The sequence below is a fragment of the Pongo abelii genome, chromosome 7 (genome assembly GCF_028885655.2).
Source record: "Pongo abelii isolate AG06213 chromosome 7, NHGRI_mPonAbe1-v2.0_pri, whole genome shotgun sequence".
In the NCBI taxonomy this organism is placed as follows: Eukaryota; Metazoa; Chordata; class Mammalia; order Primates; family Hominidae; genus Pongo; species Pongo abelii.
In genome coordinates this window covers 114,289,026-114,865,741 of record NC_071992.2, presented here as the reverse complement: position 1 = coordinate 114,865,741, position 576,716 = coordinate 114,289,026, and the positions used below count along the sequence as shown (strand labels likewise).

The following is a 576,716-nucleotide window of genomic DNA, read 5'->3' as shown; positions in this document are numbered from 1 at the left end:
TTGACGAAGGCGTCATCTTTCTATTTCTAACCTTTTCTAGATTTAAACAGATAGAAATATGGCAGAATTCTTTTAGAAGTCAAGAAGACTAACATAAAATAAGGAGCTTTCAGATGGATCTTGATCAGAACCACATAAAAATATGGCCATGTCCTGTCATCGCATTATGAAATTTACAACACAGCACTGTCAATATGTGAAGTTGCAAAAACACAGTGCCACATGGTAAACATTGCCGAGGTCTGTGAATAAATCCCTCTGAGAGCTTATGACTCTTTATGACCCAGTTCACAAATGAAATAACTTTTAGAGTAGAGAAACACTGACTTTTTAGATCAAGATAATGGGAAATGTTAAATTCTGACCCATAACACCAACTGAACGGCTGTTTTAATGCTGTCCTTAAATAGGCAACATGTCTATTAGTTTAATTTGGTGTTTCAAATGCTGGATCTTACACAATTCCTTTAGCCTTGTATTTAAGATGATCTCTTTGGAAAGATAGGTTATGGGAAAACTTTCTTAGTCTCAGTCCCTGCAATTAAACAGTTTATGTTTCCTCATTCAATAAATATTAAAATATAATAAAGAATATGAAAGTATTTATATTATCTACTTAACATAGTTTTTTCCCTATATTCATTTTCTTATTTAGATAAAAGATGTAGGGCATGAACAATGCAGTTTCACTGGGAGGTTTACCTTGGTAAAAAGACAGGAGCTATTACATTCTATCTTGTCAATGATCCATGGATAATGGGTCAGCAGGGGATTTAAGAACTGTATCTTTCAGTTCTTGCCAGAGAGATACATCAATGTGCACTGATGTGAGCTATAATATGACACACCTTGCAGAACCCTCAAAACCCTTCAGGCACTCTAAGCTGCCTTTATGAAGATAGGGGACTAAAGGTTGTCAGCTAAGGATGGTATTTTGTAAATAATTTCGGTAACAGAATGATTTCCCTATTTCTCCATATTAAATTCTAATGCATAAGAATTAATCCTCAGGTTTAAAATTCCTTAGTTTTGTTTTGATTATTTCCATTACATTAGCAGCAGATCTGTTTTTACCAATAGGATAAAACAGACCCAATATATGCATTGGTTTATACATACATTATTTTATATATACATTGTTTATTGTTAAGTGGGGTTGGAGGGAAGCAAGTTGAAAAATAGTATTATAGTAGATCCTATTTGTGTGTGATTGTCCAGATTAGTGGGGTGGGAGCAGATAATAGGGAACTTACCTTATACACTTATATACTGTTTGAATATTTTAAAATAAGTATGATTGTTTTTATCATCTAAAAAATAAGTAAATTTACTTTTCAATGTAAAAATATTACTTTCAATTTACAGTCTTCTGTGTGGTCTTTAAAATTTTAAGAAAGTTTTAAGAAATGAAATTAACAGTCTTCTGTAGGGTCTTTAAAATTTTGAGAAGTTTTAAGAAAACAAATGATATGTGTTTCAAGTAGAAATCACATTTATTTTTATTGAGTTAATAAAAATTTTTATGGGACAGAAATGATCTGATTTCTTGATATTTTTCTAACTTTTGTGAAATCATCAATACTTTTCTAGAAATGCTCTTTTCTCAAAACTGTATATCTTACAAGCTAGAGAGGATCTTATAAATTGTATAGTGCAAATTCTCATTGTACAGATGAGAAACTGGGTCTCAGAGAAGTTAACTGTCTTGTCCATAAACAGTTTCAGAGCTTAAAAAAAATAAATCCATCTCTGACCTTCACGTTTATGACTCTTTCTGTCAAAAAATGGCCTCCTCCAGCTCTAATTTTAGTGTGATGATAACATAAATAATCTAAAAGCAATGTAGTTTAGCTCTGATCCTAAAACCAGCACACATCCACACCTCAATACATAAAGCATTACTGCAGCAAATGAATGCTTTTTGTACAAAAGCTGAAGTAAGAAGTCATTTGGTGACAATATTTTCATTAGTAAATTGAAAGACAATTATTTTTACTCTGTGATTTTCCCATTTCAACCAATTATTATAGTCTCTTTCATCTGCTGCTTCTTTAAATTAGGGAGCAGATCAAGAGAACAAAGAAGAATGAATAAGTAAAATATCAAAGCCAAACAAACATGTCTATTAACGAAAAAATTGAAATTTGAGACAGCAACAATAGAAAATAAAAGTACATGGGAAAGACCACGGAAGGGCAGTAAGCATCAAAGCAGAGGAAAATTTGACAACTTCAAGGACAGTGAGTAAATAAGTAAAGAAAAGGGGGTTGAGATTTGTTTTATGTTTATTATGGTAGGCACATAGTAAATGGCTGATGGATAAGATAAAGGGAATGATGGTGTCAAAGGCTAACGCAGAAGTTCTCTCTCTAATACACATAAGAACTACCTGAAGTGTTTGTTTAAAACAGAGTACTTATTCTTTATCACCAGAAATTCCAATTCACCCACTGGATTAGGGAAGACACAGAAATAAGTACCTTGGGTAATTCTAATGTTCACACATGAGGAACACTGGGCTAGAATTGTCGAAGCTCTAAAAAGAGTGAAAATATGGAACCAGGATAAAGAAACCTAGAGAAGAGAAAAGACAGGAAAAGGAGCTCTGAATGCAAATCAATAAAGAAAGATAAACTAGAACATAAAGATGTAACTAAATTAGAAGAATGGTTTAGAAGTGGCATGGAGGGTTATATGAGTGTGTGTGAAAGGAGACAAGCAAAGATTGGTCAGAGGTAGTAAATCAAGATGAAAAATTACAAAGATGAGCAAATTAAGGCTTTATTTTAGATTTTAAAAATAAAGATTATTACCCTTTTCCTTCATAAAAGTAACATGTGCTCATTGTGGAAGAGTTTAAAAATTTAAAAAGGAGAAGATAAATGTACCCTTAGTTTGTCACTCATGAAGCTGCTGTTAACATTTTGGTATATTTTCTGCTAGTCTTTGTTTCTGCTTAGTTTTTGAAAGGTTTTGTTTGTTTTATATAGTTGAGGTAATAGTGTCTCTGTCTTTTTATATAGTTGAGATAATACTGTCTAATACCAACATCTCCTAACACAAGATATTTAATGGAAACTTCATTTTAAGCATCTGCCTAATATTAACAATAGCCAGTTCTCCTTTCTTTCCTGCTAACAGAACTCAGGTTTGTTCAGGTGATCAAGGGCTTCAGGCTTAAAGGCTAACTCCATTTCCACTCATAAAGGGTGATTTTTTATTTAGTTTAAGCCAATCATGGTACAATTCTATTCCCCTTATCAGTGATTGGCTGAGGAAGGGACAAGTGACATACTTCTGACCAATAAGATATAAAGGCAGATCTACAGGTTAGATTTGTGAAAGAGATTCTTAGTTCCTTAAAAGTGATACAAGGAAGAGATAATCCCTTTTTCTGCCTATGGAATGTGTGTAAGGAGGGAGCAGTGGAGCTAGTGCTTGGTGCTGTTGCAGCCATTTTGTGGCCATAAAGGAAGTCCAGTATACACACTAAAGATGGAAGAACAGAAAAGTAGGAAGAATTGATCCTAGTTGATTGTGACACTCCAATTAATTACACATCCCTGGACCCTACTTTGAGACTTCTTGTTATGTGAGAAAATATCTCCTATTATTTAAGCCCCTTTGAGGTGGGTTTTCTGTTCTGTGCAGTAGAAAACATCCTAATGGATATAGCATGATAATTTACTTACCAATTTTCCTCTTGTGGGCTATAAGGTTACTTACAATTTTTCACTATCAGTTTTTGCCTGGGATAGTTTCAAGAAAAAAAAGTTACATAGCATCGATAATAAGGCAGCTTGTGTTGGGTGAAAAAAACCAACAAGCAATAAAAAAAAAAAAAAAAAGAAAAGAAACAGGAATGAACTTGAAATATCTCAGGTCATCAAAGCTGAATCATTCTGAATCTCCACACCCTTTATTGCTCATTGCTGTCAGCAGAGGTGGTTATCAGTGACAAGTTACATTATAGAAGAAAAAATTGAGAAATACAGTCTCCATATAACACACTAATAAAGGCAAACACAAATAAACCCCTAAAATACAGAAGTCATTCCTGTTTGCAATGTGTTATATGGTTTCATCAATTGTTTAAATCTTTCCTTATTATAATAATATTAAAATTACTTTGGTAATAAGAAAGACAACCCATTATGCTAATACTTTTCTTGTATTAAAATTTGCTGTTGATTCTACACAGTGTTTAGTGCAAATGCATCTATTTTGTCATGTTGATGATCTTCAAGAACTAATGTTTCCCAAGTGCCTTCCAAGGGTAGGCTGCCCCTCCAGAATCAAAGTTTGGTTAAAAGTATCTGACTGAACATTATTTAAGTGAAGAGGACCAAATGCCTGGGCTAACTAATATCAGCAGATGAACAAATGAAATTCCCAGTAACCACCTCTGGTTTTATCACTAGTGGTAGCTGGGCCTATTTATAATTTGAGATTTTAGATTTGTTGACTTTTTAAATATTTTGTTGTTCTACAGACAGATTTTAAAAATGCTTCCTCATGGAAAAAAGGGTGTGCCTGTGCAAAATAGCGATTGTAATTGCTACAATTATAAAGCACTAGTACCACAATGACCTACATTTCAAGGTTAGCATCAGTAAGAGCACCTAACACACATTCATAATTTTATATTAACAATTGATTACAATGTAATTCGTTTTTAGAAATTATGTTTAAAACCTTACTGCATAGACTACAAAATGAGATTACAGTCACAGCTTGAGAGTAAATACCTAACTTGTGCATGAAGTTCTTCAGCACTGTGGTTATGACTGGTGATATTTCCAACTCCTGGCCGGTCTCTTACCAGGAGCATTGATTCATGAGTTGACTGTGGTAGAGGGTGTAAGGAAAACACAGGCTAATCTAAAACTCAAATAATGACTCTTCTCTGAACCAAAAAAACCAGCAGATCAATTTCCTAAGATACAAGATATTTTCCCTATGATGTCTCATAAATTTGTTCATTTCCTGTACACTTGGACAATCTAAAGAAGAAGAAAACAAAACCCAGAATTTGGAGAGGAACTCACTGTTTAAAAGTTCACCTGGCTGGGCGTGGTGGCTTACCCCTGTAATCTCAGCACTTCGAGATGCCAAGGCAGGCAGATCACTTGAGGTCAGGCATTTGAGACCAGCCTGGCCAACATGGTGAAACCACGTCTCTACGAAAAATACAAAAATTAGCCAGGCATGGTGGCAGGTGCCTGTAATCCCAGCTACTTGGGAGGCTGAGGCAAGAGAATCATTTAGAACCCGGGGGTGGAGGTCACAGTGAGCAAGATTATGCCACTGCACTCCAGCCTGGGCAATGAGTGAGACTTTATCTTAAAAATAAAAATAAAAGTTCACCTAGGATCATGAAGAGTATGTAGAAAAAGTCTACCCTGACAGAAGCTAGATCCTTTCTGAGCCTAGTTGAATGCTGGATTTAAGTGTCTAGATTGAGGGGAGCTGTTAAATTAGCCCTATCATAGGTTTTTAAATTATCTAAGTAGCCAAGATTCCAAAAATGTGTCACTAGATATAGAAAGGCAGAAACTGATCATGAAAATCAGTGGAACTTAGCAGATGGCTTGGCACATGAGAAGCATAAAATAAGCATTTATTAAATTAATGAGTAAATAAATTAATTATAAATAACCTTAACTTTTAAAATAGTATGTGTATCAGATGGGGAACTGCTTTCTCCACTTTCTCTTCTCTTCTTCCTCTTTCCCTTCTGATTCCCATTTCTTCAACTAAAATAAATGGAGAGGAACAGTTTTGTGGTTATACCTATCTATGTATTCCTGTAATAGGGACTTCAAGGATATGCCTGTAGCTTGATAGTGAACAAGGGTCATTCTTTGATAATTGGACTGAACCCTGTGAGATGGAACTGTAACACTTGTAGTCAGTAGGGGTGGGTGGGGCTGTGAGATTGACTATATAGAAAAAGCCTGCAGGATTAGGGGTCTCTAGGGACAGTCAATGTTAACTCTGCCCTAAAGTATTCAAATCTTCTGTACCAACGCGGGCAGGATCTTGAGAGAGGAAGGGCAGGGAGGTCACTGAGTTAATTCTGTACAAACAAAAGAAAGCAAACAGCTGTTTCATTCCTCTAAATAACACAAGCACATGCACTCCATACTCCATCCCTACCCCTACTCTTCAGGAAGACTTTGGGCTCAACCCATGCTGGGGAATGCATTTGTGGGAGCATTAGGCACACGGGCTGGTGAGTGGACACTTTGTTGGAGAGAATTAATCTCTGATAAGAGATAAACATGACTTCTAGCCAGCTCCCCTGAAAAGAGAGGAAGCAATTAATCAGGAACACTTTTTGAAACCTCTTAGTAAGTTGAATTGAACAAGGTACTGTTGAGAAATTTGAATCTAGTCCTCAAGTCTCTATCTACTTTTCTGGAAGATTCTAAGGTACAAACATAGGACATGTTGCTTGGAATCACCCTGAAAGTGAAACATGCCATCCCCACACAAATATACAAATTTTTAAAAAATCTGATAACGCCTTGTTTAACCTGTTCTTCCATATTAAACAGTTTGTGAGAGGCTACTGGGCCACAGGTTCCTCTGTCATTCCCCCTTTAAGTTAAATCACTTTCCTTCCGGTCTCTGCATAGTACTACTCTTTATCTCCTTCCAAAGCCCTCCACTCAAATCCTACACTATACTTCAGGGTTGTCACTATACTAGAGTCACGTTCCCCGGAAACCATTTAGGAAAGGTTGAAATGTCTCAGAAGGTGATTACATGTTTGCCATGAGCTCTATACATGGAGTAACCTGCACTTCTGGCATTTTCCCAGGGACAAAGACCAACCAGTGGTGGAAACCTCACTGGTAACCCAACTCAGTTTGCTTTGCAGAGAAATCCTAACCTTCTAGAAGAAAGGATCCCCTCCCTTGGAAAAAAAATATTTTGTGAACATAGCTAAGTGGTTTCTCCTTTCTCCTCTTCTCTCCCATCTTCTTGAAGGTTGTATCTTCCTGTACTCTTCTGTAGGATTTTAGACTTCTCTCCTGAAGGCAGGATAAAGTCTCTGTCTACAGTGATAAATCATAGTGTTCAAAGTCTAATGGTAAGAGAAGTTGCCCATCATAAATTGTGACAATAGGCCAAGGACTTTTCAAAAATGAAGTGGCAAGAAGCTCCCACCTCTTCTATGCTTCCTGCTTCTTCCCATCCTGTGCTTTCAAGTGGGACAGCCATGGAAGTTGCATGTTATATTAAGATATTGCATTTATCTGAAGGAATAATACACAAGTCGTTGAAATAAACAAAAGGGAATAAAACCTTAGGGACATCAATGTTTTAATATCTTTGAAAAACAAAGAAGCAGCCCAATTGTCTAATTCCAAAATGCCACCGTATAAAAAGGGAAGGGCTGAAGTTGCAGAATGAGAATTCTGAGAAATCCTATTTTTTAAACCTAGGGATAAATAATGCCCTTCAGTATTGAATTTTATAGAGGCAGCCCACTCTTCCAGAATCTAGAGGAAAAACAGCATTTAAATAGCAAGACACCTTTGCAGCAGTGTTGAAACAAACAAGAAAAAGTTTTATTTTGAAAATACAGTCTTTAAAGATAAAATTTGGCTTCCATTTTCCATATCTAGGTGCATCCAACAAGATCCAAAAACAAACAAAACAAAAAAACAAAGACCCACAACATTATGTACAGAGCTCTAAAATGAGCTGTGAATATCTACAAGAAACTAGCATATACTCTTTGTGAAGGGATGTAGTGTGTGGCTTTCTACAGTTCTCAGTCCCCCAGAAGAAGAGTTAACTCCCTGGAGCTGCAGGTGCGGCTGCAGCAAGGGAAGAGCTGGGGTCAGTGAAGGGCTAGGGATGCGACCCCCCGGGTAGGAGACGTGGAGAGGTGTCTGGGGAGGGGAGCAGTGGCGGCACGGGACAGATCCTGGGCTTCTCTAGAAGTCCTGCCGCGGGGTATGAGTCAGGCTGTGCCGCCGCAGATCACAGTTTCGCCTGAACACTTTGCCGCACTGCTCGCAGCTGTAGGGCTTGATGTCTGTATGGGTGAGAAGGTGAGTTTTCAGATTACTTCTCTGATTAAAGGTTCTTCCACATGTGGGACATTTGTGTGGAGATTCCTGTTCAGATGTGAAGCAAGCAAAGGATTAATCCTTCACACCACCACTGCACCCTTTTCAATAGTTTCTGTCTTATCGTTATCACAAGCGTTAACATAACACTCGCATGACAACAAAAGAGGAGACTTGCAGGAACAAATCTGTGCTCCTAATCCTCCAATCATGAAAATACACGTGCAGGCATACACAGAGGCCCGATTACACTGATAACTTCGGAGGCAGACCCGCGGCCACCTCGGTGGGCTTTGTGATTTCCAGCTCTTCACATTTCATCACCATGTCATAGGCAGGAAAAGGGGGAAGGAAAAACTCTAATCCTCTCTTAAGGAACAACATTCTCCTGAGTAATAAGGCTCCTCTTTGCTGGAAAACTAAACTATTCCTCAATGTCCTGAAAGCTACAAATTATGAGGCCCTTGGGAAAGAGAACGTATGGGATTTCACTATGCCTCCATTATCAAAATTACCTTTATTTCCTCCTAAACACGAAAGCTTTAAATGCAGGACAGATTGGAAGAAAAAAATTCTAAAATTAGGATTTATGATAATCAAAGTGGCCTGTTTTTTGAGAAAAATATAAAAATGCTTTATGTTAAACAAGATTAATTTTATGTATTAAAGAAATCAAGTGTTGCTTTTCCCCACCTAGAGGACTAATCTAAATAGAGCCTTTTAAGAGAAAGAGTCTGCCATTGAACACCTTTTGCAAAGCAGTAATGATAACACGAACCAGCCACTGTTTTTAAACAAGAAAACAAACTTACCTGCATGTGTAAAGTTTTGTGAACTGCTAGAGTTCTAGACTGACAAAATCCTTTCCCACACTCCTGACATTTGAAGGGTTTTTCTTTGGAATGGATGTATCTGAAAATCAATATAAGGTTTCATTGAAATAACTTTGCCCCATGGTGAAGAGTTACTTTTAGCAATTACTTAAAAGGAAGTCGTGGAAGAACAAAAGAAACAAGATTTCCATTTCCATTTTTAGATTTTTTTTTCCTGTGTAATTCTGTTTATGGTTAATCTCAACTGATTCTCTTCAAAATATTCACGAGCCCGCAGGCTTTATCTACACTTGATCGCCCTCTCTGGCATATTCTGGAGCTCGAAACCCCGCTGAACGGGACTTTCTTGGCCTCCATGGTTTTCTCTGGGATTTAAGTTGGCCAAATCAGGATGTAAGGCAAGGCCGAGTTTAGAGGTGCTAATTTTAGTGAATCCCTTAACAGCCTCGGAGGATGGGTACAGAAGTCTCATCTCTGGGGAACAGCAGGTAGAGTCCAGAAAAAGTCTAAAAGGACCCCTAAAAAGGTCTCCCCAACTCCTGAGAAGTTTTTACCCAATGATAACACTTACATTATTGCATGTCTTCAATTGCCTTGTATTAATGCAGAGTTTAAGTTCGCGGAAGGGAGGTGGGAGCTGTTTGTAAATTCGGTGACCTCAAGACCTCCTCCCCCTCTCAACCCACAAATACAGCTTAAAAGACAGGTCCCCATGGCAGGCTCTGGGGCGCACCTGGGTGGAGGGTGGGGGGTGGGGGGAGGGACGAAACCCAACAGAAGTAGCCCGACTGCAGCCAGGACCGGCACCCCAGGGTCCCTGGGTTCTTCCTGCACCACTCCACACAGCACCGGGAGGAGACAGGATAACCATTCCAGGACTAAGGCCAACGGATTGTTCCTGTCCAAGACTGAGGAAAGGCCCTCCCTCATTCCAAACAAGAACATAGCAAGAGCAGCTGGTGGAAAGAAAGGGTAGATGTTGGGATTTAGCTGAACCGGGCTGGGGAGCGTGACTGAGGGTGTATTTTAGATCACAGGGGATTATAATGATACTTCGAATGTCTATCAGGACTCGGTGTGTCCAGGACAAATTCGCTTTCCCTCTCCCAGCCATCCTCCTTGCCCGCCTCACCTGTGATCCCGCAGGTGATCTTGCCTCCGGAAGGCCTTGTGGCAGATGTCACACGTGTACGGCCTCTCGTCCGTGTGGGTCCTCTCATGGATGAGCAAATTGTAGGATTTGGTAAAGTGTCTGCCGCAAAACTTGCAGATAAACTCTTTTTTCGTTTTGGAGGGCAACCTTCCTCGAGAGGGCTTTCTGTCCGGAGTCAATTTACTGAGGCCCGAGATGGGGCTACCCAGCCCCGGGCTCAGCTTGCTCAGGTCTCCCATCTTAGGCGGATCCTCTTGCGTGGCAGCCACTGCCAAATTGGCAAAGTCAAAACGGGGCCGGTCCTTGTGCAGGGCTGGGAGGACTTGGGCAATGGCCCCCTGCTTGGGGTGGAATAGGTGGGTGGTAAAAGGCAGGGCCGGGAAGGGGAAGCGCGCGTCCACGAGGCCCTGCGCCGCCGCCATCTCCGTGATGGTGGAGCGGGTGATCTCGTGCACACTGGGATACCCCAGCGTCCAGTGGTTCATGTGCATGGTCTGTACCGCGCTGAGACCGTACAGGCCCTGCAGGTGGTCCACCGTGGCGGGGAAGGTGTTCACGGCCTGCAGGAAGGAGTAATTGGTGAGCTGCAGCGACGGGTGGAGCGGGATGGGCGCTGGCAGAGCCTTGCTCCCCATTTTCCGGGATGCTGGGGGGGCTGAGGGGACCACCCCTTTCTTCCAGGAATCAGAGGCCGGAGGGCGTGGGGCTCCGACAAAAACCCAGTGAGACAACAGCACGTAGAGAAAGCCCTAAAAACGGCAGGGAAGAGAGAGAGAGACCGTGACTATAATCCAAGGCTGCTCCTTCTGCCTTTTGGCACCTGCGCAGGTTACCACACCTAAGTCTACCTCCCCACCCGACTCCAAGAACCCCCGAAAGAAGCCGTGAGGGGACCGCGTGGCACCTGCTCAAGTCCGCGTGCAGATCAGCCCTGGGCCAGAACAAGAAGTGCTCCGCTGGCGAGCGGGCGCCCAAAGGAAGGAAGGTCGAATTCAGACTCTAGGCAGATACAGAGCGGAAGACTCCTCGGTCCCGGGAAAACGAAAGGCGGACAGCGGGGAAGCACCCAGCCCAGCCCAGCGCAGCCCATCCTCCCCAAGCCTGTCAGGCGAAGCTCAGTCAACCGCAACACCAATGCAGGCAGGCTGGGGCGAACCTCTGTCGCCGCTGCGCCTCGGAGCTCCCGGGAACGGTGGGTTAACGGATGGGTCGTGAGATCCCACGCGCTGCGCTGCCGCCGCGCCCTGAGGCCGCCTTTCCCGCGCTTACCCGGACAGCAAACCGGCCTGCAAGAGCGAAGCCGGCGCCCATCCTCCTGGGCCAGAGGGTCCTGGGAGGGGCTCACCTCGCCCCGCACTGACCTCGGAGGTTTTCTTTTTCCTTCCTCTGCCCTCAGCCCAATTTATCAGCGGTGACGGGCCGCAGGAAAGAAAAGTGACACCTCAGGGGCTGGATTTGGCCTAGAATCGCCCCCTCCTCCTAGCCAGGGGCTCTCCTCCCAACCCCCGACTAAGATCCCTTCCAGATGGTTCAGGCTCCCAGGGGGTGGGGTGGGGGCGGAGAACGTCCCTGAGGCCGGAGGAACCCCTTTTCCCAGAATGAGCGCCAAGCTCTTGGGAGGCCTGAGCTGCTTCCTGGCCTGGCACCGAGGAGCGACCCCTACATCCCTCCACCCGGGATGCCCCAGAAGACGAGAGAGGAGAGAGAAGAGAGGGAAGAGGAGAGAGGAGAGCTCTCCAGGGAGGGAGAGGAAAGGAGCTGCAGGGGAGCTGCAGTAGGCCAAGCACAGGGTAGCCTTGCTGGCTTGCAGGAACCTTGTCTGTTGGCCTGGAGGTGAGTGCGGCTGCGGTCCCGCCACCAGGAAGCCCGGCCTGGGCCTAAGCAGGGCGCCTACCCTCTCTCCGTGCTCCCAATGGCAACACAGGTCTGATTTCAGACCCAGGTTCCCGGGATCACCTCACCTACATTCACGGCGGGCCCACCTTCTCCCACTACCAGCCCGTTTTTAGAAAGGAGTTCTGCCAGTTCGGGGGACCAGGGCCTTCCCTCTGAGGGCAGACCCCCAGGTGTAGGAGTCAGAGCTAAGCACGTTTCCCAGTCTGTGCCACCAACCGCCAAGCCTGGCATTTGAACCCAGCAGGAAGGCAGGAGAGATTCCAGCCTTCCCTTCCCACCCAACTCCTTCCTGCGCCTGAGTTGTCCTCTCCAGCGCTGTTATGAAGTATTGCCTGTGGTTCCATCTATGAGCAGACTTAGGGGTCTACGCTAATGACAGCGCTCTGGCAAGGCAGGATCTGGCTGCCTCTGCGGGGCCCACACCTTCCTCTGTTTGGAAGGGCTCGGGACAGAGATTTATTAACGAATCGCTTCTGCTTGGTGGTATGCGGTCTAGGAGTTCAGGCTAGGAGTTAATGAGAGGTGGGTAACAGTCAGAGAGTCTCAGTCAGACCATTCAACCGCAACTGCAAACTCCCATTAGTAATCAACTTTCCCACCACAAATCACGATTCATTTTTGCTTGGTGGCAAGTCTCTTAGGGAGGCAGGAAAAAAGGATTCTACTAACATCCCTGGTAATCTATCTGATTATTTCCCTTTCAATTAAAAAATAATAAATTATACCTTTATTTCCTTCTCTTTGCTTAATGAGGATTTTCCAGAGATTCAAAATATTATTTTTCCCTTCGTGTTGAAAAGCAACCTCTTTCCCATAGAGAGGAAATCGAAATTATTATTTGGGTGTATTCCCAGACTAGATTTCTCAGAAATAAATACAGGAGGCAAAGCACAACTCCCACCACAGGGTGTATGCGTTGGGGAAGGGGGAGCGGGTGTGGGGGGGAGTGGTGTCAGCTAAAGTACTGTTGTGACCTGTGATTTCTATGCCAAAGGCACAGCGAACTCTGCCATAAAGGTTACACTGCCACAAAGTTGAGTGCAATCTTCTTTCCCTTTTCTCTGAATGGTTTATAACACAGAAATTAACGACTAGTATAATTCAGGTTCATGTTAGCAAAAAAAAAAAAAAAAAAAAAAAGTGCTATTTCATAGTACCTGTTTGTTTTAATTTGTAGGGCAGATAGTTTCTTCACAGGGGAAGAGCAAACCATTGGTCCTTTTGAAACCCTTTTACAAACAGAACAACCTTAAATATCCACCAATGGCTCTTGCCACAAATAATTAGGAAGGTTAAATTTCCACACTCCCATTGAGTTGCTGGAAATGTATGTCAAAAGAAGTATTTTAAGTGAATGCAGAGATTCTAAAGTACTTTCGTTTTGTCTAGAACTGAGCCTTGTAGTTCCCACACTCCCTTTCAGGAAATAACAGCGATCATCATCTGCTGTCATTTCTCCACTGTCCAGTTTCAGACCACTGGTTACTTTTAATTTTGCAAGGAAGGAAACTTAAACCAATGAAAAGTCATAAATATGTTGGTGGAGCTGAGGCTACTTTTCTTTCATCAGTCTTCTTCACAGGAATTTCCAGGCATGTGGAGAAATTTTGTAAAATTTAGTTGACTGGCTGTCACCAAGGGAGATGTGTACACACTTATTTCAGTTCAGTGAAGCTTTCAAAACATTGGAGAAAAAAGTTAAGAAGTGACTTGATAAGGAGTTTCGCTCTTTGGTAATGGTAATATTACATTGAATTATCTAAAAATAATATACACTCAGGGTCCATCAGCTAAAACCTGTGCACTGGTATATGAGATAAATGACTGATGGTTGGATAGATAGGCTCACTGAATTTCAGCCCAAACCACAGCAGAATTTTATATAAATTAGAGAGCTATAGACTAAGTAGATCAAAGAAGATCATTAAAAAGAAAAAAAAATTGTTAAAGGACAGATTGTTAGGGCCAGACTGTATCAGGTGAATAGAGAAACGGCTGCGAAGTTTCTGCCCCTTCAGAGCGCCTCCGCCTTCCCAAGGAGTTAATTAAATTAAGACGCCTTCCGCATAATCTAGGTTCTGTTTCTCTGTGCTCCCCTTGTTCCCCCTGCGTGAGTAATTTTTTTGTTCTGCCCAGGACTGCAGTTTGTTTAGCAGAGAAAGTGGCTGTCTGCGCCCTTTCGCTTCGGGAAACGCCAGCCCCCTTTTGTTCTCGGCTAACAGGTAGGAAGACAGATCCGGGGCTCCCTCCACAAACACCTTTTCCTCGCTCCTTCTTCGTACAACTGCAACTCCTTTCTCACTTGCCATTTCTCAGAAATCCGAGCGTTTAAGCCCCCGGGGAGTTTGCTTTTGCCCCCCCCCCCCCCACCCCCCCAGTCAGGACTAGAAAGTGGGAGGAAAATTTTAAAACCAGCACAAGGTTGACAAATTACCGAGGACTGAACTATTTCTCTCTTGAAATGTGCCTTCAGCGTCGCTGGCTGGGCAGGCACCGGGTGTCCGGGCCCGTCCACGCTGCGCTGCCGCGGCTGCCCCGGGACGAGTCGACCCAGGCTTGCTAGGGCAGGGGCAAAAACACCATGGGATTGTGGGGTTTGATCTCAGTGTACGTAGACCAGCTTTTATAAGAAGTCTTGCTGACCGCTTAGATTAAATATCCCAAAACAAAACTAAGAAACAGTACGTAGAAATGTGTGTGGCTGGGTGTTAGCTGGGAGTCGCGTGCCAGGGACCCAAGGAAGTGAGAAATACAGTGCCCTAGGATTGCATCCCCATGATCTATTTTCACATCTGAACTTGGGGCACACCAGACCGAGAATCTGAACGCCTCTTGCACCCCCAAACCCTTCCTTCCAAAGGGCAGCTACAGCCCCTTCCCAGAGCGAACACTCACCTCCCGCAGAAAGGTCAGCCTGGGCAGCCGCGCTCAGACCCGGTCCAGGCAGCGAGGCGCACAGCTTGGAAAGGTCATTGAGTCCACGCCTGGCAAACTTTTTTTTCCGCGCGGAGTCGCAGGAGTCGCGGACATGATCTGGAGGACCGCGAGCAGCTAAAGCGAGAGCAGATCCACGTCTTCGTCAGAGTCTGTGGACGCGGACTGTGTAAAGACCCGGGGTGCTTGGGGCCGGCGTTCAGCGCTCGCCCAGAACCTCGCTCTTCGGCGAACCTCTCGCTGCCGACTCCGGGTGAGGTCGGAGCCCACAGCCTTGCAGGGCCATCACCCTCCAGCAGCAAGCACGCCGAGCTCCCTCCCCGCCCGCGTCCCTCCCCAGGCTGCCCCAGGCCGGGAGTCGTGGGCTTTAGTAGCGGCCCCGCCTCCCCTTCGGGCGGGCGTCCCGCCGCCGCGCGGGGCCCTCAGCGCCCTGGCTCCGCCTCCGCGCCCGGCGTCTGCTAATGGTCCACTCTGTTTACTTGTGTTTGGATAGCAACTGAATCTTAAAGGCACAGGTTTGCTCGAGGTTTCCCTCGAGCCGTAGGTGACTCAGTTTAAAACTCACACACAAACACAATGCCCACCCCCTTTCTTCTCGTTGCCACTTTTCCTTATACCATTAGAAACTCAACAACTGCTTCTCTGCCTCTCAAAGACGCCACAGAGAATCCCAAAGGGCATTTAGTAGTTTTATTTGGTGCGCTCGCCGGCTTAATTTGCACATCTTAACACGTTCAGTACAACTACCTTCACCGTAGAGTAAAATAATTCAGTTCTAGACTGCATTCTCCAGCATAAATCACTCTTTCCCCAATTTTAAACAGCTTTGTACATACTTTCGGTCAATTATGACTACATGTGTAGTCTGCTTTCGCCTGCTGTTTTCTAAACGAAGTTTGTTTACAGAGGTGGCAATTGACTAATTTAGTAATTATTGCAAAGACGCGTGGAATGCCCCAGGAGAAATTTCTTCCAATATTTAAGCTTTAATCGGCAAATGTTCATTTCATACGCAGTAAACCAACTTGGTTAAAAGAGTGGGCATCTGCAACCCATTGGCAAACAATAAAGAATCCATCTGGAATTGGTGAACAACAATCATTTTTAAAATTTAGGAAAATGCGATTCTAGTTTTTCAAAACATTTACATCTTCATTCCCAGCAAAAACTGAGTTCATTGTTCAGTCTCCAGGAAAGTTAATAGAATTCAAAGTGCAGTGATACATTTTTCAGGTTCTTCTAAAGGTTTGGTCTTGTGTTAGTGTAACTGCAAAAAGCACTTCAACCTCTCTGGAATAGGGGTGACCGAGTGACAGGAAGGGAATGATACACACCCATTTTAAGCAGCTTCTTTTCAGATGTGATTTGCGTGATCAACACTAAGCAAAAACGCCCTTCGTCCCAGACGAGTTGCCAGAGGGGATCTGCGTTACTCCACGGCAAGCCCGCACTTTGAGGACGTAGATCTTCAACCAAGAGGCTGTACAATTCAAAAGTGTTCCGTCGAAAGATGGTTTTGGATGAGACTCCCCAAAGGACAATTCAAAAAAATCTCAATCGTGCGGGGAAGTAGACAAATATAAGCAGAGGCTGAAAACTGTTAAAAGGTTAAGCAGTAATTGGGGAGTCAGGCAGAAGCTCCCAGATATTATTTTATTAAGATAAAATTCTTTCTATTTTATTTATGCCGAGGTGGAGAGAATTTTTCGTTCCTTTGGTAAAACATAACAGGGGTCGCAGATCTTTTTTTCTGTCTTTCCAATTTTAAGTTCGCAAAGATTAAAAAGTAAGCTTGAAACGGAGATTCGAGTGTTTAATATCCTGCAGTACTTAACTGCTTCAAAGTAGATTTGGCACACAGAATGGAAGCAGCAGAATGCCTAAGCATTCAGATATATATATTTTTTTAACGTTTTCCCTGGTGGGTCCCATAGGGGTGCTTTCATTTTAGAGCTCAGTCCTGAGCCTCAGCTGCGGGATGCCCGCGGTCCTCTCTCTCCAACTGCCTCATTCCTCCCGCAGCTTTTCTCAATTTGGGAGATTTGGAGGGAGCTTTCTCTTCTTTCAGACTCCCCAAGTCTCCCACTCACGGGGCGGTGACCTGAAGAGCGTTCCTACGCTTCACACTTCCTTTTCATCAAAAGGGAGGCAACTCCCCAGCAGCGGGCTTCACACCTTTCCCGCCCTTAAGTATGTGTACGTTGGGTGCAGAACCGTTTGGTTTTCCCGAGGGGTAGGCAGAATTTCCAACCACCCACGAGCTGCTCCCTCTTTCCGCAAACCTCCTAACCCCGGAGTTTTTCCATAAATGTGTTTACTTCGTCCACTCCAGCCTGCGAAGTTCCAAAATGGAGTCTGGGCCACGCTGGCGTTCTGGGCACGACTACGGTCTCTTGAAAAGGTAGGGAAGAGTCGGCGAGCTCCAGCTTTCGGGGATGCCGCGTGGCCCGGCAGCGCCTAGGCCGCCTGCTGGCCCTGCCGCCTCGATGGGCAGGTGCGCGCCGAACGCGGGGAGCGGCCCGGAGGCTGAGCGCAGCGCAGCACCGTCCGCGGGCCCTCCTGGCCACCTCTGCGCCCACCGGGGGCTGACTCTTGTGTTTCTCCAGGCTCAGACCCAGCCAGCCCCTCGTCCCGGCCGGCGTCTAGGGCGCAGGCATTGCGGGGCCCACCCAAGAGCAGGTCACCGGCCAGGCTCCCCGCCCGCCCCCAGCAGCCCTCGGCTCAGAAAGGCCACGCGGCCCACGGGCGATTTGTGGGTTTCGGGTGTGCGGAGAGGGAAGTCCTGGAGTCTGCAGTGGCCCGGCTGTGCCCCGGCGGCTGTCTCCGCGGAGCCTTTCCATTCCTGTCGCGGCCCCGGGGACCTGAGCTGCTGGCTCGCTCTGAAATTTCCGCTGACCCGGTCATCTGCTGTCCTCGCGGCTCTGGGCTTTCGACACCAAGGACGCTCTCAGGGAAATCGCTAACTGACGAGGGGCGCGCGAGCAGCGGCTGCCTGAACCCCAACCGCTGCAAGTTTACGCCCCGGGAGGCCGGGATGAAGGCCAGGGAGAGGAAACGCGGAGGAGGAGGTGGAGGAGGAGGTGGAGGAGGAGGGGGCGCGCAGCGCAGGCCCCTGCCCCCCGGCCCACCCAGGAGGCTCTGCCAGCTAAGCAGCGAGCAGGTGTCAGACACAGACTTCCCTGGAGTTGACTCTCAGCCTCTCCCACTCGGACCGCGAGCCTCTCCCACTCGGACTCGGATCCTAAAAACTTTTAATCTTTAAAGAATACAATATGGAAGCCTTATCTTTTTCCAGGGATCTCAGCCACTACCTCCGGGGACTCGCCTCCCTTCTCCTCAGTCTTCCATTGCCTCTGCGGGGCGGGGACCTTTTGCATTTGAACTTCCCGCACTGTTGGCCGTTTTTCGCCAAAGCCTGGAGGAGTAGGGAGCTTGGCTCTGCTCAGAGTGCGTGCACCCTGGCCCTGGAGTAGCAAGGACGCCTGGGGAACCCAGAGGAGGATTGTGTGTACTAGGCCGAGTCGAGGGTGCGGAGACAAGGGCAAAAGGCTAAGAATTTTATCTTTTAAAACAGCGCGTCAGCGCCCGTGCTCTCAGCAGGACTGAGGTGGGAAAGCGCAGCCGCGGGCTGTAGTCCGCAGCCGGCGGGAAGGGCCGCAGCGCCCCCTGGAGGCACCGGCCGAGCTCTGCGTGGCGCGGGCTGAGGGGGCGGCCACACCGGTGGCGGGCTCCGCGGCTTGAGGGCTTGGCCAGCAGCTGTCCCTCCGGCCCAGCGGCTCCCTGTACCTGGGCCTGAGCCCCTTTGCTGCAGAGCAAGAGTCGCGTGTGCGGTAGGGGTCCTGTGGAGAGGGCCTGGGCCTATTATCAGGGCCAATAAGCTTCTCCACACCCACCGTCGGGTCCTTTGTGGGAGCCCCACATGGTGCCCCCCACCCCAGAGCCTTTTCTCCTGGTGGGTTTCTGAGACGGATTTTTCGGACCCACGACGCCACTCCGGGCTGCCCTGACTTCCCCAGAGGAAGAGAAAGACACCGATTCTGACCCCAGCGCAGGGAGTTCGCAGGCGGTCCCGTGCGGGGCGGCGCAGATTCCAAGGCCGGGGACCTTGTCCGGGCGGGAGATGCAGAGGGGTTTCCTAGGGGACCGCGTGCAGACAGGCTTCCCCACTCCCACGGATGGCGCGGGGGCCTTCTCGCGTCCGCGGGAGCTGAGGGTCGCTCCTCACTCCAGGAACCCCGCCACCCGGAATCGGGCCGGGCCAGCCAGCCGCAGGCACCCTTCCGGACACCAGCCTGCGAGGCACTGAGTCACAGGGAAGGGGAGCTCAGTGGGAAGGCCGAGCACGGGGTCGCAGGGCAAGTTGCGTGGCTGTGGCCGTGGCCGGGGTGGTCTAGCCTGGGGACAGAAACCTTGAGCCCAGGTCCAGCCCGGGTTTGGATTTCCCAGGTGAGGCCCTCGGCTGCCGCTGCTGCGGAGCCCAGAGCCCGCGCAAGGCCACCCAGGCCACCGTCAGCCCCTAGCTAGTCGCAGGATGCCTCCGCGACCCTGGAGCGTGAGGATGGTCCCGGGGCAGGAGCGGGCGGAGGGGCGGACCAGCTCCTGCACAAGCTGGATACGGCTCCGGCTCCGCGGTCTCCAGGCCCGCGCCGCACGCCGAGGGGGTAGGAGCGGGCTCCCGGGGCGGCGCGCGGGCACAGAGCGTGCTTTCGCCTTCCGGTGACTCCAGGGAAGGGGATCTCCTGCAGTTTGCCTCGTCGGAGAGAGCCAGGCTAACGCCCATGATCCCGCGTCCAAGGCTGCTTCGAATTCATGGTGCTTTTCGAACCAAGCGCTTCAGTGTCCGTGACAAGGAAGACCAGATTTACCGACGACATCGCAGTGAAGGACAGGCCCCAGACACATCCGGGGAGAGGGGGGCTCTCTGCACCGAGCCCCCCTGGGAAGGCCCCAACCGCCCAGGGCGGGACTGGCCCGGCTGTCGTGCTCAACGTGGGTAGACGATGGATGACAGAAAAGAACATCCTCGGAAAAGACTAGGGCACGGTCTGCAAACCTATATTTTTGTTAGGCTTTCATGTTGTGTGTGTTTTTCAACGCACTTGCCAACGCTTAAACATTGGGAAAATTCAAACGGAAATCTTGATTTCCGATGACCTCCGTTCCTACGCGGCAGTGAGTTGGCTGCAGCTGAGCAGCGCTACCCTCCCGTCTCCGGACTTGTTTTTAAAAGACCGGCTAAAGATTGCCTCGGACGTTCCATTTCCCACTGCAGATTTCGTTTCCCTGGGACGCTGGGATAGGTCCGTGTTACCCTCTAGAGCAGCGGTTCTTAAAGTGTGGTCCAACAGCATTCGCATCATCTGGAACTTGTTAGAAATGCAAACTCTCTGGCCTCACCTACTAAGTCAGAAACTGGGAGTGGGGCCTGGCAATCTGTGTTTGAGCAAGCCCTCCAGGTGATTCTGATGCATGGTAAAGTTTGAGAACCACTAACCTAGATCAGATTGACATTGGGGTCCATCGCGGGCAGGCGCGATTTATCTTTTCCTCGCGTGCTCTCTCTCCTGCTCCGTCCCTACCTCTTCCTTCCTTCACTCGAGAGAATGCACGCATAAACGCATCTGCTTTAGGCAGCTTATTCATTCATTCACTCGCTCACTTATTTCTCATTCATCAGACTTTCCAAAGGCACCTTCAAGTACTTGGAAACGTGCTTAGGATACCTAAGGGAACAAGGCTGTACTCCTCCCCACAAGGAGTTGGCATAAGATGGTGGGGAGAGCAATGGAGACAAAGTGCGGGTGCCTTCTTTCACGGCCAGTTGTTGTTAATTAGTATTATCTAATACTAGATCTGACTGATTTCAGGAAATGTCGCACCTCATTTTACAGTTTCTAACTATTTGTAACACTTGCCTGCCTTCCTTGTCCGTGCCAATGTCATTCTTTTATTTTCATCACATTTTAGGGATTCTGTGTGTCTATTGCACACACTTCCACACACATCTTGACACACATTGCCCACACCTTGCCAACCCTCCCTGCAATAGGCCAGAGTGCGTGACACTAGGGGTGAGGGAGTGTCACAATCCGAGGGACCACAGGGGGGCCAGGGCTCAGAGTCTCTGTGCCCCTGAATTACCCTGAGGCTGGGCAGGAGGGTCTGAGGACAGCTGGAACTGACTTACATGTTCCCCTCACCCACTTGGTGTACACTGGCTCCCACCCTGCTTCCTGCTGCCTCAATCTGCCTAGCTCTCCACCTTCAAGTGCATCCAGCATTGGCTTCTTGCTTTGTCACCTTAAGATGGAATCAAGTCCCTTTGCTTTTCTTGATGGAGTATAAAATAGTCTCCCTTCTCCCCCAACTAAAAATCTGAATGGCACTGGCACTTTCTAGTCTTCTTATGCCAAGTCAACTTCCCTTATGATTGTTCACTTTGCACTTTCTCTCTAGGACCTTCACTTGAACTTCTCTCCTTGGCCAAAGAGCTGCCTCCACTGGACCATTTGCTTCCCTCCAGGATTTTCTAGTTTTGGGCAGTGAACAATAGAAGGCACGTTGCCTCCCAAAAATCCCGACTAACTAGAAGCCTCTTGTCATCATCTATTTTCAAGTTTTTTTAGTTTTTTTTTAAGCTTTAATTTTAGTGTCAGTGCAGGGAAGCCACTGAAAACGCATATAAACAAAAATGAATTTTCATACTGACCATAGTCATAAATTGTACAAAAGTATTCATCATCTCCACTTTGACAAAGGTTTGCTATTTTCAAATGACCTTTTCTTATGGGGATTCTCAAAATATAAGATGTTACAGTGGTCAGGAATGTGGTAATCTCTTTACTACCAGTGATTCTATTTCTTAACAGAATTTTGCTTCCCAGTGCAGATGGTTTGATACAGTAACATTCAAAGCAGCCAACCCTTAGGAAATGCCAAGGCCAATATTTGAATGCAGATACAAGTTTTAACAAAGGAAAATGTAGTATATCCTTGTAGCTGTTTGCCTGTGAATATTCCCCTGGAGATTAGCTAATACACTATTCTTGAATCTAATCCAAGTCAAGTCAACTCTAAAAATCCTGTGAAGTACCAACTCATGAGGCACATACAATTCCTTTTCAACAGTTTTCTTGAGTGTCTACTATGTACCAGGTAAGAGGCAATTGTGCTATCCTTTGAAACCTTGAACTTTCATCCTGACTTGGGGGTATAAGTGAGGACAAGGAAGGTGGAATTTTAAGGTTGGATCCCTTTGGTTTTGTTAAATTGTTAAAGTATTTGTATTTAATGGCAACCTTTAAAACATTTATTGAATTCTCTCTTACATTTTTAGTCATTTTTATAAGTCAAGGAGAGAAAATCAATGTTTAAGCCAGCCCATTTATTAGAAAGTGAATGCCAGCACAGGCTTAACTTCTGGCTTTCCAACTGGAAGACAATATTTTATAATGATGTTATTTCACTTCATGCCAGGTGATAATTCCACTGTAGATTCATCGTGATTGGTGACCATAGCTCACTCAAGCTGATTCTCACTTCCTGACTGTAAGGAGCCACAGATAAAAAACAAATCATTCTTCTTCTGGCACACTTGCTGGAGGAGGAGTAAGGGAAGTGGCAGACGGCTAGATTGGCCCCATCCTCATAGTTTTTTGGGAGAATTTGGAGCAGGACCAGCTCAGATCAAAGTTTCAAAGAATACTGGTATTACAAGAAGTGATGAGCTCTGTTATCTTTGCCTCTGAGCCCAAAACACAGAAAACTTCAATGGATCTGGAGACATACCAGTATGAGAAGCCCCCCGCCACTCTTCACAGTGTCTGCTCACACTGCATGTCTTAGCCACATACTTCACTTTTCAGTCACCAAACCCCTCTTCCCTTGTCCTTTCCTCCATACCATCCCTGGCCCATGCTTTGCAAGTGGGCTTGCCTCCAGGAATCAAACTGGGTGGATGCTATGATGTCAGAACACCAGGCAGCAGCGTTTCTAACGTGTTAGACCATGGTTGCCTTTTTCTTTTCCTGGAAAAGTACACTAAGTGCAAGTTGTCTCCCAGGCCATGAGGCACACATCCAAATGCCCTACGTGGTGGGCCCGCCCAGGCCCAGGAGAGTGTGGAGAACAAGTGTGTCATATGGGTGTGTTCACTAGTCCTGCTCCCCCTCTGTCTCATCCTTGACCACATTCTCTTGACAAGCCATATGGCCTGGGAGTGACCTGGAATATATTAAGGGCATTGGTTTGTAGAACCTTTGCAGAGCAAGGGAGCAACAGCAGAGTGGTATTTTAGAGTTGGTAATTCATTTAATATACATTTATTGAGGATGTTTGGTATGGTAGGCCTTGTGGTAGGTACTGGGAATGCAATAATGAATTTGGAGCTATGGTCTACTGGGAAGATATACAAGTAAATAGGCACTTACGATATCGTATGCATCAGAAAACCTGGATCCAAGATCCCTAGTTAATAGCTGTATTATGCTGGGCAAGTCATGTTGCTTGTTGAACCCTCTGTGTCTGAATCTGCAAATTAAGGATATTCTGAGGGTTAAATAACATGGATGCAGGCCAGGCATGGTGGCTCACGCCTGTAATCCCAGCACTTTGGGAGGCTGAGGTAGGTGGATCACGAGGTCAGGAGATCGAGACCATCCTGGCTAACACAGTGAAACCCTGTCTCTACCGAAAATACAAAAACAAAATTAGTTGGGCGTGGTGGCGGGCACCTGTAGTCCCAGCTACTCGGGAGGCTGAGGTGGGAGAATGGCATGAACCCAGGAGGTGGAGCTTGCAGTTAGCCGATATCGGGCCACTGCACTCCAGCCTGGGCAACAGAGTGAGACTCCAGCTCAAAAATAAATAAATAAATAAAAACAAAAATAAATAAATAAATAACATGGATCCATATTAATGCTCTTAGTAGTTATGACTTTTTCTTACCCATTAACATGAACTGACCTTACAAAATTATTCCTCCTATCCATGTAAGAAGTTGAAGAGGAGACCAAGGGGGAAGATATTTGACTCAATACCTATTGTCTGGTTATCAAGAGTATACAATTTAAGCTGTTGCAACAAATGTTAGAGAAAAAGTTACTCATCTGCTTTGACAGTAAGACTTTTACCAAGAGAAAATGTCTACATTTTCATTTTTTACTGAAAAATAGGAATACAGTACCGTGCATTATATTTTATTATAATCTTGTTTTAATTGTAATTAGAGAATACATGGAGTGAATCTATAATGAATAGGTTGTTTTAAGCTTCTAAGTTATTATTTTGGATGCTATTCTCTAATGAAATAATGATGCAATTAATTTGGGGATGCTATTGATGTATGAGGCCTTGAGGAAGGAGATTGTATTAAAATACAATTGAGCTGTGTGTATCAGAAAATCCAAACTAACATGGGTTTAAACAACAGAGAAGTTGACTTCTCCCACATAAATATAGACAAGTCAGCATCAATATGGTGGATAGCTTCTTCATTATCAGGTACTTGGGCTCATTCTATCATGTGTTTTCACCAACTTCAAGCCATGACTCTTACTTTATGGTCCAAGATAGCTGCATTCTGACCCACAGCAAGAAGGAAGGCATGAAGGAGGGCAAGCCCCCCACCTCCACCTCTAAGGAGACTCCACAGAAAGCAGAACCTAGTCACCAGGCATATCTAGCTGCAAGGGAGGCTAGGAAATGTAGTCTTTACTCTGGGTAGCCATGTGCCCAGCTTAAATTCAGACTTCTATTACTAAAGAAAAGGAGAATGGATATAGGGAGACAACCAACAATTTCAGCCATAGAATGTCTAGGCCTTGTGCTTTGTTCTTTATATATGTCATATCATTTTTTTTTTTTTTTTGAGATGGCATCTCGCTCTGTTGCCCAGGCTGGAGTGCAATGGCACAATCTCAGCTTATTGCAGCCTCCACCTCCTGGGTTCAAGCTTATTCTCCTGCCTCAGACTCCCGAGTAGCTGGGATTACAGGAGCATGCCACCATACCTGGCTGATTTTTGTATTTTTAGTAGAGACGGGGTTTCACCATGTTGGCCAGGCTCTCGAACTCCTGACCTCAGGTGGTCCATCCACCTTGGCCTCCCAAAGTGCTGGGATTACAGGTATGAGTCACCGTGCCTGGCCTATATATGTCATCTTATATGTGTTGGCACCATAATCTCTGTCATTAGTTCTAGATCGTTTTCACTGACACCTTTGCTGCTTTTATGGTTTTAAGCACTATATCCATTGGCAGAATTCTACTTTGGAACCCCTGAGCATATTGTCGCTACTTGCCCCTTTTTGTTCACTCTTAGTTGTGGCTGCTGATATGCAGCTTTCTTCTTAGAGTGGGGAGGTGTGAACAAAGAAGGTGGGTCAGACTTGGAAAAAAGAGGTTTCAGAAACCTGGCTGGGGATTGTTGGGGAAGGCCACTTATACCACATGGCAGCATTCCCTTTGTCAGATATGTACTAGGTGTCAGGTGGGCCTAGTGACTGGGTCTTCTGCAGCAGCACTTCATTTTTTCCTTGGAAGATGTAATAGGAAATGAGACAAAACAGTACATACTAGTGGAAAAGTCCCTGTATTGAAGCCCTGGATTCTTCCTGGCTCTGTTGCCATATAAAGCAGACTTGGTCGGCAACTGCTAAAGGCAGGAATGGCCTTTTTATTAATATAACCTCATAGTCAGAGGCTGCAGAAAAAAATGTGCAGCTTGGGTTCCCCAGAGGGGCAGAGTCAAAACTGCAAGCAGACCCCACACACAGCAGGGAAGGCCCTGCTCAGCCAGAGCCCAAGGACAATCTCTAAAGATAAGTGTGGAGAGACTTAATTACCATTTAAAATTGTCCTGGCCTGACCTCTCTGCCTGGTGGGTTAACTTTGCTTCTGAGCCTTGTCCTGTGTTAATACTTACAGGCTCTATTCTCTCTTCCAAGCCTAGAAGTATATTTAATAACATGATCTTCCAGGTATGGAGGGAGGGTGGCAGGAAGGGCCTAGAGCTCCCCAGTCTCACCTGGAGTCACTCTTCAGGATGCTGCTTGGCTTGGGGCAAGTTTGAGTATGGAGGTTACATGTAGGGTGTTGATGCCAATATATGGGGAGAGGGATTATTTCCCTGCAAAAACATCTGGAGTGACACTGAAGACATACTTATATACAATTTACATGAGCCCCAAGGGCTTCCCATGCCTGAGAGAATTGGGTAGATAGTTCCTATTACACATTTATTTCCTTAAAGGAGATATTTTATATTCTTCCCTGTAATTCAATTCTTTTGACTCCCCACTCTGCTAAAAAGAAAAAGAACATATAGTCCAAACAATTTTTAAAATACATTTCCCCCTCCAAATAGTAAATGTGCACAATTTGTGCAAATTTACACACATCTGTAAGCTATGCCTTGTTTATGCCAGTGCTTACAATATTTTAAAAATAAAGGATAATGTTTTTCAGTCTGTATACAATAGTATTTTCTTTTATCAACTCCCTACATACAAATGTATTTCCCTTTTTTAGGGTGTTATTATATGTCTAAATAGTAATGTACACAACTGATATATAGGAAGGACACGTATGTTTTACAACAAACATACCAAAAGATGTAAAATACTCATGCTGACTCTTTAGAATACAATACCTAATAACCTGCAGAGTTAGAAAAGGCCATGTAACTTGGTCTGACCCCATTCTATGTGTTGGAGTTAGAGGATTTAGGATCATGGAATGTAGTTTAGAGACGATATAACCCAGGTCTCTCATTTTACTTATGTGGTCACAGAGGCTCAGGAGGAAAGTAATTTCCTCAAACTAGCTGGCTTTTCCACAGCACAGACCTGGGGCTCCTGATTTCAGGCAAAAGGCTCTTTCTCTTATGACCAGGTAACAGTCTAGATTGAAGCTGGAATTTGGCTCTGGGAAAAAGTGGCGACTTGATTCCAGCAGAGTAATTGGCTATATCAATAGCCTCTGAGTATCAGAATTCCATTCAACCCCAGCTGTCCTCCCAGGACCTAACTTTTCGAAGTATGGCTGGAGGACCAGGAGCATTGGCCTCACCTGGGGGCTGGTTAGTAATGCAGCAGACCTCCTGAATGAGAATCTGAATTTTAACAGGATAGTTCCCTTGGTGATTTGCCTATAGACTAAATTTGGAAAGAGCTACTCCAGGCCACTGTGCCTCTATTGCCAGATAATTTCCTTAAAGCCCTTTTAAATCACTTTCCTCTGATTCATTAAACACCTACAATGGCTTCCTATTGCTTATCTCTTCCTATCCAAATGTTCTTGAAAGTCAAGTGTTTATCTACTAAACCTGGGGAGTACTGTTTCCCTGGTTATATACTTGACTTGCTCTAGAGCTAGATCTGGGAATCCAGCTATTGATATTTAAAGACCTCCTCCAATGACTAGCCTTCGTGGGTCCTTAAATTGGCTGTTTGAGAACTATTGATCCAAAATGTTGCTTAGGAATAACTAAGAATAGATAAGTCTTAGAAAACAGTAAGCACTACTCCCAACTACCTTGTTTTTCTTAGATGCCAAATCATAAAAACTGTTTTCCTACTCATAGTATTTTCTCTTATTTTTTTCCCCCTTTCATTGGCTTCTCACTTGCTCCCAATCTGAGATGATAAACTCTGCATGATTCCCAAATTATCTCTTCCATTTTCCACTGTTAATTATTGTTACCATCAGGAGTGAACTATCCTGGAAGCCTGTTTAGATCAATTGGGGATCCAGGCATTTGGTTGATCTGGCTTCGATATCTGACTACCAGAATTTATTTGGATTATCTGGTTTGCTAACTGCAAGTCTCCACTTACCTCATCATTTCATTAAAGTACCTCCCAAAATTGTGCTTTGGTTAAAAGGAACAACATTCCTGGAGCAAGAGGGACCATTCATTAGTCAAGGCGAAATCAATTAAGGAGCTCTATCTTTTAGAGTAAAAGAAAGTATACTTAACCACAGTTGGGGCTCTTAAGTTGCACTGACATATCCAGGAAAGGAGATTGTTGTGTATTCCAGAGTCATCTAGTACAGCATGATTGTTTTTGTTCTGACAGGGCTCCTTTCTTACAAGGCAATGATTTAGGGTGGGGCCAGTCAGCAAAGTTTTTTGTACTTAACAAAAATGGCTGTCACCAAAAGCCAGTGCCTCTCCTGGCTGTTCACTGTTACCTCATTACAACCATGATGTTATCTGCTGGGTATCTGGGTTTACCACTGACCACAGCAGAGGCTTGGACATTATTTGCTCAAATGATTTTCTTCTTCTCTTCCTTTTGTTTTAAGTATGTGCATGAGGGATCAGGCTGGAGCAGGCCGGGTCGGGGTAGGAGTGGTTATTCTACGGAGCACAGTGTGTACTTTTTCAGCATTCTACTTACTTCCATAAAGTAGACTTTATGAGCTGTATGCTTGCATTTTTGTTTTCTGACTTATTGTTCTCTATCCTACAGTTGTTCTATTAATTTGATAGTATATGGTTTCAGCCAAACATTTGTTCCAAATTCTGCCAGATTAAGGGGAAGTTTCCAGACAAAACACTGCCCAGGGGCCTTCCTATACAAGCAGAACTACTTCGGCTCATCCCTTGGCCACTGCAATAGCTCCTTGGAAGTCTTCAGGAGTGGAGTGGGGTCAGTGGTTGCACTTGAGCTCAGCCGATTTCAAGGCTACCTCGTCTCTCTGTGGCAGGGCACATACACAGGCAATTCTGGAACCAGCTCAGTGGCAGAAACATGGGTCATACAGAAGCCATGGGTTAGGAACTTGATCTGAGTGTTTAGAAATGAAGTACAGAAGCTTGTAGGGTCAGCTCCATCCTTCTTGGGCTAAGCATTTTCCTTCAGGCGCTGTGCAGGCCTGTTCTCAGAATGACATTCACATTCCCCTCAAGTAGTCGGCTTTTGTAATTCCCTGGGGATTTTCATGAGTATAGAGGTCACTGTCTCTGACAATTAAGCTTTGAAGTTAATTCCCAAGATAAATAGAGCAAATTGACACCAGTTTGGTTGTAATTTTTCTTGCTTCAAATTCTAGAAGACAACAGTGAACCGGCTGCCAGACTCAGTTCCTGGAAATCCAAGAAACATGGGCATTTTATTTTTTACCCTTCCTAAATGCGGCAATTTAAGGCTGTTAGAAACAACAAAATCCATGTAAACGTCTTAATTCTACAGTTTTGCTTGCATTTCTGAGAGGACAGAGAATCATTGTTTCCATTTTTTTTTTAAGCTACATAAGTAGTGGTTTCTTTTAAAACTGGAATGATAGAGGGGTTATAATCTTTTTAATTCAGACCTTGCAGCAGAAAAGCTGGATTTACTTGTGAACTGTATTATTCAGTAACACACTCTGCATGGAACAGGGAAAGTAAATAACTAAACACATACTTTATAATTACACACAGGAGGAATTCAAAGCTACAGTGAAGGGAATGGAGTCTGGGGGCCTGGGGCAGCAGCTGCAGTTTCTGGCTTCTCCCTCCCTGCATGCTGAGGGCCTGAGAGAACAGGAACCTGGAGTTCCCAGTAGGCCTCCCATTCCCCCCACAACCGCTTTCCCCTCCTCCCCGGGGTAGTGAGGGAGTTGAGATGAAGGATTTGTCACTCTAGGCCTAAGCTTACAGGGACATAATTAGGATTTACAGAACAAAATGTGAGCCCAGGATGGGACTCTAGAGATTTATTACACCACTTCCTACATGGTGTTCAGGACACCTCAAGATCTTAATAATTTTGAGGAAAAAAGATTCCGTTGTCAAATAAGTTTGAGAAAGGTTATATATTGGAGAATCAAAGTGCATGCTAGCACAACAAAGACTCTGAGAAGGCCTACGGTAAAGACATCTGTTTAATCCAGTCTTCCTCACACCTATTTGATTTCTAAAGTTCCTTTCAGCCACAAAGTTCTGAAGGTTCTTGCTGACCAAGCACTTTCTGCTTTTCAAGTGAGTTTATGGGAAGACAGAGAAAATCATGATAATTAATTCAGATTTTAAAACTCAGATTATAACACACTAAAAAATAGGGATATAATTAATTTCATTGTCAAGGGAGACCAAGAGGCTGGCACAATTTAATTGTACTAACCTGATCTTTATTCCTTTATTTATTTATTTATTTATGACAGGGTCTAGCTCTGTCACCCAAGATGGAGTACAGTAGTGTGATCTTGGCTGACTGCAACCTCCACCTCCTGGTCTCAAGTGGTCCTCCCACCTTAGCCTCCCAAGTAGCTGGGACTACAGTGGTGCGCCACCACACTCAGCTAATTTTTTTGCAGAGATGGGGTTTCTCCATGTTCCCCAGGCTAGTCTCAAACTCCTGAGCTCAAGCAATCCTCTGCCTTGGCCTCCCAAAGTGCTGGGATTACAGGCATGGGCCAGCACATCTGGTCTCCCAACCTGATCTTTGAATCACAACACTGTTACTCATCCGCTGTGTGACTCTTGGCATTCATTTGCCTTAGTTTCTCTAGTTAGTTTTTTTGTTGTTGTTCATTTTTTGAGATGGAGTTTTGCTCTTGTGGCCCTGGGCTGGAGTGCAATGGTGTGCTCGGTTCACTGCAACCTCTGCCTCCTGGGTTCAAGCAATTCTCCTGCCTCAACCTCCCAAGTAGCTGGGATTACAGGCATCTGCCACCATGCCTGGCTAATTTTTGTATTCTTAGTAGAGACGGGGTTTCACCATGTTGGCCAGGCTGGTCTCAAACTCCTGACCTCAGGTGATCCACCCACCTTGGCCTCCCAAAGTACTGGGATTACAGGCATGAACCACCATACCCGGCCTGTTTGTCAAGCTTTGACCTTTGAATTAAAAATCTTTTTCAGCTCAACTCTTGTCCATGTGTGGGAATATTGATTGGAGCTTCTCCCAGTAGTCCATACAGTTGTTAAAGCCCTCCTCATTCTAAACCTGTTATCAGGTTTAGAAATGGCTTCTGGTCCATAAAGCCAGTTTTGCAGGGAATTATTTCCAAGTAAAGAATTTGTGCTTCCTTTGGGGAGAATCAGCAACTTATTATAATTTTTTTTAATTGGAAAGGTAATACCAGTATTGTAGAATCTTTGGAAAACCAAGAAGAGAAGAGAAGAAAAGAATGGTGCTTGGTTAATGAGCACTTACTATGTGCCAGGTACAGCTCTAAGAGTTTTGCTTGTATTAACCTCAAGGCCAAGCCACACAAAGGCCCAATGCTCTGCAGTGCAGGAACCTAGAAAGGACACTTCAAACTAGTCAAAGGTGGAATAACTATTGAATCTGTCTAGCTATTCCTGAGGGACTAACTAACCATCCAATTGCCAAATCCCCCAACCTTTTAAAGGAGATGCATAGGTATATTTTATAGCACAAGCTTTGCAATTGTCTTGTTTTTTCACAGTTTCTTGGGTGTGGCCTTTTTGTGTTCAACCAGCATTCTACAGGTTATTTGCAGTATGCTATAAATCCAGGTATTGATAAGGCAGAGTAAACATTTTCTCCTGGTGAGGTGATAGCCCTGCATTGCTTTAGCTTTAGATTTCTCTCCAGTGGACTGTGTTTGTGCAGAGACAGTTGGTTTATAGACCGTCAACTGAAGCAGGGCACAATAATAAGGTAAGGACAACTGGAGCTGTGGAATGCCACAACAATGGCATGCGTGTTGTAGGATGCCAACCTGCTTTTAACACATTCTGACTCATTTCTCCTGTTCTCATCTTCTCTAGGCTCCCCACTGCATACTGAAGTACCCTACAGACAAGCCTATATTAGTCAGGACTCTTGTTTGCAAGTGACAAAAACCCAACTCTAGCTGGTTTAAGCAATAAAGGGAGTTTAGGGGTCCATGTAAATGAAAAGTCCATGAGTTGAATAGCTTCAGGCATGCCTAGATCCAGGCACTCAAACCATATTATGAGGATCTCTTTCCCTTCTTTTCATAATATATGGCCTCATTCTCCTCTACTGCAGACAGCTCCCACTCTGTGGCCTGGGAAGGTGGACACTTATAGTTCCAGCTTATGTTATGTTATCATTATAGTTTACAATCCTAGAGCAGGGAAATGTGTCTTTCCTTTCATGTTAATAGCACAAGCTCTGGGACAAGACTGCCTAGTTACACAGTCTATCTCTACCACCTAGTTGTATGATCTTAAACAAGTTACTCTATCTTTGCTTCAGTTTATTTATCTGTAAAGGGGTGATAATAATAGCATTACCTTATCAAATTATGTGATAATTAAATGAGATAATGCATCTGAAGCATTTAAACTGTTCCCAGCACAGGGTAAGCACTCAATTAACGCTAGTAGTAGAAGACCTTCCATAGAAGAGTTGGCTCAGCTTGTGCCATATGCCTATCTCTGGATTAATCACTGTAGGTTGGGGAATAAAGGAATCTGACTGGCCAAATCTGAGACATAGTCCCACCCTTTTGCACTAGGAGGGCAAATGCCCAAACCACACTGAATCACAGAAAAGTTATTCCCAAAGGAAGGACTGTTGAGCAGACAAATAACACTATAGGGCCAACACATGGTCCAACCCTGACCAAGACAGGTAGCCTCAGCTCTGCCCTCCAGTATGATTTGAAATAAAGTTGGATTGCCAGCATGATCACATTCAGAGATTGAGCCACAGGCCTAATGTAGCCCTAAAGTGGAAGTATCATCTCATCACCTTCATTCTGTCAGAACTGCGCCCATCTAGATGTCTTGATTCTAGCTTGACCTGCTTGGTTATCCTGCCTAGAACTCCTGGCTCTGCATAGAGCTAGGACACACTATAAACTTCATTTTGCCTGGCTGTGGCCCTTACACAGCCTAGTCTGCATTTGGGCCCCATGCCCCTGCAGTTCTCACTGTCACCCACACAACCACCCACCACTGCTGCCTGGAACTTCTCAGTACCTTGCCTTGCCTACTGGTTTTGGGCCAGCTGGTACCATAGCACACCTAAGCTTGCTGTGTCCTAACATACCACGCCATAGCTATCCTGGAGTCAGTTTCCTCTACCCTGCCCTAACTTCCTCTTTTGTTGCCCCAAATCCCAATATGCTTTGGCCCCATTTTAAGAAGATCTGGCTATGCCTTATTTCTTAATGGCCTTAATTTTACAACTGCATTTGTATGTTGTCTTTTCTTTGCTGGTTATTCTTTTATGGTTTTGGCTCTTATTCAAAAACCTCTTCCCATTTCCCTGTCCATATTACTGCATTATAGATGTGTGTGTGTGTGTGTGTGTGTGTGTGTGTGTGTGTGCATGTGTGTGTATTGTTTTACCTTCTCTTGAAGAGAGTATTATTTTCAATGTCTTAGCCCAGGGCACTAATATGGGGGCATCACAGGGTGTGATAAACTTGAGTGTCCATAAGTGGCATCTTGGGTAGAATGGAAAGTTCCATATTCCATATGTTTGCATTAATAGACAACTAGTTCTGTAGCTGACTAATAAATTACATTTCCAGGTCAATGAATAGGTTTTTATTTCACAATGAATGATTCCCCAAATACAAGAACTTCTAAAGAGCAGATAAAAGCAGCTGCAAATGTGATCTAGGAATAAATATTACGAAAGGAAACCCAAGCAGCCTGCAGAGTTCCAGCTGCTCTCCCCCAACCCTTATCAGTGTTCTAATGGTCAGGCGCAATTTGAAGTTAGAAGGCACATTTCCAACAGCTTTTGTCCTTATATGTGGTTCTTGAAATAGTGCAGACATTCTGGTTCCTATCAAAACAGTGGTCACTGTCTCCAAAATTATTCACTTCCTTCTCATCCTCTCTTCTCCCCCTGGCCCCTCTTTGGCATCTGCATCTTCCATCCTGATACTCAAGATGACAAATCCTGATTATGAGGAGGCTCTGATGCTACATATTTTAATATGAGCTGAGCAGCGCCAAGTTAGCCTGTGATTTATGTGATCATTCAACTCACTAGGGCAAACAAGGGTTTCTTAATCCCATACCTTTAATCCTTGCCTCCTCCAAACCACATTTCCATCTTATTGTTGCAGCTGCAGTGGGTTCCTTGAAACTAAACTGCAGTTTTCCAGGGATGGTAATTCCATCTTCCTGAGCCGATTCAAAGATTAAACAGAGTGCTTTAGAGATTGCATTCACAGCAAGCAGCAAGGGCAATCAAAAAGTGGTGTTTGGGCCAACAACAATACAACTTTCAGATGAAAAAAGGGGGCTGAAAAAATCTTTAAAATTAGAAGGGTTTGAATTAGTTTTTATTCTTGACATTGAAGGCTATGGAGCTGCCTTCTATACCATAAAGTGCTAAGGATTTGGCATCTCTATTACCTCAAAACCTGAGTCCCTCAGGTAAATGAGTGAGTGAGGCATGCAGTACAGAAAACAGTTTCTCTCCAGTTCTGTTGCCAATCTGCTCCATGATGTTGGGAGAGCTAAGGAACTTGTTGCAGAATAGTCACGTATCTCTCTTTAGATTTTCAGTAATTGTCTTTTCCTGCCTTGTGATGCAACAAGTCTGGATGCCTTATTTTGCAGTTTTTACTTGAAATGTGAGCAATCACTATCAATAAGCCAGGCAGAAAAATCAGAATTGTTGAGCCAACAGAAGGATCAAAAATTTCTTATGGGTTTTCAGGAGAACAATGGCAGCCCTGTGCATAGAGAGAAGTAGCATTGAGTCTGATGAGTGACTTTGGGAGCAGATGGGCCCCAAAGCACCCACTCTGTCTGGTCAATCTGACCTTCTTGTGGCTACTTTTGAGGAAGTTTTGGACTTTAACATCATTCTCATCACAGGATGACATTTCAGAGGAAACCTAGCTTTGAATCATTGGTGTAAGTAGTTTTCTCCTTTGTCCCTCATCATTTCAAAATCAGAGGATTTTGTCCTCTTCCTTCTTGTTGGTACCATACCGTGCCTTACACCAGCAACAATTCTGAGGCATTTTATGGGCACAGTGTCCAGGCTGCAGTCTCCTATGGGAAGAGAAAGAGAGGTTCATCCTCATTCCTCTGAACCCTCACAGCCTCTCATTGCACCTTCTGCTTTCCGCAGACCTAGCTTCTAATAGTGAGTTTACCTCCTTTTAATTGTTTGGTGGTGAGCCAGTAAATTAAACTGTGCCTCAGGTTTGTTCCTCAGTTCTGGCTTTTTACAAGGACTTTTACCTATGTGGGATGACTTAAGATTGTCATTCTCAAATATAAACCCACTTCCATGCCCAAAATTCAGTCTGTAGTGATCATTCCTTGGGCTAGTCCCTCTTTTGTTTGGATTTAAAGAATCCTGGGAAGAAATCCATTGGTTCCTTACGAGGTTGATGCAAGATGAGAATAGTGGTTTCAGGAGCCATCTGGGCCTTTGAAAGAGGGAAAGTATGCATAAAGAAGAGGAAGGGGCCCATAGAAATAAACTGTACTGACTCCACAACTCTACCCAGGGCTGCCTGCTTACACAACCTTGTCATTTCTTTTTCCTGTGTACATAAAGCCTTTATATAACCAGTTAGGGTAAGCAAAAACTCAATTTAGCAGAGAAACAGAAGCAGATAATGTTTATTTATTGACAAGGGAAACAATCAGCCTTTGTTCACAAACTTATTAAACAGACAAGGTTCTCCTTGCTGTCTAAACTGCAGTGTGAAGAAACAAGAAGGCAGAGGCCTGCCAAGGATGGAGAACAGCCTCCACAAAATTTTCAGGGGCAAAAACGGAATCTTTGTCTTCATGCTTCTCTGCTTTCTTCAAATGGAGTCTCTGAACCTGCAAACCTCCATGAGCTCAAGAAGGCCTGACAACCCTTTCAGGGTACAATGGCTGGTTTTAGTGCTATGGTTTTTCTTTTCTTTTCTTTTTAATATCATGAATCTAAACAAATTCCACAGGGGGAAAAAAATAAAAAGAACTAGCTGGCTCAACATAAAACCATTGATATGGTTCCAAATTCTCTCCCATCATTGTCAACACACACACACACACACACAAACACACACACACACGTTTTTGCAAAACTGTAACCTGCATACACACAGAGTTTTATGTTCTGGTTTTTCACTTCACTTTATTCCATATACACATTTCCATGACTTGGGGGGTACCCCAGACTTCAACACTTTTAATAGCTAAAGAGTATTCCATCTTATTTATGTCTCTGGTTGAGTGACTATTCACCCTTTTACTGTGGGCTTCTGGGTTGTTCTAGCCCAGGGAGACTCCATCGTTCTGTGCTTAAGGAAATGCCCGTGGGGTTTCTCAGGCCATATTCACAAGTAGTGCTAGGGTTTAGGTTTGTTTGTTTGTTTTCATGATTTCTTCTGTCACAGTTTTCATTTTATGTTTGTATGAGGATGTTATTTCTGGATTTGGTTGCTTTAAAAAAATATCATATTCATCTTTGCCAACTATCAATGCATTTGTTCTGAAATGCAATCAATGCAATCAAGGCCTACTCTAAAAAGCAAACAATACAAGTGTTGCCACCTGTTGATGGAAATTTTATTACTCGTTTCACTGGAGCTCTGATGAAGAACAGCATGAAAGGAAAAAAAGAAACTTTATTATAATTCCCACAAACTCAATTCCCAGACTTATTAACATAATATTTGCATTATTACTGTTCTTTTTGTTATTTCAGACCTTCTTCTAACATGGGTCATTGACTGTAAGCGAGTATACATTTTGCTTCATTACAATTTGCATTACAGATATTTAAAACCTTTCCATTTGATCAAGGCTCCACATTTCTTTTTAATTTAAAAGTTTCAAACATCAAACATTTTGAAACCCTGTGGATGGTATATACCCTAGTGCTCTACATGAAATGATGTCAGCAAACAGCCAGAGTTTGACAATCCTCAGCGGAACCAATTTTAACTAATTTCAAAGAAGAAAAAATAGTTTCCATATTTCATAAAAAGGGTTTGCTAATAAACATAATAGAGGAAATAGAGGAAGTTACTTTTCTTAAAGCTTCAAGAATGAATGAGTATGTGTGCATTAAGGAAATAAGCAAACAGCATGCACTTTGATAAACCATAATTTATATAAATCAAAGGACAAGAGCTAAGAATTACAATAGTTTGTAACCAATGCCTTAAAAATACTATAGTTTAAACATGCAAGCAAATAATAAATTCTAAGAACAGCCCTCACTCAGTGATCAGCAGTGCCTTGTATATAATAGAAGAGCAATAAATAAACTTCTGAATCCCATTTTGTTTCCTGTTTTGTTTGTTCATTCATTTAATAATATTTGAGCTCTTACTATGTACTAGGTTCTGAGCTAGGTGTGCAGGAATAACAAGCTGAATAAAACACCATCGCTATCCATGTATCTAATGTGGAAGTAAGAAAAGTCCCAGTTATGCAATATTCAAATGCAGGTAATAGAAAATAAAATAAGACTAATTGTGACTCAAACATTACAGATGTTCCTGTTATCTCACTTAACAAGAAGGCTGGAGGTAGATGGTTCCAGAGATGATTCAGTGACTCTGTGAAGCCCAATAACCCAGAATACTTTTGTTTCTCCTCTACAATCCTTAGGTGTTGCATTTTCCTCTTCGTGCTTGTCACTACTGGTTGCAAGACGACTGTCACAGTATCTGGCTTTACAGTCCACATTCACAGCAAGAAGAAGGAAGAAAGGGCAATGCCAGAAAGTGATTTTATTTGAGTTTTTTTCTTTTTTTAATCAGAAAACAAAATATCTCTCCCAGAAATATGCCAGCAGTTTCCCTCTTAAGCCTTATTGGCCAGAACTGGCTACCCCTAGCTGCAAGGGTGCTTTCCAATCTCTGTAGTGAGAAGGAGAAAGGAGATAGAAATGACTGTTGATAGGCCGGGCGTGGTGGCTTATGCCTGTAATCCCAGCATTTTGGGAGGCTGAGGTGGGTGGATCACTTGAGGCTAGGAGTTCGAGACCAGCCTGGCCAACATGGCAAAACCCCGTCTCTACTAAAAAATACAAAAAATTAACCAGGCTTGGTGGTTCACACCTGTAGTCCCAGCTGCTTGGGAGGCTGAGGCAGGAGAATCCCTTGAACCCGGGAGGTGGGGCTTGCAGTGAGCCGAAATCATGCCACTGCACTCCAACCTGGGTGATAGAGTGAGACTGTCTCAAAAAACAAAAAAAAAAAATAAGAAAAAGGAAAAAGAAAAGAAAGAAATGGCTGTGGATATCCAGCTAAGAAAGTTTGCCACAAGGGACCCAGTGTAGTATGAAATGCCTCCAGGCCATCATAGGCTGTAACAACTTGAACATTAAAGATTCAACATATTTGCATGCAAGGGTGATCTGGCTGTGACATCTGTCACCTTATTGACCACCAGGATTAATTCAGCTGATCTGGCTGGCTAGGCAGGTGTCCTCTTCCTCCCTCTGCACTCCATGTGCATCTCTCCCGAAGCTGTGCGCTCAGTCGAAGTGGATGACCATCTCCGACAGAGGAGGACTGGCCTTCGGTCAACGGCACAGAGTAGCTGAGCTCCCCTCCTAGAACCTCCAGACAAGCTCTCAAGATTCAACATATTCGTTCATGCAGTAGAGTTTTTTTTTTTTTTCCTCTGGGCCAGACCCTGAAGATAGAGCAGTGAATAAGATAGAATAAGATAGACACAACTCCTTCCTTTGAAGAAATTAAAGTCTAAAAGGGGAAATAGATAGTAGACAAATAATTACACTAAAATATTGTGAGCATATCATCACCAGATACTAATGACCTCCACCAGGATTTCACCTCAAATCCATTTGCACCAGGCTGATCTGCAGCTTAGAAACCCAGAAAAGATCTTATCAACTAAATTGATCTAGGGATTCTTTTAACTAGATACACCCACCCAACCACTCAACCAACCAACCAACTTATTTCAAGGGTGTATTTCAAACAGAAGTATTACAATTAGGTTTTTTTGTAGTTTCACAGGTATGCCTGTAAGAAGCAGTTTTTGTGTTAATTTGCCTCCTCCCAGCTCTTTGCACTGTGTTAAGAATCTGGACCCTGACAAGGCAGGTCAAACAGTTTCTTAGGGTGAGGTTGTAACCTTCTGCTGTTCTAACTTCAGCCTCTTGCCCTGCTTCTCCAGGGGCTGGAGGATGCTGCCAGGCAGTGAGCATGGCTGTAGGCCAGCACAGGAGCGTGGGGGGCTTGCAAACTGCACATGGGTAACATTTGGACAAACTAGAGCTTCTGGAAAAATCAAAGAACAAAGCCCCAGCCCTGAGAAAAACCTACAATGGACTCCGCCAGGTCCAAACAACGGCTGCGCCACTTGTGGCAACATAAAAGGCCAACATCCCGGCCATGAGTAATGTGCTCTTGGCAGCTGTTAAAAGGGACCTAAAACCCCACTGGCTCCCAGACCCAGCCGGACGGGCCAGGTGCAGGCTGACAGGAGAGCTGTGTTGATTCTAAAGGCCAGAGATGTTATTTTGAGGTTTGACTGTTTATGTCTCATTACTGCTAATTTCCATGAGTTTGCAGGCCTCGTTCTGTCAGCTCTGTCCCCTGGTGGAGAAATCTATCTACACATGAAGACTATTCACTAACCTACCCCAACCCCCAATTTTTTTGTGTGATGAGATTCATTTCTGGGAATACAACAATCTACATGTGGAAGTTTCTTAAGCAATTTCAGTCTGGGTTTGTGGGTCCCTCTCCTCTGAAGTTCTCTCACTTGGTATGAGCAGGGCTGGCCTGGGACACATTTAAACCGCATTGTAACCTTCTAGTTCCCCTCCTCTTAGGAAGCTTGTAACTATTAATACAGTGGCCTGTGCAAGCACATGAAAATATTAGCTTTCTTTTATGCAGTTAGAAAATGAGATGGAAAAAGATTGGATTCATAAGGCAAAAGAATATATAACATGTGGGATTAAATTTGACGAGAAATGTGCAGGGGACAAAAGGCTCCTTCCTCCCTCCCCCCAACATTTTTGTGTATTCCCCATGCAGTCCTTTGACTGTGTGGGTCCTCATCCCACAGAGCCCCTTCCTGGTCCCCAGTCCTACCTTCTGCTGCTCCTAAGACTTTTCTTAGCTTTTTTATTATGGAAAATTCTAAACATATACAAAGTAAATCCAATAGTATAATGAATACTCATGTACCCATCTCATTCTGCCATCTCTATATTATCTATACCTCCACACTTCCGTAGCATTATTATTTTTCTTAAGAGTTGTTTAAGGTAAAATTTACGTACATTGAAATATTCAGCTCTTGGGCTCTTAGTGGTCCAAGTTTGACAAATGGATACATCACCCATGTAACTTACTCCCTATCACAACATAGAATTTCCCCCTCCCCTGATTCCTTCATGTACCTTCCCAGTCAATCCCCCCCAGCCCACCATTGTTCTGATTTTTTTTTTAAACCTCAGATTTATTGTTATTTTTTTGGCCTGTTTTAGAACTGACAGTGGTTTTTCTGATTTGTGTCCTATCTCTGAACTCTACTCTTAGTTTCCTAACACGAGAGCTGGCTTATCTACTAAGACAACACACTCATTTGTGGGTAGGTGCTAATGGATAGATGTATTACCTCTCTCAAGTCAGACCTTGGCATTTCACAGAGGTCTTTGCAGATAGAGACATTAGCCTCAAAGGGTCCCTCTTCTAAGGTGAGATCTTGTGGCAGGCTGTGGTAAGGGAGGCATACGAGGGGCCCCTCAACTCTTATCCCCTGGGGCCTGTTGGATATGGTACAGTATGTATGGGAGAATATAGGGTTCATAAACTGTTACACAGGCAGATCTTGCTTGCGAAATCTTGGCTTATGAACACTCTCTACTTCCTTGCCTTATTACAAGGTGTCATTCTCACTGTTTTGAGCCCATCTCCCTTAGCCAGCTCCCCTAACCGTTTCTTCTGCTTGGCCATGACACTGCGCAATTGCCTCTGACTCTCAGGCCAGTCCTGATGTGGCTGACAGAGGTGCCAGGACCCCTCCTCATGTTTGATTGTCAAATTCTCTGCTGAGGCATGAATTTGAACATTGGAGAGTAACACCTTAAACAAAGGTTTAGATTTTCTTTTTTATAGTTTTGTTTTTGTTTTTGTCCTTTTGAGACAGGGTCTCACTCTGTCGCCCAGGCTAGAGTGTAGTGGTGCAATCACGACTCACTGCAGCCTTGACCTCCTAGGCTCAAGCGATCCTCTTGCCTCAGCCTTCTGAGTAGCTGAGACCACAGGTTCATGCCACCACCACAGCTAATTTTTTATTTTTTGTAGAGTCGGAGTCTTGCTATGTCACTCAGGCTGGTCTCAAACTCCTAGGCTCAAGCGGTCCTCCTGCCTAGGCCTCCCAAAGTGCTGGGATTGCAGGGATAAGCCACCACACCCGACCTTCTTTTCTACAGTTAATAAATACTAAGTTGTATTCTCTGAGCTACCTTTTCAGGTAGTTCTGGATCTCAGCAGAGAGGAAAGAATATTTGTTAAGCATCTATTATGCTCCAGGCTCTTAATCAGTCTCTAGGATAAGTTAGCAGCAAGATATACCCCAAATACCTGACTTTTGCAAGTCATTCAGCAGGGCTTTGACCCTCCAGCTAAACTAGGGCTTCACAGAGGGAGACTTGATAACATCATTATTATTATGGCTACAATATGTTGGGCACCGACTATCGAGCAAGCACTTCATACACATTATCTCTTTTAGTGCTTTTGAAGGCAGACATTTTAGTCTTCACAGAAAAAGGGGGAGGGAACAAACATTGATTGATTTGCAATTCACATCTCAGCCTATGAAGTGGGCACTATTATTATCCCCTCTTAAAGACTGAATGAGACAATACATGTAAGGTCTTTAGAACAATGTCTGCCCTATAGAAAGCACTACATAAACACTTACCTTTATTGTTATTAGGTAATTCACTTGCTCAAAGTTGTGTTGTTAGAAAGGAGTAGAGAATGGGTCTTGAGCTGTTGGTTTTTTCCCTCCCACACTCCCCAGAGATGGCTTCAAAGTCTTGGGACCCAGAAGACATGACAATAAACTTGAGCTCAGTTCTTGGTGTTTGGCAGGGTGTTGGTGGAATCTGCAATTTACAGTGAAATAGGAGAGGTTTCTTCCAAGATGGATGATGTCTTAGCTTGTTTGGGTTGCTATAACAGCATACCATAGACTGGATAGCTTATGAACGACAGAAATTTATTTTCTCACGGTTCTAGAGGCTGGGCTATTCGAGATGAAGGAGCTGCCAGATCCAGTGTCTGATGAGGGCCTCTTCCTGGTCCTTGCCATGTCCTCAAATGACAAATAGTGCAAATGAGCTCTCTGAGATTTCTTTTAAAAGTGTACTAATCCCATTCCTAAGGGATCCATCCTTGTGACCAAAGGCTAACCTCCAAATACCATCATCAAATTGGGGGTTAGGATTTAAAGATATGAATTTTTGGGGTTCACAAACGTTCAATCCATTACAGATGAGAAGCCCACCTCTGGATTCTGCTCCCTGTAATGCAACCTGCATTACTGTCCTCTTTAAAAAGGCTATGCTGATACATCTGCCATTTGCTCAGAGCCCTGGTCAATTAGATGACTGTTAGATCACATATTTATCTAAGACATTATGTCTGTAGGAAATCAATGAATATAAATATTTATTAAGTGCCTATTGTGTGTCAAGGCAATTAAACAGGAACATGTGCATTTCAGCAGATTTCTGAAATAATCCTTACCATGACCTAGATGCACTGGTTTCCATCTGTTTTCTGACTTCATCCTCTGTCCCTCTCCCTTGCTCATTGTGCTCCAAGAACACGGGCTGTCTTTCTAGTCCATTGACACATCAATCTCATGCCCAACTCAGAACCTGCATGAAGAAGTGCAGATGCTCTTCTCAGAACAGATGCTCCTCCTCCACATCTGTTCATGACTGGCTCTTTCCCATTGCTCAGTACTCAGCTCCCAAATCCCCATCAAAAAGGACTGACTAACCTAGAACCACTCCCATCTCCACCCTATTTTTTGTTTTGTTTTTTAATTACTTTGCTCTGTTGATTTTCTACTTAGAACTATTCCCAAACTAAAAATATCTTACAATTACTTAGGAAGCTGCACGAGGGGCAGCATCTTAGTCTGATGATTTAATGCTATATCCCCAGAGCCTAGAACAGTGATCTCAGTATTTGTTGAATGCATGATGAATAACAATAATAATAATAACTTAGGTAATGTATTACTGCCACTCATGGTCATGTGGTCCTCTCAATAACCAGTGGAGACAGGGAGGGCAATTATATTTACACTGCAGGAAGGGAAACTAAGTCTCAGTTGTGAAGACTGTAGACACAGTGCTTGTTCCATTTTCCTTCTTAAGATTTTGGCATCCTTCACTGCATGTCCAGCACTATGCTAGAAGCTGAAGTGATTTTTTGTTTGTTTGTTTGTTTGTTTGCTTGCTTGCTTGTTTTGAGGTGGAGTCTTGCTCTGTCACCCAGGCTAGAGTGCAGTGGCGTGATCTCAGCTCACTGCAACCTCCGTGTCCTGGGTTCAAGCAATTCTCCTGTCTCAACCTCCCAAGCAGCTGGGATTACAGGCGCCTGCCACCACGCCTGGCTAATTTTTGTATTTTTAGTAGAGACGGGGTTTCACCATGTTGGGCAGGCTGGTCTTGAACTCCTGACCTCAAGTGATCCACTCGCCTCGGTCTCCCAAATTTCTGGGATTACAGGCGTGAGCCACCACGACCGGCCAGTTTTTGTATTTTTTTAAACAGGGTGTTTTAACACTCCCTTTCTTTTGAGGACATTTGCTCTCCTTAGCTTTTGCAGGGTTATGCCACAGCAGGAAAAAAAATGCATTTGAGACAGTGAATAAAGGCTTCTTGTAGCATCTCTAGCAGAAGTTGGTGAATCTGCTACTGCTTTATAGGTCTTTGAAACAGGAGGAATTTTCTTCTGCCTTTCATAGTTTCTGGAAAAGCTACCCTAAAATAGATAGGTAAAATGATATCAGTCACTAGTGAAGGAAATATGAGCTAACCGTGTTGGCATAAAAAGGAAGGGAGAAACTTCTTTTGGATAAGAACTTGATGTGTGTGGAGGGGCAGAGGATGGATATTTTCTCTGAGTGGTGGGTGCCCTGTGTGACAGAATGATGAACACGTCTTACCTGGGGAAAATTTGTATAAGACTCCATTTTAAAAATCACACACACACACAAACACACACACATCAATCAATCAGCATTGATTATTATTTGCATTTCAAAAAGATTTCTCAAATGATAAAATAAGTATTTTAATATCCAAATAAAAACTTTTGAGTATATTAAGTACTATACGAGGCACTTTTACAGTTTCCTATTCAATCTTCAAAACCATTGTATTAGGGTTCTTTAGAGGACAGAACTATATATATATATGTATATATATATATATATAGGAAAGTTTATTAAGTATTAACTCACATGATCACAAGGTCCCACAATAGGCCGTCTGCAGGCTGAGGAGCAAGGAGAGCCAGTCCAAGTCCCAAAAATGAAGAACTTGGAGTCCGATGTTTGAGAGCAGGAAGCATCAAGCGTGGGAGAAAGATATAGTCTGGGAGGTTAGGCCAGTCTCTCTTTTTATATTCTAGCCGTGCTGGCAGCTGATTAGATTGTGTCCACACAGATTAAGGATGGGTCTGCCTTTCCCAGCCCATTGACTCAAATGTTTATCTCCTTTGGCAACACTCTCACAGACACACCCAGGATCAATACTTTGTATCTTTCAATCCAATCAAGTTAACACTTAGTATTAACCATCACAACCACCCTTTCCTTTGAGGTGGGTGTCTAATCTACACTTTTAGGGAAGAAACCAAAGCTCAGAGACAGTGCTTAAGGATCTTGCCCAAAGTTGCAGAGTAAGTAGCAGAAATGAATTTGGACCTAAATCCAGTGTTCTTTTTACATTTACATTTTTAAAATGTAGTTCTGGATACTTGTCCTACAACACATAAAATTTGATTCTGTTTAGTGAAAGATGTATTTGTCTTCAATTTTTCAGGAATTTTTCCTTCAATCAACCACTGTTTATTGTCCTAGTGTCATATCCATCTTTCAGGCACATATTCAGCACGTTTAGCTCTTACATGCCCCCAAGCATGTGGGGCTGGCTCCACTACCCTATTTTGAGGACCCATGTTTAGAAATCCATTCTGCTTAAAGAGAGATGAGGACAGTTGAGAGGACGGAAAATAATCCAGTACAATTAACATGTCAATAGCGGCAACATGAAACCCAGTGTTGAGCAATTTGGGCCTGTGTGAACAAACAACTGAAATAATTTCAAGCCCCTTATTTTAAGAGTGAAGTGTGTGTGTGTGTGTGTGTGTGTGTGTGTGTGTGTGTAGGCATGTGCTTGCACACAAGTGTAGCTTGCAGGTTTTTTCTTTTTTTTTTTAAGACAGGGACTTGCTTTGTTGCCCAAGCTGGAAGGCAATGGCACAATCACAACTCACAGCAGCCTCAACCTCCTAGGCTCAAGTGAGCGATCCTCCCACCTTAGCCTCTAATTTTTGTATTTTTTGTAGAGACGAGGTATTGCCATGTTGCCTAGGCTGGTCTCAAACTCCTCAAGGGATCTGCCTGCCTCACCTCCCAAAGTGTTGAGGTTACAGGTGTGAGCCACCGCACCTGGCTGGTTTTTGTTTTTTTAATATATTTTTTATCTTCATAGATTTAGGGAGTACAAGTGCAGATTTGTTACATGGACATATTGCATAGTGATAAAGTCGGTTTTTTTTTTTTTTTGAATTGGCTTTAACTGAATGATCAATCACTGCAATAAATTTTACCTTAATTTATTGGATTACCATAAGAATGTTTGGATAGAAACAAACTAAAGTATCATAGAATCTTAAGGCAGTTCCCACCTGATAAATCCAGCCTCTGTGTTTTTGAGATGAGAAAATAGAGGCCAAAAGAGACTTAAGGGTTTCAAGGTCTCTCAGTAAAGAGAGACCCCAGGTATCTCAGCCTGTGGCTGCCAGAGGCAATTGCCTTGGAGAACTCTGTTCTCACTCCTGGACTTCTGGTTGCTCTTAAGCAGAAATATTCATTTGTGCCTGGTGTGGAAGATTATTTTCCTCAGGTTCAGTCACATTGCACTGTGGAAAGGGATTTAGTTTAATACCTGAGTGGGCAAATGTGGTGCAACAGGTTTGTACACTGAAACACCTATGTGAAAATCTTCTTACCTGGCATCTCCTTGGCGGCATTCAGGCGCATGTGAACACCTTGTCCCAAGGAGTCTGGATGAAGGCCAGGAGTCTTGCACAGCAAGTGTGTGTGTTGAACCAACATTTCTGGTTATGACTCTCCAGGGACTCTTCTTTGAAGATTATGCAACTCCAACTAAGACGATGGGCTTTCCTTACCAGCTTTGCACACTGAATTAACTTTTAAAAAACAAACAGCTTCTCTACCCTCTTTTAGAGAAGTTTTTATTTCTCTGTTTCTGGCTAAGTAGTGTTCAGAGAAGGGAGAGAGAATTCTGTTAGACATGACAATGTTTTTCTAATTTTTGTTTTAATTTGCAAGTCATTTTTAATTTGTGGAATTTGAAAGAAGCATAAATCAAGTGAAAATATTATTGCACATTTTAAAAAAAGAAAGTTCTTATTTGTTTTTCAAAATACAACAGATTCCTCTGCTTAATGATTTTTTTTTGCCATTTATGTGAACCCCTAATTTTTAAAATCAATTTAGTTTCAAAAATAGCCAAAACGGGCTGTGTGTGGTGGCTCCCGCCTGTAATCCCAGCTATTCGGGAGGCTGAGGCACAAGAATTGCTTGAACCCAGGAGGTGGAGGCTGCATGAGGCAAGATCATGCCACTGCACTCCAGCCTAGGGAACAGAGTAAGACTCTGTCTCAAACAAACAAACAAACCACAACCAGTGAGACTTTGTCAAAAAAAAACCCAAAAAACAAAAAAAACCAACCACAACCAGTCAAAACTATTTCTTAGGATCACATGGCCCTGGTTAACTGGCTGAAGTTTTTACCATTTATTATTGCTTCAGGTGGGTTAGGATTATTCATTTCCCTTGGTCTTATAGTTCTGAATGGAAGACTTCTTTACTTAAAGTAACATCCCTGGTCTCTCTTTACCCCTGCTACCTCTGGTGTTTGGGCATAAGAACTGGGCATGCATGACTCAGCCTCTTGGACTCCACTTCCCTGTTAGCTTGGCTGCCTGCAGAGAGTATATTTTTTAGTCTGTTCTCTGCATAGTGTTGTTAGTGGGGCACGTTCCATCCCTGTGAAGAGAGCCTGTGGCTTTGCAACTCTTCCTGTGACCAAGCAGACAAGTTTAATTTGGGGCAAAATGTAAGTCACAGATTTAAAACCATGTTCTCCAATCCAGCTTTACCAGCGATCAAGATAAAGTTTTTTTGTTTTCGTTTGTTGTTGTTGTTGTTGTTGTTGTTGTTGAGACGCAGTCTCACTCTGTCACCCAGGCTGGAGTGCAGTGGCACAATCTCGGCTCACTGCCACCTCCTCCTCCCAGGATCAAGGGATTCTCCTGCCTCAGCCTCCGAGTAGCTGGGATTACAGGTGTGCGCCATCACATCGGTTTAATTTTTGTATTTTTAGTAGAGACGAGGTTTCGCCATGTTGATCAGGCTCATCTTGAACTCCTGACCTCATGTGATCCTCCTGCCTCTGCCTCCCAAAGTTCTGGAATTACAAGTATGAGCCATGGTGCCTGGCCCAAGATAAAGTTTTGATCTTCAGCTGTCTGACTCTTACGTCTATCTCTCAGTTGGTCTTAAACTCAGGTGAGGAAAAAGGGCTTAGTTCTGTAAAACCTCAACGCATATAATGTTGTATAGACAAATTCTTAATGTTTTTCTATAACCTAATTATTTGGACTGGAAGTAATCTATTTTGGTCAATATTTCAAGGGTGGAAAACACTACTATAGAAACTAACAAATTTGAATCATTTAGGAATAAGCTTTGTTTATTTTTTATTTTATTAGTTTTCATTTTTAAAAAAATTGCCATTATGTACAATTAGAAAAATAGAAAAAAAGTAGGATAAATACTCATTCTAAGGCCCCCATTCAAAATGTACTAAAACCATTGTTTTGGTGTATTTCCATTAAGAATATTTTCTGGGGTGGACATGGTGGCTCATGCCTGTAATCCCAGCACTTTGGGAGGCCGAGGCAGGCAGATCACTTGAGGCCAGGAGTTGGAGACCAGCCTGGCCAACACGGTGAAACCCCGTCTCTACTAAAAATACAAAAATTAGCTGGGCATGGTGGCGTGGGCCTGTAATACCAGCTACTTGGGAGGCTGAGGCACAGGAATCACTTCAATCTGGGAGCAGAGGTTGCAGTGAGCCAATATCATGCCACTGCACTATAGCCTGGGTAACAGAGCAAGACCCTCTCTCCAAAATAAATAAATAAATTAATTAATTAAAACAATATTTATATGAGTAACACATCCTTGTGGCTGCATTAGTAATTTTGTAAGGGAGGCTGCTGATATATTATTGATCACGGCAAAAACAGAATCTTGACTTAACAATTAGTTGTGGTCTACCTAATTTATCTATACATAAAGAGCTTTTTAAATTTAGAACTTGAGGAAGACAATAATTTGTTGAGAATGACCAATCCGCTCATTGTGAAAAGAACTAGAGTTTGCTTACAAGATTACATGCAACAAACTACAAAAAAATGAACAGTGACATCTGACTCCAGACCCTAGTTCTTCCTCATAAAGAACTAGTGGCAACCTTTTTCCAGCATGTGTTTCTTCCAGCAGTCCACAAAACTGCTTGTGGCCTGTTGCCTTGCTATGTATGGCCCTCACCAGAAGCCACGTGATGTGTCAGCTCTGTTTCCCTTGCTAAGTGCAATGGCTGACCACTAAGCTCGCTGGAGTGGGCTATTCACCTATGCTGTCCTTGGGGCTATAATCTCTCTGCCCAGTCAGTTTTCTCTTGAGCACTGTAACTGTGGGAGGGACATGTTTAACACCTTTCAGTGGAAAGACTCATTTCCTCTGGAGTCTAAGTTGAAGAAGGATATTCTCACAGGCAGGTCGTAGACTGTGTTAAACACTTCCTGTGTGATGTCATTTAACACTGCAATCTCCTACAACCCAGCAGTAATGCACAGGGACTAATGTCATCCAATAATGCAGGTTACATGGGCTTTCTTTTAAAACACAGTTGTAAATTATGTAATGTACCACATATATCCAATAAAAGACAGAAGTTTCATAAAAATATTCCTCAGAAAAGAGTCACCATATGTTCAAGTCCTTACAAAGTTGATCATACTATAGAAGGTTCCTTCTCAATATTTTGTTTTGAATAACAACTTATTGTTTAGGGAAGACATGTTAGTTTGAAAAAAACTTCAGCCAGTGTTAGTTCTTCACATTTATTGAGGTCATCTGCTGGAATATTTAAAAGTTACTAAAAAACTTAATCTGCAGTCAATAATTAATCCTGAGTTTATTACTACACAACTTTAAGTGCTGGTTACATTTATAAAGTAAGTTTTAAAAAAATTACTTTAAAAAGTATAAGTGGTTATATTAATACATACCTATGTGGCAAATGAGAAAAATTATGTATCCTACAACTCAACAAAAAAGACAAATAATCCAACGAAAAATGGGCAAAGGATCTGAATAGACATTTCTCCAAGAAAGCTATACAAGAGACCAATAAACACATGAAGAGATGCTTAGCATTATAAATCACAGAAGGACAAATCAAAACTACAATAAGATACTACTTCATACCCACTAGGTTGTCTGGAAACAAAAAGTCAGATAACCACGAATGTTGGTGAGGATGTGGAGAAATCAGAATTCTCATACACTGCTAGTGGGAATGTAAAATGGTGCAGCTGCTTTGAAAAAAAGTCTGACAGTTCCTCAAATGATTAAACATAGTATTACCATATTCTACTCCAGGTATATGCCCAAGCAAAATGAAAACATATGTCCACATAGAAATATGTACATGAATGTTTATAGCAACTTTATTCATAATAGCCAAAAGCTGGAAACAACCCAAATGTTTATCAACTGATGAATGGATAAACAAGACGTTGTATATTTATACAGTGGAATATTATTTGGCTGTAGAAAGAAATGAAGTACTGATATACGCTGCAACATGGATAACCCTTGAACATATCATGCCAAGTGAAAGAAGCCAGTCACAAAGGACCACATAATATATGATTCAATTTGTATGAAAGTCCAGAACAGGGAACTCTACAGATCAGAAATTAGATCATAGGTTACTTGGGCCTGGAGGAGGGGATGAGTAGATAAGGAGGTGGTAGTTAAAGGTTACGGAGATTTATTTTTGAAGTGATGAAAATGTTTTAAAGCTGATTGTGGTGATGGTTACATATATCTGTGAATATACTAAAAAACATTGGATTGTACACTTTATATTTGTGCGTTGCGTGGTATGTGAATTCTATCTCAAAAATTCAACATCTGTCAATAAAATATGATTATCCACTGAAAAAAGATCAACTATCCTAATAGTTTATAACTGGTTGGTTGTAGCTTATAATAAAAATTCCAGGGCCAGGAGCCTATATAAAATAAAAAGTAGTATATCACAAATAAGATAAAACAAAACTAAGTTTTTGTTTTTGTTTTTGTTTGAGACAGAGTCTCACTGTGTTGCCCAGGCTAGAGTGCAGTGGTGTGATCTCAGCTCACTGCAGCATCCATTTCCTGGGTTCAAGCAATTCTCCTTCCTCAGCCACCTGACCTGAATAGCTGGGATTACAGGCACACACCACCATGCCTGGCTAATTTTTGTATTTTTAGTAGAGACAGGGTTTCACCATGTTGGCCAGGCTGGTTTTGAACTCCTGACCTCAAGTGATCTGCCCACTTCGGCCTCCCAAGTGCTGGGATTACAGACATGAGCCACCTCTCCCAGCCTTGTTTTTTTTTTTTTTTTTTTTTTGAGATGAAGTCTCTCTGTTGTCCCCTAGGCTGGAGTGCAATGGCGTTATCTCGGCTCACTGCAACTTCCACCTCCTGGGTTCAAGGGGTTCTCCTGCCTCAACCTCCTGAGTAGCTGGGATTACAGGTGCCTGCCACCACGCCTGGCTAATTTTTGTGTTTTTAGTAGAGACAGGGTTTCACCATGTTGGCCAGTCTGGTCTTGAACTGACCTCAGGTGATCCGCCTGCCTCGGCCTCCCAAAGTGCTGGGATTACAGGCGTGAACCACCGTGCCCAGCCATTTTTGTTTTGAGACAAGGTCTTGGTCTGTTGCCCAGGATGGAGTGCAATGGTGTAATGATAGTTCACTGGAGCCTCAAACTCCCGGGCTCAAGTGATCCTCCCACTTTGGCCTCCCGAAATGTTGGGATTACAGACATGAGCCATCACGCCCACCCAAAAAGAAAACTAAGTAATACCTAGATATCAGGTCACTCTTGATGGATGTTAGGAAACCAAGTCATTATTCTGAAAACTAATAAAAAGAAGGAATCACACATTTATCTTGCCTTTCCTGAAGACTGCACCTTAGGGTAATCAAAAGTTGATAAGAGAACATTTTTCCTTAGAGAAGTATTCCAGCTAATAAATGAAGAAGAAATGATAGAATCGGAGTATCACCATTTTGCACCCTTTCTGAAACAGTGAATCTAGGTAGTGACGATTAATGGCTATAATAACACAAAAAGAAAAACAACTAACCAATTAGCCTCTTGATGAAAGTGCTAAGAAATATTCTTGCCAATAAATAGAATGTGAATGTGATAAAGTCTCTAGAGCCACCTACTATTTCCCAGGAGATAAAGGGGAGTAGAGGAACATGTTACGAGACACCACAGGAATGCAGTCAGCAAAATTCCAGATGTGGGAAACTCTAAAGGGCCAATCAACAAATGAATTGCATGCAAGGAAAAAAGAGCCAGAGGAAGGAGGACACTCATACATTAAAAGATGATTAAAAAACATATCAACTAAATGCAAGGTATGGACCTAGTCTGGATCCTGATTTAAACAACTTTATGACACAATTGGGGAAATCTGAACACTTGCTACATGTTTAATGATGTGAAGACATTATTAATTTTTAGGTACTATAATGCTATTGCAGTTATATTTCTCAAAAAGAGCTTTCTCTTAGGGATACATATTGAAATATTTTTGGGTGAAATGATAAGATGTCTGGGATTTGCTTAAAAACAATTCAGGAAGGAGAGCATGGAGGATTATGAACGAAACATTGGCCATGAGTTGATAGTTGTTGAGGTTATTTGTTTGTTTGTTTGTTTGTTTTGAGATGGAGTCTCACCCTGTCGCCCAGGCTGGAGGGCAGTGGCGCAATCTCGGCTCACTGTAACTTCTGCCTCCCAGGTTCAAGGGATTCTCCTGCCTCAGCCTCCTGAGTAGCTGGGACTACAGGTGGTGCCACCAAGCCTGGCTAATGTTTTTTGTATTTTTAGTAAAGATGGGGTTTCACTGTATTAGCTAGGATGGTCTCGATCTCCTGAACTTGTGACCCGCCAGCCTCAGCCTCCCAAAGTGCTGTGATTACAGCCATAAACCACCAAGCCCGACCTTTTTTGAGATTTCTACATACTTCTATTTGTATTTGAAATTTTCTGTAATACATTTTGGTTTTTGGTTGCTTTTGAGACAGGATCTTGCTCTGTTGCCCAGGCTGGAGTGCAGTGGCACAGTCATGGCTCACTGTAGCCTCCAAATCCTGGGCTCAAGCAATTATCTCACCTCAGCCTCTGGAGTAGCTAGGACTACAGGGGCATACCACCATGCATGGCTAATTTTTTTTTTGGTAGAGATGGGGTTATCCCTATATTGCTCTGGCTGGTCTCGAACTCCTGGTCTCAACGGATCCTCTCTCCTTAGTCTCCCAAAATGCTGGGATTACAGGCATGAGCCACCACACCCAGCCTGTAATAAATTTTTTGGTTTTAAGAAAAAAGTACTATGTGGCAAATAGTTTGGATAGAAGTGAAGATGAGGTGGTCAGGAAAATTGGTAGAGAACATCCCTTTAGAGGTGATGGAAGACACTGACATGAAACATGCCTTTAAAAAGTTTGAATAAAATGCTTTCATTAAATGTGTGAGTGGGAAAAGGCAATTTTTAAAAATGACATTTTTTAATACTTGTAATTTTGTATATGTATTTTAAACTAAATTACCAAGTTAAATATTGTAAGAAGATAGTTAAACATTTCATCTTTGCATCAGTGGCCAAAACGACTTGGCTGTCTGATGAGTGCAGCCCCAGGCTCAAGTTCCTGACTGCCCTCCTCTGTTGCGGTGGCATTCCTGGAAGGCAGTGGATCTGGAAGCACTGGCGGCCACGCCGCAGACTATGAGAACTACTACTGAACAAGCATGTCCTATCTGACCACGGGGCAGGAGCACAACCACGCTGTGGTGCGCAGGGCTGAGGCCTTCCATGCCGTGAAGGCAGACAACACTTCCAAGCTCTGCCCTCATCGATTTGTTGTAGACCAGCTCAACCATCACAATGTCACCAAGAAACGGCCCTAACTCTGAGCCGTAATTCTAGATTTTATAGATCATGGTGCTGCCCTGTTTTTACCTATACTTGGAACTGAAAAACTGTAGCTTCTATAAAAATGTGAGCCTTTGGACAGGGATCTTATTAAGACTGTTAAATCAAGTTTAGCCTAAAGCTGCCTCCTTACATATTTTAATTTTGGCCTAGGTCTCTCCGTGCATCATGGACTATAACAAGTGGAGGTGTAAACAGACCGTAGCTCACACGTGTGCCAATCTCTGAGTTTTGACCAATCACATGTAGCCAACTCTTCGAAAGGTGTTCAAATACGGCAAATGCTGAGCTGTAACCAATCTGGCTGTTTCTGTACCTCACTTCCGTTTTCTGCACATCACTTTCCTTTTTCTGTCCATAAATCTCCTTCCACCATGTGGCTGCGCTGAAGTCTCTGAGCCTACTCTGGCTCCGGATTTGTGAATCGTTCGTTGCTCAATTAAACTCTTTCAAATTTAATTCGGCTGAAGTTTTTCTTTTATCAAGACAAACGATTTTGTAGGGTTCTCTCTGATGCAGGAGCTACCTCCGCCGCTGCCACCCGGAGGTGCTTGTCCGGATGGTGAAGCTGTTCATCAGAAACCTGCCCCAGGAGGCCACAGAGCAGGAGATCCACTCTCTTTTCAAGCAGTAGGGAAGGTGCTGGAATGTGACATCATTAAGAACTACGGCTTTGTACACATAGAAGATAAGACGGCGGCTGAGGATACCATACACAACCTGCATCATTACAAGCTTCATGGGGTGAACATCAACGTGGAAGCCAGCAAGAATAAGAGCAAAGCGTCAACCAAGTTACACGTGGGTAACATCAGTCCCACTTTTACCAACCAAGAGCTTCGAGCCAAGTTTGAGAAGTATGGTCCAGTCATTGAATGTGACACCGTGGAAGATTATGTCTTCATACACTTCATATACATGGAGCGGTCGGAGGACGCAGTGAGACCGTCAGAGGCCTTGACAACACAGAGTTTCAAGGCAAGATAATGCATGTGCATTTGTCCACAAGCCCGGCTTCAGACTGCCCCTGGAATGGGAGACCAGTGTGGCTGCTATCAGTGTAAGAAAGAAGGTCACTGGTCCAAAGAGTGCCCAGTAGATCGTACGGGTCGTGTGGCAGACTTTACTGAGCAGTATAATGAACAGTATGGAGCAGTTCACACGCCTTACACCATGGGCTATGGGGAATCCAGGTATTACAACGATGCATATGCAGCACTCGACTACTATAAGCGATATTGGGTCTGCTCTTACGAGGCAGTAGCAGAAGCGGCAGCAGCTTCTGCATGTAACTAGGCAGAGCAGACCATGTCCCATCTGCCTCAAGTCCAAAGTACAACTGTGACCAGCCACCTCAACTCTACTGCTAATCCCTACGACAGATACCTATTGCCAAGTTCTCGTGCTGCTGCCACTTCAGCTGCTATGGCTGCTGCTCCGGCCACCACTTCCTCCTATTGTGGAATGGACAGGAGCCTACCGCGTCATGCTGCAGCCATGCTCCCCACAGTTGGAGAGGGCTATGGTTATGGGCCAGAGTGAGTTATCTCAGGCTTCAGCAGCTACACGGAATTCTCTATATGACATGGCCCAGTATGAATGGGAGCAGTATGTGGACCGAGCCTGGTACTCAGCCTTTTAAAAACTGGAGGTAGAATAATTGCGGACTGAACCCTCGAGTTGCGGGCATATATGAGAACTTGCTCCGTGCGGTCGCCTTTGCCAGGATGTTTCCATTGCTTCACGTTTCAGTAAACAAAAGGAATTTGTGACCAACTATGTTTTCTTTCTTAATTTAATTCTTCTAAGTTGACTTTTCTTTCCTCCTGTTACTAGTCTCTGTAGCCTTTTTTACTCTGTTCCTTATATTCTCAGCCTCTGAACAGCCCTAGGTAAGGATTATACTGGCATCCCCTTTTTCCTGTGCAGGGGAACACCTCTTATCTTGCTTTCCCTAGGAGTTGAATACTTCGGCCTGCCTACCTGCACCATCTCCTTTCTCTTTAAAATGACCATGTAGTGGCAAGCAGCCTTTTACTCTTCTCTGTTAGTTCTGGACTCTAACATTGAAGTTAATCTTCTGAAATTGCTAGGACCATTGGGGGTTTTGTTGTTGTTTGTTTTTTTATATCTGACCTGTGATCGTGGTACAGCATTAGCTGAAATTTAGCCTTGTTTTACTCCACTCCTCCCATTTTTAAATAATTTTTTGACAAACATTTCTAACACTTAAGAAAAAAAAGACATAAACATGAGCATAGTGGTCTGCATATAGAATATCTGGGGCTCTAAACTCCCTAATATTTAAAAGTATAATCACTGTCCTATTGTGTTTCTTATTTCTTTAGGCTGATAGGAAGATATCAGGGTTTTCCTGTGTGACAGATGATAAAAAATGTATTTTGAATGAAAGCTGCAGTAAATCTACAAACTATGATTTGGGGTCTTTCCTTAAGTATGAGATATTTGATGAGGACTTTATAATGCAACATTAGTTTTCATACCTTCTGTCAAAAATAATTGCCTAAGGCCAGGCACAGTGGTTCACATTTGTAATGCAGTGTTTGGAAGGCTGAGGCTAGAGGATCACTTGAACCCAGCAGTTGGGCTGTTATTGTGCCACTGCACTCCAGCCTGAGTGACAGAGCAAGGCCCCACTTTAAAAAAAAAGAAAAAAAAAAAAAAAGAAGAAGAAGAAGAAGAAGAACTGCCTAAATTGAAGTGGAAATATAAGCTTTTTCAGTTAAACATACTAAAAAATAGCATTTTCTTCTGGGATTTGACTACTAAAAATAGCATTCTTTTCTGGGATTCATTAGAAAAAAAATATCATCCCCATTGCTAAAAGTTTATTCAAGTTTTCTATCACCTGCCCATAAAAACCCAATTGTTTTAATATTTTCATCAGGATAACTTGGGACGGAATAATAGTCAAAGTTGCTCATATTCAGGCATATATAATATAAGCAATTATGTGTTTTCATTCAGTGCATTCAATGTCATATCCTAGCCATTTCCCTGTGCTATAATGAAATTGCAGTAAACATAATTTTCATGGCCCCTTAGGGTATTAGAGTCACTGAACGAAGACTCGCATGGCTAGAACACACTGAAAGATGGAGATGCAGAAGGAGATGGTGCTAAAGAGAGGGTAGAAGCCAGAGTCTTTTAGGTTATGTTAGGGAATTTGGATTTCATCTTAAGTGAAAGGCAGGATAGTGGTGATTGAGAGGCTTGGGTTTTGGAGTCAGACTGACTGAGTTCAAATCTTAACTCTACACTGTTCTAGTTGTCAGTTTGGGCAAATTAATTTCTCCAATCCTCAGTTTCCTTATCTGCAAAATAGGATGGTAATCACAGGGTTGTGAAGACTAAGATAATGCGCCTGTGTAATGTATGATAATCTCTGCAAAGTGCCTGACACATTGGCTATTATTAGGTGCAATGGGAAGCCATTGAAGTGTTTTTGTGTATGATAGTGACATGATCCCATTTACTATGTTTTAAAATGATCCCTGGTTTCCATATGGAGGGCTCAGGGTGATTAGCTAGCTGGCTATCAGAAGAGAAGGCATGGGCCAGGACAGTGACAGTGGGAAGATGCAAGAAATATTGTAGAGGAGGAATTGAGAGGGATTTGTGATCAACTGGATGGGGGTGGTGAGGGAAGAGGATGAATCAAAGATGACTTCCAGGTCTCAGGTATGCTTGAACTACTGAGCAGATGGGAATCGCTGAGATTTACTAGGAGAGTAGCACTGAATGAAGGGACAATTTGGGGGAATGTGTATTGGGGTGTTAAGATCAAGAGTTTCAGAAATGTTAAGTTACAAAAGATCTTAGAGACATTTAAGTGGAGATGTGTGTATCCATGGTATTGGACAAATAGGTCTAGAGCTCAGAAAAGTCTGAGCTGAAGATAAAAATTTAGGATTAGATATTTCAAATCATGGAAATGGATGAGGTCATCTAGGGAGATGGAAAGTTCATAAAGAGGACAGAACTTAGAGCCATCCCCTAAGGAGCTCTGACATTTAGAGGTCAAGTAGAGGAGAAACGGCGGACAAAGGAGGGAGAGATGGAACATCCACAAAAGCAGAAGAAAGCGCGGGAGAGGATGACATCATGGCAGCCAAGAGACTAGAGTGTTTCCAGAACCAGGGAGTGCTCAATTGTGTGGAATGTTTCTGGAGCCTTCCTGGGGCAGCAAAAAGCATCTTGTGTGTTGCAGGCAATGGAGTAAGGAAGTAAAGGGCACATGTGAAGTCCGTCCTTCTGAGGAGGGTTAGGATTGACCCTTTGTCTTCTTTACTGCCCATTCTTTCCCAGCTTGCCTATTAATGATTTATTTGACTCACAGCAGTTTCACATTTCTGTGTAGGGATCAGCTCTACTTTGAAGGCTGAGGATTTCAGACAACTGAGAAGCTCTCACAGAACACAGAAAGCTGCCCTGACCTCCCCAGCTGCCTCTATCCCAGGCCACAGAGGCCTCTGTCATCCCAAGGGAGCCAGTGTGGAATGAGGCTGCCTGAGGGAGCAGGTGGGCACAGCCCACACATCCCAGCAGTGACCAGATCTGCCCTGTGAGATACCTGAGAATGGAATTTCAGCCTGGGAATCCCTGCTGCTCCTGCAGTTGCAAGAGTTGCAAGAAAAGGGCTAAGGCAGGCGTGGTGTGCAGTCAGAGCGCCTAGCAGAGCCTTCCCACTCCCAGGCTTTCTTCGCTCTCTTTTTCTCTCCCCTTTCACCTCTCCCTCTCCTAAACCAATGTAATCTCTAAGCATATTTTTCTAAAGCCATTGATTAACAGAAAATGTGAAGTAATGCTGTTTGGATGGGGGAAGGAGAAGCCTCTAGTTAAGAATAGCTATAGTTAATAAAAGCTTATTGTGAACAGTAAAAGCATAGGGGCTTTACAAGTGTTACCTCACTTAATCTTCACAATAATCCTCTGATGTAGGAATCATTATCCCTATTTTACAAGTAAGTAAACAGAGGCTTAGAGAGTTAAGAACTTTCCTAAAGTCATGTGGTGATAAGTGGTGGAGCTGAGGATTCTATGCTAGATTTCTCTCACACAGGGCCCAAACTCATCCAAAGGAGAAAAAAATATTCCAGAATGGTTCACTGATTTTGTGATTAAAGATGCTAAGCATAAATAGAATGTAGCATAGTATTCATATTATTTATGATATTCATATTTATGATACTGCTAAGTGAAAAAATATAATATAAAACTATAGGCCGGGTGCGGTGGCTCATGCCTGTTATCCCAGCACTTTAGGAAGCCGAGGCAGGCGGATCACTTGAGGCCAGGAGTTCGCGACTAGTTTGGCCAACATGCTGAAATCCTGTCTCTACTAAAAATACAAAAATTAGCTTGGTGTCATGGCGTGCACCTGTAATCCCAGCTACTTGGGAGGCTGAGGCAGGAGAATCACTTGAACCCAGTGAGGGGAGGTTGCAGTAAGCCAAGATTGCACCACTGCACTCCAGCCTGGGTGACAGAGCAAGACCCTGTCTCAGAAAAAAAAAAAAAAAGAAAAAAAGAATATAAAACTATAACAATCTTTAAAAAAAAATACGTGGGAAAACAGCAGGAGAAAATATACAAAAAGCTATGTGTAATGTATACATATATCAAAATATCACATTGTATACTGTAAATATATACAATTTTTGTCACTTATACCTCACTAAAGCTATATATGTGAGGGGAAACTATATATGTGTGATTGAATGTGCGGTGATTTCATATTATTCTACATTTTGTGCTTGTGGTAATGTTCAATTAGACTTCTTAAAAAAATGTTTTTAAAAAGCAGACTGGAGGCTGAGCATGGTGGCTCATGCCTGTAATCTCAGCACTTTGGGAAGCCGAGGCAGGCAGATCACTTGAGGTCAGGAGTTGGAGACCATCCTGGCTGGCCAACATGGTGAAACCCTGTCTCTACTAAAAAAACAAAAATTAGCTGGTTGTGGTGGCGGGCACCTGTGATCTCAGCTATTCAGAAGGCTGAGTCAGGAGAATCACTTGAACCTGGGAGGTGGAGGGTGCAGTGAGCCAAGATCACACCACTGCACTCCAGCCTGGGCGACAGAGGGAGACCCTGTCTCAAAAATAAATAAATAAATAGCAGACTGGAAATCAAGGAAACCAGTTTGTGGCCAGCAGGCCCTTTCGTGACTTCAGTATTTCATGTATAAATTTGTATTACTAGCCAACAGTTATTAAGCAATCACTATGTTCCAGGCATGTTTACAATAAAACAAAATGGAAATCTCCCTACAGTTTTCTAAGGGAGGTGTTATTATAGCTATTCTATAAATGAGGAAATGAAGTCTCAGAGGAGATGAATAGGAAAGGCAGTAAGGAGCTTCAGACCTGGCTTTGAATCTTGGCTTCCCTCCTACACATTAACTGGCTATAGGAAGGTTACTATCTCAGAGACTCAATAATTTCTACCTCCCAGGGTTCTTGTAAAGAGTAAATGTGATTATGCATATCATGCCCTTGGCACAGAATAAAGTACAGTTATCCCCCAGCATCCATGGGAAATTGGTCCCAGGACTCCCCATGGATACTAAAATCCAAGGATGCTCAAGTCCCTGATATAAAATGGTGTCATATTTGCATTTAACCTATGCATATCTTCCCATACTTTAAATCATCTCTAGATTACTTGTAATACCTAATACACTATAAATGCTATATAAATCATTGTTATTAATATAATGTATTGTTTAGGGAATCACAACAAGAAAAAAAAGTCTGTACATATTCAGTATAGATAGAATTTTTTCCCAGTTATTTGTGATCTGAGGTTGGTTGAATCCAGATATGTGGAACCCATGGATAAGGAGGGCCTACTGTGCTTGATGAATGGTAACTACTATTAATATTAAGCACTTTGCAAAAAATTTTGCAAACTGGGGAAGGCAAAATAGGAATCCAATCCTAGGGCTGTATGAAAGCCAAGTCTAGGCTCCTTTCCGCATGAAGTGCTGCCTGGGTGATCCTATGGCATCTTCTGTGCTATCTTCCGGGTGTAACAGTAATGATCCTGACATTCTTAAATCTACTTTTGAAATAATAGTTGAAAACATAGTGCCATATTTTGTTTCTTTCTATTTATGAAAGTGTATCCATTGCCAAAGGCCTTGGACTCAAGGGTCAGCCCCTGATTTCTCTGCTTAAGTGAAATGTGTGGGCTAGCACACTCCTACCCATTCTGGAAAGCACACTTGTGTCTGGATCCTAGGAGAGAGGACTGGGGACTGGTCCACAGGCTGGAGATTTTGTTACTGGCTGTGGCTGAGCACGTACCAGGCAGGCTGTGTTTGAATTAGCTACATGTCAGAAGGTTATAAAACACTTTTACTCCCTGTGTCCTCTTAAAAATATTTCTTTCATTCTAAATACTGGAGGAACACTACATTATGTTTAAGATCTCTGGATCCCAGAAAGTCTTTAGGGGAGTTGGTTTTCTGCCATTTGTGTAGTTAGCCTCTTCTCTAGGTCTTCTTTCTGTATGCGCTTCTACTGTGCAGAAAGATTAAATTACTGCTAAGTGAATAATGTAATCTTTCATTCATGCTGCACATTTCTTAATGCTCTTTATGATGATTGTCAGTATTTGGTTAATTCTCATAAAACGTTTTAGAAAGAGAGAGAAAAGAGTTTATGGAGCTGTAGGTTATGCCACACCTGCAGCCCCCTTTTCTGAGAATGATGACCCAAATCAGTTACGCCCTACATAAAGTGGCTCGACTATTCCCTGAGTGAAACTGACCCTGTTGTTCTGGCCCTAGCTGATTAGACCAGGGTGTCCTAGCCAAAGACAATCATGGGAAGCCAGGTATGCAGGAGGTTAAAAGCCTCAACAGAGTTTGTTGTGAAACTCTGCCTGACCGACAGTCTGTTTGACAGGAATAAACTGACGATGCTTTCACACAGAGAAGGGTAGTCACACTCCATGGCAGGAAATGTTGTGCCAGTTCTCCATAAGGTCCGGCATCGGGCCATGGCTGGGAAGTCCGGGGACCCAGAGTACAGCTAGGGACATGGAGGATGAACTCCACTCCCACAGGCAACCTGGTAATCTGAGTGCTTCTTCTCCTAGCAAACCTGAAGAACATCCCTAATGTTGATCCTCAGAAATAATATAATCGAGTTCCTTCTTACAGGTGAGGAAAACCCGAGGCCCAGAAGATAAAAGGACCACACGACTAGTTAGCAGTGCTCCTGGGGGAGAAGAGCTCTGATTTCTTGATTCCTAAAGTAGTTATTCAAGCTGTAGGGCTGTCTTGTGTTTTGATATGGTGTGGTGATCATATCAGCATGCTTTAGAAGACACAAATTAATAGTTGTCTTAACATTTATTCATTATGTATGCATTTATTTAATACCTGCTAAGAGGCTACAGCTTAGCCAAAAATCCAGGGGAAAGAAGAGAAAATACAGGCCTTAGCCTCCAGTCATTTATAATTGAACTGAGGAATCACACACATCAAACTCTTTTATAATTAAGTGCAATGTGAATCCATAAAATGATGGATGCACAGGATAAAAAGACATTTTTGTTTTGTTTTTTTGAGACGGAGTCTCGCTCTGTCGCCCAGGCTGGAGTCCAGTGGCGCCATCTCGGCTCACTGCAAGCTCCGCCTCCCGGGTTCACGCCATTCTCCTGCCTCAGCCTCCCGAGTAGCTGGGACTATAGGTGTCCACCACCACGCCCGGCTAATTTTTTTTGTATTTTTAGTAGAGACAGGGTTTCACCGTGTCAGCCAGGATGGTCTCGATCTCCTGACCTCGTGATCTGCCCGCCTCGGCCTCCCAAAGTGCTGGGATTACAGGCGTGAGCCACTACGCCCGGCCAAAAAGACATTTCTTTTGCATATTAAATAATAGGATTGATAGTGGTTGACCGATGTGATGCATGGAAACAAACTGTGGAGCTACCAAACTCAGAGGAGAGTGAGACTGATGGATTGGGATCGATTGGTCATGCCTGCTATGTGGATGCTGGGAGTGTGTGTTCCATGCTGTTTTCAGGTTTCTAGTGGAGGTGGATCCGTTTTGCATAGACACAGACATGGACACACAACTTTTCTTATTTCTTTCTTTCTCTTTCTCTTTCTTTTCTTTTCTTTTTTTATTATTATTTTTATTTTTTTATTTTTGAGAAAGGTCTCTGTCGCCCACGCTGAAGAGCACTGACACTATCAGAGGTCACTGCAGCCTCCACCTATTGGGCTGAAGCTATCTTCCCACCTCAGCCTCCCAAGTAGCTAGGATTACAGGCATGAGCAACCACACCCAGCTAATTTTTGTATTTTTTGTAGAGACGGAGTTTCACCATTTTGCCCAGGCTGGTCTCAAACTCCTGACCTCAAGTGATCCATCAGCCTCTGCCTCCCAAAGTGCTGGGATTACAGGCATAAGCCATTGCACCTGGCCCACACATTTCTGATGCAAGTAATAGCCTAGGCAAAGACTTGAGTGTGTATGTTTGAAGGGTAGTGAGGAGGCTGGACTTGGTCAAATCAAGAATGTGGGCAGATAACAGAGGCAGGTAATAGAATGACAAGTGGAAATTTTTAATTTTACCCTATGACAAGGCTACTGTTTGTGAAACTATGTGAAATGAAGGCACCAGTTGAACTCTACCACTCCTCAGGAAGGGGGTGTGTTGGGACGTGAAGTAGGAATGGGGCTGGGGAGGGGATGAGATTCTGGGTGTCCTTCACTTCTACAGCACAGCACTAGTTTGTCTATTTAATACATTGTGACTTTGTATAATAACCTTTTTTGCTTTTGAAGAAACAGTTTTTTGCTTTCATAAAGCAAGCTTGAAAATCACTGCTTTAAGCAATGGAGGGTCTCTGGAGAATTTTCTCTCATGAATTTGATGCTTTAGGAAGATTAATAGGGTACTAGTTTGTAGATTGGATCTGAGAGGGGTGTTAGGGTACTGTTGCAATTTTGAAGTGTAAGGAGACAAAGCTCTGTTTTAGGATGAAGGCAGTTTTACCAGGGCAGAGATGACTAATAAAGAACTATTTCAGGGGCAGGGCTAGGGAGGGAGAAGTAGTCCCCATCCAAGGATATAAATAATTTAAAATGAAATCATGCTCATCTCAGAAATTTGAACTCTATCAAATTAATTTATCATCTAGGCTATAAATTTTATGAGGGTAGAGAATTATGCCTGTCTTATTTATCTGGTGCCTGGGACATAGTAGTATTCAATAAATATTTGTTTCCTAAACAAATAAACAAAAATCAGATGTAACCATTAGGTTAATTTCTGCTGCAAGTAGAAGCCTTGACCTCAAATTGGCTTGAACAATAAGGATATTTATCGTTTCACATACCTGAAAGATAGAGGTAGAGTAGGTTCCAGGATCAACACAATCAGCAGCTAAGTGATCATCAAGGACCCAAGTTCTCTCCCGCTCTCCACTCAGCATCCTTGGCATTTGCTTCATCTTGAGGCTGATGCTTCTCATGTTGGAGGATGGCTGCCTGTAGCCATCAAGCCATATGCTTCTTTGTTTAAGGACAGCAGCATAGAAAGGAAAACCTTTCCCCTAAACAGATCATGCATCCTTACTTCCCATTCCCATTCTCACCCAGTAATCAGTCAAAAGAATGCCTTGTCCTGATTGGCCGAGCTCAAATCCAGTCTAACCCTGCAGCTGGGACTAGAACCACTTCCTCTCCATACTGGAGGAGGGAGTGTTAGATACACGGACAAAATTTTAGTCTAGTAAAAAGAAATAAGGGGGATGGGTGCTGAGTTGTGTACATTTGTCAGTCAGTGTGTGGTTTGAGGACCAGCAGCCTCAACATCACCTTGGGCCTTGTTAGAGATGTGAAATCTTAGGGCTTACCTCAGGCCCATCAAACCAGAGTCTGTTTTAACAAGAGTCCCCAGGTAACTCATATGGAAATAACAGTTGAGAAACGTTGCGCCATACCACACACTTTAATCCCTTTGTGGCCCTTTACCTGGCACAGGGAGCAGATAAACATCTGTGTCTTCTTTCAGACTCAGGCGTGAAGAATGATCTTCAGTGCCATTGCTCCTGAGTTCCCATGCCATTTTGTTCCTATTTCTATTATTTATATTTGTCCCATTGCATCATAGTTAGTTATTTAAAATATCTAGAATCCCCAAGCACCTCGCTTAGTACTTGGTACTAAAAGGTACTCAATGAGTTCCTATCCATTCGTTCATTTATTCAACAGATTTGTATTGAACATCTTTGCTACCTGGCGCCATTCTAGATTCTGGGGACACAGCAGTGAACAAAGCAGTCAAAGACCTCTACTTCACAGAGTGTAAATTCCAATCAGAGGAGTAAGGTATTTTAAGTTACATTATTTGTTATAGGTAGAATGAATGAATTAATTGAACAAATATTTATTGAGCCCTTACTGTATGTCAGGCACTGTTATAAGCACAGGGATGATATCTGTGAACAGAAGTCTCTGTCTTCAGTGGTGCTTACATTCTAGTAGGATTTGGGGACAGAATGAGAAATAATAAGTAGATAGGTAAATTATGTAGCATACTAGAAAACAATAAATGCTGGGAACAAACAGAGCACTTTAAGGGAGAATCAAGAATGCTGGGGCAATAGAGATGAAATTTTAAATGGAGTAGTCAAGGTGGCCCTCATTGATGAGGTGACAGTTTATGTTCTAGTGGAAGGAGTGAGTTTTCTGACATGTGACTAGGAGAATAATGATGTACTGGAAAAAGTTAGGATGTTGCAGCTGTGGCTCGGATTTTTTTTGGAGGAAGGTAAGATAACAAGGTAGTTTGGGCTTGTTGAATTGAAGTGATTGATGAGCTATCCAAAGGAAAATGTTCTATAGACAATGAAATATCTGGGGGTGGAGTCTGTTTATGAGGTCAAGGTGGATGTATTAGATTTAGGCATCATCAGTATGTAGAATCGGTTCACCAAGGAAAGAAGAGAGAGGAAAAAATTGGGGGCTCATGTCTGAGGCTTAGAAAATACCCCTTATCATGGGATAGAAGGAAGAAGATATTTTTGTATTGCCCAGAAACATCACTGGGTGATTGATTGAGGTCAGTAGTATAACAAACAAACAAACCAGCGAACACATTTTACATCTTATCCTTCCACTATACTGATTATAGATAAAAGAGTATACTTGGGGAGGAAAATACATGAAGCATGGGCTGCTGAAACTTTAATACTTTTCTGAAAGGCTGTGATAAGCAAAAAATTATTCATAACCATCTGTGACTAGATAAGTTTGGTCAAATTGGCCAGGGTGACACAGACTATCCAGTCCACTCTGCCTTGTTCTTGCAGCTTCTCCACGGCATAGGCCACAGTCATTGAGCCAGCTGCGGGTGGAGCCACAGGCCAAGTGCCGGTACTTCACTGTTCAACCCATGCAGAGGAACCAACCTTTCTTGGTGGTAACCTTGGGGATGAAATCAGGGACAGAACTCAAGCATTGGTTGCTTTTTTTTTTAAGTTATTTTTCCTTCCTCTTCCTTTCCTTTCCTTTCTTTCCTCCCTCCCTCCCTCTCTCTTTCTCTCTTTCTCTTTCTTTTCTTTCCTTCTTTCTTTCTTTCTTTCTTTTTTTTTTTTCTTTCTTCACAAGTCTTGCGCTGCCACCCAGGCCAAAGTGCAGTGGTGCAATCTTGCCTCACTGCAACCTCCACCTCCTCGGTTCAGGCAATTCTCCTGCCTCAGCCTCCTGAGTAGCTGGGACTACAGGCATGCACCACCATGCCTGGTTAATTTTTGTATTTTTAGCAGGGATAGGGTTTCATCTTTTGGCCAGGCTGGTCTCGAACTCCTGACCTCAAGTGATCCACCCACCTTGGCCTCCCAAAGTGCTGAGATTACAGGCATGAGCCACCGTGCACAGCCGCTATTTTCTTTTTATCCAGAAAGGACCCCTATCTAAGCAATCCCAATAGTACCTGTTCTTACCTTCCTTCTCAGTGCCTTTCTTTCTTGGCTAACCATTGCCTTTATACTGTCCCCTGGTTTTCCAGAGCCAATTCTGCCTTTATTTCATTAACCCTCTCAAATATATTCTTAGAGAGCTGTAGTAAGAAAAATCACACTGAAGTGTGAATTGCCAACGTTGTTAATAAAAGATAAGACATTTACTGGAATTCACTTGTTCATTTAGTCAACAAATGTTTATTGAGTGACTACTATGAGACGAGTATTTGCTAGGTCCTGGAAATAAAGTAGTGAATAAGTAAGAGTTCTGGAATTTGTGAAATACATAGTCCTAATTTGGAAAGAATTACAGTCAGATGTATAAAGCTTACATAGTAAGAAAGTGCTAAAGTAGGGATAAATTTAGGGTCATGCAGTCTTTGGGAACAAAGGTAGGAAATGGGGAGAGTGTTCCAAACAAAGGGGACAATGTGCACAAAGGCCTGGAAGCAAAAATAAAGGACTAAGAAAAGGTGAGTGCACTGACAGAGAGGCAGTGGCGTAGGAGAGCCCGCAGTGGTCAGCAATGGCCAGAGCATAAGGGCTTGTAAACCCCATTAAGGAATCTGGACTTCATTCTGAGGGCCTTGAGGACCCAGCTAATGGTTTTAATCTGGGGACTGTCATAATCAGATCTGCATCTTAGAAAGATCACATTTGTTGCAGTTGCAGTGTGGAGAACAAATTGGAGGCACACAGACAGGTCAGGAGGTAACCACAGTCATCCTGGCAGGAGTCGATGGTGACCTGAACTATGTACTGTCAGAGGGAATGAAGATAAAGGGACAGAGTCAAGAGCTAGGAAGGAGGAATTCATGATTGATTGAATGGGGTCAGAGAAGGAGAGAGAGGAGTCAAGGATGATTCGTAAGTCTCTGACTGGGATGGAAATACTCCCTAATGGTAGAATTGCAGGCATCCGTGACCTGGGTCTATAGCATAGATATTTTTTTGGGTGGAGTGCGTGCTTGTCACACTTAAAATCACGTTATGCAAACAGCTGCCTACCCCAAATATTTACCTTTGAGGATGGCTCTGGCACTCATTTTTACTTACTGGCATAGGGAGGTCTTTTGTCATGCTAGGACTGGGAGTGTTTGTGGCCTGAGTACTTTCAGAGTCTAGTGAAGGACCAGAGTATTTCCTAGAATTATTCAGGGTATTGGCAGTTTTCACCTAAATAGATGATGACTTGAGTCCAACCCCCGGCCCTCACATCATGAAGTTTCACTTTTATGCAATCTCTATTCCCTCTAGATCCCATTCTTCCCGCCTCCTGTTTATAGTGGAAGCACTTGACAGCTGGAAGTCTTAACAGTGTGACATACTGAATTGAATCAGCTTTCTTTTACTACTGTTTATATCTGAGCACTGTGTATCTCTCTCTCTCTCTCTCTCACACACACACACACACACACACACATGCACATACACACAGTTTTATTTAAAGATAAAGTCTGCACAACTTACAAAACTTTTAACAAAACCCCAGGCAACCTAAATTGCAATCCCTGCTATGTACATATCGAGAGTGCTATACCATAGATATTTAAATGTTATACATCTAAAGGAATCTACCTAGAAATCATAAATTATCATTAAATATGTTTTATAAAAGTTCTCATTATAATTTATAATGTAACAAAGGATGGTTAATGTTGCACATAAAGAGTGTGGGAGCCATAAATGAGAATACTTGACAAAGCAATGAGATTTAAAAAGAAAATAAGTGCACCTGGTCTGCCTTAAATGCTTTTTAAAAGACTCTTTCAGGAAAGTTCCTGCAAGTGAATTAAGTCTCTGTTTCTCCCGGGGCTGCCAGCACTTTCTTTGGCCAATACAACAGCTGCACCATGCGGTGCTGAGCTGCAAAAGGCGCAGCACGTGGCTGTGGTCACTGCCCCAGCCCTGGTAGACTGACCTTCAGAGGCTCTTAGCTGGCACATTTAACAACTGTTAGGAGGCCAGATTTTTCACTTGTGCAACAATGCATAAGCCATTTGCTTTCAGCAGTCCCTGTTAACTGAGTAGAACGCATTTGTAAGTCGGACAGCATGACTATCTTTCAAATTAGGCCTCTTAGTTACTGGCATTGATAACCATGCTCAAGGCTAAGACGATAAAATGATATTGTTCTTCAATTCAAGGACAAACACAATGCCAAGCTGACTGGTGTTTTAGAAGATGTATCTTTACCAAAATAATGGTTTATCTGTACATCTGTGCTTTCAGATAATGGATTGTCATGAACCCTGGCCTAAACTCCTAAAGGGTTTCATGTCTCTGGAATTAGAAAAAGATATAGTTTTATAGGTGTTTTCTTTTCTTCTTCAAGGGATTCTTGTTGCTGAATTATGTGTTCTACCAAGGCCTGTGGTGGAAGAGGGTAGGTTTGTGAATTAGAAAGGTCCAGTGAAAACTTCTATTTATGTGACCCCTGGTGGCTGATGGGAGTGATTGGTAAGCCTAGACAATTTTTCTTAAAGGCTAATTTCCTTTTAATAACAGAGTAGCAGATTGATGCCTGGGTCTGGTTGGTGTTTCCTGAGATTCTAGTGTTGCTTGCTGTCACACAGACAAGGTACATAAAAAAGTAAATAAATGGGTCTACATTCATTAATGTATCCTCCAGATATTGTAATTAAAGGCTGTTGTGGCTGTTGGCTGCCCCATTTTGACTGCCTGTCTTAGGCTACAAAGACATGAACGAAAGCGAGAGTAAAATTCCTGGGTTGGGGATTATACTTTTACCAATGCAGAGAAAAGGTAGAAGGCTGTGGAGATATTGGGATGAATCAGAAACATGTTGGCTTCCTTGTTCCTTGCCAAGCCCAGGTGTCCCATTTTACTCCAACAAGGGCCAGAGCACTGGAGTGGAAGCCAGGACAACTGGGTACTTTGTCCCAGCACAACCACGGACTCACTGGGAGACTGCACAAATTGATTCCCTCTAAGCCTACATTTCCTCCGTGGGAAGATGAAAATGCTGGACCAGGCAGTGCCAGTTTCTGGATCTTCCGGAACTAGAAGCTTTACCTTTTACTCTTCCCCACACTGCTAGAGATGGCTGGAGTCTTCTCCTTAGAGATACTGCTAGTTCAAAGCTTGCAGAAATCAGTAACCGTGTGCCTTCTTTCTTGATAGATTTGGAATTGACCATGTAGATAATCTCTGTCAGCAGTTCTTAAAGTGTAATCCAGAACCAGTGGAACTTGTTAGAAATGCATATTCTTCGGACCCCTTCCAAATCTGCTGAATCTGAGATTGTGGAGGTGCGGTTCAGCAATCTGTATTTTAACAAGCCCTGAATTCAGGTGATTCTGATGCATGCTAATATTTGAGACCACTGATCTAAATGAAGTATAATGCATTCGTTGAGGGTAAAAAAACAATGACTCTTGTTCTATTATACCTTGACGATCTTGGTCACAGTTGGTATTTTTATCTTTTAAAACATGCCCAAGGACACTGGAGATAAGATGAAATTTGAAATGAGCCGAGTCAACTCTGTATGTCAAAAGGTTGTCACATTTAAACATTTCTGCTTTTCTGGTGGGGGACAATTACAGAGTGGTTTAAAATATAGCCCCAGGCCTGAGCAAAGAGAACTTTGGGAAATGTAGTTTATTTATTTATTATAGGAGTGCTTTGCAGGGGAGGGAGGTTTCTGGGAACTGTCTCCCTGGAGAAGTATGAAGTTTTCCAGGGCACCCTAGACTTGGCTGAAAGAGAGCCATTTCTGCTGTCGCTGGCAGCAGCTCTCTGTAAAAGCCCATGAATTTTATCTTTGCGTGTTTGTTTGTTCTGCCTGTTGAACGCTGGCTCTCATACCATCTTGTTCTGTAATTCAAAACTGACTTTTTAATTAGGTCTGAAAAGGAATGGTTCCCAGGCAATTCCTTTACAAAACTGGTAAGGACAGTTGCATTTGCTTTGACTTGTTTTGATGTAATTTGTCTGAGAGGGCTGCAGGGTCGCTCTGTTTTAAGTTATATTGGGCTGGCCTCTCTCCTGTGTTTGTAGTGGGAGGGGAGGAGGGCTGAATTCTGCTCTTGGGAACTTTGTGAGGATGAGGAGAAGATCCTGGCAGACTTTTCTCTTTCATTTTTAGACAGTAAACTGTATTGGTTCATGTGTTTAAGTCCATCTGGCTCAAGTTTGGCTGTTTGGCCAGAGGAAAAGGCTTAACCAGCTAAATTGCAGGGGCCATGGGGCCTGCCGAGAGAGCAGACTGGAAATGGTGACTGGTGTGCTAGTTCAAAATTTCCCTTTTCAGATTCTATCTAACACAGACTGGAGACATTCTAGTTAATTTGCACACTTGAAAATTGGGTTTCTAACCTAACTTCTCAATAAAGAAAATTATTGCATTTTTGAATTCCTTTTTGCTTCAACATCCGGATGTGGGACCCTCAGGAGGCCTGGAAATCAAGGATGCAGTTGCTACCAGAGCAACCCCACTTTGTTTTGGTGGTTTACACTTTTATTTAAGATTTACTTTGGAGAAAATGTTCCACTGCTTTACAAAGTTTGAAAACCATTGATTTAGACTGTGGGTGTCCAGCCCAACCTTGGCCCTATAAATCAGGTTCGTTTACTCCCTTCTAGTCCACAGAGCAAGACTCAGACACTGGAGGCACTGAGACCACTCTTCCTCGGCCCCTGTGCTATTTGATTTTTCCCAATAGCTCGGACTTTATTTATTTATTTTAAAATTTTTTATTTTTGAGACAGAGTCTCACTCTGTCGCCCAGGCTGGAGGGCAGTGGTGCGATCTCGGCTCACTGTATCCTCCGCCTCCCAGGTTCAAGCGATTCTGCCTCAGCCTCCTGAGTAGCTGGGACTACAGGCATGCACCACCATGCCCAGATAATTTTTGTATTTTTAGTAGAGATAGGGTTTCACCATGTTGGCCAGGCTGGTCTCGAACTCCTGACCTCAAGTGATTCACTCACCTTGGCCTTCCAAAATGCTGGGATTACAGGTGTGAGCCACTGTGCCTGGCCCCCAATAGTTCAGACTTTAGATCCACCTCTAGCCCCACATTCAGCCATCCCTCTGCTTCCCCCCAGCATGTGAATACTTACTTGGGTCTCCAACTGTCTGGCATCTTGTCACATTGCTAAGCACCTGCTTCAGAGACACAAAGGCCAGCGAATGCCTCGAGCCATATGTTCTCCATAGCTGCTTGGCTTTGTGGTACTTTGTCCAGGCCTACATAACAGGTCTTCTTAGTGGCCTTGTCCAGAATGGAGTCATCCCTGCTGACTGCTCCTTGCTCTGGGGTCATCTCTACTACTACGGTTTCACAGAAATCTACTATAAATAGTTATCTCATGTACATCTATTTTCCAGTTTCTATATTTTTACAGTCATCTCAATTTCTATGGTCTCATACTGGGGTGTGTGTGTGTGGTTGTATACTTTTATGTTTATAAACTTTTCTTTACTCTGTTTAGTGGGATTTCAGAAGTAAATGAAGGCAAACATATGCTGAATGTTGTTTTACTAGAAATAACTTATATTGCATAAAATAAGTTTTCATTTTGAAGCCATTATAGATTCACAGAAAGTTGCAAAAATACAGGTTGAGTATTAATTATCCAAAATGCTTAGGACAAGAAGTGTTTTGGATTTTGGATTTTTTTGGATTTTTTCAGATTTTTGAATATTTGCATTATACTTACCAGTTGAGCATCCCTAATCAAAAAATCTGAACTCCAAAATGATTCAATGAGTATTTTCTTTGAGCATCATTTCAGCACTCAGAAAATTTCAGATTTTGATTCAGGGGGGAAAATGGATGGTTGTTTCTGTACTGAATACGGACAGACATTTTTTGGTCATTATTCCCTAAACAGTACACCATAACAACTATTACATGACATTTGCGTTGTATTAGGTATTATAAGTAACCAAAAGATGATATTTTTTTTCTTTTTTTGAGGTGGAGTCTCGCTCTGTTGCCCAGGCTGGAGTGCAATGGTATGATCTTGGCTCACTGCAAACTCTGCCTCCTGGTTCAAGCGATTCTCCTGCTTCAGCCTCCCAAGTAGCTGGGATTACAGGCACGCACCACCATACCCGGCTAATTTTTGTATTTTTAGTAGAGATGGGGTTTCACCATGTTGGCCAGGCTGGTCTCAAACTGCTGACCTCAGGTAATCCACCCACCTCGGCCTCCCAAAGTGCTGGGATTATAGACATAAGCCACCGTGCCTGGCCCAAAAGATGATTTTAAGTATTCAGGAGGATGTGTGTAGGTTATATGCAAGTACTCCACCATTATGTATAAGGACTTAAGCATTTGTGGATTTTAGGGTGTCCTGGAACCAATCTCCTATGGATAATGAGAAATGACTGTTTCTCTCTTTTTCTGGGCACAATATTTTTAAAGTTTTGACATGATAAAAGTAGTATAATGATGTTGAAATATCTGAAGAAAAAGTTAATATGTATTTCTTTACTCCCAGGGCAACCACTTGTAACAGTTTAGCATGGGTATGTCCGCATTTCATTCCATGTTATCCTAATATTGCATGTAAATAATTGGCCTAACTCATTCCTTACTGATGAGCATTTATATTGCTTAAATTGTTTTGCTCTTGTAAATACATTGCATTGAACATTTGTTTCAATAAATTTCAGACTTTGAGCATTTCAGATTTCAGGTTTTCAGATTAGGGTTGCTCAACCTGTCATGTGGAGGTTTCATGTATACTTCACCCAGATTCCACCAATGCCAAAATCTTACCCAACTCTAGTACAGGATCAGAATTAGGAAGTTGACATTGGTACAATTGACAGATCTTATTCAGATTTCACCAATTTTAGATGTAGTTGTGTGTGTGTGTGTGTATGTGTACATAGTTCTGCACAATTTTATCTAGTGTAGACATGGGTAACCACCACCATAATCAAGATACAGGACTGTTCTACCATAAAGATTCTTTATACGGCTACCTTATAGTCATGCCTTTCCCCCTCTTCTCACTCCCAACCTCTGGAAATCACTAATCTGTTCTCTATGTCTATCATTTGGTCATTTTAAGAATGTTATATAAGTGGAATCATACAATATGTATTTGATATTGGCTTTTTTCCCACTTAGCATAATTCCCTTGAGATCCATTGGAGGTGTTGTGCATATCAATAACTTGTTCCTTTTTACTGCTGAGTTGTATTCCACGATATAAGTGTTCCACAGTCTAACCATTCACCCAACTGAAGAACATTTGAAATGTTTCCAATTTTTGGCTGTTACAAATAAATGCAATGCTTTTCTATTAAATAAAAACTGAAATCAGCCTGCTGCGGTGGCTCACGCCTGTAATCCCAGCACTTTGGGAGGCCGAGGCGGGCAGATCACCTGAGGTCGGGAGTTTGAGACCAGCCTGACCAACACGGAGAAACCCCGTCTCCACTAAAAATACAAAAAATTAGCCGGGCCTGGTGGCGCATGCCTGTAATCCCAGCTACTCGGGAGGCTGAGGGAGGAGAATCACTTGAACCTGGGAGGCGGAGGTTCCTGTGAACCGAGATTGCACCATTGCACTCCAGCCTGGGCAACAAGAACGAAACTCCGTCTCAAACGAAACAAAAAACAAAACAAAAACCTAAATCATAAAACTCTAAGAAATGCCACAAATGTTGAATTTGACACCATCTTTGCACTTTTAAAAGAGAGGGTAAATTTGGCTTCCATATCACTAGTCATTGGCAAGTCCTTGGTCTGAAGCCTCCTTTACTCACCATGAAACATAAACTGTGCCCTCTTGAAATCAGTGCACATCTGTGCTGGGGCAAGGAGGCAGGCCTGGTCTTGGTTCAGTTAATTACCCATTGATTTTATACTCCTGGTAAGACCAGACTCTGGTATGTTATGAGAAGTTTGTTCAAGTCCCTAAGGCCATTCTCCATAATAATGTGGCCAGTTACAATGAGTTATAGGTGATTTGGCTAACACATTCCTCATTGTTAACAGGGTAGTTCATTTGTTTGAGATTTATTTCATCTGTTTTACAACACCATGCCCAACCACACAGGGAACCTGGAAGATGGTATTGCAGTGTTCTTTGAGTTTTTAGGCAAAAACAATTCTCTTAACAATGGTTTCCAGCATCATAAAATGTTTTAAAGGAATTTGTTCATTTGTTTAATAAATATTCATTGAGAACATAATATGTGCTAAACACTATTTTAGGTACTGGGAATATAATGGTGACCAAAGCAACCCGACATGATTACTCCCATCATGAAGCTTATATTCTAATGGACGAGGCAAATTAATCAAATCACAAGGAGAAATCTGAAGTTACAACTGGGATACATTCTATACAGGAGAGGTGCTATTAAATTGTATAATGACCTGATTATTTCCCAAAAGCCCTACCTCCTAATGCTGTCATCTTGGGGGTTCGCATTTCAACATATAGATTTTAAGGGGACGTAAGCATTCAGTCCATTGCAATCCTGAACCAGGAAAAGAAAATTAATAGGACAGTTGACAAAATTTAAATAAGGTCTGTAGGATAAGCTATTGTATTGTTAATTCCTTAGTCTTGATAAATTATGTTTATGTACCAAGTTACATTTGGGGAATCTGGGAATTCTTTATACCATATTTACAACTTTGTAAAAAGTCTGAGATTACCTCCGAATGGGGATTTTTTATTTAAAAAAATTAAAATGAAGATTATAAAGGGGGCTCCCTAAGTGCCCAGAGCAATAAATAAAAATAGACTCACATCTTAGAATATCATCGTGAAGTTTTAGAGCACCACGGATAAAGAAATATCCTGAAGACTTTCAGAGAGGGGAAAAAATAGATCACATATATAGGAATGAGAATCCTATGGGCACAAAACTTATCAATGGCATTACTGAAAACTAGAAGTTACAGCAAAATAGTCTTGGTGGTAAGGGCTCAGTGACGACATTCCTTACAGTAGCTAATAAGTGCTACCTTGGAAGATTTTCTTGTCCACATTGGCTGTCCGGAGCTTACAGGATGTAGTAGTAGTACACCTTGGGGGAACTCCTGCTCTTCTCAGGATGACCCCCTTAATTGCTTCCTTTGCTCTCCCCTCCCTGTTCCCAACATGCTGAAGTCATCCCCGGATGCTGAAGTCACATATTTATATATCCCGGATGTTCAGTCATTCCCAACATGCTGAAGTCACATATTTATATGTGACTGCCCCTCTGGCTTCAGTTGACTGAACTAAGGAGTGAATCTTTTATTCCAAATAGGCCATTCAATGTCCCTTCTTCAGGAATTTGGAAAAAGGATGGAGAGATCTCTCTGAGCTAGACTCTTCAGTGGAGGAAATGTTACAACTCATGGACAGTGGCATTACCATCTGCCTTAGGAACAGAGCAGCCTCTGTCTTCAAGAAAAAAGAATGGAGCACACAAGGAGAAGAAAACAGAAGCAAGACAGGTAAAGAAATGCCTGGTTGCAGTCCCTCCTCAGACCAGGCAGAAGTTTTGATGTTGGGTTCCTTTAGATGTTTATTGTCCTTAAAATAAATTCTTCTTTTTATTTAACTTAAATTGATGTGTTACTTGGAAACAAAGGACTTCAGTAATACAGAAGAGTGTTTGGATTTCCTTGCAGATATTTTAGCCCAAGAGAGTGATTTAGATATTTTCGATGAAATTTTGTAATATGCTGTATTTTCCTTCTGGCAGGCCAGCCTAATCCATAAGTAATGTGATGAATGGTGGAGAATGACCTCATCAAGCCCCAATGAATGTACATTGTTGGGTGGTTTCCAAACTGGATGGTTAATCGTCAGACTTGCCTGGAGGCACTTTTTAAAAATGCAGATTCTGGACTCCCCTCTCACCCTTAGCTATGGAAGGAGAACAGTAGAGGGAAAACAGGAGAGAAATTAGTTTTGCATAAGGGTGCCTGGATAGTTTTGAGAGATTCCATGTCAGATATTCAACTTCGTTTTAATATTTTCACTTAAAAAAAAACAAAAAAACAAAACGAAACAAAACAAAACCCTTGCTGATAACATGCTTGTGCTTACCATAGGCCTTTTCTCACTTTACAAAGAAAGACCCATCACCATCCCAAATCAAGCTGGCCTTGGGTATGACAACTCCTAGGACACCAAAGAGAAGGTTCCTACGATGATGCAGTTCCCAGATAAGGCTTAGAAACTCTTATTTAGAAAACCTTATTTCTGAGAGTAAAACCAGCATTAGAAATGGCCATTTTGGTATTGAGATATTTGGTTGAGTGTGATGGTAGGAGTAATGATACTTGTTGTTTAACATCTTTCTTCTTTAATCTGAGTGGCCCTGTCCTAGTGGTTCCTCTAAATAAGACAGCTGTTAAAGAATGTATCACCTGATGAGTAAAAAAAGAGGATATTGGGCCAGGCATGGTGGCTCATGCCTCCGGCACTTTGGGAGGCCAAGGTGGGCAGATCACCTGAGGTCAGGAGTTCAAGACCAGCCTGGCCAACATGGTGAAACCCCATCTCTACTAAAAATACAAAAACTAGCTGGGCATTGTGGTGCATGCCTATAACCCCAGCTACCTGGGAGGCTGAGGGCAGGAGAATGGCTTGAACCTGGGAGGCAAAGGTTGTGGTAAGGCGAGACTGCACCATTGCACTCCAGGCTGTGCAACAGAGCAAGACTCTGCCTAAAAAAAAAAACAAAAAAAAAAGGATATTGGTATGAAGGAGTGAATGTCAATATATTTAAATATATGTAAATATTGATTTTTTTTACCTCTTCAATTACTTATTCCTAAAATGTATCATTGATTAGAAAGGAACCCATAAACATATACATCTACTACATACCCACAAAAATTAAAAATAAAAAAAATTTTAAAAAGGGAAGGGAAGCAACTATAAACACCCAAACAGAATAGGTGAATGATTCTGACTATTTTAAATGTTTTTCATGATTACCCAATTCTTCAGGAATAAGTCATGGATAAATTTTTTATTTATTTTGGACTTGCTATATATTATTACATAAAGAATATAGTTAGAATTGATTTTCAAATCATCATGAAATATTTATTTCAAATATGGTCAATTCTCATCTTTAAAAATATTTTTTGAATGAAGCAATTTTTTTTTAGAAACAGAGTCTTGCTCCATCACCCAGACTGGAGTGCAGTGGCATAATCCTAGCTCACTATGGCCTCAACCTCCTGGCCTTAAGCTTCTAGCCTTCTCCCTCTTTGGCCTAATTCTCATTTTTATTTATTAAATTTTGCATATTTTCTTCTTTTGATTAATAAGAAATAAAATGCTAGCTTCTGGATTTTTTTTAGCAATGCATACGCTTTTCTTTCATTAATTCATAGGGAAATTTTGATCATATATTTAAACAAAATTACAGAGTTTGATATTTTTTAAATTAACAGACTGTTTTTTAGAGCAGTTTTAGATTTACAGAACAAATGAGTGAAAAGTACAGAGTTCCCAAATCTCTTGTTTCTCTCCCTCCCAACATTTCCCTGATGATTAATATCTTGCATTAGTATGGTACATTTGTTATGACTGATGAGCCAATATTGATTCATTATTATTAACTAAAGTCCACAGTTTACATTAGGGTTAATTCTTTGTGTGGTACATTCTATGGGTTTGGACAAATGTATAATGACATATACCCACCATAACAGTATTGGATAGAAGAGTTTTACTGCTCTGAAATGCTCCTGTGCTCCACCTGTTCATCCATCTCTCCCCTACAACTCCAAGAACAACTGACCGTTTACTGTCTGCATGGTTTTGCCTTTTCCAGAATATCTTATAGTTGGAATCATATTGTATGTAGCCTTTTGGGGTTGGCTTCTTTCACTTAGTAATATGCATTTAAGGTTCCTCTGTGTCTTTTCTTGGCTTGATAACTCATTTCATGTTAGTGCTGAATAATATTCCATTGTATGGATGTACTACAGCCTGTCTATCCATTCACATATTGAAGGAAATCGTTGTCATGTTCAAGTTTTAGAAATTAGAATGAAGCTGCTATGTTTATTATTAACTAAATAATAATATGCTATATGTTATTGGCATAAATATGTTATTTATTAACTAAACATTCATATGCAGGTTTTGGGGTAGTCATAAGTTTGGGTGATACCAAGGAGCAAAACCATTGCTGCATAATTAAGAGTATGTTTAGTTTTGTAAAATACTGCCAAACCGACTTTCACACTGGCTGTATCATTTGCATTCCTACCAGCAATGAATTGAAGTTTCTGTTGCTCCACATCCTCATCAGCATTTTGTATTGTCAGTGTTTTCCATTTTAGCTATTCAAATAGGTATGTAGTAGTTTCTAATTTTTGTTTTAATTTGTAATTCCCTAATGACATATGATGTTGAACTTCTTTTCATAGGCTTATTTTCCGTCTGTATATCTTTTTTGGTGAACTGAGATCTTTTCATGTCTTTTGCCCATCCTTTATCAGATATGCAAATATTTTCTCCCAGTCTGTGGCTTGTCTTTTTATTTTCTTAATGGAGTTTGATTTGTATTCTTGGTTCTTACTCTTTCTCAACAAATGAACACCAGAGTTTGAACAAAACAAATTTTTCAGAAAAATACTATGCCTTTTATGATACCTCTAACTTCACAAATAACCTAAAAGTTTAGTCACACATTCTATTACATTTTTACGAAGTATCAGGTTGGTGCAAAAAAGTTTTTGCTATGTTGAAATTTGCCATTTGATATTGGAATACATTCTTAAAAAATGTGGTTATGTTATATATCATTTTAATGCACATTTCTTACTTTTTTGGTTAATGAATTATTACTTGCATTTATTTTATATTTATTTTATTTATTTTTGAGATGGAATCTCCCTCTGTCACCCAGGATAGAGGGCAGTGGTGCAATTTTGGCTCACTGCAACCACCACCTCCTAGGTTCAAGCGATTCTCCTGCCTCAGCCTCCCGAGTAGCTGGCATTACAGGCATGTACCACCACACCTGGCTAACTTTTGTATTTTTAGTAGAGATGGCATTTTGCCACGTTAGCCAGGCTGGTCTTGAACTCCTGACCTCAGGTGTTCCACCCACCTTGGCCTCCCAAAGTGCTGGGATTACAGGCTGACCCACTGTGCCCAGCCTATTTTATATTTGTTTTTGGCTATGGAAATGATGTTAGACAAAAAGCAAATTCAAGTGATTTTCTTATTCGAGTTCAAAATGGTTGAAACAGCAAATTGATTTATTATCTTGCTTAGCACATTTGAATAACATGTTATAAAATTGATATATTAATTATCATGTTATCAATTTAATCTTTTTTAGTAATATTATGTGGTACTTCCCTGAAGATATTTCTCAGTTGTTTTTAATAATGTTTTTGAGATATGAATTAATACATTAATTTGAATTGAAAAACAAAGTCATTGCACACTGATTAATTTTTGAGAAAAAAATAAAAAGTCAGGCTTTATATGAAAGTGAAATAAGGCTGATTGGATTGACATAGAGGATTAGCTCTTTAGGTTTTGTGGCAGGTATTTTCCAAGACTTGAATGTACTCTTTCCTCAGCTCCCAGTTTTGACAAAAGTATATGTAAAATGTGTTAAGAACAGTTTACTGAAAAAAATTGAATTGACAGAAGTGTAATGGAATTAAGATTGATATGGATATCCTAGTCCTGTCTAAATCCAAAGGATAAAACCTGATGCCTCAAAGTGAAAGAGTAACAACTGTGGTCAGCCATCTGTATCCGTGGGTTCAGCATCTGTGGATTCAACCAACCTCAGATCAAAAATATTCAGAAAAAGTTGTCTGTACTCAACATGTACAGACTTTTTGCTTTCTTGTCATTATTCCCCAAACAATATGGTATAACAACTATTTACGTAGCATTTACACTGTATTAGATGTTACAAGTAATCTACAGATGATTTAAAGTATACAGGAGGATGTGCATGGGTTATATGAAAATACTATGCCATTTTATATTAGGGACTTGAATATCCGTGGATTTTGGTATCCAAGTGTGCATACACAAATACACCAATTTATGGCCAGGCACGGTGGCTCACACCTGTAATCCCAGCTACTCGGGAGGCTGAGGCAGGAGAATTCCTTGAACCCAGGAGGCCAAGGTTGCAGTGAGCAGAAATCGTGCCACTGCACTCCAGCCTGGGCGAAAGAGCAAAGCTCCATCTCAAAAAAAAAAAAAGAAAAAAATTCTCTATCAATAGACTTTTTTGGCCGGGCGTGGTAGCTCACCCCTGTAATCCCAGCACTTTGGGAGTGTTATAAATAAAGTTTGGGTGCCACAAAAGAAATAGCACTCAAATATAAAATTTTCTTTTTAATTCTCAGCAAGGCAAGTTACTTCCAGAGAAGGGTGCACCCTTACAGATGGAGCAATGGTGAGCGCACACTTGGACAAGGAAGGGGAAGGTGTTCTTATCCCTGACACACCTTGGCCCCTGCTGCTGTGTTGTTCCCCTAATGGCTAAGGTTAGGCCGCACAGGCTAAACTACTTCCGATTGGCTAATTTAAAGAGAGTGACAGGGTGAGTGGTTTGGCAGGAGAAATGGTTATGACAGAGCAGGTAATCAGAATTTGTCAGGGTGGAGTAGGTAATCGGAATGAGTCAGGGTGGTGCAGGTGATTGAAATCAGGGTGGAGCAGTTAATCGAAAAAGGTTGCTTTATGGGGAAGTTAAGTTTAAAAGTAGAAGGCAAATAATTGAACATACTGACATATTGATTCTTTGAAAAGAAATTTACAACTCATATCTAACAGGAGGCAGAGGTGGGTGGATCACTTGAGCCCAGGAGTTCGAGACCAGCCTGGCCAACATGGGGAAACCCAGTCTCTACCAAAAATACAAAAATTAGCTGGGCATAGTGGCTCACACCTGTAATCCCAGTTACTCAGGAGGCTGAGGCACGAGAATTGCTTGAGCCTGGGAGGCAGAGGTTGCAGTAAGCTGAGATCACACCACTGCACTCCAGCCTGGGTGACAGAGCAAGACTCAAAAAAAAAAAAAAAAAGATTTTCTTTTGTTGTTGTTGTTGTTGTTGTTGTTGCAACAAATTTGGTTATGATTTGCTAACACCAGTTTGAGCAGGTCAGTTCACCCAAAACTCTGGGGCCAGTTTCTTTGTTTGTAAAATTAGACCAGTGACTATTTCTTTTAGGTTTCCTCAATCTCTATAATTATTTTATTTTATTATTGTCTTAAAAGTGTCTGGAAAACATTTTTAAGGTACTACATAATAATTATTTCAATATTTTTTCCAGTTTTTTTTCCCCCACAAAACATGGAATGACTGGGCTGGGCACGGTGGCTCACGCCTGTAATCCCAACATTTTGGGAGGCCGAGGTGGGCAGATCACCTGAGGTCGGGAGTTCGAGACCAGCCTGACCAACATGGAGAAACCCCATCTCTACTAAAAATACAAAATTAGCCAGGCGTAGTGGCATATGCCTGTAATCCCAGCTACTTGAGAGGCTGAGGCAGAAGAATCGCTTGAACCCGGGAGGCGGAGGTTGTGGTGAGCCAAGATCATGCCATTGCACTCCAGCCTGGGTGACAAGAGCGAAACTCCATCTCAAAAAAAAAAAAAAAAAACACACATGGAATGACTGAATTTATTAACATAGTATTACTGCTATTTTTTTTTTAAGTGAGCCTAAGAGTAAAAAATCTAAACAATCAGTTGAAGGCATTTGTTCCAACACCTTAAGCTTTGGAGTTTGAAAAGTAGACTGTATAGTCTCCTGAGCTAGAACAGAGACAATATGGAGGATATCAGACAGCCCATTATTTTAAATTCCAGACTCACATAGAATTGTAAGTGCTGACCTAATACTGCTTTGTTATCAAAATGCCCATTTGTATTGTCATTACATAGCCTAGACAAACCTTAAAAGACCTGTTTACTTTGAATCTTTAGTTACATAGTAATGCATGTTGTTTCTAAAACCTTTTGGAATAGATGTCATAGTTCAAAATCACAGTTATCTATCTAATCAGTCTAGCTAACAAAGCTTACAAAGTGTGTAACAAATTCTTAGATAACACTGCAAGGCTATGTTTTAATGGAATAGCCAGGATCTTTTTAATCTGGGCGAAACAAAATTTTCTTTATCTTTTCTGCATGGAGTTGGCAGTTTACTCAAGGGCATTTCCAGCTTTTCAAAATGCAAATTTACAAGCACATTGCCTACATTTAAAACTACATATATTTGTCTGTTTTGATCTGCACAGCAGTTCTCAGCAATAGACAGGGTTGCTGCTGTTAGTCACATTTGGAGAAGCTGAAACAGAGAGACTGAGGCTTTCTCACTTTTGCACAGCTTCTTAGAGATGATTAAGCAACAAGTTTACTGAGCCCTACTAGGAGCAAGTCATTGTTCCAGTCCTAGAAGTCATCTATAATATCCTGGCCTCAAGAGACTTTCCTCTAGACCTGGGCAGGAGAATAAAGCTTTGTGGAGCCGCAGTGTAGTGAGAGTGTTCCTGTGGTCCTTCCCAACACAAATGCCTCTCTGCCTCTCTTGCCTATGCCTTTGGTTTATTATGGACATTCCTGGGCACTACTTGGCTTGTTAGCTTCTCAAATGGCAGACAGAGATCAGTGATTTCTGACTCTAGGGCAGACTCAAAACTCTGAAATTTAGGGACATTTCTCCTGAATATGATAATGTGGTGGCTGGATCCGTTGAGAGATTAATTTCTCTTAGGTTTCTTACAGTAAGAAAACATGAAAACAATAAGTAGAATTTTTCTCTCTTGGTCTTTGACCCACTTCAACCAGTCAAGTGAGCCTGCTTTTGTTCTCTGGTGTCATTAAAAGGCTTTTCCTTCCCCAACCTCTCAAGCCCTAGGTTCCTAAAGGTGCTGGATTATCCAAGAAGTAGAGGGACCCCAAAGGCTGAATGGGGCTAAGTGGAACAGCTGCTCCCATGTTGTACCCCACAAGGGATTGGACATTTGATGGGAATGGGGAGCAGTGGTGCTGGGGGACCAGACTGAACACCAAGAACCACTGCCTTTGGTGCCACAATGGAAGTTTCCTATGACTCTGCTTGACACTAAGCATAATGGAGAGAATAGGATCCTTTGCCTTTGAACAGACCCTGCAGGCTTAGTCAATAAGCATCTGCTACTGTGATGGCCTGAGAAATAAAGGCTCTTCTACCATTTCCTGGGTACCACATTGTCCTACCCCATCTCTACTGTTGGACTTTCCAAAGGAGGAGGAGAAAACTCATACTAATCATTGTGATGATGATCTACCATGTATTGAGATATACCATATATTTGGCACAGTGTTTACTTAGCAGGACAATTTGTGAAAAATTTCACGTGGCAGAATAACTTGATTACAGAGTTAACTGTGTCTTGCATTCAAGGTTGTAGGCTCATCAGCAAAGAATGAGAGGAATTTTTCCAGATCTCTTCCAACAAAGAAGCCTAGGCATTGTGTTCTGAAACCTGGATTTCTTAACCTCTGGGAAGAATGAAATGCTCTTTATTTATAAAGGTCTAAATCCCAAGTGGAAACTTAAAGGACTGAGCTTCTGGATTTTATTTGGCCTGAAAAATGTTTTAAGAGAATGTGAATTAGATATTAGATGCTTGTATTTAAAAAACAGAAGTTTTCATATAAAAACTGAAATTTCCAGTACCTCTTTAAAAATCAGAAGATTTGCTAACATTCAGCCTAACTTCCCTGTGACAATAAGCAGTTGGGGATGAGCTGGAGCTCCAACTCAAGACAAGAATGTTCTTTCCAGTTTGCCACAGTACCCAAGATGCCTGAATGTCTTCTATGGTACCAATGTCCTTAAAGAATATTTCTGCCTGGCTTCTATAGATATTTGAGTTTTTGATCTCTGGTCTGGGTCTATTGATGGGAAAAGAACTGAATATTTCCACATAATTGAGGAAGACCGGCTCAATCTCAGAAGTGACTTCCTCAAATCTGGACAAGAGAATAGGATCTGGGACCTATCCATTGATGCTATATAGGTTTAAAGCCTTCTAATTATTTATTCAGAAAAATATGTAGTGCAAACACTCATTGGGTAATGGATACTTGTCATGTATTGTTTCAAAATCAAAATTGGATCATATTGTTTATGACTTGTATTTTTAATTTGCTGAATATATTTAAAAATCATAAACAAGGGCCAGTTGTGGTGGCTCATGCCTGTAATCCCAGCTGTTTGGGAGGCTAGGGGTGAGGGGATTGCTTAAGGCCAGGAGTTTGAGACCAGCCTGGGCAACATAGTGAGACGCCATCTTTAAAAAAAAAAAAATTAGCAGGATGTGATGGTGTGCACCTGTAGTCCCAGCTACTGGGGAGGCTGAGGTGAGAGGATTGCTTGAGACCAAGAGTTCAAGCCTGCAATGAACTATGATCTCACCACCACTACACTCCAGCCTGGGTGACAAAGGGAGACCTTGTCTCCAAAAAAAAAAATTAAACATTTTGATGGATAGCATATATATATATATATATATATATATATATATATATATATATATACACAATGGGTTATAAAGGAAACAATGAAGCAAGACTATCCATTTGAGTTGGCCAATCTTGGTGTATTAGTTTCCTGTGGCTGCCGTAACAAATTATCACAAACTTGGTGGCTTAATACAACAGGAGTTTATTCTTTCACAGTTTTGGAGGCCAGAAGTCTGACATAAAGGAGTTGGCAGAACATTCAAATTCAGGAAATACAGAGAACGCCACAAATATACTCCTCGAGAAGAGCAACTCCAAGACACATAATTGTCAGATTCACCAAAGTTGAAACAAAGGAAAAAATGTTAAGGGCAGCCAGAGAGAAAGGTCAGGTTACCCACAAAGGGAAGCCCATCAGACTAACAGCTGATCTCTTAGCAGAAACTCTACAAGCCAGAAGAGAGTGGGGGCCAATATTCAACATTCTTAAAGAAGATAATTTTCAACCCAGAATTTCATATCCAGCCGAGCTAAACTTCATAAGTGAAGGAGAAATAAAATCTTTTACAGACAAACAAATGCTGAGAGACTCTGTCACCACCAGGTCTGCCTTACAAGAGCTCCTGAAGGAAGCACTAAACATGGAAAGGAACAACCGGTACCAGCCACTTCAAAAACATGCCAGATTGTAAAGACCATTGATACTAGGAAGAAACTGCATCGACTAATGGGCAAAATAACCAGCTAACATCATAATGAAAGGATCAAATTCACACATAACAATATTAACCTTAAATGTAAATGGGCTAAATGCTCCACTTAAAAGACACACACTGGAAAATTGGATAAAGAGTCAAGACCCATCAGTGTGCTGTATTCAGGAGACCCATCTCACATGCAGAGACACACATAGGCTCAAAATAAAGGGATGGAGGAAGATCTACCAAGCAAATTGAAAACAAAAAAAAGGCAGGGGTTGCAATCCTAGTCTCTGATAAAACAGACTTTAAACCAACAAAGATCAAAAGAGACAAAGAAGGCCATTACATAGTGGTAAAGGGATCAATTCAACAAGAAGAGCTAACTATCCTAAATATATATGCACCCAATACAGGAGCACCCAGATTCATAAAGCAAGTCCTTAGAGACCTACAAAGAGACTTAGACTCCCACACAATAATAATGGGAGACTTTAACACCCCACTGTCAACATTAGACAGATCAATGAGACAGAAAGTTAACAAGGATATCCAGAAATTGGACACAACTCTGCACCAAGCGGACCTAATAGACATCTACAGTACTCTCCACCACAAATCAACAGAATATACATTCTTCTCAGCACCACATCATACTTATTCCAAAATTGACCACATAGTTGGAAGTAAAGCACTCCTTAGCAAATGTAAAAGAACAGAAATTATAACAAACTGTCTCTCAGACCACAGTGCAATCAAACTAGAACTTAGGATTAAGAAACTCACTTAAAACCGCTCAACTACATGGAAACTGAACAACCTGCTCCTGAATGACTACTGGGTACATAACGAAATGAAGGCAGAAATAAAGATGTTCTTTGAAACCAACGAGAACAAAGACACAACATACCAGAATCTCTGGGACACATTTAAAGCAGTGTGTAGAGGGAAATTTACAGCACTAAATACCCACAAGAGAAAGCAGGAAAGATCTAAAATTGACACCCTAACATCACAATTAAAAGAACTAGAGAAGCAAGAGCAAACACATTCAAAAGCTAGCAGAAGGCAAGAAATAACTAAGATCAGAGCAGAACTAAGGAGATAGAGACACAAAAAACCCTTCAAAAAATCAATGAATCCGGGAGCTGGTTTTTTGGAAAGATCAACAAAATAGATAGACCACTAGCAAGACTAATAAAGAAGAAAAGAGAGAAGAATCAGATAGATGCAATAAAAAATGATAAAGGGGATATCACCACCAATCCCACAGAAATACAAACTACCATCAGAGAATACTATAAACACCTCTACACAAATAAACTAGAAAATCTAGAAGAAATGGATAAATTCCTGGACACATACACCATCCCAAGACTAAACCAGGAAGAAGTTGAATCCTTGAATAGACCAAAAACAGGTTCTGAAATTGAGGCAGTAATTAATAGCCTACCAACCAAAAAAAGTCCAGGACCAGATGGATTCACAGCCGAATTCTACCAGAGGTACAAAGAGGAGCTGGTACCATTCCTTCTGAAACTACTCCAATCAATAGAAAAAGAGGGAATCCTCCCTAATTCATTTTATGAGGCCAACATAATCCTGATACCAAAGCCTGGCAGAGACACAACAAAAAAAGAGAATTTTATACGAATATCCCTGATGAACATCGATGCAAAAATCCTCAATAAAATACTGGCAAACTGAATCGAGCAGCACATCAAAAAGCTTATCCACCACGATCAACTTGGCTTCATCCCTGGGATGCAAGGCTGGTTAAACATATGCAAATCAATAAACGTAATCCAGCATATAAACAGAACCAAAGACAAAAACCACATGATTATCTCAATAGATGCAGAAAAGGCCTTTGACAAAATTCAACAACCTTCATGCTAAAAACTCTCAATAAACTAGGTATTGATGGGACGTATCTCAAAATAATAAGAGCTATCTATGACAAACCCACAGCCAATATCATACTGAATGGGCAAAAACTGGAGGCATTCCCTTTGAAAACTGGCACAAGACAGGGATGCCCTCTCTTACCACTCCTATTCAACATAGTGTTGGAAGTTCTGGCCAGGGCAATCAGGCAAGAGAAAGAAATAAAGGGTATTCAAGCAGGAAAAGAGGAAGTCAAATTGTCCCTGTTTGCAGATGATATGATTGGATATTTAGAAAACCCCATTGTCTCAGCCCAAAATCTCCTTAAGCTGATAAGCAACTTCAGCAAAGTCTCAGGATACAAAATCAATGTGCAAAAATCACAAGCATTCCTATACACCAATAACAGACAGAGAGCCAAATCATGAGTGAACTCCCATTCACAATTGCTTCAAAGAGAATAAAATACCTAGGAATCCAACTTACAAGGGATGTGAAGGACCTCTTCAAGGAGAACTACAAACCACTGCTCAATGAAATAAAAGAGGACACAAAGAAATGGAAGAACATTCCATGCTCATGGATAGGAAGAATCAATATTGTGAAAATGGCCATACTGCCCAAGGTAATTTATAGATTCAATGCCATCCCCATCAAACTACCAATGACTTTCTTTACAGAATTGGAAAAAACTACTTTAAAGTTCATATGGAACCAAAAAAGAGCCTGCATTGCCAAGACAATCCTAAGCAAAAAGAACAAAGCTGGAGGCATCACGCTACCTGACCTCAAACTATACTACAAGGCTACAGTAATCAAAACAGCATGGTACTGGTACCAAAACAGAGATACGGACCAATGGAACAGAGTAGAGCCCTCGGAAATAATACCACACATCTACAACCATCTGATCTTTGACAAACCTGACAAAAACAAGCAATGGGGAAAGGATTCCCTATTTAATAAATGGTGCTGGGAAAACTGGCTAGCCATATGTAGAAAGCTGAAACTGGATCCCTTCCTTACACCTTATACAAAAATTAATTCAAGATGGATTAAAGACTTAAATGTTAGACCTAAAACCATAAAAACCCTAGAGGAAAACCTAGGCAATACCACTCAGGCCATAGGCATGGGCAAGGACTTCATGACTAAAACATCAAAAGCAATGGCAACAAAAGCCAAAATTGACAAATGGGATCTAATTTAACTAAAGAGCTTCTGCACAACAAAAGAAACTACCATCGGAGTGAACAGGCAACCTACATAATGGGAGAAAATTTTTTAAATCTACCCATCTGACAAAGGGCTAATATCCAGAATCTACGAAGAACTTAAATGTATAAGAAAAAATCAAACAACCCCAACAAAAAGTGGGCAAAGGATATGAACAGACACTTCTCAAAAGAAGACATTTATGCAGCCAACAGACACATAAAAAATGCTCATCATCACTGGCCATTAGAGAAATGCAAATCAAAACCACAATCTGATACCATCTCACACCAGTTAGAATGGCAATCATTGAAAAGTCAGGAAACAACAGGTGCTGGAGAGGATGTGGAGAAATAGGAACGATTTTACACTGCTGGTGGGACTGTAAACTAGTTCAACCATTGTGGAAGACAGTGTGGCAATTTCTCAAGGATCTAGAACTAGAAATACCATTTGACCCAGCCATCCCATTACTGGGCATATACCCAAAGGACTATAAATCGTGCTGCTATAAAGACACATGCACACATATGTTTACAGCGGCACTATTCACAATAGCAAAGACTTGGAACCAACCCAAATGTCCATCAGTGATAGACTGGATTAAGAAAATGTGGCACATATACACCATGGAATACTATGAAGTCATAAAAAAGGATGAGTTCATGTCCTTTGTAGAGACATAGATGAAGCTAGAAACCATCATTCTGTGCAAACTTTCACAAGGACAGAAAACCAAACACCACATGTTCTCACTCATAGCTGGGAATCGAACAATGAGAACACTTGGACACAGGGTGGGGAACATCACACACCGGGCCTGTCATGGTGTTGGGGGAGAGGGGAGGGATAGCATTAGGAGATATACCTAATGTAAATGACGAGTTAATGGGTGCAGCACACCAACATGGCACATGTATACATATGTAACAAACCTGCACGTTGTGCACATGTACCCTAGAACTTAAAGTATAATAATAAGAAGAAGAAAAAGAAAAAATATATTATCCCAAAGCAAAGAAAAAAAAAAAGAAAATCTTCTTCAAAGACAATGATATTCATTTCTATTTTCTTATAGTATTTCTGAAATGTATAATAAATCTGTATAAATGGATTAAAATTTTAAAAAAATAAAATAAAAGATTTGGCAGGACGGTGCTCACCTTGAAGTCTCTAGGGGAAAATCCTCCCTTGCCTCTCCCAGCTTTTGGTGGCTCCAGGCATCCTTTAGCTGTGGCTGCATAACTCCAATCTCTACCTCTGTCTTCATATGGCCTTCCTTTCTGTGTTTCTCAAATCTCCTTCTGCCATTCTCTATAAGGACACCTATCATTGAATTTAAGGCCTGCCCATATTATTCAGGATGATTACATCTAGAGATTCTTTATTATTTTATTTTATTTATTTATTTTTTGAGACAGGGTCTCACTCTGTTGCCCAGGATGGAGTGCAGTGGCACAATTTCGGCTCACTGTAACCTCTGCCTCCCGGGCTCAAGTGATTCTCATGCCTCAGCCTCCTGAATAGCTGAGATTACAGGTGTGAGCCACCACACCCAGCTAACTTTTGCATTTTTGGTAGAGATTGTGTTTCACCATGTTGGCCAGGCTGGCCTCGAACTCCTGGGCTTCAGTGATCCACCAGCTTCAGCCTCCTAAAGTGCTGGGACTACAGGCAAGAGCCACCAGACCCAGCGTGAGATTCTTAATGATATCAGCAAAGACTCCTTTTCTTTTCTATTTTCTCTTTCTCTCCTTCCTTCCTTCCTTCTTTCTTTTCTTTCCTTCCCTTCCTCCCTCTCTCCCTCCCTTCCTCCCTTCCCTCCCTCCCTCCCTCCTTCCCTCCTTCCTTCCTTCCTTCCTTCCTTCCTCTCTCTCTGTCTCTCTCTTTCTTTCTGTTTTTTTTTGAGTCAAGGTCTCATGCTGTCATGCAAGCTGGAGTGCAATGGCATGATCACAGCTCACTAGAGCCTTGACCTCCCAGGCTCAAGCTATCCTCCCACCTCAGCCTCTTGAGTAGCTGGGACCACAGGCATGTGCCACCACAGCTGGCTATTTCTTTTTTTTTTTTTAATTTTTAGTAGAGACGAGGTCTCACTATGTTGCCCAGGCTGGTCTCGAACTCCTGAGCTCAAGCCATCCGCCAGCGTTGGCCTCCTAAAGTGCTGGGATTTACAGGCACGAGCCACTGCACTAGGTCCCTTTTTCTAAATAAGGTCACATTCACAGGTTCCAAGTGGACACATCTTTTTGGAGGCCACAATTTAACCCACTATGCTTGGTTAAATGATTTTCTTCTTAAAAATTATTTTTTAAAGGAGTGATTGATTTAAATTTCCAAGTCCTTTTATCACATGGCTATATGGTAGGCAGAACTGAGCTGTGGCAGAACCCACTGAGTGGCTCCAGCGGGGCTGGGGGATATACAGTAACAAATGGGCCACACACCTAAGAAACATGCACTGAGGGTTTAACTCCCTGAGCTTTGCTATCCAGGGGAAGTGGTGGTGAAATTGCAGCAATAAGGTTAATGACCTTTCTCCCCAGGCTGTGGGATTTGGATTACAAAACTCAGCTGAGACTTCTTTGAGAATTGAATAGCTTCCACTCATGCACTGTCCAAGATTTCTAAAAAGTTGACTTCAATAAAAGGTATTTTGTTTGGCAGACAATAAGGAGCTGTTTTTTTACAGTTTTTTTTTTTTAAATTTATTCTGCCTCCAGGATTATACATTGGAGGTGTAGGTGTGGTTGGCACTTGTTCCCTTTCGTATTTCAGGAGTTACCCTGACCACCTAAAAGCTGGGTTTTTTAAATTATTCAGATCCATGGAACATCCAGAGCCTTCACTGGTGATGAGGCTGTGTGTGGTGCTCAGGGACAGGCAGCATTCTTTGAAATGGTAGGCAAGTCTCAGCAGAGCCCCTAAAGAGAGTATTTCCTGTGCTGTCAAAAGAGTTACCATAAATGGGAATGTTATAATAGTAGCTAAAGTTTACCAGGGGCTTATTATAGGCCTGGCACTGTCCTAGGCCCTGGCATGTGCTGCATTTATTCTTTCATTTAAGCTTTGTAATAACCCTGTGAGGCATGTACTGTTATTATCTCCATTTCACAAATGAGAAAACTGGGGCATGGAGAGGTTAAATTCTTGCCGAAGGTTGGTAAGCAATGAAGCTGAGATACAAACCAGTTAGGGTAGCTCCAGAGACTGTGCTCATAACCACTCTGTAATCTGCATCTTCTGATCCATTTCTGACAAAATTGTGCAGTGGGTGAAGCTGTCTCCAGCGTTTTCCCATGCCCTCCCTGCTTTATTTTTTCCTTTCTGAGGCAGGGTAGTGTAGTAGAAAGCATATGGATGTTTTAGTCAATCTAACCCAGCTATGTGAGCCTAGACAAGTTAGATAAACATCCCAAGCCTCAGTTTCCCCTTTTAAAAAATTATTTTTTTGAGATAGGGTTTCACTCCTATCACCCAGGCTGGAGTGCAGTGGCGCAATCTTGGCTCACTGGAACCTCCGCCTCCCAGGCTCAGGTGATCCTCTTGCCCCAGCCTGCCATGGCTGGGACTACAGGTATGCGCCACCATGCCCAACTAATTTTTGTATTTTTTGTAGAGGCAGGGTTTCACCATGTTGCCCAGGCTGGTCTCCAACTCCTGGGCTCAAGCAATCTACCCGCCTAGGCTCCCAAAGTGCTAGGATTATAGACATGAGCCACTGCGCCAGGCCAGTTTCCCCATTTTAAAATGGTAATTATAATGACAACTTTATAGGATTGTCCTGTGGATGAAATAATATAATGTAGTGGATGTCGTGGTGTGCTGCCCGGATCACCCTTTCAGGATCAAGGCACTCTTCCCCTCCCTCCCCTCCTGCCAAGAGAGTTACCTGTTAACAGTTCACAACTGAACCTCTTCCAGAAATTGCCTTCAGCTGAAGGTATTAAGTCCAAAATTATGCCCCTCCCCAGGGGCATCTGGCATCTGATGACTTATCAATTGTGTGTGGGAAGGGCAAGAAGGCCCACTCCCTTACTTCCACTTAGGACACCTCTGAAGGACCACCCCAGTTCTAGCAGCTACTGGTAGGAGGATTGGTTGAAACCTCTATTGCAACTGTGTTATTCTTCCACTTTTTCCTCTGCCCGATCCTGTTTACTTCAGTCCTCTCAGGCATTGGTGCTGAGATCACTTCCCAATGAACCTCTACATTCAAACCTCCATTTCAGAATCTGTCTCCAGGGGAGCCTGACTTACACCAGCTAATGTATACAGAACTTCTGACACACGGTACATATTCAATAAACTCTTTCCAGCATTCCTACTCACCTTGTATTCTTCCTACTGCAATGCCTCACCACCCCAGAGTGCTTGTGCCTTGGACTACCTATGTCTCAACGAAATGTAGCAGCCCCACATCTTGCCACAGGGAAGTGTCTTATCAAAAGCGGGTTAGTCATGGGTCAATTAATATCTCTATTCACCTGGGTTGAGGGGTTCATAACCTCCTAGACTACATTAAGCAGTCACAGGGAGAGCCTGATTCTAGAGGAGATCCAATTACACTACATAGGTAGCTGCCCACAGCCCTAGACGTAAGAGGCTTTCAGCGAATGTTTATTGTTGATGATGTAAGGCTACTACTGACCCTGCAAAATGAACACTCAGTTTGCAGATTCCAAATAGGTGGAATTCAAAAACTAGACACACTCTCTCAACAGTAGGTGCTTTGAGAACTTAACAAAGTTTGGAATTTCTGCTCCATCAGCAACATGCCTGAGAGATCTGAGCATGATGGTCTAAAAACTATAGGGTATAGATAGAGAAGAAAGCAGCAGCCACAGTGTGCAGGCAGCAACATACAGCAACGGGGCACATGGTCCTGCATCCCGGGAATGTTGCTTGCAGAGCCTCTGCCCACTCCAGACTAGAGGACTGTGTGGCCAAGAGGAAGAAACAGTCTAGAGCAGCCCCATGTGTTGCCCTGTGGGCAGGCGACAGGCCTTGCAGAAAACCTAGTGGGCTATTTCACACAGTGATCACTGCAGAGCACTAACGGGACTTTGATACTCCACTGTGTTGCAAGGTAATATAGACTTAGATGGACTTCGATGTCCATAATGATACTCTACAGCCAATGGCATTGGCCTACTGCTATTTTAAAGGCACGTCGTATAACTTTATTAGACAGTACCCCTGAGAAATGACCTGTGCTTTAAAAATAGCAAACTAGGCTGGACATGGTGGCTCATGCCTATAATCCTAGTGCTTTGCGGGAATAAGGTGGGAGGACAAAGACCAGCCTGGGCAACACAGCGAGACACCATCTCTAAAATATTTTTAAAGATTAGCTGGGTGTGGTGGTGAACACCTGTAGTTCTAGCTACCTGGGAGGCTGAGGCAGGAGGATTGCTTAAGCCCAGGAGGTTGAGGCTGCAGTGAGATCATGCCATTGCACTCCAGCCTAGGCAACAGAGTGAGACCTTTCTTTAAAAAAAAAAAAGTAGTAAACTATATGGCATAAACTATATGGCCATTTTGGATTGCTTATGTTGGGAGGCTGAGAGGTATAGGGGAAGGAACACAAGCTCTGGCAAAATTAACCTGGTTTCAAAATGGCTCTGCTGCACTCACCTAATTGTTAAGAAACTTTTTGTAGAGACAGGTCTTACTATGTTGCCCTGTCTGGTCCTGAACTCCTGGTCTCAAGTGGTCCTCCCACTTTGGCTTTCTAAAGCACTGGGATTACAGGTGTGAGCCACCACGCCTGGCCTCTTCTTTTATAGTAATAAATGCTGTATGGCTTCTATTGGTTGCCCTGCAAAAGACTGTATTTCTGATCCTTCCTGTCATCTAGGTGTGACCATGTGACTGGGTTCTGTAAAGTGGGATGAGAGCTGAAGTGATATGTGCAACTTCTGGCCCATGTCCTAAAGAGAAAGGAGATTGCTTTTTCTACCTCTTCTTTCTTTCTGACTGAAATGTAGCTGTAATAGAAGGAGTGGAAGCAGCCAATATAGACCACAAAAAGCTGCTTGTTGAAGATGAAAGTAGTAATAGAATAGGCCAGAGTTTACCGTATTAGCCTTGGGCCCTTATGTTCAGAGTGTTATGTGACAGATACAAACTTCTATCTTATTTAAGCTACTGTTATTCTGACCTTTGATGTAGCAGATAAACAAGTATTTTACCTAAACTCTTAAATCTCAAAAAGTTTGCCTGTGATGTACATTTCTCATGAAGTTACCTGGGATATGCTCCACCAACACAGGGGAATCAACCAAGAAAAAGGAAACCATGAGGTTCAGGAAACAGAGGATTTAATACAAGGTAGAGACAATAGAAGTACTCAGGAATCTGGTTTAGTTATATGAAAACAGACATTTCCAATAGCTAGTGGCTTCAACAAGAAGAGATTTTCTCTCATCAAATGAAAGATCCAGAAGATAGCAGTTCCTGGTGCGTACAGCTGTTCTATAATGTCCTTAGAGACTTAGTCTTTCTAGTTTTGTATTCCACCATCCCCATGGTGTGCTTTTTATACTCAGGTTTACAAGTTGATTGCTGAAACTTCAGCCATCACTCCCATGCTTTAGACAGAAGGAAGGAGGAAGATTGATGACAAAATGGAATAAAATCCAGCTGATTGAGACTTTTTTTTTTTTTTTTTTTTTTGAGAAGGAGTCTCGCTCTGTCGCCCAGGCTGGAGTGCAGTGGCGCAATCTCGGCTCACTGCAAGCTCCGCCTCCCGATTCACGCCATTCTCCTGCCTCAGCCTCCGGAGTAGCTGGGACTACAGGTGCCCGCCACCACGCCTGGCTAATTTTTTTTGTATTTTTAGTAGAGACGGGGTTTCACCGTGTTAGCCAGGATGGTCTCGATCTCCTGACCCCGTGATCTGCCCGCCTCGGCCTCCCAAAGTGCTGGGATTACAGGCGTGAGCCACCGCGCCCGGCCTGATTCAGACGTTTTTTAAGGAGCTTTCCTAGAAGCCCCACCCAACAACTTCCATTTGCCATAAATTAGTCAAATGCCTGATCTTATTTGCAAGAAAGGCTGGGAAATATAGTTTGCTACCCACAACAAAATCAAGGTGTGGTTAATAAGGAAGAAGGAAAGAATAAATATTACATAGTTAAATGGTTGTTTCTACCTTGTACTTCTTTCCCAAAATGTTGCCATTGCCTGTGGATAGTGAGAATATGGATGGTAATGGGTTGTTTTCATTTAAAATTTTTTTGTATACTGGTTGTTTTATAGCAAATATGTATTATTTTTTAATCAACCACACAGAAATATAATAACCAACTTTATTAATTACCACATGCTAGGCGTGCTCTAAACAGTTTGTGTGGTGTGTGTGTGTGTGTGAGCGTGTGTGTGTTTATGAATTCCTCAAAGTAAATCTTTGAGGTAGATGCTACTGTTATCTCTATTATATATGGGGAAACTGAGGTACCTGAAGGTTAAGTGACTTGCCTAATATCACTCATTTAGCCAGTGGGAGAGCCAGTGTTGAAATCCAGAGAATCTAGCTGATAGTCTGCCTTCAGCTCAATGTTGTACTGCCCATCCTAAAAGGAAATTAAACAAAGAAAATAAAACAAGAAGGCAAATGCTGCTCCTATCAATGATAACATCAGTCTCACTATTTTCACAAAGACAAGAGCTGCATCTCTATCATGATTCATATTATCTTGATGTTGTCTGTGTCAGGTAAGATCCTTGGCTGGGGCCCTCCTGCTCACACCATAAAAAAGGAACCATATCCTCCTGAAATCAACCATGTCTCCACCCAGAGGGCAGCAGGCTTGGACTCCACTCACTTTTAAATACATTTGACATCCTTGGCAGCCCTGGCCATCATCAATACCACTTAACATATTTCCAAGGAGTCTGGTATGTTTGGGAGTGCCTCCTTGCCTCAGACTAAATTGGCCAATCCACCAAGTGAATGCCTGAATCTCTGCTAGGCTGGTTTGAACCTGTTGTGTGTACATTAAGAATGAAAAATACTAGACATCTGTCACTTCATCCAATTAAGTCCTACCTTGGTTTATTAATAGAACTAAGAGCCTCACATAGGTCACCTGACTCCTTCTTCAGTAGATGCCATTTCAATAGATTTTGCAATCCCTCTGATACCAGCATCCTCCTTTCTGCCTTCTCAGTTCTTCAAATGATTGCATGAACTAAAATCGCATGAGCTTGAAATTGCATTGACTGTGACTGGTGACATTTGAGAGTTCCAATGTCTCTAAATAGCCCTGTTCGGTCTGGCATTGAGCCATCTCCAAATGAAAAACCCATTTTCCTGGCAAGAAACAATTGATGTGAACCTGGACTAACACGGTATTAAAAGGGCCTATGAATTTACACAGATGAAGATTGTTTGCTGGAATCCCAGGTCAGGCAGTTTTCCTGTGTTGGATATACCGTGCATTGATTTGAGCCTAACTTGGTTTCAATTCTGGCAAATGGGGTTGCTAGTTCTTATGCTGGGATTTTGTTATCAAAATCCTGGCAATAAATTATTTTAGCCCTATTATATTTTAACACCCTTGAAACCAATGTCTGTGTTAGCTTCCTGCATTAAGAAGGGAGAAAATGCATTACTCCAGAAGTTCCAGAGTTTCTCTTCTCAGAATCCTTTCTGGAATGAAGATAAATTTCATTTTTCACACATCTTTCCTCAATTCATTGCTTCGTAAGTAGTACCAGCTTCTCCAAATGACCTCACCTTCTTTCTGCCCTTTCTCCTTAGGGTCTGTGGACTCCCTATTCCCCACCCAGAATGGGCCTCCAGGATTTGGGTGAATTGGGGCCACAGGTTTGAGCGGGAAAAAAGACCCCTGAACATTTACTGAATCTGGCAGGCACTTTCATTTAAATTATCCAATTAAATCTCTGTAACAAATCTCTCAGGCTGACATTCTTTCAGATGAGGAAACTGGGACTTCAAATAATACATTTTCTCTAGGTTCCACAATGAGGCAAGTCCATGAACAGTGTACCTGGTTCACAAGGCTGTGAATGCTGCCTCCTTAAAGCAATCTGTTTACTCTGTTCTGATTCAAAAGCTGCAAGTGCCTCATTACTATCTCTTGCCTTGTTATAAAGATGGATGGAAGGACTATAATCATATATAAAGTTCATACCAAGATGCTGCCATTCTCTCGTAACAGAGACTGCTTGAAGACTAAATATCCAAATAAATGGGGCCTGGCATGGTGGCTCACGCCTGTAATCCCAGCACTTTGGGAGACCGAGGTGGGCGGATTGCCCAAGCTCAGGAGTTCGAGACCAACCTGGGCAACACTGTGAGACCCCATCTCTACTAAAATACAAAAAATTAGCCAGGCATGGTGGCGTGCGCCTGTAGTCCCAGCTACTCAGGAGCCTGAGGCAGGAGAATTGCTTGAACGCGGGAGGCAGAGATTGCAGTGAGCTGAGATAGCACCACTGCACCCCAGCCTGGGTGACAGAGCGAGACTCTGTAAAAAAAAAAAAAAATACAAAGAAACAAAGCCCTAAGAATACATTGCAAGGCGTGACATGTTAGTAACATGTAAAGTGTTTCACCTCCCCAGAGTGAGTCCTGAGAAGTTTCTGGTGGAAAAGGAGATGGATTTGATTGACCTTTTAGGGAACATTCAAACCCTGCAGTGTAAGGAGCTTAGCCTTGCAGCCCCTGTCCCAGCCCTGGACAGTACCCTCTTTGCCCACTCCTGCAGCTGCTTCTGCTCCCACAGTACAGCTTATTCTTAGCCTAGTGTCCAGATTTTTTCTTTTTCTTTTGGGATAGAGTCTTGCTCTGTCCCCCAGGCTGGAGTACAGTGGTGTGATCTTGGCTCACTGCAACCTCCACCTCCTGGGTTCAAGCAATCCTCCCAACTCAGCCTCCCCAGTAGCCAGGACTACAGGCATGCACCACCACACCTGGTTAATTTTTAATTTTATTTTATTGTAGGGATGGGGTTTCACCATGTTGCTCAAGCTGTTCTCGAACTCCTGGACTCAAGGTATCTGCCCACCTCGGCCTCCTAAAGTGTTGGGATGACAGGCATGAGCCACCGCATCCACCCTGTGTCCAGATTTTTGTGTTTGTCGTATGCTGGTCCACAGTGTCCATAGTCCTTCTTCCTCAGCATTATGCTCCTAGTTCTTTCTGAAAATATAATTCATAACCTATGATCTTTCCCTCCTGTTTCACATTTAAAATAAAATTGACCTCCCTTGTAAATCTGTGCAATCTGCACGTTATCATGTACTTACTGACATGTTTTGTTTTTTTTCTGTTGGGCTATGAGGGTTGAGGGATCCACAAAAGGAAGAACAAAGTCTTCTTCCAGCCTTGTCTGTCTGGCTTCTCCAGGCTTGCTGAGCGATAACTGGTCTTTCTTCTGATTTTCAAGCACACCAAGCTCCTTCCCGCCTTACGGCCTTCACACTTGCTGTTCCCTCTGCCTAGAAAGCTCTTCTTGGGCGTCTTCCCACAGCAGGCTCCTTCTAATCAACAGGTATCAGACGTCACCTCTCTGGGAGACTTGTTCTGATTCCATATAAAGGAACCACCAACCTCCAGCCACTCCATCACATCCATTTGTTTTGTTTTCTTCATAGCACTATCTATTTCATGTTATCACATGTATTTTGATCGCTTAAAAAATCTGTCTTAACTTCATGAGAACAGGGACCTTGTCTTGTTCACCACTACATCCCAGCACCTAGAAAAGTGGCTTGCACATAGTAGTAAATAAATATTGATTAATACATGAATGAATAGTGGTACTCAATACATGTTAGTTGAACTAACATGAATAAATGACAGAATTTTGTTTCACTTTCCTCTGAACACCCACAACCATACCTCTCAGCATAATTACCAACTCCTCCATATTGCAATAGTTTTATTTCTGTGAGTAGGCTTGGAGCTCAAGTAGGCAAGCACACTGTCTAATTTACCTACATATCCTTCCTAAACCCAGCAGAGTGCCTTTCACATTGTAACTTCTCAATAAACGTCCTTCCATTTTCTGGTGCCTATCGGAGCCCAAGAAATGCTGTCCGGGTTCTTACCAGTGATGTGGCCAACATACATTCTGTCCTTATACATAAGCATGGTCATGCTGTGTGATATGACTGCACACGGTAGAAAAGCATGCCCTGCATGGCCAGCTCCTTCTATTCATGCTTCTGGGTCTTGGAGCCAAATGTGCTGAGAGGAGTCATAACAGCTATGTTGTTCATGGATAGGAAAATCAACAATGTCAGTTGCCTTGTTTCCAATAAACTTGTGCTGATTTTTTAAATGTCAACAGCTCATTGGGGTATCTTTAAAAAGCAGCCTCAGTGACGCCTAGATTCCTGTGCCCCATTGTGACTCAGCAATCAAATCCATGTATAACTAGAGCTTGGATGATTTTCCCACTAATGTGCTTGTTAACTTATATATAGGCAAAATTGTCTGCTGTTTTCACTTTGCCTAGTTTATCCTTGTCATTTTGACATCTCACTCCCCATAAAAATGTAGTATCATTTTCAAATGTAGAGATTTTACTGTCTTTTCCAAAACATAATAAACCATTAAATTGGACTGACCCGGAATTGCTTCCTCAGGAAATACCACAATTTACACTTCTTCATTTAATAATGTCTCTGCCCTACTACCTTGATGTTAATTCTTTTCTCATAGTGAAACCCTAGGCTAACTCAACTAAGGAATAGCTATTGGTGTGAAAATTTTTCAAAGATTTTTCCAAAAATCAAATAAATTCATTATTTCTCCCCTTTCTCTGTAAATTTGTTTTCCTTCTGAAAGAATAGTGAAGAATGATTTATTCTTACAGACACTGAGTTGGCTTTCCTTTAACCAACAAATATTCAGTAATCCTTAGGTTAGTCCTTTTATTTATTCACATTGCTGCCAATGTGCAGAGATCTCCTTTTTTTTTTTTTTTTTTTTTTTAGATGGAGTCTTGCTGTCTTGCTCTGTCGCCAGGCTGGAGTGCAGTGGCATTATCTCAGCTCACGGCAACCTCTGCTTCCTGGGTTCAAGCAATTCTCCTGCCTCAGCCTCCCAAGTAGCTGGGACTACAGGCATGCACCACCACGCCCAGCTAATTTTTGTATTTTTAGTAGAGACAGGATTTCACCATGTTGGCCAGGATGGTCTTGATCGCTTGACCTTTTGATCCACCCGCCTTGGCCTCCCAAAGTGCTGGGATTACAGGTGTGAGTCACCTCGTCTGGCCCAGATATCTCCCTTTTAGAGGCTTGACCCCTCCCACTACCCCTTCAGACAGGGAAAATAATGATTAAGTCTAGAAACTCAATTTTCAACCTTTTTTGGCTAAACATAAGACACAGGTACAAGAGAGAGTTTAAAAAAAAATTACCGGATGGATGCGGTGACTCACGCCTGTAATCCTAGCACTTTGGGAGGCCAAGGCAGGTGGATCATGAGGTCAGGAGTTATATATATATACTATATACTCTGTCTCTCTCTCTATATCTATCTATCTATCTATATATACAGTTATATATATATATATATATATACTGTAGCTGGGACTATAGTTGCATGCCACCACATCCGGCTAATTTTTGTATTTTTAGTAGAGACTGGGTTTCATCATGTTGGCCAGGCTGGTCTCAAACTCCTGATCTCAAGTGATCTGCTCACCTCGGTCTCCCAAGGACTGGGATTACAGGCATGAGCCACTGTTCCTGGCCCTACCTTATATTTTTAAAATTCATTTTATTACAGGATAAAAAATTGTTGTCCATTTGCACATCCAGCCATCGGTAAACATGTGAGAAAATTAGTTTTAAAAAATGAGCCTATCAAAATTATCATATATTTCAACACCCAGTTAAATATTTCGCACAGGCTTTTCTTTTCCTTTTCTCCTTTCTCCAGTTTTGCTTCTAACTGATTCTGTTATTATCCTCCTATCAAAATATTGTTACAGCTCTTTCATCACCTTTTTTAATCCTGTAATAAAATGATTTATATTTTTATTTTCTTCTTATCCCCATCTCAATAATTCTGTATTTAGTTTAATTGCTTATAGCCAGTAGTTGGTCTAGTAAATAATTTTAACTTGAAATACTCATTCAGCTTCTATTTTATGGTCATTGATGTCACTTTTAGAAGTTTTAAATGGACTTTAATGCATTATTCCTGTTTTAAGAACTTGAAATTCTAGTAACTCTTAAAGAAGTTTAAACCTATTATTCATTAGCATACTTCTCTAAACAATGAGCAAACAAGCCATTTAATCTTTTTTTTATTCTGCTCTTTTGATGGAAACTTAGTACTCTTGATTTGTTAATAAGGCAAATACATTTTCCTTTGAAAGACATGACAGGTGCTGTTCTTGTGCTTAGATTCATAACTAGACATTCTAAGCTCCCAAGTAACAGTTTTCGAGAGGTTGGAGAATGCTCCTTTAACCTTCATTAATTGCAAAATAAACAGATCCATGAAGCTAAACCTTCAGGAATCTGCACTAGATGTTCAAAGCTTTTTAATGTTCTGAAAAGTCATCAAATACAACCCTTGGGTGGATTTGGTTATTGTTTGTTTGTTTTTAACAGCTTTATTGAGATATAATTCACATACCGTACAATTCACCCTTTAAAGTGTGTGATTCAGTGGCCTTTAGTACATTCACAAATATGTGCATTACCATAGTCAATTTTAGAACATGTTCATCATCTCAAGAAGAAACCCCCTATTCTTTAGCTATCTGCTCTCTCACTGTCTTCCCCCTGTCCTCCCCTGCCCCAAGCAACTATTAATCCAGGTTTTTTCTTTATAGATTTGTCTATTCTGGACTTTTATATACATGGAATCCTATGGTATGTAGTCTTTTGTGACTGGTTCCTTTCCCTTACTATAATGTTTTCAAGGTTCATCTATGTTATGGCAGTACTTTGTTCTGTTTTATGGCCCAGTAATATTCAATTACATAGATGTGCCACATTTCATTTATCTGTTCATTAGCTGATGGACATTGGGTTGTTTCCACCTTTTGGCTCTTATAATAATGCTGCTACAAACATTTGAATACAAGTGTCTGTGTGGACAGATGTTTTTATTTCTCTTGGGCATATACCTAAGAGTGAAATCACTGGGTCTTATGGTAATCTTATATTTAATAGTTTGAGGAGCACCTGGACTGTCTTCCAAAGTGGTTGTGCCATTTTACATTCCCACTAGTAGTGTGTGAGACTTCTAATTTTTCCACATCTTCGCTAACACTTAATTGCTATTTGACTTTTTTATTCTAGCCATCCTACTGTGTGAAATGGTATCTCACTGCGGCTTCAATTTGCATCTCCTTGATGACTAATGATGTCAACCATTTTTTCATGTGCTTATTGGCCATTTATTTGTATCTCTTTCTTGGTAAACATCTATTCAGATATTTGCTCATTTTAAAATTGTGTTATTTGGCTTTTTATTATTAAGTTGAAAGAATTCTTTTTTTTTTTTTTTTTTTTTTTGAGATGGAGTCTCACTCACTCTGTCACCCAGGCTGGAGTGCAAGGACGTGATCTCAGCTCACAGCAACCTCCACCTCCCAGGTTCAGGCCTCAGCCTCCTGAGTAGCTGTGGGATTACAGGCACCTGCCATTCCTGCATGGCTAATTTTTTTTTTTTTTTTTTTTTTTTGAGATGGAGTCTCTCTCTTGTTGCGCAGGTTGGAGTGCAGTGGTGTGATCTCGGCTCACCGCAACCTCCGCCTCCTGGGTTCAAGCTTCTCCTCCCTCAGCCTCTTGAGTAGCTGGGATTAGAGGCACCCGCCACAATGCTCAGCTAATTTTTGTACTTCTAGTAAAGACGGAGTTTTGCCATGTTGGCCAGGCTGGTCTCGAACTCGTGACCTCAGGTGATCCACCTGCCTCGGCCTCCCAAAGTGCTGGGATTACAGGCGTGAACCACCATGCCTGGCCTAATTTTTGTATTTTCAATAGAGATGGGGTTTCATCATTTTGGCCAAGCTTGTCTTAGACTCCTGATCTCAAATAATCCTCCCACCTCAACCTCCCAAAGTGCTGGGATTACAGATGTGAGAGATGTGAGTCACTGCGCCCAGCCTGAAAGCCTCCTTTATATAGTCTAGATACAAGCCCCTCAGCACAAAAGTTCTTAATGTTGACAATGTCTAATATATCTATTTTTTTCTTGTGTTGCTCTTGCTTTTGTTATCATATCTAAGAAACTATGGCTGAATCCAAGGTCATGAAAATATACCCCTATATTTTCCTCTAATAGCTTATAGTTTTTGCTCTTCTATTATGTCACTAAGCAATTTTGAGTTAATTTTTAAAAACAGTGTGAGGTAAGGGTCCAGCTTCATTCTTTTGCATGTGGCTATCCAAGTGTCTCAGCATCATTTATTGAAAAGACTATTCTTTCCCCATTGAATGATCTTTGTTCTTTTGTCAAAAATCAGTTGATTGACCATAGATATATAAATTTATTTCTAGACTCTCTGATCCATATGTCTGTCCTTGTGCCTGCACCACACTGTCTTGATTACTGTTGCTTTGTAGTAAGTTTTGAAATTGGGAAGTATGAGTCTTCCTACTTTATTCTTCTTTTTCAAAATTGTTTTGGCTACTCTGGATCCCTTGCAATTCCATATGAATTTAAGAATCAGCTTGTAGATTTGTTCAAAGCTGTCAGTTGAGATGATATTGGAATTGCATTGAATCTATAGATCAGTTTGGAGAGTATTAACATTTTGTTGTTGTTGTTTTGAGACAGCGTCTCATTCTGTCGCCCAGGCTGGAATGCTGTGGCGTAATCTCAGCTCACTGCAATCTCCGTCTACCAGGTCCAAGTGATTCTTGTGCCTCAGCCTCCCAAGCAGCTGGGATTACACGCGCACGCCACCACACCTGGCTACTTTTTGTATTTTTAGTAGAGATGGGGTTTTGCCATATTTGCCAGGCTAGTCTCAAACTCTTGACCTCAAAGTGATCTGCCCACCTTGGCCTCCTAAAGTGCTAGGATTACAGGTGTGAGCCACCATGCCCAGTTTTGGAGAGTATTAACATGTTAACAGTGTTAAGTCTTTTGATCCATGAACATGGGACATTTTATTCATTTATTTAGATCTTCTTTAATTTCTTTACAGAACGTTTTTAGTTTTCAGAGTATAAGTTTTGTGCTTCTTTTATTAAATTTATTGTAAATGAGTTTTTTATAATTTTATTTTTAAATGATCATTGCCAGTATATAAAAATACAATTACTTTTTGTATATTAATCTTGTATCCTGCAGCATTGCTGAATTCATTTGTTAACTGTAATTTTTTAGTGGATTTCCAAGGATTTTCTATATACAAGATTATATCATCTTTAGGCCCAGCATGGTGGCTCATGCCTGTAAACTCAGCACTTTGGGAGGCAGAGTTGGGCAGATCACTTGAGGTCAGCAGTTCGAGATCAGCCTGGCCAACATGGTGAAACCCCATCTCTATTAAAAATATAAAAATTAGCTGGACATTGTGGTGGGCACCTGTAATCCCAGCTACTTAGGAGGCTGAGGCAGGAGGATCATTGAACCCAGGAGGCAGAGGTTGCAGTGAGCCAAGATCGTGCCATTGCACTCCAGCCTGGGTGACAGAACAAGACTCCATCTCAAAAATAAATAAATAAATAAATAAATAAATAAATATAGTTTTACTTCTTCCTTTCCAATCTCAATGCCTTTTATTTCTTTTTCTTGCCTAGTTACATTCATATTCGTAAGAGATATTGGTCTATAGTTTTCTTGTGGTATGTTGGTGTGATTTTGATATCTAGGTAATATTGACCTCACAGAATGATTTGGGAAGTGTTCCTCCCTCTTCTATTTTTGGAAGAGTTCATGAAAAATTGGTATTCCTCATGGAATGTTTGGTAGAATTCAGTGGGGGTGACATGTGGGCCTGGGTCTTTCTTTATGAGCATTACAAAAAATTACAAACTAATTATTCATTACTAATTCCTAATTCATCTTTCTGACATATAGTTCTATTCAGACCTTCTATTTCTTCTTGAGTCAGTTTCCGTAGTTTGTATCTTTCTTTTGGTTCCTGATTCTGTCTGAGCTTCCCCACTTCATTATCTCTAAGTGTTGGCAGATGTGATGAATCAGCACTAGGATTGTGGAGCACAAATGAGTGTGGCTAGATGCAAGACCTGGAAGGATTAAAAAGCAGTCAGGGGTCAGCAACCCATGGAGCAATAGAAGCCAGAATGTGCATTAGCAGAGAAGTCAGGACCAGCCATAAAATAGAGCCAGTGGGAGACTAGACCCAGAGGGAAAGTAAGAACGAGGAGGTGTGCAAAGCAGGGGAAGGAAAACAGCAATGGAAGAAAACACAGACCAAGGCTTAGGCAGACAGACCAGAGACCAGCAGTAAGAACAGAGCTCACTCCCTGGTACTGAACCAACTTCTGCCTCAACCCAAGACCTTTTCTGAACTGTGTTGAAGGCAGGAACCACTCCTGAGCTTGGTGTCATGGGACTTAAAGATACAGATACATGGGACCTATCTGACAATCTTAGGTAATGAAAGAGTGATAACTGAAATAATGTGAGAGCCCTAAAAAGATCTATACAACCTGCTCAAGTCATACCCTATACCAAATTCTTTTAAGCATGAGAGCGATATCCTAGGAAAAATTAATTTAATATTTATATATATAATTTCATATTCCTTAGAACTACACATGACTATACCAAACAATGCACAATTAGATTGACACTTTATATGTCCCAGAAAGAAGAAATCTTTTTTTCATATTTTGGAATATAAAAGCTGAGCCTTTATTCCAAATTAATTCTCTTCCAAAAAGAATGGGTAACATAAATCCATTAAATAAATAAAAGAAGTAAAATGGAAAATATTTTTGATCACACATTTGATTAAAATATTTAGAATGATGTGTATCTGGAAAAAATGGTCCCTTGAGGAATACAAATTCCAAGTAACATGGGGTTTATTTTAAAGGGAGAAAGCCACAGCTATGCTAATAATCCCTTTTAAGATTCTGTGGATAACATGAGACCCATAGTAGTATCTTACATAAACATGTAAGGAGATTTAAGAGAAACACAAAAATAAACTGTGAGAATTGCCCCTGCAAAGTTTTTTCCACCCTCTGGCTTTTTTTTAAATCTCAAGGAAAAGATGAGAGTAGAAAAGATAAAGGAAATTAAATCAGAAGAGTGAATTGTCAACTATGTCCTTGAAGAACATATTAATAGATAGGTGTAGGGATAGATTGATTATTTGATTTATTATTAACTGGGTCAGGGTGAAAGGTGACACCGTGCTGGCAGTCCTCACAGCCCTCGCTTGCTCTCTGCACCTCCTCTGCTTGGGCTACCATTTTGGTGGCACTTGAGGAGCCCTTCAGCCCACCGCTGCACTGTGGGAGCCCCTTTCTGGGCTGGCCAAGGCCAGAGCCCACTCCCTCAGCTTGCAGGAAGGTGTGGAGGGAGAGGCGCGAGCGGGAACCCGGGTTGTCTGCGGCACTTGCGGGCCAGCTGGAGTTCCGGGTGGGCGTGAGCTTGGCGGGCCCCGCACTTGGAGCAGCCGGCCGGCCCTGCCGGCCCCGGGCAATGAGGGACTTAGCACCCAGGCCAGCAGCTGTGGAGGGTATACTGGGTCCCCGAGCAGTGCCAGCCCACTGGCGCTGCGCTCGATTTCTTGCCGGGCCTTAGCTGCCTTCCCGCGGGGCAGGCCTCGGGACTGCAGCCTGCCATGCCTGAGCCTTCCCCCGCCTCCGTGGGTTCCTGTGCAGCCCAAGTCTCCCTGACGAGCGCCGCCCCCTGCTCCATGGCGCCCAGTCCCATCGACCACCCAAGGGCTGAGGAGTGCGAGCGCACGGTGGGGGACTGGCAGGCAGCTCCACCTGCAGCCCCTGTGTGGGATCCACTAGGTGAAGCCAGCTGGGCTCCTGAGTCTGGTGAGGACGTGGAGAGTCTTTATATCTAGCTCAGGGATTGTAAACACACCAATCGGCACTCTGTATCTAGCTCAAGGTTTGTAAACACACCAATCAACACCCTGTGTTTAGCTCAGGGTTTGTGAATGCACCAATCGACACTCTGTATCTAGCTGCTCTGGTGGGGCCTTGGAGAACCTTTATGTCTAGCTCAGGAATTGTAAATACACCAATCGGCACTCTGTATCTAGCTCAAGGTTTGTAAACACACCAATCAGCACCCTGTGTTTAGCTCAAGGTTTGTGAGTGCACCAATCGACACTCTGTATCTAGCTGCTCTGTTGGGGTCTTGGAGAACCTTTATGTCTAGCTCAGGGATTGTAAACACACCAATCAGCATCCTGTGTCTGGCTCAAGGTTTGTGAGTGCACCAATCGACACTCTGTATCTAGCTGCTCTGGTGGGGCCTTGGAGAACCTTTATGTCTAGCTCAGGGATTGTAAACACACCAATCGGCACTCTGTATCTTGCTCAAGGATTGTAAACACACCAATCAGCACCCTGTGTTTAGCTCAAGGTTTGTGAATTCACCAATCAACACTTTGTATCTAGCTGCTCTGGTGGGGCCTTGGAGAACCTGTGTCGAAACTCTGTATCTAACTAATCTGATGGGGAGGAAGAGAACCTTTGTATCTAGCTCAGGGATTGTAAACGCACCAATCAGCACCCTGTCAAAACAGGCCACTTGGCTCTACCAATCAGCAGGATGTGGGTGGGGCCAGATAAGAGAATAAAAGCAGGCTGCCTGAGCCAGCATTGGCAACCCGCTCCGGTCCCCTTCCACACTGTGGAAGCTTTGTTCTTTCCCTCTGTGCAATAAATCTTGCTACTGCTCACTCTTTGGGTCCACGCTGCTTTTATGAGCTGTAACACTCACTGCGAAGATCTGCAGCTTCACTCCTGAACCCAGCGAGACCACAAGCCCACCAGGAGGAACGAACAACTCCAGACGCGCTGCCTTAAGAGCTGTAACACTCACCGCAAAGGTCTGCAGCTTCACTCCTGAGCCAGCGAGACTACGAACCCACCAGAAGGAAGAAACTCCGAACACATCCGAACATCAGAAGGAACAAACTGCAGACGCGCCACCATAAGAGCTGTAACACTCACCGCGAGGGTCCGCGGCTTCATTCTTGAAGTCAGTGAGACCAAGAACCCACCAATTCCGGACACAAGGGCGTTTTTACCTGAAAGTCCCCAAAGCCAATATAAATTAGCTTAGCTCCAGGCTGGGCGCAGTGGCTCACGCCTGTAGTCCCAGCACTTTGGTAGGCCGGGGTGGGTGGATCACCTGAGGTTAGGAGTTTGAGACCAGCCTGGGCAAACATGGTGAAACCCCACCTCTACTAAAAATGCAAAAATTAGCCGGGCGTGGTGGCGGGCACCTGTAATCCCAGCTGCTCAGGAGGCTGAGACAGGAGAATTGCTTGAACCTGGGAGGCAGAGGTTGCAGTGAGCTGAGATCACACCATTGCACTCCAACCTGGGCAACAAGAGCAAAACTCTGTTACGAAAAAAAAAAATTAGCTCCAAAGGCAACTTGTTAGTTTATAGAATTGCAAAGTCTAAGAGATGTAGCTGAATGCTATACATCATTCTCTTGTCTTTCTATCTCTTGACTCTGCCTTCTTCTTTATTTTTCTTTTTCGTTTTCATTTATTTATTATTTAAGAGCAGATTTCACTCTGTTTCCAAGGCTGGAGTACAGTGATACAATCATAGCTCACTACAGCCTCGAACCTCTGGGCTCAAGAGATCCTCGCACCTTAGCCTGTAGCTAAGTAGCTAGAACTACAGGTTTGCATCACGTGTAGTTGCATGGTGATGCCTGACTGTTTAAAAAAAATGTTTTTGTAAAGACAAGGTGTCTTCAAAAAAAATTAAAAAGCCTGATATGTGGACTAGGCTGGTCTCAAACTCCTGGCCTCAAGCGATTCTCCTGCCTCTTCCTTCCACAGTGTTGGGATTATAGGCATGAGCCACCATGCCCTACCCCTCCTTTTTCTATTCCTCCTCACCCTCCTTTCCTCATCCTTCTCTGTCTTCTCCTTCTCTTCTTTTTTTTTAACCTCATGTTCCTTCATTCTAAAAATGGATTTTTCCGTGTAGTTGGGGAAGATAGTTTTTGACAAAATGCAGTTTCATACTCCTTAGAGCTAATTGTTGATTACATTAAGGAACACACTTCAGGCCAGTAGAGCTGTAGTAACACAGAAGACAAGATAAGAGGCTCAGAGAATGGTCATATCTGAAGGCCCCTCTGACTCTGCAACCTCTGTCTTTTCAACCATGACCTTGCCACAAGAGCCTTTCTCTATACTAGTGTGGGCTCGAGGAACTTCCCCACATTGCCTAAAGATGAGAATGGCTTCAGTTCATTCGACATTCATCCACTAAACACATGCTCTTAAGCTCCTACTCTGTTTGGGCTCTGGAGTACAGAGAACAGTAAGATAGATGAGTCCCTGTCCTCATGGAAATTATACTTAAGTCAGGGCTGATTGTTGGGGGTGTTGCTTCCCTAGAATGGTGAAGGCCTCTTTGAGATGTGACATCCCAATGTGAGCACTGAGCTCAGATGCTCAAAGGTGAGGAGGTTTTAGCTATATGAAAATCACTTTCTAGGAGAGCAGAGAAAATCTCCTAGATGCCAGGTGAGCTTCTGACTTAATCACAAGAAGGAGCTGGGCATGTGAAGGTTACACACCTGCCACACTTTCATAATTGAGGCCCTCACCGTCTCTCACCATTGTGGCTGCAGTAACCTCTTGAACAATCTTCTTGATTCTGAAGGGCCCTGGAGTTGCCTTTCTAAAATGCGGCTGTGATCATGACATTCTCCTGTTTAAACCCTTCCACTGCCCCAGGTTAAACTCTGAACCCCCAGGCACACAGGTGCAGTGTGGTTGATGACCTGGCCCCTGTGCTCCTCACCAGCCTCATTCTTGCTGCCCACCACGCACCTCATGTCGCAGTCACACTGAAATCACTGGTGTTCCTCTTTCATGCCAGGCCCTTTTACATCTTCATGCCTTCGTACATACTGCTCCATCACCTGAAATTCCCTTCCTTCTTTGGCCCTCGTTCCCTGTGTAATCAATACTCATTCGTGAAAGATGTCACCTCCTTTAGGAAACCTCTGACTACCCCCAAGCTGGGTTGGACGTCTGTGCTGTGCACTTGTAAGCCCCCTGAGCTTACCTTAATCATATCATCTTATTGTAATTTTCTGCTTCTTGGCTTCCTCCTCCATTAGACAGTAATCTCTCTGAAGACAGGGTCCTTGTCCTAGCCCAATACCCAGAGCAGAGGAGACTCATAGCAAACATTTAAATACAAATGTAGTGGCGTGTTGACTGTAGTCCCAGCTACTTAGGAAGCTGAGGAGGGAGGGTTGCTTGAGTCCAGGAGTTCAAAGCTGTAGTGTGCTATGATTGTCCCTGTAAATAGCCACTGCACTACAGCGTGAGCAACATAGTCAGACTCCATCTCTAAAAAAATTAAATAAATATTAAATACATAAATCATTTTTTTAAATCTACACAGAAACCAAAGTGCAGAAGGTGAATTATAGACTTTACCTTGCAGAAAACTGAATAAATGATGTATAGAGCAAATTTGAGAAACATTTCAAAAGAAACACATAAAAGTGATAAAGAGATAAAAATGGAAATTATGAGATTGAATAATAGATACAGAAAGTGTTGAACAGCTGTTTCTTTTCTGTTTTGCAGGCATATTTTCCTTTCAGTAACCTCTCATGCCATACCTAGTGTGTATAGCAATCATTTGACCCCCTGATTCCTGCCACAGGAATGGGCCTGTAACCTAGGCTGACCACCCTATTCCTTTGGACCTGGAAATTGAACAAGGAGTAAAAATAATCCCCACCCCCACCTTCAAGGAGGGCCAGTTAGCAATTTATGAAGAGATTGATATGGATCTCTTTTGGTATCTGAAATTATGAGCTTCTAAGAGCACTTTTGTTGTCAAGCAGAGCAAGCTCACCTGAGAATTAAGCCAAAGCAGAAAAAGCATTGCTGAAAAGTAGAAAGCTGGCATCTGTCTCTATTCAGTTTGAACCCTTGCATCCAGCTATATCTGAAGTCAGGTCTCCCAAACTTCCCAGTTATGTGAGACCTAACTGTTTGGTTTACTTGCAATCATAAGATAAATATTGGTAACTAGAAGTGGAGTACAGCAAGTCTTAGGCCCTAACATGAAAAACTGAGTGAGTTGAGGTATGTAGGTGGGAATAAGGATTCTTCTGTCCCCATCTAAGAACTGAACGCTTGGATTATAGGGTAACCACACATGTTATGTTTGAGAAATCTGATCATGTGCCTTCTACAGCTAGTGCTTTAGTGACTTGTAGAAAATATCCAGATACTGGAATAAGTTGATGATTTTTTATGCTTTTAATAATTTCTTTTTCTTTTTCTTTTCTTTTTTTTTTTTTTTTGAGATGGAATCTTGCTCTGTCACCCAGGCTGTAGTGCAGTGGTGTGATCTTGGCTCACTGCAAGCTCTGCCTCCTGGGTTCACGCCATTCTCCTGCCTCAGCATCCTGAGTACCTGGGACTACAGGTGCCCGCCACCACGCCTGGCTAATTTTTTGTATTTTTAGTAGAGACGGGGTTTCACTGTGTTAGCCAGGATGGTCTCGAACTCTTGACCTCGTGATCTGCCTGCCTCGGCCTCCCAAAGTGCTAGGATTACAGGCTTGAACCACTGCGCCTGGCCGCTTTTAATAATTTCAAGAAAATTACACCCTTCATCAAACAGTTAAACATGCTATTGGCATATGGCTCAGCAATTCCACTCCTAGGTACTCCACAAGAAATGCAAACACATGTCCACATCAAAGCTTGTACATGAATAAACATTATTCATGAATAAACAGCAATATTATCATAATAGCCAAGAGTAAGAAACAACCAAATGTCCACCAACTAATGAATGGATGAAGAAAATGTAGTACATCCACACAAAGCAATATTACCCAGCAATAAAAGGAGAAGTTCTGATATATGCTACCACAAGGATGAACCCTGACAATGTTATGCTAAATGAAAGAAGCCAGTCAGAAAGCACCACATTTTATATGATTCCATTTATATGAAATGTCCAGAATAGGTAAATCTGTAGAGACGGAAACTAGATGTGTGGCTCACACCTGTAATCCCAGCACTTTGAGAGGCCGAGGCGGGCGGATCACCTGAGGTCGGGAGTTCGAGACCAGCCTTACCAAAATGGAGAAGCCCCATCTCTACTAAAAATACAAAATTAGCCAGGCATGGTGGTGCATACCTGTAATCTCAGCAACTTGAGAGGCTCAGGTGGGAGAATCGCTTGAACCCAGAAAGCGGGGGTTGCAGGGAGCACTGAGAAGGCGCCATTGTACTCCAGCCTGGGCAACAAGAGCAAAACCCCGTCTCAAAAAAAAAAAAAGAAAAAGAAAAGTAGATTAGTAGTTGCCAGGGACTGGGAGGGATTAGGGAATTGAGAGGTGAGTGCTAGGTTTCTTTGGAGTGATAAAAATGTTCTAAAATGGATTATGGTGAGGGATGCACAACTATGTGAAGATTTTATTAAAAAGTCATTGATTAAGATATTAAAAAGTCATTGAACTTTACACTTTAAATGAGTGAATTGTGTGGCATGGAAATTATATCTCTATAAAACTGTTTTTTTAAACAAGAAGGCTTTAACCTAAACAGCATGCTGAATAAAACAGCATGGTGAATGGGAATGACATATAGCTCTGTGGAGAGGCCCTTTCTGTCTGTAACCAGCAAGATATCTGAGATACCTGTAGGATAACTAAGAAGCAGCTGATCATGTGCATTTGGAGAAGTCTAAGGACTCTATTCCCTACTTGAACCTGGAGCTAAAGTTAGTGAGAGGTAAGGCAGGCAGGTGGGAATTGCAGAAGATAAAACTGGCTGGGGTTAAGTAAGCACATAATTAGGAAGAAATATTTTTAAAAGTAAAAACAAACAAACAAAAAACAACTTTTTTTTTAAAAGAGGGAAAAAGATCCTGGCTGTGGTAGAAGCTTGACCCCCAGGCCTCCTCCAGACACCTCCTGCTGTTACTTCTCAGCACTACAAAGGTGAGAGTAATTCTGCTACTAAAGACAACCACTGGGATGTGGTCTGAGAAAGACTACTGGATCTTGGGGTGTTGGGACACAGCCAGGAACAATACAGTTAAACCAAGAGCGAGGCATATGGGCACAGCATCAAGGTCTGTGGCAAAGAGAAAAAGCCATTGGGCTGTGGGTTCAGGTTCAAAAATCAGGGCCTGGCAGATCTTTGGCTTTGGTTACTAGCTCATGGAGTTGACAGTGCAAGATTCACCCTACCGCTAGGGCAGACTCCTTACTTTTTCTTTTAGCAGCACAGGTATATGCTATAGAGTGGTGGCCACTGGCAATTGGCTCTCAGTTTTTAAATAAGAGGTTTTGTTGTGGTCTCCTGATTCACCTCATATATTGCAAAACTGCGTATTCAGGCCAGAGCACAGTGGCTATTCACAGACGCAATCATAGCGTGCTGCAACCTCAAACTCCTGGCTTCAAGCAGTTCTCCCACCTCAGCCTCCTGAGTAGCTGGGACTACAGGTACTCGCCACTGTGCCCAGCCTATATTTTTAATTTATCCATTGGTTATTAAATGAAGAGTCATATCTAGACCTAAAATTCTGGGACTTTAGAGGACAATATGGTGACTAGATAAGTTTTGAGGTTGCTTCTTTTGGGGAGAAAGAGAGTGTGTTTTCATTTGTGGAAGAAAAATTTGCATTGTCATGGGGGGGCACTTTTTAAAGTATATGAAAATGTGTGTGTGTGTGTGTGTAGGATCCTGAATAGTTTAGGAATGAAATGGACATCAACTCTATCTTTGTGGTTTCAGCACCTTTTGTGTTTGGGAACAGTCTCTCCACATCCAGTGGACATATGGTACATGCCCCTCAATACCCTGATTGGTCTTGGATACATCATATAATAAAACCAATTAGAATATTTTTATTGTGTGGAATTTATAGGGCTTTGGGGGAGGAAAAACCTTTCTCCTTGTGATATTTCAAGCACTAAGTAAACTATAAGCTTGGAGCTACTGGGAACTAGTTTTGCTGCCATTCTCAAATAATCTGCCAGAAAACAAAGCTCTGCCAGAAAACAAAGGACCAAGGGGGCAAAGACTTATGTATGTTTTGTTCACTGCGGCATCCCAGCACTTCGAACAGTGTCTGGAACATAGTCGTTGCTTAATAAATGTTAGTTAAATGAATAAAATCAGAACTGAAAAATAGGAAGAGAGAAAGAACGCCGGTGACATGGTTTGAACTTTTGCTTCCATTTGTTTCTAGAGTCAGCTCTATTCCTTGGCCTTCCCAGGGACATGGGTGAACAAATTTATTTTATTCTAGTGAGTGTGGCAGACACTATCAATTGGTTCGCTCAATACTGCTCCAACCCCATACTAATGAGACTTTGTGTACATCAGAGCCTGGAAGATGGAAGTCTACATTACCCATATACCTTTGAAGTGAGGATTTCTTTTTTTTTTTTTGAGACGGAGTCTCGCTCTGTTGCCCAGGCTGGAGTGCAGTGGCGCAGTCTCGGCTCACTGCAAGCTCCGCCTCCCAGGTTCACGCCATTCTCCTGCCTCAGCCTCGTGAGTAGCTGGGACTACAGGCGCCCGCCACTACGCCTGGATAATTTTTTGTATTTTTAGTAGAGAAGGGGTTTCACCGTGTTAGCCACGATGGTCTCGATCTCCTGACCTCGTGATCTTCCCACCTCGGCCTCCCAAAGTGCTGGGATTACAGGCATGAGCCAGCGCGCCTGGCCTGCAGTGAGGATTTCTGCATGGGATGTAGCATCCATCAAATAGATGCATCTGAATGAGATTTGGAAGAGGGTTATGGGTCCTATGAGGTGGCTATTCCGGCAGCACAGTGGCAGAGGCATTTTGGTGCTTTTGCAGCAGCTGTCAGAAGCTCTGATGTCTTGTCAGTTCCTAGCTCTGTGCAACCAGCAGTGACAGCAGCAACTTCCTACTCTGGCAACTTTCTTGACCATGGCTTAAAGGCAGCCTCGTCTTTAAGTCAGTAGTGGTACAGCGGCAGTGGTAGCAGCAACTTTGCTGAGGTAGATTTCAATGTAGCTCCAGGAGTTCCTGAAAGTCCAGCCTCCCGTTACAAGTCTTCCAATCATTCTGCAGCAAGTTAATACACTTTAGTAAGTATCTCTCTGCTTAAACTGGCTTCAATGAATTCTTTTGTCCACAATTGAATGCTGATCAATTTTAAGTTGATTTTCTGTCATTAGCAACTTGCAAGAGTCCAGACTAACTTTGTAGAACTTATAAAGGTAAAAATAACAAAGGAAGCAGAAATAATAAGAAAACATATGAGAAAACTTCCAAGTATATGAACGTGGAAAAATGGTTATTTTCAGTGGAAAAATATCAGATTGGCCTCAGGCTTCTGAGTAACACCAAATACCATAAAACAATACAGCAATACCCATAGAAACTGAGGGTGGGAGTGCTGTCATATGTGATGTCAAAAGAATGGCATTCTCAGTTATAAAAGGTCTCAGAATTAGACCATCTATGTGTTCTGTCTGAAAAGTTTCTTAAAGATGAGCTCTGTTACATTGAGAGACTTGTCAAAACTTAAGAATTTAAGAATGAGAAAGTTGTGGTAGAAAAGAACGGCTGACATGTAACAAAATCAAGTAAGCACATAAGACAAAATTGATAAATATATTATAAAACTGAATGCAAAACAAAAACTTAGTGAAATAAATATGTGGTCTAAAAAAATAAGTAGGTATAGCTAGTAGGGTTCTTGCAAGTGACAGAAATGAACTCTAAGTAAAAAAAGAAAGTTATTAGAGGGCTATGATGTAGCCATAGAATCAAGGCAAAAACTATAGAATAGGGTCTCAGAGAGGATAAGAACCAGAGCAAGTCCAGGGATGCAGAAGGAACTAAGTGACAATCTCACGTCATTGCCACTGGGATGCTCTGCTCCAACCATTGTCAGTTTTTGTCACGTGAAAGCAAAGTGCTTCTGGTGTACTTTGCTTATTGGAAAGTAGAAAAAACACTTCCTAGCTCCAAAGCTGTATACCAGTGACTGAAGCTGTAGTATTTTGCCCCAGTACATATTTAGAAGAATAGCTGCAGTTGGAATAACCATTTGATCATGCTAGCAATAATCATTGACATTCTTTAAGACTGTGTTGGGGCCGGGCACAGTGGCTCACACCTGTAATCCCAGCACTCTGGGAGGCTGAGGCAGAAGGATACCTTGAGCTCAGGAGTTGGAGACCAGCCTGGCCAACATGGTGAAACCCCATCTCTACAAAAAGTACAAAAATCAGCTGAGCATGGTGGTGCTGGCCTGTAATCCCAGCTACTGGGGAGGCTGAGGTGGGAGGATGGCTTGAGCCCAAGAGGTAGAGGTTACAGTGAACCGAGATTGCACCAAGGCACTTCTGCTTGGGCAACAGAGCCAAACCCTGTCTCCAAAAAAACAAAAACACACACACACACAAAACCAAGCTGTGTTGGGATACTGTCAGCCCCCTTGCAGGCTGTGTTCTCTTCTATTTCCTTTCTTCTCATCTTATTGGCTAGAATGACATCATATTCCCATATCTGAACCAATTATTGCAAAGATAATGAAATTATTTAGATTTGGACATAGTCTAATTAAGATTTATTCTCATGTAATGGGAAGGAGTTTGGTCTCCTTGAAGCCCATGGCTGTTTTATAGTTTTAAAATAAGGTAGGACTGGGCATAGTGGCTCACGCCTGTAATCCCAGCGCTTTGGGAGGCCAAGTGGGAGGATCACTTGAGCCCAGGAGTTCAAGTCTAGCATAGCCAACAAAATGGGACTGCGTCTCTTAAAAAAACGAATTAATTAAGCCAGGTGCAGTGGCACATTCGTCCTAGCTACTCAGGAGGCTGTGGTGGGAGAATCACTTAAACCCGGGAGTTCAAGGCTATCGTTGTGCCACTGCACTCCAGCCTGGGTGACAGAACAGACCCTGTCTCTAAAATAAAATAAAATTTAAAAAGACATTTTGTTTAGCAAGTAGAAATAGCTATTGGGTAGGTCACAAACAGTGGCATTAATATCTGAAATTCTCTCAGGGGTATATCCTTGCCGTTGATTTACCATTTTAATAGGGAGAGGAAACCCCAGGGTCTTCCATTTGGTTCTTCCTATTGCAGTAATTCTTACTTCATAGGAAAAAAGTCTGGGGATTTTGCCACTTGTGGAGAATGTTTATCCAACACAGTAACCGAAAAAATCCACAGAATGAGTGAATTTAAAATTTGATCCTGTCAAAGTAACCCAGGCACATCCTCACTCTGACAGGTAATTCCTGGTGATTTATGTGTGCCAGAACTAGCTAGTAGCCCAGAGCAGGTATTTAAGAGTTTCCAAAAAGCCTTATTTCCTCTCATCCTAAAACACAGTTACCCTATTAAATTCCCATTAGGAATGTCTAGGAGTAATCGTCAAAGAAAGAGAACCTTTGCTGTTATAACACTACCTAGACTTCCATTCAAGCAAGTGCTATGAATTTGTTAATTCAGCTCTGGAAATTGTACGAGGAGTCATGACTCTCTACTGTCTTGCCTGATTTGCTTTATCCAATCCAGTTAGACACCCAACTGCTTGAGCCAGCACTTTGGATGCAGCACTTCTGGTAAGTGCATCCTTATCGACAAATTCAGCCCAATCTAAAATTGTGTTTCACTTTTCTTGGTTGAGTGCTTTTAAAATATATTCCCACAAAAATTTCACCAATAGTTTGTTTATTTAATGTAGCAAATCCCTGCAACCATTGCAGTGTAAACATCTTCTCTTAGCAAAAGGACGGTTCTGGACAAATATCCCAGGCAGATGTTGTCGTCTACTCTTGTCCTTTATGTGCTTGCTGCAGGGTCTTGCTCTGTCACCCAGGTTGGAGTTTAGTGGTGCAATCACAGCTCACTGCAGCCTTGATCTTCCAGGCTGAAGCCATCCTCCCACTTCGGCCTCCTGAGTAGCTAGGACTACAGGTATATGCCACCGTGCCTGGCTAATTTTTTGAACTTTTTTGTAGACAGGAGATCTCACTATGTTGACCAGCCTGGGCAGCATAGTGACCTCCTCTCATATTCTCTGATAGTGAGAACTCCTGAGCTCAAGCAATCTTCCCACCTTGGCCTTCCAAAAGTGCTAGGATTATAGGCATGAGCCACCATGCCCAGCCCAAAATAAGTGTTTTAAATAGAGCAGGTAAATTCTTATAAAGCACGGTGAACAATTAAGATAATGATTACAAAAACTCATAATATGGAAATGGCTTATGATATAATGTTAATTGAAAATAGCAAGATTTAATTAAAAGTTTAATCAAAATATTCAAAACAATTGTGTTTGTATGCATACCTATTGATGTACATATACCTATTGATATTATATTATTTTACTTACCTTACTGCTTTCTATATTTCATAGGTTTTCTTGAATGAAGATGTCTCAGTCCATTCAGGCTGCTATAACAAAATGCCATAAACAAGAGAAATTTATTTCTCACAGTTCTGGAGGTTGGGAAATCCAAGATCAAGGCAGATTCAGTCTGGTGAGGGCTCACTTTCTGGTTCATCAGTTGTGCCTTCTAGCTGTGATCTCACATGGTGAAAGGGGTGAGGAGCCTCTGTTACAAAGGCACTCTCTGTCATGGGCAACATGGTGAAACCCTGTCTCTACCAAAAAACAAACAAACAAACAAAAACCCCCCAAAATTAGCCAGTTGTGGTGATGGCACACACCTGTGGTCCCACCTACTCTGGAGCTTCAGGTGGAAGGATCGCTTGAGCCCGGGAGGCAGAGGTTGCAGTGAGGCGAGATGAGGCCACTCCACTCCAGCCTCGGTGACAGAGCAAGATCATCTCAAAAAACAAACACAGATATTTTCCAAAACAAAAGTAGCAATAATTTTTTTCTACTTCACTAAGTTTTATATTAAGCTTTGCGGCATAGTACAACTTGTCTTTTTTTTTTTTTTTTTTTTTTTTTTGAGACAGGGTCTTGCTCTGTTGTCCAGGCTGGAGGGCAGTGGCGCAGCACTTGGCTCACCACAATCTCCACCTCCTGGGTTCAAACAATTCTCCTGCCTCAGCCTCCCAGGTAGCCAGGATTACAGGCATGCGCCACCACACCCAGCTAATTTTTGTATTATTAGTAGAGACAGAGTTTCACCATGTTGGCCAGGCTGGTCTCCAACTCCTGACTTCAAGTGATCTGCCCGCCTTGGCCTCCCAAAGTGCTGGGATTACAGGCGTGAGACACCATGCCCAGCCTACAGCTTGTCTTTTATAGGCTTCCTAAAGTCTTGAAGCAGCTACACACTTTCTTTCTTTTCTTTTTCTTTCTTTCTTTTTTTTTTTTTTTTTTTTTTTTGAGACAGGGTCTCACTGTCACTCAGGCTGGGAGTGCAGTGGCATGTTCATAGCTCACTGTAGCCTTGACTTTCCGGGCTCAAGTGATCCTCTGTCCTCAGCCTCCCAAGTAGCTGAGACTACAGGCATACACCACCACATCTAGCAAATTTTTACATTTTCTGTGGACATTGGATCTCCCTGTGTTACCCCACTGGTCTCCAACTCCTGGACTCGAGCAATCCTCCCACCTCAGCATCCCAAAGTTTTGGGATTACAGGTATGAGCCACTTTCTCTGGATACAATTGTTAATCTTACACTCTTCAAAGGGATAAACAGAAGTTGCTCCCAGTGTCAATTACACACTCCTTCTAATTTTATTTTTCTTCCCCTTCCCTCCTCTCCTCCCCATGATGACTTAAAAACATTGTTACTTTCATTTGCATTTTCCTAACTATTGGTGAGGCTGACCATCTTTTCATGTTTACTAACCGTTTGTGTTTTGTCTATAAATTTATCAGTTTAGATTTTTGCCCATTTGTCTATTTAGTCTATCTTTTCCTAATTAGTTCCTTTTATCTGTTTATGTGTTCTACATATGGATTCTTTTTCATCTATTATATATATATTGCAAATATTTTTATTTCATTCTGTTGGATATCTATTTTAGTTAACTTTTAAAAAAATGCTTAGAGATGGGTCTTGCTATGTTGTTGCTCAGGCTGGTTTCAATCTCCTGAGTTCAAGTGATTCTCCCATCTTAGCCTCCCCAGTAGCTGGGACTGTGGATGTGTGCCACTGGGCCTGGCTTTAGGTAGGTATCTATTAACTGTGGTTATTGTCTTTCCTGTAATGCAATTTTTCAATTCTTTTTTTGTTTGTTTGTTTGAGACAGAGTCTTGCTCTGTCACCCAAGCTGGAGTGCAGTGGTACAATCTTGGCTCACTGCAACCTCCGCCTTCCAGGTTCAAGTGATTCTCCTGCATCAGCCTCCCAAGTAGCTGGGATTATAGGCACAAGCCACCACGCCTGGCTTTGTACTTTTAGTAGAGATGGGGTTTCACCATGTCGTCCAGGCTGGTCTCCAACCCCTGACCTCAAGTGATCTGCCTGCCTCGCCTCCCAAAATGCTGGGATTATAGGCGTGAGCCACTGCACCTGGCCTAGTCTTCAATTCTTATGTAGTCAAATCTGTTAAACTTTTCTTTTCTGTTTTTTGAGTATTACATTTTGCTTATCAGGTCTTCTACCTCAAGTTTATAAAAATATTCCACTATACTCTACCAAAACTTTTATATTTGGGGATATTTATTTATTTATTTTTGAGAGAAGGTTTTGCTCTGTCACCCAGGCTGGAGTGCAGTGGAGCAATCACAGCTCGATGCAGTTTCTACCTCCTGAGCCAAAGTGATCCTCCCACCTCAGCCTCCCAAGTGGTTGAGACCACAGGCACGCACTATCATGCCTTGCTTTTTAAATTTTTTTGTAGAGACAGAGTCTCCTTATGTTGCCCAGGCTGGTCTCGCACTCCTGAGCTCAAGAAATCCTCCTGCGTTGGTCTCCCAAACTGCTAGGATTACAGTCGTGAATTGCCGTGCCTGGCCTAATTTGTTTAAAATTTTTTAAATAAGATTTTAATTTTAGAATATTTTTACGTTTACAAAAATGTCATGAAGACAGTACAGAGAGTTCTCATATACCTCAAACCCAATCTCCCTTATTTATTAACATCTTATATTAGCATGGTACGTTTGTCACAATTAATGAACCAGTATCGACATTATTAACTGAACTCCATACATTGTTCATATTTCCTTAGTTTTTACCTAATGTGCTTTTTCTGTTCCAGGAGTCCCTGATACATTTGGGATACCCCATTATATTTAGTTCTAGTATTTCCTCGCCCTCCTCTGGTCTGTAATAGTTTCTCAGACTTTTCTTGTTTTTGATAATCAACCTAGAAGAGTTTTAGTCAGATATTTTATTCAGATATTTTATAGAATACTCCTCAATTGAGATTCGTCCAATGTTTTTCTCATGACGAGACTGGAGTTTTGCGTTTGTGGGAGGAAGATCACAGAGGTAAAAAGCCCTTCCCATCGTGTCCTTTTTTTTCCTAAGACAGGGTCTAGCTCTGTTGCCCAGGCTGGAGTGCAGTAGTGCGATCTTGGCTCACTGCATCCTCTGCTTCCTGGGTTCAAGCAGTTCTCCCACCTCAGCCTCCTTAGTAGCTGGGACTACAAGCGCCTGCCACCACGCCCAGCTAATTTTTTTTTTTTTTTTTGGTATTTTTGGTAGAGATGGGGTTTCACCATGTTGCCCAGGCTGACCATCGTGTCATATTAAAGGTATACATGATCAAATGACTTAACGCCTTTGAGGTTAACCTTGATCACCTGACTGAGATAATGTTTCTCTATTAAAGTTATACTTTTTCCTCCTTTTCATACTGTGCTATGCAAAGGTATGAGGAAGTCACTACATATAGCCCACACTTAAGGAGTGAGAGTTATGCTCTACTTCCTTGAGAGTGGAATATCCCATTTCTCTGTTTTTAACAATTTGGATCTAAAACACATCTGGAATTTATTCTGATATATTGTCATAGTAGATATTAGGACTGTTTCTTCCTCCTCTGTTTTATGTAATAAGCATTTCTTTTGTTTGGGGTAGTTGGTTGAAGTTGACAACATCCTTACCGCTAAAAGAGAGCCCTGCTGTTTTAGATCAAATGGAATTTCCATTCCTCTTTTTTTTTCTTTTTTTTTTGAGACCGAGTCTTGCTGTGTCGCCCAGGCTGGAGTGCAGTGGCGCCATCTCAGCTCACTGCAACCTCCGCCTCCTAGGTTCAAGCGATTCTCCTGCCTCAGCCTCTGGAGTAGCTGGGATTACAGGCATGCACCATCACACCCAGCAAATTTTTGTCTTTTTAGTAGAGACGGGGTTTTGCCATGTTGGCCGGGCTGTTCTTGAACTTCTAACCTCAAGTGATCCACCCGCCTCAGCCTCCCAAAGTGCTGGGATTACAGGCGTGAGCCACCAGGCCCGGCCTCCATCCCTCTTTCCACACAGATTTATTCAGATAAGCCAATTATTGTTTCAGGCGTAAACCAAATCACTGCCTGCTAGGGAATGGTCAAGCCGACAGTTTGAGCCAGTGACAAGAAGAGAGGCTGTAGAAGAATTCTGGAAGAGGAGGTTTCTCCTTCTTATATAAAGGAGCTACCAAAAGATAGTATTTTTCTCCTTTGGGGCAGTTTGGTGTAAGATTTGGAGCTTCGCAAATTCGGCAGCCAATGAAGTATTAGGAAGCAGCTGACACTGCCTATGTCAGAATGAAGAGGCAGAAAAAGAAAACATAAAACAAGTGAATAAACAAAAACTCCAATATCTCTCATGTCAGTACTGAGCCACCAACTCAAAGCAATTCCTAAAGTCTGCTCTATTTCAGGGTCTTTCAGTTAAATGGGCCCTTTGTTGAGTAAGGCAGTTTGGGCTGGATCGTCGATTGCTTGCAATATAAAGAAGCCTAACTGATGCAGAGTTACAGAAACAGAGATCTAACTTTATTTTATTTATTCCAAAAAGTCACCTGTTTCATCTTAATTTATTGAGTGATCTGTTCTCTGTGATGTAAAATGTCATTTTATCATAAACAACATTTCCAGATAAAAATGATTATGTTCTGGGCTTATTATTTATTATTTATTATATATATTAATTTATCTATATCTAAGTTAATACCACTTTTTTTTTTTTTTTTTTTGAGGGAGTCTCACTCCCTTACCCAGGCTGGAGTGCATGGTAACATGATCTTGGCTACTGCAGCCTCCACCTCCCAGGCTCAAGCAATCTTCCCACCTTAGCCTCCTGAGTAGCTGGGACCACAGACATGCGCCACCATGCCTAGCTAATTTTTTTTGTATTTTTGACAGAGACAGGGAGATTTCACCATGTTGCCCAGGCTGGTCTCAAACTCCTGAGCTCAAGCAATCCACCTGCCTCGGCCTACCAAGTGCTGAGATTACAGGCATGAGCCACCATGCCCAGCCAATACCACACTGTTTTAATTTCCATTGTTTTGTTTTGTTTTTGAGACAGGATCTCACTCTGTTACCCAGACTGGAGTCCAATGGTGTGATCAAGGCTCACTGTAGCCTCAACCTCCCAGGCTCAAGTGATTCTCCCACCTCAGTTTCCTGAGTATCTGGGACTACAGGTGCATGCCACCATGCCCAGCTAATTTTTTGCATTTTTTTGTAGAGACTTGATTTCTCCATGTTGCCCAGGCTGTTTTCAGACTCCTGAGCCTTCAAACGGTCTGCCCGCCTCAGCCTCCCAAAGTGTTGGGATTATAGGTGTAAAGCTGGCCAATTTCCATGGTTTTACTCCATGTTTTGCCACCTGCTAGGACAAGTCTCTCTTCATTGCTCATTTTTTCAAAACCTCATTGGCTCTTTTTATGTATTTCCTTTTCCATTTGAACTTGAGAATTGTTAAATTCTGTAAAAGGTCCTTTTGAGACTTTAAAAAATTACAGTTAACTAAATTTATAGATTAATTCAAGGAGAATTTAAAAATTTTAAGTATTGAATCATCTCATTTAGGAACATGGTATATCTTTTATTCAGAGCTTCTTGCATGCCCTTCACTATTTTTTTAAAATTCATATAGGTTTTGTATATTTTTCTTTTGGATTATTTCTATGTATTTTATGGAGCTTGTTATATTTGTGAATGCTATCTTTTTCTTTCCCAATTTCTAGTTGATTATTGATGATGAACTAGAACAGTGATTCTGAAAGTATGGTCTCTGGACCAGCAGCATCAACATTTCCTGAAAACTTAGAAATGCAGATTCTCCAAGTGATTTTAATGCATGCTAAAGTTAGAGCCACTGGATTAGAAAGATACTTTGTCTTTCCTGATTGTTGAAGTCCTATTTTTCTTATAGTTTGCAGTAGACAACCTTGTATTTTTTATTACTATTATTATTTTTATCTTTTTCTATTTTCCATAGAACTGTCAAGTCCAAACTTTTTATTTTTATTTTTTACATTTTTAAATTTTTTATTTTTTGTTTGAGACCAGGTCTCTCTTTTTTGCCCAGACTGAGGTGCAGTGGAGGTCACTGTAATCCCTGGACTCAGGCAATCCTCTCACTTCAGCCTCCCAAAGCCATGGGGTTACAGGCATGAGCCACCGTGCTAGACCCTGTACTTTTTTAATTCTTTTTTTAGAGTTCTTAAGGTGAAATGGTAGAATTATTGAAATAGTTCCTGCTTTAAAGAACCTCAGTTTTGCACACAGATAAAATAATGCTTTATTTTTGAAACAGCTTTGTTGAGATATAATTGACATACAATAAACTGTACATAATTCAAGTGCAGTTTATTGTATGTCAATTGTTTGATAAGTTTTGGTTTATATACACATTTGTGAAGCCATCACCACAATCAAGACAATGAACATATCCATCCCTCCCAAAGTTATCTCTTGGTACTCAAGCTCTGTGTAATCCTCTCTCTTTGAGTGTGGGCTGGACGTAGTGATTTGTTTCTACCTGATAGAACACAGAAAAAAATAATAGGATGCCATTTCTCTGATTAGGTTGCAAAAGACTGTGACTTCCATTTTGCTTGCTCTCTTGTCTTCTCTCCACTTGTTCACTTGGATGAAGCCAGCCTCTATGCTGAATGCTGCCCTCTAGAGACGGCCACATGGCTGGGACCTGAGAGGCCTCTCAGAGGCCAACTGGTAGTAAGGAACAGAAGTCCTGAGTTCAGCACCCATGAGGAACTGAATCTTGCCAACAATACCTGAATGAGCTTGGAAGTGGATCCTGTCCCAGTTAAATCTTGAGGTGACTATGGCCCTGGCCATCACCTTGACTAAAGCCTCGTGAGAGACACAGGGCTGGTGCCTCAACTGCAGCCTTTTGAGAGGCCCTGAACTGAAGGGTCCTGCTAAGTTGCACCTGGATTCCTGACTTACAGAGACTAGGAGGTAATAAATGTTTGTCAAATGGTTAAATTTGGGGGTAATTTGATATTCAGCAATAGGCAATTAATACAGATAGGAATTAATAAGTTATGTGTGTGTATATACATATATATATAACGTATGTGCGTGTATATATATATACATTTTTTTCTTGAGACAGGTTATCACTCTGTTTGCCCCAGGCTGGAGTGCAGTGGTGTGATCACGCTCACTGCAGCCTCCACCTCCAGGGCTCAAGAGATCCTCCTGCCTTAGTCTCCTGAGTAGCTGAGACTACAGACAGGTGCCACCACACCCAGGTAATTTTTGTATTTTTTTGTAGAGAAAGGGTTTCACCATGTTGCCTAGGCTGGTCTTTTTTTTTTTTTTTTTTTTTTAAACAGAGTCTCACTCTGTTGCCCAGGCTGGAGTGCAGTGGAGTAGTGCGTTCTTGGCTCACTGCAACCTCCACCTCCTGGGTTCAAGTGATTCTCATGCCTCAGCCTCCTGAGTAGCTGGATTACTGATATGCACCACATGCCGATCTAATTTTTTGTATTTTTAGTAGAGACGGGGTTTCACCATGTTGGCCAGGCTGGTCTTGAACTCCTGGCCTCAAGTGATCCACTTGCCTCAGCCTCCCAAAGTGCTGGGGTTACAGGTGTTAGCCATGGCACCCAGCCTATATTTTTAATGCCCTTACTCTTTATTTTTTTCAAAATAATTTCCATTTACTAAGCATAAATCTGTGGTGTTCAGACCCTTCTCTATTACTCTTTCTCCCCTTATTTGTGGCTAAATGTAAAGAGATAATTCAACAGTTCTTTGTCAATGGTATTTTATAACAACTGATTATATGGCAGAAAAATCTATTTTTTTACTCTTGAGTTATTCAAAACCCTTGGATGATGATTTATTAGCCAGGTGCCCCTGAGATAACTTCCCTAATACCTTTGACTTTGTTTCAAAGGAAATTTTAGAAGCCACAGTCATCTTTCCCTCTTTCTTATAAAGACTGAGATTGAAATCATAGTTTAAATGCCTGAGGGAAATTAACCATGTAAAAGTATAATTTTTTGTAAATATAATAATTTTTTGTAAAATGATCACTTTATTAAGCAAAAAATTACCTTTTGTAAGGGAATCACTCCCTTTGGAAAGGAATTCTGAAGAAAGAGCAAAAAGAAGGTTGTAATGCAGATGGATATTCCATAGTGTCAGGTTAGGGACCACACTTCATTATCGGTGTCTGGCAACTTAATGAATAAATATTGGTAAAAAGAATGTTTGAAAGAAGAAAAATATTAAAGTTTGAATATTCAGTCTTTCTACCTTCTACTTCTCCCACCCACTGAAGGAAGGATCCTTCACTTCTTATCTCTCCATCTATGTTGGGTTAAGGAAGAGGTTAGTCTGGGCATAGTGGTTCATGCTGTAATCCTACCACTTGGGAGGCCAAGGCAGGAGGATCACTTGAGACCAGGAGTTCAAGACCAGCCTGGGCAACATAGTGGGAACCCCTGGTGCTACAAAAAATTTTAAAAATTAGCCAGGCCTAGTGGTGCACACCTGTAGTCCCAGCTACTCTGGAGGCTGAGGCAAGAGGATTACCTGAGCCTGGGAATTTGAGGCTGCAGTGAGCCGAAATCACACCACTGGACTCCAGCCTGGGTGACAGAGTGAGACCTTGTCTCAAAACCCCCCCCAAAAAACAAACAAACAAAAAAGTCACACACAGACACACATACACACACAAAACCAACAAACAAAACAAAAACAAAGAAGAAGAAGGTTAAATTATCATCTTGTGTGTTGGGGGAAAGGTCTTGAAGTAATAGCCAAGGAAGGTAAACGGCCTCGATGGTAGGGTGGGGGCGGGATTGCGGGGGAGGGAGAGAAGGGTGAGTATGAGAAAATGGAAGAACCTTGAGAGTTTGGTGAGCAAGGGAGAAGTTATTTGGGCAGCTTTTCAGGAAAACTTTAGGGAAAAAGACAGGTAAAGAGGATTTTTGGGAAGTTTTGCTGTGTTAATATGCATATAATTCCTCCCTCGGCCTTTCTGTGAGATTGCTAGTAAAAATTTTCATCTTTCCAAACTTTTTGCAACTGAATTTGAGCTTGCTTTGAATGTATCACATGCTCAGACTGGCCTTAGGGCGGCTGACTTTCCTCCAGCTTCTCTCTGCCTACTAAGCATCTACCTCTCCTCTTTTTTCCCTCCTGCTCTAGGCCTCATTGCTCTGTTTTCCAACAGCATTAACTGATGCCACCACTACACATTTATCTAGGGGTATTCTTACTTCCCTAACTTTCCTCGCCTAGAAGTAAACAAGTCTTCTTTCTGCTTAGTTCAGTCAAGACACATTAGAAATTATTCATAGAGGCCGCAGGCAGGAATAAAAAGAAATTGAAAGATCAACAATATATAAAGAAAAATGATTAAAGCAAGAAACATTAGTTTATAGAGTTTAGGTTTCTTATATATTTTTTAACTAATTAATTAATTTTGATGGAGTCTCATTCTGTCACCTAGGTTGGAGGGCAATGGCATGATTTTGGCCCACTGCAACCTCCGCCTCTAGGGTTCAAGCGATTCCTCTGCCTCAGCCTCTCGAGTAGCTGGTACTAAAGGTGTGCCCTACCACTCCTGACTTTTTTTTTTTTTTTTTTGTATTTTTAGTAGAGACATGGTTTCACCATGTTGACCAGGTTGGTCTCAAACTCCTAACCTCAAGTGATCCACCCACCTTGGCCTCCCAAAGTGCTAGGATTATAGGTGTGAGCCACCACACCAAGACTATTTATTTATTTTTAGACAGGGTCTTGCTCTGTCACCCAGGCTGGTGTGCAGTGGTGCAATCATAGCTCATTGCAGCCTCAAACTTCTGGGCTCAAGTGATCCTTCCATGTCAGCTTCTCAAGTAGCTAGGACTACACGTGTGTGCCACCATGCCCAGTTGACTTTTACATTTTTTTGGTAGAGATGGGGGTCTACACTATGTTGCCCAGGCTAGTCTTGAACTCCTGGCCTCAAGGGATCCTCCTGTCTGGGCCTCCCAAAGCTCTGGGATTACAGATGTGAGTCACCACACCTGGACAAGTTTCCTTATATCAATGTAACTAAAGACTCACTGTGAAAGGGCTTCATCTCATGGAGTCTATCAGATTCTTAGTGTTGGTTCTTTTCCTTAGCTCTGTGGCTGTGTTTAGTGTCTTAGCCAATCATTGCTGTGTTTTGAGAGCTCTTCAGCTTGTTCTGGAACTTAGGTTTGTACATAAAGGAAACGTTTTTTCTCCTTGTAACTACTGTTTAAGGAGGGTGAATTTTATAAAATGGAAGCCTTTTTTTTTTTTTTTTTTTTTTTTTGCTGAGCTCCAGCCTGTTATCAGCCTGAACTACAGCACTTTTCTGAATGATAGAACTTACTGATAGTTTATTACATACAGAATTGAATTGTTACTTTACTCTTTCATGAATATATACTCCATATCTTCAACCAAGCAATTCTGAGAGGGCAAGGGCCATATTTTCTGTATTTTCCCTTCTTAGGTCTTAGTTATTGTGTTTATATAAAGTTAGTGTAGATCAATAGTTCTTAAAGTGTGATCCAGGTACCTCTGGGGGTATCTGAGACCCTTTCAAGGGGTCCATAAGGTCAAAACTATTTAAAAACAAGGTTTAAATATTATTTGCCTTTTTCAGTCTCTCTTTCATGAGTGTATGATGGAGTTTTCCAGATGCTACATGTATATGTTATGATATCATTGATCTGATGTCTAATGAAATGTGTGCTTGTGTATCTTGTGTTTTAAAATTTTCTCAGTTTTAATTTCTTAATATTGATAAATATAATCCACATAAACAAAAGCTCTTTAAGGTTCTCCATAGTTTTTAAAAGTGTAAAATGGTACCGAGACAAAAAAGTTTGAGACCTGGTGGTGTAGAAAATTATGTGTTGAACTGAAAGTGAAATCAATCTGATCTTATCTAAATCATTTTTCTGAGTTTATAGTGGGGCCTGGGATTCGTTGCTATTACTCTCTGTATCAGTCAATGTCCAATCTGATACAGAAACCACAAGAGATAGAGACCACAGTTATTTGAACAGGAAAAGTTTAATATAAAGAATTATTAAACTGTAACTGAGGGCTGCAGTAACAAGGGATTGGCTAGTAAGAAGCAAAGACACCTCTAAAGAATATAGGTGCTATTGTTTGAATGTTTGTTTTCCTCTAAAATTCATATGTTGAAATCCTAACCCTGAAGGTGGTGACTTTGGAGGTGGGGACTTTGGAGGTGATTAAGTCATGAGGGCTACCCTCATTAATGGAATTTGTACCCTCACAAAAGAGGTCTGAGGAAGCTGTTTACCTCTTCTACCATGTGAAGACACGGGGAAAGATGGCTGTCTATGAATCAGGAAGTTGGCCCTCACCAGACACTGAATCTGCCAGGCCTTTGATCTTGGACCTCCCAGCCTCCAGAACTGTGAGAAATACATTTCTCTTGTGTTTTTTTTTTTTTTTTCCTGTTGAGACAGAGTCTTACTCTGTTGCCCAGGCTGGAGTGCAGTAGTGTGATCTCGGCTCACTGCAACCTCTGCCCCCTGGGTTCAAGTGATTCTCTTGCCTCAGCCTCCCAAGTAGCTGGAATTACAGGTGCCCACCACTGTGCCCGGCTAATTTTTGTATCTTTGGTAGAGACAGGGTTTCACCATGTTGGGCAGGCTGGTCTCGAACTCCTGACTTCAGGTGATCCACCTGCCTCGGCCTCCCAAAGTGCTGGGGTTACAGGCGTGAACCACCGTGCCCAGCAAATTTCTCTTGTTTATAAGCCAACAGTTTATGATATTTTGTTATAGCGGCCTGAATTGACTAAGACAACAGGAATAACAGCTACTCCTCCCTGGAGCTGAGCTAGAGCACCCAAGGAAGAGGACCCCCAGGATTGAGATCCAGACCTTGTTGAAGAGGATACAGCTGCGTCTCACTGAATGGCAGAGAAGTTACTGTAGTGCCATGCTGACAGAACTGGCTGGAAATCTTCCCTCTGGAGCTTTGCAGAAATCTTCCTCTTAGGTTTCTGGGAAAACTGTTCATGGTGAGGTGTCTCAATGGGGGCACTCGGTAGCAAAACTGCCTGAAGGAGGAGTGGGGTGTGGTGGGAAGGAAACTGTTGGCCACTGGGTGCTGTTGCTGCTCTGCACTGCAGGAACCAAATGCTGATGAAGGTACATGTGTTGCAGGACCTGGCTGGACAATGTTGAAGTTGCCCATTTAGTAGGACCCAGAAAAGCAGCCCTGGGTGCAGGAGCCTGCAGAGGGAACATATGCCCACCAGGAAGGAAACCTTTTTCTTTTGCAATATCTCTCCAGTGCTGTCCACTGACAAAGTTTAACATCATGCCATCTGGTAAAGAAAAATTACTTAAAGGGCCTAGCTCTATTTTAACAGAGCAGGCAATGAAGGATGAATCTAGAGATGAGAAGAAACAAAATCACAAATGGCATACTCATTTTCTCTTATGAGAAAAGAAAAAGAGCTCAGAGTAGTCTGAGCTATGTGAGGTATGCAAAATGTATCAGGCCCAGAGAGTCATGAGTATGGAACTTCAGTCATGCCTCTTCCAACGCATGCCCAGGGGCAACTGTGTAAAAGCATTTTGTTCCCGACTAGCTGCCTCACTCACTATCTTTATGTTCCTGAACTTTGTGATACAAAGAAAAATGAATAGTCAATCAATAGCTTGTTATTTCAATGTAAATTCCTGGTAACAATTTAGGAATTGCTTCTTCTTTTTTCCTTACACCCCACTTGTAACTGCTGTTCATCAGAAGGTCATTCTCAAGCTTTGGGCTGGAGTAAACTCTATACTTAATCATATTTTCTGAATCTCATCATTTAAGGTTGACATAATATATAGTTTAAGAATTACTGTGTCTCTTTAAATTCCTTATATCTTACCTCTGAAGGTGATGGCATTTGGAGGTGATTAAGTCATAAGGGCTACCCTCATGAATGGAATTAGTACCCTTACAAAAGAGGTCTGAGGAAGCTGTTTACCTCTTCTACCATGTGAAGACACAGGCGGGAAAATGGCTGTCTATGAATCAGGAAGTTGGCCTTCACCAGACACTGAATCTGCCAGGCCCTTGATCTTGGACCTCCTAGCCTCCTTATGTTTTCTTTGCGTGGAAATCCATTCATTTATCCAACAAACATTTATTCATTGATTATAATGTTCTGAGTACTTATGTGTAGCAGACATTGTAGTCTGTTGTCTAATTACAATTTCCCCATTTTTTCTAAATAATAGGATTCCAATTTTGTTCTGTTGACCTAAAGGAAGAAGTGGAGACAAAATTAATATAAGTAGAGAGTTTATTTGGGTCAAGTTGGAAGATTGCAACCTGGGAGCACAGATTCAAGTTGCCATGAATATGCACTCCAGTTAGCAGCAGTTTCAAGTGGAATTTTAAAGGGAAAGAAGAGACAGTTCCATTGCCAAGAATGTATATTAAAATAACATAAGCTATTGATTTGCTATACATTGTTCAACTATAAAGTGTGGGTTATGGTGTCTGGTGCTACATAATTAGGTACACTTATAGCTACTTGTGGCAATAGCAAGCAGTTCTAACAGATGAATACATAGCTAAACAGGTGGTTGCAAGGAAGTAGAATGTGATTGTTGTCTCATTGGGCCTGATAATTTTTAAAGACTCACATCCTTCAGATAAAGGTTTTTTCTTTTCTCAGCTCTTCTCTGCATGGTTCTCTTTGCCGTAAACTTCAGGGAAGTCTAGTCCCAGCCTCAAGCTCTAAGCCCACCTCCATGGGGTGAATCACAAATGGTCTTAACAGGTTTTGGTTATCCCCTTTTCTTTGTCAGAGATGGGGCTATAAACCAAAAATAAAATCTAAACCCCCCCAACTGACTAAATGGACCCGCTCTTGGCCAAGGGATTCCAAAGAAACCTGAAAAACTAGTTCAGGTTATGAAGGAAGTAGAGTTCAGGCACAACTGACCAGTGTTAACATTAAAATAGCAATCCTCAGATTGACAGAACAGACTCTTTATAGCAATAAGATACCAACTCCAAACTGCCTCTGGTCACATCACATGACAAATAACAGGCCCTAAAGGAAATCAAAGTATTTTTACCCCTAAATATATTTCTTTGAGATATTTTGGAATGGCCCTGCAAAGCTGTCTCTTGTGGGAAAAATTTACTTTCTCTAGAGAATCCTCTTCCCTTTCCATATATTTTCCTGATCCAGGAGAGATTTAACTGGTAAATGTCTGATAAGAGACATTTACCATCTATTCCCTTTGAAGTCAGCTACCTGGAGGCTCCATCTACATAACATGAACCTTGGCTCCCATAACCCCCCTTATTTTAACTACAAGACTTTCTTTCTGCTGATTTGAACTTTTTAGGCAAAACTTAACTCTTTCAACCAATTGTCAATCAGAAAATCTTTGGATCCTCCTATGACCTGGAACCCTCCCCCTGTACCCCCCAACTTTGGGAAGCCTTTCCAGGCCACACCAATATAAGCTTTACATATATTGATTTATGGTTTTGCCTGTAGTTTCTGTCTCTCTAAAGTGTGTAAAATCAAGTGTAACCCAACCACCTCGGGCACATATTCTCAGGACCTCCTGAGGTCATTGTCCTTACATTTGGCTCAGAATAAACCTCTTCAAATATTTTACACAGTTTGGCATTTTTCATCAACATGTCTGTGCCACATTTCTAGCCAATAGGACATGTAGGGAAGTCTGCAGAGGGGCTTCTGCAATAGACTTTTCCTACCATCTTATAAAAGTTGTATTCAGAAATAAATAACTCTCTTCTGGTGCTGGGCATTGTCATGTCTCCATGTAAGGCCTGGAACATTGGTGGCCATCTTTGTCCTTTGAGGGGAGGGAGATAGTTTGAGGAGACAACTAGGTCTGCTGTGCACAGCAGAGCAGCGAGAAATAGAAATTAAATCCTAGGCCCCGCAGCCAACTGAATGGACCCTTCTTGGCCAAGGGGACCCCAGAGAAACCTTAAAAACTAAGTTCCCAGCCATGACAGGATAGGCGGTCAGACATACCTCATTATACTTCTTCCCTTGCTAATTGCCTTTAGACTTTCTTTCCTGAGTTAAACAGGAACTATTCCTTTTGAAAGACTTGCTGGACTCCTTTTTTGTGGTTTTGACAATACAACTGACCAGCATTCCTTTCTGGTAAGTGACCACCATGGATTGGTTGTGGCTGATTTACAGAGGATGCACACAGGATGCCTCTGTGTTTTCGGTTTCACCTTTTGAAGTATACAGCTTAATTTTAATGCATGTAAATGTTAAGTCTCCACCCCAAAGTGAACATGGGACATATATAATATGCATGTTTGCTTATTGTGCATGTGAGTGTCTGCCTTTGTGAATATATATATATATATTTTTTTTTCACAAAAAGGAGGCACTATAACCTGTTGAATATGTACACTTAGCCAATCCATCTCATTCTTCCTTCTTTAAAATGCCTGCTTCCGGTTTCTGACAGAGGCTATGCTTCCCAGATTGTGGGATGGCCAGCCTGCAGGCTGCAAGCTTTTACGACAAATAAAGCTCTCCACTCCAAATTTATGAACCTTGTGATTCTTAAGTTGACAACAAGAGATGGAAGTAAATTGAAGAATTATTCAATTCAACACCTCCTTCTAGGCTTCTTGTTTTAAAAATCATTTTGAGTTGTTACTTGTAGCTAATAGTTACGCCAGACTCCTGACATGGCAAATAGGAAGAAGATATTGTCCTTATTCCCAAGAGGCTCACACTGTGGTCTGAGAAACAAGTTAAATAATAGTTTAAGATTGTTATGATAAAGGAGGACAGTGGTTAAATTCAAATGCAACATGATAGTTTCAAACTAACTATAAAACTGAGTTAGAAAAGAGAAACAGATCAAGAGAAAATGTTTTGTAACATTACCTCTTGAAGGAAAACATTTCCAAATTTTCCTGCAAATAAAAACCTACACAATGTATTTGATTAGTGATTTCTCTCTTCCCCAAACTGTTCCTTATTATAGCAGAAAAGATTAATTAACATTTGTTAATTGATATTATTTTTCCAACAAATATAAAAATGAGGCTGGGCATGGTAGCTCATACCTATAATCCCAGCACTATGGGAGGCTAAGGTGGGAGGATTGCTTGAGACCAGGAGTTCGAGACCAGTCTGGGTAACATAGTGAGACCCCTGTTTCTACAAAACTCAAAAGTAAACTTAGCTGGGCATGGTGGTGGATGCCTGTAGTCCCGGCTACTTGGGAGGCTGAGGCAGGAGGATTCCTTGAGCCTAGGAGTTCAAGGTTGTAGTGGGCTTTGATTGTGCCACTGCACTCCAGCCTAAGAGAAATACAAAGTTGTAGTTTCAATGAATAGCTGCAACTAGTATGACAAGCAAAAATTTTTACCTTAATATGTTTCTATCTTAATATTTTAAACATGGTGGTGTACGTATTCAGTTACAAAGAATGAGTGCTTTTTGTTATTCAAAGGCACTGGATCTCAAATTGCAGATTTCTCTCCCATTTCTTTTAGAGCACTCAACTGAGAATTGTAATCAGCTGTTTGCTAGTATAATTAAAGTGTATATTTAATCTCGATTCCAAATGAAGCTGTTGGAAGCAGAAACAGATTACCTTACTTTCTTTTTTTTTTTTTTTTTTTGAGACAGAGTCTTGCTCTGTCGCCCAGGCTGGAGTGCAGTGGCGCGATCTCGGCTCGCTGCAAGCTCCACCTCCCGGGTTCACGCCATTCTCCTGCCTCAGCATCCCGAGTAGCTGGGAGTACAGGTGCCCACCATCACGCCCGGCTAATTTTTTGTATTTTTAGTAGAAACGGGGTTTCACCGTGTTAGCCAGGATGGTCTCCATCTCCTGACCTCGTGATCTGCCTGCCTCGGCCTCCCAAAGTGCTGGGATTACAGGCGTGAGCCAATGCGCTTGGCCGATTACCTTATTTTCACAGTTAAGTGAAGCTGGGTGTCCCTTATCTGTATCTCAAATGTTCCTGCAGCTTTCCTTTGTTCATGAATGCTGCTGCCTCTTATTTGCAGTTTGAATGGTGACTTCTATGCTTTCTTCCTGGAATCTTCAGGTTGGTTTTCCACAGACAAAGTAAAACAGAAGCTTGAAGCATTTTTTTTTCTTCTTCTGAGTAATTCAGGAGAAAAACAATTCCTTTATTCAGTAACACACAACACACCAGGCACAGTCCTGCCTCTGGGCCTTAGCACTTATTGTTCCCTTGGCCTCACATTCATGCTGTCCGCATGGCTCTGGCTTCCACTTCCTTAGTCACTCTCTCATCGAGGCCTTCCTTTACCATCCTACCTGAATTTCATCCCTTCCCCTCCACTTTATTTTTATTTACTTTTTGTTTGTTTGAGGCAGAGTTTTGCTCTGTTGCCCAGGCTGGGGTGCAGTGGCATGATCTTGGCTCACTGCAACCTCTGCCTCCCAGGTTCATGCAATTCTCCTGCCACGACCTCCCGAGTAGCTGGGACTACAGGCGCCCACCACCACACCCAGCTAATTTTTGTATTTTTTTAGTAGAGACGGGGTTTCACCATGTTGGCCAAGCTGGTCTCAAACTGCTGACCTCAAGTGATCCGCCCACCTTGGCCTCCCAAAGTGCTGGGATTATAGGCATGAGCCACCGCGTCCAGCCTCTTCCCCTCCACTTTATATTCCCTTTTTCCATTTCAGTTTTCTTCCTTACCAGTTTTCAACCTCTAACATGGCCCATTAGGTACTTTTTTATCTTATCATGTTTCCCCAACCAGAATGTAAATCCCCTGAAGGCAGATATTTTTGTCTATTTGTCTCTTTTCTTTACTGATGAATATCCAGCACCTAGAACAGTGCCTGGCATACTTAAGTGCTCAATAAATATTTGTTGACTGATCTACAGTGAAATGAGGCCCAGCTTTGGGGTCATAAAGGCCTGGATTAGAACACAGACATTCTGTTTATCCTAGGGTAACTCTTTTCACACTTTTGAACCTCAGTTTTCTCACCTATAAAATGGAAATAACTACTTCACAAGGTTGTTTTAAGGGTTTAATGAGAAAATGGAGGCCTAGTGTCTGATCCTATTGGAGTCGTATGATAATTATTAGCCTTCTCCCTTTTCAAGTTGAGGAAAGACCTCAGAAATTTATTTTCTGATAGTATTCCTCCTCCTTCCACAATTCTTTATGGGTGTATCCGTCAAGATCATAAGCCCTTTAGAAGGTACAATCAAATTAGTGTCAATTGAAAAGAGTTTAATTTACAAAGCATCAGTTGAGGATTGAGGTTAGGGGAACATAGGACATAGAGAAGAAACCCAGGGAATAGCAGAGCAGCCATGATACTTAGGCCCAAAGGGTCAAGGGGAAGGAGGAATAATTAGGTAGAGTAGTTTGCCTTGCAAAGAGCCATGATTCTCTGGAACACAGCTAGCCCTAGGTCACCTCACAGGAAGAGAACCAGGGCATCCAATAGTCTGACCTCACCCTCCTTTCTCCCTCAGATGATCTCTTGCTGGGTCTCTCATCAGACCCAACCATAAGCCAAGGGGCTTCCGATGTCAGCCATACATATTAGCTCTCAGAGCAGAGAGCAGATGGAAAAGGATGGAGAATGAATCTGCAGGACCAAAAGGATGCTATCCAGCCCAGTGCCCTTACGATGTATCAGGCACTTGCTATGCAAGGTATAGAGAATAAAGAAATGGCTCAACTTTCAATCAACTCATAGTTGGGTTGGGATGACAGCCTAATAAACAGAACTTCAATATAGTGTGATAAGTTTCATACAAAAGCCAACACAGGGTGCTACAGACGTATATACAAGACAGGTATCTCTTTCACAACTTAAATGTGACAGATAGTGGGTGATGGTGCTGATGGTTTGACTGGGAAAGGCTCCCTGGAGATTACAGTTGGTAAAACTATTCAGAGATCATTTATTTTCTTTCTTTCTTTCCCTCCCTCCCTCCCTCCCTCTCTCTCTCTCTCTGTCTTTCTTTCTTTCCTTTCTTTTGAAACAGGGTCTCACTCTATTGCTCAGGCTGGAGTGCAGTGGCTTGATCATGGCTCACTGAAGCCTAGTAGTTGGGACTACAGGTGCATGCCACCATGCCCAGCTATTTCTTTTGTATATATATATATTTTTTGTAGAGATGGGGTTTCACCATGTTTCCCAGGCTGGTCTTGAACTCATGGGCTCAAGCTATCTGCCTGCCTTGGATTCCCAAAGTGTTGGGGTTGAAGGTGTGAGCCACCTCGCCCAGCCTTTCTCAAGAGGTTTCTCTGATGAAACACAAAAAGATGGGAGTGAGCCTGGCACAGTGGCTCATGCCTGTAACCTCAGCACTTTGGGTGGCTGAGGTGGGTGGATTGCCTGAGGTCACGAGTTCAAGACCAGCTTGGCCAACATAGTGAAACCCTGTCTCTACTAAAAATACGAAAAATTAGCTGGGCGTGGTGGCAGGTGCCTGTAATCCCAGCTATTAGGGAGGCTGAGGCAGGATAATCTCTTGAACCAGGGAGGCGGAGGTTGCAGTGAGCTGAGATCATGGCACTGCACTCAAGCCTGGGCAACAAGAGTGAAAAAAAAAAAAAAAAAGATGGGAGTATGGCATGGAAGTGAAGATGAGAGTTGGGGGGGTTAGAGCGGAGTAATTTCAAAGATTCTTCTATAGCTTTAACATTTTAAATATTTAGGTTTTAAAATTGTTGTTGTCCTGTTATTTCTGAACAGTCAGACTGTGGATCTTTAATAAATGCAAACAAGTATAAAATTTTGTAGCCGGGCATCATAGTCCTAGCTACTTGGGAGGCAGAGGTGGGAAGATTGCTTGAGCCCGGGAGGTTGAGGCTGCAGTGAGGCATGATCACACCACTGCACTCCAGCCTGGGGGACAGTGAGAACCTGTCTCAAAAAAACAAAACAAAAAAAACCCTTTTTCTTGTTCTCAAAATTATAGTTTCAAAAATGAATGGTCTTAAAATAACTAACTTTAGGAAACAATATAATGGTTTGAAAATAGTGTAAGTTTATTACATAGTGAAACTTAAAATAATGCAAAAAGAGGACTAAACTAAACTTGTATTAGCTGCTAATAGTCAAGTTTAATTTGGGCAAATATTCACATTATTCAACTTTCTCTTCAAATTCGTTTCCTTTATTTAACATTCTCTTCATATTTGTTGTTCTAACCTCCAAGAAAATTCTATGTAACTCTACATCTTGACAATTTCTTTCTTTCTTTTTCTTTTTTGAGACAAGGTCTGTTCTGTCACCCAGGCTGGAGTGCAGTGGCATGATCTCGGATCCCTGCAACCTCTGCCTCCTGGGTTCAAGTGATTCTCTTGCCTCAGCCTCCCAAGTAGCTGGGAGTACAGGCGCATCACCACACCCAGCTAACTTTTGTATTTTTAGTAGAGACGAAGTTTCACCATGTTGGCCAGGCTGGTCTTGAACTCCTGAGCTCAAGTGATCCGCCCGCCTTGGCCTCCCAAAGTGTTGGGATTACAGGCGTGAGCCACCGCGCCTGGCCCATCTTGACAATTTCTGACAAAAACAAGTAAACTCATGTAGCAGCTGTATATTGTCATGTGAAAGGTATCTATATATGGAATTTAAGGTTAAAAGTATACCCACAATATGGATGCATGCAGTGGTCAGATTACAATGGGATGAGGGCTGCTGGGATCAGGTTGGGGGAGAGGACCAAAGAGGGTAGGAAACAAACTTTTCTTGAGTATTCTTCTTGGCAACATAATTTGTGACAGGCTTGCCAGGTTACCCAATGGGACAGCTGCAAGGGCCCAGTGCAACTGAATTTGGTGCACCGAGACTCACTGCACGAATTATTTTCTCGGTAATTAGATGTAATTATTGTGAAATGTAGCGAGGAGCTTGTTCACAATAAAAATCAAACAAGAATTTCCAGAAGTATCCCTAGTACTGTGGCCTACAGATGTCAAATGGCTGGGGGAAAACATAACCGATAATTATAAACAGAACTAGAGAGGGAAGCGTGGGCAGTGAGAAAGTAATACTTCAAACGGATTCACACGATGTTTGGATGTGTCGTTGGGAAAGCCAAATAAATGAGTCAAATTGGATCAGGGCAAACCGTAGCAAGGGCAGGCGAGGGGCGGAGCTCTGGGCCAGCTCAGAGGGACTTGCCCTTCCCCAGCCTAGAGCGGCTCCGGCCTCGCCCCCTAGCTCTAGCGGAACCTTCTCCTTTTCCCGGTCACTGGGCTCTGGGGCCAGCCAGGCATTCGTCCCCGGCCCCGCCCACCCGCCGCGGCACCGGCCCCGCCCGCCATCCCAGGCCGCGGCAGGCTCCGCCCCCCGCCGCGGCGCCCGGCTCCGCCCACCTTCTCTGGGCCGCCGCCAGAGGCGGGCGGGCGGCCGGCGGCCGGCGGCCGGGGGGCGGGGCGGGGCGGGGCGGGGCGGGAGGAGCAGCGCTCCCAAGCGGGAGGGAGATCCGCCGCGGAGTTACGGGAAAGTTGGTCCGAGTTCCCAGAGTTTCCCTCTGTGGTTCCCTAGGTTCGGCCTGCCGGTGACCCGGCTCCTTTCCTCCTTTCGGCCTTCGCCGTCCACCAGGTCCCTCTCTCTGCCCCCGGCCGCCATGGAGCAGCCGCCGGCGCCTAAGAGGTAACGAATCGGGGAGCAGGAAGAAGGAGGGAAGCGGCGCCGGCGGCCGCGGGGCGGGGGTGGCTAGGCCAGGCCCTGCTGCGACCCTCTCCCCGCCCGCCGGCCCCGAGCCGGGCGCGCCGAGGTCGGGAGGCGGGTCCGAGTGTCCCGCCGCGTCTGTCCACGGGCGAGGGGGCCTAAGGGGAGCGGGAGCCGGAGCCTCCCCTGCGGCCGGCGGGTCTGGCGCGTGGAAAGTCGGGTGGGCAGCGCCGGGCTCCCTGCGGCCTGACCTCCCGGGGCGGGTGGGGTGATCCCTCGTGGCAAGTTCACGAAGCCTGGAAGACTTAAGGCCAGGGAATTATTGGTCTTCTTACAACCACTTAGACTTTCTTGGCAAATGTTCTTCATAATACTGCCTTTTGTTTTTTTTTGAGAAGGTGGTTTGCTTACGGCTTAAGGAATTAAATATTAATAGCTACACAGTCTGTAAAACATTGTGGATGTGCTGCTCTGACAGGTGTTCTTCCCCCTACCCCCTCAAGTTCAAAAGTATTTATGGATGCAAGACAGTGGGAAGTTTAAATTAGAACCCCCTCCCCCAATATAGTTTTGCGTGTAAAAATAGTGCTGCTTTGGTATGGTATTTACTGTTATTAATAGTTTATATTTAATCTTTGACACCTATGTTGGAAATGTATGCATACAAGGGTGGGATGTGTTTGAGCTAATATTTGCAATGATCTTAGGAAGCCAAATCTAGGTTGTCCATTGACAGAAGTTTATAGTATGCATTCCTCTCTCCCCAAGAATGAATTAACTAATTCTTTGATGTTGCTAAAACATTTAACTTCAGTCTTTCATTTTTAACTTATAAAATAAGGATAGTAATCTCTCAGACAGTGCTGTTGTGAAGATTAAAGAGTTCGTATGCTTTGACAGCTAGCGATCTTTAGATGAAAGGTGTGTTCAAGAACATGGGATAATTGAAAAGTTAGGAACTTCGGGAGCTATTGTGAATTGTGTGACTAGACGTGTGAGCCTTGAAGCCTGGAAGCCATCTGTTCAGGTGAAAAAAGGGGGGGTCGTGAAGGAGTTTCCAAAAGGGACCTGCTGTCAGAGCCCTTGAGCAAGTCAATTGATAGATTCTTTTCTAGCATTTTGTAAGTTATCTGCATTCTACTCATTGGGCACCGTTTTAATACAATATAAGAGAATTGGACACTTTTTTCTTTTCTGGAAGAACTGGAAGGAGCACCTCTGAGAAAACACAATAGGCCAGTTCGAGCAGCTCTGAACTGAAGTGCAGCTCTCTATTGATTAGCTGTACTGTAAGTTATCAGAGTTTCATTATAGGTGTAAGAGAATCCTTGCCCTTGTGGAGACATTAGAGAACCTGGAGGAGTCAGGGGCAGGTGTAGGCGGCAATTCTATGGTGATTTATACTTTTCAAAGTGGTGGTTGCACTTTTAACAGACTTATTTTTAGCTTATTCAGAGAGTCTTATTTTGAAGTAGTGAACAAAAATGCCACAAAAGCATTTTTGAAGGCAAAAGGTATGTGACAGCAATCCCTTATATTTGAATGTCTCTTAACATTTTTTAGAGAATTTTCATATTCATAATATTTAATCCTCACAGCAACCCTATGGAGTAGGTTGGATTATAGGCATTAATCGTAATTTATAGATGAGGATGTTGAGAGAGTTTGCCACGTGGAAGGCTATGACAGGAATTACTGGCAGTTTTGCCCCTATTGATTATTATCTCCTAATAATGAAATATAGCTACTCGTTTTGAGGTCATCCTGTTTGCCAGGAAATTTAAGTATACATTATTTAAATCCTAAGAAATAGTAATCCTGGCTCTGCTACTTATTATGCTAGTTCTAAGTTTAGTTTCTTCATCTGTGAAATGTATTGTGGGGATTAAATGAGGTGATATGTAAAGCACTTGGGACAGAGTGAGACCCTGTCTCAAAAAAACAAAACAAAAACAACAAAAGATAATGGGGACTAATTTAATAAATATTTATGTATCACAACTGAGCTTAAGAAATAAAATTTGACCGATATATTTGAAGCCGGTATGTGTTCAACAGTGTTAGTTGTTAACTTATGTTTTCCTTATTATATGAGGTTCAAAGATGTTAAATAACTTGGTCAAGTGGAGAAAGTGCCAGAATTCTGCATCTGATTGGCTACAAAGGCGGTGCACCCTGTCGTATACAGTGATGGCTCTTTTTGAAACTCTCTTTCTTATCATTCCATGATGTAGTGGTCCTCTTTTTCTGTAATCTCCTGGTCTCTGTTGCTTATTCTGCTCTTAATCCTTATAAAAGTGCCATTTTGCTTTTCTGCCTTGAATAACACTTGCTTAGTGCTGACTTTTACATGGCCTTATCAATGTCATTGATGTTCAAGTATGACTAGAAGCTGCTGCTCAGTTGGCATTTTTTATTTTTTCAGGTAGGTCTTACTCTTTCATTATCCCATCTAGTTTGTCACTAGAGCCTATGAAATTTTCTATTAAAAAGTTGGTGGATTAATTTTTTCTCTTTTCTTTCTCAAGAGTACTACCCCATAACACCCATTCCATGGTTTTATGACCCTCACTTTTGAATTGCAGCGGTACCTTCTAGCTGGACACTTTAGTCCAGTGGTTTTCAAAACTATTTTGTTTTATTTTGTTTTGTTTTGAGATGGAGTGGTACAATCTCGGCTCACTGCAACCTCCGGCATCCTGATTCAAGCGATTCTCGTCCCTCAGTCTCCTGAGAGGCTGGGATTACAGGCGGGTGCCACCACACCCAGCTCATTTTTGTGTTTTAGTAGAGACAGGGTTTCGCCATGTTGGCCGGGCTGGTCTCCAACTCCAGACCTCAGGTGATCCGCCTGCCTTGGTCACCCAGAGTGCTGGGATTACAGGCGTGAACCACCGTGCCTGGCCCCTTATTTATGTTATAGGCTGTGGGTACTCCCAGCTTTACCTTTATTCACACTTTTCCTTTAGAAAAGTTTGTGTTACTTTTTGCCTGAAGAATAATCTATGTTTTATTCTTCCATCAAAGCCTACCTCATAAAGTATGTTTTCTGAGTACTTTCTAGCCTGAGATATTTCACTGAATTCCTAATGTGATATCCATTTGATTATATACCATCTTTTTATTCTATTTTATTACAAAATTTTAGATATCCAAAAGATAATGAGGGCCTACTGCGGTGGTGCACGCCTTGTAATCTCAGCACTTTGTGGGGCTGAGGTGGGAGGATTGCTTGAGCCCAGCAGTGGGAGGTTTCAGTGAGCTATCATTGTGCCACTGCACTCTAGCCTGGACAACAAAGTGAGACCCTGTCTCAAAGAAACAAAAATAAAAATAAAAACAAAACAAAAAGAAAAAAGAGAACAGAGCCTAATTTAATAGATACTTAGGTATTACCACCCAGTTTAAGAAATATTAATAAAAATATTACCAATACATTTGAAGCCACTGTGTGTATTTCTTCTCAATTACACTCCCTTCCCATCCCCCGAAAGGTAATCACTGACATGAATTGGATATTTGTCCTTCCCATACATGCCTTTATATTTTTAGTATGTTACATATATATGTGTGTGTGTATGTATGTGTGTATATATATATGTATGTATGTACACATATCAACACATAATGTTAGGCATGGGTATTAGGCCTGGGCTTGTCACTGACTTTGAAATTTGCTTCTTTGGGCATCTTCTTCTCCTCTGGGAGTTGGAGATTCCAGTGTGTAGCCAAGTTCAAGAATCATGACTCAGAGACCTAGGTGATTTTTAAGGCACCTCTCACCCTCATATTCATTGATTTGGTCTCCTTAACAAGGTTTGTGTTAAACATAGGCAATAGATGTGGTCACCCATGTCACCGACTTGAGGTACCAGAGTAGTTTTTAGATTCCTTAGATTTCCTTAACATACCTGTCACTGAGGTCTTCAGAAGTCCTTTTTTTTCTTTTTAACTTTTTTTTTTTTTTTTTTAGATTGGGTCTCACTCTATCGCCCTGGCTGGAGTGCAGTGGCACAATCATGGCTCACTGCAGGCTTGACCTCCCTGGGCTCTGGTGATCTTCCCACCTCGGCCTCCCGATTAGCTGGGACCACAAGCATGCACCACCATACCTAATTTTTTTTTTTTTTTTATTTGTGGAGATGAGGTCTTGCCATGTTGCCCAAGCTGGCCAAAGTCGTTATTAAAAGGATTTCCCTCTGGGAAGGGAAATTCATTAAATCATAGATCCCCAACCATTTTGGCACCAGGGACCAGTCTCGTGGGAAACGATTTTGCACAGATGGTTTGGTTGGGGGCGAAATGGTTTCAGGATGAAACTTCCACCTCAGATCATCAGGCAATAGTTAGATTCTCATAAGGAGCGTGCAACCTAGATTCCTTGCATGCACAGCACAATAGGGTTCGCACTCCTATGAGAATCTAATGCTACCGCTCATCTGACAGGAGCCGGAGCCCAGAGCAAGGGCAGTAATGCTCGCTTACAGCTCACCTCCTGCTGTGTTGCCTGGTTCCTAACAGGCCATGGACCAGTACTGATCCACTGTACTGTGCTGTAAAGGAGTTGGGGACTCCTTTATTAAATGATTATTAATTAGCATTCTGGTTAGATGGAATTTGTTGGATTTTATTTTATTTTTTTATTTTTTTTTTTGAGATGGAATCTTGCTCTGTCGCCCAGGCCGGAGTGCAGTGGCGCAGTCTCGGCTCACTGCAAGCTCTGCCTCCCAGGTTCATGCCATTATCCTGCCTCACCTTCCCGAGTAGCTGGGACTACAGGCGCCCGCCACCACGCCAGGTTAACTTTTTAGTATTTTTAGTAGAGACGGGGTTTTACCGTGTTAGCCAGGATGGTCTCGATCTCCTGACCTCGTGATCCGCCCGCCTTGGCCTCCCAAAGTGCTGGGATTACAGGCTTGAGTCACCGTGCGGCCGAATTTATTGGATTTTTTATAGGGGAACTGCTAGCTGAGAGAAAAATGACCACATAATAGTCCAGCTTTGATAGGTAGAAAGGTAAATGACCAGAAAACATGGGCTCTTCACCAGGTGGAACCTTCATAGAAGGGAGGTGGGTCTCTATGATAGACAGGTGGGTAGCATAAAAATATATTTAATACTTGTCAAAGAGAGGACAGAATATCACTGCTGGAGTGAGACACTTCACCAGATAGGCTTGTTCCTCAAATAGGTTATAGCATTAGTAGTTATTTAAAATGTGTAATTCGTTGATTGAGGTATGGTTGGAGGGCAGGTTAGCATTGAACAATGAAAACACTAAAAGGATAGTAAAAGAATAAGCTATTGAAGCATACTTACTCTCAAGACAGGTGAGTTCTTTAATTTAAGCTATAGTTGGATTCTGTGGCAATTTATTATTATTATTTTTAATAGTGTGAAAGGGTAGTTTGGGGGAAATAAAATTGAAGGTTGAAGTCACATGTTAGGGTCCCTTCACACAAATGGAAAGCTAGAAAACACTAATTTCATAAGGGCAAATGAGTGTTTGGATGGATTACCCATCAGAAAACAGATTATTATGGAATGAAAAAGCAAAGGGGTCGGGTTGAGAATATAGAGGAGTTAAGTAGAAAGTACTCATGAATTCTTCAGCATGAAGAGCCCACATCAACTTGTAGCATCTGTATCCCGGATCTCAGGCCAGGAATTAGGAATGGAGAGAGACAGCAGATAACTCTCAGCGCTCATTAATGGAAGTGGGTGAGACAAAGCAACACACCAGTTAAGTAGATAGTAGGAATATCACGAAGATATTGCAGGGAGAAGAGGGGTGGATGTCATTTTATGTGTATATTTCTAATTTGTGTTTCCTTGGAATGTTGGAAAGTAAAATTGCGTGTATATCAGAGAGATTGACTAAATAGAGAGCTGGAGTTGTCTTTGAGAAGATGAACTCTAAGAACGCTTAAAAAAACCCCAGCAGACTCAGAGGAAGGCCCTAGGGAAAATTTCCAATTCTAGAGGTAGGCAAGTGGACAAAATGTTCAAAGTAGTTAGTCCAAGGGGAAAAGAACCAACCAAACAGGAGCGTCTCTGAATTAACTTGGTCCCTAAAGCATCTGCTGTCTTCCCTTTGGCTTTTCTTGGTTAATTTAGGATGGCATTAACTTGATTAGGATTGCTTTAGGCCCTGCTGATGGGAATAGTCAGTTGGCTCTTCCTTCTTGGAGAGAGGGAGTATGGCAATAAAATTTGCAATACTTCTGGTAAACAAACTTTTGTTGCACATCAACTAGAGAAACTCAGTCTTTAGTTGACTCTAGGAACACTTCAGGCCATCATATATTACTGGCTTTCAACATTTAAAAAAAAAATTCGTTGATACTGAGACTCAGTACAGACCCACACATTTACATAAATGGGAGGTAGAGGTGGGACAATTGCTTGAGCTCAGGAGATTGAGGCTGCAGTGAGCCATGATCGTGTGGATGCATTCCATCCTGGGCAACAGAGCAAGACTCTGTCTCAAAAACGTTCATTGGGCCGGGCGCGGTGGCTCACGCCTGTAATCCCAGCACTTTGGGAGGCTGAGGCGGGCAGATCATGAGGTCAGGAGATCGAGACCATCCTGGCTAACATGGTGAAACCCGTCTCTACTAAACAAAATACAAAAAATTAGCCAGGCATGGTGGCGGGTGCCTGTAGTCCCAGCTACTTGGGAGGCTGAGGCAGGAGAATCACATGAACTCGGGAGGTGGAGCTTGCAGCTAGCCGAGACTGCGCCACCGCACTCCAGCCTGGGCGTCAGAGACTCTGTCTCAAAAAAAAAAAAACAAAACAAAAAATTCATTGTTTGCATACATACTATGAATATCGACATGAAGATTACCTTGAATTTCTGAAAGTACATCATAGGAGTATATCTTGAAAGATGACTCATAGCAAAATGAGAATTACAAAGTGTTCACATTAATGATAATTAGTTTAGGTAGTATTATTTTGAGTTCTGAATTAGTTTATAGATTTATATAATACCAGACATCTTAGTGTAGAGGTGAACTGAGTAATTTTTTCAGATGTTTCTGCTATCTTGATACACACACACACACACACACACACACACACACACACACACACACATATTTATAATTTATAATTGGCAGCTACTTTTCTTGACTCTTTATGGAACCAAGCCACATAGTCTCCTGTTCTCTGTTGTGTTGCTGTGTTCTGTTTTTTCTGAAAACTGGCTTTCTTTACTTACTGATCACTACTCATGGCAAAATTGGCATTCGGCCTTTACTTCATTCATTTCCTCGTTTATTCATACATTCAGTAATTATTAATTGTTTTCCACATTCCAGATGCTCATTGGTGAATGAAACAGGTGGGCTCTTTGCCCTCATATAACATATACTCTTGTTGGAGCTTGAGCTATGAAAGGTATAAGTAGTGTGTAGAGAAAGATGGTGAAACCTGCTTAATAGGGCAGTTGGCAGAGGCTTCTCTGAGAAGGCGATATTTAAATTGCAACCTGACATTGAGAAGTTATCCATGTGAGTAGCAAGGGAAAAGTATTCCAGGCAGAGGGGAAAGCTATGAGAAGGCCTGGAGGTGGGAAAGAGCTTAATGTGTGGGAGGAATTGAAATGAGACCAATGTGCCTGGATTGGAGAAGAGGACAGTGGCTAGAGATGAGCTCAGAGAGATGGGCATGGATTCAATGATGCTGGCCATGGAAAGGAATTTGGATTTAAGTCAGAGCTGTGTGTGCTGTCATTAAAGGTTTTTAAGCAGGATTTTAAGCAGTTTATGTTTTTAAAAGATCCTTTTGGCTGCTTTGGGTAGAGTAGATTGTAGAGGGTTAAGAATACAAGAGAAACAAGTTAGGAAACTATTTGAATAGTTTGTGGTTTGAGATGGTAGAGTCAGTGGAGATAGAAGTTGAGAGATTTGTGATATTTTGGAGTTATAAATGAAGGACTTGCTGATAGACTAGATGTGGGGAATGAGGGAAAAAAAAATCAATCAATCCTGGCTCCTGTGTTTTGAGTTGAAACAACTTGGGGAATGAGGAAAGACTGGGAGAAGAACAGGTTTGGATATCTATAATCTCTTTCTTGGAATTTCATAATCCCAAGAAAGTGAATCTGATTGGCCTAAAATGTGATATTAAGTGGTTCCTTTAGAAGAGGAAGTGGGTAGGGAGGAAATGATGCACACTGATTTCTATATATATATATATATTTTTTTTTTTGAGATGGAGTCTTGCTCTGTCGACCAGGCTGGAATGCAATGGCGCAATCTTGGCTCACTGCAACCTCTGCCTTATAGGTTCAAGCAATTCTCCTGCCTCGGCCTCCCAAGCTGCTGGGACTACAGGCGTGTGCCACCACACCCAGCTAATTTTTGTATTTTTAGTAGAGATGGGGTTTCACCATATTGGCCTGTCTGGTCTCGAACTACTGACCTCAGGTGATCCGCCCACCTCGGCTTCCCAAAGTGCTGGGATTACAGGCATGAGCCGCCATGCCCGGCCTGATTTCTATTTTTATCCTATTGTTTTCACTCAGTTAGAGTAGAGAATGGAAAACATATCTAGCCTTTTTTAGGTGTTGAAATGTTCAGGTGTGCTGGTAACCTGCTATTTAAAAAAAAATCTTTTTATTGCCAAATAAAACATTAGTACAAAACACATGTATGGCTTGATGAATTATTATAAGGCAGATACCTTTGTAATCACCTCTTAGGTTGAGAAATAGATCACAGTGGCCTTTCCCTGTAAGTAATCATTTTCCTGACTTGTGTAGTAATAACCCAAATGTGCATTGCTAGATACTGTAGGTTAGTCTTGATGATTAAGAAATAGTAAGTTTTGGCTCACACCTGTAATCCCAGCACTTTGGGAGGCCGAGGTGGGCAGATCACCTGAGGTCAGGAGATCAAGACCAGCCTGACCAACATGGCAAAACCCCATCTCTACTAAAAATACAAAAATTAGCTAGGCGTGGTGGCAGGCACCTGTAATCCCAGCTACTCGGGAGGCTGAGGCAGGAGAATCCCTTGAACCCAGGAGGTGGAGGTTGCAGTGAGCTGAGATTGTGCCATTGCACTCCAGCCTGGGCAACAAGAGGGAAACACTGTCTCTAGGTTGTGTGTGTGTGTGTTTTTTTTTTTTTTGAGACAGGATCTTGCCCTGTCACTTAGGCTGGAGTACAGTAGTGCAATCTCAGCTCGCTACAGCCTGACCCTCCTGGGCTCAAAGGATCCTCCTGCCTCAGCCTCCTGAGGAGCTGGGACTATAGGCATTGGCCACCATGCCCAGGTAATTTGGGTATTTGTAGACATGGGGTCTTGCCATGTTGCTCAGGCTGGTCTTGAACTCCTGGGCTCAAGTGGTCTTGCCTTGGCCTCCCAAAGTGTTGGGATTATAGGCATGAGCCACAGCACCCAGCCCAAAAAGCAGTTTTGATATGAGTTGCCACTTTTAATCTTTAGTTTTAGTCCTCCATCCTTTTCCTTTTCCTGTTGGAGAACCCAGGTTGTTTGTACTAGTTTGCCAGAGTCTGGATTTTGCTGATTGCTTCATATAGGTCAGTTCAACATGTTCCTTTGTCTTCTGTATTTTCTGCAAACGTGCAGCTGGATCCAGAGATGGAGCAGACTCAAGTTCGATCCCTTAGGCATTGTGATATATATATATATGTGGGGTTTGGCAAGACCATGGGAATATCTTAATGTCTAATTGTCTTCCTTTTTTGTGATGTTAGCGGCTGTGGATGGTTAGTGGGTGTTGCAAAATAATGAAATTCTAAATACATCATTTTGCTTTCATTTATTAATTGGAATGTTTTTATAAAAAGTAACTTCCCCTCATCTTCTGTTTAGTTACCCAGTGGTATTGTTGATAAAGGAAAGACAGGATAAATGTTTGATTCTTTCCTTTTATTTACGAGTTTTCAAGATAATGAATTAGTTCCCTGTCTTCCTCCAAAGCTGGCCATTTTTTTTTCTTTTAAATGCCATTATGAGAAGATGGATTTAAACATACTTGATAGATTTAATCCATTGGAATCACTTTCATTGAAGCGCAAATTGTCTCATCTTTGGTTAGTGGGAGTCTCTTCAGGAGATAACATGATCCTAGTGGTTTTTGATAGTTTCCTTGTTGTCTGCTGTGATATTTGGGGCCCATCTTGTATATTTCTTGTCCTAGATCTGGAATCATCCATTTCTCCAAAAAGCCATGGTTTCTCTTAGTAAGAAATGATATTTCAAGATCCTAACCTGGAGACTAATATCCTAATAACTAATATCCTGTTATTTTTAATAGCATTTTATTCATAGATAGGATAACTGATTTTTTCTTTCAAACTATGGGATATTCTGCCAAAAAATGTGATGGCACTGGTGGTTTTGAGCTCCTTTCTCTGGATAGTTTCTCCACTACACATTTATTTTCTAAGTTTGAGACAGAAATTGGGCATATATAAATTCAAATTACGTGATACAGACTATTCAGAGTAGACTTTTATCTTTATGTTCTTCCTATTTTCTCTGGTTGCTCTTTGACCCACTATAATCCTAATACCCAGTCTCACTTTTTTCTCACCACTAAATATTTCAGATGACCTAGTGTCATTTTAAATGAAAAAGATAGAAAATAAAATAATCCAAGACAAATAACACCACTGTTGATAAGAGCAGATTTTAGGCTGGGTGCAGTAGCTTGCACTAATCCCAGCACTTGGGAGGCCGAGGCAGGCAAATTGCTCGAGCCTAGGAGTTCGAGACCAGCCTGGGCAACATGGCAAAACCTGGTCTCTACAAAAAAATACAAAAATTAGCTGGGCATGGTGGTGCACACCTGTGGTCACAGCCAGGAGACTGAGGTGGGAGCATCACCTGAGCCCGGGACGTTGATGTTCCAGTGAGCGATGATCATGCCACCGCACCCCAGCCTGGGCTACAGAGTGAGACGCTGTCTCAAACTGAAGTAAACTAAAAATAAAAAAATTAGCCAGGTGTGGTGTTTCACGCTTGTAGTCCCAGCTACATGGGAGGCTGATGTGGAAGGATTGCCTGAGCCTGGGGGGTTGTGGCTGCAGCAGGCTGTGATTGTACCACTGCACTCCAGGTTGGGTGACCTGGTGAGACCCTGTCTCTACAACAGACAAAAAATTAGCTGGGCGTGGTGGCGCATGCCTTTAGTCCCAGTGACTTGGGAGGGTGAGGTTGGAGGATTGCTTGAGCCTAGGAGGTTGTGCTGCAGTGACTTGTAATTATACCACTTCATTCCAGCTTGGACTGCGCTTGGGTGACAAAAAAAAAAAAAAAAAAAAAAAAATGCTGGGCGCGGTGGCTCATGGCTGAAATCCCAGAACTTTGGGAGGCTGAGGCAGGTGGATCACCTGAGGTCGGGAGTTCGAGACCAGCCTGACCAACATGGTGAAACCCTGTCTCTACTAAAAATACAAAAAAAAAATTAGCCAGGTATGGTGGCAGATACCTGTAGTCCCAGCTACTTGGGAGGCTGAGGCAGAATTGCTTCAACCCAGGAGGTGGAGGTTGCAGTGAGCTGAGATCGCGCCACTGCACTCCTGCCTGGGCGACAGAGTGAGACTCCATCTCAAAAAGAAAAGAAAAAAATCAATTAAAGATTCAGTTGCCTTTTTTAATTCTCAAATCTAGGTATGGTTATTTCAGAATACTTACAATGAACTGGATTAAAATGTATGAGCCTTCTAGGTGTTCATATTTCTAATAAAATTATTTCTAATTTTTATTTTACTAGAACATGAATATGTTAGGGAATTTTCAAATTTATTTTAATAGGACATGAATATGTTAGAGCATTTTCAAATTTGTCTATATTTTCTGAATTTGTGATTTTTGAATAATTAGTAATTAAGAAAGCGAATGTAATAACATGTCTTAGGGATGGGGAGTATGTTGCAGTGTTTGTTAACTTTGTATAGGTTTGTTACAAGAAATGTAAAGAAATCATATCACTTTCCAGTTTATGATAAGTGGAGAAAATTCTTAGATAATAAAAATTAGAGTCCAAGGGTGAAGGAAGAAGAGAAAATTTCAGCTTCTTTTAAAACTCCTTGCCAGAAAATTATAATTTTAGAGTACTTTTGGGCAAAGAGCCCAACTTAAGAGGAAATGGTATGATAGAGTTGAAAAACAAGACTTTCATATAATTAAAAAAGCTCTTCTATTGCAGAGCATTTATTTTCTTAGATGGTTTCAGGTCTTTATGGTGCCAATAATTAATTAAACCCCCATAAATTTAATACTGTTTTATAAAAGTAAATACACTATGAGATCATCAGATTACATCTATTTTGCTATCAAAACAATAATAGAAAGTGAAGCAATTAAGAGCTGGTGCTTTAGAGTCCGATCGATGTTGGCTCTAATCTCAGCTCTGCCATTTACTGAAATGCAGTGGTGGGCAAGTTATTTAGCTTTTCTGTCTGAATATACTCGTAAAATGGAAGTTATATACTACCTTCTCCTTGAGTTTTGTGAAGATTAAATGAAATATTGGTTGTAAAGCATTTGTCTCTGAAGACAGTTTCCAAACTGTTTAAAAAGTGTGTCTGACGTTGTTAGCATCTTTTGAAGAAACACATAACTTGCTTTTTTTTTTTTTTTTTTTATTATGCTTTAAGTTCTAGGGTACATGTGCACAATGTGCAGGTTTGTTACATATGTATACATGTGCCATGTTGGTATGCTGCACCCATTAACTTGTCATTTACATTAGGTATATCTCCTAATGCTATCCCTCCTCACTCCCCCACCCTACAACAGGCCCTGGTGTGTGATGTTCCCCACCCGGTGTCCAAGTGTTCTCATTGTTTGATTCCCACCTATGAGTGAGAACATGTGGTGTTTGCTTTTCTGTCCTTGTGATAGTTTACTCAGAATGATGGTTTCCAGCTTCATCCATGTCCCTACAAAGGACATAAACTCACCCTTTTTTATGGCTGCATAGTATTCCATGGTGTATATGTGCCACATTTTCTTAATCCGGTCTGTCATTGATGGACATCTGGGTGGGTTCCAAGTGTTTGCTATTGTGAATTGTGCCACAGTAAACATATGTGTGCATGTCTTTATAGCAGCATGATTTATAAACCTTTGGGTATATACCCAGTAATGGGATGGCTGGGTCAAATGGTATTTCTAGTTCTAGATCCTTGAGGAATCACCACACTGACTTCCACAATAGTTGAACTAGTTTACAGTCCCACCAACAGTGTAAAAGTGTTCTTATTTCTCCACATCCTCTCCAGCACCTGTTGTTTCCTGACTTTTTAATGATTGCCTTTCAAACTGGTGTGAGATGGTGTCGCATTGTGATTTTGATTTGCATTTCTCTGATGGCCAGTGATGATGAGCATTTTTTCATGAGAAACACATAACTTTCTAAGAGTATAAAAAGACAATGTTTACTTCTAGTTCTAGTTGAATTTTTTAAGAAAAATCAACTTTATTACTTCAGAGCTAAACATTTGCTAAATATTTATAAAATGTTGAGCTTTTAAAAGGCAAAAGGGAGTAGGATTAAAAAAAAAATGGCCAGGCACGGTGGCTCACCACTGTAATCCCACCACTTTGGTAGGTTGAGGTGGCCGGATCACTTGAGATCAGAAGTTCGAGAACAGCCTGGCCAACATGGTGAAACCCTGTCTCTACTACAAATACAAAAATTAGCTGGGTATGGTGTCCCACACCTATAATCCCAGCTACTCGGGAGGCTGAGGCAAGAGAATTGCCTGAACTTGGGAGGCGGAGGCTGCAGTGCCACCGCACTCCAGCCTGGGCGACAGACCAAGACTTCGTCTCAAAAACGGCAACAACAACAACAAAAACCTTTAATTTTACTAGTTTGACTTAAAAATGTACTTCCTGTAGTTAATGTAGAAAAGGTGTTTTATTTTGTGGATTCAAGATCAGACTCCTCAATATAATTTAGAAAATGCTTGTTATTTAATGCTAACTTTGAGACTTTTTGACATCGTTTAATAATGTTACATTGAAGGACTAAAGGATGAAAACCTTTCATGTGTTTTAAAGATGTACGTTTTTTTTTTAACGGTATTCAAGATGAAACTGCTAGGGTAGAAGAGGTTTTTTTTCTTTTTTTTTTTTTAATGGAACACTTAATGAATTTGCATATCATCCTTGTGTAAGAACCATGATAATCTTCTCGGCATCATTAGTAGGATTTAATTTTAAATGAGATTTCACATATGAGATGAAGGATCATGCCTAGCACATAGCAGTAACACTTATGACTCATTAAGTAGCTGCTATTAGTAGTGATACAGCTACCAGCAGTGTGATCATTAAAACCTATGCTTTAGTGGATAGGGAAATCTGCCAGAAGAGAAAAAGATTGACAGTTACAGAACTGAAATCAGGTAGAAGGCACTTTATGAAGAAGAAATCTCTGTTCTCAGGGGTGGAAGTTTTTTCTCTTCTGCTGGGTTAGCACTCTTGCCAGTGCCTCTTCTCCATGATTAGTTTCCTAAAAGATCTAGAGGGCAGATACCAATTGTATTAGTCTGTTTTGTGTTGCTAGTATAAAGGAATGCCTGAGACTGGGTAATTTATGAAGAAAGATTTACTTGGCTCATGGTTCTGCAGGTTGTACAAGCATGGCAGCAGCATCAGCTTAGTTTCTGGTGACACTTCAGGAAGCTTTTATTCATGGCAGAAGGCATGGGGGAGCAGATGTGTCACATGGGAAGAGAGAGGGACCAAGAGAGAAGAGGAGGTGCCAGGCTCTTTAAACAGCCAGCTTTCTTGTGAATTAATAGAGTGAGAACTCACTCATCGCCAGGGACAACACCAAGCCATTCATGAAGGATCCCCCGCCATGACCCAAACACCTACTAGGCCCCACCTCCAACACTGGGAATCACATTTCAACATGAGATTTGGAGGGGACAAACATCCAAATTATGTCACCAATTAGTTTTGATTAGAGAGCTAGATCTGATTGTACAGAAAGCCTTCCTTTGTGTCTCTCTTTAAAAGCTTTTCGCCAAAACAAATAACCCAAATAAAAAGTGGGCAAGGAACTTAAATAGAGATTTCTCCAAAGAAAATATATACATTGGCCAATAAGCACATGAAAAGATGCTTGACATCACTAGTAATCAGGGAAATGCAATCGAAACTACAACGAGATGCCACTTCATAGTCTTTAGGATGGCTATTATTAAAAAAAAAAAAAACAGCAGAAAATCACAAGTGTTGTTGAGGATGTGGAGCAATTGGAGCCCTTGTGCATTGCTGGTAGGAGAGTGAAATAGTGCATCCACTGTGGGAAACAGTGTAGCAATTCCTCAAGAAATTATAAACATAGAATTACCTTGTGACTCAGTAATTCCACTTCTGGGTATATACCTGATATGCTTTGGATCTGTATCCCCGCCCAAATCTCATGTCAAATTGTAATCACCAGTGTTGGAGGTGGGACCTGGTGGGAGGTGATTGGATCATGAGGGCAGTTTCTCATGAATGGTTTAGCACCATCCCACAGTGCTGGTCTTGTGATAGGGTTCTCATGAGATCTGGTTGTTTCTAAGTGTGTAGCACCTCCCCATTTCTCTCTCTTCCTCCTGCTCCGGCCACGTGGCCATGTGAAGTGCTACTCCCCCTTTGCCTTCCACCATGATTGGAAGCTTCCTGAGGCTTCCCCAAAAGCAGAGCAGAAGCTGCTATGCTTCCTGTATAGCCTGAAGAACCATGAGCCAATTAAACCTCTTTTCTTTATGCATTACCAAGTCTCAGGTATTTCTTTATAGCAGCGCCAGAATGGATTAATGCAATACCCAAAAGAATTGAAAGCAGGGTCTCAAGATATTTGTGTGCCTATATTCATAGCAGCATTATGTACAACAGCCCAAAGGTGGAAGCAACTCACGTGTCCACCAGTGGATGAATGGATAAACAAAATGTAGTATATATATACAATGGAATATTATTCAGCCTTAAAAAGGGATAAAATTCTGATACATGTTACAACATGGATGAACCTTGAAAACGTTATGCTAACTGAAGCAAAGTACACACAAAAGGACAAATTTGTATGATTCCACTAGAATAGTCAAAGTCATAGAAACAGATAGAAAGTAGAATAGTGGTTACAAGGGACTATGGGGAAGTGGAAAATGGAAAGTTATTTAATGGGTATAGAGTTTTGGTTGGAGATGATAAAAAACTTTTTCTACACTTATAAGACTTCTGACACCAAATACATGGGGTTTTCTCCCCACAGCTCTCAGTTCTCTGTCCTAGCATTTAATTCAGTTTTGGTACTACCTCCCTGGAGTTAGTGTCAGACACCACAGGTTAAGGACTGAGTTGTATAAGACTTCCACCACTTCAGATGCCAGTTGCAAGCCCCAGGCCTCTGGTACTTCTGACTTGGCTACAAATCAAGTTCAATCATTGGCTACAATGGTTCATTGAATGCAGGGAAACACTTTACTTACTATTACCAGTTTATTATAAAGGATATACAGATGAAAAGGCACATAGGGTGAGGTCTGGAAGGGTCCCCAGTGCAGGAGCTTATGTCTCCATGGAGTTGGGGTGCATCACCCTTTCAGCACGTGGATGTGTTCATCGATCCAGAAGAAATTCTCTGAGTCCCATCATTTAGGGTTTTTATGGAGGCTTCACCCTGTAGGCATGATTGATTAAATTATTGGTCGTTGGTGATTAGGTCAGTCTCTAGTCCTTCTCCCCTCCCTGGAGGTCGGGCTGAAAGTTCTGACTGTGTAATCACATGATTGATTTCTTGGGTGACCAGCTTCCCTACCCACTCCCCTGCAGCTTTGTAGGGGCCTACCAAGAGTCATCTCGTTAGCATAAGCTCAAATATGTTTGAAAGGGACTTATTATGAATAGCAAAAGATAATTCTTCCACCCTTATCATTCAGGAAATTCCAAAGGTTTTAGGGGCAGTGTGCCAGGAATTTCTTACTAGATCACCATATTATAGATGATGAAAAAGTTTGGGAAATGGATAACAGTAATTGTTGCACAAGAGCTGAATGTACGGATCACTGAATTGTACATGTTAAAATAGTAAACTTTATGTTGTGTATATTCTGCCACAATAATAAAAAAAAGCCTTTAGCCAATCATAAACAGCTCTCTCCTTTCTTCTGAACTTTTCCTGAGTCTCTTCAAAACTGAAGAGACATCCTTAGCAGAAGTTACAACCTGTCCACAAACTTGCAAACTGCTGTTCCAAGGTTGGAAACAGAGAAAATAAAGAAAGAGGACCAAATATAGTCCCTTCATTTTTTTCTGCCCTAAGGCCTTTTATGACTGACGGAGCTGTTTCTTGTGTTTTGTTGTTTGCAGACTTTTCAGAAACAGCTCCAGTCCTCTCACTTCACACTTTCTTTCCTGTCCTGCCCTCATGTTTTCATATAATTTAACACAGATGCTTTCTGCTACTTCGTAGAGAAGATTGAAATACAGTGGCTGTTAGGAAGAGGTGCTGCCTTATGTACTTTCATCTTAATTTCATTTGATTATTGTTCTACATAATTTTTGCTGCTGTCACACGACAATTTCTTCTCTTCTTCCTTTTATCTGACTTTTGAACATGTCCCTTTCCATAGCTCTTAGGACTTTATTCCTGTAATCACACTTTTGCCCCCCAGTTTAAAAATCTGTTTCTATGAGTGTATTCTGTTTCAGCCTTCCAACATGGTCAGGCCTTGTTTATTAATGAAACTACTCTAGGTTGCAAATTAGTTATTGTTTTGGCAAGACCAGAAACTTTTTCTCTGTTCTTAACATTCCTCATATCTGTTTCTTGAAGTTTTCTCTGGCATTTTGATTCTCCTGTTGCCTCTGTTTCTCTGCCTGCTTTATGTTCGGTTATGAACTGATCTTCACAGTGCATAATTGACAGTGACTTTGCATTTTCTATCTTTTCCTCCTTTATTTATTTATTTTGCATAGTTATTTCCTTGGTGAGTTTATCTACTGTAATGGCTTCAATTTGATTGAAATGACCCACAAATACTTTTGAGACTTGGAATTTTTGTACTCAGTCTTATTCACTATTTCCAGTCTCCTAAATAACATTTGATTACTGGTCGGGTACAGTGGCTCATGCCTGTAATCCCAGTACTTTGGGAGCCCGAGGTGGCTGAATCTCTTGAGGCCAGAAGTTTGAGACCAGCCTGGCCAACATGGTGAAACCCCATCCCTACTAAAAATACAAAAAATTAACCGAGCATGGTAGTGTGCTCCTGTAATCCCAGCTACTCGGGAGGCTGGGGCACAAGAATTGTTTGGACTCCGGAGGGAGATGTTGCAGTGAGCCAAGATCATGCCATTGCGCTTCAGCCTGGGCAACAGAGTGAGACTCTGTCTCCAAAACAAAACAAAAACCCCCAAAACCAAAAACCCAAATATTTGATTACTGTCTCCTTAAAGGCATTATGTTCAGAACTGAATCCTCACCTTCTACCTAATCTTTTTTTTTTTTTTTTTTGAGATGGAGTCTCGCTGTGTTGCCCAGGCTGGAGTGCAGTGGTGCGATCTCGGCTCACTGCAAGCTCCACCTCCCGGGTTCATGGCATTCCCCTGCCTCAGCCTCCCAAGTGGCTGGGACTACAGGCACCCGCCACCACGCCTGGCTAATTTTTTGTATTTTTAGTAGAGACGGGGTTTCACTGTGTTAGCCAGGATGGTTTTGATCTCCTGACCTTGTGATCCGCCTGCCTTGGCCTCCCAAAGTGTTGGGATTACAGGCGTGAGCCACTGTGTTCGGCCCACCTAATCTTTACTAATTGGCATTGTCACTTTTTCCAGTTCACATTTGGTGTGTGATTCTTTCCTCTGCTTGGTTTCCTATATTATTTACTGTTACTTAGGTCTTTTAAGACTCAAGGTAGAGAAGTACATAGATTATCTTCAGTAATAGAAGTTTATTGTGATGATACTTGGGAAATGTGCATGGGGTAGCATACTCCCTCTGAGCTCCAGTGCTTTCTAATACTGGGTTGTGTAACAGGCTCCATTAACACAGGGACTAACAGCTTAGAGTCACTTAGAATAATGACTTGAGCTCCAGTGACCTTTGTCTTTGTTCAGTTAGCATGTATACTTTGCTGAAATCTAAGATTAATTGGGTCATTTTGCAACCATAAAATTTAGAATATCCCCATTGGCCATTTCAGCCCTGGTAGGGATGCTTTTGGCCTTTGCATCGACTTCTAGCCATATATGTGTATTTTTTATTGCTGTGGTAGCAAAACTGATTTAAGTTGAAGCAGGTCGTGGTTAGCCATAAGGGTTTATATAGGAAGATAGATTTTTTTTTCCCATAAAGGCATGTTTTAAGTCACAGACATTTTGAGGTTCCTTTAGGTCTCCAGGAGTTAGCAAATTTGTTTTCATTTGTTTATTCATTTATTTATCAGATATGTTATTTAAACAGTAGTGTGTGAGGTTCTGTGGTAGGAGGTATTTAATGGAAATAGGCTAGATAAGACATGATCCATATCTTTGTGGAATTCGTATTCTAGCTCTAGTGATATTCTCATACAGTACATAATAATGAAAGGAATAATGAATCACTGTACTAAGTACTATAATAGAGGCAGGTACCAAGTGCTGTGGGACCATAGTAGACAGTGGGACTAGTTCTTTGTGTATGTGTGTGTGCTTGTGTGGATGGGTGGGGACAGTGGTAGAAGTGAGCAGGTGATTTCCTTAAACTTCCCAGAGAAGATTTTTGATTGTGTCTTTAAGGAAATGGTTAATTTTGACAGGCAGAGAGAAGGGGAAGATCATGTTGTAAGAGAAAATGGTGATATAGAGGCAGGGCCTGTATTATCTCATCATGAAGAGATAGCTGCTATTTCCTTCTCAAATCAGTTATGAAGGTCTCCCGCATTATCTTCATTTGTTCATTTTACAATACAAAATTTGAATGCCTTTCCCATTCCTGTGTTCTACTGTCTATTTCTTATGTAACATACAAGTGACTGCACACTATCTGCTTTTTATATTACAGTTATTATTATTATTATTTTTTGGAGACGGAGTTTTGCTCTTGTCGCCCAGGCTAGAGTGCAGTGGCATGATCTCGGCTCACTGCAACTCTGCCTCCTGGATTCAAGCAATTCTCCTGCCTTAGCCTCCTGAGTAGCTGGGATTACAGGCACCCGCCACCATGCCTGGCTAATTTTTGTATTTTTAGTGGAGACGGGGTTTCACCATGTTGGCCACGCTGGAACTCCTGACCTCAGGTGATCCGCCCACCTCGGCCTCCCAAAGTGCTGGGATTACAGGCGTGAGCCGCCGCGCCCAGCCTGTATTACAATTATTGTGGGAGTTTTAAAATGTTATGTGAGAATTCAGGACCCTTAAGGAGTAGTTCACTCTGGCTAGGCTGTAGGAAACAGAAATGAGATGACTGAGAAGGTCTTAGGTTCCGCAGTTAGTTATGATTTTTGTCTTGCATGTAGTGAGAAATGATTCTGCTTTTGAAATACCTCTTGAATTATTTCCCATCATTCTCACTATTTTTAGCTCAGATCTTTATCACCAGATTTTTTCAAGAAACAAAACTACCCCCTAGTTTTGCACATTTCCAGTTCTCTTATGAAATTTGGCTTATAGGACATTTAGAAGATTAGGAAGAAGTCCCTGGAGGAAGAGTATCTTGGTTCATCTTATACGGTCAGCAGCGTTCCACCATTAGCATAACCACCATAATTTAGCACTTCAGAATTTTATTCTCTGATTCTCTCATACCACATTTTCCTAATAACATAAATGAAATTGCTATTGACCTAGACCAACTATTATGTAATATGGCATAGTGATTTGGAATTTAGGAAGCATAAAACAAGCTAAAAGTTCATCTGTTTAATATTTCTTGAGTGCATACATTGTATAGCACTGGGAGAAGAGAAACTACTGAATCCTATGCTCTAGAGGCTCATAGGTTAATGGTTGTAATAGTGTATTTCAAAGTACAGATAACTAGTTGAGTTGAAGATAAGAAATTCCTGGGAACATTTCCAAAAGGATATCTACATTAAAAAAGGTGACTATTGTGTTATACTTGATAGTAACTGATGGAACTGATAGAGTCCACTTTGGTGTTTACTAGCATCCTAATAATGAGAGACACTATATTGTATCTGGGACAGGGTTTATTTGGTTTGATTCTGTTTTGCCATTTATTACTCAAGTGACTGAGGAAGTCATTTAAGTCTTAACGTTTTCTTATCTAAAAACTGAGAATATCGTAGTAACTACCAAAAAGATTGTTATAGGGATTAAATAAGAAAATGCTTGTTTGGCCAGGTGTGGTGGCTCACGCCTGTAATCCCAGCACTTTGGGAGGCCGAGGTGGGCGGATCACTTGAGGCCAGGAGTTCAAGACTAGCCTGACCAACATGTTGAAACCCCATCTCTACTAAAAATACAAAAATTAGCCAGGCGTGGTGGTGCACACCTGTAATCCCAGCTACTTGGGAGGCTGTGGTGGGAGGATTGCGTGAACCTGGGAGGTGGAGGTTGCAGAGAGCCAAGACTGCACCACTGCACTCCAGTCTAGGCAACAGAGTGAGACTCTGTCTCAAAAAAAAAAGAAAGAAAATGCTTATTAAGTGTCAACACAATGCCAAAAAAAAAGAACCTAATAAATGTCAGCTACCTTTATTATTATGTTTCATTTAGCTTTTATTCATCTATCTTTCCCACTAGATTGGGAGCCTCTTGGTTATCAAGGACTATAACTTAATTTTCTTTGGATTACCCTAGCAGGTAACTTATTGTCTACAAATTCAGTAAGTGTATATTGAATGAATATAATGGACTAATTTTTTAAAACTGATTTTATAATTTTTTGTACCCATTTTAAAGATTCATTTTAGAAGTATTAGCTTTCCTAAAGATAATAAGGCTATGTTATTGCTCAGCAGCAGAATTCACTCACAGGATAAGACTGATTAACAGGTTATTGTTTTTACTATTTCTTTTCTTTTTTCTTTTTTTTTTGAAACAGAGTCTTGCTCTGTTGCCCAGGCTGGAGTGCAGTGGCGCGATCTTGGCTCACTGCAAGCTCCGCCTCCCAAGTTCATGTCATTCTCCTACCTTACCCTCCCGAGTAGCTGGGACTACAGGCGCCCCCCACCATGCCCGGCTAATTTTTTGTATTTTTAGTAGAGACGGGGTTTCACCATGTTAGCCAGGATGGTGGTCTTGATCTCCTGACCTTGTGATCCGCCTGCTTCGGCCTCCCAAAGCACTGGGATTACAGGCATGAGCCACCACGCCCGACCTGTTTTTACTATTTCTGATTGCCGTGGCCAGTTTATTCATTCAAAGTATAGAAGAGGCCTTTCTTTTTTCAGTGTATAAGATGATTTTATTGAATGCATTTCATGAAGTAATTATTGAATCAGGCAAATAAATTTTAATTTTGTTATGTGAGATACAATTTTAAAGGTTTTCCCCCAATAACAGAAAAAACTGAATGTTTATTTGAGAAACTTTATGAAACAAAAGCATAGAGAGAATCATACCCCAAGGGAAACCCTGTTGTCTGGAATTCTAAAACCTTTACATGCAACAAGTATGTATTGTTCTTATTATGTTCCAGGTACAGTTTTTTGTGCTGGGGATAAAGCAGTGAATGAAACAAAGTCTGTCAGTATTTGGCAGAAATACACACATATGCAAACACGCACATACACACACAGATGCTCACATTTAAAAAATGAAAATGGTTCAATTGTGTACATATTATTTTGTAACCTGCCTTTTTTTCTCTTAGAAGTATATTGTGAATTCTTTTTATATCAATGAGTTTTCTGCAACATGATTTTTAGTGGCTACTTGGTATCTCGTAGAATGAGTGTTCTATAACTAATTTATATTTTATGTTTGGACATTTAATTTCCTTCTAAATTTTGTTGTAAATAATTTACAATGAATACTCTTTTTTGTGTCTGTTTCTAAGAACAGTTTAATTAGATTTAATTCCTATTGTTTACTCTTTAAAAATCTTTTTATTAGGGAGAACTTTAAACATAGTTTAGCAAAGTAGAGAAAGTGAACCTGTATGTATTCATCACCCAGTTTCAACAATTATTAATTCCTTGACCAATCTTACGTAATATATTCCCCTATATATTCTGCATCCTTTATTATTTTGAAGTAATCTCAGATATGTTCTTAACTTGTAGCATGCATCTCTAAATGATATAATTTATCACCATATTAGCATTATCTGTGGTATAATTTGAAATGTAACTTATTCTTGAAATTATAAAAAATTAGGAAGAATTTGGAGAAAATGGAGACTATTCTATACAGAATCTCCACCTCCCCTCAAGATTTAGAAAACTTTGTATTGAGAGCTAGGAAAAATTTTGACAGAATTATTTTTTCCTTTTTTATTTTTTTAAGAGACAGGGTCTTGCTGTGTAGTCCAGGCTGGACTGCAGTGGCACAGTCATAGCTCACTATAACCTCATACTCCTGGGCTCAAGGGATTCTCCTGCCTCAGCCTCCTCAGTAGCTAGGACTACAGGCACCCATTACTATGCCTGGCTAATTTTAAAATGTTTTGTAGAGACAGGATCTTGCTACATTGCCCAGGCTAGTTTTGAATTCCTGGCCTCAAGCAGTCATTTCACCTCAGCCTTCCAAAGTGCTGGAATTGCAGGTATGAGCCCCTGTTTCTGGCTGGAAATTCTTACATTAAACAGGAAACAACAAAAATGAGATACAACAAGCTTACTGTTTTGAAGTGCTAGAGAATTTGGATGTCACTGAAAAAAAAAAAGGCATTTCCTAATGTGTCCGGAATTGGTGGGTTCTTGGTCTCACTGACTTAAGAATGAAGCCGTGGACCCTTGTGGTGAGTGTTATAGTTCTTAAAGATGGTGTGTCCGGAGTTTGTTCCCTCTAATGTTTGGACACGTTCGAGTTTCTTCCTTCTGGTGGGTTCGTGGTCTCGCTGGCTTCAGGAGTGAAGCTGCAGACCTTCGCGGTGAGTGTTACAGCTCTTAAGGTGGTGTGTCTGGAGTTGTTCATTCCTCCTGGTGGGTTCATGGTCTCGCTGGCCTCAGGAGTGAAGCTGCAGACCTTAGAGGTGAGTGTTACAGCTCATAAAGGCAGTGCAGACCCAAAGAGTGAGCAGCAGCAACATTTATTGCAAAGAGCGAAAGAACAAAGCTTCCACAGTGTGGAAGGGGACTGAGCGGGTTGCCACTGCTGGCTTGGGCAGCCTGCTTTTATTCCCTTATCTGACCCCACCCACATCCTGCTGATTGGCCCATTTTACAGAGAGCTGATTGGTCCATTTTATAGAGCTGATTGGTCTGTTTTGACAGGGTGCTGATTGGTGCGTTTACAATCCCTGAGCTAGACACAGAGTGCTGATTGGTGTATTTACAATCCTCTAGCTAGACGTAAAAGTTCTCCAAGTCCCCACTAGATTAACTAGATACAGAGCACTGATTGGTGCATTTATAAACCTTGAGCTAGACACAGGGTGCTGATTGGTGCGTTTACAAACCTTGAGCTAGACACAGAGTGCTGATTGGTGTGTTTACAAACCTTGAGCTAGACACAGAGTATTGATTGGTGCATATACAGTTCTCTGGCTAGACATAAAAGTTCTCCAAGTCCCCACCCAACTCAGGAACCCAGCTGGCTTCACCTAGTGGATCCCACGCCAGGGCCACGGGTGGAGCTGCCTGCCAGTCCCGCGCTGTGCGCCTGCACTTCTCAGCCCTTGGGCGGTCGATGGGACCGGGCACCATGGAGCAGGGGCCAGCGCCTGTTGGGGAGGCTCCGGCTGCACGGGAGCCCACTGCGGGGGGTGCTCTGGCATGGGGGGCCTGCAGGTCCTGAGCCCTGCCCCGTGGGGAGGTGGCTGAGGCCTGGCGAGAATTTAAGCTTAGCACGGGAGGGCTGGCAGTGCTGGGGGACCCGGTGCCCCCTCCGCAGCTGCTGGCCCGGGTGCTAAGCCCCTCACTGCCCAGGGCTGGCGGCATCAGCTGGCCACTCCGAGTGCGGGGCCCGCGGAGCCCACGCCCACCCGGAACTCGCGCTGGCCCGTGAGTGCAGTGCGCAGCCCCGGTTCCCGCCCACGCCTCTCCCTCCATACCTTCCCGCAAGCAGAGGGAGCCGGCTCCGGCCTTGGCCAGCCCAGAGAGGGGCTCCCACAGTGCAGCGGTGGGCTGAAGGGCTCCTCAAGTGTGGCCAGAGCAGACACCGAGGCCGAGGAGGTGCTGAGAGCGAGTGAGGGCTGCTAGCACGTTGTCACCTCTCAATCCCCCCTCTAAACAGGACACCCCAGCTGCTGTTGGGAATTTGGCCGATGACTGCTCTAACTACTTCCTGCTGGATAGGGGCGATGAAGGGGCCCTGCAGTTATAGTGTCCTCCAGAGGGGAGCTCTCTAGGCCAGTGAAAGTGCCAGCGGGTCGGTCCAGGGGTCCTCCGTAGAAGTTGTTAGTTGAACTCATTTGGGGTTCCATCTGTAGCTTGGTGGCCTCAATTCTAGAGGAAACAAAACAAGGAGGTCAAAAATACAGGGTCCAAAGGCGAGTAGCAGCAAGATGGCTGCCACGGGACCTAGAAAGGGGAGAAGCCATGTTGCCCAACTCCAGAGGTTGGTATAAGAATTCGAAAGGCGTCTGATTTCGGAAGCCTTTTCCTGTAAATGCTGGGTGGCATCTTGTACTATCGCTGGCTGGTTAGTGTAAAAACAACATTCTTCCCCTAAGAAGGTGCAGAGTCCTCCTTTCTCAGCAGTGAAGAGGTCTAGGCCTCGGTGGTTTTGGAGAGTCACTGCTGCTAAAGAGTCTATTTAGGATTGTAGAGTAAGGATAGATTTCATTATTTCTTGAAAACTGTCTGAAAAATCCTTTGAGAGTGTGTGGTAGTAGGATAATGAAGTACATAAACTGGCTATTCTGGTTCCTGTAGCAGTAGCCATTCCTAACCCTATAAGTAGGGGTATTAGTTGTATGGCTCTGTGCTGACGGACTTGAGCTTTGAGGGGTACTGATAGGGTCTGATTTCCTGGGGCAATGTTAATGTTGGGACTTGGAAAGACTAAGCTGCAGGTGCCGGTCCAGTTAGTGGGGAGGCAGATATAGGTGGACATTCCACATAAGAAGAATATACCTTGGCTGGGTAGACAGAACTTTACCCTGGCTTTTAAAGGAATAGGGTACACTGTTTTTTTCTTTACTATTTCTATTTCACTTTCTTTTTGACTTCTTTTTCTCTCTCTCTCTGACTCCCTCTTTTTCTCTCTGTCTCTTCCCCTGTCTCTCTCTGACTTTGTCTCTTTCTGTCTTTCCTTTCTGCTTGTCTTTCCCTGCCTCTGCCGGCAGCTTATGCTGCTGTTCTTCTCTCTCCTTCCCCTTTTGATGGCTTTGGCAATGTTAAGACTGCCATCTCTTTGGGTTTTTGCACTACTTGTAATACTAATGTTTAAAAATGATTGCTTTTATCTTTGATTCAGTATATTTCCATTGCCAGTATAATAGGAGATTATGCTCTTGCCTACTTAATGAGATAGTCAAATGATAGATGTCTTAAGTCTGTTTGTGCTGCTATAACAAAATGCCATAGACTGGGTAATTTATAAAGAAGAGAAATTTATTTACTCACAGTTCTAGAGACTGGGAAGTCCAAGATCAAGCTGCCAGCAGGTTTGGTTGTCCAATAAGGGCTGCTCTCTACCTCCTAGATAGTGTCTTGTTGCTATATCCTCTGGTGGTGAGGAATGCTGTGTTTTCACGTTGTGAAAGGACAAGGGTGAAATCTCTTTCATTAGGGTCTTAATCCCATTCACAAGGTGAGGAGCCCTCATGACCTAATTACCTCTTAAAGGTCTTTTTTTAAAGGGTCTTGCTCTGTTGCCTAGGTTGGAGTGTGGTGGCATGATCATAGCTCACTATAACCTCAAACTTCTGAAAGTACCCCACCTTTTAATACATGACATTGACCGTTTAGATTCAGCACCTGAATTTTGGAGGGGACATATCCAAAACATAGCAATAGGAAAACCAGATTGCATTTGCTAGTTGCTTATTTTAAAAAGATAATTCTAGAGTATGTCTGCCTAAGCATATAAGAAATCCTTCCTTTTAACTTCCAGGAGAGGTACTTTGTGGGTGACTTGTTCTCCACAAAATTCCCAAGCAACTAGAAGAGTGCATGCTCTAAAGCCACTCAGTCAAGAATAACATTTTTGGGGGCCTTTGATTAAAAACATTACCTTTATGATGATATTCTGAGGTATTAAAATTCATAATAATGTCAAAGACAGATGAAACTATGTACATTATATTGTGTTTGCCAAGTCAGGAAAATAGAAAATTGTGTTGTATATGTATTTTATATTGACTTTTAAGTATGAGATTTTTTTAACTGTAAGGATTTTAAAAGTAGACAATATAAAAATTATTTAAAATTAATTCATAACTGAAAAGATTTTCATTTAAAACACTGGAAAGAGAAAGAGGAAATAAAGACAAAATGACATAAAACATGAATTGTTTTTTGTGAAAAAATAAATCATGTGTTTTCACTTGACCAATGCCTCACAGATCGTCTTTTTGCCTAAGTTAGTAACATTCCAATTGTTCCACATATTGAGAAAATGAGATGTGTGGACTAATAGAAAATTCTTGCGTTTACTGGATTCATTTGGGGGATCTTTGACTTATTTGTTTAAAGTGAGCCAGATTATGAGCTGCCTTGAAGCAAACTTTTAACTCCTGGAGAATCATGTAGCCATTAGATTACTTGTTTGGTTTAATATTAATGAGATTTGTTAATATAGTGCTGCCTCTATTGCTGTATCATGTGGATGGCTTCATCTTGAGCTTAGCCATGAAGGTGAAGTCTCTTTGATTTCTAAGGCACAATTGTCAATTTTTAAAAAAGATTGCTTCTCTTTCTGTAGGAATATGCTCTTTAATGGTTCACAAAATGTTTCTACTTTATTCCTTCTCCCTGCTCATTAGTTCCCCTCCCTCTTTTAAAATTTCTTTCTCTGCTCGGTCTATTTCATCAACCATTCTTTTGCTAACTAATATCTTTAACTCCCTTATATCATTGTTGTTCTGTGGCATCTGCCTGGAAAATGCTAACTCTGGACAAATTCTACTGTCAGAGTTCTGAGCAGCATTGAAGAAAATACACAAACTCTAAGATTGTCAGCTTGTCAATTTCTACTAGAAAAACCGGCTGAAGTTTTAAAAGATAGGATCATTAATATTTTTATATAATAAAGTTCATGTTCTCTAAGTGTGCAGTTTGACGAGTTTTGACAAAATATATATAATCCTGTAACTCACCCAAATCAAGATTTAGAACATTTCTACCACCTCAAAAAGTTGTGTTGTGTTCTTTTGCAGTCAGTTATCTTACTTTCTCTCAGTTTTGGCATGTACCTTTCAAAGTGATGTGTAATGACATACCAGAAAGGCTTCTGGGATTTTGATTCTGATTGCCTTGATCTAAGCTCAAATTGGGGAGGATTGAGTTTAAAAATATTGTCTTCCAATCCTTGCACGTGATATACTTGTCCTAAGGGAGAGAGAAGGAAGGAAAAGCCATCTGCTGTTGGGGGAAGGACAGGAATATTTTTCATTCTGACTCCAGGCAAAAAATCATGTTTCTGACGGGCAAGTAGAAGCAAAAGCTGTCTGCCCTTCAGGTGGGCCAGGAAACCACCCGCTAGCAGCAATTGCTGATATAGAAGCTGCAATAAGTTATCAGAAGATCTAGTTAAGATAATCAATGAGTGTAGCTGCTGTAAACAACAGATTTTCAATGTAGATGAAACAGCTTTCTGCTGGAAGATGATGTCATCTAGGACTGTCATAGCTAGGGAAAGGATGTCAATGGCTGGCTTCAAAGCTTCAAAGTACAGGCTGACTTTCTTCTTAGGGACTAGTGAGGTTGGTGACTTTAAGTTGAAGACAATGCTCACTATCAGTCCAGAAATCCGAGGCCTGACTTTTTAATAATTGTCATTCTGACTGGTACAAATGGTATATTATTGTGGTTTTGATTTGCATTTCTCTGATGATTAGTCATGTTGAGCATTTTTTCATATGTTTGGCTACTTGTATGTCTTCTTTTGATGTAAGTTTGTTCATGTCTTTTGCCGATTTTTAAAATGGGATTATTTGCTTTTTACTTTTTGAATTAAGTTTCTTACAGATTCTAGATATTAGACCTTTGTCGGCTGCATAGTTTGCAAATATTTTCTCCTATTCTGTTGGTTGTCTGTTTACTCTGTTGAGAGTTTCTTTTGCTGCACAAAAGCAGCTCTTTAGGTTAATTAGGTCCCACTTGTCAGTTTTTTGGTTGCAATTGCTTTTAGTCATAAATTCTTTCCCAAGGCTGATGTCCAGAATGGTGTTTCCTCTGTTTTCTTCTGGGATTCCTGCAGTTGAGGTCTTCTGTTTAAATCTTTAATCTATTTTGAGTTAGGGGTCCAGTTTCATTCTTTTGCATATGGCTAGTCAGCTATCCCAGCACCATTTATTGAATTAAGGAGTCCTTTCCCTATTGCTTTTGTCAATTTTGTTGAAGATCAGATGGCTGTAGGTGTGCAGCTTTATTTCTGAGTTCTCTTTTCAGTTCCATTGGTCTATGTGTCTGTTTTGGTACCAGTACCATGATTTTTTGGTTAAAGTAGCCTTATAATATAGTTTGAAGTTGGGTAATGTGATATCTCTGACTTTGTCCTTTTTACTTACAATTGCCTTGGCTATTCATGCCCTTTTTTGGTTCCATATGAATTTTAGAATAGTTTTTTAATAGTTTCGTCAAAAATGATGTTGGTAGCTTGATAGGAATAGTGTTGAATCTGTGTATTCCTTTGGGCCATGTGGCCATTTTAATGATGTTGATTTTTCCACTTCATGAACATGAAATGTTTTTTATTTTTAATGATGTTGATTTTTCCACTTCATGAACATGAAATGTTTTTCCATTTGTTTGTGTCATCTCTGATTTCTTTCAGCAGTGTTTTATAGGTCTCCTTGTAGAGATCCTTCATCTCCTTGGTTAGATGTATTCCCAGGTATTGTGTTGTATTGTATTGTATTGTATTGTATTTTGTGGCCATTGTAAATGGGATTGTGTTCTTGACTTGGCTCTCAGCTGGAACGTTACTGGCGTATAGAAATGCTACTGGTTTTTGTTCATTTTGTATCCTGAAACGTTACTCAAGTAGTTTATCAGTTCCAGGAGCCTTTGGTGGAGCCTTTCAGGTTTTCTAGGTATAGAACCATATTGTCCGTGAAGAGATATTGTTTGCCTTCTCCTTTTTCTATTTGGATGCCTTTTATTTCTTTCTTTTGCCTTATTGTTCTGGCAAGGACTTCCAATACTGTGTTCAATAGGGGTGCTAAGAGTGGGCGTCCTAGTCTTATTCCAGTTCTCAGGGGGAATGCTTCCATTTTTTGCTCATTCAGTAGATGTTGGCTGTGGAGTTGTCATAGATGGCTCTTACTGTTTTGAGGTATGTTCCTTTGATGTCTAGTTTGTTCAAGAGGTTTTTTTTTTTATCACGAAGGGATGTTGGATTATATTGAAAGGTTTTTCCATGTCTGTTGGGATGGTCATATGAGTTTTATTTTAAATTCTGTTTATGTGGTGGATCACATTTATTGATTTGCATATGTTGAACCAACCTTGCATCCCAGGAATGAAACTTGACCATAGTGAATTAAATTTTTGATGTGCTGCTGGATTTGGTGTACTAGTATGTATATATATATTTTGAGACGGAGTTTCGCTCTTGTCTCGCTCTTGTTGCCCAGGCTGGAGTGCAATGGCGTGATCTCGTCTCACAGCAGCCTCTACCTCCCGGGTTCAAGCCATTCTCCTGCCTCAGCCCCCAGAGTAGCTGGGATTACAGGCATGCACCACCACGCCTGGCTAACTTGTATTTTTTAGTAGAGATGGGGTTTCTCCATGTTGGTCAGGCTGGTCTCAAACTCCGGACCTCAGGTGATCCACCCGCCTCAGCCTCCCAAAGTGCTGGGATTACAGGCATGAGCCACTGTGCCCGGCCTTGGTTTGCCAGTTATTTTACTGAGGATTTTTGTGTCTATGTTCATCAGGGATATTGGTTTATAGTTTTCTTTTTTCTTTGTGTCTTTGCCAGGTTTTGGTATCAGGGTGATGCATCCTTCGAATGAGTTGCAGTGAGTTCCTCCTTGATTTTTGGAATAGTTTCAGAAGGATTGATACCAGCCCTTCTTTGTACGTCTGACAGAATTTGGCTGTAAATCCATGTGGTCCAGGGATTTTTTTGATTGATAAGTTTTTAATTATTGATTCAATTTCAGAATTCAATACTGATGTCTGCTCAGGGTTTCTATTTCTTCCTGATTCAATCTTGGGAGATTGTGGGTTTCCAAGAATTTATCCATTTTCTCTAGGTTTTCTAGTTTGTGTAAATAGGAGTGTTCATAATCGTCCCTAAGGAACTTTTGTATTTCTGTGGCATTGGATGCTTGTCACCTTTGTCATTTTGATTGTGCTTATTTGGATCTTCTCTCTCTTTTTTCTTTTGTTAATCTAGCTTGCAGTCTGTCGGTCTTGTTTTTCCTCTTAGAAAACCAACTTTTTGTTTCATTGATCCTTTGTATTTTTGGTCTTAATTTGATTTAGTTCTTCTTTGCTTTTATTTCTTCTGCTATCTTTATGGTTAGTTTGTTCTTTTGTTTCTAGTTCCTCTAGATGTAATAGATTGTTGATTTGAGATTTTTCTGATTTTTTGAGGTAGGTGTTTAGTGTTGTAAACTTTCCTGTTTATACTTTTTTGCTGCTTCCCAGAGATTTTGATACTCTGTTTTCATTTATTTCAAAGAGCTTTTTGATTTCTGCTTTAATTTAATTGTTTACCCAAAAGTCATTCAGGAATAAGTTGTTTAATTTCCATGTAATTGTGTGGTTCTGAGAGATCTTCATGGTATTGATTTTTATTTTTATTCCACTGTGGTCTGAGAGTATGGGTGGTATGATTTTGATTTTTTTTTTAATTAATTGAGACATGTTTTATGGCCGAGCATGTGGTTGATCTCATAGTATCTTCCATGTGCAGATGAGAACAGTGTATGTTCAGTGGTTGATGGATGAAGTAGTCTGCAGATGTCTGTTATAGGTCGAGTTCATCATGTGTTGAATTTAAGTCCAGAATTTGTTAGTTTTCTGCCTCAGTGGTCAGGCTAATGCATTAGTCAGTGGGCTGTTGAAGTCTTCCACTATTATGTATGGTTGTTTAAGTCTTTTCCTAGGTCTAGAAGTATTTGTTTGCTTGTTTGTTTTGAGACGGTCTCACTCCGATTGCCCAGACTGGAGTGCAGTGGTGCAATTTTGGCTCCAACCTCCCAGGTTCAGGTGATTCTCCCACCTCAGCTTCCTGAGTAGCTGGGGCTACAGGCTTGTGCCACCACATCTGGCGAATTTTTTGTATTTTTTGTAGAGATGGGGTTTCTCCATTTTTTATTAATTTTTTTTTATTTCCATAAGTTATCGGGGAACAGGTGGTGTTTGGTTACAGGAGTAAGTTCTTCAGTGGTGATTTGTGAGATTTTGTTGCACCCATCACCCGAGCAGTATACACTGTACCCAATTTGTCGTCTTTTATCCCTTATCCCCTTCCCACCCTTTCACCCTGAGTCTCCAAAGTCCATTGTGTCATTCTTATGCCTTTGCGTCCTCATAGCTTAGCTCCCACATATCAGTGAGAACATACGATGTTTGGTTTTCTATTCCAGAGTTACTTCACTTAGAATAATAGTCTCCAATCTCCTCTAGGTTGCTGTGAATGCCATTAATTCATTCCTTTTTATGGCTGAGTAGTATTCCATCATATATATACATACACACACACACATACACATATATATACACACACGTATACACATATATATACACACACACACATATATATGTATATATATACACACACACACATACACAGTTTCTTTATCCAGTCATTGATTGATGGGCATTTAGGTTGGTTCCACATTTTTGCAATTGTGAACTGTGCTGCTATAAACGTGTGTGCAAGTATCTTTTTCTTATAATGACTTCTTTTCCTCTGGGTAGATACCCAGAAGTGGGATTGCTGGAGCAAATGGTAGTTCTACTTTTAGTTCTTTTTTTTTTTTTTTTTTTTGAGACGGAGTTTTGCTGTTGTTGCCCAGGCTGGAGTGCAGTGGTGCAATCTCAGCTCACCGCAACATCCACTTCCTGGGTTAAAGTGATTTCTCCTGCCTCAGTCTTCCAAGTAGCTGGGATTACAGGCATGTGCCACCATGCCCAGCTAATTTTGTATTTTTTTTAGTAGGGTTGGGGTTTCTCCATGTTGGTCAGGCTGGTCTCGAACTCCCGACCTCAGGTGTTCTGCCCGCCTCGGCCTCCCAAAGTGTGGGATTACAGGCGTGAGCTACTGCGCCCAGCCCTACTTTTAGTTCTTTAAGGAATCTCCACACTGTTTTCCATAGTGGTTGTACTAGTTACATTCCCACCAGCAGTGCAGAAGTGTTCCCTGTTCACTGCATCCCTGCCAAAATCAATTATTTTTTGATTCTGGCTATTCTTGCAGAAGTAAGGTAGTATCACATTTTGGTTTTGATTTGCATTTCTTGACCTATTAGTGATGTTGAGCATTTTTTCCTATGTTTGTTGGCCATTTGTATATCTTATTTTGAGAATTGTCTATTCATGTCCTTAGCCCACTTTTTGATGGGATTGTTTGTTTTTTCCTAATTTGTTTGTGTTTGTTTTAGATTCTGGATATTAGTCCTTTGTCAGATGTATAGATTGTGAAGATTTTCTCCCACTCTATGGATTGTCTGTTTACTCTGCTGACCATTCCTTTTGTCGTGCAAAAGCTCTTTAGTTTAAGTCCCAGCTATTTATCTTTGTTTTTATTGCATTTGCTTTTGGGTTCTTGGTCATGAAATCATTGACTAAGCCAATGTCTAGAAGAGTTTTTCCAATGTTATCTTCCTGAATTTTTATAGTTTCAGGTCTTAGATTTAAGTCATTGATCCATCTTGAGCTGATTTTTTATAAGGTGAGAGATGAGGATCCAGTTTCATTCTCCTACATGTGGCTTGCCAATTGTCCTAGCACCATTTGTTGAATAGGGTGACCTTTCCCCACTTTGTTTTTGTTTGCTTTGTCGAATATCAGTTGGCTGTAAGTATTTGGGCTTATTTCTGGGTTCTTTCTGTTCCGTTGGTCCATGTGCCTATTTTTATACCAGTACCATGCTGTTTTGGTGACGGTGGCCTTAGAGTATAGTTTGAAATCAGGTAATGCGATGCCTCCAGATTTGTTCTTTTTGCTTAGTCTTGCTTTGGCTATGTGGGCTCTTTTTTGGTTCCATATGAGTTTTAGGATTGTTTTTTCTAATTCTGTGAAGAATGATGGTGGTATTTTGATGGGAATTGCGTTGAATTTGTAGATTGCTTTTGGCAGTATGGTCATTATCACAATATTGATTCTACCCATCAATGAGCATGGGATGTGTTTCCATTTGTTTGTGTCATCTATGATTTCTTTCAGCAGTGTTTTGTAGTTTTCGTTGTAGAGGTCTTTTACTTCCTTGGTTAGGTGTATTCGTAAGTATTTTATTTTTTATTTTTTTGCAGCTATTATAAGAGGAGTTAAGTTCTTGATTTGATTCTCAGCTTGGTCACTGTTGGTGTGTAGAAGAGATACTGATTTGTGTACATTAATTTTGTATCTGGAAACTTTGCTGAATTCTTTTATCAGTTCTAGGAGCTTTCTGTGGGAGTCTTTAGGGTTTTCTAGGTAAACAATCATATCATCAGCAAACAGCAACAGCTTGACTTCCTCTTAACTGATTTGAATGCCTTTTTTTTTTTTTTTGAGACGGAGTCTCACCCTGTCCCCCAGGCTGGAGTGCAATGGTGCAATCTCAGCTCACTGCAACCTCCACCTCCGGGGTTCAAGTGATTCTCCTGCCTCAGCCTCCCAAGTAGCTGGGATTACAGGCGCCTGCCCCCATGCCCAACTAAGTTTTTGTATTTTTAGTAGAGACAGGGTTTCACTATGTTGGCCAGGCTGGTCTCGAACTCGTGACCTCGTGATCCACCTGCCTCAGCCTCCCAAAGTGCTGGGATTACAGGCGTGAGCCACTGCGCCCGGCCTAGATGCCCTTTATTTCTTTCTCTTGTCTAAGTGGTCTGGCTAGGACTTCCAGTACTATGTTGAAGAGGAGTGGTGAGAGTGGGCATCCTTGTCTTGTTCCAGTTCTCAGAGGGAGTGCTTTCAGCTTTTCCCTGTTCAGTATTACGTTGGCTGTGGGTTTGTTACAGATGTCTTTTATTACATTGAGGTGTGTCCCTTGTATGCTGATTTTGCTGAGAGTTTTAATCATAGAGGGATGTTGGAGTTTGTTGAATGCTTTTCTACATCTGTTGAGATGATCATGTGATTTTCGTTTTTGATTCTGTTTACATGGTGTATCATCAAATTGTGTATGTTAAGCCATCCCTGCATCCCTGGTATGAAACCCATTTGATCATGGTGGATAATCTTTTTGATATGTTGTCAGATTTGGTTAGCTAGTATTTTGTTAAGGATTTTAACTTATATGTTAATCAGGGATATTGGTCTGTAGTTTTCTTTTTTGGTTACATCCTTTCCTGGTTTTGGTATTAGGGTGATTCCGGCTTCATAGAATGATTTCGGGAGGGTTCCTTCTTTCTCTGTCTTGTGGTATAGTTTCAATAGGATTGGTACCAATTCTTCTTTGAATGTCTGGTAGACTTCTGCTGTGAATCTCTCTAGTCCTGGACTTTTTTTTTGTTTTTTTTTTTTTTAGACGAAGTCTCTTTCTTGTCCCCCAGTCTGGAGTGCAATGGCGCAATTTCACCTCATTGCAACCTCTGCCTCCCAGGTTCAAGCGATTCTCCTGCCTCAGCCTCCCGAGTAGCTGGGATTATAGGTGCTTACCACCACGCCCAGCTAATTTTTTGTATTTTAAGTAGAGACAGGGTTTCACCATGTTGGGCAGGCTGGTCTCGAACTCCTGACCTCAGGTGATCCACCTGCCTCGGCCTCCCAGGTGCCTTGTTTGTAATTTTTAAATTATCATTTCAATCTTGCTGCTTGCTGTTGATCTGTTCAGGGTATCTAATTCTTCCTGATTTAAGCTAGGAAGGTTTTATCTTTCCAGGAATTTATCTATCTCCTCTAGGTTTTCTAGTTTATGCACATAAAGGGGTTCATAGTAGTCTTGAATGATCTTTTGTATTTCCTTGGTATCGGTTGTAATATCTCTCTTTTCGGTTCTAATTGAGCTTATTTGGGTTTTCTTTCTTCTTTTCTTGGGTAATCTTGTTAATGTTCTATTAATATTATCTTTTCAAAGAACCAGCTTTTTGTTTCATTTATCTTTTGTATTTTTTTTTTTGTTTCAATTTAATTTATTTCTGCTCTGATCTTGGTTATTTCCTTTCTTCTACTGGGTTTGGGTTTGGTTTGTTCTTGGTTCTCTAGGTCCTTGAGGTGTGGCCTTAGATTGTCTGTGCTCTTTCAGACTTTTTGATGTAGGCATTTAGGGTTATAAACTTTCCTCTAAGGACTGCCTTTGCTGTATCCCAGAGGTTTTGATAGGTTGTGTCACTATTGTTGTTCAGTTTGAAGAATTTTTAAATTTCCATCTTGATTTCATTTCATGATCATGATCATTCAAAAGCAGGTTATTTAATTTCCATGTATTTGCATGATTTTGAAGGTTCCTTTTAGAGTTGATTTCCCATTTTATTCCACTGTGGTCTGAGAGAGTACTTGATATAATTTCAGTTTTCTTAAATTTATTGAGGCTCGTTTTGTGGCCTCTCATATGGTCTATCTTGGAGAAAGTTCCATGTGCTGTTGAATAGAATGTATATTCTGCAGTTATTGAGTAGAATGTTCTGTATATATCTGTTAAGTCCATTTGTTCCAGGGTATAGTTTAAATCCATTGTTTCTTTGTTGACTTTCTGTGTTGATGACCTGTCTAGTGCTGTCAGTGGAGTGTTGAAGTCCCCCACTATTATAGTTGCTGTCTCATTTCTTAAGTCTGTTAGTAATTGTTTTATAAATTTGGGAGCTCCAGTGTTAGGTGCATGTATATTTAGGATTGTGATATTTTCCTGTTGGACAAGGCCTTTTATGACTCTCTTTGTCTTTTTTAATGGCTGTTGCTTTAAAGTTTGTTTTGTCTGGTATAAGAATAGCTATTCCTACTCACTTTTGGTGTTCATTTGCATGGAATGTCTTTTTCCACCCCTTTAGCTTAAGTTTATGTGAGTCCTTATGTGTTAGGTGTGTTTCTTGAAGGCAGCAGATGGTTGGTGAATTCTTATCCGTTCTGTAATTTTATATATATATATATATATATATATATATATATTTTTTTTTTTTTTTTTTTTTTTTTTTTTTTTTTTTTCTGAGGTGGAGTCTTACTCTGTCACCCAGGCTGGAGTGCAGTGGTATAATCAGGGCTCACTGCAACCTCCGCCTCCTGGGTTCAAGCAGTTCTCCTGTCTCAGCTTCCTGAGTAGCTGGGATTACAGGCATGTACCACCACGCCCAGCTAATTTTTGTATTTTTAGTAGAAACAGGGTTTCCCCATGTTGTCCAGGCTGGTCTCGAACTCCTGGCCTTGTGATCTGCCTGCCTCGGCCTCCCAGTATTGAGATTACAGGCGTGAGCCACCACGCCCTGCCAATTCTGTATCTTTTAAGTGGAATGTTTAGGCTATTTACATTCAACGTTGGTATTGAGATGCGAGGTATCATTCCACTCATTATGCGATTTGTTGCAGGTATACCTTGGTTTTCTTGTTTTGTTTTGTTTTTTAAATTGTATTTTTGTTTTGTAGGTCCTGTGAGATTTATGCTTTAAAGGGGTTCTGTTTTGATGTGTTTTCTGGCTTTGTTTCAAGATTTAGAGCTCCTTTTAGCAGTTTTTGTAATGCTGGCTTGGTAGTGGCAAATTCTCTCAGCATTTGTTTGTCTGAAAAAGACTGTATCTTTCCGTCGTTTATGTAGCTTAGTTTTGCTGGGTGCAAAATTCTTGGCTGATAATTGTTTTGTTTGAGGAGACTGAAGACAGGGCTGTAATCCCTTCTAGCTTGTAAAGTTTTTGCTGAGAAATCTGCTGCTAATCTGATAGGTTTTCCTTTGAAGGTTACCTGGTGCTTTTTCCTCATGGCTCTTAAGACTCTTTTCTTTGTCTTAACTTTAGATAATTTGATGACAGTGTGTCTAGGCAATGATCTTTTTGCAATGAATTCCCCAGGTGTTCTTTGAGCTTCTTGTATTTGGATGTCTAGGTCTCTATCAAGGCCGGGAAGTTTTCCTCAATTATTCCCCCAAATATATTTTCCAGACTTTTAGATTTATCTTCTTTCTCAGGAATGCTGATTATTCTTAGGTTTGGTCGTTTAACATAATCCCAGACTTCTTGGAGGCTTTGTCCATATTTTCTTATTCTTTTTCCTTTGTCTTCGTTGGATTGGGTTAATTCAAAAACCTTGTCTTTGAGCTCTCAAGTTCGTTCTTCTGCTTGTTTGATTCTATTGCTGAGACTGTCCAGAGCATTTTGCATTTCTGTAAATGTGTCCATTGTTTCCTGAAGTTTTTTTATTTATGCCATCTATTTTATTAAATATCTCTTCCTTCATTCCTTCAGTTCTTTTTTTTTTTTTTTTTTTTTTTTTTTTTTGAGATGGGGTCTCGCTCTGTTGCCAGATTGGAGTGGAGTGCAGTGGTGCGACCTCAGCTCACTGCAACCTCCAGCTCCTGGGTTCAAGTGATTCTCCTGCCTCAACCTCCCGAGTAGCTGGGACTACAGGCACGCACCACCACGCCAAGCTAATTTTTGTATTTTTAGTAGAGACGGGGTTTCACCATGTTGGCCAGGAAGGTCTCAATCTCCTGACCTCTTGTTCTGCCTGTCTTGGCCTCTCAAAGTGCTGGGATTACAGGCGTGAGCCACCGCACCAACACTGACCTTGGACGGCCTAGTGAGTATATGCCTTGGTGATGTTCATTTTGTATGTTATCTCACAAGTGTTACCTGGATTTGTATATTATCTCACAGATGTTGTCTGGATTTGTTGTATCTGGATGTCTACTACTCTAGCAAGATTAGGGAAATTTTTTTGAGTTAGTTCCTCAAATATATTTTCCAGGTTGTTTGCTTTTTCTCTTTCTGTATCATGAATGCTAATAATTTATAGGTTTGATCACTTTACATAATCCTGTATTTCTTAAAGACTTTGTTCAATTTTAAAAGTTCATTTGCCTCTATTTTTGTTGACTGGGTTAGTTCAGAAGATCAGCTTTCATTCCTTTCTTCTTTTTTCCTTTTGTTCGTCTGTTTTGCAGTGATGTGATCATGGCTCACTGCAGCCTTGAACTCCCAGGCTCAGGTGATCCTTTCACCCCAGCCTCCCAAGTAGCTAGAACTATAGGTGCGAACCACCATGCCCAGCTAATTTTTAAATTTCTTTGTAAAGGCACGGTCTCTTTATGTTTTCCAGGATGGTCTCAAGCTCCTTGGCTCAAATGATCTTCCTACCTCAGCCTCCTCAAGTGTTGGGATTATAGGCATGAGCCACGATGCCTGGCCTGAAATTGTTTCTTTTGCTTGGTCCAGTCTATTGATAAAGCTTTCAGTTATATTTTGAAATTTCTTAAGTAAACGTTTTTCAGTTCCAGAAACTCTGGTTGATTTATTTTAAAGATCTTTTCCTCTTATTTCCTTTGAAGTTTTTTAATATTGATTTTCAATCTTGTCTTGGATCTCTGAACTTCCTTGCAACCCATGCTTTGAGTTCTTTGTCATTTCTGAGTGTCCTTTTTGGTTGGGGACCATTGCTGGAGAGCTAGTGTGATCCTTTTGTGGTGGCACTACATTCAGATTTTTTCATGGTGCCAGTATTCTTGCACTGGTTTCTTCCCATCTGGAGACACTGGCACTGCTAATTTGTGTGATTATTTTTGTACTGGTAGGATTTTTTCTTTCTTTTCTTACAATGTTGTTTTTTTCTTCTTTCCCTTTCCCCTGCTCCTTAGGGGGTGTGAGTGGAAATTATGCTGTGTAGAGTCTTTTGGCTTTGTTTTTATAGTCCTATGCACTTCAGTTGGCAGGTTTTATATTGGGCTGCATAGTTTGGCTTATAAGCCAGTAGAAGGCACTTATGGGTAAGAGCCAGGTGTTGCCAGTGTGACTGGGTATATATTTGATCCTTGTTTACTGGGAGCAGCTCTCCGTTGCCTCAGGCGGTGGGCTGATTTGTGGGGTGTACAGTGGTCTGAGTTTCCTGCTCAGCCCTGAGGGGGCAGAGGGAAAGATATGCCGGGCTGGACTGGGCAGGTTCACCGCCAGGTCCTCCAATGGCAAGCACAAGTGTCAGCGCATAGGGGGAATCCAGTGGGTAGTCACCAAGCACCCAGAGGTGTACTTGGGTATGAAGCTGGGAGACCTCCTTGGCCCTAAGTTCTCTGCACAGGGATGGGTGGCAGCTTAAACTCCTAATCCTGAAGAGTAGGTGCTCCAGATGGCTGGACATCTGCCTGGGCATAAAGCGGAAAGGGTCCCCCTGCCACCCCACCACCACTAAGATTTCTGCGGAGGAGGGTTGGGGTGATGTAGGCTGCTGAACCAGGCAAGCAGGTGCTCTGAATGCCTGGAGTTATGCCTGGGCATGAAGCAGGGAGGGCCTCCCTGTACCCAGATCTCTTCATAGGAAGAGTGGCATGGCCCAAGATGCCAATTTGGGCAAATAGGTACTTTGAATATCTGGAGATCTTCTTGGGCAATGGAGTGGAAGGGCCCTGCTGCACCATAATATATGTACAGAAGGATGGAGCAGTTCAGGCTGCTGATCCAGGTGAGTGGGTGCTCTGAATACCTGGGAGATCTGTCTGAGTGTGAAGCAGAGAGGGCCTCCCTACACTAGGATCTCTGCACAGGAAGGGTAAGGCAGGTCAGGCTGCTGATTCAGGTGAGCAGATGCTCTGAATGCCTGGAGATTTGCCTGGGCATGGAGCAGAGAGGGCCCCCTTGCACAGAATCTCTGCACAGGAAAAGTGGGGCAACTCAATCTGCTAGTGCATGTGAGCAGGTGCATCAGATGCCTGGGTGTCTGTCTCCATGTGGAGTGGAGAGGGCCCCACTGTACCACAATCTATGCACAGGAAGGGTAAGGCAACTCAGACTGCGGATGCAGGTGAGGGGGTGCTCTGAATACCTCTAGATCTGCCTGCATGTGGAGCAGAGAGGCCTCCACTGTGCCATGATCTATATCTGTGAAGGGTGAGGTGGTTCAGCCTGCTTGTCCAGGCAAACAATTGCTCCAAATGCCTGGATTTTTGCCAGGGAGTAGAGCAGAGAGGGCCTGCTGCACCACATTCTCAGGGGAACAGGCTGTGGCAACCAGCCATGGCACATGCAGACCAGTTCCAGGTTGCTAAGCTGGATCTGGCTCCAAATCTGGTTGTCCAGGAGAAACAATAGCTGTAGCAGCTCTTCTCTCATCCTTGACCTGCAGTGGAGGAGAGCACAATCCCAGCACCTACTGCTGAGGCACTAACTACAGTGTGGCTGTGAAGACCTCTGTCCTGCTCCAGAGCCAGAAGCCTATGTGGCCATGCTACTGGGTTGCCAAAGAATGGTTGACTTGCATGCACCCACATTTAAAATGGCGTCCTGCTCTCCATCCTGGGTCTGGGAAATGCCAGTAGCTTTTCCGAGTGTCTGTCCCTCACAGCATCTCCAAACCAGCTTGTCCCCAAGTTAGATCCAGGGCTTGGAAGAAACAAAGTGCTCTTTCTTGACCTGGGTTGCTCAGATCCCCAGTGCAAAAGTGAGTCACAGAGGGGGGCTTTCTGACTGTCTTGCATACTTGGGCTTCCCTCACTTTTATCAATTGGATGCCATCATAGGGGCTGTTTGTGTTTGTGTGTCTTCCTTGGATCTGGGGTGTCCGTCACGATTCCATTGGATTCCTGTTTTCCTTTGTGAATTAAAGCTCTCAGAGTTGACCTTTGTACACTATCTTGTTATTTCCAAGTGAATGAGGCCCACTAAAAGCCTCTAATCTGCCATCTTGGAAATAAAAAAGGATTTAGAATAGTCCATAATCTTAATTGAGAAAGCAGTGGCAGGGTTTGAGAGGATTGATTCCAGTTTTGAAAGTTCTACTTGTGAGTAAGATGCATCAAACAGCATCACATGCTATAGAGAAATCTTCTGGGAAGGAAGAATTAATTGATGTGGCAAACTTCATTGTTGTCTTATTTTAAGAAATTTCCACAGCTAACCCAACCTTTTGCAACCACCACCCTGATCAGGCAGAAGCTATCAACATAGAGGCAAGACTCTCCACCAGCACAAAGATTTTGACTCGTTGTAGGCTCAGATGATCATTGGCATTTTTAGCAATAAAGTGTTTAAAATCTTTTTTATTTTTAATTTTTATGGGTACATAGTAGGTGTATATATTGGGTACATGAGATATTTTGATACAGGCATATAATGCATAACAATCATCAGGGTATAGTGGGTATCCTTCACCTCAAACATTATTTTTATATTAAGGTATGTACATTGTTTTTTCAGACATAATGCTATTGTACACGTAATAGACTACAGTATAGTGTAAACATTTATATGTCCTGGGAAAACAAACATTTTTGTGTTATTTGCTTTATTGTGGTATTTGCTTTATTGTTGTGGTCTGGAACCGAACCTGCAGTATCTCTGAGATATGCCTATATGTCTTTCCTATGATTACTTTTAGTATTCTTTCTCACTGATGTTCAGCAATTTGATCATAATATATCTTGGTTCTCTCTCTCTCTCTCCTCTCTCCCTCTCCCTCTCTCTCTCTCTCCCTCTCCCTCTCCCCCTCTCCTTCTTTCTCTCTTTGTGTGTTTTATCTTTTCGAATTTGTTGAATTTGATGCATCTGTGTGGGTTTATGGTTTACATAAAATTTGGAAAATGTTTCTCCTTATTTCCCTCCTTCCTTTCCTTACTTTTCTTTCCTTACTTCCCGTCCCATTTGTTTCTTTTTCATGTGGGACTCAGGCTTTTTGTTTCTTCCTTTATTTAAATAACATTTTTTCCTTTTCAAATGATTTCATCTTTTGTGCTGCACTGTCTAATCTCCTTTTAATCTTATTCAACAAAAATTTTATTTCAGATATTTTATTTTATTTTTTTTAGCCGATAAAGGCTTGTTTTATTTTAATGATTGATCTGTATAGTCACCAAGACCGCTATGTACAGACAAGAGAAGGGGAGCTTTATTTCCTCGTCTCTTCCTCCTTGGACAAAGTCTTGATGCTCTCTTCCTTCTTGGCCTGGAGGCGCTCTTCATGGTACTTGCATGCTTCCTTGAACTTAGACCAGCAGGCCTCTGCCTGGTCAGCCAGGAGCATCTTGTGGGTCTGTGTGCCTTCAGCAGGTGGATGTGTTCCATGAGAATCCACCTGTTTTTGAACACACTCCCCTTTACCTTCGGGTAAAGGCTGTGATACATGTGGCGATCAGTCTTTTTAGATTCACAGTATCTTTGAGCAGCTGATGCAGAATTCCTATTCTCCTCACCCAGGTTACCTTCTCTGGCATTTGAGTATTGGCTATACCCTTTTTGTTTACCTATGCCCAGGTACCTACCCTTCTGGCAGGCCAAGATGCTTTTCTGGCAGTGAGCCCAGGAACGGACAGTCACAGGCTTATGGATAATCAGCCCATCTTTGATCAGCTTCTGGATCTGCTGACAGGAGTTGGCATGGCCAATTTCATTGGTCTCATTGGTGTCCAGCCGGATCTTTTTGCCGCAGCAGAGGACACTAGAGGCAAGCCTCTTCTGAAGCATTGAAAATACTCACAGCTTCTGCTGCAGCAACGAAAGCAAATATTTTATTTTTTATCTCTTAAATTTCCATTTATCTTTCCCCCACCTTCCATTTCCTTTAACATCTGTGAGTATGTGAAAGTATATTCATAAGAGGTTTTTATAAGATATTTATCAATTTCACCACCTCTGTTGTTTCTGGGTCTGTTTTATTGACTAATTTTTCTCTTTATGAGTTATAGTTCCTGATTACTCATAGGTTTAATAATTTTTTATTTATTTTTTTGACATTGTTAATTTTACATTTGTGAATGTTGAATTTTGTTTTGCTTAAGAAGTTACAGATTCGTTCTGGTAGGCAGTTAAGTAAGTTGTCTTGTGGTTTGGCTTGATGCTTTTGAGGTTAGTTTTTAAGCTCCTCTAGGGAGAATCTGGAATATCCTTTATCTTTTGGTAATATAATCTCCTTTCTAAAATAATGCTGTTCTGAGTTCTTTTCTGAATGACCTTTATATTCGTGGAGTTCTTTCAACTCTGGATAGTGGGAAAGATTCCTTGCCTTGTGATATTTTGTGATAAATTGCCTTGTCCGGGAATTTTGCTTTTTGTTGCTCCCTGGTCATTTTTTTCCCCCTTAAGAAACTGGTTTTGCTGGGCTTTGAGGAGTGTTTTGTAAGCATGCACAGATTGGCATTTCATGGAAACCTCTAGATAGATTGCTGAACCTTTTCCCTGCATAGCTCCCTTCTCCCGATACTCTGTAATGGAATTTCTGTTTGCCTTGATTCCTCACCAAACTCTAAGCTCTATTTCTTCAACTCAGCAAAATTGCTTGGTTCTCTTTGAGTTCTTCTTTTCGTGTGCTACAGTCTGACATGGTCTCTAGATCTAAAGCCTGGGTGATGGCAGGGCTCATCTTATTTCTTCTCCTTCTCTTGGGGACCTCAGTATATCCAGTTCTGGAATGCCTGATAGCCAGCATCTGAAAATAGTTTCTTACATTTTGTTGAGTTTTGTAGCTATTTATAGCTGACAGATAATTCTGCTTCCTGTCATAAACCTGGTGGCTAGAAGTGGAAGTTCTACAGTGGATACTTAAACTTTCAAGCTGCTTGCACTTTTGGTAGCTTTTGATGTAGCCAAATATTAGCTTCTTGTGCTTCATGACCTCATTTCTTAAATATTGGTGTTTCCTTGATATGTGTTTTGTGTTTGACTCTTATTTTTTCTTAGACACTTTCTTGATGATTTTGTCTCTTCTGAAGGCTTTAAGCAATGTGCTGATGACACCAAAAATTATATTTCTAGTTCAAATCTCTCCTGAGATTTGTAAATCCAGTTGCTTACCGGAAATCTACTTTTAGATGACTAGAATTGAGCCCATCTTGTTCCTCTCCAGACTGTTTTTTTTTTTTCCTGTGTTTCTTACCTTAGTAAATGGCATTACCATCCACTCATTTGCAAAAACAAAATAATGACATTTTTTGTATGGCAAAAAATCAAATACACTGCAAAACTAAAAGCTTATAAGTGAAGTCAAAATCCAAATGAAAATGTTTATAATCTCAAAAAAAGGGCTAGTTTCCTTTGTATACACATAAGAAAAGGAACAAAAACCCAGTGGAAAAATGAACAAAGAACAAGTAGGTGATTTAGTTTCTTAATCATATGAAAAGATGGTCAACTTCACTCATAATAATACAAGTAAAGTCTACACTGAGCTAATAAGTTTTCATCACAGATTGGCTAAAATCCAAATAATTTCATTAAATACCCTATTGGTGGAACTGTGGGAAAGAAGGGCTCTCATATATTACTTGTTGGAGAATAAATTGGTACAAACTCTATGGAGGACAACTTGCTGAAATCAGTATATATGTATATATATTTATATAACATACAATTATAATAGGTAAAATATACCATAATGTAATCAATAATTTTAATAATTACCATATAGTTATGACAATAGTGATCTTATGTTATACTACATTATTAAAATTATATTATTACATGATTATATACTTATTTGTCAGCATATCTACTTTTATATTTATGTGTGTGTGAATGTGTCTGTCTTCTCAGTTTCATTTCTGGGAATTTATTCCACATATATACTAGCACATGACTTATTCATTCATTGACTTATATATAAGGTTATATATATTCATTCATTCATTCATTCATTCATTCATTCATTGACTTATATATAAGGTTACTCATTGCAGCATTGTTTATCGTATCAAAAGAGAACCTGGATGTCCATAAGCAAAAGACTGGGCAAGTAAGATATGCTCTATCTCTGTAATTGAATAGGATGCAGCTGTAAAAAAAGAACGTTGATGCTTTATTCAGATTGAGAATCTCTTATCTGAGATGCTTGGGACCATAAATGTTTCAGATTTCTGAATTTTGTTTTGTTTTGTTTTTTGGAGTATTTGCATATACATAATGAGATATTCTGGGGCTGGGACCCAAGGCCAAACATGAAATTTGTTTTGTATCTACCTTATACACATAGCCTGTAGGTAATGTTATACAATATTTTAAGTAATTTTCAGCATGAAACAAAGTTTGCATACATTGAACCATCAGAAAGCAAAGGTGTCACTATCTCAGCCACCCATGTGGACAGTCTGTGGAGTTGTTTGGCATCACCTTCATTTCTGACTCTGAATTTACATGCTACTGATAAGCAATCATTTTCTTATACTTGCTCATGCATAAGTACTTAACTGCAAAAAATATGGCATAACATTAATACAGTGGAAAAAAAAATATGTTCAGGGTAATGAAGCAGCACAGTAGCATTACCAGAATACCTGTATCAGCTTTTAAACAACAGAAACAACAAACAACGGCAGGCTTTTAGTTTTCACCTATGATACTGATTTTTGATAGAAAGGTTACTACTATACACTGTGTCGGTTTTTTTTTAGGTGAGAAGAAACATCAGAAGCAGCTGAGGGGCCAGGAAATAGGTCCGCTAGGGATAAGGAAACATTCTGCTGGATGGCTTTTTTATTTTATTTTATTATTGTTATACTTTAAGTTTTAGGGTACATGTGCACAATGTGCAGGTTTGTTACATATGTATACATGTGCCATGTTGGTGTGCTGCACCCATTAACTCGTCATTTAGCATTAGGTATATCTCCTAAAGCTATCCCTCCCCACTCCCCCGACCCCACAACCGTCCCCTGTGTGCGATGTTCCCCTTCCTGTGTCCATGTGTTCTCATTGTTCAATTCCCACCTATGATTGAGAACATGCGGTGTTTGGTTTTTTGTCCTTGTGATAGTTTGCTGAGAATGATGGTTTCCAGCTTCATCCGTGTCCCTACAAAGGACACGAACTCATCATTTTTTATGGCTGCATAGTATTCCATGGTGTATATGTGCCACATTTTCTTAATCCAGTCTATCATTGTTGGACATTTGGGTTGGTTCCAAGTCTTTGCTGTTGTGAATAGTGCCGCAGTAAACATACATGTGCATGTGTCTTTATAGCAGCATGATTTATAATCCTTTGGGTATATACCCAATAATGGGATGGCTGGGTCAAACGGTATTTCTAGTTCTAGATCCCTGAGGAATCGTCACACCGACTTCCACAATGGTTGAACTAGTTTATGGTCCCACCAACAGTGTAAAAGTGTTCCTATTTCTCCACATCCTCTCCAGCACCTGTTGTTTCCTGACTTTTTAATGATTGCCATTGTAACTGGTATGAGATGGTATCTCACTGTGGTTTTGATTTGCATTTCTCTGATGGCCACTGATGATGAGCATTTTTTCATGTGTTTTTTGGCTGCATAAATGCCTTCTTTTGAGAAGTGTCTGTTCATATCCTTCGCCCACTTTTTGATGGGGTTGTTTGTTTTTTTCTTGTAAATTTGTTGGAGTTCATTGTAGATTCTGGATATTAGCCCTTTGTCAGATGAGTAGATTGCAAAAATGTTCTCCCATTCTGTAGGTTGCCTGTTCACTCTGATGGTAGTTTCTTTTGCTGTGCAGAAGCTCCTTAGTTTAATTAGATCCCATTTGTCAATTTTGGCTTTTGTTGCCATTGCTTTTGGTGTTTTAGACATGAAGTCCTTGCCCATGCCTGTGTCCTGAATGGTATTGCCTAGGTTTTCTTCTAGGGTTTTTATGGTTTTAGGTCTAACATGTAAGTCTTTAATCCATCTTGAATTTAATTTTTGTGTAAGGTGTAAGGAAGGGATCCAGTTTCAGCTTTCTACATACGGCTAGCCAGTTTTCCCAGCACCATTTATTAAATAGGGAATCCTTTCCCCATTGCTTGGATGGCTTTTTAAAATGTTTCCTCTAGAATCGTCTGCCTCATTAACAATGGCTTTTGTCTTAGAAGTCTCTTTGATGTTATAAAGTGACATGATTTCTTATTCTGTTAAAAATGCACTCTACTTTAGTCCTAAAATAAGCCCATCACACCATGTCGTCTTCTGGCACTTTTTCTGCAATGTTAACATCATCTTCATTGTGATTACTACTACCATAACCTTGATTCAGAACCATTTCTGCTATTTCTTTTTTCTTTTTTTGAGATAGCGTCTAACTCTGCCACCCAGGCTGGAGTGCAGTGACGTGATCTCGGCTCACTGCAACCTCCACCTCCCAGGCTCGGTCTCCCAAGTAGCTGGGACCACAGGCATGTGCCATCATGCCCACCAAACGTTTTGTATTTTTTAATAGAGACAGGGTTTCGCTGTTTGCCCAGGCTGGTCTTGAACTCCTGAGCTTAAGTGATACGCCTACCTCGGCCTGGCAAAGTGCTAGAATACAGGCGTGAGCCACCGTGCCCAGCCCATTTCTGCTATTTTACCATTGGTCAATGAATGAGCAACTGGAGACTCATTATCAATGTTAAAAACTTATTTGATATCCATTTCTTCCAACTTACTGACAGACTCTGAAGGTATGTTTTTTTTGTATATGTAAGGAAGTCAAACATCTTTTTATTTTTATTTATTTATTTTTAAAATTTTTAATTAATTTATTTTTTTGAGACGGAGTCTTTCTCTGTCGCCTAGGCTGGAGTGCAGCGGCGCGATCTCGGCTCATGGCAAGCTCCGCCTCCTGGGTTCACGCCATTCGCCTGCCTCAGCCTCCCAAGTAGCTGGGACTACAGGTACCCGCCAGCATGCCTGGCTTATTTTTTGTATTTTTAGTAGAGACGGGGTTTCACCGTGTTAGCCAGGATGGTCTCGGTCTCCTGACCTCGTGATCTACCCGCCTCGGCCTTCCAAAGTGCTGGCATTACAGGAGTGAGCCACCGCGCCTGGCCTTTTTTTTTTTTTTTTTTTTTTTTTTTTTTAAATCTTGACATACAGAATCCTTCAAAGTCACTGCCTTGTTCATCATCATTACTGAACATAGTTGCAAGCTAGAGATTGTGCCAGGTATGCACAGCTGTGTCTTTAGATACTGTGTTCCAGTCATCGACGATAGCATATACAGCATTCTAAATACTAAACTGCTTTTGAAAACCTTCCACGCTCATATTTCTGTTCACTGCTGCAAGTAGGTTGTTCAAGAAAGTGTTTTTATATTTATTCTTTATTGATCTGAGGATACCCTGCTCACTTGCTGAATTAATGAAGTCACATTTGGGGGAAAGTACATGGAATAAACATTATTTTTAATGAGATTTTTCAGCTGGAGGATGAGCAGAACAGTTGTCAAGGAATAACAAAATCTTGTAGCCATCATCCATTCCAGCTTCCCTGCAGCAAACCTGAACCACTGCTACAAAATGTTTGTGAAACCAATCAGAAAAGATGTCCCTAGTGACCCATGCCTTTTTGTTAGTCTAATAATGAACCCAATCTTTCCCATACAGCAGGTTTACACTTAGTGTGTCTTCTGCATTAGCACCTCCCAGGACAGTTACTCTGTCCATGGCATTCTTATCGTGTAGGGGCTGTAGTCAGAGTCTTTCTGGGGAACTAACACTAAACTGTGATGTTTCATCAGCATTATAGACTTATTCTGGTGTCAGATTTTCATCAGTGATGGCCTTGGCAAACTTGTCAATGAATTTTTCTGCTTCTTCATGATCAGCAGTTGCTTTATCACCACAAATCTTTAAAAAATTAATGTGTCTTTTCTTAAATTTCTGCAATCAGCCTGTTGAATATTCATAGTTCCCTTCAATTTTCAGTTCATCATGATATATCTTTGCTTGTTTCATGAGCACCATACCATTAAGTAGTATGTTTTCTCTGCCGTGCTGACAGATTTACTCTTTCAGTACACACTTGAGATCTTCATTTTGGTTTTCTGCAATTAAAAAAAATTTTTCATTAACTTCTGTTCATTGACACTTCAGCATAGAACTTCAACAATTTATCCTTCTGTTTCTTCAGGTTGTATATGGTGGTCAATCCAACACCATGCTCTTTTGTAAGACATTTCCCACACTGCTTTCCAGTTTATCCAGCAACTTGACTTTTTGTGCTAGAGATAAGCATAAATGCTTCCTCTTTTTCTGTCACTTACTCAGCTTTTCAACATTGTCTTTATCCCACAAAGCAGAGAATAAGCAAAAAACCCCACAGTGAGTAATGCACAGTCTTGGCTCTGTGTGGGGCATCGTGGGGAACCTATCATTGGTGCGTCTGGCCTGTACCTGTGCCATTTTATTACCCTTCTTTGGATGTGCTTGGGTGGGAGAATCTGTGCATGCATGGAAAAGATATGTCAGAGCTGAAGGGGGCTGGGGAGGATCTTTTTTCCTTAAATTGTGTTATGTGCTTACAGTTTGACTGTGACTCATTACATGAGGTCAGGTGTGGAATTTTCCATTGTGGGTATCATGTTAGTGCTCAAAAAATTTCAGATCTTGGAGCATTTTGGATTTCAGATTTTTGGATTATGGATGATTAACCTGTATGGAAAGATCTCTAACATAGTTTTGTCAAGAGAAAACAGTAGACAACATGACAATATTTATACAGAAGGGTGTGTATATGCTTCTTATATATTCAAAGGGGAGGAATTAAGAATATGTATTCATATTTGTATAAAGGTTTCACAAAAAACTAATAAAAGTGATTATTTTTGGAGGTGTTGCTGGGCACATGAGGAACAGGGCTTGAAAGGAGAATGTTTACTATGTATGTTTTTATATTGTTTGAGTCTTCTGAATATATTAAAATAAGATTAAAAACTTTGTAAAATTTTAAAAATTAAAAATTTTGTAAAAGATCTTTAAAGAAAATATTTTCTTTCTTCTTTCTTTTTTAAATCAGTAAACTAAAAAAGCTGAGTGAAGACAGTTTGACTAAGCAGCCTGAAGAAGTTTTTGATGTATTAGAGAAGCTTGGAGAAGGGTAAGTACAAAAAATATGAAAGCATGTAAATAATTTCAGAACAATTTAAAAAATATTATATGATATTAATCTTTCAACTAGAGTATATTCGTATGAATTGAATAGTATTTAATAGTAATTAAACTTGGCAGGTGACACTGAATTTTAAAGATTAGTTTGTGCTAAATCTGGTAATAGTGTTTTTTCAGAGAAAGTAGGCCATATATATAAGGGAAAAGCAAGAAATGTGCTGTGAAATGATTTTCAAGAGATTTGTTAGTTCATCCCTTACGGTGTTCTTATTAATATGCTTGAAGGTTTTGACTTTGTTAGACAAGTGACCATAAGGCCATCCTTTTAGATCTTGAGGCTCATTTTATTTTGGAAAAGGTAAGTAGTTGATATGACAAGAATAGCTTAGTGAGGGAAACGGTTTGTATAGGCAGAAGAATAATTGACATGGTTTCAAAATAACAGTAGAGAAACATGTCCCGGTTTGAGCAGAGAGAAAGGTAGGGAGCATTTAATGGAATGGCAAAGTATAGGAGAATTTCCAAAATAATAAAGGTACAAAACAGAATTAAAAGAAGCTTATAGATCAGCAAGAACAAGGACAAGGAAATAGAGAAAATAAAAAGGTAAAATAATAAGCTAGGCCGGGCGCGGTGGCTCACGCCTGTAATCCCAGCACTTTGGGAGGCTGAGGTGGGTGGATCACTTGAGGTCAGAAGTTCAAGACCAGCCTGACCAACATGGAGAAACCCCATGTCTACTAAAAATACAAAATTAGCCGGGCGTGGTAGCGGGCGCCTGTAATCCCAGCTGTTTGGGAAGCTAAGGCAGGAGAATCGCTTGAACCCGGAAGGTGAAGGTTGCGGTGAGCTGAGATCACGCCATTGCACTCTAGCCTGGACGACACAAGCGAAGCTCCGTCTCAAAAAAAAATAATAATAAATAAATAAAAAATAAAAATAAGCTAAACATGATAGAAGGAATAAAATCAAGTGTATTTTTCAGTAAATGTTAATTCTCCCATTAAAGACAAACTGTTAGAGTAAATGAACATGCGAAACCTACCTATATTCTGTTTATAGGAGATGCAAGTAAAACAAATAATGGAAATATAAGGCTATTTATTTATTATTAATAGAGATGGGATCTTGCTATGTTACCCAGGCTGGTCTTCACTCCTGGCCTCAAGCGATCCTCCTTCCTTGGCCTCCCAAATTGTTAGGATTATAGGTGTGGGCCACTGTGCATAGCCTATAAGGATATTTCTTCTAAAAATATTATAGGTAAAGGTACAAATAAACAGAAAGTAATAGTAGCAATATTTATATTAGATACATTAAAGTTTAAAAGGTTTCAACTAAATAAAGAGATATATTAGGTAGCAATATCAAAGACAATTTATAACAAAACATGTCAGACAACATGGCAGCTAAATTTATGACAGAAAAGCTATTAGTGATGTCAGAGGCATCTAATAAAAATATAATTGCATGGGAGATTTCAATGTATCTCTTTTAGAATTGGACAGATATAATAGAAAAAAGAGAAAGGACATAGAGGGATTAAACATTATGATGAATAAACTTGATTTTATAGAAATGTAAATATATATAAAGTAAAAATATATAAAGTACCTGTATGTCTATATAACTATACATATATATTCTTGCAGACCTGCTTTTCTGGTGTATGTTCAAAGGACCATTGTTAAAAGAAAAGTTACAAATTCTAAAAAATAAGAGATTTTTACAGGTCACATTTTCTGATTGTATTAAGCTGTTCTTGTGTTGTTATAAGAAAAATACCTTAGGCTGGGTAATTTATAAAGAAAAATTTAATTGGCTCATGGTTCTGCAGACACTACAAAAAGCACGGTGCCAGCATCTGCTTCTGGTGAGGGCTTCAGGAAGGTTATAGTCATGGAAGAAGGCAAAGGAGGAGCAGATGTCTCACATGGTGAGAGCAGGAGTAAGATAGGGCAGGGGAGGTGCCACGCAGTTTTATTTTTTTTATTTTAAAATTTTTTTGAGACAGAGTTTCACTCTCGTCATCCAGCCTGGAGTGCAATGGCGCGATCGCGGCTCACTGCAACCTCTTCCCGGGTTCAAGGGATTCTCTTGCCTCAACTTCCCGAGTAGCTGGGATTACAGGTGCCTGCCACCATGCCCAGCTAATTTTCATATTTTTAGTAGAGATGAGATTTCACAATGTTGGCCAGGCTGGTCTCGAACTCCTGACCTCAGGTGATCTGCCTACCTCGGCCTCCCAAAGTGTTGGGATGACAGGCATGAGCCACTGCACCCGGCCTGCCACACCGTTTTAAACAAGTACATCCTGTGAGAACCCACCATCTCAAGGACAGCACCAAGCCATGAGGAAACTGCCCCTGTGACTCAAACATCTCCTAACAGGTTCCATCTCCAACATTAGGGATTACATTTCAAAATGAGATTTGGAGAGGACAAATATGCAAACCATATCACTGATTATACTCACTAAATTAGAAATAAGTAATTATAATACGACAAAATCCACACCAACTGGAAATTAGGAAACATAATCTGAAGTAACCTGTTGATTGAAGAGGATATTATAAATTTTAAAACAATGAAAAGGAGAACACATTGTGCCAGTATCTATGGAATACGGCAAAACTAATTAAGAGAAAAGTTGTAGTTCTAAATTCTTTCATTACTAACAAAGAAAGGCAAAAAATAAACTTAGTGCTTACTTAAAGAACTTAGAAAAATTATGAAAACATACCAAAAGAAACTAAGATTGAATTAAAGAAAAAGCTGAAATTAATGAGATAGAAAAAAATTAGAAATGATAAATATGGGCCAGGTGCAGTGGCTTACACGCTGTAATCCCAGCATTTTGGGAGGCCGAGGTGGATGGATCACTTGAGGTCAGGAGTTCAAGACCAGCTTGACCAATATGGTGAAACGCCATCTCTACTAAAAATACAAAAATTAGCCGGGCGTGAGGGCATGTGCCTGTAATCCCAGCTACTTGGAAGGCTGAGACAGGAGAATTGCTTGAACCCAGGAGGCGGAGGTTGCAGTGAGCCGAGATCGTGCCATTGCACTCCAGCCTGGGTGACACAGCATGACTCTGTCTCAAAAAAAAAAAAAAAGATATATATATATGTTTGTATATATAAAAGCTTTTGAAGAGATCAGTAAAATAGTTAAACCTCTTACAATGTTGACTAAAGAAAATAGAGCGAAAATACAGAAGATTTGGAATAAGAAGGAAGATGTAGCCAGTGAGAGAGAAGTGATTAAATAAATGTTAATTATAAAGGTGCCAACTCATAACATATTATTTACAATAGCCAAAATGTGGAAACAACTCAAATGTCCATCTGCTATCCCAGGTGAATAAACAAAATGTGATATGTCTGTACAGTGACCTTTTAGCCATAAAAAGTAGTGAAGTACTGGTACATTTTACAGTGTAGTTGGACCTACAAAATATTATGCTAAGTGAAGGAAGAAGTCAGATATAAAAGGTCACATATTATATGATTTCATTTATATGAAGTATCTAGAATAGATAAATCTGTAGAGACGGAAAGCAGTTTCTATATATTTTGGAACTACATACAGATAATGGTTGCACAGCATTGTGAATGCACTAAATGCCATTGAATTGTACACTTTAGAATAGTGAATTTTATGTTGTGTGTATTTCACCTCCTCCCCTCCAGGAAGGTTCCAAGTATGTTTTATACAGGGTTTAAAGGACAGTTAATTATAGTTTTTTTTAAAAAAATGAAGCTAGTGTAACTTTAATATCAAGACCTAAATGTACAATAAAAGAAAACTGTAATTCAGCCTTGCTTTGTTACTCATTATGGTAACTGTTCCCACTTTGTCTCAGGTGAATAGCTGTTGCCACTTCTCTTGTGTTGGGATCCTGTTATCTATTGAACTCAAGGAGCCAGTTTCACTGCTGGCATATTTGTCATCTTTCCCCTGCACTAATAGAGCTTTGATCGATGCTGGTATCCTCTGGACCCTTTTTGTCAACATAGTTAGGGAGTATGTGAGCATGGCACTTATAATATATATCCATTCTAGTATCCCATTTCCTTGAGCCTTTGATATGCTTCCTTTGGTGTGTACTGAGGCTCACTTAGCATCTCACTTAATATGGGCCACTGTTGAGTCCAGGTTTCAGTTAACTGGCTGAGCAACTGTTAGGGACACCCCCAACTGTTTGAGCTAACATGCTGAGTCTGGAATTTCTGGTCTTGCATCCATATCAGTACATTTCTTCCTCTCTGGAAATCTTAGAATTTGTTCTCACACATATTCTTTAGGGTTCTGATAAAAATTGGCAAAATCTTGCACCTTTTTTAGTGTGAATAGTAGCTGCTTGGGTTAAATTTTATACTTGTCTCCCTGTTGTCTATGGGAGTTGAGTATAACTTTGGGTCTGGAAGCAATGAGAAGTGGTGGTGGAGTGGTCTGGAGGACCACTCCATTCTGCTGAAAAGTGACTGCCTCAGGAGGTAGATAAGAGTCTTCAGGCATTGTAAGGTTAATTTTCTCAGACAGGAGGGCAGAGTTGCTTTTGGTAGCAAGGGAGGCTTGATAGGATTTGGGGATTTAAGGTACTCAGATTAATGAGAATCTATCTAAATGTCCTAATACCAGTTCTCTAGGTACTTCTCTTTACTGTTAGATGCCTTAACTTTAACATAACAGACCTGGTGTTGATGTGAATTCAACTTGCAATGTAATTCAACTTCCAGTAAGACTATACCTAGAGTTTGTTTTTCAGAAATCTTAACCCTGTTTCTGTAAGAATTAAGAAATTCAGAAGTTTTCTGGTTCTCTCAGTCTTGAGCTGGACATTTAAGCCTTTAGCTTGCTGTGTTTGTTCTATAACTTTTCCAGTGCAGGCAGAGGCAGCGGCCCATTCTATAGTCCTTATACTTTATTTTCACCATACATTGTATTGATACAGCTACTTGGTCTTTTAAAGCTTTGCTTAGACTCCAGGCAACTAAGGGTGATAATTTAAATGACTGTTTGCCACTGAATGCCGTAGACCATCAGTATTCTATTTGTTACTTGTATTGAAGTCATTACTGTCTACACATCTGTATTAGTTTGTTTTCACACTGTTGGTAAAGACATACCCGGGACTGGGCAATTTACGAAAGAAAGAGGTTTAATCGATTTACAGTTCCACGTGGGTAGGGAGGCCTCACAATCATGGCAGAAGGCAAGGAAGATCAGGTCACATCGTACATGGATGGCAGCGGGCAAAGAGAGAGCTTGTGCAGACAAACTCCCATTTTTAAAACCATCAGATCTCGTGAGACCCATTCACTATCATGAGAACAGCATGGGAAAGACCTGCCCCCATGATTCAGTCGTCTCCCACTGAGTCCCTACCACAACACGTGGTAATTATGGGAGCTACAAGATGAGATTTGGGTGGGGCATAGCCAAACCATATCAACATCTAAGAAAGAACTAATTCAAGACTCTCATCTTTAAGATTCTTTCCCTTGGAACCTCTTCTTCTACCAAAAACTATATTGCTATCAAGGAAAATATAAGCTACTCTATGTACTCTAGATATGAAGAATTTAGTAATGAAGTTAGGAGCTGAAATGAATTGTGGAGGGGCCAGGGATGCAAAGCTCATGAAAACTGTTGCCAAAGGTTGAAGGTCGAAGTCAGCATTGAAGATCTCAGCCTGAAGCACTGAAGTGGGTGTTTCTCAAAAGCTCTCTGGGAATCTGCTGGAATCCTGCAGTCTTGAGAAACTCCCACCAACTACCTCAGTCTGCAACAGTGGTGGCTGTTGGAAGCTCAGCAGGAAGCTGCTGTGCACTTCATATCTGTCAGTCCATCTGCTACAACTGTATCTGGAGAAAATGGTTTCTCCTTTCGTCATTCACACATACATGTTTTTCTCACTGGCAGACTTTTAATGAGGAACCATTCAGGGAAGGGGATTCTGGGAAGTGGGGATTGCAGCTTCTCTTTCGTAGTGCTGAGGAGTCCTTAGAAAGGAGTGATGGTGTTGCCTAATTGACAGTAGATGATCTAGCACTGAATTCTATTTTGAGGGAGTATACACACATACACACATACGGCTTTCAAGGGGAGATACACACACATACATTCCCCCACACCCAGCCCAATGTGACTTTGGGTACCAAACCAAATTAAATGACTTCAGAGAGCCCAAAGAAACAGAGGAGAGGATAAAATGTATTTTATTGAAGTAGCCGCTTTATCACTTATTTGTCTCTTTTTCACTTGTTTTAAAAGATTATAAATTTGGAAGGGCTTCTGCATAGATTTCTAATATTAGGAAACATTCAATGTCTTCCATTGGCTTGCTCTTCTTTCCCTTCTGTGATAAATATGGTGAGAAAAACATGATTTTTGGGGTGGGAATGTGTTTGAATTCTGGCCCTACTGGTCTGTTTCTCATCTTTTAATGACGATAATAGTGTTTTTCCTTATGATTGTGAGGGTTGAATTTCATAATGCATGTAAAGTACTTAGCATAGGACCTGGCTTATAGTAAGAACTCAGTACATAGTACTGTTTAACCTCATTTTTAAGTTCATTCTAAGATACAAATGGCTTCTTCCTTCTTTGTTTTTGCTTTTTAAAACACGTGAATATTCAATAGGCAAAGTTTCAGGAGTTGTAGCAGAGACAGGTTTTGGGCAAGTGACTATTAGACCCTGTTCCTCATTTTATTTACCTGTGAGTTTGTAATTTTTCTCTTGAGGAAAAGGTAATGAAAGGAACTTTTTAAAAGAGACCTTGGATCTGTAAATCAGGTCGAAGCAGATGGCTGCAGATTCCTTGCTTCTCTAACTTTGATGTTAATGTGGTCCCCAGCTGAGGGTTTTAACTGTTAAGGTACTCTGAATAGAAGTGTGACTTTTTGATATTCTGGGGGTCATTTTCCTTGAGATCAGCCTTTTCTCCTAATTTGAGGCTTTGGCTATTTTTAATCTACATTTCATTCTTTTAATTTCCATTTATATCTTCTTAATGCTGCATTTGTTTGAGTTGACAAAACGTAAGTCTGTTTCTTTCATTCATAAGAAAAATAGCTACTCATTATATGTTAACTTGATTATTTCAAGTCTGTAGTTGAAGCAATAAAGCTAAGATATAATTCATTACCTTTTAAAATTGTTACTTGTTTACTTTGATTTTTTAGTCATTTAAATAGTGTTTTAAACTAGAAAAGACTATCTACAGAAAACTCATAGTAGACTTTTAATCTTATAGTTACGATGTTTGATAGGAAAAAAATAATGTCTTGGTTTCTTTTAGGTCTTATGGAAGTGTGTTTAAAGCAATACACAAGGAATCTGGTCAAGTTGTCGCAATTAAACAAGTACCTGTTGAATCAGATCTTCAGGAAATAATCAAAGAAATTTCCATAATGCAGCAATGTGACAGGTATGAAGAGATTTTATTTCTTTGCTTACCCTTGTTTTGACAAGTTTTGCTAATAACATATAACAAAATTTATTCTTTGATCATCTGTTTAGTTTTCATTTCTTTTTTTTGAGACGGGGTTTTGCTGTTGTTGCCCAGGCTGGAGTGCAATGGCACCATCTCGGCTCACCACAACCTCCGCCTTCTGGGTTCAAGCGATTCTCCTGCCCCAGCCCCCTGAGTATCTGGGATTACAGTCATGTGCCACCATGCCCGGCTAATTTTGTATTTTTAGTAGAGTTGGGGTTTCTCCATGTTGGTCAGGCTGGTCTTGAACTCCTGACCTCAGGTGATCCACCTGCCTTGGCCTCCCAAAGTGCTGGGATTACAGGCGTGAGCTACCACGCCTGGCCTAGTTTTCATTTCTGACTTCCCATTGGAAGTGAGATTAATCCTTTAAGGCAGATGAGGATGGCTTTGTCAAGTGTCTTTAGGACTTACAGCTCTTTGCAGCTTTTCTGCTTAAAAGCAGAAATGAGGCTGGATGTGGTGGATCACGCCTGTAATCTCAACCCTTAGAGAGGCCAGAGCATCGAAGGTAAAGGAGCCCAGGAGTTCAAGGCCAGTCTGAGCAACATAGTGAGACCCTTTCTCTACCAAAAAAGAAAAAATTATCCAGGTGTGGTGGCTTGGACTTGTTGTCCTAGCTACTTGGGAAGCTGAGGCAGGAGGATTGTTTGAGCCCAGGAGTTCAGGGCCACGGTTAGCTGTGATCGCAGCACTGCACTACAGCCTGGACTTTTTTAGGACAAATTTATGGATGAGAATGAGTTTTTGATGTTAAAGGGGTCATTTAACAGTCTGTATTATGTAATCACTTTTACTAATTAAGAAGTCATGTTTTATGTAAATCTAATTCATTCAGCAAACATTCACTGAGCATCCCCAGTTGACCCGGTACTGTGCCAGGGTCTAAGAATGCCAAAAGAACTAAGATACTTTTTTGTTTTTGAGGGGTCAGTAGTGTAGTTGGGAAGACAAATATATAAATAAATAACTGTAATATAGCACACTCATTGTACTGACTGGTGCATGGGGTAATGTGAAAAGAAGAAGGCAGGGCATCTTCCTCAGCCAGTGGAGCCAGGAAATCTGGAATGCTGACGAAGAGTTAATTTGGTGAAGAAATGGAGTGATAAGGGAGAGTCAAGGGAATGACAGGTAGAAAGATAAAAACAGCTCATTGGGGTGTGCTCATCTGACAAGATTTAGAATTATTGGAATGGAAAGTATGGGACAGAGAACAGAATGAAATGAGGTTGGACAGTTAAATGGAGCTGATGGTGAGAAGCATCTTATGCAATGTGAAGTAGCCTAGGCTTTATTCTATAAGGGATTCAGAGTGTATAAATTATGACTATGTTTAGCCTAAAGTTACTTAACCACAGAGAGATTTATTATTCTCCCTTAACAAAAAGTCTGCTAGTACAGCAGCAACAAAGGAACAGCCATGTCTCAGGCTTCTTTTCTTGTACTCTCTCATCGTTAGCATGTGCTTTGTCCTCATGCTTATTATCTCATGGCTACAACAGGGCTGCTACAGCTCCAGCTTTATGTCTACATTCCAGGCAGGAGGAATAAAAGAAGAAACAGGGAAGGGGCTTTCCCAGAAACCTTCAGCTTCAGTCTTATTTGTAAGAATTGTCTCATGTGTGACTTAGAGCTGGTGACACAGGGTAGTCTGGACACATTGTCTCCCCTTATCAATTCAGGGCCCTGTAATTAGATATTTATGGAAAACTTTCTCTCCTAACAATACATAGGATCTATAGGATTGTAAGCTTTTTGGCTAATGAAGTGATTGCATAATCCTAGAGGAACTTTGCTGTTTGGATCTGTTCAATTTTGCTTTTCTTTAGAATATGCTGTATATTTAAATTATGTTACATATTTCCCATAGCATATGAAATTCAAGTGGTTATAGAAAAAAAAAAGATACATTTCTCAACTGTGGTTCCCACAATTTGATATAGAATAAGAGATGAGGTAGCATAGTGCTCGGCCATCAGGTATGCTTTATACTTGCCCGATGCTAGTATTATTTTGTTATTATGGTTAAAAATAGTTCAGGGATTAGCATTGTACTTTGAGTGTTGTCTAGGAAAGTCAGGGTCTCAAATATTCCTATTACATATCTCTTCCCTCAATCTTGGTAGGTCTTGGAACCTGTCAAATCTTGTTCAGATTTCTGCAACAGCATCTTATTCGTTCACTTTGTCTTTCATTTTTGCCTCCTCCAACCCATTATCTTCCTTGAAGCTAGAGCGTTCTTTCTAAAATGCAAATGTAATCAAGCATTCCCTGTTTAAAACCCATGGTGCTCCATTGCCTCGAGAAATCCCGTCTCCTAAGAGTGGCATACAAGGTCCTTCATGTTCCATCTAGTGCTTACACCTCCGGTCTCTTACCTGAGTTTCTCTTTTAAATGCCTGTTTACTTGTATTCTCTATCATCTAAGTCTTAAGTTCCTTGAGTTCAGGGATTGTGTTTTACTCAGTGTCCTTGGATCCTGCCACATAATGGTTACTCAGATACTAATGAGTACTTCTATTTAATAATTTCTGTTTGGGCAACTCAGCTAGACTATCCAGAGGGAATTATACATTTAACATTCTAAAACCAGTTTTAAACATTCCAGACAAGCCTTTCAAATTCCTGTGCATCAAAGGCATCATCATCTACTTAGTCTTTTAGCAAGGCTGAGAATCATCTTTATTCCTTTTTATGATACTTCTGATGATACTGAGTCTTGTAGATTTTCCTTCTGAAATGTCATCACTATCTTTATTCTTCTCTTCATTCCTTAAGGAAAGGAACCATATATTTTTCTTTATTAGCACCTGTTCAGTGCCTAGCAGTATACTTTTTGATGAATGAATGAATAGATGTGGTATGTATGAGGAGTACAAGAAAGAGCATTACAGATTGAGGGAACCCCAGGGAAATCAGGTACTTATTCTTGTTATGCACTTTAAGCTTTTAAAGGGAAAGAAAAGAATACAATGAGAAGGAAATGTTAATAGAATTCTAGAACTTTTGTACCACTTTATAGCAGAATGCCTTACACATAGTAGGTACTTCTCAAATATTTGTTGAATGAAATAAATGTTGAAGCAAATATTGATGAAAAATGGTTTCTGCCTTTTAGATTTCACTGTCAAATTCATGTTGTAAGTATGCAGTTGCGAGGGATCAAAAAATTAGTTGGTTAAAAGATCCTAAAATGCTAAAAGATAGGACTAGTAAAAAATAAATTAGGGCCGGGCATGGTGGCTCACGCCTGTAATCTTAGCACTTTGGGAGGCGGAGGTGGGTGGATCATCTGAGATCAGGAGTTCAACACCAGCCTGGCCAACATGGCAAAACTCCGTTTCTACTAAAGATACAAAAATTAGTTGGACGTGGTGGCAGGTGCCTGTTAATTCTAGCTACTCGGGAGGCTGAGGCAGGAGAATCACTTTAACCTGGGAGGCGGAAGTTGCAGTGAGCTGAGATTGTACCACTGAACTCCAGCCTGGGTGACAGAGTGAGACTCTGTCTCAAAAAGAAAAAAAAAAAGAAAAACAATTAGGAAATGACAGGGAGAAACTTAGATTTTAGCTACCAATAACTAGTATTAATGTAAATGTGTTATTAAGAAATTAGCATAAAAATGATTGGAAGAAAACAGTATGAATTGAAAAAATCCCAAATAATACACTGAAATTTTGGTTAGGGAAAATGAGATATGCATTTCTGAAATTTAACTATTTTCTTAATACATTCAGCTATTTGTGAATTTGGTAAATTGTCTTGCTTTCTATACTCTATAAAAGGACCAGAGGTGGTGTTTTAATCTTTTTTTGTTCATTTTAAGTGAATATTTAATAATGGGCTGAATACTACATGTTGGTATAAATATCTCAGGGAGCCCATCTGCTTTGTTTATTGCTGAATGTGCAGTGCCTAGTTCAGTACCAGGTACAGAGCAGACATTTAATAAGTATTTATTAAATGGATAAATCATAGAATATTAGTGCTAGATTCAACTTTTGTTGGTCAGCTAGTTTAGTGTTTTTCAAATCATACCCTGCTCTAAGAAGGTACTTTTAGGGGCATTTTCTTCACTGAAGAATTGAGTAGAATGAGAACCTCATTATTGCTTTTATCTTTTTTATGTATGGGACTCTTTTGAAATTTTTATTTGAGGAAAAGTCTTCTAGTGCTAAAGCATATTTAAAAACAATTTTGCAGATACAGAAAATGAGACCTAGAGCTTTTACATGAATTGCCCAAAATCACACTGCTAGTTAGTGACTGAGATGCAATAAGAACCCACATTTACCCAACTTCAGGGCCAGTGTTGAGGAAAGCAATGCCTGTAAAAAGATTCCAACAGTTCAAAGTGAAGCACTCTCAAGGCATTCCTAGGAGTAGAGGCAACAGCTGGTTAGCAATACTATGTGCCAGGTAATATGTACACAAGGGAACCACAACTGACATAGTCCCTACCCTCCTGGTGCTTATATGCCAGAGAAGGAACTTTTCATATCTAAACAGAGAGAAATATGTTGTTATGAATCAGGGCACACACCTATCCCTTTTTTACCTGTTCAACTAGTGTGTATTGAGTGCCACCTACTCCTAAGTGTAGCCCTGATGTGCTCTCACAAGAGATACAACAAAGAATGGGTCTCGGACGGGTGCCATGGCTCACGCCTGTAATCCCAGCACTTTGGGAGGCTGAGGCGGGTGGATCACAAGGTCAGAAGTTCGAGACCAGCCTGGCAAACATGGTGAAACCCCATCTCTGCTAAAAATACAAAAATTAGCTGAGCGTGGTGGCAGGCACCTGTAATCTCAGCTACTGGGGAGGCTGAGGCAGGAGAATCACTTGAACCCGAGAGGTAGAGGTTGCAGTGAGCCAAGACTGTGCCATTGCACTCCAGTCTGGGTGACAGAGTGACACTCCATCTCAAAAAAAACAAAACAAAACAAACAAACAAAAAAGAATGGGTTTGAGGCTTTAGAGAGACTTTCACTCAGCTGGAAGAAACAGATGAATGGGTAGGCTGTTTCAGTACACAGTGTGGTAAGAGCTGTGATGGGATAGATATGGGGAAGTATGGGGGTTGGAAGAGATATCTAACACCTCATGTTTGGAGGTTCAGGGAAAGTTTTCCCAGAGAAGTCATACCTAAGCTGAGTCCTGATTGATGAGTTAGATTTGCTGGGCGAAGAGAAGAGACAACTCTTAGGGTGAAATAGAGCATTTTTAGCTGGCCTGTTCAGGGTGTCACTGAGCACCGCTTGGCTTCTACCAGAGCATGCTACATTCTTACCTGTTCTATTTCCTCATGTTTCTAGATAAGATTCCATTTGAACACTGTTTCTGAGGCAAAAAATAAATAAATAAATAATAAATAAATAAATAAATAAATATAAGAAGTTTGAAAATCACCATATTGGAGGATTAGTGATGAACTTTGGCAATTTGTATCAGCTCACGTGTATATTCAGTTTTGGGTGGGCCAAGAAATAAATTGCTGTGTGATTGAGATTTATGCTGGAAACAGCTCAGTTTTAATAGAATATCCACATTGCCTTTGTAAAAACACTATTTATATTACCCTACTAAGTTATAGAACACTATTAAGATTGTAGTAAGATGTTGATGAAAATGATGTAATTAAAAATAGCCATTTCTTTAGTATTTTAATTATCACATGCTCATATTAGGAAGACTTTTAAAAAGTATACCTTTAGCAATATATGGTTTTCTTCAATTAGAATGAAATTCAAGTTACTATTTAAAAAGTCACCTTTTGATTGTATGTGGTGGCTCATGCCTGTAATCCTTGCACTTTGGGAGGCCGAGGTGGGCAGATTGCTTGAGCTCAGGAGTTCAAGACCAGCCTGAGCAACATGGCAAAACTCTATCTCTAAAAAAAATACAAAAATTCACCAGGCATGGTGGCACGTGCCTGTAGTCCCAGCTACTTGGGAGGCTGAGGTTGGGAGGATTGCTTGAGCCCAGGAGGCAGAGGTTACAATGAGCTGAGATCATGCCACTGCACTCTAGCCTGGGTGACAGAGCCAGACCTTGTCTCAAAAAAAAAAAAAAAAAAAAAAGAGTCACCTTTCAAGCAGTATTTTCAAATAGTATTCCATTTTCTTTATTTAATTATATGATGTGGTTGATGGACACTTAGATTGATTCCATATTTTGGGTGTTGTGAATAGAACCTTTGGATTTGTATAAGAAGCTTAAACGTAATGATTCAGTCCATATAATTTGTATCATGTGTAGTGTTTAAGTAAGGTACAATTAGATAGGAGTATGTAGCCCTTTTTCCATTTTTCCTTTTGGTTTTTCTCATTTTTTTTTAATACTCTTTCTATTTTGAGTTGTGATACTAGAGGAGGACCATTAGGATAAAGAGTGTAGGGAGCTGTGAAGTGAAGATGGAAATGGAAAGGATGTGATCATTAGGTATGAGATGAGAGGAAGCCCAGAAGCCCCCACCCCCTCAAAAAAAAAGAAAACGAGAACAAGATATGTCATTTTATTGGATTGAAGGCGTTAAATAGGGGAAGGGAAAAATTAATGAGACAGGAGGATGAAATGGAGAGAAGATGCATAAGAGAAAGGCATAGAATGTGGCTCATGATTGGCATGCTAGTTATTAAGGCATCATATTTCACCTCTGCTTCCTGGTGTAGTCTGTAATTTCCTATGTGTTTTCCTGGTTCTTCCACCCAGTGAAATTTTCAAAGACATAGCTGCTTACTCCTATTTAAAAGAGACAAAACTAGCCAGGCACAGTGGCTTACGCCTGTAATTCCAGTGCTTTGGGAGGCCAAAGCAGGAGGATCACTTGAAGCCAGGAATTTGAGAGCAGCCTGGACAACATAGTGAGATCCTGTCTGTACAAAAAATAAAAAAAATTAGTCCGGGTGTGTGCATGCTTATAGTTGCGGCTACTTGGGAAGCTGAGGTGGAAGGATCACTTGAGCCCAAGAGTTTGAAGCTACAGGGAGCTATGATTGTGCCACTGCAGTCTAGCATGGGTGACAGAGTGATACCCTGTCTCTTAAAAAATGAAAATAAAAAATGTAACAAAACTACAGTTAGCCCTCTGTATCCCGCTTGTTCTGCATCCACGGATTCAGCTAACTGCATATTGGAAATACTGGGAGAAAAAAAGCAATAGAAAAAAACAATAAAAAAACAAACCAATGCAGTATAACAATTATTTGCATAGCATTTACATCGTATTAGGTGTAATAAGTAATCTAGACATGATTTAAAGTATACTGGAGGATGTATGTAGTTATATGCAAATACTGTGCCATTTAATATAAGGAACTTGTGCATTCATGGATTTTGGTATCTGTGGGGTTCCTGGAACCAGTTCGCCATGGATACTGAGGGATGACTGTGTATAGAATTGCTGGGTTCCGATACAACCTGAAAGTCCATATACTGGCTTAGTCAAAATTCTTAGGCATATGGCTGAATTAAAACTTTCTGCATTGCTTAAAATTTATATGCAGGTATACCTTACTCTGTTGTACTTCTTCACTTTGCAGATGCTGCATTTTTTTTTTTTTTTAATTGAAGGTTTGTGGCAACTTGTACTGAGCAAATCAAGTCTGTCAGCACCATTTTTCCAATAGTTTGTGCTTGCTTCATGTCTCTATGTCATGTTTTGGTAATTCTTCCCATATTTCAGACGTTCTCATTATTATTATATCTGTTATGGTGATCTGTGATCAGTGATCTTTGATGTTACTGTTGTAATTGTTTTGAGGTGCCACGAACTGCACCTTTGTAAGATGGTGAACTAAATTGATAAATGTTGTGTGTGTTCTGACTGTACCACTGCTAGGCCGTGGGCCCCATCTCCCTTCCTTTCCTCAGGCTTTCCTATTCCTTGAGACACAATATTGAAATTAGGCCAATTAGTAATTCTACAATGGTCCGTAAGGGTTCAAGTGAAAGGGAGAGTCACATAATTCTCACTTTAAATAAAAAATTAGAAATGATTTAGCTTAGTGAGGAAGACAGGTTGAAAGCCGAAATAAGCTGAAAGCTAGGGTTCTTATGCCAAACAGCTAGCCAAGCTTGAATGCAAAGGACAGGTTGTTGAAGGAAATTAGAAGTGCTACTCCAGTGAGCACATGAGTGGAAAGAAAGTGGAAGAGCCTCATTGCTGATATGGAGACAGTTTGAGTGGTCTGGATAGAAGTTCAAACCAGCTACAGCATCCTCTTAAGCCACAGCCTAATCTCGAGCAGTGCCCTTACTGTCTTCAATTCTATGAAGGTTGAGAGACGTGAGAAAGCAACAGTTTGAAGCTAGCAGAGGTTGGTTCATGAGGCTTAAACAAAGAAGCTGTCTCCATAACATAAAAGTGCAAGATGAAGCAGCAAGTGCTGAAATAGAAGCTGCAGCAAGTTATCCAGAAGATGTAGCTGAGATAATTGATGAAGGTGGCTACATTAAGCAACAGATTTTCAATGTAGACGAAACAGCTTTCTACTGGAAGGAGATGCCATCTAGGACTTTCCTAGCTAGAGAGAAGTCACTGCTTAGTTTCGAAGGACAAGCTGACTCTTGTTAGGGGCTAATGCCTCTCATGACTTTAAGTTGAAGCCAGTGCTCATTGCCCATTCCAAAAATCTTAGGACCCTCAAGAATTTTGCAAAATCTCCTCTGTTTATGTGGCAAATCACATTTATTCATTTGTGTATATTGAAACAACCTTACATCCCAGCAATAAAGCCTACTTGATCGTGGTAGATTAGTTTTTTGATGTACTGCTGCATTTGGTCTGCAAGTCTTTTATTGAGAATTTTTGCATTTGTGTTCATCAGAGATATTGGTCTGAAGTTTTCTTTTTCATTTTGTCTCTGCCACATTTTGGTATCAGAATGATGCTGGCCTTGTAGAATGAGTTAGGGAGAAGTCTCTCTTCCTCAGCTTTCTTGGAACAGTTTCAGTAGGATTGATACCAGCTCTTCTTTATATGTTTAGCAAAATTCAGCTATGAACCTGCCTGATCCAAGGTTTCTTTCTGGAAAACAAAAATTTGTGTGACTCACTGTATTGTGATATTTGCTTTATCGAGGTGGTCTGGAAGCAAACCTGCAATATCTCATAGATTTGCCTGTATATAACACTAGAGTGTTACAGTGTTTTGAGTGAAACTCTCTCCCCGCTTCCCTAACCTTTAATAATCAACATGCTGGTTTAAAAACAGACGTTAGAACATCTAAATAATTTTAGTTAGTTAACTTGCTGGCTAGAATGAACAACATCATGTTTGATCCTTGACAATCCTGCTCAGGATAATATTTAAATGCTAGTTTGATTGTATTATTTCTTTATATAAATTTCTTCAGGGGTTCCCCATTGCCTGGACTGCCCTTTCTTCTTTGTCACTAGTCTAATGTTTTTCCATTTTTCTCCCTAGTGTCTGCTAGTAGGCTTGTTCAGTGAATGTTTGTTGTTTGAATTACTTAAAAAAAAAGATAAATAAATGTGAATTTGAATGCGTATCTATGTTAGTGGAAATAGACTTGAGTTTAGAAGTCTCAGGTCTTGAACTGTCTGAGCCTATTGGTAGGCTTTTTTTTTTTTTTTGAGATGGAGTCTTGCCCTGTCGCCCAGGCTGGAGTGCAATGGCACGACCTCGGCTCACTGCAACCTCTGCCTCCCGGGTTCCAGAGATTCTCCTGCCTCAGCCTCCTGAGTAGCTGGGATTACAGGCGCGTGCCACCAGGCCCGGCTAATTTTTTATATCTTTAGTAGAGACGGGGTTTCACCATGTTGGTCAGGCTGGTCTCGAACTCCTGACCTGGTGAAACCCCATCTCTACTAAATACAAAAATTAGCCAGTCATGGTGGCGGGTGCCTGTAATCCCAGCTACTCAGGAGGCTGAGGCAGGAGAATCGCTTGAACCCGGGAGGCAGAGGTTGCAGTGAGCCGAGATCACGCCAATGCACTCCAGCCTGGGTGACAGAGCGAGACTCCGTCTCAAAAAAAAAAAAAAAGTATGCTTTATTATTACTCACATATCATGAGGCCAACAGATCAAGAGACTATTGCTATGGAAAAGATATATTGTTATATATACAGCTCCCAAGAGAAGGAGGTGTACTGTGTCACAGGGGGCTCCACAGGGAACTACCAGAGTCAGTTAGGAGGCAGAGAAAGTGAGGGGGAAAAAGTGGGCAAGAATGTTTATGTCGTTTCTGTGGGAAGGGACAGGTGAGATAGGGTAAAACAGGTTTAGGATTGGCTACTTTGAGTATTTTGAGTGGGTTCTGGGGCATAGGGCTTTCTCTGGTTGTCTGGTACCTGGCCCTGGGGCAATTTGGGCAGGGGAAAAGTTGACCCTAGAGTGTAATCATAGAGGTGGTTGGAGGTTTGGGCTCTAGATAGGTTGTGCATATGAAAGACATCCTTCCATGGGAGTTAGTTTGCTGTCTCTAGGAATTACCTAACCCTGAGAGGGGCAGTCGCTTTAGTTTTAGCAAGGTCCCAGATATCAAAGCGTCAAGAATACAGAAAATAAAAAGATATGCTTACTATAATCTCTGCGTGGACTAACACTACTTTTTAATTGGTCTCTCTATATTCACATTTGCTTCCCTACAATCTAGCTTTCATTCAGCAACCACAGAAACTTTACATCATGTTATTCCTCTGCTTAAAATTCTTCACTGATTTTTTTTCTGTATTTCAAATAAAGCCCAGTCTCTTTACCTTGGTTTTGAGGCCCTTCATGGTCAGGCTTCTGCCTACATATGCAACTCCATTATGTTCTACTGTATGCTTTACTCACTTTTTCCTAGGCCCGCTAATCTTTCAATTCTTTGACCGTGATTTGTTCTGTCTTTCAGGGCCTTTGCAGGGCAGTTCTTAGTGCTTAGTTATCTGGCTAACTTCTCGTTAAGTTTTGCATCTTAGCTTAAATGTTATTCGCTTGGAGAGTCCTAAATTAGGTCCTGTCTTAGTTTTTTTGTGTGATTTATTTATTCATTGGTTCTTTTCTTTCTTTCTTTATTTTTTAATTTTAATTTTTCTTTTTTTTTTTTTGAGACGGAGCCTCAATCTTTCGCCAGGCTGGAGTGCAGTGGCACCATCTCGGCTCTCTGCAACCTCTGCCTCCCGGGTTCAAGCGATTCTCCTGCCCCAGCCTCCTGAGTAGCTGGGATTATAGGCCCCTGCCACCATGCCCAGCTAATTTTTTTTTGTGTTTTTAGTAGAGACAGGGTTTCACCATGTTGGCCAGGATGGTCTCGATCTCTTGACCTTGTGATTCGCCTGCCTCAGCCTCCCAAAGTGCTGGGATTACAGGCATGAGCCACCATGCCCAGCCTGCTTCTTTAGTTTGTATGTAGGAGAAGAGAGCTACTGAGGATAAAATGGAAAGCAAGACAGATTGGTACCTATCTTTATGGAGCTTTTATTCTTCTGGGGGAGGCAGATAAAAGTCAATGACAAAGTCCTTGCAGGATGTAATAAGTGCTTTACAGTATAAAAGGTGCTGACATAGAAAGTATCAGAAAGTATCACTGTATACATGTGAACTCTGGAGTTTAAGCATTTCTTTCTTTTCCAATCTGTGGATTTTGTAATTCACAACGGTTCAGTGGAGAAAGGACATTGTATTGTTAAAGCTCACTTATCTACTTTCAAAGGTTTTTCACATACTCCAGTGCCTTCCAAGTCTCAGAGGCTACCATGGAATTTGAATGCATTCCATTCCTTCATATGAACTAGGAACAATTTTATTTGCAGAAATGGTGAATACAAAATAAAGTCACAGCAAGTTTATCTTATAGCACCCTTTCTTCTTTTCTTGCCATGGTTAGTAATCATATTTATTTGTGAGTTTACTTCCTTAATTCATGTATATTCGTGCTAGTGTATTCTGCATGAGGGTCCAAATTGTGAATGTGTGTTTCACTAGTGCATACGGAACATCTGGTCAAATGCCTGGCCCAAGTAGAGGGTCAGTGAATGCATGTGGCTGTTTAGTTCTAGTTGCTTAAATACTTTGCTGGGTTAAAGTTAGTGAGGCCATGTTTTATGTTATAGAGGTGTTAGACTTGGATCCATCTACTTACATGGGTGTTAGATGGGCCATGAATTATTTTTTTGAAGAGAATTTTACCTTTTGCCAAAGTTTTCTCTTGACTTACTCTTACGGAGAGATAGGGCTGTGTTTTCAGGTAGCTGCCTAGGTTAGAATTCCTAATTTTCATGAGTTGTCACTTCTACCCTTAGCATTGCTGATTAGTGTGTATGGCAAGAAAAATGTACATTTTTTTGTATGCTTTTCAGTGAACATAATCTTCAATTCATTGTTACTTAACACTTTTCAAAATTTTGAATGAGAAAATTCATATTTAAAGAGTTTTTTTTTGGCAGGCATGGTGGTTCACACCTATAGTCTCAGCACATTTGGAGGCCGAGGCAGGCGGAACACATGAGGCCAGGAGTTCAAGACAAGCCTGGCCAACATGGCAAAACCCCATCTCTACCAAAACTACAAAAATTAGCTGGGTGTGGTGACACAGGCCTGTAATCCCAGCTACTTGGGAGGTTGAGGCACGAGAATCACTTGAACCCAGGAGGCAGACATTACTGTGAGCCGAGATGGTGCCACTGCACTCCAGCCTAGGTGGCAGAACGAGATTCTGCCTCAGAAAAAAAAAAAAAAAGAGAGAAAGAGAAAGAGTTGGTTTTTTTTTTTTTTTTTTTTTTTTTTCCTGAAGGATATACAGTCTATTCACTGGTGGAGTGAAGCTTAACTCTGGGTCTATGTCAGAGTCACCAGTAGAGCTTTTAAAAACCTACTGAATCAGAACCTCAAAGGAGTGTGGGCTTGGGTCACAGGTGGCTGTGATGCACAGCCAGGTGTAGGAACACTACTCCCTATAAAAGTTTCCACATAGGTGCCATACCTCAAAGGAGTAAATGTAAAGAAGTTTTTTTTTATGTTTCCCATATGTTGCAGTTCTAAGTCTGTATTTAGTTTCATTTGTTTGTAAACAAGCACTTTTCTTAAATGGTTCAGTGAACATTTATGAACTCCAAATACATACTTTCAATTCCCAAGACCTAGCAAAGCTGAGTGTGTCTGGAAATTTAAGGTATGAGATGGAGAGTAATCAGAGATACAGGTAACAAGGTAGACTCTGAAATAACTTGTATGCGATATGAAGCAGGTAAGACCTTTTCCTTTGGGTAATGGAGAGCTGTTGGAGTATTTTTGTTTAACTAGGAGAGCAGTATGATCAGCTTGTTTTACTTTCACTTTAAAGTAAGATACCTTGTCAACTGTATGTAGCATAGATTAGAACAGGGGAGAAAACTAAGACAAGGAGACCAGTGGGGAGCAAGTCTGTGCAAGAGGTAACGGAGTAGCAGTGGGGATAAAACAGGTTTGAATTCAGGCCCTTCAGCTCCAACCACTCTGTCCTACCTTTGACTTCAAGACATAGTTAATTTTTTTGTATTTATTGCCTTTGTTTTTAATATAAAATTTAATTATAACAGGAAAATTTTAAACTTTTGTTTTTTAGATGACTGATATTTTTATTATTTATTTATTTATTTTTAACTTTTAAGTTCAGAGGTACATGTGCAGGTTTGTTACATGGGTAAACTTGCGTCATGGGGGTTTGTTGTGCAGATTATTTTATCACCCAGGTATTAAGCCTAGTACCCATTAGTTATTTTTCCTGATCCTCTCCCTTCTCCACCTTCCACCTTCTGATAGGCCCCAGTGTGTGTTGTTCACTCTGTGTGTCCATGTGTCCTCATCATTTAGCTCCCAGTTATAAGTAAGAACATGTAGTATTTGGTTTTCTGTTCCTGTGTTAGTTTGCTAAGGACAATAGCCTCCAGCTCCATCCATGTCTCTGCAAAGGACATGACTTTGTTCTTTTTTGTGGCTGCATAGTATTCCATGGTATATATGTACCACATTTTCATTATCCAGTCTATCATTGATGGGCATTTAGGTTGATGACATGTCTTTGCTATTGTGAAGAGTGCTAGTTACAATGAACATAAGCATGCATGTATCTTTATAATAGAACAATTTATATTCCTTTGGGTATATATCCAGTAATGGGATTGCTAGATTTAATGGTATTTCTGTCTCTAGGTCTTTGAGGAATTGCCACACTATCTTCCACAATGGTTGAACTAATTTACACTCCCACCAACAGTATATAAGCATTCCTTTTTCTCCACAACCTTGCCAGCATCTGTTTTTTTTTTTTTTTTGACTTTTTAATAATAGTCATTCTGACTGGTGTAACATGGTATCTCATTGTGGTTTTGATTTGCATTTCTGTAATGATCAGTGATGTTGAACTTTTTTTCATATTCTTGTTGGCCACATGTAGGTCTTCTTTTGAAAAGTATCTGTTCATGTCCTTTGACCATTTTTTAATGGGGTTGTTTTTTTTTTTTCTTGTAGATCTGTTTAAGTTCCTTATAGCTGCTGGATATTAGACCTTTATTGGATGCATAGTTTGTTCAAAAATGTTCTCTCACTCTGTAAGTTATCTGTTTACTCTCTTGATAGTTTCTTTTGCTGTACAGAAGCTCTTTGATTTTACTAGATCCCATTTGCCAGTTTTTGCTTTTGTTGTGATTGCTTTTGGTGTCTTTGTCGTGAAATCTTTGCCTATGTCCTGAATGGTATTGCCTAGGTTGTCTTCCAGAGTTTTTATATTTTTGGGTTTTACATTTAGGCCTTTAATCCATCTTGAGTTAAATTTTTGAACATGATATAAGGGAGGGGTCCAGTTTCAATCTTCTGCATGTGGCTAGCCAGTTATCCCAGCACCATTTATTGAATGGGGAATCCTTTTTCCTTTCCATTGCCTGTTATTGTCAGGTTTGTCAAAGATCATGTAGTTGTAGTTGTGTGGTCTTATTTCTGAGTTCTTTATTCTGTTTCATTTGTTTGTATGTCTTTTTTTGTATCATAACCATGCTGTTTTGGTTACTGTAGCCCTGTAGTATATTTTGAAGTCGGGTAGTGTGATGCCTCCAGCTTTGTTCTTTTTGCTTAGGATTGCCTTGGCTATTTGGGCTCTTTTTTGGTTTCATATGAATTTCAAAATAGTTTTTTCTAGTTCTGTGCCGAATCTCAAATAGTAGTTTTAATAAGAATAGCATTGAATCTATAAATTACTTTGGGCAGTATGGCCATTTTAATGATGTGTGTGTGTGTGTGTGTGTGTGTGTATTATTTTTTTATTTTTTATTTTTTTTTGAGATGGAGTCTTGCTCTTTTGCCCAGGCTGGAGTGCAGTGGCACAATCTCAGCTCACTGCAACCTCTGCCTCCTGAATTCAAGTGATTTTCCTGCCTCACCCTCCTAAGTAACTGGGATTACAGGCACGTGCCACCATGCCCAGCTAATTTTGTATTTTTAGTAGAGACGGGGGTTTCACCATGTTGGCCAGGCTGATCTCAAACTCCTGACCTCAAGTGATCCTCTCAGAGTGCTGGGTTTACAGGCGTGAGCCACCGTGCCCAGCCTCATTTTAATGATATTGATTGTTTCTGTCCCTGAGCATGGAATGTTTTCCCATTTCTTTATGTCATCTCTGATTTCTTTGAGCAGTGTTTCCTAGTTCTCCTTGTGGAGATCTTTCACCTCCCTAGTTTGCTGTCTTCCTATTAGTTTATTCTTTTTGTAATAGTTGTGAATGGGAGTTAGTTCCCGATTTGGGTCTCGGCTTGACTGTTGTTGGTGTATAGGAATGCTAGTGATTTTTGCACATTTGCTTTTGTATCCTGAGACTTTGCTGTAGTTGTTTATCAGCCTAAGAAGCTTTTGGGCTGAGGCTGTGGGGTTTTCTAGATATAGGATCATGTCATTGGCAAACAGGGATAGTTTGACTTCCTCTCTTCCTATTTGGATGACCTTTATTTCTTTCTCTTGCCTGATTGCCCTTGCCAGGACTTCCAATACTATGTTAAACAGGAATGGTGAGAGAATGCATCCTTGTCTTAATGCCGCTTTTCAAGGGGAATGCTTCCAGCTTATGCCCATTCAGTATGATTGTTGGCTGTGGGTTTTTCATATATGGCTCTTATTATTTTGAGGTATGTTCCTTCAATACCTAGTTTGTTGAGAGTTTTTAACATGAATGGACGTCTGATTTTATCGAAAGCCTTTTCTGTATCTATTGAGATAATCATGTGGTTTTTGTCTTTAGTTCTGTTTATGTGATGAATCACATTTATTGATTTGTGTATGTTGAACCAATCTTGCATCCCAAAGAGAAAGCCTACTTGACTGTGGTGGGTTACGTTTTTTATGTGCCACTGGATTTGGTTTGCTAATGTTTTGTTGATGACTTTTGCATCAATGTTCATCAAGGATATTGGCCTAAAGTTTTCTTTTTTTGTTGTATCTCTGCCAGGTTTTGTTATCAGAATGATGCTGGCTTCATAGGATGAGTTAGGGAGCATTTCCTTCTCCTCAATTTTTTGAAATAGTTTCATCAGGAATGGTACCAGCTCTTTGTACATCTGCTAGAATTCGGCCCTAAGTCCATCTGGTCCTGGGTATTTTTTTTTTTTGGATGGTAGACTGTTTATTACTGCCTCAATGTTAGAGCTTAGCTACAATTTTAAAGGCTGTACTGAGAAGTCTTCCCTGATAGTCTTCTCTTAACCTCCACAATTGGTAGAGTGCCTACTTATTCTTTTATTGTACTTCCAATATTTTTTTTTTTTTTGCTTATTTGTTTTTCTGCCTTATTTATCTTATGTTGGTGCCCAGCAAAATAGCTACTGTTTTTGATTGTAGCTACTACTAGACAGAAGTATTTATTTGAACAAGTTGTCCTCTTACATGCCATACTTGGTTTTTCACTTTCTATTTGTGTACCTTTATTCATGGCCTTTCTCTTTTCTAGAATTTTCTTATCCCTCTTCTCCATCTACATTGTGGAGTTTAAACTTTTCTTTCAAAATCTCATTCAAATCCCACTCCCTTCCACAAAGTTCTCTTTGGATGATTCCAATGTTATTTCCTCATTTGAGCTCTTGTAGCATTAAAGTTGTGTTCTATTTAGTTTCTGCTGTCCTGTATTTTCTATCTCTATGCATTTTTTGAATATGGTATTCTGCCTCTTTGAGATAGGTACGATTTCTCATACATCAGTATATATAGTTTATCCATAATATACATTATTGCTGATGGTCATTTGTCCCTTTCTAAATCTTCCTAAAGACAGCTTGGCTATAAACATAGTTTATTCTGCTCTGGAAGACGTAAGACCTCAGTTTAGAAATTAAATTGCTAATATTTTAAGTCTATAAATTTAAGCAGAAAAATTTATAATTTTTTTCTCTAGAATTTTCAAAAGCCAGAATGAAAGAAAATTTAAAATAACTTTTTTGGCCTCATTGAAATATAGATTATTTTAGAGTTGATTACTATTTGACTGAATGCAAAATCCTTTAGAAGACATATTTAAAATGCTTTAGTCAAAGGGAAAAATTTTCATTTGTTCCTCATGTTAAATAGTAAGTTCTTTGCCAAAATGAAGTCTTATTTTCTTCAGAATCACTCAAAACATTTGGGCCTCTTCTGGTTTGTAATCCTGTTAAATTTCATCCATGAAGTAAAGCCTAATTATGCATAGTTGGTGAACTCCAGATACTGAGAATTTGATGTGCAATAGAAATTTACTTATTTAACTTATTGGAACATTATGAAATGTTGAAAATACTTTGTATTGGGATTAAGAAAAAAATTTTTTTGGGAATTAACTAAATTTAATTGTTTATGTATTTTCCTTTAGCCCATATGTTGTAAAGTACTATGGCAGTTATTTTAAGAATACAGACCTCTGGATTGTTATGGAGTACTGTGGCGCTGGCTCTGTCTCAGACATAATTAGATTACGAAACAAGACAGTAAGTATTTTAAAATTGTTTTGCTAATCTCATTTCTAAAGTCGTATTTTAGAATCTGACTAGTTGGTATTTTGTTACACAGAAAATAATAGCATGAAAAAAGAAAAGGTTTTTAAGTGGTGTAAAGATATCTAGTAGGAGGTGTGAGAACCAGCCACATATCTTTCTGTGACAAATTTAGGAATTATATGATTGTTTAATTTATTTATTAGGATTATTTTTGGTGTGTCACAGAGAAACTACCATGGTACTTCTCTTCTTCATTTGGAATCAGTGTGCGTGTATGTTGTTTAATAATGTGAGTTTCATAAATTATGGCTAGAATTTTATTTAAAGTTTATAATATTCATGGTATTTACTTATCTTAAATTTTCTGTATTATAATTTATGGCTGGTAATATTTAAAGAAATTATATACTTCTGAATTAAAAAAATATAAAACAGTTTTGTATTTTTTTCCCAAATATTGTCAGGATGTGTGAAATTGATAGAAATATATATATTTCTATAAATTTAGCTTAGTGAAATGTATTGTTTAATAAAAGCTTTTTATGGTTATGTTTTAACTCTAAGTAGAAGTGCTATTTACAAAATTGTTTACTTTAAGCTAGTAATACATCTAGTTTATTTGGACAATTTGTATGGACCAAGGTGACCTTTTTTTCTTGAATAGGAAGAGTAATCAGTGAAATAATTTGTAATTCTGTAGCAGTAACATTATTATATGTTGTCAGCCATGTTTCAGTAAAATACATTCAGAAAAAATACTTCAGTCAATTTGTGGTTAACCAGAATCATTTTAAAGTTTGATTTGGGAAGTACACTGTAAGTTTATTTTACTAATTTTTTTTTCCCTGTTAGAGAAAAGAAAGTAAATAAGATTTCTTTTAAGGGAAGTGAAACAGAAGTTGAAATAATCCCTGTTTTGACAGAGTAGATTAAGTGATCTGTGACATTCCTAATGATATATTTTAGAATTTCTATGGTGCTTAACTAGCATTTATGTAAATCAGATGATTCTTGAGTGGCAGAACAATGTTTCAGTGGAAAGTAATTATATCCCAGTTAGAGAATTGTTTTAAAATCATTTCAGGGCTAAACTCAGTGCATTTGGTATTTAAAGTTATCAAGTAGGAATATGAAATGGAAAATGTTAAACATCTCTATTTTCTTAGTTTTAAGTGTTAATGTTACAATTTTGAGTAGATACGAAGTATTTGATCCAAGAAGTTTAATTCTTGTTGCCAATAATTACAACTGTGAAGACATAGTATAGTTCTTAAAGATAGGTATGGATCAGATCATTACCTTCAGAAAACTCTTTGTCAGTTATCAAAGAAAAGATTTTATCTATTCATATTCTTTGTTATAAGACACAGTCCACTGAGCATGTTAGGGAGTCGTACACTTGGAATAACATAGTTGTTACTCTCACACAACAGGTACTCTGGGTTCTGGGATGGCACGGTAAGAGTCTAATTTCCATATATGAAAAGGAACTCAGAGCTGCACAAGAGATTGATCAGGAGCTGTGGGTATATTGTTTCTGAGTGTTGCCTTGATGACAGCTCCTATTAAGTCTCAAGAATATTTGTATCTTTCTTTTCTAGTGCAAGGACATTTTTCTTCATTTATTTATTATCCAAAAAGAGTACCATTATTGTTAAGGTTAATAATATAAAGATATGTAACATCCCATTTAAAAAATATCTGGATGTTGTAGGCCTTTGTTCACTGGAGTGATACTCTTGATTGTCTGAATTTCAGAAGCACGACTATTACTGACTGGCTTTCAAAAATTTGATGAGTCTAACAGTCATCTTTGATTAAACAGGTGTAAAACTCACTCTAGTAATTGTTTTCATGGTGATGAAACAATCTTTTCCTAAGAATATGGCAATTTGTTTTTAAGAGCTTGTATGGTCTGTTGTTTTTTTGTGATCTGCTTTGTTTCTTTAAATTCTGTATACATTTTAAATAGCACAAGAAATTCTTGTTATTTTATATTGTTATTCTTGTTATTTTATATTGCAAATGTTTATATTTACTCATATATTTATGCTTTTTATTGTTCTTTATTTCTTTCTGTATTTCCCAGTTGCCTGAAGAATATCTGTATTTCCTTATGTGTGGTGGGTATGATGATAGTGTCTTTTTTTTTTTTTTTTTTTTTTTGGTGAAAATGTTGTTATTTTACTTCATGTTTTCTTTTTTCCTTTTTTTTGAGACAGGTTCTCGCTCTTTTGCCCAGGCTAGAATGCAGTGGTGTGATCACAGTTCACTGCAACCTTGAACTCCTGGGCTCAAGCGATCCTCCAGCCTTAGCCTCCTGAGTAACTAGGACTTCAGGAGCATGCCATCATGCCTGGCTAATTAAAAACAATTTTGTTTTGTAGAGATGGGGTCTGGCTATATTGCCCAGGCTGGTCTTCAACTCCTGGTCTCAAGCAATTCTCCTGCCTTGGCTTCACATAGTGCTGGGATTACTGATGTGAGCCACCATGCCTGACCCTCACTTCACTTCTGAACAGTGTATTTGCTGGGTAAAGAATTCTAGGTTAGTGATTCCTTTTAGCCTTTTAAAGATATTATCCAGAAATCTTGTATTTTATATCCCAGAACATAATTTATTTTTATTTTTGAGACAGGGTCTTGCTGTGTCACTCAGGCTGTAGTGCAGTTGTGTGATCATGGCTCACTATAGCCCCGGTCTCCTGGGCTCAAGTGATCTTCCCACTTCAGCCTCCTGAGTAGCTGGAACCACAGTCATGTGGCACCATGCCTGGCTAATTTTTTTGATTTTTTGAAGAGATAGGGTCTCACTTTGCTGCCTAGGCTCATATCCTAGAACATATTAATTATAGTCTAATTCTGTCTGCTAATCTTTTAAATGTTAATCTCCTGTGGGTCTCTTTCCATTTTATATTGTTTCTCTTATTTTTTATTGTTTTTGTCTATGCCTTGTGATCTTTGATAGAGTGCTAGACATTGCATAAAACGTGATAGAGGTTATTTGAGCTTCTGAATGTTGACGTATTTTACTTAAGGTTTTTGTTTCTATCTGGTGGCTAGAACTAGTAATCCTGGATCACTTTAATTCAATTGGGGTTAGAGATAATTTGAATCTGGGCTTTAGTACAGTTATGTGCTACATAATGATGTTTCTATCAATGATGGACTGCATGTAGAATGGTGGTCCCATAAGATTATAGTATCGTACATTTACTGTACTTTTTCTATGTTTAGATGTGTTTAGATACACGAATACTTACCATTGTGTTGCTGCTGCCTACAGCATTCTGTACAGTAACATGCTACACAGGTTTGTAGCCTAGGAGCAATAGGCTATACCATCTAGGTTTGTGTAAACACACTCTGAGATGTTCACACAATGATGAAATTGCCTAATGACGTCTTTTTCAGAATATATCCATTTTGTCAGGTGACACATGACTGTACTTTTGAGGGTTGATCCTCCTTTACATCTAGGATATGGTCCTTTGGCATTATAGGGCTTCTCAGTTTCTTGGTAGGTTTTGATTTCAAGTCTTTGACCTTCTCATCTTGTAAGTCAGTCAAAAGGTCTGCTCTGCTTATTAGCCTCTTGGCCTCTGTTCCATAATTGATAGATGCCTCTTGGGGAAAAGCAGCCCTTATTACTAGGCTCACCTCTTTCTTTTTCTTTTTTCTAATATTTTGTTTTCAGATAAAATACACTGCTCATGTGTCTTCATTAGCCTTAACATAGACTTTTAAACATATTTTCTCCAGACATTTTAGTTCTTTCAGCAGGAGAGTGGTCTGAATTATCTAGTTTATGACTGCCAAAAGTGGAACTCTTTCAAATAGTACAAGTTTTGTTATTAGCAGTTCTGTTCTGCTATGAGCAAACATATGCAAAGCTACCCCCAAAGGCTAAGGGAGCTGAGAGCTGAAGAAAGATGCTGACAAATCCAGTTTCTTATAAAAAAACATTTATTACAGACTTACTAGCAGAAATAATGTTTTGGGTGGCCAAGAGGTGGTATATTCCCACATCCCCCCTCCCCAAAATATCCTTTATAAAGCAAGCTTTTTTGGTAAAACATACGCAGCTGGTTACACTTCAGACTTTCTTGCTACTTGTGACCACTGGAGAGGTTAGATAAACATCTTTATGAGGGGTTATCTATGCTACAGGCATTGTTTAAAGACCTTGCTGCTGGAGCCAAACTCCTGTCATTATGGTGGTTTTGCTTAAAAATGGTATCACTCTTATCTTGCAATAGGCTGGTTTTTTACCTATATCTTTAATCTAGCTGGAGTTTATTTCTGTATATGATAGGAGATGGGGTATACAGCACTTTTTTTTTTCTGTGTGGAAATCTAATTGTCCTAACACAATTTTCTATCCCTTTTTAACTGGCTTATAAGCCTGTCCTACTAAGGTTATGTATATATTTGGCTCTATATTTGGTCTGTCTGTTCTAGCAGAGATTTATTTGCCTGCTTCTGCAATAGAAATTTGTTCTTAATTATATGGTGGCATGTTTGATGTTTGGGATGCAATTCCCTTGTCTTTGTTTTCCTTGATCTCTCATATAAGTTTTATTTATTTATTTATTTATTTATTTAATTTTTTATTTTTTTTTGAGACAGAGTTTCGTTCTTGTTGCCCAGGCTGGAGTGCAATGGCGCGATCTTGGCTCACTGCAACTTCCGCCTCCCAGGTTCAAGTGATTCTTGTGCCTCAGCCTCCCTAGTAGCTGGGATTATAAGCACCTGCCACCACACCCAGCTAATTTTTATATTTTTGGTAGAGATGGGGTTTCACCACGTTGGCCAGGCTGGTCTTGAACTCCTGACGTGAGGTGATCCACCCAGTCACCTAAAGTGTTGGGATTACAGGCATGAGCCACCATGTCCGGCCTCATATAAGTTTTAGAATAAGTTGTCAAGCTCCACAAAAAGTCTTGCTGGGTTTGTGATTGGAATTACATTTAACTCATAATTTGTGTTAACTAATATTTTCCAATCCATGATCATAGAATATCTTTGTGTTCAGTTCTTCTTTTTTGTATTTAAATGCATTTTTAAATCTCCTTGAAAATCATTCGGCTGGATGTGGTGGCTCACTCCTGTAATCCTGACACTTTTGGAGGCCAAGGCAAGTGGATCACCTGAGGTCAGGAGTTCGAGACCAGCCTGGCCAACATGGCAAAACCCCATCTCTACTAAAAATACAAAAAAATTAGCTGGGTGTGCTGGCGGGTGCCTATAATCCCAGCTACTCGGGAGGCTGAGGCAGGAGAATCGCTTGAACCTGCGGGGCAGAGGTTGCAATGAGCTGAGATTGCGCCACTGCAGTCCAGCCTAGGCGACAGAGTGAAACTCCGTCTCAAAAAAAAAAAGAAAATTGTATACATTTTAAATTTGATTTGCTTCTAGGAGCTTTGTCATTTTTACTGCTAATGTGATGATCTTTTGTTGCTGTTATATTTTCTAGTTGGCTAATGGTAGTATCTAAGAATGCTATATCTTATATATTTTTGTTATTCACCATAGCAGTTTTTGCCATTGTTACTCCTCCGACCCTGTTCCTTGATTTTACTAATTAGTCGTTTGCTTATTTATTTTCTATTCACGTACCTTTTTTGTAATCCAGTTAATAATCCTGTTTGACATTTTGTATCATTCTTGCCTAGTACCCCAGTTATTTCTCTTAATCTCTTTTTAGGAGTTTTATCTTGTCCTTGAAACTCATGCTTTGTGTTTGGGGCCTGTTCCTTGGAGTGAGTATCTCAGATACTGGTTTACTCATTTGCTTGCATCTCGTTTTACTCTTGGTCATTTGGGTATGTCAGGTAGAGCCCTTGAATTGACTTTTCTTATTATTATATTCACTTAAATGAATTCATGTATGATCTGTGGATGTAAAACTTTATTGACAACTTTAACCTTTATAAATCTAAAAAAAGATATAAAAGCACGATCACTGAAATTAATTGTTTTGTGCTTATCTTTAAATTGTTAATAAAAACTATAAAATATAGGTTGAGAACAAGGTTGGATTGGTGCTCAAGTGGACCCAGATGGATGTTGTTCTGACAGCATAATCCTGTTCTGATGTGAGAGCTTAACTTTATAATTCATTTGATTGTGTATATACTACATATATCAACCATATCAATAGTAAGCTTTCTCAGAGTAATGGACAGCTTAGATTACATTATTAGAAACTTTTTGGATCTTGTCTATGTATAATTTGCATATTCTATTTGTACATATTTATATATAGTGAGCTTCATTTATTATAGAGAAGAAACAAAATTGTGTGATGATTTAGGGAGTTGACAATAGATTCTAAATTTTTAATTTGTTTTAGGAGTAGTAAGTCTTGGAGAACCACCTAAGTAACATATTTTTTTGTGTGTGTGGAATTGTGCTTGTCTTTCAAAGAAATCTTATTAGGGATAAAGCATTCTTGATTCTGACTTATTGACTATTGTCTATTTTTGAACAAATGTTTCCTTGAAAATTGAAAATAAAAGGCACAGGAAAGAGCAAGTCCAATTAAGTTACATGTCTTTTAAATAAAACATTTAAGTTCAAATTTTTTAGCCTGATGTATACACAGAGTTTATGTATTACCTCCTTTCTACCTGTACAGTTTCATACCTTGTCACTGTTTTATCAGGTACTTTCCAGTTCAGTGTTACAATGAGAACTGGCTCCTAGAATAAGAACTGGCTTCATATTTTGGTGATTATATGTATGCCCTTGCCTCATCCTCTACCCTTCTTTTAGTATTATCTCTACCCTCAGTCTTTGCCAAGTGAATTTGCATCCATGAAGGCCCAGCTGAAAATGTTACCTCTTATTTGAAAATTTGCTTATTTTCTCAGGTAGTTTGTTGTCTATTTAGTAATTCATTGATTAATTAATTGGGTGTTTATTGCATATTCACTCTTACATAAAGCACAGTAAATGCTGTTTTTACTGTGATGATGATGTTTATTTTGACTATTAGGTAGGCTATCTTTTCATATTTGTATTGGCCGTTTCATGTTCTTTTTGTGCCTATTCTTTGCTGTTTGTTGTTTCTGTTGGCCTTTTTTTAAATCTGTTTTATTGCTTGACAGTTTGCTAATAGTTATATGAGTACTTCACATATTTTAAAAGTCATAAAACAAATTATCTGATTGTCAGCATAGATATTAAAGAAGGACCTTCAAAATCTGATCTATACTTTTTCTTTGGGAAACATGTAGGAAAAGATGAAGGCATAGAATTAAGTTGTGGGTTAATTAGACATATTCCAGTGATTGTAACTGAGTCTGAGTTGTAAAGGGTAGAGATTTTGTCTATTTAAGTGCTGATTCTTACTCAACATGGGCCAGATCACAGAGTTGGCACTTGAGCTGGTAACGAATTGTGGTAATTAATGGTAGTGGTACTAGAATTAGGAAAAAGGTAAAACTCCTGTATTCTAGTGGGTGATAAAAGTTTCTCTGACTCTTCTGGTTACATTATGAGTAAAAATCACTGTTAGTATTCATTGAGTCCTTTTGGTTTTTAAGTATTTGGGGCTCTATAAAATAGTGTATGTGACTTAAATTTCTGATTTTTGTGATCAGACTCACAAACACAGCTCAAGTCCTAGTATCATACACATTCAGTAACTGATTTTTCCACAGTATTTTAAACTATCTTTTAAGTTTGATGAAACTTCTTTGTAGATAACCCAGCCATGGTATTCTATACTTGGGAGTTACATTTAATTAGTCAGCTTTTAGTGTTTGGGAGAAGAGTAGTTGCAGTTGCCTTTCTCCTTGAGGAGTAAACTCTTCAAGGGCAGGAGTTTTAATATATTAATCTTGAAATATTCCAAGTGCCTAGAATAGCTTTTGGCACCTACAAGCCTTTGATAAATGTTGAGCTGAAACAGCCAATTTTTTGGCTTCTTGTCCTGTGAATATAAAATTACTCCACCTCTTTATTCAGTGTTATATTTTTGTGGATAAGTTATAATTTGCATGGCTACTATTCGGTATTAATAATGTGGATTGCTGAACAAATATGGTCATATACCAAAGACAAGCCATAAAAAGTATGCTTACTAGTAACCTTGGCATGTGTGAAATACCAGAATATGTTTCATTAGTTCCCTGATTTTTACAAAAGTTTTATATGTGTCTATGTTTAATTTTTTGCTTAATTTTAAAAATGTGTATCTTGATAATTTTAACCATAGGCCTTCTGTGACTCATGAAAAAGCTTTTTGTTGTTTGTGTAAGATAATATAAGCATTTTTTTTGAGGAGTCAAGTGTTTTCAAGTTTTAAAAGAATAAAAACTTTAGTATATTTGTGGTAATAAGTTTTGAAGGTTTCCTGTGAAGAAATTTTTTAAAAACCAATTTATATTATATTAAATGCTGTTAAACATCTCGAAACATTTATGCATTTCAAACATATACTGCAGAGTAGAAATGCATAACTCTGTGAAATTGAAGCTCTTAAAAGATAGGTTAGATTTTTGATTAGAGGCTTTCCAAATGATCTTTACATAATTGTAAAGCTATGTCTTGACATATGGAAGAAATAGAGTCTATGTTTTAGATGTTTATTGTATACTTAAAAACATTCTAAGAAAATGCCTAAGGTTATTCTTTCCCATTTAGGCCCATTTTTTGATTTGACTACTTGTTTTCATTCAACCTAGTATAGTAGAAATGGCATGAACCCAGGCTTTCAGCAATATGGGTTTTAGTTTTGGTTCTTCTACAGACTAGTCTTATGGTCTGTAGCAAATCATTTAACTGACAAGGACTTCAGTGTCCTCATCTGTTAAATAATAAGTAACATTTGCCTAGTGCTTTACATTTTACTTGGCAGTTGATATGGTTTAGCTCTATGTTCCCCCCCAAATCTCATGCTGAATTGTAATCCCCAGTGTTCGGGGAGGGTGCTGGTGGGAGGTGATTGGATCATGGAGGTGGATTGGAGGTGATTGGATTATGGGTGCAGATTTCCCCCTGGCTGTTCTTGTGATAGTGAGTTCTCATGAGAGTGTGTAGCACTTCCCCCTTCACCCTCTCTCCTGCTCTGCCATGAGAATTCGGTGCTTGCTTCCCCTTTGCCCTTCCGTTATGATTGTGAGTCTCCATGGCCTCCCCAGCCATGCCTCCTGTACAGCCTGTGGAACTGTAAGTGAATCAAATCTCTTTTCTTCTAAATTACCCAGTCTCAGGTAGTTCTTTATAGCGGTATGAGAGTGGGTGAATATAGCAGTTTTATTTACATTTTGCTTGAATGGAAAGGTTCAAAACACATTTATTGATTTAGGCCCAGTGCTGTTCACTAGAGGTACAAATAACTAATAAATGTTGCTGTCTTGCATTCTTCACACACTAGATGAGGTAATAGGTATGTAAAAAGTCAAATTCTGTCTTGCAAAGAGTTAGAGTTCTTTAGGAGGAAAAAAGGAGACGCACATAGCCTAAAAATTTAGAAAAAGTTTCATTGGTGAGAGAATCCGTTCGCACAGTGGTCCTCGACCTTTTTGGCACCAGGGACTGGTTTCATGGAAGACAATTTTTCTGCAGATGGGGGTGATAGTTTCAGGATGAAACTGTTCCACTTCAGATCATCAGATATTAGATTCTCATAAGGACTGCACAACCTAGATTCCTTGCATGCGCAGTTCATAATAGGGTTTGTTCTCCTATGAGAATCTAATGCTGCTGCTGATCTGACAGGAGGAGGTGGAGCTCAGGCAGTAATGCTCGCCCACTCGCCACTCACCTCCTGCTGTGTGGCCCAGTTCCCAACGGGCCATGGACCAGTACCCAGGGGTTGGGGACTCCTGCATTAGCAGATTCTTGAAAGAGTAGGAGTTATTGAATATAAGCTTCAACAGGGCAGAGATTTTTCTTTTTTTGTTCACTGTTTTATCTTTAGCTTCTAGGATGGGTGCTCAGTAAATATTGAAAGAATGAATAAATGAGTGAGTCAGAGAAGAAAGGGCAAAGAACATCTTGGAAGAGGAAACAATGATATGCTCAAATTTTATTTCTGTCTCTAAATATCCAGTGTTGTACTCCTAGGTTACCCAAAGAAGAATGTTCCCAGCATGTTGTCTAAATGGATTTACTTTTCCTACACTTAATTAATTACTCAAAATCATTGCCACGTTTTAGGTTGATGGCTCTACGTTAGGATCATGTTGTTATATAATTTTCTGTTTCTGGGAGTTTTTTCTTTTTTTATTATTTTGAAAAAAGCAATGTATGCATCTTTTATCACTTTGGTAATATCTTTGAGCTTCTTACTCAGTGTATTTATTTCCTGAAATGTATGTGATTCTTCTTTGAGATTTCTTTGGAGCTTCCTGATTTCTTGTTCTAATGTGGACTCATTGCTTTGAGGTCTGTTTTATAGCCTTATCCTTAGAATTTCTTTTCACTTGACTCTTGGGTTAGTGCCACCATTAAAAAAAGGATATTTCCTGTTTTCTTGGTTTTTACCTTTGTTTTGTATTCTTCCTAAACTGTCTTCTTCATGATACAAGAATAAGGGGTCAATTATTATTTGAGCCTTTGCATATCTGAAAATGTCTTTATTTTGCTTTTATACTTGGTTGATAGCCTATGTAGAATTTTACAGTGAAAATAATTTTCTCTCAGAGCTTTGAGACTTTCCTCCATTTATCTTCTAACATCTAGTGTTGCTAATGGCTGTCAGAGTCTTATTTATTTGTAGGTTTTTTCCCCCTCTGGAAATTTCTGGACTTTTCTTTTTATCTTGACATTTCTGATATTTCACAAGAATGTGCCTAGATGTGAGTCCGTTTTATTAGTTATGCTCGGCATTCAGTAGTTCCTTTTAATATATAAACACTTGTCTGTCTTCAGCTTTGGAAAAGTTCTATTTTCTTTATTGAAAGGTTGAATCTCCTGAATTTGTTTTTCCTCTCAGATTTTCTGTCTCTTTTTGTCTTTTTGCCTTTTGGAGGAGGCGGGGTGCTTTATTTTGCTTTATTTTCTGACTTTTCTAACTGAACTTTTTATTTTAGCAGTTATATTTTAATTACAAGAACTCTTTTGATTATTCCTTTTTCATAACATATTGATGCTGACATGGATAGAAAAGCTTTTGAAATTGCTTTAAGAATAATACATTTTTAAAATAAATGCTATTGTCTGTTTCCTGAATCATTTCTGTTTCTTCTAGGGTTATTGATTTCCTTGTTTTATTTATTCTGGTCTTGCCCTTGGGTCTGGAAGGCTGCTCAGGTCTCACTGTAAGCATTGGGACAATGCCTTTTGACTGACAGGCATAATAGGGTGAATGGGTTGGGAGCCAACTTTTAAGGGAAAGGGCCTACAACAGGTTTTTATTGAATTTCTTTTTTTTTTTGAGACGGAGTCTCACTCTGTCGCCCAGGCTGGAGTGCAGTGGCGCCATCTCGGCTTACTGCAAGCTCCACCTCCCGGGTTCACGCCGTTCTCCTGCCTCAGCCTTCTGAGTAGCTGGGACTACAGGCGCCTGCCACCACGCCTGGCTAATTTTTTTGTATTTTTTTTAGTAGAGACAGAGTTTCACCATGTTAGCCAGGATGGTCTCGATTTCCTGACCTTGTGATCCGTCCACCTCAGCCTCCCAAAGTGCTAGGATTGCAGGCGTGAGCCACTGCACCCGGCCCCCTGAATTTCTTTAGAGAGGAACCCTTTCCCCTTTTTTTTGATCTGGGGATAAATGCCAGAATTCATGTAATCTGCATGTACATGGGAGCAGGGGCAGACTGGGGACAAGGAGCCAACTCTTGTTCCATTTTCTTCTTTTCAGCTTCCATGAAAAAGTGAACTCCCTTTCACTCTTGCTCTCCCTACCCTATGGTTCTAAGCTTGGAGTCCTTCTGGGGTTTACTTGGTAGATCACTTCTTTGTCTGCTCTTGGTTATGACCCTCTCCATAGAAATGCTTCCAAATTTATTGTACTCACCTGTGCCTTATGTATACTCTATATGCTATCATACTCTTAGGAATTTAAATTAGTACAACTACTTTGAAGAGTAATTTGATAATCTCCTGTTGTTGAATATGTATGTACTCTAGGCTCTATCCAGTGGTTTTCTTCCTCCTTCTGTACTTTTGAGAAATCTTGGCACAATTGTATAGTGGGGCCTGTGCAAGAGTGTTGTCACAACAGAAAACTATTAATAGAAGCATATTTAAATGTCGATCAGCGTTAGTCCCTGCATTAAAGGATGGTTGTAGTTCCGTCAGTCTTCATACTTTGTAGGTTTTTCGTGAAGCCAAACTCTGGGAGTAGCATTCTGGTTCAAGAGTACCCAGCATCCAGCTGTATAGATGAGAATTACATTAAAATACCACACAGGTGTTTTTTTTTTTTTGAGACGGAGTCTTGCCCTGTTGCTCAGGCTGCAGTGCAGTGGCACTATCTTGGCCCACTGCAACCTCCGCTTCCCATGCTCAAGCAGTTCTCGTGCCTCAGCCTCCCAAGTAGCTGGGATTGCAGGCATGCACCACTATGCCCAGCTAATTTTTGTATTTTTAGTAGAGATGGGGTTTCACCATGTGGCCAGGCTGGTCTTGAACTCCTGACCTCAGGTGATCCGCCCACCTCGGCCTCGCAAAGTGCTGGGATTACAGATATGAGCCACCACACCTGGCCTTTATGTCTTAAAAGTTATATAAACATTCAGTTTGGTATATAAGAGACATTTTCACTATATACCTTTATCAGGATGAGATCTATTTCTGTAATATTGGGTGGGTGTGAGGGAACACAAAATAATGGAGAAGAAATTCCAGACTGAAGATAGCAACTCTTAAATGATTTGTATATTTTCTTGAAGGCTGGTGGTGGACTTGTTTTATATTGAATATAATTGAGAAAGTCCAGTTTTCTTTATTTACCAGTGTAAAGGGCACATTAAGACTATTCTGCTTGGTAAATTCTCACTGATTGTTATAGTTTTAGGACAGTGGTTCTCAACTCCAGTGACAGACATTTGGTAGATAAAATAACAACAGACATATGTATTACTTTTACGTGCCAGGTACTTTCCTAAATACATTATGTATATTATGGCATTTAATCCTCATGAGGATTGGAGAACTCTATGAGGTAAGAACTATTATTGACCCATTTTCCAGATGAGAAGTGGAAACATATGGAGGTTAAGTAGTCATATGGAAAGAAAGGATTGGAATTATAGCTGAAGACTAGAATTGAGCTGAGAACATGAAATGTGGAGCCAGACTGCCAGGATTTGAATCCTGGCTCTGCTACATACTACCTCTCTGAACTTGGGCAAGTTTTTAAACTTCTCTGTGACTTAATTTCTTCATCTGATATATGCGACAAGATATGAGTTGTTATGAAGATTACATGTATTTAAAGAATAACACTTGGCACATAAGTGGCCCTATATATATTTGCTTTTGACACTGTCATCCTTATCCTATCATCTCACTTAGGTAGATAAAAGTGTCTTTGCATTTTGGACATGATCATCTATCAGATGTATTTGGGTAGAAGAATGCAGAGAACTATAGAACCAAGGATAGAATCTTGGTATTCACCATTGGTACTTTGGTACTTTGAATTATTGTTGTTAATGAAGAAAGTATACATTCCATAATGTAGACATCACATTTTTAGGTACAGTGTTAGTTTCTTTAATAGAATCAAACGGTGGCGGCTGGGCGAGGTGGCTCACACCTGTAATCCCAGCACTTTGGGAGGCTGAGGCAGGGAGATCACTTGGGGTCAGGAGTTTGAGACCAACCTGGCCGACATAGAGAAACCCTGTCTCTACTAAAAATACAAAAATTAGCCTGGTGTGTTGGCATGCGCCTGTAATCCTAGCTGGCATGAGAATCACTTGAACCCAGGAGGCAGAGGTTGCAGTGAGCCTAGATCTCGCCACTGCACTCCAGCATGGGTGACAGAGTGAGACTCCACCTCAATAAGCAAATAAATAAATAAATAACCAAATAGCCAAATAAATAAAAGAGTCAAGCAGTGACTATTCAAAATATACTAGCATATTTTATCCAAGTGCCCTTAGAATCAATACCTTGCATGTAATAGCCTTTATGGTAAACATTTGGTTTGTTATATTTTAAAAATATGTTTATGTTCTGCCTTGATGTTAAGTGCTTCTTCAAACTTTTTTTCTTGGTAAGGGCATATCAAGTTCGCATTATTGATTATTAAGATTTATTTGGAACTTAAAAGCTTGGTATATCATTGTTAATAATAGACATCTTTTTGATATGTGTGGATTTCTGTTCAATAAAGTGCTCTTTGGGGTTTATATTTGCCTTTGTGTTATTAGATTAATTCATGTTTGACTTTCCTCATCACTTTGTTGCATGTTCCCCCTTTGTGTAATAGATACTGGTTCATACTGGATTTACAACTCCATATATATTGAGTGCTTTTCTGTTGTCTTCTGATCTCTTTTTCAGGAATCTTTTCATGTGGGAAAGGATTTTAAAATGTGTACCCACTGACCATTTTCACAGTAGAGTATCAGTTCTCTTTCTCTGCAGATCAAGGGATTATAAGCAGCTTGTATATATATATATTTACATATGGTGTAAGTAGTGAAAGCTTTCATTTTGAATCACTAGTTGTGGGGCTTTGTGATAGATTATTAATCTTTTTTTCCTTGCCAGACATGTGCAATCCAGATTTCATGAAAGACAACCTCTCTCTGCCCTCTCGAATAATGGTTAAAATATTCTAGTTATTTTTCCTAATGTATGTACTTTGTGTTGAACAGAAGATTTGTGTTTTTCTGGACAAATTCCATAACTTTTTTGTTGTTTATAACCTTGGATATTTTATATTTTCAAGTCTCTTCTTTGTGGGGGTGGAATGAAATAGATTTGTGAGGGTAGAAGGGAGTTAATTGAGCGGCTGTGCTGTTTTTCCCAGAGTATTTTCCTCATCCAGGATATCTGGGAGCCCCAATTTAATGTATGTATTCTTTATCCTAAGAGAGAAGGAGGGGGCAGGGAGAAATTTTGGTTGTTAAGAAGTTGGAATATGAAGCTTGATGAATGATCAGATAAAATCTTACATGTAAGCTTAAGTATTACTTTTGAGATTTAAGTATTTCAGAAATTGCTACATATTCACCAAGTTTCTCGAAACCATTGATTTTTCTTTAAAGGGTTTTGGTAACTATTGTGTGAGTTGATGATGCCATAAAAATGAATGGAAACTGAAACATCTGAGAGTTCCATAAAATGAGAAATCCAAATGCAAATGAATACAATGACAAACTAGCTAGGGGAGGTGATAGTAGGAAAATGAAGGCAGCAGGAGACTTTAAAAAAATGACTGTGCATGTTCCTTTTAAAAGATATGTTTATTCTACTTTTCTTTCCGCCAATTATTGTATCCCTTTTTTTGGGGGGCCAGAAAATACAAAATAGATCAGACTTCTAATGCTGTTATACATCTGGAATAACCTCTAGCATTTCTGGAGGTAGTCAGTGGTTTGTGCTTTATACAAACCTCTTTTCCAAGAACTTCTCCTGTTTGGTATTTACTTCAAGTTTACTGAATCAGTTTCAACTTTTGGTTATAAGTTACAGAAAACCCAGCCTAAGCCAGCTTAAGCCAAAGAGGGAATTTATTTGTTCACATAACCCTTGCTCATTGCAAAGTTAGTTTGTGCATGGCTTGATTCAGGGTGAAAGGAATTACTTGAATTCATGTTTTTGTTCTGATACCTCTTTCTTGGCCTCACTCACACAACCTCTTCCCTCAGTTACAAGTTGTCTGCCAGCAGTTCCCTGGGTTATATCTTTCTAGTTGAAATCCAGCAGAAAAGAGTGATAATCTTGTGCCTCTGCGTGGGTCATGTGCCCTTCTCTGAGCAAATCATTGTGGCCATTACAATGTGATTTAGTAATTGACTTAGACCTAGGTCATATGTTCAATCCGGAGGCTAGGGTAGACGTGACTACTAGAAATACATGATCTGAGAATGGAGAAGTAGTGATTTCCTAAAGGGAAATCAGAATATGTTTAGCAGGAGAAGAGCAAATGAGTGCTAGACTGGCAAAAAATAATAGATGTTTCTATATATTTACTAAACTTAAAAACAAAACACACCAGGAATAAAAGACAATAATTTAAAAACTCTAAAATAGCTTACAAAATGAATCTTAAACTGTGGAAGATACATCTGGTGCCATTGAGTCAAAGCTTTTGGGTCCCCATCTCTTTTTTCCTTCTGTCACAGTAAGGGACAGTAAGGTTGATGTTTCTCAAGGAGGCTGTTCCTGCTAGGTCAGCAGTAAATGTTTGCTATAAGGATTTTCCTGGAAAGTACTCAGTGGAAAGACCCGTGGTTCCCTTTAGTCCAGGATGGCTTGATCCTGGTGTTATTTCTGGTGTCCCTGGCCCCTTCTTACAAGGATTTTCTGACTCTGAGTGGGTACTAATGATCAGTGCTGTACTAGAATCTTAGGAGAATGAGTTCTTTTGTGTAGAAAGTGATACTTTTTGCTCCTTATTTCGGGTGTCCCATGGAGTGAGTAGGAGTTCTGAGTGTACTTCACACTTGCCTCTTAAAGTTCTAAGCCACAGCATTAACAGGATATGCGTTGTGGGATTAGACCATTAAAATTTTCATGGCAATCATGTGCTGCCACATTGTAATCTCTGATTAAATACAGCATACACATCACGCTCCATTACATCTTTTCTAAATCTTTTGATTGAATTATAAACATTTTATGATTTTTCCACATTATAATATATAGTCCCCTACATAGACTATCCCTTCTACCTTAACTAAGTAAATTAAGTTTACAAAGGTATTTCCTTGGCTTCCCTTATTGGTAAGTTGCCCAGTTTTCACCTTTGTTGCTATTCTTCTTGGCATTTCTCCCAGTTCTACTTCCCTTTCGTCAGTCAGGCCCACCTTCATACACTTTATTTTTATATTGTGCATTCTTCTGCAGGCAGACTGCCTGTGATTGCCAGACCTGCAGTGAGCCCTTCTTCCCTGTCAGAAGCCTGACCCCGTAGCATGCTGTAACAGTGGTTATTTGGAGTGATGTGGTTTAGTGGAAAGACCTTTGGATGTGGAGCAGGAAGACCAAGCTTCAGTGCTTGGGTTGTTACTTATTAGCTCTGTGACCTTGGGTACATTGTGTAACTCCTCTCAGCTTCAGTTTCCTAATCCTAAAATTGATCTAATATCATATTACTTGCTTTACCTACATCAGTGTTTTCTTGTGGGAAAAAAACATGGTAAGTGTCAGAGGACTCTGTAACCTGTAAAGTTCTATACAAATGTAAATTGCCACTTTTTACTGTTAAGGTAAACACTTTAAAAAGTGGTATTTAGTTTTAAATCACAAGTGATTTAAGAATTGTATGATGTTTGTTGAAATAGTGGATATTCTTCAGCATTAGAAAAACATATTAAAAGATCATTGTGTCTTATCTTTTGTTTAACTTTAGGAAATCAAGAAATATATATAAGTTAATTTTCCAGGAAATGGAAAGTTAGTTCCTTGGATGGCAAATTTCTAATTTTAACAGTTTTATATGGAGATCTTCTAAAATTGTGTTGCATAATTATCTGTACTTTTAACTAGAGTGTACTTTTAACTAGAGTGTACTTTTAACTGCTCCATTCCTTTTAATTATATAAATTATAGAGAAAAACATAACATGAGCACATTGTAAAAATTTCAAATAATACGAAAGGGTACAAAAGAGGAAGTTAATGTCTTCACATCCACCCTTCAATTTTACTTCCTTGAGGTTGTGTCAGTTAATTTCTTGTGGATTCTTTCACCACATATGTATGTATATCTTGTTTTACACAAGGGATTAATACCATATGTGATGTTTTATACCTTACCATTTTTCATTTTCAACTTCTAATATATTTTAGATACCTTCCCATACCAGTACATATAGGTCTTATGTGTGTGTAACAGAATGTATTTTTTTCAGTCTCCTGGATGAAAGTGACTTCTAACTTTTTAGTGTTTTGTTGCTATAGTCAAAGCTGCAGGGAACTTTTGTACATATGTATTGGCATATTTGTGTTGTGGTCATTGGATGTATTACATGAAATGGAATTACTGAGTCAAAGGACATGTTCATTTTTTATAACAATTTTTTGGGAGAACTGAGAGGATGCTAACTAAGCAATATATGATTCTTTAGTGCTAAGGCACTTTCAGTTGTGGGAAAAGACTCTAGATAGTCTATAAGACCTACCTAAATTAGGAAAGATGGATTTTGCTTTCGGCACCTTTTGGCTTCTCTGCGTGCTCTGACTCTTCTTCATCTTCTGAATAATTTTGCTTAAGGTGTTCACTATTAATTCCACCACACAAATCTCTCTTAGGATTCTAAGCAAGGTTATAGACCTGTTACTACTACTCCTCCTCCTACTACTGTTATTTTTACAAATTATTTTATTATTAAATTCTCCACTTCTGTTTTCCTCCTTTTAGTCTTTGTCTGAGAGCCTGCTGTCAGAGTTTTCTTCCTAAAAGTTCAGATATGATCGTGTCATCTTTCCACTTAAAAATATGTAGGTGTATAAAACAGTTTGGCCCTAATCTGACTTCCCATTTTGCACTATTTTACCATACACATTATGTACAAACACAAAGAACTATTCACTGGTAATGCACTTTATGTATTTTTATGCCCAGTGCCTTTGCACATGCCTTATGTATCTTTCACTCTTTGGTCACCTGATAAACTTTGTTCACTCTTTTAGAGTCATCTCTGTGAAGTCACTCTCAAAAGTCATCTCTGTGAAGCCCTTCCTGAGCGGTAGAATGGTGAGGTAGATGGTTGAGGCTGGCAGGAATTGTATCATTCAAGGCCTTCAATGTTGTATTAGATGGTTTGGATTTTAAGAGTACTGGTTCTGATGCGTAATCAGCTTTAAGAACTGCTGTCCTGGAGTGCTCCTGTTGCTAATCCTGTTGTTGCAGGCATCGCTTAGTATTGTAATTTATTGTTCCTTTTCCCTTCCCACAAAATTCTGAGTGTCAGGAAGACAGCGATCATGTAACAGACTTTCAGTAAATTCTTGTTAGTGCCTACCTTCTACAGTTCTGTTTGGGTGTTAAATGAAATGAAACCTGTGGAGTGGCTGAGTAGTAAGAACTCAATAAATGCAAGCTGTCATTGTTATCACCATTGTTAACACTGGGTAGATTAATCCTGACTTGAGAAATATAGGGTGATTTCTCGAAAGAGGCAAAGTTTGATCTAGGCCTTAAAAGACTGTGTAAGGATTACATTGGTGAGTTTCTATCAATTTTTAAGACCTTATGCAAGTGCCTATGAAAGTAAAACTTAAATGAAGTATCTGTACTTATCTGTTTATGGCATTTGAAAGGGGGATGTATGTCTAATTTTTTGTATCCTTACTATCTAATAGGTATTAAATGTAGAATTAATGCATCATTTTATATGCATAAGTAATTATGTCCAAAAGGTAGAGTTTAGCTAAGATTGTGAAAGACTTATTAGAAAATTAAAATTCTTAATTTTGTGTGAACTTAAAACCTCACTTGAATTCATTTTTACTGATCTAAAAACATTAAGGCAGTATATATATTTTAAAACCATTTGTGCATGTGCCCTTGAGACAAGTTGGTGGGTGTATTTTTATCAAAACCATATACACAGTGACATATTAAATGTATCATATTATTATACTAATCATGTGACTAAAGAAACAAAAGTAACCAGAGGACTAAAGCCTATCAAAACCATCTTTTTGTTTTTGTACAATGAAATTCTTCTTAAATTTGCCAGTGAATTCATACCAATTGAAACCAGATGTAGACTTCCGTCTTTTAACGTATTAGCTCAGCTATAAATGTCTTATTTTCATCCCTGATTGCTGAGTATTTCATTCATGGTTTATTATCTCTCTACCACCCTTCTTTAAAAAAATACAACAAAACAGACTATAAAATGTGATTCAAAGGATTTAAAAATGACATCGCACCGTTTGTATAGTGACCTAAATGAAATTAAATCTGTAATGTATTGAGGATAACCTAATTAAATCCACAAATGAAGTACTCTGTTGATAAAATATTTTGTATTCCAATCAATAGTGTCCACAAATTTTTTTTTGTTTGTTTTAAGGGATTCTTAACAGATACCACTGAAGGAAGTGCTAGCTGTGATTTGAGAATGGATCTAACGCTTTTCTATCTTGGAACTGAATTCTTACATTACCTTCTTCTATATGAAGCAGATCCTCTCTCATGTGTTTTCTCCCTCTTGGTGTTTTCAGTATAAATCTGACCATTTTGAAATAGTTGGGTATGGACCTATCCAGCCTCATGAAAAGTCTTACAGATATGAGAAAGGTACTGCTTTAAATTTTATGTCTCAATAGGAAGAAGTAGTTCTTTTCGTTGCCAAATAAAAATCTAGCCACTTTTGGTGATTGGCTGGGCTTATATGTAAATGAAATTTGTTAAAACAGCTAGAGATTATTTGAAAACAAAACTCCGTCTATCTAGGAAAATGACTGTCAACTTCTTTATTTTTTAATAACAAAAAGGTTAACATATGTCCAAATGACATGAAATGAGCATGATATAAACATCTAGATCAGAACCTGCTATATGGTGTCCACTAAGTATACGTTCTTATTTCCTTCCACTCTCCTCCTTTTCCATTAGTGACACACAATACTTGTAGAGTGCCTTATACCTTGATACAGATATTTCTCTTGTCTAAAGTTCATTTGGCACCATTGATATTTAAAAGAGACCAAGTAAACATTTATCTTCCAAATTTGCTAAGATTTGTCTCCGTTTTGGTACAAGGCTGAAATTTGGCCTATCGCTTTTTGTCATTTTTCTCATTGTAGTGGAAGGAAGAAAACTGGGCCTTACTTGGTTTCTAAGTGCCATTTTATAATTGTTACATTTCTATTCTTTAGTTCATTATTTGAGTTACTCTATTAGTAGTCTTTCCTTTCTCTGGATAGTGAGCTACTTTTTTTATTTAAAGCTTGATTTTAATGCCACTTCCTCTATCTGTTCCTAATTAATTGCACTCCTTTTTGGTTATGTTTCACTTTGAAAGAGCTTTTTATGATCATTTATGAGTTTCTAAGTCTGTATTTCCTGCTAGATTGGAGCCTCATGAGGTTAGGTTAGAGATTTAAAAAAAAATTAAATCTAGAGTGGATGCTAAATAAATGATTTTTCAGTGGATCAATGTTACCTAGTGCTTCTTGGAAAATACTTCTGAATTCTTATGTCACTTTTACACTCTGGTTTACATTCTGGTTATATATGTGCCGTTATTCTCAGCAATATTGTAACCCCTGGGGTAATTTTATATTTGATACTTTATTGTTTTAATTTGCCTTTCTTTGATAATTAGGGCAGTGTAATAGTTGCCATGTATGTTAATAAGCTCTTTTTTTTAGTTTTGTGAATTTTATATTCATTTCTTAGGCCTCCTTATTTATTAAGATTTTATTGTTTTTCTGAAGGTTTTATATGAGCTCTTTATGTTCTAAATAAATAATTATATATATTAATATCTTGCTATGACTATTTTTTTCTTTTTAAAAATTTATTTAGTTTTTTTTAGAGACGAGGCCTCACTATGTTGCCCAGCCTGGACTTGAACGAACTCCTGGGCTCATGTGATCCTCCCACCTCAGTCTGCTGGGTAGCTGGGACTATAGGCCTGTGCCACCATAACTGGCTATTTTTCTGAGTTTTCTAAGGTTATGTAGAACCTTGTATGTATTCTAAGCTTATGTATTTTAAGTTTTTGTGTAGACAAAACTAATAAGTTCTCATAATTCTTTCTTTGCTTTTTTTGATTAGAAACTATCTTTCCTGCTTAGTGATTTGAAACTTACTTTGGTTTTCGTCTAAGTATTTTTAAAATGTTTAAATCTTTGATTTATATATTTGTTTTAGCAGAATTAAGCATCTGTTTTCAATAAAATGCTCATAAAGCCACCCATTAATATACTCAGGGTGAAAGGAATTAAAAAAAATATTGGCCAGGTGAGTGTGTTTACTTCTACAATTCATTAACAGGTATATTTGTTTTGTTTGGCTGGCATACCATTGAAAATAATTTAAATTTGAATGCTGAGCTGGGGCAGGTACTCTGTCTGATATTCAGGGGTGATTTTTTTTTACTGCCTGTTTATGGCTGGTATCTGTTCTTACTGTTGTTTACCACTGGTAGCTGTTTTGATTGGTTGGTATTGTGGTTGGCAACTGTTCTAATTAGACATTTGCTTTAATGACTGTCAGATATTTTGAATATCACCCTTAGAACAAGTCTTCAAACCCCCAATTTTTCTTTTTTTTTTTTTTTTTGAGACGGAGTCTCGCTCTATCGCCCATGCTGGAGTGCAGTGGTGTGATCTATGCTCACTACAAGCTCCACCTCCCAGGTTCATGCCATTCTCCTGCCTCAGCCTCCCGAGCAGCTGGGACTACCGGTGCCCGCCACCACACCCGGCTAATTTTTTTTGTACTTTTAGTAGAGACGGGGTTTCACTGTGTTAGCCAGGATGGTCTCGATCTCCTGACCTTGTGATCCACCTGCCTCGGCCTCCCAAAGTGCTGGGATTACAGGCGTGAGCCACCATGCCTGGCCCCAATTTTTCTTATATTAGACTAATTCATATATTTATGTTTGTGACATCTGGCAGTGGTGGGATGGAAGTAATATTGATTGTTGAAGAAATGTGAGGTTTGCTACTTAGTAGTTGTATGACATTCGGTAGTCCATTTAATTTCTCTGAATTTGTTTCCTCATCTGTTAAAAGGAATAATAATAAGTGTTTCTGCTTATTTACTTGAGTAGAGAAATCACATAAAATACTTTTTATAAACTGTAAAGAAATATAAAAATTTAAGACAACAGTATGCCTTTACGTTCTAGAAAATATTTCTCCACCTGTTTATTGTTGTTTAAAGTGATTTTATTGAGGGATAGGAACTTTTCATTTCATAATTGAATTTAAAAGTCTTAAAGTACAGATACTGCTTGTAAGCCTTAATACTAAATTGGGTTGTTAAAATAAATTTAAATTAAGCTCTATTCATGTACTTGTATGAATGACTGGATATTGCATCATTTTTTGATTAAGGAGAATATGAAGCGAATGGGAAGACATTGACTCTCTGAAGTAGTGGGAGGGATTTGTTACCAAAGGGAGGAAAGCATAATGAAAGAGAGGCTGTATAAACTTCAGATCTGCACGCTCCACCTTTAACAGTTCAGAGCCAAATTCAGGTTATGCCCTCAGATATTCTTGTCTGCTCATTAGGACTGGGATTATCAGTTTCCTTGTCCGTGTGTACCCAGCACCTTGAAGAGTATCAGCGCTGTGTGGAGCCAGTCAAGAATATATTTACTGAATGAACACATAGATTGATGCCCAAATGAGTGGGAATTTTATTTAGTGAGGATTGCCTCTACATGAAGATACTCTGATAACATAGAATCATAGAGTTAGAATGACCCTTTCAGTCATTGAGCAAAGCCAGACAGTTCATGAATTAGTATAATATCCCTGGAAAATCCTCCTTTAGACTTGCTGTGGATTTGTCCAGTGGCTTTATAGCATTGAAATCAGACAGATCCTAAGACCCTGAAGTACAGTCAGTTCATTTAATTCTGAACATTCTTTAGTAGAGCAGTGAAATATAGGGTACAGGAGCAGAGATAACAAATCAGAGTTAATAGAAAATTAGTGACTTATTGGTTGGAAATAGTAGAATGTTAAGAGATAAAAATTGAAGTCTAGGTAATTAAAAAGGTCTGTACTGAAGTAACTAAATAAGGCACAATTTTATGGGCTGATGCTGCCTTTATTAACACCCCAAGCTTTTTAGTCTTTATACAAAGAGTGGAGGATGAGGACAGATGAGAAAACCTAGGTGCATATGACAGCACCACCACCTTGCCCACCGTCTGTAGTGGTCCATTGTGGTGGCCCTAAACAACACTCCTACCTCCCACTCCCTCACATTTGGCTGCACACCACTAACTTAGAAAGATTGGGAACATCAGATGAAGGTGTCTCCTTTCTTTTTGTATCGACAAGTCTATACCCATTCATTCATTATTTATCAAGTGCTATCTGTATGCCAGGCATAGTTCCAAGCATTGTGGATACATCAGTGAACAAAGTGTTCACAAAACATTCTTGTGGACCCTTTCTAGTGCAGTACTGTCCAAAAGAAACACAAGCCACATGTAATTTTAAATTTCTGAGTAGCCACATTAAAAAAAGTGAAATTAACTTTCATAATGTATCAAACATATTAATATATAACAATATTATATAATATGAAATACCATATTTAATACTTATTATATTAAACATTAACATTTTATATGTTCAACATTAATATATTAATATCATAACATGATATGTAAATAGTGGGTAATCAATATGTGAATTTTTAACAAAATAGCTTGCATTCTTTTTGTACTAAGCCTTGATCTTTGGTGTATATTTTACATTTACAGCATATCTGAAATTAGAATACCCACGTTTCAAATGTTTAGGAGCCATGTGTGGTTAGTGGTTACTCTATTGGATGGTGCAGCTTTAGAGTATGGTGCTTGCTTTGTCTGCGCTGTCAAGTCAGATCATCCAGTCTGAGGTAGAGAATAAATTCCTGGAAGTACCAGAATTTTCAGATAATCCAGACTCCTTACCTATGGCCAGTAAAGCCTTTCATGATCTGGTCCTTACCTGTCTCTCAGATCTCATCTAGAGCTAGTCTTCTGGTGCATTAAACTTTGGCCTTCTTTATTCAACTCAAATATGGTGAGCTTTTTCTTGAATCAAGGCATTTTCCCCCCTCAGTTTTATTTTTATTGTGCCAAAATACACATAAACAAAATTTGCCATCTTAGCCATTTTTAAGTGTGCAGTTCAGTGGCATTAAATACATTTATAAAGTTGTGTAAGCATCCCCATTATCCATCCCCCTAACTCTTTTCATCTTGTAAGACTGAAACTCTGTACCCATTAAGCACTAACTGTCCATTCTGTGCTACCTCGGCCCCTGGCAACCACTGTTCTACTGTCTATCTCTGTGATTTTGGTAACTCTGAGTATTTCATATAAGCAGGATCATACATTAGTTGTCTTTTTTTGTGACTGACTGACTTCATTTAGCATAATGTACTCAAGGTTCAGCCATGTTGTAGCATATTGCAGAATTGCCTTCCCTTTTAAGGCTGAATAAAATTCCATTGTATGTTTCTACCACATTTTACTTACTCATTTGCCTGTCAAATGACATTTGGGTTGCTTCCACTTTTTAGCCATTGTGAATAATGCTGCTATGAACATGGGTGTATGTTCATCGTGAGGTGAAACTTGTTCAAAAACACCTCTTTGAGACCCTGCATTTAGTTCTTTTGAGTATTTAGCCAAAAGTGGAATTGCTGGGTCAAAAGGTAATTTTATGTTTAACTTTTAAAGGAATCTTCATACTATTTTCCACAGAGGCTGTACCATTTTACATTCCCATTAGCTATACACAAAGTTTCCAATTTCTCTACTTCTTTGCCAACATTTGTTCTTTTCTGTCTTTTGATAATAGCCATCATAATGGGTGTGAAGTGGTATCTCATTATGTTTTTGATTTATATTTCTCTTATGATTAGTGATGTTGAGGATCTTTCCACATGCCTCTTGGCCATTTGTATATCTTTGGAGAAATGTCTATACAAGTCCTTTACCCATTTTTGAATTTGATTTTTTTATTGTTAAGTTTTAGGAGTTCTCTATATATTCTGTATATTAATGTCTTATCAGATACGTAATTTGTAAATGTTTTCTCCCATTCTGTGGGTTGTCTTTTTACTCTGTTGATATTGTCTTTGGATGCGCAGGTTTTTTTTTTAATTTTCATGAAGTCCAATTGTTCTGTTTTATTCTTGTGTTCTCTGTGCCTTTTTGGTCGTATCTGAGAAATCATTACCAAATCTAGTATCATGAGGTTTTTGCCCTGTTTTATTTTTTCCCAAGAGTGGTATAGTTTTAGGTCTTATGTTTAGGTCTTTGATCCATTTTCAGTTAATTTTTGTATATGGTGCTAGGTAAGGATTCAACTTATTCTTTAGCACACGGATATCCAGTTGTGCCAGCACTGTTTGTTGAAAATACTGTTCATTTCCTATTGAATGTTCTTGACACTCTTGTTGAAAATAATTTGATTATATATATAAGGGTTATTTCTGGGTTTTCTGGTCTGTTCCATCCATCTATCTGTCTGTGTTTATGCCAGTATCACATTGTTTTGATTACTATAGCTTTGTAATAAGTTTTGAAATCAGGAACTATGAGAATTATAGCTTTGTTCTTCTATTTTCAGTATTGTTTTGGGGCCCCTTGAGATTTCATACAAATTTTAGGATAACCTTTTCTATTTCTGCAATAAACATCATTGCGATTTTGATAGGGATTACATTGAATCTGTAGGTTGCTTTGGGTAGCATGGGCATCTTAAAAACATTAAATTTTCTTATCTATGAAGATATGATAGGTTTTTATTTATTAATGTCTTAAAATTTTTTTTCAGCAGTTTTCATTGTACAGCTATTTCACCTCCTTGGTGAAATTAATTCCTAAGTATTTTATTCTTTAAAGTAAAGAAATTCTATTTCTATTGTAAATAGAATTTTTTTTGTAGTTTCCTTTTCAGATTGCACATTGGTAATGTATAAAAATCTGATTTTCGTGGGTTGATTTTGTGTACTGCTACTTTGTTGAATTTATTTATTAGTTCTTTTTTTAATTATACTTTAAGTTTTAGGGTACATGTGCACAACATGCAGGTTAGTTACATATGTATACATGTGCCATGTTAGTGTGCTGCACCCATTAACTCATCATTTAACATTAGGTATATCTCCTAATGCTATCCCTCCCCACTCCCCCCACCCCACAACAGGCCCAGGTGTGTGATGTTCCCCTTCCTGTGTCCATGTGTTCTCATTGTTCAATTCCCACCTATGAGTGAGAACATGTGGTGTTTGGTTTTTTGTCCTTGCAATAGTTTGCTGAGAATGATGGTTTCCAGCTTCATCCATGTCCCTACAAAGGACATGAACTCATCATTTTTTATGGCTGCATAGTATTCCATGGTGTATATGTGTCACATTTTCTTAATCCAGTCTATCGTTGTTGGACATTTGGGTCGGTTCCAAGTCTTTGCTGTTGTGAATAGTGCCGCAGTAAACATACATGTGCATGTCTCTTTATAGCAGCATGATTTATAATCCTTTGGGTATATACCCAGTAATGGGATGGCTGGGTCAAATGGTATTTCTAGTTCTAGATCCCTGAGGAATCGCCACACTGACTTCCACAATGGTTGAACTAGTTTACGGTCCCACCAACAGTGTAAAAGTGTTCCTATTTCTCCACATCCTCTCCAGCGCCTGTTGTTTCCTGACTTTTTAATGATTGCCATTCTAACTGGTGTGAGATGGTATCTCATTGTGGTTTTGATTTGCATTTCTCTGATGGCCACTGATGATGAGCATTTTTTCATGTGTTTTTTGGCTGCATAAATGTCTTCTTTTGAGAAGTGTCTGTTCATGTCCTTCGCCCACTTTTTGATGGGGTTGTTTGTTTTTTTCTTGTAAATTTGTTGGAGTTCATTGTAGATTCTGGATATTAGCCCTTTGTCAGATGAGTAGATTGCAAAAATGTTCTCCCATTCTGTAGGTTGCCTGTTCACTCTGATGGTAGTTTCTTTTGCTGTGCAGAAGCTCTGTAGTTTAATTAGATCCCATTTGTCAATTTTGGCTTTTGTTGCCATTGCTTTTGGTGTTTTAGACATGAAGTCCTTGCCCATGCCTGTGTCCTGAATGGTATTGCCTAGGTTTTCTTCTAGGGTTTTTATGGTTTTAGGTCTAACATGTAAGTCTTTATTTAATCCATCTTGAATTAATTTTTGTGTAAGGTGTAAGGAAGGGATCCAGTTTCAGCTTTCTACATATGGCTAGCCAGTTTTCCCAGCACCATTTATTAAATAGGGAATCATTTCCCCATTGCTTGTTTTTCTCAGGTTTGTCAAAGATCAGATAGTTGTAGATATGCAGTGTTATTTCTGAGGGCTCTGTTCTTTTCCATTGATCTATATCTCTGTTTTGGTACCAGTACCATGCTGTTTTGGTTACTATAGCCTTGTAGTATAGTTTGAAGTCAGGTAGCATATGCCTCCAGCTTTGTTCTTTTGGCTTAGGATTGACTTGGTGATGCGGGCTCTTTTTTGGTTCCATATGAACTTTAAAGTAGTTTTTTCCAATTCTGTGAAGAAAGTCATTGGTAGCTTGATGGGGATGGCATTGAATCTATAAATTACCTTGGGCAGTGTGGCCATTTTCACGATATTGATTCTTCCTACCTATGAGCATGGAATCTTCTTCCATTTGTTTGTATCCTCTTTTATTTCATTGAGCAGTGGTTTGTAGTTCTCCTTGAAGAGGTCCTTCACATCCCTTGTAAGTTGGATTCCTAGGTATTTTATTCTCTTTGAAGCAATTGTGAATGGGAGTTCACTCATGATTTGACTATCTGTCTGTTATTGGTGAATAAGAATGCTTGTGATTTTTGTACATTGATTTTGTATCCTGAGACTTTTGCTGAAATTGCCTATCGGTTTAAGGAGATTTTGGGCTGAGATGATGGGGTTTTCTAGATATACAATCATGTCATCTGCAAACAGGGACAATTTGACTTCCTCTTTTCCTAATTGAATACCCTTTGTTTCCTTCTCTTTCCTGATTGCCCTGGCCAGCACTTCCAACACTATGTTGAATAGGAGTGGTGAGAGAGGGCATCCCTGTCTTGTGCCAGTTTTCAAAGGGAATGCTTCCAGTTTTTGCCCATTCGGTATGATATTGGCTGTGGGTTTGTCATAGATAGCTCTTATTATTTTGAGATACGTCCCATCAATACCTAATTTATTGAGCGTTTTTAGCATGAAGGGTTGTTGAATTTTGTCAAAGGCCTTTTCTGCATCTGTTGAGATAATCATGTGGTTTTTGTCTTTGGTTCTGTTTATATGCTGGATTACGTTTATCGATTTGCGTATATTGAACCAGCCTTGCATCCCAGGGATGAAGCCAAGTTGATCGTGGTGGATAAGCTTTTTGATGTGCTGCTGGATTTGGTTTGTCAGTATTTTATTAAGGATTTTTGCATCGATGTTCATCAGGGATATTGGTCTAAAATTCTGGTTTTTTTGGTTGTGTCTCTGCCAGTCTTTGGTATCAGGATGATGCTGGCCTCATAAAATGAGTTAGGGAGGATTCCCTCTTTTTCTATTGATTGGAATAGTTTCAGAAGGAATGGTACCAGCTCCTCCTTGTACCTCTGGTAGAATTCGGCTGTGAATCCATCTGGTCCTGGACTTTTTTTGGTTGGTAAGCTATTAATTATTTCAGAGCCTGTTATTGTTCTATTCAGAGATTCAACTTCTTCCTGGTTTAGTCTTGGGAGGGTGTATGTGTTGAGGAATTCATCCATTTCTTCTAGATTTTCTAGTTTGTTTGCGTAGAGGTGTTTATAGTATTCTCTGATGGTAGTCTGTATTTCTGTGGGATTGGTGGTGATATCCCCTTTATCATTTTTTATTGCGTCTATTTGATTCTTCTCTCTTTCCTTCTTTATTAGTCTTGCTAGTGGTCTATTTTGTTGATCTTTTCAAAAAACCAGCTCCTGGATTCATTGATTTTTTGAAGGGTTTTTTGTGTCTCTATCTCCTTCAATTCTGCTCTGATCTTAGTTATTTCTTGCCTTCTGCTAGCTTTTGAATGTGTTTGCTCTTGCTTCTCTAGTTCTTTTAATTTTGATGTTAGGGTGTCGATTTTAGATCTTTCCTGCTTTCTCTTGTGGGTATTTAGTGCTATAAATTTTCCTCTATAGACTGCTTTGAATGTGTCCCAGAGATTCTGATATGTTGTGTCTTTGTTCTCGTTGGTTTCGAAGAGCATCTTTATTTCTGCCTTCATTTCGTTATGTACCCAGTAGTCATTCAGGAGCAGGTTGTTCAGTTTCCATGTAGTTGAGCGGTTTTGAGTGAGTTTCTTAATCCTGAGTTCTAGTTTGATTGCACTGTGGTCTGAGAGACAGTTTGTTGTGATTTCTATTCTTTTACATTTGCTGAGGAGTGCTTTACTTCCAACTATGTGGTCAATTTTGGAATAGGTGTGGTGTGGTGCTGAAAAGAATGTATATTCTGTTGATTTGGGGTGTAGAGTTCTGTAGATGTCTATTAGGTCCGCTTGGTGCAGCGCTGAGTTTAATTCCTGGGTATCCTTGTTAACTTTCTGTCTTGTTGATCTGTCTAATGTTGACAGTTTGGTGTTAAAGTCTCCCATTATTATTGTGTGGGAGTCTAAGTCTCTGTATAGGTCTCTAAGGACTTGCTTTATGAATCTGGATGCTCCTGTATTGGGTGCATATATATTTAGGATAGTTAGCTCTTGTTGTTGAATTGATCCCTTTACCATTATGTAATGGCCTTCTTTGTCTCTTTTGATCTTTGTTGTTTTAAAGTCTGTTTTATCAGAGACTAGGATTGCAACCCCTGCCTTTTTTTGTTTTCCATTTGCTTGGTAGATCTTCCTCCATCCCTTTATTTTGAGCCTATGTGTGTCTCTGCATGTGAGTTGGGTCTCCCGAATACAGCACACTGATAGGTCTTGACTCTTTATCCAGTTTTCCAGTGTGTGTCTTTTAATTGGAGCATTTAACCCATTTACATTTAAGGTTAATATTGTTATGTGTGAATTTGATCCTGTCATCATGATGTTAGCTGGTTATTTTGCTCATTAGTTGATACAGTTTCTTCCTAGCATTGATGGTCTTTACAATTTGGCATGTTTTTGCAGTGGCTGGTACCGGTTGTTCCTTTCCATGTTTAGTGCTTCCTTCAGGAGCTCTTTTAGGGCAGGCCTGGTGGTGACAAAATCTCTCAGCATTTGCTTATTTGTAAAGTATTTTATTTCTCCTTCACTTATGAAGCTTAGTTTGGCTGGATATGAAATTCTGGGTTGAAAATTCTTTTCTTTAAGAATGTTGAATATTGGCCCCCACTCTCTTCTGGCTTGTGGAGTTTCTGCCGAGAGATCAGCTGTTAGTCTGATGGGCTTCCCTTTGTGGGTAACCCGAGCTTTCTCTCTGGCTACCCGTAACATTTTTTCCTTCATTTCAACTTTGATGAATCTGACAATTATGTGTCTTGGAGTTGCTCTTCTCGAGGAGTATCTTTGTGGCGTTCTCTGTATTTCCTGAATTTGAATGTTGGCCTGCCTTGCTAGGTTGAGGAAGTTCTCCTGGGTGATATCCTGCGGAGTGTTTACCAGCTTGGTTTCATTCTCCCCATCGCTTTCAGGTACACCAATCAGACATAGATTTGGTCTTTTCACTTAGTCCCATATTTCTTGGAGGCTTTGTTCGTTTCTTTTTATTCTTTTTTCTCTGAACTTCTCTTCTGGCTTCATTTCATTCATTTCATCTTCCATCACTGATACCCTTTCTTCCAGTTGATTGAATCGGCTACTGAGGCTTTTGCATTTGTCACATAGTTCTTGTGCCATGGTTTTCAGCTCCATCAGGTCCTTTAAGGACTTCTCTGCATTGGTTATTCTAGTTAGCCATTCATCTAAATTTTTTTCAAGGTTTTTAACTTCTTTGCCATGGGTTCGTACTTCCTCCTTTAGCTCAGAGTAGTTCGATTGTCAGAAGCCTTCTTCTCTCATCTCGTCAAAGTTACTCTGTGTCTAGCTTTGTTCCATTGCTGGTGAGGAGCTGCATTCCTTTTGAGGAGGAGTGGTGCTCTTATTTTTAGAGTTTCCAGTTTTTCTGCTCTGTTTTTTCCCCATCTTTGTGGTTTTATCTACCTTTGGTCTTTGATGATGGTGATGTACAGATGGGGTTTTGGTGTGGATGTCCTTTCTGTTTGTTAGTTTTCCTTCTAACAGTCAGGACCCTCAGCTGCAGGTCTGTTGGAGTTTGCTGTAGATCCACTTCAGACCCTGTTTGCCTGGGTATGAGCAGCAGAGGCTGCAGAACAGTGGATATTGGTGAACAGCAAATGTTGCTGCCTGATTGTTCCTCTGGAAGTTTTGTCTCAGAGGAGTACCTGGCTGTGTGAGGTGTCATTCTGCCCCTACTGGGGGCTGCCTCCCAGTTAGGCTACTCGGGGATCAGTGACCCACTTGAGGAGGCAGTCTGTCCGTTCTCAGATCTCTAGCTGTGTGCTGGGAGAACCACTGTTCTCTTCAGTGCTGTCAGACAGGGACATTTAAGTCTGCAGAGGTTTCTGCTGCCTTTTGTTTGGCTATGCCCTGCCCCCAGAGGTGGAGTCTACAGAGGTAGGCCGGCCTCCTTGAGCTGCGGTGGGCTCCACCCAGTTCGAGCTTCCTGGCTGCTTTTTTTACCTACTCAAGCCTCGGCAATGGCGGGCGCCCCTCCCCCAGCCTCTCTGCCGCATTGCAGTTTGATCTCACCCTGCTGTGCTAGCAGCAAGCAAGGCTCCATGGGTGTAGGACCCTCGGAGCCAGGCGCAGGATATAATCTCCTGGCGTGCGGTTTGCTAACACCGTTGGAAAAGCACCGTATTAGGGTAGGAGTGACCCGATTTTCCAGGTGCTGTCTTTCACCCCTTTCTTTGACTAGGAAAGGGAATTCCCTGACTCCTTGCACTTCCCAGGTGAGATGATGCCCCACCCTGCTTCAGCTCATGCTCAGTGCGCTGCACCCACTGTCTTGCACCCACTTTCCGATACTCCCTAGTGAGATGAATCTGGTACCTCAGTTGGAAATGGAGAAATCACCTGTTTTCTGCATTGCTCATGCTGGGAGCTGTAGACTGGAGCTGTTCCTATTCGGCCATCTTGTCTCCACCCCTATTTATTAGTTCTAATAGGTTTTTTTTGTGGAATCTTTAGAATTTTCTACATATATGATCCATGTCATCTGTGAACAGAGATAATTTTACTTCTTTTTTTCCAGTTTACATGCCTTTATTTGTTTTTCTTACCTAATTGCTCTGTCTAGAACCTCCAGTACTATGTGGAACAGAAGTATTAGGCTGGTGCAAAAGTAATTTCGGTTTTTGCCATTACTTTAAAAAAAAAAAAATGGCAAAAACTGCAATTACTTTTGCACCAACCTAATAGCATCCTTGCATTGTTCCTGATCTTTGAGGAAAAGCTTTCAGTCTTACAGCTTTGAGTATGACGTTTACTTTGGGTTTTTTGTATATAGCTTTTACTATGGTGAGATAGTTTCCTTCTATTCATATTAGTTGTGTGTTTTATGAAAAGAAGTTAAATTTAATCGAATGCTTTTTCTGTTTTCATTTGAAATGATCATGTGGTTTCTTCTTCATTCTGTTAAGGTGGTGTATGGCATTGTTCGATTTTGTATGTTGAATCAACCTTGCATTCCAGGAATACATTCCAGTTGGTCATGGTGTATAACCTTTTAAGATCCTGTTGAAGTGGGTGTGCTGTATTTTGTTGAGGATTTTTGTATCAATGTTCATAAGGGATATTGGTCTTAGTTGTTTTGTGGTGACTTTGTCTGGCTTTGGTATCGGAATAATGCCCTTAAAATGAGTTTGGAAGTGTTCTCTTTTCTTCAGTGTTTTAGAAAATTTGAGAAGTTGAATCAAGATATTTTAATCTTTTTTTTTTTTCCTTTTTGTGGCGTGTATGTTCCCAGATAGCCATTCACATGATTGGCCCCATTATATCATTTAGACTTCAGTAAAATGTCTTTTGGGCCTTCTTGAATGTCAATCTAAAGTAGCTTCTCAGTCGTTCTCTGTCAGTAGCTCTCTATTATTGTCCTCATAGCAATTTTCACAGACATTTTCCTGTGTTATCCTATTTTCTATCAAATTATCCCGTTGCTTATAGATAGAATATAAGCTTGAGAGCAGTCCCTATCATTTAGAATTTTTATGGTTGATTCTGTTATGTAGGCATGATTGATTAAGTCTTTGGAGTCTTTGGACATTTGTGCTTAATTAAATCTCTACCTCCTCTCTCCCTGCAGCCCTCCTGTAAGTCAGGGGTCGGGCTGAAATTTCCAGACTTCTAATCACTTGGTTGGTTTTTTCGGCAACCAGCTCCCATCCTAAAGCTATCTAGGCTCCCACCAAGAGTCACCTGATCAGTAAAAATTCTGGTATGGTTGAAAGGAGCTTATTATGAATGACAAAAGACAGCCCCTCTCACTCTTGTGAGAGGGTGAGAAAACAAAGATAAAATATCCTGATTCAACTTCTCACTCACTCAGTCAATTCACAGGGTCTTAGGAGATTTTGTGCCAAGAACCTACAAAGACTAAATATTTTCTGTGATTTCATAATATCACACTACCTTACAAGGTTGTTTTAAGAATAAATGAGAGGATGCATGCAAAACTCTTAGCACATTGCCTGGTACAGATAGCAGTGGCTCTGCTGCTACAACTGTTAAGAAGATTTTCTTTCTTTCCCATCCCTCTCTTCCTTGGCCTTCTCTGCTCTCCCCTTTTTCCCTCCTCTGATAGTCTTTGCTTGTGTTTCCATTTTCCTAATCTTTCTCTGACATTTTTTCTTCTGAGTTCTCAATATTAGGTCAGAAGTGCAGAACTTGGAAGTGTTAGGAGTGACATTGGTGTAGGAGCTTCTCGCAGAAGATTCATTGCAAGCCCCCCTCCCTCATTTACTTTCCTTTATGTAAAGCTGTTGGTTTCATTTTCATCAAGAATCTGAAATATCTCAGGGGAAGTATCTGAATTTACTTTTTCAGAACAGATATTAGCTGTGATAGTGCCCCCCCAGTGTTAGAAGATGTGGGAAATCACTATTGTGATTCCTTATATCAGGCTGATTCTTGAGATACGTCGTTTGCTTTAGGAATGATACTGATAATTTTTTTTTTTTTTTTTTTTTTTTTTTTTTTTTTGAGATGGAGTCTTGCTGTGTCACCCAGGTTGACGTGCAGTGATGTGATCTCGGCTCACTGCAACCTCTGCCTCCCAGGTTCAAGTGACTCTCCTGCCTCAGCCTCCTGAGTAGCTGTGATTACAAGTGCACGCCATCACACCTGGCTAATTTTTGTATTGTTAGTAGAGACGAGGTTTCACCATGTGGGCCAGGCTGGTTTCGAACTCCTGACCTCAAGTGATCTGCTCGCCTCAGCCTCCCAAAGTGCTGGGATTACAGGTGTGAGCCACCACGCCCTGCTGATACTGTTAATCTTAAAGAGAGAAATTTGATCATCCTTTCATTAGTAAAATGTGTAGTAAGAGTAACAAAGCTTATTGTGGGAAGAAGAGGTTCTCGATTATTTACCCCTTTAGCATTTTCCTGGAGGTTTAGTGGTCATTAGAAAGAAGTACTTGTGGCTAGGCATGGTGGCTCACACCTATAATCCCAACACTTTGGGAAGCTGAGGAAGGAGAATTGTTTGAAGCAAAGAGTTCAAGACCAGTCCAGACAACATAGCGAGACCCCCATCTCTACAAAAATAAAAATAAGTTAGCTTATTGGGGTGGCATGTGCCTGTAGTTCTAGCTACTCGGGAAGCTGAGGTGGGAGCATGCCTTGACCCCAGGAATTTTAGGCTGCAGTGAGCTATCATCACACCACTGCACTGTAGCCTGGGCAACAGAGTAGGGTCTCTTAAAAACACACACACACACACACACACACACACACGGAAAGACATACTTGTTACTAGTGCTCTTTCGTAAGTGTTTATCTAACATGGCATTTTAATTATGGTTTTAAAAATATTTCTTTCCAGTTAACAGAAGATGAAATTGCAACCATTCTTAAATCTACATTGAAAGGACTAGAATATTTGCACTTTATGAGAAAAATACACAGAGATATAAAAGCTGGAAATATTCTCCTCAATACAGAAGGACATGCAAAATTGGCAGATTTTGGAGTGGCTGGTCAGTTAACAGTAAGTTAACTTTAATGGTTTTCTAAACACTTGGCTAATTTGTTCAGATTTGATTATAACTGAACTTCAATTACTTTTTGAGGGGGAATGGAAAGAAATGTGTAATTTTTTAATTTTTGTGGAGAAGGAACCATAATTGAGCCAAATTTGAGTATTATTTAATTTATAATTTAGGGTGATTGAATGTGAAAATATATCTTATAATCAAAATGCTTAAATGTTCTGAAAGGGAAGCTACATAGCTCATTTCTGTAGCTTTTATCATTATAGCACTATCTTTAATGACTGTGTTTAATGATGGTAGTGGGGATAAGTTACCTGTGGACTCTTGGTTATTTTCAGAATTCGGAATTCCTAAGTATGTCATAACTAGTTGAAATTTTAGCAAAATAGTTTCTGATATAATCTGTGGCATTGGAGGTTTTAACATTTTTTAAAAGAATGTTTGGCATACAGATTTCCTTTGTGCTTTTGTAGTAGCATTTATGGCTATGTAACGTTATTGCAGGATACAATGGCAAAACGCAATACTGTAATAGGAACTCCATTTTGGATGGCTCCTGAGGTGATTCAAGAAATAGGCTATAACTGTGTGGCCGACATCTGGTCCCTTGGCATTACTTCTATAGAAATGGCTGAAGGAAAACCTCCTTATGCTGATATACATCCAATGAGGGTAAGAAAATTATGGTTTGCTGAAAATGTTAGCCTTATATAAGTGTTGCAGTTTTGTAATGTCAGTGTAAGTAAATATAAACTAAATAAGTTCATTTAAATGTATTCTTTTTAAAAATGGTAAAATTACCTCTTAAAGATTAGTAACTGTTAACTTCTCTTCCTTCTGCATTCTTAATTGTGAGAAAAGAACTGAAGGCTTTGTATATCTCTACCATCACTGTTCTCCTCCCCCAAAAATATAACTGTAAAATTTTTGCTTGCTTTTCAATAGGAGAAAGGGTTGGTAAATCCTCTTTGCTCTTCAGTTTATTGTTTTCTTGACTGTGGTAATGAAAGAGTTGGAAGTAATCATTTCTCACTTTTTTACCCACTCTGTAATTTATACCTTACTGTGTTTTTTTTTTTTTCCTGCCCTTTCTCTTCTTTGGTCCGAGGACAGTATTAAGCAATCCTAATTTCTAATATTACTATGCACATATAAAGGAATTCAGCTAATTTTTTTTTAATGAATGCTTACTGAGAAAATGGAATTCCTTTTTTGAACATCATTATATGCTTCTGTGACCTCTGCAGGATAATTTTTGAGTTTGAAATATGTATCTTGCATATTCAAGTCTAATTGCCTATGTTTCAGGGTTTGTGATGATATACTTTTCAGGTTTATTACTATGTGAATCATATAGATAAGTTCATCATCATAGATAGGTACACTGATCTTTGTATACTTATTGCCCTCTAGTGGCTGTAGTTATCTCAATAAGGATGTAGGAATGAGGGGAAGAGTGTATATATGTGTGTATTTGTAGAAAAGAGAAGATAATGTCATGGTGGCTGGAGGAATGTGAAGTAAATAGATAGGAAGAGGAAGAATGCATTATTTTAGAATATCTGAAGAAGAATAAATTGGAATTACATCTGATATTATAATGCTGTTGTGGGTTAAATTTCAATAATATAGGTAACAGTGTATTATACAGAAAATATTTAAAAATCTGTCTGCTGTATTGAAACATTTTAAAGAGAGATTTTTTTTTTCTTTTGAGACCAGGTCTCACTCTGTCACCCAGCCTGGAGTGTAGTAGTGCGATCATGGCTCACTCTAGCCTCGACCTCCTGGGCTCAGGTGATCCTCCCACCTCAGCCTGCAGAGTAGCTGGGACTATAGGTATGCACCACCATGCCCAACTAATTTTTTGTAGAGACAGGGTGTCGCGATGTTGCCCAGGCTGGTCTCCAACTCCTGGGCTCAAGCGATCCGCCCACCTCAGCTTCCCAAAGTGCTGGGATTACAGGAGTGTGCCCAGCCTAGAGTTCTTTGAGTAATATAATTGTATACAATATGTACCATCTTCTTTGTGTATATAAATTCCTTTTGGTAAATGAAAGATAAAAATGCATCAATTGTTTGAAAATAACTTGAAAAATAACAAGGTCAGCATAAAAACAGGAACACAAAGTCTTATTTCATCTCTGATCATTAGTTATCTGTGGTTCTTTTAGTTAGGATGTTTGTAGGGTGATCCTCAAAGTAGGTGTATTTGAGTTTGAATCAGTGAGGTTTACTAAATTACCCAATGCAACCTAGGTAAGTTCGAGAGCTGGGATTTAACTTAGGACTTCCATTATTACTATTCTGCTTCTTCCTTGTGTAAATCTTATTTTTCCAACCAAATAGTTCAACATGTTAAATTTGATCCTGTGCTCAGATAGCAGAGAATTGTAATATGTGGCCTCTTCCTTTAAGGATCTTATAATATTACCTGAGAGTTTGAATGAATACATTATACATTATTAAAAATACACCTGAAAATAATATTTCTCTTAGAAAAAAATATACATATATTGCAAACTTCCTAGGATGCCTTTCTCACTGTTTTTTTTTTTTTAATCTAAATCCTACCAATTTTTCAAGTCCCAACTTGGATTTTATGCCTGTATAGAGCCATTCTTGACAGCTATCGCCCAAGTAGATTTCTCTTTTTCCTCATATTTTGTATATAGGCAATTTCTTCACAGTCCAGTTCTTTGGACAGTTAATCAAGTGTTGCCTCGTGCATTTCCAAACGTAATATAGTTTATTTCCTATTTAAATGATACCATTATTTAACTTTTTTTGTGTTTGTGAGCTGTCTTACAAATTAGAGTATTGAACTGCAAGTATTGGAAGCTGTTAAGATCATGTAACAGATATAGTTTTATCACTGGTAACAAGTACTGCCTTTTGTTTTCCTTGAAATGACAGGTTCACTTGGTTCATTTTTGAGAAAATGTCTGTCAAATACCCAAGTCTGTGTAACCTTAGTTTTCTGTTAGTTATTCTTCAAGTAAAAATGATGTTCTTTGAAAAGAGCCTTGTAGTTTATTTAGCTTGCAGCTCAGTCACACAACTGCTTTTTTTTCAGATTATTGTTGTTCTTTGATATGTGGGGGAAGTGCTTTATGCATATTTTCCATTTTGTCAATGTAGAATATTAAAAATACATATTCAAGTGTAGAAATTTAATAAAATTAATAAACTTTACTGTTTCATCAAGGTTTACAGTAGTTTGGTGGGGGGGGGGTATAGTGAGGGCAATGAAAGAAAGAGCTGTCCAAAAGAGAAAAAAAATGGTTGAGGGCCCAGCTAAAATTGGTAATTGAGAAAGTATAGTGTAATTAATCCTGGTTTGTGGGCCTTCTTGTGGTAGTGTGCTCTGCTGTGCAGTAGAATGCATTATGGCCTTGATATGGAGGGTTTGGGTTTTAATGAATGTCTTAGAAGGATGGGGCTATAGGGAATTTAAGGATGCTGCTGAGAGACAGTTCAAGGGGTTACTAACAGGGCACAGTCTAGAAAGAAGAGAGAGTGTAAGGAAATGGAGTGATCAAAGAATAGATAGTGTTCTCCACGCTTGCTGCATAGCAGTCATCTGGGGAGCCCTACCCTAAACAGATTAAATCAGAATCTCAGGAGGTTAGAGAGGAGATAAAGTGGTAGTTAAGATATGAGAAAGCTGGTAGGATATGACACTATGGTAAGTGAGTGAAATATTGAAGTTTTTTAACCAACTTTTTTTTGTACTGTAGTAATTTTGTGAAATAAATATTTTATCCTCCATTGGGTGGATTGGATGAAATGGATAAGATTATGTTATTTAAGATGACATAACTGGTCAGTGGCAGAACTGAGATATGAACTCAGTTTGTTCTGTGTTTTTGCCTAGACACCAAAGAAATATCCTCTGTGTTAATATCCCAACTCTGTGCAAGTGGAGGAGCGGCTAACAAAAATAAGACATTTTACAACCATGGAATCACAATATTATAATTACTAATTTAAAATCTGAACCCTTTAAGTTTTCCAGAGTAGCAGGAAATATGGACAGATTTCAATTTTTAATGTTTTGTTATCCAGCCATTTTTTGGTAGCCATATAGGCTAATGAGTTAATCAATAATCTACAAAGTCAAATAATCTACAATGAGACAAAGATGTGATTGACACGAAGACCCCACAGCTGATACAGGCAAAAAACCTGATAGTTATTTTAATATAAGTAAATGATACAATTTACTACATATACATGGCTATCTAGAACAAAGTTAGAGACAAAGTTAGGATGTGGTGAGTGAGTTTCCCCAGCCTCCATCTATAGTGGGGTGCCCAGACACTGGTGGTATTGCCTAATTGGAGTGAGGATTCTATCCAGTCTTTCTGAAATGCCTTGCATTCATCCTCACAGAGTTCTAGCCCTTTCCACTATGCCTGCCCACTAGCTGTATATAATTAGGAACACTTTAGAACAGTGGTGCTGCCTTCTAGACTGAGTGAACTGGGATTTGGTTTCCCAGTCATTTTCTCAGCCTTTTACCGTGTTTAGGCACCAGGGCTGTTTGTAAAGTAGTATTGCTTAGGGCGGCAAAAATTAGGGGCAAAAAGAGATGCCTTGAGCTTGGATAATTTAGAATGGAGTTGCTTCTCCTTAAGTGGCCACAAATTAATACTGTTTTTCACTGATTAAGGTTTTTGTAGGACATATATTTAGGGTGTCATAGCCTGAGGGATATGAAGAACTTAAAGATAGCACTAAATTAGAAAATGAAAGTGGTTAAATTGGAAATTTGCAGTTATTTGAGAATGGGTCCTTCAAAGGTGTTAAGTCTGAGGTCATTTGTTTTATATGCTCTAGTTTATCAGTTTGTCAAAGATTGATATTTCTTTTATCATTCCTGGGCAGAATAAGGAATATTTGGAATATAGATGTTCAAGGAGAAATTTTCTAATAAAAAGAGCTATTAAAAACACTGGATTTGTTTGATGGCAAGGAGTTAACCAAATTTGTTAGTTTTGATACAACTTTTTTTTTTCCCTCAAAGAAACTTGTAGTATATGTAAACCGAATCTTCACTGTGGTAGACAGTAATGATTATCTGTTTAGTAAAGGGAAATGATGATGCACACATTGAAACGTATAAAGCTTTTTAAACAGGAGAGGGATAAAAGTGCTCATAAATTTATATTCAGCTACGAGATTAAAATTAGTGAGTAGTGACAAATGGGAGTAAGTCTAATCAGAATGTTAAGTGAAACAATTTTTTTTAAATTAAAACTCAATTTATTTTATAAAGTTAAATACGAAACCACCAAATTAATTTTGATCAGTTAGATAAATAGAATAGTTAAAAAAATTTAGTTTTAAATTCAGTTAACCACATACTTTTGAGGAGATCAGTCTTCTCTCTTTCTCAGGCCTTTAGGAAGTGAGTGTGAGAGAGAGAGAGAGAGTGTGTGTGTGAGTGTGTGAGTGTGTATGTATATGTGTATATATATATATATTTTTTTTTGAGACAAAGTCTCGCCCTGTTGCCTAGGCTGGAGTACAGTGGCAGTCTTGGCTTGCTGCAACCTCTGCCTCCCGGTTTCAAGCGATTCTCCTGTCTCAGCTCAGCCTCCCAAGTAGCTGGGATTACAGGTGCACACCACCATGCCCAGCTAATTTTTTGTATTTTTAGTAGTGACGGGGTTTCACCATGTTGGCCAGGCTGATCTTGAACTCCTGGCCTCAAGTGATCCACCTGCCTCGGTCTCCCAAAGTACTGGGATTACAAGCGTAAGCCAGTGCACCCAGCCTTAGGAAGTATGTATATATATATATATATATATTTTAAATCAGGAGATGAATAACTAGTATCATTTCCTTCCTTCCTTCCTTCCTTCCCTCTTTCTTTTCTTTTCTCTTTACTTTTTTCCTTTCCTTTCTTTTCTTTTCCCTCCCTCCCTCCCTTCGTTCCTTCCTTCCTCCCTCCCTTCCTTCCTTCCTTCCATCCATTTGACAGGGTCTCACTGTGTCACCCAGGCAGGAAGGAGTGCAGTGGCACAATCACAGCTCACTGCAGCCCTCAACCTCCCAGGCTCAAGCATTCCTCCCACCTCAGCCTCTCGAATACCTGGAACTACAGGTGCACACCACCACACCCAGCAAATTTTTGTATTTTTTTCCTTGATGGAGTCTCGCTCTGTCACCCAGGCTGGAGTGCAGTGGTGCCATCTCGGCTCACTGCAATCTTCGCCTCCCTGGGTCAAGCAATTATCCTGCCTCAGCCTCCTGAGTAGCTGGGAGTACAGGCATAACCTGTAAAAAACCTTTGTGTTTGCTTACCTGTTGTTCAGCATAGGGAAAGGGGTAAGAACTGTATGGATCAGTCTGTGGACAGCAGGAGAAGTACCTGATGATTTCTTGAATCAGGTGAAGGAAAGAAAATAAAAATCAAACTAAGAATTTTTACTTCTATGCAATGCAGTACTGAATGTTTATAACTTTAAAAAAAGATGTGTAAATAAATAGTGTATTTTGGAAGAAATTTTGTCAAATGTGATTTAAGGAGATAATTGGAGGCACTTGGCAATTTTCTGGAAATTTAGCTCACATGAAGTATGACAATCTCTGTTTAAGAGTAAATTAAGAATTGTTTTAGCCTAAAAAAAAGGTCTCTATCTCTGTGTCCTTACACTACCTACTTACAAAGAAAGGAGCCCTGCAGATATTTTCAAACATAAAGAGTTATTTTTGATGAATGATGTTTTCAAAATAATGCTATCCTTTCCTGAAGAATCTTTTCCTTAACCCACCATATTTTCCAACTGGCTCCCACCTCCCTTTTTGGAGAAACATAGCATTTAAATAGATGCAACAAATGCTTTAGTATAGGCAGTGTAAAAACAGACCATGGGTAAGAAGATCATTCTTTATAGTGCATATCAAAAAGTAAAACACAGTAGCTGTCTCCCATTGCAAATCACATGGCACTACTTTTTTCGCAATCAAATGATTTTAAAAAAAGAGACAAAAAATGTGGTTATGTCCACATCTAAAGAGTGAACACTTAACCATTTTTTAATATTTAAAAAAACCCAACACCAAAAAAGAGAAAAGAATCCGTGTCCTCCTTCCTGCTCAATTAATAATAAAATTTCCTTGAGAAATTCTGGAAAACTGATTCTCTGTAGTGGTGAGACTTGAGTAATACCACACCCAACACACTTAACACACCTTCCATCTCCCAGTCCCTGCTGTGTAGGTATTTGTAGATACCTTGGATGTCTTAGTGTATGTGCAGGTGTGTTTGTATGACACCACCTGTTGGAAGATTCCTTGCGAGGATTTAACATAGGAGTGAATGGCATAGAGGAGTATCTTCATTTAGCCTGGGAAACCAGAAGTCTGAAATCAAAGTGTTGGCAGGACTGTACTCCCTCAAGGGGCTCTACAGGATAATCTATTCTTCACTTTTTCCAGCTCTTGGTGGCCGCCTGCAATCCTGTTTTCCTTAGATTGTAGTTGTCTTACTCTAATCTCTGCCTACATCTCCATATTGCATTCTCCTCTGAGTGTCGGTGTCATCATCATCATCTTCTTTCTTCTTTCACAGGGTCTTGCTTTGTCATCCAGGCTGGAGTGCTGTGGCGCGAACATGGCTCACTGCAGCCTCGAATTCCTGGGTTCAAGCAATCATCCCGCCTCAGCCCCCCAAGTAGCTGGGACTACAGGCACAAGCTACCATGCCTGGCTAATCTTATTTTTTTTTTGTGGAGATGGAGTTCACCATGTTGCCCAGTCTGGTCTCGAACTCCTGAGCTTAAGCAGTCTGTCTGCCTTGGCCTCCCAAAGTGCTGGGATTACAGGTGTGAGCCACTGCACCCAGCCCTGTGTCCTCTTTTTTGTCTACCTACCTCAAATTTCTCTCTGCCTTTCTCTTATAAGGATACTTGTCATTGGATTTAGGGCCCACTCAGATGATCCAGGATGATCTTCTGCTTTCAAGATTCTTAACTTAATTATATCTGCATAAATTGTATTTTTTCCCCCCAAATTATGTAACATTTAGAGGTTTCAGAGATTAGGATGTGGACATATCTTCTGAGGATGGCCATTTTTCAACTCACTACACTCCCCATAATATGTTCTCTTCTTTCAAATAGAGAGAGAAAGAAAATTTAAGATTAATAATTATGTATAATTTGAGATTAACAATTATATAGTATAATTATAATTATATAATTTAAGATTATAATTAGGATTAATGAGTAATATATAACATAAAATTTATCATTTTAATCATTTTAAAGTACTCTATACAATTCATTGCCATAAAGTACATTTACATTATTGTGCAATCATTACTACTATTTCTAGAAATTTTTTTATTATCTCAAACTGAAACCCTGTACCCATTAAACAATAATTCTCCATATCCTCTTGCCCCAACCCCTCGCAACCAGTATTCTACTTCCTGTCTCTATGAGTTTGACTAGAATCATACAATATTTGTTCTTTTGTGTGTGTGTGTTTTATGTAGCCTAATGTTTTCAATAATTTATACAAGTCGTAGAATGTGTCAGAATTGGCTTCCTTTTAAAGCCTGAATAATATTTCTTTGTATGTATATAGCGTATTTTGTTTATTCATTCATTTGTTGATGGGCAGTTGGGTTTCTTCCTCCTTTTGGCTTTTGTGAATAATGCTACCATGAACTGGATCCACAATCATCAATTCAAGACTGTTTAATTTTTTGAGGAACCTCCATACTGTTTTCCACAGCAGCTGTACCATTTTACATTCCTGCCACCAATGTACAAGAGTTTCAGTTTCTTCACATTCCTGCCAGCACTTGTTATTTTCTGTTGTTTTTCTTTGCTAATGGCCATTGTAATGGGAGTGAAGTGGCATCTCATTGTAATTTTGATCTGCATTTCTCTGATGACTAGTGATATTGAACATCTTTTCATATGCTTATTGTCCATTGTCCATTATGTATATCTTTTGGGAACTGTCTATTCAATTCATTTGCCTATTTTTTTTTTTTTTTTGAGGCGGAGTCTTGCTCTGTCACCCAGGCTGGAGTGCAGTGGCATGATCTCGGCTCACTGCAACCTCCACCTCCCAGGTTCAAGCGATTCTCCTGCCTCAGCCTCCCGAGTAGCTGGGATTACAGATGCACACACCACGCCCAGCTAATTTTTGTATTTTTAGTAGAGATGGGGTCTCACCATGTTGACCAGGATGGTGTCAATCTCTTGACCTTGTTGTGATCCACCCGCCTTGGCTTCCCAAAGTGTTGGGATTACAGGTTTTGAGCCACCATGCCCGGTGCTCCTTTGCCCATTTTTAAATTGGGTTTTTTGTTTAACCTCTCTCTAGTACTGACCTGCTTGTTGTTTCTATGCTGGTGAAGGTCTCCTACTCCTTTAACTTTTTACTGCCTGTTTATTGTCTTTCCAGTTGTCCCCATATCACTTTCTGCACCCCAATTATAATACGCAGTCTGAGTCCCTTTGTATGTCTTCTTTGTAATCACTATATTGAGAGATCTTTCAATCAGAATGCTTTTCACCGTTTCTATGCAAATGACTTAGTTGTCCACCAAGTAGAGGATTATTTTTATTTAATCATATATGTACTTTGCATTATGCAATAGGTGTGTTCTGAAGAAGTTGTGTAAATATTTAATAATTGTAAATCAGCATTTCATATTCTTTGGAAATTATTTTTTAAAAATATTTTTTCACAGTTTATATTATTTAAATTTCCATTTTTATTTTAGGTTTAGTGGGGGTACATGTTCAGGTTTGTAACAAGGATATATTGCATGGTACTGAGGTTTGGGCTTCTGCTGATCCTGTCACCCAGATACTGAACATAGTATCTGATAGGAAGTTTTTCAGCCCTTGTCCTCTCCACCCCTTCCTTCCTTTTAGAGTTCCTAGCGTCTGTTGTTTCCATCTTTATGTCCGTGTGAACCCAGTATTCAGCCCCCACTTATAAGTAAGAACATGCAGTGTTTGGTTTTCTGTTTCTGTGTTAGTTTGCTTAGGACTATGGCCTCCAGCTGCATCCACATTCCTGCAAAGGACATGATCTCATTATTTTTTTATGCCTCTATTCTGTTCCATTGGTCTATGTGTCTATTTTTGTACCAGTACCTTGCTGTTTTGGTTACGGTAGCCATGTAGTATAGTTTGAAGTCAGGTAAATTGATGTCTCTGGCTTTGTTCTTTTTGCTTAGAATTGCCTTGGCTATTTAGGCTCCTTTTTGGTTCCATATAAATTTTAGAATAGTTTTTTTCTAATTCTGTGAAAAATGATGGTGGTAGTTTGATAGGAATAGCATCGAATCTGTAGATTGCTTTGGGCAGTATGACCATTTTAACAATATTGATTCTTCCAACCTGGGAACATGGAATGCTCTTCTATTTGTTTGTGTCGTCTCTGCTATCTTTTAGTAGTCTTTTGTAGTTCTCCTTGTGGAGATCCTTCACCTCCTTGGTTAAGTGTATTCCTAGGTTGTTATTTATTTTTATTTTTTTTGGTAGGAATTGTAAATGGCATTGCATTCTCGACTTGGCTCTCAGTTTGAACATTATTAGTGTATAGAAGTGCTGCTGATTTTTGTACATTGACTTTATATCCTGAGACTTTGCTGAAATCATTTATCAGGCCTAGGAGTCTTGACAGAATCTAGGATTTTCTAGTATACAATTATACTGTCAGTGAAGAGAGATAATTTGACTTCCTTTTTTCCTATTTGTATGTCTTTTACTTCCTTCTCTTGCCTATTGCTCTGGCTAGGACTTCTAGTGACATAATGGATAGGAATGGTAAGAGTGGACATCTTTGTCTTGGTCCAGTTCTTAAGGGAATGCATCTGTCTTTTGCCCATTCAGTATGATGTTGGCCATGAGTTTGTAATAGATACCTCTTATTATGTTAAGGTATGTTCCTTTGATGCCAAGTTTGTTGTGGGTTTTTATAATGAAGGAGTATAGGATTTTATCAAAAGCCTTTTCTGTGTCTATTGAGATGATTATATGGTTTTTGTTTTTAATTCTCCTTATGTGGTAAATCACATTTACTGACTTGCATATGTTGAATCATCCTTGCATCCTAGGAATAAAGCCCACTTGATTGTGGTGAATTAATTTTTTGATGTGCTGCTGGATTTGGTTTGCTCATATATATATATTTTTTTTCTTGAGACAGGCTTACTTTGTCACCCAGGCTGGGGTGCAGTGGTGCAGTCATGGCTCACTGCAGCCTTGACCTCACAGGCTCAAGTGATCTTCCCATCTCAGCCTCCTGAGTAGCTAGGACTACAAGCATGTGCCACTGTACCTGGCTAATTAAAAAAATTTTTTTGGAGAAATGGGATCTCAATATATTTCCCAGACTGGTGTCAAACTCCTGAGCTCCAGTGATCCTTCTGCCTCAGCTTCCCAAAGTGCTGGGATTATAGATGTGAGCCATTCCACCTAGCTCAGTGTGCTAATATTTTGTGGAGGAATTTTGTGTCTTATGTTCATTAGGGATATTGGCTTGTAATTTTCTTTTTTTTGTTATGTCTTTGCCAGATTTTGATATCAGGATGATACTGGTTTTGTGGAATGAGTTAGGGAGGAGGCCCTCCTCTTTGATTTTTTGTAATAGTTTCATTAGGACTGGTAGAATTCGGCTGTGAATCTCTCTCTTCGGGGGCTTTTGTTCATTGGTAGGTGTGTAATTTCTGATTGAATCTTGTTACTTGTTGGTCTGTTCAGGATTTCTGTTTCTACCTAGTTCAATCTTGGAGGTTGTGTGTTTTCACGAATTAATCCATTTCCTCTAGATTTTCTACTTTGTATGTATTGAAATGTTCACAGTAGCCTCTGAGCATCTGCTGTATTTCTGTGGGCTTCGTTGTGATGTCACCTTTGTTATTTCTGATTGTGCCTATTTGGATCTTCTCTCTTTCCTTTTTTAATCTAGCTAGCAGTCTGTCAGTTTCATTCATCCTCTCAAAAAACCAACTTTTTGTTTCATTGATCTTTTGTGTGATTTTTTATTCTCAATTTCATTTAGTTCTACTCTGACTTTACTTATTTACTTTCTTCTCCTAGCTTTGGGTTTAGTTTTTTCTTGTTCCTTTAGGTGTGAGGTTAGATTGTTAATTTGAGATCCATTTTCTTGATGTAGGCATTTAGCACTCTAAACTTTCCTCTTAACACTGCTTTTGCCATATCCCAGAGGTTTTGGTATGTTGTGTCTCTGTTTTCATTTTTTTTCAAAGAACTTTTTGATTTATTCTTTAATTTCATTGTTTACCCAAAAGTCATTCAGGAGCACGTTGTTTAGTTTTCATGTATTTATGTGGTTTTGAGAGTTCCTCTTGGTGTTGGTTTCTATTTTTATTCCATTGTGGTCTGAGAAGATGCTTGGTATGATTTTGATTTTTTTGAATTTATTGAGACTTGCTTTATGACTGAGCATGTGGTCAGTCTTTGAGTATGTTCTGTGTACATATGAGAAGAATGTATATTCTGTGGTTGTTTGGTAGAGTATTCTGTAGATGTCTATCAGGTTCAGTTGATCAAGCATTAAATTTAAGTCCAGAATTTCTTTGTTAGTTTTCTGCCTTGATAATCAGTCTAATGCTGTCAGTAGGGTGTTGAAGTCTCCGACTGTTATTGTGTGGCTGTCAACATCTTTTCTTAGGTCTAAAAGTAATTGTTTTCATAAATCTGGGTGCTCCAGTGTTGAGTGTGTATATATTTAGGATAGTTAAGTCTTCTTGTATAATTGAACCCTTTAAAAATTATGTAATGCTCTTTTTGGTCCTTTTTTACTGTTGTTTGTTTAAAGTCTATTTTGTCTAATATAAGACCTCTGCTCTTCTTTGTTTTCTGTTTACCTGATCTTTCTCCATTCATTTACTGTGAGTCTATGGGTGTTGTTACTTGTGAGATGGTTCTCTTGCAGATAAAAGAAAGATGGATTTTGTTTGTTTTTTCCAGTTTGCCACTCTATGTCTTTTAAGTGGGCCATTTAGGCCCTTTATATTCAAGGTTAATATTGATATGTGAGGTTTTGTTCCCATCACAGGGTTGTTAGCTAGTTGCTTTGTAGTCTGGATTGTATAGTTGCTTTATAGAGTCTGTGGGTTATGTGCTTTATGTGTGCTTTTGTGTTAGTAAATGTCGTTCTTTTGCTTCCATGTTTAGACCTCTCTTAAGCATCTCTTGTAGGGCTGGTCTGGCAGTGATGAATTTGCTTAGTAATTGCTTGTCTGGGAAATACGTTATTTTTCCTTAATTTATGAAGCTTAGTTTGGCAAGATATGAAATTCTTGGCTGGCATTTCTTTTAAGAATGCTCAAAATTGGCCCCTAATCTTGTCTGGTTTGTAGGATTTCTGCTGAGAAGTCTACTGTTAGTCTGATGGGTTTCCTTTTAGAACAGGGGTCCCCCAACCCCTGGGTCACAGACTGGTACAGGTCCATGGACCGTTAGGAACCGGGTCACACAGCTGGAGGTGGGCAGTGGGTGATCAAGAATTACAACCTAAGCTCCGCCTCCTGTCAGATCAGCAGTGACATTGGATTCTCTTAGGAGTGTGAACCCTTTTGTGAACTGCACGTGCAAGGGATCTAGGTTGTGCAGTCCTTATGAGACTCTAACTAATGCCTGATGAACTGAGGTGGAACAGTTTCATCCCTAAACCACCCCCTCCAACCCCATCTATGGAAAACTTGTCATCCACGAAACCGGTCCCTGGTACCAAAAAGTTTGGAGAGTGCTGCTTTACAGGTCATATGACACTTTTCTCTAGCTGCCTTTAAGGTTTTTTCTTTTGGGTGACCTTGGATGGTCTGATGACTATGTGCCCTGGGAATAGTCATTTTGTGTAGTATCTTGTAGGAGTTATCTGGATTTCTTGTATCTGCATGTTGACCCCTCTAGCAAGATTGCGGAATTTTTTCTGAATTATATCTATCTTCAAATATGTTTTCCAAGTTGCTCACTTTCTCTTCTCTCTCAGGAATGCCAATAAGTCACATATTTGGTCATTTTATATAATCTCATATTTCTTAAAGGCTTTTTTCATTTTAAAAAATTATTTTTATTTTTATCTGACTGGGTTGATTTGAAGAACCAATCTTCAATCTCTGAAATTCTTTCTTTTGCTTGGTTTAGTCTGTTGTTAAGGCTTCCAACTGTATTTTGAAATTCCTCTAGTAAATTTTTCAGTTCCAGAGGTTCTGTTTGGTCTTCCTTAAAATAGCGGTGCCGTCTTTCAAATCTTAGATTATTTTTCTGTTTCCTTTGTGTTGGATTTCAACTTTCTCTTGGATCTTGTTGAGTTTCTTTGCCATCCGTATTCTGAATTCTGTATCTGTTATTTCATACATTTCATTCTGGTTAGGATTCATTGCTTGGGAGCTAGTGGGATCTTTTGGAGTACAAATAATTTTTAATGAATCTTTTAGTAACGAGAATGACACTCTTGAAATTTTCTGCCATGTAAATGTGTATATTCTCATGATGGGACAGTCTCATGTTTTTGTCAATACTAAATTTAATCATTAATATTAAATTATTTTTGATTTAATATTGTTAAAATGCAAGAAATACATATTCCAACGTAAAGGCAATAAATTTGGCCTTGGGACCAGTTGGACAGTATCTCTTCTCTCCCAAATTGGTTGTTTTGTGTCAGAGAAATTAAATGTCATCTAGAGTGCCTTCTGTATTCTTTTACTCCCTTTCCCTTTCCTTTATTTCCTTCCGTAGATACTTGGTGCACACTTATCAGGTACCACTTGAGCTGTTAGGAAGTAGTAGTAAGCACAGCAGACATGTTCCCTGTTCTTTTGGAATTTATAGTTCAGTGATAACTAGCATTTTAATGTTAGAATCATTTAGATTTCCGTTTTATTTAATAGGAAAGGGTAGATAAGAGTTTTGTTGGTTAGAATAGAAAGCTATACACTGTAAAACGTTTATTCAGTTATATGTATATATTATCTCAAATTACGTAAGATCAAATGGTTGTAGATAAAGATTTTATTATTTTTTCATTACATACTTTACTTGCATTTCTCCCTTGAACCTACCCTTGTCTTCCTTTTTTTCTTTTCTTCCTACTGTTGTCTTTTCATTTTTTTATTTCCTGACAGGGCGTGTAGGCGAATACTCTCCCCTCACCCCCCTCTCTACCTTTGGTTTCCTTTCCTTTCTCTTCCCTATTTTTTTTTTTGCCTATTTTAGGTGATACCTTGATTCTATTAACCGTACTTTCACATCATCCAAGGATCCAGAGGAGTGGGAGAAATGGGATCATCAGGGAATTTCAGTACTGCTTCCAAGACATGGATTTTTACTCCATTTGAAAGTTAGAGTTCTCTGCTTTGTGGTCCTGATACACATTGAAGGGTGGTGGTGGTACAAGGCATTCTAGACCCTAAATTGAGGATTAAGGTTTATTACAGTGACAGTTTCAACATATTTTTGTCTTGTCAGAGTTATTATTCTTTAAGACATGAACAAGTGAAGAGAATAAACAGGTCTCAACTTCTCTTGATTAAGCCTGCTGGGGTCACCTGCTTACACAGGAAAGAGGCATTCCTACTCTTCATCTGTATTCTAACCTTGCTGTTGGTATTGCCAAGTGCTCTGTATACATGATTAGTTTCGTAACTATTGAGGAAGCAATTACCATTTTCCTACTGACATACAAATTATATAAATATGAATTATAGTTTGGAGACATGTTTCCATTAAGTATTGCTTAGAGTAATACTTACTGAGAAAGAATTTTACTACATTTCATCTTTTTAGGATTTTAATGTGGGATACTTTTTAGGATTTTAATGTGGGATACTGACAAATGCAATATTTATCTGTATTTGTGTGGGAGAATTTAAAGGAGACGAGTTAAATTGATTTATTTATGATTGAAAGATGACATTTACATTTCAGACTTTTAAAATTGTGGTCCATGGTAGAAATATTTTCACAGTGTGACCCATTATGCACATGTGTGCAGACACACACACATACGTAAGTGAAACAAGATATACATGAAACCATACTTATTTTCTTTATTTGTGATTCACTGTGACTTCTGTTCTATCACAGTATTCTATTCTGTTTCATCTTTTCATTAAAAATTGTGTGGTCCAAATCAATTACATTGATTTTATGACCCAGTAATGGTTTGTAACTTGAATCTATAGAGCAATAATTACTGAACCAGGTGTTGGAAATCCAAATTCTAACGAAGTCCGAATGCTTCTATTGTTGCTACGTAATAATGGTGTGACCTGATGTTTGAGACTTGTGAGGCTTGAATCAATTTTGTTATCTCTGAATTAGTTATAATGGACCCTCATCCATCTACTTCACAGAGGTCTTTTTGAAGATCAAAAGGGATAGTGTATATGAACAATACATGTAAAATACTAAGTACTGTAGAAATATGAGCTAGCTTTATGAAGTTGCTTTTGAAGTAACATATTGAGACTATAAATTAGTTCAGGTTCTTACAGAGGATGCCCGTTTAATGTTTACTATTGTTACTTAAGGAACTTTGGGCTGTGGAAGGATCGAGCAGTTGTTTTTCATCACCTGATTTTGTTGTAGGACATTCAGTAGGATGGGAGGTACTGAGACGTTACACAGTACCCAAAGGAATTACTGTTTCTATGCCTGAACCTGCTTATTGACAGTTTATTGCTAGCCAGGGGAGATTGCTGAAAACTTTTAAGTTCTTGCTTATGGCTGCTGAGATGTCTTCTGCAGCCTCTACTGGAAGCAATATGAAAATAATGAGCCTATTAGGACTGCGATGCATTTTATCGTTTCTAATGGTGAAAAACAGTTATTTTTTACTTCTTCATTTTCACCTATACTGCATACTAGCCCAGTAATGGAAACCATGATTCACAAGAGGGTGAATCAGTCAGCACATCTCATGAAATTGCACTTAAATATTGATATTTGTGCAGGTATGTATTTTTCTGGTCAGATAGTTCATAGTTTTCCATCAAATGAAAATAATGACTCCTTGAAACAAGTATTCCTTGATCCAAAATAACTGAGAACTGTGGTTCTTAATATCAGTGACCCTCAAGAGGGTATCTTGTTACACTGTGTATTTAGGATAGTGTTTTGTTTACTATTTTCTTTATCATAGCATATCTGCATTTCAGTCTGGAACCAGACATAGATTATGATGTCTTCCTCCTGTAATCTTTCTACTTCTGGAAAGCTTAGTTTTAGATAAGTCTAATTATTGTTAGAAGTTCCTCATCCCACTGATTTAAAAAATCTTTTCTTTCTTTGAATTCTCATATCACCTTATCTATAATTTTCTTATGGCACTTTTAAACTTACTGTGTATTATCATAGTTATTTTGATATAGTTGTCTTATTTCCCTACTAGATCTAAGTTTCAAATTCAAGTATGTTTCATCTTTGTGTGTCTACATGAATCTAGCAGATTCTAACATAATATCCAATAAATATTTTTGTTGAATATGTGCTTATTTCCTTTCCTTTCTCAAAGATACTTCTGTGGTGTTAATACTGAAATCTGGTAAGCTCAGATTTTTCTTTCTTAAAATAGTAAGTGTTGTACTTGCAACTTAGAATAAGAATCAGTGAAATAAATTAAAAAATGAAAGTAATTAAATGCTAATCAAATCCAACTTGAAAGAGCTGTCATCCCTCACAGCTTGCCTTTCAAACTTTTACTTAGCACAATTTATTTATTTAACATTTAAATTTTAAATTGATATAATTTATATTATTTATTTCTTTTTTGGCACTTTAGTTCCTGTTCGTTATTAGAGATCAGAAAAATCAGTAGTGGGCACCCTTAATTTTGGCCTCAGGATATAGTAGCTTTGGTTTGCTAATTGGGGATGAAAACTGTTTTAACAGACAACTGTTAAGCCTTATTGAAGATTTATATCTTAAAAGCAATTGTGTGGACTTACTCTGTTGGTCATAGTAAGTTTTATTTTATTCTAAGCCAGTAATAGTAACTATTTGTGCCAGAGATTTAAGCTAGCATTTATTTTAGGAGACATAAATAGCTAGGCGTGCATAGGGTAGGAAGGTGGAAGGAGGTATACTGAGGGCAGGTATTTACTCTAATTTCATGTGTATAACACTTAAAAATTTACGTTTTTGGAGGAAATGGTGTCTCTATCAGGTTTAAATTTTGAAATTATGCGTGGATTGACATTTTTAAAAAGAAAGACAAGGCATACCTGACTTATAAAATAAACATGCATTTTAGTTAAATTGCTGTAGAATAGAATTCAGCTGTCCTGGAAGACTATATTAATTACAGATTAATTATTTAATTATGTTAACTTGGTTTTAAGTATAACTTTTACATGAATAGAACCATCTTTATTACATCTGGGATCATTTAATTCGCATAATTAAATGTAGTTGTGCTATGCAATGCAAGGTAAGAAATAAATGATCAGCAGTGACTTTGTAAGCATTTCAGTAAGTGACTTATAAACTGAAGGTCGCCATTTTAATTGGAATGCTCGTGAATCTCTTACATTCTGTAATCAAATGAATGATATCAAAGAAAGAAGTAATTTAACATAACAATTGTGGCTTACACTGAACATATGTTCCTGTTAATAAGTTGCATCATGATCTTTAAGGACTTGTATGTAGTTAGTACATTTTGGTTCATTTGATATCCATGGTTTTTCTTCATTTTTATTAGTGAGTTGTTACAGTGGTTAACAAGAAATACACAGATTTAAGTTGCAATAGTTTTCCCAGGGTTATATGATCTAACTTCACAAGCTTCTTGAACATATGTAGATGCTTTTCTATTTTGCTTTACTTATGACATACAATTGATATAGGCAAGCATGAAAGCTTGGGCAGATTTTCATTGCTTTTTCTGGATCTTGCTCAGGTTCTGTGGTATTTATGTAAAGCACAATTTTGTTACTTGGGAATGCATGTTGAAATTATCATGTGCACTATTTTGCTGTAGGCCCGTTGGCACTGCCACAAAGGTAATACACTGCTAGTAGGCCATTTCCTTGTCGACTGCATTTACAATTTAATAGAAATATTACATGACTTTTTAAACAAGTGTTTTGGCAGGGAGGAAATGGCAGATTCCATACAAACAAGCATAGCTTCCTTTCCTAAACCACACTCCAGCTACTCAAGAAATTGTAGTTGGTTTCAAGTTTGGGAGTTTAGGGGTAGAATGGGAAGTCAGGTTGAAACAGGAATGACATTGATATTTACTGTAAAATAGTTATATATTTTTAGCTGCTGAATTTCATTACTGTATAGTTTGAGTGACACTAGTGTATTTCTGAATAAGTGCTGAGATTATTTTCTTAAACATTCATTTTAATTATTATGGATATGCAGTAGTTGTACATATTATTTTTATACAGTTCATCTGATTGGCCTGGTTTTGATTGGTTGAAAAGGTCAGGACCACCAGATAGGCTTTAAGACTTAAACATTATAAAAAATTTATATATATATATTTTTTTTTACAGTTTTGGCTTTGCTGTGTAAATTGGTCCTTCATGACACTTGCCTAAGTTAAGCTCTACTTCTTTTATGTCAACTCGTATTGTATCTTGAAGATGAATCACTTTGGGGGTTAGAGAGTATAGTAAGGTTAGAGGCCGGGTGCAGTGGCTCATGCCTGTAATCCCAGCACTTTGGGAGGTCGAGGTGGTTGGATCACAAGGTCAGGAGTTCGAGACCAGCCTGACCAACATGGTGAAACCCTGTCTCCACTAAAAATACAAAAATTAGCTGTGTGTGGTGGCACGTGCCTGTAGTCCCAGCTACTTGAGAGGCTGAGGCAGGAGAGTCGCTTGAACCCAGAAGGCGGAGGTTGCAGTGAGCCGAGATCATGCCACTGCACTCCAGCCTGGGTGACAGAGTGAGACTCCGTCTCAAAATGACAACAACAACAACAACAACAACAACAAAAAAAGAAAGGTGGGGTTAGAAACTATAGAAGGAAAATTTGGTAGACTTATTAAAACTGATGTAAAACGTAATGGATTCCCACCACATCTTTTGGTCAGTTTCTTTTTATACTTTATTATGTATTTCAAAACTTGAAAGGTCATATTTATAATTTTTTATTTGGAAGTTATTCCATCTTATTCCTCTGTTATTTTATTTAGTTCTCTGGATCTTCAATCGTTTGTAGTTTTGGGTAAAATGTTGCCTTCTTTAATTCCAAAGTAGTTTATACTTTTAGAAACTGTCTACAGAGAAAAAATTGTGCTTTACTTTTCAGCCTTTATTGTTGCTACATTCTACTTTCTAGTATAGATCCCAACTTTGTCTTCTGTAGGGAAAGAGAACAGTTTGTAGTTAGTTCTTTCTCCTTTTTTTCTTATTGCTCCTGACTTCTTAGCCAACTTACCTGGCAGCTGTAGTAAGTTATGCTGCTGCGGTATGGTAAAGACTGGCATTGGGTGTGTTCTTATAGCCATCATAGCATCAGCTTTTGTTATTTTCCATATTTCAGTTTGTTGGTAATGGACATATGGACATCATATGTTCCACAGAGTAGTGTATGAAGCCAATTTGAACTGTTTCCATTTGCCTCAAGTTCAATCATGATATTTATTTTTCCATGGCACTTACCCAGATTATCCATACCTCCTGCTTAGCTCTGTCACTGCCACCATGGACTGTATTTCTTCTGATTGCCTCCATTTTTTCACAGTATCTAATTGCCTTTCCCCCTTAGCTCTGTCTGCACAGCATTGATTGATGTTTATAAAAGATCCAAAGATCTTTCAGATAACAGATACTCAGGTGCATAGTAGTATGATATTCGGCTAGTTTTTTGTTTGCATAAGGAAAGTTATATATCCAGTTTCACAGACTGGAATGGAATATTCTAATGGAAAAGTTAGAAGAGTAACAATATGATTTTAGACAGTTTTGCTTACTTTTTAGTACCAACAATAACAGCAATATGATCTCAGGGTACCTTACCTTTGTTGTACCAAATCAAGTCATAATTTTATTCATAAATTTTGAAGCTAAGATCCTAGATGCTCCCTTTTAGGCTTGAGAAAATATGTCTACATTATTGTTTACTATAGCTGTTCTTCAGCTCTCTCACCCTATGCAAAGTCACTTAGAAAGTCATTGATTCTCAGAATATGAATAAATGTGTTGCTATCATTTCATGACATTCATTGAGCCAACTATTACTGTAACTGAGAAGCTGTGGGTTTAAGCTTGTGGATTCACTGGAATGCATTTATCCATTTATTCAGTAGATATATGTTGAGTACCTACCATGTGCTTGGGACTGTTCTAGGTACTAGGGATGCAGCAGCAGGAAAAACAAAGGTAAAAATTTCTCTTTATTGAGTTTACATTCTACTGAGGGAGGGAGATGATATCAAAAATAAATAAATACATCATGTGTCTTAGATAGTCATAAGTGCTAGAGTAGAAAAAATAAAACAGGGAAACGAGATAGGAAATTTCAAGGGTAGGGTGGAGTGGTTGATGTGTTGTGTTGGATTGCCAATGAAGGCCTCACTGAGAAGATGATACTGGAATAAAAAGCTGAAGAAAATGAGGGTATCTGGATGTAGAATATCTAGGCAGCGCCAACTTACTGCAAGTTCTGTGGTGCTGAAGTGGGAGTGTGCATGGTGATTCCTGGTCCAGATCATAGGGCCTAGAAGGTCACAATCAGTGCTTAAGACTTTTATTCTGAATGAGATGAGAAGTCACAGGATTTCTAAGTAGAGGAGTGACATGAGAGCCAGAAAAGTGGTAAGGGTGGAATTACGTAGACTGGTTAGGAGACTTTCGCATAAACCGAGAGATGACGGTGACTCCTCTTGAAGAAGCAGTGAAAATAGTGAGTAGTTGAATTCTGTTATATTTTGTAAGTGGATTAACAGGATTTGCTGATGAATTAGGTACATGAGAACACTGACAATGCTAAAAAGTTACTCTGCACAGCTTTGGAAGATGGTCCTTTTCTAGTCTATCAAAATATAAGCAGGAAGGCAGAAATGGAATGAAATATAGAGTTTATTCTTCCACAAAACTCAACTATAAATGTGATGCATGTTTGCTATAGAAAGGAATAAAGGTGTAAAGGAAGAAAACAAAGTATAAGGAAGAAAATAAAAATACTTGTACTACCTCAAAATTTACCGTTAACATTTTGATATATGGGCTTCTGTGTACTTTGTGTATCTACTGTGCCCATTAGTACATACTGGTTTTTAACCAAAATTGGAATCATGAGATTACATTGTTTTATAACTTTCTTTTTTTCCTTTATCACTACATCTTGATCACTTTCCCATATCCTGAAGTTTTTGAGCCTTAAAATATTTTAAAAATTGCCAAAGTGAAATAATTTCATATACATTCTGTTTTTATGATAAAACTTTAAAATGTATGGTTTCTTTGTTTAAGGCAAAAGGAAGCAACTTATGCAAAGAAGCCATTACTAGTCATTAATCCTAAAGTTTAAAAAAAATCCATGGTTTTAATTTTTCATACTCATAAATTATTAAATATCATAAATTATACTTTTTAAGAATTTAAGTATTCTGATGATAAGTTTTAATTTAAGGTGTAGCATATCAATTCTCTATGGATTTCATTTTTCTGTTCCTTTTCTACAAATTTTATTTCCACATAGAATGTTAAGAACTCTCTATTGGAGGAAATTATTATTTTTTTAACCTTAAGAAACTGATATTTAATTGCATTTGTACATCCTATCTTTAACTTTGTATCAGTAAGCAGTCTTAACCAGCTGAGTGATTACATCAAGCCTAAATAATTAACCATATCAGAAAACATGCAATTAATAATGACCAGATTGTTAGATACTTCCTTCTAGCAGTACAATCATTTTGAAAAGAAAACATTCTAAATGTTTTTTTCATTTAAAATGTATTGTACCTGCCAAAAAATACAAATGTGGTTTTCTTAACCTTGGACACTGATACATACATGTGCAGTAGGGAAGTATACCTCTGTTGCCAGCTTCTTAGTTACTGAGGTAGGCAGAATTGTTCTCCAACTACCTGACTCCTTCTGCAACCTCTTGTGCTGATGGTATTCATATAAAATGTAAAAAACATTTTCAAATGTTTTGCAAAGTTTCAAGAAGAAAAGTTCTGAAAAATTCCTAGGAGAGGGAAGAAAAAGGGTGAAGGCAGACTGACAAGTACCCATATTTGGAGATTTGGTGGAAGGAGATAAAAGAGACCAGAGAGTAAGAGAAGAATTAGGAGAGTTTCAGCCAAGGGAGAAAATAGTTTTAAGGAGGTTGTGATTGATGACCTTTTACAAATGTTTGTCCTCTTCTCTGTCTCCATCTCCATCCCTGTCTCCTTTTCCTTCTCCTTCCTTCTTCCTTTTCTTCCTTCTTCCTTCCTCTTCTTCCTTTGTCTTTCTTCTTCTTTCTTCTTTTTTGCCTTTAGTTTGGGTAGTATGAATAATAGGTTATCAGATTGGAGGTCATGGTTAACTTTCAGGAGTGTAATTTAGTCAAGTAGCGGGCTGAAGTCAATTCCTGGGGGATCCAGAAATGAAGTTTGGTAGCCAAGAAGAGGAGTAAGTTGGGTGGCGGGGGGCTGCGGTGAAATTTGAAGGTTTGAGAGTCCAGGGAAAATTTTAATAGCATGAGGAGACTTAGTCTGATTTTAGAATGAGATGTAGGACCCAGAGGAGAGGATTAAAGATGTAAGGAGTAGGGCCAAGGGTGACAGATAATGAAACAAGGCCCCAGTCAGGTAGCAGGGAATGTGACTGAGGATTTAAGTCTAGTCATCAACCATGGGGAAAATAGATTTAAGCATACTCTGTCTATAACCTGCTCCTGCCCTGGACATCAAGTGTTACATTTGAAGAGCTCACTGCTTATTAATGCAGAAGCAGTATCAAGCATTTTATATGGTTGCCAGAGTTAGGCAGGGCCAGTGGGTTGAAAGGCAGTAATACTTTGCTAGGCAATAATTGGTTTAGGGGTGCTGGTTAGCTATAGTGGTGGTTCAGTTGCTTACAAAGTATTTAGAAGCCTCTGAGCAACTATATTCTGATCTGCCTTAAAAATAATTTAGAGTGAAGCTAATTACTGAAAGACCTTAACCAACTTTTAAAAATATTGTGGAAATAAGCATAAATTCACCATTTTAACATTTTTAAGTGTACAATTCAGAGATGTTATATACACATTTACACTGTTATACAGCCATCACTACCATCCATACACAGAACTTATTTTTTTTTACTTTTTTATTGTGGCAAAATACACTTAACAAAATTTACTGTTTAACTTTTTTTTTTTTTTTTTTTTTAAAAGACAGAGTTTCACTCTTGTTCCCCAGGCTGGAGTGCAATGGCATGATCTTAGCTCACTGCAACCTCTGCCTCTCAGGTTCAAGCGATTCTCCTGCCTCAGCCTCCCAGGTAGCTGGGATTACAGTCATGTGCCACCACTCCTGGCTAGTTTTTGTATATGTAGTAGAGACCGGGTTTCACCATGTTGATCAGGCTGGATGGTCTCCAACTCCTGACCTCGGATGATCTGCCTGCCTCGCCCTCCCAAAATGCTGGGACTACAGGCGTGAGCCACTGCGCCCCGCCCCATTTAACTGTTTTTAAGTGGCATTAAATACTTTCCTATTACTCTGCAACATCACCACTATTCATCTCTAGAACTTTTCATCATCCCAAACTGAAACTCCATGCCTGTTAAACAGTTACTTCCTACTACTTTCTCCTCTAGCTTCAAGTTAAAACTATTGAATTTTCTATTTCTATAAATCTGACTATTCTGGGTACCTCATATAAGTGGAATCAAGAAATATTTGTCCTTTTGTGTCTGGCTGCTTTCATATAGCACAGTGTATTCAAGGTTCATCTTGTAGTAACTATCAGAATTTCATATCCTTTTTATGGCTGAATAATATTTCATTTATGCATACACATCATTTTGTTTATCTGTGCATCTATTGATGGAAACTTCGATTGTTTCCACCTTTTGGCTCCTGTGAATCGTGCTATGAATGTGAACACACAAATATTCTGTTTGAGTCCCTGCTTTTTTTTTTCTTTTTTAAGACACAGTCTCGCTCTGTCACCCAAGCTGGAATGCAGTGGCGCAGTCTCTGCTCACTGCAAGCTCTGCCTCCCGGGTTCACGCCATTCTCCTGCCTCAGCCTCCCGAGTAGCTGGGACTACAGGCTGCCTGCCACCACGCCTGGCTAATTTTTTGTTATTTTTAGTAGAGAGGGGGTTTCACCGTGTTGACCAGGATGGTGTTGATCTCCTGACCTCGTGATCCGCCCACCTCGGCCTCCCAAAGTGCTGGGATTACAGGTGTGAGCCACCATGCCCGGCCCAAGTCCCTGCTTTTAATTCTTTTAGGTATATACCCGGAAGTGGAATTGCTGGATCATATGATAATTTCATGCTTACTTTTTTGAGGAACCACCATACTGTTTTTCCATAGCTCAGCCATTTTTTTTTATAGACATACAGATAAGATGGCATATAAAGGCATAATATTTGTATTCAAAGATTTATGGAACTCATGACATGCAAGAAAATCACATCTTTAGGTTGAATCACATTTACATCATTTCAGGAAGCTAGCTGACTTACTTGTTTAAAGATCTTAACAGAAAAAGATAACATGTATATTTTTAATATAACAATTCTTGTAGTTGGAGAGTTCTTTCTCATATATAGTGTAGTGTAGTGTTATTAACAGTCTTGGCATGTTTGATATAAAATCTGTACAATGCTTTATTTTCCACAAGCCTTGTTCATTTGAACTACTTTTATTCGTGAAGCACTTTATGTATATTTTTCTTTGCTTGTTAAAACATTTGGCTGTTTTAAGGAGCTTGACCTAAACTCTGTGCTTTTGAAACAGTGAAGGCTACATGCATCATGCCACAATTCTTTGACTGCTGTCAACGTATGTTTGAAAGTTTATTCTAATAATTTAATTTCATATTAAAATTAATGACAGTTTTCTCTTTTGCTGTTTATAAATGTGTATGTGAAATGTAGTTACCATTCCCGACAGGAACTTTTGGTAACACATTTAATAGAAATTTATAAGATAACATTAGGCATGACAAAGAAAACAAAAAAACAGCCTTCTTCTAATAATAAAACAAATATGTGAGGCAAAGAAATGGAAAATATGAATTATTCTCTTGCTTTTGAATATTTCATGAGTTTTCTTCTGAGATATTAGTAGAAAGTGCCTCATAGTCTCTTCTAGTAGCTTTGTATTTGAAGTGAAGGGTTTCTAGACTTGACCTTTTGGCTGCTATAATTATTTGGGAACTGTGATCTCTTCATTTGTTGACATATTCTTTAAACTATAGTATAAATGTGTTAAGTTTGATATATAGGATGCTTTCTTACTTTGACCTTTTTTTGCCTCAAAAACGAATTCATTGATTTCTCATATCCACAAATCTAGCCCTATGATTTTGTCTTTTTAAAATTTGCTTTCTCCAGGTTGATCCAGTTCTAAATTCCATTTTTGTATCCCATATGAAGATGTTTTCTCATTTTTTTCTGATTCATCACAAATTGAACATTTCATTGAGTTTATAAATATGTGCATGAGTCTTTTAGTGGTATTTTATATATTGTTTAAACAACTGAATGTAACAATATAATATTTATAATTTGTGGGGTTAAATTTACAAAATAATTCTTTGGTTGTCCTTTTGTGTATATTTTCTTCATGCATATCATCTCTTTATTTCCCAGATAGTTTAACACATAAGCACTGTATGTTAAAATAACATAACTTGGATGACATGTAGCAGTAAATGTACAAAATAAATTTTTAGTTGCCATTTTTCATATGTATTTTCTCTCTGAGTGTCTCTTTTGGAGGAAATGAGAGTTCCTTGTAGATGAATTACATAATTTCATGCTGAATTTAGAAGAAATAAATTGTTAAAATGAATAGTTAAAAGAAAACATAAACTCCAAACCTATGTATATTTATTTTAATCTTTGGAATGTAACATAGTATTCTACATATTTACCAGTTTATGTGGCATTGATAATTATTATAGTGTAAATTTACTGAACTCATTTTGTATCACTGCTATTGTTCTAAGTATTTTTTTGGATGGTGTTAATAAATTTTTTTTTATTTCTTTTTTTAAAATTTGAAATTATTGAGATGAATTTCATATAACATATAATTAACCATTCTAAAGTGAACAGTTCAGTGGCATTCAGAACTCTTATCTAGTTCTAAAACATTTCTTTCACTCCAAAATACAGCCCAGTACTTCTTAAGCATTTTATCCCCATTCTCCACCATCCCACCCACCCCTCCCCACCCCTCCGATCCTGGCAACCACCAGTTTGCATTCTGTCTTTATGGATTTATATATTTTATCTAAATGGAATCATGCAATATGTGACCCTTGTGTCTGGCTTCTTTCACTTAGCTTAATGTTTTCGAGGTTCATTTATGTTGTAGCATGCATTTTACTCCTTTATATGGTTGTGTTCTGAGTATTTTTTGTATACTAACTTATTTGATTCTCACATCAAACCCTATTTTGTGGCTGTTAGTACTATATCTACAGCTTACAGATGATAAAAGTAAGGTATAGAGAGAATAAAGAACTAATAATTGGTAGAACCAGGATTAGAACCCAGATACTGGACTTTATATCCTGGTCTTATGACCTAGATGTAAAATAGTGTTTTATTCATCCTTGTATAAAGTAGATCCTAAGTATGACCGAACAAAATTGAAAAGGGAATTATATAACATTGAGGCAACTGGAAAAATTTAGGTTGAATAGCTGAGTGCCTGGGCTATGAGAAAGTTTAGAAGCCATAACCAAAATATGTAATACCAAATGTTAAATATAGACATTATCTTTCTGATATTTTTGATATTTTTGGAACTAAATACCACTCAAAGTCAGTAAATGTGCATTTTTTTTTAAAGAAACACAGCAAAGTGTCATAGCTTCTTCTTGAATCCCTCGAAGTATTTCGCAATAATTATATGGCTTCTCTGTATGTAAAATTTAAACCTGAATAAAAAGTTCTTAGTGACTGCCTCCCACCTCCACTAAATAGTAATAACTTGATGGTTAGAATGTGCCTGAATTTGGCAGTTTTCCAGAATTCTGGTCATTAACTGTATTGCCACCTCACTTTTCACTTTTTTCTTTGAGAAAAGTTAAATCATCTTAAATAACCCTTTACTCTTAAATTATATGGCTTTGCTAATAGGAAAGCATTCTTTTTATTTACTGAGGCAATTACTTTGAAACCTTTGGGAAATAATTGTTTCTTTACTTAGCTGAACTTTGAGTACAGGAAAAAAAAACAAAACAAAACCCAAACCTCTTTCTTTTCTAAATGTGCTAGTGCCTGTGGAAGAGATGGTGATGTTGTTTAAGTAATTAGCGTGAAGACATGTAGATGAGAGATTTTATGTAAAACAAATTTTTGAGTCATAATTTTATTGTAATATCAGATATATGATTCTATAGAAAAGATCTTTCCCAAAGCTGTAAAACAAAACAAAACAAAAATCCTTTCTTTCCCATACAAGGTTTCTCTCTGTCGCCCAGGCTGGGGTGCAGTGGTGGGATCATAGCTCTTTGAGACCTCAAGCCCCTTGGCACAACACCCCCGCCAACCACACCCCCTAACCCCCCCAGCATCCCCTCCACCCACCGCCCACCATGCCTCAACCTTCCAAAGTGCTGGGTCTACATATTTGGGAGGCTGAGGTTGGGGGATCACTTGAGCCCAGGAGTTCAAGACCAGCCTGGGCAAGTTTGAGAGACCCTGTCTGTGTTAGTTCGTTCTCATGGTGCTATGAAGAAATACCTGAGACTGAGTAATTTGTAAAGAAAAGAGGTTTAATTGATGCACAGTTCCACATGGCTGAGAAGGCCTGAGGAAACTTATAATCATGGTGGAAGGCACCTCTTCACAGGGCGGCAGGAGAGAGAATGAGTGGCGAGCAAAGGGGGAAGCCCTTTATGAAACCATCACATCTCATGAGAACTCACTTACTATCATGAGAACAGCAGGGGAAAACTGCCCCTGTGATTCAGTTATCTCCACCTGGTCCCACCCTTGATACCTGAGGATTATTACAATTCAAGGTAAGATTTTGGTGGGGATACAGAACCAAACCATATCACTGTTATCTACAAAAGATTTTTTAAAAAGTAGCCAAGTGTGGTGGTATGTGCCTATGGTCCCAGCTACTCTGGAAGCTGAGGTGGGAAGATCTTTTGAGCTCAGGAGGTCGAGGCTGTAGTGAGCCATGATTGCACCACTGCACTCTAGCCTGGGTGACAGAGCAAGAGACCCTGTCCCCCCCCAAAAAAAACACCCCAACTAAAAAATTTATATACAAAAACCTCAGCATATTTCTCAAAGAACTGTGTCAGTGAGTTCTTAAGCATTTTGTTTTCATATAATATAAAATATTTTATTTCTTGCTGTCTTTGTATGTATACAAATAACCAAGTTGCTAATTTCTTTGTTCTATGAGCTTTTATGTAATTTATGGCATTTGCATTTGTATGTAGCTGTAATGAACTTTGTCTCTGCTTTGTTCCTTACCATGGAAATGGGTTTTTCCCCCCTCAGATGGATTCAGACAATAGTTATGGGTGCTAAGTCTCCATGTAAGGAGTTAGTCCTTCTATTTACAAAGGCTGTCCTTAATATCATAGGTAATGTTTCTGGAAGTTCAGCCATTGACAGAATGTTATAAGAGAAGGTTCTTATCCCAGAGAGCTTTATTTTACATTCTCTAATTTCATTTTGCCCTATCATTAATATATTTTTAGTGTGTTATACATGTTATTTATATTGACTTTTCCTTTAACATCTAAATAGTGTTGATGCAGGATTTTTCTTGGCCCCTTTGCTGGGCTTGCAGGAGCAGGTGCTCCATTTACTCAGCCTGCCTGGCCGCATCTGGCTTGCACTCCAGTGTGGATCCCACAGCTGCCACAACTGCACACTCAGCGCCCACATTCAGTGGGTCCCAAGTTCTTGTCCCATGTCCAAGAAGAATGAGGTCATGCTGACAATTGAAGGGTGATGAGGATGGAGAATTTTATCGAGTGATGAAGCAGCTCTCAGTCTAGAGAGGGGACAGGAAGGTAGTCTCTCACCCAAAGTTGGGTCATCTCTCTTAGTGTGGCTGGATCTGGGGTTTTTATAGGCACAGGATCGGGGGGGCCCATGGGCCATAGGTAGTATTGGAAAAGGCAACATTTGATTGGTTAAAAAGCATTATTCAGAAAGAACCAGTTGGGAAAAAGCAGGCAAACAGAAATAGAAGTTCTCTCTCTGGGTCATGGGTTTCAGGCTGTTTTTGACTTGAAGGTGGGGTTTCACCCTGTCTGACTAGGATTTGTCTGCTTCCTGCCTCTATCAGTGTTGATTGGCTTAATATTTAGTGAGCTTCCATTTGAGCCTAAAGATGTTATATGAAATCTAATGATTTTTATTTGCATCTAGATTGTTGCTTATCATGTGTCAGTACTTCTTTCCTGAGTCCGTACTTCTTCATTTTTTTTTTTTTGAGATGAGGCCCCACTTTGTAACCCAGGCTGGAGACCAGTGGTGCGATCACGGTTTACTGCAACCCCTTGAGCCTGGGCACCTGCTCGCCTCAGCCTCTGGAGTAGCTGGTACTATAGGCATACACCACCACGCCTAGCTAATATTCGTATTTTTTGTAGAGATGGGGTTTCACCATGTTGCCCAGGCTGGTCTCGAACTCCTGGACTCAAGCAATCCACTTGCCTTGGTCTCCCAAAGTGCTGGGATTTACAGGCATGAGCTACTGTGCCTGGCCTGTATTCATTTTTATATACAGTGTTGTGAGTACTAATTTTCAAATATTTGTTAACCTGAAACCCTTCAAGAGGGTTGAAAAGTTATGTAAAAATACAGTTATCTACTACAGATATAGGTGGAGAAGCTTATGGTGGAAGAATGCTAGCAGCTACAGCCTTCTGAACATCTCTTCATTTTATCAGTGAGTTATTTCTTCTATCGTGTGAAAGGGATCTTTAATCTTTCCTGTGTTTGGGTATCTTCGAAGGGGCTAGGCCATAAATAGAACTGGGTAGGAGAAAGGAGGTAAGTAAGGTGAAAGGAGAAACAGATTTGTTTGACACAAGTGTTGTAGGGACTGATACTTTGTTACCCTCAGTTGTGTAACATGTTGCTTGATTCTGTTGAAGACTCTGTATTCCGGGTGTTTGTTGATTTTTTTGGGGATACTTCCTTGACGATCCGTATGAAGCACCCTAAGAGAACATGTTAGAACATGTAGTTTCTCTAAAAATTCCACTTTGAATTTTTGGAAGACTGCTATGTATTAGTCAAAAAATATTTTAGATAAATTTCTTTCCCCTGCCTTCTTATTCTTTGACTAATTAGTCAAATGTATACAAAGGGTGTCTTCCTGTATTTGAACCAACCAAAAACACACATCTGAACTGTCAGCTAAGGGGTAGGCTTGGTGTTATGATCAATTAGAGGAGTCTTGCTTCTAGAACAATACCCACTGGAACAATAAAAAATCCAAGTCTTTTTTTAGAATTGTTTATATGATTTAAAAGACAAGATTAACGGGTCGGGCGCAGTGGCTCACGCCTGTAATCCCAGCACTTTGGGAGGCCGAGGTGGGTGGATCATGATGTCAGGAGTTCGAGACCAGCCTGATCAATATGATGAAACCACATCTCTACTAAGAATACAAAAATTAGCCGGGTATGGTGGTGCGTGCCTGTAATCCCAGCTACTCAGGAGGCTGAGGCAGGAGAATTGCTTGGAGCCAGGAGACGGAGGCTGCAGTGAGCTGAGATCACACCATTGCACTCCAACCTGGGCAACAGAGCGAGAGCAAGACTCCATCTCCAAAAAAAAAAAAAAAAGACAAGATTAATTTAGCACGTGTAATCAAGTAGCAGAGGCAGTTTGAAAGCTGAACACAATTGAAATATAATTGGAATTATATAGAAAACATTTATTTCATATTCTTAAACAAGGTTTTAATTAAAGTAAAATTGAGTCATCTTTTTTTGATGTGCCTCTGAGAAGGAAATTTGAAACACACTTCAGTTGATGGTTGGCTTTCTCTGACTTTGATTAATCACTTTCAAAGTAAGCAATAGATGAGTATAGTAATTTTATAATTATACGCAAGTGAGATTATTTTAAACTGTAACTGTAAAGGAAGTTTTATATTGTTCAACATTATATGACGCTGTGTATTTTTCTTTTACTATTAAAATACATGTACTAATCTGAAAAAAGATTTTGTATTATTTTTATAAATACAATTTAATGGGGGAAACTTTAAGCTAGAAATATTAGTTTCAAAGACATTTATCTATTAATACTGAAACTTTAAGCTTTTTTGAAAACTAGTTGATGAAACTAATAAATATTGGAAAGAATCCAACTAGTGGAGCTGACTGTAAGTTATGATTCCACACTAGTGAACCAACTTGTGCCTCCCTAAAGCACTGCTAAAAATAAAACTTTGAACTCTCTGAAAGATTTGAAATGACAGTGGAATTTGATTATTCACAGTCAAGATAAAAGGACTCTCCTCAGTGCAATATTAAATGCCCCTAAATTTTAAGAAGTTTTCATGTGTCAAAACTGATACAAAGAGAAATTAATTCTGTTTAAATTAATAATACTGAAGAATGTACACCTCATCTTACCTGTATCTAGAATCCTCACTGGGTAAGTATTTAATCCATTCTGAAAGAATCTTAAACAGTTTTATTAAGAAGAACATCAACCAATCTGCAATATTACCTATTTAAAAATTTCTTATGTGTTCATTTCTTAATTAAAGCTTTTAACAAAATTAAGTGTATTTTGTCACTGAAACTGTATTAAACAACTGAGAAAGTGTCTAATACTCTAATGTATTTTTAAGCGTTGATTAACTTTTATATGGAGTCACTTGCTTCATCATCTCTTTTAAGAGTAAAAATAAGTGCTATTTAATGGTAGAAACCAAGTATTTATACTCTTTTCATTACCAAAATAAGACACAAAAATTAATGGATTTTTTTAACATTGAAGATTATAGTTCAATTAAGTTTATGAGGAAAAGTTACAATTGTCACGTTACTAATTGTATCACTTTTTCCTTATATGTTGTGAATTTACATTTGTTTTGTACTTCATTTTTTATTTTTAAAACAGCATAGGCTCAAAACAAAGTAAAGTCATTCAGAAAAGACTATAGAGTCTATACTTGCTCTCCTTTCTTATTTTGACTTGCCTTTTATACATTCAATTTTTAAAATGATGCTGCATATTTAATGAAAAAAGTTTTTTAAAAGGAAGTGTTGCCAATCAGTCAAAATTTGTTACAGTTAAAATTTGATGGTCTACAGACAATTTATAATCCTTTTCTTGTTATAAAATATTGTCAAATTTATAGTAGTATCAGTTAGAAAGTTTATGGAAACATTGTTTAAGGTGGTTTAAAATAGAAGTAAATCTTTAATTTGAATTTGATGACACCTGTTTTCATTTTGTTCCCCCGGCAACACCGCTAGTACCAAAATTGCCCATAGACCACCCTGGTTTTTGAAAAGAATGAAATCATTCTGTTTTTTAAAAATTTTATCCTTTTACTGACTAAATATTTAAACAGAGTTATAAAACATCTGTCAGAGTTTGTGAACTCATGTTGGAGTAAAAGAGTTTAGGACACATAATTGGAAGTTTTGCATGAAAATTCCTGAGTAGTTTTAGTTTGTCTTTCTTAGTTATGCTGAAGTTTTTATTAGAATTAAAATTAGAAATTAGAAAAGTAATTGACAGCAACAATGGGAAAAATATCTGGACTCAGTTGTTTTGGAAAGCTATGCTTGCTTTCCTTCAGTTATTGACAATTGAGATTTTTAAAAAAGACAATATGATTCTTTTCTCAGGAAGGCTCTGGGCAGTCAAGATATATGAATTAAGGTTTACACTGTTGAGACTCCTGTGAGAGAGAGGTAAAGCTGACACAAATGTCATCTTTCTAGCATTTTTTCCACCTGCTGTATGATTGATTCATGTGTTTGGGACATTGTAAAATGTCATTATTCTATCTTTTTTAGTTGTGGATAATTGAAACTTAGATGTAATAAAACAAGTGGCTGAAAATTATTAGTTTTTCATGTACGGAGACCAGAATTGTTTATAATAGGCAAACTGAGCCAGACATGTTAGATCAATGTGTATTCTTTTGATAATTTCCTTCATCAAATGGGATTTATTCCTGTGTTCTCCAAAGGAAAATTTATATGGGAAAATTTTGGTTTACTTTTAAAGAATTGGGTATTTAGACCAGCAAATCTTTGTTTTATTTACATTTGCCTTGTGTGTTAAGAAATATAGGTTATATTCTGTTATAGAAATATTTATGAGGCTAAATCTCTACACTTAACTTGATTAGGTATAACTGTATATAGAACTAACAAAGACACTAAATATTTAACATCTATTATAAGAATATTCTGCTGCTGTTTTTTACTATAAGATTACTTTTTCTTACAGTAGATAAATCGTTTTTCTTATTGAGAAGCATGTGGCTGAATATATACCTGTCTACCCCTAAGTTTTCTTTTATATTACTTTATTCTATATGTTACTAGGCTAATATAGAAAATGTCCTTGGATGAATCAGAATACCTCAGTGTGATTTTTTTTTTTTTTTTTACATTTACAAAAACCATTGTGTCAAGGTAAGGAGATTATTCTGGTTTAATATAATGCCATTTGAATGGGGAGTCAGTTTTGTTTCTGGATAAACCAGTTATTAGGTGAAATTTACTTCTTGACAGTGTCCATCATTTAAAAGGGACTGGAAGAACTCGTGTGGAAGTTTCCTTAAAAATCAGGGTGGGGCTAGGCGGGGTGGCTCACGCCTGTAATCCCAGCACTTTGGGAGGCTGAGGCAGGTGGATCACGAGGTCAGGAGATCGAGACCATCCTGGCTAACATGGCGAAACCCTGTCTCTACTAAAAATAGAAAAAATTAGCCAGGCATGATGGCGGGCACCTGTAGTCCCAGCTACTCGGGAGGCTGAGGCAGGAGAATGGTGTGAACCCAGGAGGCAGAGCTTGCAGTGAGCCGAGATCGCGCCACTGCACTCCAGCCTGGGCGACAGAGCAAGACTCTGTCTCAAAAAAAAAAAAAAAAAAAAGTCAGGATGGGTAGTGGGTGTGGTTGTGGCTCATGCCTGTAATCACAGCACTTTGGGAGGCTGAGGTAGGAGGATCACTTGAGTCTAGGAGTTTGAGACCAGTTTGGGCAACATAGTGAGACCTTGTCTCTACAAAAAATAAAATTAGGTGGGCGCAGTTGCACATACCTGTAGTCCCAGCTGCTCCGGAGGCTGATGTGGGAGATTGCTTGAGCCTGGGAAGGCTGAGGCTGCAGTGAGTCATGATTGTGCCACTGCACTCCAGCCTAGACAGCAGAGCAAGACCCCATCTCAAAAAACAAACAAACAAAAAGAAACCTTGATGGTTTATGTAACCAGCTACTTCAATGGGGATACAACCCTCTGATGACATTTTAAAATTTTGACTTCTGCTTCATAGGATCGATAGTGTGGTGAAATAGAAAGAACTGCCTTTGTAGTCAGACCTTTAGTTTTAGCATTTTGTTTTCTCTGATACGATCTCTGTGAAATATGTAACGTAATCATCTGTAAAAAAGATGTAATACCTTTCAAGTTTGTTTTGAGAGTTAAATGAGAAAGTAGGTAAAGATAGTGTTTGACACACAGTAGGAAGTTAAAGTTAGTGCACATACATTCTTACACTCTTCATTCTTTCTGGGAATTTGCCTTCTTAGTGCTGAGTACCTTGGCAAGAAAGCACGTACATATAATTATAAGAATGTTGTGTCCTAGTGGGATTTAGGGTAGGAATTGGAATCCATGTTTCTAAGACTGTTTTTAGTTAAATTACTTACTATACCTAGATACTTTTTTTTTTTTTTTGATTGAGACGGAGTTTTGCTCTTGTTGCCCAGGCTGGAGTGCAATGGTGTGATCTTGGCTCACTGCAACCTCCGCCTCCTGGGTTCAAGCAATTCTCCTGCCTCAGCCTCCCAAGTAGCTGGGATTATAGGCAGTACTTCTAAGAGAATTCTCAAAGCCAGAGATCATTCTCTCTCCTCTTAGTCATTTGTGCTTTTGGTGAACTTATTAGTTCATGTCATCTCCTTTTCAGTTAATATGGAAAGCATTTCTTATGCATAGTAATATAAAGTACCCTTGAAGGGAACACCTTATAAGATGTCGTTTTATATATCCAAACCAAATAAAGTTGGGCTAAAGAGTCAAGACCTGGTTCTGAAGGAAGCAAAGACAATCTGCTTAAAATGTAGAATATATATTATTTGGTATTGTACAGCAATGGTATTATTAGTCTGTATTTATGAAATATTTTCAAGCTTAGGAAACAATTCTACATAAATTATAATTTTTAAATTCTCACAGATGGTTAACCCTATGAGATCCGATAGGAACTGTGATTGCCATTGGACAGATGAAGAAATGAAGACGCAGACTGCGGTAGCATCTGATCATTCATATTGCAATCCAGGATTGCGATTAAGTGCTGATCCCCTTTTTTTGGGTGGTGGTTGAATTTTCATAGGACTTTATTAGTGAAGTGATTTAAGAGTCAGTCTAGAGCAGAATACTACTAAAATCTTTCTTCAATTAGATGGGAATCAGTAGAAAGAAATGGGGGCAGGTTTGGTATGTAGATATATTCATTAATGAATATAGACTTATCTGAGTGGTGTGTTTTCTTTTCCTTTGAAGAGTATACTGCTGGTAACTTTTTGGGACTTGGATATGTCATAATAATTATAGTAATAATAACACCTAAACATGTACAAAGTTTTTATTGTGCATGAGGCAAAAGTGTGGTACATGAATTCTAGTCTTCTCAACAATCCTTCGAACAAAAGGTACTATTTTTGCTTTATTTTATATATGAGGAAAAGTTTGATGTAAAGGAGAAAGTATTAAAGACTATGTAACATTTCTCCTACCTTAGAAATACAGCTTGTGTTCTCATTGTTCAGTTCCCACCTATGAGTGAGAAAATGTGGTGTTTGGTTTTTTCTTCTTGCAATAGTTTGCTGAGAATGATGGTTTCCAGCTTCATCCATGTCCCTACAAAGGACATGAACTCATCATTTTTTATGGCTGCATAGTATTCCATGGTGTATATGTGCCACATTTTCTTAATCCAATCTATTACTGTTGGACATTTGGGTTGGTTCCAAGTCTTTGCTGTTGTGAATAGTGCTGCAGTAAACATACGTGTGCATGTGTCTTTATAGCAGCATGATTTATAGTCCTTTGGGTATATACCCAGTAATGGGATGACTGGGTCAAATGGTATTTCTAGTTCTAGATCCCTGAGGAATTGCCACACCGAGTTCCACAATGGTTGAACTAGTTTACAGTCCCACCAGCAGTGTAAAAGTGTTCCTATTTCTCCACATCCTCTCCAGCACCTGTTGTTTCCTGACTTTTTAATGATTACCATTCTAACTGGTGTGAGATGGTATTTCATTGTGGTTTTGGTTTGCTTTTCTCTGATGGCCAGTGATGGTGAGCATTTTTTCATGTGTTTTTTGGCTGCATAAATGTCTTCTTTTGAGAAGTGTCTGTTCATGTCTTTCGCCCACTTTTTGATGGGGTTGTTTGTTTTTTTCTTGTAAATCTGTTGGAGTTCATTGTAGATTCTGGATATTAGCCCTTTGTCAGATGAGTAGATTGCAAAAATGTTCTCCCATTCTGTAGGTTGCCTGTTCACTCTGATGGTAGTTTCTTTTGCTGTGCAGAAGCTCTTTAGTTTAATTAGATCCCATTTGTCAATTTTGGCTTTTGTTGCCATTGCTTTTGGTGTTTTAGACATGAAGTCCTTGCCCATGCCTGTGTCCTGAATGGTATTGCCTAGGTTTTCTTCTAGGGTTTTTATGGTTTTAGGTCTAACATGTAAGTCTTTAATCCATCTTGAATTAACAGGAAGGGGAACATCACACACTGGGGCCTATTGTGGGGTTGGGGGAGGGGTGAGGGATAGCATTAGGAGATATACCTAATGTTAAATGACGAGTTAATGGGTGCAGCTCACCAACGTGGCATATGTATACATATGTAAGAAACCTGAACTTTGTGCACATGTACCCTAAAACTTAAAGTATAAAAAAAAAAAAAAGGAAATACAGCTTGACATATAGCACATTATACATTTTTAGGTCTGTTGGAAATTTTGTGGTTTCAAAGGCTTCATAACACATTTGCAAAACAATAGATAGAGTGTTATTTAAGCTTTACTTTTAAAAAACTCATTTTCACTTTTTAATCCATGGTGTTAAAAAAATCCCTCCAATACTGTTAATAAGACAAAATAAGTTTAATAGTCAAGGCCTACATATGGATCATAGATCATATTGTTTAATTTGCTGCAAGATTACTTGGGAATTCCACATCAGAATTTGAAAGAAGCTCATTTTCTGGTTGTAAAACTTTTGGGGAGGGTCTCCATTTTTTTGCTGGATCCCACTTGCTTGAATAAAATATTTTGAAGAATGAACTACAAAAATTAAGAATTACATTAGTATATCGATTTACTTACTTTTACTGATTACAAAGTTACTAAAGATTAATTTTGGTATTTCAGTTTTATCAGATTATTAATTTTGATGTTTGTTTTTGTTATAGATAGTAAAAATTGAACAGCTTCTCCATGGGTCTCTCAACGTACAACCTGCTTCATCCTTTCATTCATTTTTTTTTAAACATTGATTAAACACTTACTCCATGACAGGCATTTTGTGCATATACTAGGGACAAAAAATAGGAGTAGGAAAACAATCTTTATGCTTAAGAAGCTTACAGTCTGTGGGATAAATACATAGCAAGCAGGTGTTTATAGTACATTTTGGTAAGTACTGTGGTAATTATGACTAGAATCTATGTGATGATATAACTCAGCATTATTGAGAGTTAGGGTGGGTGTAGGTATAGGCACTGAGTCCTGAAGACTAAAGAAGTAGAGATGGGGGTGTGCTACAAAGTAAGGTTTTTCTAATCAGAGAAGGTAAGCATGTATAAAAGTAGATGTGTGGTATTCTGGGATCCTAAATAGCTCTTACGGGCTGTAGCAGAGAATGTGGGTGTAGATTATTTATGTATGTGGTGATTCTAATACTGGAGACAGAGGTAGTGGTCATGTCCTGACCTGTATATTATTTGGGAATTTAAATTTTTCGTCCCTGAAGATTATGGGAGGCCGCATGAAAATTTTGAGCAGAATGGTGGGATCTGATTTTTTTTGTTGTTGTTATGTCACTAATGGCATCAGTGTAGGAAACAGATTAGAGTGGAGCAGGACTAATGTTAGGAATACCCATTAGGAGGCTGCCAATAATCCAGGGGAGAAATGATGATACCCTGGATTAAGGTATTAGCTGTGGTGATAGAGAAAACGGGACAGGTTCCAGAGATATAAAAGAGGTAAAATAAGATGGGTTAGTATTTTAAAACTTCATTGAGCTAAATGATCAAGTTATAAGAGTACTATATGCCTATGACATGTGAGGGATAGTTCATCTACCACAGATTTGTTTTGAAGCATTTCCTTATTTTCAAAGAGGCTGTATTTCCTTTAGCTATCTCTATTCTAGAAGTGAAATATAAAACGTACTTCTTAAAACAGGTTCAGTATTTACCTATTGAATTGTAGCGTGACATTTTAAAAATTGTAATTTATACTTATGGTAGGAGTGCTCTAAAGAGTTACAAAGAAAAGGAAAAAATACATTTATACTGTCTTTTACATTTACCTCTGCAGTTACCTTTGCTGTACTCTTGATTTCATTGTGTGGATTTAAATTACTATCTAGTGTCCTTTCATTTCTACCTGAAGAACTTCCTTTTTGTTTTTTGCAGGGCAGGTCTGCTAGCAATGAATTCTCTCAGTTTTTATTTGTCTGGGAATGTCTTAATTTCTTCTTCATTTTTGAGGAGGGAGAGGAAGTCCCAGGTAGCAGAGGCTTCTACAGTGATGATGGGAAAGTGAAGAGAAGAGGGAAGGGAAAACCTAATGTGATATCTTGACTGACAAATACTGGATGGAAAGTTGTATGTTGGGTACTGATTGCATTGGTGAAGGGCTTCAAAGGAGAAAGTCTTGGCTTGGAATCCTACAACATTGGTGGGAGAGGGGTGAATGAATATGGCTAAGGGACAGTTTTAAGAAATAAAGTTGATAGTGTTTGTCAGAACTGATATGGAGAGAGCTGCTATATCACATTCATGGGGCATCAGATATTAAAACCTTTGGCATCCCTAAAGTTGTAACACATAACATACACGTTTTACCTGTAAGATGTACGATTTCTTTGCCTGTAAGAAAAATTGTGCTACAGATCTTCCATTTTTACTTTACATTCTTTTAAAAAGCTTTTATTTTTAATTGTGGTTAAAAAAATAAAATTTACCGTCTTAACTGTTTTTCAGTGCACAGTTCAGTAGCGTTAAGTGTATTCAGATTGTTGTACAGCAGATCTGCCCAGTTTTTTCATCTAGCACAACTGCAACTCTTACCCATTGAGTAACCACTCCCCATTGCTTCCTCCCTCCAGCCCTTGGTAACTACCATTCTACTTTCTGTCTCTATGATAATTTAACTACTTTAGATACTTCCTGTAAGTGTAATCATAGAGTATTTTTCTTTTGCAATGGGTTTATTTCACTTAGCATAATGTCCTTAAGCTTCATCTGTATTTAGCATGTGATTTTCTTCCTTTTTAAGACTAAATAATATTCAATTATATGTTTATACCACATTTTGTTTATCCATTCATTGTCTTCGTTCATTTTTTGGTTTTGTTTTTAGTGTAGATTATCTTTCCTTTTTACCCACTAAATTTCTTTATCTCTAGGCTTTAGCTTATTTAGGGACATAAACCATTTGCCTGGTTTGTTCTTTGGAAGTCATTTTATTTTTTGTTTTTGTTTTTATTTTATTTGTCTTTTTAAGCTGCTTCCTACCAAAAGGATGGAAGTCATTTTAATGGTTATATTTTCCACCTGTTTTGCAGCTATATTGCTAACTTATATATTGCTATGTTAATTACACATCTAGAAAACTTTGAGTTATTTTATTAGTTTTCTTAGATATTTAATTGATTGGAAGTGTTTTTAAAAAACCTTGGAGTTTGCTATTTAAATAATTATCAACAATGTAGCTAATAAATTCTTTTCTACTAGCATGCAAACTCTACACTGCATCAGTTCAAATTATAGCACCTAATGCTGCCTCAAGGCTTGTGACATTATAACTTTTCAACTGAGCAATGCTTAACTTGTTATGAAAGTAAAAAAAAAAAAGTTAAGTAATTCCATCAAAATTGTGTTGCTGACATCTGTTTCTGATAAAATTTTAGTAATATGATAAGAATTAAAAGCATTGTGTGATTACTGGTTTCTGATTCTCGTGATAGTAAACTGTAGAAGACTTGTCTTTTGTGAATCATTTGTATATGTAAGGTGTTATTAAGTCCAAATGGAAAAGAAATTTGGTGCTGAGAGACATTAAAGCAATAACTGAGTTTCTTTTTGACACCAATCTTCTGAAATATCCTGTTAACGTTTGTTAAATAAGTGATATGTTACTCCTTGAATTTTGCAAAAATAATGAAAAATTGTATGAAAGAATTTTTAATACAGTCATGCATTGCTTAATGATGGAAATACATTCTGAGAAATCTGTGAAGAATATCATAGAGTGAACTTATACAAACCTAGATAATATAGCTGTCTATACACCTAGGGTATATGGTATAGCCTATTGCTACTAGATTACAAACTTTTACAGCATGTTACTGTACTGAATACTGTAGGCAATTGTAACACAATAAGTAGCGTATCTAAAGGACTAAAATGTCTTTAATGCAGTTGTTAATGCAGCGCATGTTGTATTTAGGGCATAATTTTTTACTAAAGCCATGTAATATTTTAACATAAACAGGTCAGTGTGTTTGACCCATTTTTTAACTCTGTGACTTGTGGAATTGTCTCATGTTAACATGTGGATTTGTCTCATTAGTAATTCTTAAATTACTAATATTGGAAGAAGAGCTATGACCTTTGAGATCAAAATGTATTTGGAGGTAATGAAGTTATTTAAGAATGCTCTTGAAACCAAACTGGTGGTGAGAGGGAAGAAAGCAGTTCAATAGGGGGTGATTGAAAGGAAAAAAGAGACCTAGTAGGGAAGCATCAGCAAGAAAGAGTCAAAGAGCAAGGAAAGAAAGAAAAATGAGGTAGTTAACAGGAGGTAAAAGTAGTAGTATTGAGAAGAGAATGAGGGCTGAAAGGGAGTAAGGTTCTTAACTTCTTACGTAGTTTGGGTTGGTTGCCTTTTGATCTCTCAGAACTAGGAACAGATACGTTTGCTTTAGTTTGCTGTTGTTGCTGAGCAACTTTGTCACTGGTGCATCCACTAGGGTTATTGCAAGCATGACCCTGCAGATACTAATCTCAGCAGCACTCCCTTTTCAGTTAACTCCATAGCCTTCTCTGCCTGACTTGAATCAAGCGTATTTTGCTCCAAAGCTCATTTTTTTTTTCTACCGCACAGTCCAGCTTCAATAGGGAATTACTTTTTTGGATTTACCGTATATCCTATAATTTTGCTGAACTTATTTACCATAGAAAATTGATTTTCTTGGATCTAATAGTCTGTGCTCGTGCCATCATACAAATTCATATTTTCAGCAGCTTTATTGAGATATATTGCAATATAAAGATTGTGTATGTTTAAGGTATACAGCGATGTTTTACAAATTTGTATTTTATTTCTTCCCCCTTTTCCTATTATGTGACTTTAGGGCAATATACTGATTCTCCTAAATTTTACTTTCTTTATATATTAAATGGACACAATAGATTTATTGGAATTACAGGCTTATTGTAAGGACTAAATGAGAAATTGTGTGTAAAGGATCCATTACAGTATTGGTACATGGGGTGGTAGACAGTTATTCTAGTTTTATTTCCATTTTTATTGAGAATGTGTCTGTGTTTCTTCACTTTATATAATTCTAGCATTTAGTTTTAGAAATAAATTTTAAGAAATCACATTAAGATACTCTTAATACCCTTTTTTTTTGCTTTTTTGCATTTTAATCCTGAGTACTTTATCTGATCAATTCTTGAGTGATAAGGTGATATAACCTAAACATTTTTCTATACATGTGAGGAATTGTTGTTTCAGCCACATATTTTAAGGTTGAGTCTAAGATTATAATACAAATATTTTAATGTATTTATATCTATTTTTCATTGCGTTTATAAGATTTGTGGTGGCTTTTCTTTTTGCTAGGAATTCTATTCTTCCATATAACCCTATGGGTCTCTCTCCTGCCCTCATTTCCTTTCATTATCTACTGAAATGGCATATTATCAGAGAAGCAAGAAAACATAATGGTTAAGAGCTGGACAGCTTGGTTCTACTACTTATTTGCTGTTTTACCTTTGGTAAATCAACTTGTTTGTGCCTCAGTTTCACCAGTTATAGCATATTTATTTTAATAGTAACTACCTCGAAGGGTTGTTTGTGATTGAATGATTTGATGTGTGTCCAGTACTTACCACAGTACCTGGCACTTAGAAAGCACTATATATGGGTAAATGGCCATCATTGTCAAAATCAGAGGTCGGTCTTGATTGTTATGTATATATTATAAAAGATTTTCCTTTCCTTGCCTTATTTTTTCTTAGCTCTTCTAACCATTTTATATTTAATTAATTGATTCATTTATGTGCTTATTGTCTGTCTTTGTCTGCTGGAATACATGTGTTCTTTAAAGGCAGGGACTTTTTTGTCGTGTTGTATCCATCTGTATTACATAGAGTAAATTCTTATTAAATAATGAATGAATGAGTGACTCAACCAGTATTTCATCCACCTTTCAGAGTAAAGATATTTTTAGATATTCGAAGATTGACAGAATATAACTCTCATTTGCTTAATTTGAGGAAAATACTTGAACTAACTCTGACGAAACAGTAAATGAATCAGAATTGAGGCCTTGAAAAATTATGAAGAAGAAACAGTTAGAACCAATAAACCTTTCAATATATATTACCAAATCCAAATGGATAATGATGGAGTGACTGGAAGCATACTAAATAAGAATTTTTGAAATAAAAAGGACACACTAATTAATAGCCTTTAACTGAAAATGATTCTGCATGAATTAAAGAATATCAAGTAGGGTTTATCAAATTGAAGAAGGAAAATTAGATGATGATAATGGATGCTGAAAAAATTGAATAAAATTCAACAGCCTTTCTTGAGTACATAAAGCATATAAAAAAGCAAACATTTTAACAGTGGAATGCTAATGTTATTTCTAATAATGTAATTTCTAATGTTATTTCTAATAATAGAATAATGTTATTCTAATAATAGTATGTCCTCTATTATCATTATTATCATTATCATTATTCAGTTTTGTTCTAGCATGTTCAGTAAGGTAAAAAATGGAATAATCTGTATGAACATTAGAAAAGAGGAAAAATACATTTTATTTTGCTGATATGATTGTATGCTTATGATATCCAAAAGGTACCCATAAAATATTATTAGACTTAATAACATAATTTGGTGAATAGTTGTATATAAAATACACAGAAATTGGTAGCCTTTCTCAGTGCTGATAATAATGTTATTAAAGAAAAATTGGAAAAAGTAATCAATTAAAAGTAGTTTCAAAAACTACAAAATCCTTAGGAATAAAGTTAACAAAAGAAGTACACTTCTGTAGGAAGAAATTTGTAAAAATCTAATTGAAAGACATTACACTGGAATTGAAGGAAAGAGCATGCTGGCTTTATAAAATATGTCCCCAATTCTTATGATATTGTGTTGCCATGCAAAAACTATATCATAATAATCTTTTACCAAAAATTGCTTAAAAGTTCATTGCAGTTCTAGTTAAAATTCCTTTATGGTTTACATTGGAATTGGGTAAAATAATGTTCATACTTATTGACTAAGAAAATTATGGAGAAAAAAGTGAGAAATGAATAGCTTTACCAGATATTAAAATAAATTCTAAAGCTACTGTAATTACAATAGTCTGGTGGGAATTTAATATGATAAATGTGAAAATTTGAGCTCAATGGGAAAATGATAATCATGCTGTCGGAATTATCTATTCATCTGAAAGAAAATTGAATCCTTGGTCTCTTACAATACCTAAATAAATTCTAAGTATACTGGAGACTTACATGAAAGAATATGAATTGTAGACTATATGCATGAATTAGAAACTGGGGAGAAGTTTCAAACCAACATAGGAAACCCAGGAGGTATGAAAGAAAAATAAATCTAATCATATAATGATTTTTTTGTAACTTATATGTGGGCTCTCATTAGCAGCAAACTCAATAGATAAGCAGTAGGTTGGGAAAAATATTTATACTTCAAATTACAGATAAATGGTTGATATCTACGATATTAAAAAAACTACAAATTAGTGCCAAAAGGCAATCCAGTATAAAAAACAGGGAGAGAGATGAATAGTTGACAGAAATGCAAATCCCAATAGACTAATGACACATAGGAAGATGATTAATAGTACTTTAGGATATGCAGATTAAAGTAACATTGAGTTTTGTTTTTTTTTTGAGAGTTTTTTTTTTTATTATTTAAGTTTTAGGGTACATGTGCACAATGTGCAGGTTAGTTACATATGTATACATGTGCCATGCTGGTGAGCTGCACCCATTAACTTGTCATTCAGCATTGGGTATATCTCCTAATGCTGTCCCTCCCCACTCCCCCCACCCCACAACAGTCCCCAGAGAGTGATGTTCCCCTTCTTGTGTCCATGTGTTCTCATTGTTCAATTCCCACCTATGAGTGAGAACATGCGGTGTTTGGTTTTTTGTCATTGCGATAGTTTACTGAGAATGATGATTTCCAGTTTCATCCATGTCCCTACAAAGGACATGAACTCATCATTTTTTATGGCTGCATAGGATTCCATGGTGTATATGTGCCACATTTTCTTAATCCAGTCTATCATTGTTGGACATTTGGGTTGGTTCCAAGTCTTTGCTATTGTGAATAGTGCTGCAATAAACATACGTGTGCATGTGTCTTTATAGCAGTATGATTTATAGTCCTTTGGGTATATACCCAGTAATGGGATGGCTGGGTCAAATGGTATTTCTAGTTCTAGATCCCTGAGGAATCGCCACACTGACTTCCACAATGGTTGAACTAGTTTACAGTCCCACCAACAGTGTAAAAGTGTTCCTATTTCTCCACATCCTCTCCAGCATCTGTTGTTTCCTGCCTTTTTAATGATCGCCATTCTAACTGGTGTGAGATGGTATCTCATTGTGGTTTTGGTTTGCATTTCTCTGATGGCCACTGATGGTGAGCATTTTTTCATGTGTTTTTTGGCTGCATAAATGTCTTCTTTTGAGAAGTGTCTGTTCATGTCCTTTGCCCACTTTTTGATGGGGTTGTTTGTTTTTTTCTTGTAAATTTGTTGGAGTTCATTGTAGATTCTGGATATTAGCCCTTTGTCAGATGAGTAGGTTTCTCCCATTCTGTAGGTTGCCTGTTCACTCTGAAGGTAGTTTCTTTTGCTGTGCAGAAGCTCTTTAGTTTAATTAGATCCCATTTGTCAATTTTGGCTTTTGTTGCCATTGCTTTTGGTGTTTTAGACATGAAGTCCTTGCCCATGCCTATGTCCTGAATGGTAATGCCTAGGTTTTCTTCTAGGGTTTTTATGGTTTTAGGTCTAGCGTTTAAGTCTTTAATCCATCTTGAATTAATTTTTGTATAAGGTGTAAGGAAGGGATCCAGTTTCAGCTTTCTGTATATGGCTAGCCAGTTTTCCCAGCACCATTTATTAAATAGGGAATCCTTTCCCCATTGCTTGTTTTTCTCAGGTTTGTCAAAGATCAGATAGTTGTAGATATGCGGCGTTATTTCTGAGGGCTCTGTTCTGTTCCATTGATCTATATCTCTGTTTTGGTACCAGTACCATGCTGTTTTGGTTACTATAGCCTTGTAGTATAGTTTGAAGTCAGGTAGCATATGCCTCCAGCTTTGTTCTTTTGGCTTAGGATTGACTTGGCGATGCGGGCTCTTTTTTGGTTCCATATGAACTTTAAAGTAGTTTGTTCCAATTCTGTGAAGAAAGTCATTGGTAGCTTGATGGGGATGGCATTGAATCTGTAAATTACCTTGGGCAGTATGGCCATTTTCATGATATTGATTCTTCCTACCCATGAGTATGGAATGTTCTTCCATTTGTTTGTGTCCTCTTTTATTTCATTGAGCAGTGGTTTGTAGTTCTCCTTGAAGAGGTCCTTCACATCCCTTGTAAGTTGGATTCCTAGGTATTTTATTCTCTTTGAAGCAATTGTGAATGGGAGTTCACTCATGATTTGGCTGTTTGTCTGTTATTGATGTATAAGAATGCTTGTGATTTTTGTACATTGATTTTGTATCCTGAGACTTTTGCTGAAATTGCCTATCGGTTTAAGGAGATTTTGGGCTGAGATGATGGGGTTTTCTATATACACAATCATGTCATCTGCAAACAGGGACAATTTGACTTCCTCTTTTCCTAATTGAATACCCTTTATTTCCTTCTCCTGCCTGATTGCCCTGGCCAGCACTTCCAACACTATGTTGAATAGGAGTGGTGAGAGAGGGCATCCCTGTCTTGTGCCAGTTTTCAAAGGGAATGCTTCCAGTTTTTGCCCATTCAGTATGATATTGGCTGTGGGTTTGTCATAGATAGCTCTTATTATTTTGAGATACGTCCCATCAATACCTAATTTATTGAGCGTTTTTAGCATGAAGGGTTGTTGAATTTTGTCAAAGGCGTTTTCTGCATCTATTGAGATAATCATATGGTTTTTGTCTTTGGTTCTGTTTATATGCTGGATTACAGTTATTGATTTGCGTATATTGAACCAGCCTTGCATCCCAGGGATGAATCCCACTTGATCATGGTGGATAAGCTTTTTGATGTGCTGCTGCATTTGGTTTGCCAGTATTTTATTGAGGATTTTTGCATCAATGTTCATCAATGATATTGATCTAAAATTCTCTTTTTTGGTTGTGTCTCTGCCAGTCTTTGGTATCAGGATGATGCTGGCCTCATAAAATGAGTTAGGGAGGATTCCCTCTTTTTCTATTGATTGGAATAGTTTCAGAAGGAATGGTACCAGTTCCTCCTTGTACCTCTGGTGGAATTCGGCTGTGAATCCATCTGGTCCTGGACTCTTTTTGGTTGGTAAGCTATTGATTATTGCCACAATTTCAGAGCCTGTTATTGGTCTATTCAGAGATTCAACTTCTTCCTGGTTTAGTCTTGGGAGGGTGTATGTGTCGAGGAATTTATCCATTTCTTCTAGATTTTCTAGTTTATTTGCCTAGAGGTGTTTGTAGTATTCTCTGATGGTAGTTTGTATTTCTGTGGGATCGGTGGTGATATCCCCTTTATCATTTTTTATTGCGTCTATTTGATTCTTCTCTCTTTTCTTCTTTATTAGTCTTGCTAGCGGTCTATCAATTTTGTTGATCCTTTCAGAAAACCAGCTCCTGGATTCATTAATTTTTTGAAGGGTTTTTTGTGTCTCTATTTCTTTCAGTTTTGCTCTGATTTTAGTTATTTCTTGCCTTCTGCTAGCTTTTGAATGTGTTTGCTCTTGCTTTTGTTGTTCTTTTAATTGTGATGTTAGGGTGTCAATTTTGGATCTTTCCTGCTTTCTCTTGTGGGCATTTAGTGCTATAAATTTCCCTCTACACACTGCTTTGAATGTGTCCCAGAGATTCTGGTATGTTGTGTCTTTGTTCTCGTTGGTTTCAAAGAACATCTTTATTTCTGCCTTCATTTCGTTATGTACCCAGTAGTCATTCAGGAGCAGGTTGTTCAGTTTCCATGTAGTTGAGTGGTTTTGAGTGAGTTTCTTAATCCTGAGTTCTAGTTTGATTGCGCTGTGGTCTGAGAGACAGTTTGTTATAATTTGTGTTCTTTTACATTTGCTGAGGAGAGCTTTACCCCAAATCAACAGAATATACATCGTTTTCAGCACCACACCACACCTATTCCAAAATTGACCACATAGTTGGAGACAGAGTCTTGCTCTTGTTGCCCCGGCTGGAGTGCATTGCAGGATCTTGGCTCACTGCAACAACTGCCTCCTGGCGTCAAGTGATTCTCCTTCCTCAGCCTCCGAAATAGCTGGGAGTACAGGTGCCAGCCACCATGCCCGGGCTAATTTTTTTTTGAAACAGAGTCTTGCTCTGTCACCCAGGCCAGAGTGCAGTGGCACGATCTCGGCTCACTGCAACTTCCGCCTCCAGGTTCAAGTGATTCTCCTTCCTCAGCCTCCCAAGTAGTTGGGACTACAGGTGGGTGCCACCATAGCCGGCTTATTTTTGTTTTTATTAGAGATGGGGTTTCACCATATTGGCCAGACTGGTCTTGAACTCCTGATCTCAAGTGATTCACCTGCCTTGGCTTCCCGAAGTGCAGGGATTACAGGCTTGAGCCACTGTGCCTGGCTGAGATATCATCATATATCCAAAGTTAAAAATGTTATGGCTCCATTCAATATTGGTGGCAAATTAGAGCAAAAGGCATTTGTGGTAGAAATGTGACATTTACTTCTTTTCTTGGAAAGCAGTTTTGACAGTTTTACCCCTAGAATTTATCTCATAAAAATAAAAGCATAAATATGTAAGGATATATGCATTTTTCAAAGCAAGGATCTTTTTGCAGTATTTTTTTTAGTGGTAAAAAACTGGAAACAAGGTGGAAAAAGTTGAATACATTTGATACATTTTGGCCTTATAACATGCAGCCATTAAAAAGAATGGAGTTCTGTGTATACCAATTAATGTAGTTATATTCCCGCTGTTTGCTTTGAGATGAGAAAAATAAGATGTGAAGAAGCATATATGGGGACAACTTCATTCACCAAGAAACAAAATAGAATTTTAAATCTCTACATATGTTTGTACATGGTTATTTAAGGATGGAGAAGAAGGTATGGAGTGATACATATCAGGTTGTCATTGTTGGTCACCTGCAGTTGTGGAGAAAGGTAGGGGAAAAATCAAGAATGGGAAAGTAGGAGGGATGGAAAAAGATTCAATAATTATAGGCTTGTATTTGAATAAAGCCCAAGTAGAATACTGACAGTGCATTAATAAAAGGCATTGAGGCAAAAGAGATACCTCCTGATACACACAGGATTTATGGGACACATTAATGGTCTAGAGTTGTATTGTAAAAGGTATGTTAGCCACAATTTATTAAGGGTTATTAACAATTTATTAAGGAGGAGACATTAGATAATGACATCAAGGCTGGGTGCAATGGCTCATGCCTACAATCCCAGCTACTCAGGAGGCCTAGGTGGGAGGATTGCATGTATCAAGGAATTCAACACCAGCCTTGGGAACATGGCATACTGTGTCTCTACAAAGAAATACAGAAATTATCTGGGCGTGTTGGCATATATCTGTGGACCCTGAGAGGCTGAGGTTGCAGTGAGCCGAGATCATGCCACTGCACAGTCCAGCCTGAGTAACAGAATGAGACCCTGTCTCAAAAAACAAACAAAAAGAGAACATACTATATATTTATTATATTTAAAGATAGTCTAGTATATTTTCATGTATTCAAATTTTTATTCAGTGTCTACTCTGCCAGATACGTTTCTAGGCATTTGGGATATATCAGAGATTACATCCTAGAAGGAGGCAATAGATATAAAACAATATATAATAAGTAATTTATATAGATTATGAGAAAGCCATAAGTGTTTTGGAAATGATTAAAAAAAACTAGAGTGTACGGTAAGAAGGATAGAGGGAGTTTTGGTGGACAAATTTGTGATTTTAAATACAGTGATCAGAGCCTCTTTGGGAAGGTGATACTTGAGTAGAGGCTTGCAGGTATTGTGGGAGTAAACCACACATACACCTGGGGAGATCATTTCGGGCAGATGGAATGGTCAATGGAAAGCCTTTGTGTGTTTGGAGAGGCAGAAGGGAGCAGAGTGATCTAGGGACAGAGAAGTAGGAGATAATGTCAAAGAAAAACAGGAAGTAAGGGAGGTGATGGAGGTAGGTGAGATCAGGAGTAGTGCCTTGTAGACAGACCCCTGGCAGGCCTTGAGCAGCAGAGTGATAAGATCTGATTTACATTTTTAAAGGATTACTTAGGTTTTGTTGAGAATAGATTGTGGGGGCGGAGTGGGCAAAGATAGAAGCAAAGAGGCCAGTTGGGAGGCCTCTGCAGTAATCCAAGTGAGAGATGATGGTGGCATGCCTTAGGTTGGTAACAGTGGAGGTGGTAAGACCTCATCAGGTTTTGGATATATTTTGAAACAAAAACCCACAGAATTTTTTTGACAGATTGGATGTTGTATGTAGAAGAAAGAAAAGTAAAGTTAGCTGGAGAGAATTATCATAAAACAGAAAAAAGCAGGAGGTAAAGAGTGACAGAACAGTTGAGAGGGAGGGAGGGAGAATAAGAACCTCAAGAAGCAGGAGTTTAACACAAAGAAATGTGTCTCTAATTTTGGTTTATAGCAGGTGTGTGTGTTTGCATGTGTATGTGTTTGTATGTATTAGGGTTGGGATCTTTCTGTACTAAGTAAGTCACATCTGAGGCCTGCTGTCTTCTCTTTTGCATAGGCTAGCTCTGAATAGAGTTACTACAATTAAATAGAAATAAACAACAAAAGAAATAAACAATTGAATAGATAATAGATAAAATACAGTTAAACAATTGAATAGATAAGTGGGTTATTAATATTACAAATATTAAGATACTAAGTGAGAAAAGGAAAACTGGGTGTTTTCTGGGAACTAGGTCAAGTACAAGTTGAAACCAGTGTGGAAAGTGCAGTCAAGAAGGGAATGAGATAATAACAGGAATTCTTGTCTAGAAAGGGGAAGACCAAGGAAAGGAGGTAACACTAGCAATGAAATAGTTCATTACAGTGATAGCATTTGAAAAGTTATAACCTTGAAGAGTTTAGTCATAGCAGTCAGAGGAAAGACTGATGTCCAGCTGTCTGGCTGACTTTTTATTTTCCCACACATTATGTCATCTACTCTTAGTGTTGATTCTTAGCAGTTTAGGGTAGACTTAAAGTTCGTTTGGAAAGGTGCAATTTTCATTTTCTTGAAGTTGACATTCAAAAGTGGTGAAACACGACTAGGCATGATAGCTCACGCCTGTAATCCCAACACTTTGGGAGTTCGAGGTGGGTGGATTGCTTGAGCTCAGGAATTCTAGACCAGCAACATGGCAAAACCCTGTCTCTACTCGATATCTATATCTGTATCTATATCTATCTATATCTGTATCTATATCTATATATGTATATATATATAATTAGAAAAGTAGTGAAAGTGTTTTGTAAAATCAGAAATCTCATTACATAATTATTCTTCATGTTGTATTTACTCATTTATCTATTTAATCAATCAGTATTTACTGAATATCAACTTTGTATTCAAGCACTAGGAATTAAAAGATGAATGAATCAGACACTCTGTCATAAAGTACCTCACAGTTTAGAGGTATGTCATTATGTGAGTACTTGAAAATTTCATTTAGATTTTCCTCATAGATTCATTCACTTTTGCTACAGTTTAATATATAATACAGTGTTTAGCAAGAAAGGATGTCAAATATAAAATGTGCCATTTAGCCTATAGCAACTTTATATACTTTAAAACCTTATTAACTCCACAGTATTTGAGACAGCAATTATTTCTTAGGCCTTATGTGTTCCTTTAAGTCAGAGATCCAGGTTTGACATATTTTTGCTAGACATTCTGAAAATGTTTTGAAGCTAATATTGGAATCCCTGTATGTTTAAGGACTCTACTGAGTAGGAGGATGACCACGCTGCTAAGACATTACTGGTGATTTTTGATTACAAGTTGATATTTAAGTCTCTGCTTCTAGTTCTGCTGTTTAAATGAGTCTCATTCAGCAGAGCAAAAATTGAAATGTTTTAAATCATTTTGGTACCTGTAATTGTTCATAAACAATCAATTTCAACTTTATGAACTCCCAAATCTTTGGTACACTAAGGGTTGTACTAGTAACTGTTGTAATTGGTCTTTGTGGCTGCATGTTTAAATGTTGGAAATGAGACTTTAATGTGAACATGCAGTAAATCTTAACCACAGAGGCACACACAGGTCCTAGTGTAATGTGGACTGGGAAAGAGACACATGTAAACAGACATATTCCTCATCTGAATATGTGGAGCCATACTTCCATAGAATTGCATTCAATGTTTATATAGAGAGAGATGGCAATGAAAAACTGCTGTTTGTACGGGTTTACTGTGTATTTTGATCTCTAGGTTATTTACTTCTTCTAAATGTGTAGGGATGATATTAACACATGCTGGTATCAGTTAATTTAATTAAAATAATAAAAAGTTATATAATTGGGGAGGAGTCATATGCCTTCATTTACCTTAGGAGAAAAAGATTGTTGAGTAAAAATATTTTAATATAATAAATAGTTTTAGATAATAGATTTTTTTGTTAAACATAAAAGACATGGATAATTTAAAGCTTAAGTTATGATGTGGCATTATAATTTCTGTTGCATTTGGGACCCTTTATTCATGTGAATGTCCTAAAAATATTTGGTCACAGACTGTAAACAACATAAGGAAATCAATTTTCTCAGAAGCTTTTCTAAAGACTTAGAAATATTAAACAAATGCATTCAATACAATGGATGCCATAAAGCATCAGATAAAATCTTAATTTTAATTTTTAATCTATGAATTGCTCTCTCAAAAGATTGTGGGTTTAATAACAGTTTATTGAAATGAGAGCTAATAGATGTGTCTATACAAGTTTGGCTTCATTCATACTTTGACTTTTAAAGTCAAACACTGATTTTCATCATGTTAAACTTCTAAAGAGCAATGAAAAGAAGATTGCTGGCCAGAGTAAGGAGGCAAATATTTTATAAGAAGAGTGCTAAATAATATAAAACTTTGCTTTAAAAGAAGTCTTTAATTGAATTATTTTTCAGTGATGAAATCGAACTTATACAGTTCCTCTTTAGGTTCCAAATAAGTTCATTTAGTATTATTATTATTATTATTATTGTTGTTGTTATTATTGTTGAGTTGGGGTCTTTCTCTGTTGCCTATGCTGGAGTGCAGTGGCGTGATCATAGTAACTACAGTCTCAAATATCTGAGTTCAGGAGATTTTCCCGCTTCAGCCCACGTAGACCTGAGTAGCTGGGACTACAGGTGTATGCCACCACACCTAGCTAATTTTTAAGTTTTTCGTAGAGGTGAAATCTCAGTATGTTGCCCAGGCTGGTCTCAAACTTCTAGGCACAAGCGATCCTTCCTTTGGCCTCCCAGAATGCTGAGATTATACACATGAGCCACTGTGCCTGGCCACAAAGTTCATTTATTCATTCAACAAATATTTGTTGTGCATCAGCCACTTTTCTATGGGCAGTTTATATAGCCTTGAGTAAAACAAAAATTCCTGCCTTCATTGTGTTTATATTCTGGTTGGGTTAGACATAATAAATGTAACACATACATAAAATATATCATTGGATGGTGATTAGGGAGTATGAAGGTCTGATTGTACTTTTAAATGGTAGTCAAGGATGCCTTGTTAAGAAGGAGATATTTAAGCTAAAGACTGAAGCACACAAAGGAGTGAGCCATCTGGGGTAAGACTGCCTTGGTTGGAGGGAACAGACAGTACAAAGTCTGTGTGAGATGGGAACATGCTTGGCTCTTTGATTCTTAACCAGAGGCCAGTGTGGCTGGAGTAAGCCAGAAGGACATTAATAGAAGATGAGGTAATAGGGATAATAAAGGTGTTACAAAGATCTCAAGGTAAGTTTATTTTTTGTTTAATTGTGCTTTCATTTATTATTTTTTATTTTTTGAGCTCTCTGTTGCCCAGGCTGGAGGGCAGTGGAGAGCAATCATGTCTCACTGCAGCCTTGATCTCCCAGGCTCAAGTGATCCTCCCACCTCAGCCTCTGGAGTAGCTGAGACTACAGGTGTGTGTGCCACCACACCCAGCTAATTTTTAAATATTTTTGTAGAGATGAGGGTCTCCTTATGTTGCTCAAGCTGGTCCCAAACTCCTGGGCTCAAGTGATCTTTCTGCCTTGCCCTCCCAAAATGCTGAGATTACAGACATGGGCCACTGTGCCTAGCCTAATTGTTCTTTTAGAAATAGTGTCAGTCAAATGGACTTGCCATTGAAGATTTATAAGAACACTGTGCAGTAGATTTAAACAGTTTGGATGTCATTATACTTGAGATTTTGTTTATTCTTCCATCTGCCTGTCTATCCGTCTGCCTGTCTGGGTTAGCAGGCTAGGTAATCATATGTGATCCTGTTTTCAACGAGGATTTAAACTGTTTTAGATCAGTTTACATATGTATCTACATATAGGATGGTTAAAAATAATCATAGAAGAGGAATTAATATCCCTCAATATTAGATTCTTTATGGGAGTGGGCAGCTATGAGGTAGAGTGAAAAGATACTTGACTTTGTGTTCGTATGGATTTCTTTTACATTCCAGGCCAAATGGTGTACAACCATGGGCAAATTATACAATCTCTCCCACCCTCAGTCTTCACATGTGAAAAACTGGGTAATAAAAATACTAATCTTCTAAAGGTTTAAGCCTTAGAAATAATGTTATATAAAGAGTGTACACAGTGCCTCTCCTGCTGGAGGCACTTAATAAATGGTAACTAATGTCTTAATGTGAATGAGAGATAAGGATGGTAAGGATAATTATTAATATTATTATTGAAAATATTTTTTTTTTTTTTTTTAATTTATGAAGTATTTATTGATGATTCTTGGGTGTTTCTCGGAGAGGGGGATATGGGAGGGTCATAGGATAATAGTGGAGAGAAGTTCAGGAGATAAACACATGAACAAAGGTCTCTGGTTTTCGTAGGCAGAGGACCCTGCGGCCTTCTGCAGTGTTTGTGCCCCTGGGTACTGGAGATTAGGGAGTGGTGATGACTCTTAAAGAGCATGCTGCCTTCAAGCATCTGTTTAACAAAGTACATCTTGCACCGCCCTTAATCCATTTAACCCTGAGTTGACACAGCATATGTTTCAGAGAGCATGGGGCTGGGGGAAAGGCCATAGATCAACAGCATCCCAAGGCAGAAGAATTTCTCCTAGTCAGAACAAAATGGAATCTCCTATGCCCACCCCTTTCTACACAGACACAGCAACAATCTGATCTCTCCTTCCTTTCCCCACACTTCCCCCTGCTTCCTTTCAACAAAACCGCCATCGTCCTCATGGCCTGCTCCCGATGGTCGCTGTCTCTTCGGAGCTGTTGGGTACACCTCCCAGACAGGGCGGCCAGGCAGAGGCGCTCCTCGCTTCCCAGACGGGGCCGCCCGGGCAGAGGCGCTCCTCACTTCCCAGACGGGGCCGCCCGGGCAGAGGCGCTCCTCTCCTCCCAGACGGGGCGGCCGGGCAGAGGCGCTCCTCGCTTCCCAGACGGGGCCGCCCGGGCAGAGGCGCTCCTCGCTTCCCAGACGGGGCCGCCCGGGCAGAGGCGCTCCTCACTTCCTCCCAGACCGGGTGGCAGCCGGGCAGAGGCGCTCCTCACCTCCCAGACGGGGCGGCTGGGCAGAGGCGCTCCTCACTTCCCAGAGGGGGCGGCTGGGCAGAGGCGCTCCTCACTTCCCAGACCGGGCGGCCGGGCAGAGGCGCTCCTCACTTCCCAGATGGGGCGGCCGGGCAGAGACGCTCCTCACTTCCTCCCAGACGGGGTGGCGGCCGGGCAGAGGCGCTCCTCACCTCCCAGACAGGGCGGCCGGGCAGAGGCGCTCCTCACTTCCCAGACTGGGCGGCCGGGCAGAGGCGCTCCTCACTTCCCAGACTGGGCGGCCGGGCAGAGGCGCTCCTCACCTCCTAGACGGGGTGGCCAGGCAGAGGCGCTCCTCACTTCCCAGACGGTGTGGCGGCTGGGCAGAGGCGCTCCTCCCTTCCCAGATGGGGCAGCCAGGCAGAGGCGCTCCTCACTTCCTCCCAGACGGGGTGGCGGCCAGGCAGAGGCGCTCCTCACTTCCCAGACGATGGGCGGCCGGGCAGAGGCGCTCCTCACTTCCCAGATAGGGCGGCCGGGCAGAGGGGTTCCTCACATCCCAGACGATGGGCGGCCAGGCAGAGATGCTCCTCACTTTCTAGACGGGGTGGCGGCGGGGCAGAGGCTGTAATCTTAGCACTTTAAGAGGCCAAGGCAGGAGGCTGGTAGGTGGAGGTTGCAGCGAGCCGAGATCACACCACTGCACTCCAGCCTGAGCACCATTGAGCATTGAGTTAGCGAGACTCCGTCTGCAATCCCAGCACCTCGGGAGGCCGAGGCAGGCAGATCACTCGAGGCCAGGAGCTGGAGACCAGCCCGGTCAACACGGCGAAACCCCGTCTCCACCAAAAATACAAAAACCATTCAGGCGTGGCGGCGCGCGCCTACAATCCCAGGCACTCGGCAGGCCGAGGCAGGAGAGTCACCGGAGCCCGAGGCAGGGAGGTTGCAGCGAGCCGAGATCATGGCAGTACAGTCCAGCTTCGATAACAGCGGGAGACCGAAAAAAGAAGGAGAGGGAGACCGAAGAGGGAGGGGGAGGGGGAGGGGGAGGGGGAGGGGGAGCTATTGAAAATATTTTTAAAATTTACCATCTTTTCTATTGTTAAGTGTACAGCTCAGTGCCAATAAACACATTTATATCCCTTTTCCCTCCATTTCACTCCTCCCTCCCCGCTCCCCTTCCTGGCCTCTGGTGATGGCAGGTGTACTCTGTATGTCATGAGATCCACTGGTTTGAGCTCTCACATATGAATGAGAACTTGTGATATTTGTCTGTTGGAATGGTAGGGATTATTGAGGCCCATGGTTAACCTAGAAAGTGTATACAAGTTAATTTTTTTAATTATCATTCTTTGAGAACTTTTCTTGGCTACTAAAAAGTGTCAATATGTAGTGATTAGAATTTTCCCTCCTTTTCCATTAACTCTTGAAGATGCTAAGGGGACATTAATTATGAAGGTCTGTAAAGCAGCACCTTGATTTACCTCTAAGAAAGACAACATAGAGTTAGATATAAAGCTGTATTACTATCTTGGGCATATCTGTTCTCAGGTTGGAATGCCTGTGTTTGATTGTTATAGGCAGAGAGAATTATAGTCCTTGTGATGTTGTACTCAGTAACATCTCCACAGAGGCTTCTTCCGCTCTACTCTTCATGGCACTTTATATATGCTTCTGCTACCGTTTACATATGCATATTTTAGCATTATATTATAAGTTGCATTGAGGACTTTTTTCTTGCCTTGATTAGATTAAATCTTCTTTAAGTAAGGGGTAGTATCTTCAATTTTGTATTTTTAGTGTGGAGCACAGCACAGGGTTGGTAAATTGGCAACATGAGGGCAGGAATTTCTTATTTCTTTTGTTCACTAATATATTTTAAGCACTAGAACAGTGCTTGGCCCATAGTAGTTACTCAGTATATATTTGTTGGATGAATGAATCCTGTATGCCAAAGATAAAAGTCTTAATATTTAAGAAAGTTCTTTTGGTACTATATTGGTTCAGATTTGACAAAATGGTGTAGAACTGATTAATAGGTAAATTCCACCAGAACTTGCAGTCAACCAACACCTTTGCTTTAGACTACCTCCTGTTTGGGAGGGCAAGAATTTAGCTAATTTGGATCTTGAGCTTAATGAACACTAACATGGTCAAAAGTCAGTTAGCAGGAGAGAAAAATGGGAATAAAAGATGTAAATATTTTGCAGATTCATTAACCAATCTATGATTAATTAATCCTTAAACATTGTATGTTAGTAGCCACTAGTAAGGGAAATCTTCTTGTGGGGAAGATGTAGTGCTGGGAAATTTGTAAATTATAAACTACAAAGTTAAAGTAGTAAATAAAGGAAATTAGGAAATGTATTTAAAAAGCCAGTATTATATATAGTAGTATATTTTTATAGTATATAAATACATGTTACTATAGTATATAAATGCGTTAATATATAGTCTGTATTTAAACATACAAATATAGTAGTATAAATAAACATATTATACTCTTAAATATTTAAGACTGGTAAATAGTTTGATCATCCTTTTTTATGTTTTTTCAAATGAGCTAAAAATTAGATTTTATAGTTAAATTCCATTATTTGAGCATATGTTTTCTTTATTAGAATAAAAAATTGTAAAATGTGGTAATATTTATAATTATGCTTATTATTTGTTAGGTGTACTGTATTTATACCAAGACCAAGAATAATTGAATTATATTGGAATGTTCCTTTCAAGTAGGTGCTTTGGAGTTTTAAATTTAATACTTTAATAATGAATGCAAATTGTTAATTATTATATTGTTGTTTATTGGTACAATGAAAGTGTTGAAGATATTTTCGTAAGAAGAATGGTAGTATAAAATAGATTGAGAATAAAATCAAGGTTAATTGAATATTAGGGACCCTTCACTAGTATATCGTTAACTTTTTTTTTATATCACATTTTTCCACTAGATTATAGAACTACAAAAGAATATATTCTTCCTTGAAATTTTGCTACAATTTTGTGTATAAAATTATTTTGAATAAAATGAATATGGAGGTCAGGCACAGTTGCTCAGGCCTGTATTCCCAGCACTTTGGGAGGCCAAGGCAGGCAGATCACTTGAGCTCAGGAGTTCTAGACCAGCCTGGACAACATGGTGAAACCCCGTGTCTACAATACAAAAATTAGCCTGGCATAGTGGCTTGTGCCTGTAGTCCCAGCTACTTGGGAGACTGAGGTGGGAGAATCACTTGAGTCCAGGAGGTCAAGACTGCAGTGAGCCGTGATTGCACCACTGCACTCCAGCCTGGGTGATGGAGTGAGATCCTGTCTCTGAGTGAGTAGAATAGAATAGAATAGGGAATATGGAATAACATATAATAAATAACAGCCTCTCAAGCAGCTGGGATTGCAGGCATACACCACCACTCCCAGCTAATTTTTGTATTTTTAGTAAAGATGGTGTTTCACCATGTTGGCCAGGCTAGTCTTGAACTCCTGACCTCAGGTGATCCATCTGCCTCAGCCTCCCAAAGTGCTGGGATTACAGGCGTGAGCCACTGCTCCTGGCCAGGAACAAAAATATTTAAATTGAACAAAGGCGTGTCTTTGTTTCTTGCTATGTAAAGTTAAGAAATACACCTTCACATTAACATGGAAAAACACTTAAAAAGATATGAAAGATAACATTGACATCAGATGAAACCTGGTTGTAAAAGCATAATGAATTATTACTATATGCCTTTGGTTTTGAAAAGCAAATAAAGAAACAAAAAGTAAATTTTCCCCAAAGCATTAATAGTCATGAAGTTTATTGAAAGTAGTAAACATTATGAAAACTTGTTGTGTGAAGGTCTAAAAATTCCTGTGGTAGAAGAAAGCTTTCACAGTGTCATGTCATTTTCAGTGAAAGAAGAGCACATTTCAACATTGAAACTGAGTATTACATTTTAAAATCCCATCTATTTCAGGAGGATTAATATCCATATTGGACCAGGCATGGTGCCTCATGCCTATAATCCCAGCACTTTGGGAGGCTGAGGTGGGTGGATCGCTTGAGCCCAGGAATTTCATACCAGCCTGGGCAACATGGCAAAACCCTGTCTCTACAAAACATACAAAAACAATTAGCTGGGTGTGGTGGCATGCGCCTGTAGTCCCAGCTACTCAGGAACCTGAGGTGAGAGGATTGGTTGAGCCCAGGAGGTTGAGACTGCAGTGAGCCGTGATCATGCCACTGCGCTGCAGTGTGGGTGACAGAATAAGACCTTGTCTCAAAAAAAAAAAAAAGTATATCTCCTTATTGTAATTTTTAGAGTACTGCTTCTACAGACTAGTATAACTGTTGCCTTTTCACAGCTTTATGCATAGTTGTTAGAACAGTAATCCTTTCCCATAATATGTACTATTATATTTCAGACCATAAGCCCATTTTAATTATTGTTAATTTTTACTTAATATTTACTATATTTGCTCTTTTCTAAATAGTAATTACTACATTAAATAAGATTTTTATATAACCAGCATTTCATTTTAACATTATTTCCAAGCTTTTGGGAATAGTGCTTATTGATTCAATGATAGGTAAGAAGTGTCCTATAAATAGAGTAAAACTGACATTTTAAACCACCCCCTCTGTACTCCATGTTTAACTCTTAATACTGTTCTCATGCTCTGACCCCACTGCTGCCTGTCTCTGCTGGTGTTGCTGTCCTCTGTTCTCTCTTAGTGGTCTCAGTTTTCTCTTAATATGAACAAGCAATGGGAGGAATGGTGCTGCTGTTTCTTCCAGCTTGGTCACAAGCTAACCTCTACATTTTTGTCTAAAGAAGTCACTTTTATTCACTAAGTGCTTTCTACTCCCATTCTGTTTCAGTAATGCCTTGATTGGTTGTGTCACCTGTGCAGTAGTTGAAAATGGATATGAGTACACAATTTCAGGACCTCCCTGCTTCCTTGTAGATCATTTGGCCGTATGTAAGTGATTTAACAGTCATGCAGTCAGAATTGTTAGAGTAAATAATTTCCATCTTCATTACTGTATCTTTGTATTCATGAACACTTGCAGGAACATAATATTCTTCAGTTAAATTTAGGCAAGTTTAAAAAAATTAGGCTAAATAAGTAACAAATTAAAAATCAAGCTAGTTTACATATTTGGAGACTTCCCTTTTTGTAATAATGGTGAATAAATAGTTTCTTTTGAGTACTTTTTAATTTAAAATACCAACAATTGATAAAGTGTAAATTTACTTAAGGAATTAATTAATGTAGGTTTTTTGTATGAAAGCAGTCTGATATCAAATTACGATTATATGTACATTTTAATTTAGTTACATTATAACTTTCAAAAAATTTCTTAGCCAAAAAAAATTAGCAGAGAGTTTAGTATTTGTTTCTACAAACACAACTAAAGTAGCATGAGTAGAGAGTTTAAAAGGAATAGTAAAACAGATTTCTTTACATGATAGATTATAAGAAAATGTTGGGTGCCAACACCTAATAAGATATTTAAAAATAATATTGCTTTTAGTTATGACTATTTCTGTTACTTAGTTTATCATATACCTAATTGTATGGTGGTTCAGGTTGATTTGAGATTACAAACATTGATGTTGAAACTTCATAGCTTTAGACCATCTTTTTTTGTGTGGGTTTGTGTCAGCTAAATCATCAGTTTCATTTGCTCATTTAAAACTGTAATACATAAAAAAACTGGTTAAAAAGGATTATTATACTTTTTTAGACATTGTGCAGATTCCATTTTAGTAGCTCCAAAATAAGACATTGGAGTTGAATTAGGGGAAAACTGATATTATGCAGGAGTGCTGTCCTCACTTTCACCAGAAAATTATTTAAATTGGAATTTCCAAATGTGAGAAATCTGAAAGGAATAAAAAATGCTAGTCCTTAATGTTAGCCGTATGGTTGGTGTTAGCCAAAATGAAGTTCAGGCTGTGATGCTCTGTAGCCACTGTATGACCTACCCAAAGGCAATCAGAACTCACTCGTTTCTTCCTTTTTTCTTTTCTTCCTCTTTTTTTTAAACTAATTGGCCCATGTTTAGTTTACTGAATGTCATCTGGACTCAGTAAAAAGCAAGTGACCTGCATTGAATTAGTGTAATTGTAATACAAACAGAATATTGCATAGTTTTGGTCTTATACAGGAAAGGAGAAAGTTGGAAAGATTTTTCTGTTTGATAAATAGAAACTGAAGATATGGGAATCCAGGCCTGGTTCATACTTGATTTTACCTTTCATGTCTCTTTGTAAGATCAGTATTTGGACTTTTAGGCATTTTTCCTCTGTAAAAAAATATTGGTTTTCATTTTGAAATTTACTATGAAAGAAGTCTGCTTTTTGTAAAAAAAAAAAAAAAAAATCTTACAAATGATGTATATTAAGTCATGGATCTAATTCAATCATAAGAAAGTTAGCATTGTCCAAAACGGAAGTACTTTATGCACTACTAGGATTGTCAGGAACTTGGCATATTATTTTACCTTTATCATGACCAATATTGCAAGGACATTTTCAAATGCTATTTTATTAGTTTTGGATAGTTTATATTTATTACATTCTATGTCAGATGGGTAATAGCTCCATTTGCTAAGGGGAAAAAAAAGAGCTGACATATTCAAATTTCATTTTAAATAGTATGTTTTAAATTTTAACTATATGACTTTGGTCTTATAATTAATTAATTTGATTTTGAAAGTGTCATTTTGAAATGGAATTATTTGGCATCCTGAAATGCATATTCTGTGTAACTTATACTCTTGTAATAGGACACTGCCAGTACAATAACTATAAACAGCTTAGATCTTCCTATTATAATCTTGGAGTGCCTTGTACTTTTTGTCTGTAACACATATTTCTTGAAATATTTCTGTGATTTTTAATTTAATGTTTGGCTTTTCCACTGGATTCCATGTCTCAAGAGAGCAGGTACTGGGTCTTCCCTTGTTTTTTAACCTGATAGTCTTTAGTGCCTAACACAATGCCTGGCATATGATAGGCAGTCAGTAAATGTCAGTTAAATAAGTGTAAAAATGAGTAAGGAAATTATTTACATTAGTACTTAGAAAAATCTAGTATCTAAGTAGTATCCAAGTACTGAACAATCTAGTAATTGCCTATATAGTATAATTGCAGTGGTAGAATCCTAGCTTTTCTACTTGCTGGTTGTATTACCATGCCCAATTTAACCTCTCCATGTCTCACTTTTTTCCCATATGTACAGTGAGAATAATTATAATCTTTATCCTGAGGAGTTGTTATGAGGATTGAATGAGGTAATTCATGTTTCCTTGGGGAATGCCCCACAAAGTTAATTCATATTATTATCATTGTTCTGTTTTTTACTATTTTAGAGGTGCTTTGGAATCATAGAAGGAATGTATGGCTTTATTAGGAAGGGTTGTATTAGGGAAAGCATAAAAAATAGATAATGTACTAAAAACTTATTGAAAGATGAATAGTTAGACAATACCTCATGGCCAAAGGTAAGCCATGCTGAGAAGAAGTTGTACTTTATTTCGTAAGTAATAGGGGAAAGATTGGGATTTGAAGTAGGGGTTCAGCAATCTGCATTTGAACAAGCCCACCAAGAAATTGTGATGCATAGTAAAATTTAAGAACAATTATTATATGTACATATTTATATAGATGAGAACTATTGTTATATGTACATGTTTATACAGATTAAAAATGTACAGATGTTTTAAATAATATTACTTTTAATTCTGTGTGTTTTTTTACTTAATAATGTAGTCTAGCAAGTTTCTGATCAGTAAACTCAATTTTCTCCTACATGTATTGTAAAATTAGGAATATTTCCTGCTCGAAAATAGTTGTCTTCAGATTAAGTTAGTAAACAAAAGTATTCTTTATCCACCTGAAAAGAGGTAGCATAACTTGATGATTAAGATCATGGACTTTGGAGCTAGACTGCCTGGGTTCCATTTTCAACTCTGTCCTTTATTTGCTGAGTATTTGAGGGTAAGTTATTTAACCTTTCTATCCCTCAGTTTTCTCATATATAAAATGGAGAACTACTTCCTCATAGGGTTTTGGTGAGGATTAAAAGAAATAATTTTTGTAAAGCTACTTAGTACATTGCCCCATACATAATAAGTGCTATATAGAGAAAATGTAATAGTAACAACAATAATTACAACATATGATAACATGAATGTATCAAAAGTTACATAATTAAAGCATTTAACAATAGTGCTGAGACAGCCTAAGCACAGCATGCTTATTGCTTAAAAAGTCCTAGTTAAATGGCCATATACATATGCCTGAACTTTGGGGCCTCACTTTACCCTTTTCTGGCTGTAGTATTATAGAAGGGTATGCCTCTTTCTTTTTGTTTTTTTTTTTCTCCTACCCATCACTTATTTCCTCTCTGCTATGGAACTTTACAGGCTCACATGCTTCTTGATTTAGGAGACAAACAATTCTCCTTTGGGAGAATGAAAAAACAGTGAAAATAACCTGGGGATATTGGATTTGAATTATCTCAAAATAGTATAAAAACGCATGCCTGTAGTCCCAGCTACTTGGGAGGCTGAGGTGGGAGAATCACTTGAACCCAGGAAGCGGAGGTTCCCGTGAACTGCTTTTATATGTGGCTCTGAAAGAAAGGGGTAAGACAGCAGTAGAGAACACTGCTGTCTTACCCCTTTCTTTCAGAGCCACATATAAAAAGACTAATGGATACTTGCTGCTTCCGTTTGTCTACTTGCCTCTCATTTATCCCTGAACAGACTTTGGCTGTGTCTTCCCTACCACTCTACTGAAATTATTGACACCTTTACTCCTATTTGGCATTGGTAACCATTTTCTGTTTGTTAAATCTCTTACCTTTTTTGATTTCTAGGGTATCACCATTCCCTGGCTTTCCTCCAGCTTTTATCTCTGTCTTGAATTCTAAACTTATTTCTAATAATCTGCTTATATAATTTTATTTTCTTTACTATTTTGAGATAATTCAAATCCAATATCTCCAAGTTGTTTTCACTGTTTTTTCATCAGACTTGTTTCTCCCTTTTTATTTGAACCAACTATGTATTTGAAGCAACTGGTTAGATGGTGGTGCCATTAACCAATAGTATCCTCCCTCTGTCCAATCTTCCGCCTTTATTTTTTATTTTATTTTGAGACAGGGTCTCACTCTGTCACCCAGGCTGGAGTGCAGTGGCATGATCTCCGCTCACTGGAACCTCTGCTTCCTGGGTTCAAGTGATCCTCCCACCTCAGCCTCCCAAGTAGCTGGGACTACAGGCATGTACCACCACCCCTAGTTAATTTTTGTATATATATATATTTTTTCTTTTAGAGACAGGGTTTCACCATGTTGCCCAGGCTGGTCTCAAACTCCTGGACTCAAGTGATCCGCCTGCCTTGGCCTCCCAAAGTGCTGGCATTACAGGCCACTGTGCCTGGCCCAATCTTCTGTCTTTAATCAGTCACCGGGTCCTGTTGATGTTTCCTTCCCTCCTTCCTGTCCAGCTCCACTGCCACTGAGCTGATTCAAGTTTTCATTATTCACCAGTTCCCATCTCTGTAACTTTCTTAATATCTCTCAAGTAATATCCCCTTCTTTTCATCCACATCTTTATTTTTCCTTCCAGATTTTTTTAATACTCCACATCACCAAATAATTTATTTGGAATCGAGATTAAAAGAACATTTGACAGTTGTGAATGTATGTTTATTCTGAAACTTCTAGCTAGTTGTACAGCTAACCCTTGACAACTTACCAGGTTAATTTTACTTTATTTCTTCAGGCCTGGGGTTTTTTGATAACTTCAAGTTTGGGATCTTCAAATTTGAAGTTAGGGAATGTATTCATGTTTGCTTTACCGTACACTTGCTTGAGCTTAAAATGCTTCCTCTCTGGCTCTTGCTGGTACTCTGGATCAGTATCAACAGATCCTCCAGATGTCTGTCACTTAGATTTGTATTCTCTAACCTTGTACATAAAGAGTTTCTGTACAGGATCAAGTTCCTTATTAAATACCACTGCTCTAACACCAATGTTCCTCCGCAAATGGACTGAGACTGCTGACCGAAAGACAGAGGAGAACCTGAAGAGCCTCTGGAGAATCGGGCTGATTCTATGTTAATTGCACTCAGTCCTGAGCTGCCAAAGCCAACACCGCCGCCATCGTTCTACCTTCTTCTGGATCAGTACTAACTGATTTAATAATCTGCAGTCTCAATCTCCTTTCTAAAGTAAACTTCATGATGCTGCTAGATTGATCATCTTAAATGAAACACAACTCATATTACTCTCTTACTTAAGATCCTCCCCATTAATAGCCAAATTTTTAAGGGTGTCATGTAAGGCCTTGGGCTCTGCATACATCTTTATTCATGTTATATTTCCTTTCCTTTAGCCATACTATCATTTGTAGGTAGCGTTAGGTTTACCTCTGCCTTCTTCTAAGTGTTACTTTGTGCCTGCATTTTCTCCCATCTTTTTTCTACACATTCTGTCTTGGGAACTATTCCTCTGGGCTTCCTTTGCATCCTGTGTGCCCCAAGATCATAGAAGTTATCATTTTCTGTTATAGTTTATATGACTTCTCTACCACATTATGAATTTATTGATAGCAGCATGTGCAATTTTTACTTTGTGTCTTCAGTATCTAATACTATGCTTTATGACATATTAATTATTAAATAAATGATTAATACATTTTATATACAAATTTGGGGTACATAATTTTCATTTGCATTTTTTAATAAGAAGGTTGAGGTGGACATATCTATATTTAATAAACCTTGATGGAAAGAATATTATCTCTCTCTTATCAGTGAGCAGCTTGAGTGCTACCATGTGTTCAGCTGTGGGTGAGGCACTACATGAATGAAATAAAAATATGAGGGAAGGACTGGTGTTATAAATTGCTTTTTCTTTGACAAAATATTATTTAAAATAATTCATTTTATACTCATAATGCATATATTTTTTAGTGCAGTTTAGTTTTAGGAAAACAAAACAAATCATTTGGGTTAACATCTAAAATGTTAATTTTGAACTTTACTGACTATGGTATGGCACATGTCCAATAGAATCTGTTAAAAATTTTCCTCTGGGTCAGATCTAAGTTGAGAAGAATGAGGTAACTTTAATGTGAACCTAGATTGTAATGCAGTCTTTCTCTCCAGTGAATTGCCAAATTCACAATTCCATTTGTATCTGGAATTGGGGAAGCTGAGTTTAATATGGATGTTTGCCAAGTTAGCAAATCTTGGCAAGATAGTCTTATTCTCTGTGCTTAATTATATAGTTTTATTATAAAGTTTTTCACATGTTCATTTGTAGGTATCTATTATTCTCTTGAGGTGAGTTCACATGGTTGCCAATCTCTCATTTATACTTTATTCTTTTGGTAGTTAATCATTTACTGTTAAGCCTTCTATCTTTCTTAGAAGACTACATTTTTATTTTTACATTTTTATATATTACCACTAGTGATCCAGTTTTGTCTCTTTGCGAGGTTTATGGATTTTTGAGCAGTACAAGTGTAAATCCCTCAGAAAGGCCTTGCTATTATTAATTTATTTCATATTTATTGAGTGCCTGCTCAGACACTGTTTTAGGCACTCATATGTAACAGTGAATAAAACAAAGTTCCAGTCTCTTAGGTACCTATTTGTAGAGGGGAAAGACAGTAAATTACACACAAAAAGCTGGGCGCAGTGGCCCACACCTGTAATCCCAGCACTTTGGGAGGCTGAGGCGGGTGGATCACCCAAAGTCAGGAGTTCAAGACCAGCCTGACCAACATAGTGAAACCCATTTTTTATTAAAAATACAAAAATTAGGCGGGCATAGTGGCGCACGCCTGTAGTCCCAGCTGCTTTGGAGGCTGAGGCAGGAGAATTGCTTGAACCCAGGAGGCGGAGGTTGCAGTGAGCCGAGGTCGTGCCACTGCCCTCTAGTCTGGGAGACAGAGTGAGACACTGTCTCAGGAAAAAAACACACAAAAAATGAAAACTATAACATATCAGGTACTGATAACTGCTATGAAGAAAAAGCAGGATAAGAGGGATACAGAATGACAGATATGTTTGTGATATTATATGTAGGATGGTCAAGAAAGGCCTGTCTAATAAGGTGACTTATAGTAGAGATGTGAAGGAGCTAAGTAAATGAGCAATGCAGATTTCTGGGGAAAGAATGTTCTAGTCAGAGGAAACTGATGTGTGACTGTGTTTGATGTTTTAGAAACGGTAAGGAGGTTTAAGTGGCTGGAGCTGGATAAGATGGTGAAAGAAGTGGGAGATGAGATCAGAGGGATGGCAGGGGACCAGATCACTTAGAGCCTTCATAAACCACGGCAGGACCTTTAACTTTTACCCTGAGTGAAACAGGAAACCATTGCAGGGTTCCGAGCAGAGGAATGGTATGGTCTGATATGTGATTTAAAGGGCTCATTCCTCATTGAGAAGGGATTGTAGCAGGACAAGAATGGAAGCCAGGTGAATAGTGAGGAGGTCACTTCTTCAGTCGTCCAGGTAAGAGGTAATGGTGGCTTGAACCAGGGTAGTAAAGGTAAAGCTGTTGAGGTGTGGCCAGATTCTGGATATTTGTATTTTCTGATTATCTATACGTGGAATGTAAAAGAGAGTCAGGATTTTTGGCCTAGGTTTTTGGCTCAGATATCTTGAATGATGAAGATAAGAAATGATGTTAAACATATTTATAGTTAATGTGTTTTAATAAAAAAAAAATTTACTGTATGCCAGGTTTATCTCTTAAAACATTCTGCTTTAGCATCTCTCATAACTAAAAAATCTCATCTTTATACTTTCTTTCTTCTTCTTCTTCTTCCTCTTCCTCTTCTTCCTGTTCTTTCTCTTCTTTCTTCTTCCTCTTCTTCTTTCTTCCTCCTCCTCCTCCCCCTCCTCCTCCCCCTCCTCCCCCTCCTCCCCCTCCTCCCCCTCCTCCCCCTCCTCCTCCCCCCCCTCCTCCCCCTCCTCCTCCTCGTCCTCCCCCTCCTCCCCCCTCCTCCCCCTCCTCCCCCCTCCTCCCCCTCCTCCCCCCCTCCTCCCCCTCCTCCCCCCTTGTCCTCCCCCCTCTTCCTCCCCCCTCCCTCCTCCCCCTCCTCCCTCCTCTCCCTCCTCCCCTTCCTCCTCCCCCTCCCCCTCTTCCTCCCCCTCCTCCCCCCTCCTCCTCCCCCTCCCCCTCTTCCTCCGCCTCCTCCCCCCTCCTCCTCCCCCTCCCCCGTCTTCCTCTCCTTCCTCCCCCCTCCTCCTCCCCTTCCTCTCCCCTCCCCCTCCCCTTCCTCCCCCCTCCCCCTCCCCTTCCTCCCCCCTCCCCCTCCTCCCCCCTCTTCCCCTCGTCCCCCTGCTCCCCCCTCCTCCCCCTCCTCCCCCTGCTCCCCCCTCCTCCCCCCTCCTCCCCCTCCTCCCCCTCCTCCCCCCTCCTTCCCCCTCCTCCCCCTCCTCCCCCCTCCTTCCCCCTCCTCCTCCCCTACTCCTCCCCCTCCACCTCCCCCCCTCCTCCCCCTCCACCTCCCCCCCTCCTCCTCCTTCTTCTTCTTCTCCTTTTTTTGAGACAGTTCCTCTGTCACCCAGGCTGGAGTACAGTGGTGCCATTAGGGTTCACTGTAGCCCTGACCTCCCAGGCTCAAGTGATTCTCCCACCTTGACCTCCCAAGTAGCTGCAACTTCAGGCGTGTGCCACCACCCCTGCTAATTTTTAAACTTTTTTTGTGGAGATGGGGTCTCATTGTGTTGCCTAGGCTGGTCTCGAACACGTGGGCTCAAGCAGTCCTCTCGCCTTAGCCTCCCAAAGTGCTGGGATTACAGGCATGACCCACCATGCCCAGCCTTAATGCTGATTCTTAATACTTCACATTTTATTCTCTCAGTACGTGCTGTTTGTTTGGTGCTTGGTCCTGAACTCTTTTTAAAATGTGGTTTATATTATTATTCAAATATGGTGAAACTAACACATCAGGAGACAACTGCCATTGAAAAGATTGATACAGTTTCTAAGTGGAGAGGGCATGGCACATCAGACAGGGTGGCATATGTGCCATGCCACATAGTGCTCATAGGGAAGCACCAGGGTTGTTTAGGAGGCAGAAATAGGTAGGGAAATCATGGGGGAGAGCCTTTATCATGATTTTAGTGAGAAGGAACAGGCGAGGCAGAGTAAGGAGGCTTAGAATTGGCTGGGTTTAATAATGTTGGCATATTCACATATAAGAGCAGCCCCCAAGTTGTTTGATACCTGGCCCTGGCATGATTATTAGAACAGGGGACTATTCTAATAGTCCCAGAATATAAGAGTTCTGTGAGAGCTGAATACTGGGGATGGATAGGAGACAGTTTTAGACTGAGTGGCTTGCATGCGAAAAGCACTCAAGGAGGGGTAGTTTGCTGTCTAAGAAGTAGCTAGCCTTGGGAGGGGCAGTCTCTCCTGGATCAGCATGGTTCCCATCAAGAATACGGAAAACAAAGTGAAAACAGTTTCTGTATGTTATATTTGCTTGGCTTCTGTCTTTTTAATATTACTATCCTAGTTTATGCCCTCCATTGGTCTGGTCAGGAAAATTACAGTAGGACCTTCCTTTCCATCTTTAGTTTTTATCTTTGTTTCCTCCCTAGCATTTATTTTCGTATCAGTAGCCACAAAGGGGAATCTTGATTGTATGACTTTACCTAGATCCCTCTAGATTAGTAAACTTTTGACCGTGTTCTAAAGTAGTGCTTTAGGGTTCCCCATATTTGATTTGAAGTCCACTTGATTATATGAACTAATGTTTGTGAGAGGAAGGAAGGTGGGTGTGTGGGGTCTCCAGTTTTTTTCATGCCCCTTTCAATTATTGTGGATTTAAAAAAGGATTCTGTACTAGGGTTCCATGTATGAGTTTATTTGGAAAGTAGATTTCACTGCTCAAAAGTTGGTAAACTCTTATAAATTGCTGTCAAGCTTCCTTATTATAGCATGATTATTTTTTTCTTCTGTGTCTAGGGTGATGGGCCTACCAGCTGAGCCTATCATACTAAAGAAATTAGTCTAATTTTGTGTATGAAGTACTTGAGTCTTTTCTGAGTCAAATAATTTAGCCAAAGTCACAAATCTCTTATTGGGGGAAAAGAGAATTGGTATAATCTGTGTCTAAAAATCCATCAAGTTACGCTAAAAAACTATCACTGTACAGATTCCTCACTTGGCCTTTACTCTTGCTGTCCCATCCAGGTTTCCAGGCTTCTCTCAACATCCCCTATATAGACAGTTTTTCCTGCCAAACAAGATGATTTAACGTTTTCCAAACCTGTCGCCTTGGTCTACTTTATTCCTTTACCTTCATCACTGTCTTCCATTTATAGGCACATTCCTTTTTTTTTTTTTTTTTGGAGTGGGGAGGGGAGTGGAGACAGGATCTTCCTCTATTGCCCGGGATAGAGTGCAGTGGTGTGATCATAGCTCACTGCTGTCTTGAACCCCTGGCCTCAAGCTGTTCTTCTGCCTCAGCCTCCTGAGTAGCTGGGAGCATAGGCACATACCACCAGGACTGGCTAATTTTAAAAATTTTACTTTTGTAGAGATAGGGTTGCGCTATTTTGCCCAGGCTAGTTTCTAACTCTTGGCCTCAAGTGATGCTCCCACCTCTGCCTCACAAAGTGCTGGGATTACAAGTGTGAGCCACCATGCCTGCCTCTGTATTCCTTTAACTTAGCAAGTATTTATGAAGCACCTGCTTTGTGTTGGGCACTCTCCTGGACTCTTGAATGTAGGGATAAATAAAATTCTTTCTGCTTCAGGGAACCCCCAGGGTAAGGAAAGCCAAAAGTCTAGCATGAGTAATCTACAGAGTCTTTCAGGAGTACTTCACATCAGATGTGTCTAGTAACATTGTGTGGCCAGACCAAGTGGTTGGGAACAATGGTAAGAGATGAGCCTGGAAAATTGAAGAGAGGAAGGAGGCCATGAGCGAAGGATTGTGGATAGCTTGTATAAACTGGAAAAATCAGGGGCAAGTTCTGTCTTAGAATTTCCAGAAATTCTAATTCTGTCAGCAGTAGGTATCTTTAGTTTTATGTAGAGTTGTTGCATTACTGGACTGTGTTTTAAACAGATATAAAACAGATATTGAAGGAGAAACTAGAGAAGGAGAATTAGGTTACATGTTTGTTGTAGTATTCTACTGAGCTGTTTGCTTAGTACCTGAATTTTAACAACCACAAATATTTGTAGTATCAAATTATCTTAATATTTTCTCATTTGATGTTAAAACAACATAGTGTGTTGGCACAATTAGATATCCACATGTACAAAAATGAAATTATACTCCAACCTCATACCATATAAAAATGTTAATTCAAAATGCACCAAAGACCTAAATTTAACAGCTAAATCTATAAAATTTTTAGTAGGAAACATAGATGTAAATCTTAGGCTTTGCTGTGTGTGTGTTAGCTTGTTTTTGCATTGCTATAAATAAATACCTGAAGTTGGGTAATTTATGAAGAGAAGAGGTTTAACTGGCCTACAGTTCTACAGGTCATACAAGCATGGTGCTAGCATCTGCTTGGCTTCTGGTGAGGCCTCAGTGGGGGCATGAGTATGTCACATGGTGCTAGCAGGAGCAAGAGAAAGGGGAGGAGTCTCAGGCTCTTTTAAATAACCAGACCTTTTTTTTTTTTTTTTTTTTTTCTTTTTTTAGTGCAGTGGCACGATCTCGGCTCACTGCAACCTCCGCCTCCTGGGTTCAAGCGATTTTCCTGTCTCAGCCTCCCAAGTAGCTGGGATTACAGGCACATGGCACCATGCCTGGCTAATTTTTATGTTTTTAGTAGAGACAGGGTTTCACCATGTTGGCCAGGCTGTTCTTGAACTCCTGACCTCAAGTGATACACCTGTCTCGGTCTCCCAAAGTGCTGGGATTATAGGCACGTGCTGCTGTGCCTGGCTAATTTTTGTGTTTTTAGTAGAGATGGGGTTTTACCATGTTGGCCAGGCTGGTCTTGAACCCCTGAGTTCAAGTGATCCACTGGGCTCAGCCTCTCAAAGTGTTGGGATTACAGGCATGAGCCACTGCGCCCGGCCTATGATGACTCTTAAGACTTGAGTCCAAGCCACATAGCCATTAGAGGTGGCATGGAATGTTTTTCCAGGTATGAAGTGGGGACAGAATTTTTTTCTCTCTTCTCAATCTTTTCTCTCTACATTCTGTACTCTTAAATTGTTTTACTCAACAAACATTATCTTTTGTATACTAAGCATTGCACCTGGAACTGAGGATACAGAAAGCAGTGTGGAGCTAGAATCACTTACCAAAATTCTGAAGTTTCTAATTTGGGAAGCTGTTTGGTTGGTGATTAAAGAGAGTGACTCCAAGAGGAGGAAGACTGGTGAGATCAAGAAAATTTCTTATTTCCCCATGCAGACTTGCATGTAGTCTTCCTTTGTTCCTAGAGGCTGTTTGAAAGAATACCTTATCCTCATTGTCTCTACTTTATTAAAATACATTTACTTTCTTTTAAACTTCTTTTAAATTGTTTCTTCATATTTGCCAGAGATCACTTATTATCAAATCCGATGGCCTCATCTCAGTCCCCTTCTTACCCCTGACCTCCTAAAGCAGGGCCTTTTTTCTGTAAAGGGCCAGATAGTAAATATTTTAGTCTTTACAAGTCATATGGTCTCTGTTGCAGTCGTTCAGCTCTTCCATTATAATGTGAAAGTAGCCATATAGACAGCACATAAATGAATGAGTGTGGCTGTGTTCCCATAAAACTTTATTTACCAAAACAGGAGGCTGGTTAGATTTGGCATGTGGGCCGAAGTTTTCCTGATCCCTGCTCTGAAACATTTGATTGTATTTCTACCTTTTTTGGGAAGGGAGGGAAGAGAGTGTTTCTTTTCTTCAGTGATACTTTTCCCCCTTTTCTCATTGAATGGCACCTTTTCCTGTATAGTCACTTTTTCATGTGATTCTATCTACAGCTATTTTCTTGCTTTATACTCAGGCTTCTGTTAAGGTTTCTAGGCTGCAGATTCTTTCCCCACTTTTAACAGGAAATAACCAAGGTGGAGAGTTCACTCCTGCTGCTGCCTTTATGGCTGCCTCCTTTTTCCCCACCTCTTTTTATCAGGGGAGCATCTGGGGGGCAGGGTGAGGGGCAGCCTCTGTAATAAAGGGAAGAGAAAAGAGAGTCATTACCATGACCTGGTAGATGGTTCTGAACCACTGTTTTCAGGGTTATAGTAGGGTAGATTGCTTCCTCATGTTTGCTATCATAAGCCCCCCACTTCAGCATCCTGTGCAGGCCTGTACACCTAAAAAGTACCCTTAAGTGTAGCAGTGTAGCATTCTGAGCTGCTGTGGATGTTTTTTCTGTGGTGGTTGTCTGTTGTCAGTTACGACAAACACTTCTTTTTCTTCCTCACAACTTTAAAATAGGGAAGAAAGAAAATTTCCTTGCCCCAAATTATCCCTTTTCCATTATGCCTGAAATTTTGCCAAATAGATTCATTTCACTTTTTAAGCCAAACACACTTGGGAGGTTTAAGCACAGATGAGAGAGTTACTGTTCATCCTGGCATCATTATGAAAAGGCTTAATCAGTTTGCCTTTTCCCTTGTTAAACTGAGATAGACTCAGTGGAAGTTTTAATAGGTGGGAGGGAGGGAAGAAAGGTCAAAGAGAAACATGGCACTTTGGGCTTTTTCTGGGAGTGGAGCCAACAGTGACAACTGGGGTTTTTGGGCTTGTAGAGGTGGGACTGGGAGAGGGAAAAGGGAAGTGGGAGGATGCACAAGACAAATGTCAGTTTTGAAAATGTGCCTGCTTTCCAGATCTTTGCTCTTGTTTGCTGCCTTTCTTGATCTTTACTATAATGATGAGTGTGTGTGTGTGTGTGTGTGTGTGTGTGTGTGTGTGTTATCGGAGAGAGGGTACAGTGGAAGTGGAATAAAGGAGAAACCAGAGGTAATTTGTCAGTAATCCTCAAATAGCAGTAAGGCTCACAGTTTAAGCGCCTTCTTTCAAGATACACTGCTAGCTAATGACAAGGCCATGACCATTTAGCTGGCTTTCTTTTTTTGTTATGTTTCTCTGTGGTGTTACATATAAGAAGCAACTGCTGATTCACACTCAGCAGTCTCTGGAGGTTTTTATTTTAATTACCGATCTTTTGATCTTTCTCATTTTCTTGGGTTTAAAATTCAACTGGACTTCATCCTCAGGCCATTTAACTTATTTTTCCTCCTGTTTTCCGGCTTGTCAGTATCCTCAGGCATTCACTTTACTCCTCTATCTAGCCAAGACTCTACTCTGTCCTTGAACCACTTTCTTTTTTTTTTCTTTTTTGAGACAGAGTTCCACTCTTGTTGCCCAGGCTTGAGTGCAGTGGCATGATCTCAACTCACTGCAACCTCCACCTCCCAGGTTCAAGTGATTCTCCTGCCTCAGCTTCCCGAGTAGCTGGGATTACAGGTGTCTGCCACCACGCCCGGCTAATTTTTTGTATTTTTAGTAGAGATGGGGTTTCACCATGTTGCCCAGGCTGGTCTCGAACTCCTTACCTCAAGTGATCCACCCGCCTTGGTCTCCCAAAGTGCTGGGATTACAGGCATGAGCCACCGCACCTGGCTGAACCACTTTCTTTTAATTCCTTTTTTTTCCTTCTCTTTTTTGCTGTATCTTCCTAACAATGCACCAATACTAGACTAATCCCATAGTAATAAGTATAGTAGCTATTATTTATTGTCTACTATCTGACCAACTCTGTGATAAAGTTTTACATAACTCTAAAACAACTCTAAAAGGAGTAGATATTATTATTGGCACACTCTATGTAACTATCATTATTATAACTCTAGATAACAACCCAAGACACAGCTACACTGATAGAGCTAGGTTATCACTCAGACTTACAAAAACTCAAAGGTTTTTACCTTTCCCATTTTGCTGTGTTCCTCATAACCAGGCTGCTTAACTGCAGTTATGTAACTGTGAAGACTGATGCCCCCAAAAGATTGATTTCTAATCTGAAATGGACTGTTGACAATCCTTTCACATGTTCCCCTACACCTACCACCTCATTGTCTTCTGGGTCTGCTGCAAAATTTCTTTACCCCATCTCTCCTTGGTCTTGTCAGACTTGCTTTCTGGTCCAAAGAAAAACTGGAGACTATTAGCAGTTCACTGATTCTGTTCCTCCATCTAACTTAATGTATTAGTCTGTTCCTGCTGCTATAACAAAATGCTAAAGACTGGGTGATTTAAACAGCAAAAGTTTATTTTCTTACAGTTCTGGAGTCTGGACTTCCAAGATCAAGGTGTTGGCAGGTCTGGTTTCTTCTGAGGTCTCCCTCTGGCTTGCAGATGGCTGCCGCCTTTGTGTGTTCTCACATGGCCTTTGGGTTTTTGTTTTTGTTTGAGGCAGGGTCTTGCTCTGTCTCCCAGGCTGGAATGTCGTGGCGTGATCACAGCTCACTGCAGCCGTGACCTCCTGAGCTCAGATGATCCTCCCACCTCAGCCTCCCTGAGTAGCTGGGACTACAGGTGCACACCACCATGCCTGGCTAATTGTTGTATATTTTGTAGAGATGGGCTTCGCTGTGTTGCCCAGGCTGGTCTCAAACTCCTGGGCTCCAGTGATCTGCCTGCCTTGGCCTCCCAAAGTGCTGGGATTACAGGCGTTAAGCTACCGTGCCCAGCCCTGGCCTTTGGTTTTGAATGTACACATTCCTAACGTCTCTTCTTCTTCTTATAAGGACACAAGTCATATTGGATTAGAGCCCCACCTTTACGACCTCATTTAACCTTAATACCTCTTTAAAGGCCCAATCTGCAAATACAGTAACATGGAGCATTAGGGCTTTGACATAAAATTTGGTAGTGGTGGTGGTGGGGGGACAGGACACAATTCAGTCCATAACAGACAATATCTATACTTTTCCTTCCTTCCTTTATCTCTTTTTTCCCCCTCTCTTTCTTCCTTTCTTCCTTCCCTTTATTTTTTCTTCCTTTGTTTCTTTTTCTCCTCCTTCTCATTTCATTCTTCCCTCCCTCACAATATGCTCCATGTAGAGGAAGAGGGTTCCTTCTCTGCTCAAGTCCAATCTCTTAACCTCTATTCTGTATCCCATTCTTTCTTTTTCTTGTATTTTGGAGCATTACTTCATCATTTGTTCACTCTCCCATTTATTTTCTTCAGTTTCTTCTACATGGGTTTTCTTTTATCGGTATGTAAATATACTACTGCTCAATCATTATTACTACTACCGTTGTGTTCTATTATGCATATTAGTACCACGTAATTTATTATTATAAGATGTAACAATTAAATGCTATAGAAGTAATCCTTCTGATTTTAAAATGGGAAATAGTACAGGTTTTTGCAATTTCAGAGCAATTTCTATTTCTTAGTTTGATGGAATGTTTCTACCTTAATGTTAAGCTAAAAATATACTAAAACTATTGTAATAAAAGTTTAACACATTAGGATAGGCGAACACATAATTTCCATCTTCTTCTGAGATACAGAAATGTGTTGATTACTTTAAATGTAGCAATTGTGGGGAATTCTCTGCGAAGTTACAGAAATCTATGTATTAATATAGTTCTTCTTGAACTAGGTCCTCGATAAATTGATTTTTTATAGACCCTTGAGTTTACCATGATGAATTTTCATTGCAATACTTATTTGCACTTACTATACCAAACTTCAGTTGTGCTATATCATTAAAGTTTGTTACTTTTAGATTGCTTTAGGAAGCTGTATATTATAGTGTAGCTGTAGGAAATTTACATACAATGAATGAATGGCAATATAATACACTCCTTATGTTTATTTATGAGTCATAACTAATCCTATTTAGTATTTGGTTTATTGTATTCAGTGACTAATAGAATCAGGGAAAGTAAACCAAAAAATCCAATTTTTTTTTTTTTGGAGATGGAGTCTCGTACTGTCACCCAGGCTGGAGTGCAGTGGCGCAATCTCAGCTCACTGCAACATCTGCCTCCCGGGTTCAAGTGATTCTCCTGCCTCACGAATAGCTGGGAACACAGGCATGCACCACCACACTCAGCTAATTTTTTTTTTTTTTTTTTTTTTTTTTTAGTAGAGACAGGGTTTTACCATGTTGCCCAAGCTGGTCTTGATCTCCTGACCTCAAGTGATCTGCCCACCTCGGCCTCCCAAAGTACTGGGATTACAGGCGTTAGCCACTGTGCCCAGTGTCTGATTTTTTTCTTTTTTGTATGTAGAATTTTTCATTTGACAGTCTTTTTTTCTCAGCCACAGATATATTTTACTTGCAACAAGAAGGTTTTTCTCATGTGTCCACAATCTGTATCATCTGGCCATATGGAACTTCTTATGTAAGCAATTACCACTGATTCTGGGACTAGCTGTATAGATATGTTGCTTTATTCAGGGTCACAGTGTTAAAAAAAAAACAACACTCTGAGCTTCCACCTTAAGAACATACAGACAGCTGGATTGTTGGGTGGGGAGAGTACCATTCAACTGAATCAATGTAATGCACCATATTAACAGACTAAAGAAGAAAAGTCACATAATGTAGAAAAAAAATTTGATGCAATTCAGTACCCATTTACGGTATTGAATGATCTCAGAATAATAGGAATAAAGATAACTTCTTCAATTTGATGAAGAATACATATAAAAACCTTTCAGCTAACATCATAATTAATGGTAAAACACTGAATGTTTTCCCCTGATATTGGGAACAGGAACAATGTTCACTCTCACCACTCTTATTCAGCACAGTACTGGGAGTTCTTGCCAGCTCAAAAAGGCAAGAAGTGAAAGGAAAAGGCATACAGATTGGAAAGGTAGAAATGAAACCATCTCCTTTTGTAGATGATATGATTTCTACATAGAAAATACCAATAAATAAACTCATAGAATTAATGAGTAAGCGCAACAAGGTTTCAAGATGCAAGATAAATATATAAAAATCAGTTGTTTTTCTATATACATTAACAATGAATTCATGGACATTAAAGTTAAAAATGCAATACCATTTACAATTGCTTAAAAAACAAAAATATATTTAGAAACTTTACTACTCTTTTTGTCTTTTTTGTCATTTTGGAAGAGGTTTGTCAATTTCTTGTGTGTGTTTTTTAAAATAGCTGTTTGTTACATTGATGTTTTTAACTTTTCATATTTTAAATTGTATTGATTTCTACTCTATTATTTTCTTTCTTCTTGTCTTGCATTTATTTTTGTTCTTCTTTGTCTAGGCTCTTCAAGTAGGAGCATGTGTCCTACAAATTTTAATAGGATTTGTTGTATTTTCATTTTTATTAGGTTTAGTGTATTTTTTTAATTTCCCTTGAGACATCTTTGACACATAGATTATTTGAAAGTGTTCTTTAGTTTTCAAGTGCTTGATTTTCCTATTATGTCTCTGTTATTGATTTCTAGTGTGATTCCATTGTGCTTGGAGACTCCACTCTGTTCAGTTCTTTAAAATTTGTTGATGTATGTTTTATGCCTCAGTATATGTTCTCTCTTGGTATATGGTCCATGATTACTTGAAAGTAATAAGTACTCTGCTGTTGTTGAGGTGGGATATTCTCTAAGTTTTGTTGATGGTGTTGTTGATTTCTTCTGTATCCTTGCTGATTTTCTGTCTATGTGTTTTATCTCTTGTTGTTAGAGGATATTGACGTTTCTACTCATAATGGTGAATTTATCTATTTCTCCTTTCAAGTTTTAGTTTTTGCTTCATATATTTTGTAGCTTGTTGGTTGGTGCATACACATTAGTGCTTGTTATGTTTTCTTGGTGAATTATGTCTCATCACTACGTAATGTCCATTATTAATATGTTATGGCTAAAGTTTTGCACTTTTTAAATTTCTGTTTTCTTTTTTTTTGACTTCCTGTGGGTTACTTGATTTTTTTAAGGGTTTTCTTTTGATTTATCTATAGTGTTTATGAGGATATTTCTATGCAAAACTTTTTGGTGGTTTATTTTAGTATTATTCTATATGTACATATATTATCACAAGGTACTGGTAAAGCTGAGGCTTTCTATTTTTACATTTGTTTCAATTATTTTCATGATTGTTCATTGAAGCATTTTTTAAAAGACTCTTAAAATATTTGTCAGATACTCTGACATGTCTTTTTTTGGTGTTGACTTTTTTTTGTTTTTTTGGTCAGTTTGTGATTTTTTTGACTCTTGGTCTGATGAGTAATTTTTGGTTGAAAACAGGACCTATTTCCCCATTATATTCTGAGACTCTGGATCTTATTTAAACCTTCTGTTTTAGGTGAATGTTTATGACATTACTTTAGGAAGGGAAGGGAGCTCATCACTGCCAGGTAGAGTTTGTTGAAGTCCAGATTCCCCTTTCAGTCTCTGTTGCCCTACTCAAGTAGCAGGAGTGGCTCCTCATTATTGCTGAGTCAGAGTGGGGATTCTAGCTCTCCGTGTATAGTCTCTATTGTATTGGTGCTTACCTAATTTCCACTGGTTAGTGAAAGTCTTAATTTAACTTTTTTCTAGTCCTCCTCAGTGGGTAGTGGGAGGGTCACCTCATTGCTGCCAGTTTGGAGAGGAAGTACAGGTTCTACTTGATGTCTACTGACACTGCTAGGGGGAGCTGTCCTTTTACTTTCCAGAGGGGTGAAATTCTTGGCTCCCTACTTGGTCTTTTCTCACCATGTCAGGCGTATTGTGGGGCCTTTTTATAGTCTCATGAGGATAGAACTTTAGGCTGTCCACTAAGCCTTTCTGACATGGTTAGAATGGGACTACAGTTTTTTCTGTGGTGTTTGGCTGACATAGAGTGAAATTTGCCTAAAGTTTTCTTCTTTCCATGGTGTTCTTCTCTTCATTTTTTGGGCAGGGTTTTGTTGGAGCTTTTTTGTTTGTACCTGTTAGCTTTTTCTGGTTGTTGGCTTATCTGGCCCCAAGTGTGGAATATATAAGGGAAAAAGAAGATCCAGGGAAGTCATCAGTTATGTTCCTTGGGTTCCAAGATCCCTAGCTGTTCTGCCTTCTCTCCATCTTTCATATATATATATATATACGTATATATATATATACATACATATATATATATACGTATATATATATATATACATATATATATATACTCGTTAGAATCTATATATATATGGGCTGATATATATATATATAGAATTGATATATATGTATATATAGAATTCATATGTGTGTGTGTGTGTGTGTGTGTATATATATATATGTATGTTTAGAAACAGTGGTCTTGAACTGGTCTTGAATTCCTGGTTTCAGGCAGTCCTCCCCACTCAGCTTCCCAAGCGGCTGGGATTATAGGCATGAGCCACTGTGCCCAGTCCAGATCTTCATATGCTTGTTTATTCATAATGTCCATGGTGTTTGGTTGTACTTAATGAGAGAAATAGGAAAATGTACATCTACTCTATCTTCCTAGAAGCAGAAGTTACACAGTTTTTAAACAGCAATGACTTTCTAATTTATGGAATTTTAGATGAAATATAAAATATAGTGACATACATACACATAAATATATAAATGTGTATTATATGTATATTTATATATATTTTATATAGTATATATGTATTTATTTATTTAGCAAGGGGAACAGTTTGATTGTTGTTGCCTAGAGGTGGCCCCTGAATTAGTTTTCCTAGTTTCTCCCATTCTATTTATGAACTATGTCTCTAAAAATGGTAAGTTTTTATTCCCCAAACTTGTGCTAAATGTAGTGGGAGTTTGGATCCATACTGTTTGATTCATGCAGTGATTTTTGACCCTTGATACACCTTACACTCATATAGGACATTTTTTTAAAAACCAACCAACCAAGGCCTAGACAACACCAGATTCTTTGGGCTGAGTTCAGGGAATAAGCAATTTTAGAATGCTTCCCAGGTGTTTCTAATATGTAGCCAGTGTTACGAACCACTGGCATAGAGTTTGGAATTGGATGGTTGCTTGTGAATCATAAGGTTTTCTTAAAGAAATTTGGAGTTAGAAACTAATATATGAATTTTTTTATCATTTTAATTAACTTATGGTAGAATCTAAGGGTTTATTTATCTGGCAATCATATTTGGCCAAGGCTGTAGATTAAGCCTTCTTTTCCCTAGGCAAGAAAATGAGGGGCCGTGTTGACAGATTTCTTTCTAAAACTTACTATTTACTCTTAAATTTCACACTAAATTTCTGAGATCTATTGTTTTTTTCTGATTGTAGACTTTGATACATATATATATGTCTGTGTGTCTTTTTTTAATTATAAACTTTTCATATTTTCAGTTATTTCTTTTTTGTTCTTCATATATTTTTTGTTGTTAATTTTGATTTTCTTAATCCTAATTTACATTGACTTCTATTATAGATTTTTGTGAAATTGATTTGTACTGTTTTGGGACGAGAGCCTCACTTATTGCATCATACTCTTGCTATCTGAGGACTAGTGTATTGTTTTATCGTGATTCAATCACAGGAGCTCTGTGCTCACCTCTGCTTGTTTAGCTTTAACCCAGTTCTTTGTATCAGTTTGAGTTCATAGGCCTTTGTATAAACATCTGCTTAAGTTTTGTAGTCTGTATTAGATATGACTGGATTTTGAATGATGTGTTCTTTATAATGAGCATTTTTATATTTTACTATGTTTTGATTACTTGATTAACTTTCACAGATTCTATAACAACTTAGTCTTTGCACTTTGGTTGTAAAGTGTGACACATAATATTTTAACTTGAATGAGGATGATTTTATGCTAAATGATAATTTTGAGGATAGTATGTCAATTATAGGCACTAGGCCCGGTAACTGGAGCCTTTGCCCAAAGATTATGCCCTGCATGGGCCGTGCTACATCCCTGTGCTAGAGCCCATAGTTTTCCCTCCTAGATCATGCTCTGCCTACCCAGGATCCCAGGATTCCCCATTTAAATGGTCCTGAGCCTATGCAGGCATCTTCCCTGCTTTTCCTCATTAGGACAGACTGCACCAGGCTAGTGATAGACAAGACACAGCTATTGCAAGGGTGGCATATGGTGGTGGGGGCATTGGGATAGAGCTAAGACGTGTGTGCTGCACTGCTTTAGGAGTCAGAGGTGGGAATAGAATAGAAAGAAAATCAATGGATGCTATTGATTTACTTTGGATTGAATTGAATTATTGTTGCACTTTGGTAAAATGAAGCTAGGCAGTATTGCACATAATATTCTGATCTTTTAATAGTACTTCATGGTGTTGAACTTCTTGTCCTTGGAACTCTTTTACCAGATGATACAAAAGCTGCTAATGACTAGTATTAATTTATTTCCCTAATCTTATGGTCAAATTATACTAAGTTACATTACATGAATCTTTTGTTCATTATTTCCTTTTTTCTCATTTTGTAGTCATATTTTTTTTTTTCTGTTTTGAGGCGTTTTGGTACATTCCAGATAGTTCCTTTGGATGGGGGTATTGGTTCTTCTTTCTGGCTTTTAAAGCTCTGATTCATTTTCTGTTTTATTCCTAAGATAAGTTACTATGAAAGTTTTCTTCCAGATTCTTAATTTTATCATACTTCTGAAATTGTTTTGATAATACATGCAATTAGTTTATCTGATATATGTCAATTATTTCTTTTTCTTTTTTTTTTTTTTTAAGACAGAGTCTCGCTCTGTCACCCAGGCTGGAGTGCAGTGGCGCGATCTCTGATCTCGGCTCACTGCAAGCTCCACCTCCCGGGTTCATGCCATTCTCCTGCCTCAGCCTTCCGAGTAGCTGGGACTACAGGTGCCCGCCACCTCGCCCAGTTAATTTTTTGTATTTTTAGTAGAGATGCGGTTTCACTGTATTAGCCAGGATGGTCTCGATCTCCTGACCTCGTGATCCACCCGCCTCAGCCTCCTAAAGTGCCGGGATTACAGGCGGAGCCACCGTGCCCGGCCACTGATTTCTAATATTTTATCTTCCCTTAAGTTTTCTGATACATTCAAGGCAATTAGTTCATCAGCTTTATTTTTCAATCTGTTTTATTGATGTTTTTGTACTGTCTTCTTATTTTTCCCAAACTTCTAGTAGTAGTTCTAGTATTTTTTCCGCATAGTCTTACCTTTCATTTTGTTCTTTTTATAATATGTAAATGTTTATGATCCATTATTTATTGTTATAGCTAATGCAGTGTAAAGTATACATTGTACCATATTTCAGATGAGATACTTTATTTAAATAGCTGAGATAAAAATTTCATGGCTTAAAGTGGCATCCAAACCATACACTTCTTTTTTTGAGGAGTTATTATGCTGTTAAAATGCCTAGAATTATTCTAAAATTAAACATTAAAAGGCCTTATCTCAAAACTTATTTAACATTTAAAGTATTATTTTATTCACTATTTTTAGTAAAGTTTCACTCTTATTCCATTATTCTGAAATATATAACTTAATATGCTTTGTTATTGGCAGAGCCCTCTTCTTTGTCAGGGTGGAAATTTAGGTAATCAGTGATGTAGTATGAGCATAATGCTTGCAGAAGGGTTGTGGTTGTGTATTTTCTAAGGAAGATCAGTTGGCTACCCAGACAAGATCACAGAGCAGCATTTATTATTCAAAGACCGATCTGCCAATGTAATAAATATGGAACTGTCTCATAGGATGGACTTAAATTAACCAAGTTCACTGGTATACAAATCAAAATTCCAATTTATTACTTTAAAAATAGATATTTAACCCTCAAGTAATCAAATGTTCATCACCATATTCTCTTCTGAAGTCAGTTTTACATGGGAATCCAAATTTTGACCAGAAGGCTGTCAGGTGAAAATGGTTACTAGAATAAGGTGATTAGTTGGATGATCTTACTGACTACTGCATCAAGCTATGCTCATCCGTGTCTACCACTTGAATTTATCTATTTATCTACCAGGTATATTTTTTAGTGGTCCAGGGCATCCTCTTCTTGGACAGAATGGAGACACATTACCAATTTCATTTCTCTGGATGCTCTTTTGATGTCTTGTGAACCATGTCTCTTCATTATTTTTTCAGGCATATTAAAATACAGTTACTTAGAAAAAATAAACTATATACCAAATTTTATCTGTGTTAAAATTTCAAATATGTAAAAAAGTAAACAAATCAGAAGGACATAATATAAAATGAAACAAGTTTGTGGTACTGTTGCTGGTGAACATGCGTCAAACAGGAGAAAATATTCCTGTTAGTTTCCCTGGTTTGCATTCACTGTAGAATGGTGGTTTTCAGGCTTTTTGGCCTGAGCAGTCCTTTTTACTTTAAAGAATTGAGGACCCAAGAGCTTTTGTTTATATGAATCAGTTACTATTTTCATAAAAATGAGTAGATAGCTTAATAGAACATAGTTGAATTCTTTTTTTATTTGTGAGTGTTGTAACACATTATTTCAATGGAAATGTATGAAAAAAATCTGGCCTAACACATATGTGATATGTGATTAAGATGGAGCAATATGCTAATCATTTGTTTTCTGGTAATTATGATATTCCTCCTTTGATACTACACCAAAATTCAACAGTGATAATTTTCTAAAGATTAATTCCAGTATTAGAATCTGAAACCATAGTAGTGAGTTTTTCTATTTTGTTACATTAAAATCTATTTCTGTATCTTGTACTTGGAATAGATCTTTATTCATATGTGAATGGGTAATGTCATGTGTTTGTCATTTGGAAAAATCAGAAAAGTTTCTAAATACTAGGAAACTGTTAAATTCATGGTGGCAGATAGAAGCTTTTGAAAATTTGACTTTTCAACGAAAGCTTAAATTTTATAATTGTTATCAAAAACCATCTGTGTTTCCATGATGTCATAGGTTCAGTTGATTCATTTTTGAGAAAATGTCTGCCGAGTATCCAAATCTGAATAATCAAAGTTTATCTCTCAGTTTTTCTTTCAAATGAAAAAGATGATTCATGAAAAAAGCTGTAGTTCAGCATGCAATGTAATCACAGATAATTTTCCTTGAGACAACCATTGTACTTCATTATGTAGCAGATATAGTTTATGCATATTTCTCATTTCACTACAAAATGCTAAAAAGATGCTAAAAAGATTTGCTAAAAAGAGTATTTTTTAAATCAAGGATTTTCTTAATCAAAAGTGTCTTTTTTATGAATTCACAAATTCAAAAAAATTGTGAATGCATGACAATGAAGAGTGCAATGATTACAGTTTTGTTCCACTGTCTTCATTGGTGCTAGGGAGCCAGCAATTTTATCTGTTGTTGCTTTTGTACCTGTAGTGCAAATGTCAATTGAGAGAAAAAGGAAAAGAATGGCTTAGTGTTTTTATGAAAAAAAGATTTGACTTGGTAGATCCCTGAAAGGGCCCTGTGAAGGAGTTCATGAACACCTCCAGAACCACAACCGTAGAGAAAAGCTGTTAGAGAAACAGTATTTTTCACCTTTGTGTAAAAAGTGCTTCTTATATCACTTGCTTATCAATTTCACTATTTTGCTATATTTGAAAAACAGTGAAAATATATTTGAATACCACCTGAATTACAGTATTCTATTTCAACACAAATTGAGTGTACTGTGGTTCTGTTCTGCTGCTAACCATCCAGAGTTAGCTCAGACCCCACAAGTTCAAGGGCGTGATCGCCAACATGACCACTCTTCAGATACCAGCTACACTTAATTGGTCCCTAGGTTACCCATACTTCTGACTAAATGGCTATACATTCAGCAGTTCCTTTGATCCCCTCAGGTTTGATAATTTGCTAGAATGGCTGGCAGAATTCAGGAAAGAACTATACTTAGAATAACAGGTTTATTGTAAAGGATGCTAATCAGGAGGACCAGTCAAATGAAGAGACCCATATGATAATGTCTGAGAGGGAACACAGAGTCTGTGTGACTTCCTTTTGTAGAATCAGGACATGTGAATGTGTTTGCCAACCAGGAGGTTCTGCTAAGCCTAGATGTACAGAGTTTTTACTGGGGTTTCATTAAGTAGTAATGATTGATTAAATCTTTGGCCATTTGTTTGAGCTCAGTCTTTAGTATCCACTCACCAGAGGTCAGGCAGCTAAATATACTAACCTGCTAATTACATGCTTATTCTTTCTGCTGGCCATCCTGTATCCTGAAGCTATCTAGGGGCATGGCATGTGTCAACTCCTTAGCATAACAAAGACATTTCTATCTCTGGAAATTCCATGGGCTTTTGCAGCCCCTTGGAAAAGAGCTTCAAAAGTGTTCAGAACACTGCAAAAGAGAAATGTTGTGTTGGACTTCTAGGGAGGCTGGGTAAAGAGATCTGATTAATACTCTATATTGCCATTCCCTTCCTCTTTTTTTTGAGTTCTGGAGTCAGTGTTTGGTAATGTTCAACCACCCATCTTAAACCATGAAGTAAACTGGAAGGTGGAGACCACATACTGATGGCACTACAGCAGTATCATACTAGCCTGATACTGCCCATTTATGGAGATAACAGCTTCTTCAAGCAGTTCTCTTGCCTCAGCCTCCCAAGTAACTGGGATTACAGGCATCTACCACCACACCTGCCTAATTTTTGTATTTTTAGCAGAGACAGGGTTTTGCCATGTTGGCCAAGCTGGTCTCAAACTCCTGACCTCAGGTGATCCGACTGCCTCAGCCTCCCAAAGTGCTGGGATTACAGGCATGGGCTACCGCACCCGGCCACAAACATATCTTTCATGGCTAGAGCAGGAGGAAGAGAGAAAGGGGGAAGGTGCTACACAGTTTTAAAACCACATCTTATGATAACTCACTATCATGAGAACAGCACCAGGGGGATGATAATAAACCATTCATGACAACTCCAGCCCCATGGTCCAATCACCTCCCATCAGGCCGCACCTCTAACATTGGGGATTACAGTTTGACAGGAGATTTAAGTGGGGACACAGAGCCAAGCCATATTGTACTTCTAACCTAAAGAGCTGTAAGATAATAAACTTGTGTTGTATAAACCACTACATTTGTGATAACTTACTACAGCAGAAATAGAAAACTACTATAGACGGATAGCTGGGGTTGGGGGAAGACAGAGAAGGAGGAAGTAAGAGAGGAAGAAGTTGTTATCACCATAAATGGGCAGGCGGATGTTGCAGTGAGCCGAGATCATGCCACTGCACTCCAGCCTGGGTGCAAGAGCGAAACTCTGCCTCAAAAAAAAAAAAAAAAAAGATCTGCTTGCTTCCCCTTCACCTTGCACCATGATTGTAAGTTTCCTGAGGTATCCCTGGAACAGAAGCTGCTATGCTTCCTATACAGCCTGCAGAACCATGAGCCAATTAAACTTCTTTTCTTTATAAATTACCCAGTCTCAGATATTTCTTTATTGCAATGTGAGAATAGACCAATACAGAAAATCAGTGCCAAGGAGTAGGGCATTGCTATAAAGATACCTGAAAATGTGGAAGCAGCTTTGAAAGTGGGTAACAGGCAGAGGCTGGAAGAGTATGGAGGGCTCATAAGAAGACAGGAAAATGAGGGGAAGTTTGGAACTTCCTAGAGACTTGTTAAATTGTGACCAAAATGTTGATAGCGATATGGACAATGAAATCCATGCTGATGAGGTCTCTGATGGAGATGAGGAACTTACTGGGAACTGGAGCAAATGTCACTTTTGTTATGCATTAGCAAAGAACCCAGTGGCATTGTACCCCTGCCCTGGGGATCTGTGGATCTTTGAACTTGAGACTGATGATTTAGGGTATCTGGCAGAAGAAATTTCTAAGCAGTAAAGTGTTCAAGAGGTGACCTGGCTGCTTCTAACAACCTGTGCCCATATGCATGAGCAAAGAAATGATGTAAAACTCAAACTTGTATTTAAAGGGGAAGCAGAACATAAAAGTTGAAAAATTTGCAGCCCAGCCATGTGGTAGAAAAGAAAAGCTCATTTGAGGGTGCAAAAGCCAGCTGCAGCCATTTTCATAACTAAAAGGAAGGCAACAGTTGAGACTTGGGAACCCCAGCCTAGATTTTAGAGGAGATATGGAAAAGCCTGAATGTCCAGGCAGAAGTCTGCTGTAGGGCTGTAGCTTTCATGGAGAACCTCTACTAGGGCAATGCAGAAGGGAAATATGGGGTTAGAGTCTTCACTGGAGTACTGCCTGGTGAAGCTGTGAGAAGAGGTCCACCATCCTCCAGACCCCTCCAGATAGAGCTACCAATAGCTGGCACCATGCACTTGGAAAACCCATAGGCACCCAATGCCAGCCCATGAGAGCAGCCTCAGGGGCTGAACCCTGCAGGGCCATAGGGACGGAGTTGCTGAAGGCTTTGGGAGCCCACGCCTTTTATCAGTGTGCCGTGGATGTGGGGCATGGAGTCAAAGGAGATTATTTTGGAGCTTTCCAAAATACAGTGTCTAACACAGATCTCACTAGGCTACATCTGAAGTAGTGGCAGGGAAGCTTTTTTATCCTGGAGTATCTCAGAGAGAATTTGTCTCCTTGCTTTTTCAAGCTTCTAAAGGCTGCCCACATTCTTTGGCTCATGGCCCTCTTCCTTTATCTTCAAAGCAGCATTATTTGAAGACTGCTTCAAAGCAGACCATTCTTCCAAACTCACATCTCCCTCTGACTCTCCTGGCTCCCTCTTCCACTTTTTAGGACTCTTCTGATTACATTTGGCCTGCCCAGATAATTTAGGATAATCTCTCCACCTCAAGACTTTTAACTTAATCTTATCTTCAAAATCCTTTTTACCATGTAAAGTAACATATTCACAAGTCCGGGGATTAGAACGTAGACATCTTGGGGGGTGGGGGCATTATTCATTCTATCTCTCTATATCGTCTTTCCCTCCTTCCCTTCCCTTCTTCCTTCCCTTCTTCCTTCCCTTCCTTCTTCCCTTCCTTCCCAGGCCCCACTTCCAGCATTGAGGACCACATTTCCACATGAGATTTGGAGGGGACAGATATCCAAACTCAAGTATCCATTGGTGTTCCTTGCCTGAATTGATCATTAAATTACGTTGAGGGTGCAATATGTTGATACTGTATTTCAATTAGTGTGTATTTTTAGAAATTTTCTATAAAGAACAGCTTTTCTTAAACTCTTTGAAAAATATTGTTGTAGGCCAGGTGCGGTGGCTCACACCTGTAATTCCAGCACTTTGGGAGGCCAAGGTGGGCAAATCACTTGAGGTCAGGAGTTCGAGATTAGCCTGGCCAGTATGGTGAAACCTTGTCTCTACTAAAAATGTGAAAAATAGCCAGGCATGGTGGCGGGCACCTGTAATCCCAGCTACATGGGAGGCTGAGGCATGAGAATCGCTTGAACCCGGAAGGTAGAAGTTGCAGTGAGCCTAGATCATGTCATGCACTCCAGCCTGGATGGGTGACAGTGAGACTCCATCTCAAAAATTAAAAAAAAAATCACTGTAGACTAATTGTTTTCAATTTGTTATAATCAGTTATAGTCATTATTACTATTACTATTTTGATGCTCAAATTATCCTAAATTTGGTTATTTGTATGTCCTTTTGACATAATACCATTAATCTTTGAGTGTTACCTTACCTTCTGGCCTAGCAAGATACCCAAAGCTAACCTTGTGATTTTCCTATTTTGACCTTTGAAATTAGTCATTTCCTCAAGGAGCATAGGTTTCTTTTACTGGGGATTGGCATTTTAGAAGCCAAGATCTTGATACCAGGTATGCTCTTGTTACAGGTGTCCACTATCTTTAGATATATTTGGTACTTCCAAGTTCTTAGGCTTTTTTTTTTTTTTTTTTTTTTTAGTTATTTGGAGGGAATTGATGTGCTTCTTACTGATTTCTCAGATCTTTTGAGTCAGTTATGACTCTTTCATCTACTTTCTATTTCCAAAATTTTATTGCTGTCTCTTATTTTCTATTGCCCTTCTGTCTTTGGAGGTTAAGGCTTTTTAAAACTCTTACTGTACTTTGGCAGGATTTTGGGGAAGGAGTTGGGGTAAATCAGTATGTTCAGTCACCATACTTAACTGGATGTCTTTATATCAACACTCTCAATATAAATTTAGATTTTACTGTGGAGAAGTACTATGCCTAATGCAGTTGACATACAAAACTTAAGTGATTGTATAGTCTGTTTGGGTTGCTATAACAAAATACCTTAGACTGGGTAATTTATGTACAAAAGATATGCATTGCTCGCAGTTCTGGTGGCTTAGAAGTTCAAGATCTAGATGCTAGCAGATTTGGTGTCTAGTTAGGGCTTGTTCCTCATAGAAGGCACCTTCTATGTGTCCTTATTTGGCAGAAGGGATTAGATGGTTCTGTGGGGACTTGTTTATGAGGGCATTAATTCCATTCACAAAGGTGGAGCCCTCATGACCTAATCGCCTCCCAAAGACCCCACCTTCTAATACCATCACGTTGGTGATTTGCTTGGAACATAAGAATTTTGCAAGAGACACAAAGATTCAGACAATAGAAGACATTGTCTTGCCTTCAAGTAGTTTCCATGTTATCCGGGGCATTTAGAATGAGTTTATAACTAATCAGAGTACAATATTAAAATATGGAAAGTTCTGAAGTTGAGATATTAAAGAGTGATAGCACTTGTCTTGTATTTTATATTTTAGAATAGTGGTTCTCCATGTTACTCACATATTAGAGTTGCTTGGGAGATGTAAGAAAATATTGTGCCTTGTCGTCACCCCAGATCAGTTAAATCAGACTCTTTTATGGCTGATACTAAGTTCTACAAGTGCTGAACTTCTGATGTGATCCAGTTAGTATTTGAGTGATTTCTTTCTTTATGGGCAACAAGATGCCTTTGGCTCACCTTGTAATTTCCCTGCCCTACATCTGAAATAAGTCAGTTTGTCTCACAGCTCCATGAGGTTTCAGACTTCACAACTGAGAAGATGCTGGTCTCCTTTCTATGCTTCACTGACTCACTCATTCTTTATGACTCAGCTGAAATCTCATCTTCCCATACCCATTTAGCTCACATACCCATTTGGGCTGTCATCCTTTGTAATACCTGTTGCTCACATGTATTTGAGTACTTACACTATTTTATTAAAATGATCTGATATACATTTTTATATTCCATTAGACTCTAAATTTCTTGAAGAAGTTAATATATTGCAGGTATGGATACATTTATGTGCTTACAAAAGTCAGTTGAACTGATCATAGGACTTCTATCTGAGAGAGTGAAATTTATGATAAAGTTCTTTAAGTGTTGGCTTTTGTTCACTTTTGCTTTTCTCTACAGCCATGTTTTATGATATTGTTGAATTGTATTAAAGGGATATTATATTTCAGTCTTGAAGATGGTTAAGATTTACAATTGATTGTATTGGGATTTAAACAGTGCATGAGTAAGAGGTGGTTGTGGGGCAGACTGGAATAGGTGACAGCTTAAGGGGTGGTATCAAATGAAGCTTTTGCAATTGCAAGTATAATTTTTAAATACTTTTAAATATATATATATATATTTTTTTAAATAGAGTCAGGATCTTATTGTGTTGCCTAGGCTTGTCTTGAGCTCCTGGGCTCAAGCGATCCTCCTCCCTCAGCCTCTGAGCTCAGGAACTACAGGCATGAGCCACTATGCCTAGCTGCAAGTATAATTTTTAAAAGTTAAAAAAAATTTAAAAACCATCATAGTAAAAATAAATTTTAAAGACACTTATACAATCTTGTACATAATTGCTGCTATGAATTGACAGTTTAAATTTTTAAGATTCTATACCATCTTTTAGTTTTTATTGCTGCGTACTAGTCATTTTTATGTGAAAGCAGTCTTTACTGTTTTACTCCCTCATTTTTGCTTTTTAAGAACTTTTCTTTGTGGTTTTGTAAGTCACACATTTGTCAGTTTTTATGGCAATATGTTACTTTATGTTATTCATATATAGTTTACTTAGCACCCTCAATTGTTTGGCTTTTTTTTTTTCTTCAATTTCCCACTGTTAGAGACAGTAAAACTATAATCATCTTTGTTACAAATACTTTTCCATTTTTTTCTAGAGACTGAATGTATATAACAGAGCCTTTATCTTAAAATAAAATTATGTATAGCAGAAATTTGATGGAAACAGTGGTAATGTGAGGTAGCATATGCTAAGGAGTCAAACTTGAGTTCTAATTTTGACATTCACTTTACTAGCTGTGTGATCTTGAATAAGCTAGCTTACTCTTGTGAGCCTCAGTCGTAAAATTAGGTTAATAATAGCTCACGTTATTGAGCATTTACAATTGTGGCAGGCACTATTCTAAGTGTTTTACATGTATTAATCTATTTAAAATTCAGAACAGCCCTAACATTCCCATATTAAGATGTGGGAACAGAGGCATAGAGTAGTTAAATAGGTCAGATAGTTGCTAATAATGGTGCTGTTATGTACCCAGTGCCGTCTAGAGCTGGTTCTCTTATTTGCTTTGTACTTCCAGAATACCAGCTGCACCCTCTCCCTTAATTTGGTTTCCAGGCTGGCACATTGGCCTTTCTTGGCCAGATTAATGATTGCTACTGGAGCTGGAGTGAATTGTGAGTTCATGTTCCCAATACTTTAACTCTGCTTACTGTGGAAACTTTATTATAGGAGAAAGGTTCACTTTAGATTTACTATTCTCTTCAAAATTTCTGTATATTTCATATTTGCTTTTGAGGGAGTGGTGATAAAAATTTAGATTCACATTTTTTTTCTTTTTTAGATGGAGTTTCCCTCTTGTTGCCCAGGCGGTAGTGCAATGGCGTGATCTTGGCTCGTTGTAACCTCCGTCTCCCAGGTTCAAGCAATTCTCCTGCCTCAGCCACCTGAGTAGCTGGGATTACAAGTGCCTGCCACCACGCCTGGCTAATTTTTGTTTTTTGGGAAAGACAGGGTTTCACCATATTGGCCAGGCTGGTCTCGAACTCCTGGCCTTAGGTGATCCACCTACCTCAGCCCCTCAAAGTGTTGGGATTACAGGCATGAGTCACCGCGCCCGGCCTAGATTCACATTTTTATATTAACATCTAAAAGGCCTTTTCCTGTCCTTCCCTCTTTTTCATCTTCTCCATCCCTTTTCTAACTAGCAATTTAATACTTGTTTAGTATAATTTTACCCTTCAATTGCTAGGCAGTTAGAGTGCCAGGGTTTTTTAATACCTGGTAAAGAGTGCCAGGGTCTTTTTATACCCAGTAAGGGACCTGATAAACATCCAGTTCAACCTCCTTACTTAGAAAAAAAACAAAATGATACGAAAGCCACACAGTCAGGTAGTGATTTAGAACTCAAGCCAGTTTTTCTGACTCGTGTCCAGTATTGGCCTCATCACATTGTACTGTTTGCTTTTATTTGTACTGTCTTTTATAAATTAATGTAATTACTTTATTTCCTTTCCAGAAATTATTTTTAAATTTTATTTAGCTTGTTACCTGTGTATTATGTTTGCTATCAGGAAACAGCTATATTTGTTTACTTCTTTGTAGTTTTATAGTGTTTTCTCATCCTTTATCTCATTTATTTGTTGTGAAGATAACCTTTTGCTCATATATCTGAGGTTCTTAAATAATAGCATGAATTTCTTTGTTATTCTGGCATGCCCATCACTTCTATACATTCACAGACTCAGCTGCTGTAGATTCAGACATGTGTTGACTCATTCCACTGAGATTATAAAGTTCAATTTTCATTGTAGTTTCTCATTTTCAGCCCTTTCCACATCTGCTGGGTACTCTTGCAGTCTAAGGCATGACATTTCAGGCATGAAGATAATTAGTTGTTTTGAAGCACCTAGATTTCTTGGCTTCTTAAACTGCTTGTGATCAGAGTAGTTCTTTTAGAAACATAATCAGAGGTTTGGTATGTAGTTAAGCAACACATTGTGTAGAAACAAACACAAGGATAATCATGTCATTTATTTTACTAACATTCTTCAATCAAAATGGTGTTAGAGATAAGATAAATTATATGGCTGTAATGTGTGTCCCTGTGATTTGGTTGGTGGCAAGGGAATGAATTGTTAATCTAAAGTGAGCCACTGATTGCCAGACTTTCTATAGAAGGGGCCTATTACCTAATCAACTCATATAAAACCTAGAGATTCTTAAGAGGATCCTCTGTGGTTCATTAATAGGTTAAATTAGTTAAATTAGTATAGTGAGGCTGGCAAGAAAATCTATTATTGATGATCTGACCTTAAAAAATGGAAATAAATGGCATAGTGGTTTTCCTGGAGACATTTTGGTGTAGATCATACACTAAGACTTATTTGTTTGGACTGTATGCTCGGTGTTCATGCTTGTTCAATGCATATTTGAGGGTAGAATGTGACATTTTAGGTTCACTTTATGAGAGTACTGGGTAAATAAGAGCTAGAGTTAAGCTTTTTATCCTTGGGTTTCTAATAGCTACTGCTAAGGTGAGCCTTATATGTTAAGATTATCTCAAGATAAGACTGCAACTCATTGCCTCAAAGTTCAAAGGAGAGCATTGGCTCAAGGACATAAATCATTGTGTTATCCACCAGTTTACAACAGAAGTGCAGATGAACAATATTTATCTAGACAATCTAGTATAATTTACCTGCAGTTTGAGGTCAGTCTATATAGGGGCTTATGTAAGTCCTTTGAACTGTTTTGCAGAGATGAGAGTTCAAATTTATTTTTATTCTCTAGTTGGAAGTAGCAGGTGGTTTTGTGTGCCTTTTCCAGCAGCTGCTTTTAACCCCATTTTACTCATTTTTTAAAGCCTTATTAGGTTCTGCCTCCACTGTGGAGCTGTCTGAGATTAATTAGGTTATTTGCAGGCAGAAATTCATTGTCTGGCACTCTGTTGTTTGCTATTTGTTTCATATGTGGTTTTTTTTTTCTGCACAAGTTGACTGTGAGCTCTGGGGGTCTGAGATATGTATCCTATTTTAAAAACTGTAATAGCCGGGTTTATAAGATCTGATATTTAAAGGGACCATCACATAAAGTAGATAATTGAGCCAGGCTAGATAGAGCTCATGCAAAAGGAAGAACATATGTCCTAGTTTAAATGAGTCTAATTACAGCAGATTCATACCTTGTGGCAATGTGAGATTGATTTTGTCTGAACGAAATAGGTCCACTGGCACTATTTGGCCTGTGGCCCTTTGTTTTGGTACCCCTAAATTATAGCATTGTTCTGAACACACAAAAATGCTTTATAAATATTTGTTTGATTGAAAGATGTTTATTGTTTTGTAATACTGGCTACACTGCTTTTGAAAGACTATCATAGATGTAATATGTATAACATGACGTGAGGTATATAAAAATATTCTAATCTATTAAAGAATTTACCTTTTTTGAAAGAAGATGCATATACTGGTAAAAAGATTGACTCTTAATCTATAATCAACAGACTTGGATATTGAGTCTTTGCCGCTGTGTCCACAGAAAGTCCATTGGATCGCTTTCCAAGTTAGAAACCAATGATAATGCATTGTAGTAAATGGCTGCATATTCTGAGGGCATTCAAAAGAATGATATAGGGAATTATTAAAATACCTGAGTGCCTTGCAATTTAAGGTACCTATTTCTTATTTCTTGAATTCTGGAGTAATTTTTCATGCTTCCTTTTTTCACCTCTCCAAAACAATATTATTAGCATGTACTCTTGGTTCCTCCTTTGAAGTATCTCATGCTTCATTTCTTCCATTTCATTCCTGTAGATGCTATTCTAGTTCGAACATTTTATTACTCATCTTGGGACATCTACATTAACCCCCTGACTTGTATTTCATATTTAGAATGTCTTCAGGTTTTTGTTTTTGTTTTTTTAATCTACTTCTTGGGTCATAAACATACTCAGATTAAAAGCAAAAACACGCCAGGGTGACTATCTAGGAGGTGAGAGATGAGATGGACTCTTTTTATGGCTTTTGAATTTTGAGCTATCTGAATGTATTATCATTACCACTAAATTATAAGTACTGAATCATTAGTAATAAATTAAAGTAGTATATTACCTTTGAAATTTTTCATTTGAAATTTTGACTCATATTTAAAAAGAGAAAACTCTTGGCTCTATCAAGTATTATTTCAAATTATAGCAGTAATTTTACTTACATATTCTGGATTGCAAAAGCAAATTGGACTCCTACTACCCATTTTAAGCAGCAATGCTTATATAAAACTGAAACAAGAGGTAAATCTGGCATGTAGTAGCAAAATTTGGGACTATATCTGTTTAGGGAAAGTCCTTAGTGGGTCAGAAATGTAGTCTTCTTTAGAGACTGATAAAAAAAAGTAATAGGTAAAATAAAGAATGATGTGCTCAATGAGCTACAATTCAAATAGAGGAAATTTAATGGGAAATGATTACATTAGTAGCAGATGGACTGGCTTCCTGAATTTCAGTCTTACTGGAAATCCTAGAACAGCTTAAATTTGTTTTTCAAATTTAGAGTCTGATAAAAAGACAGATAAAGAGATTTGTTTATTTGATTGTGCTAGTGTGATTCTTACTGTCTTTTGGATATTTCATTTGTGCTAGGCTATTTTTATGATTCCCACAAATCCACCACCAACATTCAGAAAGCCAGAACTTTGGTCCGATGATTTCACCGATTTTGTTAAAAAGTGTTTGGTGAAGAATCCTGAGCAGAGAGCTACTGCAACACAACTTTTACAGGTCAGTGCTTGTGCCTTGAAGGGAAGGATATTTTCTTCATACCTTTCAGCTTTCTGACATTGGCCAGAATTGCTGTGTGTTTCATAACTGATTTCTAAAGATGTAAACCTTCCCTCCCCTCCTGTTTGCTCTCTTCTTTTCTTTCCTCCCCTCTCATCCCCTCATTTCCCCCAGTGTCGTTTTAAAACAAAATTTCCAAGACATTCTCCTTTCAGAAGGGAATCTTTGTCTTCATAGTTACTGTTTCTCATGGTTTTTTTTCTTCTGTTCCTTGACTCAGCATTTATCCTTTGACTTTTTGCTCCACTATAAAATACGTAAGTACAAGATCCCTGGACTCCTTGAAGAGATTATCACGTTGTAAATATCAGTTACAGGATTATCTAAATGAAGAGCTTCAGAGTTTCAATTGTTTTTTGATAGAATAATTGTAAGTAGACTTTGTATCCAGAATGTCATTAGATTTTAAAATCTACCTTAAAATTTAATGCAAATAGAAATAATTTAATATTTATAATAGGTGTTTGTGAATCTTAATTTCCCCAACCGAATAGCCTTAGAACTTTCAGCTAATAAGTATGTCTCACATTAACAAAACTTGATATTTGCTAAATGGTTTCTATTGTTAAGTGACAAAAGGATGAAAAACATGGTTCTTGTGAAAAGGGACTTCCCTGTCTCTAAAAGAACCATTGGGTTAAAAGAACAAAAAAAGAAAAAAGGAAAAAAAGGTAACTTTCCAAAGTCCCATTTTCCCAAAAGGATGTGTTGAGGGGTATGGAAAACAGGCTCTTAAGTATAATGTTTATTGTTATGAAAGTGTAACTTGGTACTAGTCTCCATAGATGCCAGTACAGCAATATTTATTTAAAATAAAAATCCATATATTCTTTGATCCAACAATTGCACTTCTAGGAATTTATTCTACAGAAATATTTAACCATGTGTGAAATAACATATGTGTAAAAATATTCGTAGAACATTGAAATTGTAAAAGATTGGGAAGATCCTAAATATCTGTCAACAAGTTGGAAACAATTTAAAGTCCAAGAAGAAGAGTTATTGGAAAAATACACCTATGTACACACAACATTTATACATATCTTAATGCTTATAACGGAGTATCTCTGGAAAAATAAGCAAGAAACTGGCCTCCAGAGAAGGTAACTAACTATGGATGGGGCAGAACTGGGATGGAGACTTGCTTTTTGATGAATACTGTTTATGAGACTTTTGAGATTTGGGTTATATGCAAATACTACCTTTCAAAAATTAATGGTTAAGATGGTAAAATTTTATTTTTCCACAAAAATTCATTAAAACATTTATTTTGAAATGTCAATATTCATTTGAAATATATATGTATGTGTTATATATGTATATTATATGTGTGTGTGTATATATTTTATTTTATTTTTTATTTTTTTGAGATGGTGTCTTACTCTGTCACCCAGGCTAGAGTGCAGCGGCACCTGGCTCACTGCAACCTTTGCCTCTTGGTTTCAAGTGATTCTCGTGCCTCAGCCTCCCAAGTAGCTGGGATTACAGGTGTGTGCCACCATGCCTGGCTAATTTTTGTATTATTAGTAGAGACAGAGTTTCGCCATGTTGATCAGGCTGGTATCGAACTCCTGACCTCAAGTGATCCGCCTGCCTCAGCCTCCCAAAGTGCTGGGATTACAGACATGAGCCACTGTGCCCGGCCCATGTATTTTTTGAGATAGGGTCTCACTGTATTGCCCCAGCTGGAGTGCAGTGGCATGTTCTCGCTCACTGAAACCTCTACCTCCCGGGCTCCACCTCAGCCTTCTGAGTAGCTGGGACTACAGATACATGCCACCACATCCAACTAACTTTTGTCTGTTTCGTAGAGACAGGATTCGCCATGTTGCCCAGGCTAGTCTCGAACTCCTGGGCTCAAGTAATCTGCCCACTTTGGCCTCCCAAATTCCTGGGATTGTAGGCGTGAGCTATCTCGCCCTGCTGAAATATATATGTATTTTAAAGTAGTCCAAAGGGTACTACCTTTGGACTCCTAGTATCCAGTACTTAATACACACATATTGAAGTTAATATGTGTGTATTTAACCTAACAAACTTCTGATTTAAATTTTTTTTGGGGGGGTAGGATAATTATCTTTGGCCTCCTTAGAGTCTTATTTGGCAGGAAGCCTAGAAACCATTCTGTCTCTTCAAGGAGTTTTGTATGTCTTATCTGTTATGATTTAAATTAGCTGTCCCCATCCTTTTTGGCACCAGGGACTGGTTTCATGGAAGACAGTTTTTCCATGGATGGTGAGCAGAGGTGGGATTGTTTCAGGATTAAACTGTCCTGCCTCAGATCATCAGGCATTAGTTAGATTCTCATAAGGAGCATGCAACTTGGATCCCTCACATGCGCAGGTCACAACAGGGTTTGTGCTCCTATTAGAATCTAATACCACTGCTGATCTGACAGTAGGCAGAGTTCAGGCTGTAATGCTCACTCACCTCCTGCTGTGCAGCCCAGTTTATAAAAGGCCAAGGCAGGTACCAGTCTGCAGCTGAAGGTTGGGGACCCCTGATTTAAATCATAGTTTAACTCTCAGTGGACAATCTTATTACCAAATTTTAGTTGTCATATATCTATAGCTTACATGTACAGATTATACCATATTCATTTCCAGTAAACAAAGAAACTATTTAAAAAGAAATTCCTGATGGATTTTAAAAATAGTGATTGATTTTCTATGACACAGATAGATTATTGTATAAATTTTTAAAAATCATAGAAGGGAAGGATCCTTTGAGATTATTAAATTGAAATTTTAGTAGTTTTTACAGATAAAGAAATTAAAACCCTGGAGGTGTTAAAGGACAAGATTCAATTTCAGTCTATTAGCACTGGAGTTCCTGATCTGAAGATGATCCTTATATCTGTTGGTGGGCAGCCTAGATTCTAAAGTCAGTAAGTGGCCAGGCACCGTGGCTCACGCTTGTAATCCCAGCACTTTGGGGGGCCGAGGCAGGCGGATCACTTGAGATCAGGAGTTCAAGACCAGCCTGGCCAACACAGCGAAACCCCGTCTATACGAAAAATACAAAAATTAGCCAGGCATGGTGGCACATGCCTGTAGTCCCAGCCATTTGGGAGGCTGAGGCAGGAGAATCACTTGAACCCGGGAGACAGGGATTACAGTGAGCCAAGATCGCACCACTGCACTCCAGCCTGGACAACAGAGTGAGACTCTGTCTCTAAATAAATAAATAAATAAAGTCAGTGAGCAATCTTCCGTGGTCTCTTCCCTTTGTGTCAAGTTGGAAAACAGAGGTACTTACAACGCAACTTCAAACAACTGCAAAGACAAAGACAGTGTCCTAGAGGAGTGTAGAGCAATAAGAAAGAAAGGACTCCTGTCGTACTCTAAACATTTTTGACAAACTAGTAGAAAGGTCACACACACACCCCAAAAACACACAAAAAACTGAGTTATATTCTTTGAGAAATGAAAGACAAAAATGTTAAAAAAATTACAATGCAATGTAGAAGTTACATTCATGATGTACAGCCTATATGATTAAGAAATGTAAAGTAGAAGAATGGATACGGTAATCACAGATACCTCATACAGAAGAAACAGATCATTTTAGGGAGGAGAAATGGTATGAACAATATGAACAAAGACACAAAAATGGGAGATGTATTTTAGAACACCGTAAGATCTGCTTAGCCAGAACAGAAACACCAGTTAGAGAAATGGTGTCTGAGTTTAGATACAGACAACAGTGAAGCAAGAAGGGCATTCTGATGCCTAGGATGAGATGCCTCAATTTTGTCTGAGAGCCACTTACATACGTAAACAAGAGAATGTAAGAAAAGAATGTCTTTGATAGCATAATATTGCAACAAAGTATAGAAATAGAATGAGGAGGCACTGTAATAATACAGGTGTGAATTGTTAAGGACCTGAGTTTAAAAAAATAGTTGCCAAAATAGATAGTAAATGTGATGAAAGAATGAGAAGGATTTAGTGACTGATTATGTATTAACAGAAGTGAGAGAAGACCAACACTACAGAAACTAGAAACCAGTGGAATTATATTCCTTTAACAAAGTATAGAAATTTCAAACTACATTGTACTTTATCTTCTCAGGGGAATGTATAAACTACCCTTCTAAACTGCAGTTATTTTTAAGAAAAGCCAATATACTTATCTGGTTCGTCCAATTTACCACAACCCTGCTTTTATGCAATTCATTGTGAATTCACTATAGCGTTATGCTACAGTTAGTCTATAGAGCTTAACATTCTTAATCTCAAAATCTCAGTATGTCCAATTTCATTTGTACTCATGCTTTCCCTACATAACTACAGCAGACATGGTTTTGATCAACAAAGAGGAACTGGCTAATAAAGTTAAAAGGGTACATGAAGAGCAAGACCGTATTATTTGAGTATTCTTGAGTCAGAAGAGAAGTTTTATCAGAGAAATTGCCAAGTTTTTAAGTACAAGTGCTCCTTAACTTACAGTGGAGTTAGGTCCTGATAAACCCCAATGAAGGTTTAAATTATTTTAAGTCAAAAACGTGTTAAAATACACCTATCCTAGCTTAGCCTAGCCTACCAAAAATGTGCCCAGAACACATACATTAGTGTAGTTGAGTGTTTTGTAGACACAATTGAATGTGAAAACACAAAACACGATATCCAAAAAATGCTGACAACACAGTACACTATCGAATATTGGTTAATTACCCTCATGATCGCATAGCTTACTGGGAGCTGGGACTTATTAATACCTCCATACTCAGCATCAGAAGAGAGTATTGTACCACATATTACTAGCCTGGGAAAATATCAAATATCAAAATTCCAAGTATGGTTTCTACTGAATGCATATCACTTTCGCAGCATTGTAAAGTTGAAAAATCCTAAATTGAACCTTTGTAAGTCAGGGACTATCTGTATATTTTTAAAGGCATTTTAAGATTAGCAGGTGGTAAAATTAAAACTGCAAAGCAACGTAAAAAAGAATGCAGAAAAAACAAGATGGCAAATGTAAAACATTTATGATAGAATATTATGATAAAACATTTATGTTTTACATAACGTAAAACAATTGTGATAAAATGGCATTAGCATATAATTATATACTAACATAAGTGGTTAATTTTTTTATTAAATAATATTTAGTTAAGTACTAAATGGTTCACTTAGTTCATAAGATAAATGCAACTCCATGCTTTCTACATGAGATAAACTTACAAACTTACATAAAATCCAACTCATGTTTCTATATGAGGCATACTTAAAAGAATTTGGGTTAAAAGTTAAAAACAGGCAATGAAATTTTAATAAAATATAAAAAGATACTATGAATAACATGATCAAAAAAGCAAAATTGACAGCAGAAATCAGTAAATGAGGATGGAGTCACTTAATATTGATAAAGAACATAATATAAAGGAAGATATAGTTATAAACTTGATATATTAATATAGCATTGTATGTTACGAATTAAAGACATAAGAGGTTGCTCTAAATAAATAAATTGGGATATTTTGATATTCCGTTTTCAGTCACTGAGAAACCATATAGGCAAAAAATAAACATCATCTGAATTATATAGTGATTGATTTAATAGAAAAATCAAATTTTATGTTTAATAAACAAATTACATCTTTTTGTTAAATGCTTAGAAAAGTATATGACGCCAGTATGAGACAGAATAATGAAACAGAATTAAATGCCCAGAAATGGTATATAATATACAAAGGAAACTAGCATATTATAAAGATAGCATTTCTAATCAGTGAGGGAAAAACAAAGTAAAAATGGTGCTGAGATAACTGCCTGCCTTTAGGGGGTGTTGGGAGGATTAACTTAGATCGTCACCACAGAAACACCAAAGTAATTTCCAGATAGATTAAGGTCTTAAATGTTAAAAAAAACTAAAACAAAAAATGGAAATAGGAAAGAACTAAGGGTTAATATAGGAGAATATTTATATATTCATTCCGGTGCAATAAAACAAAAGAAAAACGGATGATTTGAATACATATAACTTAAAAAATGCATGAATGGCAAAAAACGGAAACTAAAAAAATATATATAATATTTATGTCAGACAAGGGGCTGATTATATGAAGGGTTTTGTAAAGTATTTCAACAAGAAAAAGATGAATGTACCAGATTCTAAAAGGCAGTAAAGTTTTCCTATTTCTAAATGTGTCTAAAATAAAAATTAAAGAGCGTGAGGATTCTTAAACCACCTGAAGTAATGAGAAGACAGAAATTACTGCAGATCAACCCATCACATTCTTGATGATGTATTTTAAAAATTAAGACTGCTTGAAAAGTTTATTCTTTTAAAATCTGAAATATTTCCTCTTAAATTTTGTTCATGTTCTGAATTATCAATTTCTAAACTGATAGAGTTCAAAATTAATGATTTATACAAAAACACTTCAGATAAAACAAGTGCTTAAAGTGAGTTGAAGAAGAGATTTCTGCTGCTGGACAGATTGAGTAACGATATTTTTCTCTATACTTCCTCATTAAAGTACAGGTAAAACCGTGGACATAGTAAGTATATAAAACAAACATAAAAAGACTCTAAAAGGTGGAAAGAAGGCAATAGACTGCTAGAGATGGTGGGACCCAAGGAAAGACATAGCTGTGAGTTCCCTGGGGTTTCTTTTTACCTCATTTATCCCACACTAGGTAGTGGAGAAGCCAACAACCCAGAAACAACATTGGACACAAACTAAAAATAAAAACCTGCTCTTTCAAGCAGAAGGACGGAGAAATGGACAGCCTAGTAAGACAGAAAACTTTCAGACGATAACCGTTCTACTCTAGCCAAACACCACCAAGAAAACTATGGCCTACCCCGGTCACCAGCAAAGGCTAAATGGAGAACCTAGACGTCTATCCTTTTGAGGCTGTCCAGTCCTTCTGAGGTGGTGTCAGAGAAGACTGAGTGTCATGCTAAGGCATTTGTCTCCACAAGGCAGTGTAGAAAGTATCCCCTCCCTAAGTGGGGAGTGCCAGTGAAGGCCATGTGGGAGCCTAGACTTATACTCCTACCAGGCAGTAATAAGAACCCAACAACCTCCCTGTTGGAGTGGGGTCAGAGGCAGTCTGGTGAAGGGTCAGGACTTTCACCACCAATCAGCTAAAATGAGACTACTCCCCACAGTACCAGTATAGGACTCTGGGAGAACCTGACCTCTCACCCTTATCCATTAGTAACAAGGAGCCCTCCATAGCCCAGGCCAGGAAGTGGAACACAGTATTTGCCCCTGCATTCACTTAGTCTCATATAACCACCTGAATGGGTTAAGTTGAGAAATGTAGGATCCAGCTGGGCAATTGTCAGTCCAACCACAACTCTGTTTTTGGTGTATGACCAGGAGTCTCTACCACAGATATGTTAATAGGACTTAATTTATCTGGTAAGATTAATCTATAACTGTTCTAAAATAATTTATTGGTTCTTTACAATTGATTTTAGTATTTCTGTACTCTGAAAAAGTTCGTTCTTATAGTTGTCCCAAATGATATGTTTGCCATTTTAAAGCCTCTTTCAAGTATCTATTTCTTCTTCAGCACAATTTTTTTTGTCTTTAAATGTATTTTTGTGTTCTATTGATGTTTATTAAAATAACTCAGGGCTGGGTGCAGTGGCTCATGCCTGTATTCCCAGCACTTAGGAAGGCTGAGGTGGGAGGATCACTTGAGCCCAGGAGGTCGAGACTATAGTGAGCCATGATTGCACCACTGTGCTCACATCTGGGCAACAGAGCAAGCCCCTGTCTCAAACAAACAAATAAACAAATAACTCACTCACTCACTCACTCAGGTCCCTTTTACCTATGCTATCTACTGACATATAACTATGAAAATTACTGAAACTGATTGCTGCCCCAAATTTAGGTTATCTGTCCGAAATTATAACCTTTCACTCTACTTTCTCTCATGTCCCTCCTTCTCGATAAAAAGAAATTCAAAACCTAGGTCTATTCTGATAGTTTTCCTTCTCTTTGTCAGAATGGTAGAGAGCTTAGCTATTTTAGCTAGATCAGGGTGATATTTTTTAAAAAGTCACAAGTTATTTTATATATAGTAAAGAAATTAGGCAACATTCATTTTCTGAAAAAATATTTTTGTCTTCGTTAAATTACTTAAGATACAATAAAATAGAAAATATGTTAAAGAAGTAACAAAATAGTTGCTCTCCTTTTGGCCACTGATTTTGGCTGTCAACTTATTAAGATTAATTAAATTCCGTAGCTCAGTACCAAAATAAGTTTATTTTTATGTGTAATATAATCTGTAATCGTATTTTTAACTTAATCTTTTTTACTCCTAATGTACACTTCTTTTGGACAATTAGATCTTTAAGGATAATATAGTTTTATTAACAGGGTTGCATTTTTGTATGTGTGCTTTAAGTTTGTTTTGTTTTTTTTTAAACAAGCCCCAAAGCAAATTCTTTATTTCTAGGCAGTGGCCATACTCTCTTTTCTTAACCTATACATTTAATTCTAGATGAAAAAACAATCATTGAAGCCTGTGATCCTGGTTAACATTTACATGTTGTTTTAACATTTGAAAAATCTTTTGAATTTATACCATTGAATTTTACTTTTTTAGCATCCTTTTATCAAGAATGCAAAACCTGTATCAATATTAAGAGACCTGATCACAGAAGCTATGGAGATCAAAGCTAAAAGACATGAGGAACAGCAACGAGAATTGGAAGAGGAAGAAGAAAATTCGGTTTGTAATTATCTTCAAAAAGTTGATTTTTTTCTTCTTAGTTTTTCGTCTATAATTGTGTTTCTTTAAATATATTAAAAGCACTTACTGTTTTACTATACAAGTAAGATGTTTTTTCATTGAATCTCAAAATATATTTGGTTTGCATATGTTTGCTATCTTTTTCTGATATCTTAAGAATTAGTGATTAGTGGAATGTAATGTTGATAGGATGAACTTGCACAGTACCTAGTATCTAGTTGATACTAACTAGATAGTTAAATAAATATTGTTTATTAAATAAATATTGTCTTTTATTTTGTTAAATAAATATTGTCTTGAATTTGTACAGTTTTGTGTCATATCTTCTGGGATTTTCTTTTAACTGGTCACCAGCTATGCTGTAGATAAAGCGTACCATAGCAGAACAGGAGTTGCAGGTGGGACATAAAAAGGCCTAGCATATTAAACTAGCCATTGGTTCCTTTTACTTTATGTTGATGTTACTACATTTAAATAACGAAATAAAATAATTGTATTTATTTACCACATTTTGTAGTGTCTAATACTTTTTTTTTTGAAACAGAGTCTCTCTGTGTTACCTGGGCTGGAGTACAGTGGCACAATCTTGGCTCACTGCAACCTCCACCTCCTGGGTTCAAGCGATTCTCCTGCCTCAGCCTCATGACTATCTGGGACTACAGGCGCACACTACCATGCCTGGCTAATTTTTGTATTTTTAATAGAGATGGGGTTTCACCATTTTGGCCAGGCTGGTCTCAAACTCCTGACCTCAAGTAATCTCCCCACCTCAACTTCCCATAATGCTGGGATTACAGGTGTGAGCCACTGCACCTGGTTTATAGTGTCTAATGCTTCTATACCTTGCTAATTATTTTTTGCCTTTGTGTTTCAAGTTAATATTTTTTTCTGGATACAGATATAGAGGAGAATAACCTTTGGTATTCAAATAGTCATAAAATCTGAAAACACATGTATTATTTTATGTTTTACTGATTGAAAATGTATTTTGTAACAGTATGTTCTCCCATAAAAGTTCATTTAAAAAATCTTACAGTTTCTGTATACAAATGGAATTATTTTGCCAAATTAAATTCAGTTTTAATTTCAGAGGCTGGTTATCCAATTGGGAATTCTTTTGAAATTCTTTTACTCTTTTTACCAATTATTAAACCTTTTATCACATGGTAGCCCAGGACAAGGAGAAATGTGCATCTTTGTAGAGCTGATTTATAATCATGTTCTTTAGATATGCAGCTACATGAGTTATTTATTTGGCCGTTGTCATGGACTACCTAGTGAGGAGATACTTGAAGCCTGTATTCCAGACTTAAAATCTTTCACCAATGAATTTATTACTTAGAATTTTAAATAGTGTCTTCAGAAGGTATTTTTTTCAGGTTTGTCATTGTGCATTAATTCTCCAAAGATGAGTAGGTGATATGGGAGATGTAAAGACCCTTGGTTCTTGCTCTCAGGGGGTTTCATATTTCCTATCCTGGATTCCTGTGTGATGATAGATACATTTAGTTTCAGATTTCTCTCCAGTTAATGTTTTTAAATGTTAAATTTTTGTAGTTGTTTCTTGTGGTTTCAAAGGCACTTTATCATATATTACCAGTTTTTACTACTTTTTAAGACTTTGTTATAGTCATTTTGGTTTCTTTCTGCCCCTTTGGGGATCTCTTTCTTCACTATTTTTCTTTCCTTTGCTGAGCTTAAGTCACACTAGTCTTTCAGAGTTTTAATTTTTTTTTTTTAAATGCTTAAGATCTTTCCTTACTCAGGGCCTTTGCATGTGCTATACCCTGTACTTGAAACACTCTTTTCCTTAGGACTCTTGGAGTGGCTAGGTTCTTTTCTTTTGAGTCTCAGCTTTAAATATCATGTACCCCCAAAACATAGCACCTTAAAACAACACACATTTATTATCATGGTATTTGTAGATTGCTATTTCAGGAGGGTCTTAGTTAGGTGATTCATTCTCAGGGTTTCTTATGAGATTGCAGTCTAAGTGTTCGTCAGAGCTGCAGTCATCTGAAGGCTTGACGAGGGCTGGAGGATTCACTTCCAGGATGGCTCATTCAGGGGCTCTCAGAGTGTGTGGTCCAAGAGAGAGAACAAAGAGGACCTCTCACTGTCTTTTATGTTGTAGTCTCAGGAGTTAAATACTGTTACTTCTGCCACATTCTATTTATTTATTTTTATTTTATTTTATTTTTGAGACCGAGTCTCGTTCTGTTGCCGAGGCTGGATTGCAGTGGCGTGATCTTGGCTTACTGCAACCTCCACCTCCTGGGTTCAAGCAATTCTCCTGCCTCAGCCTCCTGAGTAGCTGGGACTGCAGACTCATGCCACTATACCCGGCTAATTTTTGTATTTTTAGTAGAGACCGGGTTTCATCATATTGGTCAGGCTAGTCTTGAACTCCTGACTTTGGGTGATCCACCCACCTCGGCCTCCCAAAGTGCTGGGATTACAGGCATGAGCCACTGCGCCCGGTCCATTCTAGTTTTTAAAAGCAAGTGAGTGGTGGAGCAAGGAGCTCCAAGAATCAGTTACCTCCACAGAAGCAACTATGTTAAACTGGAAAAAACTGACAAATCAACTTTTGCATAACTCTGGAATCTGATAGAAAACTTACAGCATCCGGGGGAGTGCCAAATTTTGATAAGCAAGCATTATGACATTTTTGCTTATATATCTAGTATCCTTTATTTTCTAGCTCAGCAGCAGCTATAGGGCCAGCAACCCATATTCCCAGTGTAGCTCACTGGTGCCAGGAAGGGGACAATAAGGTCCTTGTTCTGAAAATAATTGTAGTTTTCCATTTTGACCTGTCTTGTGGTTCCCTGAGGGACTTGTGCAGATACCTTTGTTTCAGCCCCCCATGAGCTAGAGCAACTTCCTGGTTGGTATCTGTCAACCATCTAAATCTGCTAGAGCTAGTAAATAAATTTGGCAAAGTTTCAGGGTACAGCATCAACCACAAAACTCAATTGTATTTCTAGGCACCAGCAATGAAAAATGTAAAAAGGAAATTAAGTAAACAATGCCATTTATAATAGCATCCAAAAGAATGAAATACCTAAGGAATAAATTTAACCAAGGAGGTAAAAAACTTGTACAGTGAAAAGTACAAAACATTGCTAAAAGACCTAAATCAATAGAAAGACATCTTGTATTCAGAGATTAGAAGACATCATATTGTGAAGATGGCAGTACTCCTCAAATCAATTCACAGATTTGAAAAATCCATTTCCAAATTTCAGGTCATTTTTTGCAGAAGAGGAAAAGTCAGTTCTCAAATTCATATGGAATTACAGGGGGCCCCAAATAGCCAAAACATATCAAAAAAGAAGAACCACGTTAGAAGACTCACACTTCTGTTTTCAAAACTTAATATGAAACTGCAGTGATCAAATCAGTGTAGTACTAGCATAAGGATAGGTATGTAGACCAAGGGAATAGAATAGAAAGTGTGGAAATAAACCCATAAATCTATGGCCAACTGATTTTTAACAGAGTTGCTAAGACCATTTAATGGGAAAAGAACAATCTCTTCAACAAATGGTACTGGGGCAGCTGGATAGCCACATGTAAAAGAATGAAGTTAGACCCCTATGTTTTATCAACTACAGCAGCCTTTTAGTATAAGATCTGATTGGCTGGATCAACACCCTACATGTAAGAGCTAAAACTTTAAAACTCTTATAAGAAAACATAAGGTTATTCTTCATGACTTTGGATTTGTCAGTGAATTCTTAGAGAATGATACTAAAGCAGAAATAACAAAAAAAACTGAACTTCATCAAAATTAAACATTTTTGTACATAAGAGAATAAATTATCAAGTGAAAAGACAGCCTGTAGAATGAGAGAAAATATTTACAAATTATGCTTCTGATAAGGGTCTAGCATCCAAAATGTATAGAAGCTGGGTGCAGTGGCTCATGCCTGTAATACCAGCACTTTGGGAGGCTGAGACGGGTGGATCGCCCGAGCCCAGGAATTCAAGACCAGCCTGGGCAACATAATGAGACCCCATCTGTTTAAAAGAAAAAAAAAATGCAAACTGTATAGAGAACTCTTACAACTTACAATTGAATTATAGGCAAATTGTTGGTTACCAGAGACCAGGACAGGGCCCGGTTGTGGTGGGCAGGGGGTGGGAAAGAAGGAAGGATGGAGAGCGACTCCTTAATGGGTACAGTGTTTTCTTTTGAGGTGATGAAAATGCCATGATACTAGATAGAGGAGATGGTTGCACATTGTGAATGTACTAAGTGCCACTGATTTGTATACTTTAAAATGGTTAATTTTTTGTATATGAAGTTCACCTCAATTAAAAAAAAAAAAAAAAGTCACTAGGTCTGGCCTGCACTCAAGGCAATAGGAATGAGGCTCCACCTTTTGAGGGGAGAATTGCCAAAGAATTTATGGTTATGTTTTAAAACTGGCTCACACTATCCTCTGGCCACACATTATTTACATTCCCTGCCCATGCAAAATACACGCACTATCCCATCTACCCCAAGTATTATTTCTTTACAATATCAGCTCAAAATCTAGAATGTCATCTTCTAAATTACATTCGGATAGAGATAATGTTCCTTGGGTCCAGTTCCTCTCAATCTGAAGACCTATAAACAAAAGAGATATTTCTTACCTCACCCCCACCGCCCCGAATAGCCAATGTACAGTGGTGGGTCAGGCATAAAATTATATCATTATGGGTAGTTCTGTTTAAAAGAAGGGAAGACAGGAAGTGCACATGAGTCACTATTCCATAGCAGTTTTGGAATCCAGCCAAGCAAATGTTAGAAGTTTTTTTATTAAAACTAAGTTCTATTCCTACCTCAGGATAGTTTTTCATGGCTCCTTTCTGTGTTCTCTGAGTTTTTTGCTCTGCCCACTGAGTTCTTCCTTTTTCATGGAAGGTAGCCTGTGTGTTGAGCTAGATAGTTTTCTCAGCCTGCTTCCTGTGGTTAGAAATTTTGGAGTCCAAAGCCCTCTTTTCATTTCGTGCATCTCTGTGCTATGCAGTCAATGCTGGTAGTGTTTCTGCCAAAAACACTTCGTGGGTCTCCTATAAGTCTCATTGCATCTTACTGCATTAGAATAATCTATACTCATACATTTTGTTGAGATAATTGTTTCCCTAATTTTGGCCTCTTGATGAGATTGTGCAGGGACAATGCCTTTAAGCTTCTTAGAAGCCCTGTTGAGGAACTGCATGGATCTGTCAGAAATCTTAACAAAGGATTTTACAGTCACCTTTTCAGCTTGATATTTAGACCATAATTTCCTGACTATTGCCTGGATTTGGGGTTTGCTTGCAAGCTGTCTCACAACTGTAGCATGGTTTGCTGTCTGTAGAGGCTGGGGATTTACAAAATCGACAAGTCTCAGTCCCTCTTTTGTTTAATTGTCGTTTCTTAAGCTTATCTCTCTCCTTTTGTGTTTGATTATAAGCAGCAAGAAGAAACCAGGCAACATCTTAAATGCTTTGCTAGACCACCCAGTTCATTAGGTACATTTTTTACTTTTCCTGTTACTTTTCTGGTTCCTATAGCCAACAGTTGATATGGTTTGGCTGTGGCCCTACCCAAATTTCATCTTTAATTATAGTTCCCATAATCCCCATGTGTTGTGGTAGGGACCTGGTAGGAGGTAATTGAATCATGGGAGCAGTTACTCACATGCTGTTCTCATGATAATGAGGGAGTTCTCATGAGGTCTGATGGTTTTATAAGGGGCTTTTCCCTCTTTACTCGGCGCTTCTCTCTCCTGCTGCCCTTTGAAGAGGTGCCTTCTGCCGTGATTGTAATTTTCCTGAAGCCTCCTCAGGCTTCATGTGGAACTGTGAGTCAATTAAGCCTCCTTTCTTTATAAATTAACCAGTCTCAGGTATTTATAGCAGCGTGAGAATGGACTAATACAGTAAATTGGTACCGGGTAGTGGAGTGCTGCTGTAAAGGACTTGCCTTGTCTCAGATGAGACTTTGGCCTTGTACTTTTGAGTTAATGCTGGAATGAGCTAAGACTTTGGGGGACTGTTGGAAAGGCATGATTGTGTTTTGAAATGTGAGGACATGAGATTTGGGAGTGGGCAGGGACAGAATGATATGGTTTGGCTGTTGCCACCCACATCTCCTCTTGAATTGTAGTTCCCTTATTCCTCACATGTCATGGGAGGGACCTGGTGGGAGGTAACTGAATCAGGGAATAACCACCCCAATCTTGTCATAGTGAATGAGTTCTCAGGAGATCTGATGGTTTTATAAGGGACTTTCCCCGCTTTGCTCAGCAGTTCTCTCCGCTGCCGCCCTGTGAAGAGGTGCTTTCTGCCATGATTGTAAATTTCCTGAGGCCTCCCCAGCCATGTGGAACTGTGAATCAATTAAACCTCTTTTCTTTATAAATTACCCAGGTATTCCTTCATAGCAGTGTGAGAATGGACTAATACAACAGTGTTTCTAAATTTTCTGCTACCACATAAGAATCTCCTTTTCTCCAGCTTTCTAATATTTCCCTTACCTTCCTGAAACTTTCTTAAAGGCTATCAGGCTTCTGACAGTTTTTTAATGACTCTTCAGGCTCTTACTAAAACTGTCTTCAAAGTGCTTCTAGCTTCCGCCCACTGCTTAGTTTCAAATCCAATGATACCAAGTCATTTTAGGTATATCTTACTTAGTCCTGTCCATATTCAAGGTGAGTGGAAATATTATGAGCACTTAAAAATTATGTCAGGTTTTTATGATTTTTTTTCCTGAATAAACATTTATTCTCTGGGGCAAAGCTTAGTGTTTCTGGGTAAAACTCTTATGGTCTTTTTTACTGAAATTATAAGAAAAAAGTAAAAAGTTTGGAGAGTCACACATTGAGCAATATTCATATGCTTTGCTTCAGATTATTTTTTCAGGCAGTAGCTTCCATTTTGAGGTCATTTTGTCTGTTGTTGCCCTGCATAGAAAATATACAATATGTACACACATACACTCTCACAAGCACTTAAAAGAACGAGATAGGCAGAATGAATCTGAAGTCTTTCTACAGTAAATGTATATCCTACATTGCCATTTATTTTTAGCAACTTTTAAAATTAGTAGATATAATTTCTCAGGAAAGTTTATCCACATTGAAGGCTCAGAATCTTACATAGTTTATATCATTTATTCCTTTGGGATTCTTTTGTGAATTGGCTTAAATTGGATTACATATACAGTTTTAAATAAAACAGCTAATTTATCATAGACTACACGTCTCTTGATGTTCAGTAGGACAATTTATTTCATTGAAGTGATACTCTTTTTCATAAAAGTAAAATATTTTTTATAAAATTTACATTCATTTTTGACTAAATGAACACAAAGTTTAATCTAGATTGTGTATATAAAAAGCAGGCATACAGGATTTGTGCAGTTAGTGCTAGTTTAACTCTAGTATTCAAAATGTAAGCATGCAGTTTGGTAATTTGGTAGTTACACAACAAGCAGTATTCATTCTTATGTATTTCTTGAACTTAGTTGGTAATTTTTAAAACACTAATTTGTAAGTTTGCTGGTATGGCTTATTGAAATATTGTACAGGTACTTGAATGAGTTTTTAAATATTTATACAGTAAAAGAGTACTTGTTTTTAAGTAAAACAGCAAAGCAAATATTCTACATGTGGCCCATTGGATGATGATTTTCAAAGCAGAATGGTGTTAATTGAATATATAAGATAAGGCATAGAATGTAGCATTGACATGCTATTTTTAAAGCACTTTAAAAGACTAATAAGGAATTTAGAAGAATTGCTTTGTCACTGGAGCTCAGACATTTCTTAAGGATCACAATGTTAAGTAAAATACAAGGAGTTAAATGGATGTAGAGAATTTTAAGTGAAATGTTGAGCAAAAAATGGGATACTTTTTGATGTTAAGCTTGAATGAAATCTTTTCACTTTTATGCATGTATCAGGTCCTTTACTTTTATCTGAAGAAAGGTGTTATTTGACTTCATATTAACTTGTTAATGACTCAAAGAAAAGAAGTCTAATTGGTCTTAGACTATGTCTTAGAGCTTCTATCCTTGGAAAAGAAATGAGGACTTTCTGGTGACTTCTTATGGTCTGAACTCAGAGCTGTTCAGGTTGTGGTCCTTAATGTCTGAATAATGGCATGTTCTCTTTAAACATGCTTCACTAAAGCAGTTAATTCTCAGCATGGGTGAGGGGAGAAATGCCAGGGTGCTTTGAATAACCCATTCCCCTCAGGTGGTGATACAGTTTCAGGTGAGCATTTCTTAGACAGAAACTTCCCCGCCCTTCCCCTCTTTCCCCTTACCCCTGTTCAATAGGGAGCTTCAAAAGTCTACCTTCTTTTTTTCTTTGAGATGGAGTCCCACTCTGTTGCCCAGGCTGGAGTGCAGTGGCATTATCCCCTGCTTACTGCAACCTCTGCCTCCTGGGTTCAAGCGATTCTCCTGCCTCAGCCTCCCAGGTAACTAGGGTTACAGGCGTGTGCCACCATGCCCAGCTAATTTTTGTATTTTTAGTAGAGACAAGGTTTTGCCATGTTGGCCAGGCTGGTCTTGAACTGACCTCAAGTGATCCACCCGCCTTGGCCTCCCAAAGTGCTGGGATTACAGGCCTGAGCCACTGTTTCTGGCCAAAAGTCTGCCTTTTGAGAACCTTTTGAATTAGGTAAAGAAAAGAACAGCAGGAGAATTAGCCCAAGTCAGTCCAGAAGCCTGTAATGTACTTAGTTGGTAAAACGGGGGTTGCATTATCTAAAAATAGATCAGACTATCTGGATGTGAATTCTAGTTCTGTTCCCAAATAACTTTGTGTCTTTGGGCAGGTTACTTAACCTCTCTACTTCAGTTTTACCTTCTGCAAATAGAGTTGTTATGAGGATATAATTATATATATACACACCTAGAACAATGTTTTGCACATAGTATGCTCAATAAAGTTTAGCTTTTGTTTTTATTAATACCACTACTTACACCATCACTACTGCTGTTGTAACATTTTGGCCAGGTTTTTTGTTTTTGTTATTGTTCTGTTTGTTTAGTTTTCGGGTTTTTTTTTTGCTGGTTGCCCCTACTGGTTTTGCCCTAACTTGTGGCCACCAAAATAACATTACTGATCTGGTGTGAACCGATACAGATTCAATTTTTTAAAAAATATTTTAAAACAAATTTTAACTGGTCAAATATGTTTGGAAGAGTTGGTAGATATTAAACCTAGTTTTAAAATTAAAAATAAATATATTTGGGCCAGGCACGGTGGCTCACACCTGTAATCCCAGCACTTTGGGAGGCCAAGACAGGCTGATTGCTTGAGCCCAGGAGTTCAAGACCAGCCTGGGCAACATGGTGAAACCTTGTCTCTACAAAAAAAAAAATTTAAAAAACACAAAATTAGCTAGGCTTGGTGATGCATGCCTGTAGTCCCAGCTATTTGGGAGCCTGAGGTGGGAGGATGGTTTGAGCCTGGGCAGTTGAGGCTGCAGTGAGCCATGATCATGCCACTGCACTCCAACCTGGGTGACAAAGTGAGACTCCCTTTATCTCTCTCTCTCTCTAAAAAGAAAAAACATACATATATTTATATATTTATTATATATTTATATTTTTACAATATATATATTTATATTCTTTAATATTTTTATTTTTATTAATATGTAATATATATTTGTTCTTTACTGGTTTTCCTAAATATAAGTATATATATGTATATTTGTATACATATATTTGAAAATATGTATAAATATACATACACACACACACATATATATATATTTTTTTTTTTTGAGGAAAACCAGTAAAGAACATTTACTTATTCTCATTCCTTTATATGGTAAAAAGTAAATTTTATTTAATAAGAAATATTTCAGATAAAATTATTGACCACAAATTGAAAACTTGTAAAAGAATTGTTTACTTGTTATTTCTAATTTTTCCTATGTAATCACAATTAAAACAAATTCTTATATAGTTATAACTGTGTAAATACTGTTCACTTATATCATATTATGATTACATGTTATTTCTTTTTGTGATTTGCAGAACCAATAATTGTCTCGGTTTTTGTTACTGTTGTTGTTTTTATAGTTTTCTAACCACTAGTTTGTTCCCAAATGCTATCTTCCCAAACTCTCTGCTGGAGCTCTGAGCTCCTCTGTGTATGTTCAAACACAATTTATTAATGCCGTACTTTTTTTTTTTAATTGATTCATCCCTTCTGTAGTCTTCTGTCCTTTACTAATCGGAACTAATTGCGCTTTAGGAGTGTTGAGCAGCTGTCATCCTAAGACTTCCTTTCAACATCAACCTGTGGAATGTCCTCTTTTTTTCTTCTGTAATCTCTTTATCCCTGATGTTGTCTTCTGTCTTTCTTGTTTTACTTCCTTATTTTTATGTATCATATCTCCCAGTAGCTTCCTGACATCAGCAGTTTTTTTCAGTCATTGCATATCTGACCATGTCTTTATTGTACGTTTACCCTTAATTGATTGATTGATTGATTGGGTGTAAAATTTTGGATTGAAAATAACTTTCTTTTATAATTTTGAAGACCTTGCTCTTTTTCCTTGCTCAGCAATAATGCTGATGAGAAGATAGATGCCATTCAGATACCTGATTCTTTGAATGTTTGAATGTGGGAGCTTTTTGGATCTTTACATTGTCCCTGTTATTTAAAACTTTCCTAATAATATGCCTTGGTATACATCTTTTCCCCATTCATCGTATGGAGTGTCTTTTGACTTTTTAAATCTGGAAACACCCTTCAGCTCTATGTGATTTCATGTTTGCTATTTCTTGGTAATTTTCACTGTCTCTCCTCTCTTTCTCTCTCTGGATCTCCTTTTACTTGGTTGTTGAACCTTTTAGGTTAGTCTTTCAATTATCTTTTCTGTTTCCTTTTCCCTCTTTTTCTCTTTTTGTTCTTCTGAGATTGCCTCAAGTTTATCTTCCAAACTTGCTATTTTTTCATATCAGATATTTAATGTCTAAGATAGCTTTCCTTTCTACGTTATTATTTCATTATTATTATTTTGAGTTATCTTTTGCTCCCTGCCTTGTCTCTGTTTCTTTTGTGTTTGTTTTGATCTCTGACATTTCACTTTATGGGCTTTCTTCAAATGTACGGGGATTATATTTGAGAGAAGCACTAAAATTACCTCTGGCAGCTCTGTGTGTAAGAGTGGAACTAGTTGACCAGCAAGTTTTGCTGTAAAAGATGTTAGGGTTCACTACTCTGAATTCACATGCTTCTTGTGACTTTTCTCTTTGCAAGCTTAAGTCTTATTTTTGGTCTGCTGAGTTAGCTACTTACATATTTATCTGTTTTCTAACTTCCAAACATTTTTCTAGCTTCCAGATTTTTGACATCTCCCATATGCTATTATCTATTCAATCCCTGTGCTGTTTGTCTTTTTGGGTTTATCCTTTTCTGTGGCTTTATTGTAGTTTTGAGAGGGTTTTGAGAGGGATGGGTGTAAACCTGTGTGTTCTAATCTCCTTTTTGATGGGAGCTCCTGCCATTTGTAATTTCTTGGAGTGTTCTAAAATTATAATTTTTATTTTATTTTTTAAATCAATCAATCAATCTATCAATCTATCTATCTATCTATCTATCTATCTATCTATCTATGTCTATCTAAGACAGTCTCACTCTGCTGCTTAGGCTGGAGTGCAGTGGTGCGATCTCAGCTCACTGCAACCTCCACCTCCCGGGTTCAAGCAGTTCTCCTGCCTCAGTCTCCCGAGTAGCTGGGATTATAGGCGCCTGCCACCATGCCTGGGTAATTTTTGTACTCTTAGTAGAGACGGAGTTTCACCATGTTGGCCAGACAGGTCTTGAACTCCTGACCTCAAGTGATCTGCCCATCTCGGCCTCCCAAAGTGCTGGGATTACAGGTGTGAGCCACCGTGCCTGGCCTAAAATTATAATTTTTGATATTGAGTTTGTAATATGATCTCTTTATAAATCTATAAAACCCTCGATATATTTCAGTGATTAACAAACTCCTTGAGTGCCCATAAATTAGAACAATTCAAAGAAAAAAATCATAATTTGTTCAATTCTGATTTGTTTTAGACAAGTTGTCAAACAAAGTGACAAGCAGGGAAGGGAAAAATTCTGTAAGGTAGCATTACAAGGAATCAGGACAATTAAAGCAAATCATATCCAAATTTATAGTTGATTAGAATAGAAGTAAATGGTCCAGGCACGGTGGCTCATGCCTGTAATCCTAGCACTTTCAGAGGCCAAGGCAGGTGGATAGCTTAAGCTCAGGAGTTCAAGACCAGCCTGAGCAACATGGCAAAACCCCATCTCTACCAAAAATTCAAAAATTAGCCAGGCATGGTGGTGCTCACCTGTAGTCCCAGCTACTCAGGAGGCTGAGGTGGAAGGATTGTTTGAGCCCAGGAGGCTGAGGTTGCATTGAGTCGAGATTGCGCCACTGCAGAGCTAGACCCTGTCTCAACAACACAACAAAAAGAATAGACTTAAATGATATTTTTCTTTTTCTTAACCACTGTGTCTTTTACAATAATTTTGTCTAGGTGGTGGAATGAAAGTACAAGCTTGGACCCCTTGTTATCTAATTGATACTGTGCTTGACTTAACGTGTATCTGTTAAGTCAAGGTTGTTGCATTGCAACCTCTTGTTATTTGTGTTCACAACTTAGCTTGGTTACCTTTGGCCCGTGAAACTTTCTGGTTCTTTTCTTTTTTTCTTTTGCTTTAGTTTGAGGGATTCATTTGGCCATTACCTACTTAGTTGTGGTACTGGGGAGCTGACTTTTAGGATATGGCAGAAAGTTTTAGATGGATATTTTGGTGTCCCAGTTGTTTTCAGTGAAATTTTTCTCCATTCTTTTTTCTCCTTTTGGATTATTTCATAGATGAAAGGTCTTTTCAGCATGGTGAGAGATCTGTATTGCCAACTTTTGCTTCTGATTTATTTTCAGCCCAGAGGACCTGTATTCTCTGGCAGCTTTTACTGTAGCTGTTTCCAGTCCAGACTCTGGATTGGTCCTTAAGCAGTGGTGGAGCAAATAATGACACAGAGCAACTTTAGCATTGGACCGTTGAAAAATTTCATAAAGCTAAATTTTTAGATAATGTAGATCAAATTTTTTCTCTGATTTCAAAATTTCAGAACTGAAATTCACTGCTACATTAAGGGACAGATTTATATTTCACATCAAGTAGTGATACTTGGGTCTATTGTGTGTGGATCCTGCATTCTTAACACAATTTTCAGAAAATGTATGGGTTATAACAATATAAAGAAAAATTTCCAAATTTAATTTACTTCTATCTAGTTTGGCTTATTGCAGTTGGGGAAAAATTAGGGGCCTAAAATTAAATTGCTATTTTCATCAATTTATAATGTGGCTTTTAAAAAGGAAATGGTATATGATAACCATTACAAGATATGTTGGTTTTTAAAATTTTAGTGCATACACCTGTGCCCTGGATAACTATTATAAACAAACCTTTTAAAATATTTTTTATTCAAGAAAAGTATGGAGCATGATTGGAAATAGTGCCTTATGAATTTGATTTTTATACCTATTATAGAAAAAGCTTGTCTGATGAGAATGTATCTTGACAAATTGACATGTTTTGATAGGTGCTGAGGTAATTGTACAGATTTCTAAAATTAAACAAATTGCAAACAGAGATTTCTGTAGAAGGTTAATCCAATATCAAAGTTTTTGTGTTAGTTTAAGCATTGCTAAATATGACAAAGATCTTCTTTTGGCATTTCTGAGCATGTGATGTAAATTAGGTGCTGAGATGGGTCAACTGTATTACATAGTAAGAATTTGTTTTCTGGATATTAGTGGAAGATATTCCCAAATCTTTAGTATGAGTTGATTAAATACTATATCTGTTTGTTCATATTTACTGTAAACACTTGAATTGCTTATGGCAATTCCACCTTTAAAGAGTATGTATTAACAAAATTGCTCTTTCTATGCAATAAAGCTTCAAAATGCAACATTTTGTTGTTACCAAGGAGCATTCTACAGTAGTGTTGTGTATGATATAAAGCAAATTTATGGGAATTGTCTCTGCCATATGAAAGTTTAAAATATATTATTGAATAAAAGATGCTATTTTGAAAATAGAATGCACTGAAGTGCATTTTTTAAAAGCATATACATATTGAAATTTGTAAAATATTTTTTAAATACTCTGAAAAGAGACGGCAAAAAGTTTTTTGTTAAGTAATGGAATACAGAGTTCTTTTCAATATAAAAATTGTAGACATTAATCACTTAAAGTTTATATGCTTTATTACCTCTAATAGAAACATGATTCTTTGGGATTTGTGATACTTGATATAATATGTAAAATATTTAATAAATTGCTAGATCATTTGAGCTTTCTCTTTGTGGTAGTGGTGGCTTTTGGAAAAAACAAACAAAAAACAATGCTTGATTTTTATTCTGGGAAATTTCTCATTTAATTGTTATAGGCTAGGGCCTAGGCATCAGGATTTTTTAAAAAACCTTCCTAACAGATTCCAATGTGTGGCCTGGGTGAGAACCACTGACTTATGGGTTGTAGTATTGGGCCTTGTGATAAAACAGATAATAAATATTTGCTCAAATTAAAAAGCAAAGGATTTTCTCAATTTTTTAACTTTTTATTTTTGAATAGTTCTAGGTTTATAGAAGAAATAGAAAAATAGTTTAGAGAGTTTCCGTATACCCCCCACATTCAGTCTTCCCTGTTATTAACATCTTATATTCATATGATACATTTGTCTAAATAATGAACCAATATTAATACAGATTTGAAACTAAAGTGCCTATTCTTTTCAGATTTACTTAGTTTTTACCTAATGTTCTTTTTGTGTTTTAGGACCCATCAAGATGCCGTATTACATTTAGTCATCATGTCTTCTTAGGCTTCTCTTTTTTTAAAAAAATTGATATATAACAATTATACATATTTACAGGGTAAAGTGTGATGTCTTGATACATGTATACATTGTGTAAAAATCAAATCAGAGTATTTAGCATTTCCATCACCTCATGCATTTATCATTTCTTTGTGGTAAGAACATTCAAAAATCTTCTGCCATTTTGAAATACACAATATTGTTGACCACAGTCACTGTACTATGCAATAGAACACCAGAACTTATTCCTCCTAACTGTAATTTTGTATTTATTGACCAATCTCTCCCTACCACCCCTAGCCTCTACAAGCCTCCCCTACCTCTGGAAACCACCATTTCTACTCTCTACTTCCATGAGATCAGCTTCTTTAGTCTTTCTGTGCTTGGCTAATTTCACATGGTATGTATATACCATAAAAATGAATGAAATTTTGTCATTTGTGGCAAGCACATATTTACCTGGAGGATGTTAAATGATATAAGCCAGGCACAGAAAGGGTTCATGATGTCGCAGCTTCTCAGAATGTCCTTGTTTTTGATGACCTTGAGAGTTTTGGGTAATAATGGTTAGATATTTTGTAGAATGTCCTTCAATTGGGATTTTTTTTTTCTCATGATGAGACGAGGCTTATTGGTTTTTGAAAAGACCCAGAGATAAATACAAGTCTCATCACATCAAGAGTTAATTATTCTGTCAGCATGACTTACCACTGTTGATATTAAACAGGATCACATGACTGAGGTAGCGTGTCATGTTTCTTTACAGTAAAATTATTCTTTCTTTCTTTTCATACTGTACTCTTTGGAAGGAAGTCACAGTACACAGCTCACATTTAAGAAGTGGGGGGTTATTCTCCACTTTCTTGAGGATGGAGTATTTAGAATTTTTTCTACACAGGAGGTTTGTCTCTTCTCCCCATTTATTCAGTCATTCGCATCAATATTGACTCATGGTTATTAGTTTATATTTTGGATTATAATCCAGTACTACTATGTTTATTCATTTATTTATTTTGCTTAAATTGTTCCAGCTTTGGCCATTGGGAACCTTTTGTTTTGACTCCTTTGTCCCTATGACATATTCCCATCATTGTGGGGTTTTGTTTTGTTTTTAGCTCTTCCTTACTCTTTGACACTATAAGATATTCTAGGCTCATCTTGTATATTTCCTGTTCCAGTGCTAGAATAAGGAGCCTACTTCCTTTTACTGGAAAACTGTAGGAAATCAAGTTTGGATTCCAGGGGGACTTTTTCTACTGTGGGATGTTGTTGCTTCTGTGCCCTCTCAGCTTATGAGGCAAGGAGATATATGTGTGTATACTAGCCTGAGTATATACACATTTATAACTATACATGTAGGCACGCGTGTGTGTGTATATATATGTATGTGTATACATCTGTATCTGTATTAAACTAAACATTAATTTATACTGTTGTGTCTGACTCTAATCCATTATTATTCTAGATGGGTCCTCTTGCTTGTTTATAACCTGCAACTCCAGTGGTGAGAAACCTGGCTCCTATCATTCATTTATTAAGTTTCTCAACTCCAGTATACATGTATAGTGGTTTCAGAATTCTTAACCCATATGGAAAACATGGAAAACAACATTATCAGTTGCAGTGCTTATGTATCATTTCTTTTGTCTTTAGTCTAACAGAATTCACAGTTCACTTACTCCAAAGTTACTTAGGTTAGTACCTTTTCTTCTCACCTCCTTCAGTGAAGTTGTTTCAATATATTTTTAATACAGTTACTTTTTTTTTTTGCCACATTCTGCATTTCACCCTGGGATCCCCTGACCTCCTAAATTATTTTTTTTAATTTTGCATACATTAGGTTCACTCTTTTTGTTATTGTTGTTGTTGTTGCTTTTGAGACTGGGTCTGTCTCTTTCACCCAAGCTAGAGTTCAGTGGCACAAACATAGCTCACTGTCTTGAACTTTTGGGCTGAAGCAATCCTCCTGCCTCAACCTCCCAAGTAGCTGGGACTACAGGCATGCACCACCAGGCCTAGCTATTTTTTATTTTTTTATTTTTTGTGGAGATGGGAGTCTTACTATATTGCTCAGGCTGGTCTAGAACTCCTGGTCTCGAGGGATCCTCCTGCCTCAGTAGGTTCACTTTTTATGATGTAAAGTTTTGACAAATGCATGGTATTAGGCATCAAAATGATACATATGATACACTGTAGTGTCAAACAGACCAGTTTCATCACCCTTAAAAAAAATCCATTGTGCTTCACATAATCAACTCTCCCCCAACCCCCTTTCAACCGCTAATCTGTTTACCATTTATAGTTTTGGCTTTTCCAGAATATCATATAATTGGAATCATATATTATATAGCCTTTTCAGACTGACTTTTTTCACTTAACAGTATGTTTTTTGTAACAGTCATCCATGTTTTTTGTGTGTGTGTGTGGCTTAATAGCCCATTTTATCACTGAATAGTATTACATTGCATAGATACACCACAGTTCATTTATCCATTAACTTATTGAAGGCCATCTTCAATAGTTACTTACTAGTTTGAGGCAGTTATCAATAAACAAAGCTGCTGTATACATTCATATGCTGGCTTTTGTGTGGATATAAGTTTTCAGGTACATTGAGTAAGTATCTAGGATCATAGTTGCTGGATCTTATGGTATGTTCAGCTTAGTAAGAAACTGCCAAACTCTTTTCCAAAGTTGTATCATTTTATATTCCTACTAACCAAGGAATGAGAGTTTCTGTTGCTGCACACCAGTAGTTTGTATGGTCAGGGTTTTTGTTTGTTTGTTTTTGCATTTTAACCATTCTAAAAGGTGTTTAGTGGTATCTCGTTTTAATTTGCAATTCCTTAGTGACGAAGATGTTGGGCATCTTTTTATATGCTTATCTGCCATTATATATCTTTAGCAAAGTGTATGTTCAATATTTTTCCCCATTTTTAAATTGTGTTGTCTGTTATTGTGAATTTTTAAGAGTTTGTGTATTTTGGAAACAAGTCCTTTATGAAGTATGTATTTAACAGATATTTTCTCTGATTTTTGATTTGTCTTTTCATTCTTTAAGTGTCTTTCACAGAGCAGAAATTTTTAGTTTTTAGTTTTTGCCTTTTGTTTTTTAAGAGACAGGGTCTCACTCTTTCGCACTGAGTGCAGTGGATGATCATAGCTCACTGTAGCCTCAAACTCCTGGTCTCTAGCAATCCTCCTGCCTCAGCCTCCTGAAGTACTGGGATTACCAGGCATGAGCCACCATGCCCAGCTGAAGTTTTTAGTTTTATTATGACGATATCAGCTTTTTTTCATGGATCATGCTTTTGGTGTCTATAAATTCACTACCAAACTCAAGGTCACATAGATTTTCTCCTGAGTTTTCTTCTATAGGTTTTATGGTTTTGCATGTTATATGGGTCTTTGAAGCATTTTGAGTTAATTTTTGAGAAAGCTGTAAGGTCTATGTCTGGGTCCTTTTTTTTTTTTTTTTTCTGTATGGATATCCAGTTGTTCTAGCACCATTTGATTAAAAGACTGTTCTTTCTCCAATGAGTTGCCTTTGTGTCATTTTCAAAAATCTGTTGACTATATTTGTGTAGGTCTGTTTCTGAGCTCTTTATTCTGTTTTAATGATACATCATTGATATATGTGTGTATTCTTTTGCCAGTACTATGCTGTTTTGATTACTGTAGTGTTATAGAAGTTTTAAGATTGGACACTGAATCTTCCCATTTTCTTTTTCCTTTTCTTTTCTTTTTTTTGACACGGCATCTTGCTTTGTTAACCAGGTTGGAGTACAGTGGCAGCAATCACGGCTCACTGCAGCCTTGACCTCCTGGGCTCAAGTGATTTTCTCACATCAGCCTCCCAAGTAGCTGGGACTGTAGGCGCATGCTGCCACATTTGGCTAATTTTTGTATTTTTTATAGAGATGGTGTCTCGCTGTGTTGCCCAGGCCGGTCTCAAACTCCTGGGCTCAAGCAATCCACCCACTTTAGCCTCCTAAAGTGCTGGGATTACAGGTGTGAGCCACTTTTCCTGGCCAAATTTTGTTTTTCTGATTCAGTATTGCCTTGGCTGTTCTAGGCCTTTTGCATTTCCATGGAAAGGATCATTTTGTCAACATTTCTAAATTAGCTTCCTGGAATTCTTATTGGGATTGAATGAAATCTATACATCAAGTTAGGAAGAAATGGCATTTTAACAGTATTGAGTCTTCAAATTCATGAACATGGGATGTTTCCCAATTTATTTAGATCATCTTTTATTTTTGGCATCAGTGTATACAGATCCTGTACGTGTTTTAATATGTTAGACCTAAGTGGGGTTTTTTTCTATTGAAATTTTTTTAATTTCAAATTTCAGTCGTTTATTGCTGGTATGTAAGAAAGCAATTAACTTTTGTATATTGCCCTTGTATCCTGTGACCTTGCCACACACACTAATTTTTATTAGTTCTAGGAGTTTTTTGTAGATTCTGTGAAATTTTCTACACAGACAGTGATGTCATCTGCAAATATAGTTTCTTTCTTTCCAATCTTTATAACTTTTTTCTTATTGTACTAACTAGACCTCAGTTTTCTTTTAACTTTAATATGTTTCTGTATCCTCACTATGTTTCCTTGTCTCCCTGGTTCAGAGGTTATATATTTTTCCCGTTTATAAATATGGGTATGGAAGAAAAATAAGACATGGTAATTGCCTACAAGAAGATTGCAATCTAATGAGTGAGACAAATAAACTGATAACTGATCATAATGCAAAGTAGCAAGTACTGTGATAGAGGTACGCATGAAGAACAGTAATTGTTTTATTGCTCTTGGTTTTCTTTTTACTTCCCTCAAAAGGCCCCTTCTCTGCTTGTTTCTTTAGTCAGCTACATTATCCCTTTCTTCTGGGCCCTTTTTCCTCATCCAAAAATATAGTTATCCTTTGACCATTTAAAAAATAAGGGAAAAAACAACAAATTATTTACAACTAAATTTCTTGATAGCATAGTCAGAGCCTTTGTTTTTTCACTTTGCACTTACACTGTGCCTCTTACACTGTGGCTGAAGTATTCTCCAGCAGTATTCTCTCCAAGGCGTATTTCTGTGTAAGATGAGATCACTTTAGTAGTTATTTAATTTGAGATGCCCATAGATCATTTAAGTCATTTTGTGTAGCAGGCAGTTGGATATGCTGGTCTGAATCCCAAGGGAGAACTCAGGCAAATTAGGAAATCAGTGCTTTCTGCAGTTGTTAGTTAAACCATGAGCATAGATTTGATTGCTCAAAAAGTGTTTAAAGAAAAGTGTAGGTTGCTGCTTTTGTCTTGACATCCTAGCCATTGCCTCCTCTGGAAAGAGGAAGCCTTTCATGGGGCTCCTCCAGGCTTCAGTTTGGCAAGTGCTCCTCTATGTTCACCACGGAATACTGCATTTAGCTCTGAGAATATTTATCTCACTGTATTTGTCTATTTTGTAACTCCCCATTATAAACTATACATTTCTCAAGGAAAAGATTATACCTTAACACACTTGCCTGGCACACAGCAAACATTTATTATGTAAATATTTAATGGTAAATACTTATCAAATCAAGAAACACATGTATAAAACTGTTTTAAACAGGTTTTGCCTGACTTTTACTCATCATTAAGGATAGTGCCAGCCACAAAATCATCAACACAGAATGTATTTATTTGCATTTAATAATTAATAAGGTGTATACTTGCACATGAAGTATTTCCTCAGCAATGCTTAAGTCAAATGTGTGAAAAATATTTGGGTTGTGGGGGAGATTGTTTTTTGTTGCCGTGACATTTTTCTGCCCCAGAATTTCATTTTTATCAGGAAGTTCAATGATGTAAACTGTATGTTAAAATCAGTATTGTTACTTTAGCATGTTTCAAGTAGTCTTCTTTTGAATTGTATGTTTTGGAAATTTTCTAAAATTATTTTACAAAATTATATCTAAGTTTATGTAGGTGATATTTCTGTTGTTAAAATTTAAACAATAAAAATACAATTTATGTATTAAAATTTCTGTTTACTACCAACAAACCAAAAAGAACAACAAAAAAATTTCTGCTTACTCTTAAAATACTATCATAATGGAAGAGAAAAGGAATGAGAGAAAGAAAGAATGAAGAAAAGAAAAAAATCTTTTTAAAGACCATTTAGCCCTTAGTTGTATTTGTTCTAAGAACGTAAGATATATACAATCATAAATCTTTTCATATAAAAGCAATTTAGAATAAAGTTTTAATAAATTAATATAATATTCATTATTTACTTTTGTATACTTCTATAAATTTTGTGGAATCACCACCTGTTCATTGAGTTCCTGCTATTATATGCAAGTGGAGATTACTGAATGTGAAAGACATTTGTTGTCCTTGAGGAACATAAACATTGTTATATAAAGGTATCAACATGGCAGTGGTTACAGTATTTTTAAATATATCACTCTTTAAAAATTTATCAAGAAACCATTAGCCTATTTCTGAAAGCTATTGATGGTATGTTAGTTAATGTAATAACCTATTTTATAAACCTATTTGTGTAAATCTCCAAATAGTGGAATTTTAGTCTTTTGTCTTTGGTTCCCTCTTGTGGATGTTTTATAAACTGCTTGTAAGAACGCAACAGTTTTTAAAGGTGTCATTCTTATTTTAAAATATTTGATTTTATAAGTTTCTTTATATTTGTCAATCCTTTGACATGCTTTTGGCTGTGAAAGAAAAAAGAAATTTCACGGTTAAGGTTGCTTTTACTTTTAATTTACTCTATTGTATATTAGTATTGTGCACAGGAGATGTAAGGTAATCTTTTGTTTGGAAACTTCTCCTATAATGTCAAAAACTTGTACAGTCTTGCATCATGGAGCCTCTGAAGTCCTGCCCACATGCCTTTTCACCATTTAGGCTTGTTATACTGATGAATAAGTCTTTTATGACGTTTGGAGATCCTGAAAGCTTTGATGTAACTTTAAAACATGCCTGTGAATGTGCAAAAAGTTAGGATCCATGAAGTTTCTGTTTGCTAAAGACAGGTATGTCAAAGACAGCAGCTGTATAAGCTATTAAGCTGATTTTGTAGTGAAAGGGAAAGACCACCTACTTACAGCAGTGAGAAGACAATTAATTCTTTTTATAGATTTTCAGATACTGTAAATCTTAGTTTTTAATGGGTGAATACCAATTTGTTACTTTTTTCAGCCCATCAGACATTGAAGTGGCACTTAAGGGCAGCTATTTGAAAGAGAATATTTTTGATGTTTTCTCAGTAATTTTTAGCTCAGTTGGATCAGAGTTACCAGTTGACCTACTGTGGGCAATTTCACTTGGAACACAGAAACAACAAACAGGTACAACCTTGTGTATTGATAACAAGGATGATGGGATAACTGCTATCCTTTACCAGAGTTGGAAGTACAATTTCAAGGTAATGCTCTGTTGGTCACATCAGTAGTTTCACCTTGCTATAGGAAAGAGTGTTTTTAGGTTAGTAGGAATCTTACATGATTCGAGACATACAAGCAAATGTACAATAGTACCCTTTGATTTTTGCCTTTCTAACTCAGTGATTAAAATATATTTATCGACCTAGGTTAACATGTTAGCATCAAGCAGTCACCAGCCCCCAAATTCAGTTATGCATGGGGAAAGAAGTGAAAGATTCTTACTCTAGTTTTCCCCAGTTTTGTGCTCATCTTGCAGTTGCATTGGACATGCCTTGTTAATTTCTTACTTGATGGGAAAATGAATAATTAGATTTCATTTCCTTGATCATGTGGTCAAGTGACAAAGTATAGTAAGTCACTTTTTGATTACAAATAACTGGTGTTATCTATTTTATTCAAATTAAAATCTCTCTCAACTTTCTCTTTAGGTTCAGTTTGATCTCTTTAGGTTCTGAATATTGGAGTTATTGTTGATCCATTATATTTGACTGTCTAGAAACTTTCTAGAAAATGTTAATTCCTCTTTGGTGATTTCTTTCAGATTCAGCTTGTCATTTCTGTTACTATATGACCCTTCTTAGTACAGGCTGTAATTAATTATCCTCAAATCTGGATTCTAGTAATAACCGTCTGATTCTAGTCTTTCTCCAGTCTTTCTCTTCTCCAAATCATCTTTTAGTTCCCAAGGTTCCTATCACTCCTTTGCCAAGCAACTTATGCTGGGCTCCCAGTGTTCAAAGCATCCATAAGCTGTAGGACATTCCCTCATTCAATCAAACTTACTCATTGCTTTCCATTCTAGCTGGAATATTTCTACTTTTGTGCTCGGTTTTTTTTTTTTGCAGTTTAGAATGCCACTGTCTATTCTTCACTAATTTTACCCCAAGATCCAGCTTTCTAAGGGGACTAAATTAATTCTAAGGAGCAAGGGCATCTTAATTCTGTTGTTTGTTCTTTCTACCCATTCTCAGTGGCTTTTTTACTCATGTGTTTATCTTTGGGATAGTGAGTTCATGTTTGGCTAGATTTTATCTCTGAGAATGGTGTGAGTTGAGGGTTCAGTATGCGTCCCTGTAATATGGATTTGTATTTGTTTCTATCAGACACCTGGAGTGCTACCTTACTGGGGCTATATTTGGTTAACTTCTCAGTTTGAGGTTCCCCTAGAGCGTGTGAGTAATGTAAAATTGAAGGCCTAAACCATGGTTATAAATTCTAAAGGGAGGCTTCCCAATCCCTGTCCCCTACTTTACCTAGCTCAGGTGAGACTTGTCATCTCCTTTGCCACTGGGTAGATTGTTTCTTGCCTACCGTTTTGCTGAGGATGTAGACTTTCAAAATTCCCAATTTTAAGGGAAGGTTTCATTTCTACTTTGGAAAGAATCCAGACTTCCCTTTTCCCTTTTATCTGTTAAAATATAAACTTTATTTAACCACTAATCCCCCCACCCTCATCATCACATGCCTCTAAAGAAGCCCTCAAGTTAGATTTGGCTTATTACCATAGCTCTGTTTTGAGCCCTTACTATCTTGAAAATTCAGCTATGTATTTGTAGTATGTTTGTTACATTTATTGTTTGCTGTTTAATTAGCACCTTTAAGAGGTTTTAAAAATATTTAGACCACTATAATGCAACTTTTTGTATAATTGTTTCAAGTATTTTTTTCTGAAGAATATTTGTTTCATGCTATAGCAGAATGCATACTCGTTAGAATTGTCCAGTTGAATGAAAGCCATTAAGATCACTGCTCTTGTACTGATACTATGCTGTTATGTGATTGCATGTGCAATAAAGAAGTGTTTAATGTCATTTTAAGAAGAAAAATAAAATTAGAATATTTTCCATTTAGGACACCTGTTTAAGGAGTAGTCTAACTGTCTCACTAAACAGGTATCCTAACTGAGAAATATTCTGTTTTTATATTCTAAACATTTTGAGAATATAGAAACAATTTTATATTCTAAAGTATTTGTCTTTTGTGACACTAATGACAGATTAGTCTTACAAGTGACAAATACTTTTTATCCTTAATTCAGTCAATTACTGAGTATTTAGAAAATGCTTTAAGGTAGTAGATATTACAAATATCTACTAGTAGATAATGCAAAATCTCTGATTATTTCTCAGGCTGTTTTAGCATAAGCATGTCTTAGCAGTGGAGTAGGATTTCCTAATAATGTTTTCAAATATTTGTATTCCATGTGGATTTTATGATTCATAAACTGGATTATCATCAGTACTGTGTTTTGCATTCCTGGCACATGATGGCCACTGATTGAAAATGCTATTGTATTCCTTACTGGAATTGGCTGCTTTCTACAGTGGGGAAGCATCTGTTCTGCAGACCTTTTTCTATGAAGTATCAACATGTTTTTCTTCTGCTTTTCTTTTGTGAGGAATAACAGAGTATATGTAAGTGAAATATAATTTTGAAAAAACATAAATGTTTCATTACAAAAATATAAAAAGTATCAAATGAAATTATAATACTAATCTAAAATATCAAGAATAAGTTAAGAATTTTAAAAAGTAAAAGCTGTGGCTTAAAAGTTTTCAACACCATCACCAAATTATAGGTGAGTTTTCTAATTTCATTTAACTAGTTATCATTCCATCTGTACTTTATTAATTTCTATTTGTGTGTCACCCTCTCATTAGTGAATTGATTGTTCATGTTATTTTTATTGCTATTTTTTACTGTCAATTTGTAAATTAGGTTAGCATTCTTTAGCAAATTGACTACGTAAGTAAAAATAATATGCAGTAAGATCAATCCCTTCCAAACTTAATTCAATGTTTTTACAATTTTATTTAAGCCAATTGTGTGAATCCAGAGGTTCAGGCTTTATTGTCCCTTTGTAGATTCAACTCTAATGTAGAATATAGGGAGGCTAAAGACTATTTTATACCAATCAGATGTTATGTTTCTTGTTAAGTTTAATCGTCACAGCATTGAATCTCACAAGGATAAGAGACAAATGACTCACACATGTTAAAATAGAGTTAGTGTTTTGGGAATAAACTGGTTGCAACCGTGACAAAATAAGATATTCAACCAGCAGATTTGAAAAAAGGAACTGATAGAAAATCATCTTCATCTCTTTACTTCGGAAAATGAAACATGTTCTTGCAAACCTGTAGTATAAGTTAAATGGGGCTTGAGAAATGCTGTAGATAGTTTAAAAGCCTTACATAATTAGAAGGTAGGTCTTAGGCTTTAGAATTAGACCTGCCTATAATTCTTGCTTCTCCACTTATTTGTTGTATGACCTTGGACAAATTATGAAACCTATTTGAGCCTCAGGTTCCTTTGCCTAAGAGGAATAATAGCACCTCTGAGGGTTAATAAGAGAATTTTTTTTTTTCCCTTTGGGACGGAGTCTCACTCTGTCTCCCAGGCTGGAGTGCAGTGGTGCCATCTTGGTTCACTGCAACCTCCGCCTCCCGGGTTCAAATGATTCTCCTGCCTCAACCTCCTAAGTAGCTGGGATTACAGGAACATGCCACCATGCCTGGCTAATTTTTTGTATTTTTAGTAGAGATGGAGTTTCACTGTGTTGGCCAGGCTGGTCTTGAAATCCTGACATCAGGTGATCCACCCACCTCGGCCTCCCAAAGTGTTGAGATTAAAGGCTTGAGCCACCATGCCCAGCCGAAAGAGAATTAAAAAGACCTTAGCATACTGCTTCCAACTCATTGATAAGTATTTTTTCATTATTAAATAAATGATCAACTGAATAATTCTAGTTAATGGCATTATTTCCTGTCCCAAAGTATAATATCTTTAATAGCTATTCTATGTTTTATAATAATAACATTATGTTACTAGAACCTCATAAAATTGTCCTTCGTTCTGTGTTTTGGCATTACTTCATAATGAGGGATTTAACATTCATTCAATAAATTACATAATAAGAACATTGCTTTTTACCAGACATCAGGAATACAACTGTAAACAAGATCTGGTTGTTACTGCCCTTATAGATTTGAGAGTCTAATGGGGGATTTAGACAAGGTAAGTGGATAGACAATTACAGTACTGTAAAATCAGCATAAGCACAGAGTACTATGGGAATACAGAGGCATGACACCTAATTCAATCTTGGGGTGTCTGAGCTGAGAAGGAATGTGTCTGAGTGTAGTTCTAATGTAAAAAGTTGTTGTAAAACACTCCACCCAAATGTATCTATGTATGTTAAATATATAGTCTACTCATCTTTTAAGAGCTGACTCAAGTTCAGCCTCCTCTGTGAAGCCTTCTTCACTTTCTAAAGGCAGAGTTAGAGGCTCTACTCTTGGTATTCCCATTTTACTGTCAACACTTTTCTTGTAGCACTTAATAGATTGTCCTGTAACTTATTGTTCACATGATAGTAGATTTCCCTTAGATCTCAAACTCCCTAAAAACTGAAATGGAATTAAACTGTCTTATTCATCTCCAATGTCTGGTGTACTACTTGATGTACAATAAATGCTTGTTGGATGATTAATAAGTGAAAATATAAATTGATTTATTCATTAAATATTTATCAAGTACCTACTGTATGCTAGGTGTTTTAATAATGAGGATTCAGAGGTTAAAACAGTCTCTTGTCTTCATCAGACTTACATTCTAGTGGTCGTTAAGGCCAGGTATAGACTGTGAAGAATACAGAAGAATGGAAAATGATGGAGGCTTTAGTTTAGATTGGTGGTCAGAAAAAGCTTCACCAAGGAGGTCACAGCTAAATAGATACCTGAGTTAAATACATTATCAAGCTGGTTTATGGATGAGCATTCCAGTCTGAGAGATCAGCCAATTTAAAGGCTCAAAAGGAAGAACATGTTTAGAATGCTCAAGAAACAGCAAAGGAGGTCAGCTTGGTTAGAGCTTGGTGAGCAAGAAGGAATGTGATAGGAGATGGGATTGGCAGATATTACTAGATGGGATAGGCCAGATCACATTTGGACATGATAAAAGTTTCGGATCTTATTCTAAGTGTGATAGGAGGCCAAATGCAGAGTTCTTAGCAGGAGAGTAACATGTCATTTGTCTTCTGAAGGGATCAATCTGCCTATGTGAGTGAGACTAAAAGGGGCAAAAATGGAAACAAGAACAGTCAGTAGGCTATTTTCATGCTCCAAGTGGGAGAAGATGGTGGCTTGGACTAGAATGGATGGAATAATTTGTATGGGACTCTGGGAATAGAAGGTGGTGATATAAGCTTTTAAAATTGTAAGCTTGCACCTCCAACTTAAGCATTCGAGTAGATAAAAATTTAAACATAATTCAGGTACATGTATGTAGTAGAATAATGGGCTAAGAAATAAAAGAACTTGTTTCTTAGTCCCAGACCTACTTTTAAGTAGGTGTGTGACCTTAGGGAAGTCTCTTATTTTCTGTGGACCTCAGTATTTTCAGATATAAAATGATGGTTTGAATTAGTTTCTCTCTAACTGTAAAGGTCCCTGATTTTATAATTCCATGAAAAAGTCAGTATGTATTGAACATGTCAACCTAAATAACAAAGACTCTCTAAAAGAAAGTAACATTTATTTTAGAATAGGGCATTGCAGTGCGAGTAAAGGTGCTATAGAAAACAATGTGCATATTCAGGGGGTAAAGGAAGACAAAGGTTTTTAAAGGAAAAATGGAGAGAATTGCATAATTGTTTTGAAGTGCTTATCCTTGTGCGCCAGTCTGTGGTTGGATAGGCAGTTGCTGGGTAGATGTCCTCGCAGTATTTTTCATGTAAGATTGCAATGGCCTTTGTGCAAGATGGTGGTTTTGGCAGTCTTTTGTGATAGCTTTTGCTATCAGGCATTTATGCATGAAGACCATCTCTTTATGGCTTTCCCCTGCTCCATTTGTCAGGGTTGGTTTTTGTTTGTTTTTTTGTTGTTTTAAACAGAAATGACTTCATTTTGATTCTGATAACTTTCACAAACCCTTACTGTGTTTTGAATACTGAATGAAGCACTTCAGTGGCTTCAGAGGTACTCTAAGACATTCTTGTCCATAGGGTACTTACATTTATAAAAGATTTTCCAAAACAATTGCTTGCAATATGAGATCATAAATTGAATACAGAAGTGTCTAATGCAGGTTGTAAATTCTATGGAAGTTTAGAAAAGAGAATAATTAACAAAGACTGAATTAGCCATGGAAGTAGTAGATACTTGATCTGAAACTAGGTAGGATTTAGTTAAATGGATAGAGGGAAAGGACCTTCTGGATAGAGAATAAGACGTACACAAAGGAAGTCTTTAATGAGCATAGCATCATATGGAGTTATGGCAAAGAGAGATTCAGTTAAAGTCCCCCCTGCCTGTATTGGAGGTTATATGAACAATGGTTTATATGAACAATGGGAAAATAGGATTGGTCCATAGAAGACATTGAAGTTGAGGCAGAAATGTTTAGCTTTAATGAAGGCAGGAACTGGGAGCCGTTGTAGATTCTTCATTAGAATGATAGAAATAGTATTCAAGAAAGGTTAGTATAATGCCATGTACTTTGAGGAAGGTGTGAAACTACCTTGTTCCAGGTAGCATGCAAGCATTTTGCTTACTTTTTTATTTAATCATCAATCTTTGGAGACAAGGATCCTATGCCTCACAAGTGATTTGAGCCAGGAGTTGAACTAATGCCTGTCTGACTCTAGAAAGTTAGATGGGAGAGTCCTCAGTCAGGAAGCATTAGCTGCAGTAAACCACCTATGAGGTAGTGAGGATTATACCCAGTAGCAGTGGGAATGGAAAAGAAGAGATGGAGCTAAGAGAGAATTTTTTAAAGAACTAGTTGACTGATGCATATATAGGGAATGAAAGAGAAAATAAATGTAAGAAGACATTGAAGTTTTATGTAGCAAGTGAAGATTACCATGCTTTGTGGTGGTTGTTGGGGATGGAGACAGATAGGAGAGACTGGAGAGATAAATGAAATAATATCTGATTTGGGACTGTCAAATTTTAGACGTCATTAAGTATTTACGTAATAAGTAAAGACATAGGAAGATTTCAGGATTTGAGACTCCTCGACTTATTAGATAGTTGAAGGCATGAGAATGAAGAGGTCTTCTAAAAGAGAAAGGATCATGAAAGAAGTGCAAACGACTTTGAGACCTGATGCCCAAGCTTAGCATGTAGGTTTCGGAAGAGGAAAGGTGTCAAACAGCTGTCCAACTATTGTTATATTATACAACCCAAGTTGCTGAAACTCAACATTGATGTTCTCAGATTTGCATTTTGACCTCTGCCAGAACTAGATTTTGCTTATATGTTTCTACTAAAAATGGAATAAATATAAATGAATTTCAGTGCATAATCAAGTTTTTCTAAATAGCAGATTCTTTGGTCCTTTCTTTCTTTCTTTTTGAAATGGGGTCTTGCTCTGTCACCCAGGCTGGAGGGCAGTGGCACCATCATAGCTCACTGTAGCCTCAAACTCTTGAGCTCAGCCAATCCTCCAGCCTCAGCCCATCAAGTAGCTAGGACTATAGGCACACCACCATGTTCAGCTAATTTTTAAATTTTTTTGTGGAGACAAGGTCTTGCTGTATTGCCTAGGCTGGTCTCAAACTCCTGGCCTTCTGCCCTGACCTCCCAAAGCACTGTGATTATCAGTTGGTCTTTCAAACAGGATTTGTTAATTTATTTTTATGACCCTATTCTAGTATATCTTTGGTGAATGTTCTAAAGAGCACTTTTAATTTGTACTTTTATTACTGACTTGATTCTTCTGTGAAACATTTAAAAGCTGAGATTTGACAACAAAAGCACAGGCAACAAAAGAAAAAAATTGATAAATCAGACTTCATCAAAATTAAAAACTTACATCAAAAGATGCTATAAATGAAGTAAAAAGCACACAGAATGGGAGAAAATATTTGCAAATTATATATCTGATAAGGAATTAATATCCAGAATTTGTAATAACTCAACAACAGAAAAACCAAACAACCCATTTTAAAATGGGTAAATGGATATTTCTCCAAAGAAGATATACAAATGGCTAATAAGCGTGCGAAAAGATTGCTCAACATCAGTAGTCATTAGGGAGATGCAAATCAAACTACAGTGTGATAACACTTCATGTTCATTAGGATGGCTATTATTTTTTAAAAATGGAAAATAACAAGTGTTGCCAAGGATGCGGAGAAGTTGGAATCCTGTACATTGCTGGTGGGAATGTAAAATGGTATAGCCACTGTGGAAAACAGTTTGGGCACTTAAAAAATTAAATATGAAGTTACCATGTGATCCAGCAATTGTACTTCTAGGTAGATACCCAACCAAACTGAAAATAGGGATTCAAACAGATACTTGTAGGTCAGTGTTCACATTAGCACTATTCACAGTAGCCAAAGGTGTCAACAATCCAATGGCCATCAACAGATAAATAGGACAACAAAATGTGATGTATTCATACAATGGAATATCATTCAGCCTTAAAAAGGAATGAAATTTTTCTACCACAATATGCATGAATCTTGAATGCATTAGGCTCAGTGAAATATATTGTATGATTCCACTTACATGAGGTATCTAGAATAGGCAAATTCATAAGTATAATAGTAATTATGAATTAGTACTATGGTATGAATAGTAGTACTCATGAATTTGCCTATTCTAGATACCTCATGTAAGTACAATAGAAGTTGCCAGGGCTGGGGAAAGGGGGGATGAAGAGTTCTGTAAATGTATAATGGTGGTGGTTGTACAACATTGTAAATGTACTTAGTGCTACAGAATTATACACTTAAAAATTGTTAAAATGGTGAATTTTATATATATGTATTTGCATATTTTGCCATAATTTAAAAGAAAAAGCTAATGGCTGTTTTACAAGGTTATAGACATCATTATGCCCATTATAATACAAAGTGTCAATGTGTTCTGTCTTAAAGCTGCTCTCTTATATATTTAGTTGTTTTGTCACCATATTCTTTGTTATGCATTTGTTGGTAGTTTACCTATCTTAATCCTTATTTTAAAAGCAACTAGCAGCCTTCTACTTCATCAGTTTCTGTTGCTTGATCTTTAATTACCTAAAGCTTTAGGTTATTTTGAATAATTTTCACTCTTAAAATAACATTTGTATGTATGTCTTTATATTAAAATCAGTACTAATAGTATTTTTTATAAGTATTAAAACTATAATATGTTCATTCTCTTGTTAAGAATTAAGAAATCCAGCTGTCATAGAAAAGTCTTCCCTCATTGCAGTATTTTGCTTGCAGGATGAAGATGAGCTGGATTCCCACACCATGGTGAAGACTAGTGTGGAGAGTGTGGGCACCATGCGGGCCACAAGCACGATGAGTGAAGGGGCCCAGACCATGATTGAACATAATAGCACCATGTTGGAATCCGACTTGGGGACCATGGTGATAAACAGTGAGGATGAGGAAGAAGAAGATGGAACTATGAAAAGTATGTGGCTTTTTTACATTGAATATTAGTTTTATAATTTGAAAGGATACTTTTATAGGAACCAAGCTAGTTCTGTGTTACTTTTTATAGCCAATTGTGGAAAATTTTGTTTCTTAGATTTATGTTACAGTAAAAAAGAGTATGGCACGAGTCACCTTTTTAAAATTGTATTTTAATATAGCAGAAAACAACACATCTTCAACTTAGAGTTATGGAACTTTTTTCTTTTGAAGGTTGCTAACCCACAGCTTAATTTGCAAAGTATTTTAGAGAGAAAAAGATAGTGTTCCTAACATTTATTTTCCCAATTAAAAAAGTGAACCTAAAATTATCTTCCAGTAAATTCAACAGACTATTATTTTATGTTGTCCAAATTATCAGTTAAACCACAAAGAGCAGTGCGAGCTATGGGAAGAAATAAGGTGGGAAAATAAGAAACACTAGAAAGAAGGATTAAGAGACAGGGATGCTCATACAGAAGATTCAGTTCCATGAATATTTACTGCTGCTTGTCATATGTGAGGCACAGTGCTGGGGGTGCTGCAGTGGCTAAAATGATGATCAAACATTCTCTCTGACCTCTGTTGCTTACAAAGTGATGACAATAGGAATGCTTTCACAGACTAGCACTTCTCTTTTTTAAAAACAGTTTTTTAAGATACTGCAGTTAACATCATAGGTCATTGTGATTTCACAGTTATAGGCAAAAACGAATTTTCTCCTAGCACCAACTGACCTTTTTCTTCCTGTCCTGCTCCTACTCTAGTCCTGTGTGGTTAGTGTCAAAGTCTAAGCAAGCACTAGGCTGCTTTCCACTGAAGAGTATTGCCTCTCAATGGCAGAACAGCAGAATTACATGACTTCCAGCATTGTAGAACCTAGAAAATTGTAAATATTCAAGTGATTTGCTGGTACTGCAAAATGGATACCAGAATTTTCTCTCAGATACTTCCATTTCCTTTTTGCCCACCCTTTTCTTTTTGCTACTCCCCCGTGAGGTCTGACCATAGCTTCAAGTCACGTGGCTCAGTACTGCTACTTTCTTCACATTTCCTAGTTCTGAGTAGCCCACTATGGCTGCATATGTACTTTGGATAGAGAGGATCATGAAGCACAAAATGTAATAGATTGCTATATTGCCATACCCCTGGGAGTGGAGTATGAATTTTCTATCTCCTGCCATTGGTGGGTCTTCTGTACCTTTTACCTGGAAAGCAGCCTAAATCTTGGATTTCCTGAAATTCCTAACTGGGCATCTGACTAGAGTAAGTTTTCTGCATCTGTAACGTGCCTCACTCCACTGCAGAGGATGGTCTTGTGGCCTCCAGAACCAGCTAGTGTTAGGGTACAAGTGGATCACAAAGACTCTGTGGTAAAACAGTTAACACATTTTTCATCCACATGTAATATCAATTTTCCATAAGCTGATATAATTTTTAACTCAAATTTTATGATTCTTAACAGATCAATTAGATCATTGAGTGCTTTTTTGTGTCTTTAGGGAGTTACTGAGCTCCTCATGAAGCTATATGAACAACTTTTCATGCAGTCATATAGTTGAACATCAGCATATATATAGTAGTTAAGAAAAATGAGTCTTTATAGAATCTAATTCATTTAGATTGCAGTGTATTATATTTCAAGGAAGAGAGACTAATGATGATGTTTCCAACATCATACTTTAAAATTACACCGCAGATCTCTACACATTTTGTGTAGTGACTTTTAGGTTTGACATCCACAAAAATCAATACATGTTATAATTTTGTTATAACTGATTGTATAGATATGACTTTTTGTCACAGAGATTTTATTGAAAACCAATTTTGAAGTTGAACAGATAGTGGTTTTTATAGCTGCAGTTGTTTTATGGACCTCAGCAAATTTTAAATCCCATGAGCCAACTTTCTGTGTTGTTTGTTTCTGCAAGTTAGACATCATTCTGTAATGTGAGACTTCAGTGTTTCCAAAATTCTAATCAAGTGATGTTAGTATAACCCCTAGGGATTGTCATATTGTAGTATAGCAGTAGTAAAGAATGTGAAGAAGTTATTGAGGGAAGACTTACTTTTGCTGAAACCACATAATTATTGTAGTTTTGTTTTTCTCATGATCTAAATCTTTATTTTTATTATTTTTTTTTTATTTTTTTTTTATTTTTATTTTTTCTTTTATTATTATTATTATTATTATCGTTATTATACTTTAGGTTTTATGGTACATGTGCGCAATGTGCAGGTAAGTTACATATGTATACATGTGCCATGCTGGTGCGCTGCACCCACCAACTTGTCATCTAGCATTAGGTATATCTCCCAATGCTATCCCTCCCCCCCTCCCCCCACCCCACAACAGTCCCCGAAGTGTGATGTTCCCCTTCCTGTGTCCATGTGTTCTCATTGTTCAATTCCCACCTATGAGTGAGAATATGCGGTGTTTGGTTTTTTGTTCTTGCGATAGTTTACTGAGATTAACTTCTTAAATTAGTTGGTATGAGGTCTCAGCTTATGTCACATCAGTCAAAGCCACATTTGCTAATGTGTCTTTAGCATTTTTGTTCCCTAATAAGAAGACAGCAGTATATTATTTTTGGTTTTCTAAAATCTCTACAATGTGCACTGAAGATTTAGAATTTCATCTCTTTTTCCATTGGAGTTTCAAGTGAGTTGCCTGATTTAACATCCTTGTCAGTTTAAATTATGTTTACACTTTCTCTTTTATACCTTTAACCATGAAGCTAGAAATTATGGGCCTATTTTCCTTACCTCTAGGAAGGAAAATTACCCACAGACCCTTTGAAGGGAAGTGGAGAAAAATGACAAAAAATATTTTTAAATTTGATCTGCCTTTTAAAAAATGGACATGGACCCTATGGGCATGTCCCAAGAATAACTTTCTAAACCTGTTTTTAGCAATGATGGCATTACTTTTACCCTCCCGCTCCCAGTCTTCCTATTCAGATATCCCTAAGGCCTCCTCATTCCCCATGGAATGTCCAGGCTTCAGCTGTGTTACCAAGATCCTTCACAGTCTGGCACTAGCCAGTATTTACATGTGGATCTCTACTTCTTCCTTATGGGTTATGCTTTATCCATACTAGTCTGTGCCAGTTGGAATTCTGAATGCTTGACACTGGGTAAAAGCAGGTTGGTTATCACTCAAGAAAATCAATTTAGGATTTCTTATCCTGGAGTAGATTAGGACCAGGTCAAGAATCTATGCCATCAAATTGATGGGGTAGGAGAGATTATTTCATTGTGGGTGACTCTGGGAGAGTGGTAGCTTCAGCAGAGACAAGACTGGGGCTTTTTAGTTTGTTCAGCTCAGATCTACTTAGTTAGCTCTGTTTTTATGGAGGAACTTTCGGATCTTACAGAGCTGTGGCTAGATTGGTAGCACTAGTTGCCCTGGAGGGAAACTATCTCTTATGGGTATCTGAGGAAGAGCCATATTTTCCAGCCAGGTTTTTATTTTTCGTGTGTGTATCTGTTGTTTCCCCAGATAAGTTACAAAGTTTGTCCTGGTAAGAATGCTGTATAAATCTCCTCTGCCACAGAATAGTACATGCTCTTGGAATATTGGTTTCATGAATGAATACTAATTACAGTAGAGTCAGAGTCAAGCTGTGTGTGTGTGTGTGTGTGTGTGTGTGTGTGTGTTATAGTAGATTTAAAGATACGTAGCTCTGGAAGCTAAGAGAACTTTCAGGTAAACCTCCTGCCTTAGTAAGATACTTTCTTTTCAAGTGTTCTACCATCCCTGCTTCTCATTTCACAGAGCAGACCCTCTGAAAATGTGTTCCTTAAGATACCCATTCAGTGAAATTCTCTGATAAATATAGATAAATAATATACAGTAATCAGAAGTATTTGGGAAATGCATATTTATCCTAGAGATAAATTATTAGAGAACTACAGTATATATTATTAACTTATTAAATGCAAATAGTACAGGAAGGAAACAGTTTAAAAATTACATTACCCAAGCTTTCCTTCACTTATTTGACCATGAAAGCTTTTAATGAGGAACATATCAGTGATTAACATCCTGTGTAATAAGTATCTGAGAAACACATTTTGGGAAATGCTATCGCGAGAGCCCTCTAGTTCCCTGACCCTAGTTCCTAGTCTTTCTTTTTATTAGCACACCCTCCCTTCACTTCCATATCCAGCTTAGAGGCTATATTTCATTATTTCATTGCTTCTGCCACTCTCTTATATTCTAAACTCCTCTGCCCTAATGTCTTATCTTTTCTGCCTCTCCTGGAAAACTTTGATATGGTCAAGTCTCAGTGTTCATCTTCTCTGCATCTTTACCCTGGCTATTGAGTGCTGCTGGAGATAATCTTCCATCTGCACAGATGAGGGCTACCAGATCAAGACCTTCTGCCCCATTTGGGCCCTCAACTTTCCTGGAGGCCTGTGTTTCTCTGTTCAGCAATTCCTCAGTCTACAGAGTGGCTAGTTTAGATCTTCACTAGATCTCTTCTTGCTACCACCTCCCATCTCAGTTTCAGTAGATGACGTTGCTCCCTACTTTATAGAAAAGAGTGAAATGTTATCATGCAAGTACCTAGAGAAGCTGTATAGGTGTTTTAAATATGGTCTTTGGAATAAGGTTGAAAAATTGAGTCATTCTTAATTTCCGTTTCTTCCTTCACCCTTCATGGAAGTAACATCTCATCAGTTCTGCCCCCTAAATATCCCTATCCTCTTCTCATGATCTCTGCTTGCATTTCTTTAGTGCAAGTCCTCCTGGTTTCTCACTTGTGAGGCTTCTAAACTGATCCTCTGCCTCCAATCTTCATTCCCTCCCCACCATACAGATTTCAGCACATTTCTCTTCTGCTTATGCCCTCCCAGTGACTACCAATTGCTTATAGGCTAAAGCTCAACACCAGTTAAGAAACAGTATATGCTCTTGTTCCTACTTACCTTTCTATTCCCTATTCATCCTTCTTCCAGCTTCTCAGCTCTTACAGAGCTTTTTTACCTTTGGCCACTTGAAATGCCCAAATCCTCCTGTGGGATTTATGCTTCTTTTGCTAAATCACATTCATTCACGCAGGCTCAGTTAAGAGGTTGCTTCCTCTATCAACTCCAGGTTAGGAATAAGTGCCCCTCTAATAGGCTCCCATCTCACCCCAAGCTTTCACTCTTACAGCACTGTCATGCTTTATTGTGAGCGTGTGCTTTTGTTTATTTCCCACTGTATTTTTGATACCTAATACAATACCTAGCACTTGGTAAGAGTTCATGAAATGTTTTCTAAACAAATGATGTGGTATAGTGAAGAGCATGGGATGTGAAGCTAAATCATTTAGTAATTGTGTTGCTTAATTCTATCTGAGTTTCAGTGATATATATTTGTCTCTCTGTTGTGTGTATATGTGCAGGTGTGTGTATTAGGTAAATTCAAAACATGCCTAGCAGTGTTTTAAATATAGTTGATAATCAATAAAGGATAATATTAATCTGTCCACCCTATTAATTTATCCTTCCAACAACTTGATAAGAAGGAGCATCTGGGAAGCCCTGGGCATTGTCAGCCCTGCTTCCCATGCAGTGACAAAAATCATATCTTCCTGGGACCGGAGATGCTGAGCTATCGAGCAACTCTGTTCTTCCCACGGCAAGTTCTTGCCTCCACCTTTCCCTGCCTTCTCCAAGACCTTGCTCCATCTCTCTTTTTTTAGTAAGCTAGTCAAAGGGGCTTCTATAGAGAATGATGATCTCCAAAATGAACTGAGTAGCATCAACATGAATAAGAGGGGTTTGAATGGCAAGATGAGCAAATGCTAGAGAAGTACTCAGCGCACTTGGCATCTCCTGACCAAGAGTATGTTTGATAATATCTATTGATACGACTTGAGATGAGAGAACTGTTTTCCACTGTTTGTGAAATTTGATGTCTCTTTGAGAAAATGAAGAGAGTGTCATGGAAGTATAAAAGTACATTTACATTTTATTTTATTTTATTTTTGGAAATGGAGAAAAAAGTGAATTTCTCAGGTTATAGCTGTTATTAATTGAGCTCCTACTACAGGCCAAACACTGTGCTCAGGACTTTGTATATGTTATCTTACTTACTCCTCACAAGGATCCTATAAAATAGCATTTCACTACCATTTAGCACTAAGGAAACTGAGACTTGGGAATGCTGTCCAAGATTTCCTAGCAAGTAAGTGATGGAACCAGTATATAGACACAGGGTTGACACTAGAATCACATCACTACTCTGGGGCCAGTGAGCTCAATGTCCCTCTTGGGCAGGATTCTAGAACATTTAAGAGTCCTTTAGGAAAGATCAGGATTGTTATAAATCAGCATAGATTACTGAGAAGAAATCATATCAGAATAATATAATTTCCTTTTTTGACAGCATTGCTAAATTTCAAGGTCAGAGAAAATGCAGAGTTTGAATATTGTATCTTAGGATATTAGTAAAGTATTTGACAAGGTCTTTCATGATATCCTTGTAGACACTATGTAGTGTGACCTAGCTGGTGGTCCTGTTATGAGAGTGCAACAGTTATACTCAAATGTGCTTATATCAGTGAGAGTTTATTGGAGGAAACAGAAACTACTCTAGGTATTCCACACACAAAGAAATTTAAGTCAGAGATTGTATTAATGTGTTCTCATATTGCTATAAAGAACTATGTGAGACTGGGTAATATATAAAGAAAAGGGGTATAATTTGCTTATGGTTCTGCAGGCTGTACAGGAAGCATGGCTAGGGAGGCCTCAGGAAACCTGCAATTGTGGTGGAAGGGGAAGGGGAAGCTGGCACGTCCTACATGGCTGAACAAGAGAAAGAGCAAAGTGGGTGGTGCTATACACTTTTAAACAACCAGATCTTGTGGGAACTCAGCCATGAGACAGCGCTAGGGGGATGGTGCTAAACCATTAGAAACTACCCCCATGATCCAATCATCTCCCACCAGGCCCCCCTCCAGCATTGGGAATTAAAATTCAACATGAGATTTAGGTGGGGGCATAGAACCAAGCCATATTAAAGATGTAGAAGTTAAGAAAATCAATGGAAAGCCCAGAGGAGAAGGCTGTGTAGCATAGGCTTCAGGAGTGAGTCCCACAACACCACAAAAGTGAGCATATAAGGAACAACTACTACTGCCACAACAAGGAATAGCAATCCAGAGGCTGCCGCTGGCGCCGTTGAGTTCAGTAATACAGATTGAAATCAACCCTCACTGCTATTTAGGGATTAGAAAGCTACTAAATATTACTGCAACCACTCCTCAGTACCTGTGAAACTGGTGACTAGATGCTAGAATGCTGCTGTAAATAATCAAGCCTCCATGACAGGGCTTGTAAGAAGGAAATAACTAAACTAGCAGGCGTATAGCTTCTGTTTGCTTCCCCCTTCCCCCGCACCCCAGTTGTGAAAGAGTGCACTTACCCAGAACTCTAGTTGCAAGGAATTCTGAGAAATGTGGTGTTCAGCTCTCTAGCCTCTATGATACAAAGGCTCACCGGGGCACACGGCAGTGGTTGCTAAATTTCAGTTGACTACGATGTTAAATAATAAATTGCTTACCGGAAGATTTCTCATTTTGTGATACAGGACCTCGGCCTCCAGCCCTGGCTAGCTCAAAATTTTTCATAGAAACTTGGATGAAGCTATAAGGTGAAGGTCCATCAGAATTGCAAATAACATGAAGTGGAACAAAATAAAAATATGTTATAGGATAGAACGAGGATCCTAAAAGATCACCACAGGCTGGAGCAGTGGGCTTGATTTACAAGATAAACCCTGCTTTTGGGTCCAAATAACCAGCCTGACAAGTATGTATTGTAACAGTCGCTCTTCAGAGATACTGGTCTGAAGACTAGAGCAGAGATGCTTGGGCATCTCTGCTTTTAAAGTACATTTTTTTAAATTTAAAAACTCTACAAGTGCTTCTGAGGTGCAGCTAGGACAGATAACCACTTTTTAGAACAAGGAAATAAACAGCTTCCCTCTGCTCTCAGGAGCCAGAACTCACCTGGAGTATTGTGTTTAGAACTTACCTGGAGTGTTTAAGAAGGCTGGAGATACACTGGAGCACATTGAACAGAGAGGCAGCTGGATGGTGATGTAGGTGGAGACCATGTTGTATTAAGAATGGGTGGAGAGGCCCGGCGCAGTGGCTCATGCCTGTAATCTCAGCACTTTGGGAAGCCAAGGCAGGCGGATCACCTAAGGTCAGGAGTTCGAGACCAGCCTGGCCAACATGGTGAAACCCCGTCTCTACTAAAAATACAAAAATTAGCCGGGCATGGTGGCATGCACCTGTAATCCCAGCTACCCAGGAGGCTGAGGCAGGAGAATTGCTGGAACCCAGGAGGCAGAGGCTACAATGAGCTGAGATCGCACAACTGCACTCCAGCCTGGGCGACAGAGCAAGACTCTGTCTCAGAAAAAAAAAAGAATGGGTGGAGAAATAACCAGTTATGTTTAGGTTGTATATTATTTACTTATATTAACCTTTCATAAATGTTTATCATTTATTAAATACTGGGTTAAATAATATTTACTAAATATACATTTTAAAAATGTCTTACCTGTATATGCATATAGTATTTGTTGATTTTGAAAATTTCAGAGTTTATTTTGGACAGCACATATATGCAGTTTTACTTAATTAGTAAGAGAAAGCAAATGAAGTTCTGCTTTAGCTTTTTAGGAGTTACTCTGGAAACGATACTAGATATTAAGTGGCGGTTTAGGAGAGATACCAAGAAGAGAAGACTGACTCTACTCCCTGGTTAATCCATTGTTCCTAGACAAAATTGTTAAGTACAAGGCAATTTGTTTTGTTCTGAGCATCTACTTCCATGCCGTATTCTTTGCTTAGTAATATCTTTCTCTCAGTTCTCATATCCTTTCCTTCCTTCCTTTTTTCCCCCAAAATCTGTTTTGGAAAAAGACCAGATACACAGGAATAAAATGTCTAATAATGTTTAATGTTCATGAAATACATTTTCCCCCAGAATCATACAGCCTTGAGCCAAAGGAGTAAATCACTAAGGATGGAATTTTAGATGCCAAGAAATAATTGGCAAGGGTAGGAGAATGTGTAGGGGAACTACTTCCTCACTTACCATTCTTTTATGAAAAACTGTTCCATTCCTCTTTAACTTAGGAGGTTAATGTTGCCCGGGATATGACAATAAAGGTAACAACAGTAAACTACAGGTCCTTCTTGCAGCTGGGTGCAAATACCCGTCGTATTTCTGGGCAATTAGAAATCGCTCATTTTCCTTTACAAAAGTACGAGGAATCCAGGTAAGGTGTGGCTGCAGTGGTTTGGAGTTCCCTGTGGGCACTGAATATAGTCTACTATTCTGTGTGCTGTTGGTCCGTGGGATGTTTAACGAAGTATAACCCAGCTCAGACCTGCTGGTGTATGCATTTTGGTTTTAGGATACCTCTTTTATTAGCACAAAACACACACAAGGATGTAAATATTAGTCTTCCCTGTAAAAATGAAAATGTCTTTCCTGTACAGGCCTTTGAAGAAAGCATTTTCATAGATACACACAGTGACCATTACAATATTCATTACTCTCACAGGAAATCCTTCCTTTTATTTAACTAAAATCTTTGGGCTTCAATTTTTGTTTCCTTCTATTCTGCCTTCATTGGAGATTGAAAACAGCTGGTCACTATTTTCTGTGCAAAGAACCCTTCATAAATACTTGGATACTTATTAAGTTCTTTCTCAGACTTGACTTTTCTTGGCTGAATAATTTCAGTCTCTTTAACCTTTGTGCAGGTGTTATTTTCTAAGCTTTTTAATCTCTTATGAATAGTCCGTGGACCTTCTCCATGTTATGTTTATCCTTCTTTGTTTTAAAATACAGTATGGTGAAGTTCAGGAAAAAACAGATGTCAGTAGCTTCTGTGTTAACATCCTGGTTTTTATATGTATTCACTATACTCTTGGCAACAAATTAAAGGACACATTTCCAAGGCCATTAATGAAGTGGAACCACCCACATCTTAAAATATTTTTAGAAGAACAAATTAGGTAATCTTCATAAATCTCTTTGATGTTGACACATACTTTGCTAAAGTTATGATTATTATTTTATTCTCTAAACTTGAATATCTTTGTCATAATCATGCTAAGAAGTTAAAAATTAAATAAATTATTTTGTTAAAAGTATTTTTAAAAATTATTTTATATATTTAAATTTTTATGAGGACTTTTTACTTGTTTAGAAGATGTGCAAATTAGGAAACTTAATGAATAATTGTGGGTGGACTGACATATTTTCTACGGTATTATATTCCTCACAATTTAGTTTACTTGTAAATGTTTTGGGGATGCATGAAGGAGATGAAAAGCAACCTTTTTCTTTAAAATTTCTTATCCACAAAGAGAATGAATGATAGTTACTTTATTCTTTATTGCTAATAGGTTTTTAGTTCCATGAGCAACTAGTTGAAGGGATTAGGGCGAAAATTGAGGAACTAGGTAATTCTGAACATTAAAATTATTGTTAAAATAAAATGTTTTTGTAAGCTGGGGGTCAGAATTCGGCTGCAGCTGGAGAAATTGATGTCAATTTTATGTGATTATTCTTTCTGTGCTTAAAAAAAGTATTTGCCGTAGCAACCACATCACATATGACAGTGGTTACTATCTTGAGATTTCCTGCTTTATTTTCTCATTGAAGAGCCTAGTATTTTTTTTTTTAAATAAATTGTAAGTCAGAAACATCATCCTTTCTGTCCCACTTCTGTGAACATGTATCTCCCTGGAGACTCAGCTGCACATTGTGGCATGTGTTTCATATTGTGTAGTTAAACATTACCGGGCAATTGCAGCTGCCCCCTCCCATTAACTTTTAAAACAAACCTAACCTGTTTTCTTCTTTAAAATTTTTTAAAAATTGTTTTTAATCTTTTTTTTGTGTATGACAAAGAGATACTCTAAATGTTAATACTAGGTTTTAAATTAAGCAATGGAAAATATTTAGAAGTATAAGCACATACATTTGAATAAAAAATTAAGTGTAAACATGTCTTGGTTAATAGTATCTTGTTATTAAATCATCCAAAAAGAAAAATCTAACAGAATAGACTCCTTCTTTTATTTAAGTTGCTTTTAAAACTTTTGTTAACTCTGTAAGAATGTTTATTTTTATCTTAGGAGTGGGTTATTTTTAAAAATTTTGAGTATGGAAGCCAAAAGGCATTTTGCCATAGGTTTTTTAGGTCAGCCTGTAAAAAAAGCTTTAAAACTATAATGTATCTGAAACGTAGTGGTATTTAAACTTCTCTGTATAACAGTGGACTTCAAGTTTGAAATTGGGATGTTTCTTCAGTAAAACTGAAGGTTGCTGCTCCTTCTGCTTCTCCCTACATCCTCCATTTGGGAATAGAAATGTATCAGTTAAGGACTGAATTTGACTGTATGTACCAATAAACCCAAATAACAGTGGTTTAAACAAAGTAAGATTAATTTCTTTTCTCATTTAATGAGAAATCCAAAAGCAGAGTATCCGGCACTGGCAGAGTGAGTTCATGATGTCATTAGAAATCCTTTCTGTGACACCATCTTTAGGGTATTATGCTTGTTCTCCTGCCTGCAGAATAAATGTAGGATTTCTAGCCATCAGGTCTGTATTCCAGGCAGTAGAAAAGAGCAAAAAACAGAAAGGATTGTGCCTATATCAAGAAAACAGAACTTTCCTAGAAAACCTTACTTGATTTTTTTTTAAGAGAAGGGTCTAACTCTGTCATCTAGACTGGAATATGGTGTTTGTGATCATAGCCCATAGCTTATTGCAGCTTCAAACTCCTGGCCTCAAGCAATCCTCCTGCCTCAGCCTCCCAAAATGCTGGGATTAGAGGTATGAGCCACCATACCTGGCCTAAACCCTTATTTTTATGTGTCATTAGCCAGAATTGTATTACGTGGCCACTTTTTCCAATGAGATAGGTACTTTCTCACCCCTAGTCAGGAAGCTAGGGATTATAGATATTAGGGAGGCAAATTTTTCACTTTGAGACACTTTGACATTAGTGGTGGCTCATGTGACTTCAGTTAGAAGCTCCTGATTGGGATGTTGTCAGGAGCACGCACAAGACTGTTGGGGTTGGAAAAGTAGATTCCTGGAATGAAATTTCCTAGTAATTTCCTTTCTTTATTTAATCAACACCAAGGAGTAGTCTGCTTCTCCCCTTTCTGTTGCTACCACTTCTCTCTAATCAAACTGTTTCTTCTCTGACTCATTGCAGAAAAGAACATTGTCTTTCCTTCAGCCTTTTTCTTACTCTCCTCATTTCTAAAGGAAATGCCTGCTCAGCCCATCTTTCTGTTTTGAAGGTTTTTATAGAAGATTAAAATTTCCTCCACTTTATTCTTTGTAGTGAAAAAAGCAACTTCTGAGATTTTATTTTTCTCCTCTCCTTCCCAGTGTATGCTGCTACTCTTAATATGTAGGTCATATTAGAATAGGTGCTCTATAAATGTTAGTTTCTGGTAGGAAAAGATTAGTTTTTAATTTACTCCAGTAATGGTTTGGGTGAATTTTCTCAGATACAGAGGTCCGAAGTAAGAGTCAGTGGTATATCAAGAGAACCCTGACTGTTTATTACAGCACTGGGGAGTTTGTAAAGATTGTGGGATGAAGAATTTCTTATCTCCTAGTTGAGGAGAAAACAAGACCATAACGAGAGCCTCAGCAGTGAAGCCAGTGCTGGATGAAAAAAAAAAATTAATGAAAGCAATGTGGTCCTGGCTTGGTGTGGAGAGAGGAAGATGATCTGGGGAGGAACATAGGTCACAGAGTGCTGTTGTCTTCACTGGATTAGTAGTGCCACAATGCATGCTTTTTGTAGTTTCTATTGTTTTTGTTTTGTTCTTACCAAAGCACCTACAAATACTAAGTTTACTTTTTAAAGAATGCTATCTAGAAATACTCTTCAGTGAAACCTTTCTATTCATTATCAAATGCAGTTGATAATGGTGGTTTAGGAGTTTCTTACTTTTCCAGCAGTTAGTTTCTAAAGACACCATTTTTCCTCTCCTCCCTGATTCTGACTTTCCTTGACAAACTTGATAACCCTTATTATATAATACTGAATGTTAAAGTTTTCAGATGTATTTATGTGTGTGACACATTTTAAGACTTCTTGATGAAAACAGAACTTACAACTAAATATATAATTCTATTACAGAATTAATCTTCCCTTTAAAAAGAAAAAGAAACAAAAAGAATATTGAGCAAAGAATTTCTTTAAGGGATTATCCCCCTTCTCCCAGCTTTATGGTTTGATTTACTCAATTGGTTTATAAAAAATATGTGTAAGTTGAGCTACACTTGTAATTTTTTTAAACTTACAAAATGGGGCAGAAATGGAGAATAACAGGTTAAATTCCTAGACTCTATTTTGGTATAAGAGGTTACCATGGGAACCAAGTTTCAATTCTGAATATAGAGAAATACATCTTGTAATGATGAAGCCTAGAGACAAATCAAAGGTACTAAAAATCTGCTGAAAATGTTAATGGAATGTATGTGTCCTGTCTAAATGTCAGTAATGTAACCCATCAAATTAACCAATTTCTATTTTTGTTGTTGATTTCAGGGAACAAAGTTGACGATAAACACCATAAACACTATATCTTTATTTTTAGCATATTTATTGATCGTTGAAATATTACACCTTCTCTTCTGTATATTTTGTTCATTTTTAACATACTTGTAAAGTCTGTCATGACAGGAAATCTAAAGGCATCCTTGGCTGTTATCATGCTGAACTGTCCCTAAGGAGTTTCTTTTTCATGAGCTTTGAATGTGAGATATGAGAGTGTTCTAAGTTCTAAAGGTTTACCACAAATATTGGTGTTTTATACTGTCTTAAATTTGATAGAATGTCTCAAAATCTTTACAGTGGGTACCTTTTGGGTCCCAGATGTCTTGTCACATTTTCTAGCCATCTAAAGCTGGAACAACTACAGCTTAGATAAACAGTTGTGTTGAGAGTCTTTTTCTATTTTTCCACTAATACATGCATATTCTGAAAATCAGGTTCTTTCTGACTCTACTGGGATGGATCATTCTGTTATTACTTGCACCAACCTGATAATAATTGTAGTAGTCACAATACTTTCTCAAATATATTATCAGCAGTGCACCAATGCTAGTAAGGAAATACATATAGCATCTACTAATTCAAAAGTAATGATGAAAAACCATGTAACATGGCTCCTGCTGTTGTTCATAGATATTGAACATCTGGGTAGACAGTCAAAAACACAAATTGGTAGAGTTATCTGTGAAATTATTTAGGTAAAGGATTTGGAATTCTACATTAGGGAACTTATGGTTTAATGAAAAGTAAAGATGGAAACACATTTAAAAGACATAACTCAGCGAGGTATGGTGGCCCACACCTTTCCCAGCACTTTGGGAGGCCAAAATGGGAGGATTGCTTGAGTCCAGGAGTTTGAAACCAGCCTGGGCAACATAGTAAGACTTCATCTCCACAAAAAGTAAACAAAAATGAACCGAGTGTGGTGGTGCGTGCCTGTAGTCCTAGCTACTCAGGAGGCTGAGATGGGAAAATCGCTTGAGCCCAGAAGGTCAAGCCTTCAGTGGGCAGAGATCATGCCACTGCACTCCAGCCTGGGAGACAGAAGGAGAGACCCTGTCAGTCAATCAAATCAGTCAGTCCACCCACCCATCCATACATACATACATACATACAACATACTCATAGGGTAAAAATAAAAATTACTTTTACCAATAATTATATTATTCACATGTTTACATTGTATCATAATCATTCATTTAATCAGAGATTAGGCTCAACCATAAAAACACCCATTAGAAAGTGAAAAAGGCCTCTGGATAGATATTAAAAAATAAAATTACTTGCAAATAAAGATCTGCACATAGAGAAAAACTTAGTTATTTAAAAAAGAGTAAATAACACAAAGCCACATAATTAGCAGGATCTCTAAGATGTATTTCTATACTCATGTTCACAGGAGCATTATTCAACAATGTTCATAGGAGCATTATTCAACAAAAGTGGAAAAACCCAAGTATTCGTTGACAGACAAATGGATAAGCAAAATGTAGTATATACATAGAATTGAATGTTATTTATCCTTGAAAAGGAAGGAAATGCTGACACATGCCACAACATGAATGAACCTTGAGGTCATTATGTTAAGTGAAATAAGCCAGTCATAAAAAAAAAAAAAACACTTTAATGGATTACACTTATATGACGTATCCAGAGTAGTAAGATTCATAAAAACAGGAAGTAAAATGGTGGTTGCTAGAGGTAGGGGAAAATGGCAAGTGGTTCATTGGGTACAAGAGTCTCCATTTTGCAAGGTGAAGATTGGTCACACAATACTTCGTGCTACTGAATGGCACATTTTTGATGGTAATTAAAAATTTTTTTTTAATTGTGGTAAAATACATATAACCTAAAATTCACCATCTTAACCATTTTTAAACATAAGCATACCTCATTATTGCAATTTGCTTTTTTGTGCTTCACAGACATTGTGTTTTTTACAGATTGAAGGTTTGTGGCAGCCTTGTGTCAAGCAAGTCTATTGGCACTGTTTTTCCAACGTCATGTGCTCACTTTGTGTTTCTGTGTCATAGTTTGGTACTTTTCACAATATTTCAAACCTTTTCATCATTATTATGTCTGTTACAGTGATCTGTGATCAGTGGTCTTTGGTGTTACTATTGTAATTGTTTTGGGGCACAACAAACTGTGCCTATATAAGATGGCGAATTTAATTGATAAATGTAGTATGTGTCCTGACTGCCCCACCAGCAGGCCATTACCCTGTCTCTCTCTCTCTCCTCAGGCCTCCCTGTTCTCTGAGACACCACAATATTGAAATTAGGCCCATTGATAACACTACAATGGCCTCTATGTGCTAAAGTGAAAGAAAGAGTCACACATCTCTCACTTTAAATCAAAAGCTAGAAATGATTAAACTTAGTGAGGAAGGCATATTGAAAGCTGAGACTGGGTGAAAGCTAGGCCTCTTGCACCAAACAGCCAAGTTGTGAATGCAAAGAAAAAGTTCTTAAAGGAAATTAAAAGTTCTACTCCAGTGAACACATGAATGATAAGAAAGTGAAACAGCCTTTCCCTTTCTGATATGGAGAAAGTTTGAGTGGTGTGGATAGAAGATTAAACCAGTCACAACATTTCCTTAAGCCAAAGTCTAATCCAGAGCAAGGCTCTAACTCTGTTTAATTCTGGAAGGCTGAAAGAGGTAAGGAAGCTGCAGAAGAAAAGTTTGAAGCTAGCATAGGTTGGTTCATGATGTTTAAGGAAAGAAGCTATCTCCAGACCATACAAGTACAAAGTGAAGCAGCAAGTACTGATGGAGAAGCTGCAGCAAGTTATCCAGAAGATGTAGCTAAGATAATTGATGAAGGTGGCTACCCTAAACAACAGAATTTCAATATAGAAGAAACAGTCTTCTATTGGAAGATGTCATCTAAGACTTTCCTAGCTACAGAGGAGAAGTCGATGCCTGGCTTCAGAGCTTCAAAGGACAGGCTGGTGGTGGTGACTAAGTTGAAGCCATGTTCATTTACTGTTTTGAAAATCCTAGGGCCCTTAAAAATTATGCTAATTCTACTCTGCCTGTGCTCTATAAATGGAATAATGAAGCCTGGATGGCAGCACATTTGTTTACACTATGGTTTGCTGAATATTTTAAGCCCACTATTGAGACCTACTGCTGAGAAAAAAAGATTATCTTTGGACTGTTACTGCTCAGTGAGAATGCACCTGGTCACCCAAGGGCTCTGATGGAAATATGCAAGGAAATTAATGTTGTTTTCCTGCCTGCTAACACAACATCCATTTTGTAGCCCATAGATCCAGGAGTATTTTAGACTTTCAAGTCTTATTATTAAGAAATACATTTTATAAGGCAATATCTGCCATAAATAGTGATTGCTTTGATGGATCTGGGTCAAGTAAGTTGAAAACCTTCTGGAAAGGATTCACCATTCTTCATGTTATTAAGAATATTTGTGATTCATAGGAGGAAGTAAAAAGATCAGCATTAACAGGAGGTTGGAAGAAGTCCATTCCAACCCTCATGGATGACTTTAAGGGGTTAAAGACTTCAGTGGAGGAAGTAACTGCAAGTGTGATGGAAATAGTGAAAGAACTAGACTTGGAAGTACAGCCTGAAGATGTGACTGAATTGCTGCAATCTCATGATTAAACTTGAACAGATGAAGAGTTGCTTCTTATGGATGAGCAAAGAAAGTGGTTTCTTGCAATGGAATCTACTCCTTGTGAAGATGCTGTGAACATTGTTGAAATGACAACAAAAGACTTAGAATTTTCCATAAACTCAGTTGATAAAGCAGTGGTAGAGTTTGAGAGGATTGACTACAATTTTGAAAGACACTATGCTGTGGGTAAAATGTTACGAAACAGCATCTCATGCTACAGAGAAATATTTTGTGAAAGGAAGAGTTAACTGATACAGCAAACTTCACTGTGATATTATTTAAGAAACACTACAGCCACCCCAAACTGGACTTCTAAGCAGCACAGGTGCCTCTGCACTCTCTCGTTATTCTCCAGGGTTCTCCCACTGACATTCAAGTCAAATCTTAGCTATTTATCTGTTGCCTTGGTCTTTTTTTGTTGAGAGCGGACTAGCACCAGGCCTCTCTTGTCAGCCATCTTTCTGATGTCACTCCTAAACATAACTTTTAGAAAACCAAATACCGCATGTTCTCACTTAACAAGTGGAAGCTAAATGATGAGAACACATGGACACATCTGGGGAACAACACACACTGGGGCTTTTCAGACAGTGGAGGCTGGGAGGAGGGAGAGGATCAGAAAAAACAACAAATGGGTACTAGGCTTAATACGTGGGTGATGAAATAATCTGTAAAACAAACCCCCATGACACAAGTTTACCTATGTAACAAATCTGCACATGTACCCCGACCTTAAAAGTTAAAAAAAAAAATTTAAGAAAATTGACGTTGTAAAGGCAAACAAACAAACATAACTTTTATGTGCACTGGGAAACCAAAAAATTTATGTGACTTACATTATTGCGATATTCTCATTATTGCAGTGGTCTGGAACCAAACCTGCAATAACTGCGAAATATGCCTGTATCTAGTTCAATAGTATTAATCTTAAGCACTTCCATAAAGTTGTGCAGCCATCACCACCATCAATTTCCATAACTCTTTTCATCTTGTAAAACTCAACTGCTGTACCTATTAAACACTGACTCTCCGTTTCCCACTCCTCTTAGTCCCTAGCAACCACCATTCTGTTTTCTGTCTCTATGATGTTGACTACTCTAAATACCTGACATAAGTGGAATCATACGGTATTTTGTTCTTTTGTTACTAGCTTATTTCACATAGCATAATGTCCTCAAGTTTCATCCATGTTTTAGCATGTGTCAGAATTTCCTTCGTAACATTTTGCTAATGGGCACTTGGCTTGCTTCCATGTTTTAGCTGTTATGAATAATGCTGCAATAGACATGGGGTTACAGATATCTCTTCAAGACCTGGCTTTCAATTCCGGATATATACCCAGAAGTAAGATGGTAAATTTTATCTTATAAAAAATTTTTTAAAACACATAAGGTGAAGTCAATAAAACCTCTGTTTTGATATGGCAAACCATTTTATTTTAAGGCAATGAGACAGATTTTTTTTAATGAATAAATATCACCATTACCACTCTCTCTTATAACCTCACCCAAGCCGTCTCACCTAGGCTTCCAATCTGTCAGATAACACACATAGAGATCCAAAAGTAGGGAGAAAGGAAAGAGGAGATAGGATGTTTACCTGTCAGTTCAATCTCCCTTACCCCACCCTTTTGTTTTTTGAAGTTTGTTTAAGAATTCCGGACTCTCTGATTTGCCACATAAAGTAGGCATCGATTTAGGCTTCCCTCATATTTTTAAAGACTAAAACTAAGTCTTAACATGCATTCTTTTGACCAAAATGACCTTAAAGCTCATCCCAACTAACATTGTTACTTAATTGTCATAGTAGTAACTGTAGTTTTCTACTGTGCTAGGACTATTACAAATGCAATCTAGGTTGGTCAGATGACTGTTATGAAAATTATGTCTCTTTTTAGAGGAACAGTGAGACTAGAATGTCTCCATAGGCAAGTAAACAAGTTGATGATGAATCTGAAACATATATCCTATGAAAGGAACTGGGGATGTTTTATATTAAAAATAGACAGCCAAGACAGGAGCCATTACCTCTGTCTTCAGATATTTGAGGGACAATTATATGAAAGAGGAATTTATTTGGAACATGAGTGTAAATTACAGAAGGAAAGATTTCAATTTTACATTTTAAAAATACTTTTTGTAACTTACAGTTGCCCATCAGGGTCCCTTGTGGGGAGGTGTACTCCCCATAAAAAATTCTTAAGAAAGTAGTTTACTCCCTGACCAACATGGAGAAACCCCATCTCTACTAAAAATACAAAATTAGCCGGGCATGGTGGCGCATGCCCGTAATCCCAGCTACTCGGGAGGCTGAGGCAGGAGAATTGCTTGAACTCAGGAGGCGGAGGTTGCAGTGAGCTGAGATCGTGCCATTGCACTCCAGCCTGCGCAACAAGAGCGAAACTCCATCTCAAAAAAAAAAAGAAAAGAAAAAAGAAAGTAGCTTACTTTCTATTTGGAGAATTATATGGGAAATGCCTTCTTGGTGGTCTCTGGGACATTTATTTGGAGCCCTGGGGCTTTAAGGATCCAATTTGAAAACCACTGATCAAGACCAATATAGCCAGATTAAAAATCTAGTTATTCCAAATATGTATTTCCTATTTAGTCATTCAATATAAAAAATGAAGAGCCATTGAAAGATTTTGAGCAGAATGACGTGTTTTGGTTTGTATTTAGAAGGGTCACCACTTTGACAATATGGAAATTAAAATCAAAACTGATATTGGAAGCAAGGAGACTAGTTTGGAGGCTGCTACAATGGCCTAAGCAAGAAGTGATTAGAAGCTAAACTAAGACAGTTGCAATGATAAGTAGAGAAAAGGGGTTATAGTTAACTGTACTGAGAAGTAGAATTAAAAGACCTAATAATCAGTTTGCTATGGTAGGAAGGGAGGAGTCTGAATTAATTCTCAACTTTATTATTTTGGGGATTGAGTAAATAAGGTTGACTTTAGTGGAGATAGAATATGTCGGGGGAGCTGTAGGTTTGAAGGGAAAGATCTTGAATTTAGTTTTAGAACTGGTAAATTAATTGGCAACTCACCTCAGATTAAGTTGTCTAATAGCTAGCAAAGTTAGTTATGGAACTTAGGCGCAAAGTCTGGGCTAGAGAAGTAGTGTTGGGAGACATGGATGTAAGTGTGGCAGGCGAAGCCATGGAAGTCCGGGGCAGAGGGAATCAGAAAGACTGAGGAAGCAGTTTGATAAATATAAGAGGAAATTGAGTAAGTTCTTATGACTTTTTAAAATTTTTTTAAAGTTTATGTATTTCATATATATGTATTTTTTAATTTGAACAGGGTCTTGCTCTGTTGCCCAGGCTGGAGTGCAGTGGCACAATCATGGCTCACTGCAGCCTTGACCTCCCAGGCTCAAGTGATCCTCCCACCTCTGTCCCCAAAGTAGCTGGGACTACAGATAGGTGCCACCACACCTGGCTAATTTTTTGTATTTTTTATAGAGTCAGAGTCTCACTATGTTGCTTAGGCTGGTCTTGAATTCCTGGGCTCAAGCATCCCTTCCACCTTAGCCTCCCAAAGTTCTGAGGTTACAGGCCACCATGCCTAGCCAAGTCCTCATAATTTCTTACAGCTGAAAATGTACAATAACAATAGCAATGCAGGCTTAAATGCAAAGAAAAAAAGCCCACCAAAAACCCTTGAGTTTTTAAAATTTACTTTCTTTGAGAAATTTGAAATACAGCTGAAATGATTTTTAATAAAATTATGATAATGATTTTACTAAACTTCTGAAATGTTTCTACAATCTAAACATTCCAGACCTTTGCCTAATCATCAGCTTAATTTTTATTTGGTCTGGGTATTTTTTAATTCTTATTTTATTTCACTTTGTTCTTTATGAAATTAATTATGTTGGCCTTGAATCTGACCAGTGCAAATTTATTATATGGCTTCATAAAAAAATCATACTTCAATGAAAATACTTCTTTAAATGTAAGAACTTATACCTTCCTTATGTTCTTTACCTAAGGAAATGCAACCTCACCACAAGTACAAAGACCATCTTTCATGGACTACTTTGATAAGCAAGACTTCAAGAATAAGAGTCACGAAAACTGTAATCAGAACATGCATGAACCCTTCCCTATGTCCAAAAACGTTTTTCCTGATAACTGGAAAGTTCCTCAAGATGGAGACTTTGACTTTGTAAGTACATTTTAATTCTTCAATTTATGTTTTCTCCTTCTATATTTTATCATCAAATTGAGAAGCATAGTTCATATGTATATGAACTGTGTGTATGTATATACAATTATAGACCATATGTTAATATTCATTATACAGCCATATGCATGGATAGAGAAATTGTGAAACTGTAGCTTGCTTATAGAAATGTACTTGCAGAGAAATACTTTTTTATAGTTAAATAATAGCTCAAATTTAGATAAATATTCAGAACTCCTTAAAACTAAAATGACAACTATTTTAAAAGATGTTTTCAATAATGCAAATATGAGATACTTCTGACATTCAGTAAACTCAGTTGCAAAATTAATGAAGCAAAGGTATTTATGACATAGAGTTTGAGAATTTGCTTCAATTTTTTAAGTATATGAGTTGGTTTCTATTTGAGTAAGTGTTAATTCCACTTGGTTTCTCAGAAATAATAGTCCTATTCTGTACCTAGGAGCATATAAACTTCAGTATAAAACTGCCTTATCACCTATTTTGTTACATTTTCTCATTATTTCTTCTACCCTGGTTCTTCTTACTTCTTTTAAAGAATGCATAAAATACAGATGAACTATTTTAAAGTAACTGTTTCCAGAACTTGAGAGAGTAAATTCTCAAAATGAGTTATTTAATGGAGTGAAAATTTTATGGAGTAAATTTTTACTTAAGTACATTTTAAATAATAATGTTACTTTTGCATATTGTTCTGGAAGATTTTTTTTTCCAAACAAAATAACTTTATAATCCTTTATAGTTTTATTTATTAATAAACATATGGATAAGTAAATACAATTTTGGATATATGTAAATATGTACATTTTTTAAATTTAAGAATTTTTAAGTAATATTAAACCATTTTGCTTAGGCAACATGACTCTAAATGCTTTGCGATTATAAATATTTTAAGTACTTTTTTCCTCAGTATTGTGATTGAGTTTTTAAATAATCAGATAATAAAGTTTCAAAATCTATCCCCAATAAATTTAGTACTAATTGCTAGCAAATATTAGCAGTATAATTCACAGGTTAGCTTGCAAACATCGTTGTAATGTCTACTTAATATTTTTTCAATATTGTAGTAAGCAATTAGAAAAATAAAATCAATACGTCTTTAGTCCTAATAAGATTTCATTTTAACCTATCTACTTTTTTAAAATTATAAATTATTTAGAATGCTGACATTTAAGCTTTGAATTATTCATGAATATAATGAATAATGTAGAGTATTTAGCCTCAAAGAGTTGTCTTATGTCAGTTGGAATAAATCTTTTTTTTTTTTGGCATAAATTTAGGGGTACAAGTGCTGTTTTTTAAATTTACATGGATATATTGCGTCATGGTGAAGTCTGGGCTTTTAGTGTAACCATTACCCAAACAATGTGCATTGTACCCTTTAGGTAATTTCTCATCCCTGACTCCCTTCTTCCCCTCTCACCCTTCCAAGTTTCCATTGTCTATTATTCCACACTCTGTGTCCGTGTGTATACGTTATTTAGCTCCTACTTATACATGAGAACATGCAGTATTTGACTTTGCTGTTTCTGAGTTGTTTCACTTAAGATAATAGCCTCCAGTTCCATCCATGTTGCTTCAAAAGATAAGATTTTATTCTTTTTTATGGCTGAATAGTATGGAATACATCTTAATGGGCTCTGAGAAACAGTTTGAAATGAGCTACAAAGTAATGAATAAATTATCATGGTTAAGAAATGGCAAATAAAATGATTTAATTTTGTTTCAGTTAATCTTTCTACCACCCCAAAATTTAATGGCTTAAAATAACAACTATTTTACTTTCATCAAACCACAATTTTGTAGGTTAATAGTTTGTCTAGGTTTATCTAAGTGTTTCTTCTGCTGGGCTTACCTGGGGTTTCTTAAGTGACTGCAGTCATCTGCTGGCTTGAATGGGGCTGAACACTCTCTCTAAAATTACTTCACAAATGTGTTGGCAATTGTGCTAACTATTGGCTAGGTCATATGATCTCATCAGGCAAGCCTGGGGTTTGTACGTGGCAGTAGTAGCCTTCCAAGAAGGTGAAAACAAGGTTGTAAGGCCTCTTGACAACAGCGTAGGATCTGCACAGTGTCCATTGATAATAGCATCAAAAAGAATGAGATACTTAGGAATAATCTTAACCAAGTAGGTAAAAACTTGTACACTGAAAACTGCAAAAATATGGGTGAAAGAAATTAGACATCAGTACATGAAAAGACATATTCATAGATTATAAGCTTTAATATTGTTAGGATGTTAATATTGCCTAAAGCAATCTACAGAGTCATTGTTATCTCTGTCAAAATCCTAATGATATTTTTTGCAAAAGTAGAAAAAACTCATCCTAAAATTCATATGGATTCTCAAGGGACCCTAATTAGTCAAAACAATCTTGAAAAAGAAAAACAAAATTGAAGATCTCATGTTTCCTGATTTCAAAACTTACTACCAAGCTACTGAAATCAAAACAGTGTGGTACTGTCAGAAGGACAGACATGTAGACCAATGGAATAGAGAGCTGAGAAGTAAACTTTTCACATCTATGGTCAAATGATTTTCGGCAAGGGTGCCAAGACCATTCAGTGGGGGCAAAGAAGAGGCATTTCAACAAATCGTGCTGGGAAAACTGGATATCCACATGCAAAAGAATGAAGTTGGAGTCTTACTTTACACCATATACAAAAATTAATTCAAAATGGGCCTAAGATCTTACAGTAAGAAATAAAACTAAAAAATTATTAGGAAATACATATGAGAAAAACTTTGTGACATTGGATTTGGCAGTGATTTCTAGGCTATGACACTAAAAACAAGTAACAAAAAATAGATAAATTGGACTACATCAAAATGGAAAACTTGTGTGCATCATAAGACACTATCAACAGAGTGGAGGGCAACCAATGGAATGAGAAAAAACATTTGTAAATCATATATCTGATAAGAGGTTAATATCCATAATGTATAATGAACTCCTACAACTCAACAGCAACAAAAAAACCCCAAACAATCCATTTCAGAAATGGGCAAAGGGGCTGGGCATGGTGGCTCATGCCTGTAATCCCAGCACTTTGGGAGGCTGAGGCGGGTGGATCACCTGAGGTCAGGAGTTTGAGACCAGCCTGACCAACAAGGTGAAACCCCACCTGTACTAAAAATACAAAATTAGCTGGGGTGTGGTGGCGCATGCCTGTAATTCCAGCTACTTGGGAGGCTGAGGCAGGAGAATCACTTGAACCCAGGAGACAGAGGTTGCAGTGAGCCGAGATCGTGCCATTGCACTCCAGCCTGGGTGACAGAGCGAGACTCTGTCTCAAAAAAAAAAAGGGCAAAGGACTTAAATAGATATTCCTCCAAAGAAGATAAGCATGGCTAATAAGCACATGAAAAGATTCAATAATTACCATTAATCATTAGAGAAATGCATATCAAAACTACAATAAGATACTACACACCCATTCAAATGACTATTATCAAAACACAAACACATAAAATAACAAGTGTTGCTGAAGACGTAGCGAAATTGGAACTTTTCCTTGTGCACCTGCTGGTGGAAGTATGTTGTAGTCACTATGGGAAGCAGTATGGTGGTTCCTCAAAAAAACTAACATGGCGTTATCATATAATCCAGCAATTCTACCTCTGGGTATGTACCAAAGAAGTGAAAGCAGGGTCTCAAAGAGATAGTTGTACACCCTTTTTCATGGCAGCATTATTCACAATGACAAAAAGGTAGAAGCAACCCAAGTGTCCATTGATGGATGAATGGATTAAAAAAAATGTTGTAATACATAAAATGGAATATTGTTCAGCCTCAGGAAAGAAACTGTGCAATATGCTACAACATGGATGAGCACTGAAGACATTATGCTAAGTGAAATAAGCCAGGTCACAAAAGGACAAATGCTATATGATTCTACTTATATGAGTTACCTATAATAGTCAAATTCATCGAGATGGAAAATAAAATGTTGGTTCTCACGGGTGGGAAATAGGGAGTTATTGTTTGATGGGTACAGAGTTTCCGTTTTGCAAGATGAAAAACGTTCCAGAAGTGGATGGTAGTGATGCTTGTATGAGAGTGTGAATGTAAATAATGCCACTTAACTGAACACTTGAAAATGGTTAATTTTGTGTTATGCATTTTTTTGCATTAAAAATGCATAAGAGAAGAGGGGAAAGAATTTGCAGTGTCACTGTTGTCATAGTCTGTTGTCAAAATATGTCAGAAGTCTAGTCCTAATTCATAGGGTATGGAAATAAATTTCACCTCATGATGGAAGGAACAGCAAAGTCACATGGCAAAGGGTGCTATGAGATGGAAGGAATTATTACAGTACACTTTGCAGACAATCTAATAGAAAGGGTGTTAATTAAAATTCAACAGAAATTAGAATGTTGAATTTAGGAAATTAGAGTTCATTAATGATTTTGATAATGACCATTGCAGTACTCTACTTTCAGATTTTTCACATATACACAATTTTTGACGTGTAGCCTTCTACTGTCTGTCTTAGACTCATTTTAGTTTTGTGAATCTATTTTTCCAACGGCTAACTCCTGAAAGTAACTTTTGGAAACATTTTTAGCCCCTCATAGATTTTGTAGTCATTCTATCTGGAAATTCCAAAATGTGTTAGAAAACATTAAGCTAATTTAACAAATGTTTTACTTTGGATTGTGCTAGGCACTGTGGGTAAAAATAAATTATACTGATTTATTAAGAAGACAAGGTATGAGTTAATAAAGTGGTAAATTGTAATCCAGAACAATAACTCAGACATTGCCATGTCGTTTTGAATAAGAGGGAGATTTGGTGAAGGCTGGAGTTGTATATGAAATTATAATGTGGAAGAGGACTTTGTCTAACCATTGATAAATGGATAGCAGAAAGAGAGAAGGCAGGCATTACAAGGAATGATGTGTAATAAAAAGCTTAGTGGTAGGAAAGCATAATCTATATTGGGTGGCAATGAAATAGAGACCTTCAAGTCTGTGGTAGTTAATTTGGAAAAATATGAGAGATAAAATGGAAAAGCAGATCCAGATCAGAGGGTGAAAGCTTGCAAGGTTACAGAGTCTGAATGTTTATTTAATAGACAGTGGAAAGCCACTGAAGGTTTTAAGTTGGAGGATGACATGATGAAAAGTATCTTAAGAATGTTAATATTGAAGATAGCATGAAGGATTGATAGGAAGAGACTCAGGGTAGGGGAAATCGGTTATGCAGCACAAGTTTAAAATAATATAGGAATAAAATTGAAAAGAAAAACAAGAATGAGGAGGAAAGATTAACAGAAATAGCTGACATACTAGATTGAAGAGTACTATTTTGATTAGTTAAGGTGAGGAACCAAATGATAAATGGTGACAGTAACAAAAAAAAAATAAATGAATATGTTCTCACAGGAGGAAAGGGATATCAAGAGATCATATGACTGGATCCAATTTTTGCAGAGTTATTAATTTTTGACTTATATAGGGCAGATGGCCTTAAAAAGGGAATTGCGGGAGGGACGGAGTGACTAGAACAGTTCTTCCTTTCTCAACATTTATTACACCTATCAACTGGAACTGCTCAACCCTCTCTTCACTTTGAGGAAAGTGGAAAATGTTTGTAATTGCCACTGAGCAGAATGGAAATGGAAATAAATAAGAGATGAATAAAGGAAGCATTGCCTGAAGATGAACAAATAATTGCCAAGAGTAGTAGAGAGTATGGCAAAAGACAAGGAAAAGTGTGTAAGAGGGGCAAAGAGAGAGTGGTTAAAAGAAGAAGCATAGGTGGAGCACAGTGTAAGTGATTTGGTGGACTGCTTTGCTCACAAAATGGGGAAGTGGACTAAAAGCAAAGATACCAGCTGTTAATGAGGGAAATCTGGTCTTATTCGTTCCCTCATCTATTAGTTACAGAATGTTAAAAAATGTGACTCATTAAAGTATAAAGCATACTACGGTTTATGCGTTTATCTTCCCTCTTCATGATGCATCTCGAGGCCACCTTCTAGAAGAGAACTGTATTTTATATAATTCCTAAGTCTATTTGATAGAAGTTGCTTAAAATAAGCCAAAGTTGTTTTGACCATATTTTCAGGACAGAGAAGGCTTCATCCTTCTGGCTTGAGGAAAATGGGTTCTAAGAAAAAAAAAAAAAAAAGAAAGGGAACACTTTATTGTCTTTTGAGGTACTCAGAGCAGATTCCTAAAGGACAAAACTTATTCAGAAAGGCACCTGCTAGACAGATGTGCAGGGTAGGAAGCATTCCTTGTCTTAAAGCCTGTATGCTTTCAAAAAAAAAAAAAAAACCAGCTCCTGGATTCATTTATTTTTGAAGGGTTTTTTGTGTCTCTATTTCCTTCAGTTCTGCTCTGATTTTAGTTATTTCTTGCCTTCTGCTAGCTTTTGAATGTGTTTGCTCTTGCTTTTCTAGTTCTTTTAATTGTGATGTTAGGGTGTCAATTTTGGATCTTTCCTGCTTTCTCTTGTGGGCATTTAGTGCTATAAATTTCCCTCTACACACTGCTTTGAATGCATCCCAGAGATTCTGGTATGTTGTGTCTTGGTTCTCGTTGGTTTCAAAGAACATCTTTATTTCTGCCTTCATTTCGTTATGTACCCAGTAGTCATTCAGGAGCAGGTTGTTCAGTTTCCACGTAGTTGAGCAGTTTTGAGTGAGATTCTTAATCTTGAGTTCTAGCTTGATTGCACTGTGATCTGAGAGACAGTTTGTTATAATTTCTGTTCTTTTACATTTATTGAGGAGAGCTTTACTTCCAAGTATATGGTCAATTTTGGAATAGGTGTGGTGTGGTGCTGAAAAAAATGTATATTCTGTTGATTTGGGGTGGAGAGTTCTGTAGATGTCTATTAGGTCCGCTTGGTGCAGAGCTGAGTTCAATTCCTGGGTATCCTTGTTGACTTTCTGTCTCGTTGATCTGTCTAATGTTGATAGTGGGGTGTTAAAGTCTCCCATTATTAATGTGTGGGAGTCTAAGTCTCTTTGTAGGTCACTCAGGACTTGCTTTATGAATCTGGGTGCTCCTGTATTGGGTGCATATATATTTAGGATAGTTAGCTCTTCTTGTTGAATTAATCCCTTTACCATTATGTAATGGCCTTCTTTGTCCCTTTTGATCTTTGTTGGTTTAAAGTCTGTTTTATCAGAGACTAGGATTGCAACCCCTGCCTTTTTTTGTTTTCCATTTGCTTGGTAGATCTTCCTCCATCCTTTTATTTTGAGCCTATGTGTGTCTCTGCACGTGAGATGGGTTTCCTGAATACAGCACACTGATGGGTCTTGAGTCTTTATCCAGTTTGCCAGTCTGTGTCTTTTAATTGGAGCATTTAGTCCATTTACATTTAAAGTTAATATTGTTATGTGTGAATTTGATCCTGTCATTATGATGTTAGCTGGATATTTTGCTCGTTAGTTGATGCAGTCTCTTCCTAGTCTTGATGTTCTTTACATTTCGGTATGATTTTGCAGTGGCTGGTACCGGTTGTGCCTTTCCATGTTTAGCGCTTCCTTCAGGAGCTCTTTTAGGGCAGGCCTGGTGGTGACAAAATCTCTCAGCATTTGCTTGTCTGTAAAGTATTTTATTTCTCCTTCACTTATGAAGCTTAGTTTGGCAGGATATGAAATTCTGGGTTGAAAATTCTTTTCTTTAAGAATGTTGAATATTGGCCCCCACTCTCTTCTGGCTTGTAGGGTTTCTGCCGAGAGATCCGCTGTTAGTCTGATGGGCTTCCCTTTGATGGTAACCCGACCTTTCTCTCTGGCTGCCCTTAGCATTTTTTCCTTCATTTCAACTTTGGTGAATCTGACAATTATGTGTCTTGGAGTTGCTCTTCTTGAGGAGTATCTTTGTGGCGTTCTCTGTATTTCCTGAATCTGAATGTTGGCCTGCCTTGCTAGATTGGGGAAGTTCTCCTGGATAATATCCTGCAGAGTGTTTTCCAACTTGTTTCCATTCTCCCCGTCACTTTCAGGTACACCAATCAGACGTAGATTTGGTCTTTTCACATAGTCCCACATTTCTTGGAGGCTTTGCTCGTTTCTTTTTATTCTTTTTTCTCTAAACTTCCCTTCTCGCTTCATTTCATTCATTTCATCTTCCAGGGCTGATACCCTTTCTTCCATTTGATCGCATCGGCTCCTGAGGCTTCTGCATTCTTCACGTAGTTCTCGAGCCTTGGTTTTCAGCTCCATCAGCTCCTTTAAGCACTTCTCTGTATTGGTTATTCTAGTTATACATTCTTCTAAATTTTTTTCAAAGTTTTCAACTTCTTTGCCTTTGGTTTGAATATCCTCCCGTAGCTCGGAGTAATTTGATCGTCTGAAGCCTTCTTCTCTCAGCTCGTCAAAGTCATTCTCCGTCCAGCTTTGTTCCGTTGCTGGTGAGGAACTGCGTTCCTTTGGAGGAGGAGAGGTACTCTGGTTTTTAGAGTTTCCAGTTTTTCTGCTCTGTTTTTTCCCCATCTTTGTGGTTTTATCTACTTTTGGTCTTTGATGATGGTGATGTACAGATGGGTTTTTGGTGTGGATGTCCTTTCTGTTAGTTTTCCTTCTAACAGACAGAACCCTCAGCTGCAGGTCTGTTGGAGTACCTGGCCGGCCGTGTGAGGTGTCAGTCTGCCCCTGCTGGGGGGTGCCTCCCAGTTAGGCTGCTCGGGGGTCAGGGGTCAGGGACCCACTTGAGGAGGCAGTCAGCCCGTTCTCAGATCTCCAGCTGCGTGCTGGGAGAACCACTGCTCTCCTCACAGCTGTCAGACAGGGACATTTAAGTCTGCAGAGGTTACTGCTGTCTTTTTGTTTGTCTGTGTCCTGCCCCCAGAGGTGGAGCCTACAGAGGCAGGCAGGCCTCCTTGAGCTGTGGTGGGCTCCACCCAGATCAAGCTTCCAGGCTGCTTTGTTTACCTAAGCGAGCCTGGGCAATGGCGGGCGCCCCTCCCCCAGCCTCGCTGCCGACTTGCTGTTTGATCTCAGACTGCTGTGCTAGCAATCAGCGAGACTCCGTGGGCGTAGGACCCTCTGAGCCAGGTGCGGGCTATACTCTCCTGGGGGCACCGTTTCCTAAGCCCGTCGGAAAAGCACAGTATTTGGGTGGGAGTGGCCCGATTTTCCAGGTGCTGTCTGTCACCCCTGGAAGGGGAACTCCCTGACCCCTTGCGCTTCCCGAGTGAGGCAATGCCTCGCCCCTGCTTCGGCTGGCACACGGTGCGCTCACCCACTGACCTGCGCCCACTGTCTGGCACTCCCTAGTGAGATGAACACGGTACCTCAGATGGAAATGCAGAAATCACCCGTCTTCTGCGTCGCTCGCGCTGGGAGCTGTAGACCGGAGCTGTTCCTATTCGGCCGAGAAGAATCAAATAGATGCAATAAAAAATGATAAAGGGGATATCACCACCGATCCCACAGAAATACAAACTACCATCAGAGAATATTACAAACACCTCTATGCAAATAAACTAGAAAATCTAGAAGAAATGGATAAATTCCTCAACACATACACCCTCCCAAGACTAAACCAGGAAGAAGTTGAATCTCTGAATAGACCAATAACAGGAGCTGAAATTGTGGCAATAATCAATAGCTTACCAACCAAAAAAAGTCCAGGTCCAGATGGATTCACAGCCGAATTCTACCAGAGGTACAAGGAGGAGCTGGTACCATTCCTTCTGAAACTATTCCAATCAATAGAAAAAGAGGGAATCCTCCCTAACTCATTTTATGAGGCCAGCATCATCCTGATACCAAAGCCTGGCAGAGACACAACAAAAAAAGAGAATTTTAGACCAATATCCTTGATGAACATTGATGCAAAAATCCTCAATAAAATACTGGCAAACAGAATCCAGCAGCACATCAAAAAGCTTATCCACCATGATCAAGTGGGCTTCATCCCTGGGATGCAAGGCTGGTTCAATATACGCAAATCAATAAATGTAATCCAGCATATAAACAGAACCAAAGACAAAAACCACATGATTATCTCAATAGATGCAGAAAAGGCCTTTGACAAAATTCAACAACCCTTCATGCTAAAAACTCTCAATAAATTAGGAATTGATGGGACATATCTCAAAATAATAAGAGCTATTTATGACAAACCCACAGCCAATATCATACTGAATGGCCAAAAACTGGAAGCATTCCCTTTGAAAACTGGCACAAGACAGGGATGCCCTCTCTCACCACTTCTATTCAACATAGTGTTGGAAGTTCTGGCCAGGGCAATTAGGCAGGAGAAGGAAATCAAGGGTATTCAATTAGGAAAAGAGGAAGTCAAATTGTCCCTGTTTGCAGATGACATGATAGTATATCTAGAAAACCCCATTGTCTCAGCCCAAAATCTCCTTAAGCTGATAAGCAACTTCAGCAAAGTCTCAGGATACAAAATCAATGTGCAAAAATCACAAGCATTCTTATACATCAATAACAGACAAACAGAGAGCCAAATCATGAGTGAACTCCCATTCACAATTGCTTCAAAGAGAATAAAATACCTAGGAATCCAACTTACAAGGGATGTGAAAGACCTCTTCAAGGAGAACTACAAACCACTGCTCAAGGAAATAAAAGAGGATACAAACAAATGGAAGAACATTCCATGCTCATGGGTAGGAAGAATCAATATCATGAAAATGGCCATCCTTCCCAAGGTAATTTACAGATTCAATGCCATCCCCATCAAGCTACCAATGACTTTCTTCAAAGAATTGGAAAAAACTACTTTAAAGTTCATATGGAACCAAAAAAGAGCCCGCATCGCCAAGTCAATCCTAAGCCAAAAGAACAAAGCTGGAGGCATCACACTACCTGACTTCAAACTATACTACAAGGCTACAGTAACCAAAACAGCATGGTACTGGTACCAAAACAGAGATATAGATCAATGGAACAGAACAGAGCCGTCAGAAATAATGCCACATATCTACAACTATCTGATCTTTGACAAACCTGACAAAAACAAGAAATGGGGAAAGGATTCCCTATTTAATAAATGGTGCTGGGAAAACTGGTTAGCCATATGTAGAAAGCTGAAACTGGATCCCTTCCTTACACCTTATACAAAAATCAATTCAAGATGGATTAAAGACTTAAATGTTAGACCTAAAACCATAAAAACCCTAGAAGAAAACCTAGGCATTACCATTCAGGACATAGGCATGGGCAAGGACTTCATGTCTAAAACACCAAAAGCAATGGCAACAAAAGCCAAAATTGACAAATGGGATCTAATTAAACTCAAGAGCTTCTGCACAGCAAAAGAAACTACCATCAGAGTGAACAGGCAACCTACAAAATGGGAGAAAATTTTCGCAACCTACTCATCTGACAAAGGGCTAATATCCAGAATCTACAATGAACTCCAACAAATTTACAAGAAAAAAACAAACAACCCCATCAAAAAGTGGGCGAAGGACATGAACAGACACTTCTCAAAAGAAGACATTTATGCAGCCAAAAAACACATGAAAAAATGCTCACCATCACTGGCCATCAGAGAAATGCAAATCAAAACCACAATGAGATACCATCTCACACCAGTTAGAATGGCAATCATTAAAAAGTCAGGAAACAACAGGTGCTGGAGAGGATGTGGAGAAATAGGAACACTTTTACACTGTTGGTGGGACTGTAAACTAGTTCAACCCTTGTGGAAGTCAGTGTGGCGATTCCTCAGGGATTTAGAACTAGAAATTCCATTCGACCCAGCCATCCCATTACTGGGTATATACCCAAAGGACTATAAATCATGCTGCTATAAAGACACATGCACACGTATGTTTATTGCGGCATTATTCACAATAGCAAAGACTTGGAACCAACCCAAATGTCCAACAATGATAGACTGGATTAAGAAAATGTGGCACATATACACCATGGAATACTATGCAGCCATAAAAAATGATGAGTTCACATCCTTTGTAGGGACATGGATGAAATTGGAAATCATCATTCTCAGTAAACTATCGCAAGAACAAAAAACCAAACACCGCATATTCTCACTCATAGGTGGGAATTGAACAATGAGAACACATGGACACAGGAAGGGGAACATCACACTCTGGGGACTGTTGTGGGGTGGGGGGAGGGGGGAGGGATAGCATTGGGAGATATACCTAATGCTAGATGACGAGTTGGTGGGTGCAGCGCACCAGCATGGCACATGTATACATATGTAACTTACCTGCACATTGCACACATGTACCATAAAACCTAAAGTATAATAATAATAATAATAATAATAAAAAAAAATAAAATAAAATAAAGATTGTCAATGAACAAAAAAAAAAAAAAAAAAAAAAAAAGCCTGTATGCAATAGAATTTGTGTACTTCCTTTTAAATCGTTGGCATTTGTCTTTGGGATTTTCTATGGATTGTCTCATGTTATGTTCCTGAATGTAAGGAGATGATAAAAGAATTTATGATGTTACCAAATTGGGGAGTATTGTAAAAAGATAGGAGATAAAATATATTTGGGCTAATTGAATTATTTTTAACCCTACCGGAAAAAAGTTATGTTTAGGATGTGCTTATGAAGATTTCTAAAACAAATGTAAAAGGCAAGTCTGTTTATTATAGCACTAGTCTAATGTTTCAGTTTTTGTTAGAATTATTTCCAAACAGCCTTAACATCCAGATTGTTTAGTGTTAAATAGAGAGCATGTAGATAATGTTTTGCAGAAATTACAGTATCATATTTAAATAGATATATTTTGGGTAATGTAAAGATTTTGGAATAAGAACAAAAACTTCAAAAGCCATCTGTTAACCCACTACATTGGTTCCAAATTTTAAAAAAGAAAGAAATTGGATTGACAGTAATTACTAGTATAAGAGAAATTAGGTAAATCAACCATTTTTGGTTTTCACTCATACTGAATTGTAAGTTAACATTTCTTAATTACTCTGATTCTTAAATATTTATTCAGTTGGTGGTGTTCTTTTGAGCTAAGGGACACAAGAATCCTCCAGGGCCACACTGAAGAAAAAGTCTCAAAAATTGTGGCAGAGAAGGGAAAAAAACTAACTTTGCTCTCCAAGTATAAAGTTGCCTGGGGCTTTCCTAGTTTTTCCACAGTCCTACCTTTGATGCCTGCGTTAGCAAGTGAGTATGATTACAGGGAAACAAAACAAAAGTCACTGTTGCAAAATGCAGAGAACAGTAAAGGGTTGGCAGAGAAAGTACCAACCCTGCTGCTGGAGCTGCCCATGGACATTTTAGGAATCTTCACTTGTTCTGGAGAAATGTTTCTTTCTCAGGGTCTTTTCACCCTCCTCTATAGCCAGCAGCTGTGAAGGAGTGATAAAGAAACTGGAGTAGCCCCTGAAAAAGAGGAGCAGGGCCACCCCTTTAGTAAGCCCTCAGCAACACAGACCCTGTAGACAGCTTAAGGTAAAAACTTAAGCCAGCAGCATCTACCAGTTTTTTGTTTGTTTGTTTGTTTTACCAGTATAGCAGCATGTTATCTGCTTTGTTTAAATGCAGGTGATGTTTCTGGTTTTAAAAGAGATATTGGCTATAGTTTTCCTTGTAGTGTACTCCTTAGTCAAAGAACTGCTTGTTCTCTACAGTCCTTAGTTCTGTGGACTGAGGAAACCACTTCAGTTGAGTGAAGTATTTAAGCATATTGTCATCGATTACCTTTGCATTAATTAAATGATTATTGTCAAGTATTTCCAGATGTTTGCAAGAGTATTAACAAAGTATGAAAAGACAACTATAGATATTTCAGATTTATTTCTTCTAGGGTAAAGAAGAAATAAACATACAAAATCCCAAATGTTCCAGTGGATAGCTTTGGATAAGAGTTTATGATTACAGGTGTACATGTGGCATGAACTCAAGTGTATGTGGCACATTGTGCTTTCACTACTCAGTCATTCCTTGTAGAGCCAACAGGAAATTAAAATTAATGAGAAGCCTGCACTTTGAAATAGTTGCAGAATTCTTGACTATTTCAGTCCTTTGCCAGCTCACGAAATCTGTGCTGGCAGTCATATCCAACAGATGGTGTGGCGTGTGCACAGTTGTGTCATGTGATTGTCTAGGTCCATGTAGAATTTTTATGAGGTTTTGACCATCCGTCTGCTGAGGCATTTAAGATAGTCATAACCTTTGTTTTGAAAGGAAAGTGACCTGCCTCAAAGATAAGTGTTTATGTACAATTAGAAAATAATAATTTAGTCACTGGGCAACTAAACTAGATTTAATTGATTCTGCGGTAAAAGCAACGAAGATTTTAGTGTCTCTGAACTGCTGCACTGGGTTTAAAAATTTTTTTCTTTGGTAGAATTTAATCAACTTGGCTATCTGAGGCAGAATGAGCGTTTCACTTTCTTATTCCTAATGGTGCTGTTTAAGGCTTCCATAATTTCTGAAATTTTTATTTGGTGGTTGTGTCTAGGCAAAGTCTACTGAAACATTAAGCTAATTCTGCTTATTTAGATAATTAATACCTTAAGTTAAAACTCATTATATCATCGTTTCCCTTACAAATTTAAGTGAGCAGGCCTGTACTTATTGGATTAATTAAGATAGAAAGCACAGGTGCAGTATGTGGTTTCTTGTCAACATGTTATAATTTATTAAGATGTTTAAAGCACAGGGCAAAAGAAAAATGACTTACAAAAAGAGCTCCAAGAAGCACAAACTCTCCTCATGGTAGTTTGCTCTTTTTAAAATGTCATTTATTTAGAAGATTACATTGAAAAATTGACTACTCTACATTTTAAAACAAGATATTGTACTCCAAGCATATGTTGTGGCTAATGTTGATGTCTAAGGAAGTTATTTGACTATGTGAGCTTTCTATTCATAACCCAATTTTGGATGTTTAGTCAGTAAGCACTGGGGACTATTGGGGTGATTACATCAAAAGAGATGTTAACCAATAGTGGAATTTAGGATCAAAGAGTGGACAATGTAATTTATGATCTTCTAATTTAAGACTGATAGCCCAACAGTGTTTACCTTTTGAAATAAATAAAGCATTCGATTTCAAAAAAGTTTTAAAAATTGATTGAGGAAACTAGTAATTCGTATATCAGGTTGTGTTTTGATGATGGAATAGTTTTGTACTTGAACTGTCATGAAATTTCTTTAAATCTAAAATTATTTTTGTAATTTTATACTTAATTCAGGTTTTCTGAGTATGCATAGTAGTTCACTATCAGAAATCTTTCCATAACTGACTTCCATCATACTTCTCGTGTCTATCTTCCACAGTTAGAAGTATGCACATCATTGTTTGGGGGCCTATCATATTTGTTGGCCTACTTGAATTAATGCTGACACGTTTTCCTCCTTCCTGCCATTAGGTTGGTAGCCTTTTCTGTAGTACCTCTCATTCATAAAAATAGAAAGCCCTCATTAGGTTGGTTTCTTCATGTTGGAAGACTTTTCAGTAAATAATAGACTTTTTTTTAAAATCCAGAATCTAGTTGTCTTGATTCAAAACCAAAGTAGTCTTGTTTTGTAATTGTGTTCATCAGTTGTTGAAACACCTTTCCAGAATGATAGACAGATCTTAAGGAGATAAGTGAGTGATAGGGGCATTCAAACTAATGTTGTTTCTCATAGCAGATGAAAGTATTTTGGAAAAAAGATAGCTTACTGATTTATTTTGAAGACACATTTTCATGGTTCTTAACAGACCTTTTTTTCTTCATGAATTCAGTAATGGTGCATGTTGCAATTTGATATGCAGTATAGTATTATTAATTATTAAGGCATCTTATAAAAGGCTCAGTAACCTGGATTAGAGTATCAAGTTTCATTCTCACAGACCTTCAGTTTAGTTTTTAACTCTCTATCTTAATTTGAGAATGCAAATGAAACTACCTAATAGCCAAGGCTACAAATATATAAATATATAAAAAGTTAATTATCGGCCATATTCTTGTACTAACTAGTCCAGTGGAACGACTAGTGAGTTCTGGATTATCTTTGCTAATGAAAGATCTAAAATTGTCATTTTAATGCCTATATTCTTTGATGAAAAGAAATATACCAATTCATTAGAACTTCAGTGATGGTACAGAATTCCTGAAATTGCCTTGCTTTCGGTTTTGACCATTTAATCATTTTTGTTCTGATTATGAACATTAAAATACTTTCCCCTTAGCATATCTATATAAGACACAATAGAAATAAAGTGCAGATAATTTCCCCTTGCTTTGTGGAACAGTGAATTATAGCTCAAGTCTGCAAATAAATTCTATCTTCCATCTTTTATTATAAAATTAGAGGTATATTCTTCTAGAAAAAATATTCTTCAAATAACTGAAGAAGATTATTAAGTTATATGTAACCCTTGAGTGTCTAGTAGTCATCATTTAGTAGCAGCTCTTTTGATATGTGGAAATTCATCTTTTTTGTTGTCATTTTTTAAAGAATTTTCCAGAATTAGTCAACCTGTGGTGTCTTTCCATATTGTATATGAGTTACTCTCACCTGTAAGAATTTCTTCCTTGTCTATGGTCATTTATACTTTTTTTTCCTCTTGACTCCATATTTAAACTATTAGGCTTCTATTAATTTGGGCAACTATGCCACATTTTGCTATGACTCATGATAGGAGGCTGTTTTAAGTTGGAAACTTCAGCATCTGAAATTGTTTTTCTAAGTAGCCAGTCTTTATATTGAAAATGGTGTGTGAAGTTTATCTACATATATAATTTTATGGCTCAGAGGGTGTCCTATCCTTTTGTTTTGGCTAATAAGCTAATAAGTATTGATAAAAACAACAGCTGACACATATTGAGATCTTAGTATGTGGTGAGTACTTTTTAAAGCACTTTCCTGACAATGCAGGAGATACTTTACAGAAGGTACTATTATTGTCCTTTAAACATGGCTCATGTATACATATGTAACAAACCTGCACATTGTGCACATGTACCCTAAAACTTAAAGTATAATAATAATAAAATTTAAAAAAAAGAAAACTTTCATAAAAGCTGCAAGAATAAAGAAAAAAAAACTGAAGAAACTAATGCATGGAGAGATTAAGTTCAGTGGTCAAAATCTCATAGCTTGTAGGTGGTAGAGCAAAAATTTGAACCCAGGAAATCTGACTTAGGAGTTTACTTTGTGCTATTTAACAATGATACTATCACTAAGCCTTTAGTGAAGAGGTTAGCCTGAGCCAGAAGTAAAGCCGTCAGTCAAGAGAAAGAGGAGATGCATAAATCATAGCACCGAATCCAAACTCTGGTTAGTAGCAAATCTGAAGCCCATTCGAATAAAGTAGGAATACAGACATGGGGCAGGCAGAGGTGCAGGGTGCAGACTGAGTTGACTTAGCCAGCAACACAGAATGCCTTTTTGCACATTTCAGCTGGGTCAGAGAACAGGTCCTAAAGGCAACAATGTCTGCTAAACAAACTAGTGTTGGATATGATGCAGTAGTAACCTAGGTGGTAAAGGCTTTAACTGCCAAGCTGAGGCTTCTAGGTTTAGCCGTAATCCTATGAGTAATGGATAGCTAATAAAAAATTTTTATGAGGGGTAAACTCTTATCAAAGTTGTTTTTTGGTGTCAAAGTGAAGCATAGAGAGGAACTGGAGACCCTGGAGACCTAGGATAACTGGATTAAAGACTGTTGAAATTGTTAAAAGTGGATTAAGGCAAAGATAGTGGAATTAGAGAAGAGAGTCTACATTCAAGAAATCATCTAGATTAGATCATTTAGAATGATCTGGATCTGATCATCAGTTTTATATAGAGGATTAGGATGAAGAAGAAGGTTTCTGATTTAGATAATTAGATTGATGGTTTTGCTATTGTTTGAGATAAAGAATAGAAAAAGGGAAGAACAGATTTTAGAGATTGGGTGTGTGTGGAGGATAAGCTAACAAGATATGTTGTGGATGTATAGAGTTTTCAGTGTCTGGAGGACATATAAATCTATTAGATAGTTGAAACTACAGAATGGAACCATGAATTTGGGAATATTTGGCATGGAAAAAAGTATATGAGATCAACCATAGAGACGCTTGAAGAGAGATGCTTACCAAAAATGGATTTCTAGGGTATCCCAAATGTAAGGTGAGTGGGGCAGGAACAGTGAGCAGAGGCTGGCTCTATCTACCCATGGATATATTGAACCAAGCTTAAATGTTGGCAGATTACAGCTGTCACCTGAGAATTTACCATGAGTAGGATTTCACTGCTTTTTTTTTTGTGGGGGGTGGGTAGGGGGAGTGTGGGGCAGGTATCAGTCTATGCTTGAACTTAAAGAATAGTTTTAGCTATCAAGTTTTTTGTTAGCAGTTTTTTGAGCATTCATCCTACCACAGGGTGTAAATAACTTTTAAACAGTTACAACTCATTGGCAATATATCTGAAATTACTTTTTTTAAAAAACATACCTTGAAGCATGCTCTTTCTAATCTCCCTTTTCTGTCTCTTAACTATGCCTTTGGACAAATGCTACAACTTTTTGGTCACTTTCGGTTAGTAAAAGTCTGGGTAGTTTAAAATTTTAATCTCAAATTTGATTTAAGTCTCACTTGATCCTTCTCCACCCTACATCTTAGAGAAGACCACCTAAGTGGCCCAAGACTGTTGGCATGCTTTCTCCCCTCCTAGGTCTAATTCTTGGAGAGAGACGGGGAGGAGGCAGCATGGAGGAAGGACAAGAGAGGCAGAGGTCATCATCTGAACGAACGTGGTTATCTGAAGATAGTGGGTCTCACTCTGGCATAATCTGGTTCTAACTGCTGCAAAATGTCTCTGACAATGTGATGTTCATGTGGTTGGAATATGTGGTTTTCTTGGGATGATAGCTTTATCTTGGCTTTCTTTATCACTGAGCTCTTCCTCAGAAATGGGTAGCTATATCTCCTTTCTGTTCCATAAGTTCAAACTCCTCCCCCTCTCTAGATGGGGCATTGATGTGTTTGACCAGCAGCCCTTGCTTCTTCCCCAGTCCTGGTTCTCTCACATGAGCCGTGGGAGTCAGTGGTGTTCTTTTTCTAGGGTCTCAGAGAATTAGTGGGTAGATAGGGGAAATGTGAGAGGTACTCTCCACTTCTCCCCCGCCCCACCCAGGTATACTATTTCTGTGGCCCTGTTAGGTCTGCTGCTGCAGGCTGCTCTACCCAAGCCTCCCATCTTCAGAAATCTCTAGATAAGAAGTAGACAAGTTTCTAGGCCAATATATTTTCCCCTACTTCTAGGGACATATGCCAGGTCATCTATGAACACTTCAGCAGGCTAAATTCTACTCCACTGGCAGCACCAGGACAAGTTTGCAGGTTCTTTATTCAGTATTCAGTCCAGCTGGAAAGTGAGATGCCAGTCTCCTCTTCTTGCAGGAAACCACAACGTCTTTGATGTAATATCTTGGTGCTGTGCAACTTGGCTTGAGTGAGGAAGCTCCTATGACAAAAACTGCACCCCAGTGCTCCTGATGTACCCTTGCCCTCTTATGTAGGCTGGGTGATGATTTGGGAGTGGTGGGGCTCATTCAACCTCTGAGTAAACTCAAGGTCGGCGATTTGGCCCATTTGGTTGGTGGCTGTCTTCAAAATAGGTGTTGCTTGTACATTATTTTTGTCTTTGTTGTGAGCCTTAGTCTCACAATTCAGGGGACAGTTAAACACTTTCAGTCAGCATTCTTCTGTAAAAATAAACATTACTGACATGACTGACATTTTAGAGCATTTCATGTTTCTTTCTCTACAGAAATATTTTAGTTTATTTTTTCCTTCATTCATCATTTATTCAGTAAACATTTTTTTGTGACAGCCTTGTTGCATGCCAAGCAGTAGGCACTGCCAACTTAAGCAAATTGCTGCTCTGGAGGAGCATTTGGGTATAGACATATGAACACTTAATTATTTTACCCATAGATAAATTGACCAGACACCACTGATCTGGAAAATCAGGTTGTAGTGAAAATAACCAGACTTAGAAATAAAACCATGAAAGTGAAAATGTGAAATTTTAATAGAAGTTATTTTTTATTGAACAGCAATGTCTAACATTCAGAATTCATGCTATCTAAGCTTATAGAATTTCCAGTGGCCCTGGGTACATAGGACCATGTAATCACATGGACCAGACTAAGAATTCTTATAGATCATTTACTTAAAGATTTAGTTTTAGGTTTTTTCAAGGAAGGAATTTAAGACAATAATGTCTATTTTTACTAACTTTTTGGTAAGAAATTTTTAGCTTCATACTAATATTTTATTAAGTGGATACTGCTCACTTGTGGCATATATTGTTTATGTGTTTAGCTCTTTGTGTCATCTAAAATTCTAAACTGAGACTTCTTCAAAAATTATACTTATCTTGTATCTCCAAAGTAATATTTTATACTTTGTCTATTTGCCTTAAACAAGTTGAGTCTAAGGCTTAACTGTGAAACAGAATTCATGCTAAGGAACTTAGAACAATTCAGACCAATCAATTACTATAGTCTCTATTTATTGTTTTATTGTTCTGAAAGTTAAAAACAAATTACATCTAGATTACAAGCTAAAGGTTGTTTTAAAACATTATCCAATGTTCTCACTCATAGGTGGGAATTGAACAGTGAGAACACATGGACACAGGAAGGGGAACATCACAATCCGGGGCCTGTTGTGGGGTGGAGGGAGGGGGGAGGGATAGCATTAGGAGATATACCTAATGTTAAATGACGAGTTAATGGGTGCAGCACACCAACATGACACATGTATACATATGTAACAAACCTGCACATTGTGCACATGTACCCTAAAACTTAAAGTGTAATAATAATTAAAAAATTTAAAAAAAAAAACATTATGCAAGTGGGATTTTTTTCACTTCAGTTTCTGTTTCGTAACTAAAACATTAAAACAGTATCACTGGCAACAATTTAATACATAACCTCTAACTTAAATGAATATTTCTTTAAAGTTACCTTTATTTTGTAATTTAAGGAAAACCTGTTTTATATTAATATTTAAAACAAGCATCGAAAAATAAAACCAGCTCCTGAGAAGAGGGGAAGTATTTTTAAAACACTTGAGCTTCTGTCTTCAGGTTCTGTGTTCTGTGTTCAGATTGATAATACATTTCCAGGAGAAAGTGGATGGTATTTATACACCCATATATTCCCATGAGTCATTTTTAGGAAACTATTATTTTAATTCATGGTAAATTATAAAATGAATTAGTAACAATGTAAGAGAAGGCATTCAGGAAACATACCAGTTCATACTCAATTTCATATTGATGTACTTAATATATTTAGCTTCTTGTATTTAGGGTAGCATCAATTAGCTCTCCTTTAAGCGAAAATGTTCTAAAATACTTAGGTATGACTGTATTTAAAATATAGTCTTTTTTTGAATTTTAGAATAAAAAGAAATTTAATATTTTTAATCCTTAATAGATGCAAATTATAGGTGTACAAAACATGTAGTAGCTACTCCTATGTTTAAGATTCAGTATCTTACATTGTTATATTTTTAAAGTTATGGGATATGTAAATACTGAATTATTAGATACTCCATTTGAAGTGATTCAAATTCAAAAAATATGAATAAGCATTTGTCTCAATAGATTTCATTCATTTATTTAATAAGAACCACTTTTGTTTTAATTAATTTTCCAGAACATGAGAAAATATTAATAAGGTATACACATTGAGATTAGAATATGTTATTATTCATATTTTTTGAGACCGATTTAGGATTACTTGGTGTAAGTATAAATTAATATTTAATGTTCTAATTTTATCTTTTTTTCTAGAATAACACACTAACAAAACTCCTTTTTAGTTTTTAATGTTCGTTTGTTCAACAAAAGTATTTTCAGTGCCTTCTATGTGCCTTTCACCTCCCTTTAGAAAGTAATGCAGTCAAGGGAGCCACTTACAAAATATCTCTGTATTATCAATTGCTTCACCCACTTTACTCACAGGGTATCCTATTTTACCTATTTTATGTCACTGTTAGGCTTTAAGGTCTAACATAGTCAAGCTGATTTTGCCATCCAATCAAATCAAATGCTTGCAACATTGAAGCAAACAGCATTTTTCCTATTCCCAGCTGCGCTAGCTACTTTATTAAACTTTAAACATACTTATTTATAAGAGAAATTTTTAAATTGATATATTTACCTTCAGTCTGACATTTTCTTGTTTGTTCAAATGAGAATTCTAGTTGTAAAAAAAACTGCATTTAAATATTTTATAGAAATTATTAATAGTGCAAAAGGATATTAGTTCGTAGTATCATTGAGAGCAGCTGTGAATAAATCATAATTAGTTAGGATTTATTTACAGTTTTTAAAAAAACCCTCTGATGTTACAGGGGCTGAAAATGAAGGCAAATATATGGGTGAGGGTAGGGAGCAGGGGGCTGTTTGGCCTGGTAAAAATTTTGTAACTATTTGCAAAACTGATCAGGAAATTGGAAGGAGAACAACAACACACATAACTGTCTTCAGACATAGACAAAAATAGGACTTGCATATTTGTGGCATGCCTCTGGATGAGGCATTAAATTAAATGTGACTGTTAAATCATACTTAATAGCAGCATAACAAAAGGGGCATCTATTGTCTCTAGTAATTCTTTATAGAAATCCATTACATATTAGAATAATGTATGTCAACATCATTCTTTTATTTTGCCAGTTTCTGCTTTGATTTATGTTTGTGTGTAACCCGGACACCAATATTGATAGGATCATTTAAAAGATTAGAGCTTTTCTTTTTTAAACCTTTCTTTTCAATTTATTCTAAGTTACCATTTAACAAAATACCTGATATTGAGTCCTACAAAATTTCAAAATAGAGAACTTGTTTTTATTTAAAAAGAAGTGATTCGAGTAAATGTCAATAAGCATTAGATATGATATTTTAAATAAAATGTTAGTAAGTTTTAGAAAAGTATTAGATTTTCATATACATCTTTGTTATTGAGGTAACGTATGAGTAGAAAAATAGAATTTTTAATAGAATATGGTAGGTGAATCCTTTAATATTGGTAAAATAAGGTTTATTTACAGTCTTGTTAAAAAGCTATTGGCCATAGTACTTCTCTTTCTGTATATGTCTTATTCCTCAGTGTATACTTTAATTTATGATTAGTTTAAAGTTTAAAAGTTTTAATCTGTGATGAACTCTAGGCTTAAGTTTATGGTATAGTTTATTTTATACACTGTTCTTAAAAAGCTATTTGCTTACTAGGTAGGATTCTTTCAAGTAAAAATTTAAATGTCAAAGTAATTCTCCTTAATAAAATAATTCCATTAGGATGTTTTCATTAAACTTACCAATCTCTTAATAATCTGCACAATAGTCATCTAAGTAAAACTTGTATTTTTGTTTCTAGTTTATATAAAACAGCCTAAGTATTTTAATGCTATGAATCTAGATTTTTAAATGAGTACACTGTACATTTTACATAGACACATCTATTTATAATTATGAGCATAAATTATAAGTGTAATTTCTGAGATGCTTAAAGATATAATAAAATTTATATTGTTATACCAATCTTAAGAGTGCCTAGGAAGACTTTAAAGAACCACCCAAGAAACTGCCATTTAATTCTGTCTAAATATATTTTGTCCAAGTTAAGAAAAGGAAAGATATTTTGTTCCTATAATTATTTTACCTTCTGCAAGCTCCTTTTCATCATATGCTGAATCTCTAGCAGGTTAGATCATTAAACTTTTCAGATGAAAAAAAAAGATGATTGGGGAAAGACTAGTTAGTACCTGATTGGGCAAATGTGGGTCGAGTTTTGAAAACCTTTTTATTTTTTTAGATCAGTTTCCCTGAGTTTTTGTTTACTCAATTTATAAAGTATGTAAGAATATATCATTAGTTCTTACCTTGACCTTTCCTAAATCTTTTGCATCATTAAATAGAACAAGGCTATACGGTTAAAATATTTATTTGAAAGCTTTTTAGAATCCTAATAATTTTGCTTACTTTAATTAATTTCTGTCAAATTGTGATAGTAATTGTTAGTCCTAAATTGTTAAGAACTTTATTTTAAATTTGTTTTCCCATAATTTTCCCCAAAATTGTTTTATTTTTTATGCAATCTAAAACATAACCAGCCACAGCCACATAAAAATTTTTAATAAAAACTTTATTGAGATATAATTCACACACCATATAACTCACCCATTTAAAGTGTATAATTCAATGGTTGTTTAGTACATATACAGTTTTGTAGCTGGCACTATAATCCATTTCAGAATATTTTCATCATTACCCCAAAAAGAAACCCTGTACCCACTAGTAGTCACTTCCTATTTCCTCCCAACACCCTTTTCTTTTTCTAGTCCTAGGCAGCCACTGGTCTACTTCTTGTCTCTGTGGATTTGCCTATCTTGACATTTTATGTAAGTAGAATCATACAATATGAGCCACAACTGTTCCTTCTACCTTTCTAGTAAAATAAAATATTTGTAATGGATTCATCAGGACCTTAAATACTATGGTAGTGCAGTCTACTTCCTATATACTAGAAATCAGTTATACGTAATACGTGCCTGGCACTGTTCTAGATATTCATGATATAGCAACAAATAAACCAGACAAAAATCTCTACCTTCACAAAGCATATAGTGTAATGGAGAAAACAGTCAATAACCATAATAAATTAGTAAATTATACAGTTTGCTAAAAGACGATAAATACTTTGGAGAGAAAAAAGAACCACGTAAGGTAATGAGGCCGGTGTTGGGGGAAAGGGCTTGCAATATTGAGTAGAGTGGTTGGAGAAGGCTTCATTGAGAAAGTGACAATTGAATAAAGACTTGAAGGAGGTAAAGGACCAAGCAGGTAGTGAGCCATCCGGATATCTGAAGGAAGAACATTCCAAGTAGAGGGACCAGCAAAGACTCTGAAGTGGAAGCTTCCTTTGGTGTGTTGGGGGAACACTTAAGTGATACACTGATTTTGGGGAGCTGAATGAGTGAGGGCCAGAACATAAGAAGACGAAGTTGGAGAGCAGGATAGAGAAGTGGTAGGGTGCACCAGATGGTAGGCTCCTGAAGGTATTGTAAAGATTTGGGCATTTGTTCTAAAAGAAATATGTAGCCATAGAGAAATAACTTGATCTCTAACTGACTGACTTTAAAAAGTTTACTCTGACCACATTTCAGAATTGATTGAGTGGGGCAAGGGTAGAAGCAGTCATCCGGGCAAAGAGCACCAGAGACAGTAAGAACTGGTCAGATTCCTGATAACTTTTTAATATATAGGCAACACAATTTTATAACTGATTGAATATGAGAATGAAAGATCCAGGATAATTCCAAGGTTTTTTGTTTGAACAACCAGGATGGTGTTGCCTATAACTGAACTGGGGAAGACTGGGTGGAACTTATTGGCCGGGAAGTTCTTCTGCATCCATGTGGGCATACCGAATATACAGTTGTGTGTCCAAATTGGGAGTTCAAGGGAGAGTTCTAGGCTGGAATTTGTGGTAATCAGTATATAGATGGTATTTAAAACCATGAGACTGAATGGGATCTTCAAAGGACTCTCCAAAGAAATGAGTATATGTAGAGAAGAAAAGGGGTCTGTATTCATTTCCCATGGCTGCTGTAACAAATTACCACAAATTGAGTGGCTTAAAACAGTAGAAATGTATTGTTTTACAGTTCTGGAGCCAGGAATCCAAACTAAATCTTACGGGGCTAAACCTGGGTTTCACCAGGGCCACACCTCCTCTGGGGAAATTTGAACTAAGTGTTATGAGGCTAAATCATGCTATCAGCAGGGCTGCAATCCCTCCAAATACTCTAGCAGAGAATCTCTTTTACTTTTCAGTATCTGGAGCTGCATTCGTTGAGTCTTTGGTTCTTTCTCCATTTTCTTTCTTTTTTTTTTTTTTTTTTTTTCTTGAGATGGAGTCTTGCTCTGTCGCCTAGGCTGGAGCGCAGTGTGATGCAATCTCAGCTCACTGCAACCTCTGCCTCCTGGATTCAAGCAATTCTCTTGCCTCAGCCTCCCAAGTAGCTGGGATTACAGGTGTCTGCCACTTCACCTGGCTAATTTTATTGTTAGTAGAGACATGGATTCCATTCCAAGATGGCCAAATAGGAACAGCTCTGGTCTGCAGCTCCCAGTGTGATTGATGCAGAAGACGGTGATTTCTGCATTTCCAATTGAGGTACCTGGTTCATCTCATTGGGACTGGTTGGGCAGTGGGTGCAGCCCACAGAGGGCGAGCCGAAGCAGGGCAGGGCATCACCTCACCCAGGAAGGGCAAGGGGTCAGGGGATTTCCCTTTCCTAGCCAAAGGCAGCCGTGACAGACTGTACCTGGAAAAACGGGATGCCTCCACCTAAATACTGTGATTTTCCAGTGGTCTTAGCAGAAGGCACACCAGGAGATTATATCCCGTGCCTGGCTTGTCAGGTCTCATGCCCACGGAGCCTTGCTCACTGCTAGCGCAGCAGTCAGAGATCAACCTGCAAGGCAGCAGCCTGGCAGGGGGAGGGGCATCCGCCATTTCTGAGGCTTGAGTAGGTAAACAAAGCAGCCAGGGAAGCTCGAACTGGGTGGAGCCCACTGCAGTTCTGCAAGGCCTGCTGCCTCTGTAGACCACACCTCTGGGGGCAGGGCATAGCTGAACAAAAGGCAGCAGAAATTTCTGCAGACTTAAACGTCCTTGTCTGACAGCTCTGAAGAGAGCAGTGGTTCTCCCAGCATGGTGTTTGAGCTCTGAGAACAGACAGACTGCCTCCTCAAGTGGGTCCCTGACCCCCGTGTAGCCTAACTGGGAGACACCTCCCAGTAGGGGCCAACTGACACCTCATGCAGCCAGGTGCCCCTCTGGGACGAAGCTTCCAGAGGAAGGATCAGGCAGCAATATTTGCTGTTCTGCAGCCTCCACTGGTGATATCCAGGCAAACAGAGTCTGGAGTGGTCCTCCAGCAAACTCCAACAGAACTGCAGCTGAGGGACCTGACTCTTAGAAGGAAAACTAACAAACAGAAAGGAATGGCATCAACATCAACAAAAAGGTCATCTACACCAAAACCCCATCAGTAGGTCATCAGCATTAAAGACAAAAGGTAGATAAAAACCACAAAGATGGGGAGAAACCAGAGCAGAAAGCTGAAAATCCTAAAAACCAGAGCACCTCTTCTCCCAGAAAGGATGGCAGCTCCTCACCAGCAATGGAACAAAACTGGACAGAGAATGACTTTGGTGAGCTGACAGAAGTAGGCTTCAGAAGGTTGGTAATAACAAACTTCTCTGAGCTAAAAGAGGATGTACGAACCCATTGCAAGGAAGCTAAAAATGTTGAAAAAAAGATTAGATGAATGGCTAACTAGAATAAGCAGTGTAGAGAAGACCTTAAATGACCTGATGGAACTGAAAACCATGGCAGGAGAACTACGTGACACATGCACAAGCTTCAATAGCCTATTCGATCAAGTGGAAGAAAGGGTATCAGTGATTGAAGATCAAATTAATGAAATAAAGTGAGAGGACAATGTTAGAGAAAAAAGAGTAAAAATAAATGAACAAAACCTCCAAGAAACATGGGACTATGTGAAAAAACCAAATCTACATTTGATTGGTGTGCCTGAAAGTGACGGGGAGAATGGAACCAAATTGGAAAACACTCTTCAGGATATTATCCAGGAGAACTTCCCCAACCTAGCAAGGTGGGCCAACATTCAAATTCAGGAAATATAGAGAACACCACAAAGATATTCCTCAAGAAGAGCAACCCCAAGACACATAATTGTCAGATTCACCAAGGTTGAAATGAAGGAAAAAATATTCAGGGCAGCCAGAGAGAAAGATCGAGTTACCCACAAAGGGAAGCTCATCAGACTAACAGTGGAACTCTGGGCAGAAACTCTACAAGCCAGTAGACAGTGGGGGCCAGTATTCAACATTCTTAAAGAAATGAATTTTCAACCCAGAATTTCCTATGTAGCCAAACTAAGCTTCATAAGTGAAGGAGAAATAAAATCCGTTACAAACAAGCAAATGCTGAGAGATTTTGTCACCACCAGGCCTGCCTTACAAGAGCGCCTAAAGAAAGCACTAAACATGGAAAGGAACAACTGGTACCAGCCACTGCAAAAACATGCCAAATTGTAAAGACTGTCAATGCTAGGAAGAAACTGCATCAACTAACGGGCAAAATAACCAGCTAACATTATAATGACAGGATCAAATTCACACATAACAATAGTAACCTTAAATGTAAATGGGCTAAATGCCCCAATTAAAAGACACAGACTAGCAAATTGGATAAAGAGTCAAGACCCATCAATGTGCTGTATTCAGGAGACCCATCTCACATGCAGAGACACACATAGGCTTAAAATAAAGGGATGGAAGAAGATCTACCAAGCAAATGGAAAGCGAAAAAAAAGCAGGGGTTGCAATCCTAGTCTCTGATAAAACAGACTTTAAACCAACAAAGATCAAAAGAGACAAAGAAGGCCATTACATAATGGTAAAGGGATCAATTCAACAAGAAGAGCTAACTCTCCTAAATATGTATGCACCACCCAATGCAGGAGCACCTAGATTCATAAAGCAAGTCTTTAGAGACCTACAAAGAGACTTAGACTCCCACACAGTAATAATGGGAGACTTTAACACCCCACTGTCAATATTAGATCAACAAGACAGAAGGTAAACAAGGATATCCAGGACTTGAACTCAGCTCTGCACCAAGCGGACCTAATAGACATCTACAGAACTCTCCATCCCAAATCAGCAGAATATACATTCTTCTCAGCACCACATCACACTTATTCCAAAATTGACCGCATAGTTGGAAGTAAAGCACTCCTCAGCAAATGTAAAAGAACAGAAATCACAACAAACTGTCTCTCAGACCACAGTGCAATCAAACTAGAACTCAGGATTAAGAAACTCACTCAAAACTGCACAACTACACAGAAACAGAACAACCTGCTCCTGAATGAGTACTGGGTACATAACAAAATGAAGGCAGAAATAAAGATGTTCTTTGAAACCAATGAGAACAAAGACACAACGTACCAGATTCTCTGGGGCACATTTAAAGCAGTGCATAGAGGGAAATTTATAGCACTAAATGCCCACAAGAGAAAGCAGGAAAGATCTAAAATCGACACCCTAACATCACAGTTAAAAGAACTAGAGAAGCAAGAGCAAACAAATTCAAAAGCTAGCAGAAGGCAAGAAATAACTAAGATCAGAGCAGAACTGAAGGAGATAGAGACACAAAAAACCCTTCAAAAAATCAGTGAATCCCCAAGCTGGTTTTTTTGAAAAGATCAACAAAATAGACCACTAGCAAGACTAGTAAAGAAGAAAAAGAAGAAACAAATAGACAAAATAAAAAAATGATAAAGGAGATATCACCACCGATCCCACAGAAATACAAACTACCATCAGAGAATACTATAAACACCTCTACGCAAACAAACTAGAAAATCTAGAAGAAATGGATAAATTCCTGGACACATACATGCTCCCAAGACCAAAATACCAGGAAGAAGTTGAATCTCTGAATAGACCAATAACAGGCTCTGAAATTGAGGCAATAATTAATAGCCTACTAACCAAAAAAAGTCCAGGACCAGACAGATTCACAGCCTAATTCTACCAGAGGTACAAAGAGGAGCTGGTACCATTCCTTCTGAAACTATTGTAATCAATAGAAAAAGAGGGAATCCTCTGTAACTAATTTTATGAGGCCAGCATCATCCTGATACCAAAGCCTGGCAGAGACACAACCAAAAAAGAGAATTTTAGACTAATATCCCTTATGAACATCAATGCGAAAATTCTCAATAAAATACTGGGAAACCGAATCCAGCAGCACATCAAAAAGCTTATCCACCATGAACAAGTCGGCTTCATCCCTGGGATGCAAGGCTGGTTCAACATACACAAATCAATAAACATAATCCAGTATATAAACAGAATCAATGACAAAAACCACATGATTATCTCAATAGATGCAGAAAAGGCCTTCGACAAAATTCAACAGCTCTTCATGCTAAAAACTCTGAATAAATTAGGTATTCATGGGATGTATCTCAAAATAATAAGAGCCATTTATGACAAACCCACAGCCAATATCATACTGAATGGGCAAAAACTGGAAGCATTCCCTTTGAAAAGTTGCACAAGACAGGGATGCCCTCTCTCACCACTCCTATTCAACATAGTGTTGGAAGTTCTGGCCAGGGCAATCAGGCAAGAGAAAGAAATAAAGGGTATTCAAGTAGGAAAAGAGGAAGTCAAATTGTCCCTGTTTGCAGATGACATGATTGTATATTTAGAAAACCCCATCGTCTCAGCCCAGAATCTCCTTAAGCTGATAAGCAACTTCAGCAATGTCTCAGCATACAAAATCAGTGTGCAAAAATCACAAGCATTCCTATACACCAATAACAGACAAACAGAGAGCCAAATCATGAGTCAACTCCCATTCACAATTGCTACTAAGAGAATAAAATACCTAGGAATCCAACTTACAAGGGATATGAAGGACCTCTTCAAGGAGAATTACAAACCACTGCTCAATGAAATAAAAGAGGACACAAACAAATGGAAGAACATTGCATGCTCATGGATAGGAGGCATCAATATTGTGAAAATGGCCATACTGCTCAAAGTAATTTATAGATTCAATGCCATCGCCATCAAGCTACCAATGACTTTCTTCACAGAATTGGAAAAAACTACCTTAAGGTTCATATGGAACCAAAAAAGAGCCTGCATAGGCAATACAATCCTAAGCAAAAAGAACAAAGCTGGAGGCATCACACTACCTGACTTCAAACTACACTACAAGGCTACAGTAACTGAAACAGCATGGTACCGGTACCAAAACAGAGAAATAGACCAATGGAACAGAACAGAGGCCTCAGAAATAACACCACACATCTACAACCATCTGATCTTTGACAAACCTGACGAAAACAAGAAATGGGGAAAGGATTCCCTATTTAATAAAGGTGCTGGGAAAACTGGCTAGCCATATGTAGAAGCTGAGACTGGATCCCTTCGTTACACCTTATACAAAAATTAATTCAAGATGGATTAAAGACTTAAATGTTAGACCTAAAACCATAAAAACCCTAGAAGAAAACGTAGGCAATACCATTCAGGACATAGGCATGGGCAAGAACTTTATGACTAAAACACCAAAAGCAATGGCAACAAAAACCAAAATAGACAAATGGGATCTAATTAAATTAAAGAGCTTCTGCACAGCAAAAGAAAATACGATCAGAGTGAACAGGCAATCTACAGAACGGGAGAAAATTTTTACAATCTACCCATCTGACAAAGGGCTGATACCCAGAATCTGCAAAGAACTTAAACAAATTGACAAGAAAAAAAAAAAACATCAAAAAATGGGCAAAGGATATGAACAGACACTTCTCAAAAGAAGACATTTATGCAGCCAACAGACACATGAAAAAATACTCATCATCGCTGGTCATTAGAGAAACGCAAATCAAAACCACAATGAGATACCATCTCACGCCAGTTAGAATGGCAATCATTAAAAAGTCAGGAAACAACAGATGCTGGAGAGGATGTAGAGAAATAGGAACACTTTTACACTGTTGCTGGGAGTGTAAACTAGTTCAACCATTGTGGAAGACAGTGTGGCAATTCCTCAAGGATCTAGAACTAGAAATACCATTTGACCCAGAGATCCCATTACTGGGTATATACCCAAAGGATTATAAATCATGCTGCTATAAAGACACATGTACACATATGTTTACTGTGGCACTATTCACAATAGCAAAAACTTGGAACCAACCCAAACGTCCATCAGTGATAGACTGGATTATGAAGATGTGGCACGTATGCACCATGGAATACTATGCAGCCATAAAAAAGGGATGAGTTCATGTCCTTTGTAGGGACATGGATGAAGCTGGAAACCATCATTCTGAGCAAACTGTCACAAGGACAGAAAATCAAACACCACATGTTCTCACTCATAGGTTATGACTAAAGCACCAAAAGCAGTGGCAACAAAAACCACCATAGGTTGGAACTGAACAGTGAGAACACTTGGACACAGGGCAGGGAGCATCACACACGGGGGCCTGTCATGGGGTGGGGGGGCAGGGGGAGAGATAGCATTAGGAGAAATACCTAATGTAAATGACAAGTTAATGGGAGCAACAAACCAACATGGCACATGTATACCTATGTAACAAACCTGCATGTTGTGCACATGTACCCTAGAACTTAAAGTATAAAAAAAATAAATTAGGAGAGATGGGGTTTCACCAAGTTGGCCAGGCTGGTCTCAAACCCCTGACCTCAGATGATCCGCCTGCCTCGGCCTCCCAAAGTGCTGGGATTACAGGTATAAGCCACCACACCAGCCTTCTTTTTCCATTTTCAAAGCCAGCGATATAGCATCTTTTCTCTCTTATCTGTTTCTTTTTGTTTTCTTTTTTTGGTCACATGACCTTTTTCTTTTTTGTAAAACCTCTCTGCCTCGCCTCTTCTAAGGACACCTGTGACTGTATTGAGGGCCCACTCAGATAATCCAGGATAATCTCCATATCTCAAGATGCTTAAGTTAATCACATTTGCAAAGTCTTTGCCATATGAGGTAACATTTTCAGGTTCCAGGCATCAGGGCATGAATATCTTGAGGAGCTTACCACAGTCTGCCCTCTTGTCTCCAAGGATTTATATCTATCTCACATGCAAAATATTCACCCCGTCCCAGTATCTCCAGAAGCCTCAGCCCATTTCAGTTTCAACCCAAAATCTCACCTAAATATCATCAGCTCAAAAGTCCAAGATCTCATCCAAATCATCTAAATCTAAGTTCATCATTGTATATAATTGTAGGACACACATCAACTAAGCTTTCTGCCACTATATGACAAATCTCCTTTCCTACAGTTTCTAATAAAATGTTGCTGATCTCCTTCTGAGCCCTCACCAGTACCATCTTTACTGTGTTTATATTTCTACCAACATTCTGCTTATGATGATATATGTGTTCTCCAAGATGAACTAGGATTTCTCTACCATGCTCCTCACTTTCTTCTGAGCTGTTACCAGCAGTGCCTTTAATGTTCAGATTTCTACCAAAAATCTGTTTTAGGCAATCTGAGTATTTTCTGTCATGCACCTCCCACTCCTTCTAGTCTCTGCCTACTGTCAAGTCCAAAGCCACTTTCATATTTTTAGGTTTTTGTTTTTGTACCACCCCACTTCCAAGGCACCAAAATCTGTATTAGTTTCCTATGGCTGCTATAACAAATTATGACAGACTACTTGGTGGCTTAAAACAACAGAAATTTATTCTTTTATAGTTATGTGGACCAGAAATCCAAACTAACTCTTATGGGGCTAAATCAGGGTTTCAGCAGGGCCACGCTTGCTCTGGAGACTGTAAGGGAGAATCTAGAGTTTCTTGCCTTTTTTAGTATCTAGATCTGTATTCCTTGCATTCCTTGGTTTGTAGCCCTTTTCTCCATTTTCAAAGCCAGCAGTGTAGCATCTTTTCCCTCTGACTCTGCTTCCAAGGTTGTCTTCTGTTTGAATTCCTATCCTGCCATCTTAAAAGAACATTTATGATTGCATTTAGGGCCCATCCAAGTTATTCAGAATTGTCTCCCCATTCTTAGGATCATAAGAGACTTAATTTAATCACATTTGCAAAGTCTTTGCCATATGAGGTAACATTCAAAGATTCTAGGGATTAGGACATGGTATCTCAAGGGACCATTATTCAGCTCACTGCATGGTTTAAGGACTGATCCCCAGGGCACTCTAACATTGAGAGATTGGGGAGAAGATGAGGAATCAGCAAAGGGAACAGATAAGGAACAAATCAGCGAAGTAGGAAAATAACTAGGAGAGTGTGATATTCTGGAAGCCAAGAGAAGAAAGTGTTCTAAAAAGAGGTAGTGATCAGCTGGTTCAGATTTTGTTAATGCCCAAGAAAGATGAGGACTTATAATTTACTATTGGATATTTAGCAACAAGGAGGTCATTGGTGATCTTGACAAGAGCAATTTAGGTTCATAAACTCTTTTGGTGCAAAAGATCCTCCTTTTTGCTCCAGATAATGACAAAAATTATTACAGTAACATGAAATAGTGACTTATTTTATGAACAAAATTTCTTGGAGGGCAGGGCCATGTCACGCTTTTTGCTTAGGATCTACCACAGTGGGAGTATTCACCCATTCTCCTATTGTATCACTCATGGTAGAGAGGACATGTTACTGCAGAATGGAAGACAGGAACTAGCTTCTGGAATCTCTTCTCATTAGCAACTTACTGAGAGTTCTCCTGTCCTCTTCCTGCCTCAGCACCATCCGACACCCACCCCATCTAGGCCATAGACATAGGGAAAAACTTGATGACAGGCATTTTCTCTACCCCTCTACCCCTGCCTCAGTCCAGATCTTCATGTCAGGGTTTAAAGACAGAAAAGTTTGCAGCATTATTCATAATAGCTTTTTAAAAAAATGTAGAAACAACCCAGATATCCATCAATTGATGAACGGATAAACAAAATGTGGTATGTTCATAATATGGAATACTATGAGGCCATGTAAGGATGAAGTGCAGATAACACTTTATTCCTTTCACTATTATGAATAATGCTGTTGTGAACAATTTTGTACAAGTTTTTGTGTGGACAGCGTTTTCCTTTTTCTTGGGTATACCTGGGAGAAGAATTGCTGAATAATATGGAAGTGCTATGTTGAGGAACTGTCAGGTTGTTTTTTAAAGTGACTGCACCATTTTACATTCCCATCAGCAGTGTATGAGGGTTCCAATTTCTCTACATCCTCGCAACACTTGCTATTGTCTGTCTTCTTGATTATAGTCATCCTAGTGAGTATGAAGTGGTATCTCGTTCTGGTTTTGATTTGCATTTACCTAATAGCTGATGATGTTGAGCATCTTTTTGTGTGCTTATTGTCCATTTGCACTTTGTCTTTGGAGAAATGTCTATTCAGACCCTTTGCTCATTTTTAAATTGGTTATTAGTCTTTTTATTATTGAGTTGTAAGTGCTCTGTATATATTCTACATACAAGTTCCTTATCAGATGTTTTATTTGTAACTATTTTCTCCCATTCTGTGGGCTGTATATTCACTGTTTTGATGGTGTCCTTTGAAGCACATTTTTAAATTTTGATAAAGTCCAGTTTCCTTTTTTCTTTTTTTTACTAGTGCTTTTGGTATCATAGCTAAGAAAATTATTGTGTAGCTCAAGGTCACAAAGCTTTACACTTACATGTTCGTCCAAGAGTCTTATAGTTTTAGCTGTTACATATAGGTCTTTGATCCATTTTGAATTAATATTTGTATATGGTGTGAGATAGGAGTAACTTTGTTCTGTTGCATGTCGATATTCAGTTGTTTCAGCACCATTTGTTGAAGATTATTCTTTCCCTCATTGAATTATCTTGGCACCCTGCTAGAAAATCAATTGACTGTAAATGTGAAGATTTATTTTTGGACCCTCAATTGTGTTCCACTGATCTATATGTCTATCTTCATGCCACTACCACACTGTCTTGATTACTGTAGCTCCGTAGTAAGTTTTGAAGTTGAAAAGTGTGTGTCCACCATCTTTGTTCTTTTTCAAGACTGTTTTGGCTTAAAAATTTTTTTTTATTTTGGTTAAAAATAAAATTTACCATTTTAATCATTTTTAAGTGTACAGTTAAATAGTAAGTATATTCACATTGTTATGAGACAGATCTCCAGAACTTTTTCATCTTACAAATCTGAAACTTTAAACCCACTAAATAACAACTCCCCTTTCCCATCAGCCCCTGGCAACCACCATTATACTTTCTGTTTCTATGAATTTAACCGTTTTAGATACCGCATATAAATGGAGTAATGCAGTATTATCTTTTGTGACTGGTTTATTCTACTTAGCATAATATCCTCAAGGTTCATCAATATTGTAGTGTGACAAATTTTGTTCCTTTTTTAAGGCTGAAGAGGATTCCATTATATGCTTTTACTATTTTGAATTCCTTTAATTTCCATATGAATTTTAGGTTTAGCTTGTCAATTTCTGCAAAGAAGTCAGCTGGAATTCCATAGGGATTGCATTGGATCTTTAGATTCTGTAGATCAATTTGAGGAATATTGCCATCTTAATAATATTGTCTTCTAATCCAGGAACATGGGATTATGGTTTTCAGAGTATAGGTTGTATGCTTCTTTTGTTAAATTTATTACAAAATATTTTAACAGTTTTGATTGCAAATGGAATTGGTTTTCTTAATTTCATTTTTGTTTGCTCATTGCTGCTGCATAGAAATACAATTGATATTTATATATTGATCTTGTATCCTGCAGCCTTTTGGAACTTGTTTATTAGTTCTAATAATTTTTTGGTGAATTCCTTATGATTTTCTACATATAAGATCATATTCACAAATTGAGATAGTTTTACAACATTGTATTTTAATACATTAATTCAGCAAATATATATTGAGGACCTGCTCTGTGCTAGGCACTGTGCTCCATGTTGGCAAAATAGAGATAAAAGGCATAAACTCTGCTTTCATGAAGTTTGCAATCTAGTTGGGGGTCAGATCTTTAAACCAATAATAACTATTCCGCATTATAAATACTGTGATTGAAAATATGTAAGCTGCTATGATAACACAGAGAAGGGCTACTAATTTACACTGTGAAGAATTAGGGAAAATTCTGAACATGAATTTTTACAAAGTTCTGGACCATTTTGTAAATAAGTAGCCATGGTTATGATAACTTGTCATTTCAAGGCCAAAATGACTATGGATATTTTAAAATTATTGTGTAGTATGAACTTGAGCTTTAAGATTTTTAAGTCTATCAAAACTTAAGCATATTTGCATTAATAGTGAGACAAAAGTATATACAGATGTTTGATTATGTAGTAAATCTGTTGCTATAAATTTTGGAAAATTGCTATTGCATGTCTTGGCAGTTTGTTAAGAACTAAAAACTTTAAAAACTAACTGGTGTTTTGATAGATTAAGTTCAAGGCCACCTTTTGTTTAAATGATGTTTTGTTTTCTGTAATTAGACCATGCTAGGTGAATTAAGTATGTAATTAAAAACAGAAGGTTTGGCTAATTCAGAGTAAATGAGTACAAAATACAAGGTCATTATCCATCTCTAGTGAGACTCCAGGTGAACAGTGCACATGGAACTATTTATAAAACATTTTTCATGGTCAGAGCTCCTCTTGGTTGCTGTCCATGGCCTTTGAATTAAGTATTCACAGACTCTCAGAAAAAAAAAAGTACCTGTAATATAGAAATATGATCCCACTTAAGGTGCTCATCTGAGTGGAAAACCAAAAAAGATTAGAATCTAATCTTCTATCCCAGATAGAAAAGGTAAAATGTATTCCTGCTGTTTGAAACATGAACATTTACTATGTTGCTTGGCACATTGAGTTGATGGTTAGAACTGTGAAACTTTTGAGAGTCCTCACTCTCATTTGTTTTCATTTCATGCAGCCTGGAGATGTGCAGGCAAAATATCCCTAATTTAATCTGTTTCCTCCATGCTTAGTCACAGTGGGTGACATGGGATGGATTTTTTCTTCTGGAAAGCCTGGAAAGTATTTTATTTGAAATATATTTTCTTTTATAGTATGAGAATGTGCAGCTTTTAGAAAGCAGGTGTTTAATTTAGTGGTTGGATTCATGAAGAAAGTTTGAATCAGTGACTGGAAGCACAAAGCTGAACCTTCTCTTAGCAGTCCCTTCACAGTTGGGCTCCTGGTGTCTCTCCAGTTTTTTTCAGCTATTCTCTCTTCCACAGTAGCTGTGCTTCAGTCTGCCTGGGCTTTTCCAGCATCACCACCACTGTCTTCATCCACTGTCTTTGGCTTGCCTTTCTTGGCACTGTTTAAGATTGGTTTCCTCAAGCAAAAAATGGGTTAGGTCTCCCAGTAAATGTTTTCATAACCTCTCTCTCTTTTTTTTTTTTGAGACAGGGTCTCACTCTGTCACCTAGACTAGTGTGCAGTGGCACCATTATAGCTCACTGCAGCCTTGAACTCCTGTTCTCAAGTGATCCACCCACCTTAGCCTCCCAAAGTGCTGGGATTACAGGTGTGAGCCACTGTGCCCAGCCAATGTCTATTTTAATTCCCTAATCTAAGCCAGTTAAGAAGTTAAGATGTCCATGCAAACAATTATAATGCAATAAGATCATTGTTTAATGGAAGAGTCTTCAAAACTACAATTAGGAATATATAAGGAACACCAAAGTTCACCTGAGAGAAAAGGGATGCTGTTAGAGAAGTTAGCATTTAAACAGATACCTAAGAATGAGTAAGAATGTACCAGATAGACAAGTGGAAAAAATGGTGCTGCAGTATTTACAGAAGGACTAGCCATAAGAAAGCATGTTCAGTGTTGCTAGAGCATGAAATTGAGTTGGAAAGTGGTAGAAATGAGGCTGGAGAGTAGGCAGCAGCATTTATACCTTACAAGGAGGTTGGGAGTTGGGCTTATGGATAACTGAAAGCCATTGAAAAATTACAGCGAGCTGACCTCTTGAAACAGAATTGCAAGAAATTGAGATTGGAAGTAGAGAAATCATTAAGGGGATTGTTGCAATATGACATAATCCAAATGAGAAATGAACAAAAGCAATGAAATTGATATTAGGGGACAGTTTTGAGAGAATCTCTAGTCCTTAGTGATTAGATCTGGGAAGTAAGAGAAAAGGAAGATCTCAGATAAGTCCCAGATTACCTGAATCACAGGTGAAGAAGAGAAGAGGGGTTGGTGGATCCATTCAATTTAAGGAATAGTGACTTTTTAAAGTGGAATATGATGAATTCATTTTGGATATATAAGTACCGTCAGACATTCAGAAAGAGCTGCTTCTTAGACATAACCAGAATTGGAGTTCCACAGAGATCTGGGCTAGAGATTTCTGGATTGTGAGTCATTTTTTAATTGGTATAGTTCAAGTCATCAGTATAGAGGGAGAATAATATTAGACTGAGATGGGTCCCTGTGGAGCAACAACAGAGAAAGGAATGTGACATCTTAGATACTGAGGGAGGAGAACATTTCAAGAAAGAGGAGATGAATGTGTAAAAAGCTTCAGCAAGATCGAATCATATGAGAGCTAAAACCTGAAGATTGGATAAGGTTAAGGAGATCAGTGTTGCTTTTAAGTGAAGCAGCCTCCATGAGATGGTGACGCCTAAAGCCAGGCTGCTTCAGAGCGGGAAGTGAATCAAGGAGGGAAGAAGTAGACTTCTTCCTAGAAGTTGCTTGTGAAAAGAAGAGATATAATAGTTAAAGGAGAACATAAGATTAAAGAAACTTTTTATTTTATTTTATATTGCTTTTAGATATGAAACACTTGATGATTTTTTTTTTTTTTTTTTTTTTTGAGACAGGGTCTTGCTCTATTGCCCGGGGTGGAAATGCAGTGGCACAGACACAGTTCACTGCAGCTTCGACCCCCTGGGCTCAAGCGATTCTCCTGCCTCATCCTCCCAAGGAGATGGGACTACAGGTGCACACTACCATGCCTGGCAAATTAAAAAAAAAAAAAAAAATGTAGAGTTGGGTCTTACTGTGTTACCCAGGCCGGTCTCAAACTCCTGGGCTCAGGCAATCCTCCCGCCTTGGCCTCCCAAAGTGCTGGGATTACAGGTGTGAGCCACCATGCCTGGCATACTTGATGATTTTTATATGCTGAAAGAGCTAATGGCAGGAATTGGAGGATTGACTGAAGATAGTCAATGGAATGAAGTTCCTAAGGAAAGAGGAGGGGATGGGACCTAGAGCACTAGTAGAGAAACCACATCTGGACAGGAGGAGGGAGCAGTGTTGCTCTGGGTCAAAGGAATTAGAGGATAAGAGTGGGTGCAGCCTTCAGGGTGTGGGTGACACCTGATAATTACTCCCCTCTCTTTTTATCAGTTCTCTTGCCAAATATCTAGCAATTTCAAATCTTAACTGCCATTGTAGGTCTCCTTGATTTCTCTAACCATAAAATCCATTCCATTCCTGCCAAAAAAAAAATACAAAACACTATTTTTAATATCACTTCTTTACCACACTGGATGTTGTTCCCTTTCTTTAAACTATTTCCTTTTTAAAATTATTACTATCTTCAACATATTTGCATTTGATTTTTAGGCCTTTCTCCAATTTCACACCTCTTCTAGATTAACTTAGTTCTCCCCCATGTTCTCTTTCCCATTCCAACTTCACAGAATTAAATATACTTCTAACACACTCCTGACAGGCAGAAAGACATCATTTCTTAAAACTCTTTAAACCCTGCCTGCCCAGAAAGATCCTTTTGGAGTAAATTAGAAATTGCAGCTTAATTTAAGATACCATATTACTGCTTGCTTTGTTTTTACTTCTCTCTCTCATTGTTCTCTGCAACTCCCACACTGTCTGCTAATCTACAGTACTGGAGAATTTAGAAGTATTCATTTGCATTATTTAACAATTATTAGTGTGTGTCATTGAGCTTTTTGGAGATGCTTTATGAAAATTTAATAATAACAAACGAATGATGTACTGATTTCACCAAAATCATGGCTTAGTTTTCTAAAATATGACGTTTCTATCTTAGCCAGTAATTTACATTCCTTTTATTAGTAGTTCTATTTTAGAATTTTTATTTCTGACGTACATTTGAGTGCTGCCTTTTATGTTTTGTTAAAGTATGTAAGTGGAGATCAGTTGTGCCTTAGTTTTGCTTTTGTATTAAAAATGTCTTTTATCTAAAAAATGAGTAATAGCTAAGCATAAGTAACATAAAAGGATTTCTTTTTGTAGCTTTTAATTACTTTATTATAAGTATAGAAAATAAGACATTATATGCCATTTTTAGCCTTCCTGTATTAATACTGTCCTCCTGGTTTTTAAGACGCTGTTTGACCTATGAACCCATATCCTTTAGTACATTAACTGATAATTTTAGAATTTCCTAGGTGATGAGGTTGGGCATTCAAGACCAGCCTGGCCAACATGGTGAAACCCCATCTCTACTAAAAAAATTAGCCGGGTGCAGTGGCACACGCCTGTAATTCCAGCTACTCGGGAGGCTGAGGCAGGAGAATTGCTTGAACCCGGGAGGTGGAGGTTGCAGTGAGCTGAGATCGTGCCACTGCACTCTAACTTGGGCTACAGAGTGAGACTTCGTCCCCACCCCACCCCCGCAAAAAAAAAAAAAAGAAATTTCCTAGGTGAATCTTCCCAAATTGTTCATATGCCTGCTAAAGAATTAAAAATGAAATGAAAATGTTTGTATACTCATTGCTAAATTTAAATCTGTATAGACAAGAGAACAGATATTGGTTTCATCATCATTTATTTGAAATAACTTTTTTTAAAATACTAGCAAATTACAAAATAAGTGTCTGATTATTTTCATAAAAACAGAAAGAGTCCTTCTCTCTCTCTCTCTCTCTCTCTCTCATGTTTATTTTGTGTAAGCAAGAAAAGAGGGATGGAAGGATGCCACTAGGCAGTAATAAATGGCTACTTTTAGAAGATAGAGGCAGGAGAGATTGGCCTTTTCTTTATGTATCTTGCTATCTTTTCCACTTTTGTATGTGAAAAATATACAGACAACATAAAGGAAAAAAATAAAACTCTGATCCCTTCTTTGAATTACTGTCTAACCCAGTAGTTTCCAAACCTGCCTCTATCTGAATCATCTCAGGAAGATTTACTAAAAATCAGGCCCCTGACTCTGAAACAGAATCTCTGGGAGTGATAAAAATACTAGACTAGTGGTTCTCAAACCTGTGGGCCGTCAGAAATCACCTAAGAGGCTTTTAACACGTCTAGACTCGCACCCCCACGAACAGGGAATTTCTGACTTGTAAATGGTTTGTGAAACTTGCAGTTGGTTTTTTCAGAAGCTCCCATGTAATTCCAGTGACTCACCAGTTTTGAGAACCAGCCATTTAATGATTTATTTTCTCTGTGCCAGACACTGTGCTGGATGCTACAGTGATTTAAAAAATTAGTAAAACACAATTTTTGCCTTCAAGGAACTTACAGTATAGTTAGGGATTGGGGGTTGGGACCAGTGTAAAAACAGATGAAAGACTGATACAATGCAGCTGTTTTATGGGTTAAAATAGGAAAATGTCCTAAGAAGTAAAGTCAGGGGTGGAAAAAAGAGTGTCAGCTATTACCTCTATTATTTAATATTGTTTTGAAAGTTTTGTCTAATGCAATAAGACAAGAAAATGAAGTTTAAATATTGCCAAGGGAGTGAGAAGTGTCATCATTATTTGAAATTGAAAATACAGTTATCTAGCTAGAAAACCCAAGATAATCAACTAACACTTATGAGCATTATTAAAAGCATACCAGTAAGATGACGGTCAATTACAAAATAAATTCAGAAATTAGTGTTTCCTCTATATCAGCACAGACAAGTATGTGTTTAAAGATCCTACTTATAATAGCACAAATATAAATAAAAGATCTGTAACTAAGGAAACTTGCCTCAAGTTTAAGCAAGTAAACTCTACGACTAACTATAAGAAATAAACTATAGAACATAAGGGACATAAAAACAATTTAAGAAATGGAGAAACATCTCATATTTGTGGGAATAATGGGGAGAGTTAATGTTTTAAAGTTGTGCATTCCCTACCCCAGTTGCTCTCTATTGATCATTAATACAATTCCAGTTAAAATTTCAGGTTTTTTTTTCTTTTTGCCAAACCTGACAATGTGTTTCTAAAGTTCACTTAGAGGTGTAAACCAAACACACTTTTGGAAAAAAAAGAAATAATGTGAATTAATTGCATAAGTGAGTATAAATTTTTTTTTCTGAAGCCACAATAATTACAACAGTCTAATAATACTAATTCAAGATATCAGAATAAATAAAAGTGGAATTTTCAGTTATTAGGAATAGTTATATTCAGTAGCATCTATTGAATGTGTGGAATCTTGGTGTTGGTACAATCAGCTAAATGTGTGGAAAAATAAATTTCATGTGGATTAAAGGTTAAGTGAAAGCAAAAAGGTAATAAAAAATGTAGATGGATATGTACATAATCTTGATATGTGGGAAGACTTTTTACTATATAATAGTAAGGGCAGAAACCACTTTTTAAAAAGGTTTATTACATAAAGATTTCAAGTTACTGCACAACAACAAAAATAGTAACTAAATTGAAAGGTAAATTAATTGGGAAGAGGTATTTATAACATGGTATTCACACCCTTAATATAAGAGAGCTCTTACCAATTAATGATAAAATTAACTCCTGATATTGGGCTGGGAAGGCATAGAGAACATGTAGATTTAAACTTTCAGAAGAACAATTTCACCATATGTATTGGGAGCTTTAGAATGTTTTCATATTCTTTTTTTTTTTAACTCTAGTTCCATGACAGATTATGTTTTCATATCCTCTCACTCTCTTCTAGGAATGTAATCTAAGGAAACAGATATGTGCAAAAGATAGTTTTTAGGGCCTTTTTGACAGCATTGTTTAATAAAAATGGAAAAATCAATTTCTGCATCGAGAGCCCCACTCCTTCCAGCTCACCACTCACCATGCTCTCTGTTTCATGGTCAAAGGTGGAGGCATCTCCACTCCAGGCAGCAGGTTGGAGAAAGGGGTGAAATGGACATGCCCCAGCCATCTTTTGAGAAAGGTGCCCAGAAACGGCCATATAATGCGGGTCAGTACTTGGTCATAGGGCTACACGTAGTTGCAATAGAGACCGAAAGTGTTGCTTTTATTCCGAATGACTGTATGCCTGGCTAAAACGATATTTCTATGGAAGAAAGGTAGAATAGATATTAGGGGATAGCTACCAATGTACCATACCACTTCTCTGCATTTTCACCTTAGTTTTGCTGTTATTTTTAGGACAGTGTCTCCTCTTTCTCATACCCTGAAGCTACATATCTACCTTTAGTATCAGTCACTAAATTTCTGTCAGTAGGTCATTCTTTGAGACATGATGCATTTTTTTCTACCCAAATACGGGAAATTAGTTGCAGTGCCTAGCAGACGAGGTTATGACTACTAAACATTAGCATTGGCTTATAACATTAGAAGTAGGAAAAGAATAAACTCTAGATTTTCTCTTCTTCCTTTCATTTCCTCCCTACCCTACCCTAGTAACTAGGAAACAGTTTTGTTACCACTAGGGAGAATAGTCCTTGTACCATTGTCTATCTTTTAATGCATTTAAGGCACTGTACAAGTTATAAAACTGCATCTGAATCCCACCCTCAAGGACATTTTTTTCTAATTAAAGCATCTGTGCCTTATTTTAGGAAAATTATTTTCAATGTTATATCTCAATAAAATGACTGCACTTTTGCCAGCAGCTCTATCTTCACCATTCTGCATAGGTTATCTGGAGAAGCCATGTCTCCTGTCTTTAGTATTTCACAGCTGTCACTCACGGACTAGTTATGCCAGAGAGGAAGAGAAATGGGAAAGAAAGACACGTGCTGCCATCTTTTTCAGTTTTGCAACTTTTCCCCTTATGATTCAGTGCCAGCTTAATGTGTATAGAGAAACTCTAGTGTTCTGACAGTTACACCAAAAGTTGTGCCAATTCTTGATCATAGTTATTAGCCATTACATTGAATGGGAGGCATGAAGGACATAAACATTCCCATTGTCTAAATAAACACACAGATTATCTAAATTAAGTAACTTGGCTCATGATCACACACCAAGTGAATGTTGAAGCTGAGATTCACATCCAGGCCCGTCTAATTCCAGAGCTTATTCCCCAACTATAGTGATTACTGAGTCCCTACTAGAGTAGGGGACATGAGGATTGTCTTCATATATGTGAAGGATGGTCACATGGCCACAGGATTCTATTTGTTCTGTGTAACTTACAGGGGGAGCCGCTAGAGCCACTTCATTTTTAGTTAAAAATGAAGGCAACTTTTAACTAAATGTTAGAAAACACATTTTATAACAAATTAATTTATAAGTGGAATGGAATGCCTTTTGAAATAATGATTGTACCTGACAAAAAATTCAGACTGAGTTTTGGAGGAGACAGGGTAAGTAGTAGAAATTATTGGACTTGCAGACTGGAGATATCAATTCAAATTGCATCTTGGCCTTGAATTAGTTATTTAAGTTTCCGAGTTTTCATTTTCTAGTGAATTAAGTGAAGGAATTGGACTAAATCATCTCAAAGTCTCATTGCATTTAGGTAAGTACATGCACATTGTATATGCTCAGTAAATGTTTGTCGCATGAGTAACACAACATAGTCCCCTCTGTCCTAATGCCAGTGCCAAATCCTTATCCTCCCAGCTCAAAGTAATCTCCTTCCTTTATACTGTGTGGCACTTTATCTGTATACTTCTCATTGAATTTATTACCTTCTACTTTATAGTGAACTTATGAGACTCAGACCTTCTTGGTGATAAAATCTATATCATATTATATTCTCTCATATTCCCCACTGGGCCTTATGCACAGTAACTATTCAATAAATATTTGTTGAATAAATTAGATAAAATTACTTGATCCATGAAAAGATTTAAAAATAAACATTTTTGCAATCATAGTTTTATCTCACTTTCTCGAGAAAGAGGTTATTTTGCCTCTTAGCAGCAGTAGACAAATACATGCAAACAGTCTAAACAAAAGGCTATGTATTGCTTGAAGTTAAATTAAAACTTGTTCAGACAGGGCATTGACACTGACAGTAGCCACCTCAACTCAGCTTCACCTGCTGAAAAAAATCTACTAAACAACACCTGGAACTCATTACATTCTTTCATTTGAGTTTTGCTGCCTTAACATTATCTCACACTGAGAATCTAAGTATTATCTGGCTTTCTTTCAAGTATTGTTTCCTGAGAAGGTATTTGCCTAAAATTCATTCATACTCCTCTAATCTTTCTTCCTTCCTCTCCCCTCACCTCCCCTTTTTTCCTCCACCATTTCCTTTGGACTTTCACACTCCAGAATTTAAATGATACCACCGTGTCCTAGGGGGTTGTGTACTATAATTTATGTGGTGAAGGACCTGGTGATTTGATGTGAAAATAAGAAAGATTAAAAGTTGTGAGTAGCCTGGTTCACACATCACCTCTGTGGAACTTCATCGAACCCTTTCAGCACTTTTACATGGTCTTTAGTGGCTTTACACACACCTTATCTTCTGTGTTTCTGTTGGATCTTACTCCTAATATAGGTCCAGTTACATCAGATCATTGTCACTTTAGTTGTTTGTATGTCTGTTTCCCCAACCAGATTGGGGCTACATTTTATTCTTTTTATCATTATGTGATGTTGAATAAATAAGTGTGTGGACATGAATTATGTAGACAACTTTCTATATTATTCTCACAGTTTTTTCCCCCCCACACAGGCAAGTGCATTATTCCTATTTTATAGATAAGGAAACTATATGTTAAAGGAGCTAAGAAATATACCCAATGCCAAAAGGCAAATAGTTGGAGGAGCCAGAATTCAAATCTTTAGCCTGGGGCCTAAGATCTTTTCCTTATGTCAGCTTGCCTTCAGAATGTGTCTTTCAGTCTGTTTCCTTTATCCAGTTTTCATTGCTACTGTCCTTAATCTACGCAACATTACCTCTTCTTTGGAGCTTTGTCATGGGTCGTATTCTGCCTAACTGTTCTTTTCCATTTTAACTCATGCATCATTATTCTGATCATGTCATTCACTTTGAGAAACCTTTGATGGCCCCCTACTTCTGTAATATAAATGCTAAATTTTTTGGTTTATAGCTAATAGGCTCTCAAAGCTGCCCCCATCTACTTCTCCAGCCTCATCTTCTATTCCTGCCCTGTCTGTGCCCCCCAAACTCTAGTCTTGCCCTGCCACTCCATTATCCTTCACATGTACCTGGCAGCCTCCTTCTTCTTTGTCTACTTGTACAATTGTCTGTACTGTTTCCTTGTGCCTTTCTGTGTTATTTTCGAGCACCCTTCATTCCTGTGTTGCTAGTTGAAATCTTACCCAGCTTAAACCTATCTCTTCTGTTAAACGGTCTCCAGCCCCACCAGTGGTAATTAATTTCTTTATCTGTGTGCTACTTTCAAATTGTAATTACTTGTGACTGTGTATGTTCTTGATAATGTGTTGGAAGGCCTTTGAGAAGAAAGACTGTCTTCTGCTATTTTCTAGAGCTTCATACAATGCTTTGTTCATAAAACACACTCCATAAAATTTAGCTACTAAAGTGAATCTGGCTTTCAGGGCAACAGTAATGGTTCTAGATAAAATTCAAATTGACCACTTGTATATGGGTTGTCTCCTGGTCTGCCTCTAGAGCATTAGATTTTTAAATAAAATTCTTTTTTTTTTTTTTTTTTTGAGACACAGTTTCCCTCATTTTGCCCAGGCTGGAGTGCAATGGCACAATCTCGGCTCACTGCAACCTCCACCTCCTGGAGTCAAGTGATTCTCCTGCCTCAGCCTCCCAAGTGGCTGGGATTATAGGTGCGTGCCACCATGCCTGGCTAATTTTTTGTGTTTTTAGTAGAGATGGTGTTTCACCATGTTGGCTAGGCTGATCTTGAACTCCTGATCACAGGTGATCGGCCCACCTCAGCCTCCCAAAGTGCTGAGATTACAGGCGTGAGCCACCATACCTGGCCAATAAAATTCTTCTAGATAAATCAAATGATGAAATTTACTTTTTTCAAGAATATCCAAAAAGATCAGATTCATTGCGTTACTCAGTATTTTGTATGCTGTAATATGTAGTTTGTGTATATGTGTGTATACACATGTACATATGTGTATTATGCATATAAATATTATTTAAGTCATAACAAGAAGATCTTAAAATTTTAAATCTTATATTTTCTACTATATATAGTGTTTTCTAATCCTTATTAACTGCACCATTGAAAATCTAGTTCCAGTGTTTTCTTTATATTTACTTTTTTTCTTTTCTTTTTTCTTCCCCAAAGGTACCCGTCTTTATAGTTACTTTGAAAAAGAAAAAGCATAGTAAATGGTGAAATCGTTTAGTCACATTGAAAGTACATGTATTGATGTAAAAATTCCATAAACTTGTACTATTATATTCTAATTTAATGTGGACTCTTCACTCCCTTCACTTCAACAAATCACAGTAGTTTTCCCTGGTGAGCTTGGTAGCTGGGGGTTCAGAGTCAAAAGTGAACTTACACTATTTAGTACATTTTTATATTGGTATTGTTTGAATTTTTTCATTTAATGTAGACTACTTTTATAACTTCTAAGTGAACAATAAAATAAAATATGTTGGTGTCCCTGCTCAAAGTGTTAATAAGGATACTTTGGTATCAAACAAACTATTTTGAATGACAGAGGTTAGTATTTCCCCCGATTTTTGTAGGAAAGAAATTATTTTCTTTGTTTAAATGGCTTCCTGTTCTTTCTGAAAAATTGTGGGACTTAGACTAAAGTGGACTGTATTAAGTCTTTAAGTCATGGTGGCACATATGTTGGAAAACTAAGTCTTCTCCTTCAGTCTGTGTTCAAGGCCAAATCAGTGGAGGCAGCTCTTAAAGGGTAGTAAAAAACTGACTTAATTTTCACTGAACAGAGGTGGCACTCTTAGCTTTTTGGAGACTGTCCTACCCGTCTGTGTTCAAACACACTCCTGTGTTCGGTTGTATAATTTAAATCTATGACACCTAGCAGCTGGTCTTAATCACCATGGTAAACCATTTCTTCTGAGCCCAGACCAAATTAAGTACCAATTTAAGATACCCAAGATAATTCACCACACCCTAAGTTAAATTGGTTATCCCACCTTTTACTTCCTTATCTTTTTTATGGACCAGGAAAATTGTCTTACTAAAACAAAGTTTGTTGAGCCTTCAGAATCTTGGTTATTTTAAGGTCTTTTTAAAATTTTTTCACATGGTCCAGCTGCCAGACAGATTGTACATCAATTTCCTGCAGCATTTGGCAGGCCTATGTATTTACTGCCTTAAAAACAATTTGAATTTATTGATTTTGAAATTTGTGATTGCTTTCTAAAGTTTTCCCTCCCCACCCCCATCTAAATTTACTTTGGGGAAAAAGGCAAAACAGAACACATTGGCCCATTTTTATGCCAAGACTTTCAGGGAAACATTTTATATGATTAATATTGTGTGGCTAATCTGGTGTAAAAAATCAATTTTCTCCATTTTAACTTATGAGCGCATGACCATCCTGTATGAACTATTTAAAGATCCTGTGACATCACTAATCCAAAATTAAGTGTTTGTTACTGCCTTTATTTATGTGTGTTATATTAATCATGTAAGTTAATATTGGGCCCCATTTCTTTATAAGAATTGAATTACATTTCTTCAGCAGATCCATATATTTTCTACCACGGCAGCATCCTAGCCTTGACTTGAGCAAGCTGAAATTAGTAGACTCTGGACTTGGCCCCAGCTCAATGAAATACATAGTTCATGGTACCTGGTGGCCATTTTAATAGGTCTGGATTCAGTTAGAGAGCTTCTCCCTTATCTGTCTATTCCTTTAAACCCATTTGTCCTAAAAGATTGTTCTCTCTCACTAATAATCAGAAAAGAAACATTATAAAATCTGTATGCTTTCATTCCATCAAATTCAAACTGTTTTATAAAATATTAGACTATTTGTTACTAGGTGAGTATATTATTCTGAAAGATTTAATTTCAACACTTTGGGGAATCGAGAAGTACCTATTTGTAATGCTTGTACAATACTCTGTTATCCTTAGAATTACAGCACCTCACAAATAACATAACTTCTACCCAGGGAATAATTGACTCACCATGGAGGTCTGGCTCCCTGCCTCATTAAATCTTCTAGAATTGCTGGAAGGTAGCTAGCAATTATTCTTCCCTCTGTTTGACATATGTGGAGAGTTAGGCACCAAGCAGTCAGAGGTCATGCATAGAGTCTCTAAGGGAGTGCTGTTTGAATATTGGTCATTGAATCAAATCACTGCTGAGCAAACATTGAGACAACTTCTGAGGGTCATCTCATAGGGGACAAAGTTACCTAAATTCGAGAAAACATGTCTTTATCCATCCTGGCATTGCTAATCCCTGCCCTCATTTACAAATTGTATTTTATACTTATATGTATTTTTTATCTTTACGTAGTTTATTCACAAGATCCATAAAAACATTTGACTGTCTCTTATTTGTCATTCTTATTAAAAAGTTGGTAAAGAACATTTAGAATGAGCTATGTAAAATTGTTTTGAGAACATTTAGCTTTAACTTCAATTGTTCTTAGGAATCACAGCCTTCGGATTCATTTTTATTCAGGGAGAAATAATGCTTTTAAAGCATATAACTGATCTGGAAGAATGCTATATTGTTTTATCTTCAACTCTTGCATGTCAAAAATTCACCTGCAGGTTATTTTCTTTTCAGAGCTCCTTGGGAAGGGAATGCTGTAATGAAGTGACATTAGGATATGTTTATATTTATTCCAAAGTGTCAAGATGGACATGCTGGAAATTTGAATTCCTTGAATTTGAATTCCTTCATGACCTTTTAAGTTAATCTTTGATGCCAGCTCAAGGGGAGTGTGAGAAACGTGAGAATTCAACTAACTTCAGTTGAATACATGTTACACTTCAATGACTAAATTTTTTTAGTATGGAAGGTTACTAAGTGACAAGTAAAGGAGAAGTCTGATTATCAAAACATCATTCTATCCTTGAAAAAATACCAAACAAACGTATTCCGACCAACAGTTTTTCCAGATAATGTTCAGAATTTATGTTAAAAAGTCATATCTTGAGATTATAAAGTCTAGGAGGCTTACCAAGTTTTTTTTTTGTTTTTTTTTTTAATTTCAATAGCTTTAGGGATACTGGTGGTTTTTGGTTACATGGGTAAGTTGTATAATAGTGAAGCTGGGCTGCTAGTGTACCTGTCACCCGAATAGTGTACAGTGTACCCAGTAGGTGATTTTTTAATCCCACATCCCCATTCTGAGTCTCCAACGTCCATTATACCACTCTGCATGCCTTTGCATATCCATAGCTTAGCTCTCACTTATAAGTAAGAACATGCAGTATTTGGTTTTCCTTTCCTGAGTTACTTCACTTAGGATAATGGCCTCCAGTTCCATCCAAGTTGCTACAAAAGATGTTACTTTTTATGGCTGAGTGTAGTATTCCATGACATAGGTATACCACATTTTCTTTATCCACTCATCTGTAGATGAGCATTTAGGTTAATTCCATATCTTTGCAACTGTGAATTGTGCCACAGTAAACATACAAGTGCAGATGTCTTTTTTATTAAACATCTAGGGTAGCTATTTTTCATTTATTCATTGAACATTTATTCCTTGAAAATATACTAGATGCAGTAATGGACAAACTAGAAAAAGTCCTAGCCCTCATTCTAGCATTTATCCATGTGGATTTTCTAGCAGTGGTTGAAATATACCAGAATCATGTGACGTTCTTTTCGTATCAAAAGATACAGTTAGTATCCTGATACACCTCCCCAACAAGAATATATCAAAATGTGGAGGAAAGAGAGGGGAAGGTATTTTGAATAAAGCTCTTCTGGCTAATTTTTCTCTTTTTTCAGTATAAAGAATTTTAATATATTCAAAAAGCTGAAAAATAGTACAACAAACACTTAACATTTACTACTTAGATTCCACAATTTTGAACATTTTGCTATATTTGCTTTGTGTGTATGTATATGTCTATGTGTTTTCCCCGCCAATTTTGAGGCAACAGCATAGCCTGAAACTTGCCCCCAAATAGAGTCCCTCTGATGTAGTAGGCTATTATTAATTTTGTTTGATTTCACTGGGAGGGTGGGAGGACAGTCGTGTACAGCATACCAAGGCTGGATTTCTTGTCAGTAGCCTCTGTAGTAATTGTGATATATGCTGGTCAAGATTGTTAGCGAGAGATATTGTCATCGCTGTTATCAGATACAAGTTTGAATTCAGTTCCATGGTCTATTTGAAGAGGTTTTTTTGTTTGTTTGTTCTTGGTGAATGTTCTTGTTTTTTTGAAATCGTACTGTGGCAGCTAGGCAGGTGATATGCTTCCCCCTCCAATATTAGTACGATAATCATTCACTGTTTGCATGCTCTTTTTACATCCATTTACTTTAACTTGTCTGTGCCTTTATATTTAAAGTGAAGTGTGCTTCTCCTATCTCAGAAAGTTTAAAATATTGTTCCAGGTGTCTTCTGGACTTCATATTTTCTGAAGAGAAGTCTGATGATTCCAATTGTTGCCCTGTATATGTTTTTTTCTCTCTGTCTCCTCTCACAACTCTTTTATTTTTGGTTTCTATCAGCCTAGGCATTTATTTTTGTGATTGATGTTGTTTTTAATCTTTACAGTTCACGAGCTTCTTGAATTTATAAATTTATCTCTTGCCAAATTTAGGACTGTTTTTAGCTATAATTTATGCTGATGTTTTTTCCCACCACTTTCTCTCGTTCTCCACCTTCTGGGACTTCAGAGGGTCCTGAAACACTTTCTTTTTAAATTTTTTTCTCTCTCCTCTTCAGATTGGGTAATTTTCACTGACCTTTTTCCAATCAGTTTTTTGTCATCTTCATTCTGCTGTTAAGCCTATCCAGTAAGCTTTTTATCTCAGATATTGAATTTTTCAAGTTTTAAAGCTCCTGTTTGTTTTTGTTGTTGTTATATTTCTAGTTTCTCTGCTGAGATTTCCCATTCTTTTCATCCATAATGAGCATATCTTCTCTTACCTCAGCAGTATTATAGCTGCTTTAAAGTCTTGTTATTTCTGATATCTGGGTCGTATCGAGGTTGGCTCCTGTTGGTTGTCTTTTCCATTGGGGGTGGATTGCATTTTCCAGATTCTTCATATGTCAAGTAATTTTGGATTACATCCCAGACATTGTAAATGTTTTCTTGTGGAGGGGGAAGAATGTGTTTTTGTTCATTCTCCAGAGACTTCAGTAGTTGTTTCTTGTGTTTTGTCCACAGTTTATTATCTGCAAAAGAGTTAGTCTGTTAAGAACTTTCTCTGACCTAGCAAAAGCTGAACTCCTGTTATGCTTCTTCATCTTCCCTCCCGCCCCGAGACAGAGTGTTGCTCTGTCACCCAGGCTGGAGTGCAGTGGCACAATCTTGGCTCACTGCAACCTCCACCTCCCGGATTCAAGCAATTCTGCTGCCTCAGCGTCCCGAGTCACTGGGATTACAGGCACCCACCGCCACGCCCAGCTAATTTTTGTATTTTTAGCAGAGACAGGGTTTCACCATGTTGGCCACGCTGGTCTCTTAACTCCTGACCTCATGATCCGCCCCACCTTGGCCTCCCAAAGTGCTGGGATTGCAGGTGTGAGCCACCGCGCCCGGCCGCTGCTTCGTCTTTTAACTGCCTGTCAAGTTTCCTGCTAAACTACACACCTGCACTGTCACGTAGAAAGAGATTTTTTCATGTCTTCACACAGGTGGAGTGAGAGCTGCCAAGGGTAAAACAGTGATGAAGTATGTCATCCTCACTATGGCATTCTTTTTCCTGCATCTTCTCCACTGCTACCTCTCACATGCACTCTTGTCACCAGTGATGAAAGGACTTAGATGTATTTAGCAGCAAGTACCACTGCCACCTCATCAGGAACATAGGGAGAGAAGAAAATCGCAGAACAAGATAACGACAGAAGCTGGTAAATATAGTGTATAAGAGCAGATAGAGAAAGCTCTGGTGGCACAGATGTGGGCATGTGGTGCATGAGCCCAAAGGAAACTAAAAATGAAGGAGAGACAGAGGGTAGGAAGCCACCTGTGCCACCTTTGTGCTAGGCCTTTTAACGTCTGTGATCTCATGTAATCTCCAGAACATCTCTGTGACATGAGTTTATAGTATTTCCACTTTATTTGAGAGGCTCTGAAACTGAAAGAACTTCAATGATTTTCTGCAAGTTAAAAAACTTTATAAATGGCTAGGCAGAAAAGAAAATGTCTTTTTTCTTTCCTGCAGCTAGTTTTAGTCATCTGAAGTCCCTCTGCAAACTTGAGGGAGTAGTAAGGATTTTTCTAGGTTCTGCCAGCTTCCTCAGTGAGAACTCCAGGCATCTGGCTTGGAAAAGTTGGCTAAAATGCTTCACTGCAACCCTCTCGCATGTTTCAGTTCTTTGCTCTGCTCGGGAGGCGAACTCGATCGATCTTAAGCCCAAGCTTCGTTTAGGTAGGGGAAACCCTTCTCTACCTCCCAACTCCCCTTCTTCCACCCCACCCCCAAATCTCAGTCTGCTTCCTGGTGGCCTTTATAAACCAGCGCCTTAAGAAAAAGAGTTTGAGTACTCTTCAGTAGATACATAGGGATCACCTTGTCAGTGAGGGGCAGAGTATTTGGGTTGGAATTCTTCCTTACAGATTCCTCTCACTTCCTGACTTCCATTCCTCTTGTCCTTGTGCTCACTCTCAAATTTCCGCTACATTGAGTCATGTTCACAGAGAGCAGCATGTGACCAAGAGCCACTTGCTTCTTCCACACATAGCCCAGGGGTCTGTCTGAATTCAGGTTCTTTCCTCTGTTTAATTTTCTTCCTATACCTCTCTATGCTCAAGACCCTAGAGTAGACTGCTGGTTCTCAACCAGGGGTGATTTATTTGGGTTGTCCAAACTTGGGGAAAGCTACTGGCATCTTGCGAGTAGATGCTAGGGGTGCTGCTAAACATCCTACAAAGCACAGGACAGCCCCTCACAACCAAGAATTACCCCTGATCCCACCAAACGTTCATTAGTGCCAAGACTGAGATGCCCTGAAACAGACTCCTGAAGCCTTTTCTCTGTGTCCTTTCCCTTCCCTCTCCCTTGCCTTCATTAGGGCCCCCCCCCAAGTGTGATGATTATGCGAGGCTAGCCATTGAAACCTTATACCACAGAATTTCAGCTTCCCAAGCTCCTCAAGCATTTCAGAGCTGCAGGGGTGGCCCTTTCTGGTGGAGACTGAGATAGGAAATGGCTGAATGAATTGCTAATGGACATTTGGTGAAGGACCCATGAGTGGGATTTGCAGAGGAGAAAAGCTCAGGAACCCTTAATTCTCAACCACGGACATTGAGGGTGCACCATGGCTGCTAGGGAGTTGGGGTTGAGAAAGATGTTTTTAAAGGATATGTATGTGTTGTAGGTGAGGTGAAATTGTACCTTTACCAGTTTTTAGGGTATTTCAGCTAGGCCTAAGAATTAGATTGACATAGACAGATCAACAGGAGAAAAACATAGAAATTTATTTAGTATGAATTTTACATGGCAAGGAGCCTTCGTAAGGAAATGAAGACCCACAGATGCAGTTAGAATTGAAAACTTATATACTGAATTTACTACTCTTTTGGCGAAAGAGTAGTAAATTGTGAAACTGTGACAAGGCAGAGGAGCTTGGGCAGAGTAGGTAATTGGGCAGAGAAGTAACGAGGAAGATAAGGGTTAGCTTAACAAGGTTTGTTTGTACAGATTTTCCTCGGTCTCAGCTTCCCGTCCTTGATGATAAGAATGATGCTTTCCTTCTGGTAGAGGGAGGCTGTCTTTCACACGGGAATTTCATTTCCTGCTTTTATGAAGAAGAAAGGTCAGAGAGTTCTTGCAGTTGCTGTTTTTCAAGTACCTTTTACTCAAAATAGTCAGTATGCCAGAGTAATGTATTTTGGGGTGACATATTCTAAACTCCTTTGTTGTAAAAGTATTAAGCCTTGCATGGTTGTAGTGGAGATCATCAAGAGTGATTTAATTTATAGATGTTAGAGAATTTGGAAACATTTTGGGTTGACTGTGTAAAAATAATTTTGGCTATGGCTGTTTTTGAAATGAAATTAATTGTGAATAATTACCATTTGCTCAGAATCTATTATTTATATCATTAACAAAGCCGCATTAGTTTTGTGGTAAGTTTTGTTTTATTGCAACACTAAAATCTGTTCATGCATTTGCCTTTTTCATTTTATAACATGATTGTCAGCTCTCAACTGAAAAAAGGGTGGGGAAGCAACATTGGTTCCACCTGGAATCAGTTTTTTTCCTTTTTCTATTGGAATGAAAATCCTGCTTATCAGGGGGCCACACAGCCAGAACATTTACCCATAGCCGTCTAAGACTGCTAATAAATATAAAGTATAACTTTATTACAGTGACCCCGTGTCAATGTCCTTTGTAATTCTGATTAGTCCTGATAATTACCTTGGACTTTTCATCACCTAACCAGTAAAAACCCAAGTCTGCCCAGTATTAGAGTTTGTGGGGCAATAAAAGTCTCTGCACTGGACTGAGTTGCTCCCAAGATTTCATATCTATAAGCAAATCACTGCCTAATTCTCACCTTCCCTGCATACCTCTGGTTTTGATGAATTATCTGGATAAAACAGATGATATTATATGTTGAATACACAGGTAACATTAAACTTTTCTCCCCTAATGTTTTGAATACAAACTTCCAGTCTACACTTAAGTACATGTTGGAGTAAAAGTCAAATCTTGATGTTTTCTCTGCCCAATATACCTACCTTTGCCTTGAAGTGTATCTAAGGCCTAGATAGAATTTATAGTCCTAAATAGTTTGCTTTAAAGTGAACTGGAACATCGTGATACTCTGTTTACCGTATTTGATTATGACAAACTGTCAAATAACAGTTCAGTCAATGAATGGTGCTGCTTGTGGGTGAGCTGAGAAGATCATAGGCAGAAAAAGCAAGAAATTCTAGAGGAGGAACTAGCATAATTTGTTTCGCGTATGGCAAAAGAATGGAAAGGTTATCATTGTTAAATCCACCATTTATAATTCTCAAAGTTTTAGCTCATAGGGGCATGGTGACAGTGTTTTGTTTCACTTCTTTAAACTTGATGCTGACTTTCATCATAGCATGGATATCAGATGATGCTTTAAAAAACCTCCTTAAGAGAGTTGTCTATTTTTATTTTTAAATATTTCAAATGGATGGTGTTTCAGGTCAGACATCATTTTCGTAATGGTACATGGAGTCTATTCTTTAACAAATTGCATTCAATCTTATTGTGGATTAATATTCTGATAATATGGTTTTGCTTTCTAAAAAAACTAGTCTTCAGAACAGTCTAGCAAAAGATCTATTGTAGTCAGCTCTAAAATTGTTTTCCTAGTGCTTGAGAATTAAAGGCTTTTGAAGTAAGTTAAATAGGCCATCTCTGTTGTCACTGCCTCTTGTATAACAATGGATGTTCTACATTCTCTCTTCTCACCCCTGTTCTTGGTGCTTCTGAGCAAGATCATGCACACACTTAAGCACAGGACTTTCAGGTGCATGAACCTGGGAGTCCACAAAGCTTCTGGCTCCTGCTCAGCATTAAGATGTCAACCATAGAAATTATGGTACCTAGTAAGGCTTGAGAATTGTGCTAGCCAATGAATTGATTGAGACATTCAAGTCATTGGATATGGGTATACAGATGAACTCAGATTTCAGGAAACTTCATCACAGTAACGTCTTTAATTATTAATATTGACTCATTTTTCTGAATATGTGTATGTCACAGTGATGACAAACACTAACAAGTTAATAAATACAATCTTCACTAGTGGTTGTTGCCATGTAAGATGGCTCTTATTCTTAAAGCAATATTAATGGGTGACAGATTGGATGATGTTAAGCACCTGCTAAATTTGGGGATCTAAAGAAGGCCCAGTCCTATATTCAGGTACATTGTACAGTTCTAATGTGGCAGAAATTTAAAAAATAATTGCAGTACGGTGATAAATGTTAGAGACATATGCAAAATTACCTTTAGGTGTATGGAGAAAAAAGTAACTCAGTCTGCTTACAGGGAAAATTTGACCTGGAAGACTTTATGAAGATGACATTTAAGATCAGTCCTAAAGATGAATAGAACTTCATCAGGCAGCGATGACGGAAAGGACATTCTCAGTAGACAGAACTGTGTTAACAAAGTCTTGAAGCCAAAGTGGGGAATGTGGAACAACATTCTAAGCAAAGGAAAGGCATGTAATTTAATCCTAACCTCTTAATTTTTGGACCATTTTACTCCCAATTCAATGTGCAAAGAGCTTGGTGAATCTGAGAAACTGAAAGAGAATCAGTCATGATGGAAACTATAGGAGTAATGGCTAGAGTAGCACAAGCTGAAGCTGCAGACCTAGGCAGGATTAGATTCAGGCAAGGCCGCATTCGGATTTCATATGCAAGAAAGAGCCATTTCAGTATCTTAGGGGCAGGACATGACCCAGTATACATTTTTAAACAATAATTCTGGCTGCTGTATGGAGAGTGAATTGGAGGGGAGCAAAGATAGAAGGAAACTAGTTAGGAAGCTATTGAAACAGTGTGCTCAAGATAAGAGGGCTTTGACTGGGGAGATGACAGCAGATGAAGAGGAGGACATCGATTTGACATATCTTGGTAAGTAGTATGAACACCACAAGGCATGGCAACATTTGAATATGGTAGGTTCTTAGCATTTGCAACTAGTTGGATGGCGGAAGAGCCATTTAGTGAAATAGAAAAGGTTAAAAGATAAACAATTTAGAAGGTCTCTATCAGATATGAACGTATTGAGTATTGCAATACCCAGGAGACATCTAATAGAATTGCTAAGTTCTGGAACTCAGAAGACAGGTCTATATTAGAGATACTATCAGATAGATGGTATTTAAAGCCCAGGGCATGTATGAGACTGCCTAGGAAATGGAGTATATAGTAAAAGCCCAGAGTCCTGAGTAGTTCTAACATTTAGTAGTTGAGAAGAAGCCAATAAAGGAGATTGAGAAATGGCCATAAAGTTAGGAGAAAAGAGAGCATGGTGTTGTAAGAGCCAAGAGAGGGAGGTTTCAAGAAGGAAAGGTGTGGACAAAGTATCAAGTACAGCTGGAGGGGCCAAATAAGATAGAAACTAAAAAGAATTCATTCAACTTTGGCGACCTAACAAGAGGAATTTGGAGAGCATTAGGGGATCAGAAGCCAGTATGGAGCAAGTTGAAGTTTGATTGCCAATTTAAAATATGGTTATTGTTTTCTCCATACTTTTAAGAAGTTTGACTTTCTAAAGGAGAAGAGGGATGGAATTGTGACAACTGGAGGAATGGCCGTGAGTCAAGGCAGGGTTTTCTTGAGATAAGAAAAAACAATAAAAGTTTAAGATGGGAAATATCAGAAAGTATATCATGTTGATGCTAAAGACAGAGTTTGAAGATGCACAAGAGAAAGAAGCTAACTGTGTAGACAGGTTTCTGAGAAGACTACTTTGGGGCAATCCAGCCTGTAATCGGTGGCAGGTATGCGAATTCATTACAACAGGGGATATAGAAGATGGGTGCAGCAAGAATGTTTGTAAATGGCATTGCTTATATTCAGAAAGAATTTCGGGCTCTTGTGATTAGAATCACAAGATGTTTTCTTTTAAACAAAAATAATAACTGAATTTCATAGTACTTTCAAAATGTTCTTCATCTGCTGTGTAAAGGCTATTATTGTCTCTCAGTGATCTCTTAGGGATTATAAAAGAGTAACAAATTTTTGAAGACACTTTACAAACTTAAGTAATTACAAAAATGCTGAGTGCTTTATGTAATCATTGATCTTGCTCTTATAATTTTTGGACCATTTCGCTCCTAATTCTGGATTTTATGATCCATACTTGTTCTCGTTCTCCTTACTATAGCTTTTCATGTTCTGATTTTTATTTTGTTATGTGGGTTTTGCTAGTTCAACAATAGTAATTACTGTTGAATTATAATATTTATTGTAGATAAAGCAGAAGTAAAATAAAGTAAAATTTTATTTTGGTTTATTGTGAGAAATCTTTTTTTTAAATGTTATGTGACAGATGATAAAGCCTATGATAGGCTAATTCATAATGCATTCAGTCATTTGGAACATCTTAGATTTTGAGAGAATTGTGTTATTTAAGGAAATGACTTACCATTCTAAGCCTCATTAATCATCTATAAAGTTAAGAATAATGCCTATTTACAGAATTATCTGCCCCATTTCACAGCATTATTTTGAGGTTCATGTGATACAATGTATGTAAATATGCTTTGTAAATTGTGAAGTACTGTAAAATATATTACGACTTGAAAAATATTAGGTCTCAGGCTCTGTGGCCAATTATAAACTCCCCTCTCCACCATAAGGTGTATGTCAGTAAACATTCTAGGAAATGAACATTCAACTGGCATAGGATTTTAGTTTAGTTTTTAAGCATCATTGACTTGCAAGTGTCTATACTAATCTGAATCTAATTTAAAATTTTTAAGAAGCCATCTCTTTTTTGGAAAAATTTATTATGGCCAGTAAACTACATATATTTAACTGCATTGTATAGTGTTTAAGAGTGCCAGCTCCAAAATTCAGTTCCCTTGGATTCAAATCCTGGCCACATTTTTTTATTAGCTAAATGTCTTAAAGTTCAAACTCTTGATGCCTCTGAAAACTTAAACTCTGAAAAATGGTGATACTAATAATACTAATTCATAGGATTATTGCCTATTAAATAACAGCATAGTGTCTGCCAGTGGTAAGCACTGAGTGCATGTTAGCTATTATGTACATATTTATAGTAATATGAATCGCTGTATATAAGAATACTTCTTGTAAAGTAAGTGCCTGCAAAGAATTAAATTTTAAATAGCTAAGTACTCACCAGATTTCTTCATTTAAATAGCTACACCCATGGGATTTTAAACACATTCAGAGGAACATTTTCTCCCTTAAAGTCACTATAATAACTTACTTTTTTGGATGACAGATTTACACCTAGCAGGTAGTTGCCCACCTACCTATAGCCCAGCAGTGCTACTGGTGATTCCTTCCTTGTCTAGAAAGATTTTGAATTACAGACAGTCCCAGGTATATGATGGTTCCACTTAAAGTTTTTTGGTGATATAAAAGTGATACACATTCAGTAGAAACGGTACTTGGAGTAATCGTATAGCCACTCTTTTTCACGTTCAGTACAGTATTCAATAAATTACATGAAATATTCAGCACTATTATAAAATAGGCTTTGCGTTAGATGATTTTGCCCAACTGAAGGCTAATGTTAATTGTTCTGAGCATGTTTAAGGTAGGCTAGGTTAAGCTATGATGTTTGGTAGGTTAGCTGTACTAAATGCATTTTAGACTTAACGATATTTTTAGTTTATGATGGCTTTATCAAGACATAACCCGATGGTAAGTCTATGCATTAAAAAAAAAAAAAAAAAAAAAAAAAAGAAAAGGAAAAAAACCAGGCCTCTTTTCTTAAAAGGCAGAAAAATCTGCAGTGCCAAATCTGGCCACCAGAGGGTACTGTATAGCCAGCGACCTAGCCCTCCCTTAGAGGTTGAAATCTTGCCCTTATGAGAGGGTTCAGTGGATGCCACTATTCATATCTGTAGAGCTCAATGGCTTCATGTTTCTCAGTTTCCGATACCATTGATCTGATAGTGGCCCAACTTCCTGACTTTTCAGGAGCCAGTGATCGAGCTGTAAGCCACTCATCCTCTACAAACCTGTAAACTCTCTGAGCCAGTCAAGCTGTAACTTCATTCACCCCTACCCTTTTCAGAAGCCACCTGCCTATTCAGAAGGCTTCGGTACATTGCAGTTGATTTAGGATCATTTAATTTTATTTTGTTGTACTGCTTCCACTTTTACTGCTCTCCCTCAGGTATTCTATCAGTTAATTTCTAAGTGGGATATAAAAGATTTTACGAAATTGTTACCAAATATTCAACACTTGGTCACCCTGCAAGGTTAAAAACCCACACCTCTTAAGAGTCAGTAAACAGTGTCTTGTTTTTTATACTTACAGCAGAGATTTACCAAGGGTTGGGGAAGCTTATGCTGTCACCCTAGCAAAATTGTCTAGGAAAAATGTCATCTTTAAAATTAGTTGGATAATTAAGGATGACACTCACTAAAGACCAATGAAAGACAGTTTCTGGTCATTGAAAAATTAGAAGATAGCTAACAGAATCTGCAATTTCCTCAGTATTTAAGAGTCATCTCTCCCTTCTTTTGACAGCATGGTCCAGCACAGCTGACTATTCTGACTATAGAAACAACTGTGAGAGTGAGGGTGGCCTACTTAAAAGGCCTTGTACTGAGTACGGGTGAGATGAGGCAGTGAACACCCCTGTGAGAAGAAAATGATTAAGACTATGACTGTCTCTCACAACTGGGGTAATTAGAAGGGATCTGTGGGTTGGCAGTGGCAGGGCTAGGGTGGACCTGACAGAGTCACAAGATCATGCACTGTGGTTAAGAGAACTGTAGCAGGAAGAAGTTCATTCAAGTGGACATTCCTAACTGAAAATAGGCTGGAAGAACTTAGGTAAATCATGGGTATCCAGAAATGGGCAGTGTTGTGTGGACCAGCTTGCAGTGTTTTTGGCAGTTTGAAGGTAATTTCTTTGCATGTGGTATTTTTCAAAATTAGTTGATCATTTCTGGTATTGCACTGCTACTCTGACTCTACTAATGGAAAGTTCACTCACAGTGTTCTTGTCTAAGAATGTTTTGGAGAATTCTAGGATCTGTTAGTACCAGGTACTAGCAGCTCAGCACTAGGTCTGCTGGGTCATTTATTTCAGATTGAGAGTTACATGTATTGTATGTGAATATAAACCAGTTTCAGAATAATTATCTAGTGGATAAGCTCTTCCTTGAATAACAGTGTATGTCAGTCAGTTACTAATATTTTTTGGAAAGTTCAAAAGCACATTGAATTCAGCAGCCACATAGCTATGTTATTACTTTTTCCACAGGAGGTAAACCAACAATATGTCTTTCATTTGGTCAATAATTAAAGATGCATTTTCCCTTTTATCCTTATTAAAATGGACTTTTTAAGACTGAACTGAAATTTCATCTTGTAAAATAAAAATGTGAAGATTTTCTAGCAAAACTACTCCATATTAATGTATATTATTCAAACCAGAGCTGAAATTCTGATCCCCAAATTTCCACTCATGACCACAGTCTCCTGGCTTCCCAGTAGATGTAAAGTAAGATCAGCCATTCTTTGTGCTGTCCCCCAACCTCAGTTCTCTGCCTCTGCTTCCATGTCCACATTAGTAGTGAGGCCACTCAGAAGGCAGGTGTCTGGCTCAAGGGAGGATAAAACCAAAGCCTTGCTGCCTTTGCGAGAGGTGCAGCTTGGTCCAACCCCAGTGCTGAAGACTTGCAGGAACATTTGGGAACACACTCATTTTGCAAGGTATTATTAGAGATAAAATTTTGATGCCATGTTCTCTATTAAATTATTTGATACCGAAAAACAGTTACTAAAAATCTAATTTGGTGCCATTCTCAGACCGCCCCCCCCCCCCCCCCGCCCCCGGCAAAGAAAAGCCTTTTTGGACCATTCGTGTATTATAATCATCTCAGTGTGAAAATTTTAGTTTGTAATCAATGTTTACTCAGCCGCTTGGAAGTAATAGTGGCATATTACTTTCTCATCTTTCCTTTCTTTTTTTTTTTTCTTTTAAGATGGAATCTCGCTCTGTCACCAGGCTGGAGTGCAGTGGCGCGATCCTAGCTCACTGCAACCCCCGCCTCCTGGGTTCAAGCTATTCTGCTGCCTCAGCCTCCCGAATAGCTGGGACTACAGGCATCTGCCACCTCGCCCAGCTAATTTTTGTATTTTTAGTAGAGACAGGGTTTCACCTTGTTGTCCAGGATGGTCTCGATCTCTTGACCTCGTGATCCGCCTGCCCGGCCCTCATCTTTATTTTCTGTGATTTCTGCATATTAGTTGCCCAGTCTAAAATGATGACATAACCCACAAACACTGTTGTCCTCTCCCCAATTCAGAAAGTTGAAGATTTGAAACGTTTACATTTGAAAGTTGATTCTCCCCCCATAAGACACATCTAAGTTAATAATTAACGGGACTTATGTTTATTTATTCTCATTCTCTACCTTCTTTTACCTTAAATTCATAGCATTTGTGAGCATATTTTAAAACAAATATTAATGAAAAGACAATAGAATCTCAGTTTCATTCAGGTGACGGTTTTGCTTTTAAGTTTGCACAAGACAGCTTATTTATTATTAAGGTAGACATCAATTTTGCTTTTTAAACATATTCATAAGAGCCTCCTATCCTTTTTTCTTGTGTCCTTACAAATATCTGAATCTCTTCATGGGTGTTTTAGTTTAATTTGTACATTTGTCTGTCAGTAGCTGGGAAAATTAAATATTGTTTCAGCCGCAAACCATGCCATTCTAAAATTGAGAATGCTAAAATGTTTCCTTTTTGGTACATTTTATCTTCTAAGGCCCGTGTGGCAAGTGAGAGTGCAGAACTATGATCGAATTTATTTTTGCTTTTTAAGTATTTTAGAAACATTTTGCCATACTTTTAGTTTTATTGTTTTAAAAATAGTTAACAGACCACGATTCTTATTCTCAACTGTTTTAAGTGAACTGTGGATTTAGGTGCTTCGAAACTAAAATATGAGACTCTTGTTTATTTGTAGATGTTGCTTCACTATTAAAAATTATCTATTACAATCTAAATTGCATGATTTGTGGGTTTTAGCTAACCTCTTTCATTTTAAAACTACTTTATAGATTTTCAAGAAACAAATATTTACATTTTTATGATATGAAGATAGTATAATTTAAATTGTCAGACTAAGTATTGTGGTGTCAGTGAAGCAGAAAATTGTGACATTAGTGAGAATGATGCTCTTCCAGCACACTTCATTCCTTGCATGTTTCCTCAAAGAGTCAACTATGGTATTTATTATTGTTTTGGAGAATTTTTTGAGAGAAGCCATTATTCTAAGAAAAGGATGAGCCCTTTATTATTGAAATAAATGTATCATCAGACATGCAGAATAAACATGTAGTGGAGCATGAAACTCCTGTAGTAATATTAATTAAACATGCTGAAAAAATACACTTATCTTCGCAGATACTCTTTTTGCTTTACTTCAGCTGCAAATTTACCAACTTGATGCCACACACACACACACACACACACACACACATTTTTTAAATAAAGAGTTAATAGATGTGTACTATGACATCGAAAGGGACTTTCTGTTACCACAAAATTGTTAGTAGAGTCCACAGCTGAAAACAGCAGGTGTTAAGTACCCGATATTCTAAAGCATGCCACCAACAACTGAAGCCAGCCACCTCCCTCCAGCGATTACTAAGAGACTCACCATTTTTCATTCATTCAATAAATATTGATTAAGCACCTACTATGTTCCAAGCAGTGTTCTAGGCACTAGAGATGTAGCTGTTTACTAGACAAAGGCCCTATCCAAATGGAATTTATAACCTAGTGGGAGGGGAAGAAAATAGTTCTCTCCCTACCTAAAGTCAAATAAGGAGCCTTCCAGAGATCCATTCACAGAGAATGGTGGTGCCTGCAGGAAAGGGATACGGTTACCTGGTACCCCAGCAAGGTGCTTACTGAGCTAGCTGAATCTGTAGACCCACTGGTGTGCCACTAAAGGCAGAGCCTTTAGTTCCTGGAAGTTTGGAAGGTATATTAGCATAGACACTGATATCTGCTTCTCTCCCAAAGATTTTTGTAGGTAGGAGACTTCTGTAGGTAGAGCTGAGGCCTGCGGGATAACTAAGGGCCATTGGAGTAGTGACCCTTACCTTCCTTGGGTCCCACTAGTCCTTGGAGAGTGTAGAGAACTTCCATGATCTCTTTACTCCAAAAGAGATCAGAAGTCATAATGCTGCCCAGGTGGCTTTCAGGTCAGAGGAGACAACATCTAACTCAGAAAAGATGTTGGGCAGCCCCTCTATAAAAGGGGTGGGCACTAGGATAATACTAACCACAACATCAGGAAATACATACACACGCTTTCTGTGCACCAACCACTAGTAATCAAACAAACTAGAGCAAGACCAGGGAAACATACCCCACTGACAAGTCACCATTTACATAATAACATCCTGTCTCCTTCCTGCTCCCAGCACTAGAGGAACTAGACCTTAGAAAGAGACGGCGAGAAGGTTCTAGATATAGACATCATCCTTCCCCACTGTAAACTGGTGCAAGCTCATGCTAAGGGAAGGGACAAAATTTGCACTTAATAAGAGATTGAAGTTTATATTTGGTCTGGACTTTTAATAAATAAAAGTGACCAGAAATCAGTGAAATGATCCCAAGATTTACTGTGGGATATGTCAAGGAAATTTGGCTTTGCATAGCCGAAAGAGTGTAATTGGAGAAAAATTAAATTACTTTAAGTTTATATTATTGCTCCACAGAGATTTGACTACCCAGTAAGCTAGTTACAGATATACTTTAACCACTATTGTTTTTGTAATGTTTGTGATCTTCCATAACAAATATTTGTCATATAATGTTTTTCTTAAATTGAAGTATAAAAAGAAAAGTAATCACTTTATTTGTTAACCTCTTATTTATGGCTTCATTGGTGTTTTAAACTATTCAAAGTGCTAATCAGAATCGCTGAGATAAGAAATCAGTCAAACGTAATACAATTTTTCATCTGCCCTTAATAGATCCAGAAAGATTTAATTACTGGTTGGTTTTGAGTTACTTAGATTTTGTTGTCCTGGGCCTAGAATGTTAGAGCTGCTTACAATATAGCAGAAGTGTGCCCAAATTAAGTTTTTCCTGATATTTTTAATAAGCAAAGCTACTTACCAGAAACGGAAAATGCATATAAGAAATGGGTGCTCAGCTGCCATTGAGGAATGCAACGAAAATTTCATCATTCCTTTTTTAAATGGGTGGCCAAGGTTTCTCCAAGACAAGATAATTATAGTAATGCTCATCAGTTTGTAACTCCTGCACTAGATTCAAGGTAAACACAGCACCAAACCAACTGTGGAACAGTCTGAACAGACATAGGCAAAGTCTCACTGGAATGTGAAGGAGACATGTTTTATTGGTTTTGTCAGGGTGTCTCTGTTTTTATTGATAACATTAGGAAATCTATCCCAAAGGGCTATGTAGAAATGTGTTTCTTTGGCTAAAGAGCTGGTCAAATAGAAAAATGCTTAATTAACACATACGCACTTATTTCATATGGCCAGTGATGGCTAAAATACATGAATAGCTTATAAGTAAAATGCTTCACCAGGTACAATCTGACAGGAAAGGTGGGATTTTTAAGTAATTTTTTCTATTTTTAACCTATAAACAATTTGTGAAAAAACTGTTTCACATGATCATTGGATTTTGTAGTGCTTTTTTAGTTCTTGGGAAACCCATGAAACAGCTATCAGTAGACTGCAGTTCAAATTTATGTGGGTTAGATGTTGCCTTTGAGTGCCTACATAAGCACCTCTAGCTGAGAGACCTAGGGTGGATCATTTGATCTCTCTAGGCATCCTCACCTGTCAAACGGGGTTGGTAATATCTGCCCCCTAAGGTGATTGCTAGGCTTCAATGACTTAGTGTACAGGACCTTAGGATAGTATTCAGCACATTGTAAATAATCAGTAATTGGCACTTTCTGCTACTCCTTCATTGATATTCACAAGAAATCGTATTCTTCCTTTTCTTTGGGAATGAAAATCTAGAATCCTAAGTTTCTTCTAGGTGCTCTGAAGTTAAACAGCCAAAACAGAATGATTCGTGGTAGTTTCCAGTTGTAATCCCAGAATATTTTTAGTTATTCAGTCAGCTGAAGACCCGGGCCTCTCAGCTCAGAACAAGATAAATAATGTCTGTTTGGGGAAGGGGAGTCTGCCAATAGATTTGATGTTAATGCAACTTTTAAGAGCACATTTTTACAGTGAGGAATTCAGCTTTTCTTCTATAGTGTTATCAAGTGCCTGAAATTATCACTATCTTATTTTTGTAAATGCATATTTTAAATGTATATGTAGGGTTTTCTTTAAACAGGCTTCATAGTAGTTTGGATTGACTAGAATGCTCCTTTTTTGTATGCTTCTCAGTGCCAGGAATTAAATCAGGAAAACGCCTTAATATATTAATGTTTTCTTTTCTTTTTTTTTCTTTCTTTCTTTTTTTTTTTTTTAACTTTAAGTACTACCTGTTATCCCTGTGGCTCAGCCTTATGGGCAAAAGGCCCCTTGCCTGTTTATGTATATCTAAACCAATCAGTGGACCTGACTGGATTTTTACTAGTACTTTGTTATGTTTCCTGTTTTCATTGTTAGTAAAATGTGTGGCAGCCTCCATCAACAGTGTTTTCTAAAACCAAACAAGATTCTATTCAACACAGTAAAAATTTCAGCTAAAATGGAATATTAAGGGAAAAAAGAGTATGTTGCTCCAGGCCACAAAAAACTCAAAACAGTCTGAGACATGCACTGGTAAATCTTAAAAATGCTATAGGCAATTCAGCATCAAAATTGCCATAGAAAATTCTTGTTGTTAGCCATTCTGTTGATAGTTCATATTGTTAGAATTGCTAGCAGATGGGAAAATAGATGAGTCAGGATACAGTATTAGCAACTCATATTTTTTTAATCACAGGCCACTAATAAGGTCTGTAGCATCTGCAAGATTTATTTAAACAGTTGCTAGGAAGAGTTTGTTTTCCCAGTAAACACAGCAAACCTTAGGATTCTCTTGACTGTTTGACTAAATGTGTTAACATTAACATGTAAGACCATTTGCTTCATTGTAGTAGTGTTTCATTTATTTTGACAGATTGTTCCAGCAACTCATAGAATCATTAGGTCTTGAAATGTTATTACATTGATGTATTCAAAACCTTCATACTCCTGTTTCTGCTATTTGAGATTATGACTTCTTAAAAATTGCTCATGTAATTACGACTATTTTTGACAAAACAAAATTATATAGAAATCTTAGTGTCTTTCCCCAGAGATTTTAAGATGAATTATTTTATGAAGTAAGTTTTATCACTTGACTGTGATATTTTAGGTTTTTATAGTAGACTAGCTATGTAAACTTAAAGGAAGTTCTAATTTTACTGACAACTCTTTCTGATCGGTAATAAGCAGCCTTTCAATACTTCTTATAGAGTTCAGAAATAATTCTAATTATTAAAGGTTTGAAATGTCAGAATTATCAGTGAATTGATTTAATCTTATTTTCCACCCTAACTTCTCATATCACTGAGTTTTTTATGCTCCTGTTTTATACAAGAGCTAGTAACTGAGTTATTAATTTGCGTATCTTTCACTTGGTTTTTTTTTTAGAGATACTGAGAAATGTCATAGTTTTGGATATTGATCTTTCATCTCCTGAATGAAATGTAATTATTAAGGGCTATCACTAACAAAATGAGCTTCTTATTTAAGCTGTCACTCATGTACCAAACTATATCAATTTACAAACTGTTGACTCCTATTAAAAAGTAGTTTTGACTTTTTAATTTAACTAAAAACAGTATTCATCCATCCATCTAATTATTAGTGTTAAGAGGTTTAGAGTTTTTCTTTAAAGTCTTCCATTTGGTGTAAACAATTATCTTGTAAGAGCTGGGAGATCCTAGTCTACTAACTGATCTAAAGCTTAAAGAAGATGGCATAGACGTTTTACTGAGCTTCTGCTCCTTATTTCATTTGAAAAGACTGCTCTATACAAATGTCATATGCAGGGTTTTCTATTCACTGTAGCCTTCATAGCTGAATATTTAAAAAAAAACAATTTTCCTTTTGGCTCAGGTTGACGACCAGCAGCACACCCCATTTTTGGTGACTTAACATTTTTGAACTCTCTGACAGTGCTAGATTAAGAATATCAAACTTGATCACTTTGGACTTCTATCTAAATAATTTTTGCTACTTGAAACATGACCAAGCTTCCAGTGAGACTTCATATTAGACAATTACTTATTTTGAACTTGCAGAATTTAAAAGTATGTATGTCCTCTGATAGAAAGCAGTTAGCATGTTTCCACACTCTTCTGCCTTATTTCCTCTTCTCTGTCCTACTTTAAAATCACCTAGGAAACTCTGTTAGGTTTTAATGAAGGAAGCCCAAAACATTGTCATTTTTAATTAATGAGGTCTAGTGAGTCAGAAATGGATACTTTGAAACTATTGTAAATCGCCCTCCCCAAGATTATGAGTCAGAATGGGTGATGGCTCTTGTTTCCTTCTGAACAAGGCAAGAGAAGGGTCTTGTACCTGAGCTAACTGCATCCCTTTATAACACTTATTGCTGTCTCACAGAATTGGTTACATTGATGGTCCAGTCAACACACACACACAGACACAGAGAGAAAGAGAGAGAGAGAAGCAGAAAAGAAGAAGAGGAGGAGGAGAGGAGTGGAAAGGAAAGGAGAGGAGAGGAAAAGAGAAAGGAAGGGAGAAGGGAGAGGGAGGAAGGAAGGAAAAGAAGGAGAAGAAGAGGAGGAGGAAGAAGAAGAAGAGAAGAGAAGAAAAGAAGGAGAAGGAGAAGGAGAGGAGGAGGAGGAGGGCAGGGCGGGGAGGAGGAGGAGGAGAAAGGAAGAAGAAGAGGAAGAGGAAGAAGAGGAAAAAGGAGAAGGAGAAGAAGACGAGGAAGAGGAAGAAGAAGAGGAAGAAGAAGAGGAAGAAGAAGAGGAAGAAGAAGAAGAAATTGGAATTGAAAAGATAAATTTGGGATTTTCTCCCAAAAACTTTGATACAAAAGAGCAATTGAGTGCCAATGTACCCAAAGGTCAAGTCATGTCTCTGTCATAAACCAAGAGTGTACTTGAGCAAGCTAGCTCTCATTTCCTCACCCAAAATAAGGAAGTTAGAGTAGTTATCGCTGAGGCTCTGTTCTGCAGTGAGATTCTGTGAATGTTTATCTCATAACTCAACTTCATGCTTCTGTTAAACAAATGACTTAGTCACAATGACTTTTAATAATCCCAGATCTCAAAATATGTTTCTCTCAGGCCCATACAAGTTAATTTAGCTGATCTCATTTTAAACCCTTTTATGGAAATGGATTTTTTTCTCTGCCCTTACTAGTATGTCTTGCCCCCTGATGTTTGTCCTTTCAATTGTCCAGGAAAAGCAAAATTTTCTGGGAGTAGGACAAAAGCTTCGGGTAATGAAACAATATCATTCTGAAATTCATCTTCTTCATTATGTGTTTTTTCAGAGATTGTGGGTCCTGCTTCCACTGTCTTTACGTTCTAGTTCTTCCTCTTACTGCATGTCAGTTAATGTATTTATTTAACCAACTATGTGTTCTTAATGCAAGTAAAGATTGTCAAACTACAATATCCTCCCACAGTGCTGAGGCTTAAATATTTGAGAACTACTCTTAGTTGTGCAGGTTCTATTTTATTATTAACTTAAAAACTGAATTTTATTAAAGAGAACTAGCCTAAAACACACTAAAGCCATTTCCAGATCAGTTATTCCTTTTTATACATTTGTTCACATACAGTTAAACTTACAATGTATGCATATTTTAAAATTATTCTATTTACTGAGTTGACTTACCCCATTATAAACTCTGAGAAGCATAAATCAGATTTGTTACTCCAACATTGCATTGATTTTAGAATTAGTAAACCAGCCTATAGCTATGGTAACACAGCTACTTTGTGTTTTAAGTATTGTAGAAAGATGGCAAGTGACATTTCTTTCCTATATATAAAAAAAAAAAAAATTTAAAAGATTTACCACAAACTCTGTTGATCCCATAAACATAATCCTGAAGTGATTTTCCTTCCTTTTCGTAAAGATTTTCAGGAAACCTGATTTTAACGAAGGAAACTTTTGTCAAAATAATACTGATATTAGGAAGTTCAACTTTTTCTTCTAATATCCTTGTTAGCTCAAAAAACTTTTAGTTTGGATTAGTGTTTTAAAAGGATAAAAGCTATGATATTACAGGGTCATTTAAATCACTATGAGTCTTTATCTGGTTTGTGAATCTTTTTACTACTAAGGCATTGAGCAGTTGCAGTACTGTTTTTCGAGAGATTGAAAAGGCCACTTCTGTCACATTTTCCTTCCAAAAGCATTTTCATGCCTGTGGGAGGCTTGATAGCTAGAGAAACACCAGGTGTTAAATACATGTTATTAGGGCATAATCAAAGCCAGAAGCTTATGTCTATAAATCATACCCACTGTCTAAAAAGTGAAAATTTTTGCCAGCCAACCTCACTTTTTTTGGTCTATATGACACCATAATTTAGAGGTACTTAGAAACCTACTGATATTACTGTTCTATTAATAAAATGAGAAGAGTCTCTGACCACAAATGCTTAGTGTGAGTATTATTTTCTGTTGGACATTCTATGAAAGATTGTAAGATCAGGGAGAAAACCTTCTTTCCCTGGATAACCTACTCCTCATCAAGGGTTTCAGTTACAGCCTAAATGCTGATACTTCCCTAATTCTGTGTCTTTTGCTTGGATCTCTCTCCTGACCTCCAAACCCTGAATTACAATCCATATCTGATGTCTCCACCTTGGTGCCTTGCTCATATCTCAAACTCACCAGTACTAAAATTAATTTCATTAACTACCCTACCTTATTAGTAGTTTCAATCTCTACCCCATTACCCAAGCTTGAAGTCAGAATCATCCTTAACCCTTCCTATTTTCTGACCCTTTATAATCAGTCATTCAACAAAAACAGCCCTACCAATTCTACTATCAAATATCTCAAATCCCTCTCTTCTTAATCTCCACTTCCATTGTCTTGGTCCAAGCCTGACCTTCTCACTAGACTGTTGTGGTAACCTACTAATGGATCTTCTTGCCTCTATTTTTTTCTCCCATGGCAATCCACTTCCTATACCTGCTACTGGAGATATTTTTCTAAAGTTCATATGTGATCACATCACCATTTATGCTCAAAATGACTTAGCATTTCTTTCTTGTCACAGAAGTTCGCAGCAACACACAGAAGGCCCACAGCAACCTGGCCTTGCCCTCTTTTTCCTGACTCATCTTCTCTTCATCTCCCTGCATAGATCCTTCTCTAATCCCAGCAGTCTGCTCGATATTTCTAAAGATGCCAGACATTCGTGTGCCATATCTGTTTCTACTCATGCTGTTTTCCTTCTCTATCCTATTTCCCATTTTATCATCTTACTCATCCTTCAGTGAGTTAGCTGTGCATGGGCCTATCTTGCCAGCTAGATTGCAATCTCGTTGTGGGAGATAGAGTGTTTTACTCATCTCCGAACCTACTATGCTTGGTCCATAGAAAAATCTCAATAAATATGCCACTGAGTACTTTGAAGTTCTCTGACAGCCCACCTGAAGACCTAGCTATATACGTAGCTTATGCAGAAGTCAGATTTCCTGTAAACTCAACCTCATACAACCACAAAACTGAAATCAGATATTTTTAAAATAAATACAAACACTAGAAACAGGTATAATGAGCTTCAGCACTAAGGCCATGCTCTGTCTTTCCTCAGACAGCTTCAGGATTTCACTCACAACCTATTCTTATTTGGGGTAATGCCCTATGAGGTTGTTTAATTGCTTTTCTGGTTCCTGATAGATGAACATACTTGCTGTAGAGATAGGAAGGGTATATGTTCAATGATGGCCATGAAGAGGAGCTGACAGAAAAGCTAAAAAAGGAGTGAGAAATTTAATATGTAACACAGATTATTAATAAAAATAATGATAACTCATATCAAGGAAACTGTTTTAGGTTCTATGTCCTCTGCTTAGAAGGCAGTATATTCTGTGGAACACTTTATAAAGATTTTCTTTTCAAAACAATTGAGACAGTGCTCACTTCAGCAGCATATATACTAAAATTGGAATGATACAGTGAAGATTAGCATGGCCCCGGTGCAAGGCTCACATGCAAATTTGTGAAGCATTCCATATATTTCTACCTAAATGAGAAGGAACCAGAAAAACAATTCTGGCAATATGACAAAACAGGATTCTATAACACCCCTGAAAAGATCACCTTAGCTCTCCAGAAATTGATCTAAACCAAGATGAAATCTTTGAAATATCTTCTTATAAAGAATTCAAAAGGTTGATTATTAAGCTACCAAAGGAGATACAAGAGAAAGGTGAAAAACAACATAAAGAAGTTTGAAAAACTATTCAGGATGTGAATGAAAATTTTTCTAAAGAGATAGATATTTTAAAGAAAAGCCAATCAGAACTTCCAGAGTCGAAAGACACATTTAAAGAATTACAAAATGCAGTGGAAAGTTTTAAAAGTAGGCTTCGTTCTACAAAGTAGAAGAAAGAATTTCAGAGCTCAAAGACAAGGCTTTCAAATTAATCCAATCAAACAAAAATAAAGAAAAAAGAATTAAAAGAAATGAACAAAGTCTCCAAGAAATATGGGATTATGTAAAATGGCCAAACCTAAGAATCATTGGTGTTCCTGAGGGAGAAGAGAAAGCAAAAAGTTTGGAAAGCTTATTTGAGGAAATAATTGAGGAAAATTTCCCTGGCCTTGCTAGAGATGTAGATATTCAAATATAACAAGCTCAAAGAACTCCTAGAAACTATATGATCCAGCAATTCCACTGCTGGGTGTGTATCCAAAAGAAAAGAAATCAGTGTATCAAAGAGATAACTGCATCCTGTGTTTGTTGCAGCACTATTTATAATAGCTAAAATTTGGAAGCAACCTAAGTGTCCATCAAAATATGAATGGATAAAGAAAATATGGTACATATACACAATGGAGTACTATTCAGTCATAATCGTGAGATCCAGTCATTTACAACAACTTAGGTGGAACTGGAGATCACTATGGTAAGTGAAATAAACCAGGCACAGAAAGAAAACATCATGTATTCTCATTTTTTGGGGATCTAAAAATCAAAACAATTGAACTCATGGACATAGAGAGTAGAAGAATGGTTACCAGAGGCAAAGAAGGGTAGTTGGGCAGTGGGGCAGGGAAGGCAGTGACGGGGAGGTAGGGATGGTTAATGAGTATAAAAAAAAATAGAAGACCAAGGCAGGCAGATCACTTGAGGTCAGGAGTTTGAGACCAGCCTGGGCAACATGGTGAAACCCCATCTCTACTAAAAATGTAAAAATTAGCCAGATGTGATGGCACATGCCCATAATCCCAGCTACTTGGGAGGCTGAGGCACAAGAATTGCTTGAACCCAGAAGGCAGAGGTTGCAGTGAGCCGAGATCACACCACTGCACTCCAGCTTGCATGACAGAGTAGACTCTATCAAAAAAAATAAAAAATGAAAAGAATGAATAAGACCGGCTATTTGATAGCACAACAGCACAATAACTTAATTGTACATTTTAAAATAACTTGAAGAGTGTTATTGGATCGTATTCAAAGGATAAATGCTTGAGGGGATGGATACCCCATTCTCAATGAGGTGCTTATTTCACATTGCATGCCAGTATCAAAACATTTCAGGTACCCGATATGCACCCACAAAAAAAAAAGTTTTTTAATTAAAAAAGAACTTCTAGGAGATTTGTTGCAAAAAGGATGTCACCAAGAGCAGTGAGACAAAAGCGTTATGTAACCTGTAAAGGAAAACCTATCAGACTAACAGCAGATTTCTCAGCACAAACCTTACAAGCCAGAAGGGACTGGGGTCCTATCTTTAATCTCCTTAAACGGAAAACTGTTAACTAAGAATTTTGTATCCAGAAAAACTGTTTCATAAATGAAGGAGAAATAAATTCTTTTTCAGACAAGCAAATGCTGAGAGAATTTGTGACTACCAGAGCATCCCTACAAGAAATGCTAAAAGGAGTTCTGAATCATGAAACAAAAGGTAGATATGCACCAGAATAGAACCTCTTGAAAGCATAAAACTCACAAGGCCTGTAATACAATAACACAATGAAGAAAACAGAGTATCTAGAAAACAACCAACGTGATGACTGGAACAGTACCTCACATTTCAGTATTAATGTTGAATGTAAATGGTCTAAATGCTCCACTTAAAAGATACAGGTTGGCAGAATTGATAAAAAATTACAAACCACATATCTGCTGTCTTTAAGAGACTTACCTAACACAAGGATTTGTATAGACTCAAAGGGGTAGAAGAAGATATTCTATGCAAATGGAAAGTAAAAGTGAGCAGGAGTAGCTATTCTTATTTCAGATAAAACAGAATTTAAAGCAACATCAGTAAAAAAAAAAAAAGACAAAGAAGGACATTATGTAATGATAAAAGGATCAATCCAACAAGAAGATATAGTCCTAAATAAATATGCACCTAACTCTTGAGCTCTGAGATTCATAAAACAATTGCTCTTAAATCTAAGAAAAGAGATAGGTGCAACCCAGTAATAGTGGGGGACTTCACCACTCCACTGGCAGCACTAGACAGATCATCGAGGCAGAAAGTCAGTGAAGACAGGACTTAAACTTCACTCTAGAACAAATGGACATAACAAATATTTACAGAACATTCTGCCCAAGAATTGCAGAATATCCATTCTTCTCATCCAAAATGAAACATTCTCCAAGATAAACCATATGATAGGCCTAAAACAAGTCTCAATATGTTTTTAAAAATCGAGTTGATTCATAGCTCTGCGTGCCTGGGGAGGCCTCAGGAAACTTATAATCATGGCAGATGGTGAAGGTGAAGCAAGCTTGGACCTTCTCACATGGTGGCAGGAGAGAGTAGAGAGTGAAGGGGAAAGAGCCCCTCATAAACCCATCAGATCTTGTGAGAATTCACTCACTATCATGAGAACAGCATGGAGGAAACTGTCCCCATGATCCAATCACCTCCCACCAGGTCTCTCTCTAGACACATGGGGATTACAAACCAAGATTATGGAGATTACACTTCAAGATGAGATTTGAGTGGGGACACAGCCAAACCATATCATTCTGCCCCTGGCTCCTCCCAAATCTCATGTCCTCACATTTCAAAATACAATCATGCCTTTTCAACAGTCCCCCAACGTGTTAACTCATTCCAGCATTAACCCAAAAGTCCAAGTCCAACGTCTAATATGAGACAAGGCAAGTCCCTTCCACCTAGGAGCCTGTAAAATCAAAAGCAAGTTAGTGACTTCCAAGATACAGTGGGGGTACAGGCATTGGATAAATGCTCTTATTCCAAATGGGAGAAATTGGCCAAAACAAAGGGGCTACAGGCCCCATGCAAATCTGAAACCCAGCAGGGTAGCCATTAAATTTTAAAGTTCCGAAATGATCTCCTTTGACTCCATGTCTCACATCCGGGTCACACTTATGCAAGAGGTGGGCTCCCATGGTCTTGGGCAGCACTACTCCTGTGGCTTTGCAGGTTACAGCCCTCCTCTCAGCTGTTTTCACAGGCTGGTGTTGAGTGTCTGCAGCTTTTCCAGGCATATGGTGCAAGCTGTCAATGGATCTACCATTCTGTGTTCTGGAGGAGAGTGGCTGTCTTCTCACAGCTCCACTAGGGAGCACCCCAGTGGGGACTCTTTTTGGGGGCTCCAACCCCACATTTCCCTTCCGCACTGCCCTACCAGAGGTTCTCTGTGAGGGCTCTGCTCCTGCAGCAAACTTCTGACTGGACATCCAGGCATTTCCATTACATCCTCTGAAGTCTAGGTAGAGGTTCCCAACCTCAATTCTTGACTTCTGTGCACTCGCAGGCCCAACACCATGTGGAAGCCACCAAGGCTTGAGCTGAAGCCATGGCCCGAGCTGTACCTTGGCCCCTTTTAGCCATGACTGGAACTGAAATGGCTGGGATGCAGGGTACCATGTCTCAAGGCTACACAGAGTAGCAGGGCCCCTGGGCCTGGCCTATGAAACTAATTTTCCTCCTAGGCCTCCAGGCCTGTGATGAAATGGGGCTGCTGGCAAGATCTCTGACATGCCCTGGAGACATTTTCCCCATTGTCTCAGCTCGTCATTACTTATGCAGATTTCTGCTGCAGGCTTGAATTTCTCCCCCAGAAAACGGGTTTTTCTTTTCTATCACATCATCAGGCTGCAAATTTTCCAAACTTTTGTGCTCTGCTTCCCTTTTAAACATAAGTTCCAATTTCAAACCATCTATTTGTGAATCCATAAAACTGAATGCTTTTAAGAGCACCCATGTTACATCTTGAACACTTTGCTGCTTAGAAATTTATTCCACCAGATACCCTATTATCTCTTTGAAGTTCAAAGTTTCACAGATCTCTAGGGCAGGGGCAAAATGCCACCAGTCCCTTTGCTAAAGCATAGCACGAGTGACCTTTGCTCCAGTTCCCAGTGAGTTTCTCATGTTCGTCTGAGACCACTTCAGCCAGGGCTTCATTGTCCATATCACTAACAGCATTTTGGCCAAAACCATTCAACAAGTCTCTAGGAAGTTCCAAACTTTCCCACATCTTCTTAGCTTCTTCTGAGCCCTCCAAACTATTCCAACCTCTGCCCATTACCCAGTTCCAAAGTCGCTTCCACATTTCCAAGTATCTTTATAGCAGTGCCTCACTACCTCAGTGCCAGTTAACTGTGTTAATCCATTTTCACACTACTATAAAGAAATACCCAAGACTGGGTAATTTACAAAGGAAAGAGGTGTATTGGTTCACAGTTCCATGTGACTGGGGAGGCCTCAGGAAATTTACAATCATGGTGGAAGGTGAAGGTGAAGCAAGCCTGGACCTTCTCACGTGGTGACAAGGGAGAGCAGAGTGAGATTGAAGAAGGAAGGGCCCCTTATAAAACCATCAGATATTGTGAGAACTCACTCACTATCACTAGAACAGCATGGAGGGAAACTGCCCCCATGATCCAATCACCTCCCACCAGGTCTGTCCCTAGACACATGGGGATTATGAGGATTACAATTCATGATGAGATTTGGATGGGGACACAGCCAAACCATATCAGTAAAGTCTTAGGTTACAAAATTAGTGTGTACAAATCAGTAGCACTATTATATACCAACAGTGACCAAGCTGAGAATCAAATCAAGAACTCAACCCCTTTTACAATAGCTGTAAAATAATTAATAATAATAATAGTAATAGCAATAAATTACCTAGGAATATACTTAGCCAAGAAGGTAAAAGATCCCTACAGGGAGAACTACAAAACACTGTTGAAAGAAATCATACATGACACAAATGGAAATACATCCCATGCTCATGGATTGGAAGAATCAATATTATGAAAAAGACCTTACTGCCCAAAGCAGTCTACAGATTCAGTGCATTTCCTATCAAAATACCAACATCATTTTTCACAAAATTAGAAAAAAATCCTAAAAGTCACATAGAACCAAAAAAGAGCATATGTAAATACATGTGTGTGTGCATGTCTGTGTGTGTATATGTGTGTGTGTATATGTGTGTGTATGTGATATTGAGACAAAGTTTTATCACTTAAAGGACTAAGATTTAGGTACTTCATTAATTTACTTACATGAACACCTAATTCCTTAATAATGTTAGATAATGGTTCTCTAATATCACAGACCTGTTTTTCACAAATTTTACGTATTGAAAATATAAAAATCTGTTAAAGGAAGAAAATTTTTCTTCTAAGTAGCTTCTTTTTCTGAGTTCAGTCTATTACTGCAATACAATATTTATAAACTTATTGGCAGTTTGCCCCAGTAAAAGTAGTACAAGATATTTACAGGAATATCTTAATTCAGAATTAAAGTAATGATAATTGCTTTATATAATATGTTATTTCTTCTAATCTTAGAGTAACCCACTCCTTTGGGTCATGTATTCTTATTCATATTTATCTATCTACCTTTACGTCATGTTATTTGCAGTATAGTAGGATAGTTTCTTGTTGTATGTACAGTCTCTAAAGTCTAAGTATTTTTTGGAATATCTAGGGACATGAAACTCATGCATAAAAATCAATTATAAAATAGCACATGATTTAGAATCAAATACTAAATTGTGTTGTTTAAATTATGAGTGTTACATAGAAATTTAGACATGGGAAAGATTAACATGGGCTGAAATAGAGATGATGTTGAAGAACACAGAAATGGAATTGGATCCTACATAGACATAGTTGGGCATGTCTTTCTTGGGAAATGTGGTTGTGTTACGGTATACATTGGCCTTTCAATGTGGCCAGTACCGATGTGTACAGTTCAAAGTTTGGAGTTTCCCTGTTTGTCTTATTCTGTATCCCCACAGTGATTTGAACAGTACTGAGCATGTAACAGATGCAAGATCACTACTTGGATTAAAAATCCATGAAGAAAGTGTATAATACTATATATGATATATAAATGCATCTTTTATGGCATAATATTAAAAGCTAGGTTCTTTCATGACATATGACTACAAAATAACAGGGCTGATTATTAATATACATACCAGAACTTCTTATGCACCGAAGTGAGTGGCATTCACCTTCAAAGTCATCATCATGGAAGCCTGCATACTCTTCTCCATAACACTGTCATTTCTCAAAATATTTTCCGAACTCCTTTTTTGAATTTCCTTCAGAGAGTCTATGACTCATTCTTTTCAGTATCCTCAGAGTCTTTTTCAGCTAAGAGTGAATTTGGTTTTTGGAAGCAGAAGTCACGATAGGGCCAGGGATGGCGAGTAAAAGGATCTGCTGAGAAATGCTACTTTGGATGACTACAAGTAATGAGTATTTTTCCTAGCTTGACTCATAAAACAACCAGAAGCAGTTATCTTAAAACAAAAAGTAAGTTGCAAGTTTTATCATTTTAAAGCCAAGCCTGAGCTGGGTGCAGTGGCACATCCCAGCTACTGAGGGGAGGTCAAGGCAGGAGGATCTCTTAAGCCCAGAAGTTTGAGACCCTATGTCAAAAAAAATAAAATAAGAAGAAGAAGAAAAGAAAACCAAATCTGGATTACTCTTACATAACTGTCCTACTCCAGAATTGATCATGGCTTCCTGCTTTTGGGGCCCCACCAGGCCTATTCAGCCTTACTTCCGGCCCCCTACCACAGTCATCTTCTGTATTAAGCATTTAGTAAAATGGAGGATAGAATGGTTAATTTAACCTTTATTCAGTCTTGTCACATTCTCGGGTGATCTCTGCAAGTATTCATGATTATTGTAGCACTCGGTAGCTGGCAAAGATGTAAAAAGTTAGAGTGAATATACCTGGAACATATTCTGAAAATCTGTTTGTTGGCAGTGGTGGATTTGTCTTTGTACCTTTTTACAAATTTCATCAGCGTATTTTTCTCATTTGCCCTTTATTAAAGGCAGAGGATCGGATTGTTTCATTGCAGATTACTTGAGGTTCTTGCAAGATATGACCTCTGAGTTCTTCAAGGAAGAAATTCCTGTTTTAATTGTTGAACCATACTTCAAAGATGATGTAAAGAATTTGCTGAAATATTTATGTTAAAACTCATTAGACATTAAAGTGTTGTGGATAATTTCATTGTATTGATATCTTTGTTTCTATATCTAGTTGAAAAATCTAAGTTTAGAAGAACTACAGATGCGGTTAAAAGCACTGGACCCTATGATGGAACGGGAGATAGAAGAACTTCGTCAGAGATATACTGCGAAAAGACAGCCCATTCTGGATGCGATGGATGCAAAGAAAAGAAGGCAGCAAAACTTTTGAGTCTAATTTCCTCTCTGTTTTTAACTATTCTGGAGACCAAGAAACCACTAGGAATTGAAGGAATATTTGGATATTTTTAATCCTAAGATTTTGCCCTACAATTAGGCAGAGGTCAAAAACTGACAATGGTACATGCCCAGGTAAATTCCCAAAAGGCAGAATTGACAGTTGTGTCTGCTGTGCATTCACTCTCAGATGAGGAGAACAAAAGAAGTGTATTCTCTTGTTCTGTCAGCTGCATACCAGCAATAAAACTGTGTTATGAAATGGATTTTCAAGGTTTAGAGACCTTGAAAATCCAAAGCTATTGTTTAATTGTACAGCACTGAAGGGCTTTATGTTACAATATTCTTTATTCCTATCTAGTATACTAGGCTATTTATTGTATCCCCTTAGGTAAACTTATTTATTTATGCTATTTTGCTTTGTTTCGTTTTTTAAGGACAAGATCAGGATAGCTTTGGTGAAGGTAGGGTCATATTAATATGATGATAATGTGCAACCAAATTATACTTTCTGCAGGGAGCTATGGGGTACATTCCTTGATTTCCAGGATAGTTTTCCAAATAGGAAAGCAATAATGGCAGTAGTTCTCAAATGGGCTAGGCCTTTTTTATATTGAAGCAATAATTCCATTTTTACCCTTTGAAATTTTGTTTTTTTGATTTTTGATGTTTGGTACAAATAGAACTATATATATTTAGGTAAAATAGATCTATCGTGTTTAAAACCAAAGAAAACAATGGAACCCTTGCACAAAAAAGTGTGATAAATATTTTTAAATAAAAACTTAATACAAATGTAATTTGTTAATATTATGTTTTATGTGTAGATCTAATAGCTGAACTGATCCAAACTGTAATAAGCTCATCAATTTCATTTCTATGAAAGTGTGCTCTGTTGTCACAGGATGTTTCTGTTGATTTTATTCATTTCCTGGGAATTGGTAAACATCATGTGCCTGATGATAACCCAGTAGCAAAAACATTTGTACTGAGTGGTACAAGCCTTGGGGACTGAAAAAAAAAAGATTAAAACCATTAAAAAGAAACTCATTTTTATGCTGAATGAACATTTGTATGATTGCATTGGGACCAGTCATTTCCTAAGCTACATATGGCCATCTTGACAGTGTTTTTTCTGTTGTGTGTTTAATTATTATGTGTAAATCATAAAGACAAATAAATTTCACTGTGCCACCCAGCATATTTTGTTTCTGTATCTTTGTTAAAACTCATGACCTGGACTCTGCATTTTCCAAGCAAGGGACGTATATTAGTTAGGACAGGCTAGATTATGCAGTGCTGACAACCCTCACCCTTCAGCGGTTTCACATAATACAGGTTATTCCTCACTCTTGCTCCAGGCCCACCCCAGTTTGGCAGGGCGCCCTGCTCCTATCATCCACACCCAGAGACCCGCTGACAGGGCCTCAACCATCTGAGATATCTGTGGTCACCACAATAGGAAGGGGAGCTGGAGAGTTTCATACTAGCTCCAGCCAGCAGCGATACATGTCTGGTTGGCCACAACCCAGTATTCAGAATTAGTCACATGGCCACTCCTAACTTTGAGGGAGTCAGGAAGAGTAGCATCACCACGTAGCTGGAGGAGAGAGAACAGGAAAAGCTGATGAGTTCACTAATGTCTGTCACAGAAGGTATATTGTCTCTGGAAAGCTTCCATTCCTTTTTAAAAATGGTATTTGTACCCTAGGTAATGCCTCAAAGTGTCATTTGTCTCTACCCTGTTGAGCCCTTACAAATAATAAATTGTATAATTGGATACAAATTATAAGATTATAAAAAGAACGATAAGTATGAAACATACAAAGATTATTAAAAAATGAAGAACTGAATTTACAATGTATGCTTCAACAACCTATACTGGAGTCTGTTGGGGACAGCTGTGTGAATTGATCAGCTGAAACACCCTGCCCTTTTTTCTTTTCCTAATTATTTTTCTTTTTACTAACCTGTTCGATACTTTGCCTGATTTGATGGAATCAAATGACTGATTTACTGTCATCCAAGCAAAACCAGCTACATGACATGGACAAGAAACCTATGAAGATGATTTCTCTTCAGTTTGCTAAATTAGAAAATGTATGCAAATTAATTCAGCGAGGCCTGTTAACCACTCTTAATTCAATCTCGAGAGTCCTCCTTTTAATATGTCAAGTGTTCCAATCACATTGCAATTTTCTGCAGTTAGACTTTATATCCTATCTATGTCTATTTAAGTGTATGTACATAAATACACACATATATTTAAGAGAATTAAGAGGAATGGGCATTGTTTTATTTTAGAGCCCTAGGAAACTCCAAAACATTTTAGGATGACCTACTTTTAAATTTTTCCTATCTTCTTACTCTTTGCCCCTACCAGTCAAAGGAATTTAAGATATGTTTTGAAGAATCACAAGCCATGAAAGAAATCTGCCTGGGTGCAGTGGCTCACACCTGTAATCCCAGCACTTTGGGAGGCCGAGGCAGGCAGATCACGAGGTCAGGAGTTCGAGACCAGCCTGACTAATATGGTGAAACCCCCTCTCTACTAAAAATACAAAAATTAGCTGCGTGTGGTGGCACACGCCTGTAATCCCAGCTACTCAGGAGGCTGAGGCAGGAGAATCGCTTGAACCCAGGAGGCAGAAGGTTGCAGTGAGCCAAGATCGCACCACTGCACTCCAGCCTGGGCGACAGAGCGAGACTCTGTCTCAAAAAAAAAAAAAAGAAAGAAATCAAGTCTAGGCCAGGCTTGGTGGCTCACGCCTGTAATCCCAGCACTTTGGGAGGCTGAGGCCAGCACATCACTTGAGGTCAAGAGTTCAAGACTAGCCTGACCAACATGGTGAAACCCTGTCTCTACTAAAAATACAAAAATTAGCTGATCGTGGTAGCAGGCGCCTGTAATCCCAGCTACTTGGAAGGCTAAGGGAGGAGAATCACTTGAACCCGGAAGGCGGAGGTTGCAGTGAGCTGAGATCACACCACTGCACTCCAGCCTAGGCAACAGAGTAAGGCTTTGTCTCAAAAAAAAAAAAAAAATCTTCAAGTCTAGTTAAGCCTTGATTAATCATGACGCTTAGGAAAGAGAGTTTTCTAGTTATTTTAATGAGTTTAAGAAGAACTATTTTAACCTGGTTGCTGGGAACTTTCCAAAAATAGGTAAGTGTACTTTTCTGCACACCCCATCCTTTAATAAATACAGTACTGTGAATGTAACTGAAGCTAGTGAGTCAGGGTTTCATCTTGCTGAAAAGCTAGCATCATTGTATATATTGTCCTGTAGATGATAAAGTTTTTTCTTTGGTGTAATGAACTTAGATGACTCATTTCTACAGACTTACAATACACTTAGCTTATTTTAGCCGAAATAGTTTTATGTTCAAAGTATGAGCTAATTTAGCAAATACAAATTGGAGAAGAAAGTGTATTCAAATGGATTTCAAAATAATAACACCTGTTATTCGGGGCGCTTACTATTATGTCAGACACTTTGATGAACAACCTTAAATACATTACTTACCGCTGTTATATTTTTCCTCTGCTTATTTACTGAATCACCTCCCCAGTGTTCAAAATCATGCTGTACTCACTGAAGGATGTGCAGTTCTGTAACAAATCGTATAATACATTAATAAGATATTTTTTAACTTAGTCACAGGAAATCTTTTCAAATTACTGATTAGCATTCAATAGAATTGCTATTTTCATTTCCTATCCTGTATGTTAAAGATTAATGATTAAAATAAATCCTGAAAATACTAATAACATTCTAAGTAGAATATCATTAAAGAAAAAGAATTGGAGTTATATCACATTACTAAACCATTATTAGGCGTAGGCATTTAATTAGATATTTCATCAAGATGCAATTCTGGAGTACCAGGTTTTTTTTTTTTTTTTTTTTTTTGGCATGAAAGACTAGGAATCTGGAATCTAATGAGAACTATTTTTCTTTGCCGTTTGGGCAACATGATGGGACCTGGACCCAAGGAAGTTTTACAGACCCTGATTGGGCAGTCTCATGCCACTGAGTGGTTAACTTCCAGGGAGTCAGTCAGTTTTGCCCTATTCCATACAAACCACCTTCAACCTCAGCCAACTATCTTCTACTTCCTTTTGGGGTCCCAGAAAGACTCCAAGAGGGAAAGCAGAGAACCAGCTCAATTCTTCCACCAATCTTGGAAAAACAATTCCTACTTCATGCTCTTCTCACACTGGACCACATCATTAGCCAGACTCCTTGCCACCACTTTCTTCACTTGATAAAGCTACCTAAATAAAAATTAGGATTTTTTAATCGCTTTTCTGCTCACAGAATTTTGCCAAGTTGAGAATGAACTCTGCCTCCTGGCATTCAAGACCTGCAACAGGCCTCAGCTGACGTTTATGACCTTATCTCCATTACTGTTTTATTTGAGCCGTTTCTGCCAACAAACTGAACTGCTTCCAAACTCTCCATATAATTATTTTATTTATGGATTGTAAAGTTCCCGACGGCAGGGACTTGGTGTTTATCCATCTTGTTTCCCCACAATGCATGCCAGTACATTAGATATAATTTGGTATTAAAGTTTCATTGAACGCCATGAGCTCAAACAAAAAAAAAAATTGTCATTAATCATACAGGCTGTCTTTCTCCTTGGCATCCACATAATCACCATAACAACAATAATAATCATTTTGTGAGCATCTACTAACCCATGCACTTTTGATACACCATCTCAAACCTCCACAACAAGATGCATATTCCCTTTAGTGAAAAAGAAAGGGAGGACTGAAAAGAAAGAATTGGAAAGATTAAATGAGGTCACACAGCTAGTTAATGCCAGTAGTGGCCTTACACTCCTATCTGTCTCTAAAATCTTTGCATTTCCACTAGACCACATAGCCTAATAAACAGGAGGTCTGGCTTTAGAATGTTAGGGTTGCTGAGCCTGCTTGCTGATGGCTCTTCAGTTACAACTTAGGACCGTTGTTGGCTGACTTTACCTCTTTCACATTTCAGTGGAATCTATATTTTCTGAAATGGCATCCTTCCCACATGTAGAAAAAAGATGCAGGGTGCATGTAGTCAAGCTTCCAAGATGAGTTGTACAAGAAGATTTTTTTCTTTTATTATTTTAGGATATACGTGGTGTTCTTGTGCCTTGAAATCTATGTTTTGTTGTAAATGATAATGTATTATATTCTCTCTCTTATCAGCCTTTCTTTGATAATGATTGCTGTAGAGAAACATTAATCAGCATGGTGGAAGGAGCCTAGCATCAGAAATTAAATGATCTGGGTTCAAATCCCAGTTGTTCTTTTGCACTTTTGTTGTCCTGGGCAAAAATAACCATTTAATCATTCTGTGTTTCAATATCTTCATCTGTAATACAGCAATTGGGAAGATCAAATGTTCTAGGACATGTACAATATTTAGCAAAGTTCTTGACATATGACACATAAATACTAAATTAAAAAACAAACTTTTAACTCTTTTTAGTTTAGTGCCATGTTTTTGCAAGAATGAAGAAGGGGCCTCTGTTCCTTGATAAGCAAGCTGATTGTTACTTCTAAAGTGAATTAGAGTCACCTAGAACCCAGTTAGGCCTTCTTGTAAGGGCCTGACCTACTCTCTGGTGGTGATTTGCACTGAGGAAAATCTATCGTGCTCAATTTTTTAAAGTATTCTCTTTATACACAGAGGAAAGAAAGTTGTATATCTTAGTCCATTTTGTGTTGCTATAATGGTTGAGACTGGGTAATTTATTGAATACCTGAGACTGGGTAATTTAAAGAAAAGAGTTTTATTGGGTTTATGACTCTAGAGGCTGGGAACGTCAAGAACCATGATGCTGGCATCTGGTTGGCTTCTGGTGAGAGCCTCATACTGCGTCACAGTGTGGCGGAGAAACAAAAGGGAAAGCGAGTGTGTTTGAAAAGGGGTAAATATAAGAGGACATCTTTCTTTAGAATAGCCCATTCACTCAGAGACCAATCCATTTCCAGGAAAACTAACGCAGTATCAAGAGAAAGGCATTAATCTATTTTAACATCCTAATCACCTCCTAAAGGCACCTCCTCCCACCACTGGTACATTGTCAATTAAATTTTAAGATGAGTTTTGGCAGGAACAAACACATCCAAATCATAACATTATGTTATGCTAAACTTTCCCCCTCCTCTTTAAGATGATTATTGTAAGGATATTGTTAAGGCCAGCATAAGTTGCCCCGTTTGTGATGACCCATCAGGAAATATCAAATTTATGTCCTTAAAGTTTTGTTTCACTGAAGTTTCTTCATTCTTGGTCCTTACAAATATGAACCATGTCATTGACTTGGCCTCAATTTGGTTTGGTCCCAGGAAGTTCAAAATTAAATTTATATTTTAATAGTTTGTAGGATTCTATGCTCTATATATCTACATTTCTCTGATCCTATATTTATAACAACTGAAAATATCTTTTTAAAGGAAATAGCTGGAGGCATGGGTTCTTCCACTAAAAAACATCTGATCAACCATGTGTAATCTGTGTATCTTCTCACAGTGTTCTTGTGAGTGTCAAATATGGCAATATGTATCAAGGTGAGTTGTAGTTCAATTGCAGGAATCTTCTGTATGGGAATATTACCACCCAGGAGGAAAGGGAACTCTAGAATATAAGGTTCCCAGAGAGTGAGATAACTTCTCTTCTTCTTCTTCTTCTTCTGGAAGGAGCCAAGATAGAGAACATCACAGTACCTTTGGCCCTCACACCTCCTGTCCTCACAACCTGTTTTCAAATCACATTAACACAAAAACTGATTCAAGCTTACCAGGCAACCACCTTTCAATCCCAGCTCAGCCAACACATCAGAAAGAATTTCTTATAAAAAAAAAATCTCTCTGTATTTTTCCATTTTTACTATTCTATTCGTAAGTTACTTAATGTTTTCTGTAGAAAGAGAAGGATATGAAGGAAAAAAAAGATGAGAGCAAAGAAAAATAGTTTTAGCATGATACAAATGACATTTTAACCAAAAATTACAAAGCTATGTCATACCCCACGTTTCCTCAACAGAAAAGTGAGTCTACATCATTTTATGAGACAGCACTAAGAATTAATAAGTTCAAAATTTTTCTGGTAGAAAATCCAGTGCCTGCCTATGTTTAAACCAAGCAACTAGTTGTCTTTTAAATTTTTATAGAATGTCCAAGGTGAACTGTAATTAGTTGAGTGGAAGCTAAATAAAACCTGATACTAAAGCACTGAGCTTTTAAATATTCCCTGATGTTCGGTGTATACCGACCATGTTAGATAGGGCACTCCTGCACCTGCGCATTTTTCAGCGTTTCCACTTATTCTATGACAGCTTTCTTTCCCATTTGGAAAGAAAATATTCTTGACAAAACATTTGAATGAAAAGACATAGTAGCACTTGGAACCGAAGTCTTTGATGTCAAGGAAAAACAAGGTACATGGAGGAATCTGAAATGTGGAATTGTTTCATTAGTAATCAATCAGTGTGCAAATTCATGAATTCCTTCTCTGTTGTCCTTCCATAAAGTATATAGGAGTTTATTTTAAAAGCACATCAGCTGATGACCATAAATCAGTTTGCATGCTTAGCATGTCATCTTTGAAAATTATATGTGATATTACAGCCTGATAGTAATGAACGAATGAACTGGACCTTTAAAAGTTTCGGCAAAGCTTTTCGATTCTGAGAGTAAATTAATTGCTTTAACAGGTAAGTAGTGATTTGGAGTTTGATTTGAATTTGAATGTGTCAGGCAGTCAAAAAAGTCCAAGCAGAATGTTTTTAAAGTTCTTAATGTAAAATTATTTCAATTTCACAGTAATCTAATGGGTTGCTAGTTTTTTAATCTTGTTCAATGAATCCTGGTGCCTTGCTCAGTTCCCCGACATTCATCCACAGCAATGATAGCAAACATATATATAATATTGTATATATTTTACAAATATATACAAATACATGCAACATAATGTATTGCAATATATAGATACAATATATATAGTATTGCAATATATAGATACTATATATATAGTATATATGCAATACGATATATACAAATACATGCAACATAATATATTGCAATATATAGATACAATATATATAGTATTGCAATATATAGATACTATATATATAGTATATATGCAATACGATATATACAAATACATGCAACATTTGTCTGTGGTATTCATTTCTAACTTGCCTGAGAGAAAACAATTTCTTCTGGCAGAAAAGGCCTATCCTTACTCTGTCCAATTAGAAGTCAATTCATTTCCTTAGTTCTTGAGGTTGTTATAAAAATATAAGAAAGTTTATATCTTTTACAGACTAGAAGTCCTCAAAGGTAGGTATCTTTGAAGCTCTGCTGCCTAACTTACTGCATGGCCATGAGTGAGTTCCTTAATCCTTTTTATAAGTCTCACCTTCTTTTTTTAACCTTCTATTTTAGGTTTGGGGGCACATGTGAAGGTTTGTTACATAGGTAAATCTATATGTCACAGGGATTTGTTGTACTGATTATTTTATCATTCAGGTACTAAGCCTAGTACCCAATAGTTATTTTTCGTGTTCCTCTCCCTCTTGCCACCCTCTACTCTGAAGTAGGCGCCAGTGTGTGTTGTTCCCCTCTATGTGTCCATGTGTTCTCATCATTCAGCTCCCCCTTATAAGCAAGAACATGTGGTATTTGGTTTTCTGTTCCTGTGTTTGTTTGCTAACAATAATGGCTTCCAACTCCATCCATGTCCTCACAAAAGACATTATCTCATTCTTTTTTATGGCTGCATGTTATTCTGTGGTGTATATATACCATATTTTCTTTATCCAGTCTGTCATTGGTGGGCATTTAGGTTGAATCCATGTCTTTGCTATTGTGAGTGATGCAGCAATGAACATTTGCGTGCATATGTCTTTATGGTAGAATGATTTATATTCCTCTGCATATATACCCAGTAATGGAATTGCTGGGTCAAATGGTAGTTCTATTTTTAGCTCTTTCCACAATTGTTGAACTAATTTACACTCCCACCAACAGTATATAAGCATTCCCTTTTCTCCGCAACCTTGCCAGCATCTGTTATTTTTTGACTTTTTAGTAATAGCCATTCTGCCTGGTGTGAAATGGTATCTCAGTGGTTTTGATTTGCATTTCTCTAATGATCAGAAGTCTTACCTTCTTTATCAAGCAGAGGAGACAACCTCAGAAGGTTATGAAAAGTAAATGAGAGATGCACAGAATACCCTTCAAACACTACCTGGCACCCAAGAGTACCCATGACTTGCACTTTCTTTACTCATCAACAAGAATCTATTAAGCACCAACTATGTGCCAGTGTCTAAGCTAAGTGTGAAATACAGAAATAAAGGCAGCTTGGTTCCTACCCAAGAGCTGGTGCTTATAGCCTGGTACAGGGCATGGACACCCACGTGTGGTCATGGCAATAAGAAAGATGTAAACAAAGCCCTACAGGAGTAGGAATAGAGGAAGTCTTCACTAATGAGATATTTGAACTGAGTCTTGAGACATGTAAGGCAGGAAAGGGAGAAAGGCACTTTGAGGAAGGCAAAGCATATATAAAGACAGAGAGATGAGAAAGAATGTCTAGCATACCTTGTGGTGTCTGAGGAAGTTCATTACACAATTAAAGCAGTGAGGGTAGTTTGTCTTGCTTACGTTTAGGAGAGGTCATGGAATCATGTGTTCTGTTTTTGTTTTTGTTTTCCCAAATCACTGAATGTTTTCCAGATAAATTAACACCAGTTGGAGCTAGCCTATTTTCTGGTGCCTTTAGATACTGGTCACACTCAGCTGTACTCATTTCTACTATTTAATAAATATCTAGAAATAGTGATGTCTGCAGAGGCTTGCTGAGGTTAGGTGTTGGGGAAAAAGGGGCAGAGAGAGGTAGGTAGAGAGTTGGCAACAGCTTCTGAGGAGACAGGTTTATATTCAGTTCCTCAAATCAGTTAGTTCACTAGCTGCGTGCTCTGAGTGAAAAGCTTATCTTCTTTTTGTCAGCAGTTTTCTTCTTGAGGCCATCAGCATTTTCCATTTTTAATTAAGGCAATTTACAAAGAAGGATGCATAAAACATAATAAAATAGACTAAATTAAGAACAAATGAGAAAAGATAAGACGTATGATATTTTACTGTGAAAATACAAAAAAAACAAAAAAAGTAAAATATCTCAATAATCTTTTATATTTATTATGTGTTGAAATAATAATATTTTGGATATATTTGGTGGAAATATATTATTAAAATTAATTTCATCTGTTTTACTTTTAAAAAATGTGGCTACTAGAAAATATAAAATTATATATGTAGCTCACATTTGTAGTTTGCATGACATTTCTATTTGACAGTGAGTCTGTTAGCTAAACGCATCCATCAGCTGATGAATGGATAAATGAAATGTATATCCATTCTGGGGAATATGATTTAGCAATAAAAAGGAATAAAATGATGGAGACAGGATTTTTGGGGGAGGTGATAAAATTGTTCTAAAATTGATTATGTGATGGTTGCAGAACTCTGAATATATTAAAAACCGTGGAACTGTACGCTTTAAAAAATGAATACATTATATTAAGCTATATTATAATCATAAAAATAAAAGTTTTTGGACTTCAGAAAACAAAAGATAAAAGTATACTCTGTTGCTCAGAAGAAAGCCAACTATTCTTAGTACCAAGATAAGAAGTCTCTCTAATGGCACCCATAGGGAAGCATGCCATCAAAATTGAATTCAACAGCAATATTCAATTATCACTATTCTCAGAGTAAACACAGGGGTAACTCCTGCAGACCCATCTTTTGTGATGTTTTTAATATTTACTGGTGGTTCAAACCCAGTTTAGTAACTCATGTGCAAATGGTTACCAAATTACTGCCTTTTACCCAAACTTCTCCTTAAAACTTCACATCTGCATTTTTAATGTCCCACACGTACCTGAAGTTCAACATGACCAAACGCCATTCCCCTTGTACTTTCTGTCCAGTTGGTGCCACCATCTTCCATCCAATCACTAATGCTAGAAACCCGGGAGTCCCCCTTGAATCTTCATTGTCTTTCACCGCATGCCATTCTACCTCTGCCGTTCAGTCTTCCAAGATGTTCCCAAATCTGTGTCCTCTATTCTCCCTCCACTATCCTTCAGGCTTCATTGTCTCCTGCCAGAATATCACAGCAGCCCCTTAACTGGCCTCTGTGCCAGGCTTGTTCCTCCTCAGTCGATCTCACCCTGCTCCATCTGCCAGCACGTGAATGCAGGATGCAATGAATTTCCATCCCATGCAGGATAAGGGTCATTAAAGCCTCTCTGACCAGGGCCCCACCTCCCTCTCCTCATCTCTTGACATTCCTTTAAGTGACCTACATCTGCCTAGCTCCTGCCCACCCTCCTGAAATTGAGGCAACCAAGTCTTACTCATCCTTTCAGCTTAGCTCAGGGACACCTCCTCTGTATACCCAGATATAGATCACTGTCACTGCACTTTCCGTATTGCATTATGGTATCTACTTACTCTTCTGTCTTCTCTGCTGACTGTAAGCTGCCTGAGGGTCAGGACTGTGCCCACGTTTTCCTCATCTCTGTAGCACCAGCACAGGCCCTGACAAAGTAATGCTGAATAAACGTTTGCCAAATGATGGATGGAGGAATCATAGGTAAAATAAACGTGATTTAAATTTTGGATCTAAGCAAATGGTTAAGAAATCTTATTTATTTATTTATTTACTTACTTATTTATTTATTTAGAGACATAGTCTTGCTCTGTCACCCTGGTTTGATTTCTTATGATGCATGTCTTCAACTATTGTGGAATTACAAATTAACACACTTTAAAACTACATTTAAAATATGCAGTGGTGTGATCTCGGCTCACTGCAATCTCCGCCTCCTAGGTTCAAGCGATTTTCCTGCCTCAGCCACCCGAGTAGCTGGGACTACAGGCACGCGCCACCATGCCCGACTAGTTTTTGCATTTTTAGTAGAGACAGTGTTTCGCCATGTTGCCTAGGCTGGTCTCAAACTCCTGACCTCAACTGATCCTCCCATCTTGGCCTCCCAAAGTGCTGGGAATACAGGCGTGAGCCACTGTGCCCGGCCTATGGTTAAGAAGCCTTAGAAACCCAATTTTTAACTGCTAAATGCCTTTGCTGGCCTCCATGAGGACACAGATTGTGTCTATTTTGCTCATCACTATGTTGCCACTGTCATTCAGTGTTTGCTGGAAGGGTGGTTGGGAAGACAAGCAAACTCATGAATATAGATACAGGGAGAGAAATGCATTGGAAACAAACTGCCATTCACAAAATCATACCTGTTATCTCCCAAACCTGAGTTAGATTACTCAATAGCCAATACCCTGAAAGCTTGGGAAGCATTTATTTTGGCCTTGAACAAATAATTATCCAATTGAAAGTGAAAATTTAGGTGACAAATACTGCTGTATTTCCTGAATCCAACTACATTGTCAGGCCTGAAAGAATATACCCCAGTTTCTAAAGGGAGAGACATGAGTTTCTTTATTGTCTTGTGGAATGAAAATAGTCACATCTCTGGAGTTCTTTAGAAAGCATGTCTAGACCTTTTAATTCACACAAAACAGACAGATGCATCACATCTGCTTTACAAAAATGAGAAAAACAGAGTCTGGGGTTTTTTGTTTGTTTGTTTTTTTGTTTTTTTGCTTTAGCTAAGAGCCAGTTTAATTTTTATTCCTATAATTTTGTGGTCATTGGTACAAAAATCTGTGTGAATATTAAGGGATATCTTAATAGTCTCAGAGCTTCCTGCACTGTGAGGACCCAACCACTGTACTGGTACTTTATAAAATACATACAATCCTCAGTTGAGGTGTTGAGAAGATAAAAACATACTTGCAAGCAGCACAGTTAATGCAATAATATATCTTTTTGCTACCAGTTCTAGTTCTCTATTTTATATATTTGTTATATGTGCAATTACTATGCAAAAATCAAGGATGAATGACAGACCAACAGCTACCACACAGAGATAGTGGAAATGATATTATTTGTAATGCTGCTAAGCCGCAACACTGAGGAATGAGTTTAACAGTAAGAAGTGCTCAGTCAGCTTCAGCACACATGCAGATGTAGGAACAGACATTCTGCTCTGTCCTTATTCCTACACTTTCCCTAAAACCATAATGTAAAAGGTGAGGGCCTGAAATAACACACCTTGGTGGTTTTATCTAGCATTTCTGGAAGTGCCATTGGTGCTAACATTTCTTCAGCAAACATTCAGGGAAACTGTGTCTAAATACTTATGTACCAGAGATATTAAGATGATTGGAATGTGGCCCATGCCTCGACAGGACATAGACCTGTAAGTTCCAAGTGCTGAGATGAGGGATAACCGGAATGGATGAGGTGCTTTGGGAGCTTGGAGAATTGGAGAGGGGAAGGCTTTTGTTCCAGTTCAGGGAGAGGGGCTGGGGGCTTGAATTATGATAGGGCAGTGGTGTTAGAGAAGAGAGGGCAGATCCCAGAACTATTTAGGAAATTGAGCCAATGGAGCTGGTTCACTAATGAATTTGTGGGACAAAGAAGAGTAAGAAGACGAAGTTAGCCCTGCAGACTCAACTTGGGCCACCCCAAAGCAGTGATGCAGTTTATTGGAATAGGAGTGGGTTTCAGGGATGCGAGAATGAGTCCAGAATTGGACGTGTTGAATTTTAGATGGCTATGGGATACGCAGGAGCAGGTATCCTGGGGGCAGCTGGAAACATGAGTCTGGAGCTGGATCAGAGAGGGAGACCTGGAAATGAAGACTTAGTAATCAGAGGCATGGATGGAAAGGCCCACAGGAGCTGTGCCAAGTAAGGAAACAAAAAGGGAACAAAGGTAAAATTTTAGGGGGCAGTGGAGCAAGAGGGATGGCCAGCAAATTTGACAACAAGCCAGGAGGCATGAGATGGAGTTGGAAGCCAAGAGGGGAGACACTTCAAGGTGGAGATTCTCCACCACTGGTTATAGTACATAGTGGATGCTCAATAAATGAGCATTGAACAAATAAATGTAGTCAGTAACTACTGAGTTTCCATCTGACTTGAAAACAGACTTTATGTTTGTGCTGATTTATACTATAATGGTGATGGCTGTTGGCTTTGGAGCCAGAAACGAGGGGGCTAGAACCCAGCTCTGACACTTGCCAGTCAGATGTCCTTGGACAAGGTACCCAGGCCCAAATTAAGATATTGCCCACCTCCGTAACTGATCATCAGAAGGAGGTGGCTAAATAAACTTTGATACGACCACACTGTGCAGTTAAAAAGAATGAGGTTGATTTTTATGAACTGATATGGAAAAATATCTCTGAGTGATATTGAGAAGTTTCCAGAACAGAGCAAGCTGCAAAAGCATTTTTCAATTCTCTGGGTATAAAGATGTGTCTATTAATTCATAGAAAGGTCTGGGAAGACATACAGTACACCAATGCAATAAGAGTAGTTACTCTGGAGTGGGGACTGAGCTTAGAGGGCGGTGGTCATGTGAGTTTTGAGTTCTCCCTGTAAGGTTTGATTTCTTTGATTTCAACTATTGTGGAATTACAAATTAACACACTTTGAAACTACATTTAAAATATCTACCTTCTAGTGTTGTGGTGAAGACTAAAATGCAATGACTCTAGACTCATTGCTGCACAAAGGATGCTCCATACATAGACTATATAAACCGCACCTGGTAAGGACTCCTGAAAAAGGCAACGGGAACCCTCATTTTTGAGCATGGGCTCTGTGCCTGGCACTTTCTACACAGTGAACTTCTCTCTAAGGTAGATGTTAAATGTGGCCTTGGGATACATCTCTGTGCTTCCGATTCCTCATCTACCAGTGAAAATTATACTAGAATCTATTTTATAGGGTTTTTGAGAAAGGGAAATGCATGGACATGTGCCTAGTGAATGTTAGCTATTAACGTCATCATCCTCCTCCTTAGATTTTAGCTGAGAAGACAAATGTTCAGAAAGATGGTGTTACTTAACCGAATTCTCACAGTAGTAAATGTCTGACCTAGAATTTTAATGAAGATTTATGTAAGTTTTTTGCACTGTACCACTGGGTAATGGTACACACACACACGTGCTTATGTAATAAAATTGAATAGAAAACTGAACCAGGGACAGGGGATTGGGGAATGAGGAACTATTGTTTAATGGGCACAGAGTTTTTATTTTGCAAGATGAAAAGGGTTCTGGAATTGGATGGTGGTGATGGTTGCACAATAATGCAAATGTACTTAATGCCAACAAACTAGACACTTAAAATAGTAAATTTTCTGCTATTTTATCACAATTAAAATTTAGAAAAATAAATTTTAAAAAAATGGAAATGGGAGAAATTTGCCTTAAGACTGCCAGCGTAGGAGCTGGAGCTGGAGCTGAAAGGCCCTGCCTGTGTCCGGGGATCTCAGGGCGTCTGGCCACACTCTCAGTCTGGATTACTGCCATCTCCCAGTCCCCAACTTTTGTCCATCTGTGCCTCTCAGGAGGGCCCCAGGAGCAGCCTACCCTCAACTCCTTTATCCCTTTGGGGCTACGCTGGCCCCCTGGAGCAGGTTTGATGCTGGCAGCAGCTATCCCTGGTCCTGCCCCCAGGAATCAGGAAGCACATCCTCCCTCTGATATCCCTCCTCTCCCCGCAAGTCCTAGCTCAGGCGTCACCTCTTCCCTGAAGGCTAGAGAGGTGTCGTGTTGTCCCCAATATCTCACTGCTAGTGCATGGCAGATGACAAGTGCACACTGCAAGCTCTTCTTCCCACACCAGCACATGCGCTGCCAGCTTCATTTGAGATCCAGCCAGTGAACTGCAGGGCTGAATCGGTATGCAGACTTCATTGTGCTGAGCTGGCCACAGAGGATACATTTAAATGAAGGGCTCAGGTTTGGGTTTGGGGTTTAGGTTTTGCTAGAGGATCAGCAATGAGACATTAATTAATGTTAAGCCTATCCCTCTAACTAGTATAAAGTAATACCTGCCGACCAACTGTGTGCGCATGTAGTGGCCGCTGCTCTGATGCCTAATAGTGTGTGTGCTTTCCACTGAACCCTGCCTCAGAGGGGTTGGGGGCCTATATAGTGATTCCTTTTGACATTATTCACCTGGGAACTGGTTCATGCATTAGTCATTACCCAAGGGGAATATCTGGCAAGCTTTCCTCAGTTCTGGATGTCATTCAGAAATGTGCCTCTCAGGGAAGCTGTCCATTCCAATCTCATTGTTGGTGGCATTGCCTGGCTAGCATGTCACAGGTCTCCAGCCTGGGAGGCTTTGCTAAGGATGTCGGTGCCCTGAAACTCCTGACTCTTGATGCAGCTATGTACCAGGTCACATCGACTCCGCAGGGACCTGCAATTTATCCAGAAGGGCAATGACAAGGCCCTTCTGACCTCGTTTCATTTATTATTTGTCAGCATTTATTCTGTGGCAGGCATTGTGTTGGGCACTGGAGATAAAATATCCCTGTATCCATGGAGCTTCCAGACTAGCAGGGGTGACAGACATCACCCAATAAATAAAAATGACAAATTACAATAACAGCTAAGAAGGAAAAGCATTGGATGCAGTGAGACAACACGAGAGAGAGACATTGGCTGGCAGAAAGCAGAATTTAAATTGGAAGGAGTGCAGAGAAAGCCTCTCTGTGGAAGTGATGTCTATCAGGAGCCCTGGAGAGCAGCTGTTTCCATCCCCTTCTCCCCACGGGTGAGGCTGTCCCCTTCCATTCCACCCCCATGTTCACAGACACACACAGAGGCACAGACACACCCACATGCATACACTCAGACACATGGACACAGAGATTCACACACAGACACATACACACATGCACACACAGATATACACAAGACTCATAGACATCCATATGGCCACACAGAAACACACAGACAGACATCCAGGCACACAGACATAATGGACACACACACACACACACACAGACTCACAGACACAGAGACCCACATACACACACATAGATACACACATGCACGCAGGCACACACACACATATGCATCTCTCAGTGACATGTCAAACCTGCTCCTGAGGGGCTGTCTGAGGGGCCGTTTCACCTGAGGGCACCCACAGGAAAGTTGGGGGGAGGCACTGAGGGCTAGGGCAGCCAGCACAGGGCCTGGCAAATGGCTTTGCCCTCAGCGAAACATGGCTCCTGGTTGACGTGGTTCCACCTCTTGGTTCTTCTCCTGGCATTGTTTGCTGAGGCCAGCACTCCAGTCTCTGAATATGTAAGATCTGCACATTCCAGTTTCTAGGCATCAAGCTCTTCCCTGAAATATCAGCACGAGTGAGTCCTCAGACTCAGGAGCTCCTTGCAGGCTCTAAAGCTCTGACACACATCTACACATTCTCATGGGGGCTCAGGAACAATGGAAGTTCGGTAGGATATCTCAGTTTGACTGAAAAGGCTTTAAACACACACACGCACACACAAACATACACACAGGAGGGCTTTGTAAAAAAATGGGGAAGCTACTGAATAATCAGTGATCTCATGTTTTAAAATTGGAAAATTACATAGCAATATATTTAAACTGTGCATAAAACCTCACCATCCTCCTTCTGAGCCTCCAATCGCTGGCTCCCCAGTTCCCAGTGTAGAGGAAAGGCCAGGGTGGAACTGGTTTGCCTCTGGGCCTCTGTCAGCTCCCACCAGCCCCTCTTTCCAAAAGCAGCCCTCAGTCCCCAGCCCAGGAGAGGCATGAAGAGAGCTGCCTGGCTTCCCTTCAGCAGGCAGTGGGGAAGCCCAGGGACACCCTTGGTTTTATGGATTGTGGTTTCCCTCCTCTCCTCCCACATTCCCACAAAAAGAAATGCAGAATCCGATCCTGTGATGGAGGCCTTTGTAATGACCGACTCTGGACGCAGTGGGTTATAATGTAGCCGCTCCTGGTGGAGTCAACCCTGGGCAGACCTACAAAGTTTGCCAGAAAAATCAATACAAAGCTGACAGATCAAAAGTGAGTCATGCCAGTTCTCCTCTTAGGAAACAGTTCGATGGGTGTCTGACTGCTAGCACCTCAGTTCTTTTCATAGTAGGTCTGAAAATAGCTCAGAAGTCTTTAAATGTCTGGAGACGTAGGCGACAAAAAGAGTTTTAAGTGGAAAAAACCTCCCCAAGAACCCCAATTCTGTTCCTGCCACACATACCCCCAGCCCGCCCACTCATGCCGTGTAGGCTGCATTCCTGGGTGCCCAGGGACTACTGGGCAGATGGACTGGCTGCTGTGGGAGGCCGATAGTCTAGGGCGCAGGCTCGGTCATCCCTGGATGGATGATGAGCTTGGTCATCCAACCTTCAGAGGCCCAGGCCCTTTGTGCTGCCAACTCTGTGTGTCCCTTGTTACCAAGCTCTAATGTCTCTTCTGCCTGTGCCTGGTTGCCTGTTGAAAGGCAACTCCTTCCTAAATGGGCCCTTTTCTGTCTTTTAGATAGAGCCTTACTGGGCCCGTGCAGATTTTCCACTTCCTCGGCTGTGGCCCTTGGCATCTGCGGTTATATTCAACAGGAGCACCAACGGTGGCCAAGAAGTCACTAGTAGGTCTAAGACACTGGAAAGAGAAAGATTAGCCTGGTGTGTGTGTGAGGGTAGTGGAGGGGTTGCAGAAAAGGATGGGTTGTTGGGGGAGAGCCTGGGGATGAGTCTGTTGGGAATGAACATGAGTTAACACGGACAGAAGTGGGGTGAGAGTCTTAGAATGGATACAAGGGGACTGATGTGCAAGATACCGAGGAAAGTGTGGGTGACACCTGGTCCAGTCGGTGCAGGTGAGGAGATAGAGGCACTACTGCAAGGGGCACCCCTGAAGTAGTGTTTCCCCATGAGTGGTCTGAAAGCCACCTGAACCCAAGTCACCTGGGAGCCTTTAACTGCAGATTCCTGGTTTCACCTCAAGAGTCTGAATTTGTAGATGGGTGATGCCCAGAAATCTACATTGTGAAGAGCTCCCCAGAGGATTCTGCTGCACGGTAAAGTGTCTCTCAAGTCTACCCTGCTTATGACTGTGCGCAATGCCCTTTGGATTTATTTCCCTTGCATCTAACATGGTACTTGGCAATTACTCAGCTGCCAATAAATAATCAATATTGTGAGTAAAGGGATACACACATTGGGAGGATTCAAAGATGACCGAAATTTCAACCCGAAGGGCCAAGAACACTGTGGTTCCATTGATAGAAATGAGGAAGAAGTCAGGAGGAAGAGCAAGTTTGGAGTGAAGGTGGGAAATTCAGTTTTAGAGAGGGTGAATGCCAATGCACATGGGTGACGTGGTTGTGGAGCTCGGGAGAGAGGGCGTCGGGCAGGAGACATGGGGGTCCTTTGCAGGTGGGTTGAGACTGCAGTTGGATAAAGGGTGTGGCAGGCTCCTATGGACAGTGTGGCTGTGGACAGATCTGTGGGGGAAATGGAAGAGGGAGGGGTCAGAGGAGAAGGAAGAACCATGGGGTGATGGGAGGGAAAAGCAGAGCCTGCAGCACACAGCGCCCCAAAATCACAAAGGAGGGAGTTCCCAGGACTTAGAGGTTGATCTGTGTGGCCAAAGAATTCGGGGGAGCTTGAGGACAGGCCACTGAATTTGGCTATTAGGAAAGCACTGGTGACCATCAGGACAGCAATTCCAAAAAGGTGGTGGGAACAGAGGCCAGTCACAGAGAAAACACAAGGAAGTGACAGGAGAGGAAAGCCAAGGTCGCCAGTAGAGATCACCCCCCTAGGATTCCTCAGGGAAAAGGAGAGAAATAGGTTGGCAGATAAGGAGTCAGCTGAGAAAAGCAAGGCTACGGCCTCACTCATCCCCAAGGGCCCCTTCCCATGCCAGGCTCCCTCGGGGTGCTGCCTGGCCTCCAGGCCTCCCTCTGCCCACTGCACATCCCCTCTGTGTATCCCAGGCACTCGGGCAACATGGCTCTGAGTATTCTCTGTCTCTCCAGGTGGCACCACCATCCACCCAGCCACCAACCCAGCCAGAAACCCAGAAACCATCCTCCCCTCCCTCTCCCTCATCCCACCTCCAGTCACTGATGGAGTCCTGCAGAGCCGCCTCCCCGTCCACCTGCACTGCCCCTCCTCCCCACCCCACTCCCTTTGTATCTGATCTATACTGTGACCGTGACCTCAAATCAGCCACCTGTCCCCTCTCACACTTCCAAGCTGATGCTAGAGTCACATTCTGACAACATTCATCTGGTCAGGATATCTGTACCCCGGTGACAAAAGAATGAAGCTCAGGCTCTTCAGATGGCTTAGTTCTGCCCCCCATCTGCACCTTGCTTCTCTCTAGACTTACTGACTTCGATGTTCTGCACACATGCTGGTGCTTCAGCCTCCTTCTCTCTGCCTATGCAGGTCCCCGTTACTGGAGGAAAAGTTTTTTTCCTTTTCCCTTCCCTCCACCTGCCCAGCCCTGACTCCCAGCACCATTCCCTTTCTGGCTGGCTCCTGGAGTCCTCTTTCTGTTTGTAGCCCAGAAGTCCTGTCTTCACAAAGGAAACAGTTATTCCTCTTTCCTCGTGTCCTCATTGCCCCCTTCATCCAAAAATGCTTCCAGGGGGCTCCTGTGCTCTCTATTCTACCAGATTGTGGAGCCCTCTGGCAAGCAGGGATCGGGGCCAGTCCAGGTGAAGAGCAGTGGGAGCAGCCCCAGCGATCGTTGCCCCCAGGAGGCCTTGCTGGGCTAGGAGCATGCTAGGTTAACTGGAAATAAAATAGACTCAATGGAAGGCCTAGAATAATGTCACTAGACATTGCCTCTCTTTTTACTCTCTGCTCTTTTCCCTTCTTTCTTCTCTGCCTTTTCCTTTATTCACTCTTTCCTGTTCCCTCTTTTTTTTTCCTCTCTCTTTCCCTCCGATTTCTGGTTTCTTCTTATCTCCTGTTCCTTCTGTAGGGCCTTACACAACTCCAAGGCATGCCAGCCTTCTTCTCCCCCTCTCTTGTATCTCTTTCCCCTCCACGGGTCTCTGAGGCCTCGCTTGCATCTCTGTTCTGAATGCATCAGCTGCCAGCTGCAGTTGCAGTCGTTTGCTTGGGAGAATTTACCCAGGAGGATGGTGCTATTGACAAGTGAGGTCCCAGAAGGAGGAAAATGTTGCAGAGTTTCAGACCTGCAGCATTGACCGGATGTAACACCCATGTAAGGGCCTTGGGTGGAAATGCTAGTTTAAAATTCTCCTAAAAATAGGAGGAGATAATAACTGTGTACATGCAACATTTAAGTTCTTCCCTCAAGGGGAGGTGTTTGTTTTTCCTTTTAAGATGTAAGGCATCCTGGCCCTAAAATACCCCCTGAACATCCATTTATACCCTTGCTGCAGGGATGGTGGCTAAAGGGGAGGAGCTGAGCTATACCCCACTTGACGGAACACAAAGACTGTGGTGAGGTTGGAGAGCAGTGCTGTGCATCCTTCCTCAGCCTTAACGAGTGCGGGGCAAGGTTAATACAGATTTCTATACCCTTTTGCTGCATACACAGACAAGGCCACCTGCAGATGCCACCACTGCTCAGTGTGAGTTGAGTGTTGGATGGGAGAGCCATCTGCTCCATACACCTCAGGGCCCCTTTTGGGGCCCAATAACCTCATGGGAACAGGTAGGGGATCTCCTAGCCTTCACAAAGGCAACAAACCAAAATGAGCAAAGAGTTAGCCCTGAAGTCGAATGGGATCTTGGTGATTTTCCTCTGCCTAATGATTGTTAATAGCAGGAATCTGGATTCCGTGTACATAGGTGGAAACAGTGGAAATCTCAAAGGAGACACAAGCTGATGATTTTAAAACTTGATTCACTTGGATCAGAACCTAGCTCAAGCATTTTCCTGATTGCATTGTCCCTGCAACTGTCGTCTATTGTGGCTGACTGCTGAAGAGGAAATGAAACCAAATAGAAGGTTGTTTGTAAGCAATCTCTCTGCTCTTCTTAAAAATAAATTAGGGATATCAGGATCGGCTCATGGCTAGAATGAGGACATAGAGAGACATGCAGAAATTCTGTTTTTATATTGAGGTGAAGAAGTGGGTAGGGCTTTAAGAATTCTCTAATCCAACCTTCTCATTTTGCAGCAGTGGAAGGTGAGGCTTGGAGAGGCCACAGGATGTGCCTACAATCACAGAGCTGAAGGCAAAACCCAGCAGAACCAAGTCAGCCCAGTGGCCTTGCTACTGATTCACCATGGCCTTTGGACTGGCTCATACTCAGTCTATTTTAAGTAGTGCCAAGAAGTGTCTCTATGTATCCCCCAGCAGTATTCATGCCCAACCAGCCAGGACACTCAGGGTTCCCCAATTTACTATTAGGGAGCTACTTCAGCAGCAGGGAGCGCGGTACTTTGGGACAGGGTGGGGCTGGCAGGGCAGGCTGACAGAGGTGCTAAGCAGGAAAGCATGCAGGAGGAAAATCCTGCAGGGGTGTCTGTTTCACAAGAGTTACAAGAATACAGGACCATTCCTTCTACAAAGGAGGCTAGTGGTTCAAGATCCTAGAAAACCAGGACTCCGCCTTTACAAAGAATAAACAACAGCTTCTCCTTCCCCCAAATTGCATAAACAAACAAACAAACAAACAAACAAAACCACCCAGGCTTTCTCAGGAAATCTGGTCTCCAACTTTGAATGCCCTCCTTGTTTGCTACTGCATATGTAATTGAAGTGCCTCCAAGAGATGCAAATAATTTTTGTCTATTTAATCTGCACACTTTTTGAGGCTGGAGTCCTGAGTGTGTCAGTATTACTGCCCATTCCCGAATCGAGGCACAGAGATGAAAGTGCAGCAATCAGACATAATGGTTCAGTGCAGCCTGCGTCAACGCTTGCACAGTAGTGTGTTAATGAGTGTTAAAACCGACATCTCAAATACGGCGTCCTCAATTTTAAAAATTACAGCTCTGTAAGAAGTCATGCTGTTAAAACACACAAGAAATACCAGTTAAGGCTTCAAGTAGCTAACACACAGCCTGTACAGATCACCACTATCCCAAAGTGCATAACAACTTATTTTCTTTGAAATGAGGCAAGAATTAGCAGGTAGTTCAATTATTTGAGTGCTAAGATAAGTAGAAATAACAAATCCAAATGTTAAATACCAATTACTACCTTACGAGCTACAAATCAGCTCGGCATTACAACATGCCCTTCCTCACTCACAAACCCAGGGTTTGGCAGAAAACACAAACCTATAACCAATATGCATTTGTGCAACAGATGTGTCACTTCCCAACCCAGCACTTCCAAAATGCGCATCACAGATATCAAAGCCTGGCCCATATATTTGTCCCATTGGCATTGAAAACAATAACCTCCAAATGCTGGGAGTGACACTTCTCTCAAGCTCACAGCTGGAAACAAGTCATCTCCAGTTTCTACTCTGTCCCCCTAAAGGAGGTTTACAGGTCAGTCTGACAGCCTGGTTGCCAAAGATGTCACCTCATATTTTTACAGAAAATTAACCTGACCCTCCCTGGTTAGCTTCAGGGACTAAAAGAAACTGCTGGTTAGATGTTATCTAGCAAGGTCAATCAAAGACCCAATGGAGAGCACCTGTAAACTTCACACCTTAGTGAGACTTTAGGGGAGAGGAAGATTATTTCTCCCTGGGTCACCATTCAGTCTACATCCCTTGTGGGAATTAGCTCCAGGGTTCAAGCCAGCCGGGTTGTTCTCTCTCCCACTTATCTGAAACCACCACTTGAAAAACTCAATGCTATTGGAACATTCTCATGCTCAGAAGTGACTAAAGGTCCAGTTGGGCACGATAATATTTTATATAAGTATATACGTATGTACAAGAGATGTTAAAAAGATAGTCTCTAAAGCACGTTGGGATTCCTCCAATGAAAGGCACCAGATAAATGCAAGTCATTACCAAAAAGAAAAGTCAAGTTTTCCAGCTTTCACATCTGCAAAGGGTTACCACTAGGGTACCTCTTTTTTGGTGGTAAGCTTTCTTGTTTAGAAAAATCTTCATAAGAGTGACTGAGTTATTCTGCCTCCTTCCTTGCTTCCACTTTGCATAAGCTTCCTGGTCAGCGGCCATGGATACCAGTCTCAGTGACCCAATACCATCAGCCTTGGCAAACTGATCGGTCCTCATAAGTCTGTACCACCACCTGCCTTCAGTGCAGCTGGGGATGATTCTGTAAATGTTATGCCTTCCGGGGCTGGAAGTACCAGCCAAATCTAAGTGTTCCATGTGCAAATTCTGAAAAATAACCCTGCTCCTCTGATTCAGTGGCCAGTTGCCTCTAAGTCATCTCACTTTTCCTGATGCTTCAGAGACACGGATGTAGACACTAGGAGACAGCCACCTCCCAGCCTCCCACGAGCCTCCAGTCCAATGGAAAGATTTGAACTGGGGGCTCCAGGACACGAGTGGCTAGTGAATTCATTCAGTAAATCACCCACACTGTAGTAGCCATGACAACTACAAGAACACAAATCCTTCTGATAAGATCCTTGCCACACCTCCATGAGGTAAGTATCATCTTCAATCAACTGAAACACAAAAGGACCTCTTAAGAAGAGGCCCAACCTTTGGATGAAAAGCCTGGATAGCTCCATGCTCAGACCCCTGGGTTCTATTGCCTTTTCAAAGATGGAACAATAATGAAAGCCACCTGGAAAACCATCAGATTACCTTAAAGATGATGGAGAAGAATTATCTTATAGAGGAACCCAGGTTCCCCATCACAATGTTATGTGCTGGTTAACCGAACAAGAGGAGCAAGAGCATTTTGGAGGAGGAAACAGTCGTCTCCCTTCAATACAAGTTTGGAAGCTTGAAGGTCTTTTGAATAGCATTAAGCTTTTCAAGTTTACAATTTTTCATGACATTTTATGAACTAGCAGTTTTTTATTTTACAACTCTTTCCTTTCTCCTGGCCTCTACCCACTCACCCTCAATGAAAGGCAGTTGGAATGCAAGTAAGAACTGCAGCATTTCCATCCCGGGTAAGCCACATCACCTTCATGCACGTCTATATTTTGAGTACATGCTTCCATACCACCAGATTTCCATGTCACGGCAGGAACTCCAGGGCAATCACAGCATCATATACAACACACTATATCCTAGAAGCAAAATTATCTGAGTAAATTCTGCTTGGAAATAAAAGGGCTCTCATTTGATGAGCTTTCAGAGCAGGCAACAAAAGTATTTAAGCTACTGCCCTTGCTAGCAACCCAACAACGTTCACCTCAGGGAAACGATACAACAGTAAACTTTTTAGTTGAGGAAGACAACACGACCTTACTCCTAAACATCTTAAAAAATAAATATTTCAAAAACATGCTAATATCTTAGACACAGCAAAGTTTGGTCAAATGGCCTAGATCAGAAACCTCATCCAGAAATACATTTCTCTACAGTCACCCTAGGAAACAAGGAGGCTTGACCATGAACCAAGGGGCTCAGCCTGCACTAACTTGGCTTTAAGCACCCTAGGGTTTGGACTATTTAGCTGAAGCCCCTCTCCCTAACACATCTGTTCTTGGGAAAAAAAATTCGATCTTCACTGCGTGTTTAACTAAGTAACATTCTCTAAAGAGTGACATTTATGAGATGAACATCAGTGTACATCGTTCTAAAGATGATTGGTGCACCCATGCAAGCCACGGAACTACAGATCATTTATAAAAACAACTTCCAGACTTGCATTGGTCAAGTCTACTTAACTTTGCATTCTCTTTGTTTTGGTATTAAAACTAAGTGAAAGCAATGGATAAAGAGCTGAGATTTTGTTTTCACATGACTGTGAGCAAAATCTCATGATATCCTTGCTGACCTCATAGATGCATTTCCACTGGACAGACTTGTGGGGGCTTTTTTTACAGAACTCACACGACAACCTCAGAAACAGGAGCACGACAACTCATAGACAGTACTGGGCCACAAGCACTAGAATAGCGTACACGATGGACAGAAAAATTAGCATTCTGGGTGTACTCATCTGGCAAAAAGGTGAACATTTTATGCCCACGATGCAAAGACCAGTGAGTGTCATTTCATGGAAAGGTGCAAAGGCATGGTGTCAGACACACCACCCTCTAAAAACGATTCTAAATACTGTAAAAGAAACCTGGGTGCATATCCCATGCATCTCTCCCCTCATGGGCTGGGCATACTCCTTACACCATAACCATAAGGTGCCTGGGCTGTGCCAGAGGCACAAGAGGCAGCTCAGCAATGTGGGGTGGAGGGTGACAAGTCCTCCCGGCTAATGTAGGGAATCATTTAAACTGAGTTCACTTGGTGAGCTCCTGCTCATGTTCGTCAGGCTTGCCATGAGGGATTTAACTTTATGGGCATAATAGTCCCTTAAATTGACCGAAGGGACCTCCTTCATTCCATCTCCAAAGTCACAGCTGCGCATGGCACTCTCAAGTTGCTTTTGGCGCCGGTAAAAGTGGGAGAACTTATTGAAGATCAAGGTGATGGGCAGGACCACCACGAGGATGCCTGCCAAGATGCAGGCAGAGGCAGTCAGCTTCCCTGCCGTGGTCCCTGGGACCACATCCCCATACCCTACTGTGGTCATACTGACAGTAGCCCACCACCAGCAGGCAGGGATGGTGGCCAGGCCCTCGTTCTCCTCCTTTTCAATGGTGTAGGCCACCACGGAGAAGATGGAAATCCCCACGGAGAGGTAGAGCAAGAGCAGCCCTACTTCTTTGTAGCTGTATTTCAAAGTGGCCCCCAGGGAGCGGAGGCCAGTGGAGTGCCTGGCCAGCTTTAAGATGCGGAAGATCCGCATCAGCCTCAGGACCTGGGCCACCCTGCCCAAGTTGGCTAAAGTAGGTGTGCTCTCCACCACGAGGTTCACCACCAGAGTGATGTAAAAGGGGACGATGGACATGAGGTCAATAAGGTTTAGGGCATTCTTGAAGAACTTGAGGAAGTCAGGGGCCACAGCAAACCTGGCCACCAGCTCAAATGTGAACCAGGCGATGCCAAAGTGCTCCACGATTTCGAACCTAGGGTCCTCGCCAGGGTTGCCCTGGCTGTCAGGGATTTGGAAGTCGGGCAGGCTATTGAGGCACATGGTGATGATGGACCCCATCACCACCAGGATGGACAGGATGCTGAAGACCCTGCTCAGCACTGAGTAGCCGGGGTTGTCCAGCGCCAGCCACAGCTGCCTGCGGAAGTTGCCGAGGGGCTGCCCATCAAACTTGGAGGCGTCGTTGTAGAAGGCAAGGATCTCATCGAAGGAAGACGTGGTGCTCTCCTGGTCACTCTGCTCGTCCCACTTCTCCTGCTCGGGCTCTACTTTGCGGCCATGGTAGCTGTAGCTGCAGCAGGAGTCAATGAAGAACTCGTTGATGCCCCAGTACTCGATCTCCTGGCTGAAGGAGAAGACACACAGCTCGGCCATGACGTGAAGCTTGCCGGTGTGATAGAAATGCAGCACGTAGGGGAAGAGCTCAGGGTTGCGGTCGAAGTAGAACTCCCGCTGGACGTCGTCGTAGTCATCGCAGAGCTCCAGAATGGCCTCGCGCGAGTGACAGAGTAGCAAGCGGCCCAGGCGCGTCTCGGGGAAGCGCAGCAGCGTGTGCGAGCGCAGCCTCCTCTTGAAGCCGCCCACGTTGATGCGGATCTCCCCGTCCTCGACATTGGCCTCCGACACGTCCCACAGGCTCTGGCCGGTCATGCTGGAGGCGCCGGCCGCCCTCGCCGCGCGGGGGCGCTACACCTGGAAGCGGAGGGAACAGCGTCGGCGAGAGCGCCGTGCGCCCCGGCTGGGCCCCCTCTCCCTACCCATTTCTGGCGGGCCCAGGCCTCCTGGTGGGTCTTGGGTGCTGAAGGGCTGGGCTGGGGCAAGAGTCTGAGGGATCTGGCCCCCTCCCAGGAAAGGCTGGGGGTGGGTATGTTTCTATTAGCACGGCTCCACCCCAGGGGTCTCGGTGAGCGCTTTGCGCGTGCGGGGTCGCGTCCCCGCGGCTCTGAGCGCCCAGGGGGCTGCGTGCTGACCTTGTCCATGGGCAGGCCCGGGAGACGCCCCCGCCCGCTCGCCGCAGACAGGCGGGACCGGAGCTGAGATACGCACCGGCAGGGCCGGGCCGACACGGGGGGCGCGTAGCTTTGGGGGGGTTGGGGGGGATACGCTGGAGTCTGGAAACCCGGGCCGCGGGAATGAGTGGGGCGGCCCGGCCTCCCCTGGGTCCAGATCCCACGCCTGCAGCCCCCGCGTCCCCGGCCCAGGTCTCCCCGCCGACCTGGCGCTATGCACCGGGGCCGCGTGCGCTGCGCCTCACCCAGCGGGGCTGCCCGGGCTCGCCCTGCGCGTTCTGGAAGCGCTTACCTGGGAGCACGGGCGCCCGCGGCCGAGGCCGGCGGGAAACTTCCCCAACCCGCGGCCGAGCATCGCGGCGGTGGCCGCTGCCTGCTGGCGGTGCGTGCGCGGGTGCGAGTGTGTGCGCCTGAGTGTGCGCCCGGCGGGCCGGCGGGCGGGGGCCGCCGAGCGTCTCCTCCCGTCTCGGGCCGGGCACGCCGCCGCCGTCCGCAGCTGCGGAAGGCTCACAGGTGGCTGCGTGGTCCCGCCGCTCGCGGAGCCCCCTCTCCAGATCCGCGCACCCCTCACCCGCCGAGAGAGGCAGGAGCCCGCGCCGCAGTCGCCCCGTGAGCCGGGGCGGGAGCAGAGCGGGTGTGACGGGGCGCCGGCCCTGCGCGGGGCGCGGCGCGGTGGTGCTGAACGGACAGCTCCGCGAGCCTCGGCCGCGGCCCGGGTTCGGAAGGCGCAGCCGCCGCCGCCGCCGCTGCTTCTGTGCGCTTCCCCGGCGCGTCACCGCGACCACCTTGCGCCCCCGGCTCGGCGCGGGGCCGACACCTCTCCCTCCCCCCGACCATCCCCCGGTGACAGCTGTTATTATCACCACCCCCAGGGCGCAGGCAGGGGGCTGCCTACGGTGACCTTTCCCCGCTGGGTCTGGCGGGAGCTGGGCTGGGAAATAAAGGGCGGCTTGCGGGTGTCCGGGGACAGGGCGGGACCGGAGGAACTCCAGGTCTCCTCTTTTAGGGACCTGAAGAAAAGTTTCCCGAAGCCCGGGGGTGGGGTTGTTGGGGAACAGGAGCTGGAGGGGAAAAGAGGGGGCCGGGAAGTCCAAGGTGGAGATCGGCTTAGTATGAGGTGGGGCGGGAGCGCTGGCCGCACGGCGGGGGCGGGAGTCGCTGAGTTCTGGTCTGGGCACCGTTTGTGTCCAGGCCGGTGTGGTGTGCGGGCTGTGCGGGACTGCAGGGCGCTGTGTGTGCATGTAGGCTGAGGACAGCAGGACTTTTCAGTGTCTGTGTGTACCGCGTTCATTAAAATGGGTCCTCTGTCGGATGGGAAGATGCGTTGGCACAGGGGGGCCCTGGGACGTGTGTCAGCGCAGTGTGTGGCATGGGGAACCGTGTGCTGTGTGTACAGTGTGCTGTGTACACAGTGTGCTGTGTACAGTGTAGTACTCTTGGGACTGTGACGGGCTCATGTGTGTGGAGTATGTTGAGAGCGGTGTGCTTGCCGACAGTGGGGACTGGGGGGTTCGAGCTGGAGTGGGGACTGGTAGATGTGCTCAGGATCTGTGTCCCCATTCCTAAGAAGACTCGTGGCCCAGATCTGAGCTCTTGGTCTCCTAGGATTGTCCTTAAGGCCCTGCCTGCTGGGCTGAGCTAAGAAATGGACCCAGTCCGTGGGGAGCCCCCGCCCTTTGGTCTTTCTCTGTGGTGTCCACTTGCAAAGACTGGAGCACCGTGGGTGTGTGAGCTTAGCAGGGAGCTAGCGTCTGCATGTCTCGGTCAGAAGTCCTGGGAATGCCCTTGCAGGGTGGCTCTGGACTCATGGTGCAACCGCCACTGCCACAGTGGGAAGCACATTCTTTACGCAATCCTGGCAATGCCGTCCCAGCTGAGAGGTGCTCAGTGTAGCTCTGGAGGGCTTGGGGCCTCCTTGGAGGACCTGGAGAGGACCCTTAATCTGGCTTCATATGGGGGCTCGTGCATCCAAGTCTAACCCATCCCTGTGACCTACTGGCTTCTGGACATGTGTGTGGGTGTGAATGCAGGTGTGTTTCCTGCTGAGAGGGCTTCACACCCATGCCCCTGCAGGCCTCTGCAAATGTGGGGGATTCCACAGAGGCAGCCACATGGGAGAGGGATAGTAGGGTAGTGAGGGCCACACATACTTCCTCTTTCTTGTGTTTGACCTTTCCCCAGGCTTTGGGAAACTTTTGTTCAGTTCCCTAAAAGAGGAATCCAGTCCTCCGTTCTGCCCTACCCTCAAACACACACAAGGCACCCTTTATTTCCCAGAGTGTTTGCCTGTGTGAGAGAGAGTGTGTGTGTGTGTGTGTGTGTGTGTGTGTGTGTGTCTGAGAGGGAGAGGGAGAAAAATCTAATCTTGGTTATCCTTGTCTTCATCTCCCTTTCTTTCAGGGTCTGTGTGTGGAGAGCAGCCTCTATCTAGATTTGCTGGGTCCATCATTGGAGGTCTGTGGCTCCCGCACACCTGGCTGCAGTCTGGGAGCCCCTGGATCTCCTTCATCCCCATGGGGGTGCTGTGGAGAGAGTGCCACCCTTGCTGAGGGGGTGTGTGCTTCAGTGCATGTATAATCCCTGTGTCGCTGCCTCTTCCACCATTTTCCAATCCCCCCTTCCACACCTTGGGGGTGATGGTGGCTGCAAGGTGTCTCTGCTGCAGGGGCCTGAGCAGCAGCACCTGGGGGACAGCCTTCATGGGCCCTATGGCTCTCCCTAGCTCTCACCCCTATCCTTTCACTATGAGCTGCCTGCCTTCCGGCCCCTCCAGAGCTCACAGCCCCCTTCTGCTTCACCACCACATGTCTCTGTGTGGCTTCTGCCACATGTCACCATTCCCAGCCACTCCTATTCCCTTGGCCTTGGCTCTTGGCTATTCTGGTTTAGCTCAGTGCATAAATCACCTTTTTCTGCTGCATTTGGAGGGTCCTTCCTTCTACACATACTTGAGTTTGATTCCTCCAGGGCTTTCCTCCCTCCCCTGCTTCATGTATCTGCCCACCTCCTTCTGTTCCTGTCTGTTGTTCTTGCTCCTTCATCCTCTGTGGTCATGGGAGATTTCACCCATGGAGAGAGAGCCCTCTGCCTTCTGTTTTTCTTTGTTTCTCCCACACACCCACGGCCACCCCACCTGCAGACCAGGCTCTGCCTGGGCCCCTGGGGCTCTCACCCTCCCATCTCTCTAACAGAGGCCACTCCTTGTCCCTCTCAGCTCTGCCCCTGCTCCTGCCAACAACCCGACCTCCTACCTTCCTCCCTCTCTCCCTCCCCCTTGTCCCCTTCCCCAGCTGAGAGACCTGTGCCAACATACTTCCAGCTACACTGGGGCCCTGTGTCTAAGCCTGCCCTTTGATAGCTCTTCCTGTGAGTCTGGGGTCAGGGACAAGCCCCCCTGCTCACCTTTCCTTGAATGGCAAAGTGAACTTGGAGCCTGCAGGGAGAAGCCCAATGTGGGGCACATCAGTTATTTCTTGGAAAGGCTGAGGCAGAAGCTCTGTGGGTCTGACAGATGCCTTTGCAGAGGGTAAGTGTATGTGACAGGCAGAGCCACTTGTTTATTTCCCAGTCACCGTGCTGAAAAGAAATGGAGCCGTCTCCCTCCTTCTATACCGGGGAAGCTGGCTTTGTTTATGGTTTATTTAGCGGTCTGAGCCCTGATCTTAAAATACAGCCACCTGCTCCAGGCGCAGGTTGAGGCCTGCCTCTGGGCTGGCCTGGCCTGTTGGGAAGATGGTGAGGGGGTACAGGGGTGCAGGGAGAGGCACCCTGGGAAGGGGTATGAAGAGAACTTAGTCAGTGGCCCAGATCCTTGCACCTGGTCGACTATTATCTCTGCCTTCACTGCCAATGCTGATCTCTCAGCTGAACCCACACATCTCAGACTCAGCTTTTCTCCCCCTGACAGGCGAGGGGGCTGCACTGGCAGCTTGGCTGAGGGAGCTGCCTGACCTACATTCCCCACTGCGAGGAAGAGTTGGGTCCTTGACCTTCCCCCTGGGGTCTCAGCACAGAGGTGCCTTCCGCCCTGATGGACTGGACAGTTCACCTGTGTCCATCCTGCTCCCCACCAGCCATCCTCCCCACAGCAGCCAGAGTGTCTTTTAAAAACACAAACCAGGTCATGTCATTCCCACCTGAAAACCTTCCAGGGACTTCCCATTGCACTGAGAATGAAAACCATCTCCTAACCACAGCTCCAAGACCCGCTATGATACACTCTGCCCACCTCCCAAACTTCAGCTCACTGCTCTCTTCTTCACGAGCTGTGCTCCAGCCGCACACCTGCTTTGCTCCCTATGCAGGGCCTCTGCACTACCACACTCCCTGCTTGGCATGGCGGTTCACAGGGCAGGCCCCTTCTTGCCACTCAGGTGATTTAAATATCACCTCCTCAGAGAGGCCTGACTCCCCAGTCTAAACTGGAGCCTTTGGTCAGTTTCTCTTGTTGCCTTCACAACACGTATATTAAATAGTTATCGAATACACGACTGGATGATGAATGAATGAGGCCACAGCTGCTATCTTAAGTTATTCTGTGCCTGCCAGAGTCTTGGCCCCAACTCCTTCCTCCTGATGCATCAAGAAGGGAACTGGATGGGGAGGGAGTCACTGTGCCTGGAACTGTGGTCTGGAGCCCCCAGGGTGCTCTCCTGAGCAACTGATCAGCTTAGTAGATCTCGGCCCTAGCTGCACATTCGAATCACCTAAGGAGGTTTTAATTTAGCCAATCCTCCTAGATGCCTTGGGCCTCACACCAGGCCAATTAGATCAGAGTCTCTGGTGAGGGAAAATCAGCATTTCTTAAGCTCCTAAAGGATTCCAGGGTGGAGCCAAGGTTGAGCCCCTGAGCAGCCTGACTTTGGGGATGCGGATCGAGAGCTGTGTGTCCATGAGTCTGCACCTGGCGGTCAGTCTCAGGGATGGAGTCTGTGTCTCACTCGGTTTGGCAGACACCCACCCACTGCCCCAGCTCTTAGGGCAGGGCTGCCTGCGGTGGGAGCACTGTGAGGGCTGAGTGCCTTTGTAGTCGCCTCCTTCCATGCCAGACTCCTAGACGTTTTCCTGTGCCTGCTCGTCCCAGAATTCTTTACCTTGGAAACAATTTGAGATTAGGATCTGTCACAGTTTCTCCTTCTCCTTGGAAGAGGATTCCCTCCTGAGCCGTTTTGATGTTGATGGTGGAAATGGGGATGGAGGACAAGGGAGCTAGCCAGCCTGTCTGGGTGGCTTTACAGTAGCAAGGGCGCAGGGGTGCTGCTGGGGATGGAGGCAGGCCTGGAGATGAGGGAGGCAGGAGAGGGAGACCCTGGAATGAGGGAAGCCAGGTCTAGGCCCCAGTGAAGTTGGAGTAGGGGGAGGGGAGGGATTGAGAGGAAAATTGGAGAACAAAGGATTTTAGAAGTTTTGCTGCACGTTACAAATGCAATTCCTCATGAAGTGTTTTCTCAGGAGGCAACAGTAAATGTTTATATGGCTTTTGCATTGTTCCTGGATGCGGGACTGAATTTGTTTTATAGGTGAGTCCTTGCCTGGGCCATTTGGCTTTATCTGCAGAGGCCACTCCCCCGTTTGACTACAGCCCTTCCATCCCTGTGTGCTCCCTGGAGGCCAACGATGAGGGAGAGAAGGGTGTGGTTGTATCTGAAGGGCTTCTCTAAGAGTCCTTTAATGAAAAGGGGCCCAGATCCTCCGCGTCTGGCCTGCACAGGGCCTACACCTGTGGGGTTGGAGCCCTCAAGTTCCCTCCTCTGATGTCTCCTGTTCCAAGTTCCTTATCCTTGGAGGGTTCTTCACCAGCCCCACTAGGCACTGCTCCCTTGGGTGGCCCTTCACTGAATTCCTCAGGACATCCTGAGACAAGACTGGAATTATTTATTTATTTATTTTTGAGACAGAGTATTGCTCTGTCACCCAGGCTGTAGTGCAGTGGCATGATCTTGGCTCACTGCAACCTCTACCTCCTGGGTTCAAGCAATTCTCCTACCTCAGCCTCCTGAGTAGCTGGGACTATAGGCACCCACCACCACACCTGGCTAATTTTTGTATTTTTAGTAGAGACAAGGTTTCACCATGTTAGCCAGACTGGTCTCAAACTCCTGACCTTAAAAGTGATCCACCTACCTAAGCCTCCCAAAGTGCTGGGATTACAAGCATGAGCCACTGCGCCTGGCCCAAGGTTGGAATAATTAAGAGAAGTTTGATTAAATTTAAACTTAGAGTCACCACAAGGGAAATGAACAAGAGGACAACATGGCTGCAAGGGTAGGGGCAACCACCTCCCTCCAGGGCCCCTCTCAGCCTCAGGGGTCTGGCCATCTTTCCCGTCTACCCTAGGTCCTCCTGAAGCCCATTGTGCAGAGGTTGAGGCCCAGGGACCCAGAAGCTCCCTTTCCCTTGGCCTCAGGCATATCCTCTGCAGTCAGCTGTCTCTCCTCTCCTGAACTTTCTGTTGGAGGCTGACAGCTGAATTGAAGCCCCCAGCCCCTCTCACTGGCCCTACCTTCTGGGACCAGTGGGATGACCGGATGAGAACAATTCACCCTGAGGCCGTCCAGTGCATTCAGGAAGTGGAGGAGCCTCAACCACCACCCACCACAACAGGTGACCGAGGAAGATGAAGATGGCAGAGAAAATGAAGAGCCAGCCCCGCACCCTGAAGCTAGCTGTCCCAGTCCTGCCCTTAGCCATGAATCCTTGGGTGAAACATTTACTCTCTCTATGCCTCATTTTCCTCATCTTGAAACCTATGAGAGTCCCACACTCATAAGATTACTGGGAGAATTAAAAGATGCATTAGAGAGCTATATACCAAGGCCTGACACATAGCAAGTGCTTAAAATGTTAGCCATGACGAGTGCCAATTACTGAGTGCTTGTGATGTGTCGGCCCTGTGCCAAGCTCTCTGCTTGCCTCTTGCCGTCACTTGGGTAGTATTATCACCTCATTTAATGATGCCCATTAAGTGGGGTGTTTAGACTCAAACATGTCTCTCTGCTATCCAAATCTGCCCTCTTAACTGTCTCAAGTAGGTGCAGGACCAATTAGGGTAGGCTAATTGCTGTAACAAACAACCCCCAAATCCCAGGGACTTAACATAATACAGCAGTCCCCCCTTATCTGCAGGGGATACATTCCAAGTCCCCCAGTGCGTGCCTGAAACTACAGATAGTACCAATCCTGGAAATTTTTTCTATACATACATACCTATGATAAAGTTTAATTCATAAATTAGACACAGTAAGAGATGAACGATAACTAATAATAGAATAGAACAATTATAACAATATGTCAATGTCACCACTCTTGTGCTTTAGGGCCATTATTACAAAAAGAGTGACTTGGACATCACTGTGGCCTTGAGACAGTCGATCTGATAACCAGTGTGGCTGCTAAGTGACTAAGGGGTGGGGAGCACCTGCAGCGTGGATTCGCCAGACAAAGGGAGGATTGCTGTCCTGGATGGGACAGCAAGAGATTTCACCATGCTACTCAGAAAAGCACACAATTTAACATTTATTATTTCCACAATTTTTCATCAAATACTTTCAGACTTCAGGTAAATGAGACCAAAGAAAGTAGAACCTTGGACAAGGCGGGGGGGGGGCAACTAGAAAACAGTGATTTCTTGCTTGTGTTATGGTCCAGTTGGGTGTTTGGAAAGCGTCTTCCCCACATGGTGATTCCGAGATCAGGATCCTTCCATCTAGAGCTCTGCCAGCTCCCAGGGCCCCAGAATCCTTTCCCGGCATCCTCTGTATTAAGTTGAGTGATAAGGGAAGAGACAGAACATGGACAATGACACAAAGATGCTTTCGAGGCCAGGTCTGAAAGTGGCAGATTTCACCTCTGCACATCCCCTGGCCAGAACTCAATCATATAAAACCACAGGGTGTCGAGATTATAGGAAGAAGCAGATCACAGAAATTGGGGTCCTTGGCATTCTCTGCTGCTGATGGATGATTAGAAGCTGGTAGACATCCTGCATCCATTTCTCCCAACGTGGAGACAGGGGGCACAGGAAAGTCCTCATTGCTATCCTTGGCTGGAAGGACCTCACTCCAGGTCCAGGATGCAGCGCAGGATGCCCGGGCTCTCTAGGAGTCCTGGCTGGCACTGAGAAATGTTCTCTTAGCCTTCAATAGGATTTTGTTTTCCTTTTCTCAGAACAAAGTCTTCCACTGTGAACTTATCCGCACTGCATTTTAGAAGAAGGGTGTCATTCCACGTTCCCACTGAAGCTGGAGGGGTTGGGGCAGAAGAATGTAGTGACAGAGTTTAGGTAGATCACAGACTCTTTTTTTTTTTTTTTTTTTGAGATGGAGTCTCACTCTGTTGCCCACGCTAGAGTGCAGTGGCGTGCTCTCAGCTCATTGCAACCTCCACCTCCTGGGTTCAAGCGATTCTCCTGCCTCAGCTTCCCGAGTAGGTGGGATTACATGTGCCCACCACCACGCCTGGCTAATTTTTTTATTTTTAGTAGAGACGGGGTTTCACCATGTTGGTCAGGCTGGTCTCGAACTCCTGGCCTCAAGTGATCCTCCTGCCTCGGCCCCCCAAAGTGCTGAGATTTCAGGTGTGAGCCACCGTACCTGGCCAGATCACAGACTCTTGGGGCCAGAAGCCAGACTTGGAAGCTACGGAGCCAGGACATACATGCAGTTGGCAGCAGGATGCTGCAGTCCCAGCACAGTGCTGCACACAACACCATGCAGGCACCAAGGGTGGTGGGAGGTGCTTGGAAGCTACTGCTCTAAATGCACTGACTGCATGTCTTTGTCTGCAGGTTGTGGCAGAGTGGAGCACAGAGGGCTTGGAAAAGCCTGGCTGGTAAGGATGGGAGGGAGAGGGCAGGGGGAGCTATAACATGTAAGAGTCTAGATGGGGCAGAATTCACCTAGACATGGAGTGGAAGCTCAAAGACCTTGCTCCAAAAACCCACCCCGCTCCTCCTCCCTTGACCTCTACTCCTTCCCTAGGCTGGGAAGTTGTGAGAAATCTCTCAGGGTAAGATCCCTTTCTGTCCTGGTCTGTTTGTCTTTACCATGCCCAGCTGTCCACCCTAGGACACATTCCAAGCTCCCAAACCTCCCTCAGTTCAGAGGTGCTCACAGCTGCTGCCCCAGCTCTCACCCTTCTGCTGTGAAAGTGACACCTGCCCACCCACTTACCCATCCGCCACCCATCGATCCATCCATCCATCCACCTACGTACCTATCCCACACCCTGGATGCCTCTGTGGGCTCCTGTTTCCATGGTTACTTCCAGGGCCTGAGTTGGCTCTGGGTTTTCTGAAAGATTCTCCAGCTCTAGGCTATTCCCCATGACAGCTTTGTTGCTGGACCCAAACCCTGGATAGCTTCTGAGATACCACGCTGCTTGTAGCTCTCCCTACCCACAGATCAGGCATTGCCTGCAGATTGGTCAATCAAAGTGATCAGCTTTCTGGACCAAAATAAAATCAAGACTGGACACGGTTGCTCATGCCTGTAATCTCAGCACTTTGGGAGGCCAAGGTCGGAAAATCACTTGAGACCAGGAATTTCAGACCAGCCTGGGCAACATAATGAGACCCCATTTCTACAAAAAAATTTTTTTAATTAGCTGGGGATGGTGGTACACACCTGTAGTCCCAGCTACTGGAGAACCTGAGGCAGGAGGATTGCTTAAGCCCAGGAGTTCAAGGCTGCAGTGAGCTACAATTACACCACTGCACTACAGCCTGGGCAACAGAGTGAGACCCTGTCTCTAAAAAAAATTAATTAATTAAATTAAATTAAAAGCTCTCCACTACTTGAACAGCGGGGCATTCTGGAAGGAGAATGCCTCGGGGGCTGCCACAGGAAAGCAAGTGGAAGTTCCCAGAGATAGGCAGGTGCTTGGCTGGGACGGCCTCTTTGTAATTATAACAAAAGCTAGCATTTATTGGACACTTACTGTAAGCCAGGCACTGTTATAAGGATTAATGTCTAGTAACTAGGTTAATCATCACAACAACATGGTGGGGCATGTGCTAGGATGATCTGAGGGGGAGACAGGCACAGAAAGGTTGAGTACCATGTTCACGGTTACAGAACTCACCAATGATAGAGCCAGGATTCAAGGCAAAACAGGGTGGCTCCAGAAACTGTATTTATTTATTTATTTATTTATTTATTATTTTTTATTTTTATTTTTATTTTTATTTTTATTTTTTGAGACAGAGTCTCACTCTGTCACCCAGGCTGGAGTGCAGTGGCACGATCTCAGCTTACTGCAACCTCTGCCTCCCAGGTTCAAGCAATTCTCCTGCCTCAGCCTCCTGAGTACCTGGGATTACAGGTGCGTGCCACCACGCCTAGCTAACTTTTTTGTATTTTTAGTAGAGATGGAGTTTCACCATGCTGTCCAGGCTGGTCTCAAACTCCTAACCTCGTGATCCGCCCACCTTGGCCTCCCAAAGTTCTGGGATTAGAGGCGTGAGCCACCGCACCCGGCCAAAACTATGTTCTTAAACATTGCATTCACTGCTTCTTCTCTACAGCCTTCCACTCCCCCACCCCTGGGATTCTGGAAGTTTCCCTGAGTCATTTTTTCAAGACAGGAGGTTCCTGAACACCTCTCCAGCACTCAGCTCTGCTCTAAGCCCACATGTGAGAAGCCCCCCTTTCCATTCTAGGCCCACTTGGGAGCAGCTGTCAGTTACTCAGAAGCCTGGGAGGGTCACAGCTGTTCTCAGGAGGAGTCCCCTGGATTCTGCCATCTGGCTGGTCTGTCTGTGGGCTCTGGAGGATTCCCCCAGGACAAAGCCAAGCTGCAGCTTGTCCTTAGAGACCTTCGGGAGGGTGTGAAGAAGCAATCCCATCAGAGAAACCCAGCTGAGGGAAGACACAAGATGTTCCCCACGAGTGACAAAAAGCCAATTCACACCCTTCCCTGCAGCCAAAAAATTAAGCTAATTTTTCATTTCTCTGCTTCCGTGTGACTCAACTAAACATAGGCATCTAGGAATGCAAACAATGACTAGATTTTCTAATTCAGGGCAGTTTAATTAAATCTTGCTAAAATGACGGAGGCTCTAGGTATTTTTATCGTGGTAGAAAGCTCTGTGACTTGGAAAGAGGAGGGGTGGGGAACACAATGCAGGAAGCACCTCCTCTCCTGACCCTCTCCCACCTGCACTGGCCTCCAGGCCTGCCCAGTGGAGTGTGTCTCCTGAGAGAAGGAGCGGTCCTCTCTTAGGGTTCTAATTTCCCTTACTCTTGTTTATATTAAAGAAACATGTTTCCTTACATTACATTCATTCTAATTAGCTGGGGCTAGAAAGAAAAAGTCCAAATCACTTAGCAAAAAAAAAAAAAATTTCAAACACAAGATTATTTTTGAGAAAAATTTAGACTTCCCAGAAGTTTAAGGTATAAATATTAAGAAACCAAAATAAAAGATGTCAAAGGTAGAGTCTTCTAGTGCATCTTGATCGCCCATATCCAGCTCTCAGTCCCTTCTGGGCATAGGGAAGGGTGACATTTCCCTGGCCCCTCTTAAGTTTGGAGGAACCGTGTGGCTTGCTCTGGGCAATGAGCTGTGACCTGAGGTGACAAGCTGCATGTGGGCCAGAGCATTGAATGGCCCAGCTTGTGTGAAAGCCTGCAGTGTTTTCTCCCTCTGTTGTGGAAGTACATGTTGACATGGTGGTGCTCCAAGGTCAAAGCAGCCTGGATCTCTGAGCTACCCCGTGGAGTACAAGTGCCCTAGAGTCTCTGGGACCTGAAACAGACTATGTGCACACAGCTGGGTCACATCACTGAGATTTGAGGGGGACTGGCTGTCTCCTATGGCAGAGTCTCTCTTACCCTGATGAACAAATAATGCTTTTGTAATACTCATTGTACAACAATACCACATTATTTTAATTATATTAGATTACTTTGGAATTTCAAAAAATCATCTGTTCAGTTAGCCTGGAATAGGATGAAGTTTACTTTTATTGAGTCTAGAGAAAATTGTTGGAGAACATGTTTAACCTATTAAAGCAAACTTTCTGTGTTCAGATGAAGGCTGTAAAATTTACCCACATTTCAGGGTAAAGATAATGGCAGCCTCTCAGAAGAAAAGGGGTCAGAATAAGAGTGGGATTATATTTCTCAAAGAATTGCGGTTACAGGCATGTCCATGAGTGGGAAGCAGACTCTTAGGAGGGAATAGAGATGGAGTGGTTGGGAAGGAGATGAGAAGATGTTTGAAGAATTTTAAGAAGGTTTTCTGTGTGATGTGCTGCCACATCAGGAAAGCACTCATTATAATGTTTTAGATGAAGTAATGCTGACTACTATCATAAACAAAAGTATCGTGGCTCAGTCATGATAGAATTTCACTTCTTATTCACATAGAGTCTGTCTTAGTTGATTTATGCTGCTATAACAAAATACCCGAGACTGGATAATTTATAAAGAACGGAAATTCCTCATGACTCTGGAAGCTGAGAGGTCCCAGATCAAGGTTCTGGCAGGACTGGTGTCTGTTGAGGGCTGCTGTCTGTTTCCAAGATGGTTCCTTATTGCAGCATCCTCCAGAAGTGGAGACGTTGTGTCCTTACATGGTGAGAGGGTGGAAGACAGTGAACTCACTCTATCAAGCCCTTTTGTAAGAGCCTAATCTCATTCATGCAGGTACAACCCTCATGATTTAATCACCTCCTAAAGGCCCCACCTCTTTATTGCATTGATCATTAAGTTTCAACATGTGAATTTTGGGGGACACATTCAGATCATAGTAGAGTCCAAAATATTTGTTCTAAATTAGTGGGCATCTCTCCTACAAGTGATGATTCAGGGACTGGGCACCTCCCCATCTTCAACACATCCTTCCGATAGTGCAGAGCTCACTTACATCAAGCCAGGAGAAGGAGAAAGGGAGTGGAGATGGATACAGGATGTTTTTATAGCCTAGGCTCAGAAGTGGCCCATATCATACCCACTGGCATGTCATTGGTCAGAACACAGTCACATGACCAATCCTAGTTGCAAGGGAGGCTGGGAAATTTATCTACCTGTGTGGCCAGGAGAAAGAGGAATCAGGTTGGGTGAAGAGCTAGCCAGTTTATGTCACAAAAGGTCCCCACTGTTTTGAAGTTGGATTTGAGTATGCTTTAGCAAGCAACCCAATATGGAAAGAGCTACAAACGGACCCAGCTTTGTGTAGGTTCTATTTGTGGGGTGGAGGGATGAGTGGGCCTTTGCCTAAGGCACAGTCTTCTGTTTCTTAGGTTAAAATAACAATCATGACCTGACTCACAGAGACACCTTCTGGGATTGCCAAGTTGTTGGAATTGTAATACAAACAAGTGTAAGTGAGTCAGTTATAAGCACCAAATAGCATGGGAAAGCCTGAGAGGAAATGGTAGGCCGTATTCTGGTGTCAAAATTACTACTTTATTTTGTTTTATTATTATTATTTTTTTGAGACAGAGTCTTGCTCTGTCGCCCAGGCTGGAGTGCAGTGGCGCAATCTTGGCTCGCTGCAACCTCCGCCTCCGAGGTTCAAGCAATTCTCCCACCTCAGCCTCCTGAGTAGCTGAGAATACAGGCATAGGCATGCACCACTATGCCTGGCTAATTTTTGTATTTTTAGTAGAGATGGGGTTTCACCGTGTTGGCCAGGCCGGTCTGGAACTCCTGGCCTCAAGTGATCCACCCACTGTGGCCTCCCAAAGTGTGGGGATTACAGGCATGAGCCACCGGGCCTGGCCAAAATTACTCTTTTAGAGAAGAATATGGTTTTCAGGTCTCAGTACCACACACAGAATCAAATAAATATAGGGCCCTGTGAACCAGTTAAATGGAGGATGCCTATGAAAACTCCCTCTTGACACACCATTACTGGCTTGGGTGGCCCCATCTGGGAGGGGTTTGTGGGTGAACTCTGGGGTCCCCACCCTCGGAGAAGATGGATGTTGCTGGGCTTCCTCTCATGGGGTCAGGCATGACCTGACCAAGGTGCCAACTCTTCAACAGAAAAGAACAGTGGCTTTTCTAAACCAATTTGTGGTGCACACTGTACAGTTCCTCAACTGCTTTTCTATGGTTTGTGAGGAGAAACTGGCAGACCTTTGTCTTTGTATCCAACAAATTGAAACAACTCTCAACATTTTAGACACAAAGTTGTCATCTATCTCTGACCTAGATGATGTCACAGTTGAAGTATCTCCTTTAAGTGTCACTAGTGTCACAAATGGACTTCGGCACATTCTGAAGCCACTTCAGAGCAGTTACAGAACAGTACACAAGACTCTGGACCCCAGGAAAGTGACGGATCAGCAGGAAATAGCTTAAATGTAGCCAAGGATCCAAGATATGGCAGAGATCTCAAAATAGCTCAAGTAGGTGTACCAGCGATGGCAATCAGAAACAAAATTAGGCCAGGAGTGGTGGCTTGCGCCTGTAATCCCAATACTTTGGGAAGCCAAGGCAGGTGGATCACTTGAGTTCAGGAGTCCGAGACCAGCCTGGCCAACATGGTGAAACCCCGTCTCGACCAAAAAATACAAAAAATAACCGGGTGTGGTGGCACATGCCTATAATCCCAGCTACTTGGGAAGGTGAGGCAGGAGAATCACTTGAACCTGGGAAGTGGAGGTTGCAGTGAGCCAAGATCGCGCCACTGCACTCCAACCTGGGTGACAGAGTGAGATCCTGTCTCAAAACAAAAACAAAGCAAAACAAAAAGCAAAATGATATCAGAAGGACTAGTCCCAGATCTTTCTGAGAGGCCAGATGCTCCAGTGCCTGATGGTGAAAGTGAAAAATTATAGAAGAAAGTTCAGATAGTGAATCTTCTTTTAGTAACTAAGCTTAATTTTGATAAGAATTACATATGCATTTGTAGGGATACATTTATATTCTATAAGAGAGAGAGCCTGAACTGTAACTTTTAGTCATAAAAACATCAAATGGCCACATACACGTCCACCATCGAGCTTCTTCTGTGTTAAAAAAGTAAAGCATTTATAACCTGAAACACAAAAACCCTCTCTCTTGAGATTGCAAATTGGACATTAGCACATCCAATCCTGATAGATATGCAACTGCTTTAAGAAACAGGAGCTCTGTGCAAGGAATGAGGAGGTCAGTGATAAGGATAGTTGGACTCATTCACATTGTTGCCCTGCTCTAGCTGGGACCAGCTCCTCGGGAGCACAACAGCTACTGTAAGGTTGGCAATCAAGTTGGCTTTGAAACTGTTTATACAAGCTGATTGCTACTAGAAACCTAAGAAATTCACAGGAAGTTCCATGCAAGCAACCAGAGAAAAAGGCTTTGAGCTGTGTTAGCGGCTCCATTTGAAGGTTTCAGGGGTGGTATGCAGCAAAGGCAGAGGAAAGATGTTGTTAGATGAGGACCTGAACAAAGGGAACTGTTTGCAACTCTAACGCAGCCAGATGTCTGTTCTAGTGGCCAACCACCTCACTGCCCTAGAGACAGTAGAGGGTAGAGAGGAGTTTAGCTAGGATTTATGTATTTAATTCATAAGTAGGAATCTGTTACTGGCACAAATATTTTCCTGTGTTGTGGTAGGAGGAGCTACTGTCGCAGGCAGCACTGCGGGAGCAATCGAAGCTAGCTTGGATAATGAGAAGCACTTGGATCAATCCTTGCGGGAGACAGATCAGCAACTTTTGGCAAAGAGTGGCTGTGCAATCTGAGAGCTGATTTTAAACTGGAGGGGCCTTTTGAATTCCCTCTGTTGATGTGGTTAATCAAGCCCAAGGAACAAAAAGAGGCAAAATGGCAGCTTCTGCAAGCGAGATGGAATAATTGAGTTTAAACTAGGGCAGTGGGGTGGTTTGGGGGCTGCTGTATCTTAAGCTGAGAAGCAAGATGAATGGGAGAGCAGCTCCCTTGGTCCCACTCAGGGGACACCTCAGATCCAGCTCGGGACTTAGTACCCCCTGATTTGTCCCTCGAGGAGTGATGTTGGTCACACATAAGGCATTTCTCAGGCCTCAGCATAAATGAGACAGTGTCGCCCCGCTGGGTACATTAAATTTTGGAGTAAGTAACTTGTGTTTTATTTGTGGCAAGAAACAACATTTTAGCTTGTAACTTGGAGTAAATGTGGTCTGTGGATATCGCCAAGGGGCAGAGTCTTTTGTTGGAAAGGCTGGATGCTGTGCTCAGATATTAGTGATGTAGCAGGGGCAGGGCAGGCTGCAGAGGCACCAGACCCCACCGCCTTTAATCCCCAAGGCTCCACACTGTATAGGGGAGGAAGAAAGGAGAAGCTGGGTTGAACGAGGAGACATACTGAGTGTTGTGAGGGGGCCCATTGGCCTTAAGTGAAGATGTTTTCCTGTGAATATGTTTCCTGCATACTTCTAAAAGGGAGTTATGCAGCCTAGTTGTTGGCTCTGGAAGAGTTGTAAGGTGACAGATTTTGTTGCATTAAATTCAAAGCACAGGCCAGTGGCTTCCCATGAGAAGAGCAGTTAGAGCAATGCGAAATCCTTGTGCCACATCATCAGAAAACCTATCTCCAAATCTTCATTTTTCCTCAAGGATTTAGGAGTTGAATGTTATTTCTTTTGACTATGCAAGAGCTGAAAAGGCCATGAGGACACTCAAATTTATGTGGGTTACACTTAGTAGGCGTGTACAAATGGGCATGGCTGGTTGAAAATAAGCCTCATCTAAGTGTTGAAACCAATTGTTCAGACTTTCTGGGAGGTGGTGATGGATGCTTTGCTAGTACATAATTCATTGCAATAAGGACATGTTGTTGTCAAGAATACACTGCTAGAAATTATATTCCCAGTCTTAGGACTTTGAGCTGTACCAAAACTCCTAAAGATCTGAGGGTAAATTATTAAGTGAAAAGAAACACTTAGAATCCACTCTTCCCCTTTCTTCTCTCTGTTAGCACCTGTACCATCTGTGAAAGATTTTGTTTTTGTAGACACGCAAATGTCTGTGTGTTTGTGGAGGGGATACTTTCTGGAGGTGAGGAAAGATGTAAGGAGGATGATAGAAAAGAGCAGGGAGGGTCATATCATAGACACACTTAATACTGTTAATCACACACTGTCAACAAGAGAGATGGTGTCAGTGTTCTATCAACTGTATCAATTATTGCCAATTTGGTTATTCATCTATTTCTTTATATATCCACCCATTTGTAAATGTATATCTAACTCTCCAAAAAAGCATCTGAGTCAGCTGAAATGTATTTTATCCCATTCCTCCTTCCTTCATTTATTCAACAAATATTCGTTAAGGTCTTACCGTGTGCTCATGAAAATACAGCTTTGAGCAAGGCAGATAGATAAAGGGTCACAGATAGGGCCACATGTTAGGGATGCCTGGGGGTCCCCAATCCGAACAGCAGTTCCTAGCTCTCTATTTCATTATTTCCAGAGGTAGATGAAGGCGAGAGGACAGTGTTCCCATGAGTCCACATGTGTTTTCACTAGGGAGGGAGGGAGGGAGTGCATTTAGTGTTTCCGCTGCTCCTTGGCCTATGGACTCTCCCAGTTTTGATTTGCACAGTGTTTGAGTCAGATTGCCTTCTAAGATCTTCCAAACTGATTTTAGCCAGCTGGTTTTTAATGCAGTAACCACCAAGATATTCCATTATCTCTAGATCCTTTGTTTTTAATTTTTCCCCTTTCTAACAGCCCAAATTAGAAATAATGTGGAAAAACTTAGGAAACACAAGTGCAGAGAAAAAATAAAGAAGACCAGTTCAATGGTCTTATATCCTAAACAAAACTTAATTGTTGGACCTTGGACTGGGGTCAACTTTTTCCTCCTGGGCACATTGCGCTCTCTGGCTGAGGAAGGGACCAACGAGGGTATTTGAGAGACACAGGTCTTCCCTCCAGCACCCAGCCTGGCCAAAAGGCATCTGGCAGGGGAGGTGTAGGAGCCTGCTCTGTGCTCTAAGACAGCTGGGCATGAGTCAGAAGGGACTTAAGGGCAGTGCAAGCCCCCAGAACCAGGATGATCATATTTTTCAAGACTTAAAATGGAAACACATGGCTTGACACATAAGTTACAACAGGACAGAGAATCTGGAATTAGAAAATTCACATTGCAAAATTCACATTGCAAGGTGTGGTAGCTGGGTCCAAAGTGGGATTTAGAGAGATGCGAGGTTTGCTTTTGGTTGAACTGATAGCTCATCTATGGAACTCTGAGCACCTGTCTATGGTCAGTGACATGCACAGGGCCTTTGCTGGCCAGAGAGCATGGAAGACGTCAATGGCAGAGTTGCCTTGGGAAGGAAGAGAAGTAGAGACTGAAGGATGCAGGGAATGGCAGAGGGTCAGTCCCTCAGGGGCTCCTCGTGCAGACAGAAGGCTTAGAAGGAAAGCCAGAGGGACTGCTGTTATAAGGAGGTTGAGGACACTGGTATAAACAGAGGTGCTTTGAGGCTTATGGACTAAATGTGGGAGACACTCTTCTTGTATCTCTGCATGGAACTCAGCATTGCTCTCACGTCTCGTGGGTTGGTGATTTTAGATGCTCCAAGACATGGCACCTCTCTTCACCCAAAATAATCAGCATTCTCCAAGGGGCATCATCAGCAGTGAATTCCGAGAAAGCTTCAACTGAGTGGACCGGGGCATGGGGCTGAGGAGACCATTTCGGGTTGAGAGATCCTGTGTGAGAAGAGAGAGGCAAGTAGAGGAGTGCGAGGTCAGGGTGTTCATGAGGTTTCAACAAGGCGAGCAGAATCACAGATACAGTACAAGACCGCATAGCAACAGGGGACGTTTTCTTTCAAACTCAAAATTGGGTCACATGGTAGGAGACACAGCTGGATAATAGGATAGAGTATCTGAATTCAGGACTGGTCCAGAAAAATGGCCAAAGCTGTGTCAGATTAATTTAATGGAAGGTTTCATTTGATTAGATTCCCAAGCCCTGGCTATGCATGCTCATTTATCCAGCCGATTGTCTAAGCAGAACGGGAACCCACAGTCAACTTGATAGAACAGCAGGAGCGCTGCCAGCCAGCCTCTGGCTTTGAATTCTTTTTCTGATCTAACGTTTTAAGGAGGATGTGTCAGGAAGGCCTATTTAGAATACAAATGATTGCTTAAACTCTCTTAAAGGCTTTAAGAGTATATTTTAATCATTGAGTCTTCCCTTAAGCCCAGCAGAATATTTGAGAATAAATTGTTGTGTGTTTGAGTCAACCAAAATTGGGTAGACTTGCTGAATTTATGAGCCTTTCTCTTCTCCTGGTCTTTCTCATGGCCGTGGCAATGTGCACTTCCACTAGCTTGTGAAATGCATATGAAGTATAATTTTCCCCAAATTGATCTGTTCTACATCACTGAATCTTAGCCATTGCATTTTTATGCCAGAATCAAATTTAGCTTATTATTATTGTTGTTGTGGAAAATAATTATAATCCTTTAATTGTCATGGCACTTCACAATTTTATAAGAATTCACAAATGTTATTTAATGCCATCCTCACTATAACACTGAGGACCAAGGAGAAGGGGAATCATCATCTGGGCCTGCAACTCCTAACTACCCCCTTTTTCCAAATGGCCAATTGAGGTTCTTAAAGGCTGGTTGACTTGCACATAGCCACACAGATCTAAGCTGTGCAAGCAGGAAATGTGGAAGCTCAGGGGAGCTGCCCTGCCAGTGGTGAGTTCTGGTCTCATCAAGTGCTCTCTTCAAAGCTGATGAGGTGGGTTTGATCATCTCTACCTTGCAGGCTCACTGCGAGTGCAATGGACATGCAGGTGCCAGCACAATGCTAGACCCATGCCAAGGGCTTAGTTGCTCCCTTTCTTCCCCCATATCCAAGTGATTGCAGGTTCCATTTAGGGATTCTGAAGCCCACTGGTGCTGAGATGTGACAGCATAAAGCTTTTCCCTCAATCAGCCTGGAGGCTAAGGGGCCAGTAGTCATACCATGCATGCGCGCACACACACACACACACACACACACACATGCACACATCTGAGTGGGCTAGAAGGTGAGCTCCTCTCGGGATTTCAAATCTGCAGCAGGTTAAGAGGAAGACAGCTCTTCCCCATCAGCTACTGTTCTGGTCTCTAGAATCAGCTCCATAAATATCCCCACCCTCTCTCCACTACACTCACATTCATGGCAGTCCCCTCTTCAGCTCTAAACTTTACAGCTCTCTAAGTCTTTGCCTTTCAAGTCTAGCTGGTTCTCACACCTGCCTGCTGACTTACGCATGGCGTTTGGCCTCCTCCAGTCCCAGTGACTCTGCTGGGTGTATCCTCACTCCCTCCCTGTCCGGTGCTCCCTTTGCTCGCAGGTTGGTGAAGGACGTAGGAATATCCTGGAACACTCTATTTGAGCCTTGCACTCTTTTAGCAAGTTCAACTTGAGTCAGGAAGGGCGGTGATCACAGGATGTCACCACTGTGGCCGCCTCTTCCAGGCTGGACTCCAGGACAAGAACCTTTGCCATCACCTGGTCCAACTTCCTTTTTTTACAGAAGGGAAATTCCATGCTTAATTCTGGACTTAAACTACCTGAGCAAGATGTTTTCATTCATTTGTGGCAGGATAACTGAATAAACATCTCTTTTTTACCCCTCCTCAGGCTCCTCTGGAAAGAGAGGTGCCCCATCTGGTTTCAGTGAGGAATTAAATTCAGAAGACTTAACTGGAGCCCTTTTAGCCAATAGCCTGCAGGCAGATGTCTGGAGGCACTGGTTCATGACTCAGGGACACTAAGGCTGGCTCGCGGGTGACTGTCTCAGTCTTTTCCTCATACTGTCACCTCATGTTTTCAAGGGGGCTGCTGTACCCCCAGGCGTGTGTCTGTATATTGCACAGGAAGAAGGAAAGTAAGGACATTGCCAGAAAATGTCTTACATCTCATCAGCCTATACTGTGTCTCCTGACCACTCCTAACTGCAAAGGATGCTGGGAAAAAAAGAGCATTGTAGCTTCTCCAGCCTCTGTGGTAGGCACACATAAGGGATTAGAATTGGGTGTTACTGAATCAATGTATCAGACACTTCTCAGTCAGGCAAGAGCCAGATTTAACTAGATTTAGAAGGAAAAAGTATGTTTCTTTCACCTGCATGTAATGAAGGAAATCTATGCCCTTCATACACTTAATAAACCTGTAAGTCTCTACTATGGGCAGGTACTGTGCTAGCTAGACATTACAATGTGTGGGGGCAGACACAAAGATGGGAAGAGTAGACACTGGGGACCCCTAGAGGGGGGAGGTTGGGAGTAGGGGAAGGGTTGAAAAATGATTGGGTACTATGCTCACTAGCTGGGTGATGGGATCATTTGTACACCAAATGCCAGCAACACACAATTTACCCATGTAACACACTGGCACCTGTACCCCCTGAACCTAAGATGAAAGCCGAAATAAATAAAATAAAATAAAATAAAATAAAATGCTTGGGGGGAAGATAAGTAAGCCAATATTCAGTTAGCAAATACTTACTGGATGTTTATTGTGTGTCAGGCCCTGGAGGATTGGAGAATGAAGATGCATCCTTGGTTGCCCATAGCACCCTGTCTACTTTGGAACAAGAGTAGTGTACAATGGGAACCTAGAGGAGGGTGCCAAATTCAGATGATTAAAAAGAGTCCTCCTGGTGGAGGTGACACTGACCTGGGTCACCTTGTGATATGGTTTGGCTGTGTCCCCACCGAAATCTCATGTTGAATTCCCATGTGTTGTGGGACGGACCCAGTAAGAGGTAATTGAATCATGGGGGCAAGTCTTTCCCATGCTGTTCCTGTGATAGTGAATAAGTCTCACGAGATCTGATCGTTTTAAAAAGAGGAGTTCCCCTGAACAAGCTGTATCTCTTTGCCTGCTGCCATCCATGTAAGACGTGACATGCTCTTCTTTGCCTTCTGCCATGATTGTGAGGCTTCCCCAGCTATGTGGAACTGTAAGTCCATTAAACCCCTTTCTTTTGTAAATTACCCAATCTCAGGTATGTCTGTATCAGCAGCATGAAAATGGGCTAATACACCTTAGTATCACCATTTCAGGGGAGGCATCTGTATTTCCTGACCCACTGCTAATTAGGCTCTGAGGCGTCTAGGTTCTAGGCCATGATGGAGGGCATCTTTCCAATTAAGTTACATTCCATGCACAGTGATTGAGTTCCTACTCTATGCTTATGATATTTACAACTAAGAAGAGAAGAGAGAATAATAATAAGATAAAAATAATAACAATATTACCACCACCACCATTTATCAAGGGCTTACTCTGTGCCTATGTGCAAGACAAGTCCTAAGCACTTTATGTGTATTAACTTGTTTAATCTTCAGAACAATCCGGAAACGTGGCATCTCCCCTCTCATCCAAACTTGTCACCCCTCTCCTAGGGGCACCATCAGAAGTGGATTCTCAGAAAATTTTAGCTGAGGGAGAGAGGGAGGGATAAGGTTATGGGGATTAGTAGACTTTCTGGGGACAAGAAATCCTATATGAGAACATTGGGGCAAGAACAGGAACTGTTGGAATATTGATATCTCTGGGGTCAAATAGGCAGGATTCATTACGGAAATAATAAAAGGCTACATAGCTACAAGGGCCTTTTTTTCACCCAAACTGAAAGTTCAGTCATGTGGTTGGAGGCATGATTGGACAATGAGACAGGTTATCTGTATTCAGGACTGGTCCTTAACTTGATTGTGGGTTTTATTTGATTGACTCTCTCAACCCTAGTTATTGTGTGCTTATTCATTCAGCTTATTGTTAAGCAGAATGGTAACCTATAGTCAACTTTTATTTTATTGATTTATTTTTGAGACAAGGTCTCACTCTGTTGCCCAGGCTAGAGTACAGTGGTGCGATCATGGCTCATTGCAGCCTTGACCTCCCAGACTCAAGGAATCCTCCCACCTCAGCCTTCCAAGTAGCTGGGACTACAGGCATGCACCACCATACCTGGCTAAATTTTTTTTTTTTTTTTTTTTTTTTTTTTTGAGACAGGGTCTTGCTCTTTCACCCAGGCTGGAGTGCAGTGGCATGATCTCGGCTCACTGCAAGCTCCGCCTCCTGGGTTCACCCCATTCTCCTGCCTCAGCCTCTCGAGTAGCTGGGACTACAGGCACCCGCCACCACGCCTGGCTAATTTTTGTATTTTTTAGTAGAGACGGGGTTTCACCGTGTTAGCCAGGATGGTCTCAATCCCCTGACCTCGTGATCCACCCGCCTCGGCCTCCCAAAGTGCTGGGATTACAGGCGTGAGCCACCGTGCCTGGCCATACCAGGCTAATTTTTTATTGTTTGTAGAGATGGAGTCTCGCTATGTTGTCCAAGCTAGTCTTGAACTTCTAGCCTCAAGTGATCTTCCTGCCTCAGTCTCCCAAAGTGCTGAGATTACAGGCATGAACCACTGCACCTGCCCCACAGTCAACTTTTAAAAAGCCATCAGGAGCATGTCCCATAGAGAGAGACTAGAATAGAACTCTGAGAGATAGCATATAGTTTTTCTGGCAAAAGGACAGGGTTTGAGGAAACTATATTCACTGTAAATGGAGGCAATATCATTGAAAAGGCTGATCAAAAAAGGATAAGCACTAAATTCAGTGCATAAACTCTGCCTCAGTCTTGGGCTGACCTCTGAATTATGCATTTGTGGGGATTTGAGCTGCCACCCAGGAGAGAGAATATGCAGTGTGAGTTCAACCAAGTCAACTGCCTACTGAAACAAATCAAATAAAACAAAATCTGCATATATCCCCACAGCCATCCTAAGCAGCCAGTGTCATTTCTCTTGTTTTAGAGGTGGTGGTAGCAGAGGCTGAGGGTGCCCCACCATATCCCCTTGGCACTTAGCAGAGCACTGGAGGGCACTGGAGGTTTGGAGGATGAAGACGCGTCCTTGGTTGCCTATAGCACGCAGTCTACTTTGTAACAAGGGTAGTGTGCAAGAGTAGTGTGTGACTCTGCCTGAGGCTATCTCTGGTGGCTGGAGCCTGTTCTACCTGTGCATAGGGCAGGCCAGAGGGACACAGATATGATCCCTGTCCCCCTCCCCAGTGGCAGCCCTCAAACAATGACTGGTGGGAATTGGTGGATCAATATGCCAGCTCCTTTGCCCTGGGGTTAGGGAGATGGGGGATAATTCCAGGACATGTATTTTCCACTGCCTCTAAGAGTTCCCCAGCAGGATTAAGCTTCTGTTTTGTCACTGGCTTGACAATGATCTTTCATTGGCTTACTTCCCTTCCTTACCTGCTCCCCTGCTGGGGCTTCCTGGGATCACCTCCCAATTAAAACACCAGCACCACAACCCCCATCTGAGGGGGGTACTTCTATGGGGGAAACAAAACTAAGATGATGGGGAAGCCCAGGCTCAGAAGAGTTAAGCAAATTATCCTGGGTTCAAGTAATTAAATGGCAGCCAGAACTCAAGTCTGGGGCTTTTGGATTCACAGCCTAACTTCTAAACGCCTACCCTGAGCTGGGAGTGTCTGAGTCTCTGGAGTCAAAGGGGACCTCCTGCAAGGCAGGCCCACCTTCAAGTGGACGGCTGAGAGTGTGGTGTGGTGGGGAGGAGTCTGCTGCCCTTGGCCTCCCTCAAATGTCAGCAGCTGTGGGAACAGCTGGAGACTGATAACTCAGTTTTTACTTCTTCACAATTAGTGCAAGGCCCAAGAAAGTCATCAAAGGAAAGGTCAGGCCCTCCCCAGAGGCTGCTCCTCCTCTTCTGGGGCTGCGGTGCCCCCCATTGTGGGGTCTCCTCTCTCAGCCTCTCACCCAGGGTTTCTCTGGAAGGGGTCAGAGCAGATGCTAGTCCCCTGGGGCTCTGCTTGGAACATGTGCTCATCAGTAAAGGTTGACAGAGAACATACTGCAGGCTCCTCCCCAGGGAAGGGCAAGTACCACCTGGCAGAGTCTCTTCTAGGGCCGAGGGAACAAGCACAGACTGTTCCCAAGGCATGTCCTCCTTGCCTGGCTGGCCCTGCACAGATGAGGCCTCAGGAGTTGGGACAAACACTCCCTGGGAGGAGGAGGCAGATGGTTCATGCTGAACTTGTGGGAGACCACCCCAGACTCCCAGGACAGCAGGGCCCCCTCCGTCCCGCAGACACAGAGGCAGAGGAGAGCATCTATCTGGCTTTGCTCTGCTATAATGGGGACACAGAACCCTCCCTGTTTCTCCTGTGGGGCCCAGACTTTCGCTTCCTTTCAGAAACTCAACCTCACAAGGAATGAGCCAAACACAGACTCCAGGGAGCTCTGATCCCTTGGACTCTCTGAAAGAGGACACAGGAATGTGTTAGGGTGCTAGATCTGGCTCAAGATATGCAGGCCAGGATAGTCTCTCCACAGTGGTATGCAGGTCTGGGGGAAAGATTCTGCTACGACTGAATGGTTTAGTGGCAAGTGCACCAGCCTTATGGTTGGGTGGTTCTGGGTTCAGGTCCCTGCTCCGACTCTCCCCAAGATCCCTTAGGAAAAAGAAGATAATGATGCGATGAGGATGCTACCTTTATATAATTGCTAAGTACTTAGTAGGTGCTAAATAAATGGCAAAGCTATTATTAATACCAATTATACCTGGAGAAGTATAGAAAAGCAAGGATAGTATAATCTTATGTATATAAAATTGTATATAGATAGGATGTTTACCAAACATTAATAGTGGTTATCACTGGGTAGTGGGATTTGGGGGTAATTTTTACTTTCTTCTTTTATTTTTCTGGGTGTTCCTTGAATTTTTTTTACAATGCATGCACACGAGAATAATTGCTCGTCTGTAACCTCAATTGGCTCCAGTAAAGGCTGGATTCTTGATGTGCTTAAGTTTGGAAGTTTGGGATTAGATGCTTTAGGGAAACTGAATTACTCTTCATAACAGAGAGAGAAGAATGTGGGTTCCCAGAGCAACCTGAGAGGAGATGAGACTGGGAAGAGGTAGAGGAGAAGAGGGAGCAAGTTGACAAAATCCCATGTGGTCAGCAACATAATCTTAAATCTCCCACGTGGTCTACTACCCACTCAGATGCTTGGTGTGAGTGATTGTTGTTGTGGGACATGAAATTGGAGCCACATTTCACATGTGTGGGGTCAGACAGAGGCAGCATCTGAACACATATAACCCACAAATGAACAATCCATTCTGTTTTTCCAGGAATCAGCAGAAGCCTTGGAAAGCCTTGTGAGTTCCACAGGACACAGAATTGCTTGAGCTTGAGCCAAATTGTCCCTGTTATCCATTGCTACACTAAAAAAACACTTCAAACTTATTGGCATCAAACAACAATAATCATTTATTATATCTTTCCAGGTTCTGGGGGTTGGCTGGGCTCCGCTGGGTGGCTCTTGCGTGGGGTCTCTCCTGTGGTTGCAGCTGGAGTCCCAGCAAAGCCTTCCCCATCCACATGTCTGGTGTCTGGGCTGGAAAGGCTCAGGCAGCTGGAGCTGGAGCAGCTGGGGCTTCTTGCGATTTCTCTCCATCTCTGTGTGGTCTCTGCATGGTGCTGGCAGCTGGGCATCTTCAGGGGGCTGGACTTCTTACATGGCTGTCCATGGCTCCTAAGGTGTGTGTCCTGAGAGAGAGAGCCAGGTGGAAGCTGTGTGGCCTTCCTGACTTGCTTTTTGGAAGTCACACAGTCAATTATATGCACTCTATCAGTTGGAGCAGTCAAAAGGCCCACCCAGATTCAAGGGGAGATTACACAGCCGCCATATCTCAATGGAGGAATTGCAAAGTTCTGGAATGAACATATGGGATTGAAAATAATGTTGTAGTCTTATTTGGAAAATACAGTCTGCCACAGGACATTTCACAGATGTTGAGGGGCAGGGCAGTCCCCAGCTGATATCTGAGTTACAATCAGGAAAAAACAACAAAACTATTTTTTTAAAAACAGACAAAATATTAACTGAAGTAGACTTCAAATCAAATCTAAGATTATTTAGAAGAACATGGATGAAGAATAGGGACTTTTATTGTAGCAGATTTACTGGAATTGGCTGTGAAAATCATAATGAAAATGAACAAGCCAGAAAGAAAAATGTTACTCTTTTGTTCAAAACTTTCTGGATGGAGCCAGCCGTGCTGGAAATGGAACAGGAAAAGCCTGGAAGAGGGCCCGAGGGTCAGAAGGGTCAGACCTTGGCTGTTGGCAGGGAAGGCAGGGATCTGCGTGAGAGAGATTGTTGAGCTGAGACATTCAGGGCAGAGCCTGGGATGGGTGCAGGGAGGGACAAACCTCAGCACGGCAGGCACCTGCTGTGTCTACATGTCACCTGCCTCTGCTACACGTGTGTTCCCTCGTGGTGACACCTGGGGGCACAGCCTTGGGGCCTGGGAATCTGTTGCCTTGCTCTGGGCTTCAATAAATGAGTCCAGGGCTCACGGGCTTGGTCTTCGTTTCATTATGGAATCCCTGGAGTTGGACTTCAGTAACCATCTCCTGCAAACGATGGCCCTTCACTTCAAGGAAATAGCTCCCTCTCTGGGGGCTCTGGCTTGTCACTGACTCTGCATTCTCGAGTCTCTACAGTCAGACCTGGAATCCCTGAGCATGGGTCTGGAGGGAGCCTGAGCATTATTTGGGTTGGAAAGCAGCTCTTGCTCACCACCAGGATCTGATGCATGGGTAGCAGCTTCTATCGAGAAGGATCATGAGGTTGCATTTGGGCTCAGAGGGGAAAAGGGCCTCGATCAATGGGCAGTGGAAGGTGGAGTGGCGATACAAGTTTGCAAACACTTCTGAACTCTGTTTTATCTCTGGGCAGCAATTGAAGGTGACCCTCCCGAAGCACGTGGTCATCTCTCCTTTCCTCCCAGATCTCAGGGCTGGCATTCCATGGCCTCCTGTAAGCCACACCCCATTCTCTACTGCTCTCAGTTGGTGACATAGTGGCCAGTTCTTGCTCTGGATTCCTTTTGGAGATGGAGGGCAGTAGATCGGCAATTCATTCTCTTTAGATGAATTATCTTTAGATGAATCACCCCCTTGATCTTCTTGAAAAGACCTCAGAGATTGTCTAATTTTACCCCTTATTTTGCAAATAAGGAAACTGAGGCTAAGAGAGGTAGAAAAGATTTGTTTGCCAGTCTTCCCTTCAGCATCTCAACAAGACTTTGCCAAGGGGCCCACTTGGGGCATGGCACAATACCCCCTTCTCACTGCCAATATCCCCCCTCCAGTCTCCTTCCCTGCTGTGGCCAGGCCACGTGGAAACTCATGCCAAAGAGTGTCAACCGGGAATGTGTCTTCTTTCTTGAAATACGTTATGGATCAGCAGGCAGCCCCCTCAAGACCCCAGCAATGAAGCTCGCTTGAAGCTCGGCACACAGTAACCCAGAAACATATGTGGTGAGCAATAACAGTCATAAATTTTATGAGATTATGTGTTCCTAATGTGAGATTTCAGGCTGATCTGTTTGTTGAGTTATGCCAAACTTCAGCATGATTCAATCAAGTTGTGCTTAATCTTCCCTTATTTACTCTGGGTGGGGGTGAGTCACGGAGTATGTCTCTAGTCCAGTCTGCTGAACTAATTTACCCCAAGGATTTTGATAGACTGGTGATTTGTTCTCTCTGAATATTCAGTTTATTTGCTTATAGCATTAGACGAGGTCTGGATTACATGCAGTGAACGTCTGCAGCCATGCTGGGGACCAGGACCTCTTTGGAGAGTCCACACTAGGGACAGAGAGCACCTTGAAGGTTTCACAGTTTCCTTTCAGTCAAGGCCAAATCATGCAAAATATTTTGTTACCTGTTGATGAACTCACGGGATTTAACACTGTGGCCTCTTTATCACAGAGAAAGGCGTTTTGGCCAGCTCCCTGCATCTCTGACCCTAGGCGGTGTGGATCTGGAAGAAACAGGGAATGTTGCCATCTCCTCTAAAGATGTAAAAGCCTGGAAAATTTGCCTGAGGCTGGGAGTGACTCCAGCTGCCAAGCATCTCCATCTCCCAGTGTCCAATTTTTGGCAGTCTCGGGGGAGATGGGAGCATGCAGATGGAATGTGAGGTCTGTGTCCTCAATGCCTCATCTCAGTGCTCTGAGGAGATGTCAAGTCCCCTAGGACTAAGAGCGGCGAGGCGCAGCCTGTAGTCTGATGGTGAGGGTTTGAGATCTCCTGGCTTCCATGGGATGGGAGAATTGGGGGTTTTGGCCTTCCATATTTGAGGCTAGAGTGGAAAGGGTTTTCCTTGATTTCATCTTTGATCATGATGCCCACTGTTCCAATTTGCTCGGGACTGAGGGGTTCCCAGGATGTGGGGCTTTCACAGCTAAAAAGAGGAAAGTCGTGGGAAACTAGGAGAAGTTGGTCACCATAACTTTGATGTTCCTTGACTTTGGCAAGTCATGCCCTAAGATGCATCCAAAGCTTTGGGTAGGAATGGGAGGGTCACTCTTTCCTTCCCAAGTAGCTGCTGCATGGCCTCGGGTCTGGAAACAAAGATTCCCCATCCACCCCAACCACTGTAAAAGTTTTCCTGCTCAGTTTCCCAGACACGTGATGCCCTTCTCTCTCTTCTGAGGGGTGGCAGCAGGTTTTCCTGCCAATGTGGGGCATTGACATGCTCTTAGCCCACACTAAGAGATAGGGAAGCCCACAGCTTGCTTGGTAGGCTGTATTAGTCCATTCTCACACAGCTATGAAGAACTACCTGAGACTGGGTTATTTATGAAGAAAAGAGGTTTAATTGACTCACAGTTCCACAGGCTGTGCAGGAAGAATGGTTAGGAGGCCTCAGGAAACTTTCAATCGTGGTAGAAGGTGGAGGGGAAGGTGGCACGTCTTACCATGGTGGAGCAGGAGAGACAGAGAACAAGGGGGCAACTGCCACACACTTTTAAACCATCAGATCTTGTGAGAGCTCAGTCACTATCATGAGAACAGCATGGGAGAAACAACTCCCATGATCCAATCATCTTCCTCCAGGTCCCTCCTTCAACACGTGGGGATTACAATTCACCATGAGATTTGGGTGGGGACACAGAGCCAACCCATATCAGAGACAAACAAGCAGAAGCAGTTTCTGAGGCTGGACATCAGCATTCCTGAAACCTTGATAATCTGAAGCAGTTCTTTTCTTTTCTTTTTATTTCCTTTTCTTTCTTTTCTTTTTTGAGACAAGGTCTCACTCTGTTGCCCAGGCTGGAGTGCAGGGTCGTGATCTCGGCTCACTGCAGCCTTGACCTCCTGGGCTCAAGTGATCCTCCCACCTCAGCCTTTCAAGTAGCTGGGACCACAAGCACATGCCATCCACCACCTCACCCAGCTAATTTTTGTATTTTTTGTAGAGACAGGATTTCACCGTGTTGCCCAGGCTGGTTTTGAACTCCTGGATTCAAACAATCCTCCCACCTCGGCCTCCCAAATTGCTGGGATTACAAGCATGAGCCACCACGCTTGGTCCAGAAGCAGTTTCAAGCTAATTGTAAGCTGGCAGCAGGTTTTGGATTTATCTGGGGGACAGAGGGATGGGGGACTGTGTGTGTGTGTGTTTTCTTTCTAGGAGTAAAACTCAGAACACTATTGTGAACCATTTGGTTATAAGGGTAACGTTCAGATTCTGTTGCACTCTGGTTAAAAGTGTGGACTCTGGAGCCAGACTCTGTCATTAATTTGACCTTCGGTAATTAGTGTAACCTCCTTGGGCCTTAGTTTCCTTATCTATAAAATGGGCACAATAATGAGGTGGCTTCAAGGATTAAATTAATTAATATTCACAAAGAACTTAGAATAGGGCCTGGTACATAGTAATTACTCAAAAAATCTTATCTATGGTACTAGGATGAAATGGCAGAGTCAAATATGTTAAATTAACTTTGTGCAGTCATGTATGAAGTTGCCTTGGTTGTCATCAGAACTGCACGCCAGCAGGCAGCGTGGCTGCTTGTCACTTCAGCCAGATGTTCTCACTGCATCTCTCATTCTGTCTTGCCACCTGGTCACTGCCTCCCAAGGAGTGGGAGTTTGAGTCCGGACCTAAGTAGAGGCTGTGGAGTTTGACAAAGTTTTATTGAAGGCCTGGATTGGCAGAACATCCATGCAGAAAAGATCACTGGCCACTGGCCATCAGACATGAAAATTCCAGGATCTCAATGGCAGAGGCCCTTCACCAGGGACCACTCCTGGCTGGTCTCCTGCTTACGATTCTGCAGGGCAGACTGCCTCCTCCCAAGCCATGGCGTCAACCACCCCTCTTACCATGAGTCCAGATGCCAACAACCTTCTTTCTTCTTTCAACAGGAAGAAAAGCCTCCACTCTCACCCCATCTCCCAGTCGACACAATAAGCATCTGCAGATACACAATTGTTTTGGATGCTTCTTAGGGCAATATGTTGAATTTCAGCTCCTGTATTATTTTGGATATACATAGCATTAATTTTACGTAAAACATCTTCCCAAATGAGTCCTGAGCAAATAAACTTAACAGCGGATGTTATTGAAAGCTTACCTTTCGCTTGAATTTTATAATCCTTGTCTTTATTAATATATCAAAATTTTCTAAAGAAGAATTGGATAGAGTCTTTAATTGAGTTTTTAGTGCCATAATGGCATAAACTCAACTCTCCCATCATGCATTTGACAGTGTTTCAAATTTATGTTTGGTAAATGTGTTTTTAATACACAACATTTCACTGAAGCTGAAAGGCAGTTGTATAGATCTAGATGGTACAAAAAAATTCAGCGGTGTCAGAAGAAATTTTTCCTGCACCATTCACTACTAAGATTAAAATATCTAGTCAAGAAAGAGAAAATGCCCTAGAATCATTTCTTAGAATCATCTGTTTCATTCTGTCCTGTTTTCCATGCATATTTGCAACATTGCGATATTCAAGGCACTTCAAATTATTTTATTCTTGATTGGTTTTGTAAGTGGTTTACTAACATTGTTTATAATCCTTCCCCAGTTGTGACATTTGCTGGAGAAAAAAATCCCCAATATGTTTGCATATAGAAATATTTGCATTTTGAGAATCCACAAATCCAACAACAACAACAAAAAAGTTATCTGTTCTATATCTGTCAGGGGTTGTGTCTCAAACACATCAAGGTTGTAGCCAAAATAATGAATAATAGTTAGCTCTTTTTACCTTATTCAGACTATTTCACTCACTGCATCTGCTACAATTTTAATTAGTTTTGTATTTCATTCTCTAAATAGGTGCAATATTATTTAGTGTCAACATTTATATTATGCAGAAACATTCTGCCATAATATTATCAAATTTGGCTGTGGCTTCTGCCAAATGGATAAAATTTCCATTATCATGTGCATGCTCACAAAGTTTTTTGGATGCTCCTCTGAACACTAGATCTTGCTTGCCAAAAATTAAACCATGTAAAATCTGCAGTGAACAATAGCACAATAATTTTTCCTCATTTTTGTAATGTATTTGCAACATTGATAGTTTTTTTTTTTAATCAGATGTCAGCTTTTCAATACTGTTTTAGTCAGACTAGGTCAGGCAATGCTTCAGTAACAAGCAATACCAAGACCCCAGCAGTCTGACACAATTGAAGTAGATTTCATATTTGTACAATACCTGCTGCAAGCCTGGGTAACTTCTAAGGCAGCTTCACTTTGTGGCCTGGCTCAGTGATCCACACAGACAGAGACACCACCACCCTGTGGCTTTGCCATCTGGAACACACAGCCTCCTCAGTCCACGTGGCAGGTGAGAATGGTGGAGGGTTCTATACAAACATTGAAATGCTCCAGCTCAGAAATGACAGGATCCCTGCTGCTCACTGCCGCATTGGCTCTACTAGTCATGTTTCTTCTCTCTATGGCAAGGGGAGTGAGCAGAGATGTGTAATCTTCACACTTGCCTGGAAGGAGAAGAGAACCCAATATAAGTAAGCATCAGACTTCTTTCTTTGCCACAGTAACTTAGTATTTGTTGGTGTGCTCTTCACTTTCTTCATGCGTACAAAGAATATGTGATAAATGCTGCTAGTCTTTGCAGTCATTTCTCAATTTTTATTCTTCTTATCCCCAAAGAATTGGAAATAAAGAATCCTTTGAGGATGAATAAAGTAAACACAATCTACCAATATTTTTTTCACTATTTGGAAGAATTCATGTGTAACAAATTTGCTAAAACTTTCTATTTCTGTTTTATTTTGTTTTTTTCTAGAGATGGGGTCTTGCTGTGTTGCCCAAGCTGGTCTCAAATTCCTGACCTTACGGGATCCTCCTGCCTTGGCCTCCAAAAGTGCTGGGATGACAGGTGTGAGCCACTGTGCCTGGCTGAAAACTTCCTATTTGTAATGTCTTTTGGAAAGTTACAATCTCTTGTTTGAGTTTAAAAAAAAAGTTCAATCAGAGTAGCCTGGGATGTAATATTAAAATTACATAGCCTTTCTGGCTCCAACCACATTGTCTCCATGAGACCTCTAGCCTTTCATCTTTCTTCTAAATATTTCTGGAAGTCCCTGAGATGGTTTTAAGAGTGCTTCTTTAGCCACTTCTCTGGGCTCCTGTTTGCTACATTCTCTTCCTGCTTTGGCTTCTCCTGCTACTTGAGAGTTCTGAGACGGCAGCAACATCTCCCAAGACACAACCTTATCCTGCTGCTCACTCCACCCCCATCCCTTCCTGTCTCCATCCATCCACTGACTGGTACCACTAAAGCCTTGTACTCCAATATCCCAAGAAATGGTAGACAAATAGCTCTCTTAGTGCTCAGCCTCTGCAGTGGCTAGTTAGTGCTACATAACAAATGACTCCAAAATTCAGTGGCTTAAAACAATAAGCATTTATTTTGCTTATGATTCTGTAGGTTGACAATTCAGGCTGGAATTAGATGGGCTTCCTCTTGTATCTGTGGCCAGCCATGGGTCAACTTTGCTGACCTTGACTGGATTCTTTCACCTGCCTGGGGTCTCTGTTGGGAGGTAACTGAGCTAACCAGCTCTGGCTCACCAGCCTACTGGAGGATAAGAGGATATAAAGGTCTCTTATCCTCCAGTAGACTAGGGAGCCAGAGCTGGTAATAAAAGTCCTCTTATCCTCTAGTAGACTAGCTCAGGCTTGTTCAGGTGGATGGGGCAGGAATCCCAAGCAAAGGGCAGAAGTGTGTGAGGCCTCTTAAGGCCTGGGCTCAGAACTGGCAAACATCACTTGTATTCGATTCTATTGGCCTTATTACACTGAAAGTTATAGGATCAGCCCAAAATCAAGGAGATGAGGAGTCCACCTCTTGATGAGAGGAGCTATAAAGTCACATTGCAAAGGGTATGGACACAAGAAGGAGTGAAGGACTGTTGCCATATCTGTACCCTTCCAGAGCCTCTCCTTGGAATTGAGGTGGCAATACATACGAATTGGGCTAAGGACATTGGAGTGACAGGCCCAGGGTCACTCAGAGTCATCCCTGACTCTGGTACTGGTCTGTAGACCTTGACCATGTTCAGACATGCCAGTACCGTGGCAGTGAGCTTAGTCCAAGTTCAACTAAGCCCCAGGAATGTGTGGCTGCTAAAGCTGACCTGGGAAGGGGGCAAGGGACCTTTCAAGAAGCCTCCTGAGTGCTCTCTCCTTCCTAGCCTCCTGCATATTAGTGTCACTTCCTAGAACTGTCAGAGGCAAGTAAGTTGCCCTTGGGTGGACTCCCCCTCAGAGGGAAATGGCTGCAATCTTTGTCTCCTGAGTGTCACTAAGCGAGGGAGGGAGGGAAGAAGAGAGGCCCATCTGAGTGCTAGGTTCTGCCTCCCTTTCTGAACTGAAGGGGGGATCCAGGATACAGCTGAATAACAGGCAAGGGTCATAGTGATGTTTTTCTGTGTGCCAGCTGAAGTGGTTTCTGTGCCTACCTTTCAGTGCCAACCCACGAAGAGGTACTTGGCTTCATGGACAGGAGTAGGAGTGGAAAGCCCCCCTCAAGTGGACAAGATGACCGTACTCAGGAGATGAGTCCTAATTCCAAGTCAGATTGGAAGGAGTAGAAACCAGTATCATGTTTCCTCAAGTAACATCAGGCCTCCAGTTTCTCTAGGGGTCCCTGGACCCCAAGGGCAGGCATTAGCCACTGATGGGGCAGTCTGAGAAGAGAGGGCCTGCTGGGAATGTCCTAGACTGGGAGTTCCTAGGGCATGGGGTCCCAGAGGACACTGAAATTCTCAAAACTTCTTTTCATCTTGGTATAACATTCAACAGAAGATAAAAATGGGAACAATTCATCCCGGTTTCGGTGGGAGGGGAGCCCAGAGGATCCCCAAGTCGGTGCTGCCTGGGCTGGGCTTTTCTGATGAGGAGCCTCATGCTACCTTTCTTCCTCACTTATATGGGGTATTGTTTAGGATGAAATATGGAAACAGGTGTAGAAGCAGTTTCAGAAATAGGAAGCATTCCATGAATACAGTATTTTTGTCATCTATTTGTTCATTTATGCCTTGACTACTTCCAAACAGAATTTGAGGCAGTGTAAAAGATTAATAGGATGAAAATAAGTCCCCAAACGACTATCACAGAACTGCAAGAGAAAGTCAAGTAATAAAAGGCATGGGAAGAGTCAAATTATATTTTTTAAAAAAAACAGACTCAGAAAGGTTTCTTTTATTGAGTATAACATTTAGTTCTTGGGGGATAAGAGGAGAGATAGACAGGTATGGAGATGACTAATGTTTACTAAGCACTTCCTGTGTGTCAGACACTGCAGTTAGATTGTGTGAATTAAATCATGTTTTCTGAGTTTTTCAGTAACCAGGGTAAAAAGGGGGAACTATCAGCTTCATAAAATAAATCTGTAGAAATTCATCAGGAAACTACCTTTACCTGACTTTGAGTTCTAACATGAGTCTTTAGGCACATCTTCAGAGGCACATATTGAAGAATGTCCTCTAAAACCATTCTATTGTGTCCCGGTTCTAGTTAAGATGGAGTAAGCACACTCTACCCTGTCTCTCCCAGTGAAATGCTGCTAAAAACCTGGAAACACTGCACAAGATGCTATGCAAGGATGCTGAAGAGCAAATAGTAACAGGCAGATTGGAGAAAAAGACGCAAATTTGGTGTACCATTAAACTGGTGGTGAGTTTACTTTTTCCCTCCAGCTTGGACTTAAAGGTGGGTACAGTTGTGGGAGGTACACAGCAGAGTAGGGTGACCAAAGCCCAGCTTTCTGACCAGAGAACCGCAAAGGGGAGCCCCAAGGAGTGGACAAGTAACAGAGAGATCGTGGAGAAGGAGACTCATGGGAAGTGACCACATAAAGGTGTTTATGAGCTGCAAGTCTCATCCCTGAGCTGCACATGTGTGGATCTGATCCCCAACAGCCGAGAAACACTAACAGATAGACCATTGCCCAGGTCCCAGACTAGCCACTAGGGGAAGCACATGGGGCAGAACTGAATAGCACTGCAAAGACTTTGAATTTGAAAACAGAATTGACACTGGAACTACAGCCCACAGAAGGCAGGTTGGAAAGTGAGGCCTGAGTTTAACCAGGTTCATTGCCTGCTAAGACAAAAATAGCAACATCCTTCATAGAATTTAAGCAAGACACAAAGTCTCATAGTCTGATAATCAAAATGTCCAGGATACAATTCAAAATTACTTGGCACATAAAAAAACAGACAAACCTCAACTTGCATGGGAAAAAGCAGCCAACGGATGCCAGTGCTTAGATGACACAGAGTTAAAATTATCTGACAAAGAGTTCAGAGCAGCTATAATAAAAATAATCCAAAAGTAAGGGCGAATTTGCTTCACATGAACAGAAAGAATAGAAGGCCTTAACAAGGAAACAGAAAATATAAAGAGAACAAAATGGAAATTTTAGAATGTAGAAATGTAATCATAACCAAAATAAAACACATGGGATGGACTCACTAGCAAAACTGAGTGACAGAGGAAAGAGTCAATGAACTTAAGGATAAATAAATAACCATGACCTTATCTAAAAAACAGAGAAAAAAACCGTAATGAATACAGATTTAGAGACCTATCACACAGCACCAAAAAGTCTGACATTTAAGTCACTGGAGACCCAGAAAGAAAGCAGACAAAGTGCATTGCTGGAAAAAAACAAAAAAAAAAACAAAAAAAAAACCTTGAAGAAATAATGCCTGAAAAATTATGAAATTTGGTGAAAGTCATAAACCTACAGATTCAAGAAATTGAATGAATCCCAAACAGAATAACCCAAAGAAATCCATACCCAGCCACTTCATAATCAAACGGCTAAAAACTAAAGACAGAGAAAATCTTGAAAATGATTAGAGAAAAACAACATATTACGTATAGTGGTACAATTCCAATGCTTGAGGACTTCTCATCAGAAACCCTGGAGGCAAAAAGAAAGTGGCACAACATTTTTCAAGTGCTGAAAGAAAAGAACTGTCATTCCAGAATTCTATATCCAATGAAGATATGCTTCAGGAATGAAGGTTAAAATAAAAACATTCTGTGAATCAGAATAAAGAAAACTAAGAGAATTTGTTGCCAGTGGACATGCTCAAAAAGAATTGCTAAGGAAGTTCTTCAGACAGATGAAAAATGATACCAGATGAAAACTTGGAACATTGAGAATGGAGGAAAAGCAACAGAAATGGTAAATGACTGGAAACAGTTTATTGAAAATGCAAAGGTATTCCAATTTTGGCTAATTTTACATCAGCCCTGAGGGTACTCCAAGGGCATATGTTAACTGCAGTTCTAAAACTCAGTGCTGTGGGGAAAGGGGGGCTCATGCAGAAAGTGAGATCATGTCAAATCACATCCCTCCTCTGCTCAGTGGCATCCCATCTCATGGACACTTCATAGTTTAGCTGTCCAGCTCCTCTCCCTCCTTCTGGTGGCTTTGGCTCATTTGGAGAGGCAACCATTCCTCTTCCCATCTCTAACATATAATACAAATAGAAGCTTCATCTCACTTCCTGGCTTTGGTGGTTGGTCTGGGGGTGGGCACTAGATCAAGCCAGACCAATCAGAGTTCTCTAGGACTCTTGAATTGGAACTAAGCAGGGAAATATATGGCAGGAAGCTGCCCACAGGTATGCTTGCTGTCACATGGAAAGGGTTGTCTGCATGCAGCCATAGGGAATAAGATGACAGCCAGTCCTGCACCCCAATCCCTGGTAGCAGTCATCCTTCAGGGCTAGCATCACCCATGCCCTTCCTGTAATTTGATTATGTGAACCTGTTAATTTATCTTCAATTAAGCTACACTGAGTTGTGTTTTTGTGACTGTTAAGAGTTCTGAATAATTTTTTTTTTGAAGCTTTAGCTATCTTGTAATTAAGCATTGTGCTAGACTCTGGTGGAGGGGAGAATAGATAAAGAACAGAGAGTCTCTGTTGTCAAGAGTCCTTCAGTTTAGTTGGGAAGAGAATTTACCCAGAAATGTCATTTCAGAGTGCCAAGTGAGCATTACAGACAATATGGGCTATGAAAAGAAAAGGGAAAAAATTGCTGTGGGCTGAAGTGATTCAAAATGTTTTCACGGAGAAGGTGAAACAGGCTGGAGGTAAAAGGAAAGGTGAGACATCCATAGAATGACAAGAGAGAGGAGAATATTCTGAGTAAAGGGAAATCACTTGAACAAAGGCAGACAATCAGCCATGCTTGAGAGAATCATGGAGCTCAGTCATGGGAGATGGTTTATATGGTTTATAAAGTGCTCACATATTCATCATCTCATTTTCACAATGACTTAACAAGGTGGTATATTATGATGTTCCCACTTCACAGATGGTTCTGAGCCATTCAATGACTTTCTCAGGAACATTAGTAAGTGGCAGATCTAGAACTTAAATCAAATGTTTTTGTTCAAGTGAAAGACATTGAATGTCAGGTCAGAAAGTAAATTTTTCATTATAATGGCAAAGGACATCAGCTAATATTTGACAACAATTTCTTAATATTGTCAACTAATCAATCAGCAAATTATCTAGTCTTTTAAAAATTTTTGACATGTTTGAATCAAGATCCAAACAAGGTTCACAAATTGAATTTAGTTGGTAAGTCCTCCAAGTTTCTTTTAAAATCTCTAGATTCCTTTCCTTTTTTTCTTGCAAGTTATTTGAAATATTCTGGATTTTACAGACTTCATCCCAATAGTGTCAATTACATATTCTTTTATCTCTTGTATTTCCTGGAAACCATGGTTAGATCTTGGGGCTTGATTAGATTCAGGTTCATTTTTAGAAGAATACTCCATAAGTGGTGGTGTGTGCTGCCAAATACATCACATTAGAAGACATGCAATGTTTGCTCATCTCTCTTTTTGTCATCTTAACATTGATCATTGGATTCAAGTATTGTCAGCTTGATCCATTCATTATGAAGTCTCCCATCAGTTATTCACCTAAGGTTTTTAGCAGCCATTGATATCATTGCCTAGTTCCATTATAACAGTGGGGGCTACAATATGATGACAGTCTAATTCTATCATTCTTTCTTCATTTATAGGCTAGAATTCTCCCATAAAGACCATTTGCACATCAACTATTTGGCTACCTGAAAAGGTAAAATAGATGCTTAATTCTTTCTCTTTATTTGTAAGTTTTCAGAATACTGAAGTAGTTATCTAGCATATTCCAAAGGTAACTGATTAGTTTGTTTTATTATTATTATGGACTCATGTATTTTCATATTTTTGATATGTTTCAATGCATTGCAATTACTGTTCATTTCAGTGCTCAAATTGTCCCATTTTGGTCAATGGGAACCCCTTCAAGTTGGTTTCTGGGTCATTTTGTTATGATTGCCATAGTCTTTGCTATCTTTCTTGGTTTCCAGACTTACCTTGAATATTCCTGCTCCATATCTGACAGTAAAAAAAAAAAGGCCATTTTACAAAGAGCTCTGGTTTCTTTTTCTGGGAAGTAGTATTTACAGACAACAATCTGGGCCCTGGGGTGCTCATTGTTACTAGGTAGGTTGTTGTCTCTAGGTCTTTTATTTATTTATTTTTATTTGAGATGGAGTTTTGCTCTTGTTGCCCAGGCTGGAATGCAATGGTGCAATCTCCACAACCTCTGCCTCCCAGGTTCAAGCGATTCTCCTGCCTCAGCCTCCTGAGTAGCTGGGATTACACGCATGCACCATCACACCCGGCTAATTTTGTATTTTTAGTAGAGACGGGGTTTCTCCATGTTGATCAGGCTGTTCTCCAACTCCCGACCTCAGGTGATCTGCCTGCCTTGGTCTCCCAAAGTGCTGGGGTTACAGGCGTAAGCCACCATGCCCAGTGTCTCTAGGTCTTTTAATCAGAGAGGGAAATACTTTTTCTTTTAAAGAGAAAATACATCATGGACTCATGCTTAGGTTTCCAATTCAAGTTTAAAATGACATGACTTTTACTTCTGTGACTTTATATTTGTATCTATTTTCTCTTATTCTGAAAATCCTTGGTCCTAAAGTGAATAACTTATTTGCTTTATTCTACCACATATATATTTTAGAATAACAATAGAAACATTATTATTAACAATATAACTGAAAAAACCGTTTTATATTTCTATGCAAGATTTTTTTAATCCTTATGTCATATCTTACTAGGGTTATATAATCAAATTACTGTATTTTAAAGTCATTTGAAATAATTATTCCCTATGTAAGTAAGTCACCAAATTGATACACAGTTAGGCTTAATTGTTTTATTTATTTTCCATTTTTAAGAATTGCATTTTCCTAATTAATTTTTGTTTTATAATTATGTAAAGCATATACATATTTTTTGTTTGTTTGTTTGTTTTTGAGACAGGGTCTCACCCTGTTCCCCAGGCTGGAGTGCAGTGGTACAATCTCGACTCACAGTAACCTCCACCTCCTGGGTTTGTGTAATTCTTCTGCCTCAGCCTTGCACACCACCACACCCGGTTAATTTTTGTATTTTTAGTAGAGACGGGGTTTCACCATGTTTGCCAGGCCGATCTTCAACTCCTGACCTCAGGTGATCCACCCACTGTGGCCTCCCAAAGTGCTGGGATTACAGACGTGAGCCACCATGCCCGCCCGCATTTATATAGTTTTAAGGTAAAAGTCTATAAAACAAGGTATATTGAGGAAAGTCTTGCTTGCATCCCTGGCTTTTCTGTTTTATTTCCTCCTTCCTTTATATGTAACCACTATTAGTTTTTGTTATCCTGCATTTAAAAAATATATAACCAATATGTATATATAATCTAATAGTCTCACCTTTCTCAGGTAAAATACTTCCCTATAAACAGTATTCTCTGCCTTTCCCCACCTTTAATAGTATGTTCTTAAAATCACTTCATAGTAGTATATAGAAATATTTCTCATTCCTTTTTATAGCTGCATAGTAATCTATTATGTCTTTTAATAATAATAAACCCCATCATTTACTCAACCAGTTTCCTACTGATAGGCATTTGGGTTGCTTTCAATTCTTTGCTATTATAACTAGTGCTGCAGTTAATTGTCTTGTGCACATATCCCTTCATACTTTTGTCAATATTTCTTTGGTATAGATTCTTGCAAGCAGATGGACTTGTTCAAATGGCTAATATATATATCGTTTTAGTAGATATCGATAAATTTCTTTCTATAGGGGTTGTAATATTTTCCATTTCCAATTGCAATATATTGAGCGCCTCTTCCCCACTGCCTACCTAACGGAGTATATTGTCAAACATTCAGAACTTTGCTTGAAAAATGGCACTTCGGTGTAATGCTGTTTTTCGTCTTTCTTATTACTCTCAATTTAAAGTTTTAATCCCCTAACACAGCTCTTGGCTCATTGCAACTGTTCGATAATTATTCTTTGAACCCATGAAAGCGTGAAGTGGCACTGGAGGAAGATTAATCCAGCCACAGAATACACAATCATTTGGAATACGGGGAGAAGAGGCAAGGAGAACTGGTGAATTTCAGGACCCAAACTCAGGCCATAAAAATAGTGATTTGATTTTTCTACAATTCCTAAATATTTTCTCTTTTTCAGGGTGGGTGGGGCACAAATTTAACCTCTGTCTGTTCAGATTTTGCCGCATCTCCCCCCGCCCACTGAAGTTGTGTCTGAATTCCAGGCTCTTGGAGCAGGGCTACGGTGATGGACAGGGGCACTGCGAACGGGAGTCAGGTTCCTGGTCATCATTTGCCCATCCAGGCACCAGCTGAGACGCCCTCCTTCCCGGAGGTCCTCAGTCATTGAGGCAAGGAGGTTGCAGCTGTGTGTGGCCTCCACTTTCATCCGGGGTCTTTCTTCAGTTGGCCCTTAGTTCTTTCAGGCCTTTCTCGTGAACTTAAGGACATCTGGCTGTTCTCTGTCACCACTTAGGGACCAGAGGAGACTCTGGGAGGACATTTAAAGTCTTATTTCCTGGACACCCCATGTAGCCATTTCACTCTCAGCTCTTGGGCTGTGCTGAGTTCCTTCACAGAAAATGGGACTTGTTTCCTTTGCTTTGAATTGCACGACCTCCCCACAACCCCCACTCAAACCCCTTTGCCACCCACCCTCAAAATCTATCTAGGGCTCAGCCCAGGTGTGGGAGGAAGGCACAACAGGGTTTCTTCTCGGGGACCCATCAAACCTTTTACACCTTCCCCAGTGCCCAGCTTGGGAAATATTTCTCCCCTGGGGAAAAGGGGTATGATGAAAACTGATGACTGGCTTTTGAAATTCGAAAACCAAGAACTTGACTGCCTTTAACAACCCTCCCTTGAAGCAATGGATGGATGCCTGCTGTGTGGGAGGGCCATAAGGTGAAAGAAAGGAATGTGGAGGAGGGACTCAATTAATTTCCAAATGTTATCCCAGTTACACCAGTTAAGAGCATATAGCAATGCCCCAGGTATGACGTGATGAGAGGTGGAATGAGATATTGGCTAGGGTTTGGGGCTGATTATTGAAGGAGGAAAGCAGAAAGGATTCAAGAATGATGCTGGGATCTGGAGCTGCCCAAGCAGAAGAATGATAGTGCAAGTGACAGAGATGGGGCCAGCAGGAGGGTGGGCACCCTGATTCTGGGAGGAAGATTGAGAACTTGGCTTTAGGCTTGGGTGAGGTGTAGAGGTGATCATCAAATCCATGAAAGGGCCTGAGATCCCTTCTTTCTGGAAGATGAGACAGAGAGAGTTGCTGAAGTTTCAGGACTGAGTCTTGGAAACTTCCCCATGTAGGAGGTAGGAAGACAAAGAGGATGGTTCACAGAGGCCAAGTCTTTGTATTAGTGGATGGAAGGTCTTGACAGTGAGTTGTCCAGGTTTTTGGAGTGTTAAACAAAGAGTTGAATAAGTAATTGAACAAAACGCAGAAACAAATCAACAAAAGAACGAAGCAATGAAAGACAAAGCAACAAAAGAATGGAGTAAGAAAGCACACTCCACAAAGTGGGAGCAGGCTGGGGCAAGCAGCTCAAGAGCACCTATTGCAATGGTCTTTAGGGTTTTTATTAGGCTAAAAGAATTTGGTAACACCCCAGGTGTCCTTTAGAAGCCTCCAGTTGGTTACACCTTATGAAGGATTGGCCTGTGACCAGAGGTAGTGGAGACTTGGCCCACAGCCAATCAGAGGCCAAAGTGGAAACATCTTGTTATCACACGAGTCAGGATGTGGCCTGTATGGTGCCTAATCTTGCCTAGAACTGGCTGCACCTGCTGTTCTTTTGCTTATGCCTTAACCCTTGGTTACCCTAATTCTCCATTCTCCTGCCTCATTTGCTGGGCCAAGCAACGTGTGAATGTGTCTTTCTTCTAAGGATGTGGTCTCACCTGGATATGTGGGAGGAGAATCCATCTTAGAGTGTCTCATTAATACACTAGCCTGGTCTATATGTGCATTTGATGACCATCTATTGCCCTGGAAGGCAACGTCTGCACTGATCATTCAAAATTGTGCGTCCTTGGGAATATCTGAGATTGTACGTTTTTCCTCCAGTAGATACAGATGTTCCTAGAAGTAAGGTTGGTTTTACTTTAAAGTAAAAAACATTCACTACACACCTAATATGCACAGAGCACAACATGGTACAATTACGTGGTACAGAATTTTTAAACTGCTGGCTTATGGGCTATATCTGACCCAGTGACTTCTGTTGTTTAGCCCGCATAGTGTTTGTTTTGTTTTGCTTTGCTTTGCTTTGCTTTTATTTTTAACTAGTTACCCAAATTTTAAAATCAGGACGTTTCACCTAAAAATGTGGATCTCAGGCTATTCTTGAAAAATCCATTTGGCCGCGGTGAGCCAGTATTCCCAAGAGGCAAAATCAGCTCGAAGGTTGGAGCAGCTGCTTCCTCAGACAGACATGCACCTGCTATTCTATAATGGATCCTGCCTGTTCCACGTCTCTCATTTATACTTCTAGTCTGACACCTGTGAGCCCTGATGTCTGAAATGCCTGGCTTGAGGATTCAATGCATGGGCTTTCATAAAACACAGGCTCACATCTTGACTTGGCCACCTACTGGCGACTTTGGGCAAGTTATTTGACCTCTTGAAGCTTGCCTCCCTATCTGTAGAATGACAATGAAAAGAATTGCCTACCTCCCAGGACAAGGAGCACAGAAGACAGGCAGAAATTGCTCAGCAAATGGCAGTTATTGCTGTTAAGGATGAATGAGACAAACTCCCTGCTGACAAGATTCTAACCCTTCGAAGCAAGTAAGAGCACAGGCACCTGTGAGCCAAGGCAGAATGGGCTCTGTTAGGGGGAGGCTAGGAGCAGGCAGAGCCCTCACGCTGTGGCACAGAGAAGGTTCCCAGAGTAAGGAGGGGACCTTGGGGCCTGGATTTCTTTCCTCTTCTGTGGGAGGCAGGCGGCCCAGCTGCGGCCTGCCTGGACTTTGAAACTCTGCCATGCAGGACGGAGCCCAAGCCCTGGGAAGGCTGGTCCCCACCCTGCCGGCCGCCTCTCTGCTGGGATTCCAGGAACCGGCCCTATCAGTTGGGCCCAGTTTCAGGAATCGGGTTTCTTGCCTTTTCCCCTCAGTCATGTGGCCGCTGGAGTGGACGGTGCAGGCAGGAATGTGATGAGCTGTCAGGCCGCTTTCCAGGCAGGGGACTGGGAGTATCTCAGATGGGGAATCTGGTTAGAATGTGGGGAGACCAGGCAGACCCCACTTCATGGAGCAGCCTGGGCAGGTCTCTCAAGTCTGAGAGCTAAAAAGGCAGGCTCCCCCGGCCTCCAATCTTAGAACACAGACCACCCCTGGCAAGACTTGTTTCTGGGCCGGAGAAGACAGCCTGAGAGAACAAGGAAGCCTTTTTCTCTCACCACCCTGGGGCTGGGAATGTCTCCTCTGACCTCCTCTGCCTTCTGGGACCCTGGGCTGGGAAGGAAGTGTGCCTTTTAAACAAAATGTTATGTACACTGCGATAATTTAGAATGCTGCTCATCAGCAAATGTCAAAATCATGTGCATTTGTGTGGAAGACCTTTCTTCTAAAGAACTCCAAAAATAGGCAAATGGAGCACCAGGTTCACTTTCCAGGCCTGCTTCTCAGGCAGGGAGAAGCATATCTGCTACTGATAAAACAAGAGGCGCAGAAGGCCAGCCTGCTGCACAGAGCCAGGCAGGGTCACCGTGGCAGTGCGTCTCCACCCAGGGCTCCTGCCCCAGTCTGCACTCAGCTCCCCAGCCCACCACCTCCTAGGTCCCCAACTATTTTTCTTTGAAAAAGATGGAGGTCCTTCCCCTTTAGAGTGAGGTAAATGAAACAATCTCTTGGGCACAAAATTTAAGTGGGGGGAGGTGACAAAAAACTCAACACTCAAGATAAATAGTATTTTAATGCAACTTAATTTAAAAAATCAAAATGAATGAAAACATCTATGATGTACAAAATATCAAACTTTGAAATAAAGGCAGGATCCAGCCATGCATCTACATGAGCCACCTCATTCACCTTCATTGGCCTCAAGTTTGCTGCAAGCACCATCCCCAGAGCCTGTGTAGAGGGCAGGGAGCACTGGGCTGGGTCCTATTCTGCTGCTTAGCAACTGGTTGACTTTAGGTTAAGTGAGTGAAACTTTTTTAGCCTCCATGTACTCATCTGTAAAATGGGGACAGTAACACTTACCTCAAAAAGTGTGAGAGTTAAGTGACGTACAATAGGCAAAATACCCAGCACAGAGCTGTAGCCATTTCCTAAGAACTGACTCCCAACCCTGCGGTTTCCCACCAGGCTTTTTCTCCCGAACCTCACAGGAGACATTGTGGACTAGAATTAATCTGCTCTATCCCCTAACCCAAGTGCCTGCACCTGGCAAATGAGTCACATATGTTTGTTTAATGCCCGGATTAAATACGGAAAAGGAAATTGATCCAGAGCTATCAATTAAATGATCAATGAAGTGAATCTACAGTTAAGATTGAAAGAAGTGGTAGGAGCCCCATCACAGGGTGGAAATGCAGATCTCGGGGCCCCTGGAGTAAAAATGTGGGTCAACAAAATGGTAAAATTAAAATACACACAACAGACCACACATGGTGGCTCATGCCTGTAATCCCAGCACTTTGGGAGGCTGAGGCAGGCGAATCACCTGAGGTCAGGAGTTTGAGACCAGCCTGGCCAACATGGTAAAACCCCGTCTCTACTAAAAATACAAAAATTAGCCGGACATGGTGGTGGGCATCTGTAGTCCCAGCTACTCAGGAGGCTGAGGCAAGAGAATCACTTGAACCTGGGAGGTGGACGTTGCAGTGAGCCGAGATTGTGCCATTACACTCCAGCCTGGGAAAAAGGAGCGAAACTATCTCAAAAAAAAGAAAAAAAAAAAAAAGGAGAGAGAGAAATTAATTAAAATAAAATAAAATAAAATAAACACAACAACCTGAGGGAAGTATTTGGAACCTATATGATAGAAAGAAGATTTTCTTGTTATAAGATAACCTACAAGAAAATGATAAAGAATACCCAATGAGAACATGAACAACAGACATAAACAGGTAATTTACAAATGAAGAAATGCAAAGGACCCAAAATCCCATGAAAGCATGCTCAACTTTTCTAATAATCAAAGAAATGCAAATTTTTCATGGATTAAACTATCACCTTTTTAAAAAGTTACAATTTCTGGTACTAGTGAGGGTCTGAGGAAAACAGGTAATCCATACATTGCTGAAAGAAGAGTAAATAGGATTTTTCTGGAGGCCAACTTGAATAAAAAGTTTTCAAAATGTGCAGACTCTGACTCAGAAATGGCATTCCTCGAAATAACATCTATTCTAAAGTAATAATAGATGTGAGAAAAAATGTTAGTTTCAGCAAAGAATTGCTTAACAGGACAGTGAACATCACTTGAGTGTCCTACAATAGAGGATTTTTTAAAAGTTTATAGAAAGATAAGTAGATGACATCAAAGTATTATCGGTGGTTATCTCTGGGTAATAAGATTGTGAGTTGTATTTTCTATTTTTTGCTTTTCCTTTTTTAAATTTATTTTATTGTGGTAAGAACACTTAACATGATTTCTATCCCTGTAATAAATTTTTAAGTGTACAATACATTATTGTTGACTGTGGGTACAGAGGAATGTAGAGCTTATTCACCTTGCTTAACTGAAAATTTACACCTGTTGATTAGTAACTCCACATCTGCACCACCCCCTAATCCTACCCAGCTTCAGGTAACCACCATTTTTTGACTGTATGAATTTGACTATTTTAGATACCTCATATAAGTGGAATCACACAGTACTTGTCATTCTTTGACTCGTTTGTTTCTCTTAGCATAGTGTCCTCAAGATTCATCCGTGTTGTCCCATATTGTGAAATTTCCTCCTTTATTAAGGCTAAACAATATTACATTGTATGTAATTACCACGTTTTCTTCATCTATTCCTCTGTTTACGGACATCTGTGTTGTTTCCATATCTTGGCTATTGTGGATAGTGCTGCAATGAACATGGGAGTTCTAGCATCTCTTCAAGATCCTGATTTCAATTCTTTTGGATAAATACCCAAAAGTGGGATAGCTGGATCATATGGTAGTTCTATTTTGCTTTTCTGTGTATTTCCAATTTTCTACAATGAACACATGTTGCCTTTTATAATAATTTTGTTTTAAGAATGAAAGATCTCAAGGGTCTGATTATCCTGGGGAGGAGAGTGTGCTGTGGGTGACCCTGCACCTGTGACTTCTGGAGCTGCTGTGTCCGGTCTTCTAGTCCCTGAGCACTTGAAGAAGGAGTGGGGTTGGGGAGGATTCCAAGCTGCACCACAGGTCATTGCAAACCAAGATGCAGCGCAGTGTGGGAGCAATTTGTGAGCCTGGTGTAGGTTTCTGCAACATTTAGCTGATTTGAAGTAACAATAAAGAACAAAGTTTTTGAGTGGAGTGATTGCATTATCTAATACTACAGGGCCTGAAAAGAAACCTGCTAATAATTGTTTTAAGCTAATTATTCTGTAAAGGTCAAATAGTGCTTGTGAACTTTAGCCGCTATACTTAGGGCACTTAAGCAAACAGATCAGTCCGTTGTTGGGAGTATAATAAATCAACTTTTGAGTTTAACGTATTTTCACGAAGGTTATTTTTCCTTGCAGGAGCTTTTCAGCCACTGAGAATTCAGAGCCTTTAGTGATTCTGGAGACCTCTTAGATATTAACCCTTGAATTGCTTGGCTTACCCAAACCATGCTTCCCCCAACCCCCTATCTGAGCTAGGTGAGAAGCAGATTATCTGAGACCAACATCAAGTGAACCCACAGACCTGGGATCCTTGATGCCTCCAGAAGCCAAGGCTTGGAACTTCCTGGGACCCTGGGTCTGCCCTAGCTTCCTCCCCACCCCAAATACCACAGGGTTCTCAGTGGGGTTTTCATACTATTAATAATTTCTGAGCTTTGAAAGGATTGCAAAAGGCCCATGGGGATCAAGGAGGCCAAAGCCCATCTGGTGAAGAGATGCTTCATGATGAGGGAGGGGCCATGTGGAGAGCTGTGTTTTGAAGGCAGGACAGATATTTGCAGGTGATACAGAATCAGTGGTGTTTGCATCCTGGGCCCTTCCAATATGAAAGAAGCCAGAGAAGGGACTGGAGCCTGAAATTAATAATAATCATGATGATGATAAGGAAGCAGGGAGGAAGAGAAGGAGGAGAGGAGGTTGATAAAAACAGCTATCATTTATTCACACGTATTCACACTGTGTATCAGGCAGTACATTAAGTGCTTTGCACACATTCCTCATATACTCACAATCCAAATACTATTCTTTTATCCATCCTAGAGATGAGGAAATCAAAGCTTAGGAAATGTAAATAACTTACCCAAGTCACACAGCTAGTAAGCAGCACAGTTACAGTATGAGCCCAGATCTGTGTGACTCTGAGACCTAAGTCTTAACCACCGAATGACATTGATCCTGAAACGTATAGGATAAAGCTAGTAGAAAGAGAGGCAAGTAGTGTTCTGAGGCATTTAAAAAGGTGACAAAGTAACTCTTCAAGAAGCCAAGTGCTGGAGGTCTTTGTTCAGCTCTTGACTGTAGAGAAAGGTGGATGCTTGCAAAGGAACAGACCTCAGGGTGATATCTTAGCTGGATGTGAATGGGGCTGTGGGGTCAGTTCCTCGGTTCCCCTGTATCCTCTTGCCCTCTAAATCCATTGTTTCCTAAACTAGTTCAGTGAAGCACAACTCATTCTTAAACCTGTGTTCTCTCTGAGCTGTTTTGCTTCTTCTCCTCCCCTCTCCTCTGGATCTGAAGGAGATATGATTGTATGTGGCACGGCTGGAGACACCTCTTGAAGTCAACTGGGCACCTGGCAGGTAGGGGCACGGCCTCTTCTCTTATGTCTCTGCATTCACGGCTTCCCCACAAGAGGCAGGAGAGAGCAGTGGAGCTTCAACCTTACTAGCTGCTAAAGAAACACATTTCCCTCCGAGGCCCGCAGTATCCACATTCTGCAAAGCCTTGACTGCAGAGCAGTGGCTGAGGCTGGAAGTCCCTGAGACTCACACCTTGTCCATGTTCCTGCTGATTACCACCAAGAGGCTGGAACTGCCCCAGCCTGAGAAAGCAAGACGCAGCTCTCAGGATGGGAGAGTTGGGTGTGGGCCTTTAAACCTATTGGCCCATAAGAGGGAAGTGCCCCAAATTACTTTTTCCAGTGCTCACAGTGCTGGATGGTTTAACAGTACACAGAAATTGTGCGTGAGGTTTTTTTTTCTTATATTTTCAATTAATGTTTTTAGTATAATTATTATGAAAATTTATAATATGTTTGTCTTTAATTAGACACTTACTATTAATATTATAATAATAATTCAATAATTCAATTCAGAAGAAAATGTTTAACATTTGGAACCTTATGGTTCCTAAAAATAATGTATTGAAATTTCTATTTGGCTGCAAATAAATATTACAGAGTTAATATAAAAACTTCCATGCATAAAATAAATTATGTAAAACTTAAATTCTGCTGAAGTGAAATTCAAATATAAAATCACGGGGAAAAAGAATTAATATAAGATTCTGACTCCTAACAAATAGCAATGTTGATGCATTTTTTAAATGGGTGCTGGTGAGTATCATATCACCTTATTGGATGAGAGGTGCTGGGGGGAAGGTAAATAAGGTTAAGAGGAATTGATTGCTATGTTCATTAACATGGCCAGGCTAGGTCTCACTGAGAAGTTGATGTCTAAAATGAGAGCATTAGCAGATATCTGGAAGAAGAGTCTTCCAGGTAATGCAAGGCCCTGAAAGAGGGAAGGAACGTGCCCAGCATGTTCAAGGAACACCAAAGAGCCCAGTGTGGTGAGACTGGCAAAAGAAAGAAGGAAAAGATGTCAATGGTAAAAGTTTATTTTTCAAAATTAAGGAATCGACAAGCAAAATAGGTTGAAGATCATTGCGTCATATGTTATAAAACATGGTGTTATGAGACATTTAACCCAGGTTCCTGGCTACTGGTTACATCCATTCCTCACAAATCATACACTCTCACCCAAGTTAATTGCAAGCAATTGGATGTTGGATATTTTTTAAGAGATATTTCACTCTTAAGTTATAGACATGTGTTTTCCATTGAACTCTAAATATCTTTGTACTGGGAGGGAAGTTAAGTAAGCTACATTCTCTTCCCTTTAGAGTAGATGGAACAATTGGATATCTATATGCAAAAGCTGAATCTCCAACTAAATATCAGCCCTTAAGCAAAAATTAACTCAGAATGTAATCTAAATGCAATGCATAAACTAAAAAATTTTGAGAAGGAAACATAGGAAAAAATCTATGTGACCTTGGGTTTGGCAATGAGCCCTTAGACATGGTATTAAAATATAATCTTTTTTATAAATGATGAGTTGGACTTCATTAAAATTGAAAACTTGTGCTCTGAGACAGACACAGCTAAGAGAACGCAAAGCCAAACTACAGACTAGGAGAAAATATTTGCAAATCACGTATCTGACAAAGGACTTGCATCCAGAATATAGAAGGAATTCTCAAAACTCAACAGTAAGACAGCAAACAACTCAGTTTTAAATTGGGCAAAAGACGTTAACAGACATTTCGCCAAAGTGGAAATAAAAATGACAAATACACACATGTAAAGATGCTTGATAAAATTAGCCATTAGGGAAATACAAATTAAAACCACTACAAGATACCACTACAACCCCTGTCAGAATGTCTCTAGAAATATATACTGATAGCACCAAGTGCTGACAAGGATATGGAACAACTAAAATGCTCATACATTGCTGATGGGAATGCAAAATGGGATAGCCCCAGTGAAAAGTTGTTTCACAGTTTTTCATTAAGTTAAACATATACTTACATCCCAATAACCCCACCCCTGTGTATCTACTCCAGAGAAATAAAAATGTATGCATACACAAAAACCTATACATGAATATTTATAATATCATATAATAAGTACCTTTATTTATAATTGTCCCAATCTGGAAACAAACCAAATGTCCTCCAGTAGATGAAAGAAGGACATCTGTGTTGCATCTATAATCCATACAATGGAAGAGTTTTCAGTAATGAAAAGGAATGGGCTTTTGATACATGCAACAACTCGGATGAATGCAAAGATATTATGTTGAGTAAAAAAAAAGTTGCAAAAGGGTACATAGTACATGATTCCATTGACATGACATTCTTGAAAAGACAAAATTATTAGAATAAAAAATAAATCAGTGGTTTCCAGAGATTAAGGCCTGGGGAAGCAGCGACTATAAAGAAAGGACACAGCAGGGCTTTTACAGGTGATGAAACAGTTCAGTATCCTGATTATAGTAGTATTAAATGAATCTGTATGTTAAAATTCTACTCTACAAAAGGATCTCCAAGAAAGGATCAGTTTTTAAATAATTTGGAATTTTCTAGGTAGATATTCATGCCATCTCTGAAGACAGAGAGTTTTATCTATTCCTTTCCAACCTGTATGCCTTCCATTTCTTTTTCTCGTCTTATTGCACTAGCTAAGTATAATCAGGTTTTCTTTTTTTTTTTTGAAACAGCTTCTTGCTCTCTCACTCAGGCTGGAGTACAGTGGCATGATAATGGCTCACTGCAGCCTCAACCCCCTGGGCTCAGGCAATCCTCCCATCTCAGCCTCCCAAGTAGCAGGGACTACAGGCATGAGCCACCATGCCTGGCTAATAGTTTTTTTTTTTTTCTTTTTTGTAGACACAGGGTCTCACTATGTTGCCCAGGCTAGTTTTGAACTCCTCGGCTCCAGTGATCCTCCCACCTTGGCCTCCCAAAGTGCTGGGATTACAGGTGTGGGCCATCATGCCCAGCCTAATAATTTTGAAAATAAAAGAATTTAAGGTATGAAATAAGGTCTTCCTGCCACCCCGACCTCCATTTATCCCATTCCTACCAACCTTCTCTAGCCCCTCTAGCTTCTCATGTATCTTTCCAGAGCACCTTTATGTATATACAAGGAAATCTGGATATTATTTTCATTTTCCCCTGTATTCTCATGAAATACAGTTTACACAGTACTTATTTTACTTAATATATCCTGAGTTCTTCCCACATCCATGGTAGAGAGCTAAATTCTGGGAGAAGGTTTAGTTGCAGCCTTGGATCTGTTTTAGCTGATGTTTTACACACACTGCATGCAAAATTCCTGAGGAAGAAGCATTTGCTATCCAGGACTGACAGCACCCAAGGGCAGGAAGGATCTATTTACTAAAGTGTTTAGCCAGGTACACAGTGCACATAGTTCACTGCCATATGCAGGGCTAAGCTACTGCCAGAAATCAATGTTCACATTTGAACTAATGTTTCAGACTGCCTGGCTTATCTGGTGAATGTTTGTAGAGTAAATGGGTTGGAAGGGAATTCGGGCACTCTATCTAATGCCTGGGCCTTGGCTGTCCATACTGTAAAGCCACCAGATATGAGTGGTTGGTACCTGGACTGTTGGCTTAGACAGATGGCCTCTTTCCATGGCCAGATCAGTTTAGCTCACCTGTACCCACCCCTCAGTTGTTCAGACCAGACAGCCTGCAT

The 576,716-nt window shown here is 39.6% G+C and overlaps 3 protein-coding genes, 1 long non-coding RNA gene, 1 other non-coding gene and 4 pseudogenes across 9 annotated transcripts; 4 read left to right on the top strand and 5 right to left on the bottom strand.

The window, feature by feature from the left end:
- Positions 1 to 7,558: 7,558 nt before the first annotated feature.
- OSR2 (odd-skipped related transciption factor 2) lies at positions 7,559 to 14,865 on the bottom strand. Of its 3 annotated transcripts, none has more exons than XM_063726736.1 (4): positions 11,230 to 14,865; positions 10,053 to 10,822; positions 8,900 to 8,999; positions 7,559 to 8,135 (listed from the first exon to the last, which is right to left on the bottom strand). In XM_063726736.1, exons 2-4 carry the CDS (start codon positions 10,706 to 10,708, stop codon positions 7,953 to 7,955), a joined length of 939 nt encoding a protein of 312 aa, XP_063582806.1. In that variant the 5' UTR covers positions 10,709 to 10,822; positions 11,230 to 14,865; the 3' UTR covers positions 7,559 to 7,952. The 3 variants fall into 3 exon arrangements, with proteins under 3 accessions (XP_063582806.1, XP_063582807.1, XP_054375176.1); XM_063726737.1 differs by having other exon boundaries at positions 7,559 to 8,053; XM_054519201.2 differs by lacking the exon at positions 11,230 to 14,865 and adding an exon at positions 10,978 to 11,185.
- A 39,130-nt stretch (positions 14,866 to 53,995) lies between these two features.
- LOC100451614 (RNA-binding protein 4B-like) lies at positions 53,996 to 55,096 on the top strand (annotated as a pseudogene).
- Positions 55,097 to 140,656: 85,560 nt separating this feature from the next.
- Positions 140,657 to 496,524, top strand: STK3 (serine/threonine kinase 3). Of its 3 annotated transcripts, none has more exons than XM_024250559.3 (11): positions 140,657 to 140,880; positions 192,104 to 192,184; positions 199,504 to 199,632; positions 217,511 to 217,625; positions 253,492 to 253,656; positions 254,165 to 254,332; positions 351,892 to 352,029; positions 360,669 to 360,794; positions 392,375 to 392,567; positions 413,818 to 413,993; positions 495,160 to 496,524. In XM_024250559.3, exons 1-11 carry the CDS (start codon positions 140,855 to 140,857, stop codon positions 495,316 to 495,318), a joined length of 1,476 nt encoding a protein of 491 aa, XP_024106327.1. In that variant the 5' UTR covers positions 140,657 to 140,854; the 3' UTR covers positions 495,319 to 496,524.
- LOC112134643 (large ribosomal subunit protein eL19-like) lies at positions 184,277 to 184,851 on the bottom strand (annotated as a pseudogene).
- Positions 320,231 to 320,825, bottom strand: LOC112134681 (ATP synthase-coupling factor 6, mitochondrial-like; annotated as a pseudogene).
- Positions 464,774 to 479,686, bottom strand: LOC134761958 (uncharacterized). Its single transcript, XR_010141235.1, has 2 exons — positions 479,558 to 479,686; positions 464,774 to 466,947 (listed from the first exon to the last, which is right to left on the bottom strand). It is a non-coding gene; the product is annotated as an uncharacterized LOC134761958 (long non-coding RNA).
- LOC112134737 (U6 spliceosomal RNA) lies at positions 487,560 to 487,666 on the top strand. The gene has a single exon (XR_002916100.3). It is a non-coding gene; the product is annotated as a U6 spliceosomal RNA (small nuclear RNA).
- Positions 496,525 to 521,212: 24,688 nt separating the features above from the next.
- Positions 521,213 to 524,044, bottom strand: KCNS2 (potassium voltage-gated channel modifier subfamily S member 2). Its single transcript, XM_063726735.1, has 2 exons — positions 523,661 to 524,044; positions 521,213 to 523,051 (listed from the first exon to the last, which is right to left on the bottom strand). The coding sequence occupies exon 2, from the start codon at positions 523,007 to 523,009 to the stop codon at positions 521,576 to 521,578; it is 1,434 nt and encodes a 477-aa protein (XP_063582805.1). The 5' UTR covers positions 523,010 to 523,051; positions 523,661 to 524,044; the 3' UTR covers positions 521,213 to 521,575.
- A 13,247-nt stretch (positions 524,045 to 537,291) lies between these two features.
- On the top strand, positions 537,292 to 538,194 carry LOC100449764 (WASH complex subunit 3-like; annotated as a pseudogene).
- The last annotated feature ends 38,522 nt before the right edge of the window (positions 538,195 to 576,716 follow it).

Bases quoted from the DNA above. Each gene is read 5' to 3' on its own strand.
- OSR2 (XM_063726736.1), bottom strand. From the start codon at position 10,708: ATGGGGAGCAAGGCTCTGCCAGCGCCCATCCCGCTCCACCCGTCGCTG. The intron at 9,000-10,052 runs GTGAGGCGGGCA...ATTGATTTTCAG, and splicing joins GATCACCTGCGGGATCACAG to ATACATCCATTCCAAAGAAA. The intron at 8,136-8,899 runs GTAAGTTTGTTT...ACATCTGAACAG, and splicing joins ACAAAACTTTACACATGCAG to GAATCTCCACACAAATGTCC.
- STK3 (XM_024250559.3), top strand. From the start codon at position 140,855: ATGGAGCAGCCGCCGGCGCCTAAGAG. The intron at 253,657-254,164 runs GTAAGTTAACTT...ACGTTATTGCAG, and splicing joins GAGTGGCTGGTCAGTTAACA to GATACAATGGCAAAACGCAA. The intron at 254,333-351,891 runs GTAAGAAAATTA...CATTTGTGCTAG, and splicing joins CTGATATACATCCAATGAGG to GCTATTTTTATGATTCCCAC.
- KCNS2 (XM_063726735.1), bottom strand. From the start codon at position 523,009: ATGACCGGCCAGAGCCTGTGGGACGTGTCGGAGGCCAATGTCGAGGAC.